Source organism: Chiloscyllium punctatum, chromosome 19, assembly GCF_047496795.1.
Source record: "Chiloscyllium punctatum isolate Juve2018m chromosome 19, sChiPun1.3, whole genome shotgun sequence".
Classification (NCBI taxonomy): Eukaryota; Metazoa; Chordata; class Chondrichthyes; order Orectolobiformes; family Hemiscylliidae; genus Chiloscyllium; species Chiloscyllium punctatum.
Window position 1 is genome coordinate 54,133,445 of NC_092757.1, and position 543,311 is coordinate 54,676,755.

The window sequence follows — 543,311 nt, forward strand, 5'->3', positions numbered from 1 at the left end:
AAACATCAACTGTGCCTGGAGGATCATCAACTCGGTCAAAGATGCTCTTTGGTCTGTCCGAAACCTGTTGATCTTCCAGCTGAAGGAGTTGACCCCGACTAAGTGTTGCAGACTGGCACATTCCAAGGTCCAGGACTATATGCTGAGGGACGTGCTGAAGCTTGTGGCAGCTGCCGTCAAGGCGCAGTGGGGAAAGACCACCGTATAAGGTCTGCCTGCCGAAGAAGAACAGGGGGCCCTCCCAGTAATTGGGCTCCGCTGACGCCTCAGCAGAATAGCTGGATAGTCAATGTACAGATTTGTAGATATGAATGATTAATTCTGATCTCTATATGTAAAGAAATAGAATGTATACGTATGTATGGCATCACCAATTGTATAGATATCAAATAATTTTATGAATAAAGTATATTCTTGAAGTAAAAAAAAGCCTTCTTCACTATCTATTTACCCGCGACTCCACTTTCAAGGAACTATGAACCTGCACTCCAAGGTCTCTTTGTTCAGTAACACTCTCCAGGACTTCACCGTTAAGTGTATAAATCTGATTTGCCTTTCCAAAATGCAGCACCTCACATTTATCTAAATTAAACTCCACCTGCGACTCCTCAGCCCATTGGTCCATCTGATCACGATCCCGTTGTACTCTGAGGTAACCCTCTTCGCTGTCCACTACACCTCCAATTTTGGTGTCATCTGCAAACTTACTAACTATACCTCATATGTTCACATCCAAATCATTTATATAAATGATGAAAAGTAGTGGACCCAGCGCCAATCCTTGTGGCACTCCACTGGTCACAGGCCTCCAGTCTGAAAAACAACTCTCCAACACCACTCTCTGTCTTCTACCTTTGAGCCAGTTCTGTATCCATATGGCTAGTTCTCCCTGTATTCCATGAGATCTAATCTTGCTAATCAGTCTCCCATGGGGAACCTTGTCGAATGCCTGACAGAAGTCCATATACAGAGAACCTTGATTATCCAAACAAGATGGGTGGGCACTATTTTGTTTGGATAATTGATTATTCAGTTCATTGATTCAATGCCTCTCCTCTGGGGCTCTTGAGTTTTCTGAAGTTTCCTTTTTCCCCTCTCTGCCTGCCTTGCCCCCTCTCTCTCTCTCTCTCTCTCTCAGGGTTTCTTTCTGAGCAGGCACACACTTGTGTGCAAGGCACCTGCAACATTGCTGAAGCCCCCCATACCGCCCCCCCGCCCCCCCCCCCCCAATCAGTTCAATGGAATTGACACAGCAAGCACTTGCTAAGTCCGCTCCCTGTTCAGGTGACGATGCAGCAACACACCACACGTGAGCCCCCATCCGCCCCCACCTCTGCCACCCCCTGTGTGCTCCCACCTCCAACCCCCATGCCTCATCCCGTCCAACCCTGACCCATGCGACCCCCAACCCTGCTCCCATCCTCCCCCAACCCTGTCCAACCATGCTGCCGCGTCTGCCTCCACCCCCACCCCCACCCCTGTCTGTCCGTGCCCCCGCCCTCCCCACTCCGGGGCAGCCAGACTGGACAACAAGAGTAAGACTGCTGCTGCATTTGGGGGGAGTGAGTCTCCAAATAGCACACACACACACAAAAATGTTTACTGCAACGTTTTGTCAAGTTCCACATTTGCCCTGTACAGGACAATGGTACAGAGATTATCTGGGGAAGAAGGGATCAGGATTCACCCTGTGTAGAACTGCAGGGAAAGTGTGGGGAGAGAGAGATGGCGGGAGGTCAGTCATTTGGACACAGTGCCTGGGCTCCCATCAATGTCTAGGACTGTTCTCAGCAGCATTTCAGTAAGCCGAGTTTGTTTTTAATCATTGAAAACAAAAGGCGCGATCAGTGTTGGAAACACCTCTTTGATGTAATGTTTCTATCGGGATCTCCTTCGGATTATCCGATATTCGGATAATCGAGGTTCCTCTGTAGATCATGCCCACCACTCTGTCCTCATCAATCCTCTTTGTTCCTTCTTAAAAAAACTCAATCAAGTTTGTGAGACATGATTTCCCACGCACAAAGCCACTTTGACTATCCCTAATTAACCCTTGCTTTTCCAAATACATGTAAATCCTGTCCCTCAGGATTCCTTCCCCTGCTGTTAGGATTGTGCTGCTGGGCTCCTGCTGCTGGGATGGTGCTGCTAGAGTTCTGCTGCTGGAATCTCCCGACCAGGATGACACTGTTGGAGTCCAGCTGCCAGGATTGTGCTGCTGGAGCTCCCTGCTGGGATCTAGCTGCTGAAGCCCTGCTGTTGGAATTATGGTGCTGGAGTTCTGCTGCTGGCAACCTGCTGCCAGGATTGCACTGCACAGCTGAAATTGTGCTGTTGGGATTGTGCTGCTGGAGTTTTGCTGCTGAGAATCACCACTGGAGTCCTGTTGGGATTTCGCTGCTTAGATCCTGCTGCTGGGAATCACTGCTGGGATTGTACTACTGGGATTGTACTGCTGGAGTCTCACTGCATGGATTGCACTGTTTCGTTTCTGCTGCAGTGTCATTGCTGGAGTTCTGCTGCTAGAATCTTGCTGCTGGTTTCCACTCCTGGGGTTGCACTAGTGGTGACCCACTCCTGACCTCCTGCTGCTGGGATCACACTGTTGTAGCCTTGCTGCTAGCATAGTACTGTTGGTGTCCTGTTGCTGGGATCGCACTGCTGGAGCCCTGCTCCAAGGATGGTGCAACTGGAAACCTGCTGCTGGGATCACGATGCTGGGATCATGCTGCTCTGATTGTGCTGCTGGAGTTCCACTGCTGGAGTCCCACTGCTGGGATCCCACTCTTTGATCTTGACTCAGCCACACTTAGATTTTTAAATTTTGTTTCGGGAATGTATGTATTGCTGGCACGTCCTGCCCAATGTTGCCCATCTCAAATTGACATTGAGAAAGAACTTGAACTGTTGTCAAGGAATGAAGCGTGGATTCTCTGTCATTGGAGATGATTATTGCCTGGCAGTTGTACATTGTGATACTGGATTAGTGGAGCTGGAAGAGCACAGCAGTTCAGGCAGCATCCAACGAGCAGCGAAATCGACGTTTTGGGCAAAAGCCCTTCATCAGGAATAAAGGCAGTGAGCCTGAAGCGTGGAGAGATACGCTAGAGGAGGGTGGGGGGGTGGGGATTGTGAGTTTTACTGTGACCAATCAGCCCAAGCATGAATGTTGTCTTTCTGCCGATGGACACAATGCTTCAGTATTCGAGGTATTGTGAATGGTTGTGAACATTGTGCAAACAACAGAAAACACACTCATTTGACTTCATGATGAATGGAAAGTCATTAATGAATCACCTGAAGACTGCATTGAGAACACTTACCCTGAGGGAATCCCGGACTTGTGACCTTGGACTGAGATGATTGATCACCACCAACCACACTCATTTCCTTTGTATTTGTTTGATTGTATTATGATGTACAAAGTGAATCCATGAGGAAAGGCATCATCACCCTCGTCTACAAGCGGAAGGGGGAGAGGGAGGAAATTAGAAATTGGAGACCGATCTCACTGTTAAATGCAGACTACAAAATCTTGTCAAAGGTCATCGCCAACCGGGTCAGGTCTGCTCTGGGATCGGTGATCCACCCGGACCAAACCTGTGCTGTACCGGGCAGGAAGATCTCTGAGAGTCTCGCACTCCTCAGGGATACGATCGCCTACGTGCAGGACAGGGGAGTGGACACCTGCCTCATCAGCCTGGACCAGGAGAAAGCCTTTGACAGGATATCGCATACATATATGAGGGATGTCCTCTCCAAAATGGGCTTTGGGGAGGGAATCGGAAATTGGATCAGACAGCTCTACACCAACATTGTCAGTGCAGTCTCAATCAATGGGTGGGAATCAGATAGCTTCCCTGTAAGATCTGGAGTCAGGCAGGGATGCCCCCTCTCACCCGCCTTGTTTGTGTGTTGCATAGAGCCATTTGCCGAATCCATCAGGAAGGATGCGAGCCTGAGAGGGGTGACTATTCCTGGCAGCGGGGGCCTGCAGGTTAAGGCCTCCCTGTACATGGATGACGCCGCTGTTTTCTGCTCGGATCCGCTGTCCGTGCACAGACTCGTGTGCATCTGCGACCAGTTCGAACGGGCCTCGGGGGCCAAGGTAAACCGAGGCAAGAGCGAGGCCATGCTCTTCGGGAACTGGGCCGACCAATCCTCTATCCCCTTCACCGTCAGGACTGACCACCTGAAGGTGCTGGGTATTTGGTTCGGGGGGGCTGGGGCGTGCGCCAAGACCTGGGAGGAGCGGATCAGGAAGATGAGACAGAAACTAGGCAGATGGGGGCAACGGTCGCTCTCCATCGCGGGAAAAAACCTGGTCATCAGGTGTGAGGTACTCTCAGTATTGCTATATGTGGCACAGGTCTGGCCTATCCCCAGGACCTGTGCCGCCGCAGTCACCCGGGCCATCTTCCAATTCATTTGGAGATCAAAGATGGACCGGGTCCGAAGAGACTCTATGTACAAAGACCGGTGCAATGGGGGAAAAAACACGCCCAATGCCACCCTCACCCTGATGGCCACCTTTGTGTGTGGCTGCATCAAGCTGTGCGTGGATCCCCGGTACGCAAACACCAAGTGTCACTACGTACTGAGGTTCTACCTGTCCCCGGTGTTGCGAAGGATGGGCCTGGCCTCGCTGCCGCGGAATGCTCCGAGTAGTTGGACCGTTCTGTATCACCTGTCCTTCGTGGAGAAATTTATGAGGAAAAACACCTTTGACCACAAGTCCATCAGGAAGTGGTCAGCACGTAGCGTCCTTGAGACCCTTCGGGAAAAGGAGAGGGCGGATCCTGTCGAGCGGTTCCCTGAGCAGACTGTCAAAGCCATTTGGCAGAATGCCTCATCGCCAGAACTTTCCAACAAGCACCAAGACGTGGCTTGGCTGGTGGTGAGAAGGGCTCTGCCTGTGAGATCCTTTATGCACGCCCGGGCTCTCTCCCGCACCGCATGCTGCCCTCGAAGCGGCTGCGGGGGGGACGAGACTGTCACACACTTCCTTTTAGAATGTGCCTATGCAAAGGAAATCTGGAGAGGAATGCAGTGGTGTTTGTCGAGGTTCGTCCCGACCAACTCCATTACGCGGAACTCCGTGCTCTATGGCCTGTTCCCTGGGACACACACTGAGACAAACATCAACTGTGCCTGGAGGATCATCAACTCGGTCAAAGATGCTCTTTGGTCTGTCCGAAACCTGTTGATCTTCCAGCTGAAGGAGTTGACCCCGACCGAGTGTTGCAGACTGGCACATTCCAAGGTCCAAGACTACGTGTTGAGGGACGCGCTGAAGCTTGGGGCAGCTGCCGCCAAGGCGCGGTGGGGAAAGACCACCGTGTAAGATCGGCCTGCCTAAAGAAGAACAGGGGGCCCATACAGACGTTTTTTTTGGGCTCTGCTGATGCCTCAGCCAAATATATGTATATATACAAGATTGAAAAATGCACAGGATTGTAAAGGACAAGGATAAAGTCGAATCTGTGTTTGTAAATATGGACATATGTATGGCATGATCCAATGTACAGACCATCAAATCATTTATGAATAAAGTATATTTTTGAAATAAAAAAAAATGATGTACAAAGGTCCTAATAAAAAAAGTGGGAGTAATTAAAATATGAGCAAGTGACAAGAAATATAAAACTAGACAGCAAGTGCTCCTCTGAGTATATAAAAAGGGAGAGAAGCTCAATTGAACATTAATTCCTTACAAGATGAGACTGTGGAATTGATAATGGGAATGAAGGAAATAGCAGAGTCTTTAAATGGGTATCTTATATCTGCCTTCATAGCAGAAGTCACATAATACTTCCCAAGAAACATAGAACAGCAAGAGGCTAAGCTAATCAATTGTGATGACTGGAGAAGATGTACTAGGAAATTTAATTTAAAGACTAATGAGTCCCTCAAGCTGAATTGGCTGTAGTCAAAGTGGATGAATTCATTATAATAGTCCAAAATTCCCTAGATTCCAAGCAAGTTGAAAAAATGTCAGCAGAACACTTAACTGCAGAAAAGGGGGGAGGCAGAAAACAGAAAACTGCAGCCATCTGCATTGGGGAAATGCGAGAATTCATTATTTAGAAAGGAGTAGCAGTATATTTTCAGAAATGTCTTGAAAGGAAGAAAGTGAGGCAGAGGGAATCTCAATGGAGAACAGCCCAGTTTCTCCAAAATATGAATGGAACGGTGACCCCTCATCCCTGGAATAATTTCTGTGCAGCCTGCACCATCTCCAGTGCTTTCAGATCTTCCTAAATTGGGGCACCTCAAGTTACCTTGAGGCCAAACAAATGATTTACCACAATTTCCTTGTTTTTGAATTCTCCCTTAGTTTACAACTCCCAGGAATAGGAGGTATTATCACCTTAATCCTACCAGACCATAGAGGTGTTCTGTCATTAGAGAGAGACAGACAACTTGAGGGTCACCACACCTTATATGAGGGACAGGATTGAGAAGGAGAGTCCTTCATGGAAGCCTCGGCTGGTGTGGGAATTGAATCCCTGTAGTTGGTATCTTTCTACATTGCAAACCAGTTGTCCAACTAACTGAGTGAATCGACCCTCCAGGTTTAAACAGTAGATGTTTTACTAATTGGCACCTATGGGAACAGGCGTGTGCCAGTTGATCAAGAAGTCCACATGATCAATGTAAAAACAGATATTAAGTAATAGAACTGTAGTGCAGGTGATATACACATTACTGTTGTGCTTTATTTACAACATAAATCATTTAGATAATGCAACTCAGCCTTAAACAAAACTTATCAGTGGAAAATCTTCTTGCTCGCACCCTTAATTGACGACTTGGGCATTGGAGGTTGAACTTCCAGCATTTCAGGTTTGTAATTTTTGCCAGTTTATAATGCACCAGTTAAAACAAAGCTTGCTGTAAGCTATTTCTTAATTTGCCCTGCAACCTTCAATGATTTGTGCACATATACCTTCAGTACCTTTGCCCATGCATCCACTTTAGAATTGTACTCGTTATTTTATATTGACTCTCCCTGTTCTTCTTACAAGAATTAATCACTCTCCCTTCTCTGCATTAAAAGTCATTTGCAAAGTTTTGCCCGCTCAACCAGACTCCACTTCTTGAAGTCTTTCACCGTCCTCTTCACAAACTTACAATCCTTCCAAACATTTGTCTCCTCTATAAATGTTGGAATTGCACCCTGCACAACCAAGTTAAGATTTTTAAGGAAAAACAAATGTTCTAATTCAGATCTTTGGGAATCCCACAACAAACCTTGCTCAAGCCTGAAAAACAAAGCTCATCAGGACTCCTCATTTCCTCTGAACTTAGTCAACTTCCTATCTTTGCTCCGATTGAGGATGCTTTGCTGTGAATTAATCTTCACTGAAAAATTTGTTATGTGGCACTTTGTCAAATGCTTTTGGAGCTCCAAGCACAACACATAAAATGCATTTTCCTCTCATATTTCCTTTATGTAATCTTTTTCTCTCCATTCAATCTTTCTTTCCCTCTTTCTGGAACCTGATTTGACTCAAAAATCACCATCCTTCATTGCTCTTCATTCAGCTTTTGTCTTCAATCCTTCATTCTCACTGTTGGTTCTATCATTCATCAAGGTCCCAGATATCATGTTAGTATGGCCAGGCCATAATCAGCTCGTTCTTACAGCAAGTTATGACACAAAAATATTTTGCATAAGAGAGCGGGAATTTGTCTAATGAATGGTGTTGAGCGTGAGAAGTCTTGTTCCGACAAAGTCCATCCCATTGTGACAGCATGATCAATGGCAGTGCTTAGGATTCACAATGTGGAAGAGTGATATCAGCACTTATTCAAATAGAGATTCAATGGGTTTGGGGAGGTAACCTTGTGAATAGAATGGCAATTTTTTTTTCAATGAGGCTGATAGGGTTAAGTTGATGTCTCAAAGTCAAGAATTTATTTGTCGAAAATAGGCCACACAGTGATACAGGCAGTCTGCAGGTTGGGAACAGATTCTGTACTTGGGAACAGGGGTCTGTTCACAAGCTGATTTCTATGTAAGTTGGAACACAATGCAGACCAATATAAAGGAGCTTTTTAATGTAATGAAAATATTTGTATGTCAGATTTTAAAAATTAAACCCTTATGAGACTGCGTTTGTAAGTATGAGTATTTGTAAGCTGTGTATTCAGAAATTGGGGACCCTCTGTATAGTGTAATGTATTAAAGGAGGTTGTGCATAGGGAACCAGAAACAACAGCAGAGAACGTGTTTATGTATATTGGACCGTAAAGTATATCAAGAGTTAATTATTCACATCCTTACCTCAGGTAGGTCCAAGGACATTCAAGACTTCTTTGTCACTAAAACTCAGACCAACTCTTTCAGCTATTCCTGCTGCTTCCCTGCATCCCCTGACTTGACTGGGTTAAAGTAGCAAAGCTCTCTACAATCCAGCACTGTATACATTGCTTAATTTCTCTCCTATCTCTCTTTTCTGAGCTCATTTGTCTGTCAACTTTGCTATTTACTTCAGTTATATCATTAAAACCATAAACAAATGTTTCTGAGAAATTAATGAAAGCTGTAATTAAAGAGCCTTACATATACGATACACATAATGCACAGATCAAGGTAAAGGTGTCCACTTTGAACCCACTATGACCTCTGTTGGTATTTATAAGCTGTGAACATACAATAAATTGGTCACTGAATGCACAAATAATTTGTATAATCAGTCAGAATGAATGATTGTAAAAGCAGAAAATCTAATTAAACAGTTTACGTTGTTTTGTAAAGAACAATGAATAATGGGAATAATCTAAAGCAGGGTTTGGAATGGCAATAAAAATAAGCTTGAATGGCTTCCAGTCACCTTGATGTGAAGGTGGTTCACATGCAAGTCTTTTTGATGAATGTCCCAGTGTTGAAAAATAATGCTTTGGATCCAGAAAAGGGAAATTGGAGTTTTGTTTTGACAGTAGGCGAGGAGCTGTGGGCATAACAAATCACGGTGAGTAAGTGCATGTACATAAAAATTTACAATCAAAACAGATGAAGAAAATCTCTGCATTTAGCTCAAGAGGGTTGGAATAAAAAGGCAAGCATGTGATTCTTCAGTTATGCAGATCCCATTGAAGTAGGTTTTGGGCAATGTACCTTAAAAAGCGGCATTTGGATAGGTACATGGATGGGTGCTTAATCTAGGTTAGAAGTTCGGCACAACATCGTGGGCCGAAGGGCCTGTTCTGTGCTGTATTGTTCTATGTTCTATGTTCTATGTTCTAAAAAAGACATATTGTTGTTTGAGGTGGCACCCAACAGCATATCAAACGTTAAAGTGTTAAATTTTGAAGACAAGTTCCATTTTTAAAAATATATGTTTTGCTTTGCATTCTCAGACCAGGCCACAACTGTAGGTTTTCAGGGCAATGTTGAAATTAATGATCAAATTGTTGAAATACTATAGCTGATGAAGAGATTTAGAGATAACTCATTGAACAATCTCATCATTCCATAAGCATTTATAGCTATGTATATTTAAGAATGGCCATTATGCCAAACACCAAAATAATAATCAGAATATTTAAAACGATAAAGAGATTCAAAGTGGTAGATACAGAGAACAATTCCCCCATAATGAGGGAATCTGGAATAAGGAATCATATTCTTAAAATATGAGCTTCATTATTGAAGGGTCAAATCAGGATACATTTTCCTCACAAATTCAGAGGAAAGGAAATCTGGCACTCTTCCAAAAAGGTTGTGAGGGTTCAGTCAATTGAAATCCTCAAGACTTTATCATTGGGAAGGCCTTTTCAAAACCCAGTGTAAGCAAATCTCACTTTCCCATATCGCTGTCCTTCATTTAGCATTCTGAATATGTTCCTAAAAACATGTGCTCACTGAAAATCTGCAAAATGAAAATCACTTTTTTGCAAACAGAACAGTGATTACTGTTTTTTGTGAGTTTCTTTTATCTATTTTGTAGAGATCACCCACACTGAAGCACGGCTAGACCCATAATTTTGATTCAACATTTTATTAAGTATGACCTGATAATAATGCACCAATAACTCATAACATTTCACAGAACAATATTTTGCTTGTTATCTATATTCCTGCTAAGCTGAAAAGGTGTTCTGATGTGCAGTAGTTGAAATTGTAATGCACAAAGATAAAAGAGATCTGTAATAATTCAGGAAGCCTGAATGGAAGGGAAATGATTTATTGTTGAACATTAAAATAGAGCCACCACTCAAGATGTACATAGGCTCGTCCCAGCTGGGATAAACAGTTGTACATTCCCATCCCTGGGTCTGCCTTATTGATATTTTCTAATTAATCAGAGACGTTATTATTCATCTCATGGAGAAGGTTGTTCTTGAACCTAGGCCTCCTGGCTTAGTGGTTGGAACAGTACCATCAGTCAGAAGAGTCTCTGGCTCTGCGTTACTTTTTTTCTCATCAACCTGTTCAGAGATGTTATTATGCACCACAGGAGCAGGTGGGATTTAAACTCAGACCCTCTGACTCAAAGATAGGGATACTGCATGCACCACGAGAGCCTTAGCTGGGTCTACTTTATTTTCTTATTCTACCTAGAGTTTTATCACTGACAACTGAGTGACCTTCCCACCATCAAAATGACCATGACTGTTTTGATGTATTTTTAAAAACTGACTAACCACCACCATAAAAACTCCCCCATGTAGAAAATTCAATACTTACTGGTTGTACTTTGTAAAGGACTCAGATGATGAGTTCCAGTTAGGCAGATGGTTTTCTGTTACCAAGGAACTCATACTCAATGAGCTCAACAGAGAGATGAATTGGTGATTTCCCATGGGTTATGCAGTGGTAATCACATCCCTCCCTGTTTGAGTACAAGGGACCCCTTGCTCCTGTGATGATGGGGCCTTTGTGTTGCTTTGGCCATGACCCATCCGTGTTGCTATCTGGGCATGGTCAAGGGGAGGGAGCGTATACACAGCAGGTAATTTCCTCTTCAGTGAAGACTGTCAAAAGGTCACTGCAGGGGCTCGTTCTCAAAACAATCACATTGTGGAGGGCTCCTGCTGCAGTTGGTTGATTTTCTTTTTGCAATCTTCTCCCCAGTTTGACGATGTTTGTGACCAATCCTATCGTTTTTTAAGGAAAACTCCTGGGATCCTTGGAGAGCTGTCCCTTGACATGGACCACATCTTCCCCCTAGTGATTCTTTACCTAGGAAAAGCTTTGACTGAGTTGTGCTCCTTGGAATTGGAAGGCCTACTTATGGCTTTCACCATCTCTTCAGCAGGGTATAACCCATCCATGTCAATTCTGTGCCCAAGGTACATGACCTTGTTTACCTAGAACACATTTTTTTCCATTTTTAGCCAGATGCCAGCCTCAGCAAAACTTCACGAGCCCTCCTCCAAACTCTGCACATATTCCTTTGCAGTAACTCCTGAGATTAAAACTTCATCCAGATAGATCCACTCTGGGCACCCCTTGGCGGACGGTCTCCATTACCTGTTGAAAAATGGCACCAGCCAAATATACTCCAAAGGACAGTCGAGTGTACTTTATGGTCCTTTGTGAGTATTTGTAGTAACATATTTCCTGGATGACACCTCAAGCTCCATTTGGAGGTAGTGCGGCTCATGGTGAATTTAGAAGATATGTGACTGCCCAGCTAGCTTTTCACTTTCGTGTAATGGAGTATGTGTCTAAGCAGGAAGTTCTGTTGACTGTCAACTCATAATCCCCACTGAGGTGGACAGAGATATCAAGCTTTACAATTGGGACTACTGGCTTGGCCCAATTCAGCAAATTGTACTGGGTTTCTGTAGATTGTGCTCAGTTTCTGTAGATGTTCCAATTCAGCCTCTACTTTGACACATAGGGCATAGGAGAACCGGCCATTTTGAAGTATTTAGATGGGGTCTCTGGGTCTATATAGATCTTGGTCCTGGCATCTTTGATCTTCCTGAGGCCCACTTGGAGCACTTTGGGATACTTCCCAATGATTTCATATAAATCACTGCTACATATTTTAAAGATCTATTTCTAATCCTGGCAGACTTTCTGCGGACAGCCCCTTACCAGAATGTTGGGTCCTGGCACTTACACCACCATTAAAGGGAGTTGGATTGTCTGTTGTTCAAGTGTAATTGGGGTTACAGTGCTTACAATCGTACATTAGAGCTCCCCAGTGTCTGTGGACCATCTAACCTTGGTGTTTCGCAGTCTTAAAGACTAAGTGTGCTTGTGATCTGACCTTTCACTTGGAGATTTTGTCACCTGGACACTGCAATGTAATTGGTGGTGGCTGGATATTTCCTGCTTTATGTTGTTCCAGGTGGTCAGTTAATACCGGAACACATGCTGTTGTGTCAAGTTTAAACTCAATCTTAAAGCCTTTAACTTGAAAAGGAACTAACTAAAACTGTTCTTCTTCATTCTTGAAAATGAAAAACCATGCTCCAGCACTGAGTATTGTGAAACACCACTTGATAATTTTTACCAGTTTGAGTAACTACCTTTCACTCCTGCTCTCGATGTTCTGTTTTTGAGATAGCTTCCTATCCATTTCGTGACATATCCTGAACTCTGTGTGGTTCAATGGTATTCCCTGTGTTACTTTCTTCAAAGCGCCAAGTAAATGCACTGTCACAAAAAAATGACAATGGGGTTGCCAGTATCCCATATATGTTTAAAGTGATTGGCTGAAATATTAGAAGGAATTTGAAAAGTAAATGTTTCATAGAGAAGGTAATAACAATCTGGAACTGTACTTAAAAAGGTATTTGAAACTGAAAACCTAGACACATTTTAAAAGTGCTTGGATATGTACCTGAAACATAATGATGGGCCAAGGGCAACAAGTGGAAACAGGCTTTGCAACAGTTCTCAGTTCTCACAGATGGGACAACTATAGCCCACCCCCTTGAAGGTTCTGACCTGCCAGCACTGGCTTGCACTTGCCTTGAGTGTTGGATATACATATCATAACCATCCCCAGGCTGGCTGCTATGGAGATGAAGGTGTAACTGTGACCTGCTCCCTGGAGCACGAGTCACGTACCCCTGACTACACAGCTAACTGTGGCTGAAGCTTGGGACTGGGATGGGAGGCTGGCTTTGACCCTCCCCACCCCCCCAAGATGGATGGCTGTCCTCATGGACGATATTGTGGACGACTCTCCTGAGACTTTCAGATACATTTGCTACAGATGCTGGGTGTTTGACAGGAACACTCCTGTCACGTGACATAGGTCTTAGAGTGACGTAACATCCCCATGTAAGACAAGACGCACACGGCCATGACTGCTGCACAGCATGACCACCTGCCTGACTGTGTGACTGAGCCAACTGCCAAAGCAAGGTGTGCTAGGCAAGGCAGGGCAAGACATGCATGATGCAGATATGTCAGTCAGCACTGGGTGAATGTGTGCTGAGACAGCAGTCGGCTCTACCTTTAGGTTTGGTTTCCTGTCCTGGTTTGGTACCAGAATGCAGTCACTCTGGTTGCTGGCTGCACATCCGGCCAGGCAGGTTTGCTCTTGAAGGGTGCACTGCCAGTTGGCGATGGCTCCCTGAAAGTCCAGTGTCAGTGTCGGTGTCCATGACGAAAAGATATGAGTGACTGGCACTCCTGGATTGTGCCCTGCTCTGCAGTCGGGCTGTGAACAAAAGGGAGGTCAATAGGAGGACACAGTGAGCGGAATCCGTTGAGTACCTGCTTGAGTTTCCATGTTCAGTTTTCCCATAAGCTAATTTGTATGAGCTTGATAAGATCTGCGGCACATTTAGTTATTAATAAAGGCGTTTAACAAGCAACAGTAAGAGTCAATCGGGAACGTGCAACTGCCTAGCAGGAATCTCTCTACATCATAGCTTCACGGAATCATAATGATGTACAGCACGGAAATGGACCCTTCGGTCCAACTCGTCTCTACTGACCAGCTATCCCAAACTAATGTAGTCCCAGTTGCCAGTTTTTGCCCATATCCCTCTCAGTAAAAAAGGTAAAAACAAGGACTGCAGATGCTGGAAATCAGAGTCTAGATTAGAGTGGTGCTGGAAAAGCACAGCAGGTCAGGCAGCATTTGAGGAGCAGGAAAATTGACGTTTCGGGCAAAAGCCCTTCATCAGGAATAGAGGCATGAAACCTGCAGGGTGGAGAGATAAATGAGAGGGCATTGGGGGTGGGAGAAAGTAGAATAGAGTACAATAGGTGAATGGGGGTGGGGATGAAGGTGATAGGTCAGAGAGGAGGGTGGGGGAAGTTAGCAAAGAATACATTGAGTGAGTGGGGGTGGGGATGGAGGTGAAAGGTCAGAGAGGAGGGTGGAGTGGAGAGGTGGAAAGGAAGATTGGCAGGTAGGACAGGTCATGGGTACAGTGTTGAGCTGGAAGGTTGTAGCTGGGGTGAGGTGGGGGAAGGGGAAATGAGGAAATTGGTAAAGTTCACATTGATGCCATGGGGTTGAAGTGTTCCGAGGTGGTAGATGAGGTGTTCTTCCTCCAGGCGTCGGGTGGTGAGGGAGCGGCGGTGGAGGAGGCTCAGGACCTGCATGTCCTCAGCAGATTGGGAGGGGAGTTGAAATGTTGGGCCACAGAGCAGTGTGGTTGATTGGTGCGGGTGTCCCGGAGATGTTTCCTAAAGCGCTCTGCTAGGAGGCATCCAGTCTCCCCAATGTAGTGGAGACCGCATCGGGAGCAACGGATACAATAAATGATATTGGTGGATGTGCAGGTAAAACTTTGATGGATGTGGAAGGCTCCTTTAGGGCCTTGGATAGAGGTGAGGGGGGAGGTGTGGGCGCAGGTTTTACAGTTCCTGCGGTGGCAGGGGAGGGCACCAGGAAGGGTGGATGGGTTGTTGGGGGACGTGAACCTATCCTCTACATTGGGGAGACTGGGCGCCTCCTAGCAGAGCAATTTAGGGAACATCTCTGGGACACCTGCACCAATCAACCAAACCGCCCCGTGGCCCAACATTTCAACTCCCCCTCCCACTCTGCCGAGGACATGCAGGTCCTGGGCCTCCTTCACCGCCGCTCCCTCACCACCTGACGCCTGGAGGAAGAACGCCTCATCTTCCACCTCAGAACACTTCAACCCCAGGGCATCAATGTGGACTTCAACAGTTTCCTCATTTCCCCTTCCCCACCTCACCCCAGCTCCAACCTTCCAGCTCAGCACTGTACCCATGACCTGTCCTACCTGCCAATCTTCCTTCCCACCTATCCACTCCACCCTCCTCCCTGACCTATCACCTCCATCCCCACCCCCATTCACCCATTGTACTCTATGCTACTTTGTCCCCACCCCCACCCCCCCTCTCATTTATCTCTCCACCCTGCAGGCTTCCTGCATCTATTCCTGATGAAGGGCTTTTGCCCGAAACGTCAATTTTCCTGCTCCTCGGATGCTGCCTGACCTGCTGTGCTTTTCCAGCACCACTCTAATCCATATCCCTCTAAACCCTTCCCATTCATATACCCATCCAAATGCCTTTTAAACGTTGTAATTGTACCAGCTTCCACCATTTTCTCTGGCAGCTCATTCCATACACGTACCACCCTCTGTGTGAAAAAGTTGCCCCTTAGGCTCCTTTTATATCTTTCCCCTCTCTCCCTAAACCTATGTTCTCTAGTTTTGGACTGCCCCAGCCCAGGTAAAAGGCCTTGTCTATTAACCCTGTCAATACTCATGATTATTTTTATAAACCTCTATAACCACTTGTATGAGATGTTGTATTCTAGACATTGAGGCGGGCTTCATCGAACACCTCATTCAATTCGACCCCTCATATTGCCATCGCCCATGTCACTGAGAGCATGATAAGATTCCAATCCAAGATTCTCTCACTTATTCTACAGATCCTGGAGAGAGTACTCAGAACCTGGGAGCCTGGAAGAGAGCACACACTGAAGTATTGGCATGCTGGAATACTGCATAACTATACACAGGAAGTAACAAAAACAGAAATTGCTGAAAAAAGCACAGCAGGTCTGTTCTGAGGAAGGGTCACCAGATACAAAATATAAATTCTGATTTCTCTTTGCAGGTGCTGCCAGACCTGCTGATCTTTTCCAACAATTTCTGCTTTTGTTTCTGATTTCCAGCATTCACATTTTCATAGAATCCCTACAGTGTGGAAACAGACCGGTTGGCCACACAAGTCCACACCAACACTCCAAAGAGCAACTCATCCAGGACTATTCCCCTACATCTACCTCTAACTAATGCATCTAATCTGCATCCTGAACATCCCTGAACACTATGGGCAATTTTAGCATGGCCAGTCCACCTGACCTGCACATCTTTGGATTGTGGGGGGGAGCATCTAAAGGAAACCCACACAGATATGGGGAGAATGTTGCCCAGGGCTGGAGTTGAACCCGGGTCCTTAGTGCTATGAGGCAGCAAGTGCTGACCACTGAGTCACCATGCTGCCCCAATTCTTTTGGTTTTTACTTTGTGTGCAGTCAGTAGCTGCTCTTATTTTGATGTCTGCATTATTAAAACCAACCACAGTGTCCCTTGTTTGGAAACAGGAAACTGGACAAGGTCTCTGTCCTGAACACTGTTTTTGAGGTCTCTGCTGGAACAGCAATAATGTCACCCAGGACAGTGCAAGAAATTTGTCATAAAATAAATCAGAATGAAATTGATTTACAGTTGGGGCAATGTATTAAACTCTGAAGGTGTAATCCCATTGTCAGTTACAGTTGTGATCTCTCATAGTGATATAATTTACAGTGGCACTCCTTACCAGAACAAACCAAAGCTGAAATTACTATCAAATGTCTTTGGTAACACTGACCTCTAGATGGCAAAAAAGTACTTTTGCCAACATGAATGGACAGCCTGGTCCATTCATTCCTTGGTTCACTCTTTTTAAGAAAGTATCGATTAATTTAGAATTATCAGATTAAATGAGTGGGCAGGGGCATATCGCATGAACATATTAAATGATGCTCATTTCTATATAACAATGTTTAGTTAACTTCTAGTCAATTAGTACAGTATACAGTATGTAATGGACTATACCAGAGGAGATACTTACTCAATTTATGAGACCCAGCTGCAATCGTCATTCTCAAGGACTTGCAATGTTTGCAAGTCTTAGAATGTCAGGGTGCTTGTTCTGTGAAAATCAGCCTGCATCTCTTACTGCTGATGTAAAATTAAAGAATCTTTCGTTTCTTAAAGAAAATAAATTGAAATGGTTGAAGTGGATATATGTGATTACTATTACATCTTGGACAATGGAGAGTGGCATCAAGGAGCCTTAGTTTTTTTTCATTCATTCACGGGATGAGGGCATTGCTTGCTAGGCCAGCATTTATTACTCATTCCTAATTGCTCAGAGGGCAGTTAATAGTAGGTCTGGAATCACATGTAGGCCAGATCAGGTAAAGATGACAGATTTCCTTCTCTAATGAACTGGATGGGTTTTTCCAAAAATCAACAATAGATTCATGGTCAGCTTTAGACACTTAATTCCAAAGTTCTTTTGAAGTCAGTGGGAATCAGGGAAATCACTCAACTGAAGATGTACAAAGTTAGAAATCACACAACACCAAGTTAGAGTCCAATAGGTTTAATTGGAAGCACACTAGCTTTTGGAGCGACGTTCCTTCATCAGGTGATTGTGGAGGGCTCAATCGTAACACACAGAATTTATAGCAAAAATTTACAGTGTGATGTAACTGAAATTGCATGAAACTGCATGATAGTTTCACTTCTTTCATGTGTAAATCACAAAACCTTTGCTCAAAAACTACATGCATTCATGTAAAACTCCATTATTTCACTTTTTAGATTAGAATCAATCTAAACATCAGGTCATAGACAGAGAACACACGGGGCCAACACCTTCAACATATTGTCTAGCTATCACCATTGTTAACAGCTAACCTGAGAATGCAACTTTTTTAAAAAAAGATTTTGTGATTTACACATGAAAGAAGTGAAACTATCACTGTTTTCTAACAGATGAAAGGCTTAAGAGACAATCAATTTTTCAATGTATAATTTCAGTTACATCACACTGTAAATTTCTGCTATAAATTCTGTGTGTTAGGATTGAGCCCTCCACAATCACCTGATGAAGGAGCGTCGCTCCGAAAGCTCGTGTGCTTCCATTTAAACCTGTTGGACTATAACCTGGTGTTGTGTGATTTCTAACTTTGTACACCCCAGTTCAACACCAGCATCTCCAAATCATGAAGATAGTTGTGGTTGTCAGCTGCAAATTATCGCAATCACAGATATTACCACAGGAGCACTACACAGCATTGTCCTGGGCCCAAACGTTTTGAACTACTTGAAGGACTGGTGATATGTTGATATTCTTGAAAAAAAATGGAAACACTGTCTTGTTTAATTCTTGCAGACCATTTGTATATTTTAAATTTTAAATTGCTGCACCAGCCCTTCAGCTTCCCTTTCACCTCTATAACTTTCTTTTTTAAGGTGGTCCTTAAATCCTCTCTCTTTCAAGGCTCTCTTTTTTATTGGTCCTGTTATTGATTTTTGTGGTTCAATGTCAAATAGTGTTTGATTAAATTCCTATGCAGTGCTTTGGAATGTGTGACCAAGTTTAAAGGTCTTGTGTGTCCAAGACATCAGTGTGAGATTTCATGCAGATATGGAGTATAAACTCTATTCATCCCATAAATGGGACTCAAAACTCTGACTATTTATTAGTTTGTGGTCAATTATTTGCTTTGGTTTGAAGATTATTTTTCATAGTTTCTCAGGGCCCACAAACTCATGTCATGCTTTGAACGGAAAGGAGATGTTTCATTGACATGACACATGTCCTGAAGAAGGGTGACATCCGAAACGTCGATTCTCCTACTCCATGGATGCTGCCTGACCTGTTGTGCTTTTCCAGTGCCACACTCTCGACACTGATCTCCAGCATCTGCAGTCCTCACTTTCTCCAGGTTTTACAACCTCAAGACTTGAAATGTGAGAATATGCACTTTGACAGGAAGTAGGGAGGGGTTGAATGTTATTTAAATGGAGAAAGAGAGCAGAAAGCTATGGAAGAGAGGGATTTTTAGATTCCTGATCCATGTTTCACAAAAAGCGAGCATTCAAGTTCAGCAGTGAATTGGGAAGGCATATGGAATGGCAGCCTTTATTTCGAAGGGAATTGAATAAAAAAAGGGAGATTTGATTAATACTATTCAGACACTATTCAGACCACACCTGGAATACTGTGAACAGTTTTGAGCTCCTTATCAAAGAAAGAATGTACTAAAATTGGAGGCAGTCCAGAGAATGTTGACCAGGTTGATACCAGGTATTGAGGGATCGTCGTATGAGGATAGGTTGAGTGACGAATGTATGGTCAACTTACTTTTGCAAGACTATGGGCCAAGTGCTGGAAAAAGGGATGACAAGAGGCTTTTTTTCTGTGCTGTAGAGCCCTATGACTATACAAGTCTAAATTGGGCCTGTGCTCATTGGAATGTAGAAGAATCAAAGCTAACTTTATTGAAACTTATAAGATTCTTGGGTGACTTGACAGGACAGATGTCAAAAGGTTGTTTCCCCTTGTCGGATAGTCCAGGACCAGAGGGCATAATCTCAGGATGAGGGGTTATACATTTGAAACAGAGATGAGGAGGAATTTCTTATCTCGGGGGGGAGTGAATCTGTGGAATTGAGGCTGGATCATTCAGGATATTCAAGGCTGAGAACCATATTTAATCAGTAAGGGAATCGATGGTTATGTGGAAAAGGCAGAAAAATGGAACTGAGAGATGATCAGATCAGCCATGATCTTATTGAATGGTGGAAGTAGACTCAAAGGGCTGACTGGTCTACTTCTGCTCCTAAATCTAATGCTGTTGTGGTCTTCACACCCAATTAGGTACATTTTTTAAGCACAGACACTTCGTAATATTGATGAATATCCCATTGTTCTGATTGTCATGTCCTGAAATGGATATTTAAGATCTCTGGAAGTGCATCACGTCCCCATCCCTCTCTAAACAGCACAAGATTTTGTAGTTCTTCTCTATTTAATTTACAAAAATGTTTACTTTTAACAAAACAAGCAGGAACAATTTAGCGAACAATTTGCTGCGGCTTTAAATTTATAATTTTTCACTTGTTGAAGAGTGTGGTGCTGGAAAAGCACCGCTACTCAGGCAGCGTCCGAGGAGCAGGAGAATCGACATTTTGAGCATAAGCTCGTCATCAGAAATGAGGAGGTGGCCCAAGGGGGCTGAGAGATAAATGGGTGGGACGTGGGGAGGGAAGGTAGCTGGGAATGTGATAGGTGGATGAAATTGGAGGTGAAGGTGTTATGTCAGAGAGGAGGGTGGAGCGGCTAGGTGGGAAGGAATTTTTCAACCTTGCACCTCATAGCTATGGTTTGTTCTGAAGAATAGAATCAGGAAACTCTTCAGCAGTTTAATCTCTGCCAATTTTTTTTTTCCCTTTTGCGTCTCTCACTGATTCCCAACACTCTCAGACTTTGGTTTCTATAATTTCTTCAATCAAACAGATCTTCTGTCATGGAAAATCTCCCAATCAAATCATGCCTCTCACAATCTCTTGAATTCCAAAGGAATTTATAAGCAATGAATTACTTTTGAAAGCTATGTGCTTTTGCAGCACAGGTAATCTCTTTAATCAGGTTGGATGAGGGATAAATGTTAACCAAGATGCCAGCAGAAATCCCCAGCTCTACTGTGAAATAGTACCGTGGGATTACATACATTCACCTAAAAGGCAGCTGAAGGCTCAGAGTTCACGTGAAAGTTGACTATTTCAACCTTGCATCTGAGATATGAACCTGAATGATACGCTGGAGGAGGATTTAAAGCATCCCCTGATAATTTAGTCCTGAAGAAGAATCATATTCAATTGGAAACATTGACTCTGTTCCTCTGTCCACAGATGCTGCCAGACTTGTTGAATGTTTCCCAGAATGTTCTGTTTTTATTGCTGATTCGGAGGCAGAGTTGCTGTCTCTGGGCCAAGACTGAGACCACAGTTAAACTTTGAGTAAATTACAAACATGTAAATGGAGTTAAAAAATGTGAGAGGTATAGCGACTGAGAATCATAAGACAATGAAAGGAAACATTTACCGAGTTTGTGCTTGAGGCAGACCTCATGGTTAGTCTTAGCTTAGTTATTTGGAAAATCCTGCAATATCCCATTGCCAGATCCAGCCATTTTGTTTCAAATGATTCGAAGTGTTTCATTATGAATGTTATACATAGAAACCAATCGACTGGCTATTCATTACATAAAGAATTTTCTGCCATTCATCAATTTCAACAAATTTCCATATTATGAAACAACTCCATTTTCTTTGGCATGACATCCTCAGTGCTTGGGACCCTCCTGTGAAGCGCTTCTGTGATGTTTCCTCTGGCATTTATAGTGGTTTGTCTCTGCTGCTTCCGTTTGTCAGTTCCAGCTGTCCGCTGCAGTGGCCGGTATATTGGGTCCAGGTCAATGTGTTTGTTGATAGAATCTGTGGATGAGTGCCATGCCTCTAAGAATTCCCTGGCTGTTCTCTGTTTGGCTTGTCCTATAACAGTAGTGTTGTCCCAGTCGAATTCATGTTGCTTGTCATCTGCGTGTGTGGCTACTAAGGATAGCTGGTCGTGTCGTTTTGTGACTAGTTGGTGTTCATGGATGCGGATCGTTAGCTGTCTTCCTGTTTGTCCTATGTAGTGTTTTGTGCAGTCCTTGCATGGGAGTTCAACTGGGACAACACTACTCATACAAACCACTATAAATGCCGGAGGAAACATCACAGAAGCGCTTCACAGGAAGCTCCCAAGCACTGAGGATGTCACCTAGACAGGGGACGAAACGTCTGCAACACAAATTCCCAGCTCGGAGAACAGAACCACAACAACGAGCACCCGAGCTACAAATCTTCGCACAAACTGTAGGATTTCAGATTTAGCCTTTATATAATATCACTTCTGGATGCCTCTTTTTTAAGACTGAAGAGCAGAGTTTCTCTACTTTTGCTCATAATTCAGTTTTCTGAGCCCGAAGATCACCACTCCTGCTTGTCCTGCATAAATAAGCTTTCACATAGATTAGGCACATTAGTATTCACTCTAAAATTTATTATGTCAGAACTCCATTCGTGTTGTGAAAGGCCCATTAGTGAATGCTAGTGCCCTACACTCACAGAGATGACCTTGCACATTGAACAACAAAATTCCCTTTGGGCTCAAAGATCCTTTGGTAAGAAAACTGGAAATGCTGCAACACTTTAATGTTGTCAGTTCTCCTCATTAGTGAATGTAAGCTTTTGTTTGATAGAAACTGATTCATGCAGATTATAGAATCAGCTTTTCACAGAACGCAGTCCAGGAGTGGAATCATCTGAGAGGGTAACTTTGGCTCTCTGGGTTGTATATTTGGCCCCATCCCACCGATAGGTAATTTCCAATGAGTCAGCAAGATGACATCTCCAAAGATAGCAGGGAGCTGATTAGGCTAATTGCAGGCCTCATTCCTGAATCAAAGTCAGCCAACAGGAATCTTGCACTCATGCTGACGTTCTGAGCATTGGCAGGGCCCAGTTTCAGTGCCTGTGGGAGAGCACCCAGCAGTAGATTGGGGAGCCAGCACTCCAAATAGGCATGAAAGCTCTCCAAGAGCAGCCTGTGGCTGCCCTGTGAAGGAGTTTCACAATGATGGCGTGGCTGATGAATCTACCACTTAATGTTAAAATAAATTAGAGAAGGTGCCTCCATATTGAAGCATACTCTCTCTTACCTTACTCGCTCTTACTTACTTACCTTCCATCATAGTCTCCTACTCCTTGAAAGCTAGAAAGCCTCTGATTTACTCTTCAGTTTTGAGATCCTGATCTATGTGTCTCTGTGCCAATTCAGGGCCTTTCCCCAGAAAATCCAGATGAGTGACTGTTTCCCTCCAGAGCCAGATTAGAGATGTGGAAATGGTGCTCCCAGGGGGAAAATCCAGTCCTGTGACTCAGCAAGTGCCAAGAGATTTAAAACATTACCGCACAATGGAGCACACAAGAGAGTGTCTATACACAAATATTTAATTTAATCAGTGTCAGATTCGATAATCAATTATTTGGAATAGAAATAGAAACGGAAAGTAAGTGTAACGGAAAATTAACATTTATTGTGAAATCTATAAAAACATCGGGAAACAAAGAAGTAAGGGCCTGGCTTTACAGAGGGCAAATTCTGGATTAGTGGTGCTGGAAGAGCACAGCAGTTCAGGCAGCATCCAACGAGCAGCGAAATCGGCGTTTCGGGCAAAAGCCCTTCATCAGGAATAAAGGCAGTGAGCCTGAAGCGTGGAGAGATAAGCTAGAGGAGGGTAGGGGTGGGGAGAGAGTAGCTTAGAGTACAATGGGTGAGTGGGGGAGGGGATGAGGGTGATAGGTCAGGGAGGGGAGGGTGGAGTGGATAGGTGGAAAAGGAGCTAGGCAGGTCGGACAAGTCCGGACAAATCAAGGGGACAGTGCTGAACTGGAAGTTTGAAACTAGGATGAGTTGGGGGAAGGAGAAAGTGCCAGAATGGGAGGGTGGGTCGTAGGGGGGTGTGGACCTGACCAGGTAGTCATGGAGGGAATGGTCTTTGCGGAAGGCGGAAAGGGGTGGGGAAGGAAATATATCCCTGGTGGTGGGGTCTTTTTGGAGGTGGCGGAAATGTCAGCGGATGATTTGGTTTATGCGAAGGTTTGTAGGGTGGAAAGTGAGCACCAGGGGCGTTCTGTCCTTGTTACGGTTGGAGGGGTGGGGTCTGAGGGCGGAGGTGCGGGATGTGGACGAGATGCATTGGAGGGCATCTTTAACCACGTGGGAAGGGAAATTGCGGTCTCTAAAGAAGGAGGCCATCTGGTGTGTTCTGTGGTGGAACTGGTCCTCCTGGGAGCAGATAGGCGGAGGCGGAGAAATTGGGAATACGGGATGGCATTTTTGCAAGAGATAGGGTGGGAAGAGGCGTAATCCAGGTAGCTGTGGGAATTGGTGGGTTTGTAAAAAATGTCAGTGTTAAGTCGGTCGTCCCTAATGGAGATGGAGAGGTCCAGGAAGGGGAGGGAGGTGTCAGAGATGGTCCAGGTAAATTTAAGGTCAGGGTGGAATGTGTTGGTGAAGTTGATGAATTGCTTAACCTCCTCGCAGGAGCACGAGGTGGTGCCAATGCAGTCATCAATGTAGCGGAGGAAGAGGTGGGGAGTGGTGCCAGTGTAATTATGGAAGATCAACCGTTGAATATTGCAGACAGACAGGAAAAATGTAAAGTTAAACCGAACTAACAGCAGACTTAGAAGGCCAGGAAACTACCATATCAACAGTCATGGATTGAAAAAAACAACTCCATATCTGGAAAGGATCTCGAATGTTCCAGGCCCCTGACCTTGAGGTGTTGGTAAGAAGAAGTGAATTATAGTGTAAAAGGAATATGGGAAAGCTATCAGATGCCCCTTACATGAGATGTCTTGCCAATGTATTGGGTCCCTTTGCAGAGGTCAAAAATAAACCTTTTCTTTGCTCTTGCTAGCATTTGAGTCGACTCGATTTAATTTCCACGACAGTAAACTTGGGGGCTCATCCGAGGTAAACATTCTACAGTAGGAGCACATGCCCAAAAAGGATAGCAATTGTTTCTATGTGTGAGATTTTGGAATTTGCTCGCTGTGCGTAAATGTGAAGCCCACATGAAAAATAACGATTCCATTTCTCAAGGCAATGCGAAGGCAGACTCAGCAGCAAGGACGGCAGCCCAGCAGCCACCAAGTGATCAGTTTGACATGTGTATGACAAAACTTTGTACCCCAACAGCAGACGTACGGGAGGTACAGTCGCAGGCCACGCCGGAGGAGAAGAGTGAGTGGACAAGGGCAGGGTGCAGCATGAGGGAAGGGGTGTGGTGTGGCCCCAATGGTAAATCCTGTCTACCGCGATCGTTATTCCCATTCTATGCCAAACTGACACACGGTAAGGACCATGTGTCAAAAGGGGGGATATTTAACAGTATTTCGGCACACTGGTACACTAAGGGATTTACTCACTACTCCCAGAAATATTGTGAACAATGTGTTATATGTGCCACTAATAATGTGTGGAGGGGAATACAGATGAATCAAGCAGCACACCCCCAACCCCAAAGACCCTCTGAACATTTACAGATGGATTTTATTGAATTAACACCCAGCGAAGGGAAAAGGTATTGTCTGGTAATAGTTGATATGTTTTCCAAATGGATGGAAGTGCTTCCCACATCTAAACAGGATGCCAGTGCAGTAGCCAAGGGTGTGCTAACTGAAATAATTCTGAGATGGGGCATCCCTGAAAGGCTCAGGAGCGACAATGGGACACCATTTGTCAATAATGCCCTACAGCAGATCAGTGATTACTTGGGGATAAACATGAGACAACACTGTGCCCACCACCCAGTGAGCAGTGGGGCTGTGGAAAGAGAGAGTGCGATCCTAAAATATAAATTGACAAAATGCTGTGAGGAACTAGTCGTGACATGGACAAAGGCACTTCCGATTGTGCTAATGTATACGAGATCGAGGAGGAGAGGAAGAGCTAACCTTAGCCCGTTTGAGATTTTGTTTGGTAGGCCACCCAACACAGGAATTGGCCCAAGATCTAAGGTAAGACAGATAACAGGCCACTGTGAGGATGAGATGTTGTGTTACTGGATAAAGCTCTCTACACTTTTGTCTCAAATACAGAATCAAGTGAAAGCAGCACATACCAACCAGCAGAAGGGAAGCTGCATGATCTAAAACCCTGGAGACTGGGTAGTGGTGAAAGACTTCAGCAGGAAAAGCTGGAAGGTGAAGAGGTGGATGGCACCGTTTCAAGTGCTCCTTATAACACAGACAGATGTTAAGATCGCCGAAAGAGCCATGTGGATACACGTCAGTCATTGCAAACGTGTAGCTGGACCTGACAAAACATCAGACAACACCGGAACCAAATAAGTGCAAGTAGTGAGTTGAAGCCTGATAAAAATATGGGGTTGCCCCAGCTCACACTGTTAGCAAGAGCCCTGTCAGGACTATTCGTGAAGGCAGGGGCTTCTGGGATACAGCCGCAGATGGTAATCTTAACTGAGAGTGCTCAGGGGGCCTTTACATGTGACCCATGGCCTTTTAGTAACCAGGATGACTATAAATGGGACGATAAATATTTATGAAGGGATCCTTGTGGTCCCAGTGACTGGCACTTAGTAGTAGCTACAACGGCTACAGGGACACCTGACACAGAAAACAGGTATTCTATTATCAAGGAAAGTGGTGCCAAGGCATGGGTAATAAGAACCAAGACTCAGAAGAGTGATGAGGGAGCCTGGTGGTGTGGAATAGATAGACCCTTCTCCGACATCCATAGGCAGGTGAATATAGTGGTACAGTTCGGGCCCACCCCCCCTCCCCCTGAGAGACAGTGCAGAAGGTCCTACAGGAAATAGTAGCTCCAGGGCACAGTAACCAATCAAACCAAATCATGGACCTAACCCCAAGCAGGGCAGAGGGCATTAATGTCATGCCAGAACCTGAAGGAGCAGGCTGGGGCTCAGGAGTAGGTCTAACTCTGTAGTGGAATTGGCCCTTCATGAGGTAAATGGCATAAATGCGACGCAGTAGATTGGAAGGTGCGAAGGGCCATTGCAAGATGTGAAGGGAACAGAGCTTATGTCTTGGCCCTAATACAACACTGGAGATTAGAGGTTGGCTACCTTTGTTGGATATGTTTGCACACAGTGGACTGCTGAACCAATTACAGAGAGCCTGGCAAGAAATTTGATGAATAAATAAATGTTAATTTATCCTTTTATCTATGGATCATGATTCTTTCTTCTTCTTTGACAGTCCCTCAGGTTTGAGGATGACTGGTTTCCACTCCGGTTTCTGCAGAGGCTGTATTATCCAATCCTATGGCCACAGACGTTGCTGCAGGAAGGGCAACTGGTGTTTGAGGTGGGTGTCACATTTAGGATTCTGGGTTCTTTCTGCTGCTTTTACTTGACCTGCAGGTGCTCCATTCAGTGACCCTCAAAGTCATTGGTTATTTGATGGAACACCTTCTCCAGTTTGTGTGTTCCAGGGCTAGCGAATCCCATGTTTTGGTGGGGATGTTTCATTTATTCAGGGATGCTTTCAAGATAGCCCTGTTGCATTTCCTGTGCTTTCCCAGTGATTGCGTACCATTGCAGAGCACAGAATAAAGCACTTGTTTTGGGAATCTTGTGTTGGGCACACGGACAAAGTGTTTGGCCCATTACTTGGCCCATCATGGGGACCTCGATGCTGGGGATATCGGCCTGGGAGAGAGCACTCATGTTGGTTTGCCTATCTTGCAGGTGGATTTGCAGGAGTTTGTAAAGGCAGTGCTGGTGATAGCTCTCCAGGCATTTGAGGGGTCTGCTGAACGTGGTCCATGTTTCTGATGCATACAGAAGGTTAAGAACCATGCTGCTTTGTTATCTTTGAGCTTGGTACTGACTTTGAAATCTCAGACTTTGAATACCCCGTTCCTCATGCATTCGAAGACTGGTAGAGAATCTTTGTTTTCCTGTTGTTTAATCTGATTATGTGGTGACACATTTTACACAGCTTTTAATTAGTTTATCAGGTTTAGAACGATAAAGTTAATTCAAGTAAAGGTGATTAACGTGAGAGGATTCCTATTTGTTGTGAAACCCTGGAGATTAGAGCTGAAAAATGTGTTGCTGGAAAAGCGCAGCAGGTCAGGCAGCATCCAAGGAACAGGAGAATCGACGTTTTGGGCATAAGCCTTTCTTCAGGAATGAGTAAGGTGTGCCAAGCAGGCTAAGCTAAAAGGTAGGGAGGAGGGACTTGGGGGAGGGGCGTTGGGAATGCGATAGGTGGAAGGAGGTTAAGGTGAGGGTTATAGGCCGGAGACGGGGTGGGGGTGGAGAAGTCGGGAAGAAGATTGCAGGTCAAGAAGGTGAATCCGAGGGTTTGGACTGAGATAAGGTGGGGAGAGGGGAAATGAGGAAGCTGGAGAAATCTGCATTCATCCCTTGTGGATGGAGGGTTCCTAGGCGGAAGATGATGCACTCTTCCTCCAGGCGTTGTGTTGCCATGGTCTGGCGATGGAGGAGGCCAAGAACCTACATGTCCTTGGCAGAGTGGGAGGGGGAGTTAAAGTGTTCGACCGCAGGGTGGTTGGGTTGGTTGGTGCGGGTGTCCCAGAGGTGTTCTCTGAAACGTTCTGCAAGTAAGCGGCCTGTCTCTCCAATGTAGAGGAGGCCACATTGGGTGCAGCGGATGCAGTAAGTGATGTGTGTGGAGGTGCAGGTGAATTTGTGATGGATATGGAAGGATGCCTTGGGGCCTTGGAGGGAAGTGAGGGGGGAGATGTGGGCGCAAGTTTGCATTTCTTGCGGTTGCAGGGGAAGGTGCTGGGAGTGGAGGTTGGGTTGGTGGGGGGTGTGGACCTGACAAGGGAGTTGCAGAGGGAGTGGTCTTTCCTGATAGGGGAGGGGAGAGAAATATATCCTTGGTGGTGGGGTCTGTTTGGAGGTGGTGGAAATGACGAAGGATGATATGATGTATCTGGAGGTTGGTGGGGTGGTAGGTGAGGACCAGTGGGGTTCTGTCCTGGTGGCAAGTGTTAAACCCTGACATATATGGATAATAAAATGAGAAGTAAAACATTTAAGTGAACCACCCCATAAGTAATGTCATCAACATAAGCAAAGGAGCTGACTGGTGTATAATTTGTGAGTATCTATTTATCTAATTAAGCCTTAAGTTTATTTCTGTTCATGGACCTAATAGTCTAATAAATAGAGGTATGGTGAGCTGTTTAGTCCTGTGAAATGACATTGAGTGTATTCTATCCTGGACAAATACATTTTGGTCTTAAGCAGCAACTAGCAGCAGTGGGGTGTCTCTGTAGCACTGACAGTGTGTTGGACACATGAGCTGTACTGGGAGATTAGGACACAGGTCTCCCTTGAGAGAATTGCACTCTCAAGCTGGTATTTTGGTGAAAGTGATGGTGCTTCTAGAGTGTGGGCAGAGTCACATCCATGTACAATGGTTGTCTTAACTATGCAGAGGAGGCTGAGAATGATTGGGGAAGCTTTCCATAATGTGAGCAGAGCCCTCTTCCTGCCTGGAGTTGCTGCTTAGCGCCACTTTGATTGAGTTCTGAAATGGTGGTTGGCGCTTGTTTTTTTTGGCAGAGTCTGTCTGTTTCTGTTCGACACACCTTTGCTTCTGTACCCTGTCTGGCAGCTTTACCATGGCCTGGCTCATTTGGGTCTCTGTAAAGGCTGGGGATGGGTGAACACAGTATGTGTTGTTCATCCAGACCACAGTTGGGCACTTGTGGTGCTTGCTCCAGTCATTGCTTTGTCACTGCAGATCGTCAGCAGCAGCTGGTATTTGCCATCTCTTTTACAATGGACACCCTGAGGTCTTTCTCTCTTCATGCTGCAGTATCTGAAGTACCATCATTTTTTGCCTACCACTGAAGTCTGCCTATGCTAAGGCTTGCAGATTGAGCTTATTGTTTTCAGGTGAGAGTCACTTCTCCTTTTAAATAACCATGCTCATTGCGGCACGGTAGCTTAATGGTTAGCACTGCTGCCTCACAGCACCAGGGTCCCGGGTTTGATTCCGGCCTTGGGTGACTGTTTGTGTCGAGTTTGCACATTCTCCCTGTGTCTGCGTGGGTTTCCTCCCACAGTCTAAAGATGTACAGGCCAGGTGAATTGGGGAAAAAAAATTGCCTGCTGTATTAGTCAGAGGGAACTGGGTCTGGGTGGGTTACTCTTCGGAGGGTTGGTGTGGACTTGTTGGGCCGAAGGGCCTGTTTCCAAGCTGTAGGGAATCTAATCTATATGGGCATTGCTCTGAAAAAAAAGTTTCCTTGTTTTGTCTCACACCTGATGTGCTGTGAGGCCACATTGAGGTTGTACAGGGAAAGAGATAGAAAAGTCTGTCTTTGTCCTGGTAAATAGGAACCTTTCTTTTAAAGTATATAGACTATAAACAGAGTTAGGGAGGTGAGAGCATTCCCAGAACCTTGCTGGCTCACTCCTAATTCCAAATGTTTCTCGATGTCAGCAGGTGCCACTGCTGCTGTACACTATACATTAGCACAATTAGACTCACCAATTATCCTTCATTACCAGGTCTGCATGAAACACATTGGAACACATTGAGGGAAGTAAAGTGAAAATTGCAGAGGTATGGGCTATAATCTTCTAATCCTCCTAAAAGGTTGGTTCCCGATCTCTGGAAAATTCCAAAAGTAACACGCTTGTTCAAAAAATAAGTATAAGGGTAAACTCAGCAATAACAGGCCAGGAAATTTAACCTCAGTAGTCAGAAAGCTTTTCTGAAAAATTATTGGAAGAACATTAAGACAAACACTTGGGCAATATGGATCAATTAATAAAAAGTGGCACAGGTTCTGAAGAAGGGTCACTGGACTCGAAACATTAACTGTTTTCTCTGCACAGGTGCTGCCAGACTGCTGAGTTTCCCCAGCAATTTCTGATTTTGTTTGTTTCAGATCTCCAGCATCTGCAGTTCTTTGTGTTTAGTATATTAAAAGTAAATTGTGTTCAATTAACTTGTCTTTTTTTTGATGAAGTACAGTAACAGAGAAAATTAATGAAAGCAATGCAATTAATGTGACAGGATTTCCAAAAAGCATTTGAGAAAGTGTAAGACAATAAGTCTGTCAAAAAGGTTTAAACTAATGGACTAGAGGGATGGTAGCAGCATGGACATAAAGTTGACGGAATGACAGGAAATAACGTAAGTTGCCTTTCAGACAGGAGCAAAGAGTTCAATTGTGCTTCAGGACTGTGCAAGGACAAATAGTTTTTTGATATGTCTCAATGACCCAGACTTGAACGTACAGTCTACAGTTTCATAAGTTGCCTGGTGATACGTCTTGGTAGAACAATGAACTTTCAGGAGGACAGTGATTGACTTCAAGAAGACACAGGCAGCTGATGGAACGGCCATCATGTTGCAGGTGCAAGTAAATGCACAGAAGTCCGAAACAAAACATTGTAGTTAGAAGAACAAGAAAAGTGAATATAAAGTGAAGTATATCGTTCTCAAGTGGGTGCAGGAACAGCAATCTGGGCGTATGTACATACAAATCACTGAAAGTGGCAGGGCAATTTTAGAAAGTGGTTAAAAAGATATATGGGATCCAGAGCTTTATGATTACAAGCATACAGTACAACAGGAAGGAAGCTATGATAGATCTTCATAAAACGCTGTATCAGCTTCAACTGGAGTATCACCCCCAATTCTAGACACTATCCTTCAGGAAGAACATGAAGATTTTAAAGTGGGTACAGAAAACACTGACAAGAATGGTTCTGAAGGCTTGTTATGTGGATACGTTAGAGAAGGTGGGATTGGTCTCCTGAAATAAAAGTAGGTTGAGAGGAGTTTTGATAGATACATTCAAAATTGAGGAGTCTTGAAAAAGTAAGCACAATCTGATTTTATTGACTAGTTTTACTGTACTTAATCAGCAAGACTTGTGTGATTTTGTTTTGTTTTATTGTTAATTATTGATGTGATTTTTAATAGACAATGAATTTATCTATAATGAACTTTTGAAACAACAATAACATGTGAATTGTAATTAAAATTGATCTTGACAGGAGGGTCAAGAAACAAAGGATCCAGATTTAGAGTACTTGGCAAAAGAGAAAAGGTGACACAAGGAGGTACATTTTAAAAATATACTGAGTGGTTGTGATCTGGAATACTATGCACTGACTGAAAGGGTGCTGAAGGCACATTCAGTTGTGGTTTTCAAAATGGAATTGGATCAGAGTCTGAAAGGAAAAAAAAACAGGGCTGTGACAAGAAATGAGAATAGGACTTGTTAAGTTGCTCTTCCTAAGGGTTGGCAGAGAGCTGGTGAACTGAGTGGCCTCCTCTGTGCTGTAATAATTCTATTATCCAAAAGATGTTCTGATTGCAAAGGGAGATATTGTCTTAAGAAATTCCACAGGAACAAAGAGCAACTATATGTGAAGTAGGTGTGAGACTGAACGAGTAAATTTCACAAGTGAGCATCAAATGATTTGCCAAAACGTTTTGTGGAGCTGACTTTAAGATCACTGGCTTCATTGGAGGATAAGCCTTTGAGGCATATGTTTAGAGAACAGGAAACTTATCCTCCCCAGTTTCACATGTGAGTCAGCTTTGGTATAGGAACTGTTGCCTGCGGGTCTCACAGACAGGAGTGCCTCTTCCAAACAGAGAATTTTATTTCACATCCTGGTTAGGTCACTGTTAAAGTTATAGCCTCATCCTCTTTACCAACTTTCTAATTGCCTTTCATTCCCTTCTCTTGTAAGTACCAACTGAAAAAGGGTACAGTTAAATTTGATAAAACTGGTACATTCCTAGTTGCCATTTCTTCCTTTATGAGTGGAGAGAACAAGGGAATCAAGCCATGCAGATCTTTGAAGATATATCAAGTGTTGTCCTCATCTATGAACTTGCAGCAGATGATTTTGCTTTCTTCCCTAATGGAGCACTGAAGTGAATGCAGCATCTTTAATGCCCCTCCTTCACCCTGTCTGCCTTATTTTCCTAACTCAATCACATTTGACTTCGAAGAAAGTTAAAATGTAAATCATTGAGATATTATTTCATTTGGGCTAATATCTATTGAGATAGACGAGAAAGAAATTAGATACAAAGACAATGACATTACTGTGAATTATGTTGTTATTAAGGTTGAATTGGCCATTAATACAAGAGAAGAACTTGATCCAAATCCATTAATGTTTGTATGATTACATCACTCACAGTACTTATACAGCTATACAATACTTTCAAATTCTCAGTGTTAACTGAATAATTTAATCTTAGCATACATTTGATCTTGCTGCAGGAATGCCAGGGCATCATAAATAGCATGAACAAATAGAACAAGAAGCTTTTCTCTTCAATGCAGTTTACACAATGGATCTTTAAAGGACTAACAAGTGCTGGCAGACTTGCAAGGATTACTATCAGTAACACTTTGTAACTCTCATACAAAATCAACCATTCCATTGCATCACTAGAAGATGGATTATCATTTTCAGTGTCGTCATGTATCTGAATGCCAAAGAGGTCTTGGTGGTGCAATGATAATTTTGCAATGTCTGAGACAGAAAGTCTGAGTTCAAGACTCATCTGTGCCAGATGTATAATAACATGCCTACATTTTTTAACGTATCATAAGCACCATGGACTGCATTGAGCCTATAACTAGATGCTAATTACATGAATCCAATACAGTGCATAATTATAACTTCAATGGTCTTGCTGTGATAGTGACTCTATCTCTCGGCTGCAGGGTCTGTGATCAAATCCCATCAGTTCTCGAGATACATCTAAAACAGTTTGATTAGAAACACATGGAAAATTAAAAGTTTCTAATTATTAACAGAACATGTTTAAAATTTCATTCATTGGAGAAATCTAGCACAGATTATGAAGGATAAGTCTTGCTGTTGAACTTGACTACATTTGTTTGAGATTTAAGATGAAAGGGGAAAGATTTAAAATGGGCTGAGGGGGACAACTTTTTCATACAGAGGGTGGTGCATGTGTGGAGCTGCCAAAGGAGGTGGTGGAGGCTCATACAATTACAACATTTAAAAGACATCCGAAGGATTTTGAGGGATATGGCCATTTGCTGGCAAATGGGACAAGATTAGTTTAGGATATCTGGTCGGCAGGGACGAGTTGGACTGAGGATCTGTTTCCATGCTGTACATGTCTATGGCTCAAAATGATTGGAGTGGTGAACTGGAAAATGTCTATAAATATGTTTATGTTTACTTCCAAATGGCACTTGATAAAGTTCCCCAGAAAATATTGTTCGCTGAAGTTGAAGTGCATGGAATTGAAAGCAAGTTGTTGATCTGTTGAAGAAATTACCTGAGTAGCAGAGGGCACAGGCAGGATCATGAGTAGGTACTTTATTTGGCAGGATGTAACTTGGGGTGTCAGTGAAGGATCTGTGCTGGGCCTTAACTTACATTGTATTTATTAATGATATTGATGAGCTAGAAGGCCTGTATCCAAATTTATTGACAACACAAAGAAAGACCACTTTGTGAAAAACTGCTGACAGAGGTATACAATTCCAAGATGATTCATATCAGTGTGACAAGCAACAATTGATGATCGATTGAGTATTAATTTTAATTCTAAGCCTTTGTTCACCTGAAGTATGAAAGGTTTGGGGCAATGTTGAATTTGTGGAGTAAGGTTGCTGATCAGTTACAATCTCCTGAAATGACAGTGGAAGGGTTTATAGGATCAATTTGTTCCAATACTGACCCATGGGGTGTGTTAGCCTGCTGCAGAATTGGATTCAAAACTTGGTGTTAGACATGTGCGCTCAATTAAATGATACAACAGATTTCCATTTATGATACTCTCTGCAGTGATTTGTGAACTCAGTCGTAACGTGGATAGCAAACTTTACCATTCCAGCTTTACCACAGGGCAACCCCTGTATCTTCAGGGGTTTCAATTAATTGCGGTTTACCGTGACCAGAATATATTATAGGGAATGTTCCGGAACCAAGAACCAGGAGTTTCCTGAGAAGGTATGTTTCCCATTTAATTGAATGGTTTTGTTCCTATCTGTGGTTTTGGGCTTCCACGTTTGGTCCTGGAACATATCCCGCTTGGCTACGGTGGTGGGGGGGACCTACAGTGTAACGAATAGTGGTTTGCCCTAAACACTTCTACCAATTCTATTTTTTGACTATTGCATTCCATGCACGCTACACTATTGTACAATACATGCAAAGATATAATGCATACTTGAGGTCAATGTGGAGCCAAGAAGACACAGTCCTGTTCATCAATCACTTGTGATGATCCCATTGCTGTGGTTACAGAACTATTCAAGCATTTGAAGGCTGTAAACAGGGCCCAAAATTTTGAGAAAGACGTTCTCATCCTCAGCACCTCACTCTTTAACCAGGTATGTTTATTCAACAGAAGACCATAATTTATTGGAGCAAAAGCTGGCCATTTGGCCCATTGAGTCAGTTTCTTCATTCAATGTGATGATGGCTGATCTGATAATCCTCAAATCTACTTTCTTGCCTTTTACCTATAATTCTTCAACCCCTTATGGACTAAAAAATCTGTTAACCTCCACCTTGAATATACTTGATGTAGGTTCGAAAGCCCTCTGTGGTATAGAATTCCATAGATTCACAAACCTCTGATTCCTCCTCTTAAATGCCCTTATTCTGAGGATTATGTCCTCTGGTTTGAAACTCTTCTGTGAGGACAAGCAACCTTTCTGCCTCTACTATGTCAAGTGCCCTAAATCTTGTGTTTGAAAAAGGTTGTCTCTCATTCTTCTGAACTCTCAGTGAATACAGACCCAATGTACTCAATTTCTTAAACATGAGGCAGTCCATCTGTCAGCCTAGTGAATCTTCCCTGGTCTGCTTCCAATGCTAGCATATCTTCTTTCCTGTCAAAATGGAAGACTTTACATTTTCCCATATTGCCCCATCATCTTTGCCCATGCACTTAACGTATTAATATCTTTTTATTAACTTCCTTGTGATCTCTTCACAATTTAGTTTCCTTCCGATCTTTGTGTCATCAGTGAATTTGGCAACCATACCTCTGTCCCTCCATCTAAATCATTTATTTAAATGATAAATAGTTGAGATCACAATAATGATCCCTGCAGCACTCATCCATTAGATCTTACCAAACTGAAAAACATCCATTTACTCCTAATCTCTGCTTTCTGTTAGCCAGCCAATCCACTAGCCAAGCTCTTCCAGTACAGTTACAACACTGACATCTACTCAACAATGTGCAAAATTGTCCAGGTACAGTATGTCCTGAACACAAAAAGCAGGACAAATCCAGCCCGGCCAATTGCCACCCAATCAGTCCACTCGCCATCAACAGTAAAGTGACGGAGGGGGTCATCAACAGTGCTATCAAGAAGCACCTGCTCAGCAATAACCTGCTCAGTGACGCCCAGTTTAGGTTCTTCTAGGGCCACTTAGCTCTTGACCTCATGACAGCCTTGGTTCAAACAATGACAAAAGAACTGAATTCCAGATGGGAGGTGAGAGTGACAGCCCTTGACATCAAGGCCGCAGTTGACTGAGTATAGCATCAAGGAGCCCTGGCAAAACTGGTATCAATGGGTATCAGGCAGCAAACACTCTGCTGGTTAGAGTCATACCTGGCACAAAGGAAGATGGTTATGGTTGAGAAGGGTCAGTCATCTCAGCTCCAGGACATCTCTTCAGAAGTCCTTCAGGGCAGTGAACTAGACCCAACAATCTTCAGCTGCTTCATCAATGACTTTCCCTTTGTCATAGGTCAAAAGTGGGGATGTTCACTGATGATTGCACCGTGTTCAGCACCATTTGCGACCCCTCAGATACTGAAGCAGTCCGTGCTCAAATGCAACAAGATCTGGACAATATCCAAGCTTGGGCCAACAAGTGGTAAGTAACATTTGCGCAATACAAATGCCAGACAATGACCATCACCAATAAGAGACACTTTAACTGCCACCCCTCGACATTCAATGGTATTGCCGTCACTGAATCCCCCACTGTCAACATCCTTGGGGTTACCATTGACCAGAAACTCAATTGGACTCACCAAATAAGCACAGTAGTTAGAAGAGCAGGTCAGAGACTAGGGATACTGCGGTGAGTAATTCACCTCCTGATACCTCAAAGTCAATTCACCATCTGCAAGGCACAAGTCAGGAGTGTGATGGAATACTCCCCACTTGCCTGGATGGGTGCAGCTCCAACAACACTCAAGAAGCTTGACACCATCTAAGACAAAGCAACCCACTTGATTGGCACCACATCTACAAACATTCAATCGCTTCACCACTGATGCTCAGTAGCAGTGTGTACTATTGACCAAGATGCACTGCAGAAAATCACCAAAGATCCTTAGACAGCACCTTCCAAAGCCATGACCACTTCCATTGAGAAGGACAAGGGCAGCAAGTACTTGGGAACACCACCACCTTCAAGTTCCACTCCAAGCCACTCACCACCCTGACTTGGAAACATCCTTCGCAGTCATTGGGTCAAAACCCTGGAAATCCCCCCCTACCAACATTTTGGGTCAACCCACAGTAAGTGGACTGCAACGACTCAAGAAGGCAGCTCATCGCCACCTTTTCAAGGGCAAATAGGGATGGGCTATCAATGCTGGCCAGCCAGTGACACCCAAGTCATACAAATGAATAAAAAAAGCCAATCTCCTATCCATGCCAATAGAAATTCACCAAACGGCTTAAACAGCATCTTACAAACTCACAACCACTACCAGTTAAAAGTAATAAGGCTGCAGATACATGGGGGAATACCACTATCTTTAAGTACCCAACCTGACCTCTCACCATCCTGTGTTGGAAATATGTCACCATTCCTCAATATTGCTTGGGAAAAATCCCGGAAACGCCTCCATACTTGCATGTGGGTCAAACTGCAGCAAATGGACTGTGGTAGTTCAAGAAGGCAGCCCACTACCACCTTATCAACTAGGGATGGGCAATAAATGGCAGCCCAGCCAGTGATGCCCATGCCCCGTGAATTAATTTTTAAAAATATGCTATGCCAAACACATGAGCTTTAATTTTCACAAATAACCTTTGATGGAGCATCTTTTCAAATTCCTTATGGAATTGTAAGTACAGTACATCCACCAGTTCTCTTTTATTCACAGCACATTACCTCCTCAAAAACTTCAGTAATCTGTTTGAACTTGATTTCCCTTTCACAAAACCATGTTTAATCTGCCTGATTACCTTAAGTTTATCTAAATGCCCTGTTAAAACTTCATTAATAATAGCTTCTATAATTTTCCCTCTGAGTGATGTTAAGTGAACTGGCCTGCTTTCTGCTTATCTCCCTTTTTGAATACAGAAGTTACATTTACTAACTTCCGATCTCATGGGATCTCTCCAAATCTAGGGAGATTTGGAAAAACAAAACCAATACATCGACTATGGTCACTATCTATTTCTTCTAAGACTCTAGGATGAGGTCCATCCTGACCCAGGCACTTGTCAGCCTGCAACTCCAATTGGAACGGCATGGTGGCTCAATGGTTAGCACTGCTGCCTCACAGCATCAGACACCCGGGTTTGATTCCACCCTTGGGTGACTGTCTGTGTGGAGTTTGCACATTCTCCCCATGTGCGCGTGGGTTTCCTCCAAGTGCTCCTGTTTTCTATCGCAGTCCAAAAATGTGCAGGTTAGGTGGATTGGCCATGCTTAATTGCCCTGTAGTGTCCAGGTGGAATAGTCATGGGAAATGCAGGGTTACAAGGATAGGGTAGGGAGGGTAGGGAGGTGGGTCTGGGTGGGATACACTTCGGAGGGTTGGTGTGGATGGGCCAAATGGCCTGCTTCCACACTGTAGAGCTTTGATTTACTCAGTTCCACCTCATGGTGATTGTGATTCTTCTGATTTCCTCCCTCCCACTTCTGAGTTGTGACTTTTATCTTCTACAGTGAACACAGATGAAATACGTGTTTAATTTATCTGCCATTTAGAATTATAGAGTCATAGAACTGTACAGCATGGAAAAAGACCCATTGGTTCAACTCGTCCATGCTAAAATGAATCTAGTCCCATTTGCCAGCATTTGACCCATATCCCTCTAAACTCTTCCTATTCATATATCCATCCAGATGCCTTTTAAATATTGTAAGTGTACCAGCTGCCATCACTTCCTCTGGCAGCTCATTCCATATATGCGCTACCCTCTGTGTGAAAAAGTTGTCCTTCAGGGTCCCTTTTAAATCTTTCCCCTCTCACCTTAAACCTATGCCCTCTAGTTTTGGACTCCACAATGCTGGGTAAAAGACCTTAGGCATTCACCCTATCCATACCCTTCATAATTTTATAAACTTCTGTAAGGTCACCCCTCAGCCTCTGATGTTCTAGGGAAAATAGCCCCAGCTTATTCAGCCTCCCCCTGTAGTTCAAATCCTCCAACTCTGGCAACATTCTTGTATATCTTTTCTGAACCATTTCAAGTTTCACAACATCTTTCCTGTAGCAGGAGACCAGAATTGGACACAGTTATTCCAAAAGTGGCCTAACCAATGGCCTGTACAGTCATAACATGACCTCCCAAAGCCTCCACTCAATGCTCTGACTAATAAAGGCAAATGTACCAAATGTCTTCTTCACTATCCTGTCTACCTGCAACTCCACTTTCAAGGAACTACGAATCTGCACTCCAAGATCTCTTTGTTCAACAACACTCTCCAGGACTTTACAATTAAGTGTATATATCCTGGTCAGATTTGCCTTAACAAAATGCAGCACCTCACATTTATCTAAATTAAACTCTATCTGCCACTCCTTAGCCCATTGGCCCATCTGATCAAGGTCCTCTTATACTCTGAGATAACTTTTTTGGCTTTCCTTTACACCACCAATTTTGGTGTCATTTGCAAATTTACTAACCATTTCTCCAGTATTCACATCCAAATCATTTCTATAAATGACAAAAAGAAGTGGACCCAGCACCGATCCTTGTGACACAAAACTGGTCACAAGCCTCCAGTCTGAAAAACAACTCTCCACCACCACCCTCTATCTCCTATCTTCGACAGAGTTCTGTCACCAAATGGCTAGATCTCCCTGCATTCCATGTAGTCTAACCTTGTCAAATAGCTTACTGAAGTCCATATCGACCACGTCTACCACTTTGCCTTCATCAATCCTCTTCGTCATTTCCTCAAATAACTCAATCAAGTTCGTAAGACACGATTTCCCACACAATAAACATTAATGCAAAATACTTGTTTAGTATCTCACCCATCTCCTGCAGTTCCACACATAAGCTGATCTTTAAGGGCCCCTATTCTCTCCCTAATGGACATGACTTGATACAGGCAGAGCAGCATACTCAAATGAATAGGAATCATCAAGTAACCCTGACGATGTAACATAGCTCCTCCTTGAATCCCTCAATGCTCCCCGTTACACTTGATGAGTCAAAATGACTGCAGGGCTCAATTTCACTCATTAGAGTTGAAGATGCCACCTTGGAGCAGCCCAAAAAGATCACCCGTGCTACATGCCCAGCAGTCGCTCTGAGCCAAGACGCACATCATCTGCTCCATGTTGTGAAGGCACCACTGGAAAAGGAAACAAAATACATCATCTGTAATGAACTGAAAACCAGCAGCAACACGCAGTAAATGGCTGTTCTGATCCTTTCAAGATCACAAAAAGCAGCAACTAGGGACAGGTAATAAATGCTGGCCAGCCAGTGACTCTGACTTCCCTTGAGTGAATAAAGAAGAACATTAAAGGGTTTGAAGTCTGGCAAAGCAGTGAAAAACAACAACAATGAACCAAAATACTTGAATCAACTTGGCTCCCTGTGCTTATTCCTGGTTGAGTCAGTTCAACAGAAGAACCGTCAGCTCAATGTCAATCCCCAAGGTCGAGTAAATCGAAAAAATCATTGTCATTCCAGACCTGGAAAAGATCTCTCACTGGTGGCCAGCTATCAACCAATTTCATGACTTTCTACGTGCTTTACAATCTGTGAGTGTCTTACTCTGCAACTGATATCTCCAAAAATAGAGAATGATGTGATTTGTAGTTTTCTAGATGTTAGCCCAGAAGAGCATAAGCCATTGGAAAAGAAATAGGCCATCCAGCCCATCACGCCTGCTCTATCATTCAATGAGGTCATTGCTCATCAGATGGCTGATCTGATAACCCTCAACTCCACAATTTCTGCTTTCTCCTCTTAACCCTAGATTCATTTATCCATTAAAAATCTGTTGATCCTAGTCCTAGCTTCTACAGTGAAGAGTTCCACATTTTCACCAGCCTCTGAGAGAGAAAAAAACCTTCTCCTCTCTGTCTTAAATTGGCGGCTTCTTCCTCTGAGATTATGCCCTCTGTACCTGAACTCTCCCACAAGGAGAAACAATCTTTTATCATCTATCCTGTCAAGCCCCTAAGAATTTTAATAGTTCGAAAGGTCTCTTCACATTCTTCTGAACTCCAAAGAGTACAAAAATATCCTGCTCAGCATCTCCTCGAAAGAAACTCCCTCCCTACCCAGGATCAACCTCGTGAACTTTATCTGGACTGTCTCCAATGCTATTATGTCTTTTCTTAGATAAGTGGACTAAAACAGTGTTCCAGCTATGTTCTGACCAGTGCCTTGTACAGTTTTCATGAGACCTCCATATTTTAATACTCAATTCCATTTAAAATAAAGGCCAACATTCCATTTGTCTTCCTTATTATCTACTGAACTTGGATGCTGGCTTTTTGAACTTCATATATGAGCACCTCCAGAAATCTTTAATTCTTCTTGCCAAAGTACATGACCTCACATTTTCCTACATTATATTTCATCTGCCAAATTTTAGCTCATTCACTTAAGTTGCCTATATGCTTCAGGCTGAATCCTGGAGCACATAACTAGTTAAAGGTTGCTGTTCATAAAGTGCCATCTTTATCTTAACTATCTGTTAGCCAATCTTCTATCCATGTTCATATACTACCCACAACATCATGAGACTCTTACCTATTGAGTGGCCTATCAGCAGTACATTATCGAAAGCCATTTGGACATCCAAATATATTAAATCTACTGTTTCCCCTTGATCTACCCAGCTTTTTATCTCCTCAAAGAATTCTAGTAAATTGTTTAAGCATGATTTCCCCTTCATGAAACCATGCTGACACTCTATGATCATGTTATATGTTTCGAAATGCTTTACCATTACATCCTTTATATTTGATTCAAATAATTTAACAATGACAATGTTAAGTTAATTGGCTTAAAGTTACTTGTTTATTTTACCTTCCTCCCTTCTTGAATGAGAACATTTTTAAATCATGCTCATATAACATATTGCGTGAAGATTGAGTTTTTGATTACTTGGCTCTGGGTATTTCCTTTTCCACATAAAGTAAATAGTTATACACATCTGTCTCATAATTTCCCCGACAAAGTAAGGATCAGAGAAAATACTTCTGGCCAATGTGTGAGGTGTTAGGGAAGGAAGAGGCAAACTTTAGAAAATTCTACTATGCCCTGAAGGCAATCAAGCAAATTCCAGGAGACTGTAACATCTGTGGTTAATAATTGTTGCTACCTTCCACAAACATTTTTCCATTCAGGAACACATCCTGCTACCATTTCATGTAAATGCTTACTTAGCACACATTTTAACAAAATACTTGCTTTAAAAATATGAATACACTACAAATTAAATATATAAAATTCCCACACACTTCAAGGTAACATGAATTAAACTTTCAGTCATTGGCTGTCAATGTTGATTTGGTTTACTATCCAGAAATGGATCAGATTTCCACACAAAAGAGAATGGTTGGAATTAATGTTAAAGAGAGCCAGTTAATAAAGTACTTTTTAAAAGTTAATCTTTTGTTAAACCAAGAAGGTACTTTCAAGTGCTGTCTGTCTGAAACAATGAGTGACTCACATTGATTAGTTAATGCAAAGGAATTTGGGTGTGAGAGTTCTGAGCAGTTATTTGTTAAACTTACAACAACAGGCAGCTCACACTTGCATATTCTTCACCTCGTCATGAACAGAGAGAAATTAAAAATCTGTAGGGCTCTGGGGAAAAGATGGGTGCATGGAAATCGGAGCAAATCACTACAGACCCTGGAATCTGTACTGAACACAAATGCTGGAGGTCTCAGCAGGTCAGGCAGCATCCATGAAGAGAAAGCAAGCTAACATTTTAAGTCTAGATGACCCCCCTTGAGAGCTGACGTGAAGTGACGCTCTGATGATGTCTTCTAAAGTTTCCATGGATGCTGCCTTACCTGCTGTGATCTCCAGCTCTTTTTGCTTTCAGCGTATGGAACGAGTTGAGTAGTTCCTGCAAAAAGTCAACACAAATACGGCAAGTTGAATGGCCTCCTTTGTACTGCCTATTATTTTGTAGCACCTTCCAGAACCTTAAGTTGTCCCAATGCACTTTAGAGCCAATTAAGCAATTTTAAAGTATCATCACTGCAGTAATATTGTTCGAAAGGCTGATTATTCAGTAAAAATACTTCCCAGCATTTTAACTCTGAGCCAATTCTGATCGAAGTGATTCCGTCAGAGAGACAGAAACCCATATACATTTCTTTGTGACTAGTGTTTATTACTTACTTGATCTCATAGTTTCTTCCACTTATCATTTCCAACTGTTCACCATTTCTAGCTATTTCCTCTTCAATCTGTTCAGAGATGTTATTGCACAATTCTGGTGCAAGTGGAACGCTACCACTGCACGAAAAAAATGCCTCGTGTCCACCCTTTGTAACCAGAGATGTTTTCCTGCACCTGTAAACATTTTTCCACCGCCAAATCAGCTGTGTTTTCAATGAAACAAAAACGTTCACCTTTTACCTATTTTTCTAATGAACCTGTTTAGAGGTGTTATTACACAATTCTGGAGCAGGTGAAATTTGAACCCAGGCCTTCCAGTCCAGGGGCACAGATACCACCACTGTGCCACTAGAGAGCCATGAAATTAATTCGATATATTTCTCATCAACCTGTTCAGAGACATTATGACACAGCTCTGGAGCAGGTGGAACATGAGCTAAGATCTCCTGGTTCAGGAGTAGAAACACTGCCACTTTGCAATAGAGCCTCACCACAGAATTTTTTTTTTCTCCTGGGGAGTGGTCTGCTTTTTCTTATTTTTCCCAAATCACCCATGGTTAATTTCCATATTTTATTTTTTTCTACAGTGAGACAGAAACTGAAGAAACCTTTGTGAATAGGATTTATTAATTTTCTTTCTTTTTTCCAACTGTGACAAAAACACTGGTGTGGCCAATTGAATATTTGGAAGCAATGCCTGTTCGGAGTAATCCTAATATCAAAAATTGGGGTTGGGGGGTGTGTGGGGAGAACTAAATCAAAGTGGAATTAGAGGTGGAAATAAAGCACTGTATCCCCAGCGGTGCCCACCACTTTCTAAAGGCAAAATGTTCTTTAATACCTGCTCAGTTCATTAATCAATTAACCCAATCACCTAATTAACCATTTGCTTTGTTAACATGCTATTTCCATATTTTAGCTTGTACATTTGATTTATGTGGGAGATGACGTCTAGCTGGACAAATGCATCACATACAACACATATGTATCTTCAGAATGAATATTTGTACTCCAACATTATCCATAAAATGTGCTAAATGTGGAGAATAAATGAGAGATAATTAAGATATTTCAGTGGTATTACTGCGGTGTGGAATCAATAAAAATTCTTAACAAATGAGAAAGATTTTTCAACTCTGCTTGGACACAGATAAAACAAAGGCTTTTGTCTACTTTTCCAGCTGTGGCTAGCACGTCAATTTGACATTTTATTCCAATAGCCTTGACAATATATGCACCTTTAGAAAATAAAAGTGCTGCACCTAACAATGAAGCAGTGCTCAGGAAGCTTTTGATTTCTAATAAACCTGTTGACTGATAACCTGGTGTTGTGTGATGTCTGACTTTGTCCACCCCAGTCCAACACTGGCACCTCCACATCATGCCTATTTCTTGTGTTCCTATTGCAACTTATTCTACAAACAATAAGTATTAAAAAACTTTTCAAATAACTAAAGGCAAATTGATTCCTTCCAGAGAAGGAATGGCCCAGCGTACAAAGTGGTGAGCTGGCTCAATGCTCGTACTTCTTGGCGAGGCAGTTTCTCCTGGCTGTGTTGGTGCCAACTGGTTATGTTTATTAGCACCAGGCTGATGCTCTCAGAAAGTTTGCAGCCTCCTTCACTTTGCAGGACAAGGGGAACAATAAGTTCTACCTTTGTTTTGTAGGATTTCAAACACAGCTGCGTTCGCAAAACACACTTAGAAAACTTTTTGAAGAAGTCCCGTCAATTCCCTCCAGTCTCCTGAGAGTGGCAGAGACAACTTTTACCCAATGATGTGAGGACGGGGGTGAGATTGACCAATGAGCTTTGGGCAGCCTTCACTTTGATCCAATGAGCGACGAGATTGTCCGACAACGCAGGCTGTTGACTGACGCCTGGCTGGACCTATAGAACCCGAGAAGTAGGTCGCGTGTTGTCCAATGAGCGCGGGGCGTGTGGTGTCTGTAGCCAATGGGGAGGGACGGAGTGGGTGGGGTTTGAGTGCTGGTTTGGTTGAAGGGAGAGGGACCGGAGCGGGAACATCAACAACAATAACAATAATAATAATCACCGCGTTGGCAATGGAGAAGATGGCCAGCTCCGTCAAACAAGTACCAGCTCAGTTGCTGAGGGGCCGCCCGGGCAACAGCTTGGAGGCGGAGAGAGAGAGCTTCGAGCGAGGCCAGGTGAGGGGGTGGGGAGGGAGCTGCTGGTCTCGGCTCCCGGGCCCTATGGGCCCCAGGATGTCTTAGCTGACCGAGTGTGAGAGTGAGAGAGAGAGGGAGTGAGAGTGTGTGTGAGTGAGTATGTGTGAGAGAGAGAGTGTGTGAGTGAGAGAGTGTGTGTGTGTGTGAAAGAGAGAGAGAGAGAGAGAGAGAGAGTGAGTGTGAGAGAGAATGTGTGAGTATGTGTGAGAGAGAGAGAGAGAGAGAGTGAGTGTGTGTGTGGTACAAGGTAGATCCTCGCATCTGCAGCTAAACTTTGTACTCTTAACCACCCCCTTCCAGAGTCCTGTTTCAATCCACATCCTGCCTGCACGGTTTACATTGTTCAAGCAGAACTTAATTGCACTGTGTGTCGATTTTTTTTTAAAGTTGCATGGTGTGTGATAAGTTTTACGTGACCCGTCTGTACTTGAACGTTGTGATTGTGTGAAAGTGATCTGCGCTTCTTTTGATGACTGGAGATTTTTGGGCAGGTTGCTTGCCTCAAGTGATTTCAGCAAAGCAGTTTTTCAGAGTTAACTGTTGTGATGTTCTCAGACAAGTTATTACTGCAGAAGTTCTGGCGGAGTGTTGGGGCTACCCTTTTACTGAATTGTTTTGCTTTCCAATCCCTGGTAAAATTCAGTGGGTGATAGTGGTCCAGGACACGACAGTTTTGCGTATGAGTGCAGTAGTGGGGACAGTCACAGTTGGATCACCTTGTTGTTTTGCGCATGCAGATGTATATTTTCAGTCTGAATTACCAGGGTAACTCGTTTGCACCAGGATCCAGAACATAGTTGATCTTTCCTGTCCCTGTATGGACTGAGAGAAATTGGTGAATAGAGCACTGTTTTTTGTAGGTGTTGTGGGGAAACTACTGCTGTGTTTAAAATGTGTTAGAGTGAGGGTAATATGTGAATATTTGCTTTCTCTCCCAGCTGAGCGTTCCTTGTTGGAAGTTTGTATGGTTTGATTGCTGTGAACCACCCCATCTTACTGTATTATGTTTGCACTTGACATTTGCCCTTCAGATCCTTATCACCACTGAAGTTAGTTTTCAGTTAATTGGATTCACTCCATATGACATTGTGTAAATGGTGAGCATATTTTGGATACGGCAAAGATAGTTGGCCCCAACAAACAACATTTTAGCTCAAGTGCTGAAGCCTTGCTGCAGAACCAGCTGTGCTCACTGTTCCAGACGGTTACAATGGTGGCATTTAACCTGGAGACAAAGTGGAAAGTCAAATGTTCTGAAGCGAAGACGTATTGAACTTTGAAACGGTAACTCTGTTACTCTTTTGAGAAATGATGGATCCACTGAGTTTCTCCAGCACTTTTCTCTTACTACAGTTTTCCATAATCTGTAATATTTTTAAATGTTACCCTAGTGTGGCTTGTCAGAAAAAATGCAGTTTGAATGAATTTGGGTTCTTAAACAACTCAATCATCAAAAGTTTTTGGAGGGATGACACATCAATGGAGCAGCCACATTTACTCACTCTGGTCACTTGCTTTGGGTTTTGCCAGGAATTGTAAGTAGCCTTAGTATAAACATGGACAAAAGAGCTGTATTCCAGAGATGAAAGTGACTGCCCTCTATCGAAGCAGCATTTTACCAAGTGTTGAATCATGATTCCGAGTAAAGTTCAAGTTGGTTGGAATTTGGGGTGGGATGGATCTCTTCCCTGCTTTGAGTTGTGCCTAGTACTAAGGCAGATGGTTGTAAGTGTTGAAGGCATAATCATTTCAGCCCCAGTAAATTGCTGGAGAGTTTTAGAAGCTTCCTTTGCCCACACATCTGCTGCTTCAATTTTCCTCCCTTCTTCATGAGATCAAAAATAGGGATGTGTGTCAACACTAATTCACAACACCCCAGCTGATGAAGCATGCTCTGATTTAAGGTGATGGTCGGTAAGTAATGTGGGTTTAAACAAGGATTATCTCCAACAAATGGCAGTTTAGCGACTTGCCTTTTGATGTTCAGTCATACCACTATTATTAAATTCTCTGGCACCAATGTTCTTAAGATCAGCATTCACCAGAATCTGCCATATCGGAGTGGCTGTCTATCAGCTATCTGAAAAGGTCAGAGGGCAATTTTTCTGTAGCAAATGACAGCCCTGCTTATTTATCCAAACTGTTTCATCTGGAGATTTAAGTCAGAATTATGATAAAATATTTTCCACTTGCTGAGATGAGTGTTGCTCCAAATCACTCTTATTTTGAAACTGTTCATGCAGTTGCTCTGATGTTCCCACACACGATTGGTATTGGCACACCAATCAAGGCATTAACTTCCAATTCTGAAAGTTGCTGCTGTTTGCTGGCCTCAGCGATCCATGCAGCTGGTAAGAAAATTGTAACGCTGCTCCAAACAATGGAGCTCAGTCGTATCTAGGACAAAGCCACTCTTTTGTTTGGCACCTACTCCAGCATCTTTTAAATGGTTATTCCCTCGACAGAGGAGTGAAAGCCATGTGTACAATCTACATTATTCATTGTACATTCGTCAAGGTTTCTTTGTCAGTACCTTCCAACCTGTGATCCATACCAGCTGCAGAAACAGCGGTAGCAGATTAGATTACCTACAGTGTGGAAACAGGCCCTTCAGCCCAACCAGTCCACACCGACTCTCTGAAGAGTAAGCCACCCAGACCCATTTCCCTCTGACTAATTGACCTAACACTATGGGGCAATTTAGCATTACTAGTTCACCTCGCCTGCGCAACTTTGGACTGTGGGAGGAAACCGGAGCAAACCCATGCAGACACAGGGAGAATGTGCAAACTCCACACAGACAGTCACCCGAGGCTGGAATCAAAGTTGGGACCCTGGTGCTTTGAGGCAGCAGTGCTCACCACTGAGCCACTGTGAAGCTTGGGATCACCAGTTCCTGATTGCCCACCATTCTGAAATATATTGCTCCTTTCATCATTGTTGATTAAAATCCTGGAACTGTGCACCTTATAAACACTGTGAATGTACCTACACCACATTTGTTTCAAGTAGGAATATCCCCATCATCTTCTCAAACATAATTAGAAATGGCCACACAGCATGTGCACACATTTAACAAGAAAATAGTGGCTACCTGTCTGAGCTAGTGGAGGACTACTGTTTCTTTTGCTTCTGTAAGTGCATCCAGTCAAAGCATTGTTGTCTGGAGAATGTCTGTGAAGAAAGGGGTGCAATTTCAGGCATCGATGAGTATGAAGAGAAAGCTGGAAAATGGCATTGATATAGAGGATCATATAAAAGGCACAATATTGGCTGGTCTTACAGAGCTGTGGAACATGGGGATGGAGTGAGTACATTGGTTTGAATTATTGGTCAATCACGTCGCCAGTGGAATTGAGATTCAAGATTGTAGTGAAACAATAACTGAAATTTCTGGAAAAGCTTAGCAGGTCTGGCAGCATCTGTGGAGAGAAATCAGAGTTAACGTTTTGCGTCCAGTGACCATTTCCTCAGAACTCATCGGAGAGAGGGGGAAAATTTCTTTAAGATGGGCATGGCTAGAAGAGATTTGGCAGTGAGATAAATACTAAATAAAAAGAACTGTGGATGCAGTAAATCAGAAGCAAAAACAGAAATTGCTGGAATTGCTCAGCAGGCCTGGCAGCATCTGTGAGGAATCAGAATTAACGTAACCTTTTCTCAAAACTGAACATGATTGCAATCAACTCTTCGTCCTTGGATGAGGAAAAATGTAATGCATTTAGAGTTGTAAATTCCTGCCCCCCCCCTCACCTCTGGCCAGGGGAAATATCCTCTCTGAACCTTCACTGTTGATCGTGGGGAAAAGAAGATCTACGTTTGAATGAGATCACTTCTCATTCTTTTTACACCTTGAGAAAACATTTTAAGATTTAATATAAACCTTTGGAAGAGAGATATTTGCAGTTTTCTACTGCATTCTTCCAAGGCTGTAGTTCTTCCATAGGCAGGCAACTTTCTTTGAAGTACTAAGTGGTGTAATGAAGTATTGTTATGTGTAGCACATGGTTAACATCGTTTGGGGCGGTGTGTGGTGCCATGTGATTTCACAACTTTAACTTGTTGTTTTTAAGATGTTGTCATCAATAAAGCACATATTGTTTTGGATAAATGTGTTGTCTTTCATTAAGAAATATCAGCTGTAAATGAAAGAACATGTTTGTGAGGTTCTAATACAGTAGAAGAAATTTTGGAAAAAGGCACAATATTGGCTGGCCTTACAGAGCCGTGGAACATGGGGATGGAGAGAGTACATTTGTTTGAGTTATTGGTCAGTCAAGTAGCCAGTGTCTAAACAGACCAGACTGCTGTGTGGCACAAAGGAGATTGATGATTATCAGTCAGGGAAGTCGGTGAAACTAGATGATGTTTGGAATGAAATTGATAGATTAACGAAAGAGATTTCTTGTAAACAGAGTTTAAACATATAATATCTGAATACAGGATTGAGATATTAATGGAGTTGTAATGTGGTGGATACTAAATCTCCAAGTTATTGATCCATATTTGTTCATCTTGAGGTGCGAAAATAGTGAGGTAATAAATTGCAATTGGAGTTTGAACTGTACAACTGTTACAACAGTAGTCTCACTCTATAATGAGCTGTGGTGCTTTGTTGAACTACAGTTTCGGGTATTAATTGATTAGTTTATGTGCACAGAATCCTGTTTCAGTAGGATGCTTAAAAGTTGATTTTAGACTTAACTGCAATCAGTGTTTGTGATTCTCGCAATAGCCTGGGGGGGAGCTATTAGTTTGAGTCTTGTTTTATTTTCCATTTCATGTTTCTGCAATGACACATTTGTTGTTCCATGTATGTCTAGGCTTCCACTTGCGTTCTGTCCATGCTAGAATATTACTCCGTGCTTTTGCTCTTGCTGTCCAAGCAAACGTGGCAATTGAATTGAATTTGGAGGTAGGGTCACTTCTGCTTGCACACAAAATGTAAGCATTTTGTTGAAACTATTGTGCCATATTATCTTTTATTTTCTCCTCATTTCTTGCTGAATAGCCATGTCCAGGGTAACATGATTTTAGTTCAGTGCTGAGTCTGGGAAATAGTGTTCCATCACTTTCTTCTGTACGTGCATCGTTCTTGAGAGTGACCCGCCGAAAACATCGGGAGCTTGTGCAGGATCAGATGCAGGTAACAGAATTTTGGATGAACATCTGTTTAGACGCTATTCAGGAAAGCATTGAAATAGTTGAACCTAGAGGTGACCAAAATATTGCTGAGAATTAATTTATTGGTGGATGGAGGCAGACATGGTATTGGAATTGGTGTCTTGTGATAGAGGTTGAAGGTTGGTGAAGCATAGCTGACCATCATGGGATGCTGCATCTGCAAGCAGCCTCAGAGACGGTGATTGGAAAGGAGATTGGAATCAGTCAAGATATGGGAGATTATGGTAATGGACTGATGTGATGATACAGAGAACAAGAAGGGTTGAGAAGTAAAGCTGGTAAGGTAGAGCTGGATGATGTTGTATATTGGTAAAAATTGACCTCATATCTTTGGATGACACCAAAGAGCAGGATGGCAATATGGAAGAAAAGAGTCAAAAATTGTTAGTTCCACAGATCCCCAGCAGTATTGGCTGGGGAGCAGCTCAGCCAGTTGTGAGCAGTCATACTGAACTGCAAATAGTTGAGAGGGTTGTAGAAGGATGGTGTGGGTGACTGTTGAAGATTGCTGGCTGATCCAGAGGGTGAAGAGTGGTTTTTGTATTATGTTCATTGTGAATGTCATTGTAATCTTGGTTATGGCTATTGCAGGGGAGAAAATCCATTTTGGAGAGATTCAGGCATGGAAACAAGGGATAGCTGGGCATGTTTTGGAATGCAGCAACACCATCAAGGACTTAAACTGCATCCCAGTAAGATTCAACAATCTTCAGAAGAGGGAATTACGTAAAATAGGGTTTGGAATTTTTATTTTTCCCATTATGCAAAAGCATTGAAATGCTGAGACTGATGCAGTGTTCGGGAGATTCATATCACTTAACATCATCATAGTGATTGTTGCACAGAGTAAGGTGATACTTAGTGAGAATTTATCTCAACAGCAGGTTTGGTTCTAAGACTGAAGTAATTAAAACTAGAAAATACTGGTTCTGATGGCACAGTCATTTAGTTGTTCATTATGTTGAGGACTCATTGCTTCCAGTCCAGAAATTTCTGTCTCTGCTGAAATCGCAGCACAGCAAAAGTCAAATGTTGCTGAAACAGGAAAAGAACAAGACAGATATAGATTATATTCCTTTTAAGAAGTCTGTAATAATAAATCTGCATTTATTACCAGACGTATACTTACTCTTTTGATGCAGACTGTTCAAAATTCAAATGTATGCTTTCTGCACATCTAATTATTCACTTTGCTCAGTATGAATCTTACTAGACTTGCTCATCTTTTTCTCTTTGCTTCCTTACTTTCTTGCTTTTGCTCTGTATTGTCTTGTCCAACTTCTTGGACTCTTGTGAATATTAAGCACTGCAGAAAACTTGCTTGTTGTGAGTGGCTTGAGTTAAAATTAGTGACAACTGTTAGCAATGTGAGGCTTTATCTGGAAGCTGTCCATTGTATTTACCTCTGAAAAGAATGGCATCACGGTTATACATGGCTTGATGGCTCAACTTTGAGTTTTTGCCAAGGGTGGCTGGATTGTACAGTGAAGAGGAAGGATGGTGTTGCATGAAGTAACAATTGCAGGTTCCCCCACACACTCTTGGGCACTGCTTCCAGAGCTCAATGTCCTTGGAGAGACAGTTTCTAGAGCATGAATTCCTTGTTTGCAGACTTAACAACTGCTTTTGGGTTATGTTGTTGTTGGTAGTATGAAAGGAAGAATGCTGAGGGACCATTGCTGGAAATGTTTGTGCTAGATGCACATCATCTGTGGGAGCAAATTGTGATAAAGGCCAGTCAACCTTTTGTACTTTCTGCTATAATTTGTTTGCCCTGGTGTCCACTTTTTAAAAATGAGTCTAGAGTTTTCACTTCCAATACTGGGTGTCCACTTCATTTGTTAATGTATATGTTTGAAAAAATTGCTGCCATCAGCCTTAATTTTGCCTTTCATTTGCCTTGAATCTGTCTCCTTACTCTATTGTTTCAATTTAGTTCAAAATAACATGTGGATTTACCTTGTGAATGCAAGGTCCTCTCTTGATCACTTTTCAAGGCTGAAAAGCTTGAGTTTCTTTAGCCTTGTAACGCTGATGCCCGGAATAAATATTGACTCCTTTGTGAACTTTTTTGTCTAATGCCCTCTCCATTTGAATATACTTGAGATGTCTGCTCACGTGACACAGAGCACAAGGACTCCACTCTTCTGGGTCGCTGTCATTCTGTTTGCTGCACAGGAAGACTTGTATGTTTTGACTGTACGAGAGTCTTTACATCTCATTCAACTTTACGTTCAGCTGTTGTGCCACAATTTGCAGATTCTGATTGTATGCGACATCGCACAAGTGAAAATGCAGGAAACAAAGTCAAGGCTGAATTTCTATTTTAGAGTGGGCAATCTAGTCCTGCATTCAGGGTTTGAACGAAATGATAAGTACAGACTTATAGCCTCTAGTTGTCTCGGACGTTAAATAACACTAGTCTCCTACTCTATCATAAGATAATAGGATACAGGCACAGGACTGAACCATTCGGCCCATCATGTCTGCTCCCACTTTGGCTAATCTATTTCTCGTGGCCTTCTCCCCATAACCATTGATTCCCTTAGGAAGCATGGGGAAGTAGTTTCAATATTCAACCAGTGTCTGTCTTTTCATCCACCCCTGAAATATTCCTGAATTTGTTCTTGTATGAGAAATTCCTTTTGAACTGCTTTTTTTGAATACAGTATAATTTTTATTTGAGCATTCTGCTACCTCTCCTGAGTTGTGATATATATATATATATATATATAAACCTTTATCAGAATATCTCAACTGCTTTACATAATGTGTCTGAAATAGTGACGTTTACAGAGACAAATCACCAGCATTCTACTAATTTAGTTCAAATCAAAAGCTGATCTGATTTTGCTTCTACTTATTTAAATAAGGTACAAAAAAGTTCATTAAACTCTTTTTTTTCTTATATCCTGCAATATACCCCATCCATTATATTGACAGATGAAGCCCTGCTTTTACCTCACAGCCAAAGGGTATTACTGCACTTAAAATATCTCAATTCTCAGCTCAAATTTTGTGCTGAAATGGAGCTTGAACCCATAATCGTTTTGCCCAGAGAATAAGTGCTGATTGAGCCCAGCTCAAAGGACACATGGGTAACCCTAGTTTGCTGTTAGTAGAAAGAGGAACAGTTACTATGAGAAGGGATGTGTCATCATCGGGCTTGAATTAATGAGAAATGTATTTAATCAAATAAAAATCCAAAGTGAACTTGAATATAAACTAGTAATTGCTAGTGTAGTTTGAACTAATATGTTGAAGATACCATCAGAAGTAAATTGTGCTTCGATTTGATAACAATGGGTAATTTAGTATGGTGGGAATAGAGGTCGTAGCCAGTCTGACTGATCATTTGATAAAAGAAAAGGACCAAAATGCAGAATGATAATTCGCTGTAACCCAACCAAGGATTTGTTGGAAAGGTTTAATTGTTCATTGCAGGGCAAATGATTATGTGTAGTTCTTAAGTCACTTTGTTTCCATTGATTCTTGTAAAACAACAGATGGTGCATTAAATATTTACACCATCACTAGTGGAGAATGTGACCAGCATTTCCAGGGTGGTGGAATCAGTGTTAATAGGAAAGGCCTGAAAGCAAGACTTTCCCCATTGTTTTGCTTTCCTCAGCATGTTGAATTTTTGCTGGGTGTAATTCTAAAAATACTGCCCACCTGTTCGTGTCTTGTTCAACTGGCCTTTTTCTAAGTGTTGACAGGTTATTTGACCTCTGAGCCAATTCTACCCGGCATTGACTTCCAGGTGCTGTTTCAAAGGGTACACTTCTCATTTTCTCTGTCTGTGGCTCATGCTTAAGTCTGTTTGAAACATCTGGGTCACTTTGCTGATTTGCAGAACTTCACCCCTCATCAAAGATTGGATCTGGGAAATTCATTGCTGAGCTAATGGTCAAACATAGGATCTCTGATGTTATACCATGTCAGCAAATGATGGCATACCATTTAAATAAAGATGGTAAATGCCATTCTCCTCTGCAATTTAGATTTTTGTGGTTCTCAAGAAAATCTGTTTTCATAGAGCAGGAAGTTGTCATGGTGTTCTGGCTGTCATTCCTCCCTCAAACCCCATTGACAACCATTCAATAACTAGCCTTATCTCTCCTTTCAGTAAAACATTTGAAGGAAAAACTTTCCAGCCACATGGTGTGACTCCCTGCCCACAGTATATACTGTAGTTAGCTTTGACCTACTCTTGTGCTAATCTGGGGCTAAGATTGCCTCTGGTTCATTTGTGTAGTTTGAAGTGGCCTGGTGCTGGTTTGAGGTATGGTGGAAGGCATGGCTTGTGTGCAAACCTGCTCTGTCCTCCTGAATGGACAGGATACCTTTTGTGTGTTTAATTGGATCATCCTGCAGTGTTCAGCTTTAAACTTTGTTTAGAAGTCAGGGTGTGTTCAAAAATTCATAAAAATGTTTTTCCATGTTCCCGGCCCTCATATTATGTGCTTACATAGGAATTAGGAGCAGGAGTATCATCATCTCTGAAGGTTTATATCTGGGTATCTGAAATACCTGTACAGATACATAATTTCTTTGTTATCTTTCCTGCATAGTGTTCTGGTCTGGCTGCAAGCCAGTTCCATTCTCTTCACAACCTTCCAGTCTAAAAGCATACATAAATATTTTCATTTATTATGCTGGGGGCAATGATAAATGCAATGGGTGTAGTCGGAGTTTGCTTTTAATTTCTTCTTTTCATGTCTCTGACACACTGATTATTGGCAGGCTCCTCAAATAAGAAAGAGGAACCACTGTAGCCTGATTATGTCCTCACCTTGCGTACACATATGGACCTGCCTGCTTTAAGTCTAGACAAGTGATTAGGAGAGGAAACTCTGGCTGACTCTTTTCCTCCTCAGTCTGTTTGGCTGTCTTGGCTGGGATCAGCTAAATTCTACTCAGCTGGGGCTTCAAATCTCAGTTTGGTCTGTGTTGTTTAGCATGTGCTGTCCTAATCCACTAAGCCTTTGCATAAGTTCATTCCTTTGGGCACTATTCTGTCATGAAATAATAACCAATGCAAGTTTTTACTTGGGGTCCACATTTCAATTTGTTATGTATACAGCCAATGGCAGTCGCTGTGTATACAAAAGCTGTTGTAAAGTAATAGAGCCATATTCACCTGCAGAAGGAAAAAAGAAAGAATGGCATTAGCTGAGCCTCTGATCACAGCCTTACATGGCCTCAAAGTTCTGTATGATTAGAAATTTCTTTGGAAGAGCAGATGTGATTTGTATGAGTAAATTTTGGAGAAAGTTTGCACTAATGTCCACAAATCATATGTAATCAATGAACAAATAAATCACCCTTTTTCTGTTGTTTGTTGAGTAAACTGTTAATTTTGGCACAAATAATACAATTTATTGTACTTGTATTTTGTGCCTTAGAATCTTGTCTAACTGTCTGAATGTGGGGCAGAGGGTCCCCTCCCTCATATCTTTTCTGAAATAGAGGACCTTCAACAAAACAGCACATGGTAGTGTTCATACCTCTGAACCAAGAGGCCAGGTTCTCGTCCCATCTTCTCCTTTGGTGTCGATAACATGTCTGAGCATGTTAAAAAATTATAAGGTTCTTGACAATCCTGTGTTGTCTGTCCTGTTTTCATGTTTGTTGCTGAAGTGATGTCAGTTGGAGTCCAAGTTCAGTTTTGGCTTTGAAGACAGGATGTCTAATCTAGAGTTTGAGCAAGGTGACCAGTAGGTTCATTTGACTGATATTTCAGAGATATTTTCAAGTTTGGATCCCCTTTAAATTGACAGAGAGCTGTCGAGCAGGTTGGTGGATGATTTCGTTTGATTGGAGATGTACTTTAAGTCCTTTGCTATGTCAATGAATTATGTCTCAGTGGAAACATTTTGTCATCTTAGAACCAAACTACTTGGATGAATCCAATGGGGAATTGCCACAGCCACTTTTGTTGTGAGTTGTATGTTGCTGTTTTGTGATAATGGAGTGTCCCTGAACGTAACTAGCAATTGTATGGGAGTGAAACTAACAGCTTCTGCCATCATGTAGCTTATGTGAACTTGCTTGAAATGAACAGTGACTGAGCTCTTGCAGTACATGGTAGTGTTCATACCTCTGAGCCAGGAGGCCTAGGTTCAAGTCCCATCTTTTCCTTTGGTGTAGGTAACATGTCTGAACAAGTTGACTTTTTTTAAAAAATGTATAAAAGACAGTGTTTTTACAGCAAATACTTGCCACAGAAGGCAAGCCAGCTGATTTTCACACAATACATTTAAAGAAGTAATGGTTCACTTGTAAACAATGCTGGGATTGGATTTATGAGGTAAGCTAGAATTCTTGATGTATTTCTTAGCTTCTATGTTTTTGTCCAGATCTGTTGCTGTGAGGTGGAAGAAACCAGATGTAGCAATCCTAGTGGAGGTGTTCATATCTAATAAATTGCCCTCAGTGAAATGGTCAAGCCACTTGTTCTAAAGATGTGTTTTCTTTCTAAAGAATAAAGTGAATACCTGATTCTAGCTGGGATCATGCAGTAACTTGTTCAGAAAGTCTGCAGTGTAATTTCTGAAGTTAACTGGTTGTTGGAATTCCTGCACATCGACTGTAGGAAATCAGTGTTTAGATGAATAACACAAGTCGATAAATTTAGCTGAGAATTGACTTGGAAAATTAAAAATGATGGTCAGGTCTCTGCGGCATCTAATGCTTTCAGAATCAATAGTAAAAGGAATTCTGCTTGTATTACAGAATTCAGTGATTAAAAAATACACTGTGATCTCACAAGGACATGGGCATATGTTTCCTGGCCTCATTCATGATTTGTATGGCTGTTTTGTTGCAGAGTTACTGAATTTGCTGTCACTGTGCATGCATTTTGAAAAAGAAAATCTGTTTCCTTGACATCTTCCCCCCCCCCCCCCCCCCCCCCCCCCCCACCCTGCAACTTCCAGTTTGTATTTAAACCAGCATACTGCTGGCAATCTCTCCCTTCTCCCACCTTCCTCAGCTGAACACCATATTGAGTTTCTTGGAGTGGTTTTTGTTTGACTGCACTGAAGGTGGATGGACACTATTCTTGTATAGATAGGTAGAGGACTCAAAATAGCACTTGCATGCCTGTTGGAAAATCTGTGCATTTACTGACAATTTGGAGGTATGTTTGTCTGAGAAATGATTGAAGTCCCATTGTATTTGAGAGGCATCTTGAGCACAGCTTCCAAAGTACAGTACATGGAAGTTCCTGCCTACTTGTCACCAGCAGATGAACTTGATAGTAATTGTAAGAAGACACATGTCAACTATTGACACTCTTGAGTAGTGATTTGACAAATTAACAATGATTTCTTTTCCTGCTTCTGTTGAAACCCAGTGTAATTATCAGAAAGAGAGCACAGTGCATGTCACTTTTTTTTCGCTGTCTATCAAAATGCTGAATGAGAAATGGAAAAATCATTCATCCATTTAGGAGAAATCTTTTATGATATTGTTTGTTTTGGTTTGTAAAAATGCTGGCTGTGTACAGCAGACAGTCAGTAGTTGGAAGGCAGTTTATTCAAATGACTTAACTTTGTGGATTTTTTTTTAGCTGCCCTATGTTGCAGCATCTGTTCCCTTTTACCATTTTCATTGACTGAAACAAGATAAGGAACAATTTCTTTATCTCTTACTCCAAGGCAGACAGTGTGATCTGATGCTTTGTTTGCCCATAACTGCTAATGTGCCTCGATGTTGGGACTGCTAGCCTTTTCCCCATCGTAATTCCCCACAGTCAATGAGGTGTTTTGACTGAGTCTGGTGACTGAGATTTTGTGACCACTTTTTGACTGACTTTAAATCTTTGCCTTTTGAAAGAATTTGTCCAGGTGAAGGAATGAAAGTCATAATGCAGAGCCAGACCAAGACTGAAAAGGGGTGTAAATCCAGGATTAGTGATTTCTACCCTTTTGTGTTATATCTGTAGTCATTGCATCTGATGCAATCTTGCAGCAACTTGTACAAACTTGCCATGCAACCAAGATGCTTAACTACTTCCTCTTTCAGGGAATGACACTTGGGTCTTTTTGTTTTGTTGCTCCTGAGAAAAAGACTGTTCAATTTATTGCTGAGCTGTAAAACCAAGAACTGATGTAAACTGGCTCATATCTGATTAGTTTCTGCAGGTTTTCCCTTTAGAGCTTTTGATGCATATGCCTGTAAATGTTGCATTTATTGTGAAGCCAGGAGATTGAGTCCTGGTGGTATCAGATCCTGATAGAAGAGCACCCACTTGAGTATACTATGTAAGCTTGAGTAAAGAGTGGTTGCAAATTTGTTTATCAGCAGCCAGGTTTCATTGACGCGCTTATAGGTGCCAGGATCCTTGAGAGGTTTTCAAAGTGTTTCGAAAAAGTGGTTAGGATTCTTAAATTTATATGTCTGTTGAGTTGTTACATTTATTTCTGCAGCTGTCTCTATGAGTAGAATGTTTTCTGCAGTGAGAGGGTTGTTTGCCTTTGTGTTGCTGATCTGGGACATTGAGGAACTGTCCACATCCCAATGAACATCTCTCTTGTTCTGAGTTGCGAGTCATCAGAGGATTTTGAGTTTTTAGCTGGATCATCATTGGTCACTGGAGGGATCAGTGGTTGACCTGACCTGATATTGGTGGACCTTCTGCTTGCTTTGGCCTCATGCTAATTTAGTATCCAGCCAACAAGATCAATCGCCAATGCAAGCACCCGTTCCACAGGCTATGGTGTCCAGAACACCATCAGGGTGACTATGGCAAAGGTTAAAGAATGTATACCTGGTAATTGGATGTTCTTTTGTCATAGAGTCATAGAGATGTACAGGATGGAAACAGACCCCTTGGTCCAACTCATCGACACCAGCCAGGTATTTTGAACTAATCCTCGTCCCATTTACCAGCATTTGGCCCATGTCTCTCTAAATCCTTTCCCATTCATATCCCCATCCAGATGCATTATAAATGCTGTAATAGTACCAATCTCCACCACTTCCTTTAGGCGAAAGTGAGGACTGCAGATGCTGGAGATTAGAGTCAAGATTAGAGTGGTGCTGGAAATGCACAGCAGGTCAGGCAGCATCTGAGGAGCAGGAAAATCGACGTTTTGGGTAGGAGCCCTTCATCAGGAATGGGCTCCCCGATGAAGGGCTTCTGCCTGAAACCTGCTGTGAATTTCTAGCACCACTCTAATCTTTTTTTTCTCTCTCTCACTCTCTCTCACTCTCTCTCACTCTCTCTCACTCTCTCTCACTCTCTCTCACTCTCTCTCACTCTCTCTCACTCTCTCTCACTCTCTCTCACTCTCTCTCACTCTCTCTCACTCTCTCTCACTCTCTCTCACTCTCTCTCACTCTCTCTCACTCTCTCTCACTCTCTCTCACTCTCTCTCACTCTCTCTCACTCTCTCTCACTCTCTCTCACTCTCTCTCACTCTCTCTCACTCTCTCTCACTCTCTCTCACTCTCTGCGCTTTCTCTCTCTCGCGCTCTCTTTCTCACACATACACACACACACACACACACACCACCCTCTGCATGAAAAAGTTGCTCTTTCGGTCCCTTTTAAATCTTATCCCTCTCACCTTCTACCTATGCCCTTCAGTTTTGGACTCTCCTACTTTAGGGAAAAGACCTTGGCTATTAACCCTATTAATGTCCCTCATGATTTTATAAACTTTTAAGGCACCCCTCAGCCTCTTACTCTCCAGGGAAAACAGCCACAGCTATTCAGCCTTTCCTATCAGCTTAAACCCTTCAATGGCCAGCAGCATCCTTGTAAATCTTTTCTGAACCCTTTCAAGTTTCACAATGTCTTTCCTATAACTGGGAGACCAGAACGAATTATAGGTCTGGCCATTTTTAGAATACGTCCTGTACAGTTACAACATGACTTCCTAACTCCTGGACTGAATGTGTTGACCAAGTGTACCTTCTACACTATCCTCTCTACCTGCAACTCAACTTTCAAGAAGCTATGTACCTGCACTCCAAGGTCTTTGTTCAGCAACCCTCCCCAAGAGTTTACCATTGTGTGTAAGTCCTGCCCTGATTTGCCTTTCCAAAATGCAGCACCTCACATTTATCTAATTTAAACTTGATCTGCCACTCGTTGGCCTGTTTGCCCACCTGATCAAGGTCCCGTTGTACTCTGAGATAATCACCTTTGCTGTCCACTATACCACCAATTTTGGTGTCATCTGCAAACTTACTAACTGTTCTCCTGTGTTTACATTCAAATCATTTATACAAATAACAAAAGGCAGTGGACCATGCACTGATCCGTGAGGCACACTGCTGGTCACAGGCCTCCAGCCTAAAAACAATTCTCTATCACCATCCTCTGTCTCCTACCTTCAAGCCAGTTCTGTATCCAATGGCTAGTTCTCCCTGTATTCCATGTGAAGTAACCTTGCTGACCTGTCTACCATGAGAAACTTTGTTGAATTGAAGTCTACATAGACAACATCCACTGCTATACCTTCATCAATCATCTTTGTCACTTCTTCAGAAGACTCAATCAAGTTAGTGAGACATGATTTCTCATGCACAAAGCCCTGTTGACTATCCCTAAATCAGTTCTTGCCCTTCCAAGTAGAAGTAACTCCTGTCCCTCAGAAACTCCTCCAACAATGTTCCACTGGCGTCAGGCTCACTGCTGTGTAGTTCACTGGATTTTCTTTACCACCTTTCTGAAATAATGGCACAATGATAGTCAGCCTCCAGTCGTCCGCGTCTCACCTGTGACTTTTGATGACGCAGACATCTTTGTGTGACACAGCAATCTCTTCCCTAGCTTGCCACAAAGTTCTACGGTACACTTAATCAGGTTCAGGGGATTTATCCACCTTTTGTGTTTTAAGACGTCCAGTTCCACCACCTCTGCAATGTGGACACTTTTCAAGATATTCCTATTGATTTCCCCAAGTTCTCCAGCTTCCATATACTTCTCCACAGTAAACACTGATGCGAAATACTCATTTAGTATCTCCCCGATCTTCTGTGGTTCCACACATAAAGATGGCCTCGTTGATCTTTAAGGGGTCCTGTTCTCTCCCTCGTTACTCTTTTGTCATTAATATGTTTTTGTGGATTCCTTTTGGATTCTCCTATCTGCCAAAATAATCTCATGTTGCTCCCTCCCCACCCTGTGCCTTCCTGATTTCCCTCTTGATTACACTTCCACAGCCCTTTTAAACTGTTCTTTTGTGCAGAATATCTACTCTGCAGGATTTCCCTCGTAGTTTAACTTGATTGACAGAGGGCTTTGTGCACTCTGGTCTGTTCCTTGGGATACATAGTGAGAGAAATATCGACTGTGCCTGTAAGACTATCAATTTGGTAAAAAATGCACTTTAGTTTGCCTGAAACTTGTTTGTCTCCCAGTGCAAAGAGTTGACCTTGATTGATTGTTGCAGACTGACATGTTTCAAGGTCCAGGACTACGTGCTGAGGGATGTACTTGGGGAAGCCGCTGTGAAGGTGCTTGGTGACAGACTACTGTTTAAGTCTTTTTTTTGTCAAGTAGAATAGGGTTCGTTCAGTAATCAGGCCCTCTTGGTTCCTCAAATATATGTAAATATGGTTCTGTATAAGTAAGAAATGCCTAAGGGGTTGTTGTTTTACAACCGCAAGAATGACAAATTCCAATGTTTGTTATTCATGTGCAAAGACCGTACAAAAATGCTGTAGTAACTGTGTATACAAAGTTTTTTTTTAACAATAAAGTACATTTTTACAAAAAAAAAATCCCAGAAGCAATGGCTTACTGGTCAGGTTGGGTTGTGATTGGCCAAGTCCTGCTGGCCATGTACAACATCATGCATTGGGTAGGTAGCAAGTGTGAATTGATGAGGAAAGGTATCATGACCCTGACTTTCAAGTGAAAGCAGGGTGAAGAGGCAATTAGAAATTGGAAATTAGAAACTTTTGGCAAGTTTTGAGAAACTAGAAACTGTTGAATGTCGACTAATAAAGTCCTGTCTAAGGACATCACCAACTGGATTAGTTCTACTCTCGGAATAGTGATGCACCCTGACCAAACCTGTGCTGTATCGGCAGGAAAATATCTAAGAACCTTGCGTTTCTCAGGGATATGATCACTTCATGCAGGACAGGGTGGTGGTCACCTGCCTCATCAGCCTGAACCAGGAGAAGGGCTTTTGCCCCATGTGGGGTATGCTCTCCAAAATGGGCTTTGGGGAGGGAATCAGCAATTGGATCCAATTGCATGACAGTAACATAAGTCTGAACACTTGAGAACTGAAAGCAAGGTGCCTTTGACACTACCCCCAACAAATACTCCTAGGACAGGGCAACCCACAGGGATAATAATACGAAATAAAACCTTCTCTATCCCTTGAACTAGCAGTGAACTGAAAGTAAATTTCCCTTGACAACAACCCCATTAAACACTCTTGGGACAGGACAGCACTGGTGAATACAGAAGAAAACCTTTTCCTACTCTTTAAACTCAAAGTAAAATTCCATCCAGGGACAGCAACAGTTTAAAATATGGACTAAGAGTCCCAGCACACATTTGAACTCAAAATAAACCGAACATAAAATCTCCTTGACAACTTCCCCATCAAACACACGCAGGACAGGGACAACGAGGAGTTAAAATGCAGAATAGATCTCCCTTGATTCTTTGAGGGAGTCCAAACAAAAACAATACTGAAGCAGCGCGCACAGGCGCACTGTATCAAAATCAGTTGCAAACTAAAAAGATGAATGGAAGCCAACAGGACTAGACATTAAACTTAATAAAGCAAAATGATGTTGATGATGCAATCCAACCCCTGTGGCGGCCACCAATCTCGATGCCTTGACCGTGCTGTTGAATGCTCTGTGCTCCCCCTCCGTGGACACCTGAATACAGATGTAGCTGTGAAACAGTGGCGGGCAGTCAGGACCGATGAGCCCCTCTACAACCTGCTGCTTGGACCTATTGATAGTTGCTTTGGCCAGGTTCAGGAGCAGACCCAAGAGAAGGTCCATAGACTGGTCTGCCCCTCCCCTTACTGGATGCCTTTAGATCAGGAGCATGGGACACGTCCCAATGAAAACCTAAGGAGCAGCCCTTTCAATAAAGTAAAGGGGGGCAACATCAGTCTCAATCAATACGTCGGAATCAGAAAGTTTCCCGATCAGATCTGGAGTTACGCAAAGCTGCATTCCCTCTCCTGCTGAAATATGTCTTGTATTAAACCTTTTGCTGAGTCCATCAGGAAGGGTGCAAGCCTTAGAGGGGTGGCTATTTCATGCCATGGAGTCTACAGATCAAAGTCTTCCTATACATGGATGATGTCGCCACTTGCTGCTCAGATCCGCTGCTAGTATGCAGACTCGTGAGCCTCTGTGCTCCTTTTGAACTGGCCTTGGGAGCCAAGGTGACTTGATGCTTTGGGAACTGGGCTGACTGATCCTTAACTGTCAGGTCTGATTAATTGCACGTGCTGGGACTATGGTTCAGAGGAGCCAGGATGTGCCCTTGAACTTGGGAAGAACATATTGCCAGGTTGAGGCAGGAACTGGACTACTGGCGTGCTGCTCCCTCTCTGTTGTGTGTAAAACCTTGATCATAACATGTGAGGTATTCTTTGTGTTCTGCAAGTAGTGCAGATCTTGCCTATGCTCTGAATCTGTACCACTGCATTAACCCAAGTCATCTTCCACTTCATCTGCTGTACAAACCTCTAGATGGGGCCTGGTGGGAAAAGACCTACCCAATGCTGCCCTCATCCTGGTGGCTGCCTCAGGCTATGCTTAGAGCCCTCCGTACGCAAGCTCCAAGTGTCACTGCATATTGAGATTCTCTGCCACCGCGTGCTGCCCTTGAAGAGGCTGCAGGGATGAACTGGCAGTCACACATATCCTTCTGGAATGTGCCTTTGCAGAGGAAATCCTGGAGAGACAGGCAGTGGTTTTTGTCGTGGTTTGTCCCGATCAGCTCTGTAATTCAAGACTCTGTGGTGTACAGTGTGTCCCTTAGGACGCACACCAAGACAAACATCGACTGCGCCTGGAGGACCGTCACCTTTGGTGAAACGTGCTGTTTGGTCTACTGGAAGCTTGTTGGTCTTCCAGTGTGAAGAGTTGATCTTGATCAAATGTTGTGGACTGCCACATTCTAAGGTCCAGAACTACACGCTGAGGGATGCACTAAAGCTTGGGGCAAAGACCATCTGAGATCTTTCTGTCAAATTATAACATGGGTCTGTTCACTTCTCAGACCCGCTGATGCCTCAAATGAATGTAAATACTTTGCCTTCATGAGTTAAGAATGCCTTTTTGTTTTGCAACTGCATAGTTGCTCCATGGGATGTCAAGTTCCAATGTGCTGATTGTGTTTCTTTTCTCTCTGCATAGACTGTATGGAATGGATTGAGAAACCTTTTATGTAATTACACTTTATTTATTAAAAACAATTATCTGTATTTTAGCAAAACAATGAAAAAAATCTTTCCCACAGTTTTCTGTGCAGAAAAATTGATGCAATACTTCTGTACAATACAGAAGAACGAACAAGTACAAACCTGGATCTTCAGGAATTGCATGGCTCAACTCTGTATGGTGTACTTTTCGGATGAGTTCTGGGAGAAGTCACTCTGTTCTCACTTGAAACACACACAGATTGTGATTATGCTTGGAGATTTTTGAGAATTACCAAAAACTCATAAGTTTTCAACATAGACTAATGGCATGATGATTAATAATGGAATACTTCATTTGGTTGAACATTGTTCTGATTTTACATTGTGACAGCAATGCTTTTTGTGTGATTACCTGACAAGCTGAACCTGTTACAGAAACCCACCAGATGGCACTAAAATTGCATTCCTTTAATCTGTCTTGCGAAAGATTGAATGAACATCCTGATCAGAATCTATCTTAACCCAAAGGGGCTAAATGCTGGTTGGGTTAGGGAAAATAAATGTGATTGAAATGTCTGTTTTCAAATTTTTTTCACGCTGTTTAACTTTAATTGAAATGACATGATCCAGCTGCCATCCTACCTTGATGTTTCCCAGCCACTGCAGCTGCTCCACCCAATCACATTCTCGTAAGATTGAACACTGCTCTGTCCAACTGAACTTGAAGGCCAAGAAAAATCCCCTGAAATCAAGGAAGGCTAATAGGTCCCAGAGCAATTGGTGATTGTGCTCAATTAAAAGTGAGTTTTAAACGTTGGACTTTTCAAGGCTTTTGTGCTTTTGGAATTGCTTTGTGTTTACCTGGTTTTCCTGAATGTGCTTAGTCCTTGTGCTGGTATGGCGGTGTCAGCCTGAGTGTGATAACCCCATAACACATCAGTTTGATGCAGGCCAGAATTTCTGCATGTCTTGCACTCCTGGAGAGGGAATTGTAGAATTTGGTATCCTAAGGATTTAATATGCACTCCACCCAAAGTAAGAGGAACTGAATGGATGATGTGGCTGGATTGTACAGTCATATACAGCACGGAAACAGACCCTTTGGTTCAACTGCTGCTTCATGCTGAACGTAATCCCTAACTAAGTTAGTTCCACCTGCCTGCTTCTGGCCCATATCCGTCCAAATCTTTCCTATTCATGTATTTATTCAAATATCTTTTAAACATTGTAATCTTCCTGATGAAATAGTGGGTGCAATACGTTCATTCCACACGTGAACCACACTCTGTTTAAAAAAAAATGCTCCACGTGACTTTTTGAAACCTTTTTCCTCTCCGTTTAAAAATGTGCTCCCTAGTGTTGAACTCTCCTATCCTCGGGAAAAGACAAGTACTGTTAACGCTATGTATAACCCTCATTATTTTATAAACTTCTGTAAGGTTACCTCTCAACCCCTTACACTCCAGTGAAAAAAGTCCCAGCCTATCTAGTCTTTTTTTTATAACTCTAAATCAAACCTTCTATACCCGGCAGCATCCTGGTAAATCTCTTTTGAACCCTCTCTAACTTTAATAATATCCTTCCTATAACTGGGTGACCATATGTTTTAAAACAGTTGCAGGATTGTCATATTTATCTCTCTCAATATATTTCGCAGTAACGGTATGTATCGAAGCACAGGAAGTTCAGGATGGGAAAAAGAACAATGTTTAGCAAGTTAATCTTTTATCTTTCTGGTCATAGCATGGGGAAAAATATCCCTGTATTTCTGCAGCATGCTTTTTATGAACACAGGTGTCCATATTATAGACAGTTAAGTACTTGTAAAGTGTAGTCACTATTGTAATGTAGGAAACGTGGCAGCCAATTTGTATGCAGAAAGCATATAAAGGACAATATGACAGTTACAGATAAGCTTTAATTTTTATAATGTTCTTTGAGAGATGAATGTCCCCTACTGTTCTTCAGTACACAACCATGTGATTTGTTTTTAACAAAAACACACCTGAGGGGCAGATGTGGCCTCAGTTTAACATCTCCTCCAAAAGTCAGCACTCAGAGCAGTCAGTGCTCACTCAGTGTGGAGTGTCAGTCTTGATTTTAACGTTCAGGTCCTGGAGCAGAGAGAATGATGGAGTCGTATTAACGTGACTGGACTACTAATTCAGTCTTGACTGAAGCTCTGGGGACATTGTTCCAATTCTACTTTGGCAGCTGTTGAAATGTAAATTCAGCTTATGAATCTGGAATACAAATCTAGTCCTGGAAACAGTATTGTAAAGACACATCTGGTTCACAAATGCCTTTTTGGGTTTGGAAATCCACCATCCTTGCTTCCTCCTGGCCTACATGTGACTCCAGCAATGTGGTTACCCTTAACTGACCTCTGCAAATCACTCTGTTCAGATGCAATAAATGATGGGCAACAAATGCTGATCTGAGTGATGCCCACATCCCACGAAAGCATTAAAAGAAATCCAGAACCATTTGACTTTGAGGTGAGAGTGCTATGCACTGAACCACAACTGACACAAACACAACAATGCTGGTGTTGTTGATTAATCTCCAGCATCCATCCATAACAGATGCAGTCATGTGCAGAAAACCCCACTCACTGTTGGAGAGACTTGGGCACCAGACATCTCAAGTTTCATGTTCCCTCTAAACATACTTCACTTACCATCTGTTATTATCTCAAATTACCAATACAATGTATCCCTAAATGCTACTTTCTGTTAGAAACTAATTAAACTACATTGAAGGGATGTCATTCCAGAACTGCAGATCATTGCATGTAACCAAGTAAATGCTTAGAAGCTTATTCTAGCGTGTGGGAATGGTAGAGTTGGTAAAATGAATATCTGTTGTCTGTCTCTCCATGATATGTACTTGGGCTCCAGCAGAGACTAAGGAAATTTTGCCACTTTTGCGATGAATTAGAACATCTCCTGAAATGTTTGTCCATTTTGGAAACTTTTATTTTGTTTTCCCCTCCCTTTTAGTAATTGTGGTACTTGTTTCAGACACTATGCCTGTCCTGCACATGCACACAGATTGTTGCTGATGATGGTCATTGTGAGTCTGTCTTCACCTGGTGTCTGTATCTGTGCTTTGCCATGAAGGAACCCTGTTGTCATTCTGAAGCTGACGTCTTGCCACTTTTTCTGCACAGTGGTGCGTTAGAATGATGCACTGTTGCTTTCCTGACCATTGCCCATATTCCTTGATTCCCTGAGAGACCAAACTCTATTGATTTTTAGCCTTGAAGATATTCTGTAATAGTGCATGTACAGCCCTCTCGGGCAGGCACTTGCACAGATACACAACTCTTTGAGTGAACTGATTTCTCCTCCTTTCCATCCTAAATGATTGAGCCCTACTTCTGAGACTAACCCAATGTTCTTGAAACAGCCTCTGTATCTAGGCTTCAGAATTTCTTCAGAATCCTGTATATTTCAACTTACTTGCCTCATTCTCTTTTACATGCTGGAGAATATAGGCCCAATTTGTTCAGCCTCTTGACATTGGATAACCCTGTCATCCCATGAACCTTCACTGTACTGCCTCCAGTGTAGGTAAACTCATTCTCTTGTATGGAGACTGAAACATACTTGAGTTCCTTAATGAAACTCTGCAAATGTTTTCACAAATTAATTAGCAAGGGCCGATTCTTGCTCAGGGAGCCAATAATTGACCATTTATTTTCAATTGGTTTGAAATGAAGTTTGGTTGATTTGGTAAAATCATTCAGTACTGGGATGAGCAACCTTTTCTTCAGAAAGCCAGTTTACAGTCTGCTAGAAGCTGCCAAAAAGAACTTCAAGTACTGCTTGTTGGTGCTGCCATGTGTAGTGTTGGCTATTTCTTCAATTATAATTCTCGTCTTTGCTATTATGTCTGCAGACAACATTCCATGGAATGAAGTGAGTATTGTGTTGAGGCTGTGGTCTGTCTTGATGAATTCAGTATCAAACAGTGCACTCCTTAAACTAGGCACCGACTGGCATTCAGCCCTGGAATAGCTTTCAGACTTTGGATGTGTCACAGTATATTGTTTATTGCAGCCAATGTTTGTTCAAATTGCACGTTTCCATCAATAGTGTGATTTATATTTACAGCAGAAGGGCCTCTTGATAAATATTATAAACCAAGATGTTTACATGTATCACGTGGACCGCAGCAGTTCAAGAAGGCAGCTCAGCACCACCTTCTCCAGGACAAAGAGACTTGGGAGTTTTACTCTCAAGGTAAACTTGCAGGTTAGTCACTAGTTAGGAAGGCAAATGCAATGATGGCATTTATAGTAAGAGGACTTGAATATATCAGCAGGGATGTACCTCTGAGGCTCTATAAGGCTCTGGTTACACCACATTTGGAATATTGTGCACAGTATTGGGCCCCATATCTCAGGAAAGATGTGCTGGCTATACTTGATGGAGTTTAGAAGGATGAGGGGTATCTAATCGAAACATACAGATTACTGAATTGTCTGGACAGTAGATTTTGAAAGATGTTTTCATTGGTAGGAGAGACTAGGGTCAGAGGGCACAGCCTTCGAGTGAAGGTAAGACCTTTTTTTTCTGATAGAGATAAGGAGAAACCTCTTGAGGCCAGGTCATTGAGTATATTTAAGACAGAGATAGGGGTTGTTGAGGATCAAGGGTTGTGGAGGGAAAGCAGGAGAATGGGGTTGAGGAATTTATCAGCCATGATCAAATGGTGGAGCAGACTCGATGGGCTGTATGGCCTAATTTCTGCTTCTATGTCTTATGATGTTATGGCAACAAGGGATGAGCAATAAATGCTGGCAGCTAGTGATGTCTTTGTCCCACAAGTGATTGAATTTTTAAAATATTATAATTTAGTTGTGAGGACAACCTTTTATTTTTAAAGAACAGCTTGAAACTCCTGCTTTGCAGATCCTGAGACAAAATGTATAATCTCTCTAAACGTGCAAGTTAAGAGTCCATTTGTGCCACCAAATGTTTTTCGCAACTACATTGCCTCAGAAGCAGCTCTTTAACCATCATGTTAACCATCATAAAGTGCATTGCTTCGCACCTTTTCGGTAATACACATATTCTTTCGGTCATGTCAGAGAGCAGGGGAAAGGTGGGAATTGGCAACTACAGAGAGTGCTATGTAGTACTGACTGCCAATGTCCCATATTCCGAAGACAGTCACTGCTGATTGGCAGTCAAATATTGTCTATGTTTATAGGAAAGGATTTGATCTTTGTTGTGAAACCTCGCGTCGTTCTGATAAAATTGTCACGAAATATTTACGGTCAGGTATTGGGCAGGCATGTGAGTGAAGCTGTCTCTCAGCATTTATGTGGACTTGGAGAGAAGAGATGATGCTGCTCCAGCTTTGCACTGATTGGTTTTAATACAGCTTCAAATAACTAATGTAAATCTGGACCCCCGAGAGGGGCCTCTTGGTTCCAGGATCGGTCAAATAAACACTAGCAGCTCAGTCTGATTTCAGCAAGATTTAACAATTTATTACGACATCGGGCATAGGTTATCCAGCAACACAGGTGTTAAATACCTCTGTGTGCTCTGGAAGAGCTGCACAATTTTAAAACACATAACTTTTTTATAGGTCTCTTAATAAACAGAACAGTCTTAATTGCAAATTTAATCCAATAAAATGAAATTATATGACAAATAGACATAAAATTAAGCCAATGATATTTCCTGGGAACTGACTTGTTTTGCGCTTCTTTATGTCCGGGACACCTGATTTCCAAGGTCAATTTAGGATACCTTAATAATGTCACATCTTACTTAGTTAATTCATACTATGAACGGGGCATTGTTTGCTAATTTCTTTCAATTAGTTCAAGAATGCAGTTTTCAGCAGATTAGATGGCATTGCTCCTAGAAGCCATTTTGTTATGTTATTTTGTGTTACTTGCATTAAGAAGCCATTTTGTAGTTAGTAAAAGCATGCATGAAATGGTTGCTCCTGACAACAGCCTAAATCCAGATTTTAGATCCTCACCAACACTGATCTAATCAGAGGGAGGGGGATAAAAACAAGCGTGCTTTAATTGTCTCATTGCAGAGCGATGCTGAAATCAGCGATTGCAACTATTCTGGCAGAGTTGTCAAGTAGTTGTAGCTCAGAGATCAGGTGAATTGGGGTTTTCATGAAATGCTCCGAGTTTTATTGCTATTGTTAAAAACTGGTATTAGTGATTTTACTGCTAATAAAGACAGCTGGATAGTTTTGGCTGTGCTACTCAGTTATTAGAATTGGGGGAGTGGTGAAGGCATATATAACACTGTCTCTTCTGTTTTTATGTTAATCATTGGTCTTAGTGTGAGGCAGAAGGAAAGTTAATATTGTTGAAACATCTCAGCTGAAAAGCAGCTTTAAGCTTCTGCCTTTTTCCTCTGAGTGTGAGATGCAGTGATTTATGTGTGATGGATCATGTTTCAATGATTTATTTTGTTTTAATCTTCTTCCCATGTCCTGCAGTCATGATGGGGGATAGTTCCACTTCCCTAACTGCCGACTTTTCATCAGCATCTCAACACTGAACACCAGGTTATTTGACCACACTAAGCCTCAGTGAAGCCTGTTTCTGTCATCATATAATATCCAATTTCTGACTGGAATGACTGTACAGAGATCAGCAATGGGGACTGTAGCTGACTTTTCCCCTCTGTACTTCTGTGCGCCAAAACCATTTATGATGTCAACTTGGAAAGAGAATGTAAATAGCTATCTGGCTTGACTGTCATAACTAGCAAGTACAACACTGGCATGATAACATTGAAAGTTTTGTAGCTATTTGTTGTCCACAAAAAGCAGAACAAATTGTATCTGGCCTATTAAAGGCCCTTAATTTATTCTCAATCATCAGCAAAATTATGGAAGGTGTTGTCAACTGTGCAATCAGGCAGCACTTATCCACCAATAACCAACCTGATGTTTAGTTGAGAATGTGTTGGGGCAGGGCTGTTATGGCATAGTGGCAATGTCCCTACCTCTGTTGCTCAGTGGCTTGGGTTCATGTTGCACTTGTTCCAGATGTGTGTCATGGCATGCCTGAACAGGTCCGTTCTATAGACAGTCATATAGAGCCCTAACAGAAAATGATTCTTCAGCCTGCCATGTCTGCACTAGTCAAAAAACCCACATAGCTATTCTAATCCCATTTTCCAGCACTTAGCCCAAATCCTTGTATGCCTTGGCATTGCAAGTACACCTCTAAATGCATCTTAAATGTTATAAGGGTTTCTGCCTGTACCACCCTTTTGCTGGCAGTGATGTCCACATTCCCATCACCTTCTGGATGAAAAAGACTTCCCTCTCATTCCCTCTCGACCTCCTGCTCCTTACTGTAAATCTATGCTAACTGGTCGCATGTTCCCGTCATCAAAGGAACTAGTTTCTTCTTGTCTACCCAATCTGTGCCCCTCAGAATTTTATACATCTTAACCATGCTGCCTTTCAATTTCCTGTGCTCGAATGAAAACTACACCAGCCTCCTGCGAAAGCAGTCAGTGTTCAACTACACAAGACCTGGACAGTATCCAAATTTAGTGCCAGATAATGACCATCTGGGGGAGTCCAGAACTGGAGGGCAGAGGTTTAGGGTGAGAGGGGAAAGATATTAAAGAGACCTGAGGGGCAACTTTTTCACGCAGAGGCTGGTACGTGTATGGAATAAGCTGCCAGAGGAAGTGGTGGAGGCTGGTACAGTTGCAATATCTACAAGACATCTGGATGGGTATATGAATAGGAAGGGCTGAGATGGATATGGGCCAAGTGCTGACAGGTGGGACTAGATAGGGTTGGGATATCTGGTTGGCATGGACGAGTTGGACCCAAAGGGTCTGCTTCCATTATATACAACTCTATGACTCTAAAAAGAGAATCAATATCCCCTTAATGTGTAATGGCATTTGCCATCACTGAAATTGTTAGCAACATTGGTGGGGGGGGGTTCCATTGACCAGAATCAGAACTAAACGAGCTGCATAAACACTCTGCCTTCAAGAGCAGTTCAGAGGCTAGGAATCCTGCAGCAAGTAACCCAGCTCTGACTTCTCAAAGCATGCCCATCATGGACACAACGCCAGTCAGGATCGGAAAACTATCCACTTGCCTGAATGAGCTGTTAATACCATCCAAGAATTTTGAAACCATTTCAAGGACAAAGCAATCTGTTTGAATGGCACCATTTGCAGAAACATTCACTCATGTTGTTAAAAGTAGTAGCGTTGTACCTTCTCCAAGACACCATGCAGAAGTTCACCAAGATCTAACGGTGGCACAGTGGTTAGCACTGCTGCCTCACAGCGCCAGAGACCCGGGTTCAATTCCCACCTCAGGCAACTGACTGTGTGGAGTTTGCACATTCTCCCCGTGTCTGCGTGGGTTTCCTCTGGGTGCTCCGGTTTCCTCCCACAGTCCAAAGATGTGCAGGTCAGGTGAATTGGCCATGCTAAATTGCCCGTAGTGTTAGGTAAGGAGTAGATGTAGGGGTATGGTTGGGTTCCGCTTCGGCGGGGCGGTGTGGACTTGTTGGGCCGAAGGGCCTGTTTCCACACTGTAAGTAATCTAATCTAATCTTAGTAATCTTCCAAACCCACAATTGCTGCCACCTAGAAGGACAAGGAGAGCAGGTAGAGCGTTGTGGGTGAATCTACACCAAATGGATTTCACTGACTTAAGAAGCAGCTCAGCACCACTACCTTCACAAGGGCAATGAGGAATGGAGAATAAATGATGGCTCAACCAATGATACCCAAAACCCTGAGTAATTTATGAATTAGAAAAAGTCCGGTTTCTCCTAGCCAGAGATGAACATATGCAAGGTGATTCAAACTGGGTCTTCTTTGTTGCAATGTGCATGACTCAAAATATCCATAGGAGAAAGTGAGGACTGCAGATGCTGGAGATCAGAGCCGAAAATATGTTGCTGGAAAAGCGCAGCAGGTCATGCTGCCTGACCTACTGCGCTTTTCTAGCAACACATTTTTGGCTCAAAATATCCATAGACTTAAAGCTGCATTTGACTTGGAAATGTCTGCTTTAAGTCTTTTGTAGGTTGAAGCCATATTTTACAATTTACCAACAAACCCTTTTCAAAGTTGTGCCAGTCAAGAGGTTGGGAGACTCTGTATGCTTGGTGGCTGGAGACAGGCTGGAAATTACAGTCACTATCGACTCCTAGGAAGTAGGAGGATAAGTAAACCATTGAACATTTTTCACTTTTTTTTTCTGTAAGATCATAGCCAATCTTCTGCATCATCTGTTTTCCTGCACTGTCCAAAGACACCTTAATTTCATTAGTAGCCAAAGAAAAACTGCTCTTTTAAACACACTCAATGACTAGGCATCTAAAGCTGGCTGCTCAAGAGAAATCCCAAGATTCACAACTATTTTTTAAGAAATTTCTCCTAATTATAACCCTAAATGGTCAGCCTTTTATTATCAGTGCCACTGAATGTGGGCAGAAATCATGTTTGCATTCCTGTTTGTTAAATTGCTAGTGTATTTGTAAACTACATAACTCCAAACTAATTAGATTACTTACAGTGTGGAAACAGGCCCTTCGGCCCAACAAGTTCACACCGACCCGCCGAAACGCAACCCACCCATACCCCTACATTTACCCCTTACTTAACACTACGGGTAATTTAGCATGGCCAATTCACCTGACCTGCACATCTTTGGATTGTGGAAGGAAACCGGAGCACCCGGAGGAAACCCACGCAGACACGGGGAGAACGTGCAAACTCCACACAGTCAGTTGCCTGAGGTGGGAATTGAACCCAGGTCTCTGGCGCTGTGAGGCAGCAGTGCTAACCACTGTGCCACCGTGCTGCCCATAAAGAGTTTGATGAAAATTTCTACACCGGGTATAGTCCAAAGAAGAACTGATTAGACTTCAAATTAGATTAACATTTTCTCAGCTGCTGTGGTGAAATTTATCACGGCTGCCAGAGTGTAAGTGCAGTTTTCAGAGAAGGTTGGTCAATGTGGATTCGTCTGAAGTCTACGCAGTAAGGTGGATGCTCTTGTAAAAAGGTATTTATTTCATATTTGTAATTAGAGCTTCAGGGAAGAGTTGCTTAACTGTAATACAAGTGTCGTTGATGGGTGGTAATCAATTCAATGCCCACTTCACTTGTTCGGAGGCTGTGACATTGTCCTAATTTCCCTAGGTGAGGAAACATTTTCTCAGCAATCTACCCTCAGGACGTTTTAGTTACAATCAGATTACCTGTCACGCTTCTCAACTTGGGGGAAAATAGACCAAATGTTCTCAATCTCTACATGTAATCTGATTATCCAGGAGCCAGTCTAGTAACCTTTCATTGCACTCTGTCGAGGATAAGTCAGTCCTTGGGTAAGGAAACCAAGCTTCCACATAGTACATCACATGTCGGCTTACTAATATCCTGTATAATTGTAGAGGGTGACTTTACATGTGTGTTAATTCCTTGGTTTAAAAAAAAGTAATAATAAAGGCCATTTGCCTTCCTAAGTTCCTTTACCCACTTATTAACTTTGTGTGATTCATGTATGCAAATCTTCTTCATGTCTCACCATTCAAAATCATTCTGCTTATAGCGAGTTTTGAGAAGGTTTGCAGCTCAGGTTGAGATTCTGATGAGGTTTGCTTGCTGAGCTGAAAGGTTCACTTTCAAACATTTCGTCACCATATTAGGGAGCATCTTCAGTGAGTCTCCAGATGGAGCACTGGTCGTGTAGCCCACTTTCTATTTATAGGGTTTCCTTGAGTTGGTGATGTCACTACCACCCATTTCACCTTCAACAACAAAATCTACAGACAAAGCAATGGAACACCCATGGGATCTCCAATATCAGGGTTCTTAGCGGCAGTAATGTAGAGACTCGAGCAAACAGCTCTGGCAACCATCCGACCAAAACTCTGGGAGAAAGTGGGGACTGCAGATGCTGGAGATCAGAGCTTAAAATGTGTTGCTGGAAAAGCTCAGCAGGTCAGGTAGCATCCAAGAAACAGGAGAATCGACGTTTCGGGCATAAGCCCTTCTTCAGCAATGAGGAGGGTGTGCCAAGCAGGCTAAGATAAAAGGTAGGGAGGAGGGACTTGGGGGAGGGGCGTTGGGAATGCGATAGGTGGAAGGAGGTTAAGGTGAGGGTGATAGGCCGGAGTGGGGGTGGGGGCGGAGAGGTCGGGAAGAAGATTGCAGGTCAAGACGACGGTGCTGAGTCTGAGGGCTGGGACTGAGAAAAGGTGAGGGGAGGGGAAATGAGGAAGCTGGAGAAATCCGCATTCATCCCTTGTGGCTGGAGGGTTCCCAGGCGGAAGATGAGTCGCTCTTCCTCCAGGCGTCGTGTTGCCATGGTCTGGCGATGGAGGAGGCCAAGGACCTGCATGTCCTTGGCGGAGGGGGAGGGGGAGTTAGTGTTCGACCACGGGGCGGTTGGGTTGGTTGGTGCGGGTGTCGCAGATGTGTTCTCTGAAACGTTTCGCAAGTAGGCGGCCTGTCTCCCCAATGTATAGGAGGCCATGTCGAGTGCAGCGGATGCAGTAAGTGATGTGTGTGGAGGTGCAGGTGAATTTGTGGCGGATATGGAAGGATCCCTTGGGGCCTTGGAGGGAAGTAAGGGGGGAGGTGTGGGCGCAAGTTTTGCATTTTTTGCGGTTGCAGGGGAAGGTGCCGGGAGTGGAAGTTGGGTTGGTGGGGGGTGTGGATCTGACGAGGGAGTCGCGGAGGGAGTGGTCTTTGCGGAATGCCGATAGGTGTGGGGAGGGAAATATATCCTTGGTGGTGGGGTCCGTTTGGAAGTGTCGGAAATCACAAAGGATGATACGATGTATCTGGAGGTTGGTGGGGTGGTAGGTGAGGACCAGTCGGGGTTCTGTCCTGGTGGCGATTGGAGGGGCGGGGTTCAAGGGCGGAGGAGCGGGAAGTGGAGGAGATGCGGTGGAGAGCATCGTCAACCACGTCTGAGGGAAAATTGAGGTCTTTGAAGAAGGAGGCCATCTGGGTTGCTCGGTATTGGAATTGATCCTCCTGGGAGCAGATGCGGCGAAGGCGAAGGAATTGGGAATATGGGATGGCATTTTTACAGGGGGCAGGGTGGGAAGAGGTGTAATCTAGGTAGCTGTGGGAGTCAGTCAGTCAGTCAGCTTATAGTATACGTCCGTGTTGAGTCAGTCGCCCGAGATAGAAATGGAGAGGTCTAGGAAGGGGAGGGAGGAGTCTGAGACGGTCCAGGTAAATTTGAGGTCGGGGTGGAAGGTGTTAGTAAAGTGGATGAACTGTGGTGGTGCCAGTGCCCATGAGGCCCTAACCAAAGGAGTAGCCGTGGGCACCCGCATGGACCCTAGCTATGCCCGCCTCTTCGTTGGATATGTGGAACAGTCCATCTTCCGCAGCTATACTGGCACCACCCCCCACCTTTTCCTCCGCTACATTGATGACTGTATCGGCACTGCCTCGTACTCCCACAGTTCATCCACTTTACCAACACCTTCCACCCCGACCTCATATTCACCTGGACTGTCTCAGACTCCTCCCTCCCCTTCCTAGACCTCTCCATTTCTATCTCGGGCGACCGACTCAACACGGACGTATACTATAAACCGACTGACTCCCACAGCTACCTAGATTACACCTCTTCCCACCCTGCCCCCTGTAAAAACACCATCCCATATTCCCAATTCCTTCGCCTTCGCCGCATCTGCTCCCAGGAGGATCATTTCCAATACCGAGCAACCCAGCTGGCCTCCTTCTCCAAAGACCGCAATTTCCCCTCAGACGTGGTTGACGATGCTCTCCACCGCCTCTCCTCCATTTCCTGCTCCCCCGCTCTTGAACCCCACCCCTCCAATTGCCATCAGGACAGAACCCTACTAGTCCTCACCTACCACCCCACCAACCTCCAGATATATTGGATCATCCATCGTGATTTCCGCCACCTCCAAACGGACCCCACCACCAAGGATATATTTCCCTCCCCACCCCTATCAGAGTTCTGGAAAGACCACTCCCTCTGCGACTCCCTCGTCAGATCCACCCCCCCCCCCCCCCCCACCAACCCAACCTCCACTCCCAGCACCATCGCCTGCAACTGCAAAAAATGCAAAACTTGCGCCCACTCCTCCCCCCTCACTTCCCTCCAAGGCCCCAAGGGATCATTCAATATCCATCAGAAATTCACCTGCACCTCCACACACATCATTTACTGCATCCGCTGCACCCAATGTGGCCTCGTATACATTGGGGAGACAGGCCGCCTACTGGCGGAACGTTTCAGAGAACACCTCTGGGACACTCGCACGAACCAACCCAACCACCCCGTGGCTGAATACGTTAACTCCCCCTCCCACTCCGCCAAGGACATGCAGGTCCTTGGCCTCCTCCATCGCCAGACCATGGCAACACGACGCCTGGAGGAAGAGCGACTCATCTTCCGCCTGGGAACCCTCCAGCCACAGGGGATGAATGCGGATTTCTCCAGTTTCCTCATTTTCCCCTCCCCTCACCTTTTCTCAGTCCCAGCCCTCAGACTCAGCACCGTCGTCTTGACCTGCAATCTTCTTCCCGACCTCTCCACCCCCACTCCGGCCTCTCACCCTCACCTTAACCTCCTTCCACCTATCGCATTCCCAACGCCCCTCCCCCAAGTCCCTCCTCCCTACCTTTTATCTTAGCCTGCTTGGCACACCCTCCTCATTGCTGAAGAAGGGCTTATGCCCGAAACGTCGATTCTCCTGTTCCTTGGATGCTACCTGACCTGCTGCGCTTTTTCCAGCAACACATTTTTAAACCAAAACTCTGGGTCTGCTACATGGATGACACCTTTGTCATCACTAAACAAAACAAATTAGAGGAAACCTTCAAGATCATCAATGATACCCTTATTGGCATAAAATTCACTAAAGAGGAGGAAAACAACAACAAACTGCCATTCCTAGATGTCATAGTAGAGCCAACACCCAATCGGGATCTTCAAACCAGCGTCTACAGGAAAACAACACATCCGGACCAAATATTGAACAACAGAAGCAATCATCCCAACACCCACAAATGAAACATTATTTCAATGAGCCACCACACTGTGCAGCATGGAGGAATTATGCAGAGCAGAGGAGAATGACCTATATAGTGTATTGAAAAGAACGGGTACCCAATGAACACAGTCCACCGATTTCTCAGCAATAAACCCAAACAAGCAGACAAAATGTGTCCAGAAGCCCGAGCCAGTCTCTCCTCGGACATCTCGGAAATGACTGCCCGACTACACAGACTTCTTGGCATTGTGGTAGCCCAAAAATCCACCAACACACTAAAACAGCAGAAGACCCTGTACAGCCAACAAGCAAAACTAATATCATTTACAAAATACCTTGCAAGAACTGTAACAAATACTACATTGGACAAACAGACAGAAAACTAGCCACCAGGATACATGAACACCAACTAGCCACAAAACGACATGACCCTCTCTCACTAGTATCCTTACATACGGAGGAGGAAGGAAATCACTTTGACTGGGACAGCACATCCATCCTATGACAAGCCAAAAAGAAACGTGCACGAGAATTCCTAGAAGAATGGCATTCCAACTGAAACTCTATCAACAAACACATTGACTTGGGATCCTGTTTACCACCCTCTGAGAAAAAGAACAGGAAGTGACATCACCAACCCAAGGAAACCCAAAAATATAAATAGAAAGCGGATTACACCGGCAGTGCTTCATTCGGAGGCTCACTGACGATGTCACCTAGTATAGTGATGAAACACCTGAAAATCATTCTGCTTATTTCACTATCAAAGTGAATAACTTCACACTTGGCATTATATTCCACATGCCATACTCTTGCTCTCTCATGTAATCTTTTGGTGTTTTCCTGGAGCTTCTTTGCATCCTCCTTGCCATTTTGTCACCCATCAAATGTTTGCTCATTAGCAAAGATGGGTTTGTAGAACATAGAACATACAAACCTCTGCAAACAGGATGTTCTTCACCTGAACCAGAGGGGTACCAGTATCAGGGCTGGGGGGGGGAGGGGAGGGAGCAGATTTTCTAATGCTCTTTTGGTGTATTTAAACTAATTCAGCAGGGGGGTGGGAACCGAATTTGTAGTTTGAGTATAATGTGAGGTTGAGAGTAGTCAAGTCAGAACTAAGATTTCAAGATCACAAGAAGACACCAGCAAGCAAGAAGTTTGTTTGAAGTGTGTCTACTTCAACGCCAGCAGCATCCGGAATAAGGTAGGTGAACTTGCAGCATGGGTTGGTACCTGGAATTTCAATGTTGTGGCCATTTCGGAGACATAGAGCAGGGTCAGGAATGGTTATTGCAGGTTCCGGGATTTCGATCTTTCAGTAAGAACAGAGAAAATGGTGAGAGGGGGTGGTGTGGCACTGTTAGTGAAGGACAGTATTATGGTTGCAGAAAGGACTTTGAGGACTCGACTACTGAGGTAGTATGGCTGAGGTTAGAAACAGGAAAGTGGAGGTTACCCTGTTGGGAGTTTTCTATAGGCCTCCAAATAGTTCTAGAGATGTAGAGGATAGGATAGCAAAGACGAACCTCAATAGGAGTGAGAGTGACAGGGTAGTTGTTATGGGGGACTTTAACTTTCCAAATATTGACTGAGAATACTATAGTTCAAGCACTTTAGATGGGTCAGTTTTTGTCCAATGTGTGCAGGAGGGTTTGCTTACACAATATGTAGACTGGCCAATATGGGGCGAGGCCACATTGGATTTGGTACTGGGTAATGAACCCCAGCTAGTTGTTAGATGTGGAGGAAGGTGAACATTTTGGTGATAGTGACAACAGATCAGTTAGGTTTACTTTAGTGATGGAAAGGGATAGGTTGAAACCGCAGGACAAATGTGATAGCTGGGGGAGAGGCAATTACGATGCGATTAGGCAAGATTTAGGATGCATAGGATTGGGAAGGAAAATGCAAGGGATGGGCGCAGTTGAAATGTGCAGCTTACTCAAGGATTCGCTACTGCAATTCCTTGATAGGTTTGTACCGATCAGGCAGGGAGGAAGTTGTCAAGCGTGGGAGCCGTGGTTCACTAATGAAGTTGAATCTCTTGTCAAGAGGAAGAAAAAGGCTTATGTTAGAATGAGACGTAATGCATCGGTGAGGGTGCTTGAGAGCTACACATTAGCCAGGAGGAGACAGGAGAAGTCGTTGGTGGATAGGATCAAAGGAAATCCTAAGGCTTTCTACAGGTATATCAGGAATAAAAGAATGACTAGACTAAGATTAGGGCCAATCGAGCCCAGTAGTGGGAAGTTGAGTGGAATCAGAGGAGATAGGGAAGTGTGAAATGAACATTTTTTTTTGTCTTTTTCTCATGTGAATACTGACAATGTTGTCAAGGAGAATACTGACATATAGGCTACTAGACTGGATGCGATTGAGGTTCAGAAGGGGGTAGTGTCAGCAATTCTGGAAAGTGCACAATAGATAAATCCCCTGGGCCAGATGGGATTTATCCGAGGATTCTCTGGGAGGCCAGGGAGGAAATTGCCAAGCCTTTTGCTTTGATCTTTGTCTTCATTGTCTACATGAATAGTAGCAGCAGATTGGAAGATAGGAAATATTGTTCCCTTGCTCAAGGAGGGGAGTAGAGACAACTCTGGAAATTATAGACCTGTGAGCCTTACTTTGCTTGTGGGTAAAGTGTTGGAAAGGGTTATAAGAGATCTGATTTATAATCATTTAGAAAGGAATAAGTTGACTAGGGATAGTCAATTTGGTTTTGTGAAGAGTAGATCATGCCTTATAAACCTTTTGAGTTCTTCTTAAGGTGACCAAACAGGTGGATGAGGGTAAGGCAGTTGATGTGGTGTATATGGATTTCCGTAAGGCGTTTAGAGTCAGAAAGGTGTATAGAACGGAAACCAACCCTGAGGTCCAACTCGTCCATACCGACCAGATATGCCAATCCAATCTCGTTCCACCTGCCACCACCCGGCCCATATTCCTCCAAACCCTTCCTATTCATATACCCATCCAGATGCCTTTTAAATATTGAAATTGTGCTGGCGTCCATCACTTCCTTTGGCAGCTCATTCCATACATGTACCACCCTCTGTGTGAAATAGCTGCCCCCTACGTCTCTTTTATATCTTTTCCCCTCTCACCCTAAACCTATTCCCTCTAGTTCTGCACTCTCCCACCCCAGGGAAAAGACCTTTGTCTGTTTACCCTATCCATTCCCCTCATGATTTTATAAACCTCTATAAGGTTACCTCTCGGCCTATGCCGCTCCGGGGAAAACAACCCCAGCCTATTCAGCCTCTTCCTATAGTTCAAATCCTCCAACCTTGCCAAATTCCTTGTAAATCTTTTCTGAACCCTTTCAAGTTTTACAACATCCTTCCGTTAGGAAGGAGACCAGAATTGCACGCAATATTCCAACAGTGGCCTCACCAATGTCCTGTACAGCTGCAACATGACCTCCCAACTCCTGTACTCAATACTCTTTCCAATAAAGCAAAGCATACCAAACGCCGCCTTCATTATCCTATCCACCTGTGACTCCACTTTCAAGGAGCTATGAACCTGCACTCCAAGGTCTCTTTGTTCAGCAACACTCCCTTGGACCTTACCATTAAGTGTATAAGTCCTGCTAAAATTTGCTTTCCCAAAATGCAGCACCTCACATTTATGTAAATTGAATTTAATCTGCTACTCTTCAGCCCATTGGCCCATCTGATCAAGATCCCATTATACTCTGAGGTAACTTTGTTTGCTGTTCCCTGCACCTCCAATTTTGGTGTCATCTGCAAACTTACTAATGATACCTCTGATGCTCACATCCAAATCATTTATATAATTGATGAAAAGTAGAGGACCCAGAACTGATTCTTGTGGCACTCTACTGGTCACAGGCCTCCAGTTTGAAAAGCTAGCCTCCATCTTCTACCTTTGAGCCAGTTCTGTATCCAAATGGCTAGTTTTCCCTGTATTGCGTGAGATCTAACTTTGCTAACCAGTCTCCCATGGGGAGCCTTGTCGAACACCGTAAGTCTATATAGATCACGTCTACCACTCTACCGTCATCAATCCTCTTTGTTCCTTCAAAAAGGTCAATCAAGTTTGTGAGACATGATTTCCCACACACAAAGTTATGTTGATTCTCCTTAAACAGTCCTTGCCTTTCCAAATACATGTACGTCCTGTCCCTCCGCATTCCTTCCAGCACCTTGCCCACCACCGACGCCAGGCTCACTGGTCTATAGTTCCCTGGCATGTCCTTACCACACTTCATAAATAGTGGCACCACATTTGCCAACCTTCAGTCTTCTGGCACCTCATCTGTGAAGGTCAACAATCCAGATATCTCAGTAAGAGGCCCAGCAATCACTTCCCTAGCTTCCCACTGATTTCTTGGGTACACCTGATCAGGTCCTGGGGATTTATAGACTTTTGTGCATTTCAGGACATCCAGCACTTCCTCCTTTTAATAAAATGCAGATTTTTCAAGATGTCACTATCTATTCTATATCTTCCATGTCCTTTTCCACAGTAAATACTGATGCAAAATACTTGTTTTAATATCTCCCCCATTTTCTGCGGCTTCACACAAAGGTCGCCTTGCTGATCCTTGAGGGGCCCTATTCTCTCCCTCGTTACCCTTTTGTCCTTGGTGCATTTGTAACAACCCTTTGGATTCTCCATAATTCTATTTGCCAAAGCTATCTCATGTCCCTTTTTGCCCTTCTGATTTCCCTCTGAAGTATACTCCTACTGCCTTTATACTCTTCTAAGGGTTTACTTATTCTATCCTGTCTATACCTGATATATGCTTCCTTCTTTTTCTGAACCAAACCTTCAATTTCTTTAGTCATCCACTATTCCCTATACCTACCAGCCTTTCCTTTCACCCTGACAGGAATATACTTTCCCTGGATTCTCATTATCTCATTTCTGAAGGCTTCCCATTTTCCAACCATCGCTTTACCTGTGAACATCTGCCCCCAATCCGCTTTTGAAAGTTCTTACCTAATCAAAATTGGCCTTTCTCTAATTTAGAACTTCAACTTTTAGATCTGGTCTGTCCTTTTCCATCACTATTGTAAGTCTAATAGAATTATGGTGGCTAGCCCCAAAGTGTTCCCCCACTGACACCTCAGTCACCTGCCCTGCCTTATTTCCCAAGAGTAGGTCAAGTTTTGCACCTTCTCTCGTAGTTACATTCACATACTGAATCAGAAAATTGTCTTATACACACTTAACAAATTCCTCTCCATATAAACCCTGAAAACAATGGCAGTCCCAGGCTATGTTTGGAAAGTTAAAATCACCTACCATATTTATTCTTACAGATAACTGAGATCTCCTTACAAATTTGTTTCTCAATTTCCCTCTGACTATTAGGGGGTCCATAATACAATCCCATTGAGGTGATCATCTTTTTTATTTCTCAATTCCTTCCCAATAACTTCCCTGGATGTATTTCTGGGAATATCCTCCCTCAGCACAGCTGTAATGCGATCCCTTATCAAAAATGACACTCCCCCTCCTCTATTCTCTCCTTCCTTTTGTATCCTGGAACATTAAGCTGCCAGTTCTGTCCATTCCTGAGCCACGTTTCTGTAATTGCGATGATATCCCAGTCCCATGTTCCTAACCATGCCCTGAGTTCATCTGCCTTCCCTGTTAGGCCTCGTGCATTGAAATAAATGCAGTTTAATTTATCAGTTCTACCTTGTCCCTGCCTGCCCTGCCTGTTTGACTCGTTTTTGTTCTCAATTGTACCAGTCTCAGATTCATCTCTTTCCTCATGATCTCCCTGGGTCATACTCCCCCGCCGCGCCCCCCCACCCACCCACTTTACTAGTTTAAATCCTTCCAAGCAGCTCAAGCAAATGTTCTTGCCAGTATATTAGTCCCCTTCCAATTCAGGTACAATCCGTCCTTCTTGTTTTGATCAGGTTCCCCACGGTAGGCTATTGCACAAAATATGGAGGCATGATTTCGCGGTTTGGATCAGAAATTGGCTAGCTGAAAGAAGACAGAGGTTGGTGGTTGATGGGGAAATATTGATCCTGGAGTTCACTAGTGGGATACTGCAAGGATCTGTTTTGGGTCCACTGTTGTTTGTCATTTTGATGAATGACCTGGGTGAGGGCATAAAAGGGTGGGTTAGTAAATTTGCAGATGACACTAAGGTCAGTAGAGTTGTGGTTATCGATGAAGGATGTTGTAGGCTACAGAGAGATATAGATAAGCTGCAGAGCTGGGCTGAGAGATGGCAAATGGAGTTTAATGCAGAAAAGTGTGAGGTGATTCACTTTGGAATAACTAACAGGAATGCAGAATACTGAGCTAATAGTAACATTCTTGTTAGTTTAGATGAACAGAGAGATCTGTGTCCAGGTGAAAAAATCCTTCAAAGTTGCCATCCAGGTTGGTAGGGTTATTAAGAAGACATATGGTACGTTAGCTTTTATTGAGGGATTGAGTTTTGGAACCACGAGATCATGCTGCAGCTGTACAAACCTCTGGTGCGGCCACATTTGGAGTGTTGTGTACAGTTCTTGTCACCGCATCCTAGGAAGGATGTGGAAGCTTTGGAAAGGGTTCAGAGGAGATTTACTCGATGTTGCCTATATCTATCACCCCTCAATTTAAAGCTATATCCTTCAAACTAGCTGTCACTATCCGAGGGAAAAAGCTCTCACTGCCCACCTGATCTAACCCTCTGATTCTCTTATATGTTTCAGTTAAATCGCCTCTCAACTTTCTCTCTAATGAAAACAGCCTCAAGTCCCCAGTCTGCCTTCATAAGACCTTCCGTTAACACTCCATCCACTTACCCACGTCCTTAATTATGCATAGTTTCTTGTGATACCCCACAAACTACGACTTGTGAAAGTGTTTGGTTTATTCTATTTGTGTTTTCTGTCCATTGACTAATATTCAGTCCTTGAGTCCTAATTTTGTGTAATAATTTATTGTGTGACACTTTGTCAAATATTTTTTGAAAATCAGAATAAATTACATGCTCTATTTTCTCCTTAACCATCCTACTAGTTATATCCTTGTGAAAAAAACCAAACTCTCGACTAGAATTATAGGCATGATTTTCCATTGGTAATTCCAGGTTTACCCTGCTTAATCATACCATGCACAGAACCTTCCGACTGACAGCTGGGATTGAGATTAAGGTTTGTATTTATATTCTGAAGAAAGGTTGCACAGGCTGTGCTTATATCCAGTGAAGTTTAGAGAATAACCGGTAATCTGACTGAAACATAATATCCTGAGGGGACTTGATTGGGTAAATGCTGAAAAGATGTTTCCCCTTGTGGACGCGATGAAAGGTAGGGATGGAATTTATCAAATAAGTGCCTCCTTATTTAAGGCGGAGATGAGGGAATTTTTTTTCCTTGAGTTTCATGAACCCAGAGAGCTGTTTTGCTCAGAAACTAGTAGGGGAAGAATCACTAAATGTTGTAAATTTGCTCGCTAAGCTGTGGGTTTGTTCTCAGACATTTTGTCACCATGTGATGTAACATCATCAGTGAGCCTCTGGTGATGCATTGGTGTTCTGCCCTGCTTGCAATTTATCTGTCTCCGTTTGTTGTGGTTGGTGATATCATTTCTGGCTCTGTGTCTGAGAGGTTGATAAATGGGGGTTCAAATCTAAATGTTTGTTAGTGGAGTTCCAGTTTGAATGCCAGGCCTCTAGGAATTCCTGTATGTTCCTGTTTAGCCTTTCCCAGGATAGATGTATTGTCCCAGTCGAACTGGTGTCCCTCTTCATCTGTGTGTATGGATACCAGTGATAGTTTGGTGGCTAATTAGTGCTCATGTATCCTGGTGGCTAGTTTCTGGTCTGTTTGTCCAGTGTAATGTTCGTTGCAGTCCTTGCAGGGTATTTTGTATATAACGTTTGTTCTGCTGCTTGTTGGTACAGGGTCCTTGAAATTCATCAGTGTGGTTGTAGGCTTATGGATTGCCATGATGCCTTGGGGCTGGAGTGGTGTGGTCGTATTCTTCAAGATGTCTTTAATATATGGCAGGGTGGCTCGAGTCTCTGGGCATGTTGTGTCGTCTTGTTTAGGTCTGTTGTGCAGGAATCATGGACTGTGCTTATTGGGTACCCACTGTTCCTGAATATGTTGTAAAGGTGCTTCTCCTCTGCCTTTTGTAGTTCCTAGGTGCTGGCAGTATGTTGTGGCTCGTTTAAATGTTCTGATTCTTGGTTACAGGGGAGTCAGTGATTACTGGTGGTTATGGTATTGTGAACATAGAACATAGAACATAGAACAATACAGCACAGAACAGGCCCTTCGGCCCACGATGTTGTGCCGAACTTCTAACCTAGATGAAGCACCTATCCATGTACCTATCCAAATGCCGCTTAAAGGTCGCCAATGATTCTGACTCTACCACTCCCACGGGCAGCGCATTCCATGCCCTCACCACTCTCTGGGTAAAGAACCCACCCCTGACATCTCCCCTATACCTTCCACCCTTCACCTTAAATTTATGTCCCCTTGTAACACTGTGTTGTACCCGGGAAAAAGTTTCTGACTGTCTACTCTATCTATTCCTCTGATCATCTTATAAACCTCTATCAAGTCACCCCTCATCCTTCGCCGTTTCAACGAGAAAAGGCCGAGAACTCTCAACCTATCCTCGTACGACCTACTCTCCATTCCAGGCAACATCCTGGTAAATCTTCTCTGCACCCTCTCCAAAGCTTCCACATCTTTCCTAAAGTGAGGCGACCAGAACTGCACACAGTACTCCAACTGTGGCCTAACCAAGGTCCTGTACAGCTGCAACATCACTTCACGACTCTTGAATTCAATCCCTCTGCTAATGAACGATAATACTCCATAGGCCTTCTTACAAACTCTATCCACCTGAGTGGCAACCTTCAAAGATCTATGTACATAGACCCCAAGATCCCTCTGTTCCTCCACCTGACTAAGAACCCTACCATTAACCCTGTATTCCACATTCTTATTTGTTCTTCCAAAATGGACAACCTCACACTTGGCAGGGTTGAACTCCATCTGCCACTCCTCAGCCCAGCTCTGCATCATATCTAAGTCCCTCTGCAGCCGACAACAGCCCTCCTCACTGTCCACAACTCCACCTATCTTCGTATCATCTGCAAATTTACTGACCCACCCTTCGACTCCCTCATCTAAGTCATTAATAAAAATTACAAACAGCAGAGGACCCAGAACTGATCCCTGCGGAACTCCACTTGTAACTGGGCTCCAGGCTGAATATTTACCATCTACCACCACTCTCTGCCTTCGACCGGTTAGCCAGTTTTCTATCCAATTGGCCAAATTTCCCTCTATCCCATGCCTCCTGACTTTCCGCATAAGCCTACCATGGGGAACCTTATCAAATGCCTTACTAAAATCCATGTACACGATATCCACTGCTCTACCCTCATCCACATGCTTGGTCCCTCCTCAAGTAATTCAATAAGACTTGTAAGGCAAGACCTACCCTTCACAAATCCGTGCTGGCTGTCCCTAATCAAGCAGTGTCTTTCCAGATACTCGTAAATCCTATCCCTCAGTACCCTTTCCATTACTTTGCCTACCACAGAAGTAAAACTAACTGGCCCGTAATTCCCGGGGTTATCCCTATTCCCTTTTTTGAACAGGGGCACAACATTCGCTACTCTCCAGTCCCCTGGTACCACCCCCGTTGCCAGTGAAGACGAGAAGATCATTGCCAACGGTACTGCAATTTCCTCTCTTGCTTCCCACATAATCCTAGGATATATCCCGTCAGGCCCGGGGGACTTGTCTATCCTCAAGTTGTTCAAAATGTCCAACACATCTTCCTTCCTAACAGGAATCTCTTCCAGCTTATCAGTCCGTTTCACACTCTCCTCTTCAACAATACGGTCCCTCTCGTTCGTAAATACTGAAGAGAAGTACTTGTTCAAGACCTCTCCTATCTCTTCCGACTCAATACACAGTCTCCCACTACTGTCCTTGATCGGACCTACCCTCGTTCTCGTCATTCTCAGGTTTCTCACATACGCATAGAATGCGTTGGGGTTATCCTTGATCCTATCCGCCAAGGATTTTTCATGCCCTCTCTTAGCTCTCCTAATCCCTTTCTTCAGGTCCCTTCTGGCTATCCTGTATCCCTCCATTTCTCTGTCTGAACCCTGTTTCCTCAACCTTATGTAAGCCTCCTTCATCCTCTTTACTAGACATTCAACCTCCCTCGTCAACCAAGGCTCCCTCACACGACCATTTCTTTCCTGCCTGATCGGTACATACATATCAAGGACACGTCGTATATGCTCCTTGAAAAAGTTCCACATTTCCACCACATCCTTCCCTGACAGCCTATGCTCCCAACGTATGCTCCTCAAATCCTGTCTTACAGCATCGTAATTTCCCTTCCCCCAATTGTAAAATCTTCCTTGTTGTGCGCACCTATCCCTCTCCATAACCAAGGTGAAAGTCACAGAATTGTGGTCACCATCACCAAAATGTTCACCCATTAACAAGCCCACCGCTTGTCCCGGTTCATTACCGAGTACCAAATCCAATATGGCCTCCCCTCTGGTTGGACACTCTACATACTGCGTTAGAAAAGCTTCCTGGACACACTGCACAAACACCGTCCCATCCAATCTACTTGATCTAAAGAGCTTCCAATCAATATTTGGGAAGTTGAAGTCGCCCATGACTACGACCCTGTGGCTTCTGCACCTTTCCAAAATCTGTTTCCCAATCTGTTTCTCCACATCTCTGCTGCTATTGGGGGGCCTATAATAAACACCCAACAAGGTGACTGCACCTTTCCTATTTCTGACTTCAGCCCATACTACCTCCAGAGGCAGATCCCCTCAAACTTCCTTTCTGCAGCCGTTATACCATTTCTAATTAGCAATGCCACCCCCCCTCCTTCTTTACCACCCTTCCTAATCTTACTGAAACATATGTAACCAGGAACCTCCAACAGCCATTCCTGTCCCTCATCTATCCATGTTTCCGTGATGGCCACAACATCGTAGTCCCAGGTACCGATCCACGCCTTAAGTTCACCCACCTTATTTCTCATACTCCTTGCGTTGAAGTATACGCACTTGAGCCCATCTCTGTGTCCGCAAGTAGTCCCTGTCAGTGCTACCTTCTCCACAGCCTCCCTACAGTCTTGGGCATCCTGACACACAGCTAGCTTACTTGCTGGACTACAAGTCCGGATCCCATCCCCCTGCCAAATTAGTTTAAACCCCCCCGAAGAGTGCTAGCAAACCTACCCCCCAGGATATTGGTGCCCTTCTGGTTCAGGTGCAACCCGTCCTGTTTATACAGGTCCCACCTTCCCCAGAATGCAGTCCATTTGTCCAAATATCTGAAGCCCTCCCTCCTACACCATCCTTGCAGCCACGTGTTCAACTGCACTCTCTCCCTATTCTTTGCCTCACTGTCACGTGGCACCGGCAACAACCCAGAGATGACGACTCTGTCTGTCCTAGCTTTTAGCTTCCAGCCTAACTCCTTGAGCTCTTGAATGACCTCCCCACCCCTCTTCCTACCTATGTCGTTGGTGCCAATGTGTACCACGACTTCTGGCTGCACACCCTCCCCCTTAAGGATTCTGAAGACACGGTCCGAGACGTCTCGGACCCTAGCACCCGGGAGGCAACAAACCATCCGAGAGTCTCGCCCATGTCCACAGAACCGCCTGTCCGTCCCTCTAACTAGAGAGTCCCCTATAACTAGCGCTCTTCTCCTCTCCCCCTTTCCCTGCTGAATCTCAGAGCCACAGACCCCTTCACTGCAGCTTACACCTGCAAGGCTGTCCCCCCCAACAGTTTCCAAAGCTGTATACTTATTTTTTAGGGGAACAACCACAGGGGAACCCTGCACTGCCTGCTTCTTCCCCTTTCCACCTCTAACTGTTACCCAGCTACCTCCTGTTCTCCAGCGTAACTATGTCCCTGTAGCTTCTATCGATCACCCTCTCAGCCTCTCGAATAATCCTCAGCTCATCCAGCTCCAGTTCCAGTTCCCTAACTCGTTCGGTGAGGATCAGGATCTGACTGTATTTCCTGCAGACGAAGTCGGCAGGAGTATCGGTGGTCACCCCTACCTCAAACATCCTGCAGGAGGAACATTCCACCGCCTGCGCTGCCATGACTGTACACTTTGTCTCCAAAAACAAGAACACTGAGTCAATAACCTGTGGACTTTAAAGTTAGGTTAGAGGAGGAGGGTGGGAGGGAGGCCCTACGAGAGTAGGACCTGGGGTCTAGAACACACCCACTCAAATACTAACCACTTACCTTCCCGCCCAGCTATGCGCTCCAACCTCACTTCCGCTGCCCGCTACAGGTAAGTAATTTTGAAACAAACTGTCTTACCTTCGCTGTAGTCTCCCGGGTTCGCGTTTCCTCGGCCGCTGCTCCCACTCAAATGACCGTTGGTGATTAAAGGGTGAGTATTTATACTCACAGTTTTCCTTCCCGGCTGCCCCTCTGTTTGCCGTCACTTCCTCTGCTGCTCCCGCTCTTTTTGTGAAGAGAGAAAAAAAAAATAGTTGCGGCCATAAGCAGATCAGCCATCATCTTATTGACTGGTGGAGCCATTCCGATTTTTCTCTCCACAGATGCTGTCAGACTTGCTGAGTTTCTCAAGCACTTTGTTTTTATTGCTTTTATTTGGTTGTGTTATTTTAGAAGCACCCTGTTACCACATCCCATCATGTTGCCTATTGCTAATATTAGGCTAATTGGATTATTGTTTCTCATTTATCCCCCTTCCTCCTTCCTTAAATGCTAGGATTATATGTGATTCTTTCTGCTTCTTGGGATCTCAAATTCTGAGCGATTTGGAAGAGGAATGCAAAAGCATCCACCATCTCTGCAGTAACCTGTTCTAAAGCCCAGTGCTGTTGGGCCCAGAAATCTTGCCATTTAGGCTGATTACTTTATCCTGTATTATTTCTTTCCTTGCCTTGCTTCTTTCAGTTCCTCATTCAGTATGAGACCTTTTGAATTCTCATTATTTACAGATCTTTTGTGTCTTAACACTGAAGGTGCATATAAAGTATTTAATGCCTCTGCCAATTCCTTTGTCCCTGTTATAATTTCATGTCTTTGCCTTTAATGGCTCTGTATTTATTTCCAGTAGTTCTGCTCTGTTAATCTTTGTTTACTGTAAAAGCACTTAGAGTTACAGCATACTATTTAGTCTAAATTGTAACTGGAAGATCTCCAATAAGATGTTGCTTTTGGGCGTCAGTGAACTTGTGTTGCAGTATCACAAATTGCACTGTACCAGGTGAAGCGAAGAGATTGGAGAAGTGGTCAGTGTATCCTGGGATGGCCAAGTGTTCTAATATTTCCTCAAAGTGCACCCTGGCTCTTTGTGTATGTGTTGTGTGTGTTCGGTTATGGTCCTAAACTCCGGAATTCCCTACTTCCCACCTCTCTCACTCCTACAGGTGCCTGCCTTAATAATCCCTTGTATGGCTTGGTGTTAGATTTTATTTGGTAGTGCTTTGTGACATGTTTCACTACCTGTTAAAGGTATTTCATAATTATAAGCTCTGAAGTACCTTGCTGGCATTCTGTACAAGCAGGTGAATGAGGCTGAAAGGACAGTGAGTTTTCTCCTGAGTGTCTGTTTCATTTGTTGGTATTTTGAACTGAGTTCTAAGGAGTGGTTGACACAATTGATGCTATGCTCCTGAAATGAATCTGCAACTTGTCTAGCACATGGCTGAGGTTCATGTAAAGGAAGACTTGTCCATTCCGATTTTGAAAGTCTGTCTTTTTTAGCTGGCTCAAACTATTGAATGTATGGCTGTGCCAATTAGTGTACAATTTAGAGTACAGATGGTAGCTTCTGATCAAGACATCAAAAGATGTTAATTTTCTTGTGCAAAGCTGCCTTTGATCATGGGTGAAATTGTTGCTGTAAATAACAGATTCATGTAATCAAAAACTGCTGATTGGCTACAGTGGCTTGTACAGTTCACCAAAGGATCATGCTGTCTGTCTGCAAACTTGCATGGGACCAATCTTTGGACAAAATTGTTTTCTTCCTCCTGCATTGGTATATCCTGTATTTTAAAAAAAAACTGCACAAATTAAACCGAATGGAAATAGGGCAAGGAAATGGAGTTGGGATGCAGATGCTATGATTGAATGGCTGAACTGTTCTGATGAGCTGAATGCTTGCTTGGGACTTCCTGTGCTCCAAATAAAACTTTTTTTTTTATCTATATAAAGAGGAGAGGAAGAAATTTGTCTCAGTTCATTGACCTGCGTTTCTGTCGATAGATGAAAGCTTGTTCTGTTACATTGTGTATGTTTCGTTGATAGGAATATACGCAAGTTATTAACACTGCAAATGTTATGCGGGTTAGGATGTTTCTAATGTCATCAGAGATTGCAGTTTTCCAACAGGTATGGGGGAGTTTACTTTAAAGGTTGGCTGATACTTGCTGTCTTTCTCCGATCTGTTGATTGAGATCTGACAAAATGTTCATGGCTTACATTTCTCATGTTTACAAATTATAATTTGGTAAGTATTTGATGAAAGTAAGCCCCATTCTGTGTTTCAGTCTTGTCTAGCTCTTGTCGGGACAATTCATGAGAATAGCTGTTTAAGATGGGAAAAAAATCAATTTTTAGTCTGTGGTAAAGGCTAAATGGTTGGCAAGTGAACTCTTGTGGAGATGTTACCATGCAGAATGATCACTAGTTAATGGTAATTGTCAGTTAACTAACTGATAGGCTTTGTTTAAATCTTAAATGACTCTGGTTGACTCTGGTCAAGCAAGGGCATTACCCAAGAAATGAACACTAAACAGCTGTTATCTATTTTGTTGAGATGAAACAGGATCTATATGTACATGCTCTTTCTGTCTGCAAAGAACCAGGGCCCTGTGTACTAAAATATATTAGTTCCACACTGAGAGTCTGATTTACACGGACAATAAATTTAGGATTGTAATCCTTCCTACACTCAGGATTATCCAGCAAATGTTGTGTCATTACATCTATTGTTGGTTTTGCAAGTGTGCAGTAGTTGGGTATGGTTTTTCCCTTGTTTGTTTGAACAACTGAAAAGTATGCCATTTGCTATGTACCTGGTGCTCCGGTTTCCTCCCACAACCAAAGATATACTAGTTAGGCGAATTGGCCATGCTTAATTACCCACAGTGTTAAAGGATGTGTAGGTGAGGTGCATCAGTCAGGGGTAAATGTAGAGTAATAGGGTAGGGGAATGGGTCTGGGTGGGTTGTTCTTTGGAAGGTTGGTTGGACTTGTTGGGCCAAATGGCCTGTTTCCACACTGAAGGGATTCTCTGATTCTAATCTTTGGGATATATGCTCTATCTGCTAGTTATCATAGAAACATTGAAATTCATATACCATATTACTCATTTCTGTGACAGGTAGAATGTATTTTTGGTTGGACAGCAGCATCCTATTAATGGTGATCGCTGCTCATGTTACTGCATAATAGCTATGTGAACTAACTGCCATGGTGAAACTAGCTGTCAGTCGCCATTAACTTGTTTATTCTCTATGGCAATGCCTCTACCATTCAGAGCTTATTTGTTGATAATCAACACTCTCTTCTTTAAAGTTTAAAAATTGATTTTTTTCCCCCCCCTTACATTGGGATTCTTGCAAATAATGCTGATGAGTGCAAGATGAAAAATTTCAACCAAACTGTTCTTTTTTTTGTGAACAATGCTACTTTGTGTGTTTGGTGTTTCTTTTAAAAAAAATGTATTTAGTAGTCATCATTCCAAAATTATTGGCAGTTTTGTCTGTCACTATAGTGAATACTGAAAATGGAATTAACATTCCTCTGGGCAGACTTAAGAAATGTACAATCTCTAGATTTCCGAAGGAAACAATTGTGCCTAGTAATTAACATGTAAACCATTGAGAGATTTTATAACCTTTCTAAATAGATCTGATTGGGTAGGTATTACAGAAAATATTTCCTCTTGTGGGGAAATCCAAAACCTGAGACACTAATAAATTCAGGATGGAATTGGTTCAACCTCTTTGGAAAGTTTGTGAGAAGTGGAGCTTATTACGCATGCAGAAATATTAAAATTTGATGAGCTAGAAGAGACAAAATAGCATGTGAGTTCTGCTTTTTCTTGCTCATTCAGGCCCCATCCCAACATTGTCACACAGTGACTGAAGGAAATGAGGAAGTTAGCATATCTGATCACTTACCAGAGTTCCTCATAGAAAGCCAAGTCATTTGTCTTTCAACTGTAAATTTTGCATGTTTGGGCTCCGAGTGGTTTTATACAGCAACCTTTTAAATCATTAAATACTACACTGTTACTATTCTTGTACATTGTTACATGACATCACATTAAATGGCAAACCATACAAAGTGGCTTGCTCTTTTATTTCAGTGATTAAATTTGATCTGTGGAATGAACTTGGAACCCTGTTTTGGGGTCCAGTTTTTGTAAGAGGGATGCCCTGGAGATCCAAGATGGTGGCGGTCTGAAAAGTCTACTGTGTTGGGCTCTGTGCCATATCCAGGCAAGGTGCCCTTCTACCCCCCTCTCATGAGCTGTCCCTGAGAAAGGTTATTAGTATAAAGCAGGCAGAACACCTCGAATCTTTCAAATTTGGATTTGGAGTCTCTGGAGTCGCGATGAAGACAAATAAAGGAAAAGGAGCGAGAGGAGTACAGCAGGTAGGGCACCCCCCACTTCTGTGTTGAGTGCACCCATAGCCACTGCTTCGACTCCCATGGCAGCGCCATTAAGCTTGGTGGCGCAGCAGCATCTACTCATGGAGTTTGCAAAACTCGGTGGAAAAAATTGAAACAGCACCGGAGCAGATTTTTATCATGCTGAACAAGCATGAGCAGGAGGTTCAGTCACTGTATTGATGCGGTGTCAGAGACTGCAATGGAGAACTCGGGTGGATCCAAACAGGTTCGGGCTCTGCTGGTTGACGACCTCGCAAACTGAGATCGGAAGAAAACCTGTGTGTAGCGGGTCCTCTGGAGCATGCAGAAGGCAAGAACCTGGTTGTGTTCCTGGAGAAGTGGCTCCCAGAGTTCCTAGGGCTGGAGATCGGGTCACACCTGGTGAGTGTGGAGTGGGCCCATCAGATTGCAATGGGTAGGTCCAGGTCGGATCAGCACCCCTTCCCGGTCCTAGTACGACTCCAGCACTATAAAGAAAAGCAATTAATAATAGAAACATCCAGAAGTCTGGGAAGAGGTCCACAAGCTTTGGTATGTAAAGGTTTGAGAAGAATGTTTTTTCAAGACTTTTCTGGGGCCATAGTTAAGAAGAGAAAATCTTTTGATGATCAGAAAAAATTAAATGGCTTAAATATTCAATATTCTCTGAGGTCTGTGGCCGTACTGTGTTTTAATTATGGGGGAATCTGTCTATAACTCTGACTCAGCAGAAAAAAGCAAAAGAATACATGAACTCTCTGAAATCATTGACTTGGACTGAGGGGGAAAACAAAAAAGATGTTTTTGGATAGTAGCATAATATTTTTTTCCTTGCATTCCTTTGTTCTTTTCCCTTTCGTTGTTTCTGGTCTTAAAGGCTTGGTATTGCTTTGGTATAAAATTTGATTTGTTTGATACTATATCCATTTGGTAATTACCATTTATTTCACTGTTCTGTTTTTCTGGGTGAGGGGTGGTTACCTCTTTGGTGTAAAAATATATGGAGGGGGAGGGGAGGGCATCCATTGTTAACTTGCATGAGTGTAAATAACATTTTTTTGTTTTCATCGCCTGGGTCTGGGGCACGGCCTAAACTGGAAGGTGCCAGACAGTTGTATGGCCCCAACGGGTGAGGGGAGAGATCTGTAGTGATTTGTGGTTTATAAGTTTATTTGTTTAAGTTAGCAGTATTGGCTAGTTTTTTTTAGTTTTAGTAGTGTTTGTAGGGATAGTTTTTAAGATTTCATATCGTCTGTGTGTTTTTTCCACTTGCCATTCATTGAATGGCTCCTTGTTCTCGGGGAGCTGCGGGTGGTCATGGCGAGCAATCTGTTCAGATGGTGCACCTGGAATATAAAGGGGGAGCCACTTCCTCGTTAAAAGGAAAACGTTGCTTTCAAACTTTAAGAAGGAAAGGGTTGACATTGCTCTGCTGCAAGAGACATGTTTAACTGATAGGGAAGATTTGAAGTTACAGCAGGAGGATACGAAAGAGTATTTTCCTCGTCCTTCAACTCCTAAAGCAGAGGAGTGGCCACACTGGCATGAAGGAACCTCCCATTTCAGGTGAAAGATCAAATCAAGGATGAGCATGGATGGTTCATCATTTCAAGGCTCTGGTATACAGAGAAGAATGTTAGCTGACCCCGGTGCACCCCCTCAAATTTTTAGTAGATGCAGACTCTACATTAATGGCTGTTGAGGTGTGCCATACGATTATAGGAGGAGACTATTGATCGCGTGGATCCTGGGGTAGACAGGATACCAAGGGGTCTGTTGGGTGCACCCCTGCAATCTAGACAACTAGTGGACCTGTGTAAGGAGTTGGGGCTAGTGGATGGATGGAGGTATCTCCATCCTAATGGGAGGGATTTTACCTTTTTTACTCCAACCTGCCCAAGTGCCACACAAGAATTGATATGTTCTTTATTCTGTCTGTTTGTTTGGACTGGATGTTGGCCTGCAGAATATGACTATTTCGGACCATGCGGCAGTGTATTTGCATGTTAAGACCAAGGATAGTGGAACAGACACATGGCACTGGCGCATGGATTCGTTTCTGCTGAGGGATGGCAATTTTGTACAGTACCTTAAGAGAGTTCAGGCCTTCTGGGACATCAATTAGAATACGGCCAGTGATCCATTAGTGCTTTGGGAGACCACTAAGGTGTTTTAAGGGGTCTGATTATTTCATATTCAACAACTAGATAGAGACTGGGAGCGGAGCAGCAGCTGATGCTTGAGGCCCGGCTGAAAGCAGCTGAGACGGCATATTATAACAGACAATCATGGTTAAGTTACAGTGGGTCATGGCTCTCATTGCTATTCTCGGCTCAGTGCTCACACAAGTGGCGAAGAGCGGGGTCTCCTTTGCAAAGCAAACGCTGTTCGAATATGGGGATAAGCCAGATAGATACCTGGCTTATCTGGCTAGGCAGAAAAGTGTTCCACAGTCCATTGTATCTATTAGGGAGAGAACTGGCAACGTCACTCACGAGCTGAAAAAGGTGAATACCAGATTTCGGGAATTCTATACAGTGTTATACTGGTCGGAAGACTGTGAGGATAGAGTTGAAAATGTGTTGCTGGAAAAGCGCAGCCGGTCAGGCAGCATCCAAGGAGCAGGAGAATCGACGTTTCGGGCATAAGCCCTTCTTCAGGGCTTCTCCTGTGAGGATAGAGTAGTGAGAATGGAATCCTTTTATGAAAACCTGGACCTCCCCGGTGTAAATGCAGATCAGGGCTCCCTTTTAAATGCACCTCTGATGATACAAGAGGTGGAAGAGGCGGTAAGGCAGCTCCAAGGTGGCAAGGCACCTGGGCCAGAGCGTTCCTGAGTGAGTTTTACAAGGAGTTTATCCACATGTTGGCTGATGTAGACTTCAAAATTTTATCAAAGGTGCTGGCTGAGAGGTTGGAAAAGGCACGGCCCTTATTATAAAAGAAGACCAGACGGATTTTATCAAGGGCCGCAGCTCTTCCAATAATATCAGGAGGGGGATTCAATATAGTACAAGTATGTCAGCAGAGATTGATTCCAGGCTTGGTGGTCTCCCTGGATGCGGAAAAGGCGTTGATCGGGTGGAATGGTCATATCTCTTTCATGTTCTGGATTGCATTGGTCTTGGAGGGGCCTTTGCTTGGTGGGTGGCAGTGTTACCTAGAGAACCCAAGGCAGTGGTTATCACCAGTGGTGTCAAATAATTTAGGGTGGGGAGAGGCAGCCGATAGGGATGTGTCTCTCACTGCTGCTATTTACCTTGGTAATTGAGCCGTTGGCAGAGGCCATCTGGAAGGACCCTGAAATAGTGGCACCAAAAGTGGGAATTGGGGAACACAAAATTACTCTTTACGTGATGATGTGTTTCTGTTTCTGGCTAACCCAGATCTGAAGAGATACCAACTAGGCGCCCTCTTGTTTTCTGTGGGTGACTGCGTGCGTAAGGACTTGAGGTTAATATGGCTTGTTGTTGAGGCAAGTTGTCCCCTCATCAATTTACTGTTTATGGACAAGGTGAAACCCATGGCTAAGCATTGTGAGAGCCCAGTTATCTTAAATATGGTGAAAGCATGGAGGGTAATGCGGCAGGGTGAGGGCGATTTGCTTGAGACCTCGCTGTTCACCCTATTAGTGGGAGCCTCCGTATTTAGGCCAGAGTCAATGAACTCTGATTTCAAAGCATGGGAGGGTCAGGAAATCTCCTGTTTGGGAGATTTATTTGAGGGAGAGGTCTTGATATCTTCTAACCAATTAAGTCAGAAATATGGGATTCCTAACAGGGACCTTTTCCAATGCTTTCAGTTTAGGGTTTACATACAGAAGCAGACTACACTCTTGGCTCAGTGCTACAAGTCGGACATAGAGAGAAGAGTGCTCCGATATGGGGACGCTCTCTTAATCGGTACCATATACCATTTGCAGAGAGCGACTGCCTTGGGGTCTATGTAGAGACTCCATGGGATCTGGAATCGGGAACTAGGAGAAGAAATTTCATCGGAAACATGGGAGGATCTATGGGAGAATGTAAAGAAAATCTCAACATCCAATAAAGCTATGCAATTCAAGTCCTTTCACTGGGCCCATATGGCACCAGAGAGGTTTGCCATGTTTAAGAAAGAATCTTCTCCAGGATGTCCCAAACGTAGAATCAGCATATGCATCTTCCACATTGGTTTTGGTTTTGGTCTTGCTACAAGATTCGTGGAAACTGGGGGGCCATAGTGAATGAGCTGGAGAAAATCCTGGGAATTGAAGTTCAGGCAGATCCAGTCTCCCTTCTCTTGGTACTGCTGAATCTGCTCCCTCTGGGTGAGCACAGGAAGAGGTTATTTAACATTCTTACACACTGTGCAAGGAAGAACATTCTAATGAATTGGAAATCGGAAAAACCTGCAGGTGTTGAGGGGTGGTGCCATCTTGTGATGGAGCACGTTCCGCCAAGATTATCTGACAAGTGTGGTGTACCATGGAACTGAGTAATTTTATAAGACATCGTGGCCCTTTCTAAATTACAAAGACACAGACCTATAGGTGATATTGATTCAGGCCTTTATATTGCCGTGAGGGCGTATATGGTGGTCCGGGAATCCCGGAGGTAAGGAGGCCGAATAAATATGGGTATAACAACTGTTGCTCCTGTGGATGGGAGCTTCAGTGGAGGTGCAGCAAGTGGAATAATGTAATGTAATTTAATTTTATATCATTTAATTTGTGTTTATGTTAACTTGAGCTAAGTTCAGTAAAAATGAGATGAATGTATCTTGTGGAGTAGGAGGGAGTTGATTGTTAACATTGCTGTAATATGACCCATAATCAATCTGGCTAGATATTGAGACCTCCCAAGCAAAATGTTCCCTCGCCAATCTTTTATTTATGGGCAAGATGAGAGCTATTATGGACTATTGTAAAAATGCTATTGTGTTAAATACAATTAAAGCCTGGAGGATAATGCGACAAGATGAGGGTAACCTGCAAAAAACCTCCCCTTATACTCCTACAGTGGGAGCATCGGGGTTTCAGCCAGGGATGATAGATGTTACATTTAAAATTTGGAAGTCCAGAGGTAGCTCCTGCTCGGGAGACCTGTTTGATGGGGAGGTCATCATGTCCTTTTGAGCAGTTGCATCAGAGGTTTGGACTGTCTAGCAGTGACCTCTTTCGGTGTTTCCAAATACGAGACTTTATACAAAAGAAGATCACACTGATAGTTAATCCTTCCAAATTGGATAGGGAAAGGAGAGTGCTTTGGCCGATGGGGCCGCCCTTGGTTAGTACTCTTTATCACTTATTATATATTAAGGTATCGAAGAACATGGAATGATTGTTTAAAACCTGGAATACAGAATTAGGATTGGAAACCTCTTTAGAAGCATGGAAGGACATCTGGGAAAATGCCAGAAAGATCTCTATTTGTAATAGAACTCAGGCTATTCAATTAAAGATGCTCCACAGGGCTCATATGGCACCTGAATGACTCACAAAATTCAAGACAGGAGCATCCCCGATGTGTCCTAAATGTAAAATAGAAGTTAGCACTCTCACACATTGTCTATGGACATGCCATAAGATCCATAGGTATTGGGACAGAGTAGCCAATGCCTTGACAGAGATCTTGGGCACGGAGATTAGATTGGATCCAGTGTCCCTACATTTGGGCTCTTCAGATTTTCCCTCCCTGGATTTGTACGGGAGGAAATTATTTGCAATTCTCACCTTTTGTGCAAGGAAAAATATTTTAGTGAATTGGGTAGCTGAAGGCCTCCCAGGACTTTCGAATTGGCACAGGATAATCATGGAATGTATCCCCCATGACATCCTCACAAATATGGTGCACCAAAAAATGGAATTATTTTCTAAAACATGGCAGCCCTTTTTGAACTATATTGTCACAGATGTTTTGGCCATACTGTCCAGGGCTTTTGTCTAGCTGTGGTAATGGTTCTGGCTGGTTCGGGGACCCCTCGGAGGAGGGATCTCGGATAAATATGGGTTTTATTATATCCTGATGTAAATATATTTTGAGCATGTATCTAGTTCTTTAATTACTTTGTCGTTTACTGCTAGAAATGTATGATATCCAATTTTCTGTTTTGGTTGTTTGTAGGATAGATTAGTAGTTGGTTTTTTTTCTTGTTTTGGTTATTATTTATTTATTTTCTTTTTTATTTAATTTTATCTTGTTTGTATTACTTCTGTAATTTTGTAAAAAAAATCTTAATGTTCTTCTTTTTCAATAAAAAATACCTATGTAAAAAATTACTGTAATACAATAATGTGGTTTTATTTCTATTTTTTGTAGTTCTGTACTTTTATAACTCTCTTTTTGTAAAAGAGTAAACCCTTTTTCAATAAATATATACATTTAAAAAAAAAGATGCTCTATTTTCATTGTTTCATGAATGCATCTCTCTCCTTATTATATATACTTCTGTCTTGTCTTGGAGGCACATTATCATCTTCTTGAATGTGTAAGCTCTTTTATTATCTGCAAGTGTCACGTGTTTTGTTGGCTGTTTATGCCAGACAAAACCTGCTTGCTATCTGTCAGCTCAGCTGGTATGTCACGAACCTGCACATCATCAAGACAATTTAACTTGCTTTGCTGAGCTAGTTTCTGGTGGGAAGATGGACAACAATAAATAATATTTCTTGTGGGTGTGGACTTTGTACAGTTAAAGGCAAGGATGTGAGTGAAAATAATTTGTGTAATCTTTGCTTTGATCTAAAAATCTAAATTCCTTTTCCTATCCTAGGTCACCAGAAAACTGGAATGTAAGTAGATATTCTACATATCAGAGCTTTGCAGTCTTAATGATGGGATATATCACTAGCCATGCTTGTGTTTATCCTTGTCCAAACATCCACGCATCTACTTTCCAGCAGAGGGGATGGTTTCCAGATAAGAACAGAAACTGGTCCTTAACCTAGGGGTATGATGGCTAATTGGTGGAGGGGACATTGTGGCAGGAAGGATAGAAAAGCCACATATTGTTTAAATAGAGAGAGATTGTAGAACTGTGGTGCAAAGGACTCACATAAAGTTCATATGTAGGTACAGCAAATGATTAGGAAAGTGAATGGAATGTTGGTGTTTAATGTGAAAGGAATGGAATTTAGAAACTTGGAAGTCTTACAGCAGCTGTACAGGGTATTTAAGAGGTCTGGAGTAGTGTGTATAATTTTGGTTTCCTTATGAAGAAAGGGCACAATTACATTCAGAGCAGTTTAGCATGTTCACTTGACTGATTCTTGGGTTGAAGGGGCTATCTTATGAAGTGAGGTTGGACAGATTGGACCTGTAGGTTTAGTTAAAAAAAAAATTGAGAGGTGATCTTCTGGAGGCCTATAAATCTCTGAGGGGGCATGAAAGCTGGATGGCTATTAAACAGGCCGAAGGGATAATTTCCCTCCTGGGATAGACCAGATCTAGTGGACACAGTTTAAAACTAATGGGTCTTGAATTTAATATTGAGCTGTGAAAACACAGAGAAAATAGAACATCCCAAAATAGGAACACCAGTAGGCCATTCAGCCCTTAGAGTCTGCTTTGCCATTTAATGTGATCATGGCAGATCATAAAATTTTGGAACTCTGCTCCCACTTTTACCTCATAATCTTTGATCCCTTTAGCTCTGAGGAGTGCATCTAACTCCAGCTTGAAAACATTCAATGTTTGGCCTTAACCACTTCCTGTGGCAGAGAATTCCACAAGGGATCACCACTCTCTGGCTGAAGAAATTTCTTTCCATGTCAGCCCTAAATGGATTACCATGTTAGCACCAGATCGTGACCCCTGGCTCTGACCTTCCTAGCCATCAGGAACATCCTTCCTGAGTTTACCCTGTCTTGTCGTGCTCTGTTAGAATTGAATAGATTTATGAGGTTCCCTCCCTGCCCCCAACCACCACCACCATCACTTTATTCCTCGAAGCTTCATTGAATATAATTCTAACCAATCCAGTCTTTCTTCACGTCATTTCTACCATCCCAGATGCCAGTCTGGGGAAATGTTTGTTGTGCTCCCTCCATAGCCACATAGCCTTCCTCAGATAAGGACAACAAAATTTCACAATACTCTGTGTGGTCTCACCAAGGCTCTGTTGCTGCAAGGTATCCCTATTCCTGCACTCAAATCCTCTGGCTGTGAAGGCCAGCATACGACTGCCTGCTGCACCTGTATGCTTCATGGTGTATAAGCCCAGCTCTTGTTGCACCACCACCTTTCACAATTTATTGCCATTCAGACGATAGTCTGCCTTTCTGTTTTTCCTACCAAATTGAATAACCTCACATGTATCCACATTATACTTCATCTGCCATGCATTTGTCCACTCCAATCAACTTGTGTAAATCACACTGAAGCATCTCTGCATCTTCCTCACAGCTCACTCTTGCACCCAGCTTTATGATAAACTTAATGATATTACAATTTAAAGTTGGACGCAATCAGGAATGAGATCGCCAGTTTTTTTCAGCTTTCATGGTCCTTGTTCCCAAGTTGAGATCCATGAACAGAACAATTCCACCTTTTTGCTCTCCATTTCTGTCATTTGCTGGCTATTTCATGGATAATCTAATTTTTTCTTTGGCGGGGGGCGGGGGGGGGGTTGTGGGATAAAGGTTATTTTGACTACTTCCTAGTAACATAATGTCGGTAAATTGTATGATGAACTGTTCTTGTTGGTAGATCTTGTTTGACTCCTTGAGGTTTTATGTCAGCACCATTTTTGGGGAACAGGTTAGAGAATCACAAGTTTGAATTGTTTGTGCTGAGATTTGAAGATAAGGGAGTCCATTTGCTTAACAACTTTCCATTTTTCTGTTTCTTGTTTCTTGTCAGGGAGCTATGGCTTGTGATTTTGTTTGTGGCTCTGGGTGGCAATTGCGACATGCTAGAAGGGGAATTGAAAACTAATTAAGGTTAGAAATTCAAAGTGAGAAGATTTTCCTGAAAGAGCTTTAGTGGGATGGATGAGCCAATTCTGTTGTAATCTGAAAGGTGAGTGCTTGAAAGGCATTGAAATCTCAGTATCAGTGATGGTTTGGATGAAAGGTTACCTGGGACTGTTTACAGATGAATGCATGGTTAGTTATTTATTTCTGGAGGAAAATTGCACAATTTTCTTGAAGCTGTTGAGAAAATATCTCTTTGAAAACTAACTAGCTTACCTTTTGGAAGTTGCAGTTTATTGCTGTGTTCAAATGGAGCTTCGAAGACCTGAGATGCACATCATTGCCAGTGGACTTGGGAAGCCTCTATTGCAGTTTGTGCACCTGTGTCTTTATTTTTGGTTCTTTTGCCTCCTTTTTTTGTAAATTCAGAATGTTTTGGGTTTTTAACAGATTATTTACCCAGACTTCTTTAACTAATTTCTAAACCAGAAACAATGCGACTTCAGTTTAATGGTTTTTAATGATGTTTTACTTCTCACTACACGCAGTCATCATGTGAAAGGTAAAGGTACCATAGGACTGCTGTCTTGTTAGTCTGCTCTCTGTTGTGTTTTAACCTGAGCTCACCAGACCTCAGGTGAAGGGGAAAGTTGAGAAGGAAAGCCGTCAGTAGTGTGGGAATTAAATGTGCATCGCAAACCAACTGTCCAGCCAACTAAGCTCTCTGACACCCTCCGCCCCAATCCCCTGGAGACCATTCGTGGGAGGACTCATCAGAAAAAGTTTGAAAAATGTAGTTCTAGTCTGCCTATGATATTTGAAGCTAAGTCAAATTCTGCTCAGAATTTGGTTATTGTGCCACTAACGGTGTGGGTAATGTCTTGTTAGCATGATGATAGCTCTGGATAATTTTAATGAGGTAAAATGTTGATCCATTGTCACCTTGACCTCTTTAGTGCCTTTGTCTTTTACAATTATTGCCTTACTTTTGGTGTGCACATGACTTCTTGAGTTCTTGCCTTTGGTGTTTTTTGCTTATAGCTTTCGCTTTAGTGTGGATATGGGGAGCAGGTAGGCCCCAAGTCTACCTCAGACAGAATTTGAAATGAACTCTGTGCTGTTGCCATTAATCTGATTCACTGCTAGCCAACTGAATTAATTGTCAAGCCCACATTCTTTTGTCCTCTCCTAATTCCTGTTTTTCTCACAGCATTTCTCTCGGAATCTGTTGTATTCATACGTCTGCTGATCATCTGCTGATTACTTGGCTGGGTGCCCAGCAAACCATGTCTCTTATTGCATATTATTCATGCATTAATGACCTTTCACAGACTCTAATCTTGTCCTGAACATGACCTCGTGGCACCTGCCAATGTATGCAGGCTTCGAGTCATGCTCTGCAGAAGTATTACTGATGTTGAGAAGTGTTTAAAATTATTCGCATTATTGAAGTATTCTGCCCACAGTGGTCACCATGTCTGAGCATCCTTCTGATTTGGGAAGGGAGGCAGTGGAGAGGGCAATAATGAGTCTGTATTCTGCTTGCATTTTTTGAACACTATAATGTTGAGTAAGATGGGAGAATGGTGGTTTGAGTTCCTTGTTCCCTTAACAGGCAGCTTTGATTGTCTGGTTATGTAGAAAGCCATATGCTATGCTTACCCAATTTTAAAAAAAAGTTGTTGTGTTGCAGATGGATGCTAGATCTTTTTTCTCCTGTACTTGAGGTGTAAAAAAAGACCTGTACGCTACTGTCATTCTTTGTATGCTTCTTCAGTCTTGTATGAAGTCTCATGGACAAAGTTTGGAGAACAATGTTTGTTCAGGAGTGGTTTGGATTAGAGAATCTTTGCCAGTTTCCCTTATATTCTCTTCTCAAAACTAGAAAGCTACCTTTGAATTTAGTTTCAGGTTTTCAAAGAATTTAGGGCATTGTGTGAATCTCTGTGAAATTTTTCCAAGGAAGCAGCATGGAATTCTTTTTTTATTCCAGGATCACAGTGGAGTAATGCACCTCAGCCAGAGCTTGTCTGCTCCAACTGCTTTGCTTCCTACTTTTCTCTCTTTTTTTTCTCGCAGTTTTCTTAAATAGTTTTTTTTCTCTCTACAAACCTTCTGGAGGGAGCTTGGTCGTTCAGGCAGCAACAGCGATAGCAGCTGTGGAGGCTGAGAGTGGGGACTTTGGTGATTGGTCATGAGGTAATTGATGTACCTGGGCAGAGCTCTGGTGGTCAGTGGCATCTTGGAAGTGGCTGGGGGCCTGGAGATGCAACAGAGACGGACTCTAGCAGCCTATGGCAATGTAGCTGGTGAGTCCAGATGGCAGTTGGTAATGAGACGGCAGCGCAGAGGCATGGAGATCAAGAGATGGAGCTTTGTGTGGGGAAGAGATTGAGGCTTTGAGGGGAAAACTCGAGCATGGAGCGCCTGCAGGCCTATGGCTAAAGACTGTAATTTGGAACATTTAACTTTATTTCTTATTTACTATTAATTATTAAATAACTGTAATGTTGAACTTTTTAATTTATTTCTTTATTTTTCCACTTAAAGGAGAATATTTTGCCTAGGTACCTTGGACCTAAGATGGCACTGCAAACGATGACATAGTAAATCTTTCACTGCACTCCTGTATCCTTATATTTGAGAATATGACAATAAAACATGATTCTAAATTCACTCAGACACAGTGGACCTGACCAAACCAGAAATGTATTCCTGTTGCTTTCTGTGCCTCTTGACTTTAAGACTAAGACTGTCCACCCATAGGTGTTTTCTGGATAAAATATATTAAAAAAAAAGCTTTTAGGAATGAAATAGAATTATTCTATTGAATTGGAATTGAAAGCATTACCAATGGAAAATATCTGAACAATTTAGTCTCAGCATTCCGTGCTCTCCATGTCCTGCTCTACAACTACATAGACAGTCCACAGATTGTCAATGGGAAAGTCCCCTCTGGGCCAACTGATTGGATTAAGACTTGAAGTTAAAGATATAGACCTGATATTATTTCTTAATGTTGTGCATCGCACTGTCATTTTAATGACAGATCCAAACCAAAGGAGTAGCCATGGGCACCCGCATGGGCCCCAGCTTTGCCTGCCTCTTCGTAGGATATGTGGAACAATCCATCTTCCGCAGCTACACTGGCACCACTGCATCAATGACTGTATCGGCGCTGCATCGTGCTCCCACGAGGAGGTTGAACAGTTCATCCACTTTACCAACACCTTCCACCCTGACCTCAAATTTACCTAGACTGTCTCAGACTCCTCCCTCCCCTTCCTAGACCTCTCCATTTCTATCTCAGGCGACCGAATCAACACGGACATTTACTATAAACTGACCGACTCCCACAGCTACCTAGACTACACCTCCTCCCACCCTGCCCCACTGTAAAAATGCCATCCCATATTCCCAATTCCATCTGCTCCCAGGAGGACCGGTTTCAATACCGAACAACCCAGATGGCCTCCTTCAAAGACTGCAATTTTCCCCCAGACGTTATCGATGATGCTCTCCACAGCATCTCCTCCACTTCTCGCTCCTCCGCCCTTGAGCCCCGCCCCTCCAATCGCCACCAGGACAGAACCCCACTGGTCCTCACCTATCACCCCAACAACTTCCAATGAGCCATACTTGCTGTTCCAGAAGAGGAAGAGGAGTTGGAACAAGACTACTCTGTTGCAATTACTTGCAGTAAGACTTTTGTTTGCTTTTGTATTGCTGCGTAGAATGCCATAACAAAGCAGAGTGTTTGGAAAAGGAGTGGATTACATATCAGTGATGTACTATTACATAGACTTTACAACACAGAAACCTTGATCCAGTGAATCTGCTGATGTTTATGTTCCACGCAAGCTACCTTTTGTTTTCCTCCATCCTCGGAGAAAAGGAGGACTGCAGATGCTGGAGATCAGAGCTGAAAATGTGTTGCTGGAAAAGCGCAGCAGGTCAGGCAGCATCCAAGGAGCAGGAGAATCGAAGTTTCGGGCATGAGCCCTTCTTCGGGAATGCTCCATCCTATCCAATCAGTTCATTCTTATCTCAAACTTAACTAGCTTCCTTTTAAATGTATCTATGCTATTTACTTCAACCACTGTATATGAAAGCAAGTTGGCAATATAGGAACAAGAGTAGACTATTTAACCCTTTAAATTTATTCTGTTTAAGTGAGACCCTGGCTGACCTGTGACTTAACTTCATATGTCTAACTTTGCTCCATATCCTGTAATATTTTTCAGTAAGCGATCTAGCAGTCTCATTTAAAATGAATGTCGAACATCAATTGTCCTTTGTGGAAGTAAGTTCCAAATGTGTATGACTCTTGTATTGTATTTCCTAGTTTTGCTCTTGAAAGATCTAGTTTGAGTATTGTTGGGCTATACTCTTGGTCCTTTGACTCAGAACTAACAGGGATATCTTCACATCAGCTCTGATGAAGAGTCAGCTAGTCTCAACATTAGCTTGATTTCTCTCCATGGGTGCTACCTGACCTGCTGTCATCTCCATCATATTTTGTTTTCAGGGTTATCTGCTTCATCTGTTCCCCTTTTAATATCTCCAAAACTTTAATCACACCACCCCTTGCACTTGTAATTTCCAGGTATCACAATTCTAGGTGAATAATATGTCTTTGTAATTTAACCTTTGGACTCCACCCATAGTTCTGGTAAATCTACTCTCAGTGCCAGGGACCTTGATTCAATTGTGGGGTGATTATGTGGAATTTGCACATTCTCCCTGTGTCCGCGTGAATTTCTGGGTTCTCCGGCTTCCTCTGACAGTCCATGGATGTCCAAGACCTGGATTTCCCTGGCTAAATTACCCATAGTGTCCAGGGATGTGCAGGTTGAATGAATTAGTCATGGTAATTGTGGGGTCACTCCTGTTCTTCTAGTCAATGTTCCACAATTTAAGAAGTACCCTGTCCATTTTTAAATAAAATGAGATTCACATGCTAATCAGTGATCAAAAAGATTTTCCTGAATTATTTCTTTCATTGATTAGTGGCCATCTTGAAAATTGAAGGACAAATTCTAAGAGTTGTTCTCAGACAGAAGGAACGGAAAGGTGGGGGAAGGAACAAGTTGCAGTTTTGATGACCACAGTGAACACAACATTCTGCTATCAACATCCTCCAATCTTCTGTACTATGCTTCTTTTTCACTTGTTCTTGACAGCATCTAACCGCATTAGTTATCTGCAAATGACCAATTTACAGAATGACTCAGAGCCTTAGATCAGTGTGGGAATTATAGTGCAGATGATTTTGTAAGAATAGTAGCAGAAACACTAAAAGCATATGGTGTATTAATTCCCAATTGATTATATTTTTAAAATAGAGGCTGCAGCATTATTTTTTAATGTTTTAAACCTTGGATTGTAAATTGAGTTCATCTCTTGATAGATGCACAACACTTTCAACTTGCTTCCTTTCAGGGTTAGCAAGTGCCTTTTTATAATGGGAAGTCAAAAGTGCAGTGTTACACTTGATATTTGTTTTACCATGTTCAAGTATGGTGAGGTTGATGAGTGCTGAATTTAGGACATTGTTGATCCCTGTCTTGACACCGGGTTCTGCACTTACAAATCCAGCTGTCACATGCTCAAAACGAAGGAAAATGTTAAAGGTCATATTTTTAATCTCTCACATTACGATGAGTCTTCTGGTAGAAATGGATTGTTTTCAACTTGCGAATTATGAGAGTGAGCTTTGGTAATAGGATGCAGCAGCTGGGAGGAGGTGAGGACTGCAAATGCTGGAGGGTCAGAGTTGAAAAGTCCTTCGATGCTGCCTGGGCTGCTGTGCTTTTTTCCAGTGCCACGCTTTTTGACTCTTGGCAATCGGATGGTTTGGTATCAAGCTTTGAGCATTGCTTTGGATTCGGATGAGCCTTGTTCTCAGACAGTGTTTCAGTATTGTTCTTAGTTATATTGCTCTTCCTGAATTTATTTTTGGCAAAGACATTTTCCAACTGGTCAGTCAGCATCTGAAAGAGAGACCCTGGCTCAGATGACCAGTCACTGGATCGTCTTGAGATCACTCGTACCTTGAAAGTTCAGGGTTGGGAACATACGGAAGTCCTCATGCACTGACTACATGTCTACAAAGTCAAAACTTGTGATGTGCAATGTGTCTGGAATGTTCTGAAAAAGACTCCAAAACTGAGTTAGAGTTGATAACTTGAGAGGTTTGAACTGACTTAACTGAATAGATAGCCCGGAAATGTGCTTTAATTCCAGGTTTTCCATAATTTGACCCTCCATTTATCACAGACACTGCATTAAGAGCTCCTTCCACAAAAGACAGTCTTAGTCTTATTCATATACCCTATTCCCCCAACTAACCTGGCTCTCCCATGACCTGTCCACCATGCCACCCTGTCCCCTTAGTTCACCACCCCTCCCATTAGCGATATAACCTGATTCACAAGAACTGTTCACACAACCTACAGCTCTTCAATGTGTCAGTGAATGAATCAATGTACAGGAGTGTAGCAGTCCGTGCAGCAAAGTGAAAAGGGGTTCAGCTCTTCCTAACTGTTGTAACTGTTGTAACGTGAAAGGGTGAGTAAATGTACCCTGACTAACCTTGACCAGTTTGCAGTAATCCTTTCTGGTGTGTTGTGTGGTGAGATGGATAAAGAGAACAAGAGTCAGAGGAAAGTATAACACAACTTTTTTGAACTCTTTATCAAGGAAAAATATTTGTCATACTCTTCTATTATACCTTAATTAAACTCTGTCAAATTCTATTAATCCTTCATCTCTCAGTAATCAGTCTCAAAACTGGTTATCTACTTCTGATACATGCTTCCGCGGATTCAGTGCACTCTATTCACAGGTCCGTACTCTGTATTTGAACTGTTTGTCTGAAAGGTCTAGTAATACTCGTGCATTAAGGCTGTAACAGGCTGTTACTCAGTCTTTTGAGGGCTGGCTAATGTTTCAGAATCTGGAGTCATTAATTTGTTTTGGGCTGGTTCTGGTCTTCGGGTCATCTTGAGGTGGTCTGCCTGGAGACACCATTGTAGGTGTGCAAAAAGCAGAGAGCTTGGACTCTAGATTTCCCCTTTTATCCCTGTTTTCATAACTTACTTGAAGATACTATCGCCTCCGTACAATACTAGGGCAGGGGAAGGGAGGTCCAATGAAGTGACAACTTGGAGGTTGCTGAAAATAGCTTTGTACCTTCAACTGTCAGGTGATGTCCTTATCATGCTATGCCTGTGGCCTCCTCTTGAGCTGGGTGCTGCCTAGTCTGTGTAGCATTCTTGTTATAAAGCGTGTTCACTGGAGATGTAGGCATTTTGGTTTCTCCTGAAACAGTGTAGCCATTCACACCTGGCCAGGCAATTCCAGGTGTATTTGGTTTTGATAAGAAGTTGATTTGGACAAGGCCTGACAGCATGAATACTGTATGTACCAGCTCTGCTGATTGCAGAGTCCAGCCATGCCTAAACTTGGCCTCCACATTGAGAGTGTTTAACCATAGTCATGTTAAAAAAAAGGTCAGTATTTCTATAACAGTCCTTGAGGTCATTGGTCATATGACCCCATTGCCTCCCGGTGATTTGGTGAGTGTTGAGTGACTTGGATCACCGCTGAAGCCATTGCTCAGGTAGCTATGGGGTTTCCAGACAAAGGGTCCAAATACCTAACACTAACTATCTTATGGTAATACTGTTAAATCAAATAGCAATAGTGAAAAGAAAGAAAAATGCAGAAAAATGTTCATTAGTCAGTTCTCAAATTATATACAAAACTATGTACATGGCAGAATACAGCAGTGATAATCAAATTATTTATATGTTGTCTGGCTCTTAATTTATTAAGATAATAAATAAATTACGGTACCAATGCTGTTGCAGCATGGCTCTCTGCTTTGGTCTGCTTAGCATTGTTTCAACATTCAGGAACTCAATGAATCCACTAAAAGTTTAGTGCAGGGACAGTTGTACTTTAAAGCAAATAGAATGGACAATACTGCGAGGTGTGTTAGGAGATGAATCCAAGGGTGAATTTACCCCAATTCTAAAAGTTCTCCCACTAATTGGTGACTTCAACTTATAGAGTCAGACAGCATGGAAATCGAGCCTTTGGTCCAACCAGTCCATGCCAGCCATAATCACAAGCTAAACTGATTGTGCTTGGCTCATATCCTTCCAAACATTTCTTCATGTACTTACCAAAGTGTCTTTTTAAACATTATAACTGTACCCATATTCACCACTTTCTCTGGAATTTACAAATGAACCACTCTATGTAAACAAAAAAAGTTGTCCCTTGTGTCTCTTTAAAATTTTTCTCATCTCACCTGAAAAATATTCCCCCAGTCTTGAAAGTCCCCACCCAAGGGAAGACACATGTCATTCACTTTACCTACACCCCTCATGGTTTTAGAAACCTCAAAAAGATCATCCCTCAACCTCTCATACTATCGTGGTAGAACATGTCCCAGCCTATCCAGCCTCTCCTGATATCTCAAACCCTCCATTTCTGGCAACATCCTGGTAGATCTCTTCTGATTCCTCTCAAGCTTAATAATACCCTTCCTATAACAGAGCAACCACAACCAGACAGCATAATCCAGCAGAGGCCTCACCAATGTCTTGTACAAGCTGAATACAGTGTCCCAACTCCTAGGTTCAAATGTCTGAGCAATGAAGGCATGCTAAATGCCTTCTTAATCACCCTGTCTGTATGTGATGCAAACTTCAAAGAATTATGTACCTGAACCCCTCGGCCTTTCTGTTCTGCAACACTACCCGAGGCCCTGTTTTTAATTGTGAAAGTCCTGTCCTTGTTTGTTTTATCAAAATGTATTACCTCACATTTATCCAAATTCACTCCATTTACCACTCTTAGCCCAATGATGGCAGAGGTTTATAGATGGTAGAAGAGTGCAGGGTAATGATAGTTACCAGTCGTGCTGTACTGTGATGTGGCTTGCTGATAATCGATACCAGTCATATTTGGGTAATATAATGCCAGGCTCTTAGAACAGGAGTCCCCATACTGCTGTGCAGCCAAGATGGACATTTGTCTAAGGGTTGTGAATACGAATGACCAGATAAAAGACAAATAAAGACTCCAGGCTCTGGGCTAGTTCACAAGAAGGCAGACATGAGATGAAGAGTAGCTGAAGGTGTGTTAAAGTTAGTACCAGGTAAGGTTGGTATCTGAATTGGGCTCACCATTCCTGAATGTGTGCTGAGAGAGATTTGCCTAAGTCTCTTAGGGAGGGCCTGTATACCAGACACTTGGTCCTCTGTGATTCTTGGCTGGAGAACCAGAGTGAATACTTCAGCAAAGGCACTGTCTTTTTCATGACCTCTGGGCGAGAGCACCACACTGGGGACACTTGCTGTTACTTTAATCCCTCTCTTACACTTCAGCGCACTGAGGCCTTAATCACTTTGTAAGAATGGGTGGAAGATGCTGAGTTGGGTTCTGAGTTCAGTGTGTTGGAAGGGATAGGCTCAGGGTCAAGGTCTCAATCAGTGACTGGGACTTGCTTGGATTCAGGATTGGCAACAGTCAGTGGGACTGGCACTGGATTGGTAGGAGCCACAGCATTGGAATCAGGGTCTGCTGCTTCTCGTCTCTCCAAAAACAGGTGGAACTGGTCTCTATTGTGCTGGGCTCCATCTGTCTTGAATTGGCTCACATGATACCATCCAGTCTTCCTGGAGTCCTAAATTTTATACACTTACAGCTTGCCCTACCCCCAGCAGAATGGTGACTTGAATCAAAAACAGAAATTGACCCAATCTGAAAAGTTAACTCTGATTACTCTCCATGGACGCTGCCAGACCTGCTAGCTTTTCCAGCAATTTCTTTGTTTCTGATTTCCAGCATCTGCACTTCTTATGGTTTTTATGGAGACCAGAATTATTTGCTTCAAATCGTTTTTGCTGCTTTGAGCCTGTATAGGATCCTTGACTTCAGTTTTGCTCACAGTGGCAGTGTGTAGCTATTCTGGGATGGAGGATTTCCATAGATGTCCCCATCGCGTCCTGCTTGGCCAATTCATCTGCTGCTGTGTTCCAAACTGGGGAACTTCTTTTAAAGATCTAACTTGAGTAATGCTGTACTTGTGGTCTTGGATTGTCTGAAAAATGAACTTAAGCAGGGGTATAGGTGGTAAAGGTTTTCTGTATGCTGAAACAAATCCTCTAGCTTTTCACTGTGGCAGGTTGTCAGGTCAACTGTTGCAGATACACATGCAGTTCGAACATATAATTGCCAGTGAGGAGAGTTTGTTAGGGTGGCTGACCATGTAGCTCTGGCCGCTATTTCAGCAGCTTGAGCGCCCATTTTATTCAGGAGCTGGAAAATGGACAAGAGGACAGTCAAGAGGGCAGTGCCAAGTTGGAGGATTGGATCTGGGATGAGGAGATTTGGAAACTAGTGAAGTCGATGTCAATGTTGATGCTGTGTCCCAAGGTGGAAGATGAGGCATTCTTCTTCCAGTTGGAGGGTGGCTTGGATTTGGTGGAAGAGGAAGCCCAGGACTTGTATGTCCCTGGTGGAGTTGGAGGGGGAGTCGAAGTGGTCGGCAACGGGGCATTGGGATTGTCTGGTGTGTGTATCCCGGAGGTGTTCCCTGAAATGCTCTGCGAGTTGGTGTCCTGTCTCCCCGGTGTAAAGGAGATCACATTGAGCACAAACTGTCTATCTTCCTTCTCATCTATCCACTCCACCCTTCCCAACAACCTGTCACAATTACCCACCTATTGCCTTCCCACCTATCTCTCCCCACCCCCCAGCTCCACGCCCATCCTCCTATTTACCTCTCAGCCCCTTCCCCTTCCACAGTCCTGATAAAGGGCTCATGCCCGAAACATCGAATTCTCCTGCTCTTTGGATCTGCCTGACCTGCTGTGGTTTTCCAGTGCCATACTTCTTGACTCTGACTCTTCAGCATCTGCAGTCGTCACTTTCTCCCAGTTTTAGATCCAGTATGCCACTTGTCATGAAACTGTTGTGTTAATGGCTGGAGAATGCTTTGGGTACTTTGCTGGAACTGCCTGTGCTGTTGGGTCATCTGTGATCTCTGTGGGTTCCATACACTGTCCAAAGTCTTTAAATACATACCCGTGACAACTTCTGCTGGAGCCTTATGAATTTTGGGCATCTGTTGAGTGCAGCAGTTTGCTGATTTGAACAAGAAATTACACCTGTCCATAAGGTGTAAGCCCAGGATGTGTTCTACACCTGGGTGGAGACTTTCTAGCACTGCTGGTTGGTGACAAATCACATTTCCCAATTTAAATTCTAAAGGGTCAGTCTCTGTCCCCTCCTGTGGTTCCCCTGCAAAACTGCTCAGGTCGATCTTCCTGTAGGATGTGTTCTGGATTCCCCTGTGTTCTGTAGGAACTTGACAGGGTGGCTTCTTGCTTTCCACCATGGGTCACCCTACCCTGACCACCTGGTGCTGCACACCCCCTTTTTGTTCATTTCTCTACTGTAGTTTTCTCATTCATGCATTTTAAAGGTAAACTCCTGAATGAAAATAATTGAAAGATATGGTGATTGGGTTCATTCAAGAAAGGTGAAACGAGGCGCATGCTGAACACAAATCTGAATGTCAACCATTTGGGCCAAATAGTCTGTTTCCATTGCTAAATATTGTGCAATGATTTGGAAGAATTTTAGATCCATGTGAAGATGTGTTTTCTCCCTAGTGATTTTTTTTAAAGAACTTTGAGGAGGTGCGTAAATGTTAGCATTGCTGTTGCTGAAGAGGCATATGTGTTATCAGGTCAATCCAACTACTGTAATTAGATCGCCGGAGATAAACATTCTATTTATGTTTTTCAATTATAGTCGTGTCTTGTTTTATTGACCTTTTTTTCCTTTTCCTGTTGTAGAATTGCTGTTGCCTTTGTCCTCTTGTTTCCGGTAACCTTCAATACTTGAGCTTTATCATTCAGCAGCAAAATTAGAAATCATTACCTCACTATGAGGGTGTTAAAAATCCTTTGTTCTACCAGCACTTACCTCATCTTCCAAAAAAGGCTTGATGCTTCGACTGTTGGAGCTTGCAAGACCTTGAAGAATCAGAACAAGTGAAGAAAGTGGTTAAGAAGACATGAAGTACCCTTGGCTTTCTTAGCTCAGGCTTCTGCTGGAACTGTATTCAACAGTGGTTAGGCCATAGCTCGGGTATTGTGTGCAGTTCTGGAATCCATATGATAGGGGGATCTGATAGCACTGGAAAGGAAGCAGAAGATGTTTAGCAGGATGTTGCCCGGGGTAGAGAGTTTTTGGCTCTGGAGCAGAGGGAATGAGAGGGACATGATTGAGATGTCTCTCTCTCTCTTTCTTTCTCTCATTCTCTCTCTCTCTCATTCTCTCTCTCTCATTCTCTCTCTCTCTCTCTCTCTCTCATTCTGTCTCTCTCATTCTCTCTCTCTCATTCTCTCTCTCTCATTCTCATTCTCTCTCTCTCATTCTCTCTCTCTCTCTCTCTCTCTCTCTCTCTCTCTCTCTCTCTCTCTCTCTCTCTCTCTCTCTCTCTCTCATTCTGTCTCTCTCATTCTCTCTCTCTCTCTCTCTCTCATTCTCTCTCTCTCATCCTCTCTCTCTCTCTCATTCTCTCTCTCTTCCCTTCTCCCCCTCCTCCTCTCCTCCCCCCTCCTCTCCACCCCCCCTTCCCCCCTCCTCCTCTCCCTCTCCCCTCTCCTCCGCCCCCTCTCCTCCCCCCTCCTCTTCTCTCTTCTCTCTCCCCCTTCTCTCCTCTTCCACCCCTCCTCTTCCACCCCTCCACCTCCCCCCTCTACTCCTCCCCCCTCTCCCCTTCTCTCTTTCTCTCCTCCCCCCCGTCTCCTCCTCCTCCCCCCCGCCCCCCCGTCTCCTCCCCCCCCGTCTCCTCCCCCCCGTCTCCTCCCCCCCGTCTCCTCCCCCCCGTCTCCTCCACCCCCCCGTCTCCTCCACCCCCCCGTCTCCTCCACCCCCCCGTCTCCTCCACCCCCCCGTCTCCTCCACCCCCCCGTCTCCTCCACCCCCCCGTCTCCTCCACCCCCCCGTCTCCTCCACCCCCCCGTCTCCTCCACCCCCCCGTCTCCTCCACCCCCCCGTCTCCTCCACCCCCCCGTCTCCTCCACCCCCCCGTCTCCTCCACCCCCCCGTCTCCTCCACCCCCCCGTCTCCTCCACCCCCCCGTCTCCTCCACCCCCCCGTCTCCTCCACCCCCCCGTCTCCTCCACCCCCCCGTCTCCTCCACCCCCCCGTCTCCTCCACCCCCCCGTCTCCTCCACCCCCCCGTCTCCTCCACCCCCCCGTCTCCTCCACCCCCCCGTCTCCTCCACCCCCCCGTCTCCTCCACCCCCCCGTCTCCTCCACCCCCCCGTCTCCTCCACCCCCCCGTCTCCTCCACCCCCCGTCTCCTCCACCCCCCGTCTCCTCCACCCCCCGTCTCCTCCACCCCCCGTCTCCTCCACCCCCCGTCTCCTCCACCCCCCGTCTCCTCCACCCCCCGTCTCCTCCACCCCCCGTCTCCTCCACCCCCCGTCTCCTCCACCCCCCGTCTCCTCCACCCCCCGTCTCCTCCACCCCCCGTCTCCTCCACCCCCCGTCTCCTCCACCCCCCGTCTCCTCCTCCCCCCCTCTCCTCCCCCCCGTCTCCTCTCCTCCCCCCCGTCTCCTCTCCCCCCCCCCGTCTCCTCCTCCCCCTCCCCCCCTCCCCCTCTCCTCCTCCCCCCCCCCCCCGTTTCCTCCTCCCCCCCCCCCTTTTCCTCCTCCCCCCCCCCCCTCCCCCGCCGTCTCCTCCTCCCTCCCCCGTTTTCTCCTCCCCTCCGTCTCCTCCCCCCCCCCCTCGCCTCCCCCTCCTTTCCTTCCCTCCCCCCTGTCTCCTCCTCCTCCCCCCCGTCTCCTCCCCCCCCCCCTCCTTCCCCCCCCCTCCTCCTCCTCCTCCCCCCTCCGTCCTCCCCCCTCTCCTCCTCCCCCCCGTCTCCTCCCCCCGTCTCCTCCTCCCCCCCGTCTCTTCCCCCCCCTCGCCTCCCCCTCCTTTCCTTCCCTCCCCCTCTCCTCCCCCCTGTCTCCTCCTCCCCCCTGTCTCCTCCTCCTCCCCCCCCATCTCCTCCCCCCCCCTCTCCTTCCCCCCCCCCCTCCTCCTCCCCCCTCGTCCTCCCCCACCTCGTCCTCCCCCCCCCCGTCTCCACCCCCCGTCTCCACCCCCCGTCTGCTCCCCCCCGTCTCCTCCGCCCCCCGTCTCCTCCGCCCCCCGTCTCCTCCGCCCCCCGTCTCCTCCGCCCCCCGTCTCCTCCGCCCCCCGTCTCCTCCGCCCCCCGTCTCCTCCGCCCCCCGTCTCCTCCGCCCCCCGTCTCCTCCGCCCCCCGTCTCCTCCGCCCCCCGTCTCCTCCGCCCCCCGTCTCCTCCGCCCCCCGTCTCCTCCGCCCCCCGTCTCCTCCGCCCCCCGTCTCCTCCGCCCCCCGTCTCCTCCGCCCCCCGTCTCCTCCGCCCCCCGTCTCCTCCGCCCCCCGTCTCCTCCGCCCCCCGTCTCCTCCGCCCCCCGTCTCCTCCGCCCCCCGTCTCCTCCGCCCCCCGTCTCCTCCGCCCCCCGTCTCCTCCGCCCCCCGTCTCCTCCGCCCCCCGTCTCCTCCGCCCCCCGTCTCCTCCGCCCCCCGTCTCCTCCGCCCCCCGTCTCCTCCGCCCCCCGTCTCCTCCGCCCCCCGTCTCCTCCGCCCCCCGTCTCCTCCGCCCCCCGTCTCCTCCGCCCCCCGTCTCCTCCGCCCCCCGTCTCCTCCGCCCCCCGTCTCCTCCGCCCCCCGTCTCCTCCGCCCCCCGTCTCCTCCGCCCCCCGTCTCCTCCGCCCCCCGTCTCCTCCGCCCCCCGTCTCCTCCGCCCCCCGTCACCTCCGCCCCCCGTCACCTCCGCCCCCGTTACCTCCGCCCCCGTCTCCTCCCCCCCCCCCGTCTCCTCCCCCCCGCCCGTCTCCTCCCCCCCGCCCGTCGCCTCCCCCCCCCCGTCTCCTCTCCTCCCCCCCGTCTCCTCTCCTCCCCCCCCGTCTCCTCTCCTCCCCCCCCCGTCTCCTCTCCTCCCCCTCCCCCTCTCCTCCTCCCCCCCCGTTTCCTCCTCCCCCCCCGTCTCCTCTCCTCCCCCTCCCCCTCTCCTCCTCCCCCCCCCGTTTCCTCCTCCCCCCCCGTCTCCTCTCCTCCCCCCCCGTCTCCTCCTCCCCCCCCGTTTTCTCCTCCCCTCCGTCTCCTCCCCCCCGTCTCTTCCCCCCCCCCTCGCCTCCCCCTCCTTTCCTTCCCTCCCCCTCTCCTCCCCCCCGTCTCCTCCTCCTCCCCCCGTCTCCTCCCCCCCCTCTCCTTCCCCCCCCCCTCCTCCTCCTCCCCCTCGTCCTCCCCCCTCTCCTCCTCCCCACCTCGTCCTCCCCCCCGTCTCCTCCCCCCGTCTCCTCCTCCCCCCCGTCTCTTCCCCCCCCCTCGCCTCCCCCTCCTTTCCTTCCCTCCCCCTCTCCTACCCCCCGTCTCCTCCTCCCCCCTGTCATCTCCTCCCCCCCCCCCTCCTTCCCCCTCCCCTCCTCCTCCTCCTCCTCCCCCCTCGTCCTCCCCCCTCTCCTCCTCCCTGTCTCCTCCTCCCCCCCCGTCTCCTCCTCCCCCCCCGTCTCCTCCTCCTCCCCCCCCCCCTCCTCCTCCCCCCCGTCTCCACCCCCCCCAGTCTCCTTCCCTCTCCCCTCTGCCCTCCCCCTTCTCCCCCTTCTCCCTCCCTCCCCTCTCCTCCCCCCTTCCCTCTTTTTCTCTCTTTCTTTCTCTCCTTCTCTCCGCCCCTCCTTCCCCCCCCCCCCCCTCTCTTCCCCCCCCTCCCCCTCTTTTTCTCTCGCTCTTTTTTCTCCTCCTCCTCCTCCGCCGCCACCACCACCACCACCACCACCACCACCACGTCGTAGCTGTTGTGCTGCTTGGTTAATGTTCGGCTTGGGAAAGGCTGGACTCTGTGCACTCTTGTGATCTAGTTCTTAATCAGCAGTCCTCTTCAACCGAGTTCCAGCAGGCATTACAGATCAATTCGGATTAGCAATCTGCCCTCTTGCAGGGTTTTGGCTTCTGCTTCTGTATCCAGGGTTTGTCCAAAATACTGCAACTTGTGTGCGATAGTTTCAAAGATCAGCATTGTGAAAATAGCGAGGCAGGAGAAAGCGAGAACCGCAGATGCTGGAGATCAGAGTCGAGAGTGCGGTGCTGGAAAAGCACAGCAGGTCAGGCAGCATCTGAGGAGCAGGGAATCGATGTTTAGGCATAAGCCCTTCTTGTTTTGGTGATTTTGTTTGAGGGATTAAATCTTAGTCAGGAAATTGGAAGAGATAGAAACCATGGATTATTTTGCCTCCACCTCAACAGATGGGGCCTCAGTTTAATCTGATCTGAAAGGTATAGCAAGAATGTGCAACACTACAACAAATACAGCATCAGTAACAGCTACTAGGGTGTGAGAAGGTCATGACCAGGGAAAGTTTTCAAAACATTAAACTCGACTCTCAAGAAGAAACTCTTAAGATGCTGGACATATTCAGCAGGAAAAGCAGACTGACCATTTCAATGATCTGAAATATTTAACCTGAGCATTTCCAACATATTCAATGTTTTAATATTGTAGTAGATTCAGAATAAAACTGCTCCAAGTTTTCAAATGATCTGGAAGAGTAAGCAGTAAAAAGTTATTTCTTCTGACTGGTAATTTGGAAATGAGGATAAAAAAAACTCTGCATTTGCACTGGAAGTTTAAAGGGAAAAAATGGATAAGTAACATTGTTGGAATATGGAATGTGTTCTTGGAAAGAACATGAGGTTGGGCCGATCCCGACTGAGGAAAAAGGAAAACTATAAGAAAAATATTGAAGGATATGAGAGAGAGCAAGGAACGGGATTTGAGAAACGTCGACTTGATGTGGACCTGTTTTGAAAAAGGCATCATGAGCTGAATGGTTTCCTTAAGTTGTGAGATTTTGATGATTGATTGATTGTTTTTACATTGTGTCACCCTGCAAAATGATAGAATTCTGCCCCAGAAATTGGGGTTGGTTGGTTGGTGGGAGGTGACCTTTCACTAGCTGCCCAGTGAGGTGATACTATGTTTGAAACTCATTTGGAAGTTGCACGAAACATGGACAAAGTACAGCATCTATCCTTTTAAAAATATTAAATCCAACTGCTAACAACATGCTGATTGGTGCGGTTGAGGATTGGAGGAGCTTTTCTTTTTATGGAAAAGAAAGGATTTAGATTTTGGTAACAAAGGGGTGAAATCTGTCCTTTTGTTCAACAGGATTAATTTCCTAAGTTTTGTTGCTGAGAACCCAGCAGCTTGTTGAATGTGTCTTCCTCCTCCCCTTCCCTCCGTTGCCTTCTTTGAAATAAGGTGAAACATGCAGACATTCCACAACATGCATTTAAACGTATGATGTGGTCAGCATAACCTCTGCTGCTGTGAAACCCCAGCAAAGTGACGTATCAAAAAATCATTGGAAGCGAGTGTTTCCTGTGAATGAGGATGTCAGCTGTCAGGTTCCCCCCTGCTCTCCGCCCTCCCCTCCCCCACCCCCCTCACTTATCTCTTCCCCTGCCCAATCTCCTTCCTCCTCCCACTGTCCGGAAGCTCTCAGCTGGAGATGGCATCTTTGCAAGCAGCCTCACAGTTCTGATCGTAACGACTTCCAGACTTGTATAGATAGGGGGAAAGAAAGGGTTCTGTTTCAGCTGCTGCGAGTAGAAGAGGAGGGAGAAACAATCTCTCATTCATTTAAGCTTGGACTTAATTGGAAAGGGCAGGTCATGTACTTCCCAGATGTAGGTGAGGTGGCAGGCACCACAAGCTGTCAGTGAAAGATTGTGTAAGGACCATAAGACTGTAACTGCTGGAGATTCTCCGGATATAACTCTGCGCTCTCTCTCTCTTTCTCTCAACAATGGATATTGGAAAAACGGTAAGTGTGTGTAACTGATGGGAGGCTGGAAGATCAAAAAGCAGAATCCCTGATGGGAGTCTTTTTAAGCAGTGACAAATTTCTGGGACCAGTCATACTAACCCTTTAGTATGAAGTGTTATGTTTTTTGTTATGGGGAGCTGACCAGGTTCCCTGCAGTTCTGTGCATGTGTTACAAAAGGGAGCTGGAGAAAAAAGCACTCCATTGTCGGAGCTTTAGTCAGCCTTGTTGGCTAGGTCGATGAGGCTGGATATGTGGAAGCAGCATGTATAATTTAGATTCTTTTTACGAAATGTATAAGCTGTTGTTTTGCAGATGTTCAAATGTAGGCTTTTTTCAGGTTTTTAAACAATTGGGAAACTGTTGTTTGGACAGATCTGCTGTTATTACAGTACTCATTGGGTTAAATCAATAAACGAAAGCTGTTCAGTTCTCAGTATGGCATTTATTAGTGTTGGTATACAGTTGTATAATGTTCACTGGCTTCGATCAGTGAACAGCACAGTGAGCTACTGCTGGCAGCTGGGGAGAGCCCTGTTTAGCATGAGCAACCCACGCAGTCTTGAGCATATTGTGTGGAGCACTTCCTCCTGACCCTCCCTCCCCCATCTGCCAGACTCTCACCCCTTCTGAATACAAATGTTCTTGCTGTCTCCACATTCAGGCAAAAGTTTATCTTGGGAATTCATGTAGCGGAAATTGACTGCTTACAATAAATGATTTTCTTTCAGAGAGATTTGAATCGATGAGTAATAATGATATTGATAGAATGCAATTGTTGCTCAGTATCGCAACATTTACAAGATAACTACATGCAATATATGTTATTTGTACCTTATTGAATAACTTCTTGGTTGAATGTGCCTCCTGTTAAATGACCAATTAGTGGAGTTCTGGTGAAGGGTCACTGGTTCTGAACTCTGATTTCTCTCAACAGGTGTTGCGAGACCTGCTGAGTTTTTCCAGCAATTTTTTTGTTTCTGATTTCCGCAATTCTTTTAGTTTTAATTAGTGGAGTGTGTTGTGATCCTTGTTGAAACTGGAGTAACTTTTGGATTTCAGACTGTAAATGGGGGTGGGGTACAATTGCTCAAACGTCGATAGAAAATTAATTTCTTCTCACAGATTGTGCTATGATAGTGGCTGAGTGGGTTTCATGTTGCTCATTGCTGTTGCTTCATTTTCTAGAAAATATTGTGACTTTTCCAAAGTATTAGGCACACCTAGTGTTTTGGCCACTGAGTTTTAGATATAACTAATTGTGATTGGATACATGAGGGCCATTAGAGAGAACTTGACTTTTACAGCACTTTACTACAGATCCTAAAAATGTTCCCTCAGTATACTTCATACATATTTAATTACATTGCTCAAATTAGTGATGTGTGTATAACTTTGGCAGCCATTTTACACATTGGAAAAGAATGAAAAAGTGTAAGATAAGTCTGTGTTTTGGTGTTGACGAAATGGTGAAGATTTCTGAAGAGTACGAGCTGAAGCATGAAATCTTTCACATCTCTCATTTGATAGACAGGTATGATGTGGTGGAGCCGATGTTGGACTGGGATGGATAAAGTTAAAAATCACATAGCACCAGCTTATAGTCCAGTAGGTTTATTTGGAACCATAAGACACGGAATTTATAGCAAAAGATTACAGTGTCATGCAAGTAAAATGATACATTTAACAGACTTAACAACAATCCAGGTTTGTCAAATATATCGTTTTACTTGTATGAAACTGTAATCTTTTGCTATAAATTCTGTGTCTTGCGGTCCTGCTGCACAACCACCTGAAGAAGGAGTGGCACTCCGAAAGCTAGTGCTTCCAAAGAAACCTGTTTGATAATAACCTGGTGTTTTGTGATTTGTAACTTTGATAGACAGATATGACCTTGTTTTAATGCCTCACCAAAAGATGGAACGGTCAAAAGTCCAGGAATCCCTGAGGATTGCACTGATACCTGAACATTAGAATCTGTTCAGATCTTGTTATGAAGCTTGCAAATACAACTGTCTCATTCTCATTGCTGCCCATTGAACCAAGTTACCACTTAAGCATTTCTTTCCAACTTGTTGCTGTGGAGGTTCAATAACCTGAGAATATATGTGGTGATCTTGGGAGGAAAATAGGCACAATTTTGTGATAAACAATTTGGCTGGTCCAAAGATTCTGCACCTAAATATTTGCCATGTGATTCTTGTAAGGTGAATCTTCTATCAACAGAATTAAATGAGAAGTTTCGCTTGGGGAGCATGTGAAGTCCTCAAGGACAGTTGTCCTGCTGGAGGATTCATGTTCTCCCAGAAGGTGTGCCCAATGAGTTTTGGGAGTAGAATGCCATCTGTCAGTGTGAAGGAAACACTGCAGCTTTGCAGCACATTTGCATGTCTTTTTGTCCTGAGCAATATCCTTTTTACTTGAGTAGATTCCTTTCTGAGAATACTCTTTTTAGTTTTACTTATACTAGAACCTGAACATCATAATGTGAGAGTTCAGTTCATGCAGCTTTTAAACTAGGTGCACAGAATGGCTGACTCTAGGGTAAGGAATCAATGAAGCAGCTCTCATAATAGTGCTCATTCATTTACTACATTTTATGGATATCTCTTTTCAAATATACCTCTTTGGCCCTGATTTCTGTCACTTCGCCTAATATTTCTCCACTGCTTAGTAGCCATCTGGTCTTCTGCAAAGTATGTGTCCCAAAAGTGCTATAGAGTTGCATTTTTTCATTCTTTCAAAGATTGTGGGAATGTTTAACTTGCTTTGTTTAATTTTCTACTTTATACTAAGAAAAACATAATGTTGAACTTTTACTTTATTTTTCTACTTTGAAAGGAAGATTTTGTACCCAACTACCTGTGTATGTAAGGTGGTGCAGGGAATGGTGCTTGAGTACACGTGACATTAACACCTAAGTCTAATTCTAATGTTTTGCCCTTAACAAGATGGTGGTGCTGAAGCACCTTTTTGAGCTGCTGACATCTTGTCACTTCTCCAGTGTTACAACCCTCCTTCTTTCTCTCATGCTCACTCCTCTTTCTCGAACTCATGAGTCTCACTCTGTGGCTCTGGCATTTTTGTTGTCTCTCTCTCTCTCTCTCTCTCTCTTATATACACACACGCGCTGTCACTCTCCTGCAAACAGCAACATGATGATGAACATGAAAATTATTTAGTCATTGAGGAATAAATGTTTTGAAGTGCTATGTATGTGCAACTTATTAATTATCATGTCCTGTTGCAACTCCAATTTCATAACTTTAAGATATCAGCAAGAATTTTTTTTGGATCAGAGTTATTCTCAAGTTTGAGCTCTTTGTATCTCATTAAATCCATTGTATGTCCTTCCCTGTCTCTCCTGTGTAGATTGGCGACTGAAGCTATAATTAAGTTGCTGGCGTGACAGAGAGCCATGAATAATTTAAAAAACTAATGCGTGCTATTGAGCTTCCTTTAGCAGCTGGGTGCTGCTGTTGTTACTGCCTATTGCCCAGAAATGTGTAGAAAGGATCCAATTGTACTGGAGCTCAGCAAAGAGAAGGTTGGGAGTTGCTTTGCTGCAAGTTTCTGGAGCATTTTATCAGTTTTTTTTGTCAGAATGTTAACACACAGATACATCAGAAGAACCAAGAAGCAAATGTGTCACCATCTGGATGCTTTTGACCAATACTTGTAATTTTGTGGAAACTGTGGCAGTATTGTTCATTTTTGATTGCCAGGTTTCAATCTTGCTCCAGAATTTTGAAAACCAAAAACAATACCGACACAATTTTGCATAATAAATTTTATCCAAAAACAAAAATCTTAAGGGTCTGTGCGTCCTTCGGTGAATGTTGAAAAACAAAATCCATTTTCGAAGAGTGAGAGGAGTTTCTCCAAAGTCCTAGGCAATAATTATCCTTCAGTCAATATCACCAAAAGCAGATTATCTGCTACAACACTGGTATCTACCTGACAAGATGGAAAACCGTCCGGCTGTGACCTGTGCACAAAAAGAAGGATAAATCCAACCTGGCCAAGTATTGCCCTGTCAGGTTATTGTCAACCATCAGTGAAATGATGGAAGGTGTCATCAACAGTGCTATCAAGCAACACCTGCTCAGTGTTGCCCAGTTGGGTTCTGCCAGGACCACTCCACTTCATTACATCCTTGGTTCAGGCATTGACAAAAGAGCTGAATCACAGACGTGAAGGTGTGACATCAAGGATCCCTAGCAAAATGAGTCATTTGGAGACGGCAAAGGATTTGGGAGATTGGGGGTGGGGGTGCAGGGGGGGAGGGGGAGATAACTGGCACAATGGAAGATGGTTGTGGTTGTTGGTGGTCTTTATCTCTGCAGGATTTTCTCAGGAAACTTGAGCCTGAACATCATCTAGTCTTAAACTACTTCATCATTGACCTTCCCTCCATCATAAGTCAGACGAAGGGATTTTCGCTGATGATAGATTGCATGATTTTCAGCATTTGTGACTCAAACCATGTCCAAATGCAGGGTTGGTAAGTAACATTAGTGCCACACAAATTGGAGATTATCACTGTCTGCTGTAAGAGGCACTGCCCCTTGGCATTGATGGCGCTACCATCATCAAATCACTACTATCAACATCCTGGGGGTTACTGTTGACCAGATACTAAGCTAGTCTAGTCCTATAATTATAATGGCCACAAGAGGCCACGACCACCACAGCAAGTAGCTCATCTGACTCCCCAAAATATGTCCACCATCTTCAAGATACCAGTCAGGAGTGTGTTTGAATACTCCCCACTTGCTTGGATGAATGTAGTTCCAGTAACACTCTAGCTTGACACCATTCAGGACAAAGCAGCCTGTTTGACTGGCATCACATCCAGAAACATCCACTTAGAGAGTCATAGAGTCGCAGCAATGTTAGAGAGCTGAAATAACAACTGGAAATGCTTAGCAGGCCAGGCAGCATCAATGAAGAGCGAATCAAGAGTTTCTGCTCAGTTGCCTTCATTAGAACATGACAAGATGCATTGCACAAATTCACCAGCAATGCTTAGACAGCACTTTCTAAACCCATGACTATTTCCACCCAGATGGAAAAGGACAGCAGATACGTGGGAATATCGTCAACTGCAATTTCCTCTCCAAACCACTCACCATTCTGACCGGGATATATATCATCATTCTTTGTGTTGTTGGGTCAAAATCTTGAAAATTCCTCCCGAACAGCATTGTTTACCAAACGCACATCGACTGTAGCAGTTCAAGAATGCAGCTCACCATCACCTGAAGGGCAACTTGGGATGGGCAATAAATACTTTCCCAGTTGTGTCCTATGGGTGGATTACAAAAAAAAATCACCTTGTGAGAATTTACTTGGTCCTATTAGCTGCTAAACGTACTTGATTTAGTTCAATGTGTTTTCAGACGTTAGTTGGTGGTTAAAAAGTGCAATATAAACCCCAGTGTATATTTTTACTTGCAAAATTTCCTGTCCACACAACAGTCAAATTGTGTTGTAAGTTTATGTTTACTTAACAATCAGACTTGTTTGTTTTAAGGGGCACAATTGTAGCATGGAGTAATACATTGTGTGTGACACTGTAGAATAAATCTTGTTGTACGGAAATTATAGCATAAAAAACTGCTCACTTTAACTGCTCTACAGTGGAGTTTGCTTCACTTAATTTTGGCTTTATTGGGTAGGAGGTGATTTATGTAAAGCAAATAATTGTGTTTGTGTGGGTGGCAACCCAATGTTTACATCAGCATTTCAAGATGAGGTTGGGCCCTGTGACGATACTAGAAAAAACTGCCAATAGTTATGATCACCATATAGACGAGTAACATGGTTCTTTGAGAATCTGTTAATCCAGAGTGAAGCTGCAAGATTTATTGCTGAAATTAAAATAATTTTACAAAACAAAGTGTCAATATTATTGACGACAGTATCTCAAATGGTCTTGATGTTAAAGTTTATTAAAAATTCAGTGAACCCAGTTATTTGTTTTCTAAACTGAGTTTTAAATCAAACTGGCTTTTGGATACCCATTTTACCTGAAACTGCAAAACGCATATGAGAATAGTTGCTTTTTCAAAATGTTGCTTCAAAGATTTGTTGAGATGTCTTGGGCCTTATACTTAAGTCCAATAAGGACTTAAAATCTCCTTCATCTGTGTCAGTTGGTTAGCTCAGTTGGTTAGAGTGTAGTGCTAATAACGCCAAGGTCAAGGGTTCAGACCCCAAACTGACCAGGTGTGTCGTCATGATTTGGAAGTTGCAAATTCGCAATTGAGGTGTGCGAGTTTATCTTTCTATACTACAGAGGGGAGGTACTGGATGTCTTGAAATGCATAAAGGTGGATAAACCCCCAGGACCTGATCAGCTGTACCCTCGAATTCTGTGGCAAGCGAGGGATTGTTGAGCCCCTTGCTGAGATAGTTAGATCGTTGATAGTCACAGGTTAGGTGCTGGAAGAATGGAGGTTGGCTGATGTCGTGCCACTGTTTAAGAAAGGTGGTAAGGAAAAGCCGTGGAACTATAGTCAGGTGAGCCTGACATCGGTGATGGGCAAGTTGTTGGAGGGAATCCTGAGGGACAGGATTTACATGTATTTGGAAAAGCAAGGATTGATTAGGGATAGTCAGCATGGCTTTGTACATGGGAAATAGTGTCTCATGAATTTGATTGAGTTTTTTTGAAGAAGTGTGTTGCTGTACAAAGAGACCTTGGCGTGCAGGTTCATCGTTCCTTGAAGTAGAGTCACAGGTCATAGAGTCATAGAATCATTGAGATGTACAACACAGAAACAGACCCTTCGGTCCATGCTGACCTTATGTCCTAACTTAGTCTCGTCCCATTTGCCAGCACTTGGCCCATATCTCTTTAAACCCTTCTTATTCATAGACCCATCCAGGTGCATTTTAAATGCTGCAATTGTACCAGCTTCCACCCTCTGCGTGGAAGAAGTTGCCCCTTAGGTCTCTTTTGTATCTTTCCCCTCTCATCCTAAACCTATGCCCTCTAGTTCTGGACACCCTGACCCCAGGAAAAAGACTTTGTCTATTTACCCTATCTTTGCCCCTCATCATTTTATAAACCTCTAGAGGATCAGCCCTCAGCCTGCAACGCTCCAGGGGAAAAAAGCCCCAACCTATTTAGCCTCTCCCTTTTGCTCAAATCCTCCAACCCTGGCAACATCCTTATAAATCTTTTCTGAACCCTTTCAAGTTTCACAACATCTTTCCGATAGGAAGGAGACCAGAATTGCATGCAATATTCCAACAGTGGCCTAACCAATGTCCTGTGCAGCTGCAGCATGGCCTCCCAACTCCTGTAATCAATACTCTGACCAATAAAGGAAAGCATACCAAACGCCTTCTTCACTATCCTATCTACCTGCGACTATACTTTCAAGGAACTGTGAACCTGCACTCCAAGGTCTCTGTTCAGCAACACTCCTTAGGACCTTACCATTATGTGTATAAATTCTGTTATGATTTGCTTTTCCAAAATGTAGCACCTCACATTTATCTAAATTAAACTCCATCTGATCAAGATCCTGTTGTACCTCTAGGCAACCTTCTTTGCTGTCCACTACACCTCCAATTTTGGTGTCATCTGCAGACTTACTAACCATACCTCCTATGTTCACATCCAAATAATTTTTATTAATGACGAAAAGTAGTGGACCCAGCAGCGATCCTTGTGGCACTCTTCTGGTCATAGGCCTCCAGTCTGAAAAGCATCCCTCTACCACCACCCTCTGCCTTCTACTTTAGGGCCTGTTCTTTACTCACATGGGTAGTTCTCCCTGTATTCCATGAGATCTAACCTTGCTAACCAGTTTTCCATGGGAACCTTGTCGAACGCCTTACTGAAGTCCATTTGGATCATGTCCACTACTCTGCTCTCATCAATCCTCTTTGGTGCTTCTTCAAAAACTCAATGAAGTTTGAGACATGATTTCCCACATACAAAGGCATACTGACTATCCCAAATCAGTCCTTGCCTTTCCAAATACATGTAAATTCTGTCCCTCAGGATTCCCTCCAACAACTTGCCCACCACTGACGTCAGGCTCATCCATCTATAGTTCCCTGGCTTTTCCTTACAACCTTTCTCAGATAGTGGTTTCATGTTAGCCAACCTCCAGTTCTCTGGCACCTCACCTGTGACTATTGATGATACAAATATCTCAGTAAGAGCTCCAGCAATTACTTCCCAAGCTTCCCACAGGGTTCTAGGGTACACCTGATTTAGGTCCTGGGGATTTATCCACTTTTATGCGTTTCAAGACATTTAGCACCACCAACTTTGTAATATGAACATTTTTCAAGATGTTATCATCTATTTCCCCACATTCTATGTCTTCCATGCCCTTCTCCACAGTAAACATTGATGCAAAATACTCGTTTAGTATCTTCCCCATCTCCTGCAGTTCCATACATAGGCCGCCTTGCTGATCTTCTGAGGGGCAGTATTCTATTCCTGATTGCCCTTTTGTCTTTAATATTTTTATAAAACCCCTTTGGATTATCCTTAACCCTGCTTGCCCTCCTGATTTCCTTCTTAAGTATACTCCTACTGCTTGGACACTCTTCTAAGGATTCACTCGATCTATCCTGTCTATACCTGACACATGCTTCCTTCTTTTTCTCAACCAAAACCTCAATTGCTCTAGTCATCCAGCATTCCCTATCCCTACCAGCTTTCCTTTCACCCTAACAGGAATATACTGTCTATGGACTCTCGTTATCTCATTTCTGAAGGCTTCCCATTTTCCAGCTATCCCTTTACCTGCGAACATTTCCCTCCCATCAGCTTTTGAAAGTTCTTGCCTAATTGGCCTTTCTCCAATTTAGAACTTCATCTTTTAGATCTGGTCTATCCTTTTCCATCCCTATTTTGAAACTAATAGAATTATGGTCGCTGGCCCCGAAGTGCTCCCCCACTGACACCTCAGTCACCTGCCCTGCCTTATTTTCCAAGAGTAGGTCAAATTTTGCACCTTCTCTAGTAGGTACATCCATAGACTGAATCAGAAAATTTTCTTGTACACACTTAACAAATTCCTCTCCATGTAAGTTCCAGTCTATGTCTGGAAAGTTAAAAATCCCCTGCCATAACCACCCTATTTTTCTTACAGATAACTGAAATTTCCTGCTGACTGTTGGTTGTGGTGGGGTGGGGTGGGGGGGTCTATAATACAATTACAATGAGTTAATCATCCCTTTCCTATTTGTCACTTCCTTCCAAATAACTGCCCTGGATATATTCCCCGGAATATCCTCCCTAATTACAGCTGTAATGCTATCCCTTATCAAAAATGCCACTCCCCCTCCTCTCCTGCTCTCCTTTCTATCCTTTCTATTGCATTTGTATCCTGGAACATTAAGATGCCAGTCTTGTCCATCTCTGAGCTACGTTCATCTGCCTTGCCTGTTAGGCCTCTTGCTTTGAAATAAATGCAGTTGAATTTGTCCGCCTTACCTTGTTCAATGCTTTGTTCCTGCCTTCACTGACTGTTTGTTTGTTTGTTTGTTTGTTTGTTTGTTTGTTTGTTTGTTTGTTTGTTTGTTTGTTTGACTCCTTTTCCCAACTGACTAGTCTCCGATTGATCTCTTTCCACACTGTATCCCTGCATCATACGCCCCCCCCCCCCCCACCCCCACCACCACCAACCGTACTAGTTTAAGTGCTCTCAAGTAGCTCTAGCAAATCTCCCTGCCAGCATATTAGTCCCCTTCCAATTCAGGTGTAATCCATCCTTCTTGTTTTGGTCACTCACTGTTGGAGATTTACAACAAGGCTACACTTAAAGCTATGCACTTATCTGAACCTTTGCTGTGAGCTCTCCCACACTGGTTCCTCCAGGATCAGTTGTGAATTTCACTGTTTGTAAAATTTTGCTAGATGCACTCCGATGTCCAGCGATACGTGAATTGAATTAGCAAAGGAAGTATGCGCAGATTCACTGCTGTGTCAGTTAGCATTGTAGGTTTCTTTCTCTCTCTCTCTCCTTCACTGACCATGCCTTTTGTCTGTCCTTCTCCCTTTCAAAAGTGTCATTGTTTTGACTAGATAGGATAGTGAAGAAGGTGTTTGGTATGCTTTCCTTTACTGGTCAGAGCATTGAATATCGGAGTTGGGAGGTCATGCTGCAGCTGTACAGGACATTGGTTAGGCCACTTTTGGAATATTGCGTGCAGTTCTGGTCTCCTTCCTATCGGAAAGAAGTTGTGAAACTTGAAAGGGTTCAGGAAAGACTTACATGGATGTTGCCAAGGTTGGAGGATTTGAGCCAAACTGAGAGGCTGAATAGGCTGGGGCTGTTTTCCCTGGAGTGTCAGAGGCTGAGGAGTGACCTTTTATAGGGGTTTATAAAATCATGAGAGATATAGATAGAGTAAATTGACAGGTCTTTTCTCTGGAGTGGGGGTGATCAGAACTAGAGGGCAGAGGTTTAAAGTGAGAGGGGAAAGATATAAAAGAGACCTAAGGGGCAGCATTTTCATGCAGAGGTTGGTGTGTACATGGAATGAGCTGCCACAGGAAGTGGTGAAGGCTGGTACATTCACAGCATTTAAAAGTTAAAACTCTCACAACACCAGGTTATAGTCCAACAGGTTTATGTGGAAGCACTAGCTTTCGGAGCACTGCTCCTTCATCGGGTGATTGTGGAGCAAGACCATAAAACACAGAACTGATAACAGTTCATGCAACTGAAAAGATATATTGAACAAACCTAGATTGTTGTTAAGTCTTTCATCTTTTACAATGCGCTGCAGGTTTTGGTTCATTAATATGTAAATCCCAGAACTACTTTTAAGTCACATTCTCGAGATAACTTAAGGTTTTATTAAAAAAAAGTGACATCTCAGTTCAGGCAAATCATTAGAGGTTTAAGGTTAGAGTCAGTCTGTATCTCAGTCTTGAGTCAGAGTGGTTCTATTTCCAAAGTGGAATTTACAGAATATTTCATAAATTGACTGCATGCATATAGTGCATTTTTTGAGCAAAATGGAATGTATCCTCAAATGTAATTCTGTAAATACAAATTCACCACATATACACATGTGTGCACATGCATGAGACAGTGAGAGAGAAAGTGCAAGTGCATGTGAGAGGATGTGTTGGTGTGTGCGCAGGCTTGGTAGAGAGTGTGTGAGTGAGAGAGAGTGTGATGGACTGTAAGCCTGTGAGACAGAGTGTTTGCTTGGTTGAGAGTGTGGGGGTTGTATGTGTATATTTATGAGAGAGGCTCTGTGTGAGCGTGTGAGTCTTGTGAGTAAGTGTATAGTGTAGTGGGGTCACCTATAGTGTGACATGAACCCAAGATCCCGATTGAGGCCATCTTCTTGAGTACCGAAGTTGGCTATCAGCCTCTGCTCGGCCACTTTGCATTGTTTCCTATCCTGAAGTCTGCCTTGGAAGATGGTCACCCAAAGATCCGAGACCAAATGTCTGACTGCTGAAGTCTTCCCTGATTGGAGGGAGCACCCAGTGATGGTGATTGTTGCACCGTATCCATTCATCCATTGATGTAGCGTCTGCATGGTCTCGCCAGTGTACCATACCTCTGGGCATCCTTGTCTGCAGCATATGCGATAGATGCTGCAATCTTTTGCTGTAAATTCTGTTTGTTATTGTCCTAGTCCACAACCACCAGATGAAGGAGCAGCGCTCTCAAAGTGCTTCCACATAAACCTTTTGGATGATAACATGGTGATGTGTGATTTTTAACTTTGTCCATCTTAGTCCAATACCAGCTCCTTGACATCATAGCATTTAGAAGGCATCGAGATGGGAATATGAACAGGAAGGGTTTACAAGGATATGGGCCAAATGCTGACAAAGGGATGAAATTAGGTTTGGATAGCCGGTTGGCATGGACGAGTTGGACCGAAGGGTCTCTTTCTGTGCTGTACATCTCTATGACTCTATCTGCCCGAGATGTTGTGTTTCTGTACCGTGTCCCACCCCTTCTTTGGCTCATTTATTCTTTAACTATTAAGTCAAACATCTAGTCTGCTTTTTCATGCTGTTGCACACCTTGGCAGATCACTGCTGTCAGGAGAGGGGGCATTCAAAGAAAATGATTTTCTGAAAAAGGTCGCACAGTCACTTGGGCTTTGAGCTGTACTCCTTGTAAACAGTGAGCAGCTGGTCAAACACTACTCCACAAAACTAACCGCTATGGGCTGCGAAGAACAATTTTCCTATTGCTGGCGCATCAAGGTTAAAACAGGAGACCAAACACTGCACAAAACCAGACAAGAAACCATTGAGACCAGCTAGCTGAATGGAAAATAAGCTCCACCTTAACAGATTCTACAGCCTGTTCTTCTATCCAGAGATCCTTCCGCACTAATGTATTGATCCCATCCCTCATTAAGACAACACAACCTACGATTCCTTTATGCCTGTACTTTGTAAATGTACATTCAGTTTCCAGTCTTCATTACCCTGCAGCCGTGTATCTACAGTGGCAAATAGATCACATTTATTTTGTGCCTTTAAATCATCTACCTTGTTGCAAATGCTGCATGCATTCGGGTTGCGGGCCGTTAACTTTGTCTGTTTGACATTGTTCTACATTCTAATCTTTCCTTCTGCTTCCCTCGAATTTCACTTGCCATTTTGCTCCTTACCCTTATCAGCTTGACATCCTTCCAATTTGGTCATGCCCTTTACCTCTGTTTCCTTGACAAACTGGTTTAAACCATTCCCAACTGCATTTGTAAATCTTCTTCCAACTTTTTTTAGACCCAGTTCTTAGACGGTGTAATCCGTTCACCTTTTGCAGGTCCTACCTACCCCAGAACTGGCCTGAATGCCTCAAGTCTAAACTCCTCCCTCTTAGGCCAATTTTCCAACCACATGTTTGATTAAATAATTATTCTCTTCCTATGCTCATTGGCATGTGGTAGCGGAGTAATCATGAGATTATTGCGATGAGGTCCTGTTTTAAAATTTCCTCACTAACTTCATTCTATCTGCTTTTAGAATCTCATTGTGTTTAACCAGTGTGGACTATTTCTGGCTATTTACCCTTTTTCAGAAATCATGTCTTACAGCCACTCTGTGACATCCTTGACCCTGACAACAGGAAGGCAGTGTGTTAAGTGCTTTTTCTTGAGATTCTTACACACTCAATGCAATTGCAATACGCCAACTTCTGTGAATAACAACCAAATTTTATGAAGCAAATACAGTACAAGCTGTGGAGAAACTCTTAACACTCTTTGCCATGTTTGCGAAGTGTGTTGAGAGGTCTCTCTGAACAAAGGAAATAGTTCTTCCTTTATACAAAATCTTTAGATCACAGTTAGCAATGCCCACAAGACAACCCCCAGCCACTCCCTCATAGTCACATGTCACTCAAGACACAATGCAGTGACCACATCATTTCCAGAAACAGTATAATGTAAGTTATCCCTTAATGGTCAAATCTGTTACAAATCATTTTTTTAACTACAGGGAGTAGTGAAAATTCCAACTGTAATGTTGTTATTGATTTCTGAATGGGGATGATTCAAATGTAAATTATCTCTGAATAATAGGAGATGGTCATCTAAATGGCTCTGAATGGCAAGGGATGGTAATGTAAATTCCTTACAATCTACCTGTAAGTCAGAAGTATTACACCCTCGCCTCGGGACATCCAATTTCCTGCAGGTCAGCAGGGCAAGTTAACTCTCTAATATCGCAAGTGCACCATCCTGGAGTCTCCTTTCTGGCTGTAACATAGAGTCTAGGAATAGGAGTGAAAGCCTGAGAGTACAATCAAATTTGAAAGATGGAAAGCTGACGACAGAAAGGACAAAAATGGCAAGTGACATTTCTGATGATGGGCCTATGCCCAAAACATTGACTCTCCTGTTTCTTGGATGATGCTTGACCTGTTCTGTTTTTCTAGCACCACATGTTTTGACTGTGACTTTCTCGCATCCACAGTCCTCACTTTCTCCAAGTGAAATTAGGAGATGGGCAGTAAGAAAGCAAGCATCAACACAGCTTAGACTGAGCCCTCTCTCAGATAGATGATGGAAGCTGAAGAGCAGGATAAGTACAGTAGTGTTCTCAGGTTTGCAGCCAGTGCCACGAGACAATGAGGTGAGGAACAGTCAGTGAGTTCAGCTTAACACGTAGCTGCACAGTTAGTGCAGGAGGGAGAGCTTCAGGTTCTTTAGACCATTGAGATGCCTTCTGGGGGAGGTGGGACCTGTACATGAAGGACAGGTTGCACTTGAACTGGAGAGGCACAAATATCCTGGGTGGGAGATTTGCCTGAGGGTTTAAACTAGTTTGGCAGATGTTTGGGAACCAGAGCTACACATCTGAACAGGAGTAGTTGTAGATGAAGCAGTGACAGGATGCAGTGAATCTATTGGGAAGGTTTTTCATGTGATGGAACAAAGGGATCAGTTAAAGTGTGTCCCCTTTAATGCAAGGAGTGTCAGATTCTCACGGAATACAGGGAGAACTAGCCATTTGGATACAGAACTGACTGAAAGGTGGAAGATTGAGGGTGGTGATGGAGGGTTGTTTTTCAGACTGGAGGCCTGTGACCAGTGGAGTGCCACAAGGATCGGTGCTGGGACCTCTACTTTTTGTCATTTACATAAATGAGTTGGGTGTGAGCATAAGAGGTACAGTTAGTAAGTTTGCAGATGACACCAAAATTGGAGGTGTAGTGGACAGCGAAGAGGGTTACCTCAGATTACAACAGGATCTGGACCAGATGGGCCAATGGGCAGAGAAGTGGCAGATGGAGTTTAATTTCGATAAATGTGAGGTGCTGCATTTTGGGAAAGCAAATCTTAGCAGGACTTATACACGTAATGGTAAGGTCCTAGAGAGTGTTGCTGAGCAAAGAGACCTTGGAGTGCAGGTTCATAGCTCTTTGAAAGTGGAGTCGCAGGTAGATAGGATAGTGAAGAAGGCGTTTGGTATGCTTTCCTTTATTAGTCAGAGTATTGAGTACAGGAGTTGGGAGACCATGTTGCAGCTGTACAGGACATTGGTTAGGCCACTGTTGGAATATTGCGCGCAATTCTGGTCTCCTTCCTATCGGGAAGATGTTGTGAAACTTGAAAGGGTTCAGAAAAGATTTACAAGGATGTTGCCAGGGTTGGAGGATTTGAGCTACAGGGAGAGGCTGAACAGGCTGGGGCTGTTTTCCCTGGAGCGTCGGAGGCTGAGGGGTGACCTTCTAGAGGTTTACAAAATTATGAGGGGCGTGGGTAGGATAAATAGACAAAGTCTTTTCCCTGGGGTCGGGAAGTCCAGATCTAGAGGGCATAGGTTTAGGGTGAGAGGGGAAAGATATAAAAGAGACCTAAGGGGCAACTTTTTCACGCAGAGGGTGGTACGTGTATGGAATGATCTGCCAGAGGAAGTGGTGGAGGCTGGTACAATTGCAACATTTAAGAGGCATTTGGATGGGTATATGAATAGGAAGGGTTTGGAGGGATATGGGCCGGGTGCTGGCAGGTGGGACGAGATTGGGTTGGGATATCTGGTCAGCATGGACGGGTTGGACCAAAGGGTCTGTTTCCATGCTGTATATCTCTATGACTCTAAATCAGAGTGACGAACTTAGAGCATGGATCAGTACTTGGGACTATGATGTTCCAGGATTTAGAACATTTAAAAAGAACAGGGAGGGTGGAAAAAGAGGAGGGGGTGGAGCATTGCTAATCAGAGAGTGCGTCACAGCTACAGAAACGAAGGTTGTTCTGGAAGGTTTGTCTACTGAGTCAGTATGGGTGGAAGTTAGGAACAGCAAGGGAGCAGTCACCTCATTGGGGATTTTCTACGGACCCCCTAATAGCAGTAGAGAGATTGAAGAACTCATAGGTCAGCAGATTTTGGACAAATGCGGAAGTAGCGGGGTTGTTGTGGGTGACTGCAACTTTCCCAGTATTGATTGGAACCTCTTTAGTGCAGATGGTTTGGATGTAGTCATTTTTTTGTCAGATGTGTTCAGGAGGGTTCCTTACTCAGTACGTAGACGGACCAATGGGGGAGAAGCCACTTTGTATTTGGTGCTCGGCAATGAGCCAGGACAGGTGTCAGATCTCGCGGTGGGAGAGCACTTTGGTGACAGTGATCACAACTGCCTCACATTTACCTTAGCCTTGGAGAGGGAAAGGAGCAGTTACCATGGGAAGATATTTAATTGGGGAAAAGGAAAACTATGACGCTATCAGACAGGAGTTGGGAATTACAGACTGGGAGAAATTGTTCCACAGAAAGGGCATAATAGCCATGTGCTAACTCTTTGTTTAAGGCGCAGTTGTTGCAAGTGATGCATTAAAATGTTCCTCTGAGATAGGCAAGAAGGGGTAAGATCAAGGAGCCTTGGATGAGGAGAACAGAGGAGCTTCTCGTCAAAAGGAAGAAGGTAGTTTATATAAGGTGGAGGAAGCAAGGATCTAGCACAGCTTTAGACGATTACAGGCTTGCTAGAAAGAAGCTCAAAAATGGAATGAGGAGAGCCAGGAGGGGACATGAAAAAGGGTTGGCAGGAAGGATAAAGGAGAACCCAAAGGCATTTTGCTCATACGTGAGGAATAAGAGAATGATCAGGGAGAAGGTAGGTCTGATCAGGGATAGCAGAGGGAACTTGTGCGTGGAGTCTGAGCAGATAGGGAAAGCCCTAAATGAGTTTTTTGCTTAGGTTTTCTCAAAGGAAAGGGACCTTGTTGTGAATGAGAGTGGTGAAACAAACTTGAACAGATCGAGATTGAGGAAGTTGATGGGCTGGAAATGTTTGCAAACATTAAGATTGATAAGTCCCCAGGGCCAGATCAGATTTATCCTCAGTTGTTCCAGGAAGCGAGAAAGAAGTTTGCAAAGCCGTTGGCGAAGATCTTTGCTTCCTCACTCTCCATGGGAGTCGTACGGGAAGATTGGAAGGAGACTAATGTTATTTCCCTTATCAAGATGGGTAATAGGGAAATCCCTGGTAATTACTGACCAGCTGGTTTTACGTCAGTGCTCAGCAAAGGTTTGGAAAGAATTCTGAATGATAGGATTTATGACTATTTGGAAAAGCATAGCGTGATTAAAGGCAGTCAGCATGGCTTTGTGAGGGGCAGGTCATGTATCAAATCTTAGAGTTCTTTGAAGAGGTGACAAGACAGGTCGACGATGGTCGAGCAGTGGATATGGTATATGTGGACTTCAGCAAGGCATTTGATAAGGTTCCCCATGGTAGGCTCATTCATAAAATCAGGAAGTATGGGATACAGAGAGATTTGGCTGTCTGGATTCAGAATTGATTGGTTGTAGATGGAAAGTATTCTGCCTGGAGGTCAGTGGTGAGTGGTGTCCCGCACGGCTCTGTTCTTGGGCCTCTGCTCTTTGTAGTTTTTATAAATGACTTGGATGAGGAGGTTGAGAGGTGGGTTAGTAAATTTGCAGATGACACAAAGGTTGGAGGTGCCATTGATAGTATCGAGGGCTACTGCAGGCTGCAGCGCGACACAGACAGGATGCAGAGCTGGCTGAGAAATGGCATATGGAGTTCAACCTGGATGAATGTGAAGTGATGCATTTTGGAAGGTTGAACTTGAATGCCGAATATGGGATTAAAGACAGGATTCTTGGCAGTGTGGAGGAACAGAGGGATCTTGGTGTTCAAGTACGTAGATCCCTCAAAGTTGCCACCCAAGTGGATAGGATTGTTAAGAAAGCATACGGTGTTTTGCCTTTCATTAACTGGGGGATTGAGTTTAAGAGCTGTGTAGGTTTTGCTACAGCTCTACAAGTCCCTGGTGAGACCACATTTGGAATATTGTGTCCAGTTCTGGTCGTCCTATTATAGGAAAGATACAGATGCTTTGGAGAGGGTGCAAAGGAGGTTTGCCGGGACGCTGCCTGGACTGGAGGGCTTGCCTTATGAAGAGAGGTGGACTGAGCTTGGATTTTTCTCTCTGGAGAGAAGGAGGAAGAGAGGTGACCTGATCAGAGTAACAAGATAATGCGAGGAATGGATAGAGTCAATAGTCAGAGACTTTTCCCCAGGGCAGGATTGACTGGCACAAGGGGTCATAGTTTTAAGATATTAGGAGAAAGACACAGAGGGGACAGCACTGGAATGCATTGCCAGTGGTAATGGCGGAAGCAGATTCTGGATTAGTGGTGCTGGAAGAGCACAGCAGTTCAGGCAGCATCCGAAAAGCGGCTCTTCCAGCCCCACTAATCCAGAATCTGGTTTCCAGTATCTGCAGTCATTGTTTTTACCACCGTGGTGGAAGCAGTGTCATTAGGGACATACAAGCGCGACTACTGGGCATGCACATGGACAGTAGTGAGTTGAGGGGAGCACGGGTTAGGTTATTTTATTTTAGATTACGATTAAATCTCAGCACAACATCGTGGGCTGAAGGGCCTGTACTGTGCTGTACTTTTCTATGTTGTATGACGTCTGATCACCCATCTGGAATTCTGCATCACTATATTCAGCTTTTGCTCTTCCTCCTCTCATCCTATACAGCTGAGTTGCCCATGGTGTCACAGACTTGACTTGAGCTGATCTCCTCTCAGAAACCATCACACTCAACTGATATCCAAAATAGAAAACCAATTAGTATGTAAGATAGATTCAGAGGCCACCTGCCTAGTTTAGGTAGATTATCTGGCAGTCACACATTACCTTACTCCCTCTATGTTCCAAATGTGTGGTATGACCACCTCCCTAACCATACTTTCCATGTAGTTCTCTCCCTCATGGATGCACATCAGTGACTTCAGCCACAGCTGGAGTTCCAGATACCAGACCACATGCTGGTGTAGCCAGTGACATTTCCTGCAAGTGTTCAACTAGGACATGTGGTACGACCCTGACTTTCGACATTCTGCACAATGTGCATTCCACTTGGCTGAGCTGATTTATTATGACAGTTAAAATAAATAGAATGGCATTTACTAATCAGTTTCTTCCTTGGACTACAATAAGAATTATGATAGGTTGCAAAAGGTAGAAAAAGAAAGTTACATCTCTTAACCATCTTCACTGAACTCCTACAATAACCAAACATCCTCGTTTACATCTTGTACACCTCAAAACCCAGTTCAAGTTTCCGATTAGATCACACCTGTTTACTTCCAATTGTGTCTTTAAAACATTACCTTGTTGCAAATGCTGCGCTGATACAGCAGTCGTGTAACCTTTTGAGCCACATGCAGAAAGCTGAGTATTGCCACGCTTTGTTTCAACTAACTGCAGTTAAGACTGGAGTAAAATGTAACTTCTCTCTAGTTTGGGGTTCTTATGGAGTGGTAGTTTCCTGATCTCTCAGTCAGGATCACTTAGGTTCAAGTCCCACCTACTGCGGATGTGTTTAATAACATTGTTGAACAGGTTGATTAGAAAACAACAAAAAAGGAGATTTTGCTCAGTTGTTAAATTGAAAGAAATAAGACTTTATGTTAAAATTAAAGCACACTTACCAATTCTCAGAACAGTGTGAAAACATTGATTGTTGCTGAGGGTTGGTAAAGTGGTTAATAAAAGATTTCTGCTTTTTTTGGGAAATGTAGGAACTCAACTTGCTGCTTTTGAATGGCACACCATCTTGTTGCATGAATGTGAAAACAAACTTGTTAAACAACTGGACTGATGTGGTATTTCTTCAAAAGTAAAAGCCAAAGGCAAATAAATCAAAATTAATGATGAATATACTTTGGTCTTTCTCTTTCTAGTATGAATGTTGCCCTGGAGCCAGTTGGAGAGAACTGAGCGTTGCCACATTGATGGAATTTCATGGCTAAAGTTTCCAACTGCTGGTTGTCACTTTCTACACATCTCAGTCTGTTATATTACACGAAGGCCCTGTGGTTGTTGAATAATGTTCTATCATTTTATGAATTCTCATTGGGTGCGTGCACAATAAACAACAGCAACTTGCATTTAGATACTACCTCTAGTATGGAATGTTTCACAGCACTTTTCAGGAGCATTACTCAGCAAACGTTGACACTGAATCACAGGAACAATTAAGCCAAATAAACAAAACCTGACATTGAATGGTAGATGACAGAGGTAGGAATGCATCAAATGTAGTTTGAAACCAATTGGATTGTTCAGATGAACTGTTTGTAACTCCCTGGTTGAGGCATCTTTCTGCTTCTGAATTCAGTATTGAGGGAGTGCTGAATGGTCATTTATTTAATCACCAATTGCATTAAAGGGAGGTAAAGGCTCCATATATTGACTGTGCTTCATGTAGAAATTTCCATGGCACTGTTCAAGAGCTGGGAAAGTAATTAGATCTACCATAATTTTGTTGAATGTGAAGTAGGCTTGATACCCCAATTGGATTCTGCTTGTATGATATTCTTCCAAAGAAGAGTATGACTGTATGTATGGCTGTTAACCCAGTGTTCTGATTGATATTTATTCCTCAATCATCATCACAAAAATCAAATTGGCTTGTGCTTTATCACGTGGCTGTTTGAGGGAATCTGCTATTCAGATTAGCTGCTATGTTACAACATGTAATTCAACAAGGGGTTGCTTCTCTGTCTCGTCTAAAACTTCTGGGTTTTTTGGTAGTGTTAGAGTCAACAGATATCAAGGACCTGAATCTCCTCAGAACAATAGAGGAGGGTGGCTGCTGGGAAGTAGCAATGAGTGTTGAAGATGTGAGGAACTAAGAGTCATAGTTCAGCAAGTTGGAATAAAATTATTTTGTGACTTTTGTTGTCGATGGTCTGATTGAGCATTTTTCAAAATTAGGGATTTATGTCATAGAGTCATAGAGATGTACAGCATGGGAACAGACCCTTCGGTCCAACCCGTCCATGCTGACCAGATATCCCAACCCAATCTAGTCCCACCTGCCAACACCTGGCCCATATCCCACCGATCCTATTCATATACCCATCCAAATGCTTCTTAAATGTTGCAATTGTACAAGCCTCCACCACATTCTCTGGCAGCTCATTCCATACACATATCACCCTCTGCGTGAAAAAGTTGCCCCTTCTGTCTCTTTTATATCTTTCCCCTCTCACCCTAAACCTATGCCCTCTAGATCTGGACTCTCCTTTCCCAGGGAAAAGACTTTGTCTATTTATCCTATCCATGCCCCTCATAATTTTGTAAAATCTCTATAAGGTCACCCCTCGGCCTCTAACGCTCCAGGGAAAACAGCCCCAGCCTGTTCAGCCCCTCCCTATAGCTCAAATCCTCCAACCCTGGCAACATCCTTGTAAATCTTTTCTGAACCCTTTCAAGTTTCACAACATCTTTCCGATAGGAAGGAGACCAAAATTGCACACAATATTCCAACAGTGGCCTAACCAATGTCCTGTACAGCCGCAATATGACCTCCCAACTTCTGTACTCAATACTCTGACCAATAAAGGAAAGCGTACTATGTGGCTGCTAACAAATACTGCTGCTTGAGTTGATAATGTTATGAAATTCGTTCTTCTTCAAACAACTTTTTAAACAGAGAACCTATTTTGATTGCTTTTTTGGTAATCCATACATGTGACATGAGTTTAAAATTTAGTCATGATCCTGTAGCGAGGAAGTGAATAGTTGTCTCTCACATCATTTCAACCCTCAGAAATTATTGCACTTATTCTGCAGCTACGAGTAGTTCCCCTTCTCTGTTTCCCTTCCCTCTCTTGGATTGGAATAAGAATTTGAGGATGGTGAAAGTAGATCCAATAACTTGGAAAGGTATTTGGATAAACACTGAAAGGAAACAAAAACTGCAGCATTATAGACAAAGAGCAGGGAATAGTACTATTTAGAAACTCTTTGTGATTATTGCGACAACTCTTTTCAATGTTCTCATTCTGTTGCATGATTCTCATTACACAGACTTTACATTTTAGTTTCACTTCGAGTTTTTAATCTCTCTTTCATGATTCCATATTGAGAATCAGAATGACTGTGTGGGCCTATACTGAATGGCATGCACTGCATCTCTGAAGAAGCTTCACCTTCTGTTATGATATCCCACAGTAAATATTTCACTTTTGAAGTAAATTTGCTTTTGAGAACCATGACTGCATAGCACAAAATCATTATTCCTGTTTACCTGTTGAGGCACTGTTCAATTGGATACTTTTGAGGTGATTTTGGAGGAGAGACATAGGAGACCAACAAACCCAAGCCTGAGGCACTAATGTGGAGTTTACTCGTGTGTGCAGTGTCACTGATCTGTGTAATACCCTCACCAAAGAAACTCGCTTAACACTTGCACAATTGTGAACATTTTGAAACCCATGGCTGTAAATGTTGACGTGGATAGATTGTACCTTTCCATTTATTATCCCTGCCTGAGTTTGATGCATTAATGCAACACTACCAAAAACTGAATTGTTGCCTCTGCCTCTGAATTTAAATTGCATGCACAAAATAAAAAGACATAGTTGTAAGTTACTTTCAGGATAAAGTTGAGAACCATAAGACGCCAAAGGTAAGTGGCCAAAGCAGTCACGAATGAGAGTTTTTTAAAAATTTCATTTCCAGTTTAATGTTACTTGATAGTTGCTGTTAATGGTTGGTCCTTAAAAATTGATCATGCTTATGTCATCTGTACCATGTACGAAATTGTCTAATCCCAAAGGAGCTAATGACCAACAGCACTGAGATTCCATTAGATGGGGTCGAATTGTTACTTCTGGAGGGGTATCCTACCCACATCGACCAGTGTTTGGATGTTTTTAAATATTATTTCAAGTGTCACCCAGATGCAGTGTAATATTCAATGTAAATATTCATGTGCTGTACAGTAAGAAGTTGAGAATGATTTAAAAGCCAACGCAAGTGGTGAGAGATCTTGTAAGTCGCTTGGCCTTGGTCAGGTTGGAGCCTGTTTGTGTGTGCTCTGTCATTCAGTGCAATCATGGCTGCTCTACCTCAACTTCTGTGGTTTCAACTGATTCCCATAACCCCTTGATTCCCTGAGAGACCAAAAATCTGTCACAGCCTTGAATGAAGCATTCTTAACCCCGGTGGATAGTTCTGAAAATTCTAAACCCTTTTAAATGAAGATGTTTCTCCTCAACTCCTGATGATCAATCTATTATCCCAAGATTGTCCTGTTCCCATCTGTGCTGTTTTATTTAGCCATGGGAAACAAGTTATCAGGAGCCACTTTATCAAGCTTGTTCAGAACCTTACATGTTTTGATGCGATCACCCCTCATTTTATTGAACTCCTGAGAGTATAAACCAAGGCAAAAGGATTGCAGATGCTGGAAATCGGAGACTAGATTAGAGTGGCGCTAGAAAAGCACAGTAGCTCAGGCAGCTTTTGCCCAAAACGTCGATTTTCCTGCTCCTCGGATGCTGCCTGACCTGCTGCGCTTTTCCAGAGCCACTCTAATCTAGAGTATAAACCAAATCTACTTAGTCTCTCATGGCAAAATCCTCTCATCCCAGGAGCCAGTCTAGTGAGTCTTCATTGTATTACTTCCCAAGTATAACCTTCCTTTAAATATAGATATCAAAAGTGTACACAACACACCAGATATGGTCTCAACAAAGCCCCATACAAATTGTTGCAGGACATACTTCAGTTGCCTGCAATGAAAATCGTGTATATTTTATATCATTTTGCTGTACTTGCATGTCAACTTCGTGTTCCTAGTCCAGATGTACTCTCAAGTCTCTGTGTATCAAAATTAAGGACCACATCAATTTCTCATCCATGAGAGAAATGTTGTGAAGTATATAATGAAACCTTTCACAACTGGATTTGAGGGATGTTCACATTTGGGTAGGAGTTAATGACTCCTCTCAGGTTACAGTCCACCTGAGCCATCAGCTCTTGCCTTGATTCTCAACTTCTGGATTAGTGGTGCTGGAAGAGCACAGCAGTTCAGGCAGCATCCAAGTAGCTTCAAAATCGACGTTTCGGGCAAAAGCCCTTCATCAGGAACTAGTTCAGGCAATGTAGCAGCCCATGTTTCATTGTGCTGCTGTCATGATGGCATTTCGAAACTACTCTTGAAACCATTGGTGCACTTAAAAAGGTTCTTGAACTTGATGCCTCTAGGAGTTCTCTTTAACATGTATGTGCCTTTTCACACAACGGTAAGCCAAGGAAGGGAGAGTGGAGCTTGAAGTGAAGAATGTTTGAACAGAAGCTTCCCAGACTTTCACTAAGAATGTTAATTGCCTAATGAGAAGTTTATAATACCTATTCACAATTTTGGGAGATTTTGTACTCCAGCAGTCGCCAGAGCTAAATTAGGAGCCTGCTGTTATCAGTTACCATATTGCATAACCAAACACTTTGGAAATGAATAAAAAAATTGCAGTAAAGACAGAGAGAAGTGGCAGATGGATTTTAATTCAGATAAATGTGAGGTGCTGCATTTTGGGAAAGCCAATCTTAGCAGGACTTATACACTTAATGGTAAGGTCCGAGAGAGTGTTGCTGAACAGAGACCTTGGAGTGCAGGTTCATAGCTCCTTGAAAGTGGAGTCGCAGGAAGATAGGATATTGAAGAAGGCATTTGGTATGTTTTCTTTTATTGGTCAGAGTATTGAGTACAGGAGTTGGGAGCTCATATTGCGGCTGTACAGGACATTGGTTCGGCCACTGTTGGAATATTGCGCGCAATTCTGGTCTCCTTCCTATCGGGTAGATGTTGTGAAACTTGAAAGGGTTCAGAAAAGATTTACAAGGATGTTGCCAGGGTTGGAGGATCTGAGCTACAGGGAGAGGCTGAACAGGCTGGGACTGTTTTCCCTGGAGCGTCAGAGGCTGAAGGGTGACTTTTAGAGGTTTACAAAATTATGAGGGGCATGGTTAGGATAAATAGACAAAGTCTTTTCCCTGGGGTCGGGGAGTCCAGAGCTAGAGGGCATAGGTTTAGGGTGAGAGGGGAAAGATATAAAAGAGACCTAAGGGGCAACGTTTTCACGCAGAGGGTGGTATGCATATGGAATGAGCTGCCGGGGGATGTGGTGGAGGCTTGTACAATTGCAACATTTAAGAGGCATTTGGATGGGTATATGAATAGGGCGGGTTTGGAGGGATATGGGCCGTGTGTTGGCAGGTGGGACGAGATTGGGTTGGGATATCTGGTCGGCATGGACGGGTTGGACCGAAGGGTCTGTTTCCATGCTGTACATCTCTGACTCTGAGTTGCACCTGATGTTGAACATGTTGCTTTCTAAGGGTTAAAATTATACTGGGTAAGTTCTGTTAAACCAAGGTAATTCAATTAACTGTTCTGCCTGAGACAGATTTCTTTTCTCCCTCCTCATTCAACCTCTGGTGTGCTATGTTTCTTTCGTCTGCTTCATTTCTCATCTGCTTTTGCTATGATTGTGCGTTTTTTAAAAATTAAAAACAAATTTATTGCTTGAATACCTGTCATATAATAACTATTAGTTAATGGATGAGCCATAATACCGCTCACTGTTCCTTTTTTGTTCTCCTGCTTCAATTTCGTTGTCTCTGTTGTTCATAACACGCTTTCACAGGAAAAATGTGAAGTAAATTAACAGTCTAACTGTTCTCACACCAGGACCAAACCCTGGACCATCCTATTTGTATGTTTTTGTTCTACCCACACACATTGAAGGTGGTGTTGGAGGCGGTTTGATTTATTGCTAGTTTTCATTGTAAAATTGTTCGTTTGTTGTTCTGTTTCTGTTCCACCTTTCTCTCGTTTGGCTTGTTCACACAAATTTGGTTTACATTTGTCTGATGATACGAGCTGGCTTTTCATCTGTCAGGCAAGAATTCGGAATTAAGAGATTTTACATTGTTGTCATTCCATCTCCTACTCGGCAGTGCCCATTGCTGCTGTTCTTAGGACGAAAAGGCAGAGTGGGCTGCAGTTGGCTCTGGTGTCTCCTTCACCAGAGGAAATGAATAAGCAAAATGCTTATTCAACTATGTTAAGATCTTCAACGATGTTCAACCTTAGTTTGCTCGAATATTGGCCTAGTTTTAGAGATGAATGTGAAGCTCCCTAACCTTCATCCCTACCCAACACAGCATTATAAATAGAGCTCTTGAGCCTTAGAGTAATCTTGGAAAGTTCTTGAAAATCTCCCATCTTGTAATGTTAAACTATTAAATAAGACTATCTCTCTGGACCTTATTAGAGGGATAAACTGCACTGTCTTTGGGTGGGAACGAAAGCCACGAAAGAATGCGAATGACTATCCATTGTAAGTTACAGTTCATTTAGGCATTAGTCCTCTGCTATTGTCAAGTTAAACTATCAATTCAATCTCTTCCATTCAGAAATGCTTTTTGCTCAGAGATATTTCGCACCTATATTGTCTTGGGAAAGCACTGATTCATGAAATCATCTGCATAACGATTCCCCAGGATTAGTGCATTAGCATTTGCATTATCTCAGAGGATGATCTCATCCTGTCATTATACTTGGGGTAGCCTGTGACTGTAAGGAACTGAGGGTTGTCTTGAGTGGCATGTGACTGTGGGGGAGTGGCCAGAGTATCTGGAAGCATGGACAACTGACTTGTATAAAGGGGATGCGCTTTCTTTGTTCAGAGCCTCACTTTGACTTGACTTTGCATACCTGTGGTGAGGGTCAATTGTTGTACCGTACTGTACTTAATACATTTGGTTGCTGATTCACAGAAGTTGGTGTGTTGCAGTTGCATCAAGTGTGTAAGAACCTCAGAAGTAAAAGAAAGTAACAATCTGTCAGAGAAAATGAACATTATTTCAAAATCCATTTAAAAAGCCTATTATCCTATTAAGCTCATAAATCTGTCAAAAAAAGTTCCTATTCCACTTCATGGCTATGTCAACAACACCTGCTGAGCAAATACCAGTCATGTTTTTGGAAGTTAGCCAAGTATTTGTAATGAGATTACTCTGAATAGCTGTGTTAATAACCTCCTTCCTGTCTGAAGTGAAACTTTAAAGCCTTTGAACGCAACCTGTCAAATCTTTGAAATAGCCAAACACAAGGCTGAGCTGTACTTTAAGGATCCAATCAAAGCAATAGAGGCATTTCACACCAGTAATTTGGATTTACTGTTGTACAATGTATAACGTCACTATCCACTGGATATTATACTCTGGCACATCTGAACACTCTTCCACATTGACAGTGCTGTTCATTCCCTTTGTTAGTTTGCGACTTGTCAGAAATAATAATTTGTTAGCTACATCATTTGGTGGCCCCTTTTTAAAGCAAAGTATTATAATCACGCATTGTATTAAAAACCTATTCATGCCCTTTTTTCTGTCACCAAAACGTGCCTCCCACACTGTTCATGATACCTTTCGGTGGCTTGTTTTTATTCAGAGATTCAACCACATTGTTGTGGGTTTGGAATCACATGCAGGCTGGACCAAGTGAGGAGAGCAAATTTCCTTCCCTTAAGTAGTGAGTCAGATGGTTTTTTTCTGACAATCGGCAATTATTTCATGGTCATCAGGAGATTCTTATATCATAAATTTTTTGAATGAAATTCAAATTCCACTATCTGCTGTGATGGGATTTGAGCCTGGGCCCCCAGAACATTAGCTGGGTTTCTGCATGAATAGCCTAATGATTATTCCATTAGGCTATTGCTTCCCCTGTTGGAAGCCTTTGAGTGTGGTAGCACGAGTTCATATTATTTTATAATACGTAGTGTTTTAACTTTTTGGTCTGTCATTAGCAATGTTGTACAATAAAAAGACCACCTGAACAGAATGAATCAATTAGTGACACAGCATAACCTGCATTCAAGATTGTGGAATTTGTAGCTCCATGCTTCGGTATTGTGCCTGATATAGATGTTGGCACCTTCCTTCCTTTCAATGTTGTTTGGATAAATCTTGTGAGATAAGGAATGGCGAGATGGTTATGTTGCGGTTTTAGAACTAGAATGGAAGTATCACGAGTTCTGGTTGGATCTTAAGTTACTTAAAGTGCACTGGAACAGGAGAGTCATTGTCGTTGTTGCTTTTGAAGTGTCCCTAGGAACCAGAAACTGCTGCTGATTCTGATTTATATTTGTATGTGTAATACTCAAGAAATCCTGCTGTCCTTGCTACACTCACAGTTTCTATCATGCCTTTCTTCGCAGAATTGCTGCTCTGTGTGATGTTACACTTGTCTCATTGCTTCTTGCCCATCTTGTCACTCTGGTGGTTATTACGCTGGCTGCCCCATTGCTGATCCTTCACTACCTCCCAGTTGTTGCTGTGATCCTGGGGATGATAAAAAGTAAGGGAAGAATCAACGAGCAGTCAGAATTGGGCAATGAGCACATTTGCAAACCCAGCATTTGAATTGCTTTAAAATGCTTGGAAGACACTTTTTTTTGGTCTTATTTTTGAATTTTTTAACTTCACTGCAGTGTCACTAGCAGGGATGCCCCTACAGTTGTGCCGGCAGCTAACACAGCCATTTAGTTAATCCTTATGTGATAGTAGTCAGCATCTTGCGACATTACTTGCAACCTTTCACTTTTTAAATGATTTTGCATTCTATATTCTGTGTTTTAATTCTTATTTGTAACTTTATTCACTGGGAAGTAGATTGTTACTCATCTTTAGCTGGCAAAATAATGTTTTAAAGGTTGAAAAAATCTATAAAATGTAAGAAAGTAGGAATAAATCCCTTCTGTTGAGATGTTAATGGCTTTGTACCTTGCAAAACAACAGAAACCCATCCCCTTTCAAGCTATATGCAAGTGACAATTAACTCTTACTTGCCCATCCCCTTATTTCCAAAAGGACCTTAATAACAGACAGTTAAATGAATTGAAACCTTGCCAAGAATGTATGGCCTTGCCTTGTTTGTTTTCAACATTAGAAAAATTCTGTTCAATAGGCGGAATTGAACTAATCTTCCCTGACTTGCTATCAGCAGCTAGTCTTCTCCTTCAGTGCCTCAAAGTGATTTTTCTTTATTAGCTGCTATAATATGGGTTGAATGAAGTGTTAATCCTTGGAATAGTGAACTATATTCTGTCAGTTTTGTTCTTGATATTGGTATAATTTTAGTTTTTAAAAAAACAGTGATATCCTGGAACTGACTTTACTATCTAATGTTATTTGCTGATTACTATTAACTATAGGGACCTCCACAAGGAAATTTAGTGGCACTAGCACCAATGTAAAATCCAATGTAAAAAAACAGTGGTAAATAGTTTGATTTATTGTTCTGTAGCTGTGCTTTATGCAAAATTAATACACATTACAGCAGTTTGTTTGCACCTTACACCATAATCCGTAAAATGTTGGTAACTGTGTGATATTATGTGGCCCGGGAAGAGCTTGTTATACCAATCTATTGTTTAAGATGTTTGTCACAAAGGATTTAAAAGATGTATTAAGTCTAGCTTAGCAAAGATGGAAGCTTGTTAAATCAAATTTATTAATTCCCATTTATTTTCAGACTTTCTGCTCTGCCCATTTCTAGCATACTGGAAAGAGCAATCTTTCTACTTCTGAATTGTAGGTTCTAGGACTTCTGTCAAACTGTTTTTTAGATTAGATTACATTACAGTGTGGAAACAGGCCCTTCGGCCCAACAAGTCCACACCGACCCGCCGAAGCGTAACCCACCCAAACCCCTACATTTACCCCATACCTAACATTATGGGCAATTTAGCATGGCCAATTCACCTGACCTGCACATATTTGGACTGTGGGAGGAAACCGGAGCACCCGGAGGAAACCCACACAGACACAGGGAGAATGTGCAAACTCCACACAGTCAGTCGCCTGAGTCAGGAATCGAACCCAGGTCTCTGGCGCTGTGAGGCAGCAGTGCTAACCACTGTGCCACCGTTGAATTGCAAGAGAGAGTAACTGAGGTGATTTTCCCATTGCCTGCCTAATTTTTTGTTATTCTTTGCAACAACTATGGGGGAAATCAATGAGTGTTTGGCGCATGTTCCTTGGCTGAACCTCACTCCAGCATTTCAAGCTATATTTAGAATGTGACTCGGACACATCCCCCAACCAGTACATCAAATGCTTGCTTCAATGATCTGTAATGCCATCAAATCATTCACGTGCTGTTTGTGAGACTTTACTGAGGGCAAGTTATCTGCTGTTTCTCTCTCTGCTCTGCTTCCACTGCCACCCTGCATGACAAACCCAAACAAAGTAGAAACACAATGTTTTGGAGACACCAGCCAAGATTGAATCTTGATTTCATATACATGCATGCACGTTGCTTCTCCATTGCAGGAGTCAAGGGTTAATTTCCTGTCTGCTTAGAGGTTCAAACCAAGAAAAATTCAGATTGTCTTTTCCAAATCCTCAGACTAAATTCATAATTGCTATTACGAGTTGTTGAGAGAATAGATGTCAACAGAGGGAAAAATGTTGCAGTAAATATTAAGGTAATTTAATGAGCATATCTGGAAATATTTCTTACATTGTTTTATTGGAGAATCTCCGAGTAGTTTTGAATCAATAAGTTGAATTGTGGTTGTTGGTTGCCTGTTGGTAGCTCTTGGCAGGATTTTTACTGAAGTGAATTGTCTTCAGAAATGTTGTGTCTTTTCACATGGCTCCAGTTTTGTTGATGTGAAATTTTAACCATTCATCAATTTCTCAGGTGTGAGCATTGCCTTTTCACAATTCAGATTTACTTCCAACAATCCTTATTCAAGAGCAACAAGATTTTGCAATTTTATAACAGCCTCTTAACGTAATAAAAGTGCTTCAGAAGGTAATATAACAAAGTTAATCAAAACCTGAGGAGAAGAGAGCAGTTTAATAATGGAATTCCTGTGTTTGAGAGCTTGGCAGCTGAAGTCATGGCTGCCAATTGTGGAATGATTAAAATTGAAGATCTCCAAAAGACTGTAATTGGAGTTGTGCAGAATGTTTTGGAGGGTTGTTCTGTCTGAGATAGTGATGAGTTTTACATTTGAGTTTTGCTAGACCTTGAGTCAATACAGTTTAGTGAATAAAGGGTTGATGGGTGAATTGGATTTGGGTTGAGTCAGGATGTGGGTATCAAATTGATAGTGGATTCAAGTGCGAAACTTGCCAAGAGTGCAGTGAAATTCTTGATTATGGGATTAAAGCACTTTTTTCTAAGTAGAATTTATTGAATTTACTTGGTGTGAAATTGGGGATGTGCAGTACCCTTTCGTGTATTGAAGCTCATCTATCTTATATCCTAACTGTACTCTACTTAAAGAACAGGGAGAAAAATCTGGGCTTCCAGCACAAATGAAGTGATGTTAGAGATGCTGCCACCTGCAAAGTTGGGATGTTAACCAAAAATTGCACAATCAGTCAGTGTTGAAATACCACAAGACCTGAAAACTATCCTGGTTTGGTCTGTAATTGGCAAGAAAACTTTTGGCCGCACCTGTGATTGGCAATGAGCAACAACAGAGAATGAGTGACATTTACATTGTTGAATTCCACAATGTCAACATCCTAAAGGATTACAATTGACTAGAAGCTGGACTGGCCATTTAAATATGGTGACTCTAAGAGCAAATCAGAGGCTGGGAATGTTGCAGCAAGTAACTCAATTCCTAATTCCCAAATGTCTGTCCACCATCTAGAAGACACAAGTCAGGAGTCTGATGGAATGTTCCTCACTTGTCCAGCAACTAAGGATTAAAGACAGGATCCTTGGCAGTGTGGAGCAACAGAGGGATCTGGGTGTGCAAGTACATAGATCCCTCAAAGTTGCCACCCATGTGGATAGGGTTGTTAAGAAAGCATATGGTGTTTTGGCTTTCATTTAACAAGGGGATAGAGTATAAGAGCCGTGAGGTTTTGCTACAGCTCTAAAAGTCCCTGGTGAGACCACACTTGGAATATTGTGTCCAGTTCTGCTTGCCCTACTATAGGAAAGATGCAGAGACTTTTGGAGGGTTTGTAAAGAAGGTTTACCAGGATGCTGCCTGGACTGGAGGGCTTGCCTTATGAAGAGAGGTTGACTAAACTCAGACTTTTCTCTCTGGAGAGAAGGAGGAAGAGAGGAGACCTGATCGAAGTATACAAGATAATGAGTGGAATAGATAGAGTAAGAGCCAGAGACTTTTCCCCAGGGCAGGATTGACTGGTATGAGGAGTCATAGTTTTAAGATAATAGTAGTAAGGTATAAAGGAGATGTCAGAGGTAGGTTCTTTATGCAGAGAGTTGTGAATGCGTGGAATGCGTTGCCAGTTGTGGTGGTGGAAGCAGAGTCATTGGGGACATTTAAGCGACTGCTGGACATGTACGTGGATAGCAGTGAGTTGAGGGATGCGTAGGTTGTTATTATATTTTACATTACAAGTAAACCTTGGCACAACGTCGTGGGCCAAAAGGCCTATTCTGTGCTGTACCTTTCTATGTTCTAAAAAAACTACATGCCTTCCAGGACAAAGCAAACTGTATGGTTGGCATCGTATCCACAAGCAACCACTCCCTCCACCACCAACACACAGTAATAGCTTTGTGTATCTCTACCAGTACACTACAAAAATTCACCAACTTCTTCAACAGCAACTTGCAAACCTGCAGTAACTGCAATCTAGAATGTTAAGGCTGCAGGTTACATGACAACACGACCACTTGCAGGTACCTTCCAAGCCACTCCCCATCCTGACTTGGTATAGTTGTTGTTTCACCATGGCTGAGTCAAAATCCTACAACACCTTCCCTCATTGCATTGTGAGTATTCCTGCATTATACAGACTGTAGCAATTCAAGACTGTAGCAATGTGGGCGGCACGGTGGCACAGTGGTTAGCACTGCTGCCTCACAGCGCCAGAGACCCGGGTTCAATTCCTGCCTCAGGCGACTGACTGTGTGGAGTTTGCACGTTCTCCCCGTGTCTGCGTGGGTTTCCTCCGGGTGCTCCGGTTTCCTCCCACAGTCCAAAGATGTGCAGGTCAGGTGAATTGGCCATGCTAAATTGCCCATAGTGTTAGGTAAGGGGTAGATGTAGGGGTATGGGTGGGTTGCGCTTCGGCGGGGCGGTGTGGACTTGTTGGGCCGAAGCCTGTTTCCACACTGTAATGTAATCTAAATCTAATCTAAAAAAAAAGGCAGCTCCCCAGTACCAACCCAAGCATAAAGGTAGAAGGGGAATAAATCCTGATCGAGCCAGCTGAATCCACATTCCCTGAATCCAAAAAAGGGAACAGGTTTCCTTTCCTGATGGATATAAATCAGCCAGCTACCTTTCACATTAGTGTGGCAACTTTATAGGCAGTTTGTTTATTCTTGCTCAAAGTAAGATTGAATCGGTTTGTAATTTGATCTACTAACCTCGGAGCTGCTGATCGTGGGCTGATCTGAGTGCAGTAATATCTCCCAAATGCAAGGAAAGTTGGTGTACATTGAAACAGGTATCTTTAATGACTGAGGATTATATATCCAAAATTTAGGATGGAAAACAGGAGCCAGTTTATTACTTTTGTTTTTGAGGTAATGGTCACAGTCAAAAAATAAGCAAGTTGGGATGCCTGTTGAATTTGCCATTTGGAGCCTAATCTGTAATATGAACTGACCAATGTGCCATAGGAATGTGACCATTTTATGATATCATTGATATTGTTTCTGGCTTTCCCATTGACTTTGTACCCCTCCCTCCCCATTAAAGTTATAAGGCTGAACTAGAATGTCGGCAATTTCAATGACCCAAGCTGAAGTTCTCACCCAATATTCTCTGCAACCTGCTGCGTCTCTATCATCTTACCTGACTCTCTTCCTGCCTTCAACCATCAGCTCCTGAAACACTCATTTGTGTTTTTAGGGGCTTCAGATTTGGCTATTGCCCTCCTCCTGTCAGCTCCATCTTTTAGCCTTCAAAAAAAATTTGAGCCGTCTCAAGCTCTGCGACCCGCATCAAACATATCCTCCATACTCTCTTTGCTTGCCATCCTGTATTGTTTTCTGGTCCACTAATGGATTTATTTTTTAAAATGCTCATTCTTCCATTCAAATACTCCATGACCTTGCCATTCCCATCCTCTGTAACCTTCTCTGGCCTTCCAACTTTTCTTGAATACTGCATTCCTCCATTCTGTTCTTACCTATTCCTGCTATCTTTTATCTTGCTAATGTGGGCTGTAATTTCAGCATCTTTTGTATGTAAGTTATCACTCGTTAACCACCATTTTGATTGTCTGTCCAATTATAGTCATCTAGAAACAGTGTAAGGCCATTTGCCCCCTTAGACCTGCTTGTCATTCAACTAGATTATGGCTGATGATTACTGCAATGTGATTTTACTATACTGTCCCCGTATTTTTGTCTTTAATACCTCCAGCAGTTGACCTTTGCCTTGAATGCAGTACATATTCAAAGCAAATGTTGGCTCTATAACCCCTTAGTAGAGAATGCCAAAGAGTCCCCAGCCTCTGAGTGAAGAAATTCCTTCTCCTTTTCACTGACTCCTTAATCTGAGACTGTAGTTCTAGACTTTCCAATTTGAGGGAACATGCATAATACAAATATGCCCATGTCAGGCTCTTATCATCTTGGCTTGCTGTCAGATTAGATTCCTCTGGTCAAATGCCCTGGCTCTTAGCTTGTACGAAAGTCACTTCAAAAAATGCAAGTTAAAGGGCTCTTATGGTACAGCGGCAGTATCCTGACCTCTGAGCCAGGAGGCCCAGGTTCAAGTCCCACCTGCTCCAGAGGTGTGTAATAACATCCCTGATTGGAAAGTATCTCATAAATGCAAATTATTGCAGCAATGATTGTATTGATGAGGAATTAATCATTTTGATATGTATGCATGTGGATAGATCTTTCCTTCAAATTACATGTAGAGATTGCTGTGTATTGGATGTGGTTATCCCATTATTACTTGTTGTCACCCCTCATTTACCATAACTGAGCATAATATTAGAGACTCTGCATTTGCAGCCCCTGTGCCTATTCGCAAATCATGTTTGAATTCTGTCTGGTTGAAAATCGTGGATTCTGTCTCATTCTGGTAATCAATTTGTGCCCATATCTTTGTAGTTGTAACACTGAACTTGCCATGAATTAATCCTTGATCAGTCTGGTCTGAGGATGTATTTTGTTTATTCATTCATGGGATGGTTGGGCCAGCATTCATTGCCCATCCCTAACTTCTCAGAGAGCGGTTCAGAGTCAACCACATGTTGGCTTGATAAGATAAGGATGGCAATTTCCTTCTCTGAAGGACGTTAGTGAACCAGATCGATTTATTTCTGACAGTTGACAGTGGATTATTTGACTCCAAATTGCACATTTTTATTGAATTCACATACCACCATCTGCTGTGGTGGGATTTGAACCTGGGTCCCCAGAACATGACTTGGATCTCAACAGCCTAGGGATAATACTTCTAGGCAATCACTTCTCCCTAAATTTGGGTTTGTGGTGTGGACTGGTGATTAAATTTGACCAGTAAGGGTTGTCTGCCTTCCCAGTCGTTTTTGAATGCTTGAGATCTTGCAAAAGTGGCTTGCTTGCTGCCTTCATTCCAGGTTATAATTATCCTTTTAATATTAATTAATAAAATTCATTATAATCCAGTTAATTTTCTCTGCCTGATCATTGCATCAGTTCTGTGTGTTTCAATTGGCAATTGTCTTTCTCAAATTGTTAATTTTTTATTTTGACTTGAAATACATTCGGTGTTTGTGTGTAGAATGTTCCAAATAGTATCGAGTGTCAACTGAGTTGGCTTAAGTCAGTTTCTTCACTGAAAACGGTGTGTAATTCTGTTGACTGAATTCTTCTAATTGCTAATGGGTATCTTTTTTCCAAGCTGTTGATCAAATGCAAGTAGCAATTGATTACTTTTAGAACTGTAATTACTTTGTTTTTGGCTGTTGCTGATGTGAAGAGTACACTTCCAGGTGTAATGAATTGATCTGCGTAATTCACTTAGTTCTCATTTGTAGTTCTCAGTCTTTTATATAATGATAAATCTTTGCTGTTGTGAATTTTTAATGGACACTAGGCTGGTCCGACAATTAGCTCACAGGCCAGAATGTGACCTGCTTGAGGGGTCTTGTGGCTCAGCTGTTCAAAAAACAGCTAAGTGTTACAGGAAGATTTTATAAAGAGTAGCTCTTCCAATTCCAGCTTGTCTCTTTCCCACATATTCACCAGCCAGTTTGGAGAGAAGTTGTCTCTAACTAGGAGATCCAATGCAATCTGAGCGATTTCATTCAGCTGTGATGGTGATTTTGCTTGCTGGGGTCTGTGAGTTTGCAGGGAGATACTTTCGGGGAATGGAGATTGAGAATCGGGTCACTGCTAGGAGATGAGAGAGGAGGAGAAGATCAGAGTTGGGTTGCTGCTTTGGGTTAGGGCTGGCATGAAAGGTGGAAGAGAGCCTGAGGGAGCAAGGAATGTGGCATCTGTAGCATTGCACAGCTAGACTGTTTGTTTGGCCGGGAGGAGGCCTGCAATATTACTTATTGCTCCTCAGCAACATTTCCTCGGCCTGAGTGGGTGGGTGGCTAGTTGAGGGAGTGAGTACCTGGCTGGCTAGGTGGCTGAGTGAACGATTGGCTCACTGGGTCGATGGCTGACTAGAATAGAATAACAATGTATTGTCACTTGTATTTATGTATATACAGCGAGATGTGGATAAGTCGCCACAATTTGGCGCCATTTTAGTTACTGAAATTATAAAAAGAAATAATTGACACCAAGTTAGGACAAAGTTTATATTTTGTTCCCTCCATGGCAATCTGGGTTTCTGGAATGGCTAGAGGATGCCACTGACTCAGCTGCTGCTGAGGCCACCAGAGCAAATATTTCCAGACTGAACCTGCCACCGCAGAAGCTGACGCCAAAGGTGCTGCATTGCCACCAGAGCAAGGAGAGACAGACCGGTTTAAGCTGTCGCTTAATCCATCGCCACTTCATTTTGCTGCCCGAAGGTGCCACAGCCATGGGGAATGAACTGGAACCATCATGCAGCTACCGCTGAAACCGTCACACCACAGCCAGGAGGAATGGACCACACCCCACCAATGCTGAAGCCATTGATAAAGCTGCAGCTACAATGGCCATCAGGAACAGATGTCTGGATTCACCATGCTGCGGCCCTTGCAACCGCCTTTCTCCACTGCAGCTGGAGAAAAGAAGAAAAGGTGAAATTTGATGCAAAAAAATGAAGAAACAAAACAAAAAAAATGTGACTGGCTAGGTGAGTGGAAGCAAACAAACGTAGAGCCTGAACATTTCCTACCCTGCTGCTACCATCTTGTGTGAAAGAAGCTTAACCAGGCCGCATATTCGCTATTCTTGTTGTGCTCCTCCTTCCTTCCACATACCCTGTTCAGAAAGCAGGGTGAGGAGCTAAAAAGCAGCCTGAAACGTAACCTGTTTTTGACCCCCACTTTCATTTGAATTCTCCCGAGGCCAGCTGGGCATATGTTAGAATGTGGAATAGGTAATGAATGCTGGCCCAGCCAGTGATACCCATAACTCAAATGAATTTTTAAAAATCTAAGTGTCATGCTCAGTGTTTCCAGTGTCACACTTGTTATACCATTGTTGTTTGTGATTTATACTTTGAAAGAATTGAGGTCTACTTGCCTCATCAAGTAAATAGAGTCCTCCAAAATATGTTGAATGCTGAGGTGCATTTAGAAATACCATGGAGGGCTGACGCTTGACCATTTCAATTCAATGCATCATTTGGTAACCGATACACTCTTTATGACATGAATCAATGTAAATCTCTTTATAATAATCTAGTTAATTATGGGTATATAACATTCATTTTGATTCTCGTCACATTTGAATTCAAAAATGTAAACATGATTGGATTTTCTTCTGTGATTTGCTTTAGATTCTACACAGTATTATTACTACTGTACTCTTTCTTTGTTATTACCAATGACAGACTGCAACTGCCTATACGTGGGATTTAAAACATCTAAACAGACCAAGCTCTTTCTGCAAATATTTATGCTCAATGTTAACCATCTTCCATTTTGCACTGTTTACATTGACTCAGGCACTTGGGAGCTGGAACTCTGTTGAGTATGACATATCTTGTTGTTTGACAATGCAGCAGTTTGAACTCCTTTAGATGAGAGGTGTTGTCGTTGAGGTTACCTGTAACTACAATCGTTTGTTTTTGGAATCTTTAGATTGTCTGGTCTTCTGAACATTATTGAAGTTTAATTGTGTTATTCCACATGAATTCAACTGATTTCCTTCAATTGGAAGGATTAAAAATGAAATGTATTTTGCACTGATTGTTTTCATGTGCTTGTTACTGCTTCAAATGGACTGTGCTTTTGATGAGCATTTTTCTTTTTTAGGGATTGACTGTCACAGCATTTGCTTCCAACATCATTGAATGAATAATGACTTCCAGTCGATGAATTCCCAGGTGGAATGTATTGGAATTGTGTAGGGGGCTGAAGCCAGTTAATAAAACTGTTTGCATGTAGAGGAAGATGAATGTATCAAACAGCATTTTGTTTGAAACTACTAATTTGTTTAAGAATTTTTAGGTATGTAACACTGTCCCTTTCAGTTTTCTTCCTTCTTCTACCTTGTACTTGATTCTAGACAGACCCATGTATGGCCATTTATCTCAACCAAATTACTGCCTGTAACTGGAATATTAACACCAGGAAATGCCTGGGATTCATTTGCAACAGGTTATAAAGGGGATTAACAGCTGGATTCCTGGTTGTTTCCATAACCACTTCTGTATAGTAACACCCAGCTGTGCTCTGTGAACTTGAGATCTGAAATTTCACTGGGACTGGGATTCTTCTGACCAGTAAATTTAAGATTTTAGATTTTTATCTTTATCGAACATTAGGTAGATTCCAGCTGAAGTGTTGTGACAGTTATGGACACTCTGTTTTTGATAGATGCTTTAAAACCATGAAGGGCTTTGATGGATTGGATAAGGAAAATTTGTTCTCATTGGAAGAAGGATCTGTAATCTTCGGACACAGATTGACTGGAATTGGAAACCGCAGTTGAAGTGACACTTTTTACATAGCACGTTGCTATGATCTGGAAAGAGTAGGAGCAGCAGATTCAATAGTAATTTTCACATTTTGTATAAATGCTTGAAAGGCATAAGACTTGTGTGCCTGTGGGGAAAGAGCAGCAGAGTTGAATTGGATACTGTTTTTCAAGAGCGGTCAAGGTCATAATGGGCAGAATGGTCTCCTTCTTTGCTGGATTTCTCTGTTGCGTTGCATTCCAAGCTTATTTGTTTTCCTGTCTTGCTACCTTGTGACAGGCAATGAATCTCTTTAAGTGCTTTTGATGCTGTCAGAATCTACATTTTTGTGTTTCACTGAGTCATTCCATTGCATTCCAGCAAAGGTCAGCGGCAAAGTCACTGCCTTCCTGTTTTTGCATCAAGAAAGTTCAGACAAAATATTTCACTTCCCTTCTTAAATATTTTGTTTCTTTTTATGGAGGAGTGTAAGCAGAAATGATTTTGGGATAGTTCCATTATTTTAACTCCTTAAATAAATAATTAGGGATGGTGAGTTTTGTGGTGAGTTTTAGCTGAAGGAACTAGGAGTTCACATTGGGTATGTAATTCCAATGTGCCGGCAGCATTGCAGGATTGAACTGATCTATGTCAGCCAGGAAAAGAGGAGTCAGTGCACTGTTCTTCTTTTCCATCTTGTCCAACATTGGGCACTTCCAGGCTTACTATAGCATGCCAGTTAACATTCATGCAGAGTGTCTTGGCACTAACTCTAGTCAAAGCATCTTCCGTGGGATGAGTGTGACTTATTTCCTACAAATTCGATGCAAACGTAATTCTGATCTTTGAGTGGGAATGCCAGTTCTTCTCAAACAGAATGCTGTTTTTTCTATTTGGAGCTGTTATAATAAAAATATCTAGATGGTGACTGCTTTAAACTTATCTCAATAGGTTCTTTAAGAGTTGATTGCAAGGAACTTTGATCTGATTTACTTACGTGCACTCCAGCCCAAGCTCCAAGGTAAAGGGATAATGGTTGTCTACTCTAGCATTGCCCTATATTTGAAGTGATCACTTTCAATCATACAATTTCCAAGTCCATCTTTTTTTTTCTCATTTGGTGTCATGTGCCTCTACTGGAACAATTATAATTGCTCACGCTATGCAGAAGGCATCCTTTTGATTTATTCCCTACCATTGAACCATTGTTTAAGGAAATTGAAACATAGTAGTTTATTCATCTTGTTCATTAAAGCTGGGTATTTCTGACCAGGAGTATGACAAATGTGTGTTTTATGAATTTTTGTTTTCCAGGTTTACAACCAGTTTGACATCTTGTTGATGAGTATGGGCTGTCATTTGGCCGTTTTGGGAGGTATTATACCTGTCTGCTTCCTAATCCTGTTGTTCACATTAATACTTTCATCACGTTCAGTTGAAATTGATCAAGAGTGGCAAGGCTGGCTGATTCAACCCAACGTCATTATCTGTAACTTCTGATTAATTTGGGGCACTGAGAACAGCCATGATACTAATATCTTCATCCAGCTGTGATTACAAAGAACTTACAGCATCGAGGTGGTTAATTCAGACCAGTTGGTTTATGCTCCGTGCTTATGCTCTGTGTTCCTTTTTGCCTCGTTCTCCTGGATTAGTGGGCACATGCATTACTTGGATTGGTTGTAAGATGTAGAGAAAGCCAAGGCCAAATATTTGATTTCCTGCTTTATGTTGGATGAGCTGTGTTTGCTCGTGTGTTGTGGTAGGAATGCTCAGTTGGCTTGCCTCCCTCTGAGGGGGTCTGACCCCAACCTTGAGGACACACTTCAGTGACCTCTCTGAGAGGATGCATTTGCATACATGACATCTGCCACTGACTTTCTGGTGTGACATGTACACAATGAAAGAAGCTGAGTAACTCAGTACAAGTCATCAGTTCCAGTTATGGGGAAGATAGCAGTACGGTTTGTATTGGCTTTCCATCCCTATGTGCATTCCACAGAGACCATTCCTTCTGTGACTCCCTTTTTAGGTCCATGCCCCTACCAGCCACGCCTGGCACTTTTCCTTGCCATTGCAAGAAGTATAAAACTTGTAAGCACATTTCCCCCCTCACCTCCGTTCAAGGCTCCGAAGGATCTTTTCACATCTGGCAGAGATTTTCCTATATCCACCCACCTCATCTATTATGTCCATTGCTCTCAGTGTGATACCCTCTACATCGGGGAGACAGGATGCCAACTTGTGGAGCAATTCAGAGAATATCTCTGGGACACATGCACCCAACAACCCCACCGCCCTGTGGCTGACCACTTCAACTCCCCTTCCCACTCCACCAAGGACATGCAAGTCCTGGGCCGCCTCTACCACCAAATCCAAGCCACACAGCAACTAGAGGAAGGATGCCTCATCTTCCACTTTGGGACCTTACAACCACATGACATCAATGTCAACTTCACTTGTTCCACCCCCCCCCCCCCCCCCCCCAAACAACTCATCTCACATCCAACCCTCCACTCCACCCCACCCTCCCCACTGATCTATCAGAAAGAATCACCCCCCCCAACTGCATGCACCTATTGCCTTCACAACTACCTTGCCCCTGCTCCACCTGCACCCTCCTATTTATCAACCCCCCCCCTCCCCCCCAACATTCCTGATGAAGGGCTTATGCCTGAAATGTTGACACCCCTGCTCCTTGGATGCTGCCTGACCTGCTTTTCTAGGGCCATGCTTTTCCACTCCAACTCTCCAGCATCTGCAGTCCTCACTTTCTGTCTCTCTCTCACTCACTCACTCATACTCTCACTCTCTCACACACACTCTTTCTCTTTCTCACACACTCTCTTTCTCTTTCTCACACACTCTCTCTCTCTTTTTCTCTCTCTTTTTCTCGCTCTCGCTCTCGCTCTCTCGCTCTCTCACTCACTAAGTTAAACTGTGGAAGCTAGTGATCGTGGTGGTGTACCCACTTTGCAAGCAATTGAGCCTATTAACATATTGATTCAACAATAACTTCACAGATATTATGCTTGGCAGTATATTTACATTGTTACCTTGCACTAAAGCGCACTCTCTACTTTGTGCCAACCACCCCCTCCCCCCCCTCCCAGCTACCAGGCACCAATCTCACACTGCCATGACTAAATAAGGATGCTTGGTGCTCTCGGGAGCTTAAGTGGAATGAGCCTGAGGCTGCCAATTATGCCTTCCAAACATTAGCCTTTAATGGATATTTGAACTGAACCCACAGTAATTTCCAAGGCACTGTAGTGGAGAGACTCTGGCAACCTCTGTAGGGAGAAAAACAGGGTCAATGTTTTGAGTCCAGTGAGCTTTTATTAGTACTTTTGTTCTGAAGCTGATGCTGCCCAGACCTGCTGAGTCTCCCCAACACTGTTTGTTTCAGATTTGTAGCACCCACAGTTCTTTTTGTTTCTGTACACTGTAGTTTCCCTTTCTTTTGCTTTAAGTTCCAGCAATTGTTAGAAGCTTCCATAAATTAGCTTCTTTTGGGAATTGCTTTGATCTCCTGCTGTGAACTTATCTGAATTGAGAATCAATGCGAGTGAGAGACCAAATTTTTTTTGGGGTGGATCTCATGTTGCTGTCCAGTGGTTCAGTAAGTGGAATAAATGAACAGTAGGTCGCAGCAAGAACTTGGATGGACTATCTGAGTTTCAATGGCTTTGATTGTGATATGTGCTTTGGTTAATCTGGCTACTGATTGGACTCACTGCAGCTAGTTTGGCATTAACCTGTATTGCATGTGAAGAGGCAAAGAACGATAAAGTAAGTTGTTTAATTCCAACCAGGTTTCCTTATCTGTCATTAGGAGGGTAGGTTGGATAGTGTTTGCAGCCCAACAGTTGCCTTTAAAGTGATAGCAACTTGATAACTTGCTGCTCTGCACTGAGGCTTTTTCTATTGTGTAACACTCAAGATATTGTTAGCTCAGGGATAGGTGTAGAACTTAAACCTAAATCCACAGAGTCCAAGCAAGTGATGCTACTGTTGTGGATTCTTGTTGAGCAGTCTGGTTGGTATTGAATTCACCAGCTTCATCCTCTGGATTATGGAGCATGTCAATACTTGGACTGTACAGAGCTAATTACCCAATAACTGGTAGGAAAGTGGTCACAAATGGTGCTCAGACTGTTCACCAGCCTATGAATTTTTGCACTGTTTCATATAGATTTCCAAGGAGTTGGTATGAAACTATCAAAATAACAATCTCTCCAAGTGTACATTTGAAGGAGTAAAATTTTCATTTTAGGTTGAAAATGTGAGTTCCTGCAGAACTATGAGGGGCTGATTTTGCTGTCTTTGGAATGTTGCCAGTTGCTGATGCACTTCTGAGCAACAGATGACTCCTTGAAGTCTTGAAACACACAATGCAATTGGAAGACCCCAAAGAGACTAGGATTGTTTCTTCCATTAGAGGACAGAGATAAGAGGAGAAGAAAATTGGCAATAGCCTGGGTGGTTTGCTGTAGCATTGTACAATGTGAAGGCCCCAGATACAGTTTGCAGTGTAATGGGTTGGTGCGCCTCACCTGCAAAGGCAGTAGGTGGCTGGGGTAATATTGGCAAATAATCATCTCTCGGGCACCGAAGGGAGTTTTTCTTTCCAACTACTGTGGGATTTGCTCGTAAGAACCCTTTGTGAGCCTCTGGAGAAGACGAGGTGAAGACTTGATGTGGTACTCCCCTCATAGTTGAAAATCTGCAAACACTTGCCAGTGGTTTTGTACAAGTTGTGCTTGAAATACTTAACTGAGCATACGTCTTTCTGATTTCCAAACCACTACAGTGAATTCAGCTGGGAGTGCACGTTCTTTGGAAAGTTGCTGCCAATGGGCAAAACAGCACTGGGGGAAGCAGAAGCAGAACACGTCTTCCTTCACATGCCTGTCAGTGTAATTAAGGCTGGTTGGTTGGGGTACCAGAAAGCAGATGGTTGCCAAGAACTTGTTACTCTCCTGTGAGGTTGGTGCCTTAAGACAAATAAATGTTGAGCATAGATGTTTGGTGGAAATAGTGAGAAATGCTGGAAGCATTCAGCAGATTTCGCAAATCTAGGAGGGGAGAACAGGGTTACTCTTTTGACTCAATGTTATCTTTTGTTAATTTATTGTTTCCCTCTCTACCGATGCAGTCTACTTTTGATTATTTCCAATTTTTAAAAAATAATTTCAGATTTCCAGTATCCTCAGCATTTTGTTTTGCAGATACTATGGGTATTCTAATTATTTTCAATTTTTCCATCACTGACAGCAATGATTTTGTGTTATTTATTGAGCTGACAGTGTTATGTATTCATTTCCAAAATCTAAAGTCACTTGAGTTGATAAAGCTGCAATTACAAAAGTGCTCTTTTCAGCCTGCTGCTGGGTGCAGTCATAGTTTTGAATTATTCGTGGAAGTCATTTTGATTTGTTAAAATATGATCATGTTTTTCTCTGGTTAGTAAATGAGGGAACGAGCATGCAGGATATCCATACAGCTTCATGGATTGTTGACTCCCAGGTTTGATCCTCCGTTTTTGATTACTGTTTTCGCGAATATGGACATTGCGTGTTGGCAGCACTTGTCAGTTGTGCCCCTGGGCTGTGGAGGCAAAAGCTCAATTAGAATTTCGAGTGTACAACTCAAGCCCACAGTAATAAATGTGTCCTATCTACCCGACCATTCTTCTGATGCCTGGTAATTGGGGCGATGATTGGTATTTATGATTGCCCTTGGTCAAATAACTTTGTCGCTCTTTATTCTTGGTAGATGAACCATGACAACTATTTTGCTACTTTCAGCAGATGATGGGCAGATGGAGAAAATGATGGATGAAAATGAGTGTGGTGTCAATCATGTAATTGTAGATTGATGCCACAGAATTGTTCTTCGTTTTAATGTTGGATGTAGTGAAGACCAACAGCTTCTTGTGCCTGTCTTTTGCACCGCCCAGAGAACCAACTAATCGGCTGTCTGGGGACAGGGTGCCTTCCCATCTATCAATTTTGGGGTAGTGAAGATTGTATTAAAGGAGGAAACGATGAGAAAATTCAATTTTCAATAGGAATCCACAATGGGGTGGCGAGAGAATCCGTTTAAGATGGGACATTGACAATAAACAGTACCAAAGTGCTTTGTCTGCTCGGTACTGAAATGGGTCAAAGATTTTGCAGTGTTCCTGTAATTTTCTGTTTAAAGAATGGAAACTATCAAGTGTTTCAAATTAGACCAACTTCCAATTTCTTAGACTAGTTTAAAGCCAGTTATGTTTGGACTGTGTTTGTAATTGTTGAACTTCCCATTCTACTCCTGTCATTGTGTTGAATTTATTTCCAAATTTGCACAAGATGTCTGCTGTCCTGGCTGATTTTAGTACAAATAACAGATATCGTTGGGACAAGAACATCCCACACTTGCTGTCAGTCAGTGATTGGAACAGTTTTTTTTTGCTAATTTTGGAGCAGTGTAATTGTACTGTCTGAATCCACTTCCTGTGATCATCTTGGAAAACTACCAGCAGTCACAGCTAGGCGAATGCCAGAACAATCCAAAGTAAAGCTGGAATCTCTTTAGAACAAGCCTTCCTGCAGAGAAATGATATCCATGTGCAAAGTTGTCCCTATAGTTGGTTCTGCTCTTACATGTGTTTCTTCAACACAAATTGTCTTTAACCAATTGAAAGATTTAGACCATTGTTTGCCAAAAGCAAACTTTCTTTACCTGTATTGTCTATAATGCAATTCCGCCCTCATTAGTTTAAATGATATTGCTATTGCACGATATTCTTTTTACACGGTAATACATGAGAGTGGGACTATTGTGTAATGTCTGAACTTACCATTGTGCCATGCATTACACAGCATTGAATCAAAGATCGAATCAGGCTTTTAGTTTGTTTCAAACCATTTCTTTTGCTCACAAACTATTCCTCTTACTTTTTAGCTCCATCTGGCCATCTCTGTCCAAAATAAGCTCGCAGAGAATGGACTTATTACTGAAATATAGATCTCTTTAAATCAAGTGATTATCCCAGTCCAGTTCTTTTGTGTGTACAACTGGTTTCAGCACTACCCAAACTTGAAAAGGGAATGATTTGACTCATTCCAGTTTGCTGCTGAGTGACTCCTCTTATTATACAATGTGACTCTTGAGTTTGTGCCCAGTGCTGAGTTTGCCATCCTGTCAATAATCGTTGTGTAGTTTTTACATTCAATTATTTAGGAAATGTACTGGTGGACTTGACCACCTGCTTTATAAACATCAATTTTTGTCTCCCTTGATTTCCTCCATTGCTTTTGAGAGCATCATCACTAAGCATCATATGGAATTTATAATATAAAAATGGACTTTACTACCCAGCCGATTTATGCCAATATTAATGTTCCATACAAGTCTACTATTAACCTTCGCCGAATTCGATAACATTGCCCTCTATTTCTTTCTTTCTTCCTTCCGTGTTAATCTAGCTTCCCTTAAATGCACCACTTATACATTTTGATGCAACTTTATACCTGGTCTTAAATGTTTCTTTCTTGTGGGGCAGTCAGGCTGTAGCTTGCCCTAGGTACTGTCCGCATGGCTACTTTCCTTTCTCCCCATATTTTGATACTTTCACTGATTCTAGTTTCTGTCCTAGGAATAACTCCACAGGTGATATTCACTTATAAAACCGAGTGGCACTGTGTCTGGTTTTGCAGCAAGAGAGAAAGGCTCATGTTAGGAGTCCAAGCTGGGTTGTCAGTGTATATGGAAGTGTCCAGAATCATGTTCATGTTTATTTGGATCCTCTGTATCTGAAGACAAGGCCATCAATGGAGAAGCAATTATGATTGAGGCAATCAAGAGGTCAGAATTGAGAAGCATAGATGTCGGAGGTTTGTAAGATGAGAGGATTTCATACAGCGGGACGGGTAAGTTCATTGAGGGATTGGGAATCAAAAATGGAATTTTCAGAATCCCAGCATTATTTACCTGGGAGCTGGTATAGGCTAGTGAGCACAGGGCTGATTGGTGAGTAGTTTTAAGTTACGATAGCGGCAGATGGCTCGGTACTCTGAGGGAGCTGGTTAATGGAACTGACGAAAAAAAACAGAGGGAACATGAGAGTACTTTTTTAAAAAAATAGTAGTTGGTTGGAGTGCAATGCCAGAAAGCATAATGATAGTAGATTCAATAGTAACATTCAAAAAGGAAATTGGAAAATTATTTGGAGGAAAAGAAAATTGAGGTGTATGATGTGACTGCCAAGATGGTGGCTGGTGGCTGAGGTGGCAGTTTGTGCTGCATAGATGGTGTTCGTGACAAAATCGATCTTGCCATGGGCATGTGTGGATTACCTTTTAAGTTGCTGGGGTGGAGAGCTGAGGTGCAGGCACGGTCCCTGGCAGTGGAGCATGAGCAGTGTGAGTACTGATGATGTGCAGTCACTTGTTTGTTTGATTCACGGTCTGTGAGATTTGACCAGGTGAAGGCAGCAGCTGGACTAGATGACTCTGCAATATGCTGTATGCTGCAAACCTGGAAAATAACTTAGTGGGGTCTTCTTTACACACAAATGGACTGCAGCAGTTCAAAAGGCAGATCACCACCAATGTTCCTTCTAAGTTATGTGGACATGCAACCTTCAGAGGATACGATTAAGTGTGCAGACACAGTGATTTTCTGAATTTGGAGGTTGCTCCTGCATACTGGTGGGGAAATTTAGAGGGTGCATAGATCACCATCACCTTCTGAAGGAGGTGGAAATAAGTGGTCTTAATGATGCTGCGAACATAGGGATGAAAGCTCAGCTTGAAGTCAGATGTGACACCGAGATTGCAAACAGTCTGGTTCATCCTTGGGGACAAAAGAGAAGGATGGAGTTGGTGGCTTGGGAGTGGAACTTAAGAGTTGGACTAAAGGCAATCATTTTGGTGTTCCCAGGATTAATTTGCAAGACATTTCTGCTGAACCAGTAGCTGGCTCCATGGGTTTGAGGGAAAGAGGAAAGGTAATGAATAGCTTATGAAATGTTATTAGATAATTTTGGATGTGAGGTGATACATTTTGGGAGAAAGAATCTGAAAGAAATATTTGCGCTGTGAGTTAACTTAAGAGTCGGCTCAGATTTGGGGCTTGCAAGACAAAAACGTTTAAAATCGAGAGCTCAGTTTAGTGAGGCCTAGTGTATTGAAACAAATCATAAGTTACCCTGGTTTTATAACTCGGAATGTACAGAATGAAAGCAAAAGTCATGCTGAATTCATAAAAATTATTTAGTTAGCCTTAAATTATTCTTCTGGGCTACTTTAGCTAAGTAAAATATCAAGGCCATATAGAGGGTACTGAAGCATTATGTGGGTCTAAGTGGAGTATAGAGGCGATAGGTATGAGGAGAAACTGTTGCTTTTGAAACTTGAAGAATTTTGATTTGGATGCTTGAATATGATGCGTATCCTGTGAACACTGCATGAGTAACGAGGGGTTCAAAGTTGTAGATGATAATCAGAAGGAACTAGATTAGTAGTTGAATTTTTGCATAAATCGCTAACCATAGAATATTCTTCAGGAAGCTGATTTTAAAAAAAAGAGACTGCAAGATAGTTGGTGGGATAACTTCTGAAAGGTAATGTGACTAATTAGATATCTTTACAAGGAGGTCACACTGTCTGAACGAATTACTGACTTTTCAAACTCCTGGACTCATACAAAATAAAAATACTGTGATGCTGAAATCTGAAAAAAAATGGCAAATATTAAAAACCCCAGAATGAAATCTAATTTGAGAGAGATGTTTTGTTTTTGTTTGGCAATTAACATAAGCACATGAAGCTGCAAATTTCTGCAACAGACAAATGTGTATTACACAAGAAGAGTATAAAAAAAACTGTTTAAATCAACCTGTTTCTGAGTACTATCCATTAGAGATTCAAATTCAAAGAAATTGCACCCTTATTTCAAATCTATGTTTCTATTTAATATAGTTTGTTGTTATAGTTTGTTTGTCTTGGACTGTGGAAACAATTCGATGAGTCTTTTTCAAATCTGTCTACATGAACTTCTCTCAAATCTGAGAACCTAAATGTTCTCCGTTCTCATAAAAACTATTTCAAGCCAAACTCTTACAGCTTGGAAAGTTTATAAACTTCACCCTTCTACCAAGGTTACTGCTTTGCCGAACTGCCTTGAATTCCTGCTTCTGCACTCAACCTTGGACTTTTCTGAACTGAGCTAAAACAACTACTTAATCTGTTCTTTGTTTTCAGTTCAGAAAAATCTAATGGCCTTAAATATTTGACATTGATATCGTAAACCCAACAGTATTAAGCGTCTTTCCATTAACACCACAGGGATATGTAATTACCTGCTTTCTAATAAATGCTGGATTTGGGTCACTGTTTTGGACAAATTCTTTGTTTTTTTTAAAGAAAACTAGTGTAACCAACACCCATTTGCCTCTGTTTTGAAATCAGAATTCCAAAAGTGATATGCAAGATTTTTTAAAACAAGGGAAACCAGTGTTAATTTTCAGATCTGTGACAATGCATCTTTGATCAGCAGACGGTTAGGAGTGATCTCACTTAAAAGTTGATAGCAAAATCAGTTTAGCATTCAAGTTGCCTAGTAGGTTCCTGGTCTGCCTTCTGTTTCCTTTTTGTTGTACTGTATATTGCTATAATCCTCAGATTTTCCACTTCAATCAACTCCTTAAAATTTACTCTTTCAGCAAGATTTTAGTTGTCTGTTCTGGTTACTCCTTTGACTTGGTGCCAAATTATATTGTATTTCATTGCTACGAAGCTCCTTGGAGTAATTTTTTGGTTTAAAGGTGCAGGAAAATACTGATGGATATTATGAGAAGTTTGTACTTCAAGATTTGAAACAACTGCATTCTTTTGATCGGACACAGTGGAGATCTGACGTGAGTTGCACTGATCTATATTGATGTGCAGTGCATCAAGAAGGCAGAGGTTTACAGTCCAGGGAAGAAACATCATGGCTTGTAAGGTGTCTTCACTTATTTGAGTTGCAGTTAAAGTCTGAATTCTGAGTAGGAGCAGACTGCCTGAATGGTCTGGCTTTATGATTCAATTAATCCATGTTAACGTGCAACTGTTGCATAGTTGGCATTGTGTTTGAAGAGATTGTTACTGAGCTGATGTTTCTCATTGCTATAGTATGCAGCATAATTCTCATTGGATACATGGGTGATATTGCAAGCAAATCCTTTGCCATCTCAATGATTGATGTGACATTTATCCTCGCTTGTATTTGCTAACAAAGCTGACCCATCCTAACTTGATGAGGTACCAGTGAACCTCTGATGATGGTGCAACTGTACCCCAATGAGAGTCAGAGCCTTGAGAAAAAGGGAAAAAATTGAGAATTAAGAGCCATTAATCAGATTTCCACTCTACTTGGTTGGCTGATCTCAGTGGGGTTATGGAGCACATTAATTGGTCTTTAGTCTCTAGTCAAATAGCCACAAGAATTCATGGACTTGCATAGCCTTCTGACTATCCTTCCTGTGCAAGGGTGATAAATGAGCTTCTCGTTAATTTTTTTTTGTGTGACCTGTTTGTTTCACTGCCAGGTCCTTTTCAAATTTGCTCTGTGGCCATACATTTTAAAGGTTGCGCGCAGCCTATTTGTTTCTTGTTCTAGATCAACCACCTGATGAAGAAGCAGTGCTCCGAAAGCTCATGCTTCCAAAGAAATCTGTTGGACTATAACCTGGTGTTGTGTGGTTTTTAACTTTGACTAAACATTGGGACACAGACAGACTTCACACCTATTGTTGTAAAAGTTGAACTATCTTGAGGATGTAATTTAAAAGAAGTTCTGGGATTTACATGTCAAAGAACTGAAACCAGCATATTCAATTTTAAAAGGTGAAAGATTTAATCTAAAATCGTTTAATGTATCACATCTCCATGACGCTGGACTCCTTTGGCTATTAATTCTGTGATCATGATCTTATTCTCTGCAACCACCTGATCAAGGAGCAGCACTCTGAAAGCTAGTGCTTCCGAATAAGCCTGTTGGATTATGACCTGGTGTTGTGTGATTTTTTAACTCTCTTCATTAAGACTAACTAGTGGTTTTCTTCAACCATTGGATATCAAGTGGGCCCTTTTAACCAGGCAAAAAAGGGGTTGACGGTGCAAACTGCCTCAGTCATAAGCTGGCATTGCAACACTAGCTTGCAGCAAAAAGCATCAATGTCATGCGCAAATAACCTAATGTTCATTTGAAGGATAATTATTGGCTGTCATGCTAGGGAATCTCCCCTCCTCTTGTCTGAAATAGTGACATGGTATCTTGTACAGTCAACCAAGCAGGCAGAAGGCCCTTGGTTAAATGTCTCAACCTAAAGACTGTGCTGTAATCCTGCAGTCAAGTACCAAGTGTCAACCTTGATTTTCTTGCTCAAGCCAGGGTGTGGGGCTTGTATCTGGGACGACCTCCTCTCGGGCAAAGTGCAAACCATCTGAGTCACAATTGACTAGATGGTTTTTCAGCAGTGTATTAGCAACCGATTTGACCAAGAAAAGTGTGCCAATGAGGTTGATCTGTATTTCTGCCTGAGCTGGACACATACTCCACTTTGCAATGGTGTTTATTGATCAATAATGAGCCTTGTGTGCCATTTTGTTTGAGGTTGAAAATGCAGTGAGACTGGATAGTTCATGTCTACCCATCTAGCTCATGCATTTGTTCATATAAACTATCCTCCTGGCAAAGATGTGGAAAAGACACCAACTGCTTCCTTGAAAGGATGGAATAATGGTATGAGAGCCCAATGCACCCCCAGCAATAGCAATAAACATAGATTTGCGGGACTGTGGGAAAGAGGATGGAATGGGACTAATTGTTCAAGTCTAACCTGCTCCAGTGGTATGTCATTACAGATCTGAATTGTTGATTAAAATAGGTATGGTACTTTCAAGGCAAAGATGAGCTACATGGATTCTTTCTGCACTGTAAAATTCCTGGAACATGATCTTCGTTTGTTCCCATGATTATTCCATGTTGGAGAAAAATTTGCACAAAAGGGCAATCTGTATTTGGTTTGACCAGTGAATACACTGCTTGGGAAGTTTACAGATGATGTAAGAATTGGTCAAGTAGATGACCGTGAAGAGGATGCCTGTTGACTGCAAAATGTTGCTGAAAATGTGTTGCTGGAAAAGCGCAGCAGGTCAGGTAGCATCCAAGGAGCGGGAGAATCAACATTTCGGGCATGAGCCCTTCTTCAGGAATGAGGAAAGTCTGCCAAGTAGGCTAAGATAAAAGGTAGGGAGGAGGGACTTTGGGGAGGGGTGTTGGAAATGCGATAGGTGGAAGGAGGTTAAGGTGAGGGGGATAGGCTGGAGTGGGGGTGGGGGCGGAGAGGTCAGGAAGAAGATTGCAGGTTAGGAAGGCGGTGCTGAGTTTGACTTCAGAATGTTATTGATTATTTGGTTGAGCGGGCAGAGAAGTAATAAATGGAATTCAGTTCAGGGAAGTACAAGATTTTGCTTTAGAAGAGGACAAGCAAAGCAAGTGAATACACAATCGATGGGAGTATATCGAGGCAACTCGGAATGCCTTGGTGTCTGTGCCCTCAGGTCTCTGAAGGTAATCGGGGTCGACAAAATAATGAGTAAGTTAGACAGAGTGGCCAGGCAAGACCTGTTTCCCCAAGTGGAGAGGTCAGTTACCAGCTGACGTGCATTAAGGTGATTGGTAGAAGGATTTCGGGGGAACGGAATGAGAAGGTTGTCTGGATTTACTGCCCAGTTTGGTGGTGGAGATGGAAATCCTCAACTTCTGTAAAAGGAACCCAAGTCTATATTTCTGTAATCTGTAAGACTATAGGCCAAGTACTTGAAAGTGGATTTGGAATGGGTGGCAAGTTAACTGTGGTGTAGACATTTTGGGTTAAATGACCTTTCTCAGTGCTATATGGTTTAAAGTTTCTCACTAGTTTATTTGAACAGGACTGTTAAACCACAGAGTAAGAAACTAAGAAGAAAATAACAAATTAAGAATTCAAGTGTCAATTGTGCTGACTGTAATTTTCCTTATACTGTGACATACAATATATAGCCAAATGAACTTTTTATTTGCCCCCTAGCCCTTTTTGATGTTAGAATGCTATATGCCGAGGGGTTGGAGATCGAGATCTGTGAGCTCCTTTCTTCAGTGTCAGTGCCTGTATTTTTAAACTGCAAACAATACCTCCTGAATCATCTCTGAGCTGTTGTTGGAGCCGTTAAGCCTGGGTGGCAGTTTCCTCCTTTACTATTTTGTCGTGTGGACAGTGCACAGTTAAGAAATCCTGTATTAACTCTCTTTACATCAGATGTTATACTTCCTATTTTGAGAGACTTTTCCGAGATACTTTTATTCCTAGTCTTGTTATATTTGTTGCCTTTTAAAATAGGTGCGTGTGTCTCTATGTTGATTACTGTTTAACTTGGTGTGCGTGCTTTTTCCTGTTCTTGATTTGCCCAGCAGGCATGGTATGCTTTGCATTGGGAATCTGTCGTCACCTTTTCCTGAACAAAGCCAGCCAGGCTGGTCTTGTTGATGGATTTTAATTTCAACCATTAATTTATTCCATGTTTCCTGTCTTACTCTGGTCATTAACTTTAGATTGCCAGGAGGGTTGACTTTTATGGTCCTTGCACTTTTAAACCTTTTTGACAAACGAAAGTTGTTTTGTTTTTGTGTATACAGTGTAGGAAATGATAACTGCTGAATCTACCCCTGTTAAGATTCTATGCATGTCAGCTTTTGTTTTTTCTTGTCTACAACTATTAATTTATCTCCATTACTGTCCATTTGTTAATCTTCCTGTCAGTGTGTCTATCTCTCCTGTCTCCTCCTCCTGCCCCACACCTCTCCTCTCCCCAATCATCATCTGTCTGACATTCTCATCCTTTCTCTTCTGTCCTGTCTATTCCTGTTAACCGCTGTTTCCTGTTTAGTCTTGTCAGTCTATTCACTCTTCTCTCACTAGCTTGTCATGTTGTTCATACCCTGACTAAATCTGCAACTGTGTCTCTCCCATCTAGCACTTTGTTACCATTGTTTGTGAGAGTCCAGACAAGTGTTGTCAACAGATCATATAACCTTGTGGAAATGACAGCAAAGCCTGCACTTGTTCAGACGTGACATCCATTTCCTATATTAGTAATTTGATACTAATTAGGAGCGAGAACCCGAGATGATTTGTTCCTCCTCCCTTTGTTTTAATGCAAAGACAGTGAGGCTGATTGTGACATTCCTGTTGCTGCTGCTCCCCGAGGATCAGCTAACCCAGTACCATCTGGCGATTGAATCTGTGACTTTGTGACGTAGCTGTTGCCGACTTTGAAGCCATTACCATGTTTGTCTTTACCCACTTGCTATCAGGATAGCTCGCCCTCTGTACACTGCTATGCTGACATTCTTTTTCTGAAGGCGTCCATTGTTCATTGAAGTTTATTTCACTGAAATAAGTTTTGTACTGCTGTCTTAGTAGCTATTTGCCTCTAGTGAAACACATTTACTTGACATCTTGGCCAGCTGTGTGATTAGGGAATCAGTGACTCTAATGTAGTGTAAAAGTATTTTCATTTATTTTATCCCAACCTCTTCCTCGTATCTTAAATTTGTTTATTCTTGTGTTTATTTGATTTCTTCAGGTTCTTTGACATCCTCTGACAGCTTCATCAGTTGCAGCTTGTGGGTCCTTCGCTTTTGTTTTGCCTCATTAACAATTTAGTATTCATGTGTATTTTAAAAAGCAAAAATAAAGTCAGAACATTATTTCTGGTCTGCTATTTCTCAATGTATGTGCTTTCTATTGACACAATCATCTGAAAACATTTTAGATGCAGTTTTTATGCTGACAATGCTCTGCTGTTCCAACACCATCTCTCCCAAGTCTTCCACTGTACTGGTGGTCAGGATGAGCAAAACCTTTTCCTTCCGTTTAGTAATGTGGAGGATTGAAAACATTGATTTTTTTTTGTTTTGTTTCTGCTCTTTTATGGAACCTAAATATCATTAACAAGTTGTGCATTTATTACACAACCCTACTTGTCCTTGAGAAAGGTGATGGTGAGTTACTACAGTCCATCTGCTGCAGGTGCACATAGAGTGTGACTGGGGGCAGTTCCATGATTTCGATCTCAGTTTCTGTGACAAACATTGTTCTCTTGATGCTCAAACTAGAAATGTTTTCATATGAGATCTTTAAAATTACACTCCTTTGTGAGATTGTACCCATTAGTATGAGCATTCATAAGTCGAATGTTCAGAAGTTGGGGGCTCCAGTCTGGTTGGAATCTCTCATTGTACTATCTTAAGGTCTTCCCTTTTTTAAAAAAAAATTAACCTGTTCAGAGCTTCTGGAGTAACTGGGACCTGAATCTGGATCTCCTGACCCAGAGTCAGAGAGACTGTACCACAAGTGAATTGATTTTCTGTGTCTTAACTTGCAGCAAGTCCTGTATCCCCTGATGTGCTCACTGACTTATATTGACTCCAAGTCATACAATGCTTTAACATTAAAGTTCTTGTTTCAGAACAAAAATCATTAGGAAAGCTCTGGTCAGGCAGGCATCTGTGCAGAGAAACCGAGTTAATGTTTCAGATTGATTACCTTTCATTGGAACTGAGTTGTTGCTTGACCTGCTGAGCCTTTCCAGTATTTTTGGATATTATTTCAGATTTTCAGCATCTGCAATATTTTGCTTTTGTTTAAAGTTATCACCCTTGTTTTCATAAACTTCCATGACCCGGTCCCATCAATTGTTTTCAAACCTGCACACCTCTGTAAAGTCTATATTCGTTTAGTTCTGGCCTCTTGAGAATCCCTGGTGTTTAATTGCTTCACAATGGGAATTTGTTCCTTGAGATTCCTAGTCCTCAAGCTCTTAATAGAAATACAGAAATATAAAAAATAAGAATAGGAGTAGGCCATTCAAGCCTAGTCTCCTATTCATTCTGATCACAGCTGAATATTCAACTTAATAGTATATTGCCACTTTTCGCCACCCTATCATTTGATTTCTTGAGCCCCAAGTGCTGGACCCGTCGCTTGCTTGAAATCACACAATGATTTTGCCTCGACTGCTATCTCTGGTCACAAACTCCACAGGCTCAGCACTGTCTGGGTGAAGGAATTTCTCTTCAGCTCAATCTGAAATAGTTCATCCTGTGTATCCTGAAACAGTGATCCCCTAGTTCTGGACTCCCCCATCATCAGGAACATTTTCACCGTCTTGTCCTGTTAGAATTTTATAGGTTTCTATGAGATCCCCCTCATTCTTTTGAACCCAAGTGAATGGGATCCTTATTAATTCAATTGCTTCTCATACATCAATCCCACCATCCCAGGAATCATTCTGGTAACCATTTTCTGCACACTCTGTAGCAGAAACATCATTTCTCAGATAAGGAGACCAAAACTGCACACAATTAATAATTGGGCTCTGGGTAGTGTTGCAGAGCAGAGAGACCGAGAGGTTCACGTACATAATTCTTTGAAGTTTGTGTCACATGTAGCGAGTGTGGTTTAGAACACATTCAGCACATTTGCATTTATTTGCTCAAACCTTCGGGTAAAAGAATTGGCACGTCATGTTGAGGTTGCACAGGACTTTGGTGACGCTTCTTCTAGAGTACTGTGTGTAGTTCTGGTTGCACTTCTGTAGAAAGGATATTATTCGAGGGTCCAGACGAGATTTACTTGGATGTTGCCAGGAATGGAGCATTTGAGTTATAAAAAATAAGCTCGATCGGCTGGGACCTTTTTCACTGGAGTGTAGGAGCTTGAGGAGTAACCTCAAGATTTATAAAACCATGAGAGGCAGAGATAAGGTGAACAACAAGGTTAGTTTCCCGAGAGTGGGCGGTGTTCAAAACAGGAGGGGCATATTTTAAGGTGAGAGGAGAAGTTTCAAAAAGGACATGAGCCACATTTTTACACAGTACGTGGTTCGTATGTGGTATATACTTCCAGTGGAAGTGGTGGATGCAGGTTCAGTTGCGACATTTAAAAGACATTTGGATAGGTACGTGAATGAGAAAGGTTTGGAGGGATATGGGACAGGAGCAGGCAGGTGGGGCTAGTTTAATTTGGAATTGTGGTCGGCATGGACTGGTCGGACCGAAGGGTCTGCTTACATGCTGGTGTGGTTTCAGTAAGGCCCTGTACAATTACAGCAATACATCCCTCCTACTGTTCTCCCATCCTCTCGCTATGAAGGCCACCAAACCATTTGTCACCTTCAGAGCCTGCTGCACATGCATGCTTATCTTCAACAGCTGGGACAGCCAGGTCTGTGCATTCATCCTCTCAATTCATGTTCATTCAGATAATCTGCCTTCTGCTTTCTGCTTCCAAAGTGGATAACCTCTGATTTATCCACTTTATACTGCATTTGCCCATTCACTTAATTGTCTATGTCACACTGAAGCAGCTCTGCATCCTCTTCACAGCTTACCCTCCCATCCAGCTTTGAGTCATGTGCAAATTTGTATATATTACATTGAGTTCCCTCATTTAAATAATTAATATCTTGTGATAGCTGGGGTCCTAAAACTGATCTACACTACCCTCATCTCATGCAATTCAATTTTGCACACTAATCCCTTATCTGGGACCTGATTGAAAGCCTTCTGAAAGAGCAAATAAATCACGTCTGCTGGCTCCTCCTTATCACCTCTACTAGCTACATTCTCGAGGAATTCCAGAAGGTCTGTTGAGCATGATTACAACAGGAAGCGAGGGAAGAGATTGCTATACTTTTGGTGATGATCTTTGCATCCTTTTTGTCTACTGGAGTAGTGCCAGATGATTGGAGGGTGGCAAATATTATTCCCTTGTTCAGGAAAGGGGATAGAGATGATCCTGGTAATTGCAAACAACTCAGTCTTACATCTGTGGTGTGCAAAGTATTGGAGGGGATTCTGAGAGATAGGATTTATGATTACTTGTAAAACCGTAGTTTGATTTGAGATAATCTACGTGGCTTTGCGAGAAAGTGAGGACTGCAGATGCTGGAGATCAGAGCTGAAAATGTGTTGCTGGAAAAGCGCAGCAGGTCAGGTAGCATCCAAGGAACAGGAAGGGCTCATGCCCAAAACGTCGATTCTCTTGCTCCTTGGATGCTGCCTGACCTGCTGTGCTTTTCCAGCATGGCTTTGCGAGAGGCAGGTCATGCCTCACAAACCTTATAGAATTCTTTGAGGATATGACAAAACACATTGCTGAAGATAGAGCAGTGGATGTGGTGTACGTGGATTTTAGCAAGGCGTTTGATGAGGTTTCCCATGGTAGGCTCATTCAGAAACTACAAGGAAATCTGGCTGTCAGGATACAGAATTGGCTGGCCTATAGAAGCCAGGGTGGTGGTAGATGGGAACCATTCAGTATGGAGCTTGGTGACTGGTAGCATTCTGCAGGGATCCATTCTGGGACTTCTGTTCTTTGTGATTTTATAAGTATCTTGGATAAGGAAGTGGAAGGGTGGGTTAGTAATTTTGTCGATGTCACGAAGGTTGGTGGAGTTGTGGATAGTGTAAGAGGGCTGTTATAGGTTGCAAGGTCAGGATGCGAACTGGGCTGATAAATGGCAGATGGAGTTCAACCTAGAAAAATGTGAAGTCATTCACTTTGGAAGGTCAAATTTAAATGCAGAATACAGGGTTAAAGGCAGGATTCTTGGCAGTGTGGAGGAACAGAGGGATTTTGGGGTCCATGTCCATAGATCCCTGAAAGCTGCCACCCAGGTTGATAGAGTTGTTAAGAAGGTGTATGGTGTGTTGGCTTTCATTAACGGGGATTGAATTTAAGAGCCACGAGGTTATACAGCAGCTCCTTGCGAGCCCTGGTTAGACCACAGTTGGAATATTGTGTTCAGTTCTGGTCACCTCATTTCAGGAGAGATATGGAAGCTTTCGAGAGGTTGCAGAGGAGATTTACCAGGATGCTGCCTGCACTGGATAGCATGTCTTGTGAAGAAAGGTTGACGGAGCCAGGGCTTTTCTCATTCGAGTGAAGAAGGATGAGAGGTGGCTTGATAGATGTGTATGAAATGGTGAGAGACATCAATGGAGTGGATAGCCAGAGACTTTTTTCCAGGGTGGAAATGTCTATCATGAGGGGTTATAATTCTAAGGTAATTGGAGGAAGGTTTAGGGGAGATGTCAGAGGTAGGTTCTTTGCTCAGATAGTGGTGGGTGTGTGAAATGCACTGCTGGCAGTGGTAGTAGAGTCAGATACATTAGGGACTATTACGCGACTCTTGGGTAGGCACATGGAAATTAGTACAATGAAGGGTATGTAGTTTAGTCTGATCTTGGAGTAGGATAAAAGGCCAGCACGACATCGAGGGCCAAAGGGCCTGTGTTATGCTGTGATATTCTTTGTTGTTCTATAATTTTCCTTTCATAAATCCATGCTGACTCTGTCCAATCTTGCCACAATTTTCCAAGTTGTCTGCCATTAAATCTTTTATAAGAGACACCAGCATTCTGTCAGGTTGTCTGGTCTTCAATTACCTTTCTTCACTTTTTTTTGAATAGGTGTGTAATATTTGCAATACCCCAATCTGTAGGAGCTGTTCCAGAGTCTATAGAATACTGTAAAATGCCGACCCGCTATTTCTAGGGCCACTTCTTTAAGTACTCTTAGATATAGATTAGCAGGCCCTGTGGATCTAGTGGCCTTTAGTCCCATCAATTTTCCCCAGTACTATTTCCCTATTAAAATAGATTTGCTCCAGTTTCTCCCTTGCACTAAATCCCATGTTCCCCAACATTACTGGTATGTTACCTGTGTCCTCCTTTGTAAATATAGAACCAAAGTGTGTATGTAGGTGATCAACCACTTCTTTGTTCTCCAATATAACTTTCCTGTCTCTGACTGTAAGGGGACTACATTTCCCTTCACTAATTTTTTTCTCTTCACATACCTGTAGAAACTTATACAGTCAGTTTTTATGTTCCCTGCACGTTTTCATATTCTAGTTTCCTTTTCTTAATCCTGTTGTGGTCTCCTTCGCTGAATTCTACACTGTTGCAACTCCTCAGATCTGTTGTATATCTGCACAATTTGTATGCCCCGCCTTGGATTTCAGACTATCTTTAAGTTCCCTTGTAAAGCCATGGTTTGGGCATTTTTCCCACTTTGCTTTCGTGCTAGACAGGAATGAACAATTGTTGTAGTTCACCCATGTGCTGTTGAATATTTGCTATTGCTTTTCCATTGTCATCCCTTCAAGTGAAATTCCCCAATCCATCATAGTCAACCTATGCCTCATACAGTTGTAGTTTTCTCTATTTAGATTCAGGACCATAGCCTCAAAATGAACTGCATCACTCTCCACCTTGATGAAGAATTCTATCACATTATGGTCACCCTTCTGCATAACTAGATAGTCATTCATTTCTTTCTCGTTACACGATGTCCAGTCTCAAATGGTCTGTTCATTAGTTGGTTCCCCAATGTATTGGTCCAGGAATTCCTGCTATAACTATTGTTATTAATTTGATTTATCCAATCTATATGCAGATTTAAAGTCATACATATGTACCTTAATTTTGCATTCATTGATAATTCTCTCATTAAAACTCTTGGTCTTTGTTGTTTATCTCCCTTACGACGTTCTTCAGAAAACTTCAGAAATGGCTTTTGGCCATTTGCCCTGATAACTACTTACTTTGTCTCAGATTTTGCTGCAGAATGTAGTTCTGAAGCATCTTTGTAAGTATTGTGTTCGAGGCACTTTTTATTAACACAAGTTGTTGCGATTGTTGAAAGATAAAGTCATAAATCACATAGAGTTGTAGAGATGTACAGCATAGAAACAGACCCTTCGATCCAACTCGTCCATGCCGACCAGATAGCCCAACCCAATCCAGTCCACCCCAGCCCATATCCCTCCAAACCCTTCTATCCATGTCCCCATCCAGATGCCTTTTAAATGTTGTCATTGTACCAGCCTCTACTACTTCCTCTGGCAGCTCGTTCCATACAGGCACCACCCTCTGTGTGAAAAAGTTGCCCCTCCAGTCCCTTTCCCCTCACATTACCCCAGATTATAGTCCAGAAGGTTTATTTGAAATCACAAGCTTTTGGAACGTAGACCTTTCATCAGGTGAAGTGAGGTGGAAGCACACACAACACAGAATTTATGGGCACAGAGATCAAAAGATCATACAAATGTTGAGTGGAGTGTGAAATAAGAAGTCTCAGCAGGTGAACAATGTGAACAGCAGGTGTTAGAGGGTGTGAGAAAGTGTCAATGGCTGAATAACAACTGAAGGGATGACCTACAATCTGACTAAATGAGGCAGAAAGATTTTAAAAGTTTAAAAAAAATAAGCTGGTGCTGGAGACGAACCAAATGACTGGATTATCATGACACAAAAACCGAAACTGCTGGAAAGCCCAGCAGGTCAGGCAGCAGCTATGAAGAAAAGCCAGAGGAAGGGTCACCAAACCCAAAACGTGAACTGTTTTTTCTTCACAGATGCTGCCCGACCCGCTGAGTATCCCCAGCAACCCCTGTTCCTGATTTACAGCATCCACTGTTCTTTTGGTTTTTATTTGACTGAAATAATATGTAGGTACAAGAGTCACATCCCAAGGGTCTAACCAAAGCAATAAATAATTCAAAACTGCACAGGTTAATTAAGGTCAAGAGAGCATAACAATTTATCAAGGTCATGGTGTTAAAACAGGACAGGAAGGAATATTTTATAGATACAGAACAGTGTGATGGGGTCACATGTACTGTGACATGACCCCAAGATTATGATTAAGGCCATCTTAATGTATACCGAACTTAGCGATCACTTTCTGCTTGGCGATTCTGTGTTGATGTTTATCTTGAAGGGTGCCTTGGGGGATGCTTATCTAAAGGTTGGAAGCTGAATGTCCTTGACCGCTGGAGTGTTCCCCAACTGGAGGAACATGCCTGTTTGGTGATTGTTGCACAGTGTCCATTCATCCATTGTTATAGCATCTGCATGGTCTCACCAATCTACCATGCCTTGGGCCATTCTTATCTGTAGCGTAGGAGGTAGACATTGGCGGAGTCACATGAGTATCTGCCATGTGCATGGTGGGTGTGATGGTGGTATCCATGGCATTGATCTGACATGTCTTTCAGAGGTTGCCACAGCAATGGTCAATGTTGCCCTGAAGGCTGGTGGATTGCTGCGAACAATGATCTCTTTAAGTCTTGGCGGTTGTTTGAATGCAAGAAATGGAGATTATATATATTAGATTGCCTACAGTATGGAAACAGGCCCTTTGGCCCAACCAGTTCACACTGACCCTTTGAAGAGTAACCCACCCAGACCCGCTTCCCTCTAACTAATGCACCTAACACTTTGGGCAATTTAGCATGGCCAATTCACCTGACGTGCACATCTTTGGACTATGGGAGAAAACTGGAGCACCCGGAAGAAACCCACACAGACACTGGGAGAATGTGCAAACTCCACACAGTCACCCGAGGGTGGAATCGAAACTGGGACCCTGGTGCTGTGAGGCAGCAGTGCTCACCACTGAGCCACCATGCCACCGAGATGTGGGAATGCTCATTGTCATCAATGAAAAACATGGTGTACTCTCTCTGCTCCGAGGAATTACTAACGACGAAGGGTACCCTATTGATCATATCCTGTGTCTGTCTTCTGAGGAGGTCGTTGTGGTTTTACACTGCAGCACAGTGGAACTGGTGATCAATGAGTTAAGCACTGTATCCTGGTCTTATGAGGGCATCCTTCAAAATCTTTGCGTTCTTCCTCATCTGAGCAGATCCTGTATATATGCAGGGGATGGCTTCTTTGATATTTTTTGGATGGAAGCTAGAGAAGTGCAGCACCCTGAGGTTATTTGTGGGCTTGCAGTAAAGTGAGGTACTGACATGTCTGTCCTTGATGGAGAGGCAAGTGCCCAAGGCAGAGACTGATTCTGAAAAGTAGTCCGTGGTAAGTCTGATGATGGGATGAAACTTGTTGATATCTATATGTAGTTGCTTCAGTGATTCCTCACCATAAATCCCAAGGAAGAAAGTGTCATCGATATATCTGGTGTGCAGCATTGGTTGGAGTCCTGCAGAGTGAAGAAATCTTGCTTGAACTTGTGCATAAAAATGTTGGCATATTGGCGTGCAACTTTGGTCCCCATGGCTGTTGCCATATGCCAACATTTTCATGCACAAGTTCGAGCAAGGCATCTTCGCTGCATTGGATCATTTGGCTGATCGAATCATAGAATCCCTACAGTGTGGAAGCAGGCCATTTGGCTCATTGGGTCCACACCAAACCACTGAGGAGGGTCCCACCCAGACCTACCCCCACCTTGTCCCTGTATCCCTGCTAATTTCTCATGGCTAAACACCTAACCTACATATTCCCTAGACACTCTTGACAATGCAGGAGAAAGTGAGGACTACAGATACTGGAGATCAGAGCTGAAAATTGTGTTGCTGGAAAAGCGCAGCAGGTCAGGCAGCATCCAAGGAGCAGGAGATCGATGTTTTGGGCATGAGCCCTTCTTCAGGAATGAGGAAGGTGTGCCAAGCAGGCTAAGATAAAAGGTAGGGAGGAGGGACTTGGGGGAGGGGCGCTGGAAATGCGATAGGTGGAAGGAGGTTAAGGTGAGGGTGATGGCCGGAGTGGGGGTGGGGGGGTGGAGAGGTCAGGAAGAAGATTGCAGGTTAGGAAGGTGGTGCTGAGTTTGAGGGTTGGGACTGAGACAAGGTGGGGGGAGGGGAAATGAGGAAACTGGAGGAATCTGAGTTCATCCCTTGTGGTTGGAGGGTTCCTAGGCGGAAGATGAGGCGCTCTTCCTCCAGCCGTCATGTTGCTATGGTCTGGCGATGGAGGAGTCCAAGGAACTGCATGTGCTTGGTGGAGTGGGAGGGGGAGTTGAAGTGTTGAGTCACGGGGTGGTTGGGTTGGTTGGTCTGGGCTCATGTCCGAAACGTTGATTCTCCTGCTCCTTGGATTCTACCTGACCTTCTGCGCTTTTCCAGCAACACATTTTCAACTCTTGACCATGCAGCACGGCCAATCCCACCTACCCTGCACATCTTTGGACTGTGAGGGGAAACCCACGTGACCCAGGGAGAATGTGTAAAATCCACACTAACCAAGGGTGGAATTGAAACCGGGACCCTAATGCTGTGAGGCAGCAGTTCTAACCACTGAGCCACTGTGCTGCCCAAGATTATTTGCATTGTTTAGTGATTTTAAGAACCAATGTTATCACAGTTTGCCATCTGTCTGTGTTTAAGATAGGAATAGAACAGAGGAGTAGGGGTCAGCCATTTAGGTCCTGGACCTGTTCCACCATTCGATGATATCATGGCTGATCTGCAGTCTGACTCCAGTTTATGTTCTCCCCATGTACTAGAATGCTTGTAGTTAACAAAAGTTACTGTTGTCAGGTTTAAGTTTGAACAATTATCCTTACATTAATTGTCCCACGGAAAAGAGAGATCCAGTCTTATGCCACGTAGTGTTTTAAAGTGCTCTCTAGTTTTAATCCTGAATGATCTCGTTCTAATTTTTAGGGTGTGCTCCAGTGGATTCCAAACCAGTGGAAATAGTTTATCAACCCTAATTGATCATGTTAATATCATGAACTTTAGTCTAAACACTCCTTGATCTTTCAAACTCAAGGGAACATACCTGTAATTAGTGTAATGTCTCCTTGTAACCCCTGGGGTCCATTTATTATTCAGGTAAGTGTATGCTGCACACCTTCTAAGGCCAGTACATCTCTCCTGATGTCTGGTGTCCAAAGCAGCTTATGGAATGTGGTGTGAACCAACCAGGCTTCAAATTCCAACATCGTCTTGATGGGATTCAAGCCCAGGTCCCCAGAACATTACCTGGGTTCCAGGATTAATAGTTCCTTTATAATTTATTACACCTCCATCACCACTTGGCCACCAGCATAGGGCAGAGGTATTGTATTCCAGTTGCTTTCAGGGAATAGTAAACCAAATAACAGTATGTGCTGTTGCTTTTTGTTAGGCAGGGAATGATTGGACCATTAACCCTCCCCCCCCCCCCCCCCCTTGATTGTTTTCTTTAGCTTTAAAGAAAAGAAAGTACTTGCAGATTGCCTCTTTTGCCTTTGGGTCATCTCAAAGAGCTTTACAGCCATCATTCTGCGTTTGTTAGCTTTGTATTCTCGTTCACTTTTTGAAAACAAGTAATTTATCTTTCTGTTTCATCATTATGTCACCCTCTGACTTAATAAATTGCTTGACAGACTATTTTCTGTTACTTGTATTCTGTGACTGATTGAGGAGCTTTGCTGGATCCAAAATTTGTAAGCCTATTTATGGTCACTGTCAAATTATTTTGAATTTCTTTCATGCTTTTTCTTCTTATCCCTGCCTTAGCTGTCTCTCTCTCGTGAACTCCAAGTTGAGAAATTGACCCTCTACTTTTCTTGGGACTTCATGCAAGAATTCCATTTCTCTGGAACAATGAAACCAAAACTGACACAGCCCATGAGCTGTTCCCTCACTGTAGCCAACATCCCTTTATCACCATCTGGATCTGATCTCCCAAGGAGGTTGCTTGAGTCCCTGGAGTGCTTTATGTCATGATGCACACAATAGGTCAGAGTTGAAATGCTTCATGCCCATTAGTAACACAGAGGTCAGGATATCCATGCAAATGCAGCAATGACTGTAAGCCATTTAATCAATTCAGTTGCGTGTCAAAGCTTTTTGCAAGCATCCTCTTTGTGAAAAAGCTCGTATGACTTCTGATCTGGAGTGGAGTTGGGTACCTTTTTGGGTTTGTCCTAGATTAATCTCCTGTGATTAGTGTTTATCTAAGTCTGTTGTTTCTACACCACATCCACGGACAAGTTTAGATTTGTGTACTTGAAATGATCTTGACATTTTGGTGTGTCTCTGACATTCAGTAATTCTAGTTTTCATCCTTTTTGCTTGTTTTCTCTTTGCTCAATATCATTAATCCTGTTTGGGTGACATCGTGTTATCACTGTTCATCAGAATATTTTCCACCCCTTCCCTAAAGAGCAAAAGCTAAAATACTGTAGCTGCCAGAAAACTGAAAGAAAAGCCAAAACTGTAAATATTCAATAGCTAAGGCAGCACCCGTGGAGAGAAAAAAATTGGCATTAACTCCGATGCAAGGTCCTCAGCCTTTGGATCTCACTGTGACAGAAATTCAAGTGTCATTGACCCACTGTCTCCTATATTGCACTCCAGATAAAGATACTTGTTAGGATCTGTTTCCCCATTTTCTGCACAACCACACACTGCTGCAGATTAAAATGATAACAGAAAACAGTAGAACTTGCAGCGCAATCCGAAGTTCCTCTCACCGTGTCTGATTACCTGCAGAAAGCTGCATTGCTCTGCTTTTTGTCTTGCTGAGTAGGATGAAAGGTGCACTTGGAGATTTCACCGGCAATGGTTATTCATTCTTATACAATGGATACTGTTTACTAATTATTTTCCTGTGTTGCATGAAGGAGCTGAAATGATTAAGGGCAGGTATCTAATTAGAATTAGTAAGACTGAACTCAACTGGTTGCCTGGATCATAGAAAGTACATAAGCACTAAGCTGAAAATGTGTTGCTGGAAAAGCGCAGCAGGTCAGGCAGAATCCAAGGAACAGGAGAATCGACGTTTCTGAAGAGGGGCTTATGCCCTTATGCCCTTATGCCCGAAACATCGATTCTCCTGTTCCTTGGATGCTGCCTGACCTGCTGCGCTTTTCCAGCAACACAATTTCAGCTCTGATCTCCAGCATCTGCAGTCCTCACTTTCTCCACATAAGCACTAAGCTCAAGCTGACATTGTTCATTACTCATCTCCAGACAGTAATTGCTGAAGGAAAAGTTGGATGGAGGAAGATGATCAGTGATCCCAAGTAGAAAGTTAGTTATTTGCTACCAACCTGCTCAGAGATGTTATCTCACAGTTCTGGAACAGGTGAAACTTGAACCTGGTTCAGGAAGGGACACTTCCACTATACCACAAGAACCCTTAGTTGTAAAAGTTGTATTTATTTTTACTCCACTTGGTCGGAGGTATTATAGCACACCTCTGGACAAAATGGGACTTCAATCCTGACCTCTTTGTGTAGAGGTAAAAACACTATCAGTATGCCACATGAGTTTCTATCTTTTTAAGTTTTTTTTTCATTTAACCCTATTTTTCTAATCAATGTGTTCAGATGGGACTTGAATCCAGGCTCCTGGTCCAGGGTTAAGGGACTCCGACACAAGAGTGCCCTCCATAAGGAAGATCATCTGGACACTTGGAGCAGGTGGGTCTTGAACCCATGCTCCTGGTCCACGGAGGGATGCTACCACTGCACTACAAGAGGGCTCCAGTGACATTTTAAAATGGATTCATTTTTCTTATGTTATGTTATTACACACCTTGGGAGTAGGTGGGACTTCAATCCTGGTCTCCAGTTCACAGGTTGGGACACTACCACTGTGCCTCAAGAGGGCCCCTGCTAAGCTCCCGAGATCTGACAAGATTGGGCGTTTCTAGACTAATACAGCCGTTGGCTATCTTTTGAAAATTACATATAAGGATGAAATTGACCTCAGCTGTAATGCTTCCAAAGCCAATTAGCCCATGTGGCTGACTGCCAAGCCTTGAATTGAAGAATGCTCATTTCATTGAGGTGCTCTTTGGCTGCCTGTGGAAGTGAAGCCTCAAAGAAAAGGGAAATAAAATTTGCAAATCTCAAATTGTTTGTAATTATTTTATTGTATTAATGCTTTGAGAAAAACTGATTTGTTTTTCCCTCTCCACTTTTTCAGAGCGTCAGCATCAATAAGGCTATTAATGCACAGGAAGTCGCAGTGAAGGAAAAACATGCCAGAAATATCCTTTTTGGGTGGAGTTGGTGAGAGTACAAAAACCTCTTGTTCAAGTCCTGCTTGTTTCCCACTGACTGGGCTCTGGGCGTGAACGGACTGTGGTTTCCTGATTCTCCATCTGAGACTTGTGTATTCTTGCTGATTTTCATTATGTCCCCTGTACTAGGACAAACTACTGAATATGCTAGCGACCTGCTTTCGTACAAAGGGGTTACACGTGCAGTTGTACGATTTCTCATGTTTGCTGCTATGTCTTGACAGCAATGTCAGTCTCTGCTTCATTGACTAATTCTGGCTATCTACGGCAGGGTTTCAGAAGCATTATATTTTGTATTCACATACCACCTCCCCCCACTTCTTTCCCCATCTCATACTTCCCCTTTCACTTCCAACTCCCACCTCTATGCTGTATTGCCATGTGTTGCTGTAGTATTTCCCCTCGTTTTATCAAACCCCGGTCCTGCCATCACACCACCGTAAATGCATTTCCTAGCAGGAAGCTCAGTAACAATCAGGAGTGGGTCCCTTTGCTTTTTTAATAAAAATAATCTTCCCACAATGCTGAGGCCCCATTTGGAATTGTCAGTTAATATGATTTAATGCAGACTCTGCATCTGTTTGCTTATTACTTGCACTTTTATATGTATTCCACTTTACTTTCTGTCCCTCAGGTAGCATGGTGGAGGCTCTTTCAACCATTGATATGTCCATCAAATATACCAGAGGGATATTTGTTGAAAAGCAAAAGGTTCTCCCACTGAACTTGCCAATATTACACCAGTGTCAAATAGTAAATTTGATGTGAAACATTTTTGCAGATTCCGTTTGATTTGATATGGTGCTACATAGTTCAAGTTTCTAAAAACAATTCATGCTGCAGCTGAGCGTGGAAGGCATCTCCAAGGGATGAGTTACTTGGAAGTTGGGAGTACATAAATAGCTGTGATGTTTTTTGGCTGAGAAGCATAACTTTGAACTTTCCCAAAATGCATACTCTGAATCTGTCTGGATTTATCAGTGAAGAACAAAGAAAGATGAGGTGACTGAGAGAGTGGGCAATGCCCATTGTAAAATCAACTTGGTGTTATTTTTAGCATTTGCTGTCAAATGTGGGAGTTAAAGCAAAAAATGTTAGCGTATAGTTTGGCCAAATTCTTTGTGGTCTGAGCAATTTAATACTCCTTGAGCCAGCTATATCCTATAGATTTTGTGCGCCCATTCCCTGTGTGAACAGTCACAGTACTCTCCTAACAGACCAGAGCTATTCAATGTTCTTACTTTGCAAGAGTGACTCCATTAATTGAATCTTTCCGTTAAGCACGCCAGATTATTGCACAACGCTGTCTGCTGAAAGGAGCTGCTTCCTTGTTTAAAAACCTGATTGAATATAGAGCTGAATTAGATAATTATGAAGTAACTGTGATTGATTGTTTTTACTTTCCTGTGATATGTGGATTCTAAAATTCTTCTGTGAGTTTGCATTTTGAATTTTGATTTAATTTTGAGGAAATTCTGAGAGAGGGTATTTGCAGTGGTCTTCTAAAACTTCCATCAAAGGGAGGGGTAAGGATACTTGAATACTGACTCCCTTAATTAGCGTTAAGGATTCCATGCCATGAGTTATTGCTTGACTATTTGGAAAGGGAGAGCATGGTGGGGCAGGAAGATAATATTGCCACCATGGCTGACCATTTGACCACAGCAAAATTATCAAACATAAGCTCAATCAAGTTGGCACCTGACACATGAAGTTACAGAATAATACAGCATGGAATCAGACACTTCAGTCTAACCAGTCCATGCTGAGCATAATCCCAAACTAAACTAGTCTCACCTGCCTGCTTCTGGCCCATATCCCTCCAAACCTTTCCAATTCATGTACTTCTCTCAGTATCTTTTAAACATTGTAATTCTGCCTGCATTCACCACTTCCTCAGGAAGTTCATTCTATATGCAACCTTACACCCCTGTGAAAAAATTTGCCCCTCGTTTTTTTTAAATCTCCCTCCTCTTACCTTAAACATATGCCCCATGTCTTGAAATCTCCCATCATGGGGAAAAGACACCCACCATTAACCCTCTCTATACTCCTCTGATTTTGTAAACCTAAAATCATCTCTCAACTTTCTATGCTGCAATGGAAAAAGTCACAGCCTATTCAACCTTTCTTTATAACTCAAACCTTCCATATCGGACAACATCCTGATAAGTGTCTTCTGAACCTTCTAGCTTAATAATATCCTTCCGAGAGCAGGGTGACTAGAGTTGTACACAGTACTCCAGATGGGGCCTCACCAATGTCCTGGCAACCTCAACATGACTTTCCATCTCCTATACTCAAAGGAGGCAATGAAGGCCAGTATGCTAGAATGCCTTTTGAACCACCATGTCGATATATGATGCAAACTTCAAAGAATTATGTACCTGAACCCCTAGGTCTTCTGTTTTGCAACACTACCTCAGGCCCTGCCACTAATTGTGTAAGTCCTGCCCCTATTGTACCAAAATGCAATACCTCATATTTATCCAGATTGAAGTCCATCTGCCATTTTTCAGCCCATCAACCCATTTGATCAAGATCGCTTTGTAACCTTAGAAAACCTCCTTCACTGTCTACTATGCCACCAATTTTGGTGTGGTCTGCAAACATACCTACCATATCTTCTACGTTCTCGTCCAAATCATTTATATAAATGACACACAAAAGAGGGCTCCAGAACTTATCCCCGCGGAACACTGCTGGTGACAGGCCTCCAGTCCTCTGTCTCCTACCTTAAGCCAATTATATATCTAATTGACAAGCTCATCCTGAATTGCATGTGACCTAACGTTGCTAATTATTCAGCCAAGCAGAACCTTGTTAAAGGCTTTACTAAATTCCACGTACACATTGTCTATTGTTCTGCCCTCATCAATCATTTTGGTAACTTCCTCACAAAACTCAGTCAAGTTTGTGAGACATGATTTTTCTCACACAAAACCATGCTGACTATCTCTCATCAGTTTTTGCCTCTTTAAATGTTTATAAATCCTATCTTTTAGAATCGCCTCCAACAACTTACCCACAACCAAAGTCCGACTCACAGGTCTATAGTTCCCTGGTTTCTCCTTAAAACCCTTTTTAGACAAAGGCCCAACATTAGCCACCTTCCAGTCATCAGGTATCTCACCTGTATTTATAGATGATGCAAATATTTCTGCTGTCTATTGTTATTTGCTGGATATCTGTGTTGGTTAGTTTTTGTCCCTGAATGGCCACCTTTCGAGGTTTGAGAGCATTTTAAACAGTTTATTTGACTTACAAAGTCTTGATAGATGCGCAGTTTATAAAGTTAGATTTTCTCAAAAGGCAGAAACAAAAGAAAAATTGCTGGGAAAACTCAGCAGATCTGGCAGCATCATGGAGAGAAAGTAGAGTTAATGTTTCCAGTCCAGTGGCCCTTCTGAGAACTGATTGTTGCTTGGGAAGTTCTGAGGAAGGGTCACCAGGACAAAACATTAATTCAGATTTCTCTTCACAGATGCTGCCAGACCTGTTGAGCTTTTCCAGCGATTTCTGTTTTTGTTGCTGGGCAAGGGTTGGTATATATGCTGAAGATGGGGGAAGGAGAGGAGTAAACAATAGGAGGAGATGTGGCCCAGAGAAGGAAAACAGTTGGATAGACAAAGGAATGGATAACGGTCAGCCTGGGGGAATCGATTGCTGATAATTGGGATGATTAGTTGCTGATTATGGGATGGTTATGTTAGTAACCCATGTGATGACCAGGCCTAGTGTGTGGGGCTGGGATAAAGACATAGAAGAAGGTGTTCAGCCCCTAAAATTATTGAACTCTATGATGAGTCTTGAAGGCTGAAGGGACCCCAAGTGGAAAATAAGATGCTGTTCTTCCAGCTTGTGGTGAGCTTTGCTGGAGGACTATTGCAACTCCGAGTCGTAGATGTTGGCCAGGGAATATGCTGGTGTGTTGAAGTGGCAAGCAACAGGATGCTCTGTCATTTTTGCAGACAGAGAATGTAGGTGTGTAGTGTTGGCATTCTGCTGGAGTTGGTGGAACTGGTGGCTATGATCCTTTGGATGTTGGTGCTGGTTGGGTGGTAAATGAGGATGACGGGTCCCTATTACTGTTGTGGGAGGGAAGAGAAGGGGTGGCAGCAAGCTATGGGTTGGATATCGCTGAGGGCCCAGTCAACCAATGTGATGTGGAATCCTTGGTTGAGGAAGAAGTTGGACATTTCTGAGGTACCTTGTGGAAGGTGGCATGATCAAAACAGATGGGAGGAAATGGAGAAAGTAAGAGAATGGAAGAGTGTTTCCAAGAAGCAGGGTGTGTGGATTGTAGTCAAGGTAACTATAGGAATCTTCAGGTTTGTCATCAATATCAGTGGCCAACTTATGCCCAATAATGGAAACAGATGTCAAGGAGGGGAAGGGAGGAATCTGAGGTGGACCAAGTGAAGTTGAGAGCAGGGTGGAAATTGGAAGTGAAATAGATGAACTTTTCCAATTTTGGACAAGAGAGGGAAGCAGTATGATGATATCGGCAAAGAGTTATGGGTGAGTGCCCGAGTAGGACTGGAACAAGGAATGTTCCATGTACTCCACAAAGATAGAGGCATAATGGGAGCCCATGCAAGTATCCATGGCCAAGTCAAGGTAGGAAGAGATGGATTTTGTAGGGCTAGAGTGGGCAGAAACCATGCATCTTCCCTGGGAGTTTTGTTTTTGGATTTTGGAATGGGGATAGAAGCGAGTGGTGGGGGTTGTGACTATGAACTTCATAGCAGTGTGGGAGGAAGTCACCGGATGTTGGGAGATTAGTGAACATTGTGGACACGCTGGTGTGGTGTTCAATGGCCGGGTCCTGGTCCAGGGGAGACAGGAGATGTCTGACAGCTGGTGCTTAGCCTCCGCAATGTCGAGGTGATTACTACTCTTGTCAGAAGGCTTGTTTACAAAGGATAAAGCACCGCAGATGCTGAGGTTTCCCAGCAAATTCTGTTTCTATTTCTGTTTTTGTTTCTGATTTCCAGCATCCGCAGTTCTGTGTTTTTTGTGCAAAAGGTAGCATCAGCTCAGAAAATATCGTGAGAAATAACCTTTTGTTGTTTTGGGCTTTGTATAAAAGGTCTTCTGTGAAAAGCACTAATTCAGCAAGCTCCCAATGATCATTTCTGTGTTGTAATGTTATAAATTTCAAGTTCCGATTTAATATACCCCCATGCAGTCAAATGCCTAGACTTGGCTAGCTCTGAGATCCCCCTTCCTGATTGTTAGCACGGGCTTGCGCAGAGGGCAAGGAGACCGTTCAGATAATGGACTCTATTATTTCTGATGTTCAAACTGCTTGTGGAAAATTGAATGTTTTGGTCATGGAGTCATAGAGCTATACAGCATGGAAGCAGACCCTTTGGTCCAACTAGTCCATGCCGACCAGGTATCCTAAATCAATCTATCCCCTTTGTCAGCATTTGGTCCAAAACCCTGTATATCCTTCCTATTTGTATACCCATCTAGATGCTTTTTAAATATTGTAATTGTACCAGTCTTCACCACTTCTTCTGGCAGCTTATTCCAGATATGCACCAACCTGTGTGTGAAAAAGCTGCCCCTTAGGTCCCTTTCAAATCTTTCAGCCCTCACCTTAAATCTTTACCCTTTAGTTTTGGACACTGGTATTCTGGGGATAAGACTTTGCTATTCACCCTATCCATACCCCTCATGGTTTTATAAACTCCTATAAGGTCACATTAGGAGAGACTAGGACCTGAAGGCATAGCTTTAGACTAAAGAGACCTTTTGGCATGGAGATAAGGAGAAACTTCTTCAGCCAGAGAGTGGCAAATCTATGGAATTCACTGCCACAGAAGTGGAGGCTAGGTCATTGAGTAATTTAAGACTGAGATACATAGGTTCTTGAATATCGGAGGGATCAAGGTTTATGGGGAGAGAGGAGGAGAATGGGGTTGAGAAACCTATCAGCCATGATTGAACGGCAGAGTCGACTCGATGGGCTGGATGGCCTAATTTCTACTCCTATGTCTTAAGGTCTTACGTCCCTTAGGTTCAGATGCTCCAGGGAAAATAGCACCAACCTATTTAGCCTCTCCCTATAGCTCGAACTCTCTTAACTATGGCAACATGCTCGTGAATTTTTTTTCTGAACCCTTTCAAGTTTCACAACACCCTTTCTATAGCAGGGAGACCAGAACTGAATTCAGTATTCCAAAAGTAGCCTAAACAATGTCCTGTGCAGCCATAACATGACCACCCAACTCCTGTAGTCAATGCATTGGCCGATAAAGGGAAGTGTACCAAACACTGCCTTTACTATCCTGTCCAACTGCCTGTTTCCGAAGTTTATTCATTTACATTTTTGGCAAAAATAATGGATAATTGATTCCTAATCTGTATCCTGGAGCTTTTAGTAACTGTCAGGAATTTTGCAGCTAAAATGTACAGAAAAAGTTTCAAAATGATATTAAAAACATTTTAAAATCAAGCAGAAAATGGAGAATGTCTACAGCATGTCAATTGGCTGCAAATAAAAGCAGTGAGAAAATAAAGTGATGGCTGGAGATTTGAGATTTGATTCAAATCTGTAATTTTAATTTGCCTATTTCAGATGCTAATTGAGTTGCTGTGAATTTCCTGTTTTGATTTTTGATCTTGAATAGTCACATAACTTCTTATCTTGGATATGTTGAAGGAGTGGTTTCCATTCCCTTTTCCATGCTGCAGTTCTGTTAATGGTCACGATTCCATCCATAACAACCCATTTGATTGAGCTGATGAAATTTCAAAGTTGGGAACTGATTGCATCTGTTTATATGTGTGAAATGAATTCCATTTTGTCACAGTTTCCTTAGCATGTTTCTGCACCATGCATTCTGGGTACGCACCACGAGAAAGGCGCTCACACGTTCTGGTCAGTAGTGAACCGGTTGCCGCTGTCCAGCAATGCTGTCCTCTGCTGGAAATTTTGCCATGTATTTCACAAACTGCTTCGAGATGGACATCCAAGTGTAAGTAATATCTTCAGTTCATTAAGTGTTACTTTATTTAATGAGCCCCATCAAGGGTGATAGTGAAGGAAGACGAATCTTTGCAACCAAGACAGCATCATTCAGTCACACGATATTTAGGAATGCTGATCCATGAATATGCCTCTAGAATTATCTCCCAATGTCTACTAAAATGTAAATCAATAACTTCACTGTCCCTATTATCATTTTTTATGATGCTCAGTCAGTGACTGTAAGACATGTTTTTTTGTTTTACGTTGAGGAATACTGATCCTAAAACTGTAGTTGTTCACTCTTTGGTGATGATGCTTGTACTGATTCCTGTAATGTCAACCTGGAAGTATTGATTAGTGTTTTTTACACCACTTCATTTGTTCATGGTTCTTGGAGGGGTGGAAATATTACTGAACTTGTGCTTTGTAAACAATCTTCCTGTCTAGGCTCTTAAATTTTCAAGGAAGGAGGTAAGAAATTTGAAATCTGTTTTTGTACAGTAGCATTTAGAAAGAAGTAACTTAAATTAAAAGAATATTATTTTCTTGGTATTCAAGTGAAGTGGGTGTGCTGAAATGATAGCTTGGCCGTTACCACAGGAGTACGTACAGAAGTGTCCAAATAAGGGCTCCATAGTTGTCGTCTAAGTTCCAGTCTCCCAACAATGAATTGGCATGCCTTTTGCAAAATGGCTAATTTGCCACATATTCCTTGTTCTGTATATTTCTGTTCCACTTCTGTGTTGTCTTCAAATTTCTCTGCTGCACGACTTGTTTAAATAAGTAAAGTGAAGCAGCATAAAAGATCCAGAAGATCTGTGACCACATATTAACATCCATTAGCATTTGGTATTTATTTAACAGCAATTTGAGTTCTTGACTTTAAAGAGAGGAACAGATGCATTTCAATTGAAGAATAATGCATTATCTTTAAAGGCATAAGGTGTCCCTGTCTTTATAGAACAGCACAATTTGTGGGAGCAGTTAAAACAGAGATTTGCTAGTGTGTCTACTGTGTTTATTTCTTTAAAAAGAGTCTTCAAGTCATAGAAATGTACAGCATGGAAGCAGACCCTTTGGTCCAACTTGTCCATGCAGACCAGATATCTGAAAATAATAATCGAATCCCATTTGCCAGCATTTGGCCCATATCCCTCTAAACCCTTCCTATTCATATACCTAACCAGATGCCTTTTAAATGCTGTAATTGTACCAGCCACTACCTCCTCTGGCAGCTGATTTGATACACGCACCATCCTTTGCATGAAAAAGCCTGAAAGGTCTTCACAGGGAGCAGTGTAAATATTTCTTAACTCTTGCATTTATTTGTGACTGATGGTCATGCCATAAATAGTGCAGTAATGGAAATTCCATTATGAAATTATAACACTAACCCATCGCTATAATTATATCAGAGGGTATTTTGATGGCCTTTTATTTCAGTAATTTTACCACAGACACTTCAAATCTATTTCTGAGAAAAATATTTAATCCCCATTTTGATTTTTAACTGCAAGGACTGTCTGTGTTAAAATCTAGCTCAATGTTTTCAAAAGAAGGTGTACCTCTGGTGGAGAGTCATCTAGACTTGAAAAGTTAGCTTGCTGTCACACCATGGATGCTGTCTGACCCACTGTGATCTCCACCATTTGTTGTTTTCAGTACCATTTGTTGACAATGGATTAAAAATCAAAATGGGGATCAAATCTATTTCTGAAAAAAATATTTAAAGTGTCTGTGTTAAAATTACTGAAATAAAGGCCATCAAAATACCCTCTGATATAATTATAGTGATGGGTTAGTGTTATAATTTCATAATGGAATTCCATTACTGCACTATTTATGGCACGACCATCAGTCACAAATAAATGCAAGAGTTAAGAAATATTTACATTGCTCCCTGTGAAGACCTTTCAGGCTTTTTCAAGCAAAGGGTGGTATGTGTACCATTTCATCAGTGGCAGCAATTACTTGCTAACGAGTATGATTGCCCACCGAGGGAGTTCCATTTAACTGGTCATGGGTTCTTTGGGTTCTTGTGTAGCCGATAAGGTCACTCTTAGAGCTGCATCTCTGACTTGTTTTTGGAAAGGCATAGATCCTACACCTAACTTAGTTCAAAATGTCATAAGCTGAAACCCCATCGTGTGACTGTACTAGATATTTTTAGTTGCTGATATGGCCTGCATGACTTGGAGGTGCTGGGGTTTGGACTGGGGTGGACAAAGGTAAACATCACACAACACCAGGTTATAGTCCAACAGGTTTATTTGGAAGCACTAGCTTTCGGAATGTTGCTCCTCCATCAGATAGTTGTCACCAAAAGCTGGTGTTTCCAACTAAACCTGTTGGACTATAACCTGGTGTTGTGTGATTTTTAACTTTGATATGGCCTGGGTATAGATATATTAATGCTGTCGTTTTTGGGCCTTATTGTCATTAGTGTAGGATGTTAATTGAAGAATGTATTGGATATGAAATTTGGCATTATTATGGATACAAAATCACCTGTTTCTGAAGAACCAATTAAACTTACCTCATTGTGCGCATTGGAAGTAATTTCAAGTTTGAATTATAGTCTGGCCATGTATTTTCTTTTTGATGAAGGGAGGCAGAAGACAGGAAGCTTTGGACTGGTTGGTTAGCCTGACCTTAGTCGATGATAGAATTTTAGAGTCCATTAGTAAGGATGAGTTTGCGGAGCATTTAGAAATGAATGGTAAAATAGGGTTGAGTCAGCACGGCTTCATCAAGGGGAGGTCATGCCTGACAAATCAGTGTTAGCATCCTTTAAAAAGGTAACAGTCAGGTTAGACAAAGGAAAGCCAGTGGACATCATTGATTTGGATTTCCAGAGGTCTTTGACAAGGTGAACAATAAAAAACAGTACAGTATAGGAATAGGCCCTTGGGCCCACCAAGATTGCACTGACACATGATGCCTTTGTAAACCTAAAAACCTTTTAGCCTCTACGCAGTCCATATCCTTCTCTTGCCTCCCTATTCATAATTGTCAGGATACCTCTTAAATGTTGCCATTGTATCTGCCTCTACTTCATTTGGCAGCAGGTTCCAGGCACTTACTACCCTCCATATTAAACAATAACAACTCTCCTCTCACATCTCCTTTTAAATTGATCTCTTTTTACCTTAAAACTATGTCCCCTAATAATTGACATTTCTATTCTGGGAAAAAGATTTGAATGATCAATTTTATTCATGCCTCTCATAATTTGGTAAACTTCCATCAGGCCACTCCCACATCCTTCTGTAATCAAGTGAAAACAGACCAAGTTTGTCCAATCTCTCCTCATAGCTAATACTGTCCAAACCAGGCACCATAGTGGTAAACCATTACTCTCCCCTCTCCAAAGCCTCTGCAACCTAGATAAGGTGGATTGGCCCTGCTAAATTGTCCATAGCTTCCAGGGATGTGTAGACTAGGTGGATTAGCCATGATAAAAATGCAGGATTACAGGAATAGGATAGGGAAATGTGTTTTCAGAGGATCGATGTAGATATGATGGGCCAAATGACCTCTTACCACATTGTAAGAATTCTATGATCCTCCTTGTACATGGTACCCAGAACTGTACACAATATTCCAAATGTGGCCTAATTAAAATTTTATACACCTGCACATGACTTGTCAATTTTTATACTCTACATCTTGACCGATGAAAGCGCGCATGCTGTATATTTTCTTGACTACTTTATCCACACACTTTCAGGGAACTGTGGACCTGTATACCTAGAACCCTCTGTATGTTTATGAGGGTTCGGCCATTTACTGTATACTTCACTCCTGCATTAGATTTTCTAAAATGCATACCTCACATTTGTCCAAGTTACATTCCATCTGCTATTTCTCAGCCCAAAGCTTGAGTGTCTCTTGATCCTGCTGTAACCTCTGGCAAACCACTTCACTATCTGCATCTCCCCTAATCTTTGTATTGTCTATAAAATTATTTATCAGACTGCCTTCATTCTCCACCAAACCATTTATACAACTTCAATTAACCAAACATAAATTATCCGAATTTTAAATTATCCGAACAAGATCTCAAAGTTCCGTAAAAACGGCATTAGGCAACTCAGCATTCAGTTATCCGTTAAACGGCATTGTGGTGTGTATTGCCGGATAACTGAGAAATGTTCAATAACTGACACTCACATTACTGTTTGTTTACGATACATCAGTTACTGGTTAAATGGCATAATGGCGAGCGTTGCCGGATAACCAAGAAATGTGCATATAACCGGCACTCATAAATTACTGCTCGTTTACAATCAAATTGATTATCCGAACAATCAATTATCCGAACAAAATACTCCCCGCCAGTCTCATTCGGATAATTGAGGTTCTACTGTATAACAAACAACAGGGGTCCAAACACTGATCACTGCACATCACCACTTGTCACATCTTCAATCAGAAAAACACACTTCCACCACGACTCTCTGTTTTCTATGACTAAGCCAGTTCTGTATCCATATCACCATCTCTCTGCAGATCCCATGTGACTTCATCTTTTGTATTAGCCTGCTATGAGGGACCTTGTCAAAAGCCTTGCTGAAGTGCACATTGCAACATCTATCAGCCTGTTCTCATCAATTATCTGTCATTTCCACAAAAATTTCAAGTTTGTGAGAGACAACCTTGCCTGCACAAACCATGCTGCTTATTGGTCATAAGGCCATATCTTTCCAAATGTGAGTAAGTCCTACCCCTAAGAATCTTCTCCAATACTTTCCCTGTCACAGATGTAAGGCTCACTAGCCTGTAACTTCCTGGATTATCCCTGTTGTCTTTCTTAAACAAAGGAACAAAGTTGGCTGTTCTCCAGTTCTCTGGGACCTCTGTGACTGAAGAGGACATACAAGGCCCCAGCAGTTTCCTCATTCGCTTCCCTCAGCATTCTGGGATAGATACCATTAGATCCTGTGGACTTGTCTACCTTAATGCTTTTCTTAAAAACCCAACACTGCCTTTTTTTTTGATGTTGACATGCTCCAGAATATCAACATCCCCTCCCAAGATTCACCATCTGCCATGTCCTTCTCTTTTGTGAATACTGCTACAAAATGCTCATTAAGGGCCTCACCCACATCCTCTGGCTCCACACATAAATTCCCTCCTTTGTCCTTGAGTGGACCTACTGTTTCTCTAGCTGCATTATGCTCCTAAAATATGTATAAAATGCCTTGGGATTTTCCTTAATCCTGTTTGCCAAAGATGTATAATGGTCACTTTTAGTCCTAATTCCTTGTTTGAATTATATCCTGCTACCTTTGAAGACTTTCAGAGCTCTCAAAAGAATACAGTTTCCTAAACCCTACATATGCCTTCATTTTCTTTTTGGCCAAGCCCACAATTTATTTTGTGATCTTGGTTCCCAAATCTTGCCATTCTGATCCTTCATTTTCACAGGAACACACCTAGTTCTCAACTCTAATCAACTGGCCTTTAAAAGGTTACCACTTACCAGATATAGTTTTACCCTCAAACAGCTACCCCCCAAAGTACATTTCCCAGTTCCTGCCTAATATTTTGGTAGTTACCCTCCCTCCAATTTAGTACTTTCAACCAAGGACTACTCTTATCCTTATCTATAAGTACTTTAAAACTTAGAGAATTATTGTCACTGTAGCTGAAATGTTACCTCAATACCAGGTCTAGTGTGGCTCCTTCTTGCATTAGACTTTTTAAATATTGTTTAAAAAAACTGTCCTGGACGCACCTAACCAATTCTCCCCTACATAAGCTTCTGCCACTCGGTGAGTTCCCGCCAATATAGGGGGAGTTAAAATCAACCACGACAACAATCCTGTTGTGTTCACACTTTTACAAAATCTGTCCATGTATCTGGGATGCTTGTCGTCCAATGCCATCAAAGTGATTGCACCTTTCCTATCCTTGAGCTCTACTGATATGGCCTCACTGGATGAGCCCTCCAAGGTGTCCTCCCTGAATACAGTTGTGATATTCCCCTTCATCAGTAAGGCAACTCTTCCACCTCTTTTACATTTCTATCATTCCTGAATGTGTGTAAATCCTGGAATGTTACGCTGCCAGACTTGTCTAGCTACAACTTACCAGTCATATGTGTTCATCCAAACTCTACTGCTCTGTTTCTTGTTCACCTGCCATACAAGTTTAAGTACTCCTGAGTGGCACTAGCAAGAAAATTGATGCCCCTCTAGTTTTAGGTGTAACTTATCCCTCTTGTATAGGTTACACCTGCCTCAGAAGACATCCCAGTGAACCATATACCTGAAGCCCTCCTGCTACACCAGCTCTTTAGCCACGTATTTAACTGTACTATCTTCCTATTGCCAGCCTAACTGGCATGGTGCAGGAGGTAATCCCGTGATTGCAACCCTAGATGTTCCGCATTTCAACTTATCTAACTCCCTGAGCTCCCTTGCAGGACTTCATCTCTCTTCCTTCCTGATGAAGGGCTTTTGCCCGAAACGTCCATTTTCCTGCTCCTCGGATGCTTCCTGACCTGTGCTTTTCCAGCACCACACTGTTGACTCATCTTTTTTCCTGCCTATTTTGTTGGTACCAATATGGACTACAGCTCCTGGCTGCTCACACCTCCCCCCACCACCTCCTCCCCCCCCCGCCCCCCCCCCTCCCCCTCCTCGCGCCCCCCCCGCCCCCCCCACCTGCTGAATATCCTGTGACCGCCCAGGAATCTTTGATCCAGGCACCAGGAAGGCAACACAGTATTCTGAAGTCTCGCAGGTGGCCACAGTAATCCCTGTCTATACTCCTGACTATAGATTCCCCTTTCACTACTGCTCGCCTCCATTTTGTACAACAGAGCCAGTTGGGGTGCCGCTGATCCTGCTGCTGCTTTCCATTGAGAGGATACACCCCCTCCCCGAACAGTGTCTGAAATGTACTTGTCTTCGTGGTGGTCACCCAACTCTTCTCTGTGTAGCCTTTACAGGTGATGTGACTAGCTCATGAAACGTGCTATCTGTGATATACTCAGCCTCATGAATGCTCCATAGTGAGTCCAGCTACAGCTCCGGGCGCTCCATGTGTTAAATCACGAGCTGCAGCTGAATACACTTCCTATGTACATAGTCTCCACAGGCACTGGAAGTGTCCCCATGTTGCAGGAGGAGCATTCCACAGAGCCAAGTTCACCTGCCATTATAAACATTATCATCTAAATCAACCTCATCAACTCCAGATAATAATCCAGGAATTGATTACACAGCCTAATCCACTCGTCACCAAACTCTGGTCTCTCACTTCCCTCTGTATTCCTAGCAGACTACAACTACAAAAGTAAGTACTGTATCTGTCTTTCGACATTACTCACTCAGTCTGCAAACATGGTACCCAAACAGCCACGCTTATGTCCCTTGTTGAGTTGTAACTCCACCTTCAAAGCTTCACCCCTAGATTCAATTCCATGTTCGCTCTGACTGACCCTGCTCCTCGGGTTCTCTTGTATACTTCCAGGGTCGCTCTCCTTTGCTCTGCTGCTTGGACTGACCAAGGTGTTCAGTCATAATCCCACAGATGGAAACTTTGTACCATTACTCCTCAGCCAAGAACATACACCAAATGTCTGAACCTGCGGTTCCTCATGTACAGCTGGATTAATATTGCAACAGCTGTTGTTCTGTTTAGGTGGAATTCTAACTTGTGTGTTGCGCAGAGGGCTGCAAATTAGATAAGAGCCCAAGATGTTAAGAGCAATGTACTGGTATGGATAGAGGATTGGCTGACTGGCAGAAGGCAGAAAGTGAGGATACAATGGTCTCTTTCGGGATGCACCTGGTCATAAGTGGAGTTCCAAACGGGTCAGTGTTGTGGCCACTATTACGCACATTGTACTGTGTGCAGTTCTGGTCTCCAAATTTGAGGAAAGACATTCTGGCTATTGAGGGAGTGCAGCGTAGGTTCACGAGGTCAATTCCTGGAATGGCGGGATTACCTTACACTGAAAGACTGAAGCGACTGCGCTTGTATACCCTTAAGTTTAGAAGAGTGAGAGGGGATCTGATTGAGACATACAAGATTATGAAAGGATTGGACACTCTGGCAGCAGGAAACATGTTTCCGCTGATGGGTGAGTGCCGAACCAGTTGACACAGCTTAAAAATACGGGGTCGACCATTTAGGACAGAGCTGAGGAGAAACTTTTTCACCCAGAGAGTGGTGGCTGTGTGGAATGCTCTGCCCCAGAGGGCAGTGGAGGCCCAGTCTTTGGATTCATTTTAAGAAAGAGTTGGATGGAGCTCTCAAAGATAGTGGAATCAACGGTTATGGAGATAAGGCAGGAAGAGGATACTGATTAGGAATGTTCAGCCATGATCATATTGAATGGCGCTGCAGGCTCGAAGGGCTGAATGGCCTACTCCTGCACCTATTGTCTATTGTACAGTAATGATCTGGCTGAAGGAACTTAGGGCATAGCTGTTAAGTTTGTAGATGAAACGAAGATAGATAGATGGGACAGTTGTGTTGATGAAACTGGGAGGCTGCAGAAGGACTTGGACGTTAGGAGAGTGGGCACAGAAGTGGCAGCTGGAATACAATGTGGCAAAGTCTGATGTTCTGAATTTTGGTCGGAAGAATAGAGGCATAGACAATTTTCTTAATGGGGAAAGGCTTTGGAAATCTGAAGCACAAAGGGACTTAGGAGTCCCAGTTCAGAATTCTCTCAATATTAACATGCAGGTTCAGTTGGCTGTTAGGAAGGCAAATGCAATGTAAGCATTCATTTAAAGAGGGCTAGAATACAAGAGCAGAGATGTAGTGCTGACGCTATGTAAGGCTCTGGTCAGATTGCATTTGGAGTATTGTGAGCAGTTTTGGGTCCTGCATCCAAAGAAGGATGTGCTGGTGTTTGAAGGGGACCAGAGGAGGTTTACAGGAATGACCCTAGGGATGAAGGGCTTGCATATGAGGAGCAGTTCAAGACTGTAGGTCTGTACTCAACGGAGTTTGGAAGGATGAGGGGGAGATCTGATAGAAACTTGCAGAATACTGAGAGCTCTGGATAGAGTAGACATGGAGAAGATGCTCCTTCTAATAGGAGAGACTGGGACCCAAGGACATAGCCTCTGAGGGAAGAGACAACCCTTTAGAACTGAGATGATAAGGAATTTCTTCAGCCAGAGGGTGATGAATCTGAATTTGTGGGAATCATTGCTGCAGAGGGCTGTGGAAGCCAAATCATTTGGATATATTTAAAGCAGAGATCGCTAAGTTCTCAATTGTTAAGAGGATCAAGGGTTTACAGAGAAACAGGAGAATGGTGTTGAGAAACTTCTTAGCTGTGATTGAATGGCAGAGAAGACTGGATTGGCCAAATAGCCTAATTCTGCAGCTGTATCTTATAGTCTTAAAATCTTGGCTTATGAAACAGGCTCTAGAGTGTTATACACTAATAAAACATCCTTTCTGAGATAGGCTGGTATCCTGTCACCAAGTCACCCTTCATTTACAAATGAACATCCTTGACTATTGTCTTGCCCAATACAGAGTCAGGCACCAGAGTGTCAGTATCCCTGACACTTGACCTATTTGTGTCAAGCAGGGCACCCTGATTGGGGCTATTACACTGGTCCAATCAGGGAACTCATTCAGTGAGGCCCAGCTGGCTGACTTCATTATAATCACTACACTTTCTGTAAACAGTGCCAAATATCAACTGGGAAGATGGGATGAGATGCATTGATGCAATGCTTTGGCATTGAATGAGAAGCAAACGTCTGGTTGAATATTTTCAGGAAATGCAGAAATGCATGAGTTGTATATGAAGTTGTATGTCAACCATACAACTTCAAAACCCAAAAGAAACAGCAAGGGATGTAATCCATTTAGTTATACAGCAGATAAAGGGAGTGTCTGTCAATCTTGGTATAGGAGCTTTCCAGTAATTAGCTAAATAGCAGTAGATGATGATAATGGGAGGAGCTGCTGACTAATAGGTTTTCCAAGGGAGCTAATTTAGATTGTGTTCGTTAAATCATTTAGAACTATTCATTGGTAATAATAGAATATTTTAGCTGCAAAATTTGCTGATGATGCAAGACCTAAGTGATCAGGGTCCAGTGCATAGACAATATTGAACTAAATCTAGACAAAGCTATGCTGGTGGCCAAGCGGTGGATGATCTGTGTCAGTCTCCTGCAGTGGTCCACAGATGCTGGTCTTCAGCCACGTGATATCAAGAAATGGTTGGAGGCACTGGATATTGTAAAGGCTGTGGGCCCTGCCAGCATTCTGGAGTGGTACTGAAGACCTGTGCTCCAGAACTTGCCACTCCCCTAGTCAAGTTGTCCTAGTGCAGTTACAGCACTGGCATCTACCTGTGAATGAAAAATTGGGCTATATACCAAAAGCAGGATAAATACAACCAAATCAATTTCCACCAATTGGATCATTACTAATGTGTTGAAACGTATCATCAATAGCACTATTGAGTGACAGTTGCTCAGCAATAACTTGCTGAGTGCTATCTAGTTTTGAGTTCTGCTGGGTGCACTCAGCTTCTGACCTCACTACAACCTGAGTTCAAATATGGATAAAAGAGCTGAATTCCAGAGGTGAGCTGAAAGTTCTTACCATGAAGTTCGCATTTGACCAAGTATTGCATGAAGGACCCCAAGCAAAACTGGAATCAGGGGCCAAACTCTCCATTGGTTATAGTTCTACCTGGCACAAAGGAAGATGGTTGTTGTTGTTGGTCAGTCATCTCAGCAGGAGTTCCTCAGGAGTGTGTCCTCAGCTCAACTGTCTTCAGATGTTTCATAAATGACCTTCTTTTCATCATAAGGTCAGAAGTGGGGATGTGCACTGATGATTGCACAATGTTCACCACTATTTGCTGAGTTCAAATTCTTTTTCTTTGCAATCTTTTGATGAGGTTTTAGGAATGACAGCGATTGCACATGGTGTGTCAGCCGCATTTGGTTTTCATGAATCAAATGTAATACAGAAGTAAAGGTTTGCATTTATATGTTGCATTTTTCATAACTGCTGGACATATCTAGATCATTGCAGCCAATGAAGTGATATTTGAAGTGTAGTCGCATGGTTGTGATGTTGGAAATATGTGCTGGCAAACTCCCTAAACAGCTTTGTGGTAATGACCAGACAGTCATCATTTGTGATGTTGATTGAAGAGCAAATGTTGGCCTGGACATTGGAGTTGACTTCTCCGATCTTTGAAATAGTATAGCAGGATCTTTTGTTTGCATCCAATCAGGCAGATCAGAGTATAGAGTACTCATTTTGTATTGAGCTAAAAGGTTAGCTTTGATTTTAGTCCTGAAGCCTGGAATGGGACATGAACCTGGAATCTTGTGACTTGGGAAAAATGTTACCAGGTAAGTCACCACTGTTATGAGCTATATGTATGTTAATAAGTTTCATATTTTGTTATATTTTCATATGTACAGGCTAGATTCAAGAGGTGGAGGAACTGGTTTTGGACTGGGGTGGACAACGTAAAAAATCATGCAACACCAGGTTATAGTCCAACAGGTTTATTTGGAAGCACTAGCTTTCGGAATGTTGCTCCTTTGAACCACCTGATTTTTTTCCCAAAAGTTAGTGCTTCCAAATAAACCTAGATTTAAGAGAACACACTGAGAAAGATGCTGTCCATTGTTACTGTTAACATCCAGAAGCTCCACGTTAGATTGTAATTGTACAAGTTGCTTGAATGTTACTTTGTCGTTACAGAAATTGTTGGTTTGTGCCACAGTGGTGACCACCGAGGAATGTTATTGGTCAGGATATCTGGGTATAATATTTGGAAAAAGTGTATGTTCAGCAGCAGCATGGTGTAAAGTGACTCTGCTTATTTAATGCTGAAGAGATGTAGTAGATAAATTTTCAGCATAGAAAATGTCAGTTTTATTGGTGACACTGGTCGCTGTTTACGACTGCCCTGGCAGAAACATTTTAAATGAAGCCATTGACATTGATCTGTTCTTTGTTTAATGATGAATACTGACTCACCTGTTGAAGGATCTGCAGCAGACACTGAACTTCAGACTCCAGCGATGCAGCTTACTGTGGTAATAAACATTGTGGTTTGTTTAGCAATCTGTAAAAATAAACCATTTCACACATATGTTTGACAAATTTAATATGACGACCAAAACATCCATACCCAAACATAAACTGCTAGTTAGAAAGTGTTTGATGCAAAGTATTTTTCCATTATACTTTCTTTTATAAACAGGACATCAGTTTCTTTTCTGCCTTGGACTTTTGCAGGCCTGGCAAAAACAATTCCCACTCTACAATGTGCATACAGAAATGGCTTTCAGACTCAACTGTGATACACCTCTGCCATGTTTGAAATATGTGTCCATGAAAATTTTTGAAAAATGTTGTGAGAATCACATTTCAGCTATGAAGGGTATCATAGCTGAACCTAATCTGACAGCATGATTAGAGAATGGTTGGATTTTTCCAATCCAGATATTGGTTTTGGTTTCTTCCCTTGCTATGAGCACTCTCCAATGACTAACAGCAATGAGATTGAGTAACTTGTTGTAAGTATGATAAATGTGTTTACCACAGTAGTCCTAAACCCAATCTGCTGTCATTGGGGGCTTAGGTTTTTTCCTGTCCTCTGGCTCCTCTCCATCCCTATCTGCTATCTATTATAATTTGTGTATGTTATGTTGGGACAGCGTCCCTTTAAGAAGTGAGTAGCTTAAACACTAGTGAGTGTTTAGCCATTGCTCATGGGCTTGCTCGTACATGTTTGAGCTTTTAAAAATTCACAGCTTTGGGTTAAAACCCTTCCTGTTGAGTTGCAGGAGGTTGTATGATTTTGATTCTGACTGGAACCCAGTCACTGCCAAGTACTAAACTCTGTCCCTCAAGTTCACTGCTTCTCCCTTGACTTACCAGCACTAGAAAGAACTAATGTTGGTGGGCAATTAGGTTAACTTTTCAGCATTTTTTTGGTTAATGCAGAAGTAGTTCATTAACATTTCTCATAGTCAACTGCCATTAGCTATCCAGTTTGGTAGATGAATGCTTTAGCTGTTCTTTCTCTTTTGAACATGTTAAATGAAAAGTGTTTTTCCTTTTCAAGGCTCTCAATATGCACTGGGAATGATAAAGATATATTTTGGTTATCATATTTTAGAAGTTTGAAGCCCAGCAACAATAATTATAAGGCTTGTTCTGAACATGCTGGCACAAAAATGTATTCTTAATTAAAGAATAGCTTTAGCTTTATTCCTGTTTAGTGCTTCTGTTTGCAACACCGATCTTAATAAAAGATCTTATGCTGAACTCCCTGCAGCCACGTAATCTGCTGGGAAAAGCAAAATAAAAAAGATATTAAACAGAAAAACCACTAAAGGAAACATTCTATGGAAAATTCCTCTTTGACCCCCTCGGGCAATCAATCAAAACTGGTTGTTTCTTTGAAAGAAACAGAGGAATGTCAGAAACAAAACTGCAAAAATGGGGGTGGCAGTAGTTGGGGGAGGAGGAGAGGGTGGGAGGGAGGGAGAGAGAGAGAGAGAGAGAGAGAGAGAGAGTACGCAAGAGAGAAGAATATGATGTTTATTTGCGGATGCCTTCTGATTATCTGGGATGAAGATGAACCTATTTGATTTTTGTGTCATGTATGCAGCTTGTGGAATTTGCAGTGTTAGCAGCAGTGGTTTAACAGGACATGTTGTGTAAATTTGTTATTCCTTGTCCTGTATCTTGTGCTTTGAAGCTACTACTTCTGCAAGCTGTTCCTCACAAGGTAGCATGAAACACAATAATAAGCAATAACTGAGATGCCTTGGCAGATACTGTCCTTAATGCTTTTTGCAGATCAATAAGCAGCTCACAAGAAAACATGATAAATATAAGCAGTGAATCTGATTGGAGATAGCAGGACATGGCATGGATAATGACCTCATCAAGCTCTGTAACGTGTTTAAAAAGATTGATTCGTGGGTTCAAGAAGTCAGACAGCTGAGAGGGTCAAGGTCATCCTTGGAGAGTTATGTTGCTCTGATTTCCGATTATTCAATATTTGGAAGGAGCTACTCTCCTCTACACATTTTCCCCTTGGCCTATGGTCGAGCCTTCATCCTGAATCTAATGTATGCATTTCAATGTTATGTCCATTGCAGTGACTGAAACTGAATGTAATTTTAGAGCTTGATCTGACACTTGACTGTTTAAAGGACTGTTCACAAAAACTCAGCAAAATTGAATTTGCAAACGCAACTTCAGTGATGTCACTCATTCACTCGATGTTGTAAATGGCATGTAGTGCTCTGTGTCTTGTGTCTTTTCTAGTAAGACTTTAATTTACATCAATCATTTTTGCAGTGATGAAGCTGGATTGTTCTCATTCTGATTGGTTTTAGACATAAGATCAAGTAAAATTGGACAATGGTTCACAGTCACTATCGTACTTCAAAAAAGGTAGCACTGATCGTCAGTTCTAATGGCTAGGCTGAAGGATCGTTCTTCTGCCTCTCTATGGTTCATGTTGTTCCCCCAGATACTGACCTGTGTGAACATTATGTATGTAGAAAATACATTGACGATGCAATCTTAGTGAGCATTTTCAAAATTTGTGAGATTTGTCTGGGCGTCGCATTGACTTGTTTGAATCTCTGGGGCTTTTATGAGACTTGTGCCATCATTTCTAATGAGAGTGAGAGAAGATTATTATTAATTTTCAAGACCTGATTTTTCTAGGTAGGGAACTTGTTGGCACTCTTGCTTGCAGATACAGAAGAGTAGGTAGGAATGTGTTCACATAGCTACTTGGATTGTTTCTCTGGCATCAGGCAGATTGATACCTGTGGATTCTTTTGACTTTCTCCCATTATATCACAAGAGAAAACATTATCAGCAGTGATCCACTATGATTCTTACCTCCAGATAATCAACAGAAATCTTCTTAAACATTTCTCCCACAATATATTCCAAGAAAGATGAGGTTCTTTCTGTCTGTTATCTCATAATGCAATACAATGCAGCATTGATAGAAATTTCAACAGTAAACCACTGAGCTACTTTCTGATTTGAGTTGAAAAGTGGGAAAGCTGCTCGGAAATTTGATAAAGGTGTTCGAAATCATGAGCTTAAACATGCACAATACATTGCGAGGGATTGTTTGTATTAGTGGAAGAGACATATAGGCAGACAACACAGGTTGCAAGTCATTGCCGATAATACTTTTGCCATTGTGAGGAAAGGTTGGTGGAGGCAAATTAAATAGTGGCTTTCAAAAGGGAATAATATAGGTATTTGGAAGGGAGCACTTTTCAGGACTGAGTGGAAAGAGTGGAGAGTGGGGCAAGTTGGAGAGAGACAGCACAGCTTTGACATACAGTGTGATATAACCATTTCCTAATCTTCATAACAAAGAAAACCTGCGGATGGACAGATATGGCATTTCTTTAACTTCCTTTCTCCATTACAGCAGAATGGTTCTTTCAGTCAGGCTGCATGACTGGGTCAACTATTTTGACTGCAAGATGGGCAAGTAATGCAGTGAGAATTTTTAAAATTTATTCATTTTGTGGAATATGGGCGTCACTGGCTAGTCAGCATTTTTATTGCCTGCCCCTAGCTGCCCTTGAAGGTGATGGTGAGCTGCCTTCTTGAACTGCTGCAGTCCATTGTGAGTTGACCCACAATGCCATTAGGGAGACAATTCCAGCATTTTGACCCAGCAATAGTGAAGGAATAATGATATTTTTCCAGGTCAGGATGTTGAGTGGCTTGGAGAAGAACTTGAAGGTGGCAGTGTTGCCATGTATCTGCTGCCCTTGTCCTTCTGGATGGAAGTGGTTGTGAGTTTGGAAAGTGCTGTCTGAGATTCTTTGGTGAATTTCTGCAGTGCATCGTGCAGATAGTACACACTGCTGCTACTGAACATTGGTGATGGAGGGAGTGGATGCTTGTGGACATAAGTGCCAGTCAAGCAAGCTGTTGTATTGTCCTGGATGGTGTCAAGCTTCTTGAGTGTTGTTGGAGCTGCACCCATCCAGGCAAGTGGGGAGTATTCCATCATTCTCCTAACTTGTGCCTTGTAGATGGTGGTCAGGCTTTGATGCATCAGGTGGTGAGTTACTCGCCAGCGTATTCCTAGCCTCTGACCTGTTCTTGTTGCCACTGCGTTAATGTGGTGAGTCCATTTGAGTTGATAGAGCTCTTTTGTTGTGAATGGTCAGTCTCGTGTTAATAATTTTAAGGCTGAACATCCTTCCATACAAACATTTAAGAAACATTGGTTGCCTTATTTTCCTCTAACCACGAATGTTTATTATTTCTCATGGTTCTAGTCTGGGATTTGTTGTTGCTTAGAAAGTCTGCAAATTTGTCTCTCAGTTGACAGCACCTGGGCAGTGAGGCTTTGAGACTCCAGTGGTAAAGCTGCTAAAGTAAGACATCTCTACGTTGAGCTGAGGAATATGATCAAACAGTTAACTTGTTAGTTCTGTTTGAGTTAAACTGATGGCAACATGACAATGTACTCAGAAGCAAGTTTCACTTATTCAAAATGTAATACTATTTAGCTATAAACAGTAAACTTTTCACTGTACTTATTGAGTATATGTGACAATAAAGCTAATGCAATTCAATTCAAGGTTAAGGATGTTCAAAGCAAATCAAGTTGAATTGGAAAACTGATGTTTCTCAGGATTACATTTCTGGAGTTATTAGTAAAGTTATTATTATTATTAACATAACTCTGTCTTTTGAGTATTAAGTTGCTCTGTCAGATTTCTCGTCTCTACTTCCTGCACAGCTTCCTGAGGTCACTGAGCTGTGCTGTAATTCTTTGTTGGCTAGTGTCAAGCAGCATTGAATTCAAGGCTCTGAGACCAGATGAGATCTGCCTAGCATTAAAATTATGTTGCAGCAGAGAATGTAACCTCTGTTGTACTGATTCTACTGTTCTTTGAAATGATGATGCAGGCAGTTTTCCTAATAAAAAGGCAATTTTGTTGAATAAATTGTGTAATTGGAGTTGTCTGAGGTGGGACAGGATGTGAATTTATGGTAACTACAGGAGGTTGTGCAAGGCCTATTTAAATCATACTAGCTGTATCTGTAGCTGTTAGGGGTTTACTTTAATTTAGTTTCTACCAAGCCAATTTAAGCTGAAAATGTCCAATGATACAATGATTCATTTGTCTTTCCTAACTTTAGTTGTATCTTGAGGGCACATTTTTAGCTTTCTAACACCAGAATTACGTTTCAAGTTTTGTCTCTAGAGTTTCAACTGGAGAACTAATGGCTGCAGCCAATGGCAAACATTCAGTTCTCTCACTATCAGCTGTTCAGGGCTTTAACTTCAATGACTTGCCTTCTATTGATGGTGCAAGAGAGAACAATTGAATATTAATTCAGTGCCTGTAGATTCATCAGGACTTGGTGAAGAACAGCCTTTGCTTGGAAATGTAAGAATGGATTCGACTAAAAATGCGTATACTGTAGTATAATGTGCTACACTGCAGTAAAACTTTGATATTAGCAAGCTCTTGGCATAACATGTCACGTGTTTATGTATAGAGTATAGTCAGAGAGATGTACAGCACAGTGATAAGATTGCATTGACTTAATGTCAGCTGCTATAATGTGCTGTTGCAGAGTTGTGACCCAAGTGGTTTTCTGTTGCCTGCTGAGAAATACACATGATTAGTGGGGACATATCACAAAAGGAGTTTTGATATTGTTAGATTGGTCACAGTGTTAAGAGCCCCCCAGCTGGCTAACTCTGTGGAGCCTGGACAAGCTTGCTGCCATTTGCCCAGCAAAGACTGTTCCACCCATTGATTTCGAAATTGTCTGGAGCCAAATACCAAGTCAACTATCCATTAATGTGATAAGCATGTTATCTGTAATCAGTGGCACTCCAGATTACTGCTGATTTATTTTTGGCCAGGTATCAGAATACCAAACTTATTGAAGGATCAGTTTGGTTGTGATCTCCTTTCATCAAGTGTGCTGTGTTGGTACGAACCTGAGGCTCCATCAGTCCTCCTGTGTGACACTGCGTTAATGGAATTTACAGTACTGGCATAATAACACCTGCAAATAAATATTTCATTGGTTGATATGATATTGCAGTAGCCTGAGGCCAAATGGACATGTGCTTTTGGGGCTGGAAAGGATGAAGCCAAGTGTCCAACCTGATCACTGTCATGGAGTCATGCTGGAGTGGGAGTGAGAGTGTTAAGCTCACAATTTGATTAGATTAAGTTGTAATTTCCTTTTGCAGAAATAGCCTCATTGGAGAGAAAATTTTTTTTAAAATGCCCAAATAACCAAACTTACCTCGAGCAAAGGCTGTTCACAACCACAGAAGGACATGCCAGAACAAGAATTATGCAAGGGAGAAGAGAATAATGGACATAGTTTTTGATGATAAATCCATGACTCTGGTCTAAATTATTTTCCTGCAATGTTCTGTTTTTCAAACTGGATCGAGGGGTCACGCATCTTATAGCTTCACCCGTATTCCCCACACTGTGCCCTGTCTATAAACTGTAAAATACAGCAAATCTGTTTTCATGCTTTTGCCATGTATTATTTATGAATGTGTACATGTTACATTTTCTGGTTAACTAGGTTTGTTCACATTTGATGTTCTGAAGTGTTTTGATGACCATTTCATCATGTTGGTTATTCATTGTACCACAGGTTCTTTTGGACTCGATGCGATATAAGAATGAGCTGAATGACATGAGCAGAATGTGGGTAAGTGCTCTGGAGTTCCTGTTCTTGAGTACCCTCTTGTGTACATGTCTTTGTGAGATCAGATTTATTATGTCATTCAAAAATGTATGCAGAAACCTGCTTTGAACACTGTTTGAGCACTTAGAAATAGCACTGAAGGTGAGAGAGGATGAGACACTCAACAGCAATTGGGAGCAATTTGGAAGGTGACTGAGACATGTTCAAGCAAATAAGTTTTCAAACACCTTGAAGTTTGGTAAAAAAATGTAGCAAGACTAAGGAGTCTTGGAGTAGATGTCCAGAAAACAGAGTCCTGTTTGAAAACTTGTTCACCAATAACGGAAAGGAGGAAGGCAAGAATATGAAATAAACCAGTATTAAAAGAGCTGACAGTGGGAGCTGAGAGACTGGGCTGCAGGAGTTTGTAGAAAATGTAGGTTTAGAAATTGATGAATCTGGGCACCTTTGAGCAACTTGAGATGAGTGAGGAAGGGAAAATGAATTAGTGCGACTTGGTACACATCATGGTGAGGTGATTAGAATTCTGAATGAGTAGAATTTGTGGGGAATCAAGCTCAGGAATCCTGTGAAGGTTGATCAGATTTCAGTGGCAAAGAGGGTGAGATAGGATGGTCATTGATATAGTTTTAATGAGTAGAGCTAGAATGTCTGAGAGACTGAACATGTGGCTTTAAGCTTGTCTCCAGGCTGAGCACTGCACCACAGTTTAATATTACTAGCTTGAATGCAGAGTTGTGAGGAAGATTTGAAAACTACTTTGGTGCCACATCTTTGGAGGCAATTAAAAAAGGGGATTCTTGAACTTGAACCCATCAAATAAATAATTTGGAACTGACATTTTGCCTTTGTTACACAGATTAAAAGTAAACCATCTTCACAGATGCGTTGTTAAATGGCTCTGATGCACTCATTAATTTGCATATGTACTTAACATTCAAAAGAAACATATGAAATTTGACACTGAACCTTAGGAGGTGATATGTGAACAGGTGACCAAAAAATGTGTCAAGGAACAATTTTTAGGTAGGAGCAAGAGCTTTTGGGAGAGAACTCTGCAATTTCAGGCCAAAATGCCTGAACTCTAAGAGCAATTCGCTGAAACCCTGATGCCCAATGTGCTGGTATTGAACAAAATTGGGAAAAATAAAAACACTTCTGGTGTGACTGCATTTCAATAGTTGCTTGATTTCTAACAATCCACTTTAGGAGTAATTCCAAATATTTAAAATATACACTGTAAATAGAGGTTAATTTCAGATTAATGGCTTGGTTGATAAAATGTGTTGCAAAACTGGCACTGAAACTAGAAAACTGTCTGGATCTGTGTTAATGTGAGTTGTTACAATCCACGTTGTGGAGTCGGGCCACATTAGTAGGTCTTGAGTGCTTGAGCCTCACCAAAGAAACAAAAAAGCTGGACGAAATATGTTTCTGTCTGTATGTCACGCTAAGTCAATTGTAGAGTCCCTCATAGCACTTAATAGTTTTTGACAATTTGACGCACATCTAGGGAAAACCATCTGGGCCAGCTAAATGAAGGCAGCTAGTGTCTGTGGAACTGTATGCCATCATGAGATTTTATTACTCATTAATTGTTGATTCCCGTCAGATGTGATTTGCTGAACATTGACAGTATGTTCTATTGTGGTTTTGTGCAAATTGAAATTAATATTGCAATCACCACCTCATACCAGTGTCTTGGATGTTGGATGTCAACTTGGACCCAGATCATGGTCACAAAATGCAAATTGTTGTATCCTGGTGAATTGATTGTTCGTCATGAGAGTATTGTGTTATTATGTCCGTTACATTGACCTGAAATGTTACCTTTATTTTTCTCTCCACTTTCTGATCTGTTGAGTATCATCAGCTTTTTGCATTTCGGTTTCAGGTTGTCGGCCTAGGCAGTTTTTTGATTTGTTTTTGCAGTGCAGTATATGTCGATATTCTGGGATTAGTGTCTAGAATGCATACAAATACTTGGGAGAATTAGTGTTGAGTGATTGTATTTAGAAGTTATTTTACAATGCCAGACTTGTTAAAGTTGCCTGGATGTCATTATGGTTGATCATCTAGCTTTGATTATTAGTGGTGTTCATGAATATTAACATCATTGGTGCCTGGTGAGAACCCTTTTAATATTCAAGGAAATTGCATTAAAAAATGTTTAGTTTTAGTGACAGAAGTGGATTCATCATGAAATCCTGGCCAGAATATTTAATCACCAGTAAGAGGAAAAGAGAACCTTTTTGATTGTGCCAGTTGTTCTGAAACTTTGTGAAACAGAAGTGTTGTTATTTTAAGATTTGAAAGGGATATTTCCGACGTGTATTCAGTTATTTCATTATTTTTTTCTTGACCAATCATTTTTAGGCCTAATGAGGAACAGTTAGCATGGCTTTGTGCAGGGCAAGTCATGTCTTACTAACTTGATTGAATTTTTCGAAGAGGTGGCAAAGGTGAGGATAGATGAGGGTGGGGCAGTGGATGTTGTCTGTATGGATTTTAGTAATGCTCTCAACAAGGTCCCTCCTGGTAAGCTCATCCAGAAGATCAAGATGCCTGGGATTCACAGTGACTTGGCCAAATGGATTCAGAATTAGTTTGTCCGTAGATGCCAGAGAGTAGTGGTAGAAGGGTGTTTTTCAGGCTGGAGGTCTGTGACTAGTAGTGTTCTGCAGGGATCCATATTGGGACCTCTGTTGGTGATATTAAATAACTTGGATGAAAATATAGATGGATTGGTTAGTAAGTTTGCAGATGATACAAAGATTGTTGGAGTTGTGGATAAAGTATAAGGTTGTCAAAGGATGCAACAGGATATAGATCAGTTGCAGATATGGGTGGAAAAATGGCAGATGGAATTTAATCTCAGCTGAACGTTTGGAGATCAAATGTTAAGGAAAAGCATATAGTTAATGGCAAGACCCTGAACAGCATTGATGTACAGAGGCATCTTGGGGTTCAACTCCATGGCTTCCTAGAGGTGGGCATACAAGTTAATAGGGTGGTAAAGAAGACATATGGCATGCTTGCCTTTGTTGGTGGGGGGGATTGAAGTTGTTATGTTGCAGCTTTATAAAACTTTGGGTTCGGCCATTCTTAGAATATTACATTCAATTCTGGTCACTGCATTATAGAAAGGATGTGGCGGCTTTGGAGAGAGTGCCGAAGAGGTTTACCAGGATGGTGCCTAGATTAGAGGGAATGAGCTGTAAGGAGACGCAGGAAAATCTCCTTGGGTTTTTTTATCTAGAGTGGCGGTGGCTGAGGGGAGACTTGATAGAAGCCGATAAAATTATGAGATGCAAAATTTTGACAGTCAGATTCTTTTTCCCAGAGTTGAATGTTTGAAACTAGAGGGCGTGCATGTAAGATGAGAGGGGGAAAGATCAAAGGAAATGTGAGGGGCAAGTTTTTTTTACAGAGTGGCAGGAGTCGAGAACACACTGCCAGGGGTGATGGGGGAGGCAGATACGATAGGGGCGTTTCAGGGACTCTTAGGTAAGCACATGAATTTGCAAGGAATGGAGGACAATGAATCAAAGGCAGGCAGAAGGGATGAGTATAATTTAGCATCCAATTTGGCTGAAGGGCCAGTTCCTGTGCTGCACCGTTCTAAGCTCTATCCTTGTTCATATGCATTTCAAGGTAGTAGATTTGTTTTAGCTGATTAATGTTCTGATCTGCGAAGTGATATTCTGTTTCACAAGATGACAGGAAATACAGGATGAATGTACAAAATTTCAAAATGGAATACACGACAGCTGCCAGTTTCAGGTCACAAAACCGGCAGGAGAAAGATTGTATGGAAACGTGATCTGATTATTTAATGATCTGATTGTTTATTTGTGTGAAAATGTGGAAAAGGAGGAAAGCATTTTAAAACACTGTCATAATTGAGAGCCAAATCCACTTTGGCTCTATTGCCTTTCCAGGCAGCAACTTACCAGTGGCCAATTTCTGGCTTCAGTACTTATGGAGACTTATCACCGACATCTTGTGTGTAGTATAGAATGAGAGAGAGAATGACGAAAACCATTAATTCATTATTTAGTGTACCATTGTTATTCTGGTCGCATGAATTATCTTATTGCAAGCCACCTTTATATTTCCTGAAAACAAAAGCACAATTTCTGAATGGTGAAGTTATCTATCAAATTCTCTGTTAAGCTGTAGTTACAATTGGCTGAGGTGCAGTTTTATTTTGTTTCAAATCAACCCGTTCAGAGTTGAGCAGGTGAGACTTGAACCCAAGCCTCTTGGTCCAGAGATAGGGACATTACCTCTGCATCAGAAGGGCCCAGTTTTAGTATTTTTAGCCATGGTATAGTGAGGTTGGCAGTTTCATAGTCAGCTGTAATTATATAGAGCATGGGCAATGTTGGCCAAACCAGTGATACCCTACACAAAATATTTTCTGAAACAATTTGGGAGTGAATCCTTTCGGATCGCATGGATTGGTTGGACTGGCAGTTCGGCGATTAGTAATTTATAGGTGCTAGGGGGTATGGTGGATGGCAGTTATAGGAAAGGAGAAAAACCGCAGACAAAATCAAGTAGATGGGTTAACTCAAGGAAGGGTACGAGAGAGAGGCAGGTAGTGCAAGAGCCTTCTATGGCTATCTCCATCTCAAACAAGTATGCTGTTTTTGAAAATGTGGGGGTGATAGACTCTCAGCGGAATGTGGCACGAACAGCCAAGTTTCTGGTACCAAGAATGGCTCAAATGTAATGAAGGGTACGTCGGGTTCCAAGCAATCGATTGTGGTAGGGGACTCTCTCGGCAGAGGTGCAGACAGACATTTCTGCGGCCAGCAGTGAGAAATCAGAATGATGCGTTGCCTCCCTGGTGCCAGGATCAAGAATATCTTGGAGAGGGTGCAGAATGTTCTCAAAGGGGAGAGGGATCAGCAGGAGGTCATTGCACACATTGGAACTAACGACATAGGAAGGGAAAAGGATGAGGTTCAGAAGGGAGAATGTAGGAAGTTAGGCAGGAATTTAAAAAGCAGGTCATTGAAGGTAATAATATCTGAATTACTCCTGATACTATGAGCTAATGAGGGCAGGAATAGGAGGATAGAGCAGATGAATGCATGGCTGTGGAGCTGGTGCAGGGAGAAGGGTTCACATTTTTGGATAATTGGAATCTCTTCTAGGGTAGAAGAGAAGGACAGATTTCAACTGAATTGGAAGGGGACTAATATATTGGCAGGGAAATTTGCTAGAGCTGCCCAGGGGGATTTAAATGAGTAAGGTAGGGGAATTGGGACCCAGGGAGATAGAGATCAATCTGAGGCTGGTATAGTTGGGAAAAGGAGTGAGTCAGTCAGGGACAAAGCTGAGAACAAGGTAGGACTGATAAATTAAACTGCATTAATTTCAGTACTCGAGGCCTAACAGGGAAGGCAGATGAACACTGGGCATGATCCGAAACATGGGACTGGGATATCATAGCAATTACAGAAACATGGCTCAGGAGTGGACAGGACTGGCAGCTTAATGTTCCAGGATACAAATGCTACAGGAAGGATAGAAAGGGAGGCAAGAGAGGAGGGGGAGTGGCGTTTTTGATAAGGGATAGCATTATGTCTGCTCTTAGGGAGGATATTCCTGGGAATACATCCAGGGAAATTATTTGGATGGAACTGAGAAGTCAGAAAGGGATGATCACCTAACAGTCAGCGGGAAATGAGAAACAAATTTGTAAGGAGATCTCAGTTATCTGTAAGAAAAATAGTGTTATGGTAGGGGATTTTAACTTTGCAAATATAGACTGGGACTACCATAGTGTTAAGCGTTTAGATGGAGAGCAATTTGTTAATACTGTACAAGACAATTTTCTGATTCAGTATGTTGATGTACCCACTAGAGAAGATGCAAAACTTGACCTACTCTAGGGAAATAAGGCAGGGCAAGTGACTGAGGTGTCAGTGGGGGGGCACTTTGGAGCCAGCAAACATTATTGTATTAGTTTTAAAATAATGATGGAAAAGGATAGATTGGAGGAAGGCCAATTTTGATGATTTTCGGCAAGAGCTTTCAAAAGTTGATTGGGAAATGCTGGATGACAAGTGAAATTGAGGTTTTGGATAAGAAAAAGAAGGGAGCACATGTCAGGTAGAGACAGCAGAGATCAAGTGAATCCTTAGATGAGTATAAAGACAGTAGGAGTATACTTAAGAGGAAAATCAGGAGAGCAAAAGGGGACATGAGATAGCTTTGGCAAATAGGGTTAAGGAAAATCCAAAGGGATTTTATAAGTACATTAAGGACAAAGGGTAACTAGGGAGAGAATGGGCTGCCTTGCTGATCTTTGAGAGGCCCTATGTGTGGAACTGCAGGAGATGAGGGAAGATACTAAACGAGTATTCTGCATCAGTGTTTATTGTGGAGAAGGACATGGAAGATATAGATGGTGACATCTTGGAGAATATAGATCTCGAATGTGGGGAAATAGATGGTAACATCTTGGAAAATGTCCATATTACAGAGGAGGAAGTGCTGGATGCCTTAATGGCTGAAGGTGGATAAATCTCCAGGATTTGATCAGATGTAACCTGATCTGTGGGAAGCTAGGGAAGTGATTGCTGGGCCCCTTGCTAAGATATTTGTATCATCGATAGTCACAGGTAAGGTGCCAGAAGAGTGGAGGTTGGCTAATGTGGTGCCACTGTTTGAGAAAGATGGTAAGGAAAATCCAGGGAACTATAAACCGGTGAGCCTGATATCAGGGCAAGTTGTTGGAGGGAATCCTGAAGAACAGGATGTACATGTATTTGGAAAGGCAAGGAATGATTTGGGATAGTCAACATAGCTCTGTGCGTGGGAAATCATGTCTCAAGAACTTATGAAGAAGCAACAGAGACAATTGAGGGCAGAGGTCGATGTGATTTATATGGAATTCAGTAAGGTGTTCGACAAGGTTCCTCATGGTAGACTGGTTAGCAAGGTTAGATCACACGGAATACAGGGGGAACTAGCCATTTGGATACAGAACTGGCTCGAAGGTAGAAGACAGAGAGTGGTGATGGAAGATTGCCTTTCATACTGGAGGCCTGTGACCAGTGATGTAACACAAGAACTGGTGCTGGGTCCACTGCTTTGTGGCTTTGTCCACTGAGTGGCAGTGGAGTTTCGATTAGATAAATGTGAGGTGCTGCATTTTGGAAAGGCAAATCAGGGCACAACATATATCCTTAATGAGAAGGTGCTGGAGAGTGTTGCTGAACAGAGATCTTGGAGTGCAGGTTCATAGTTTCTTGGAAGTAGAATCACAGGTAGATAGGATAGTGAAGGAAGCATTTGGTATCCTTTCCTTTGCTGGTCAGTACATTTGGTATAGAGTTCGGGCGGTCATGTTGCAGTTGTACAGAACATTGGTTGCACCACTTTTGGAGTATTGTGTGCAATTCTGGTCTGCCTATCGGAAGGATGTTGTGAGACTTGAAAGGGTTTAGAAAAGATTTACAAGGATGTTGCCGGTGTTGGAGGGTTTGACCTATGAGGAGAGGCTGAATAGGCTGGGTCTGTTTTCCCTGGAGTGTCAGAGGCTGAGGGGTGACCTTATAGAGGTTTACAAAATTATGAGGGGCGTGGATAGGGTAAATAGGCAAAGTCTTTTCCCCAGGTGGGGGAATCAAGAACTAGAGGGCATAGGTTTGGGCTGAGAGGGAAAAGATTTAAAAGGGACCTAAGGGGCAACTTTTTTTCACTCAGGGGACGGTGTGTGTATGGAATGAACTGCCACAGGAAGTGGTGGAAACTGGAGCAATTACAGCTCATAAAAGACATTGGATGGGTACATGATTAGGAAGGGTTTAGAGGGATATGGACCAAGTGCTGGCCAATAGGACTAGATTAGGTTAGTATGTCAGGTCAGCATGGATGAGTTGGACCGAAGGGTTTGTTTCCGTTCTGTACATCTCTAAAAGGGTTTCCGCTGGCCAGTTGAATTGTTTAGAGCAAAGGGTTTGCTAAGTTTCATCCTCACTCTGCGCTGAATTAGCTAGCTTGTGTCAGTGGTGCCTTCTGTAAATAAAAAATGTGTAGATTCTTTATGTAAATGACATGGAATTCTAACAAAAATAATCTACCGAATGTAAAATGTTCCACATTTTAAGCACTTTTTTAAAAAGACCTGCAACCACGTTGTCTTGAATTTTTCTGCACAAATATTTATTAACATGTTAGTTTTCAGTTGTTCAATTATACTTTTGTACAAACTTGTGATTGTGGAGGGCCAAACAGGGGTGTAAAAGTTGAACTTGTTACGTGGCTAAATGTTGAATAGGAATGGTCAAACTACACATAGTCAGAAGGTATATACAAATGAGGAACAACACTGAACCCATATTAATTTATTCATCCACAAATCTTATACACCATCTATTGTGGAATTCAGTGGTGTCATTTTTTGAAATAACTTGGATATGCTTTCAACTCTGCTGATTACGCAAATGCCTGTTACAAAGAGGTTCCTTCCTTCATAAGGTCAGAGGGGAATATTCGTTGATTTTCAGTGTTCACCACCATTCATGTCTTCCCATACACCGCAGCAGTCCAGATACAGCGCAATAAGAGCTGCACAATATTCTGACTTGGGCTGAAAAATTAATACTCAGCAATTATTGTCTCCAACAAGCGATAAGCTGACCATCACCCTTTGACATTCAATGACACTACATTCATTGAATCCACTATCGATATCTAGACATTTACTATTGACCAGAAATAGAACTGGACTAATTATATAAGTAATGTGGCTTCAACAGCAGGTCAGAGGTTCAGAATCATGCAGTGAGTAGCTCACCTTCTGATACCCCAGAGCCTGTCCACCATCTACAAGGCACAAGTCCGGATTGTGTGTAGTACTCCGCACTTGCATGGATGAGCACAGCTCCAACAACAGTCTACAGCAACCCATTGACAAGACCAAGGGCAACAGATACAGTGGCGCCTCGACTTACAAACTTAATCCGTTCCGGGACCAGGTTCGTGAACTGAAAATTTCGTGAACTGAATCAATTTTCCCACTGTTCAGATATTTCCGGAGTCTTTTCTCTTTTTTTGTCTCTTGGAGGTTGGTGATGCCACAAGAAAACGATCCAGAGAAACTCGTTTTTTCCTTTGTTGCAGAATTTTCCGAAAATGGGGCATCACATTGTCATTTAAAATGTTCACCTTCGTTCGTACCTTGAATTTTGTACATACATTGAAGCAAAATTTTACTTACAATCCTGTTCGTAAACTGATTTTTTGTGAACGGGGTCGTTCGTATGTGGAGGCGCTACTGTATATGGGAACCACAATAACTGAAAGTTCCCCTTCAAGTAACTCACTAGCCTGACTTGGAAATTTATCCTTCAATCATTGGGTCAAAATCTTGGAATTTCCTCCCTAACATTTCAGTACCAACAGCAAATGGACCACAGTAGTTCAAGAAGGGAGCTCACTGTCTTGTTCTCAATGACAACTAGGGATGGGCAACAAATGCTGGCCCAGCCAGTGAAGGCCATATCCCAAGGGTGAATAAAAATAAAACTGATTTCATCCTTAAACTTGTTTTGAGATTTGAGTTTGAAATAGTGCTTATGATTTGCCTTTTCGGTGCAGTCTGAAGTCACACCTTTCTGGTTACTTCTGAAGAATTGCCTCCTTTCTGGCCTGAGAAACCCAAACGTTTTGAAATTGGTCTCTCCCCAAATGGATAAGATCTGTCCAGTGACAGTCTTTTCAACCAACTCTTGGGGTTCTGATGCTGTATTCCCTTTGAATGAAGAGGAATAGATATCTTTTTGGGCTCAAGCTGGGGAAGTTTGAGGTTTTTGTCAAGGGTGAAGATAAAAATATAGGAAATAGAAGCAAGAGTAGGCTAATGATGACTATGACATCATTGTTGAGTGTTGGGAAAACCCCATCTGGCTCACTAATGTCCTTTTGGGAAGGGAACTGCTGTCCTTCGCTGGTCTGTTCTACATGTGACTCCAGACCCATAGTAATGAGGCTAACTGATAAATGCCCTCTGGGTAATTAGGGATGGCGAATAAATGCTGGCTATGCCAGCGATGCCCACATCCTGTGAGTAAAAAACCTCTTCTGCCGACTAGGAGAAAGTGAGGACTGCAGATGCTGGAGATCAGAGCTGAAAATGTGTTGCTGGAAAAGCGCAGCAGGCCAGGCAGCATCCAAGGAGCAAGAGAATCGACGTTTCGGGTCTGAGCCCTTCTTCAGGAATGAGGAAAGTGTGCCAAGCAGGCTGCCTTGTAGAGTAGCAATCTATCTAATTCAGCCTTGAATGTCTTTAATAACCCAGGTGATACAACTCTTTTGGATGTTGAATTTCAAAGATTATCGAGCTTCTGAGAGATTATTGCTCTTGTCTTTCTTTGGGAGACAAGTGATTTTGAAACTCTATTCTAGGTTCCCAGTGAGGAAAAATAATCCTCCTTGTCTCTAGTTTGTCAACTCCCCACAGAATGTTGTATGTTTCAGTAAGTTCACCCGTCGTCCTCTAAACTTCATTGAGTATAAGTTCAACCATTCCTCAAAAGGCGATCCCTTTATCCCAAGAATCAATCTAGTTCACATTCTCTCTACTTTTCCCAATGCAGAAATATCCTTTCCTCTGTAAGGAAACCAAAACTGTCTTCAGCGCTATTGCTACTGTCTTTCCAATGTCCATGAAACTTGTAAAAATGCTTCTGTAGCTTTGTTATCTATACTCCTTGCCAAAGAAAATGCATTCCATATGCCTCCTTAATTGCTTAACCTGCATTGTAACATTTTGTGATTGTGGAGGAGGTTATAGAATTGCAACAAGCAGGACATCAGTTTCAGGTAGAAACCAGAGAAACTTGTGCTGGCAATCACAATGGGTCAGAGAGCAAGCTGAAGCTCCGATGAAGAGTCATCTGGACTTGAAATGTTAGCTTACTCTTTCTCCATGGATGCTACCTGACCCGCTGTGATCTCCAGCATTTGTTGTTTTCTGATAGATTCCAGCATCTGCAGGAATTTGTACCTCCAGAGAAGCTGGTGCTGTTCTCCTTTCCAGAAGAACAGATAGAGGGAAGATGTAATAGGCTCGTTCAAAATTGTGGAAGAATTAAGGAGAAACTGTTTCCACTGGTTACAGTGTTGATGATGACCAGAGGATGCAAACTTGAGGCAAATGGCAAAAAAGCCAAAAGGGGATGAGATTTCTTTGAATTATTTTCGTTACTCTGAGCTAGAATGCACTTCCTGAAATAGTAGTGGAAGCATCTACAATAGTAACTTTTAAAAGAATTTTGGGAAAAAAAGACATTTTGTTGAGATAGGGGGCAGAGAGAGGAACTAATTTGGCAGCTCATTTCGACAGTTGTTGCAAACGTGAAGGACCCCTATCATTCTGTGCCCCTGCAATGGCTTACTAATTAAATATGCTGGATTAGAGTGGTGCTGGAAAAGCACAGCAGTTCAAGCAGCATCCGAGGAGCAGTAAAATCGACGTTTTGGGCAAAAGCCCTTCATCAGGAATACAGGTTGAGAGCCTGAAGGGTGGAGAGATAAATGAGAGGAGGGTGGGGGTAGGGAGAAAGTAGCATAGAGTACAATAGGTGAGTGGTGGGGCGGGGGGAGGATGAAGGTGATAGGTCAGGGGGAGGGTGGAGTGGATAGGTGGAAAAGAAGATAGGTAGGTAGGTCAAGTCATGGGGTGCAGTGGGAGAGGGACTATCTGGTCTGCTTCAGTGTCCCTGAGGTTGGAAGGTAGTCTCTGTTTCAATTATGTAATATGCTGATTTACCTGTTGTCCATTGAGACTGAGACTGTAGGAAAATGACTCTTGGTCTTCTGATTAATTAGCAAAAATTTCTACTCCCCTTATCACTGCCAATTGATTCTTCCTGAAAATGTTCTGTGTGGACAGGAATTGACTTCAGGTTTGAACTTGACTGTCATATACTTTACAATTGAAAATATGTTGACTCTTTATTGCCTCAGGTACAATAGCTCATTAAATAGTGAGAAAGCTACCATTGCCCATTGATCTAAACACTAGTAACCACCTGTACATTCAGAACTGGCATGAAAATATTGAGCTGGATGATATCTATATCAGACATGTTGTATACCAAGATCACGAAGTGTTGTGGCATTTGGATTGTGCCATCTGATACTAACTGTGGTAATTTTTCAACTGAAGTGTGGCAAGCTCACTTGTTCCTGTCCTGCAGAACATTTACTGCAGCAATACATTATCTGACCAATCGGAGATAAAACTATCACACAATATATTCAAGAAGTCAACTTGTTGGAAAGTGTAACACATTTTGTATTGTCCCTCGACCCATATTCCCAACTATTAACATTATTTTTACCAGATATCTGTGGTGGATTTGCAGTATTAGTTTTATTTATTTTCTTCATTCTGTCTTTGTAGATTTTCCATAATTAAAGGAACTTCTTTATTCTTACAGCATATGTGGAGTATTGACTTAAATTTTCACCATCACAATGCTCTTGCACTGAAACTCCTCAGATACCAGTATCCGAACATGATCTGGGCCTGGTTACCTCAGTTTGCAATAACTGAACTCAACATCCAAGTGCCTGATGAGTATTCCCTGTGGAACTTAGAACAGGAGTGGACTGCAATTCTGAGCTTAAAAATGTGTTGCTGGAAAAGCGCAGCAGGTCAGGCAGCATCAAAGAAACAGGAGAATTGGCGTTTGGGGCATAAGCCCTTCTTCAGGAATGAGGAGGGTGTGTCAAGCAGGCTAAGATAAAAGGTAGGGAGGAGGGACTTGTGGGAGGGGTTTTGGGATTACGATAGGTGGAAGGAGGTTAAGGTGAGGGTGATAGGCCGTAGAGGGGGTGGCAGCGGAGAGGTCGGGAAGAAGATTGCAGGTCAAGAAGGATTCTCTTGAGCTTTTGTGTTTTGATTGTGGTTGAACTGTATCTCCATTTCTTTTATCCAGTATCTTCGTACCTTTCACTAACAAAAATCATTTAGCCTTAGTTTTAAAATTTTCAAATGAATTTGCCTTAATAACTCAGTGAGAGTTCCTGTGTTATGTTACGACCACACTTATTGGTTAATTACTTCACATTGTTGTCCCAGTATATTCTAGGTGTGGTTGGCCTTTTTGGAGCAGGAAGAAAGCATTTTTTTTCAAGTTCCAAACATCCTATTTCCGGTATGCCCAACATTTCCCAGAACTTGCTGCTTTCATTGTAAAACAATGTAATAGCTGACTGCTCCTCCCTACCCATTTCAACTTGGAGATCTCTCCATTTTCCACCATCTGTGTCATATCAGTCCTCGGTCTTTTTCTCATTGAGTGTACATTATTCCACAATATATTATCAACAAATGATCTGTCTACGTCTCACGCAGTTCTTACTGAGAGGTGCCAAATTCTAGAGGTATCATTCGGCCATATACACATTTATTTGACTTCAAGTATCCCACTGCATTTCGTGTCTCTTTCAGAGGATGAAGAAAGACTTCGACGGATCTCCTTGCAAAAATGCAACTTCAGTAACAATTGATCTCCACTCCCAAACATATTTTGCTAACAAAGCCAAAAAAATTAACAGTTGCTTTTCCTTCCATTGCTAAATCTCCCCTTGTATCTTGATAGTGTATTTTTTTATTCAAAGCATCTTGCCATTAATTTTGCTTTTGTCTTAATAGTCTCATCAGGGACGTTTTTCTTGGAGCATATCCACCGAAGTGATAAAGCCTTTTGACCCTTTTATGGCATGTCTCTCTACAGCTCAGTTCTCTCCAGCAGTATAGTCATTATTTGCCATTTTTTATTAACTTGCCTTCTCATTTGTTTATGGCCATTTATGTTTCTCCACCTCCTGGACTTATATTTCTGGTGGTATCTCTAGTTTATACTGTATTACTTGTCTCTTTAAACTCTGCCCTTTGCCCTGTCTTCTACCTCTTTCTGAACTGCAACTGTGTCCCAGATGCAATGTTTGAGCTTACACTGTTTTCTTCCCCTCCTTCTTTGTACTTCATAAAAACTGAAGAACGAAGATGGGTAGGCAATTCAGTCTCTTGAGCCAGCTCTGTCATTTACTATGATCATGGCTAAACAGGGACGACCAGTGGGCTGAAGGTTTGCGTAGATGGGGACGGCCAGCTGGCTGGAGATCCGAGTGGACTGGATGGTTGTTGAATTGGGAACTGGTGCAGGTGGTCAGTGGCCTGTGACCCCAAGCAGTCCACACATGGAAGCCCCCCATGCTGACCTTCTGAAAGACTGTAATGTTAATCTTTTTAACTTTATTCTCAATTTGGTAAATTATACTATGAACAACTTTAAGTAATGTTACATTTTTCTTTTTAATTCTATATTTTGTATCTAAGATCTGTATCTAGGTACTTTGAATCTAAAATGACGCCAAATGGGGTGACATTGTAAACTTTTCACTGTACTCCTGTACTTCCGTACCTGAGTATGCATGACAGTAAAAGATATTCTTCTATTCTTCTTCAATCTCATTTTGACCTCTACTCCATTTTCCTGCTCACTCTCCATAACCCTTCAACCCAAAACTTATTCAAAATCTGTCTATCTTGTCCTTAAGTTTACTAAATGTCCTGGAACCACTGCATTCTGGGTAGTGAATTCTATAGATGTAAGATTCTTCAAAAGAAGTAATTTCTCCTCATTTCAGTTTTAAATCTGCTCACTCTGATCCTTAAACTATGACCTTCTGTTCCAGATTACCCTACATTAGGAAACATCTTTTCTACATCTATTTTATCAATTCCTTTTAGCATCATGTATACCTGAATTAGATCTTCCCTCATTCTAAACTCCAGAGAATATAGGCCGAAACTGTGTAATCTCTCTTCAAAAAACAAGCTTCTGATCCCTGGAATCAATCTAGTGGACCTCCTCTGAACTGCCTCCAGTACATCCCCCTCTTCACCTAAGGGCACCAAACTTGTACGCAGCACTCCAGGTGCAGCCTCAACAGTGCCTTGTACAGTTGTTGCACTGTTTCCCTATGTTATTCCTTAAGCAATAAATGATAAAGTTCCAATTGCCTTCCTTATTACCTGCTCAACCTGCATATTAGCTTGCTGTGATTCATGCACGAGGATACCTCAGTTTCTGTCCATTTTGATAAAAAGTTTTTTTTTTGTTCCACTGACCAAAATAGATAACCTCACACATATCCAAGTTAATCCTCATCTGCCGTACTTCGGTCCATTTACCTGAACTAACCAATTCTTATTTCTTCATTGCAACTTAGTATCTCACCTGTTTTAGTGTCATTTGCGAATTTGGCTACAATACTTTCTATCTCCATATCCATGCCAATAACAGATTGGAAATAGTTTGGGCTTGAGGACTGAACCCTGTTGCACCTGTGAGATATTATGTTGTAGGCTATCTTTACTAACTCACTCACCAGCTCGCTATATTAATTAATACTGGGTTCCCATTCATTCATTCATAACCCTTGTGATGCCGTTGTTTACAAGAACCCGGTTTCATTCATTCCTTTGTCAAACCGTGTTTTGTAGTATATTTTACTATTAGAATATAGACTAAAGTTAAAACATCCCTTTCAACCCATTCACCTTCAACCTTTACCAGGCCTATTTCTATATCAAAAGCTACCTCTGAATAGGTGTCAATATCGTAAACAGTACCACCTCCCTCAAATCTCCACAAAACATTTATAATATCAGGGGAATGAGGAGGAAATTACTTGGTTAAACTGGGAGACAGCCTCAGGGTCTCAGGCAATTCCAGCATCTGGTGACTGTTTGTGTGGAACTTGCACGTTCTCCTCTTGTCTGTGTGGGTTTCCTAGTACCCTTCCACTGACACTCTCGTTCGTTTGGCCGAACTGGTCCTCACCCTTAACAATTTCTCCTTTGAATCCTCCCACTTCCTCCAGACCAAAGGCGTAGCCATGAGCACATGTATGGGCCCCAGCTATGCCCGTCTCTTTGTTGGCTATGTAGAACAGTTGATCTTCCGTAATTACACCGGCACCACTCCCCACCTCTTCCTCCGCTACATTGATGACTGCATTGGCGCCACCTCGTGCTCCCGCGAGGAGGTTGAGCAATTCATCAACTTCACCAACACATTCCACCCTGACCTTAAATTTACCTGGACTATCTCTGACACCTCGCTCCCCTTCCTGGACCTCTCCATCTCCATTAGTGACGACCGACTTGACACTGACATTTTTTACAAACCCACCGACTCCCATAGCTACCTGGATTACACCTCTTCCCACCCTATCTCTTGAAAAAATGCCATCCCGTATTCCCAATTTCTCCGCCTCCGCCGTATCTGCTCCCAGGAGGACCAGTTCCACCATAGGACACACCAGATGGCCTCCTTCTTTAGAGACCGCAATTTCCCTTCCCACGTGGTTAAAGATGCCCTCCAATGCATCTCGTCCACATCCCGCACCTCCGCCCTCAGACCCCACCCCTCCAACCGTAACAAGGACAGAACGCCCCTGGTGCTCACCTTCTACCCTACAAACCTTCGCATCAACCAAATCATCCGCCGACATTTCCGCCACCTCCAAAAAGACCCCACCACCAGGGATATATTTCCCTCCCCACCCCTTTCCGCCTTCCGCAACGACCGTTCCCTCCGTGACTACCTGGTCAGGTCCACACCCCCCTACCACCCACCCTTCCATTCTGGCACTTTCCCCTGCCACCGCAGGAACTGTAAAACCTGTGCCCACACCTCCTCCCTCACCTCTATCCAAGGCCCTAAAGGAGCCTTCCACATCCATCAAAGTTTCACCTGCACATCCACCAATATCATTTATTGTATCCGTTGCTCCCGATGTGGTCTCCTCTACATTGGGGAGACTGGGCACCTCCTAGCAGAGCGCTTTAGGGAACATCTCTGAGACACCCGCACCAATCAACCAAACCGCCCCGTGGCCCAACATTTCAACTCCCCCTCCCACTCTGCCGAGGACATGCAGGTCCTGGGCCTCCTCCACTGCCGCTCCCTCACCACCAGACGCCTGGAGGAAGAACGCCTCATCTTCCGCCTCGGAACACTTCAACCCCAGGGCATCAATGTGGACTTCAACAGCTTCCTCATTTCCCCTTCCCCCACCTCATCCTAGTTTCAAACTTCCAGCTCAGTTACTGTCTCCTTGACTTGTCCGACCTGCCTATCTTCTTTTCCACCTATCCACTCCACCCTCTCCTCCTTGACCTATCACCTTCATCTCCTCCCCCACTCACCCATTGTACTCTATGCTACTCTCTCCCCACCCCCACCCTCCTGTAGCTTATCTCTCCACGCTTCAGGCTCACTGCCTTTATTCCTGATGAAGGGCTTTTGCCCGAAACGTCGATTTCGCTGCTCGTTGGATGCTGCCTGAACTGTTGTGCTCTTCCAGCACCACTAATCCACCATGCGAAAATTATCCATAGTGTTCAGGGATGTATAGATTAGGTGCATTAGTCATGGGAAATGTCAGGTTATAGGTTAAGGGGATGGGTTTGGGAGGGATACTCTTCCGTGGTGGGCGGCATGGTGGCACAGTGGTTAGCACTGCTGCCTCACAGCGCCGGAGACCCGGGTTCAATTCCCGCCTCGGGTGACTGACTGTGTGGAGTTTGCACATTCTCCCCGTGTCTGCGTAGGTTTCCTCCGGGTGCTCCGGTTTCCTCCCACAGTCCAAAGATGTGCAGGTCAGGTGATTTGGCCATGCTAAATTGCCCGTAGTGTTAGGTAAGGGGTAGATGTAGGGGTATGGGTGGGTTGCGCTTTGGCGGGGCGGTGTGGACTTGTTGGGCCGAAGGGCCTGTTTCCACACTGTAAGTAATCTAATCTAATCTTCGGAGGGTCAGTGTGGTCTTGTAGGGCCAAAAGGCTGTTTCCACGTGTTGGGATTCTATGTTCTATTAATCAGCCCTTACCAACCGTCTCTCAGACCTGAGTATATTACAGAACACCAGTTTCCCCAATTAGTATGTACTAGCTGAATGCCTTTTAACAGGGCCACTATCCCCTTAATTGTCAAAATAGGGCTCTCATGAAACTGTATGAATGAATGAAACTCTCATTGGCAAATAGTAAACAAATGTCACAACTCAGTTGCGGTGATCAGTTTAATGCCCTTTATTCTTTTTTATTAAGTACAGGTACAATTTCTAATTTTTTAGAGCATATCGGCCTAGTATTTCGACCAACATTTACTAACTTAAAAGGCAAAAGGCCTAACACCTCTTAATTATGCAGGCAGACTGGACAGATACTCTTCATGCCATCAGAAGTAACAGCCACTGTTTAACAGATGTTTAACCCATCTGTATCTCTAGAACAGAAGTCCCTCAAATCTTTGTAGTTAAAACAATGTAACACCATAGTGATGGAATTTTAATATGTGTAAGAATTCTGTATAAAGAAGCTCCTGTAAGAACTTTATTTCAGGATTCTAGCCCGCCTCGAATTTGTCCTACTACAGTCACTGAATAAAGAGGCTATTTTCGTCACCCACCAATTTCGATCATTATTTAGACACGATCCCACACACCCCACTAGTTACATCTTGACAACCAGCAAAGGATCCATTTATCCCTACACTCTGCTTTCAGTTATTTAGTCAGTCCTCTACACAAGTTAATAAATTATTTCTAACCCAATGGGCCTTGCCTCCTGCCTGTCATCCTTTATTTTTGAATATTTGCATTTATCCTTATTTACATATCTGTATATTTTCCAATGCCTTTCCCTGCTATACTTAAAATAGTCATATTCCTCCACTAACATGTACTTTCTGGAAAATATTTGACTTTAAGACCACTTTTGGAAGTTGTCCCTTGGGACTAATGGTCACCTATTGACCATTAGAACTGATTTGTCCAGCATTTGGTAAACTGTCAATTGTGCCTGTTTGAGCCTCATAGCTGTGCAGCATTTGGGTAGAAGAGGTACTTGACTTCTCATTATTTTCTGTCACTCCTTTAGAATCTGTGAATTGGTAATCATACCAGGCATTCATGTACACCTGAACAGTACAATTACTTCTGTTTTATTCACCAATAACCTTCAAGGCGCCTCTCTGTTCTTTAAGACCGCCTCTTTTATAATTAACCATATCTTCCTGATTGCAGTCAGTTAATGATGGCCTCACTAAGTTCTTTCTGAGACTTTGGCTTTAATGAGGGTCGTTCTGCCTATGTGGAGAAAGTGAAGACTGCTGATGCTGGACATCAGAGTCTAGAGTGTGGTGCTGGAAAAGCATAGCAGCTCAGGCAACATCCAAGGAGCAGGAGAATCACTTGGAGAGGGAGGAGGAGAACTTCTTCAAGGTAGGTCACCCCACTCCCGGCATCTTCCCCTGCCAATGCGCCCATACCTCTCCCCTCACCTCCGTCAAAGGCCCCTAAAGATCTGACAGAAAATTTACCTGTGCCTCCACAAATATCATCTACTGTATCTGTTGTAGCTGATGTGGTCTCCTCTACATTGGGGAGACAGGACGCCAACTTGCAGATTGTTTCAGAGAACATCTTGGGACACCTGCGCCAACCAACCCCACTGCCCTGTGGCTAAACACTTCAAATCCCCCTCCCACTGCACCAAGGACATACAGGTCATGGGCCTCCTTCATCGGCAAACCACTCAACGCCTGGAGGAAGAACACCTCATCTTCCTTCTTGGGATCCTGCAACCACACGGGATTAATGTGGATTTCACCAGTTTCCTCATTTCCTCTTCCCTGACCTTATCCCAGCCCCAAGCCTCCAACTCGGCACTGCCCTCATGACCTGGCCATTGTCTTTCCCATCTATCTGCTCCACCCTCCTCTCTGACCTATCACCTTCTCTCCCACCTTCATCTACCTATTGCATTCCCAACTACCTCCCCCAAACTACCCACCCATTTATTTCTCAGCACCCCCAGCCCACAAGCCTCATTCCTGATGAAGGGCTTTTGCCCAAAATGTCGATTCTCCTGCTCCTCGGATGCTGCCTGATCTGCTATGCCTTTCCAGTGCCACATTTCTGCCTACATGCAGTACAAGATCTCTGAAGAAGTAGAACTAATTGTAGTCATTTCCCAAGCTGGGATTTGGTTAATTATTACTGATGGAATTTAGGATTTTGACCAAAACCTCGATTGAGCTATTTTCACCCATCATTTCCACCAAATTCTGAGCATGTACAATCCACACTGGTACAAATGGTAATTTGCAGTTTGGTTGATGTGATAAAAGTTTATGGACCATTTGATTCCCTGGTCCATTTCACATGCCCCATTGCTGAAAGGGCTTACTGCTTTGACCATACCTAGCTGTCTCTTTGGTAATGCAGTAACCTGGGTCCACATTGTAACTTCATTCTTACAGTGGCCATCAGGCTCATTTTAAGATGACAGGGTGGATGACCATGTCACAAAACTTTTCTGTTTTGATTCAATCATTTTCTGCTACATTCCAAATGTTACATTTAAAATGATAGCTGAATTCAAGTCGCACTTCCATGCAAGAGCTTTATTACAGTTAGTCACACTTAGTAAAACTCTGAACCCACTGATCGCTGCCATCTCATATTTATACAACAGGCTCAAACCCAATTCATCCTTATTTAATATATCCAACACCTCTCTGATTCTATTAGGTCTTAGACACTTCAGACCATATTAGATGATAACAAGGTTGTGGTTAGTAGAGCTGTGACATTAAGTGAGAGTCATGAATTTTCATGAGATAACTTGAGAATTTTGAATTGCTGAAGTCTGATACTTGGAAGTTTGAAGGTTGTCATAACCATTTTTAGACATATGTTAATATTCAAAAAGATTTTCCAAAATTTGAAGTCTTGATTTATCCTAGTATGCTTTGTTTCACTACGCAATTGTCTTCAATTTAACTCCAATCTTTGCAATCTGTGATTCTCAGTGTGTTACTGATGTAGTTGAAATAGTGTTAAGTTCTGAGGTTTAATATGTTTTTGTGAATTAAGAAATGATGCTAAATCAACAACTTCAGAACCAAATAATCCATTAACTACTTTTCCGATCTTCTCTCTCTGCTGAAAGCTTTTGATTACTTTCCCTGATAATATAATTCTTCAGTGTGCTGGTCACACAGCTTTAAGAGATGAAAAGTAATATTGCAAATTCTAGAAATTTGGGATAAAATGAAGGAAATATGTAATAGTCTGTGTTCATCTGAAACATGGTTAAATGTTTTTGAACAACAACCTCAACCTGCATTTACATAACTTCTTTAAGGCTGTAAAGTGTCCCTGAATGGGAACGTATCAGACAAAATTTCCTACCACATAAAGGTGGTGTCCAAGGCAGAGTTTTAACGAGTGACTGGAAGGAGGGTAGAGATGTTCATGAAGTGAATTCCTGGCTTAGAGCCTGGGCTTGTGAAGATTTGGCCTAAATTGAGGTTGACAAAAGACCGAATTGGTTGAGTATTGACTGTGTATGCTGTTTGTTCAATCTTTTCTATCAAGTTCTTTGGATTAAGCTGCTAATTTTGTCCTCAGCTGAATAAAGAGGAGCCTGCTATGGTCACTTTAAGGGCGTTTTGTGGTGCAGTTGTTATGTGCCAGCCTCAGAAACAGGAGGCTCAGACTTAAGTATTGCCTGCTTTGAAAGTGTATAATAACATATCTGATCACATTAATTCAAAAATATTTGAATAAGAGCATGGCAGAATTACCTTGCCTGGAATTTCCACAAGGTTAATGTTCCAGTGGTTCCAATAATATTCCATTGCCCTTCACCGTAATACTCTACTGTACTATTAGTTTGTTCAGAATGACTGCAATTAAATAGACCATCCTTCCATTTTTGTCTTTGTTTTCATATCTTTCTCTCCTCGGAGTGCTGACTTTTGCTGGTGTTTGCTTTCATGATTACTAGCACACGTTCAGTACCATGTAGAAGCGACCATTCTTTATCTATGAGCAGAGAGCTTAGGTTTCTCACTATTTATAAAACAAAAAATTTGTTGCATGTGTGATTTGTTGCTTGGCCAACTTTAATTGCCCATTGCTAATTATTTTTCAGAAGGTGGTGGTGATCTGCATTCTTGAACTGTCGCAGGAGTGAGTGCTGTTATGAAGGGCGGTTCCAGGAGCTTGATGCAGTGACAGTGAAGTAACAGTCATATATTGCTAAGTCAGGTGTAGAGCTTGAAGGAGAATGTGTGATTAATGCTTTCCCATGCACCTATTTCTCTCAATCTTCTAGTTTGGAAGGTGCCTTTGGTAATTCATTGATTAGTGAGCTGCTATCGGTGTCAGAATTTGAAACCTGCTTGGATCGACTCATTAGCAAGTAATTTGACAATTACAGCAGTGTAGTCAAGATTGTTCCTCTCTTTGCATGATGCTTTTTTAAAATTCATTTTGTGGGATGTGGGCGTCACTGGCTGGCTATCATTTATTGCCCGTCCCTAGTTGCCCTTGAGAAGGTGGTGGTGAGCTGCCGCCTTGAACCATTTCAGTCCTCCTGATGTGGGTTGACCCACAATGCCTTTAGAAAGGCAATTTCAGTATTTGGATCCAGCAACAGTGAAGGAACGCTGATATATTTCCAAGTCAGGATGGTGAATGGGTTAGAGGGGAACGTGAAAATGGTGATGGTATTCCCTTGTCCTTCTAAATGGAAGTGATTGTGAGTTTGGGAGATGCTGTCTGAGGATCATTGGTGAATTTCTGCTGTGCACCTTGTAGGTAGTAGACACTGATGCTACTGAGCGTCAGTGCTGGCGGGAGTGGATACTTGTGGATGCAGTGCCAATCAAGTTGTCCTGGATGGTGTCAAGCTTCTTGATTGTTGTTGGAGCTGCACTCATCCAGGAAAGTGGGGAATATTCCATCACAGTCCTGACTTGTGCCTTGTAGATGGTGGACATGCTTTTGGGAGTCAGGAGGTGAGTCACTCGCTAGATTATTCCTAACTGCTGACCTGCTCTTGCAGTCACTGTGTTTATATGGTGAACCCAGTTGAGTTTCTGGTTAGTGATCACTCCTAGGATGTTGATAATGGGGGATTCTGTGCTGGTAACACTATTCAATGTCAAGGGATAGTGGTTAAATTGTCTCTTTTTGGTGATGGTCATAACCTGGCATTTGTGTGGTGCAAACGTAACTTGTCACTTGTCAGCCCAAGCCTGGATGATGTCCAGATTTTGTTGCATTCGAATACAGACTGCATCAATGTCTGAGGAGTCATAAATGGTGCTGAACATTGTGCAATCATCAGCAAGCAACTCCACTTCTAACTTTGTGATGGAGGGAGGGTCATTGATGAAGCAGCTGAAGATGGCTGGGCCTAGGACAGGACCCTGAGGGGAACTCCTGCAGAGATGTCCTTGAGCTGAGATGACGGACCTGCAACAACCATGATCGGCTTCCTGTGTGTCAGGTATGACTAACCACTGGAGAGTTTGCCCCCTGATTGCCATTGATTCCAGTTTTGCTTGGACCCCATTATCGAATGCAGATTGATGTCAAGGGCTGTCATTCTCACCTCCCCCATCTCTGGAATTCAGCTCTTTTGTCAATGTTTGAACCAAGGCTGTAATGAGGTAAGGAGCTGATTGACTCTGGCAGAACCCAAACTGGGCATCATTGAGCAGGTTGTTGCTGAGCGGGAGCTGCTTGATAGCACTGTTGATGACCCCTTCTGTCACTTTACTGATGATGGAGAGTAGACTGATGGGGAGTAATTGACCGAGTTGGATTTGTCCTGCTGTTTACATACAGGACATATTCTGGCAACTTTTCACATTATTGCATGTATAGCAGTGTTGTAATTGTACTAGAACAGCTTGGCTAGGGGAGCGGCAAGTCTTCAGTACTATTGTCAGTATGTCGTCAGGGTCCGTAGCCTTCGCAGTATCTCGTGCCTCTCAGCTGCTACTTTATATCATGTGGAGTGAATTGAATTGGTCGAAGGCCTAATTTGTATCTGTGATGCTTGGGACCACTGGAAAAAGCCGAGATGGATCATCCATTTGGCACTTCTGGCTGAAGATTGTTGCAAAAGCTTCAGCCTTATCTTTTGCACTGATATACTGGGCTCGTCCTTCATTGCGAATGGAGATTTTTGGAGAGTCGCCTCCCTCAGTGAATTGCTTAATCCTCCACCACCATTCACAATTGGATGTGTCAGGACTACAGAGCTGAGATCTGATTCGTTGGCTGTGGGATTGCTTAGCTCTGTCTATCAGTTGCTGCTTATGCTGTTTGGTGTACAAGTAGACGTGTTTGGTGACTTCACCAGGTTGGTACCTCATAGTGTACATAGAGTTGTACAACATGGAAATACAACCTTCAGTCCAACTCGTCCATGACAGCCAGATGTCCGAAATAAATCAAGATCCATTTGCCAGCATTTGGCCCATATTCCTCTCAACCTTTTCTATTCATCTATTTCATGTATCCATCCAGATGCCTTTTAAATATTGTAATTATACCAGCCTCCTCCACTTCCTCTGGCAGATTGTTCCATACACTTTTAAATCTTTCTCCTCTCACCTTTAAACCTATGCCCTGTAGTTTTAGGCTCCTCCACTCCTTGGGAAAAGACTCTACTGGAGGCCTGTGAGCAGTGGAGTACCACAAAGATCGGTGCTGGGCCCATTACCTTTCATCATTTATATAAATGATTTGGATGTGAGCATAAGAGGCATAATTAGTAAGTTTGCAGATGACACCAAAATTGGAGGTGTAGTGGGCAGTGAAGAAGGTTACCTCAGAATACAATGACATCTTGATCAGATGGGCCAGTGGGTATGGAGGGGCAGATGGAGTTTAATTTAGATAAATGCGAGGTGCTGCATTTTGGGAAAGCAAGTCTTAGCAGGACTTATACACTTAATGGTAAGGTCCTGGTGAGTGTTGCTGAAAAAGAGATCATCTCTGCAAGGTCTGTCCTGCCCATTAGACAGGATGTATCCAGTGATGGTGATGTCTGGGACATTGTCTGTAAGGCATGATTCCATTAGTATGACTGTCAGGTCTGCCAATTTTGGCACTAGCCCTCAGATGTTAGTGAGGAGAACCCCACAGAGTTGTTGGGGCTGTTTCTGCCATTGCCTTTTCTGATGTCTAGGTTGATGCCAGGTGACCTGGCCGGTCTAATTTGTTTTGAGACTTTATAGTAATTGGTACAACTGAATGGCCTTGCTTGGCCATTTTTGAAGGCAATTGGAAATCAACTATATTGTTGTGGGTCTAGAGTCACACGTCGGCCAGACCACACCCGGTCAGGATGACAGATTTCTTTCCCTGAAGGACATTAGTGAACCAGATGGGGTTTTCCAACAATTGGCAAATGATTTCATGGCCATCAGTAGATTCTTATTTCCAGATTTTTAAATTGAATTCCAATTCCACCATCTGCCATGGCGGGACTTGAACCTGGGTTCCCAGAACACTATCTGGGTTAATTATCTAACAATATACCACTAGGCCATTGCCTTCCTGATGTTTCCCAGTATTCAACTTATAGAAAGCTTCAGTAAATTGCAATTGAGGGGAAGAAAGCTCATTGATTCCTTCTTCCCTATGATAGCAAGTCAACTAGCCTGGCTGACATGTTAACTCAACATGGCCTATGATGGAACAAAAACTTAAAGCCTCACGAAATACTCAAAGTCCAGCAGCATCGATAGAGAGATACGCAGATTTAACTTTTTAGATCTGTTACCTTTTGTCAGAAATGAGTCCTTGGAAAACACAGTGATCTTCTCGTGACTACTAATAACCATTTGAGATGCAGGCTCTGTTCTCTGTCTCTGCATATTGTTACAAGCTTTTTTTGAATGCGTTAACACATTTGTAAAGGATCATAATTTCTGTTTTTGTTTTCTTTCCTCCCAAGGGTCATTTAAGTGAAGGCTACGGGAGACTGAGCTGTATCTACCTCAAACTATTAATAACAAAGATGGAATTCCACAGTAAAGTAAGTAACCTCTCTGGCCTTATTTCCTTACTTTTGATAAGGTTATTTCCTTAATTGTTTCAGACAGAGATAAAACTGAAGAATTAATTTTCATTGTGAATAGCCTGTGTTATTTGAATATCGTGTTAATGTGGCATTCCGACATGGGAAACTATTTTAGCAGAGTTAAGAGTGTGGGGGGAAGAATATCTCTATTTTGCATGTCGGAGCGAATAAAAGGAACTTGGACTTAGAACGTTACAGTGCAGTACAGAACCTTCGGCCCTCATTGTGGCAGCAACTTGGGAACACATTTCATTCCGGGGGTTTTTCAAGCTAGTTAATGATTTAGGAAGTTCAGTTAGAATTACCGAATTGATGAAACCCTAAAGAGCAAAAGAAAGAGGCCGTTCAGGCCTTCGGGTCAGCCCCATCCTTCTGAAGACCTACCTAGGTGCCATCTCCCCCTGCCGAGCCCTTCATGATTTTATACACCTCTATCGGGCCCCTCTCAATATCGGCTGCTCCCAAGGGAAAAAAAAAGAATCTTTCCAGATAGCTCAAACCCTCAAGGCCAGGCAGTTTCCTTGTAAACCCCTCTGCAGCCTCTCTAGTGCAATCCCATATGAAAAAGTAAAAATTGGAACTGTACACATTACTCCTGTTGCAGCCTAATTGGCATTTTATGTAGCTCTAAGATTACCTCCCTGCCCTTGTGTTCTGCGCATGAACTAATGAAGGCAAGTATCCTATGTGCCTTCTTAACCACCATTCATAAGACATCCCTTTGTGAAACTACTTTTCATACAGGAAGTTAGGGGGTGCAATGCTGAAGCAAACTGTTGCAATCTGTGTGCAGTATTCTTGTATGTTTTCTTTAGCTAATGCTGGAGCTCTTAAATTAGAACCCAAGGATGAAGGTAGAACACAAATCTACGAGCTCCACTGTTAAAGGGAAGGAATCTGACCCTCCAGCTTTAACTTTTTGAAACAAGACTCAACTCCATCAGTTCATGAGCTCCATGAAAATGCCATCAGATCTTTAAATATCAAGTTCTTTCCATTACGGAGGATGGTAGACAGTAGTGCATTTCCTTCACAGTATTTCATCAATGTTGATAGCTTGTCAATTCTTGCAGTTGCATTTACTTTTGAAACACAGTTAAAGCAGTTTCTTGCTTTGCCCTTTCAGATTATTGAAGCACTGTCAAATCATAGACTTAGTGTTTTTGTGTGGGAGATAGGGCAGCCAGCCTGAATGCTACAGTTTCCCATAGTTAACTATTTCAATATCAAACCAGAAAGCCAGTGAGGAATCAAATAAGGGATTCAGCAGAGTTTACCAAGAGATCAATGAGAATGCAGAATTCATTATCATGTTAAGTAGTAGTCTTAATTTTACTTGAACCTTTTTTATTATTATGTATGACTTCTGCCACAAATATTGGTGCCATGGTGCAACGATTTAAAACTTTTCACTGTCTGCTTCTTGTGAAAGTACACATCACTATACATTTCTATTCTATTCTATTCTATTCTTCTATTCAAATTGTAGGTACATTTAAGGAGAAACCAGATAAACACTGCAGGGAGAAGGGAATTGTTAGAACTCGTATTTTCTAATGAAAGTCCGTGTCTGCTGGTAGATTCTGATGCAACTTTATTTTGGTCCAACTTTGGTACAGCTTCAGACTTTCTTTGCAGTGAGGCAGACAAACACTTCAGATTGTGTGTAGTTAAAACTTGGACACCCCCCACCCAAAAACAACCCTGCTTTGATACAATCGGTCAGCAGCAACAATCCTCGTGTGATTGGCTCTCTGGTACAACATCTTAAAGAGATGGACAGGCTGGTGGTCCAGCCCCAGTCATAATGTTTTCACAGACTTTAATGATGAGATAGCTGCTTCTATTGCCTGAAATCAGTTTGAATCTTCGCTTTTGCTGGTTTGTTTTGTATATATGTGGATTTTAACTATCTTGGAATCTATATCTATGACTATCTTAAAGATCAGCATGGCTGTCTATGTGTGGAGCCACACGAGATCAGGGAAAATTTTAATAAATATTTCTCCTCTGTATTTACTGAGTACAGAGTCATGGATGCTAAGGAAATATGAGAAACAAGTGGGGATATTTTGGATTGCATCTATATTACCAGAGAGGAGGTGTTTGCAGCCTTCGATGATGGAAGTGAATTTGTGAATGATAAGTTTCAGGACATATATGAGCACTTAAATATTATTGTAATGCATACTGTTACAGAAGGTTCTTTCAGCAATACTTGTGTGAAAGAAACCATGTAATAGTTGATGAGATGCTGCACATAATACTGGTAGATCAGCTGTTCTATACATGGCAATGCTCTGTCTTAGCTGTATGCTGTGCTGATGCATTGGCTTCTGCTTCTAGAAGTGACTGCCACACGTGGACCTGAGCAGTGTGCACAGTGGGGGGATGAAAGTTGCAGAAAATTGGTGATTGGATATAGCCCATATCAATTCATAGAATAGAGTCATAGAATCTTTCCAGAGTGGAAGTAGGCCATTCAGCCAATCAAGTCCACACTGCCCCTCCTAAGAGCATCCCACAGAGATACATCCCTCCTCACCCTATCCTTGTATAACCCTGAATTTGACATGGCTCACCTCCCCAGCCTGAAATCCCTGGACACAATTCGCAATTTAGCATGGCCAGTCCACTTACGCTGTACATCTTTGGACGGTGGAAGAAAACCTGCACAGACACAGGGAGAATGTGCAGATTCTACACACACAGTCACCCGAGGCTGGAATTAAACCTGGGTCCTTGGTGCTGTGGTGCAGCAACATCAACCACTGAGTCACCTGTATTTGAGCCTTACAGTTAGTATACAGTTGGGGAATCCAAAACCACCTTCATACTGCATGACAGTCCTCTAGCAGTAGAAGAAATGACAAACAGCTCCAAGTGTGTTACATACTGGTAGAAAAATGTCAATTAAAGTTAAAGCATCAGAAGAAAATCGAAGAAGGTTGAGACGTTGCATCAGTCTGTCTGGAGGAGTTTTCAGATCTGGTGATATAATTGAATTTAAATGAGAAGGACACATAAAATGGAAAGGGACAGGAAATGTTGGTTGGGTATGATGGGAAATGTTTCACACCACAACAATGGAACCAGACTATACATACACATTCACCATGAGTAATGGGGAATGAGTTATGAACTTTTGGACACTGAGAACATGGCAAATGGGATTGATGATGATGCACCATCTACTTTGCATATCTATGAGTTCTACAGTTTGGAACCAGAGAGGCAGGACTTATGTTTAAGAACTGTATGTTAATACACATACTGATTATGAAGAATGTGAAAGAGTAATCTTATAGGATCATTTGCCCAAAATAAGTTCACAGCTGGTTTAGAGGACAGCAAAGTCAGGTGGCCAGAACAATGGCATGTACAGTCCAGTCTATTGGAGAGTATAAAAACTATCCAAGATAAGGGACAAGTGAGAGCTATGCATTGGAAGCGGGGGACTGAGACTGGAGAACTAGAAAACTCAGCTCCAATATAGATTTGGAGGATACTGCAGGAGAAAAAGATTATGTACAGTATAGCGGATTTCTAGCATACATCCTGAGAGGAGTAGTCCTGAGGATGGTGATGTGAGACAAGAGACTGGAGCTGGACAAAATTATCAGTAGCACATGCAATGGAGGGTCTTCTTAGACTCCAGTTACCTGGTTGAGTCTTCATGATTGTGGTGTTTGTGACTACTCTTAGAATGGAAGATATGGTGATACAAGAGGCTAAGTTGTGAGGTTTATAGGCTGGAAAGCCATCAGACGATATTCTGAGTATATGTTGTTGATAGAGGTCAACATGCTTTGCCACACAGGCTTATCTCTTTGGTGACAGTATTGCCAGATGGGAACAATAAGGTCATGGATAGTTTCATAGCAAATGAGGAATATCAAGGGGAAAGAGTTTAGCACAGATTCTTACAGCTGGCCAGGTAACTTTGAAAATGTCTGACCATTTTAACAATCTTTCCTTGGAAGCATATCTCTAGAATATGAAAAGCTGCATTCCTTCAGGGTAATCTGGTTAAGTGGAAAGTAGTTTCACAGCACCACAAATAGTGTTGCAACCCCTAAGAAAGCACCAGAAATGGAGGGGAAACTGTGGAAGTTGGATGAATGCATTTAAGCGTTAAAAGTGATGGATGACTGACTGACCGACAGAAGGCTGTTGACTTTTAGTAGGGTTGCCTTGATGGCCTTGCAGGATGATTTTGAGCAGCCTTGGGTGTTCAAACCCTTACTTTGCCTGCATGACCTTGATGGTGCCAATAATCTGGGCTAGCTGGCTGTAGAATAACAGCAAGGACAGTGCCAGAGTCGTAGTGTTGGGAGAATGATTACTGTTTTATTGAGAGAGGGAAGCAGATTTATGCTCCTTTGTATCTCTGCCAATCCCCGTAGATGACATCTCAGCAATCCTAGTAATGAGTTGGAGCACAGACTGATGGACTCCTGCGATGCCCTTGGAAGTTGGGTATTCTTGGCTCTGGTGGCAACAGTTTGCCAGGGCATCACCAGATAGTGGTGGCTTCAGCTTGTGCGTTCTCATGCAGCTTCTCAATCAGAAGAGATTGTGAGAAGAATAACTTCAGCCTTGCTGCTGCCCACACAGCCTCAGAAATAAGGATAGAACATTACGACATAGGATTGGGCTGGTTGGTCTACCATCTGGTAGCTGATCATGATGCCATTCTAACCTAATCCAATCTGCCTGCGTGGTCTGTATCCCTGTACTCTCTGCCTGTTCATATGTTTGTAATGTTGAGCAGTACCTTCTGCATCCATGACTGGTTCCTCTGCCAGTTAAATGATGGCGTCTCCAGTTATGTAGCAAATTGTGCTACTAGAAAGAGGGAAGTGTCCCACTGAGTATGGTACAATGTCTTTGGATGATGTAGCATGGATGTGAGAGAACTGTGATTGTGATGATGCTGTGTCCTGTAGCACTGCTGAATGTGTGAGGATGAAGTGCAGCGATGAATATTTAGCTAGGTTGCAGTCAACAGAGCTTGTTGTAGATAGATGATGGGGTGTGCTATGTTGAGCATGTATGAGCCAAGTGGTACACTTGGTAGGATATCGCATTTTGAAAGTGCATTCAGTGACCTTGATCACTTTTTTGAAATAATTGAGATTCTTTTGTATTTCTGGGCTGTCTGGTTGAATTGCTGAACATTAATCACTCTGACTGACTGTATCCTCACAGACTTTGTCTGGAGGCCCTTCTTGTTCCTGTTGGTAGATGGCTGTTCAGTCTGTGCAGTTTCAGTAAATTTTGGAATTTGCTGTCTTCCATGTTGAGCATTCCAATCATTACCTTGTTAATATCACCTCCTTAGTACTCCTACAGCAGTCCTATTCCTACCCCTGCAGCAATCAATTGCACCTCCCATTTAATAACTGCAAGCTGTCCATAACCGCTGCCGACAAACTTGAACTCGTGCTACCCTGTCAAGAGTTTTATGCTCTCTGATCAGGCAAGCAGTCAGTCAACACACTTTTTGTGTGCTGTTCATAGAATCGCAGAATCCTCACAATGTGGAATGAGGTCATTCGGCCTATCAAGTCTGCACTAACCCTCTGAAGACCATCCCACCCTATCCCCGTAACCCCATAGTTACCAGGTTAACTCACTTAACCTACACATTCCTGGACAGTGCAGGGCAATTTAGCATGGCCAATCCACCTAACTTGCACATCTTTGGATTGTGGGATGGAACCAGAACACCCAGAGGAAACCCACTCACACTGTGAGAGTGTGCAAATTCCACACAGTCACCCAAGGCTGGAATTGAATCTGGGTGCCTGGCATTGAGAGTCAGCAGTGCTAATGACTCTGCCACCATATTATCATTTAAATTAGTAGGCAGTATTATGCTTGCTTGCTGCCTGCGTCAGAAACAGTAAGAATGGACTAATTGTGCATTGCAGTCCTACTGCTTGTTTTAGGGCTAGTTTATTGAATTTTATAGCCAATATATTTTGCTACAACTTGCTGGTTTCCCTACTTTGGATTAGATGACTGATATGGTGTGCTTCAGACGGCTTTTTGAAACCTCATCTCAGTAGTCACCCTCCATATCTGGGCTTGTGTGATGGCAAGTGGTTGTCACCAGCAAGTCTGATCCTGTCTTCATCCCAAAGCAACACAAACACTGATTTCCATAGCAATGAGTAGCTAGCAATCAGGAAAGTGACTGCCAGCGGCTTCAAGACCATTTTGTAGAGCCCTCAAATCCTGCCTTGGTTGAGATTATCTAACTTTTAGCAGATGAAGGATTAAGCCTACAATGTGGTCTGCATGGCTTAGTATCACGAGGTGCTTTTATCCATTTCTTCACTGGGACAGTTAGTGCAGGTTGTCCAGAGGTCACAGCTGGTTTTAGTCATGAGTTGAATCGATCGGTGAAAATGTGCATGGTTAATAACTCTTTCAAATACCATTGTCTCCGTCACCTTCTGAGTAATAGATTATGAACAGTTCAGCTGAAGGATATGCTAGTTCACACACAAACTAAGAATTGTAGTTTGAGAAAAGAACAGAAAATTCTGCTCAATGTTTTACAAAGATGGGACTTTCCAATTTGTTGTGGTATCAAAGCTGAGAATGGGCCTGTCATCCTGTGTTTTTGGCCCCATAAAGTTATAAATTTTAAATTTAAAATACAGGCTTAATGTCCTGATAGAGATGCTTAACTGCTGAATCCTTATCAGAGCGCCCGTAATTTTAAAATAAGAAATAATTAATGTATGTCTTGTGAGATTTTGAGAACAACAATAGAGTGAGCGATTTAGGAATGGAAATTAAAACATTAATTTGCTACTGGATGTAGGTTTGCTCGCTGAGCTGGGAGGTTCATTTCCAGACGTTTCATCACTCGACGAGGTAACATCTTCAGTGGGCCTCAGGTGAAGCAGTGTACATGATTCTTGCTTTCTATTTATAGGTTTGGGTTTCTTTGAGTTGGTCATGTCATTTCCTGTTCTTTTTCTCAGGGTATAGTAGCTGGGATCTAACTCAATGTGTTTGTTGATAGAGTTCAGGTTGGAATGCCATGCTTCTCGGAATTCTTGTGCGTGTCTCTGTTTGGCTTGTCCTAGGATGGATGTGTTGTCCCAGTCGAAGTGTCGTCCTTCCTTACCTGTATGTCAGGATACTAGAGAGAGAGGGTCATGTCGTTTTGTGGCTAGTTGGTGCTCATGTATCCTGGTGGCTAGTCTTCTGCCTGTTTGTCCAATGCGTTGTTTGTTATAGTTCTTGCATGGTATTTTGTAAATGACATTAGTTTTGCTTGTTGTCTGTACAGGGTCTTTCAAGTTCATTAGTTGCTGTTTTAGTGTGTTGGTGGGTTTGTGGGCTACCATGATGCCAAGGGGTCTGAGTATCTGGCAGTCATTTCTGAGATGTCTTTGACGTAGGGGAGAGTGGCTAGGGTTTCTGGACATGTTTTGTCTGCTTGATTGAGTTTGTTGCGGAGAAGTTGGCAGACTGTGTTCATTGGGTACCCATTCTTTTTGAATACACTGTACAGGTGATTTTCCTTTGCTCTGTGTAGTTCTTCTGTGCTGCAGTGTGTGTTGGCTCGTTGAAATAATGTTCTGATGTAGCTTAGTTTGTGGATGTTGGGATGACTGCTTCTGTCGTTCAATATTTGGCCAGTATGTGTTGTTTTCCTGTAGATGCTGGTTTGAAGTTCCCCATTAGCTGTTTGTTTGACTGCGACATCTAGGAATGGCAGTTTGTTGTTGTTTTCCTCCTCTTTAGTGCATTTTATGCCAATAAGGATATTATTGATGGTCTTGAAGGTTTCCTCTAATTTGTTTCATTTAGTGATGACAAAGGTGTCATCCAAGTAGTGGACCCAAAGCTTGGGTTGGATGGTTGGCAGAGCTGTTCGAGTCTTTGCATTACCCTTTAGGACAAGCCAAACAGAGACACCACGAGAATTCCTAGAAGCATGGCATTCCAACCGGAACTCTATCAACAAACACATAGAGTTAGACCACATCTACCTCCCCCTTAGAAAAAGAACAGGAAATGATATCAGAGGAAATAACATCACTAACCCAGAGAAACCTAATGGAATAAACCTCCCAGCTCAGCGAGCAAACCTACATGCAGAACCTCAACCTGAGCTACAAATCTCAAAACTCGCTATTGATCTGCTACTTCTGCTACCCAGCCACTTCTCTCTCAAAATATTGTACTTGAAATAAAACTCCGGACTGAATTCCATTTCAAATTTTGGAATGTTAGTTTTGGACAATTCCCTTCTTTTGACATAGGGCTTGACAGTGATTTGCCAGCCAACTTATGAATCCCCTTTCGTGTGTCAGAATCGATAATGTCCTGACAACATACAACCTAGCTGGCTGTTGGCAACAAATATGGAGGAACCTCCTCATTTTCAGCACAAATGCTAAACATGAAGCTACAAGTTGGGCACCATTCTTGTGTTATTTCAAGGGACAGACATCCACATTGCTTGCAAACTAATGATTTAGCATTTTAAAAAAATTTTGTAAAGTGTCAGAAAGTACTGTGAAGTATTTTAAAATTGTTCTAATGCATTCTTCAATTTACCCAAATGTCCTTGCATCCTTAAGGTCTGGGTGGAGGGCAGAGGAGTTGGTGACTTGTCCGCACAGATATTGAAGACATTGAGCCAGTACCTCCAGATCTGCAGCACAGTAGTGAGTTGGCACAAGTTGTGAAGAGTGCAGACTCAGTGCCATACCCTCTGCCAATTTGTAGCCAGATTCTGCCCCACCATGGTGTCCAGTCACTCTAAAATACACAGCATCCACTTGTGCATATTTATTCAGTACCAATCTTTATGCTGCTTCACCGGATTCCTCATCTGAGTTCCCTGCAGTAATACTCCTCCATGACCTTGCCCTCTGAATAATTAGCAATGGGATGATTCTTTACCTGTAACCTGGCTGCCAGTCACTTGTGTCTTATAAAAATCACTTTGTGCTGTTTCCAATTCCATACATCCTCTCAGCTAGCGCAACCACTGGTATTCATGCTGGAATTTGAGATGTGACATAAGGGGGGAACGTGGAATCATATGTTTTCTCAGTGAGGCCAAATACCACAGGCTGTGCAGCCAGCACTATGATGTTGAGAGCCACCTCCTCAGTACAGGTCAGCAAATGCAGGCATTCTTGTGGTTCTGTTCTACTGCCTAATGTTGTGTACCACCTTGTCTTGCAAGAACAGTTGTGTGGGACTGAGTTTGGATAACATACCTGGTGTCACTAAATTCTGGAGTTATGCAGGTGTGATGCTGGGAAGAGTGTATCAACATGTCTGATTATTACATGTGGATGAATACCAAGGAGGGGTTGTTGGCTGAGTAGTATGCATATGAGGCATTAAAGAAGAGGGTAGGCTTGTATTATGGTGCAGATGTCATAAGAAGATACATTCACTGACCTTGAGCGCCTATGTCAGGTCAACAGACCCTTGTAGCTCTGCACCCAGAATCTTAAGACATGAATCTCTTCCATGCCATCATCTCCCACCCCTGTTTAAGGGTGATCCATGAGAGTTCCTGGCTGATTGCTTGTGTCTTCTAAAGAAGCGCTCCAACAAATCATCAAAGCACAGTAGGCAGCACCTTCCAAATCCACGATCTCTACAGCCAAGTTCAGCAGAAGGGTGGGAACATCACCATCAGCAAGTTTCCCTCCAAGTTATACACGATCCTAACTCGGAACAGTGTCACTATTCCTTTATAGTCACGGGGCAACATGCTGGAACTGTGGGCATACCGGCAGCACCATGGGTGTGCAACAGTCACATGGATTGCAACAGTTCAAAAAAGCACCTTGCTGTTCTTAGGGCAATTAGAAATGAACAATAACTGCTGCCTAAGCCAATGATACTGATCGCCTATGAATGGGCAAAAAACCCTACTGACACATCCAGTGCAACATCCACCCATCCTTCTTACTAGTGTCCATTTTGCCATAATTTAACCCAATCATGTTGTTTATTATTGTTCCATTTTAAAAAAAGACAAACCTGCAGGTTGGCTAATACACTTGCTTTGCGCTCAACTTTGCCAGGTCTCCCTGAGAGTACAGAAGCTGCAAGTGGTGCTCAGATAAGACAGCAGTGCAATGAGGCTGGTTTACCAAATTTGTGCCCATCGTGATCTTAACAGACATGGTCAGGTTATGAATCCTGACCGCTTGTGTTTGAAAACAGGGCTATCCAATTTCTAGGTCATTACTTCAGCATATCTCACATCTTCTCTGGAGACTGTGTTTCCAGCACAAGAAATTGAAAAGTTTATGCTGCTCTGCGCAGTACTTTTGGTATTCTTTTTCTTATTAAAATTAGCTTTTTTATTGATTTCACATGAAACTTTATTTCATTTGTCACATTAAAGCACTAATTTTTGACTCTGCTGCAGTCTTGACCTGTATTGCACCTCCTGTTTTTACATTTTACAGTATACTTCTGTAAGATCCAAAACATTTCAGCCTTTCAGAGATTCACTTTCTCAAATCAGTCCTGCTGGGCTAGTGTCCAAACATGTTTGGGCTCTTCCTGTTGTTCCCTCTGCTGCAAACCTTTTAATTCAAGATTAAACAAAGCTCATCCTGACGAGCACCACAGGTTTTAAGAGCCAACTGCTTGCTCTGCCAAGTACTCTGATAGGAGTGCTAATTCATAAGATTTATCCCAGTGTTACTCATACTTTGTGAACTTGTGCTACTGAATTAACAAATGACAATATTGTAAGATCTCTAATTGGAGTTCTTGTAATGTTTTGTACTTTCCTTTTGCGCGCACTTTGTTATTTCTATATAGTACATTTCTCTTTCTGGATCTTTCGTCTGCCTAAAATGTTTTTGCACCTTTGAATGTCCAAGCCTGGTGAAGAATGTGGTTTACTAAATAAGTATTTCACTACGATTAGAGTGCTTCCTTTCTAGCCTGATTTGATGAGTGAATTTGATGCTGATATCTCAGCTAGGCAGTGCTTTGTCATGTATTACTTCAATATTTTACTTTGTACATGTTAGAAGTAAGGAAGGAAATAATCTTTTTATAGTTTCATAGAATCAATATCGCCATAGCCCAGAATCAGGCCGTTTGGTCCATCATTTCGATGCTGGCATTCCTAAGGAACAATCCACCTATCACTATCCACCAATCTCTGCACACATTCCTGACATTCCTCCTATTCAATTATAGAACATTTCGAACATGTAGAAAATTTATGTCGCAGAAGGAGGCCACTTTTCCATCATGTTTGCACCTGCCAAAAAATGAACCACTCCACCTAATCTCATTTTCTAGCACTTGATGCACTCCCTTGAATTTATGGGACTTTAAGGCCCTATCCATACACTGTTTCAGTGATTTTAGGGTTTCTGACTCCATGCCTCTTTCAAACAGTGAGTTGCAGACCCCTACAATCCTTTGGGTGAAAAGGCTTTTCTTCCTGTCTGAATAGGAAAGGTTTGGAGGGATATGGGCCAAACACAGGCAAGTGGGACAAATTTAATTTGGAATATGGTTGGCATGGACTAGTTGGACTGAAGGGTCTGTTTCCATGCTGTATGCAATTCTGTGATTGTGCAAGGCTGCTCAGTTCCATTTGCCTTACGGGCAAATGGAACTGAAGGATCAGTCCACCTCTGGGGTTTTTAAAGAAACGATAAACTGTTTTTTTGCAGCGGATTGAATACCCAATCCCTCAGATAGAGGATTTATACATGAAGCTGGAGTGGGGGGTGGGGGGGGGGGGGGGGGAATATTGTGCTGTCCTGTCCTTCACAAAACTGTATATGGGCAATGTGTACTTAAAATTGTGTATAAATGAGGATTCCCAAATGTATGCTCCAATTGATACCCATAAGAGTTTGTAGCAACGTACGAGAATGCCAAATGGGATATTATTAGCCTGTTGAATTTTTCAGCAGATAATGAAAAACATTTTGCAAGGTCAACTTCCGGTCACCGTTTATTTAGATGGTGTGCTAATAACAAGGAAGACGAATAAGGAACATTTAGAGAACCTGGACATAGTCCTTAGATGTTTTTCCAAGACATCCGTATGCCTAAGAAGGAAAGGATGTGTGTTCCAGGCCATCCAACCGACCTACTTGGCCTACAGATTGAGAAGACTGGACTTTGGAAGACAACAAGGGTGATCTAACGTGTCCCAGCTCCCATGTCTCTTCAGGACTGTAGGTCATTTCTTGGGCTGATACATTATTACAGAAAGTTCATACATAACCTGGCCTCCATCCTAGCACCTTTAGATTAACTCCCAGAAAAGGGTCAGCCTTGGAAATGGTCACCAGAATTGGAGTGTTTCACTGGAAAATGCAATTGACCAAGGGACCAAGGGTGTCCAGGTTTTAGAATTTTCATTCAAAACCACTACATAGTTATAGCTTTGTACATATGGTTCGATTTTGTACAGCCAATCTATAACTCTCATTGACGTGCCTTTTTATTTATTATTCTGGCTATCAGACCCTTTCCTTACAAGACTTCCAAAATCTTTCAAGAAAGGGACGTTTTTACCCCAACCTGTCTTATCAGGTTTGCTCCTGTTGTGATGAAGCTGCTCCTTTAACAAGGTTGTGCTGTCCTTGGCTCTTTTTTTCAGAGAGGTCGTAAGCGACACAGACTCTGAAAAGTTTGGAGGTGAAGGGTTTTCGGGCCATATTGAGAACAGCTAATAGAGACTGCCTCAGGCAGAAGGCTTTCAAGTTTTAAAAAAAACTTGTACAATGAAAGGGGAGTGGCCAGTTCTCCCAGCTCAGTGTTTTTCTGGTTTGTTTTGTTTTAGAGTAGTGTGAAGAAAGACTGCTGGACCCAGAAGCAGGTCCAGGCTGGTACTCTCTCTCTGACTTCTATCCTGTAAGAACTTGTGTTTGATTTTACCTTTTAGGCCAAGGGCTGTTTGTGGGGATTGTTGCAAGTATTTGGGACAGCATCGTTAAGTTGGGATGGTTTGTTGGGTTTTTGGGGAGGTTGTTATTTGGTATTCTGTTTTTGATTGTTTGGGTTTCATTCAATAATCTTGTAAAATAAAATCTGTTTTGTTTAAAACTAAGTGGTTTGATCAGCTGATTCTCTTCATGAATATCCTTCTTATACTTGCTTAAAACAGCTAGTAAGACTTTTCAGAGTCTGTGTCGCTTACGACCTCTCTGAAAAAAAAAAGCCAAGGACATCACAACCTTGTTAAAGGAGCAGCTTCTTCACAACAGGAACAAATCTGATAAGACAGGTTGGGGTAAAAACGTCCCTTTCTTGAAATATTTTGGAAGTCTTGTAAGGAAAGGGTTTGATAGCTAGAATAGCCAGGGTCTGGGCTACCTCCTTTAAATGTTTTGAGGGGTCTGGCCTAGTCTATAACCTTGTGTTTCCAATGCAGGCCTTACAGCTGGCGATTATCTGTAAATCAATTCTTGTTTTGCAATGGGTTTTGTAAGGATAACAAAAAATAAGTTAAGGCTCTCAATGTGTTCTACCTCTGAATGTCATGAAAGAGACAGAGATGTTCTGACTGAGATGGGAGGAATGCCCTGCCTTTCTCTCGTGCCACTACTCCATGGGTCATAATGTAAATTTTATTACTTTTATGGCCATTTGTATGCTTTCAATCAGTCACATTTCTTTGATGAACACCGGTTAGGCCTCACTGTGGTAATATCCTGGAAATCAAGCCTGCTATTTCAAGTGATCACACAAAGAAAGAAAAAATATTAAAATACATAACCTTCCTAATTTACCAACCTAATAGATTCAGATTAACACAGATATAAGCCAAGATTCTGTACTTGACAAGAACTTATTACAAATAAATAGATTCAAACCACAGATAAACAACTGTGAGCTCTTCGTAGATAATTGTATGACTTAAAACTCTAGTCCTCAACTACATACGCATGCAGACAAAATACAAATGGCGTTACGGATGGAGTGGAAAATGGAAAGTACTAGGAAGCAGTTCAGTTGCACTAGGCCTGAGGATTTGATGGAGTGGTTCCTTTTCTTTCAGGCTCTTCAGTTCTGTGATCTTTTCTTCAATGTTCATTTGCTTCTTTGCAGGAGACGTGGAGTGATTGTTTCACAAATTATAAAGTTCCTGACCTATTGGTTAAAAGCAGTATCTTACAGAAACTGTTTGAAGAATACCACTAGCTTTCTATACCTTCAGTGTTTTCACTGAGGTGAGAGAGAGGGACCGTACCTTCCCTTTCAGAGTTCCAGAGGATCATACACACAAGTTATTTAGCTATCCAGGAACCAATCTGAGTTATTGTCAGGCTGATGACCTTTGCCATCCTCAGCTGGTCACAATTCCACAAAGCAGTCAGCAACTTGTTGCTGGCTGGATCCCACTCAGCTTATGTACCTCGGTACAGAACCGATTCCTCTTTCATCTTCTCCACTGTCTGCAAAGAAACTGCATAGCCACAGCTTAGAATGAATGCCAGTCACTTGTTTTTACAAGTCCAGCAGTTCTTCCCTCAACTCGTTGTTGTAAAGCAGTCCTTTTCCTAATCAGTTGACAATCAAAAATAAGGTAAAGTAAAAGATGCAATCTTAGCACACAAAAATGTAAAACATAACTTAATCATTTAAATTTCTAATTCTGGTGAAATCATTTAGTTTGCAATATGAAAGTATGAATGTTCACCCATCCAAATAAACCAAAGTGCAAAAACACCCACACTGCCTTCATTAGTTTCCTAGCCCTCATTCCATTCCTGGTGCTGAGGTTCTGCCCTCCCTGCAGCATATACTGTTCACCCCAGGCCAAAATCTATTTCCTGCACTACCTTTGCTTCCTTTTAAATAGATGATATTTGTATTGTGGTAGGCAGCTTTGCCATCTACTCTTCTGTCCCAGCAATGCAGGTTAATCACTCCATCTCATGCCTGAGTGCCCATTTGCACTGCTACCTGCTGTTACATATGAGTTCCAAGTTCTCTTGGCTCTTTTGGCCCTCTTTTGGAGCCAGCCTGATGAACCTTGACTGACCTCCACAATGTACTTGCCTCCTTTAGATGATGAAAAGCTGACAACTTCTGAAATCTGCGCAGCTTCTAAATGTCCATTTATTTTTTTTGACAAGTCCTTAACAAGCTTTTTAACGAGCTCAGTTGGCAGGAGTGTGGGATTGCTCCCCTATTCTGCTGAGTATTGGTGGCAACACTCCATTCCTTCTCCATTTCCACCTTCAAGGGTCTCTGATTCAACTATTTATGTTTACTATATTAGAGCTATTCGTATTCCTTGGTATCTTTTTTTTAGATCACTCAACTTTTCTTTCGAGAGAATAATGACCCAGCTTTTTCATATATTCCTGATTGTAGTAATCCTGCAATTCTAGCATCATGCTTCTGAAAAAACTTAGCACTTCTAAATCCTTTTCACAATAAGGCAAGCAGGACTACACAGTACTGTGAATGGTCTACCCAAGATTCAATTGAAGTTTAGCAGCAACTTCCCTAATTTTTAATTTTTTGGCTCCGAATTCCAAATATTTAATTTGCCCTGACTGAATGCGCCATCTTAGACCGAAGTATGTAATTATTTTCTCTCTGATTATTTGCTGTGTAACCATAGACCAGGCCTGACCTCATACGGCTGACTTCTCTCACATTTCGATGATTCTGGAGTTGTCTTTTCATATTATATTCTGGATTGTGTTCTGTTGCTATTATGTGACTTTCAGATGTTGTGATTGGAATCAGAATTTGACAATCCAGCTGCAGCTTTATAACAAGACAATTTGAAGACTTGTTACTTTAGAAACACTACTTGTATCCTAAGCTATAAATTAATTTAGCCCAGAAGCTGACTGTTCAGCTCATCAAGATTTAATAACTTTCTCTTTGTGAGCTAGAATGATTAAATTCTGCTCCATTCCATATCGGTCAATGTTTCTGTTTTCCAAACAACAATTTCATTCTCTTTTTCGAATAATTTATGGGCTTCTTCTTCAGTCGTGACTTGTGGCAGAGAATTTTATTTTCTAATTTGTGTACATTCTTTTCTGTAACTGGTGAAATAGCTGCACTCTTGTGATCTCTTTTCATTGACAATTTTTAACCTGTGACATGGTGCAGTGGCAATTAAGCCTGCCCTCTGGGCGACTAGGAATGGGTAATGAATGCTGGCCTGGCCGGTGATGCCCAAACCCCTGAATAAATTTTACAAAAAGCTATTTTGTGTTAGTAGTTTAACCAGTAAGGGGCAATTACAGAAATCGGGCTTATTTTCATTATGAAAGAAGAGACGGCGGCTCAGTGCTGCTTCACAGCGTCAGGGACCTGCGTTCATTTCCAGCCTCGGGCGTCTGTCTTTGTAGAGTTTGCACATTCTCCCGTGTCTGCATGGGTTTCCTCCGGACACTCTGGCTTCCTCTCACAATCCAAAGATGTGCAGGTTAGGTGAATTGGCCATGCTAAGTTGCCCATAGTGTTCAGGGATATGTAGGTTAGGTGTAGGTTAGGGATTTGTAAACGTAGGATAATAGCGGAGGGGAATGGGTCTGGGTGGGTTACTCTTCAGAGGGACCGGTGTGGACTTGTTGCGCCGCAGGACCTGTTTCCACACTGTCAGGATTCTGAGAATTTGAGGCTCATGAGAATGCACCAGGGGATTTAACAAAATTGTTACAGATGAATTATTTATTTCAGTGAACTATTTAAATACTACTGAGCGTCTTTAATAAACCATAAGAAATAGGAACAGGAATATGCAGTCCACCCTTTGAGCCTGCTCTATCATTCAGTCAGGTCCTGACTGATCTGACAGTCCTCCTGCCCCTTTTCCTGCCCTTTCCCCATAACCCACGATTCCCGTACTGATCAAGAATCTATCTACCTCAGCCTTCAATTACACAAGGATTCTGCCCCTGAAGCTCACTGTGGCAAGAAATTCAAAAGACTCTCAGCCCTCACACAGAAGAAATTCTACCGCATCTCAGTCTTAGATTGGCATCCCTTAATTCTGAGATTGTCCTTGGCTGTTCCAGGAGGGAAATCATCCTGTCAGCATTTACCCTGTCAAGCTGGCTTAGGAATCCTACATGTTTCAATGAGGTCACCTCTTACTCTTGTAAATTCCGGTGAATAGAGGCTCACCTGCCTAACCTTTGCTCATAAGACACTCCCTTCAATAGAGTTGGCCCCTTCCAAATCTGATACATTTACCTCTTGAAAGATGAGAGGCAGCAAATTGATGAAAACAGCAGCCCCTGTAAGTTTTTATCAAAGTCTCACACTATAATGAATTGATAGTAATATCATAGAACATAGAACATTACAGCACAGTACAGGTCCTTCAGCCTCACTGTTCTTTCATTGTTGTTGTGATAAAAATGTAGAACTTCCTGTCTAACCATATGTCTACCTACATCACATGGAGGGCAGCAGTTCAAGAAAACAGCTCACAAGAATCTTTTTGAGGGTAATTCGGGATGGACAATAAATGCTGGTCTTTCCAGCAGCACTCAAATCCCACACACAAATTAGAAATCCCTAGCCTATCCAGTCTTTATTATTAGAAAGGTGATACAAGTCATTCCGTTATAAGGTTCATTTTGTGAACAGGAATTAGCTGTACCGCTACTGACGAATTGGGAGTGCTGTTTCTCCAGCATGAATTTTTAAAACATGTGTCAGCAATAATGTGATTACAGCACTGACACTTTAAGCACTGTTTCTAAAGCGTGATAACACTGAGTTGCTCAAGAACACAATCATTGCTAATAGAATTCTTCAGGATTCCCAAGGGTTAAAGAAATGTTGCTGTGCTGTCAGGGAAAATGTTTGGTAATACATTATGGTGACTTGTTGGCAGCAGCAAGAGCCAGTTTCACAATGCTCTGTTCTTTTTCAATATCTCTGAACCCAAGGTATACTTTCTTATTTCAAAAATGCATCGTAGTTGGCCATTTATTTGCAATTTTGTTAGATTTTATTGAGTAAAACCGTTTGTAGTCAAAATGTTTTTGTTTACCATCAAAAAGTGCTGCATTGCAAATTAGCCACCTAAGCAGCCACACTTGTCTGCAAATATTTTATTTTTCCCTGCTGTCCATGAGAAAATTTTCTGAATCAGGATCTTTTTGCTGATAGTTTCTTAATGTCATTTTTCCTTTTTCTCCTCTATGTAGAATCCGAGATTCCCAGGAAATCTCCAGATGACAGACAGGCAACTAGAAGAGACAGGCGAAAATGATGTAAATAACTTGTAAGTAGCACATTAGACATAGTGTTAAGAAGTGTAAGTGAAGTTGGGAGACATAGTTCATTACGTCTTAATTGTCCCTTGAGAGATTTGACGTGAAGGTGAATTTAGAATCAAGTGCTGCCTCAACAATGTGTTTTCTCTCATCATGGAGTCTTGGTGTTTTATCCTTGACAAATAAATACCTGCAGGTTTGGATGGGTGCACAATTTTGGAAATAGTATACTGTGAAGTCCAGTTAAATAGAATGAGCAAGAACACTTGCTAATTGTGATTGAAGAAGCAAATTATTTTTATTGTGCGGTGTTAACTAACATTCACTTGATACTTTCAGGATTATGTTCCATGATTCCATTGCTTTTCAGTGAAAGCATAATTTTTGGTGATGTGGGTGTAGATTGATGCCCTATAATCAGAGTTACTGATTTATGGTGACCAAATCTCTATTTCATGTGAACTGTACAGAATTCTGAGAGGTGCTCCATATTCTTGAGATGGGCATGGATTTTTATTTCCCTTTTAAATGGATAACAATAACTTCCTGATAAATGAATAACCTGCTGAAGTGAGTGTAATTCCAAGTCACAGGTTATTTTCTCATGACTTCCTATGTAGTTTTCTCAGGTAGAAGTAAATTGGTTCAGGAATTTAAATAAATATATTGTCAATGTTTTTTCAGCCAGCTAAATGCCATAATGCTTTAGAATCCTGAAATTAATCCACTGAGAAGTCCATATTGTAGAGTTTGTTTGCTGAGTATATAAGAGTAGAGCCTTTCTCAGTAGGGACACAAACATTTTGATGCAGACCTAAATGGTTGTGAAAGGATTTCAAATGGCATGGTGACTCAGTGGTTAGTGCTACCGCCTCACATTGCCTAGGACCCGGGTTTGATTCTAACTCTGGGTGACTCTTTCTGGTTTCCTCCTCTGGATGCTCCGGTTTCCTTCCATAGTCCAAAGATGTACAGGTTAGGTGGATTTGCCGTGGAAAATGCAAGGTTACAAGGATAAAATAGAGGGATGCATCTGGATGGGATGCTGTTTGGAGGGTCAGTGTGGAATTGATGGGCAGAAACTAATTCCTTGATTTTATTTCATATGATATTTCTGTAAGACTGGATCAGTTTAGAAACCATGAACTTGGCTAGAATTGTTGGCCATTTAGGATTTCTATGAGGCTAATTCCTGGATAGAGTACCAGTCATTTTAGATATGAATATGTTTACTCAGGGATATATTAGTTTTGACAGAAAGTAGCTTGCTAACCCTTAGTTGTAGATGTTAGCTGTCATTATGATGGATGACTCTAGTACATCTGCCAGGTAAACCTTTCTTAATGTTCATACAAATTCTACAGCCTTCTGCAGCAAGTCAGCAGCTTTTTATCCAAATTTCCCAAATGTGGACACCCAGGAGTGATGGGGAATATTCGCTATTCTCCAGAAGGAGAGAAAGCAAATAATCTGAATCATTTGGTGTTTATTTCAAGGACGAGTACAATACCAATACATCTAGCCCATTATGAAAAGAACATACTGTTCATTCATGTGTTTTGTTTTAAGCAAATTTGTTTGTTAATAATTGGCCTTGGTTTCAGTCTAATCTTCACAAACATGCATCTGCTGTAATTGTTCCTCCTTTCCTTGCTAGCTCATAGTGTGCTCTTAAGCTGCAGGCAGGATGGGCAAACTGATGACAGCACCGTGATCCAGAGTTTCATTTCAAGTCGGGATGGGAGGAGAAATGTAGGAGTAATAGGGGATAGTGTAGATAGAGAATAGGCACTGTCCTCTGCAGCAAAGACAGAGACCTGAAGACTGTGTTACCTACCTGGTGTGAAGTTCTGGGATATCTCCTCCGGTCTGGAGTGGGAGGGGAAGGATCCAGTTATTATGGTCCATGTAGGTACCAATGACATGGGTAGGACGAGGAAAGCAAGTTCTCCTGACTGTTGTGAGCAGCTTGGGATGAATTAAAAAGCAGACCCACAAAGGTAATAATCTCTATCTGAGACTATTTCCTAAACCAAGGATAAATTAACATAGAATAAGTCAGATTAGAGAGATTAATGTGTGACACAGAGACAATGTGGGAGAAATGTGTTCTGATTCATACGATACTGACACTGGTCCTGGGGCAAACAAAAGCTTCTTTGTTGGAATGGGCTTCATTTGAACCATGCTGGGACCAGAATCCTGGTGAATCGTACAAGAGGGAGCTTTAAAGTTAACTTGTGAGGTGACAGGCTGAATTGAAGGGGCATTTAAAAAATCAAACGGATGCTAGAGACCAGAGGTGCAGCAGAGTGAAGTGGCAAATGGTAAAGTGTGGGAGGAAGGGATAGAAAATAAGCAACGAAGAATGCACCAGAAATAGGACTAGAATGAGTAGTAATGGTATAAAGTCAATGGCTCTTTATCTGAATGTGCGTAACATTTGTAACAAGATAAATGAGCTTTTAATAAAATATTCATGGGATGTGGGTATTGCTGGCTTGGCCAGCATTTGTTGCTCACACTATTTTGAAATCAGAAACAAAAACAGAAATTGCTGGAAAAGCTCAGCAGGTCTGGCAGCATCTGTGGAAAGAAATCAGAGTTGATGTTTTGGGTCTGATGACCCTTCCTCAGAACAGTTCTGTTCAGCAAATTCTGTGATCTGATCAGTGACTTGCGTATTTGTAGCAGGCCTCCCTATTTTTATTCTCCATTCCCTTTAAACTAAAGGCAAGCTTTCCACTTGCTTTTCCTTTTACCCGCTGAACTGGGATGCTAGCTCTTTTGTGATTCCTGAATCCTCTGCACTGCAGCTTTTTGCAGTATAGCCTTATTTTAATAATCTATTCTTCATGCCAAATTTCATAACCTTAAATTATATTCTGTCTGCCTCATCCTTTTTCCCCACTTAACCTGTCTATGTCCCTTTGTAGACAACTTGTATTATCCTCACTACCTGCCTTCCTGTCTATTTTTGCATCAGACAAAAATCTGGTTAGTACATTCACTTCCATCATCTAAGTCATTAAGAAATATTGTAAATAATTGTGCTCCCAGAACTGATCCTTTTGGAACTTACAAATTATAGATCGCCATCCTGTAAATTCCTCTTTTTTGATCAACCTTAGAACCTCAATTACATAGCATCTATATTGATGACTTGGAAGAAGGGGCAGAGTCTTTCTAATATCTCCAGATTTGCTTTTGGTGGGATGGCATGTTGTGATGAGGACATAAGGAATCAGCAAGAATGTAGAGGTACGAGTGGGTGGGCGAAAACTTGGCAGGTGGCATTTCACCGAGAACCCCTGAGGCCATGCACTTTGGAAGGAAGAATCAAAAGGCAGACTATAATTGAATTATAGACTCCAAACATATGCGGCGCAGAGGGATCCAGGTGTTCTTATGCATAAAACACATAATTGAGCATGCAGGTGCAGCAAGTAATTAAGAAAGCAAATGGAATTTTGGCCTTTATTGCAAGGCGTTTGTAGTTTAAAAGCAAGAGTCTTGTTATAATTCTACAGGATGTTGGTGAGGCCACAGCTTTAAGTGTTGGTGAGCTCTGTTGGTGAGGCCACAGTGAGGCCTATGCTTTAATTGAAAGCTGTTCAAAAGAGATTCATGAGGCTTATTCCTAAAATGAAGCTTTTTAGATTAGATTAGATTCCCTACAGTGTGGAAACAGGCCCTTGAGCCCAACAAGTCCACACCGACCGGCCGAAGCGCAATCCACCCAGACCCATTCCCCTACATTTACCCTATCACCTAACACTACGGGCAATTTAGCACGGCCAGTTCACCTGACCTGCACATTTTTGGATTGTGGGAGGAAACAGGAGCACCCGGTGGAAACCCACACAGACATGGGGAGAATGTGCAAACTCCACACAGAGAGTCGCCTGAGGTGGGAATTGAAACCGGGTCTCTGGCGCTGTGAGGCAGCAGTGCTAACCACTGTGCCACCGTGCCGCCTGTATTGATTTATCAGGAATGATTAAATATTTAGGCCTTTATTCATTACAGTTTGGAAGAATGGGGGTGATCTTATTGAAATATACAAACTTCTGAATGGGCTTGACAGGGGAAATGTTGATAAGATGATTCCACCTAGTGGGATCTGGGGACATTGTTGTAGGATAAGGGGTCCCTCATTTGAAATGAGTTGTGAAGGAATTTATTCGTCCAAGGAGTAGTGACTGTCTGAAATTCTTTACCCCAGACATTTATGGATGCTAGATCACTGAAGTAATTTGAAGGGGGGAGCAAGATATTTGAAATATTGAAGAGTTGATGGCTTTACTGAACTGGCCTGGAAGACATGTTGAGTTTTTGGGCAAATTAGACATGAACCTGTGGAATGGTGGGACACGCTTGAAGGACTGAATGGTCTACTCTTGCTCCTGTTGCTTATGATCTTATGTTACATTCCATCTGTGGTCTCTTTCCCTTCCTTGTATGCATTCTGAACTGGCCTGAATGTTGGCAGACTTGTTGATAAACTTGGATGAAGTGCAACAGTGTCCATCTCTTTCCTCTTCAGCCCCACAGCCAGGAATGTATTGCATTTTCTTCGACAATATTGGACCTTAAGAAAGAAGTAAATTTCATAACTCAAGATCAAAACTAAAGTAATCTGCTTGCTCTGCATAGTAACATTGAAAGCAGGAATAAGCCATTCAGCCATTTGAGCCTGCTCCACAGTGCTGTGTGACCATGCTGGCCATCCAACTCAGTAACCTGTTCTCACTTTCTTTCCATACCCTTTGAACCTTTTAGCCCTCAGCACTATATTGAATAAATATCTAAATCTCTGCACCCCACTTATCTACCCTGATTCAAGAAACTTTATGTTTCTAATCCTAATCTTAGATTCATGGGAGAATCTAGGACCCAGAGGGAATAGTCTCAGAATTAAAGGGTGCCAATTTAAGACTGCAATGAGGAGGAATTTCTTGTCTGAGATTTGAATGTCATTGGAACGTCTTACCACAGTGAGTTTTGGGAGTAGAGTCATTGTGTATATTTGAGGCCAAGATACTGTATATACTCAAGTAATAGTCGATCTCAGGCCAAAGTTGACACCCTATTTTTAGCAAAATAACCTGAAATTTTCCATATATCTTGTGTAACTGTTGACCCTAGTTTTTCACAGATAACAGATCAAAGTTTATGAGTCGGTATGCCGGTCATCACATCCCACTCCAGCTTTCCAGTTTGCCGGTTGTTCCGATCTGCTCCCAGTCATCCAGTCTGCTAATTGTTGTATTTTGCTCCAGGTTTTCATCATTATCACAAATTGGTTTCTTTTCCTTTCTTGTTTCGAGATCAACTGGGCTTCTGCTAAAGATACAGTATGAATTTTGATGGGTATGAATTCCAGCCCCTCGAAAGTAGTATCCATGTAATAGTCGACCCCATAAATTTAATCTTAAAAAGTAGTCAAAAAATTTGACTATTATTCGAGTACATACAGTAGATTCTTGAACAATAGAGGGATTGAAGGTTACAGGGAAAGGGCAGAAAAGTGGATGTGACAACTGTCAGATCAGCCATGATCCTACTAAATGGTGGATCAGACTTGAGGGACTGAATGGCCTCCTGTAGTTCCTCTTCCGGATTTATGGTTTTATTTCTGTTCCTTCCTACAAGGGCAACCATTTCAAGTTTTAGGCAAGATTTGCAGAGGGAATGTGAGAATGTTTTTTAATGCAGTTAGCGGCATTGACCTGAAATTCTTCACTTGCACTCTTTCTCGAAAGCAGAGATGATCTGAGATTCCAAAAAGAAAATGAATGGACGCATGAGTGAAACGTAGTTGCAGTGCTACAGGAGAAATGGGACTGATTACATTGATCGACAGTGAGCTTGTTAGAATACAGTAGGCTGAATATGACACTTTAATTGTTTTTGCAGCACTTGTGAGTTGGTAGAGACTTCATTTTCCAGAACCTTACATTGTGGATTACTTTGTGAATTGCTAGTTTTTTTTCCTCCTTCAAAAGCTTCCAAAAGCTGACATTTTTGCCTTCTTTTCAGTTCCCATCTTTAATGTTCTGGCCTTCGTTTCTCGCTGTTGATTTATTTCTAAGTTGTCATGTTTTGACAAGTGAGAAATGCTAGAAAAGTGCGACATGGTGATGATGTTGCCTCACTTCAGTTTAAGATGTGTTGAAGCACTTAATTTTTGTAGCCAAGAAAACATTTCTGAGCAATTTATCACGTGATGATCTTAGGCAGATATGTTCCTTGGCCTCAAAACCAGCAGTCAGTGGAAGGTTAAATGAAAATAGTAGACTTTGTTAGCATTTCAAATTTGCAAAATCTTTGTCGTCAGACCGTTTAAATGAAAAGGTGTGCTTATTAACATGATACAAAAAACACACAATATCTGCCACACCCAGAACCTTCCATATGGACAAACCTTCTCAAAACCGGCTAAGATAAATACGATTTCACATTCAATGCTGATTAATTAAACACATCAGCTTTGGAAGCAACTGCATATCTCTTGCCAACCCATTTAAGGACTGAGCTCTAAGTGAGAGTCTGATAGTTTCCTTGAAGATAGTGTTGTGTCGTACACCAATGTCAACTGAAACCCTTTTTGTAAACATTAGAAATGCACACCACGGCTTAGCATTGCACATGATCTGAAGGAAGCATTTCTGCTGCTCACCTAGGGAGTTCTGAGCCATAATTTGAACTTGTCAACACGCACTTCTTTATCCCAAAGGTTAACCTACATTGTGACATAGTTTGTCATGAAAACCGCAGCATGTTTTACATTCTAGAAAAGCATGTTCAAGCTCTGGCTGGTGTCTTCTGAAGTCTGAGGATTGCTGTTAATCAACCACTGAGATAGACGTCTTTATCAATCTCTACCAACTATGAAGTGATTGAGACATGATTCAGTGATTGCTGAAATTAATAATCTTCAATTTTTATGAAAGAAGCTTGTTGAATACTGCCATGATCACAGAATTTATTGCGAAAGGAGTCAAGTGTCACAGGGCTTTGACATCTCCGTGATACTGGACTGCTTTGGCTGTAAATTCTGTGATCATGATCTTATCCTCCCCAAGTACCTGATGAAGGAGCGGCGCTCCAAAAGCTAGTGCTTCCAAATAAACCTGTTGAACTATAACCTGGTGTTGTGTGATTTTTAACGTTGTCCACCCCAGTTCAACACTGGCACCTCCAAGTAATGGCTCTGAGAGAAAGTATCCTTCTAATCTTTGTCTTAAATGGGCTACTCCTTACTCTTGAGATTATGCCCTTTCGTCCTTGACCCTCCAATGAGGGGAAACAATCTCTCCATATCTACCCTTTCAAATGCCTGACCTTCTGGTTTCAATAAGGTTGCCACAAATAATTCGAAACCATTGAGTACAGGCCCAACTAAATTAAATTCTCTGCTTTAAAAAAACTCTCTGTACCTGGATTCAATCTAGCAAACCTTCTATGAACTTCCTCCAATGTCAGTATATTTTTTTCTTGGATAGGGAGACCAAACCTGTTCACCTGTCAGCAATATTTGGAATAAAGGGTAAAATTCCATTTGCCTTCCTGCTGAACTTGGATGCTAGCTTTCTGTAGTTCATGCAGGAGGACCCACCAGAGCCCCCTCTGCTGCAACTTCTTGCAGTCTTTCACCATTTAAATAATTTTCAGCTCCTCTATTCTTCCTGCCAAAGTGCATAACCTTACATTTTCTACATTTAATTCCATGTACCAAGTTTTGTGCCCACTCACTTGACCTGTTGCATCCTCGATATACTGTGTGTCATTCTCACCACTCACTTTTCTATATATTCTTGCGTCATCCCGTAAACCTGGTCCGTTAACTTTTCTCGTCCAAGTCATTAATATATATTAAATAATTGTGACCCCAGCACTTATCCCTGTGGTGCTGACTAGTTGACATCCTGAAAGTGCACTTTTTTTTATCCCTGCCTTCTATTGGTTAACTAGTCTCGGTCATAAACTCATAGAGATGTACAGCATGGAAACAGACCCTTTGGTCCAACTCATCCATGCTGACCAGATATTCTAACCTAATCTAGACCCACTTGCTAGCACTTGGTCCATATCCCTCTAGACCCTTCCTATTCATATACCCATCCAGATGCCGTTTAAATGTTGTAATTATACCAGCCTCCACCACTTCCTCTGGAGCTCATTCCATACATGCACCACCTTTCGTGTGAAAAAGTTGTCCCTTAGGTCCCTTTTAAATTTTTACCCTCACATCCTAAACCTATGCCCTCTCCCCAACACCATGGGTCTCACCTTCTCTAGATTGATTTGCGATACCTTATTGAAGCACCTTTTTGAAATTCAAATCAATTATATCCATCGCTTTCCCTTTATCCTACTTTCTACTTAGCAGGGGGAATTGAGCTTCAGAGCCGTGAAGTTATGCTGCACCTCCATGGAACCTGGTTAGACCATACTTGGAATATTGTGTACAGTTCTGGTCACCTCATTACAGAAAAGATGTGGAAGTTTTGGAGAAAGTGCAGAGGAGATTTACTAGGATGCTGCCTGGACTGGAGGGCATGTCTTATGAAGAAAGGTTGAGGGAGTGAGGGCTTTTCCCATTGGAATGAAGAAAGATGAGAAGTGACTTGATAGAGGTGTACAAGATGTTGAGAGGCGTAGCTAGAGTGGATAACCAGAGACATTTTCCCACGGCAGAAATGAATATCATGAGGGATCATTATTTTAAGATAATTGGAGGAAGGTTTAGGGGAGATGTCAGAGGTAGGCTCTTTACACAGTGTGGTGGGTGCGTGGTAGTAGAGTCAGGTACATTAGGGACATTTAAGCGACTCTTGGATTGGCACCTGGGAGATAGCTCAATGAAGAGTTATGTAGACTAGTCTGATCTTAGAGTTGGATAAAAGGCCGGCACGACAACGAGGGCCAAAGGGCCTGTACTGTGCTGTACTGCTCTATGTTCTATGTTCTACTTTCTCAAAAAAACTGCAATAAACTTGTCAGACATGATTTTCCCCTTTGTGAAGGCTTGCTGGCTCCTCTTGATCATATTATGTGTTTCTAAATGCTCTGCTGTGACTTCCTTCATAGTAGACTGTTCACATTTTTCTATTAACAGATGTTAAGCTAGCTGAACTATCACTCTATAAATCTATGACTCTCGTTACCTGTTTTTGTCTCCCCTGTTTGAATGAAGATGTTAGATTAGCAGTTGTGAAATCCTCTGGCACTTGCCCAGGTTCTGAGGATTCTTGGAAGTTTACCACCATTGCATCTACTATCTGAGTAGTTATTTCCTTTAAAATCCTAGAAGGCAAACCATCAAGCTCCGGTGACTTCAGCCCCAGTAGTTTATCCAAATATGTTTTCTCTAGTATAGTTATTGTATTTAATTCCTCACCCTCTTTAGCCCCTTGATTGTCTACTATTTTTGGAATACTATTAGATTCCTTTACCTTCAAGACAGATGCATAGCATTTGTTCAACTTCTTTGCCATTTTCTTGTTCCTCATTATATTTCCCCAGCCTCATTCTCTAAGTAGCCTGAGTTCACTTTGGCACCTCTCTTCTGTTTTATGTCTTTTGAGAAGCTCTTTCTGTCTGTTTTTATATTACTTGCTAGTTTGCCCTCACAGTTTGTTCTCACTTTAAGACGTTTTTGGTCGTCTTTTGTCAGCTTATAAAACTTTCCCAATCCTTTAACTTATTATTAATCTTTTTTCACATTGTATGTTTTCCTTTCAATCTGATATTATTGTTAAACTGGCCATAGTTAGCCAAGGGATTTATCTTCTTTCTAAAATTATTCCTCCTCACTGGATATATTTTTGCCATGAGTCATGAACTGTCTTCTTAAATTTCGGCTAATGTTCTGCTATAGTCTGTTTTGCTAAACTCTGTTTCTAGTCCACTCCAGCCCATTCTGTCCTCACCCCTATATTATAACCTTATTTAACTTCACTGTGGTTTCTTCCCACCTCAGATTTTTGCTATCACACTATGTGCTAAATTCTACCATGTAACTGTTTCCTAGGAAATCTTTTACTCTGAGATCAATTATTAAACCTGGCTCTTTGCACATCAAATCCAAAATAGCCTGATTCCTGCTTGGATCCACAGCTCAGTGTACACTATGACTTATTCCGCATGGCTCCCAATGTCAATTTGATTTTCTCAATCTACATGAAGATTAATGTTACAAATGATTAATGCACTGCTTCTGTTTCCATGGTCAATTTATCTCCCAGTTTATTTACTGTCATACAAAACGCTTAGTATCAGAGACATAGAGACTATTCCCTACTCTTCCCTTTGTTATTGCATACCTCCAATTATATGGATTCTACGTTATTTCATACTAAATACTATTTTTGTGAGGTATTGAGAGCAGGGCTGGGGACTATTAACTATGCTTGGGCCTGCAAACTCTGCTGGGTATTACAAGCAGACTAACGATGAAGTGCAGTTAAATCAGAAGGTTCAAGCATGTGACAGAGATATTGAATGGAGAAATTCAGTAAACAAGGTAGATTTTGATGTTCCCTTTTCAGAAACCATTGTGTTTCATTTTTCATCAGATAACTGTGGACTGTGTTGAACAATAATACATTTTGATGGTCTCTCCTTTGTTCAGAAATGAGGTTGATGTCTCTGCTAGTGTGTTGTGTTGGTATGCTTGGAATGTTCATCCACTGGAAGGATTCGTGGTGTTGATGAGTTCACTTTTGTTCTGACAATTGGTGGACAATTCTTGAAGCCTCAATTTGTTCATTTTCTGTACAATAGATACTATTTTAAAATCTGACAGAAGTTAAACTCGATAACTAGATAAACTAGATAAGTAATTTAAAAAAACACAATTTAGTATATTGTTTTGGCTGCCCTCTGGTCATTACAGTAGAAAGGGATAGGTATTTGTCTTTTTGTCTGAGAGTAAATGAGTTCATTACTTCAGTGAGGAAAGGAAACCACTGTTAGCTGGAATCTGCATTAGTTTCAAAGAGATGAATGTGCTTAAGAATTCTTTGAAAACACAATAGACGTGAAAATAATGTGAAAATCCAGTGGGAGTAGTGTATACGCATGTCAGAAAAATCTTTAACAAATAATCATGTGGAAGCCTGCTAGGGAAGAACTGCGATATTGAAGTGATTGGAAGTGGCCAATGATGTCCCTTGGGGCTAGGTTGTGGTGGTACTTCTGTTCACTGCAAACTTGGATAGAGACCTAGAGTTTGTGGTGTTGGAATTTGTGAATTATATCATGAATAGAGTTATAGTTAGCCAATTAGATTGGCCAACATCTCTCTGAGGTGGGATGGCTACTTGTTCGCTGGAGTGGACATGATGGGCTGAATAGCCGCCATCTATCCATTACATTTCTATCGTTAGATTCTCTCTTGTTGGACATGATCATTACCTGACTCTAGTGAGCCATGAATGCTAAAAAGAACAAAGAAAATGCACAGCTCAGGAACGGCGCTTTGGCCCTCCAAGCCTGAGCCGATCCAAATCCACTGTCTAAACCTGTCGCCCAATTCCTAAGCATCTGTATCCCTCTGCTCCCCATCTACTCATGCATCTGTCCAAACGCACCTTAAATGAATCTACCGTGACTGCCTCTACTACCTCTGCTGGCAATGTGTTCCAGGTACCTCCCACTCTCTGTGGAGAGTAATTAAACTTTTCACCTGTCACCTTGAAAGCGTGACCTCTCGTTATTGAATCCTTCACCCTGGGAAAAAAGCTTATCTCTATCTACCCTGTCTATACCCTTAATTATTTTGTAGACCTCAATCAGGTCCCCTCTCAATCTCCTTTTTTCTAATGCAAACAATCCTAACCTACTCAACCTGTCTTCATAGCTAGCACCTTCCATATCAGGCAACATCCTCGTAAACCTTCTCTGCACCCTCTTCGTAGCGTCCACATCCTTTTGGTAATGTGGCAACCAGATCTGTACACAGTATTCTAAATGCGGCCGAACCAATGTCTTGTACAAATTTAACATGACCTACCAGCTCTTATACTCAATACCCTGTCCGATGAAGGCAAGCATACCATATGCCTTCTTGACCACTATATCCACCTGTGCAACAGCCTTCAGGGTACAAAGGATCTGAACTCCCAGATCTCTCTGCTCATCAACCTTCCCAGAGCTCTAGAATTAGACTTCCCAAAATGCATCACCTCACATTTGTCTGGATTAAAGACCATCTGCCACTTCTCCGCCCAACATCCAGTCTATCTATATTCCCCTGTATTCTTTGACAGTCCCCTAAGCTTTCTGCTTCTCTACCAATCTTCATGTCATCTGCAAACTTGCTGATGAGTGCCCTCTTCCAGATCAGTTATGTATATCATAAACAACAGTGGCCCCAGCACTGATCCCTGTGGAACAACACTGGCCACTTTCCTCCATTTCGAGAAACTCCCTTCAACTACTACTGTGTCCTGTTGCTCAGCCAGTTCTTTATCCACCTAGCTAGAACACCCTGCACACCATGTGACTTCACTTTCTCCATTAGTTTACCATGGGGAACCTTTTCAAATGCCTTACTAACGTCCATGTATATGACATCTGCAGCCCTTCCTTCATCTATCAACTTGGTCACTTCCTCAAAGAACTCTATTAAGTTGGTAAGGCACGATCTCCCCCGCACACACCATGTTGCCTATCACTGATCAGCCCATTCTTTTCCAAATATAAATAGATTTTATCCCTCAGTACCTTCTCCAGCAACTTTCCCACCACTGACGTCAAGCTCACTGGTCTGTAGTTACCCGGAATATCCCTACTACCCTTCTTGTACAGGGGGATAACATTAGCAACTCTCCAGTCCTCCGGTACTTCACCTGTGTTTAAGAATGCTCCAAAGATATCTGTCAGGACCCCAGCTCAGTGAACACTGATGCAAAGTAATCATTCCGAAACTCACCCATTCTCTTAGGTTCGACACACAGCCTTCCTTCCTTCCTTTTCCTTTAGTAGACCAATCCTTTCTCTAGTTACCTGCTTGTTTCTTATATAAAAATAAAAGGCTTTGGGATTCTCCTTAATTCAGCTCGCTAAAGTTATTTCATCACCCCTTTTTGCTTGCTTGATTCCTTGTTTAAGACTGGTCCTACTCTCCCAATATTCCTCCAGGGTCTGTCCTGTTCTTAGCTGCCTGGACCTTCCGTATGCTCCCCTTTTCCTCTTGGGTATTCGTACGATTTCCCCTGTCATCTACAGTTCACGAATCTTGCCCTTCCTACCCTTTGCCTTCAATGGGACATGCCTATCCTGCACTATCTTTAACCTATCTTTGAAAGCCTCCCACATATCAAATGTGGGCTTCCCTTCAAATAGCTGTGTCCAATCCACGTTTCCCAGCTTCTGCCTAATTTGGATATAATTGACCTTGGCCCAGTATAGTACTCTTCCCTTAGGACCACTCTCATCTTTGTCTACGAGTATTCTAAAACTTACAGAATTGTGGTCACTGTTCCCAAAGAAATCCCCCACTGCAACTTCTACCACCTGTCCTGGCTCATTCCCCAACACCAGGTCCAATATGGCCCCTTCCCTCATCACACTATTGACCTACTGCCAATATGTACTTGCTACTTGCAACATGCTACTTGCCACTTTTTCGTCCAAAGGTGCAATTGAAAACAGTACACTTCTACTGCAGGGATGGTGAGCCAGCTCCTTATCCAATGTCTAGGCTGAAGCTTGATTGTCATATCATTAGTTTGGAGGAAAGTCAATTTGTTGTGAATGAATAACCCAACATATTTTAGCAACTTCAGGAGAGGAGGAAAAAAAATTTAAGGCAAAAATTATAATTAAAGCTATCCTGTATCAGCCAAGCAGAAACTGAACTGAAGGGAGCTGTGGTCAGGTCATGACCTAGCCTCCTTCAAAAACTGATGGATGTTGTGTGGATTCAGTTCATACACTTTTTAAAAAACCATTCATGGATATAAATGTCACTGGCATTTAATGACCCTCAAGGTGATGATAAGCCACCTTCTTGAAATGCTGCAGTCTGTGGTTCAGGTACGCCTACAGTGAATCATTGATACTTCATGGTATGTCTGACATCACACTGCTGGAGTCTGAGGAACACAATATCCACAGATTAAATCACTCATCTCTGCGTCTGTTTCTTTTTGTGCTTCCTCTTAGGACTAATATGAAAAGAGTGAAGCCTCTGAAATATGTTTCAATGGAATTGAGTTGGCGCAGGCTATTTCTAGAGCCAGCACCTGTTTAAACAAAATAACAGTGACTGTATTATATCTGATGAAGGTAATCAGATGTAATTCTGGGCAAAGTTGTCTTGAAGAACTCTTGAATCTGTTTTAAGTCACATGAATGATAAACAGGGTGATAAATTATCATGATTAAAATTGTTGACAAACACTAACTTATAAAGGACAGTGAATCCTCTTCACAAAGGTCTCTTATGATGGGTGGTTGCAATGCACTTATATTAAGCATTGCCTCTAGACGCAACCAAAGTGCAGCAATTTAGCTTGGATTGTGACTTCCTCATTCTTTGATCAGCATCTGTCTGTAGCAAATAGTCTGCAGGCCATTTGCAGTTACGTCTACAAAACAGAAATGCTTCCCTTTACCTTTAAGTATTTAAGGATAAATGTTAGATGCAGAGTTGAAGACCAGGGCAGCCAGGCTCAAGAAATGAGGAAATGTTTCTTATGAATTAGCCTGAACTTGTTGCCTTTTACTGAAAGGACAAATTATTTGCAGTTTCTAGCTATACGCATGGACAAGTGCAAAGGTCAGTCCAACCAGTTTCAGTTGGTGCTTATCTCTGCGTGACCAAATGATTCTTCAACTCTGCATCCCTGGGCATTAATTCATGGCTGGTGCAATATTGCTGAGCTCCAGCATTCTTTGGGCAGCATGGTGGCACAGTGGTTAGCACTGCTGCCTCGCAGCGCCAGAGACCCGTGTCTGCGTGGGTTTCCTCCGGGTGCTCCGGTTTCCTCCCACAGTCCAAAAAATGTGCAGGTCAGGTGAATTGGCCAAGTTAAATTGCCCATAGTGTTAGGTGAAGGGGTAAATGTAGGGAATGGGTATGGGTGGGTTGCGCTTCGGCGGGTCGGTGTGGACTTGTTGGGCCGAAAGACCTGTTTCCACACTGTAAGTAATCTAATCTAATCTAATCTTGTCTAATCTAATCTAATCTAATCTAATCTATTGTTTTTGTGCAAAAAAACTAGCACTGAGAGCAAGTCCCTGGCAGTTCATACAACAATTTAAAAGGTTTTGCTAAAATAGCATAATTACTTTGACAGGTTTTCTCTCCTTCCCAACTGAGAAGTACAAAACATAGTATAGCACAGGAACAGACCCTTCGGCCGAGCAATGCTGCGATGACACATGCCTTTCTAAACTCAAACCTTTTTTGCCTTTACGTGGTTCATATCCCTGTATTCCATGTCTATTCATGTATCTATCAAAACGCCTCTGAAATAGTGCTATTGTATCTGCTTCCGCCACCACTTCTGGCAGTAGATTCCAGGCACTTACCACCCTCCATGTTTTAAAAAAAAAATTGCCTCTCACATCACCATTAAACTTACCCACGTTTATCCTAAACCTACATCCCCTAGGAATTGACATATCTCCCTGGGGAAAAGACGCTAATGATCCATTTTATCCATGCCTCATAATTTTCTAAACTTTTGTCAGGTCACTCCCTCATCCTTCAATATTCAAGTGAAAACATATCAAGTTTGTCTAATCTCTCTTCATAGCTAATATCCTTCAAATTAGGCACTATCCTGGTAGACTGTTTCTGAACCCTCTCCAAAGCCTCCACATCCTTCTTGTAGTGTGGTAACCAGAACGATGCACCATATTCCAAATGTGGCCAAACTGAAGTTTTATACAGCTGCACATGACTTACCATCTCTATGCTCTGACCGACGAAGACAAGCATGCTACATGCCTTCTTGACCACCTTATCCATGTGTTGACACTTTCAGGGACTTGTAGACCTGTATACTTCGATTCCTCTGTATGTTGATGCTACTAAGGGTTCTGCCATTTACTGTATACTTCACTCCTGCATGAGATCTATCAAACTGCATCACCTTGCATTTGTCCAGATTAAATTCCATGTTCTATTTCTCAGCTCAAAGTTCAAGAGCCTCTCTACATCCTATGTATCCTCTGTGAAATCCACCTCACTATCCGCAGGTCCCCTAATCTATGTGTCGTCTGTAAATTTACCAATCAGACCACCTACATTCTCCTCCAAATCATTTATATACATCATAAACAACAGGGCTCCCAGGACTGATCTCTGCGGGTCACCACTTGTCACAGATTTCCTGCCAGATAAACCACCCTTCCACTGCTATCTCTGGCTTCTATGACTAATCCTGCCTGTATCCATTTTATCAGCTCACTACGGATCCCATGTGACCTCACCTCTTGTATCTGCCTGCTATGAGAGGCCTTGTCAAAAGCCTTGTTAATTTGTACATAGAGTTGATAAAGTGTGGCGCTGGAAAAGGCACAGCAGGTCAGGGAGCATCTGAGGAGCAAGAGTGTCGACCTTTCGGGCTTAACCCTTCGTGTCTCACAGACTCTTTTTTTTTCAAGAAGTACCCAAGAGGATTGATGAAGGCAGGCTGGTAGATGTAACCCAATGTCCATATTGGCAACATCTACCAGCCTTTCCTCATCACTTCCCCGCACAAAGCCATGCTGCCTATCACTAATAAGTCCATATTTTTCCAAATGTGAGTAAATCCTATCCCTCAGAATCTTCTCCAATACTTTCCCTAACCTGGATCTAAGACTCATTAGCCTGTAATTTCCCAGATTATCCTGATTGTCGTCTTTAAACAAAGGAAAAAAGTCAGCTGTTCTCCAGTCGCCTTGGTCCTCTCCTGTGAGTAAAGAGGATACATAGATTTAATACAAGGCCCCAGCAACCATCTCATCTGTCTCCCTCAGCATACTGCGATAGATCCTATCAGGTCATAGGGACCTAACTACTGTAGTGCTTTTTAAAACTCTCAACACAGCCTCCATTGTTATATTGACATGCCCCAGAATATCAACATACCCCTCCCAAGACTCCTCACCCACCATGTCCTTCTCCTTTGGAAATATTGATGCAAAGTTTTTGTTGGGGACTTCACCCCCTCCCTCTGGCTCCAAGCATAAATTCCTTCTTTTGTCCTTGAGTAGACCTATCGTTTCCCTTGCTACCTTCTTGCTCCTAATAAATGTATGAAATGACTTGGGGATTTTCCTTAATCCTGTTTGCCAACAACCTATCAGGCCCCCTCTTAGCCCTCCTCATTACTCTTTTGAGTTCCTTCCTGATATCTTTGTATTCTTTGTGTATGTGCCCCCTCACCTCCGTCCAAGACTCCAAATGAGCCTTCCAGAGATAAATCCGTCAGAGATTTACTTGCACTTCCACACATGTTATTCAGTGTATTCGTTGCTCTCAATGCGGTCTCCTCTACATTGGGGAGACAGCGTCTACTTGCGGAATATTTCAGAGAACATCTCTGGGGCGTACGCAAAAAGTAAACCCCCCCCCCCCCCCCCCCCCCCCCCCACCCCCCACCCCCGGTGGCCGAACACTAACTTCCCCTCCCACTCCCCAAAGACCTGCAGGTCCTGGGCCTCCTCCATCCCCAAACCCTAACCACCCGCCGCCTGGAAGAAGAACGCCTTATCTTCTGCCTTAGGACTCCCCAATCACATGGGATCAATGTGGATGTCACCAGTTTCCTCGTTTTTCCCCTCCCCACCTTATCCCAGATCCAACCTTCCAATTTAGCACTGCCTTCTTGATCTGTCCTACCTGTCCAATGTCCTTCCCACCTATCAGCGCCACCTTCCTGTCCGACCTATCACCTTCACTCCCACCTTCATCTACCTCTCGCATTCTCAGCTGCCTTCACCCCCTCAGCTCACAAGCCTCATTCCTGATGAAGAGCTTATGCCTGAAACGCTGATTCTCCTGCTCCTCGGAAGCTGCCTTTCCAGCACCACACTCTTGATTATGACCAATGTTTCCCTATTGTTTATTTGCTGTGTGAGGCCTGTTTGTTTCACTGTGTGATTGCTTTAAGCTTGCTGTGCACCAGCACATGCGCACATCTTAAAGGGAACATTGATTGTGTTTTGCTTGTGCAGTACTGGGGAATTGCCTTGGAAGGCCTTGTCAGTGTCACTTAAAAGTAATGCCAGCACAGAAACTTGAAAATCCTCTACACAATTCTAACTCTGTTGCATGATTTTAAAATTTTTGCTTCCCTTATTATGGAAAAAGACAACTGGATTCTAATGCCACTTGCTTGATCAAGTGCTTTCTGACATTATTCTAAGCTTGCCTTTTCATAGTTTTCCTTGAGTGTTAGCATCCAACTTCAAATATTGCTCAAGTACAGCTTGACTAAAAATGATGAAACATGCTGCACCAGGCTGGTTTGGTTTAATGCTTCATGCATTGTCTTTTCAATGCTTTTCTCTGTTTCAGTCATGCATTAGACTTGCTGTGCTCTGCCCTGTATCGAGTTCTCTCCATCGAACTGCTCAACTCCGCTAAGGCTTAGTTTTGGTATAGAAATAAATGTTTTCGGACAGATATCTTTGCCTCTACTGTCACTTGTTATATACATATTTTAACGTAATCTCTCATTTAGTCGTCTACCAAGTCAAGGGTCTGTCATCATTCCTTGCTTTAGATTTGCATAGACAATCGAGGGATCATTGGGTTGACTGCTCATAAACTATCTGCGAATTTCTCAACCTTATCTGTTCCTGGACTTCTGTGTACACTTCTTTACCACAACTCAGTGAGTCCTATACCTGACAGGTGTTCTGATCTACTTGGAGGATAGTGGAGTATGCTGTGCCATGCAAACAGTCATCTAGTTTGCAAATCAGCTTCTTAACCACAGTGCTCCAATGTCTCTGAGAGGCCAGTGTACATTTTTTTAACTACAGGATTTTGTATGGCTCAGTTTAAGCAGAAGTAATTGAGGATTTGATGAACAGTGAGACAATGCATGTATAGTGCATCACTGATAAAATCTTTGACTGATGCCTTTTCTGTTTTCTTGTCAGTTTTCAGCTGACAGTGGAAATGTTTGATTATCTGGAATGCGAGCTCAACCTTTTCCAGGCAGGTAAGTCAGCAATTTTGACATTATATTGAATTGAATACTGAATTTGGTTTTTATTTACTCATATATTTTGCAAAGGATTTTATATTTGATCTTGTGACTTGTTGCACAGCAATACAAGTTGACATTAATGCAGTTGCCATGGGCTTAACTTCCCTGAAGTAGAATGAGTGATCTTCCCATGACTTTTTAAAGCTTGATAAATATGGTGATCAATTGCACACTGACCTTCCATAAATCTGTCTGCTTGAGCCAGTTGCATATCTGCATCTCTGAATCAGAATAGTTAAAGTTCGCACCCACTCCCAAGACTGAGCACAGTCTAAGCTGACATGCCAGTGCATTACTGAGGAACTGCTGCTTTGCCAGAAATTCCATGTTATGGTTGGGACTTTAAATTGAGATTATCCTGTGCCTATTTAGATGTTTCACTCAACACATATTCAACAGTGTTAGCCGAACAGTGGGTTCAACTAGTGTCTTCTCAAAACGAAGGCTGTAAAAAAAAAATACAATTTAAGTGGAATTGCTCTCACTTTTTGTGGGTCCTTGCAATGACTGCACTTCGTTACATTACACTGGCATTACTTATTGAATAGAAGAAAGTGAAGACTGCAGATGGTGAAGACCAGAGTCAAGAGTGTATTGCTGGGAAAGCACAGCAGGTCAGGCAGCATCCGAGGAGCAGAAGAATCGACGTTTCGGACATAATCCTTTCATGAGGGATGAGGCTTGTGGGTTGGGGGAAAGGTAGCTGAGAAAGCGATTGGTGGATGAAGGTGAGGGAGAAGGCAATAGGTCAGAGAGGGAGGTAATGGACAGTCTGGAGGACGGTACTGCGTTGGAGTCTTGGGACTGGGATAACGTCAGGAGAAGGGAAATGAGGAAGCTGATGAAATCCACATTTATCCCATGTGGTTGCAGGGTCCCAAGGCGGAATTTGAGGCGTTGTTCCTCCAGGTGTCAGATGGTAACGGTTTGGCGGTGGAGGAAGCCCAGGATCTGCACGTCCTTGACGGAGTGGGAGGGGAAGTTGAAGTGTTCAGCCACGGGGCGGTGGGATTGATGGATGTCCCAGAGATGTTCTATGAAACGATCTGCAAGAAAGCGTCCTGTCTCCTCGTTGTAGAGGAGACCACACCGGATGCAACGGATGTAGTAGATGACATTGGTAGAGGTACAGGTAAATGTCTGACAGATGTGGAAGGAATCTTTGGGACCTTGAACGGAGGTGAGGGGAGTGGTGTGGACACAGGTTTTGCATGTGCTGTGGTGGCAGGGAAAGGTGCAAGGAGTGGTGTGTGAACTGGTGGTGGTGGTGGTGGTTGTGGGGTAGACCTGACGAGGGAGTTGGGGAGGGAATGGTCTCTCCAGAATGCTGTGTAGGGATAGGGAAGGAAATCTATCTCTGGTGATAGGGTCTGTTTGGAGGTGGCAGAAGATGCGATGTGTACGGAGGTTGGTGGAGTGCAAAGTGAGGGCCGGGGTAGGTGGGTAGATTCTGTCCTTGTTGCATTGAGAGGGATGGCGTTCAAGGGCGGTGGTGCATGAAGTGAAGGAGACACATTGAAGGGCATTGTCAAACACATGGAAAGGGAAATTGTGATCGTGGAAGAAGGAGGCCATCTTGGACCTTCTGAGGTGGAATTGGTCATCCTGGGAACAGATGCGGCAGAGGCGGAGGAATTGGGAATAAGGGATAGCGTTTTTACAGAAGGTATGGTGGGAGGAGGGTAGTCTAGGTAGCTGTGGGAGTCGGTGGGCTTGTAATAGATGTCTATGGTTAGTCAGTCGCCAGAGATGGTGATGGAGAGGTCCAGGAAGGGGAGGGAGGTGTCCGACATGGTCCAGGTGAATTTGAGGTTGGGGTGGAAGGTGTTGGAAAAGTTGATGAACTGTTCAACCTCCTCATGGGAGCACAAGGTGGTGCCGATACAGTCATCGATGTAGCAGAGGAACTGGTGGGGGGTGGTGCTGGTGTAACTGCTGAAGATAGATTGTTCCACCTATCCAACAAATGGGCATGCATAACTGGGTCCATGCGGGTGTCCATGGCTACCCCTTTGGTTTGGAGGAAGTGGAAGGAGAAATTGTTGAGGTTGAAGACCAGTTCAGCCAGGCAGATAAGGGTGTCAGTGGAATGGTACTGCTTGGGACAGCGTGAGAAACGGAGGGCTTAGAGACCTTCGTCATGACGGATGGACATTAGATTAGATTAGATTAGATTAGATTACTTACAGTGTGGAAACAGGCCCTTCGGCCCAACAAGTCCACACCGCCCCGCCGAAGCGCAACCCACCCATACCCCTACATCTACCCCTTACCTAACACTACGGGCAATTTAGCATGGCCAATTCACCTGACCTGCACATCTTTGGACTGTGGGAGGAAACCGGAGCACCCGGAGGAAACCCACGCAGACACTGGGAGAATGTGCAAACTCCACACAGTCAGTTGCCTGAGGCGGGAATTGAACCCGGGTCTCTGGCGCTGTGAGGCAGAAGTGCTAACCACTGTGCCACCGTGCCGCCCATGTACAGGGACTGGACGTCCATGGTGAACATGAGGTGTTGGGATCCCGCTATGCCTGCCTGTTTGTCGGATACGTGGAACAGTCCATCTTCCACAGTTACACCGGTACCACCCCCCACCTGTTCCTCCACTACATCGATGACTGTATTGGCACCCCCTCATGCTCCCACAAGGAGGTTGAACAGTTCATCAACTTTACGAACAACTTCCACCCCAACCTCAAATTCACCTAGACCATGTCGGACACCTTCTCTCCCCTTCCGGGACCTCTCCATCACCATCTCTGGCGACTGACTAACCATAGACATCTATTACAAGCCCACCAACTCCCACAGCTACCTAGACTACCCTCCTCCCACCATACCTCCTGTAAAAACGCCATCCCTTATTCCCAATTCCTCCGCCTCTGCCACATCTGTTCCCAGGATGACCAATTTCACCTCAAAGTCCCAGATGGCCGCCTCCTTCCATGATCGTGACTTCCCTTCCCATGTGGTTGACGATGCCCTCCAGTGCATTTCCTCCACTTCATGCCCCACTGCTCTTGAACCGCACCCCTCCCCAATGCAACAAGGACAGAACCTCCCCCCACCCCCGGTCCTCACCTTCCACTCCACCAACCTCTGCATACATTGCATCATCGTCTGCCACTTGCACCACCTCCAAATGGACCCCACCTCTAAAGATATAATTCCCTCCCTACCCCTATCAGCATTCAGGAGAGACCATTCCCTCCATGACTCCCTCATCAGGTCCATGCCCGCCACCAGCCCACACCCTACTCCTGACACCTTTCCCTGGCACGGCAGGAAGCGCAAAACCTGCACCCACGTCACTCTCCACACCTCTGTCCAAGGCGCCAAAGGATTGTTCCACATCCATCAGAAATAACTTACCTGTACTCTACCAATGTCATCTACTGCATCCGTTGCACTCGATGTGGTCTCCTCTACATTGAGAAGATAAGACGCCTTCATGCAGATCGTTTCAGCAAACACCTCTGGGACACCTGCACCCACCAACCGTACTGCCCCGTGGCTGAGCACTTCAACTCCCCCTCTCCATCAAGGACATGCAGGTCCTGGGCCTCCTCCACTGCCAAACCGTTACCACCCGACGCCTGGAAGCGGAACGCCTCATATTCCGCCTTGGGACCCTGCAACCACATGGGATTAATGAAGATTTCAACAGCTTCCTCATTTTCCTCATCCCCCACGTTATCCTAATCCCAAACCTCCAACTCAGCACCACCCTTCTGACCTGTCCATCACTTCCCCCTCTGACCAATCACCTTCTCCCTCCCCTTCATCCACCTATTGCTTTGTCAGCTACCTTCCCACCAACCTCACCCCCCCCCTCCCATTTATTTCTCAGCCCTGGCCCACAAGCCTCATTCCTGATGAAGGGTTTATGCCCGAAGCATCGATTCTCCTGCTCCTCAGATGCTGCCTGACTGGCTGTGCTTTCCTAGCAACACACTCTCAATTCTGTACTTAATGACTGTTGGACTTCAAGGACTTTGGCATCCTGAGAGACATGATTAAAGCATTCTATAAATATAAATGTATTCTTTCATGGTTGATCCTGTAGTGAAGACAGTGGTTGCATTGAGCATCTTGGCTATTCATGCCTGTTTGATATTGGCTGCTTGCAGAGAAAAGAATTCTCTGAAGCAATTTAAAAAGGCAACATCATGAATTGCACTGTGTGTGCGCGCACACGCGCATATATTATAGGCAGCTTTAATTATGTTACACTTGAAGCATTGATCTTCAGGACAAATGTAAAACAGTCCATTTTTATAGAAAAAGGTATTTTCTGCTGCTGAAGTGCAGCCAACAAACTTCAATAGACTTAAAAATGTGCACTTTAACTTTATGGTCTTGAAAAGACAGGCTCTACCAAACATAACACTGCCTGTGGAGCAGAACAAAAAATGTTGCTGAAAAGAGAGTCATGTTGCCAATACGCAGCAACTAATGATCTCATCAAGTTAGTAATTTTCTGGGTTTTTGAGTCAAAGCCTTGATATTAGCACGGCCAGTTCTGTTAGGTTCGGCTACCCATAACTACTTTCATATTACTGTAAATGTTACATTGGAAGTCAGCATTTTGACAACTCACACTGCGGGAAGTAGCTGAACTGAAGCAAATTCCTAACTTTGTTTTAAAGTTCAAGTTTTTGAAAACTATAGTGTGTCATCCACTGTTAAAATGCTGATAGCACATATTCCTCAAAAGTGGAGCGATATAGGATTTGCATGATCTAATTATAACTAATCCATATGTATTTTTCTTTTACATTTCACTCAGTTCAGAAGTTTCCAACTCAGTGGTTAGCACTGCAGTCTCACAGCACTAGGGTCCCAGGTTCGATACCAACCTTGGGTGACTGTCTGTATGGACTTTGCACATTCTCCCTGTGTCTGCGTGGGTTTCCTCCTGATGCTCCGGTTTCCTCCCACAATCCAAAGATGAGCAGGTCAGATGAATTGGCCATGCCAAATTGCCCATAGTGTTAGGTGCATTAGTCAGAGGGAGATGGGTCTGGGTGGGTTACTCTTCGGAGGGTAGGTGTGGACTAGTTGGGCCAAAGGGCCTGTTTCCACACTGTAGGGAATCTAATCTAATCTAATCAAATTCCTCTAACTCAGGTAAAAAGAGCAATTCAGGGTGGATACTCGATTAGCTCATTCAAGTTGCAAAAAGACCTGTTATTTACATGCATGTAGCCACTAATGATTTAAGTCAGTAAACTAATTTGTTTTTGGATCAATGAACATTGTGCGCATTTTAAAATTTGTGACAGTTGCTCGAGTAATCCAATAGTTAGGAAACATGGTGTTTCCAAATGTAATAAAATGGTCATTCTGTAGGATACTTTACTCAATGCTGCTGTCAGACTCCAAATCTGTAGTGGGCAAGTTTTTTTTCGTCCTCTGGTACTCAAAACAGTGAAACAGTGTGTGCAGGCTGAGGTAAACTGTTTTGTTTGTGTCTGGCAGAGCCTGCGACTATGATGACTCAATGTGTAATGCATAAAAAGGATGTGGTTGAAAGCTTGAAATAACTAAGTGACATCATTTGAAGGGTGGGTGTATTTGGCTAACCTGGAAATCACTGGATTTATCACTAGATTTTTACATTTTAAAAAAAATCAACTCTTGTGATTCGCTTCCACTCGTTTTGTTGTTATGGATTTAAAAATATTAATTTGTAAAATTATAAAACATGAACAAAAAGAAGCAATACTCAAAAAATTGTTAACTTCAATCTCAAGTGGTGTTCTTCAGGCATGTTTGATGCTGGGGACCTGTGACCTGTCCAGGGGTTTGAGCTATCACTGCTGCATGTTTACATTATCAAAACAGGAATATCGGGTATCTTCACGAATCTGTCCTGAAATGAGAGGATTTAAATGAGATTGTAATTTTAATAGTGTTGACGTGAGACGGTATATTTTGCCATAATGGATGACATTAGAGTATAGCAGATGTTAGAATGGGAAATCGAAAGCTTGGGCATGGGAAAACCCGTCATTCAGGACACACAATTAATTTGTTTAACTTATAGAAACTCTTGCTATTTATATTGAGGCTATTGTTATTGGCAAATCTCAACTGTTTTTACACTATCAATATTCTTGCTTATCCAAAAGTGACCTCATTCAAAAATAAGGAAAACTGCCTTCATTTAACTGTGACATTGGATCCAACTTGGACGTGACTTAATTCCCATCCTTATGGCTGGTTATATACTGTTTGTGTATAAATCACCACAAATTACCTTTAATTTGTTACCTATTAAGAAATCTGACAGACAATCAAGTTGTGATACAATGATTTGAACTTTATTACATGAGTAGCAACCAAAATAAGACCCCTCAAGTTAATCCTCACAGTGTAATTTAGCTTATTAAGTGATTAATGGTGAAATTTAGCTACAGTTCCAATCAACAGTGTTTGTCTCTGATGTGCAGTGTTGTTCTTTGAAGTTCTGCTAATGAGGAGTTTTGGAGTTGAATTCTTATAACGACCTTTGTCCTTTTGGTCTATGGTGTGACAACATTGATGATTTTTAGATTCTTTCATCCAAAATATTGATTACTGTTTTGGAGTCCTTGAGTCTGCAACTTGCTTCCTTATCAGAAGTAACTCCTTTGTTCCTGGTTATATTCAGTGTTAGTTGTCTGCTTGAAAACACAGCTTTCCTTACATTCTTCTGCAGGGCAATCATTTGTCCTTGTGATGTCAAGCAGATGTTAAAATAGTTTGTTTATGTAGTCTCCACTCCTCCTTTTCCCAGGCATGGCTAATTGCTTTCAATTCCTATGTAGGTTTGCCCTTGCCCACTAATAGTTTATTCCAGATGGAATTATTACTGTTTGTTTCAAACTATGAACAATTATTCAAGTTCTGATGTTGACATTATCACAACTGAAAGCACTGGCATGCAAGGTAATTAGGGCACTGTGAGGAATGTGGTGCACCCAAAGCTGAAATAACTTGGATGAGCATGAAAACTATTTTGTAAAATCAGACAAAGAAGCCGTAGATTGCTGTATGGGCGATGATTATGCCTGCAGAGTTGTTACTGCAGTGATGTATGCTGAAGCAATGTTCCCCTTTAATTTTGCAGTCTTCAGTTCCCTGGACATGTCAAGATCGGTCTCTGTAACAGCAGCTGGTCAGTGTCGATTGGCTCCTCTAATCCAGGTTATTCTTGACTCCAGTCATCTGTATGACTACACTGTTAAACTCCTCTTCAAGTTACACTCCTGTAAGTATGCATGAGTTATTTGGTCCAAAAGTTAACTAGTGGCACATGTTTTTTGCCAGTCAGTGCCGTATGTATTTATCTGTTTGTCATATAGTTAGAATAAGTCGGTCAGGCCTACAGATGTGAAAAGTATTATTAAAGAGATTAGATATTCTCTGGGGTATCTTTGCACACATTAAATTTTTTTTAGCTCATATCAGTTGCCAGAAGTGCAATAATGAAGACAATGTTTTAAAATTATGAAGTTAAAAATCACACAACACCAGTTTATAGTCTAACAGGTTTCTTTGGAAGTACAAGCTTTTTGGGCACTACCTGATGATGGAGCAGTGCTCTGAAAGCTAGTGCTTCCAATTCAACCAGTTGGAATATAACTTGGTGTTGGTGTGATTTTTAATTTTGTCCACCCCAGATCAACACTGGCATCTCCACATCATTAACATTACGATGTTAACATGAAATTTATTAACAAATCCCCTTGAATTTATTAATAGATCCAGCTTGAAAATGTGATCTTCAGTCATCTCTCGCAGTATGACCAACTTGGTTATTTAGGCTGAGGTTTTCAGTCAATAAATACAGTTGAGTTAGTTGAAACATAATCTAACCTGAAAACTGCCTGTGCCTGGTCACATGAGCCTCAGAGACAGCTAACTACTCATGTCATCTTATTTTCTTTGATTTGGAGATGCCTGTGTTGGACTGGGGTGTACAAAGTTAAAAAAAATCACACCACACCAGATTATAGTCCAATAGGTTTAATTGGAAGCACTAGCTTTTGGAGCGATGCTCCTTCATCACCTAAGTGGCCGAGCAGAGGCTGATAGCTAAGTTCGGTTCCCATAGGGAGGGCCTCAACCGGGACCTTGGGTTCATGTCACATTACAGGTGATCACCATTGCACTACGCACACACACAGATATTCCTACACACGTGTGCACACACACACTCTCACATACACAAGGACACAGGTACACACAGACATGCACACAGACACCCACACACACCCTTATAGACACACACACTCCCACACTCACACATGCACCCCCTCACAGACTTAAGACACTCTGCACTCACTACACACACACACACACGCACATACACACACTCACAACCCCCACCCCTGACTGACTGACAGACAGACAGACAGACAGACAGACAAAGTCCCACATGCACACATATATTTTGTGGGGTGCATTTGTACTTGCAGTTACATTGCACTTTGCTCAAAAACTGCATACATTCATGTAGAACTCTGAGCTCAAAAACTGCATGAATTTATGTAAAACTCTGTTATCTCACTTTTTAGATTAGAATCAATCTAAACATCAGGTCATAGACAGAGAACACAGGGGGCTAACACCTTCAACATATTGTCTAGCTATCACCATTGTTAACAGCTAACCCGAGAATGCAACTTTTAAAAAAAGGTTTTGTGATTTAAACATGAAAGAAGTGAAGCTATCATTGTATTCTAACAGTTGAAAGGCTTAACAGACAATCAGTTTTTCAATGTATAATTTCAGTTACATCACACTGCAAATTTTTGCTATAAATTCTGTGTTACGATCGAGCCCTCCACTATCACCTGATGAAGGAGCGTCGCTCCGAAAGCTAGTGTGCTTCCAGTTAAACCTGTTGGACTATAACCTGGTGTTGTGTGTTTTTTTAACTTTGTACACCCCAGTCCAACACCGGCATCTCCAAATCATTATTATACCAGTTAGTGTTGAGTACTATTTGATTAAGCTGTGGAGCAGCTATAACAGCTATGATAGATTTACTGAACAAATTTGAGGAAGAACAGATCTGGTGTTGACTCTGAGTGGAGATTTATGGAGGATTGGTGTGCCTGGTAATTGGTGATCTGAGTGTTAATTTTGACAAGAGACTACTACTTTTAGGCTGATTAATAGCATCGTTTCAAAATTGGAAATGAGGCAAAGCTGTTGAGGGTGCAAGCTCTTTTTGTCCAGTCTACAGTTTTCAAATGAATGTTGGAACTTGAATATAAATCCATTATTAAACCCAAGATTCAGCCTTGCCGCTCATACATTTAGGAAACAAATATTTTTACCCATCAGCTGATATGGTTACTTGATGTTACTCAAATAAATTCATTCTGATAACATGAAGGAGCAAAATCTAATTATAAATTAGGAATATTTTAAGCATCTTCCACTCCTCACAGATCTGATTTTCGACCATCTTAAATGCCTTTCCCTAATGGAGAACATTCTCAGAACAATTAACACTTTTATGTGTTTTATATTACTGATTTAATTAGTAGTATTCTATCTCTCTCTGCCAAACTGCCTTATTGAAGATCAGGTTTCAAATTACATTTTGTTTCCAGGTCTCCCAGCAGATACTTTACAAGGCCATAGAGACCGATTCCACGAACAGTTCAAAAAGTAAGTCACAACAAGCACTTTGCTTATCTCCTCTGTCAGCACTTTACCTCAAAGTAATTAACATTTTGAAAACAGGATGAGGGTTATCTCTATTATTGTTCATTGTGCTTTGCCATTTCCAGTATCCCAGCAACCACTTAGTGTTTTTGCTGAGTATTGGTGCTTTTGAACATCAACTTTCTCTAATGCACTACCTGGGGAAGAGTTTCTTTCTGAAATGTAATGTTTTGATAGCTTTGAGAACTCCAATCTAAAAACCATGCAGTGTTTTTGATATTGCAAAATATTTCAAGAATTTTCACAATTTGTTGTCAGACTTTTAGTGAGTAAAACAAAATGCATTTATAAAGTGTCTTTCATGTCCACAAGATATTGTAGAGTGCTTCACAGCTAATGAAGTGTTATTGAACCATAGTCCCTGTTGTAATGTAGGAAATGTGTTAAAATTAGTTGGAGGGGTTTTAATAAGGTTTGTTGGAGCTGAGAATGTAACATGATAAAATTAAAGGTGTTGATAAAGCGCGAGTAGAAAATGATTTAAGGTGGTTGTCCAGAGTCAGCAGAGAACACACAGTTGATTAAAGTAGAAAGGTAGAAGGTAAAAGATGGGGCACAGGACTCGAGGATAGACTTGAAAGAATATAATGATGATTTTTATATTGTTCCATCCTTTGAGTTAATGTGCCTTTATATCTGAGTACTCTGACCATCAACCTTTAGAGAATTAATTGATATCTAAGTCACCCAGTTTTGAATGTGTGTTTCATCTTGAGTTGCATCTATTCTCTTCAAAGCATTACATGTATTTAATTCCTTCATTAGTGTTAGTATGATTTTCCATCTCTAAAACTTCTCTGCTTAATGAACTCTTGTGTATATCTATTGTTAATATTTCAAGATTTTGTAAACTACGAGTAGGTTTTATTGTCACTGATGTTTTCCATAGGCTTAGAATCAACTTTTGTATACTTGTTTGTGATCAGTTTACTTGGGCACCAATAACCTTGGTTTCATAATTGTCACTGCAATTCAGCAGCCTAGCTGAATTCAAATTTTGAATAAATCCAAAGTTACTGCAGCCCAACATCAATAAGAGCAAGTTAGCCTATTTCATTATCACTCGAAATTGCACTTTAGCCTCTGATCACAACCATCTTCCTGGTTGTCCACTGTGTCCCTTCACTGCCCACGCAAACTTAAGGCACATTAGTGAGTTGCACAACCTTTAGCTCAACTTCAAAGCACACATTAAGTTCATAGCAAAGCTGCCTCCATTTGCTACTGAACTATTGTGTCTATCTGTTCTTCTCAAAGTGCTTCTCAAACCTTAATTTTTGCTTCTTTTTGTACTGCTAGACTCAACTTTTCTAGACTACTTCATCAACCTAGAGACCATCTTACATAAATTCTGACTCATCTGGAAACATGCTTCTTCTATTTATCCTTGATTTACATTGGCTCCTCGTCCTTCAACGCATCTTTTCAAAATATTTAACCGAATTGATCCAGTGTTTCAGACAGTCCTTTGGCGCTCTCTTACAGCCTACACTCTTGTTTGTTCTTGCTGCTCTTCAGCATTTCTCTCGTCTACTGCCCAGAAAATGAAATATGTAGTTTGCTATTGAATCAAATTCATACACAGATCTCATTGCAGTAACAAGGACTGTAGAAAAAGATGAGGGGCAACAAAATATTGCAAGTATTGGAAATAAGCTATCATGTGTATGCGAAAGACATCAACTCAACCTTTCCAACGTCTTTTGCAACCACACCAGTGTTGGAGTGTTTATTTGACATTTACTCTGAAACAAAGTACAATTTTCTAAAGCTCAATATTGGTAAGACCAGAATGACTACTTCTGATATCTGTCACGCACCCTGTATCTGTCACGCACCCTGTATCTGTCGCACACCTTGTACATGACATCCATTTTAGAGCTGTATTGTTCCCTCCAGCTTTGTGTGTTTGGGATTGAATCTGGTTATTCTGCAACTTGTGTAACTGTAATGGTGTTACAGTTAAATAAAGGTAATTATGAGGGCATGAGAGAGGAACTGACTAAAATAGACTGGAAGCAGAGGCTAACCGGGAAGACGGTAGAGCAAAAATGGCAGGAGTTTGTAGGTGTAATTGAGGACACTGTACAGAGGTTCATTCCCAAGAAAAGAAAGATTAACCGGGGAGGGATTAGACAACCTTGGCTGACAAAGGAAGTCAGGAAATGTATTAAAGAAAAAGAGAGATCCTATAAAGTGGCTAAGAACAGTGGGAAATCAGAAGATTGGGAAGGATACAAAAGCAAACAGAGGATAACAAAGTGTAATAAGAAATGAGAGGATCAAATATGAAGGTAGGCTAAGCAGTAATATTAGAAATAATAGTAAAAGTTTCTTTCAGTACATAAGAAACAAACGACAGGCAAAAGTAGACATTGGGCCACTTCAAACTGATGCAGGAAGCCTAGTGATGGGAGATAAGGAAATAGCAGGAGAACTTAACAAGTACTTTGCGTCAGTTTTCACAGTGGAAGACATGAGTAATATCCCAAAAATTAAAGGGTGTCACGGGGCTGAGTTGAGTATGGTTGCCATTACGAAAGAGATAGTGCTAGAAAAGTTAAAAAGTCTTAAAATTGATAAATCTCCTGGCCCCGATGGGATACACCCTAGAGTTCTGAGAGAGGTGGCTGAGGAAATAGCAGAGGCATTGGTTGAGATCTTTCAAGAGTCACTGGAGTCAGGAAAGGTCCCGGATGATTGGAAGATGGCTGTTGTAACCCCCTTGTTCAAGAAAGGATCAAGGCAAAAGATGGAAAATTATAGACCAATCAGCTTAACCTCGGTTGTTGGTAAAATTCTAGAATCCATCATTACGGATGAGGTTTCTAAATTCTTAGAAGAGCAGAGTCTGATTAGAACAAGTCAACATGGATTTAGTAAAGGGAGGTCATGCCTGACAAACTTGTTGGAATTTTTTGAAGAGGTAACAAGTAGGTTAGACCAGGGAAACCCAGTGGATGTGGTCTATCTAGACTTTCAAAAGGCCTTTGATAAGGTGCCACACGGGAGGCTGCTGAGCAAGGTGAGGGCCCATGGTGTTCGAGGTGAGTTGCTGGGATGGATTGAGGATTGGCTGTCTAACAGAAGGCAGAGAGTTGGGATAAAAGGTTCTTTTTCAGAATGGCAGCCGGTGACGAGCGGTGTCCCGCAGGGTTCGGTGCTGGGGCCACAGCTGTTCGCATTATATATTAATGATTTGGATGAGGGAACCGGGGGCATTCTAGCGAAGTTTGCCGATGATACGAAGTTAGGTGGACAGGCAGGTAGTACTGAGGAAGTGGGGAGTCTACGGAAGGATCTAGACAGGTTGGGAGAGTGGTCCAGGAAATGGCTGATGGAATTTAACGTGAGCAAGTGCGAGGTCTTGCACTTTGGCAAAAAGAATAAAAGCATGGACTACTTTCTAAATGGTGAGAAACTTAATAAAGCCAAAGCACAAAGGGATCTGGGAGTGCTAGTCGAGGATTCTCTAAAGGTAAACATGCAGGTTGAGTCCGTGATTAAGAAAGCGAATGCAATGTTGTCTCTTATCTCAAGAGGGTTGGAATATAAAAGCAGAGATGTACTACTAAGACTTTATAAAGCTCTGGTTAGGCCCCATTTGGAGTACTGTGTCCAGTTTTGGTCTCCACACTTCAGGAAGGACATACTGGCACTGGAACGTGTCCAGCGGAGATTCACACGGATGATCCCTGGAATGACAGGTCTAGTATATGAGGAATGGCTGAGGATACTGGGATTGTATTCGTTGGAGTTCAGAAGATTAAGGGGAGACTTAATAGAGACGTACAAAATAATACATGGCTTGGAAAGGGTGGATGCTAGGAAATTGTTTCTGTTAGACGAGGAGACTAGGACCCGTGGACACAGCCTTAGAATTAGAGGGGGTCATTTCAGAACAGAAATGCGGAGACATTTCTTCAGCCAGAGAGTGGTGGGCCTGTGGAATTCATTGCCACAGAGTGCAGTGGAAGCCGGGACGCTAAATGTCTTCAAGGCCGAGATTGATAGATTCTTGTTGTCTAGAGGAATTAAGGGCTACGGGGAGAACGCTGGTAAGTGGAGCTGAAATGCGCATCAGCCATGATTGAATGGCGGAGTGGACTCGATGGGCCGAATGGCCTTACTTCCACTCCTATGTCTTATGGTCTTATGGTCTTATATTTAATCCCAAGCTAAACTTTTAACTTTGTGTCCTTTCCATTACAAAGGACCTCCTATTTCTATTTCTGTAATATTTGTTCACCTCCACCCGTGATTTGGCTCCTAGAAATTTACAGGATGCAAAGATTGAAATTGACTCCAAAATTAGTGGTGTAATGGAGCGCCAAGAAGGTACACCTCAGGGTACAAAGGGACCTTGAGCAGATGGGTTGATGGCCTGCGGAGTGGGAGGTGGAGTTTATTTGGATAAATACGAGGTGCTACATTTTGGAAAGACAAATCAGGGCATGACTTTATACACTTAATGGTAAGGTCCTGGGGAGTGTTGTTGAACAAAGAGACTTTGGAGTGCAGGTTCATAGTTCCTTGAAAATAGAATTGCAGACAAACAGGACAGTGAAGAAGTTTGGTATGCTTGTCTTTATTGGTCAGTGCATTGAGAATAGGAGTTGGGCGGTCATATTGCGACTGCACAGGACATTAGTTAGGACACTTTTGGAATTCTGCATTCAGTTCTGGTCTCCCTGCTATAGGAAGGAGGTTGTGAAACTTGAAAAGATTCAGAACAGATTTACAAGGCTGTTCCTGGGGTTGAAGGTTTTGAGCAATAGGGAGAGGCTGAATAGACTGGAGCTTTTTTTTCCCTGAAGGATTGGAGGCTGATAGGTGACCTTAAAGTTTTATAAACCATGAGGGACATGGATAGAGTGAATAGCCATGGTCTTTTCCCCAGGCTATTCCAATACTGGAGGGCATAGCTTTAAGGTGAGAGGAAAAAGATTTAAAAAGGACCTAACGGGCAACTTTTTCACGCAGAGGGTGGTGCATTGTATGGAATAAGCCACCAGAGGAAGTGGTGGAGGCTGGTTTAATTAAAACATTTAAAAGGCATCTGGATGGGTACATGAATAGGAAGGGTTTAGAGGGGTATGGGCCAGGTGCTGGCCGATGGGCCGAGATTAATTTAGGTGTCTATCGGCATGGATGAGTTGGACTGAATGGTCTGTTTGCTGTACAGCTCTGTGACTCTTTGCTGTTCAGCTCATCATGTCTGCCCAACTAATAAGTAGGCATTCAGCTGAATTCCACTTTTTGCTCTTAGTCTATGGCCCTGTTGGTTTCAGAAGGTCAATTACATTCCCAAATCTTTGTAAAATATTATAAAGGTTTCTTCCTGTCTTGGCTTTAGAGGTAAAGATTTCTAGGTCCTCACCAATCTCCGGGTGAAAATAATTTCCCTCAAATCCCCTCACCTCTTACCTAAATCTATGACCTCTGGTTATAAAACCCTCAACAAAACAGAATAAGTTCTGGATGTAGGTTGCTCGCTGAGCTGAAAGGTTCATTTTCAGATGTTTCATTACCTTACTAGGTAACATCTTCAGTAAACTTTATGCAAAGCAATGCTGAAACTTCCTGCTTTCTATTTATATGTTTGGGAAACCCAAGCAGGAAGTTTTAGCATTGCTTTGCATAAAATCCACTGAAAAGATGTTACATAGAAAGGTAATGAAACATCTGGAAATGAGCCTTTCAGCTCAGCGAGCTAACCTACATCCAAAACCTCAACCTGAGCTACAAATCTTTTCAAAACTTGCTAAGAATAAGTTCTGTCCATTTGGTCTAAAAACTTTATAATTTTAAACTGTTCAATTAGGTCTCCCCTCTGCCTCCGCTGCTCCAAATAAAAGGTTCCTAACCTATCCAGTCATTCCTTTTTTGTAATATTGGCCAGTCCTTGTAAAATTCCTCTTGCAAATCACAAATTTACTATAATGTGCTCAACACAGCAAGTACAAATCCAATTGTTGCCTGAAAGGTGTTTTAAATAGCTCCAGTATAAGCTGCTTATTCTTGTATTCTGTGCCTTAGTTAGTAAGGCAGGTATTCCATATGTCGCCATGACAACCTTATCAGCCAGCTTTAGGGGTCTGTGGATATGCACACCAAAATTCATCTCTTCTATATGGCTATCATTTATTTACTTTTGCCTTCTTCACCTTTTGCCAAATATATTGCAAAATATTTCTTCAGTTGGAACTTCAATTGCCACTATTTCTTTCTAACTCACTACTTCATTGACTTCTTCCTGTAATCTACAGTTTTCCTCATCAACCGTAACATCTATTTCTGCATTATCTGCACACTTCTTAATCATACCCCAGCAATCTAATCCAAATCATTGCTATTGTTATGGACCAAGGACAAAAGATCTGTAGATGCTAGACTGCAAGGTAGACAAGCGAGAGGATGGAAGAACACAGCAAGCCAGGCAGCATCAGGAGGTGGAGAAGTCAACATTTCAGGTGTAACCTTTCTTCAGTCCTGTGAGATGAATTAAAGAAGAAATTGTTCAATGAGAGATCATGTTCAACTTGGCAGAGATGCTGATTTGGGACTGGATCAAACTTCTATTCAAGTCAAATGTGGAGACCCCTCAAATCATCGTGACGGGGAATGGAAGTATAGAGAAACTAAACTTCCATGGGAAAGAGCAAATGTTTAATGTGATAGGTGGCATCAAAAGAATGAGGTGGGTAAGGACTACGCAAGGAGAAACTATTGAATTAGAGGAGGAAGAAATCAAAGCAAAAGACTGTAGATGTTGGAAATGTGAATTAAAAACAAAATGCTGGAATTTCTCAGCGGGTTTGCAGCAATTTTGGAGGAAAGCATTTAATGTTTTGAGTTGAATCTGACTGGAAGATATTGGTTCAGTGGGGCACGGACAGGCTGAAATGGTAGGTCCACCAGGAAATTCTTGTTTATAGGTTGTGAGAAGGTTGCTGTGAGCAGTGTGGGGTAGCTATGAGGCAGGAAGCCAAGGATTGAGGATAACCAGAGGAAATTAGGTCAATAACTGTTTAGAAACAATGGTTTGGTGTTTGGCGGTGGGTCATGATCATGGAGGAGATGGGAGGAAGTGTTATAAAGATATTTAGCCTCAAACCCAAGTTCAACCTTTGTGTACTTAGTTTCACTTTTTTTTTGCAGACTGAAAGAATTATTTTATAGATCCAGTAACTTACAATATTTCAAGCGGCTGATCCAGATTCCACAGCTCCCAGAGGTAAGCATCTTTCGAGGATTAAAAATAGATGGCTTTATCATTTATGCACGTTCTGTGGAAAGTAAACATTTGAATTCTTGATGCTGTGAAGGAGATATAACACTAGCACCAGCTGACGTGTGTTTAACTGGCAATGCACAGACTGTTTTCAAATCTGTCTCATATGATTGCAACTTGTGGCGAGTGAATATAATAGAATCGCTGAATATAGATATAGAATCCCTACAGTGTGGAAACAGGCCCTTTGGCCCAACAAGTCCACAACTACCCTCCAAAGGGTAACCCACCCAGGCCCATTCCCTTCCATTTACCCCAGACTAATACACCTAATCTACACATCCCTGAACACTATGGGCAATTTAGCATGGTCTCTGGTTTCCAGTGTCTGCAGTCCTTGCAATTTAGCATGGCCAATTCACCCAACCTGCACATGATTGGACTGTGGGAAGAAACCGGAGCACCTGGAGGAAACCCACACAGACACAGGGAGAATATGCAAACTCCACACAGAGAGTTGCCCGAAGCAGGAATTGAACCCAGATCCCTGGCGCTGTGAGGCAGCAGTGCTAACCACTGAGCCACCATGCCACCACAATTACGGAGTATTTTGGATTAAAATGACAAATGAGGCCAACGCATATGGAAATAGACTTTTTTTAGTCTTATGTGTGACAGCGCTATGGGAGCATTCTGCATTAATCATGGTAAATAACAAAAAGCTAGCATTTAAGTTACCTGTGTATCTGCAGAAGGTGAAGACCTAATAGTAGTATTGCAAGGTAGGCATGTTGTAAAATAAGGACATATTGATCGATTTGATGTTTCTGTAAGATGCTTGACCATAGCTAGCACACAAACGAGCACAACGCAGCACCTCTGTTTGGGTAACAAACAGCAGCTAGGGTGCCTTGTCTTAGTTGAGAAGACCTCCATTACCTGTAGGGCATTCAGAACATGGGGTTGTGTCATTTTGTCAGTTTCGAGTCATTTGCATTTTGTCAGTTTCAAGTACTGTCAAAACTAGAGGATTATAGATGCAAAATAATCTTTTGTGGATAAGAAATAACTTTTATAATGTGGTTGTACTGTGTGGTGTGATACGTAAAATTATGAATGTAAGAGCAAAGGCAGGCAATTGAGGCTCTCAAACCTGCACCATCATTCACTGAGATCATGATTGATCTCTAAAGTTACTTCATAAAATTACTGTTATCCAGTTTCTCTTAATATTATTGCTTAACAAAAATACAACAAGCTCCAATGGAGCAATTTATCAAGCATCAATTGTCATATGTGTAAAGAGCTCCAAAAATCTAGCATCCTTTTTAGTCTTGTTTAGTAATTTAATATTTAAATAGTTATTATTAACGATTAACTGTTTCAAAAGAAACCAAATAAAAAAGTCATGGTGATTTTGGTGGTGGGAAGGTTTATCAGTTGTGTGCAATAACACTCCTGAGTCGAACAAAAAGGAAAGAAATGGCCAGTGGGGAGACTCTGGCACAGTGGTAGTGTCCCTACCTCTGATTCAAGAAACTTGGGTTCAAGTCTCACTGCTCTGGTGGTATGTCATGACATCTCTGAACTGTGTTAGTAGAGTATCTGCACTCAGGAGATCTTGAGAACATGTATGTGACTTGAAAGAAATCATAAAGGCAAAAGGGTAAAGGCCAGTGTTCCTTTTATATTTCTTCATAAATCCGTTCAGCAATGTTATTACACACTTCTGGAGCATGTGGGACTTGAACTCAGGCCTCCTGGACATGAGATGGGGACATTACCACTGCACCACAAGACCTCTAGGCCAACGTTCTGTTAATTCATGTGAATGGGCATTGCTGCCAATCCAGCATTTGTTCTCCATTGCAAAATTGCTATTGAGGAGGTGATGGTGAGTTAGTTACTTGAATCATAGCAGTCTGATTGATATTGGCAAAAGTGCAATGCTGTTGGGAGGGTAGCCGTGTTCCTGAATTTTGACTCAGTGATGAGTAAGGAATGGTGACATAATTCCAATTTAGGACTGATAGGGAGCTTGCAGGGAGTGAAGTGCTTGTGACCCGAACCATTCAGAAGAATATGTTTGGGAAGTGGTCGAATCATGGAATTATGATGTCACAGGAGCTTTTGGTTCCTGTACTGCACCTTGCAGATGGTACACACTACTGTGGTGCACTGGTGAAGGTGGTGGATGGGATGCAAATTAAGTTTCTGACTTTGTCCTGGAAAGAGTTGGGATCGAATGTTCTTGGACTTCTGTTTGTGCAAGCAAATGGGTGGTATTCCATCAAAATCCTGACTTGTTGAAAACGATTTGCTATTGTAATAACTGTAATTTTCTACCTGATCCAAGTTCAGTTTTTGGTCAATGGTAAACCTCAGGATATTGATAGTAGATTTGATGACAATAATGCCATTCAGAGTTGAAGGAAGTTAGATCTTTTCTGTTTGGAGATGGTCATTGTTTAACAGTTGTTTGCCATTCATGTTGTTTTCTGCTTCTCAGTCCAAGGCCAAACATTGTCCAGATTTTGCTATGAGTGGACATACGCTGTTTCAGATTTTGAGGCTTTGAGAATGGAGCTGCACCATCTGCTCCTATCAGTAAATATCTCCAATTTTAATCTTGACAATGGAGAGAAGGGCACTGTTGAAGCAGATGATTGGGCCCAGTAATAAGTGCTGAGCAGCTCAAGCAGTGCTACCATAATCTGACACTTCAAACAACCACAACATCTTCCTACATGTTAAGCATGACTTCATACTGTGACTAGTTATCCCCAATGACCATTGACATAAGTTCTCTTGATGCGACACATGGTTAAATGTTGGCTTGACGACAAGATTGTGGCACTCGGCTCTCCTCTTGAGGTTAGCTTTTTTGTCTTTGTTTGGATCATCAAGTTCTGAAACACAAATGAACATTCAAGGAACTCCCTTCTTATCAGATGTCCGTGCACCATATGTACTGCAGCAGCTCAAGAAGACAGTTTACCTCTGCCTTCTCCAAGGCAGCTAGGGATGGTCAGTAAATGTTGCCCTAGCCACCAATGCCTTCCTCTTGTGAATGAGCAAAGCAAAATCTCGCCAATATGTTTTCCGAGCAAATAAATGTATCCAGCATTGAATGGTTTACCGATACCATCAAGTGAATTAGACTGGCTTCTGAAATGATGCAGACCTCAAGAGAAGACCAAGATTTTTTTTTTGGGACACTTGTGGCTGAAGTTGCTTTCAAATGCTTTGGCCTTGTCTCTTGAACAAAGTGCTGGACTGAGATTGGGATGTTAATGGAGCCATTTCCTCAAATCAGTTGATGTATTGTCTATCACTATTCATGTTGGAATGGAGCATTAATATTGAGGTTTGATTGGAAAAATTAGTTGGGGAAATTCTTAGTTGCAACCATGACATATGAATTCCTCTGTTTAACATGCATGTGACTGCTGCATCTTCAGGTTGGCACCTCATTTTATGTATGCCTGACACTTCTCATGGCATGCCCTTCTAAGCATTCTGTACTGATATTAATGGTAGATATGTTTGGCCTAGAAACATACTAAGGTAATATGAAATTTATAATCCTATTGCTTGCGACTGTGTGCCTCGTGGATTACCGACTTAGAGCTGTACTATTCTGAATCAAACACATTTTGTAGATTGTCATGATGCATAATCTAGCAGAGAGTATTCTTGGTGTGGAGATGGGATTTTGTTTCCCCAATGGTTGTGGTGGTCACTCTTATTAATCCTCTCATGGAAAACTCAACCTGGTAGAGGAAGATTCATGATCCTCCGTCTCATGTGAAATTGAAAATTCTCTTTTTATTATTCATGGGATGAGGATGTTGCTGACTAGGCCAGCATTTATTGCCTAGCCGTAAATGCCAGAGGATTGTTAAGAGTCATTCACATTGCTGGAGTCAGATGTAGGCCAGACCGGATAAGGATGGCAAATTTCCTTCCCGAAAGAACATTAGTGAACCTGTTAAGATTCCTGTGAAGAATCTTGAGATGCTGATTTAGTCTTTTTCCTCGGGTAGGGGAGTTCAAAAATAGGGGGCATTGTTTCAGGTGAGGGGAAAAAGATTTGAAAGGAACCTGAGGGGAAATTTCTTTCATATAGGGAGTAGTTCATTGTGTGGAATCAATTGCCAAAAGAAGTAGATGCAGGTACAGTTACAGCATTTGAAAGACATTTGGACAGGTACGTGAATGACAAAGGTTTAAAGGGATATGGGCCAAGCACAGGCAAGTGGGGCTAGTTTAGTTTGGGAAACTTGGCCAGCATGGATAAGTTGGACTGGAAGGTCTGTTTCTGTGCTGTATGACTCTATGTACTTATCTATGTCAATTTTTTTCCCCATTTGGCAAGCTTTCCCTGAATCCCATGTGATCTACACGTTTAATTTCTTTGTTTCAGATGGCATACAGTTAGTGATTAATGTTGAGATGTAGGTACTTTGACTCTGATGAACAACAGAAAAAGAAACAGATTGTTTCTGTTATTACCTGTCGAGCTTGGTCTACCATTCGGTACTGAAGAAGGGCTCATGCCCAAAACATTGATTCTCCTGCTCCTTGGACGCTGCCTGACCTGCTGTGCTTTTCCCGCAACACATTTTCAGCTCTGATCTCCAGCATCAGCAGTCCTCACTTTCTCCTACCATTCGGTACTATCACGCATGACTTTTGGCTTCAACTCCAGTTTTCTGTCTGCTTCCAACTTCTCTGAGAGACCAAATATCTGTTTGTCCTAACCTTCGATATATTCCATGGTGCAATTTTGGAATAGAGAATTGAAAGATTGGAAGATTCACAATCCTTTGAAGTGATTTCTCTGCGGCTAGATCCAAAATGACTGATGCCTTTTGCGGAGACATGATGCACATGTTCCATCATGTTTGATTCCCTGGCCAGTGGAAACAGTTTTGATATCAAGTCTATCGAGCTCCTTCAGAATTTTGTATGTTTCAGGGACATGGGTGTTTGTGATTCCAAGAGTTGCTAATAGTCTGGCAACTGACTGTGGAACATGGAAGCCTGGTTTTCAAGCTTGTGGACTCAGTAATTCTGAAACTCTTGCGGCAAAGGGATGAGGAAAAGGCAAGATGAACAACACAAACAAGGCTTTTGTTTCAAGTATTCAAAGGTCGGGGGGAGGTGGGGCGGGGGAGATTGGGAAGAACCATGTAACATAATATACAGGGTCTGGACAATCTATGTGGCTATTCCTAAATATGCTTAGGGATAGTCTTAAGAAAATGTGTCTCCTATGCTCTCTGAGTTTCTATACTGTTTTCAGTTATTGCTCTGAATTAAGCAATAATTACCAACAGTCATGTACTGGAACTGAAGTTTTTTTTGTACTATTCACTCCGTGGAATCTTTTTAAATCTTGCCAGTTGTGCACAGTAATTACTTGATCTGAGCTGTTGTTCAGAACTCAGTTTCTTCTCAATGATAATTGACTCTCTTTAGTATGAGTTTTAAGTTTGCAGATAGGAGCAAGGTGGGTGCAATGTCTGGTACTTTCTAAAAGTCTTGCTCCTGTTTACTCTCAACAGCTTTTTCATTAAAGTTAACAGTGCACGAAATAACCCTTCTTCACTCTGAATATTAAATAAAGACTCAGAAAGCAATTGGTCATGCTGCATGGAATTAATCTCAATGCTCAAATGAATTAGATGAAGGCTCAACAGCTTTTAACTGAAGTGTTCATCAGTGTTTCTAATTATTTTGACAATGGTTACCTATGGTACAAGTACGTTTTAGATAATAATTACAAAGCAGTTCCCCGTTTAGGATAGACATGGGAATTTGTTTCTGTTGAATATTACCTCCGTTGCAATTCTTTAGGATTCCAAGCTTTAAATTCAGATGCACAGAATTCGAATGTTGCATGGTCTCTACCTGAGCCACTTTCTGTGGTAAAGCAGTTCATGTTTAAAAAAAATAATAAATGTTTGTTAAACTCTTTACTCCAGTCTGTGACCATTTTCAAGTCCTGGAAGATTTGGAGAATAGGTTCCAGGGTAGAGGGAGGCCATTTGGCCCACTGTATCCATGCCAGATCTTTATTTCATCGGCCAGCATTTTCTCTGTAGCCTCCTTTTGAAGCGGGGAACAGCAGATGGAGACATGTAAACAACATGTGGTGTCTGGACTATGTCAGGCCCTGGGGAGTGTTGTTGAACAGAGACCCCACCTTGGTACTCAGATATATAGTTCCCTGAAAGCGGAGTCAAAGGTAGACAGGGTGGTGAATAAGGCATTTGGTATGCTTGCTTTCAGTAGTCAAAGCATTGAGTATATGAGTTAGGATGTCATGTTGCAGCGGTACAGGACTTTTGGACTACTGCGTACAGTTCTAGTCGCCTTGCTAAAGGAAGGGTATCATGAATTTGGAAAGGATATAGAATGAGGGTATCCAGTTGAGGGTAATGATAAAAAAAAAAAGGATTATTGGAACTATCCACTAGAATGTACTGTGGCCATCTAGCATGGTGCATCGTGTGACTCATATGCTCACTGCTGGGTAAAAACACGACAGTCAGATAAACATAACCCTGATGTAATCTCCTTTGGAGCAACAGAGAACATGAGAGGTTTGAAAGGGATGTGTGAGATGAGAGAACATAGAACATAGAACAATACAGCTCAGAACAGGCCCTTCGGTCCTCGATGTTGCGCTGACCTGTGAACTATTCTCAGCTCATCCCCCTACACTATCCCAAAATCATCCATGTGCTTATCTAAGGATTGTTTAAATCCCCCTAATGTGGCTGAGTTGACTACCTTAGCAGGTAGGGCATTCCACACCCTTACCACTCTCTGAGTAAAGAACTTGCCTCTGACATCAGTCTTAAATCTATCACCCCTCAATTTGTAGTTATGCCCTCTCATACAAGTTGACGTCATCATCCTTGGAAAAAGTCTGTCTCTGTCTACCCTATCTAATCCTCTGATCATCTTGTATGTCTCTATCAAATCCCCCTTAGCTACCTTCTTTCCAATGAGAAAAGACCCAAGTCTCTCAGCCTTTCCTCATAAGACCTTCCCTCCAGACCAGGCAACATCCTGGTAAATCTCCTCTTTACCTTTTCCAATGCTTCCACATCCTTTCTGTAATGGGGCGACCAGAACTGTACACAATATTCCAAGTGTGGCCGCACCAGTGTTTTGTTTACGTTATTTATTACAGATTTAAATATCGTAAACAAAGGAAATCTGCTCCCATTATCTGTTAGCACAAGGACTCAGATAGAGATCTAAGGTTTTGAGCTCAAGATGTAAAGGGCATGTGTAGAGGAAATGTTTTGCACCGAGTGGTTAAGATCTGGAGTTTGCTACCAGCAAGGCAGAAGAAGCGATGATGATAAATCATTTCAAAAGGACATTGGAAGACGCTTGTGGGTAGTAATCCTGCAGGGCTGCAGGGACAGAGAAGTGAATAAAACTGATTAGATTGCTGTGAACATAGCCAGCATGAACTTAATGAACCAAATGGCCTCCTGTTATGCCTTAATGACTCTATAATGGATGTCTATCTGGCAAATCAACTGATGGGAGCTTGCAAACACAAGAGTAAGTCATCAACAGGACTGTCTTTGAAAATCTTTTTAAAGGAGACAATTCTCCAATTCTTTTGAGAGCACACCAACAAAAGATCCCATCATCTTCAAGGTTTAATGAGAGGTAGGGTGTTACAATCCTAAGGACAAATCTATTTCTAAACATTTTTTCACTTGGCTGGTAACTCACTTCCTGACTGTCTGAAGCCTGCCACCATCCATAAAGCAGAAGTCATGAATTTGATGGAGTACTCTCCACTTGTTGGGAGTCATGAGGACTCAGACAAACTCCATTTGCTTGATCAGAATATCATTCATCTTAAACATTCGTTTCTCCCATTACTGATATATATTGGCAACAGTGTGCATCATGTAGATGATACGCTGCAGCGTCTTGCTAAGGCTCTGTTGCTGGTATTTTCCAAACCAGTGGCCTTTACTACCAAATGGAACAAAGGCTACAGACATATTGGGCCACCACCACCAATGAGGTCCTTTCCAAACCATTTACAATCCTGACTGGGACCTTTATTACACTTCCCTTGCTATTGTTGGGGCAAAATCCTGAAACACCTTTTCCTAACAGCATTGTGGGTATACCTGTGCTACATGCATTCGAGTGGTTTAAGAAGGATTAGCATTTGCTAAATTGGGCCAATCCAAAGAACCTCACAACGCATGAATGAAAAATAAATTTGGTTGTGTTTATTTTCGTGACCACAGTGGACATATTCCTCTTGAAACTATTCAATAGACAGGAGAGAATTTCTGCTCTGCTAGTGCTGAGCCATCTAAAATAATCATGTCAATGCTTGTGGCAAAAGTGCACTTACGTCAGAGATGTGGAATGATATTTTCGACATCTCCTGAATTTTTGACTAACTCACATCTCAGATTATCTGGATATCAGCAGGAATTCTATAAGAACATGAAAAGTAGGAACAAGAATTGGTACTTGACTTCTTTAGCATGCTTTGCCATTCATTAACTTCATGACTGATTTACCACAGGTTACAGATCTACTTGTATCATACTTGTTCTTTGACTCCATTGCATTCAAAAATCCATTGCTCTGAGTTGAATACACTTATCCAGTCAACATCTCGGCTCCCAGAAAATTCCAAAGGTTTGCCATCTTTTAAGTGAAGTAATTTCTTCCATCTTAGTGGTAAATGACACTGTCTTATTTTGATACTGACCCTAATTCTACTCTCCCAGTCAAGGGGATATGCTTCCAGTATCTATACTGCCAAGAATTTTTGTATGTTTGAATGAGGGCACCTCTCATTTTTATAAGTTCCAGGGGATAGGCTTTATCTTTTGTGCTCTCCTCTTGGAAAATCCCCCCGCCATGGAAACTACCCCATAAATGTTCATTGGATTTTCTCTCTAGTAAGTATAGCCATCTTTAAGCAAGGAATCTAAACTTCTCACTGTATTCTGGGTTGTTTTCACCAATGTCCTACACAATTTTCTAACGAAAATCCATTCTGAACTTCACTAATTTATAAAGGATCGTGATAATTCCAGGATTTTATATTTATTCATCATGAAAGAAACTGTAGGAAGAGTGTGGAATAATTTATATCACTTCCGTAGACCAAATGTACCAACTGCATTTTTTCTACTGCCAAGTAACAACAGCGAGTTTTTATATAGCACTTTTAATGTACTAAAATTTCAAAGGAGTTTGATAGTGGCATAACAATAAAAAGACAAACCACATTAGGATTTAGTAGGGCAGTTGATAAAATGATTAGGGTGAGAGATTTCAATGACTGTTTCAAAGATTAAATGAGAGAAAAAAAAGGCCCAGGGAGGGAATTTCACACCTTATAGTGGGGACAGTTGAAGCCACAGTCAAGAATACCAGGTTATAGTCCAACACGTTTATTTGGAAGCACTAGCTTTTGAAGCACTGCTCCTTCATCAGGTGGTTGTGGAGTGTAGCGCATTTAGTGCATTTTAGTACATTAAAGGTGCTGTTTAAAAACTCGCTGTTGTTACTTGGCAGTAGAAAAAATGCAGTTGGTACATTTGGTCTACAAGAAAGTGATGAAAAATAATTCCACACTCTTCCCACAGTTTCTTTCGTGATGAATAAATCTAAAATCCTGGAATTATCATGATCCTTGATAAATCAATAAGGTCGAGAATGGATCTTTGTTAGAAAATTGTGTAGGACATTGTTGAAAACAAATGGGAAAACAGTAAGAAGTATGATCTTATACTCCACAACCACCTGATGAAGGGGCAGCGCTCTGAAAGCTAGTGCTTCCAAATAAACCTGATGGACTATAACTTGGTGATGTGTGATTTTTAACTTTGTCCACCCCTGTCCAATGCTGGCATTTCTAAATCATGACAGTAAAGAATGATAGCGATAAAAATCAGGAATACTTGAAGTCAGAATTAGGTGATTACAGACCTCTGGGAAGGTTGTAAAGGTGAGGAAGTTACAGAGATAGCAAGAGGTGAGATTCTGGCGAGATTTGAAAACAAGAATGAAAGTTTTAAACAAACAAAATTCTAAGAACCCAAACACCAGGTCTGAAGAAGGTCACTGGACCCAAAACATTAATTCTGCTTTCTCTCCACAGATGCTGCCAGATATGCTGAATTTCTCCAGCAATTTCTGTTTTTGTTGTGATGAAAGTTTTAAAATCGGTACACTGCTTAACCTGGAGCTAATGACTGTAAGGATGTGAGTAACAGAGTCATAGAGATGTACAGCACGGAAACAGATCCTTTGGTCCAACCTGTCCATACCAATCAAATATCCCAACCCAATCTAGTCCCACCTACCAGCACCCAGCCCATATCCCTCCAAATTCTTCCTATTCCTTGAACACATTATGATTAGGGAAGATGAAACATTGGACAACCTAGAAAAAGAAAGGGAAGTTAAAGATGATGTGATTGTTTGCAAGGTTCAGAAAAATTAAAGTGTTAAATTTTCATCTTTGTTTTTGTATCCCTCTCTACGCTTACCCATCCCTATACATAAAATCATGTTCAGCCCCACAATCCTGTCATTCTGATCTTTCAGCATCACCAGTTTTAATCGCTGGTGGCCATGTCTTCAGCTGCTTTGGCTCTAAGCTCTGAAATTATCTCCCTAAACCTTTTTGGCCCTCCATCTCATTCCCCTCCCGTGAAACACTCCATAAAACTGTTTCCTTTGGCCATGTTTGTGGTCATTTGCATTGTCTCCTTATGTGACTCACTGTCATATTTTGTTTTAAAACACCCCTGCGAAGCAATTTGGAATGTTTTATTGCACAGAGTCACTATTATAAATACAAGTGATTGTATTTTTTTTGGGATGAAGATAATGGCAGTTTGAAGTAGTTGGGGATGGTACGTGTAGAGACAGAATGGCTAACAATATTAACTAACTGAAACCTGGAAGAAAGGCGAATGATCCGTAGTTTTGTGGTTAATAGATTTGAGAGAGCAGCAACTGGATTTCATTTTCAAGATGTGTGCAAAGGGCATAAGTGAGATAGAATAGAAACTGGAGAAAGGTGAGAGTTCAGGACTGTGGCAGCTAATTAAGAGAAGTGACAGATGCAGTGATGGAGGCAGTTGAGCATAATGATAAAGTCAAATCCTTAGTTGCTGGAGGTGAGGGTAAAGGGGAAAAAAATGAAAGATCATAAGATGCAGCAGCAGAATTAGGCATCTTGGCCCATTGAGTCAGCTCCGCCATTCAATAATAGACAGGCAGGAAGCTGGAAGAACACAGCAGGCCAGGCAGCATCAGGATATAGAGAAGTCGATGTTTCAGGTGTAATCCATCTCCTGTTGCTGCCTGGCTTGCTGTGTTCTTCCAGCCTCCTGCCTGTCTACTTTGGATTCCAGCAGTTGCAGTTTTTTATGTCTCTCTCTCTCTCCGCCCCCACCCCCACCCCCCCCCAAATCAGTCGTGGCTGATACATTTCTCAACTCCATTCTGCTGCCTTCTCCCCATAATTGAATCCCTTATTAATCATGAACCTATCTATTTCTGTCTTAACGATGCTCAATCACTTGGCCTCCGCAGTCTTTTGTGGCAATGAGTCCCACAGATATCTGGACCACCGGCTGAAGAAATTCCTCCTCATCTCAGTTCTAAAGTGTCATCTCTTTTCTGTGAAGTTGTGCCTCAGGCCATATTTTCTGCAACTAGTGGAAATAACATGTTTGCATACACTCTATTGAGGCCTCAGAATTCTGTAAGTTTCAAAGAGGTTCCCATTCATCCTTCTAAACTCCATTAAGTACAGACCCAGAGTCCTCCAACCAGTTTTAATTTGACAAGCCCTTCATTCCTGGAATCATTCTTGTCAACCTCCTGTGGACCCCTTTGAAGGCTAACACATCCTTCCTTGGATACGGGACCCAAAACAGGTTTAAGAAATCTGTTAATGAGAGCTGATAGATTTAACCTGAGATTTAGCAATTTGAGCTATCGTAATTGCTGCTGTGTCTCTCACGGGCATTTGGGTTGCTTTTACGAATCCACTTTATCTCAATTTTTCATACAAAATTAGAGATGTTTCTTGTTTCATTTTCTCCTTGCCCTGAACAGAATTCTAACTCGCATGATCTCATATCTTATGGAAAAACAGGAACTTTGTCACACCTTTCCCACCTGAATGCTTCTGTTGGATGTTCAGTGGTATCCCCTACCATGCACACTCCTACCTGTCTTCCCTCCCAAAAAAAGTTAAACTTGAATACTCTTGTCAGTTACTCCCAACTTAACAGTGCTCACTTCTTGTAACTTTCAGTTGAAGCCTGGCTCTCTGATTTCATTTAGCATAAAGCTAGACTTTACCATCAGCTCTCAACCTAGGCTGAGCTGTCTCTTTCCATCTGATTTTCATTCCTCCCATTTTTTCATCACTGTGGGATCGTGTTCAAATAATGACCAAAATCGGTGAGTGATGAAAATAGCCTCCTTTATTCAGCGACCACAACAGTTCAAGTTACAACCACCACAGTACAAGTTACAACCAAAATAGTACAAGTTCGAGGTGGCAATGGAATCCTGAAGTACAGTTCTTACTCGAGCCCCTTTTATGGATGTAATTTTGCTTGCTGAGCTGGAAGATTCGTTTTCAGACGTTTCATCACCATACCAGGTAACGTCATCAGTGAGCCTCTGGTGAAGCACTGGTGTTAGTGACCCACTTTCTAATTATGTGTTTAGGTTTCATTAGGTTGGTGATGTCAATTCGTGTTCTTTGAGGGTGGAAAATGGGGTCCCAGGCAATGTGGTTGTTGATAAAGTTCCAGTTGGAATGCCAGACTACTCAGATCTTTTTGTAGCCCACAAACCCACCAACACACTAAAACAGCAGCTAATGAACTTGAAAGACCCTACACAGACAACAAACAAACGTCATTTACAAAATACTTTGCAAAAACTGTAACAAGCATTATTGGAAAAATGGGCAGAAAACTACTCACCAGAATACATGAACATCAACTAGCCACAAAAATACATGACCCACTCTCACTAGTGTCCTTACATATAGATGAGGAAGGATACCACTTCGACTGGGATAACTCAACCATCCTAGGACAAGCTAAACAGAGACATGCACGAGAATTCCTAGAATCATGGTATTCAACTGGAACTCTCAACTAACACGTTGACTTGGACCCCATTTACTACCCGCTGAGAAAAAGAACAAGAAATGATATCATCATAGGAAATGACATCACCAACACAAGGAAACCTAAACACATAAATAGAAAGGGGGTCACTAACACCGGTGATTCGCTAGAGGCTAACCGAAGATGTTACCTCGTATGATGGTGAAACGTCTGAAAATGAACCATCCAGCTCAGCAAGCAAACTTACATCCAGAGCCTCAACCTGAGCTACAAATCTTCTCAAAACTCGCGAGCCCCTTTATGTACAGTTCTTACATATATTAAAATTCCATTACTATGGTGTTATATTTTTTTATCCATTGTACACAAAGGTTTGAAGGGCTTCTATCCTGGGAAACAGGAGATGGGTTAAAACATGCTTAAATGCTGGCTGCTAATTCTGGTGGGAATATAGTGGTCTAGTCTGCTTGCATAATTAAGAGGTGTTAGTCCTTTTCTCTTTTAAATTAATAAATGTTAATAAAAAATGCTAGGCCTATATACTCTAAATAAGTTAGAAATTGTACCTGTACTTAATAAAAGAGTCGGGGCGGTATGGTGGCTCAGTGGTTAGCACTGCTGCCTCACAGCACCAGGGTCCCAGGTTCGATTCCAGCCTTCGGCGACTGACTGTGTGGAGTTTGCACATTCTCCCCGTGTCTGCGTGGATTTCCTCTGAGTGCTCCAGTTTCCTCCCACAGTCCAAAGATGTGCAGGTCAGGTGAATTGGTCATGCTAAATTGCCCATAGTGTTAGGTGCATTAATCAGAGGGAAATGGGTCTGGGTGGGTTACTCTTCAGAGGGCCGGTGTGGACTAGCTGGGCCAAAGGGCCTGTTTCCACACTGTAAGGAATCTAATCTAATCTAATCTAAAGGACATTAAATGGATTACTGTAGCTGGGTTGAGAGATTTGTTTACTATTTGCTGGTGTGAGTTTCATTCATTCGTGCAATTTCATGGAAACACTGTTTTGTCAATTAGTTTCTTAAAGTGATAATGTCCCAGTAAAAAGGTATTTAACAGGTACATATTAATTGGGGAATCTATTCACATCCAGGAGATCATTGATAAGGGTTGATTAATATTGTAATATTTTGTGGAGACTTGATAGGGAAGGTATTGTTCTGGATGCTACTCTTATTCAGAGGAACACTGCTTGGAGCAAGGGCTGATAAGGTGTGAAAATGCAATAATGAGTTTGAAAGGGTTGTTTTAAATTTGGTGGTAAAATAAATGAGAGAACTGTGGTTTTGTGAATGAATGAAACAGTGTTATAGCATGGAATTATGAATGAATGAAATGGGAATGAGGTATTTGCTTGTGAGTGAGTCAGCAAAGGTGTTGGAATGAATGAACAGGAACCCGGTTTTAATGAATATAACGAGCTGGTGAGTGAGTTAATAATAACCTAGAACACAATATCTCACATCATATTCCCATCAGCCACTTCAGCTGATGCTGGGTTCCACAGCTGTGTTATTGGGAAGTGGCTGCTATAAGGATAGTTTGAAAGCATCAGTGTTATAAGCTTCTAATGCTCAGGCACTGTACAGACTCTTAGCTTTATGATGAAAAACATTATCTCATCATGTTGTTGCATTACGATTATATGATTGGACCGGAGGTGGTACTTTTAATGTTAATATAAAATGTGAATAAATCTGATTAATGCATAACTAGTACTGCCTGAAGTCTCGTGATGTCTGAATTTGGAGGTTGACAACTCCTGTGTTCCCACAGCTATCAAGGGATGTTTGTTTACATAGTGTGTGGTAGACTCCCCAGGGTTCCGATGTAGTGCAGAAATTTTCCATTGGACAACAAAGCACTTATTCTCACCAAAAAAGGAGTCAAGAGTTAGAGCAACTGGGGGAAGTTGGCTATATTCTCAAGGTACTCTGTAATCAAGGTTGGAATATGTCAAGCTCACTGGGTCATGTTGATATATAAACAAACTATTTGTAGCAGCACAATTACAACAACAGTGAGCTTTTGGAGATAAGATTATCCATATATCTGCTCATCGTTGGGATGTGACTGGTTTCATAATGAGGAGTTAGATCGACCAGCCTGACAGAAATCCTCTTGAAGAACTAAATCTGACCGCTCATATCATGTGAGTGACAGTGGCAGGCTGCATCTATTGCTCACATTTTTACTGCTTCGATGGTGCACTTAAAGATTAAGGGTAGATGTTGACTGAGTAACAGTGCAGAAGAGGTGGCAGTGTTTCCATTATGGCTTTTATCCTTTTTAAAAGCAGTTTATTGATGGGATAACCTTCCAAAGTAGAAACCCAATTCCACATACATCAGAAGTATGATCAGGAAAAATGAAATGCATGTCATATTAAAGACGGAAATATTAGACCAGGTGACCAAAAGCTAGTTCAAAGCAATTGCTTCTAAAGGAGGGAAGAGAGATGAAGGTAGGGAGAACTTCAGAGAAGGAACTCTAAAGCATGGGGCTAGTTTGCTGAAGGCACTGCCACCAATAGTAGGACAAGGGAAAGAGAAAATTCCCTAGAAGCCAGAATCAGAGGAAAAGAGGATATGGTAAGGGAAAAGCTGTTAGACCATAAGATTTTGGAGCAGAATTAGACCATTCAAGCCCATTGAGACTGTTCCACCATTCGGCTGGAATGTCGTAACCTAAGAAGTAGGTCAGTGAGTACAGAGACTGCAGAAGAGCTTGAGACTATGGCAGATATAGCTGAGAGGAAGAGCAGTCAGAGAGAGAGGTCGCTGAGCTCAGCTGAACTGGAGGCTTGGACAGTATTGCCTAAAGTATAACAGGTAAAACGGATGAACTTCGAGCCTGGATTAGTGCAAGCAGTTATGATTTGTCATCATCAGAGAGAAATGGTTGAAAGAGGGGCAGGATTGGCAGCTTGACGTTCCAGGATATTGATGTTTTACACGAGACAAAGGAGGAAGCAAAAGAGGTGAGGGATGTTGTATTACTGTTTCAGGAGCAAATCACAGCTGTGTGGAGGGAGGACACCCTAGAGGGATCTTGTAGCGAGGTATCATGGGTAGAGCTCAGGAATAGGATGGGTGCACTTACAATGTTGGGATTGTACTACAGACCTCCCAGCTGCCAGCAGGAGATAGAGGCAGATATATGTAGTCAGACTCTGGAAAGATTTGAAAACAGCACAATTGTTGTGGTGAGTGATTTTAACTTTCCCCATATTAACTGGGACTCCCTTAGTGCTGAAGGTTTGGTTGGGGAGCAATTTATTAGGTGTGTCCAGGAGGACTTTTTGAAACAGTATGTGGAGAGGGAGGGAGAGAGCCATACTGGACCTGGTATTGGGAAATGAGCTCGGCCAGGATAGCATTGGAATAGACGAAAAGTGATGAGTACAGATGTGGAAGGGAAGGGGGGGTGGGAGAAGAGAATATATAATACTATGGATATTAAGCAAGCAGTTGTTTTGTGATTGAGGAGATATAGCACCGAATCTGAGCTTGGGGTCAAAGAGAAGGCTGGTTTTAAAGAGTTTGGCTCTGTGAGATGGTGGCTGGACAAGGAATAGAATTGTGGATACCTGGTTGGAAATTTATGATGGGCTAAGAAGATAGGTTTAGTCTCCACATGTTAACTCATCTCATCCAAGTCTGGATGTCTGATGAACAATTGGTCGCCATGCAGATGCATTGCAAGGGTTGAAGCAAGTAATGGAAGAGTGGAATTGATTGTCTTCAGTGGAAGCTGACCTTACATCTGCAAACGGGTCTTGTCAGTGGGCAACATGTAGACAAAGAAGTTGTACAAGATGGATCCCATGGCAACTTCAGAGTAAATTAGAAGTGGTTGGCAGAGATCTCATGCTTGGAGATGCTTTTGGGTAAGATCAAATAATAAGAATAGTACTAAAAGAAGACATTTTCACTGAACTGGATGTTGGAAACCTATCACCTCTACCACTAAGAGGAACAAGGACAGTAGATGCATGCAGCTTACTTCTAAATCACACACCATTCTGACTTAAATTTGTTGCTGTTCTTTCATTGTCAGAGTTGAAATCCAAGAACATTCCATGAAGAAATGTTTAAAAAAACTTGAAAGTGATAAAATGCACCAATTTTGAATCTCTTTTTAATGTATTCTTGATAAATTACCCAAAAAAGGAATGAAGTGAGTTTGGATGCAGGCTGAACAATTTACACCATAACATTAATCTGTCCATTTCAAATGTTTATTGACCGACTGTTCTTTCAGTGTACTTTAATTTGGTACTAATGATCAATTGGTTTGTTGCAGAATGCTCCAAATTTTCTGCGAGCGTCAGCACTGTCTGAGCATGTCAGTCCTGTTGTGGTCATTCCTGCCGAATCCACCTCTCCTGACAGTGAGCCCGTTGTGGAAACGGATGACCTGGTCGAGATGAACTCATCATCCCAGCAGGTAAGAGAAGTGGAGTTTCATGAAGTCTTGTGTAACTGTGGGCTCTGTTGGACCTAATCAGACATTGTGTATCTCAGCATCAGTTTTAACATGCAACAAAGGTAGCCTTGGAGCCTGTGACATTGGCCAACTGCTTTCGTTTCTGGTTAGATCAATGTTTCAGGAAAAGTGAGAAAATTACAAAGGAATTATGGAATAAAACTGTTTGTTGCAGTGTAATTACATCTTCAGGAAGGCAGTCAGCCAGAGCTTTTAAAGTAGAAAAATGTTGCTAACACAATGGTTGCTTTCAAATAGATCATGAATTTGAGGGGGGAAAGAATTGACTTTGCACTGTCCTGTCTTTTCTTCTCCCCCTGCCAAGGAGAATTCAAATGGCTATACCTCTTCTTGGATTCACTCTTATCTGTATGGTTTAAGGCAGAGGGTGCAGTGTTTGTTTTCACACTGCAGCATTGAATAAGTAGTGATAGGAGATGCCAAAGATCATCCTTTGATTTTCCTCGTCATTTCCCCACCATTTCCTGAAATCAGTGCAATCGCCACTGAACATCTTCGTGAAAGTTTGACAGAGAATTGAGCAGCCCTGTCTTCTCCCTAAATCTCATGCTGTTTTCCTAACACCTATGAATGAAACAATGGTAACCAGAATTGTACTCCAGCCATGGCCTAAATAAAGTCATATATAGCTCCATCATAACTTCCCTGTTGTTGTATTCAGTGACTTTACTAATAAAGGCAAGTATCCTATATGCCTTCTTAACCATCTAATCTATCTGTCCTTCTACCTTCAAGGGTTGATGGATATGCACAAATCCTGTCTACTTGGGGTCCCTACAGCTGTTTGCAGAGAGGTCAAGCACAAGAGGTGTTGAAACAGGCCATTTGGCCCAATAAGTCCACACTGACCCACCAAAGAGTAACCTGTTCCCAGATCCATTTTTCCCTACCCTATTACTCTACATTTCCCCTGACTAATGCATGTAACCTACACATCCCTGAACACTATGGACAATTTAACATGGCCAATTCCTATATTTAATGTGGACTCCCTTGCCTTGTTAGTTCTTGCAAAACACATCACCTCTCGTCTTTCAGGATTAAATTCCATTTGCTACTGTTCAGCCCATCTGTGTCATCCTATAGTCTCATGTTTGCCTCCTCGCCAATTACCATACCACCAATTTTCAAATTTTCTGTAAACATACCAATCAAACCTCCTACATTCATGTTTAGATCATTAATGTACACAAAAACAGCTAGAGACCCAGCATCGTATGCCACTGGGTACAGGCTTCCAGTCACAAAAACATCCTTCAAACGTCACCTTCTGCTTGCTGCCACGTTGCCAATTTTGGATACAATTTGCTAATTTGCCCTAGATCTCATCGACTCTTAGCTTCCTAACCAGTTTGACATTGTCAAAGGCCTTACTGGAATTCATGTAGACTAAGTCAACTGCACTACCCTCGTCTAAACACCTAATTACCTCCTCAAATTCAAATTGATTAGACACGATCTCCTCCTTAGAAGGCAGTGCTGACAATCCTTGCTTCTCCAAGTGGAGATTAATTCTATCCCTTAGAATTTTTCCAATAGTTTCTCGACCACAGATGTTAGAATCCTTTAATCTATAAAATGTTTGCATTACCTGGTGGAATGGTCCAATGCTTGAGTTACTTGAGGGCTGTTCAGGTAAATTACCACTTAGTGTGATCAGTAATGATATCCTGATACTTATTATAATGGAATTAGAAAATTCTGGAAATCCTCTGCAGATCATACAGTATTTGTGGAGGAAGGAGTAGGGTTAGGTCAATGATCTTTCTTCAGAACATGTTTTAAGCAAGTTCAGAAACAGAAAGTGGGGCGGGAGGAAAGAACGAGAAAAGAAGGGTTGTGATCGGATGGAAAGGAGAAGTGATTTAAATGACCAAGAGTTGAGGGTGCAAGAAAACAGAAGATGGAGTTGTGAAAGTCAAAAAAAAAACAAAGATGTGTGCAGAGGAGGTTTAATAAAAAAAAGTCAACATAAATTTCTGCCATTTGATAAAATGGAGACTAGAATCTGCTTTGAAATTGTTGACTCAGTATCTTGAGATAATTTGCTTTCAATGTCACTGTTGAATTTGCGTATTTCATGTTATAATCTTTGCCCCATCTTAATTGTCATTTTTGTCATCTCTGTATAATATTAAAATTAGAACTTTAATGTATTATACATCACTGTCCAAGGGTCAAAATATTTTTCTTATTCGAGGGCTCGTCTTGAGATTTTCCTGACGGCTATATTTTGACATCAGGAGCTACATTTTCATTCTTGCCAACTAATGTATTAGGTGATACTGTTACATAATATCAGTACCTTCCTTGTTTGTGTTGACAGATGGAATGTTTTGATTAACAGACCAGCATAATTAGAAAAATTCATCAATATTCTTAATGATGATCAATTCTCCATTAATCCTCAAGCCACAATGTACAAAGAAAGGATTAATTCCTGAGACATCACACCATTTTTAAATTGATACAAGAGAACAGACAAACCAACTGGTACATGATTCTAGGTGCAAAAAGCCATCACCCTAAATGCACCTTCCACAAACTAATAAGGACACCACTAATGCAGCTAAATGTATCTGCAACCTCCTTATGTCTTCACAGCATACACTCTGACCTATCTTATTGTCAGCATCAAATGTGACTAATGTAGTGGAACCTTTCCTTTCAACTAAGTGATGCAAGATGCAAGTGGGTGTCCACTTGTCACATCCTGGAAATCAAGCAAAAACCAATTGTTGTGTTCTCTCTGCTTGCTGCCAGCTAGCCAAACTTCAATCTGTGCTAATACGTTACACACTACATCATAAGTTTTCATTTTCCGCAGTAACCTTTTATGTAGACCCTTATCAAATGCCTTTTGGAAATCCACATACTGTACAGACTTCCCTTTATCCATTGTTCCTGTTACTCCAAAAAAGGAGATTAAACATGGTTTCCCTTTCAAGAAACCATTGTTGCCTATTCTAGTAATCTCTTTCTCCTTGCTTACAAACTTTGCAAACATTTCCCCATGCCCCTCTTGCAGCCTCCTTTCTATTTCTTTTTTCCCTCCGTAAACACTCCTGCAACCACCTCCTCCTCCAGTTGACATTCCCACCCTTGACCTAGCAGATAGAACACCTGGATCCAGCAGTATGCCCTTTCTGCCTTAGCAATAGACTACCCTGGCAAAATCCTTGCTTCCAGATCATTGGTGGACCTGTGGTTCTCCACCCTAGCCTTGTTGCACCCCATCAGCTCTAACACAGCTTGACCCCCTCCGCAGACCCAGGTCCCCACCTCTCAAGCCGACCTCATCTCCAGGATCAGTGTTCCTGGGGACTTCCTTACTGCCTGACTGACTTGCCTATCTGATTGTTGCTCCTCCAATCATAGGCTGTTTATCTTCTGTGTCTGGTTACTAATGAAGCAATCAGCAGCAATCATGGGAGCGATCTAGCCTGTTTTTGTGGGGGCAACTCCTCACCCCTCCCTTCCATTCTATTTAAAGGTGCCACTATTCTCTGAGTAGATTTTCCTAGAGAATTTTAGGGGCAAGTTCATCATGCTGCTCGTGTTTACTTTGAGTTTATTAATGTTAAACTTATAAAAGGTAAATTTGCAAGGCATCTTTTCTTAATTATCCTGAAGGGCTTTTAATATTGATTTGCAATGTTTACCACGGGGACAATCTTGAGTATTTCAAGGTCTTTTACTCGTTCCTGGGGGTACCTGAAATGGAAGTGGTTTTACACGTTGCTGTAGCTATCAGGCAAATTACAAAGTCCCAGGGGTCAGTCAGTTGTAAACTAGGCTGACAATTGAGATGTTGTTCAGCAATAAAACATGTGTGAAATCCTCACGGTTCTAAGATGGGTCCGATTTGGAACCTTCAATGTGGTGATTTTAATTCTGTGACCCACCTTCACTTCTAAACCTTAATGGGATTGATTTTCTTTGTCAGAAACTAAAATGTTAAAGTAAACCTTAAAGTTGTATAATTGACAGAGAGGTCAGTTAGCTTTGCGATAGCTAGCTTGGAGTTTTTGCCTCTGGTCTCTGTGCATAGAAATTGTGTGTTCTTTTTCATTGAATGAAGAGTGAAGAGAGTTGACTAATCACAGTGAAAAGGATATTCCTGTCATATTTTGGACAAGATAAATCAGAATTCGGATTGATCATTTATTGTTTCAGAGCTGTCCAAATCCTGTGAAGTACATCTGGATTTGAGCTTGATCATTTCAGCCACTGTTGTTTGATGAGCCATTGATGGTTTGGGTCTGACTATAATGGGAAGGGAAGTTTGATGATATGGGGAGAAGTGAAACCAAACAAAAAATTAGTGTTGAAATGAGACAATGAGTTTGATGATAGCTGAATAGATTGTAATGTGGAAATATTTTCTTTCCTTTTCTTTAAAGTAGTTCATGATAGATGTTCAAAAGGGAATAGTGAAATGACAAACTTTTTATCCCCATTTTGCTTGTTATTATTGTGTAACAGAGGGATAAGGTGTAAGACAGGCACTGAGATGGAGAGGTGGAATTGTTACTATGGTGATGATTGCCTTTTCTCTGAATGGCTTCATGCACTGCTTCGCTGAAGAGGTTTGAAGGATTATTATCTGCTTTTATTAGAGAAGCTTGTTTATCTGGACCAGTCTGCAATCTTTCATCTATGATTTGGAGATGCCGGTGTTGGACTGGGGTGTACAAAGTTAAAAATCACACAACACCAGGTTATAGTCCAACAGGTTTAATTGGAAGCACACAAGCTTTCGAAGCTAGTGTGCTTTCAGTTAAACCTGTTGGACTATAACCTGGTGTTGTGTGATTTTTAACTTTCATCTTTCATCTAGTAGGTGAAGCTGCCTTTGCAGGGCTTTGCTAAACGTGTGGCTTTGTTGTAACTGCAGAATATTGCACCTCTATTTCACACAATTAGCTACCACATTTTCATTTCTGTAGAAACCAAAAGAATTGAGGGCATATACACTGGCTGAATAAAAGTTCTGTGTCTTTTATTGCACTCCAAATCAGTTATTCATTTGATATTGGACTCCACGGATTCTGTAATATCAGCATGAAAATAATAATTGGAAAATCCTAGTGCATGTCCTTGCTATCATTCTTTTGGGTGTCTGTTGTCATTGTTGGCCTGCACCTTTCAGCCATTCAGTGTCCCTGTCTTCATTGTGGATTTTTGTGTGTATTCGGGTTTCTTAGCTGAGATCCGATCCATTGTGCAAGTGGATGTTAGAATTCAGTTCTACTGCAAGCTTATTGTTCCCATCATAACTTCATCTGTCTAGGCCCTAAACTTTGACATGACACACGCCTCTAACCTCACCACCCCTTGACCTTTCATAACTCCATTCTGGTTGCTTCTGTTTATATCTCATTGCATGATTTGGTGTCATGTTTGACATCATTGTGAAGTATTTTGGGATGTTTTATTATGGGGGTCAGTAAGCTTTGAGATGCATAATGATGCCAATAGTGAGGGTTCAATTCCTGCACTGGCTGAAGTTACTATGAAGGTCTCTCCTTCTCAACTTCTTCCCTCTCCTGAGGTGCGGTAACTCTTGGGCTAAACCACCACCAGTCATTTCTCTCCAATGGAAGAGCAGTACTATGGTCTTGAGGAGCGATGATTATTTTACTTTTAAGATGTTAATGGGATACAAATACAGCCAGCATTTCTGTTCCAAAAATGATCTCATTTAGAAAGTACTAATGTGAATATGTAGTTGCCTCCATGATGGTGCCCTCAAGGTTTAGTGCATTTACTGACATTCACAGTTCAGCACGATTCTTTTGAGTGACGGGACCCTCAACTGTACCCCAGGATGAGTCAGTGGTCCTATTGTAAAGAAGGGCAAGAATTATTTTGGCATCAAGAAGAAAAATGTTATATTCAGATACAGAACTCTGTTGGTCAAATGATGGAAAAATCCTTGACTTCCATTGCTGCGACTTTCCTTTTTTGTCTGTTTTGGGATTATCAGCATAGTATTCAAGTCTGTATCCTTAAAACTCGAACTAACTCTTAGACATGGGACCAAAGGAGAAATAATCGACCATGATGCTTCTCCAGTTTCAGTGCTCCATATCTCCTCCTCCTCACCCATTTCTCCCTTCCACCCCCAGCCAAAAAAATGTCCTTTACTCTCCTTAACGTCTGTTGAGTGATTTCTTTTGGGTTTAATAGAATAAAATAATGCAGAACGGAAGGAGCCCAGTTTGTCCATTGAATCTGCACCAGTTCTTTTGAAGAGAAATGCAGCCAATTGGACCACTGCCTGTCTATCCCCCCACCCCCCACCAACATGTTCTTTCCCTTTACACCTCCAAGTATTTATCCAATTTCCTTTTAATTCAATTTTAATCTCTTTACATCTTAATATTCAGGAGGAATTACTTCCAAATCCTAACCAAAGTTTGCATATACATTTTTCCTTCTGTTATTTCACTTATTTTGCCAGTCAATTTAAATAACGATAAATCTGGGTCAACTGAAGATCAGTCTTTCAGCCATTGGAAGCAGTTTGTATTTATTCTGTCCGACCACATAATTTTATACACCTTCATTAAATCTCCTTAGGGTTGTTGGCTTTCAGGATAGTAACCCCAGCTTTTCTATGATCACTCATCCATGGAGCTGAACCCTCTACAAAGTTTTCATATCCTTCTAGTGCTCAACATTGGAAATCATTATTACAATAGGATCAAACGGTTTTATATAGGTTCAACAAATTTTCTTTGCTTTTGCACTTCCTGGCTCTATTTGTAAAGACGGTCAAAAGCTCAATTTCAGTATGATGCACTTTATAACTACGGGTTTGTAGAAATGTTTGCACACCATTTGGAGGAGAACTTATTTAAAGGCATGACCCAGTTCTAAGGAAGGGTCACCGGACCTGAAACATTAACTCTGATTTTTCTTCACAGATGCTGCCGGGCCTGCTGAGCTTTTCCAGTAACTTCTGTTCTTGATTCTTAGGGGACTTGGCAGTGTAGGTGTTAAGAGGTTGTTTCCCCTAGAACCAGAGGCCATAATCCCAGAATAAAGGATTGCCCATTTGGGATCGAGATGAGGAGGATTTGTTTTCTTTGAGAGTATTCAGTCTGTGGAACTTTTAACACAGAGGGCTGTGACATTAAGAATATTCAGGGCTGTGATAGACAAGTTTTTTTAATGAACAAGGAAATTTTAGGGCAAGGATAGGCTAAATAGCTTCCTTTTGCTCCTTTGTCTTATACTCCAATTTTGTCATTTAATATCGACCAAGCAGCTCCACTTTGAAAAGGGCCAAATAATTTTTTTTTCCCCCAAGGGCTGTTTTATAATTAGTGCAGATTACTTTTTGATTTTTAGAGGTTCCTCTTATATTCTTATTAACTCAACTATTAGGTGATACAACAGGTATCACTACCATGTGACTGTATTTAAATTGATAAACAAGTGTTTTTACTGAGACAGCAGCAGAATTCAAAGAATTCATTCATATCTTCCGTTATTGACCCTGCATTAAACTCATGGCACAAGGAGAGTGTTAATTTTATTGTATTACTGTACTTAAATTGGCACACGACAACAGTGTAAATTAGCATCAAAAACTTTGTTTCCACATGCTTCTGCACAAAAAAACACTCATCATCCAAAACACCTTTAACAGGTATGTGGTCACAGCTAATGCATTTTGTAGCATATAGACAAAGCTGGAAAATCTGGGTCATCTGAAGATCAGTCTTTCAGCCATTGGAAGAGTTTGTATTTATTTATTCTGTCAGCTCTGAAAAATTTAACCAAGCAATCACTATCCTTACGATTGCTTCACAGGTCTCCATTGCTAATTTAAATGTAGCAATTGACAATTTTGAATACAAAACATCCACCATACATCTTCAGATAGTGGCTTCTCATTTTGTGCAACCTTAGCGAAATCTTTCAGTCAGTTTCAAGGAAATCATTACCTCGCTGCATCTCGGGTAGTTGTATGTTCCACTGTTGACAGGTTTAAAGCTGTTCTGTCTCTTTTGTAGCATCCTTTTTGTGCCTCCCTCATCCCACCTTGTAGCCACTCTATTGGCACTTGCAACTTGCTTCCTTGCCCCCTGCCCTTTGCAATTGTCAGCCCCCAACAAAGGTCTCGCCTGGCTAGTCCCTGAGGCACAGAGATGTATCTGTCCATCTGTATCAATGACTTGTTCATCTTAGCCTTTGACCTTTCAAGCTGATCCTCCGATCACTGGCTGATTTTCTCCCACAGCTGATGCATGCACAGCTGAGGAGCAGCCTGCGATTGAAGGAGCAACTCCTCACGGATTCTGTCTCTCCTGACTCAATACTTCTCTCCCTTCCTTGGCTTTGTGCTCTGTGCTTGTCGTGTTAAGTAGTGGTGAGGAATCTTTGTACATGTGCACTGCACCAAGACTGAAACCTTACAATTCATATTGGTTATTGGTTCTTTTTACCACATGTAACCCTTTTCCTTGCAGAATTTATTTGACAATAAATTTGATGACCTCTTTGGAAGTCCTGGGTCAACTGATCCATTCAATTTTAACAACCAGAATGGAATGTCTAAGGACGACAGGTAAGGAATATTGATCTCATGAACATCTTGGCTTGAATGTTACTAAGTAATTGATGATTCGATTGCTTCAGGTATTCCTGAGTTGTGGTTTGAAAGTTCCAGGTCTTTCTGTTTAAAATACGCTGAGATGCAGAGGGCAGGTGAATGACAATGTTGCAGGAGCCTTCTGCTGCTGCAATCAAAATGAAACTAAAGGAGCATGTGAACTGCTCAAACACGCCAACTGAGCAACATTTTGGTTTTAATGTGACCCTTTTTTTTAGAGAAATTCTCATGATTTAATTTTGCTTTTATTCCCTTCAATGAATAATACATCATAGACTGCATCCAATCAAATGTTCAAAGGATAACTCTCCCAGTGGAAGTTGTCGGAAGGACCCATGATGGACAAATTAGTGTAATTTTGATGATAGACAGTAATTGTTCACTAAAAATCTATATTGTTTGGGAAAAAAGGCCAAAGGACTGAACATCACCACATTAGCTTGTCCTCTAATTTACTTCCCTTGGGTCGAGATCCAGCCCCTAAAAATGATTGAGTAGATCTCTGCTATCTGAATTCTGTTTCCATTGGGAATGGTTTCCTTTTGATGCAAGCTGTCATGATGAGAGAATGTGCACTTAATAGCAAATGTGGTACAGGAGTTCAGCACTAATGGTCACTCTGTTTACTGAGACAATGACGTCCATGAATCTAAAGAGCAGTTTAATTGCAATATACACAGGCATGCCAAGATTAAATCAATACTTGTTTGTAACTCCAAATCAGACCACTTAGTGGTAGGGTGGATAATCAGCCCTTTATCATGTGATGGTTAGCCATGTCTTCAAACCTTTTGATTTCTGGGAGATTTTATGTTGATGTGCGCTATTATGCCATATCATAATTGTTCGTCTGTAGATGGTAACTGCTAGATGTGGTGGAAAATTGCTTTACAAACGGAAAAAGAAATCTTCCCAAGAAACCTGCATTGTGAATGAGATCAGCGAGGATCAATGTAATTTATTAATATTGCTTCCACAGTGATAATGGTAAAGGGTTCAAGATGAGCTAGATTCTGTTGGGTACTGTACTGAATAGACCAAGCGAAATAGAAGTATCATATGCATGGAAGCAACCAGCACCTCTTTCATTTGTGGGTTAGGAACAAGACTTGACAAGAGCATTGTGATCACTTTAGCTGGCCTCAAGTTGGACACTCGATGGAACAACTAAAAAATGGTCCTGGCTAAAAAATGGCCCTCGCTATGTGGTTGTCAAGTCTTAGCTCTCTTTCTCTTTGCAGTATAAACATTTTCAACTGTCCTATCACTATTATTGTAATCTTAATACATGTAGAGTAGGTTGAATTAACTGTCTAGATTGCTTACAGAAGTACCTGGTGTACTGCTAGTCCCTAATCTTAACTACATTATACTAATCACTTTGAAACATTCAGTCTTGAAACCCACAGATACAATGGCCATGTTTATCTTTTTCTTGTGCATTCAGATTCTGTGGCTGCCCTCACATCTTCAGAGCTGCTTTTTCCTTAACATCACTAAACCACCTCCTGCTAGCACTTACTGCAATCCATCTATTTGTAAATTACTTGTAAAGAATTTCCATTGTTCCTCCCTTTATTATTGTGTAATATTTACATTTGTCTATCTGCTACATTCTTGCAGTTCCAACTAAAATGAATGTGCACGTTCACAGTCTTATACCAAGTTTGGCTTTCCTGCATTTACAGTATTCAGCTTTAGTCATGAGGCAAAGTATGCTTTGCTTCCTTGCAATGTGTAGAGAATAGCTGATTTCATGGCCTTTTCATCTCTGTTTTGTTGATCAATTTGCCATTGTTTAGTGAAATAAATTTGCTCTGTAGAAGTCCCATATATACTGCAAACTCAGTATATTACTTAAGTTACAATTTTAAAACCTGCTCATAAGAGTTACTTTTATGGGTGGCAAGGTGGCTCAGTGGTTAGCACTGCTGCCTCACAGCACCAGGGACCCAAGTTCAATTCCAGCCTCAGATGACTGTCTGTGTGGATTTCTCCTCATGTCTGCGTGGGTTTCCTCAGGGTGCTCCAGTTTCCTCTCACAGTCCAAAGATGTGCAGGTTAGGTGAATTGGCCATGCCAAATTGCTCCATAGTGTTAGGTCAATTAGCCAGAGGGAAATGGGTCTGGGTGGGTTACTCTTCGGAGGGTCGATGTGGACTGGTTGGGCCGGAAGGCCTGTTTCCACACTGTAGGGAATCTAATCTAATCAAGAAAGAGTGGACAAAGATTTAAAGTGAAGTGCAAATGAAGATGTGATGTAAGATGTGACATTTCATATAGAGAGTCATTAAGGGAAGGAAAGCACTGTCTGTGGTGGAGGCAGATTCAGTTGAGGCATTCAAGTAAGCATTGGATGATTATTTGGATAGAAATGATGTGCCAGGGTATGGGTATGCTTGGCATACAGCTGGTGTAGACGCAATAAATGAATGGCCTCCTTTGCAATTCTGTAAAATGTAAAAGTGTTGAATTCCAGAGTGGTGAGAATGACAGCCTACATCGTGTGACATCAAGGAACCCTAGTAAACTGGAATCAGTGTGGGAATCGGGGAAAACTCTGCTGGTTGGAATCATATTTGGCACTTAGAAAGATAGTTGTGGCTTTTGGAGGTTATTCATCTCAACTCCAGGGTATCAGTATAGGAATTCCTCTGGGTGGTGTCCTTGGCCCAACTATTTTCAGCTGTTTCATCAATAACCTTTCCTCTGTCATAAGGTCAGAAGTGGGGATGTTTGCTGATGATAGCACAAGGTTCAGCGCCATTCACGATTCCTCAGATACTAAAGCAGTCCACGTTCAAATGCAATAAATTCTGGACAATATCCAGGCTTGGGCCGACAAATGGCAAGTAATATTTATGCCACACAAATGCCAGGCAATGACAATTTCCAATAAGAGACAGTCTAACCACTGTCGCTTGACATTCAATGGTGTTACCATCACTGAATCCCCACCATCAACATCCTCGGGTTACCATCAAATGGACTTGCGATGGAAGTAACAATGGGGAAAGTTCTAACTAAAAGTTAAGTCAAATATCTAAACCTTTCTGTAGCAACCAGTTGCTTTGAAATAGACTGATACTTGATAATAGTCATGAGGTTGGCTTCCTAATTATTGTCAGTTGATCCACAGTGGATTTCAGTCATTGTTATATACTGGCATTTATAGTTTGAATTTATCTGTTCCCAGGGATAAGTTGATTGAACAACTCTACGGGGAAATTGCATCACTGAAGGAAGAAATGGCGAATTTTAAAGTTGAGGTAGGATGTCAGTTTACTGCTGTCTCATACCTTAGAATCGAGGTAACTGACTGATACTTGTTGCAATGAACGTACTCTCAAAAGTGACTTCACTGAGTCTCATTTGTGAGACCTTCTGAGTACATGTCCATGGTATATTTTCACTTCTTGTGCTTGACCTCTCTGCAAACAGCTGTACTATGCTCTACCAATATCCTTTCATCACTGTCGTCCAGCTCAATCCGATTATCCTTTCAGGATTCTGCCTGGCCGGTCACAGCGCAGGCATCTCCAGCAAGAGCATCTCTTCCCACCAACCTCTGGCATCCTCCTCGGATTTATCTTCATCTTTCTCCCCTTCCTCACTCTCATGCTGATTTTTGATGACCTCATCACATGGCTATCATGATAGCACACAACTCTAACTCTCCACCACACTTTTCAACCTTACTAATTGTGTTGACAAACTGCTTTTCTAATGTCCATTGCAAGATTTTCTACTTAAAGCTTGCAGATATTTTAAACTGCAGACCATTGTCATTGATTCCAGCTCTCTTTTCCTCGCCACTGACTCCCATTAAATCAGACCATTGGCTGTTTGTGTCCTGTTCAACCTCGAGGTTTCCATAAGAGCAATTACTTTCACTGAAGTTACTTGATTCAGTTGTGTCCCTGCTTCATTCCAGCTACTGTGAAACTCTTGCCACGTTTGTCACCTCCAGACTGAATTATTATAATGTTCTTCTAGCTGCCTTCCATCCTGCTAACCATGCACACTCAGCTCTGCTACTTGAATTCTATCCCACATCTTATCTCACTTCGAGATGCACAGCACGGAAACAGACCCTTCGGTCCAACTCGTCCATGCTGACCAGATATCCTAATCTAGTCTAGTTCTGTTTGCCAGCACTTGGCCCATATCTCTCGAAAGCCTTCCTGTTCATATACCCGTCCAGATGCCTTTTAAATGCTGCAACTGTACCAAATTGTGAAGAGTTGATGCTCCAGCACCAACTTCTGTGGTACACCACTTGTGACATCTTACCAGTGTGAAAAAGACTAATTTATTCCTATTCTCTGCCTCCTGTTAGCCCGCCCATCTTCTATCCAAGCCAATATGTTACATCGTGAGCTTATCTTTTCATAATAACTTGTGGTTATGAAATACCTTCTCGCAATCTAATACAATACTTGATCCCCTTTATCTATTGCACAAGTTACTTCTTTAAAAAGCTCCAATAAATAAGTTAAACACAACATTCCTTTGACAAAACCATGTTGGCTCTGTAGGTACTTTCTTTCTAATGAAATTTCATCCTCATCCAAACATTGTTAATCAGCATGTCATTATAAATGACTCTTGCAGGAATAGGGAGAAGCCATTCAGTCTCTCCAGTCAGTTCCCCATGCAGTGAAATTAAGCTATCTGCAGCCAAACTCCATATACCCACATGCAGTGCTCACCAGCTTATGTTGGCTACCTATATCCCAGTGTCTCCAGTTTAAAATTGTTATCCTTGTATTTGCACCCAGCCGTGCAATTCCTCAAGACCTACTGTCCCATCCCCCTCCCACTGCCAGAACTGCCCTGACTCTCAATTTTCCCATTGTTAATGACTGAACTTCAAATCTACCCAAACTCCACTAGAATAACCCCCCACTTCTCTCCACCCCTCAGTCTCCCTTTTCTCGTTTTACAGCTTTTTTTAAGCCCACTAGTTCAGTCAAGATTATGGTCATTGTCTCCTAAAGTCTCTCCTTTTGGTGTAACTTCATTTGTAACTGTTTGCACATTTGTGAAATACTTTGGGATGTTTTTCTCTGCTAAAGTGCTTATAGTAAATCCAGCTTGTTGATCCTTAAACAGTCACTTGGCCTCTCTGATGTAACTGGCTGCTCAGTACATTGACGCTATTGAAACAAATGTCAGTGAATGTCCAGTTTTTGCTCGTGACCCAAAATCAACTTTCTGAATGTAAAAGCTGAGTAGTTTAAAGTGCTAGTAAGGTCTAAGTACTGCAGTCATTGATTTTTCTTTGGAATTCTTTATAGCGACTAGGTAATAACATTAGCAGTTAATATGCTAGATGGTGCAGATTTATGATCCAACTGAGGTACTTGGCTTAAAGCAACTGCTGTTAAAATGCTCTTTACCAGCAAACTGTGCTGATCATGGTAAACGATTGTGACAACAAAGTACCAGGCCTATTATGGCTTTCGACTGTTGATTTTGATTAGTACAAATCACTGATTGCCACAGGCAGTGATTATACGCAATTCCACAGCACAGCTGACTGCATATATTTGACTGATGACCATAACAAATGAGAACATGCCAGCAACTTTCAGTGGGCAAGTAATACTGATAAAAGAGTTCTAAGACCAACAAAAAAAAGCCAAACTCTGCCTTTGTCAAATTCAGTCATCACTTACTATTATCGTAGAATCTTGCAGCGCAGAAGGAGTCCATTTGTCCCATTTTGCCTCTTTGAACAAACTATTCAGTTCGTACCATTTTCCAAAGCCCTGCAAGCTTCTATCCTTCAAGAATTTATCCATATCCCTTTGGAAATTTATTTGATTCTACTGTGCAACCTCATCGTGCATCCAGATTGCAATAAAAATCGGTACACAAAAGAATTCTCAGCTCTGGCTCTTTTGCCAATTATCGTTAAGTATGTTCCTAAGGTCTGATGTTTGCAGTCTTTTGCTGGGATCATTGTAGCCCAGGGCTACCTGCATGGCTATGTTGCTGGCACGTAAACTGACGGTTGAGTGGAAGGCGTTGGCGCATCACCAGGGAAAGTAGACAAGAAAATGGCTCATGTTGGTTTCAGCACAAACAAACTCTTGGAGCTGAGCTGGGAACCTGTCAGTTGTGCTCAGAAAAGAAATGAGTGGTCTCAAATCGCAAACCAGCAAAATTCTCACATTTACAAACATTGTAATACAAAGAAATGCAATGTATGAACAGGAACGGAGAACTAGAGATGCTAAAGTAAGAAGTTAAACAAATTGCGATTATGTGAACAGGAAAAGATGGCTTCATAATTGATGAAATGAAAATTATATACTCCGTATTAGATGAAAAGGAACAGGGAGTAGCTGTGTTATTTTATAAGAAAGTTGCTCACTGAGGGTGAAGTGAAATTCGAGTCAGGCAGACTGGTGCTAGTGAAATTAAAGGGGCAACCATTAGCCACTGTCCATTACTCAGGAATATATACCTAGAAGTGAACTATGTCTCATCAACACAGGGAAGTTGATGAGACATATGACACAATTGAAACAAAATTGAACAGGAGAGTGGGAAGAGCTGCATGATTGTTGTAAAGAGATTGGAAAACATTGTTTGGAGAAGGAAGAGACAATAAAGAAGACAATAAACCTTTTGGTTCTGGTATAATAAATGAGCCAGGGGTAAAAGCTGGTCAATTTTTGCTCAAGAACAGGACTCAACAGTTGCATGTTTTAAGCATTATAGAGGAAAACAATATGCAGCAAATGTTTGTCAATACAGTAAATCGGACTTCAATTCCTGGATCTTTGTCTTAATATTATCAAGTTAAGAACTCAAAAGTTCACGTAGAAGCTGGTGTAGACTCAGATCATAATCTGATGAAAATGAAATAGAATTCCTGAAGTAGATCCAGGTGGGAATATACAGAAACCAGTGGAACCCATTCAAGTTGAAATAAGTAAATAAATTCTTTATAAAAGTAAAGTATCAGCTGGAAACGGCAAGTGTACCACCAAGATGACTGAGCAATGGAAACCGATCAAAGAGTGTAGTGTTTCTGAGAGAAATCAGGCTTAAGAAATCATGGGTTGCAACTACAATGTTTCAAAAATTAGCAGAAAAGGGAAAATGGAAAATAAGCAATAAGGAATGCTGAAATGCAGACCCTTGAATAGTGGGTTAGAAGGGTAAAATGGAAAAGCCAAGAGGCAGCAGTTAACAGTATTGTGAAATACGTGAACAGTTGGGATCAAATCTGAAGAATAGACCTAGCAAAAGAGATTTATGACACTTGGCACAATGTATTGAAGTATCAATTAAGGAAGATGTTTTACGAACAAATAATAATAGCACGAGGATGGAAGGAACATATTGATGAACCATATGCCAGAAACAAAACAAAACTTGAAATGACCATCAATATTACTCGCTCTTTCTATGTCATTGATTTCATAGGAACAGAAATATCTGAGATAAGGGTAGCAGTAAATAAGATAAATGCAAAAGTGTCTGGAGTAGATGCAGTTCATAAGAAATCTGTACTTGGGGACAAATAGTAAAGGATGAAAGAAGCCAACAGTGTGTTAGAACCCGTACTTGGTTGAGGAGTTTGACAAGAGTGGTGTTTATTGTCAGGCCTCTTTGATGCCTGTGCAGCAGTAATGATCAAAGAAGCGTTTGAAGATTACAAAATCTGGTATTAAACTTCAGGTGAATGCTAACATTGGTTGGGATTTCCAGATGACCAAACACTTGTAGCAAACACAGGAGAATGGTTACAAGCACTAGTTGTTAGAATGGTAACAGCACGTATGAACTTTGGAATAAAAGGCAACACTGACGAGACTAAAGTGATACATAGCTCTAAATAACCAAGAAATATTCATTCATTCATTCATAGAAGGCAGAGAACTACAACGGGTGCAAGAACTCCGTATTTAGTAAGCATAATACCTACAGATGGCAAATGCAACTAAGAAGTAACAACATGGATAACTGTCCGCTGAGACAGTTCGTAACTGGAAAACTGAATAAGCAACTCAGGAAGCGATGTGGAATGACCCTGATTTTGGAGTGTTGTTTGGTACAGATGTGAGACTTGGGCCTTACAAAAGGAGACAGACTTCCTAAATAACTCTGAAACACGGGTTTTGAAGAGGAAAGAAATGATTTGTAGACAGATAAAGTAATTTGAAGGAAATGTTTTGGAGAGATGATGATTAAGTATATTTGGGCGGCATGGTGGCACAGTGGTTAGCACTGATACCTCACAGCGCCAGAGACCCGGGTTCAATTCCCGCCTCAGGCAACTCTGTGTGGAGTTTGCACATTCTCCCTGTTCTGCGTGAGTTTCCTCCGGGTGCTCCGGTTTCCTCACGCAATCCAAAAATGTGCAGGTCATGCTAAATTGTCCATAGTGTTAGGTGAAGGGGTAAATGTAGGGGAATATGTCTGGGTGGGTTGCGCTTCGGCGGATCGGTGTGGACTTGCTGGGCCGAAGGGCCTGTTTCCACACTGTAAGTAATCTAATCTAATCTAATCTAAATTTCTTGAATGTAATTTGGAAAAGGCAGAGAGTCTTGGTATGTCACTTTTTAGGAGGGAGTAGGGTTTGAAGAGAGGTTACAGGGGTTGGATTTTGACAAGAAACAGGGAGGAAAAGAATATCAATGCCAGATGACTTGAAAATTGAAGGAAGTTATTGGCAAAGGAAAAGAATAGAATCGGTTAGACAGATATGGAAAGGCTATTACAAATCAAGGACCTGGATTTGGGCAGAACACTCATGACAACAGTGACAAATAAATATGTACCCTCTGGTTATCAAGTCACTGCCATTGGAAACAGTTTATCCTGTTTTACTGTATTAAAAACTGATGATTTTGAAAGCTTCAGTTACTTCACTTCTTAACTCTCTCCACTTAAAGTTGAATAAATCCATCATCTTAAGTCTCTCCACATTCAGCAGGTTTGGCAGCATCTTTGGAGAGGGAAGCAGAGTTAACGTTTTGGGTCCAGTAACCCACTTTCAGAAGAAGGTTCTGAAGAACAGTCACTGGATCTGAATTGTTAACTCTGCTTTCTTTCCACATTACTGCCAGACCTGCTGAGTTTCTCTGGCAGTTTCTGTTTTTGTTGCGGGTTCCTTGTTTTATTGTTGTGGTTCTGTTCGCCGACCTGGGAATTTGTGTTGCAGACGTTTTGTCCCCTGTCTAGGTGACATCCCCAGTGCTTGGGAGCCTCCTGTGAAGCGCTTCTGTGATCTTTCCTCCGGCATTTATAGTGGTTTGAATCTGCCGCTTCCGGTTGTCAGTTCCAGCTGTCCGCTGCAGTGGCCGGTATATTTGGTCCAGGTCGATGTGCTTATTGATTGAATCTGTGGATGAGTGCCATGCCTCTAAGAAATCCCTGGCTTGTCATGCATGACAAGCAACATGAGTTCGACTGGGACAACACGACTATTATAGGACAAGCCAAACAGTGTTGTCCCAGTCAAACTCATGTTGCTTGTCATGCATGACAAGCCAGGGATTTCTTAGAGGCATGGCACTCATCCACAGATTCAATCAATAAGCACATCGACCTGGACCCAATATACCGACCACTGCAGCGGACAGCTGGAACTGACAACCGGAAGCGGCAGATTCAAACCACTACAAATGCTGGAGGAAAGATCACAGAAGCGCTTCACAGGAGGCTCCCAAGCACTGAGGCTGTCACCTAGACAGGGGACGAAATGTCTGCAACACAAATTCCCAGGTCGGCGAACAGAACCACAACAATGAGCACCCGAGCTACAAACCTTCTCACAAACTTCCTTGTTTTATGTTGTTCTCATATCTTTTATTGCTGATCTGTACTAGCTGGACAGGCCTTTCATCTCACTGATGTCTGTTGGACTTTAGGCAAATTGATTGATACGTATATCTGTGGGGGTGGGGGGGGGGGGAAGTGACTGCATTTGGTGTCAAGCTTTTTGAACTCTTTTGGAACATCTCTGAGAGACCTGATAGATTGTTCTTTCAACAAAAGTTTCTTTCTTTCTGGACAGCCTTCCGACCAGCTTAAGAAAAGAAAATAACATAAAGGAAAGAATAACTATTGTTATAGCCAGGAAGGTATCTATTATCCTGAACTGAACGGATACGGCTGAGAGGAATTTATCTGTCGAGCACACTTCGTACATTGGTGCCTGAAATGTTTCCTTCCAGTCTGACATCTCTCCCACCTGCTGTCCTCATTGCGAAGTTTGTCCTAATTTCAGCTAAATTATTGAAAGTTTGGTGCTCTGAATTTGTGTGAATGAAGAGCTAATTTTAGGCTGTTAGAAGCACAGTTAGGTTCATTCATGTTTTAAAGTAAACTATGTACAGAGAAAGCTCTGTTGGTTTCTGGAAGCCACTACCATCAGTCAGGCTGACGTCCTCCCACTGCACTGATTTCTTTAGGATTTCACTGCAGTTTTCATATTGTGTCCATTTGTATTGCTAGAAGCTTTCCAGTACAATTATAAAGTTTTGTCTGTCCACAACAGGTTGTACCTGGAGAAAGCATTTGAGCCTGAAAATTTGAAATTATTTTCTAACTAAGTATGGTCAATTATGTTTATGGCATTCCTTTGTCCGCTGTTTTAACAGGCTCATTAACTATTCAATACAAACCACTTAAGTGTCTTTACTAAAGAGCAAACAGGAATACCATGCAATGCACCATGCAATTGACAGCTATTATTGCCAACAGCTTTATTTGACAATGTGAAATACTAATGTTTCAACTTTGACACTATCACAGCAATTTTGAATGAAGTGTTACAAATAAGAGTTAGCTTTGTCTTGAGGTTTTCCAATTCATGGGTACTTAAAAAGGCACCGGTGTGCCTAGTGACAGCACTGTGTTGAAATGTCATGACCATTTTCATTAAGAGATTGAGTTTGATTCACTGTGCCCCAATTTCCTGGGTTAAGTGCCGATTCTATCTTGGTTGCAAGTGTATAAAGTTAGTTCAGGTTGAGGGTGAGCAAGTGGTTCCTCCTCCTTGCCTCTTAGTTTCAACTTTTATGTGCCTTGATACATATGTGTATCTCTCCCCTCGCACACCCCGTCTCGATTTGTCTGTTTCTCCTTCTCTATCTCTGTCTCTCTCTCCCTTTCTCTCTCACTCTGTCTCTCTCACCTCTCTGCCTTTCACTTTCTCCCTCATTTTCTTTCTATCTCCCTCTTATGTGTGCACCTGTGCACATTAAGTACACACACGTGTGTCTGTCCTACATGGCATTTCCCCTTGCTGAATTATTGCTTTATTGAAGCCTTTGTAGGTCTCCAACTGTAAGTTATTCTTTCCTCAAATTTTTAGGACTCAGTAGTGTCACTCTTTCCTCTTACAATCTGTAAGCTTTGAAAAGCCCAAATTTCACGTTAACTAATAATCGTTTACAGATTTTGTCTTAACAATGCATATTTTCCATAGGAAACCTCTCAGGGTCCTTCACAGAATGGTAGTCAGTCAAAGGCTTGCCTCTTCCTTGCTGTTCGTTTCATTCCATGGTGTCTGGTTCTGTAGGGCTTAGTGTTTTCACCTTGGAAATTGTTGAAAATTCCAAAGGCGCCTCCTTTTGCCTGTTTCAGAGCAAACGTCTCATCTCCCAATTGAAGGGTCGGATCAGTGAGTTAGAGGCAGACCTGGCTGAACAACAGCACTTGAAGCAACAGGCTCTGGATGAGAATGAGTTCTTAAAGGCCGAACTCGAGGAGGTGAAGAAAAGACAAGATGACACCGAGAAAGCCCAGAAGAACCTCACAGAGATCGAAAGTAAGTTATAATGTTTCTGAAAAATTGGAAGGTTTGCTTGCTGGTCTGTATATTCAAAGTTAATGAATTAGGTTTATTGTCACATGTAATCACACGAGTACAGTGAAAATTTACAAGTCCCCGTTATGGCGCTATCTGAGGTACAAAGGTACCTCGGTACAAAATCTTAAGGTACAAACCAAAAAAAAGAAACAAATTTTTAAAAGTTAAACATTACACTTCTCCTTACTAAAAAGTCAAAAAGCAAAGGACCACAATTAATAATTGAATACCACAGTCTGTCAGCGCCTGGCCATGTGCTGGGCTTGCTCTCCTCACAAGGACTCGACCTGCGCCCCCTGGCTGCCCAGTACTGCCTGTTCTCACCGCCTTGCAGCCTGTCCCTGCTACCTTCAAAACCAAAAAGAAAAAAAATGAAGATGAAAAAGAAAAGAAGGAAATAAAGGAGAAAGAAGGATGTGGCAGGCCTGGTGCTGAGGAGTGGACAGGCTACCGCCGCCATCTTGGAGTGCAGCTTTGCTCCTGTGTGTTTTGTAAATGTGATGAATATCTTTTAAAGTCCTGGGTCAGTGTGAGTTTAGTGATTGTGGAGAAGTGGAACCTGAGCTCACTTAAATGGTGAAGTTTAACCATTTTGATGTTTAAGAACTGCTCATCCACTGTGAAGAAATAGATGGGACAATTTTGTTTGTCTTCTTTCCCAGGGAAAGCTCAAGCCAATGAACAAAGATACACAAAATTGAAGGAGAAGTACACTGAGTTGGTTCAGAATCATGCGGATCTGCTGCGGAAGGTACTATTTAGTGTAGCTCTATAATGTAGATATAAAAAAGAGTTTTTGTTGGGTAAAAGTGATAATATGTATCATGGCGAACACTACTGCAGCATTGAAGCAATTCCACACAAGCAGGATTATACAAATAATTGCTTTTGAGTTAAATTTGTGAATTATTATTCATTCATGCAACATCTTTTAAAACCCATAGATGGCCTGAAGCATCTTCTTGCCAGTGAAGTACTTTTGAAGTGTAGTCAATGTTGTACGTGGCAATCAGTTTGTACTTAATAAGCTCTCACAATGGTGACAAAATAAATGACCAAGTCACTTCTCCAAGGTACAGTTTGAGGATAAGTGTTACCCAGAAAGAATCCCCTCTGCTTGAGTTATGTTGTAGGATTGTCTCATGTCCGCCTGCAAAGTTGGGGCGGGGCCACTTTTTATTTAATTATTTTTTAATCAACTTTAAGCATCTGTGACACACCTCTGGAGCAGGTGGGACTTCGACCCCCATCTTTTGGCTAATTAAGTCACAAGAGAAAGACAGGACTTACGACAATGCCTTGTTCCCTTAGTACTGCATGACCTACCAACCTTTATGATGTGCTCAAACCTCTAGAGGTGGAACTGAATAATCATCCTTCTGACTGAGGCAGGTTTTGTGACGAGTTGAGCCATGGAGAGTGAAGTGTAAACCTGTGACAGCTTTAGTTTGTGGCTTTGCCTTCAATAGTGCAAAGTGATGGATCGCTGCGCTCTTTGCTGAAATTAGTACAGGTTTCACCAAGATTGGGGAATCTGCAAGGGCCTGAGATGGTACCAAAGTTTGAAATTCTGACTGGTCGCCTGAGTAAAGGACCAATGATTTTATTTAGGACCCACTGCTTATCAACAATAGTTGGCATTTAAACATTCCATACTTTATTGCAGTCAACTGTCCACACAGTCCTTCTGTGCATAGGTTGATGTGGTAATATGGTTTCCATCTTGGCAGAAGAGATGGGAATTATTGGAGGGTGGGAAATGATGTTTTGCTTTGTTTTGTAGGTCTCTTACAGTGAGCCCCAATTGACAAAAGTGCTTAATATGTTAGTATGTCTGTTAGTGTCTCTCTTTATTTGTTTCTCTCAGAAACTGAGGATCGATGACGGTGTTTTGATCTAATAGTATCAAGTGCAATCTCAACAGGTACAATTCCAAGACATGCTTTTGCTAACTGATAACTTGGATCAACTTTTACCATTTGGAATCATTATTCTATTGCAAGCTACCTCCCCTCACAACATCTGGTTGAGGTCCATGCAGCAAATACTGTTCAACCAGAACAAATCATTTTTCTGTTTATAATTAAGGTTTGAGATATTTTGCTTCACATCTGTTTTCACTGAGTTGGCAAGGTGTTCCTGTTTATTTTTATTTGCCTGTTTTGACCCATAACTCATTAACTTGCACTTTGATTATTTGTACAAGCTTGTATGTTATATCCTGATAAAGTTCCTTATTCTGACACATGATCTTGACTCCCTCCAGTTACCTTGTAAGGTTTCCTGCCTGAGCTGTAGAACGAAAGTGTGTACCTCTCCCTCTGCACCCCCCCCCCCCCCCCGTTTGCCACCAACTCTGGTATTGCAGACACTGACATTGGGCAGAATTATGTTGTGTATTTAAATGAAGTGAAAGGAATTGTAAATTATCAACTTTCCCCAATGATTAGAATTTCCATATAGACCTATTCGTATATTTAAATTTCCTGTTCTTATATGTGAGCAGTTTATAATTAAAGCCTTTATGATTTTATTTTGAAGTTGAAAGCCACGTTGCATGTGTTTGAATGTGCTCGCCTTAGGTGCTGGTATTTGATTTTAATTGGTGGAAGCGTATTCTATTATACAAAAGAGAAAGACAGAACTCTTAAACTGTGGAATCCAGAAGCTAAGTTAAAGCACTAAAGTCTGTGTACAAACAAATGTAACATCTGTGCATAGAAGACTCAGTGATTGATAATACCCACTTGCCCTCTCATCATTTGTGACAGCCCAAGCACCATAGGTTTGGAAGGATTAAGTAGCAGCGACTGGTTCATTGGACATTCTTGTTTTTTACAAGCCAAGTGCCCTCCAGAGGAGGTTTTTTTTAAAAAAAACAGTAGTTGGCTGTGTTTCTAAAGGAGGTGCTTTGAAGTTGAAAGCTGCAGTTTGCCACAACTGAACGGTGAGGATGAATGGCTTCAGTATTTGCACTTGGAGGATTAAGCAATGGGGTTGCTCCATGAACTGCAGGCACCTATTTGTGAAACTGATGCAAGCCAATGAAAGGTTTTGGGAGTTTAGCCATCTTCATTTAAAACTCAGTTATCAGACTTGACCCACTGTTTATGATTAGCTAACTGCAGCATTTCATGTAGTATGATCTGTTGGGCAGAAAACAACTTCATGTTGAGAATGGGCAATGGCAATTTATCCAGGCTCCTCAGAATATCATGACTCACAATGCAATTTAGCACGGCAGAAACAGGAGCACAAAAGGGAAAGGAATTGGAGTGGAACTGGGGTGAGACATGGCTGAAAAGGTGGATTTTTTTCAGAGGCTTTTGAAAATACATAGAGAATCAAAAGTTAAAATACTTTTGAGAGAGAACTTGCTGAAGCAGGTTATGTGATGAAAGAAAAGTCAGTCTTTGAAGCTGACACAGAGATCATAAGGAGCAAACAGTAGTCTGGCATTCGAAGGACAGGATTTGGACTGGAATGTAAGACTGGAAAGCAGATTATCATGCTGATATGGTGAGATAAAGCTGGAGACTAAATATTCAATATTAAAATATCTGTCCAGCTGCTATACTGCAACTAATCCCATCCATTATTCCTCGATTAATTTTGTGGCATATTTATTTATTGTGCTTGCATTTTAACTTGTGTATACGTTTCTAAATCTTCTGTACCCATGCCTTAGATTTGCTGAGAACAATAAATCACCATGTTGATGCTAGTTATCATAATTGGAACGACCCCCCAAACCCCTTCAATATTTGTAGAGCAGACGTGCCCTAATGTAGTTGAGGACAATGTCAAGTTCTTTTTGAGAAGTAGATCAAATCTCCAGTAGATGAAGCCTGATGACTGAGCCAACATTATAAATAAAGACGCACATGTTCTCACTTCCTGATGTGAATATCTGTCAGACATTTGTGAACACTTGTGGCTGTTGCCAAGGAAACTCAGGGTGCTTTGGGGTATGAAGGAGTTCAGTGGTAGAGTCTACAAATGGAATTATAGAGAAATGTTCAGCCCGTTACTCCCTAAAGCCTCTCCATTCATAATAATAGGTACATTACACTTTGGGCTTTTGCCCAACACTTTCCTTCATTTCCCTAGCTCCAGCACAGTTTACGGAAGCTGTATGTTGAAACCTATTTTGTTTCCCAGAGTCTATGCTTTTTAAAGCTCCAGGACTAAACATGAACCTGAAGGCCATTGTCTGAGATGATGCATCATGCCCATCTCAACTTTCTCAAGGTTGGAAACCAGGTTGTGCAATATCACTAACCCACTGCACACTGATTTTCATGACAAGGTGAAATATGCAAACAAAAAGCAAAACATTAATCAGAACAAAGATAACTGAAATGGTCTGATTGTTTAGAACAAGAGAAAGTGTGAACTCTTGAACAATAACCTTTACATTTACAATAGGATACTTCTCAATCTGCCAAGAGTTTTGGAGGGTGGGGGAGAGGAGGAGGAGAGTTTTTGAGGTAAGAGTTGTTGTGGAAACTGGACTATGACTATTTTACCTGAGCGGATTTTGCTTCCAACTTACAGTCACCTTCACTCAAGGTTGTGGTTGAGTTTCTGAAAATCGTAACTTTAAGTTAAAACAATTTTAAGTGAAGTGTAGATTCCCATAATTAAGCAAGTTGATAGTTGGTGACTGATCTTGCTGCTGTGCCCTTCTAGACCACAGACTGAGGAAAGCTCATACAGTTACTGGTATCCTACTCACTGTACCATGCAGGAAATAATAATTCTCCGCTGTGATCTCTGGGTACTTCTCGATGTCAGACAAAGATAATTGCACTCCAGACCTTTAGAAAAATTGCTGCCTTTGAGCAGAACTGATGAGTAGTACTGAACTCAACAAAATATTCACTTTGAAAAAACATCCCACCAACGTTATTGCTGCAACCTGCAGATTTTATATTTGTTAAAAGTTGTAATTCGGCTATTTGCACAGGTAACATGTTTTCGTGCTTAAAAAAACAACTTTTAGGGTAGTTTGAAAATTTTGGAACACCACAATTTTCAGGGTTAGTGCATCTGGTGGAGTGTAGCTCAACATGAAAGGGTCAAAATGGTGGGCGGCACGGTGGCACAGTGGTTAGCACTGCTGCCTCGCAGCGCCGGAGACCCGGGTTCAATTCCCGCCTCGGGCGACTGACTGTGTGGAGTTTGCACGGTCTCCCTGTGTCAGCGTGGGTTTCCTCCGGGTGCTCTGGTTTCCTTCCACAGTCCAAAGATGTGCAGGTCAGGTGAATTGGCCATGCTAAATTGCCCATAGTGTTAGGTAAGGGGTAAATGTAGGGCTATGGGTGGGTTGCGCTTCGGCGGGGCGGTGTGGACTTGTTGGGCCGAAGGGCCTGTTTCCACACTGTAAAGTAATGTAATGTAACGTAAAATAGTTTGAGGCAGAAATGAGACTATAGCGCAATTCTCTGGAAAGGCGAGATCAAATGGGCTGAAATTCTTGTGAACAATCCTGATGTTGTGTTTCAGAAATGTGTTCAATGAAACTTCAGAGGAATGTAATGAAAATCATGAGAACAGTTAGCAATGAGAGAGTGAGTTTGGGGTCTTCGGTGAACAAAGGGGGCACAGGTATCTTGCTGAGGTTGATGACATATTAATGGGTTTTGAGAAGGTGATCTCCAGAGTGTGACTTGACTTGGACCATTAGAACAAGCAGATTCAAATATAAATTTGTGAGTTCATTTAAAACTGATTTTCAAACGAAATTCCTTCCTCAAAAAGTGAATAAATGTTAGTGATAATGTAACAGACAGCTTAGTAGAGTTGGAAGTCATTAGGAAATGAAAATGCACTTATCTGTGTTTTGCTGGGTGAAGAGGATTGGTGGTGTTGGTTGTCACTCTAAATTAGCTGCATTGGCAATGTTGGGTTTGGCCTGAGTGAGTTAGATTGGCAGTGGTGACTGTCAGTGTGTGGAATTGAATTAAAACAGTGGGTGTAGGTTTGGTAAACTGCAGAGTCTGCTGTGTGAGTTTGAACTACTAAAGAGATGATCTAGATGGCCATATTGGCATGTTTTTCTTCTTCAAATTTGCTTGTCTATTAACTTGTTAAACACACTGCTTTCTTTGGTCAAAACATGAAAATAGGGAGGATAAAGGAAAAACGTTTGAGCCATTTGCATTTTGAATCCGTTGACTTATATAAAAAATAAGAACAGGTAGATCTGATGAGGTGTTTGAATGTCATCTGTTCCATTCCTAACTGAGAAAGTTGCTCTGATTGTACATTTCACTCTTGACTAGGATAATAAATGCATGAATTGAAAATGTGAAACTTGAGTTAATGTGGTTTAAATGTGCAAAATGAGGGAATAGGCAGATTGCGCCATCTACTGGCTACAAGTGATAAGACTCTTGGGAAGGTGGAGTAAAATGAATAGTATAATTTGAGATATGAATAAGGCCAGTGATCTGTTATTCTGTGACTGATTGCTCCAGTAAATCTTTTCTGATCGGGATATTTCAAAATGGCTGTGCTCTGTGTGTGTTTCAGCTTGTCTTGTACTGAACACACTTTCCAAGTGACCAGTCTCATTGAGCTGTTTTTGTCAGCTCCTCAAGCAAAACTGAAATTTAATAGTGGATGTCTTTTCCTGTCTCTGCAAGTCATAATCGTCAACTAGAAACTTCTGTCTCTCCTGCGTCGGCTGCTGAAGAGAGTATTGACACTTTAAATACACTGTTGATATACCAATGAAATGAAAGTTTACCGTGTAGTTAGTGCCCCTGCCCCGGCTGATTCGATATGTAGAGAAGTTCATCTTGTCTTTAGTTTAACCAATACCTTAAGCTGAGAGGACACTGGGCAAATCACCATGAGGGGAATAAGGCAAGTAATCAGGAAAAGGGTCCACCTTTCACAGTTATTAGTAGGCATTGATTCATTTAGTTTGAAAATGGAGAAGTGCTACCTGGTGCAGAAATAAATTAATAATTAGTCACTCTCTACTGGAACTCTGCACATCAACGTATCTGACTGCCATCACCCCTCTGTGATTTGAAGAACCCCACCTCTACCCGAAAATTCATCTTGGCCATGTTTTTTCCCCCCACACATCCCAACCTCTCATGACTCCCTCCTTCTTTCCCTTGGGTGTGGTGTTCTTTTTTTGTTCCTTGTTCTGTAAATTGATTAAATGTCTCCTTTTGCATGAGGAGTGCTGTGGAAATACAAACTGTTGAGGAATTAATGTGGCTAAATTCATATTCCAAACAGTACCTTTTTGAGCAGATTCAGTGCAGGAGGGTGCACTATCTTCCTGAATGATTTTCTGATCTGCAGGTCTCTGTGAACCCATGTTTAGTGGACTTGCGGGAAAAGATATGATTCATGGTTTTGCCACTGTGAGTTGATGGAAGACAAGCTCTTTTAAATAATAAAAAACAACGACGAATATCTCAAGACCACTTCACTTCAGGATTTATTTCAATCCCACTAAACATGGGTTCAATTCCTATCACCTCCTGATGTCACCAAGAAGGACTGTCCGTCAACCACTCCCCTTGCCTGAGATGTGGTAGCCCTTGGTTAAATCACCACCAGTCATCTCTCTCTCTCTCTCTTTTTCTCTCTCTCTAATGAAAACTATGGGGTCTCAATCAATCCCTCTGGTCTGATCTGCTTTTTGCAATCTATCTTCAATTTGGGTTTTTTTTTCTCAAACATGTGGCCTCTGCTTGTGGCTAAACAGTTTGGTGCACATCTCTATCTACAAACCAAAGTTATTTTATCCCCTGCTACCTCTGAATTGTTACTTTGAGAAGGAAATTGGATGTATCTATTTAAAAAAAATACTTAGAGCGGTAAGCTGAGAGCTGGATCTAACTTGTATCATTTCACAATGCTAAAGTCAGAAGTCCCACGACACCAGGTTATAGTCCAACAGGTTTATTTGAAATTACAAGCTTTCAGAGCGCTGCCTCTTCAAGTGAAGTGCTTCACAATGCTGACATAGCTAACATAGGCAGAAGAGCAGCCTTTCTGTTGTAAGATTCTTTGATTCATGTGCTCAGAGCCAATTAATGCAATACACTTTTGATCTCCTACTGTTTTATGCTAGAGTGAAGACCTGTGAACTGTTGAAACTTTAAAATATTAATTGCAAAATATAATAGAATCTTAATAAATGAACAGAGCAGTGAGAACCAAAAATGACTAAATAAGAGGAACATTGTCGACATATTAACAATAAATTAATGAGTTTAATTAATTAATTGAGTTGGAAGCCCACAAGAAAAATGGTAAGTAAATGGTGCAATTGACACCTACCTTGCATCTTTTTTATTATTTTTGCTTCTTGCCCACTGTTCAGAAACTGATTGTCATTACTTTCATCTCTATGACTATTAGAGTCATAGAGATGTACGGCATGGAAACAGACCCATCAGTCCAACTCGTCCATGCCGACCAGAGATCCCAACCTAATCTAGTCCCATTTGCCAGCACTTGGCCCATATCCCTCCAAACCCTTCATAATCATATACCCATCCATATGCCTTTTTAAATGTTGCAGTTTACCAGCCTCCACCACTTCCTCTGGCAGCTCATTCCACTCACGCACCACCTTTTGCATGAAAAGGTTGCCCCTTTGGTCCCTTTTAAATCTTTACCCTCTCACCTTAAACCTATGCCCTCTAGTTCTGGAACCCCCCCTGCCCCTCCCTTTCCAGGGAAAAAGACCTTGGCTATTTAACCCTATCCATACCTCTCATGATTTTATGTACCTCAATAAAGGTCACCCCTCACCTCCGATGCTCCAGGATAAACAGCCCCAGCCTAGTCAACCTCTCACTATAGCTCAAATCCTCCAACCCTGGCAACATTTTTGTAAATCTCTGAACCCTTTCAAGTTTTACAACATCCTTCCAATAGGAGGGAGACCAGAACTGCACGTAGCATTCCAAAAATGGCCTAACCAATGTCCTCTGTAACATGACCTTCGAACTCCTGTACTCAATGCTCTGACCAATAAAGGAAAGCATAAATGCTAAGAAGTTTCAAAGTGATTTAGACAGGCTGCGTGAATGGGCAGTATGTGACAGATCAAATATAATGTGGGCAAGTGTGAGGTCATCCACTCTGGCAGAAGGAAGAAGAGTGTTGAATATTTCTTAAATGGAGAGAGATTGGAAAGTGTTCACGTCCAAAGGGACCTCGATGCCCTTGTTCACAATTCACTGAAAACAAACATGTAGGTGCAGCAAGCAATGAAGGTAAATGATGTGCTTGCCTTTAAATCACAAAAGGATTTCAGTGCAGGAACAAAGTCATGCTGTAATTGTTTCGATAGAGGTGAGACCACACCTGGAGTAATGTGTGCAGCTTTGGTCCCCTTGGCCAAGGAAGAATATAATTGTCATTGAGGGAGTGCAGCAAAATCACAGACTAATTCCTGAGATGGCAGGATAATCCTACAATGAGACTAAAGAGGAGAGTGAAAAGTGGGCCTGTGTTCTCTGGAGTTTAGAAGAATAAATGGTGATCCCAGAATTGTGCAAGGTTAAAGGGCAATACAGGTTAAATGCAGAAAGGATGTCTTCCCCAGCTGTAGCGTCTAGAACCCTGAAGGTTTTGAAAGGCACAATAAACCGCTGCAGAAATCCAGCAAAGTGTGTAAAACTGGTTGCAACCCGCTACATGAGAACTATAATTAAACACTTCAGCAGAATTCCCAAAAGCGCAGATGCACACAAAGCTGAAACAAAGCAGCCAGGGACCAGGACAAGATGTTAGAAATTTAAAACAAAACCAGAAATTGCTAGGAAAATTCAGGTCTGGCAGCATCTGTGGAGAGAAAGCAGAGTCAATACCCTAAGTCCCGAGTCTCAGAACCCCTGTCCTCAGAACCGTGAACCTTCAGGGTTCTTGACACTAAAGCTGCATCTAACCTGTATTGCCCTTCAACCTTGCGCAATTTTACTAAAGTCCAGAGAACACTGACGCACTTTTCTCTTGCTCTCTTGCGCTCTCTCTCTCTCTCTCTCTTCCCACCCCCAACCTCAGTCTCATTGTAGAATTACCCTGTCATCTCAGGAATTAGTCAGTGATTTTGCTGCACTCCCTCTATGACTTCCTGATGAAGAGTTTACGCTCAAAATGTCGACTCTCCTGCTCTTCAGATGCTGCCTGACCAACTCTGTTTTTCCAGCACCACACTTTTTGACTCTGATCTCCTGCCTCTGCAGTCCTCACTTTCTCCTAGTGTCTGGAGCATGACCTGCAACTAGTTGCTCCCAGGAAGTAATGGCAATGTTGCTGCACGTTGATGCCCCTGTCAAGGCCTTGTGTGTCAAGTCCTACTATTGCTGGATAAATTTATAGCCACTGTCACCATAACAGATATCACTTTAGGTAATTTAACTCACATCAATGAACACAATGAGTGTATATTTTCATTTGACCCATAATTTAACTGCTGTTAATGTCAACTTAAAATTTTCAATGTTTGGCAATAGATGTAGTATTTCATCAGTGACTCTGCAACCATTAAGATTTCTAATTAAAGGACAAAAAACTTTTTTCAAACATCTTCAGCTCATACATAGCACCCTGTTAGGCAAAAGTGAGGACTGCAAGTGCTGGAAGCAAAAGTGCGGACTGCAGATGCTGGAAAAGATGATGGCCTTTTGCCCAAAACATCGATTTTCCTGTTCCTCGGATGCTGCCTCACCTATTGGCTTTTCCAGCACCACTCTAATCCAAAGCACCCTGTTGTTCAGTAAAATGGTTATATGGTTAACATTACATGGCATGGCAAATTAGAATACTCCTAAGAATTAATTTCTGATCTTTAAGATTAGTAATGATTTAGAAAGACTGATGGAAGCAAATGTCTCAGTTAGATTGAAAGAATGGAATTGAGCAGAAAGACAGGTCATTGACCACTGATGGCCTGAAGTTACCACAGACCCAAATGTGAGGCATGTAACTCTGTCTGGGATGTATGGCAGTTCCCTTAGCCAGAAATACACAAAGTATTGTCAAGGGCAGTAGTTTACTGAGGAGAATTACAGTTCCGTTGGAGATGTTCATAGACAATAACATTCTGTGTTGAAGTAAAGGAGGACTATAAATTCACACCAGAAGAGTACTATGCACAGATTTATTTTGTAATATCTGCAAATTTTGTATTGTTACTAACAGATTAGTCAAATTAAATACATATTATTTGAATGAAGAATGGCATCAGAAATAGGCATTTATTAAAATAGGCAATATTAATGTTAAAGAATTAAGTAAATAAAAACATTATTTGCATATATTTGAATTAAAGCCAACTAATTAAATATGTGATGTTGGGTGCCTGGCTTGATTAGGAAGGAGGACCTGTAGCTACAGATAATGTGTTTAATATCCAAATCTGGTATCCACACTTGCCATTAGGCATCAGGAGATAATGATCAGAACAGAGGTTTATTCTCCCCTTCACCCTCTTCCCCTCCTTCCCTTTCATCCCTATTGTAAAGCCAGATTTGCAAGTGTATTCTAAATCTGATGATTCACTGTAAATGAAGGACAAACCTACAGGCTTCCTTTCTATAAAGCTTGTCAGTCTATTCAGTGGCTATCAGAAGGCTCACTGCAGTTCTAATGGGACCAGTGGTACTGCAGGTTGTGCTGCCAGACTAATGGTGGTCTAAATTATATTATTTTGTCAGGTGATGTGGTGAGTACATGATTGATATGAGCGTGAGGTTAGTTGAGCAGTTAGGTATCACTCAGACTTTGGATGAGCATCAATGCAAGGAATCTGGGGAGAAACCTAACAGGATTTTAAATTAGTTCAGTTCAGCTTTCTCCCTGAATTGTACTTCTCTGTAACTTGTGTTATTTGTCTGTAATGCTGTCAAGTGTGTAACAGAGAGCAGTTCCCTTTTGTATGCAAAGTTGAAAGAGTTCAAGGATCCTTTTGCACTGTGTGGCTTTGTTGTCATTAGGGAGTACATTGAGTCACTGAGCTACAGCAGGGGCTGGAATAATATCCAAGAACTGTGGGTGGCATGGTGGCTCACAGCACCAGGGGCCTAGGTTCGATTCCAGCCTCGGGTGACTGTCTGTGTTGAGTTTGCACATTCTACCTGTGTCTGCATGGGTTTCCTCCGGGTGTTCTAGTTTCCTCCCACAGTCCAAAAATGTGCAGCTCAGGTGAATTGACCATGCTAAATTGTCTGTAGTGTTCAGGGTTGTGTGGGTTAGGTGCATTAGTCAGGGGTAAATGTCGAGTAGTAGGGGGATGAGTCTGGGTGGGTTACTCTCTGGAGGGTCGGTGTGGACTTGTTGGACCAAATGACCTATTTCCACACTGTAGGGATTCCATTCTATTCTTCTAACTCGAAGACTTGGTCCTCGTGATTCCAGAGGAATCAAATTCTATCCCACATTTAATAACAGCAACATCTATTCATATTGCATTGTTAAGAGAATTGGTGAAAGATGTGATTGCTTTCATCATGCAAGTTTTTGTAAGCTGAAATGCATTGAAATGATGGTGAAAGCAAGAAAATACGAATGAAAGAAATATTGCAGGGCCACAGGAAAGTAAAAGGGGAAAGGAATTAATTGGATAGGTCTCTCAAAGAGCTAGCACAGATGCAATGTGTTGAATGGCTTCTTCAGTGCAGTATAATTCTAGTAAATACTTCATAGTGAGATTTCTGAAGAGAGTTCTGAACTGAGGAGAGAGTGTATTAAAAGTATTTGGGAGATAGTGTTCTCAAAGGTTTGTTAAACAGCTCAGACCAACGATGGAGAACATTGCATGCTGATGAAATTTGCTCTTGAGTTTCTCTGAACCAAGGTGTGCTGTGACTGTGTTCTCTTGCCCCAGTAATACTTGAAAGTGCAAACTGATTACCCAGCTCTGCCCTGACTGACATGTTCCTGCTCTCATTTACACAGAATGCAGATGTAGCAAAGCAAATGACATCTTTTCGTCAGACACAAGAGGACATGGAGCAGGTGAAAAAGGAGCTGGAGGAAACTGTGCATCAGCTGAAAGAAGATATTCAGCAAAAAGTGAGTGTATCTCAGATCTCAGCGAATCAAGAGAAATCCCTTTCCACTGTTGCCTGATCTCAAAGCCTGTGTAACTTTGAAAACTGGTGCGATACTTTCAATTCAACTCAGTGGGAGACTGATCTTTTGCACTTCACCTGTTGAGGGATTAATTTGTGCACCTTCTATTTCCTCTCCTTTTCTGTGATGCTGCATTCCACCTTCATCCCCTAGTTGCCTATCAACTAACCTCCCAGAATGGGTCCATCTCTCTAACTCGCACATTCTTTATGACCTTTTTAAAATTTATCCCTTTGATCCAACAGTTGATCACCTGTTCTAATGTCACATCTTTTCTGGTGACATTCCAATGAACCACCTTGAGATAGTTTTACCATTGTTACAGGCACTGTATAAGTACAAGCTGTTGCTCATATGAGTGTGGACAGGGGATGTTGATAGGATCTTTGATCTGCAGTTATATACAATCCTGGCCACGCACAGGCAGTTTTGGTCGAGACTCCGGTGTGGTGTGGTGTGGTCAGGTACATTTCTGGGGGTAATGGATCATTTGATGGCAATGATTGGGAGGTGTACAAAGGGAATTTCTTTCTTCTGAGACTGAAGTATGTGGGTTTATTTCTGTAGCTTTTCAAATCTTTCAAAACAAGTAAAGTCCCAATCAGTCTGCTGGCTTTCTTGGTGATTCATGTCTCTTTCCTGAAACTAGGCTCAGGAGCAGAGTTGTGTCCTCGAAGCTCTGCAGAAGGAACTGAAATCCAGAAATGAGGAGGTAGAGTCTCTCAAAAATTCACATGCGGACTCGCAACAGGTAAGATTGCAATTACCATCCTCCAAAACTGGAGACCCGCATTCGCAAATGTGCTCTTTTTACATGTCCTTACCTCTGTAGATGTGTTTTTCTTCAGATTCCAACTTTGCTACCCATCTTTCCAAGTTGGAGGTGCTCTCAATGTACTTCAGGACTATATTGAGATATTAAAGAGTTTCTTTAGGTGACAGCTACTTATTCCACATTTTCGCAGTATGGGGCTTGGAAGTGTGCTGTGTGAGTGGCCAGGAGGAGGAGGGTTCCAAGTTTCTTGGACACACAACTTTAGCTTCCTCAGTGGAGCTGCATTTTAAAAAGAAATGTTCAGATCATATTCAAATTGCATTCGTTCATGTTCAGAAAATCATTTCAGGATGGACCCCAGTGTCTGAAGCAATAACTTCAGCCTTTAGTGAACATTGCTAGTACTCTGAGACCATTATTCTGTTTGATTCTCATGAGAGTGAACTGATCCTGAATAATACGCTACAGTTCAAGTCTATGTTGCAGCAATTCTACAGTGAGTGTGATATTTGCTGAATCAAGCTTACAGTTGTGTTTATTTGATAGCTCAGGAACGCTCCAGAAAGGGGAAAAGCACATTGTTTGAGCTGGGAAAAGAAGGATTGCAGTGGATAGAGCAAAGAGATCTTCCGAACTGAAGAAAGCTTTGTTCAAACTTGCAACCAGAGTGAGAGTAATCTGAATTTAGATCCTTTGTCCTGTCAGTCTACTATTTATGTGTGCACTGTGCTTACATTAACTATGTCTTTTGCCAAGTGATTTTATTTGATTAACACCACCTTCTGTTCCATTATGAAAACACAAAATGCTAGAAATGCTGTACTTGTCAGGCTTCATTGTAAGGTCTAAACATTTGGGTTTGAAGTTTTACTTCCGAGTTAGGGGTGTCGACTAAGGATATTTCCCAGCTCTACAAACCCAACTTGAGTGATAAAGCACCACAGAAGTTGGAATTCTCTTCTGCAGTGGCTGGTTCTTTGCGAATTGGGCTAGGTGCCCCCAAAAGCTGTTGGAGGCCGACTGGGCAAAAGAGCTGCCTTGACTGGCTTTTTTTTAAAATTTAAAAATGATGTGATGAAAACAGCTATCACCCTCACACATTCCTCCTTTATAACCCCGATATCAACTCATGTTCACCCCCCCAACCTCCATTTGCCTTTCACTTACCATCCCAGCTCACACAGGAAGTCTTGGGATCCATGCTGATATTTTTTACAGACATGTACATTTCTTCAACGACAATGTTCCTGAAAAGGATAAACATATCATTTGAGTGCACAATCTCTTAAAGAAAGCAGCACTGGGATTTGTTGTCAAAATCCTATTTTAAAGAGTCTATAACCACTAGGAGCTGTCAAACAAACTATGAAATGGTCGGCACCTTACAATGGTGAAGAGTTGTGAAATTGGTTATGTAGCACTAATCCAATAATGGTACCCCTCAGGTTATATTAATGGATGGGATGATATAATGAGGTTTTTTTTAAACACACTAGGCATTCTTTTCAAAGATTTAAAGAGGAGGAGTTTTAAATGGCTTGACAGTGCCTTTTGACTGTTGCTTTTTTTAGATTAGATTAGATTCCCTATAGTGTGAAAACAGGCCTTTTTGCCCAACCAGTCCACACTGACCCTCCAAAGAGTAACCATCACAGACCATTTCCCTCTGACAATGCACCTAACACTATGTGCAGTTTAGCATGGTCAAATCAACTGACCTGCATATCTTTGGACTGTGGGAGGAAACCAGAACACCCGGAAGGAACCCACACGGGCATGGGGAGAATGTGCAAACTCCACACAGACAGTCATCCAAGACTGGAATCAAACCCAGGTCCCCGGTGCTGTGAAGCAACCGTGTTAATCACTGAGCCACTATGCTGCCTGCTTTTGACATTTTTGACAATTAATGATAGTTTTATGTCCATTCATGTTGACTTTTAACAATGCCAAAGAGGACCTTGCCCCTCTCAAAGGAATAGTGACCCACCCCAAGAGCTGTACCAGGTCCATATCCAGAAGTACTTTATCTCCCAAATACTATCCCAACTCTGCAAAGAGCTCTGCAAAGTTTTGACCTATTCATCCAGGTCTAATCTGCACATCATGTTTCATGGACCATAGCAACACGACGGTTGGAGGAAGAGCGCCTCATCTTCCGCCTAGGAACTCTCCAACCACAAGGGATGAACTCAGATTTCTCCAGTTTCCTCATTTCCCCTCCCCCCACCTTGTCTCAGTCAAATCCCTCGAACTCAGCACCGCCTTCCTAACCTGCAATCTTCTTCCTGACCTCTCCGCCCCCACCCCCTCTCCGGCCTATCACCATCACCTTAACCTCCTTCCACCTATCGTATTTCCAACACCCCTCCCCCAAGTCCCTCCTCCCTACCTTTTATCTTAGCCTGCTGGACACACTTTCCTCATTCCTGAAGAAGGGCTAATGCCCGAAACGTCGATTCTCCTGCTCCTTGGATGCTGCCTGACCTGCGCTTTTCCAGCAACACATTTTCAGTTCTCTTGAGTATAAAAGACTAAGAGTGATCTAATTTAAAGTCTCTAAGATGATTGAAGATTAGTCTCCGTTGGCTGGATGGTTGATTTGCATTGCATAGTGATGCCCACATCATGGGTTCAATAGCTGCACCGGCTGAGGTTACCATGAAAGCCTCAACATCTTCCTTGCTTGAGATGTGATGACCCTCAGGTTAAGCCATCACTAGACGGCTTTTTTCTCGTGAGAGTGCAGTCTCCTGTGTTATGGACTTGGCCAGACCCCCCAAAACATTTTTCAGCAGGTAGCAGCCCGTAACTTTGCTATTTGTTTAGCTTGGTGTATAGTGGATAGTCCTGGAGTAAATTAGCTGGGTTCTCTGCCAGGTTTTAAACAAACAAAACTTATTTACAAAGAACAGAAAACCGAATACCGAAAACTTATCCTATCCAAACCCGACTTAATGATGCTGTTCCGAAAATACGTGCAACAGTCCCAATACCCACATCCCTTAGCACAAACAGTAAACAATGAAACAAACAAGAGCTTACACATTGAGGTTAGAGAGAGAGAGCAGCAGCTTATTTCACATCCCCTGCTGCAACTGAACTGACTAAAGTTCTGAAGTGAACTGCACTGCACAACTAAAGAGCAGGCTGCGCCCTGTTAGCTATACCTTTTTTTAAGACATGAAAGTCTTAGACTGGAGGTATTATCTGTTAGGGTAAACAGAAAGCCCCAGCGAGCCCTTCAAACTTTAGACACGTTGGAGCCTGGCCAATGACCTCTTCTCTGGGGGAAAAAGAAATTCAAGGACATAGTAACCTTGTAACAGAACCAGTATTGTGACACATTATCTGGTAAGTCTCTGGCCACTTTACCTTTTATCTAAGATGATTAAAGGCGTTGAAAGGGTATCATAGAAACCCTACAGTGTGGAAACAGGCCATTTGGCCCAACACGTCCACACTGACCCTCCGAAGAGTTGCCCATCCAGACCCGTTCCCCTACTACTCGACATTTTCCCCTCACCAATTCACCTAACCCCCACGTCTTTGGATTGTGGGAGGAAACCGGAGCATCTGGAAGAAACACATGCAGACACTGGGAGAATGTGCAAACTCCACAAGGTAGTGGCCCGAGGCTGGAATTGAACCCATGTCTCTGGTGCTGTGAGGCAGCAGTGCTATCCACAGCAAATTGGGAAATACTTTTTTATAGGGGAGTTTGGGACAAAAAGGCATAATGTTAAAATTGGATTGGTATCACAGGCTTGAATAGCAAATATCTGTTTCTATGTTCCCAGAGAGAAACCAGCGTTCATGTTCCAGGTTTATGACCTCTCATTCGACCCCATTCTACTTGATTTGTCAAGTTTTCTGAGAAGTAAATAGCAGTGTGCAGACTGAATTCCAATTACAGTGCTGTAAAAGCAGCTACTCTATTTTAATTGATAAATGAAAGTGTACTTGGATTTTATTTTTCATTATGGTATACACCCCACACTGCAACAGCAATCTTTTTCAAAAATTGAGACAAAGCACAACCTGATGGAAAGTATACAGTTAGTAAGTTTCAGAATATGACATCACTTTGTTCCTGTTGTACCTGTCCTGCCAGGCGAGCACAGTGATGGCATCAACTATTGAGTCCCTGACATCAGAAAAGAAGATGCTGTGTGAGGCTGTTGATCAGAAAGAGAGCACGTTAACCGCACTACAAGATGAGTTACAGCAGCTAAAGGATGCCTTGTCAGCGGAGAAGGACAATACCAGCCAAACAGTCGAGGGGCTGCAGAAGCAGCTGAATGAAAAGGTATGCATTGAGTGATTCTGGTCAAGGTAAACAAGGCAAAAAAACTTTCAGTATTTGTTGAATATCTGAAAAACATACTCGGTTTAGTTGCACACTGAAATTAATAACCTGCTTCTGTCTATGTTGCTCCTTTGGATGGATTGTCAACACTTACCAGAAGAGTTTAAAGCATTATCCTCATGGCAGTGCCTGACGTTGCTGCATTCTCTGTGTATAATACTGAAGTGTTGATCTAGATTTTGAGCTGAACTGTTCAGCTGCGAATGATGTACTAACTGCATCGAACAGCCTCACAAGGTTCCTTTGCTCCATCTTCCTCCATGTTGTAACTCACTCAGTTCATCCCCACCCACCCAAAAGAAACTGGGTTTGCGTGTTTCTGTTATGTTGTATCGCTGTGCTTCATGTTTCTCTCATGCTGTGTAACTGGGCTGGGCATACACCGTTTCAGTTGGATAATGGTGGCTTCACGTGCTCTATATTTTTTAGGAGAACCATGAGCAATCTCTGGAGAAGCAGCTACTTGATGAGCAGTTTGCTCTGCTGTGCTGTACTGTGGAGGAGGCCGAGGGAATTGTACAGGACGCACTCAGCAGGTTGGATGATCCCCTTCATGTTGGCTGCACAAGTTCTGCAGGTAAACACAAAAAGCAAGAGGTGATGAGGCTGGCCAGTGGTTGAATCAAAATTTAGATTTAGTGATTAATTGTAAGGGTATGAAGTACTTTGAAGCTGATTTATGCGAAAGTTTGAGGTAGAAAAAAATAAAGTTGTTTTCACTTTACATTTCAGGGAGCAAGGAAACACATTATAGCAGCAATACAGTCCTTCCACCACAGTTCAAATGGAGCCCAACAAGAGTATTATTTACCCCCAGTAAATCATCTGGGAGCTTCCTGATGAAGGGCTTTTGCCCAAAACATCGATTTTCCTGCTCCTCATGTGTTGCCCGACCTGCTGTGCTTTTCCAGCACCACTTTCATCTAGACCCCAGTAAATCATGACAGTTTGACATTACCTAGCATGGCTGAGAAAAGCTAACCTTCTGAAAATTCACAATCAACTGAGTTCCTTTTTTTATTGAAAACAAAAATCTGAGTTTCATCCTTTCGTAATATTGGTAGTTGAGGGATAGGCAAGGACAGAAGCAATAATAGCTTCTGCTGTTTCTCAGGCCAGTGTCTCTCCTAGTGACCTGTTTGGACGGCTTGACCAGCTGTAGGAATTGGGTAATATTAGGTACTGGATCATCCAGGTGTAGTGGTAGCAGACTGGCTAGTCAGGATATTGATGAAATAACTTTGAATATTCACTTGGCCAGTTAGCAGTCACTGAAATGCTGTAGCAGCCTTGTCATTGGTCTGGAACACCACAAAACAGTGAGGGGTGAACTTTGTCCTTATGGAACAGCATACAGCCGTAAGTATGTATTGCTATTTGTACCACTATTTGCCCTTGCTCATAAAAACTGATGGAATCAGGAACACCATTCTGATTGTCTACTGGAAATGAACTCTGGCTTTGATAAAGGTCAATTTACCAGAATCTGTTCCAAGCTTAGCAGATAGAAGTGGGGGCTGGAAGTAGAGTTATACTATAATGCACTAATGCGATGGGTGTCATCAAGAACTAGTCTGGTGCAGCTTCACTGGACAGATTCCTGGGAACACAGGACTGATCTTCAGGGAGACATTGAGGAGACTGGGTCTGTATTGTTTAGTGTTTAAAAGAATGAGACATTACCTTGATGAAGAATACAAAATTCTTTGAGGACAGCTGAGTGGATGTTTAATTTTCATATTAGTGCACTACTTCTGTAGGCAAATACAGAAGACAAGAGTTGTTCAGGTCGGTCAGAGACTAGCTTAAGTTGTTACTAGTGAGATCCTTGTTATGAGGATAATGCAGGAAAATGGTATTGAAATTCATGGTCAGCCATGATCTGAAATGGCAGTGCAGACACGAGGGGCTGAATGGCCGATTCCTCCTGCTACGTTCCAATGAAATAATTCTCTTTCACCCATTTACATGTAATGAGGCTGAACACTGAAAACCTTGCTGTGGAAATTAACCTTGTTTTCAAAAGTTGTATGATTTAGAGAATCGGGACATGATGTCTTTGGGGATTTTTTTTTCAATTCTTTATCCCCCAAACAATAATGTGACATCTTTTTGATGGCATACTTAATGTGGTTGATGTAGCTTTGCTTAAATTAGTGAGTGAAAGTTATAACCAACTGGATTCCTTACAGCAATCGTATGCTTCCTGCAGATTATCTCATCACAAGAGGTCAGGCTGCACTGGATTCCCTGAACAGGCTACAGGATGGACATGCACAGTATCTCTCTAACAGATCAGGTAGGATTTAAGAAGTACATGTGTGACAAACATTGAGAAGTCAAATCAATTGCAACTCGGTTTATTAGCTGTGACTTTGTGCAGACATTTAATGACTAATTCTAATTCATTTTGACTGAAGCAGACTGGGACCTCCTTAGTATATTCTAAACAGGTCCTATTATATCAGCAGAATTCATTTTAGGTTGCCTGCCATTGAGCACATTGAAGTGTTGGGCAGAGGTAATTTTAGAATTGTAATTAGTGGTTGTATTTAAGACGCATGAGACCATTGGTATCGGTTTACTTTGGTTATTCACATGGATTTTGCTTCCTTGAATATTTGTTCTCATTCTTCACTGTTAGCAGGTTCAGGTCTTAAGGTGGGTGTCAACCTAGTTGCAAGTTTGAATGCAGGATGAGAAGTCACAGGAGTTCGAGCAGCAACTGGATTGTGGGGATAAGATGCTGCACATAAAGCCATAGCGGCTGCATCGGTTTGAATGACCGAATTACTTGGCTGGAATTGTCAGGGGAACAGTTTATAAAGAAACCTTCTCTGATTAGACAGGATGCCTCAGACCTATGCAGTATCCTGCAGCATATCTAGAGCTCACTCTGCTAGATGGCCATGTGTTGCTGTGGCAATGTAATTCATCATTTGCCTTGGATTCCTTCCATGTTGTTATAGGTGACATTGCGAGCAGTAGGTAGTCTAGTCTGTGAACGCACCAAGGAGGTCACATGCTCCCTTTTCTCAGATTTCCAATTGACAATATTGGTGAACACGAAATGGCTTTGAGATTTTCTGCAGGAGCTGGATTTCTAAAGTTGTAATAAGTGCACGAGGTGGCATGCATATAGCTATTTGGTCAGCCAGCAAGATACCATTCAATCATTATGAACTGAACTACTGAATCATGCTGGTTTGTGCCCGATTTGCTGTTTGAAAGATTTACTTTATCTAGCACCTTTATCAATCACAGGCCATCTAAAAATGCTTTATAATCCAATAAACTGCAGGAAATGTCGGAAACATGGCAACAATTTGCGTACAGCAAGGCTCCTGCAAACAGCAGTCTGATAATGACCAAATCATCCATTTGCTGATATTGCTTGAGGAATAAATATTAGTCAAAGCATTGAAACTTCTGTTGTTGTTCCAAATAGTACCAATGGATTTCCCCACGAGGGATACTTTACCTCTCGGTTTAGTAAATCATTTAAAAGGTGGTACTTCTGATAGTACTGAACTGGAGTGGCAGCTTGGATTATGCACTTAAATTGCGGGAATGGTGTTTGAACCACACAATTACTTCTGACTTGGCGAGAGGGTTACCACATTGTATGGTTGAGACGGTTTCATTTCACAGCAGTCAATCAACCCCCATTTTTTTCACCCACTTCACAATGTCAGATAAGGACAACTCTGGTCTAGTTGCCTCTTACACATATGACTTTTCGCAACAGTCCAAGCCTATCCATAGATGTGAAATCTGGCTCGAGACTATTATACAGTAATGGTGGAGAGTCTGCCAGAGGGAGATCAAACACAGGTTTGCTCTTGTTAATTAGAGTTCTCAGTACCTTGATAAAAACTGCATTTCTGCAGTTCACACCAGAGAGTGATGTGCTGCTGCACTGCATTCTACTCTCTTTCTGTGGGGATTCTAAACCAAGGGTCTGTCTTCCCTCTGTACAACATGCAATGCACAGTAGTGAGAAGCGCAATAAAACTTTCCCACATTTGACAAGTCAGATCCTCAGAGATGTGAAATTGATTTTTGGCACTTAGAACAGTATTTGATGGATGATGTGCTCACTCCTTGCCTCGATTTGTTACACCATAGTAACACTACCTCGACCTGATGTTCCACCTATAAAGAAGCCCTCACCTCTGAACCAGCTTTCAGATATGGGACCTGACATTGCAGGGTTAGTTGGCAACTCTGAGGCTACACAGCAGGCAATGTAGAAATGTTAAAATGTGAATAGTTTAATGGAGGATGCAACAATAATCTTAGTATTATTTTTTATTGCTGTGTACAATGTTTTCTTAAATATTTTCTTAATTATCCAATTATTCTGGAAAGGTGATGCTTCAGTGGCTTCAGTTGAAGGTCTCTGATGGACTGAAAAAAGTGGAGAACTTGTACAAGGCTAGAATTAGATTAGTGCCGAGATGGGAAGAGGTTGAGGATTGGAGGCGATTCCACAGATTGAGAAAGCAAAGGGCATGGAAGGGTTTGAACATGAGGTAGAGATTTTAAATTTTAAAAGTTTTGTGGATCAGAAGGCAATATAACTCAGTAAGCACAGGGGTTATACAAATTGGAATCAGGGCAGCAGAGTGGTAGATGAGCTCAGGCTTATGGAGAGTGGATCATGGAAGGCCACTGAGAAGAGAAAATGAAACGTCAGGTCTGTTGATATAACAAAAATAAGGGTGCACATTGCAGCAGCAAATAAGCTGAGCCACGGCAGAGGCAGGGAATTTTACTCAGGTTGATGTAGCCAATGTTGTTGATAGAGAGGAAGTTCAGGTCATGCTCAAAAGGCAAGCTGGAGCTGCAAATCAGGTGACTTCATGGTAAGGGAATAGCATTTGTGATGATTAAGTAGATAATCTAATGTTGTATACACTCTTGTCGGACAAAATTATAGAATCTGTGGAGAATTATATGGAAGCCATTTGACCCGTTGAGCCTACACTGACCCTCTGAAGAGCATTCCAACCTACCCCTGTAACCCCACATTTACCCTACTTAACTTGCACATTCCTGATTTCAGTATAGCCACTCCACTTAAACCGTACACTTCTGGACTGGGGCAGGAAATCAGAACACCCGGAGGAAGCCCATGCAGACATGGGAGAATGTGGAAATTCCACGCAGTCAGGCAAGACTGGGATTTAACCTGGGTCTCTGGTACTATGAGGCAGCAGTTCTAACCAGCGTGCCACTGCGCTTACCCTATAATATAGACTGTAAGCATGCTGGGAGAGCTATCCTGACAAAGCTTTAACGTGAACCAAGAATCTTTAACTCCCATCACCTAGTTGCTCTATCAGAGAGCAACTGTTGCCTCGTCTACACTTTTAGGGTGAATAATTTCTCATTTGTTTCAGTTAGATTAAATTTAGTGATTAAATCTTAGTAATTTTCAAGTACGATATCCACTAACTACTGAACTAAAGTATGAAACCAATCAAAGGGTTGGCCAGGGAAAGCACTTGAGAATAGTTTGTTAACCTTGAGGTTATCTTTAAACTGAATCAGACTAAGGAAATAACTAGCAGTTGCAATTAACTGACAAATGAATACCATCTGAGCGTGTGATCGTTCACCTTCCTCTGGGATGGCTCGGTGATTAGGCTCCTTCTGTGAAAGTGCTTTTTATTCTGCTTGAATTCTCTTCCCCAGGGTAAATCCATATGCATTGCTGTCTCTTTCTGGAGTCACTGGTATAAATCGTTCCTTTAGCCAATCAGAAAAAATATAGCACATTTAAGTGACACTCTTGGGTCTTCTTGCCACTCATTGGTAGAGATGTATTTCTGTAATTACTCTTCATCTGTAATAGATTCATTTTTGGGATTGTTTTGTGAAAATTGCCTCTCTTAAGCTAATACAGGTGGTTAACAGTAAAGAAGCTTGGAAATCAAACGTGTCAAAGCACTCACTTGTATACTTTGGATTTTTCAAGAAAGCTCCTTCATTGCACTCACTGACTTTTTTTTTAATCATTGATGGGATGTGGGTATCACTGACCAGGTCTGCATTTATTATCTTGCCTAATTGCCCTCATCACAACTGAAGCACTTACTGGGCCACTTCAGAGAACAATTAATAGTAAAGCATATTGCTGTGGGTTCAGAATCATATACAGACCAGCCAGAAGATTGGTAGGTTTCCTTCCCTAAAAGACATTAATGAACTAGTTGGGTATTTATGAAATCTAGTAGTTACATGGTCACATTACTTATACTTGCCTTTTTTTTGAAGTGGAGGTTTGGTTCTTTGAAAAACTTAAGTTCTGGTAGAATGTCCCTGCAGTGCTTGAAATAACTCCATACAGGCTGGTGTCCCATCACCAAGTCATCCTTTAGTTTCACGTGGAGAGGCTGTGACGCTGACCCAGCTCCCTCAGAACCAGTTCTCAGAGTGAACAGGATATCTGACACGCCTATTTATTTATTTTTTCTTTTTTTATCTTTTACCCGCACACTACCGCCTAACTCCGGTAGTGTTTTTTTTCCCCAGCACCCGTGTGTGTGTGCAGGTGTGAGACACAGTGAGAGACACAAGGTGTACAAATCTTTATTCAATTTCCACCACCAGGAAGAAAAGATACTTGTTTTTTATACTTGATTTGTTTAATTCACTCAATTTAAATTCTTGATCAAGGAATTCAATTAATTAGTCAAGGCTACCGTTTGTAGAAATACTGGTCTATGACTATATCAGTGTATCACTGAACCACTGTTATTCCATAAACCATTATTCCATGAGTCCGAATAGGTAATCCAATGTTTGGTGTAATTATCTCAAACTATTCTATTAGTGCCACTGCCACTAAGTTTAATTTGTTGGCTCCAGATGTGTCAAATGGTAATTAACTCCCCTAATCAGCACTAATTGGTTTTTCAGTACTTTCTCCAGCACTCTCTGTTTTTATACACAGGACTGATTTCTGTAGTCAGTTGTGGAGTTACACATTTATCTGTCCTTCTGAAAAGGTCCAGTGTATGGTGCTGATTGCATCTGCTTTTGCTTCTGCTTCTCTTAACGCCTTGCTTCCACTGGTGTTCACAGTTCTTAGCCTTTCTGCCAGAATACTGACTATATTTAAAGGACATCCTTAGGGCAATTTTCAGATCATTGCATCCACGCATTGATGTCCTGTATCTATGTATTTGTTGTCAAATGTGCATCAATCAAAAATGGTGGTTACGGAAGGGAAATATGAATTAATTGCTCCTGCTCTTGAATACAGTCAGCCCCTGGGGTTATGAATGGGCTCTGTTCTTGAGTATGTTCATAAATCAATTTGTCAGAACACAATACAGCATGATATAAAATAGCTGTTCATAAGTGCGAGTAAATGTTCATATGTCAGATCTTTAATTGTAAAAGGGGAACTTGTTCATAAGTATGAGCATTCGTAAGTTAGACATTCTTAAACAGGGTTGCCTGAATTATAACACAGTTTTTACTGGAAAATGCATATGTGTGTTATCAGATGCACTGTGTACATTCTTAAAAAATTAATTCATGGGATGTGGGTGTCACTGGCTCGGCCAGCATTTGTCCATTCCTAATTGCCCACAGGGCAGTTAAGAGTGAACCACATTGCTGTGGGTCTGGAGTCACATGTAGGCCAGATCAGCTAAGGATGGTGGTTTCCTTCCCAGATGGTTTTTTTCCCCTGATGCTCAGCAATAGTTTCATGGTCACCATTGGACTCCTTATTTCCAGATTGTTATTGAATTCACATTCCATCATCCGTCATGGTGGGATTCGAACCCAGGTACCTAGAACATTATCTGGGTCTCTGGATTTAAATTCCAGTGATAATACCACTAGGTCATCATCTCATTCTCTCATTATCATTCTCTAAGATCTTGCATGAAAAAGAGTAGCTGCCACCGACAGAACCGAATGCTTGCAAGAGTCTGGTTAGTGCCTAGTGGACAGGAAGGATTGAAATGATTTCTAAAGAAGATGTGGGAGTATTTTGGGTCTCTTGAGTTACCTTATTCTGTGCTTCTTTCCTACCCACTTTTTTTTGTTTTTCATTTTCCAGATGTCAGAAACCTTTTGCAGGCAGTCACCCTTTTTACCCATTTGATGGGGGACACCATTGTCCAGGGTAGTGCTACCTCCCATATGGTGCCAATGGAGCAAGCAGACCGTAAGTAATGTGCTCAATGTGCTGTTGCATGTAAGCGGCTTTAAAAAGCAATACCTTGCTTTTGTTAACCAGCTTGCATTCTCACAACACTAGTGCTGTGATGCCTACTGAAGCTTGACTCTTGGTTTCTAAAAGAACAGCAGATTCTACTGACAAGAAACTATCTATCAGCCTGTATCGTGAACTTGTGCCATTGAAGAGGGTTCTCACCAAACAGTGTTCTGAAGTGAGTGGTGTGTCACCATGTAAAATTCGGGTACTTCAATCATAATCTAAATGATAGGAGAATATGTATGAACAAGAAAGAATATGCCTGAAATCTGCTATGTCACTTTGCAAATATTTTCTATATCCTGTCAACTTCTGCCATGTATACCCTTTCTTTTAGTTCGTTGAGCATTATTTCATTAAAGTTTTACATTGTTGCACCATAATTAAGTCCCTTCAAAAACCCTGTTGATAACGGCATCATTACGACGTCTGGAAGGTCCTGGTGCTACATTGGCTGATTTCACTCTTAGCATCAGTTGAAATATTACAATTGACCTATGTGCTTTTGAGCTATAGATAATAAAAATCAGTCCGGGTTTACCATTGCCATCGAACGAATTCTCATTGCAGTGTGCTTGTTTGTGGATGCTGGTTGAAGATATGGTTAGCTTTAGCTGTGACTCTCGCCCATGATGAGACAACTTGCGATAGCCCACTGACTAGGTTAACGATTGAAGAATGACCACTTGGCTGTAAGGACTGAGAAGACCATCTCCTCTTCTTATTGAAAGAAGAAACTGAGGGGAAGACAGAAGGAGACTCTTAATTACAGGACACAGTGGGCCTCTTGAATAAAACAAAAATTGTGTTTTGTATTTAATTGGATGGGATAGATAATGTTCATAAATGGTTTAAGAACTAATGGCCACTGAATTGTTTCAAATAATGAGTAGATTCAAAGGAAGGCATTAGGCATGTTCTTCAGAAATCTAAGTGGCAAGGATGAGAGAAGTGTTTTATCCAAAGGAGTGTATGATGGTGTGGACTGAGACTCCGTGTTTTGGACTAACGTAACTGCAGTGGGTGCACCTCATCAAGAATAATAACAGTGTAAGTTTGATTCAGATGGCCAGGACATTGGAACAACACTTTATCCCTGTAATACCACCTTGATTCATTTTGACCAAATTAGCATTTACCTCAACAAAAGGATGACTGTTTCTTCCTATTCATTCTCATTTTCTTTCTCGCTTTTCTCTTGGGATCCCCTCTTTCTTGGCCTGCCTTCATTTTTTTTCCTCAGTCTCGCTCGAACTTCCTTTTCTCAGTCCTCAGCCCCACACTCTCTTTTCTCTGCCCTCCCCACCAATACTCCCTCTGTTTTTCCTCTGTGATTAATTTCTCATGATACTTCATCATCATGAATTTTGATGGATTTGATATGATACAGTCTTTTCTGACTGACTTGGGTATCAGTAGTCCCTGAGGGTTAGTTTATTTATAAATATGTAAAATGTGATTTCTATGTTTGCTCAGTAATGTTATGAAGAAAAGTTGTTTTATTTGTTATGTATTCTGATACAGTTTGATCCTAGTTATGATTTGGAGTTGCCGGTGTTGGACTGGGGTGTACAAAGTTAAAAATCACACAACACCAGGTTATAGTCCAACAGGTTTAATTGGAGCTTTTGTACCACAACCACCTGATGAAGGAGCGGCGCTCCAAAAGCTAGTGCTTCCAATTAAGTTTTAAGTTTGATCCTAGTTAGACCTTATTAAAAAGAGAACTTGATTGCAGAAGTAATCAAGTCAGTGAGCATCTTTATTTTGATTTTGTTGCCAGTTTATTTCCCCTTGTTTTTAGAGTCATTAATTTCAATTTGTGGACTGTTAATTAGCTTACCGTAATACTTGGTACCTCATCCAAATAGCTGCACTTGGATTTAAATCCTTGCGAGGAATATTAGGAGGCTATTTAGCCACAGGTCTGCCACAGCTAAACCTTGCTCCAATGTTCACTAACCAAGAATCACTGTATAAACTAAGGTGCAGGGACACTAACTGATCTTTGTCATTCCTTAAGCCACAGCTTCAAAGAAGCTCCTTTAGCTCAACATTACTACAACTAAGTTGAGCAAGGAGGAAAAAAAGCTCTGACTGACCTTTGAATAAAAGCCCTGTCAACAGGATTTGTGTGATTGTTATTGATGTTTTGCGGCTGTACGGTCTTTCCCACACCTTATGTTGGTTCTGTTTCCTCACTGCCAGGTCTATTGGAAGCATGTAAGCAATGTGGTAGTGAGGTACTTTCCTACTTCTCCAGCTTGAAGGACACTACAACTTTGAGCAGTGCAGATTGCACAAAAGTGAGAGAAAGTCTGAACCAGATAAACACAATAGGAGAGGTAAGGGGTTAATCTTCCATGAAATTTGGGTAAAATGTTGGATAGGCTGAGGATTGAAGCACATCATCAAGCTTTCCCTTAATGCATTCCATGCTGTCAATTTTGCTCACAGCGTGCAAAGTTCAAATACTGTGGAGAGATCCTACAAAGTTAATTCTGCTTTGTTGTCCAATGTTACTGCATGAGTAATACCATCCCAACGGAATGATTACCCTCTAATACTGCCCCTCTGTTTCTAAGACACTCATGATGGAGTTCAATTCCATAATTGAATTAAATCCTTGTCTCTCGGTCAAATAACCGTTCTGGGAACTCATCAGAGGCTCTTGAAGCCTGAAAGCCGAACCTATATTGTATTGTTTCTATTAGGAACAAACATGGAATAATCAGGGACATGAACAGTGATTAATTGATTTTTTTGTTTACTTTCCATTTCACCCAAGTCAGGGATGCAGAGGCTAACTGTAGCAGCCAAACTGCTCCCCAGCTAGTTCAGCATGAAACTAGAATCAAGCCTATGACTCTCAGATGTATAAGTAAAAGTACCGTTCTAGTTTCAAATCTCTGCTGAGAAATGCAAGGAGTTGTTTTAATTCTGAATTGACTGAGTTGAACATCTCCTCCATCAATCGTTGTGCACTCTCTGCAGTGCTGTTGACTGATGTATGTGTTGTTTTAGGAGCTGAGGCCTAAAGGAAGAGACGTCAAGCAAAAAGAGCTGGGTGATCTGGTAGAAAAGGAGATGGCTGCCACATCAGCAGCTGTTGAAGCTGCTACTACTCGGATTGAGGTAATTCGTGTCACTAAGTTAATTAGATAAGCTATTAGAGATGTTCAGAGGAGCTTCAATTATCCGAAGGACACAGGTGAGGAGTATTTCGTTCACTTAATTGAATGCCGGCTAACATTGTTTAGCCAAGCATCGGGACCTAGTGATCTTGCCAGATAATCCGAAATTCGGGTAATTGAGGTTCCTCTGCATTAGGGGAAAAAGAATTACTTCAGTAGCTGTACAGAGCTGCTATTGATGGATAGATAGACACCAGATATGTACAGAAGTTCTCTGTTCTAATGCACTTTGAGACTAAGTTATTGAAAGGGAGAAAGTAGTTATATAAGTGAAGAGAATTATGAATTCAAATGTGTGAAAGGATATTGTAATGGGAAGTCACCTGATTTGGGGCATTCTTCCTATGGGTTGTTCAGAGCTCCATACTCTTGGTCAAACTTGCTGTATTGCATTCGGGAAAGACAGACCATGAGGCTTTGATGGGGTGGTCTGTCCAGGACAGTAGGGTATGATTGCTTAATTGTATGGCAAGAACATTTTCTGCAAGCAAAGTAAGCAGTGAGGATATCCAAGCCAATTCGAGAAAATCAGAAATGAAGTTTTTTTTTCCTCAATGGAGAGCCAGGGAATACTTTTCTCCTGCACGATTTTTGTGTTTCTGGAATGTCGGTACAGAAACTAGTTACAGAATCACACTCCAATTATACATGTTACGTGGCTGCTTCACAGAGGAAAGCTATAGAAAGTCCAGAAAGGGAATGGAGTGCAGTGGGAAATTTTGATGAAGATGAAAAAGAACGCCTTGTAATATTGCTGATCTGTGCCGAAGTTCTGTTTATTATTAACTGCACTCTGTTCTGTACGTAACTGTCTGTCTGACTTTTGTTAGTTGACATCAAATGTTCTGGAGCTGCATGTTTATCTTTACACAGCGAGCCTCATCTCATGCATGCTTTTCAATGTGATGGTACCAAGAGTCTTCAATATGGTATGACATGATCCAGAACTTGCTCTAATACTTCAGTGGCTTATCAGGAAAAGAAACCAGACAGCAGCCAATTCCCTGGCTTATTGCCGGGGCAGGGCAACGTTCTGCTGTGTATTTCAGAGCTGCTAGTTGTAACAGGTTTTCTTTTCTCTAATCTTGTAACCAGGAAATGCTGAGCAAGTCAAGAGCAGGAGACACAGGTGTGAAGCTAGAGGTGAATGAGAGGTCAGTGCTTTCAAACGTGCATGAATTTACTTAAGCCTGCAAAAAGCTTGGGTGTCACTAAGGGCCACCTCCACAGCAAAATGCTTGTGACTTTATGCACTTTCAATGCAAGCTTCCTACACAAAGAGTCCCAGATGTCAATACTTAGTAAGGAAAATTAAAAAGCTTGAGAAAAGATTAGTTTGAATCCAACTGTCATTTATTGTGGGCTCTATTATTTTGTAATCCATAATTAATAATTTCACAAAACAAAAAAATTGATTTCATTAAATGTATTGCTGTAAATGGACCCAAACCAAGGTCAAATGTCAGGCTCGCCCTTCTCCACAATAGTGGTTTCCATTTTACAGAATTCCCCTGGTTTAAATCACTCCCATTCACATCCACTATCTAGAATGCTATTGGACCCGTCTGTGTGTCATTAACTAAATTGCATAGAACTCCAAAAGCCTAGAATCCAACATACTCTGTCTGATCCATTTTTAATCCATTGTCATTGTTTCGAGTGTAGTAGACTTGTTCATTATCCATTTTCAGACTGCTCAAAATTCCACTGACGAATTCATTTCCCATGCCCTCCTATTGCCCAGAATTACAATGGATTCATTTAATTCCTCTTCAGTCCCATTGTGTAATATTCCTAGAGATAAATCACATTATGTTTACTGCTGCTATAAATATTAAAATTATTGTAGCCTTATTGCTCTTGATTCTATTGTAATTTGCACAGTATTGAATGAGTTTTTTTTCCTTTCTGCTGTAAAGGTTTATTTTCAGCTTCAGCCTCAGAACAATCTGCCAGTTGTAATGTTTTTTTGTCCCCAGTTTTCTCTCCAAAGGTGTCAATAACCTTTGTGCATTTGTCCCGTTCTTCCTCCGTATGCATCAGGAAGTTAGTTAACAATTATTAGTAGACAGTCAGAAATCTGGAGTGATTTAGGTTTGCTACTGGGTATCTGACTACTATCTTCTCAGAACTCCATTCCTCTGGAATTGTGGCAAAAGTGACAGTCGCTGCCAGTTTGAGTAGGATTTGAATCCATTTGGAATAAAAGGCAGTGTGACTCCTTTCCCTGGCCCTGGACTTGTACCGCTATTTAGTTTCTCTCTTGTTCAACTCCATGCTCTCGCCGCGCTCATTTTGTTCATGAAACCCAACTCTGTTCCCTCTAAACTTTTTTTCAACAGTCTTTTGTTCATGGTCCCTAAGTACTAACCCCCTCCCCACACCACTTTAAATCTGTTGTTGTCACTCTCTTCTAAACTAAATTTCACTTCCCTGCCTTTGAAAATTACTGTCTTATCTCCAACCTTTCGTTTCTATCCTTAATCACTGAATGTTTTAACTTCTATATCTATGCCTCTCAATACTGCAAGTTAATGCTTGACACCCCCCTCCCCCCATTCTAATGTCCCTTATTAAAGTCATGCATGATATTGTGCAACTGTAGTAGAATGACACGCTACGTCTTTCCAGTCTGTAACTTTTGCCATAGATGGTTGTGCTATTCTCTTACAATGCCTGTCTTGTTATTTATCTTGAGGGACATTAGTGAATTTTAAAAGAAATTCAAATTCTTGTTACTAATTGAAAGAAATACATAGTTTTGTGCTTTAAATAAGGCCTTTGCTATACAGCAATTAAACAAATTAAAGGACTTAAAACAAATTACAAGAATTAAACTCAAGCATTATACCAAATGTGTTATGAACACTTATTTTCTAAGACTGAAACTGTCAACAGGTATTTTTCTATTTTTATTTCCACACAGGAGTTTCCCCCACACTTTCAAGGCTCTTGATTGTTCTTTCACTTCTCTTGAACCAAGTTAAGGAGTGCCACAGCTCTTAGTAATTCTCACTTTGATTCTCCCCGGTGTTCCTGCTCTGAGAGATTTCTTGGTGTCTTTCCACCGCACATTGGGCCAGGCAACACTCTTCAAACATGATTGTGGACACCCTAGCTCAAGCATGAGCTGTGCTACTATTTTGTTTAGTGGGTCTACAAACCCTGGAAGCGTTTTCACTTTGCATGTTTCTGTTCTGGCTCTAGCCATGAGCTGTCTATGTTCTGTGAGTAAATCGCGCAGATAAACTCAAAACTACCCAAAAACACGGTAGTTCCAAAAACATTATCCCCCTTTACCCCTGCTAAAGAGGCAAGCTTGGGATAAGCCAAATTAGTTACAATTTCCAAATCTGTCCTCTGATCTGAACAGATATAGATTCATATTTGTCAGTAGCTTTTGACCTACCTTTGATTTGACATATTACTTGAATAAATTTAAGCTCTAATGGCGTTACCACAATCTAACCAGAGTCATTGGTTCTATTCCTAAGCAAAGTAAGAACCACATAGTTTATTGTTTCCAAACCCCTAATTGTAACACCCTTAAATAAACATTGTCTTCCTTTGAATGGTAATTACCAAATGGATTTTTTTTCCAGTTCTCAAGCCCAGATTTGTTTCTCCTCCTATTTATCTTGCATTTAGAATTTCAGTTCTCAAAACATACAAATTATGGAACTAGATATTTTTGCAACCTCTACTCTGCTCACCTGGTTCCATTCTCAGCCATTGTCAGAGAAGCACCTGCAATGTCTTTGCTTCCTGCTGTCACATTTCCACTGCTGATACCCCAAAGGGCCTAAACTTGGATCCTCCTAATTCTTATGTACATCCTACCTCTCAAACCATCATTCAAAAGCAGTGACTCATTCACTGACATCACTCGGCTGTACCTTAGCAATGTGACTTGTCTTGTTGCTTCTCTACCTGAGTGAGCAGAATTTTCTCCCTGACTAACTAATGAGACCAAAGCCATGGTTTTGGGGTTCTGACACAAACTTCATTCCTAGCCACTAATTCAGGAGATTTTCCTTTGAGTGTTCATTATCTTATCGATTTTTGGTGGTATAGTGACAATAGCAATGAATTAGTAATACAAAGGTGCAGGTTAATTCGCTGGGGACTTGGGTTCAGTTCCACCATAGTAGCAATATAAATGCAATTAATAGATCTGAAATGTAAAGCTGTCTTAATAATAATGCTCTTGATAACTACCATCCATTTTGTAAAGCTTAGCTGCTTCACTAATGTCCTTTTGGGTAGGACATCTGACATCCTTGCATGACCTGGCCTACATGTAACTTCAGATGCACTGCAATGTCATTGACTTTTTACTGCCATCTGAACCAACTTTGCAAATCAATTAGCACAAGAACAATTAGGGATAGGTAGCAAATTCTGCCCTTGCTAGCAACACTCATATTCCATTAAAGAATAAAACAATCCCTTTGTGTCAGCTCAACTGCTGCTGAAACCTCACCCCATGTCTTTATTACCTCTAAACTGGACAATTCTAATGCTCCCCTGGTCAACACATGCTCCATAAACTTGACCTCATCTGAAGTTGCTAGTTTTACCTCAACTGACGGCAAGTCTTGTTTAGATTGTTTTTGTGCTATCTTACCTGATATTATCATCATAGATAATCACAGAGTCCCTACAGTGTGGAAACAGACCCTTCGGCCCAACAAGTTCACACCAATCCTTTGCAGAGTAACCCACCCAAACCCATTCTCCTCCCCTATTATCCTATATTTACCCCTGACTAATGCACCTAGCCTATACATCCCTGAACACTATGGACAGTTTACCACGTCTAATTCACCTTTCCTGCAATTGGTGCAGCACTACTATGATTCAAATCCTTGTTTTTACATTCTTCTATCACTTTACTCCTCTCTTTCTTGTAGCCTCTTTGAGCTTTAAATTTCTCTGAGGCCCCTGCATGCTTCCACTTTTGAATTTACTCAGCCCACAGTTAAAACATCAGCTGCCTAGGCAGCAGACCCTTGAATTCCACTCTGGATCTCCTTAATCCCACTGCTTTGATCAAACCATTGGGTCACCTAACCTCGGATGGCTGACGTACCATAGTGTGAAATTCTGTTTGAGAATACTTCTGTAAAAACCTTGAGAAAACTTTATTACGTTAACGGTGGTCCATGTATTCAAATTGTGTTGGTTATGCAAACAAATCTCCATCAGGAACTTGGGTGATTTGAATATCCAACAAGTGCCTGCTTTCTGATTTTTTTCCCTTTGAAATGTCTTTGTTTAAGTTCTGAGGCTTCTTTGGTAGAGCTGTTTAGGTGTTACTGACTCTGGTGCAGAGGAGGAGAAATGAAATGAGTAGTTGATGCTGCAAACCTTTCAGACTGAGAATCTGAATATGTCTGTGGGGAAGCTCTTTACATTGAAGGAGAGTTAAAGCCTGTAAATGGAGAGACCCCTCTCAACAGACCAATGCAGTAAGCTGGCGTGATGAGAGCAAAGAAATATTTGCTTTGGGGTCCTAGAGTAGTTTAACAATATAGGCCAAGAATCTTGCAAAATAATCAGTGTCTTTTAGTTTAAAGCTTTTAGGAGCACTTAAACTCAAGGACAAGGTCATGACATTGGCTATGGAAAGAAATGGAAGGTGGTTTACCATCTAACTACTACTTCCATTTCCAGTGAAGTACGTTTGTCCCAGATAGAATTAACTTAATAAAAATAAAATGCAGAACTAAAGGGACTGGGCAGGAAAGTGGATCTATCTGAGTGGTTGATATTGACATGAGCTGATTGACCTCTGTGTTCCAGGACATAACACATGAAAAATTAAATGGAAATGAAGTTTTTATTTGGTGTGTTTTCATATGAACTGTGTTTAGAATTGTTTAAGAAGAAATTAATTGACGAGCATTCTGTATTTTTGTTTCCCGTAGGATCCTTGAGTCTTGTACTGACTTGATGCATGCAGTTAAAATGTTGGTTCTGACATCGAAGGATCTACAGAGAGATATAGTGGAGAGTGGAAGGGTAAGAACAAAACTTCAAGGTTTAAGTTTGGTCAGTAGACAGGACAATATGTGAGTTAAAATATTACAAGGCAGTCGGTTGATTGAAAACTTTTGAAACATTGTGAATCATGAGTCTATTGCAACACTTGCGAGAGCCCACGTTCATGCAATCTCAGGCCTTTCGTACATCCACAGCTCACTTTACTCTGTCATTGGTGCCTTGGTGTAAACCATTAAGGCATTAAGCATTTAAACCTCTCTTTAAACCTTTGTACCTCTCTCTCTTCCTTTAAGATACTCTTAAAAACCTAAGTCATTGACCGATCTGCATAGTCCTAACTCCTATAAAATACCTCGGACTTTTCCATGTTAAAGATGCTGTAGAAATGTATGCTGAAGGTGTGACATAAATGTGCATTATTAAATGGGCTGATGCCTTTATTTGCGTCTCAGTGATCCCTCTGTCCCTTTTATGCAAAGCTAATGACATATGGAGGCAGGAAGGCACTTTTCTGGAGTGCCAATTTCAATGCTCCCTTTCTGACCAATTGAATTTCACAATTCAGGTTGTTTTTAATGGAATCTCTCCTCTCTGTTCTTCAAATATATAATAATGGGTAAACTTCCTCAAATACCCCACTTGCCATTTACAGATTCACACCTGAAGCAAGGCTGCAAGATTCCTGCTTTCTGCTGAGTTTGAGATTTTACAATGAAGCCTTTGCTTTGTGAGATGATCAGTAAGGGGTGAGGTATAATAAGACATAGCATATTTTGAAAAATGGGGAGAAAATAGGAAGAAATTATGATAAATATTATGTTTCTGGTTTACAGGGGGCAGCATCTCAAAAAGAGTTCTACGCCAAGAACTCAAGGTGGACTGAAGGCCTCATTTCTGCATCAAAGGCTGTAGGTTGGGGAGCCACTGTGTTGGTGTAAGTGTTGCAGTTGCTATTTATTTGAGGTCCTGTTCACAGTCACCTGCATAACACCACTGAGTGCGTAGTGCTGCTGCTGAAACTGAATCACAGAGGTAGTTATGTTTTGTTAACAAGGATCCAATATGGAATCTATGGATCCAATACGGAATATCCAGTATCTGTGCTTAAGTACAGTATTGACATCTACCTGGCAATACAAAAATTATGCAGCATGCACTACCCACCAAAAAAAAAGGCAGATCCAATCTGGTCAATTGCTGCTGCATCAGTTTGTACTCCATCATGAACCAAGTGTTGGAAGGTGTTGCTGATATTTAAGTAAATGTTGGCTAGGTAGTTGGCTTTTGGTGGAGGGGGTATTGTCCTTAACTCTGAGCTAGGAGGACAAGTTTCAAGTCCCACCTGTTCCAGAGGTTTGTAATAACATCTCTGAAGAGATTGACTTCAAAATATGTAGATAGGTGACTGAAGGTAGAGGGAATAGAGAGAGACAGGATCAGGAGGAACCATGTTTCTGGCTTGTGTGAAGTAACACTGTGGTTTAAATCGAAGTACTTTCTGATGCAAAGCAGTGAATATTTGCAATAATTCATCGAACAACACAATAGAGGTAAAAATCAGCATTATTCAAAATAAATAACATGTTAAAGAGATAAGTTTTCGTTATCCTGTTATCTGTTTGTCATGGATTCCTGATCAAGATTAGGTGGTGTATTTCAGTATCCTGGCACGGTGGATGCTACCTGTACTGACCAGCATTTGTTTCATTAATTTTTCAGTGGGAGCCATAGGGAGAGGTTGAATAGGCTAGGGCTGTTTTTGCTGGAGGCTGAGGGGTGACCTTATAGAGGTTTATAAAATCATGAGTGGAATGGATAGGATAAATACACAAAGTTTTTACCCTGGTGTGAGGGAGTCCAGAACTGGAGGGCATAGGTTAAGGGTGAGAGGGTTAAGATATAATAGAGGCCCAAGGGGCAACTTTGTCACATAGAGGGTGGGACGTGTATGGAATGAGCTGCCAGAGGAAGCGGTGGAGGCTTGTACAACTGCAACATTTAAAAGGCATCTGGATGGGCACATGAATAGGAAGGGTTTAGAGGGGTGTGGGCCAGCTGCTGGCAGTTGGAACTAGATTGGGTTGGGACATCTGGTCAGCATGGACAGGTTGGACCAAAGGGTCTGTTTCCGCGCTGGACATCTCTGTAACTCTATGACTCTTAAGTCATTTCAACTAGAAATACACGCTACTTCAACTTAGACATTTTCTTTTTATAGCTGAGAAGCTTTGGAAGGAACCTAACTCTGTCTTTAAAGTTGATTTCTTTGGGGACATGTTTGAAGTTGTTTCTTGTTCAGTTGCAACTCTCAGCGATGCAACTACCGTTTCATGTGAGGGCTCCTTAGATTGTATTGTGATTATATTTGCAGATGGCTTTATAACTGTGTTGACCTTCACTCTTCTATTGAAATGTGCTCTTAATGAGATTTATTTGATGCTTGGGACTCAAACGTTCTTTCATCTCTCTCTTCAGAGATGCTGCAGACATGGTTGTCCAGGGAAAGGGGAAGTTTGAAGAGTTGATGGTTTGTTCTCATGAAATCGCAGCCAGTACCGCACAGCTGGTGGCTGCCTCCAAGGTAAACAGTTGTTATGTTTATTTTTGGTGATATCTATATCATATCTATAAAATAGCAATGAATCATATCACAAATGGAGAAACAAAGAGGGGCTGTATCAGTCACACTTGGGAAAGTGGATAGAAACTTTTCTAATGAATAACTGCAAAGGGCATTTGAAGAGCAGGAAATAAGCATTAGTCAGATTTTATATATTCTTTTTGTTTTTGAGGGAATAAAATCCCACAAAATTAATAGGTGGCCAGCAAGAGTAACACTGTGTTACATTGAATGATATTTGGCCCATTGTGATAATTAAAGAAACCTAATAAAACATAAACAAAAAAAAGAGAGAAAATAAACATTGATGTTACACTTGCAAGTAATATCAAAACAAAAAGCAAGAGCTTCTTTAAATATATAATAAGGAAGAGGGGGGTCAAAGTGAACATAAGCTCCTTAAAGAATGGGGCTGAGGAAGTAATAATGGGGAGTTCAGGAAATGACAAGAGTGGAATACATACTTTGCATCAGTCTTCAGGGTAGAGGGTGCTAATGGCATTCCAAAATTATTAAATCAAGGAGAAAAAGGTGGGGAGAAAATGGATACTATTGGGGAAACAAGTGACTGATTATAGTCTTCTATAGCTGATGGGTTGCATTTTAGGATATTAAAGGAAGAAGCTACAGAGAGTAAATGCAATGATAGTGACCATAGAATTCCTATCATGTGGAAGCAGGCCATTCGGCACATCAAGTCCACACCGACCCTCCAAAGAGCAGTCCACCCAGACCCAATCATGGTAGCCTGCATTTCGCACAGCTAATCCGCCTAGCCTGCACATCCATGGACCCTGTTGACAATTTAGCATGGCCAATCCACCTAACCTGCCCATCTTTGGACTGTGGGAGGAAACCGGAGCATCCAAAGGAAACCCATGCAGACAGAGAGAGAATGTGCAAACTCCACACAGACAGTCGCCTGAGGGTGGAATCAAACCCAGATTCCTGGTGCTATGAGGCAGCAGTGTTAACCACTGAGCCACCGGGCTGCCCCCAAGGAATCTTTCAAGAGCTCTTAGATTCTGGAAAGGTCCCAGATGATTGAAAAACTGCTAATATAACACCCTTATTCAAAAAGGGATGCAAAAAAACCATGTAACTATAGTCCAATTAGCTGAACATCTGTTATTGGGGAGAATGTTATAATCTATGAAAAAGGATCTTACAGCAGAGCATTTAGAAATACACAACGTGATCAAACAGACGGCTTCATGACGGGAAAATCATGCCTGACAAATTTACTGGAATTCTTTGAGAAGGTAACAGTTAGGATAGATGAAGGGGAGCAATGGATGTAATATATCTAAATTTTCCAAAAGCATTTGTGATAACGTACCACATATTTGGCTACTTAATAAGATAGCACATGGTGTTAGATGTAGCGGTGGTGGATGGTGGATCGGCTCACTAATAGAAGACGGAGTTGGGATAATGGATCACTTTCAGGATAGCAACTACTAACAACCAGTAACCGTAACAAGGGTCAGTGCTGGGTCCACGATTATTTACAAGATATATTGATGACTTGGATAAGGAAACAATGTGCTCTAACTGTGTTTGTCACAAAAATAGGTGGGAAGGCAAATAGTGAGGATGATGCAGAGAGTCTGCAGAGGGATAGAAACAGGTTAAGTGAATGAGCAGGCAGCTGGAAGATAATATGGGGAAATGGAAGGTTCTGTGATTTGGCAGGAAGATTAGAGGGGCTGAATATTATTTAAATGGAGAGAGGTTGCAGAAAACTACAGAACAAAAGGATTTGGAAGTTGTCAGCTATGAATCACCAAGCACTACCATTCAAGTTCAGTGGGTAATGGGGAAAGCTAATGGAATATTGACTTTTTTGTTTCAAAGGGAATATAGTATAGGGAGGTTTTATGACAACAATACAAGGCAAGAGTCAGACTGTAGCGAGAATCTTGTGAATAGTTTTGGATTTCCTACCTAACCAAAGGTATACTAACATTGGACACAGTCCAGAAAAGATTCACCTGGTTGGTACAAGGTATTGAGGGGCTCTTTTATGTGAGAGCTTGAATAGATTGGGCATGCAATCATTGAAATATAGAACTGAAAGGTGATCTTATTGAAACATAAAAGATTCTTGGTAGGCTTGACAGGATAGATAAGCAAGTTTGTTTCCTCTTGTGGAGAATCTAAGGACCAGTGGGCGTGTCAGAGTAAAAGGCATAATCTCAGAGAAGAGGTCACACATGTATGGCAGAGATGAGAAGGAATTTATTCTGAGGGTTGTGAATCTGTGGAATTCTCTAACACAGAAGGCTGTTGAGGCTGGGTCAATAAAGACAGAGATAGGCAAATGTTTAATTAGTCAGGGAATCAAGGGTTATTGGGAAAATGGTGAAGGACTCATGCCTGAAACGTTGATTCTCCTGCTCCTTGGATGCTGCCTGATCTGCTGTGCTTTTCTAGCACCATACTTTTTGATTCTAATCTCCAGCGTCTACAGTCTTCACTTTCTCCTCGTTATTGGGAAAAGGCAGGAAAGTGGAATTAGAGATTATCAGATCAGCCACGAGCTCATTGAATGGCAGAGCAGACTAGATCAGTTGAATGGCCTAATCTGCTCCTCAGTCTTAGGGTTTTATGGTTGTCATCCCACAAGTGCATAAGGACAATATTAATTATTTTCCAGGGCTCAATAAAACACCCTTATTCTATTTGTATCTGGCAAGAGCTCTCCTAATCTTTGCTAAGACTTTGACGCATTGGGAAAGATCTCATTGTATTAACTGTAACTGTACAACAGCAATTTGTTGTAATTGTGTTCTTTTCGAATAGGTGAAAGCAGATAAAGACAACGCAAACCTTGGAAAACTGCGGCAGGCCTCCAAGGGAGTAAATGAGGCCACGGCCAGTGTAGTGGCTTCCACAAAGTCAGGAAAATCCCAGATTGAGGAAACAGGTAAGTTTGACTGTTCACTGTGCACATGAGTCTAGTCCAAAGTAAAGAGAGAGTGTCAGTCATTCTGCAAACTCCAAAGTAAAATACTATGAATGCTGGAAATATGAAATAAATGCAGAAAACATCCAGAGCACTAAGTAAGGCCAGCTGGAGTGTATTTAACTGCAACATGAACTTTGGAAGTCAGATGACTGAATTACAGTTGACTTGAAGATCAGTGATGACTGATGCAGTGCTTGATGAAATATCCCCATTCACAAAGCTCATATTAACTGGATAAGTATTTGTAAGTGTCCTTCAAGTAGTGGACATCAAAACAGCCATTAAATTGAAATTATAGAAAGTACAGTGGTCACTTTTAAAAATATTCTTTTATTCCTGTTTCTCACATGGAAGAATGGGATTTGTATCAGTATCAAGCACATTGAAAAAGATGATTAGACATAGAGGGAACTGTATTTACTCTGTGCCAATCATTTCTACATCCCAACCTTTGACAGCATTTATGAGCTTTCTTAGTTTTGCTTTCACTAGGAATAAAGTGCAGTAATGCAATCTGGCTGCCTAGCTCAGGGTCATAGACCAGTGAAATTTTCATCACGTCAGTCTGGATAAATCCAGATTCTGTGTGAAAAGTTAGTTTCTAATCAATTAGGTTCTCAGATTTTTAGTCATTTTTAATTCATTTTCTTGAGTAAAGTCATCATGAGAGTGTTTTTATCAGGTTGTGTATGTATATTTACAAGGTATTTATAATCAGGGGGTTGTGATAGGATTAAAGCCTCGCTATTCAAATGTTCATTCAGGGCCTATTCCATGACTTTCAATCTGGGGCTGGTGCTTCTGCTCACTTAGAGTCATAGGGATGTACAGCATGGAAACAGACCCTTCGGTCCAACCCATCCATGCCGACCAGATATCCCAACCTAATCTAGTCCCACCTCCCAGCACCTGGCCCATAGCCCTCCAAACCCTTCCTATTCATATACCCATCCAAATGTCTCTTAAATGTTGTAATTGTACCAGCCTCCACCACTTCCTCTGGCAGCTCATTCCATACACGTACAACCCTCTGCGTGAAAAAGTTGCCACTTAGGTCTCTTTTATATCTTTCCCCTCTCACCCTAAACCTATGCCCTCTAGTTCTGGACTTCCTGACCCCAGGGAAAAGACTTTGTCTATTTATCCTATCCATGCCCCTCATAATTTTGTAAACCTCTAGAAGGTCACCCCTCAGCCTCCGATGCTCCAGGGAAAACAGCCCCAGCCTGTTCAGCCTCTCCCTGTAGCTCAAATCCTCCAACCCTGGCAACATCCTTGTAAATCTTTTCTGAACCCTTTCAAGTTTCACAACATCTTTCCGATACGAAGGAGACCAGAATTGCACGCAATATTCCAATAGCGGCCTAACCAATGTCCTGTACAGCCGCAACATGACCTCCCAACTCCTGTACTCAATACTCTTGACCAATAAAGGAAAGCATATCAAATGCCTTCTTCACTATCCTTCTGAGGAAATGTGCAAATAAAAGCAAAGTGCTGCAGCTGCTGGAAATCTTAAACAAATGCACAATGCTGCCAAAACTGAGCAGGTTTGGCAGCACCTTTGGAAAAAGAAACCGAGTTAATGAGAACCAGTTTTTATGGAAGAGTCATATTGAACTCAAACTATTACCCTCACAGATGCTGCCCGACCTGCTGACTTTCTCTAGCACTTTGTTTTTATTATTGAGGGAACTCTGTGTTTTTGGAAATCTTGTCCATCAGATAAAACAGGCCTCTGTCTCCTTTATAATGTGGGTTCTGATAGATACAAGGATTTCTCTTCCTACCTGACAACATTCCTTTCTGAACCAATACCATGAGAAGACAAGATAGTCAGTCACTTGTCTCATTGCGGGTTGTAGGTGATGGTGTACCGAATACTCTTTTATTCTCATCCAGGATACTTCAAAACAATTCATTGTATGTGGAATTGTTTTGGATGGAACGGAGGGATGTAATAGGCACTGTATAAAAACAAGTCCTTGCAAGCTACATTTTTTACTGTGTGAGTCTCTTTGGATTATATGCAAAGTCGTGCATTAAGAAAGGAAACGTGCATCAAGCAAGAAGATTATTACTGCCATTTTCAAAGTGACGTGTCATGTAGGCCACAAAGGTTCCTGGTTCAATCCCTGCTCTGTGCTGGCTTGCACCTCCCGGTCTGAGTCAAGGGTGGGCCACAATCTCCAAGCTAGGGAGAGGGAAATGAGGCAGAATGTCTGCCTCTGATGTTTAAGTAAGACATTCCTGTATTTTTTTATAGGATATGTTATGATGTCAGGAGATCACAAAGAGCTTTCACTTGGTTCAGTACTTTTGATGTGTGGTCAGTTTTAATATAGAAAACAGGACAAATGGGGTAATGGTCATCTAACCCATTTACTTTTAATGAAGTCAGGGTGCCGGTGTTGGACTGGGGTGGACAATGTCAAAGACCGTTGTCTCTGCAGGTGATCAAGAGTGTCAGACGGTGTGGGTAAAGTGTCAACAACTTAACAACAAGTGAAGGGATACCTATAAACTGATTAATTGAGGCAGAGAGATAATTGTAAAAAATTGAAAATAATGTGTCCCTCATACTGTTCCATAAAATCTTCCTTACTCTCCTGTTATGATCTCTCTATCTTAGTTTGTACAGTTTTGAATTACTTGTTACTTTGGTTGGACCGTCAGCATGTGACTCTTATATCTAGTGTGTTATTCCAGTCATTGGCGTTGTCTCCATTGCCACCCTATGTTTATTTTTTTGTAATTATCTCTCTGCTTCAATTAATTGGATTAAAGGTATCTCTTTACCTATTGTTCAGCTGTTGACACTTTACCCACACTGTCTGACACTCTTGATCATCTGCAGGGACCAGTTATTCAGCCTGTCATCATTCCACTCACCATTTGTATGATCTTTTGATTTGTCTGATTATAAAGGCTTTGTCTGTGCACTTCTCTCTCAATTTACCTGACAAAAGGGGCAGCACTCCCAAAGCTCGTGATTTCAAATAAACTTGTTGGACTATAACTTGGTGTTGTGTGACATTTTATTTTTAACCAGGATTTACCAGGGTGCTGCCTGGACTGGGGACATGATGTTATGAAGAAAGGTTTAGGGACTAGGGCTTTTCTCATTGGAGTGAAGGATGAGAGGTGACTTGATAAAAGTGTACATGGTGTTGAGAGGCATAGATAGAATGGATAGCCAGAGACTTTTCCCAGGGCAGAAACGTCTGTCACGAGGGGAATGATTTTAAGATAATTGGAGGGAGGTTTAAGAGAGATGTCAGAAGGAGGTCCTTTACTCAGAGAGTGGTGGGTGAATGGAATGCACTGCCAGGGGTGGTATTAGAATCAGATACACTAGGGACATTTAAGCGACTCTTGGATAGGCACTTGGATTATAGTAAAATGAAGGGCATGTAGATTAGTTTGATCTTAGTTTAGGATAAAATGTCGGCACAACATAGAGGGGCGAATGGCCTGTATATGTTGTACTGTTCTATGTTTTAATAACGTTGATTGAGCGATAAATACTGTGCAGGGTGCCTCTACTCTTTAACATAGGGCCATAGGATCTTTTGTATACTCCACAAAGGACATGGTTTCAATGATGTCTCAGAAGACTATAAATCATAGAAATGCCACCTCAAGGTGGTGCAAGGGGCATGCATGTGCAAAGAAAAAGCCACAAATGTTTGTAAGTGATGGAAGCTGATGGCCCGTTGAGCTTAATCTGAGACCTTGCATTTCTTATTCAGGACCTGAGGCCACTGTCATGTCTTTAGGCAGCCTCCTCACCCACACCATAACCTCTATTATTTTCCTACATTTGGCAGGCTCTGATTGATTGAGATGTTAAAATGACTGCATCACCGCATGTGCCATTAATACTGTATGCACATTTCATTTGTACATGCCGTTCATAGAGTAATACAATATGGAAAAAGATCCTTTGGCCCAAACTGGTGCATGCTAATCATGATGCCCACTCAGTTAGTACCAATTGCCCGCATTTGGTCTATATTTCTCCAAACCCTTCCCATCCATGTATCGATCTAAATGTTTTTTTCCAATTGTACCTGCCTCAACTACTTTCTCTGGCAGCCCATTCCATATCCACACCACACTCTGTGTGAAGAAGTTGCCCCTCAAGTCCTTCTTAAATCTTTCCCCTCTCACCTTGTAAGTATGCATGTCTGCACAAGTGGCTCCTGTAGTGAGTGTAGGGCACATTTTATTTCATTGTGAATGTTGGAAAAGAGCCCCTCCATTGAAAGGCCGAGACTACGTGGAGGGGTTTGGTTGAAGCTTATTAACTTCAAATACAGATGGGCAGTTTGTGAATATACTTGTGCTGATATTACTGCCCACAGAAAGTAGTATTGTCAGCAGTACATGTCAGGCCACATCCAGAAGCCTATCGATAGTGTCAGCAGTCCTGTCTGAGCATACAACGGAGGCCAATTTGGCATTCAGAGTAACTACTCTGACATGTACTTCAATAGACCAACCAGTGGCTTTCTGCAGCTGTGTGCATTTTGGTTGAGAATAGAATTAGACTTTGAAGCTATTCAAACTGTTGGACATTATTCAGTACCCAGACAATGGTGTTCCAGAAGAAAATCAGCAGCTTTACGAAATAGAGAGAAAGTAAATTCAAGTGAAAGCCTATTTCTTTTATGTATCTGTAGTTCTTACTCTATTTTTGTCTAAATAAGCTGTCTATAATTTTCATTCTTTTGTTGCAGACACAATGGATTTCTCTAGCATGACACTGACACAAATCAAGCGACAGGAGATGGACTCTCAGGTAGTGAAAAACTGCTCTTGCATTACACTCCGTTCCTTTCCTGTAGTTCCTTTCCTTGAAGTAATGAGATTGCCTGCCTAATTGCATCTTCCATATTCTTGGAGTGAAATGGTATTCTTAACGTGGTGCAATATTTGTACTTAGGGGGGAATTAGGTAGTTACTTTAGTTTAAAGTGTCAATCACCGAGGTGTCTAGGCACTTTGTAAAATGAGGGGATAGGCAATCGTAGCACATTTTTATCCATGTTGTCCATGCAGTTTCCCGGAAGGTGTTCTACCAAGCGTACTATCATTTGAAGAAAGAGAATTCTGTCTTGGGAAGACTAATTTAATCTTCTCTTGCTGTTGCTTTAAACACAGCAGTGAATATGTGGTAATTGATGCATGTTTTGCAGTTTTGTTTGATTTCTATATAAGATATGTGTGCAGAGCCTTCCCTGAGGAGATTAAATGGTGGAGATGGTCTGTTTGGGAAAGTTAAGAATGTTATCCAGAAGGAATGGGGTTAATAGGCTTAATCAACTTTGCTTATTTCACTTCTGTGTTTCTTAATGTAATGTGAACAAACACAAGCCAATGCTCTCTTTAAGCCTGGTCCTAGACCAATTTTAGCAGAATTCAAGTGATACCAGAGTGGTGCAGGAGATAGTCTGAATGACAAATATTTTTACCTTTGTCCTAAGGTTCGTGTTTTGGAACTGGAGAGCGAATTACAGAAAGAGAGGCAGCGTTTGGGAGGACTCCGGAAAAAACATTATGAACTGGCCGGAGTTTCTGAAGGCTGGGATGAAGGTATCTACTATTTCTTTCAGACTACCCCATTCTTTCTCATAGCTGTCTAGAGGAGAATTGTGAGATATTGGATGGATTAAACATAATTACGGAGGAAATATGAAGACATTTAGCATCTGTAAAAGCCAATACATCACTAGGCTGCCAAGAAAAGCAAAGAAAGGAACAGCAGAGCCTCAGATCATCATTTTCCAATATCCTCTGGTTACAGTTGTGACAGGTTGCTAAATTTTTATCATCGTTTGCAACAACGGAAAGTGCAAATAATTATCAGCCAATTAACCTAACCTCTGTAGTGTACAAAAATAATGCTATTAGACGCTGAAAACTGATAACTGACAAATCACTGCCTCAAGATTTTAAAGCAAGTAGGTGTGGAAATTGTAAATAGCTTAGCAATAATCTTCCAAGTGCTTCTGGAACTGACCCTTTAGTTTGAAGAATTACAGATGTAACTTCATCGTTTAAGAAATGTGGTGAAAAGAAAACCAGGAAATTATACAAGAACAAAATATCGTAGATACTGAAAATATGAAATAGAGTAATACAGCATGGAAACAGGCCCTTCAGCCTAACGCGTCCATGCCGACCAAGTTTTCAAAATTGAATTTATACCATTTGTCTGCATTTGGCCCAAGTCTCTGTAAATCTTTCCTATCCACGTACCTGTGCAAATATCTTTTAAATGTTATAATTGTACTTACTTCTACCACTTCCTCTGGTAGTTCATTCCATACATGCCTCCAGCCACCTTCTGTGTGGAAAACGTTGCCTCTCATGTCCCTAATTAATGTTTCCCCTCTCACCTTAAACCTATACCCTCTAGTTTTGGACTCCCCTACCTGGTAAAAAGACCTTGGCTGTTCACCTTATCTATGTCCCTCATGACCTTATAAAGGTTTATAAAATCACACCTCAGCTTCCTGTACTCAGGGAGGAAAAAGGTCCCAACCTATTCAGCCTCCTTACAACCCAAACCCTCCAGTCTCGATAACATGCTTATAAGTCTTTTTTGCACCCTTTCCAGTTTAATAACATCCTTCCTATAGTAGGGCGACCAGAATTGTATGCAGTACTCCAAATGTAGCCTCACCAATATCTTGTACAGCCATAATGTGACGCCCCAACTCCTGCACTTGATGCTTTGACTGTGCCAAACGCTGCCTTCAACACTCTTGTCTACCTGTGATGCAACTTTAAAAGAATTATGTACCTGAAGCTCTAGATCTCTCTGTTCAACAATACCCCCAGGGCCATACTATTAACTGTGAAATTCCTGCCCTGGTTTGCCTTACTAAAATGCAACACTTTGCATTTACTTAAATTAAACTCCTTTAGCCATTCCTTGGCCCACTGGCCCAAATGATTAAGATGGTGTTGTACTCTCAGATGACCTTTTTCACTTTCCACTATAACACCAATTTTGGTGTCATCCACAGACTTGTTAACCATGCCTCCTGTATTTGCATCCAAATTGTTTATACAAATGACGAACAACAGTGGGCCAGCGCTGATCTTTGCAGCAACTGCTGGTCACAGGCCTCTATTCTGAACAGCAACCCTCAACCACCACCACCTGTTTCTGACTATCAAGCTAATTTTGTATCCAGTTGGCTAGATCTCCCTGGGTCCTGTGTGATCTAACCCTACTAACCAGTCTACCTTGCGGAACCTTGTTAAAGGCTTGCTAAAGTCAATGTAAACAAAGTCAACTGCTCTGCCTTCATCTATCTTTTTGGTCACCTAGAGTCTTCGAGTCCTACAGCACAATGAAAACGCTTTGGCCCAAACTGGTGCATGCTGACTGAAATGTCCATCCATGCTAACCCCATTTCCCTGCACTTGGCCCATATCCTTCCAAGCTTTTCCTGTCCACATATTTGTTCAAATGCCATTTATATGTTATTAATGTATCTGCCTCAACCATTTCTGCTGGCAGCTCATTCCATGTGTGTACCACCCTCTGTGTAAAACAAAAAAAAGTTCCCCCTCAGGTTCTCTTTTATCCTTTCCGCTCTAATGTTAAACACTGTAGTCCTCGATTCCCCCACCCTGGGAAAACGGCTGAGTGCATTCACCCTATTCATACCTGTCATGATATTATACACCTCTATTAGGTACCCCCCTCAGACTCCTATTCTCTAAAGAAAAATGTCCTAGCTTGGAGCGTTGGAGGCTGAGGGGTGCCCTTATAGAGGTTTACAAAATTATGAGGGGCATGGATAGGGTAAATAGGGAAAGTCTTTTCCCTGGGGTCCGGGAGTCCAGAACTAGAAGGCTTAAGGTTTCGAGTGAGAGGGGAAAGATATAAAAGAGACCTACAGGGCAACATTTTCACAGAGGGTGGTACGTGTATGGAATGAGCTGCCAGAGGATGTGGTGGAGGCTAGTACAATTGCAACATTTAAGAGGCATTTGGATGGGTATATGAACAGGAAGGGTTTGGAGGGATATGGGCCGGGTGCTGGCAGGTGGGACTAGATTGGGTTGGGATAGCTGGTCAGCATGGACGGGTTGGACCGAAGGGTCTGTTTCCATGCTGTACATCTCTATGACTCTATCTTCAACTTCTCCCTATAACTCAGTCCCTTGAGTCATAGAGCATAGAGCATTCTGGCGCAGTACAGGCTCTTCAGCCCTCAATGTTGCGCCGACCTGTAGAACCAATTTGAAGCCTATCTATCCTACACTATTCCATTTTCATCCACATGTTTATCCAGTGACCATTTAAATGCCATGAAAGTTGGCAAGTCTACTACTGTTGCAGGCAAAAACAGACCTGGCCACATCCTTGTAAATTTCTTCTGCACTCTTTCCAGTTTAATGACATCCTTCCTATAACAAGGTGACCAAAACTGTACACAATACTCAAAATGCTGTCTCACCAATGTCCTGTATAACTATAACATAACTTCCCAACTTCTATACTCAATGCCCTGACTGATGAAGGTCAGTTTGCCAAAAGCCTTCCTCACTGCCCTGTCGACCTGTGACTCCACATCCAGAGATCCATGCACCTGAACTCCAAGGTCCCTCTGTTCCACTACACTTCTTAAGGCCTGACCATTCACCATGACACTCCTACCTCGGTTTGACTTTCCAGAATGCATGACCTCACACTTATCTGTGTTAAACTGCATTTGCCATTTCTTGGCCCACTTCCCCAGCTGATCAAAGCCCAGCTCCAATTTCTGATAACCTTCCTCACTGTCCACAATGCTGCTTATTTTAGTGTTATCTGCAAACTTACTAATCATGTCTTGTACATTCTCATCCAAATCATTGATAAAGATAACAAACAGCAATGGGCCCAGCGCCGACCCCTGAGACAATCCACTTGTCACAGGCCTCCAGTCCAACGAGCATCCTTCCACTATTACCCTCTGCTTCATACCATTGGGCCAATTTCATATCCAGTTTGCCAGATTGTCCTGGACTCCATGTGATCTAACCTTCCAGAATAGTGTACCATGTGGAACCTGATCAAAGGCCTTACTGTAATCCCTATGGACTATGTCTACCACCCTGCCCTCGTCAACCTTCCTGGTTATTTCATCAAAGAACCCTAACAAATTTATGAGGCATGATCCCCCGTGCACAAAGCCGTGCTGACTGCTCCAATTCAAACATTGTCTTTCCAAACGCAAATATATCTTATCCCTCAGCATCTTCTAAAGTAACTTACCCATCACACATGTTAGGCTTACTAGTGTATAGTTCTCAGGTTTTTTTTTGCAGTCTTTCTTGAATAATGGCACAACATTCACTACCAATCAGTCTTTCAGGACTTCACGTGTGGCTAGCAGTGATGGAAAAAATTGCCAGGGTCCCCTCAATTTCTTCTCTAGCCTCTTGCAGTGTTCTTGGAGATATCTGGTCAGGACCAGGAGATTTATCCACCTTTACACGTTTTAATATATCTAACAACTCATCTACTGTGATATGGACTGCCCCCAACAAATCACCACTAACTTGCCCAAGTTCCTAAGTGGTCTTGTCTTTCTCCACGGTAAACACAGAGGAGAAATATTCATTTGAGAATCTTGCATGTCCACTTAGGTCCTTGATGGGTTCTATTCTCCCTTCAGTTATTCTTTTTCCTTTAATATACTGAAAGAATCTCTTTGGATTCACCTTAATCTTCTCAGCCAAGGCTATCTTGTGCCCCCTTTTTGCCCTCCTGATTTCCTCCTTCAATAAACTCGTGTATCCCATATATACCTCCAGGGATTCCCTTGATCCCAGCTGCCTGTACCTGAGTCATACCGCCTCCTTTTTCCTGTTCAAAGCCTCAATATCTCTTGTCATCCAGAGTTCTCTGTTCCTGCCAACTTAGCCCTTCACCCTCAGGAACATACAAATCTTGAACTCTAGCTATCTTACATTTAAAAGCCTCCCAATTGCTGGCGGTCCCTTTACCTAGAAACAAACTACTCCAGTTAAAGCTGAAAATGTTTCGCTGGAAAAGCGCAGCAGGTCAGGCAGCATCCAAGGAGCAGGAGAATTGACATTTCGGGCATGAGCCCTTCTTCAGGAATGAGGAAAGTGTCCAAGCAGGCTAAGATAAAAGGTAGGGAGAAGGGACTTGGGGGAAGGGCATTGGAAATGCGATAAGTGGAAGGAGCTACACTGGCACCACCCCCACCTTTTCCTCCACTACATCGATGACTGTATCGGCACTGCCTCATGCTCCCGCGAGGATGTTGAACAGTTCATCCACTTTACCAACACCTTCCACCCCGACCTCAAATTTACCTGGACAGTTTCAGACTCCTCCCTCCCCTTCCTAGACACGTCCATTTCTATCTCGGGCGACCGAATCAACACGGACATTTACTATACACCAACCGACTCCCATAACTACCTAGACTATACCTCCTCCCACCCTGCCCCCTGTAAAAACGCCATCCCATATTCCCAATTCCTTCGTCTCCGACGCATCTGCTCCCAGGAGGACCAGTTCCAATACCGTACAACCCAGATGGCCTCCTTCTTCAAAGACCGCAATTTCCCCCCAGACGTGATCGACGATGCTCTCCACCTCATCTCCTCCACTTCCTGCTCCTCCGCCCTTGAGCCCCACTCCTCCAATCGCCACCAGGGCAGAACCCCCACTGGTCCTCACCTACCACCCACCAACCTCCATATACATCGTATCATCCGTCGTCATTTCCGCCACCTCCAAACGGATCCCACCACCAGGGATATATTTCCCTTCCCTCCCCTATCAGCGTTCCGAAATGACCACTCACTCTGTGAGTCCCTCGTCAAGTCCACACCCCCCCACCAACCCAACCTCCACTCCTGACACCTTCCCCTGCAACTGCAAGAAATGCAAAACTTGCGTCCACACCTCCCCCCTTACTTCCCTCCAAGGCCCCAAGGGATCCTTCCATATCCACCACAAATTCACCTGCACCTCCACACACATCATTTACTGCATCCGCTGCACCCGATGTGGCCTCCTCTATATTGGGGAGACAGGCCGCCTACTTGCGGAATGTTTCAGAGAACACCTCTGGGACACCCGGACCAACCAACCCAACCACCCCGTGGCTCAACACTTCAACTCCCCCTCCCACTCCACCAAGGACATGCAGGTCCTTGGACTTCTCCATCGCCAGACCATAGCAACACGACGGCTGGAGGAAGAGCGCCTCATCTTCCGCCTGGGAACCCTCCAACCACAAGGGATGAACTCAGATTTCTCCAGTTTCGTCATTTCCCCTCCCCCCACCTTGTCTCAGTCCCAACCCTTGAACTCAGCACCACCTTCCTAACCTGCAATCTTCTTCCTGACCTCTCCGCCCCCACCCCCACACCGGCCTATCTCCCTCACCTTAACCTCCTTCCACCTATCGCATTTCCCCAACGCCCCTCCCCCAAGTCCCTCCTCCCTACCTTTTATCTTAGCCTGCTTGGCACACTTTCCTCATTCCTGAAGAAGGGCTCATGCCCGAAATGTCGATTCTCCTGCTCCTTGGATGCTGCCTGACCTGCTGCGCTTTTCCAGCAAAACATTTTCAGCTCTGATCTCCAGCATCTGCAGTCCTCACTTTCTCCTACTCCAGTTAAACCCTGAAAGCTCCTATCTAATTCCATCAGAATTCGCCTTGTCCCAATTTAGAACTTGAACCTGTGTACCAGATTTGTCCCTCTCCATAATCATTTTAATATTAATAGAACTATGGTCACTGGTCCCAAAGTGCTCCCCCACTGTCACCTCCATCACCTGTCCTGTTCTATTTCCCAAGAGTAGGTTGTTTTTGTCCCTTCCCTCTATATACTGCTTGAGGAAACATTCCTGAATAGCACTTAACAAATTCTACCCGATCTAAGCCCTTAACACTCTGCAGTCCCAGCCTATGTTAGGAAAATTAAAATCTCCTACTAAGACAATCCTAATGCTCTTGCAAGTCTCCCCAATCTCCCCCTTATTTGCGGGTGTATAGTACAACCCCAATTATGACACCATCCCCTTTTTTATTTCTTAGCTCCAACCACAAACCTCATCTCTTCAAAAAACTCAAGTCAAGTTTGTAAGCCACAATTTCCCATGCGCAAAGCCATGCTGACTCTCCATACTCAGTCCTTGCATTTCCAATTGCATGTCGATCTTGTCTCTCATAAAGTCATCGAGTTATCAAATTGTACAGAACAAAATCAGACTGTTTGGCCCAATACATCCGTCTGTCAATTAATCCAGTTCCATTTGCCAGCATTTGGCCCATATCGCTCTAAACTGAGAGGATGGTGATGGCAGGTTATATTTAAGATGCATCTGGACGTGCCAGGACATAGTTGGCTATGGGCTAAGTACAGCTAAGTGGGGTGGGTTGAAGGACTTGTTTCTATGCTTTATGACTCTTAACCCTTATTCATGAACCCATCCAGATGCCTTGTACACATTGTAATTGTACCAGCCTCCATCTTTTCCTCTGGCAGCTCATTCCATTGATGCACCACCCTCTTCATGAAAAAGTTGCACATTAGGTCCTATTTAAATCTTTCCCCTCTCATCTGAAATGTATGCCCTTCAGTTTTGGACTCCCCTACCCTGGAGAAAATACCTTGTCTATTCACCCAATCCATGCCCCTCATGATTTTATAAACCTCTATAAGGTCACCCCTCAACCTCTGATGCTCCAGGGAAAATACCCCCAGCCAATCAGCCAGTCCCTGTAGCTCAAACCCTCCAACCCTGGTAACATCCTTGTAAATCTTTTCTGAACTGTTTCAAGTTTAACAACATTTTTCCTATAACAGGACGACCAGAATTGGATGCAGTATTCCAAAAGTGGTCTAACCAATATTCTGTACAGCCACAACATGACAACCCAACACTTATACTCACCAAATCCCCTCCAACAACTTAACCCCCACTGAGATCGACTCACTGGTCTGTAGTTGCCTGGCTTTTTCTTGCAGCCTTTCTTAAACAATGGCAACACATTAGCCACCCTCTAGTTTTCCTGCACCTTACCTGTGCAGGGTATCTTTGCTAGGGGCCCCCACAATTTCTTCCCTATCTTCCCACATTACCACAATATCCTGAGAGACATATAATCAGGTCCCAGGGATTTATCTACCCTTTTATGTATTTTAAGAACGCCAGTACCTCTTCTATAATGTGGATGCTTTGCAGGATATCAGTAATTATTTCCCTGAGTTCCCTAGCTTCCATGTATTTCTCCACAATAAATACAGTATTCATTTAGGATCTCCCCCATATCCTGTGGTTCCACACATAGATGGTCTCATTGATCTTTAAGGAGTCCTTTTCTTTTCCTAGTTTCTCTTTTGCCCTTTATGTAAATGTAGAATCTCTTTGGAATCTTCTTTACCTTATCTTACCAAAGCTATCTTTTGTCCCCTTTCTGGCCATCCTGATTTCCCCCTTAAGTATACTCATATACCCCCATACCACTCAGGGATTCACTTGATCCCAGCTGTCTATGCATGGCATATCCCTCCTTTTTCTTGATCAGCGTCTCGTTATCTCTCGTCATCTAGTGTTACCTACTCCTACCAGCCTTGTACTTGACACTAACAGGAACATACTTTCCCTGAGCTCCTGTTATCTCATTTTGAAAGCCTCCCACTTGCCAGATGTCCCTTTACCTGGGAACAGCCTCCCCTAGTCAACATTTGCAAGTTCCTGTCTAATACCATCAAAATTGGCCTTGCCACAATTTAGGACTTTCACTTGTAGAACAGGCTTATCTTTTTCCCCAACTATTTTAAAACTAGTTGAATTATGGTCATTGGTCCCCAAAATGCCCCCCCAAAAAACCCAAAAACTGCTGAAAATATTCCGATTGGGCAGCATCTGCAAAAAGAGAAACAGGTCAACTTTCAGATCGATGGCCTTTGTTGGACATGATCTATTTGACAGAAGTCACTAATCTGAAATGTTAATTCTGTTTTACTGTCTCCCCTCATGCTGCCAAAGCAGCTGAACATTTCCAGCATTTTGTGTTTTCATTTTAGCAACTTATAGATCTGTCAATCTAACACCTATTGTGGAAAAGTTATTGGAACCTATAGGTAAGGAGAGAGTAGCTGAGCACGCAATGAAAATTTGGTCTGATTACAGTAATGCAGTGTGAATTTAAAAAGAACAGGTCATATCTAATCACTCTACTTGACATTTTTGAGGTAACAACAGAGAAAACTGGACAGTGTTACAAGAGGTGATGCATATTTGGAATGAACTGCCAAACAAAGTGGTAGATGCTGGTAACATTACAACGTCTAAAAGGCCTCTGGATGAATAGGAAGGGTTTAGAGGGATATGGGCCAAGTGCTGGCAAATGGGACGATTAATTTAGGATATCTGGTTGGTATGGACGAGTTGCACTGAAGGGTCTCTTTCCATGATGTGCAGCTCTATGACTATATTGTAGTTTGTATGGACATCCGTAGGCATTAGCGACTTTTGAGAAGATTTGTAGCTCAGGTTGAGGTTCTGGATGTAGGTTTGCTTGCTGAGTTGGAAGGTCCATGTTCAGATATTTTGTCACCATACTCGGTAACATCTTCAGTGAGCCTCTGGATGAAGCCAGAGGCATTCTGTCGTGATTGAAACCAGGGCCAGGTGGATCACATTGACTGAGATGCTTGATTGAGGTTGATAACCTGGGCCAAACAGGGAGTTCTGACTGACAGATATAAGCAAGAGATTCACTGCTGCAGTTAGGTGGTAGTGTGTGGGTAACAAAAAAGAGAAAAAAAATAAACAAGAGATTCAGACGGGCTCCCCAGTCTTGGGATTGGCTTTGAGCTGGCTGGTCAGAGCCCATGTTACAATGCACATGTAAATAAAGTGTGACTAGGTGACGGGATGCTGGCCTCTCTGCAGTTATTTCGCATTCAGTTAAGTTCCATATAAGTGACTAAGATAAGACTTAACTCATGGAATTAAAGGAAATTATTGTTGTGGATAGCAGTTTGTTTAAGTGGTGGTAGATGGGCAAGGGATGGTGGATATGCACTCAAATTGGGGGAACAAAGTAGTTGACTGGTGGTGTTCCACAATGACTTTTGACGTGGTCAACTATTTGCTTAGATCTATCAGTGTATTTGATAACATAGCCATACATTCAAGTTTGTTGATGATACTGAAATATTGATGGGATCCTAAACCTAAAAAGAAGCAGTGATAAATCATTCAGGCAGATGGCCTCATTGTAGCGAAGTATGAGAGCATCCATTTTGGATCAAAACAGGATTAATCCAGGTGTTTTCTCAAAGTAGGAACTGCAGAGATCCAAAGAGATTTGGATTTCCAAGAACATGGATGATTACAATGCAGCAGTCGAGCATTTAAGTAACCAGATTGGTTCATGGGATGTTAGCCTTTATATATAGAGGACTAGAATAGAAATCTGACAGTGTTTTGCTATAGCGATGCAAAGTCCTGGTGAGACCACATCAGCAATTCTGTGGAGGTTTTGTGGTTATATATTGGAATTGGAAAGAGATCTGTTATGGATTCATCAGAATGTTACTAGGAAGCTAGGTGTATCAGGAGAAGTTCAGTAATCCAGGTCTGTATTTCATGACAGCTTGTTGGAGGTTGGGATATAGATCAGCCAAGGATCCCTGTTTCACTGCCAACTTGAAGAAACTGTGCCCATGCCTTGATGTGAAGAATGGTAGACAAGCAGGAGGTTAGAAGAACACAGCAAGCCAGGCAGCATCAGGAGAGGGAGACGTCAATGTTTCGGGATGCTGCCTGGCTTGCTGTGTTCGCCCAGCCTCCTGCTTTTCTACCTTGGATTTGAGCATCTGCTGTATTTTTTGTGTCTAACCTTGATGTGAAGAATGGCAACTTAGGTACTAGAGAGCTAACATCTTCTGCAGAGAAATGGAATGGACTGCAACTGGTAGGAGAAAAAAAAATTAAATTAATTATTTTATTTTAAAATGCAGATACCAAGTAAGCCCAGAGTGGAAAAAGAGGAGCAGAAATTTCAAGAACATCAGCTCAACTGCGAGACTGAACAATACAGACTTTCTTAAACAAACAAAACCCAGTTGACGCACTCCAGCATCAAGAGATCTGTGCAGTTATCATGAACTTTGACTGGGGATGGTCCTACAGTTCTATATCAGTGTTTTTCATTTGTATTCTGGATCCTATTACTATTGAGATGAGATGGTCATGTTCCTTTATTTATTATATGTATATTTTTACTTTATATTTGCACAGTAGTGGTAAGTATTGTGTTAGTGTTTTTGTTTCCAACATCCCCAGCAAGTCTTGGTTAAACTATTGATACCCCTTTTCTTGGCACATATCAGTAAATTGCTTGCAAAATGTGAGAATATCATAACAATTCAAGCATCTTGCTTTCCCTTCATTCTAAACACTGGATTAGTGGTTACAGGTATCATTTGCAATAGTATTAAGCTATAAAGACCAGAAAAACCCCAATGTGCCATTGCTCAGTTGGTTGATCTAGCATGGGCAGCAGTTGGCCCACTATAGCTGGTGTCTGTGCCAACAAGTAAGGTAGAGGCAGGTAAAGAATAAGCTAACGTTCCGTTTCCTGCTAGTTTTAATGTAATGTATTAAAAAGTGGAAATGGCTTGAATGATGTCCTTCAACATCAAATTGCTCACTAGCCTTCACCCTTCTGGGACTAAATTGGAGGAGTGCCCATTTGGTAAGTGTTGCTGGAACATGGACATCACCCATTTGACATCACCCACAGCATGCATGGTTTCACACCAGTGCCTGAAGCAGCAGTGATGAGAATATAAGTTATTTGACCGTCCTGACTATACAAAATAAATGATATACCAGCTATTGATAGTCCTGAACAATTGTTCACCACCCAAGAAAGAAACTTGTAGACTCTTTTCCCAGGTCTCTGCTGTCACATTATATGACATTGCAAGGAAGTTCATGGAATGGAAGCACACCATGCATCCCAGTTGGTCTATGCTCCACAGGAACCTCCTTCCACCTTACTTTATCTTACTTTATCACTCTATCAACAGCCCCTTTTATTCTTCTCTCCCTTATATAGTTATTGAGATACCCAATGCGCTATCTTAAGTGGCTGCTAAGATCATCTTTAGAAACGTTTGATTTCCTCCTAATTAATGCTTGATTTGAACTTGCTGCAGTGGTGACCATCTCATGGGCCAAGCTCCTATCACTCTGAGGAATTATGAAACAAGAAATGAAAATGTAAAATGGACACAGCTTTAATCAGCATTTCCAAAAAGTGGAACTTCTAACCCCCTGTGGTCACTTGGATGTGGCTGTGAAATATTTTTAAAGTCCTGAATGATATCCCATAGAAAGGATGATATTGCTGTGAAATTTGTTGTCTTGGAAGAGAAATGAAAACAGAACATTTCCCAACAGTTTATCAGTGAGTATCTGCCAAGCAGTAATGTGTTGTCATTGTTGAAATAACCATTGTACTGGTGAAGGGGTTTCACTAGTTAAATCCAAACAACATTTGGTTTTATAGCTGTTTGGGGTGAAATGTGTTTTTAAAGTCTTGTGCAGACCAAATGAAATATTATTATTTCCCTTGACAATTCTGCTAATGTATTTCAACATGTCTTCATTATTATCATCACTGACAATGTTGGGGACCTTTTTTATTTTCTCTTCATAAATTATAAAGACATTTCTTTGAGACAAAAAGTTTGAACTGCATTGGTCAATGGTCTGTTACATTGGTTATGAGTGGCCCTCTTCCATGTCTTGTGTATGATAATCTGCTGAGGGTGTTTTCCCTATCATTGTGAACTGTGACTGTTCATTTGCAGGAATTATGTTGTTGTGGCATTACTCTCTAATCCCTTCCACACTTACAGAAGCGATACCCGCACTCAAGCTCTTGTAATGGACTTATTTCAACTTTGTACACACCCGACTTTATACTTTTTAATATTTGTTTAAAATCATAAAAATGGAGATTTTCAGCTTCTGTTGTTTTGATTAGTTCTGTATGTTTCCCTAACACTTGGGTTCTGTTAACCTGCCTTTCCCTACCAACCCTAAGCTAATCCACACCTGTCCAATTTTACCTGCTTCAAAAGATTGCATGTGTTTGACCTCCAGCCCTTTGCCAATTTGAAAGGTTTAAACATGATTATAATTTAGGCTTCTTTCTATATGGTTTGCTTGGTTTCCAGTTGAAGTTTGCTTCTGTAGACAGCCACCTTTCAGTCAAAACTTGATTTCATGTTTTAAATGTTTGTCATAGCATTGCTGATTTTAGGCTGCAATAACATACTCTCTGTCCCAATAGAGAACTCAGACTGAAAGCTAACCATTCATATAAAAGAAAGACTAATTTTGCACTCTTACTATCCTCTAGCTCTTATACCAGTTTTTTTTTAACCCATGTTCTCCTCCTTTGCTTGTTACACACAGACACTTCGCCTAACGCTGTTCTTGTCCAGTGCATTTAAGATCCTGAAAGATCTCACAGAATGACATCTAATATCTGTTTCATACTGTTGCTATGTAGTGGTGATGAGTGGTATCTTCCACCAGCATGATGCCGCTGTTAGTCCTAAACAATGTTCTGCCTCTCCTACAATTCAGCAGTATGGCACAGTGCCAGTACATTGCCAGGTACATAGGCCATATGTCCCAGAGACTGGCTGTTTGAATCAAGCAACGTGTTCCTTCTTTGTTCTTGACTGTACTCAATCACCCCGCACTTGCAAAACTCAAAACAAAATGACTGCTATTAAATGTGATCCCCAAATTGGGCAGGACCTGCTGAACAGTCCTGAGTGCTTACAAGAAGGGTACAAACATCCATACAGAGGGATCAGTTCTCATTTGAATAACCCAGTAGCACGGGGCGCCTGTAGAGCCCCAATGCTTTATTCATGGCAATACCTCAGTCAAAATCAACATGCCAGTCAACCATCACCCCTTTTATCTGTTGCATCGTTTGTTATAATCGTTTGAAATTTGGCTCTCTTGTACTTGATCTGATGAGGTGAGAAGCTTCAGCAATGTAAGAACGAAGAACAATACAGCATAGGAACAGGCCCTTCAACCCTCCAAGCCTACACCAACACATTTTGCCTTTCCATATTAAAACTGTCTTCACTTACAGGATCCATATTCCCTTCCTGTTGCTCTTGTGTCTGCTTCCACCACTTGCTCAGGAAACACGTTCCAGGCACTCACCACCCTTTGTGTGAAAAACATGCCTCATCCATCTCTTATAAACTTATCTCCCTCACACCTTGAACCTGTGTCCCCTCGTAATTGACCCCTCCACCCTGGGGAAAAGCCTCATACATTCCACCCTATCTATGCCATTCCCAATCTTTTAAACTTCATTCAGGATGCCCCTGAATGTCCATCTTTCCAGTGAAAACAAGCCTAGTCTATCCAACCTTTCTTCATCGCTAAAATCCCCCATACCAGGCAACATCCTGGTAAACCTTTTCTCTACCCTCTCCAAAGCATGCACATCCTTCTGGTACTGTGGTGACCAGAACTGTATACAATATTCCAAGTGTGACCTAACTAAAGTTCTGTAAAGCTGCAGCGTAACTTGCCTATCTTTAGACTCAATGTCCCTTCCAATGAAGGCAAGCATGCCATTGGTTTTCTTATTACCTTGTATACCTACACTGCCTCCTTCAGTGATCTGTGGACCTGGACATACCCAGATCTCTTCACATAGCAATACTTCACAGGGTTCTGTCATTCAGTATTGTTCAGGGAATCAATGGTTTTAGGAAGATGCAGGAAAGTGGATACGAGGAATACCAGATCAACCATGGTCCTGTTGAATAGTGGAGGAGGCTTGAGCTACTCCTGTTCCTGTTTTATATGGTCTTAAGGTCTATTCTTCCTAGTCCTCTCTTTAAGTGGCATCTACTCCCATGACACATGAGCCATGTTCCTCAGTGACTGAGTTGCCTAGTGCTTTGCCAATGTAGTCATGAGGCAACACAAGAACAGTAAAGGCTTGATCCTTATTCTGTGCTGAGTGAGTGAGTTCTCCCCTTCCCACCGACAGATTACTTTGATGTGTCCAGCAATCATATATTTATTAAGCAGATTAACACAAGAAAGCATATGTCTGGATTGTGAGAAAACAAAGGAGCTAGAGAAGGAGAATACGAGAGGAGCTAAGAGCTTGATTACATTCACTGGTTTTTAAGGAGGAGATTGAGGATGGTTTTAGGGAAGGAATTCTTGAGAGTATTACAGCAATCAAGTCAGGAGGTGATAAAGGCCGATGCGAAGGTTTGTGCAACAACTGGACTGTGGATGAGATGGAGATGGGCAATGTTAGCAGTCAAAACAGGGGCATGTTTTATAATGGAGAGAGTGTCTTCAAGTCACTTCAGGTTGAACTAACCATTGAGGCTGTGCACAATTTGGTTTAGCTGGAGACAGTGGATTGGTAAGACCAAAGGAATCTGTAGTTAAGGTCAAAGCATTTGTGACAGTGTTGAAGATGATGGCTTTATCTCTGTTTCAGTGGAGGAAATTAGGCTCATCTAAGACTGGATGTTGGACATGCAGCCTGACAGCACAGCGACTATGGGGGGGGGGCATCAAGTGAGATGGTGAATGGAAGAGCTAGGCAGCTTTGTTTCTGCTTTATATGGAAGAAAAGATTTGTTTCTGGACAGGAAAGAACAATTGTATGCTTCATCTCTTGGGAAGTGAGAGACAGGAATGGAATAGAAGCCATCATAAACATAAGGGAGAAATTCAGGGCACAAGTCAACCTCAGTGCAATTGCTATTAAAATCTAAGGGAATATTTTTTAATCTGTCTGTCATACATACTTCAGCGCCAGATCAATGTGCAGCACTATTTTACAGTGACATTCTGTAACTATCAACTAATTCTAATGAGCAACTTAATCACTAAAATAGGTGAAGGAACATCAGAGTGCAAGATGGTAAATGTGGATTGAGAATTTTCTAAAGAGAATTATTTGATAGTGGCAGTCACATTTTTTAAGGCTAGATCTCAGTGAATACAAGGAGAGCTAGCCATTTGGCTGAAAGGTAGAAGACAAGGTGGTGGTGGAGGGTTGATTTTCAGACTGGAGGCCTGTGACCAAGGGTATGCCACGAGGATCGGTGCTGGGTCCACTACTTTTCATCATTTATATAAATGATTTGGATGTGAGCATAAGAAGTATAGTTAGTAAGTTTGCGTGTAATTCTGGTCTCCTTCCTATCGGGAAGATGTTGTGAAACTTGAAAGGGTTCAGAAAAGATTTACAAGGATGTTGCCAGGGTTGGAGGATTTGAGCTTTTGGGAGAGGTTGAACAGGCTGGGGCTGTTTTCCCTGGAACATCGGAGGCTGAGGAGTGACCTTTTAGAAGTTTACAAAATCATGAGGGGAATGGATAGGGGAAATAGGCAAAGTCTTTTCCCTGGGGTTGGGGAGTCCAGAACTAGAGGGCATAGGTTTAGGGTGAGAGGGGAAAAATATAAAAGAGACCTACGGGGCAACTTTTTCACGTAGAGGGTGGTACGTGTATGGAATGAGCTGCCAGAGGAAGTGTTGGAGACTGGTACAATTGCAACATTTAAAAGGCATCTGGATATGGGCCGGGTGCTGGCAGGTAGGACTAGATTGGGTTGGGATATCTGGTCGGCATGGATGGGTTGGACCAAAGGGTCTGTTTCCATACTGTGCATCTCTTAAGTCTGAGCAATATGTTTAAAAATTGAATAGATTATGACTGTGTAATAACATTGCAGGACTAATATAAAGATACCCACATGTATCCTGACGAGGATATAAACTCAAATTGTTGTTTCCTTGTGGCAAAGATTAAAATGAAGCTGAAAATGGCAACAAAAAAAGCTGTGTGACCATTTGGCAGTTTGACCTGTTGAAGGATGTAAACTTCAGAGAGGCTTATGACAAAGGTGTCACAACAAGAAATAGAAAGCAAACAGGAAAATATAAAAAACAGTATGCAGGATACTACAAACCCAATATTGCAGAGATGGAAAGGAAATAATAAGAAGTGCAGCAGCTGAGATACCAGCAATGATATAAATTTAAAACAAAACAGACCTAAGAATGATGGGATTAGACAGGCTAAAGAGAAATGGTCTAATGAGGTGTGTGATGAAGTTGGAAATAAATTTAAGAATGAGAGATATGCATTGGAAGGTGTGATCTTTGGCACAGTTAATAGCTGCATAAAAGACAAAGTGACGGTAAAATATTGTTTGAAAAAATGCAATAGCAAAAAGACAGATGGAATATATCAATGAATTGTACAATGACAGAAATATATATTGAAGTTAATTTTTTTTTTAACAAGTTTCTTTTGGGAAATATGTGCCTTGTCCAATCCACACCAGCAAAGTTACCTGGATACTGCAGAGTTGGAATTTCTGCATCGAGTTTGTTTTTTTCATTCCTGATATAATACTTCAGTCCAGCAGAGGGCAACATTGCCACACTAACGAGGTAACTACAATTGACGCAATGTTTTCAATCCTGTCCAAAATTTGAAATGCTGTGCTTCCTGTTCCATTCTTCCATTGCTTTACGCAAATGACTAATCTGTAATTATATGTCTAGACAGTATTGGCAGGCTATTGAATTGTGGTAAATGTCCCAAGGGAGGTCCTGTTCTCAGCCCACCTAGGTATGCTTTATAATATGCAGTCACCAGATGGTAATAAAATGAACCTGATCCTTTCTGGTTTTACAGTTTTGCACTCCATGATCGGTGAATGCACTGTCTATGAGTTCCAAAAGATGATAGTACATATACCAAGACCGATTTTAATTGTCAAACTCCGTATTAGTGTGTAAAGACGCTATTTATGGCATACAATATCCTCAGGAAGGCAGAGCCAATTTACTCTTGAATGAGACGATTTGTTACCTATGTAGTTGTAGGTAAATGTATAGCAAAAGTTCCATCAACAACTAAGAAAAAGCTTATACATCTTTACATCTACCTAAGCCAGCCGATATGCAAGCTGTGTGTTGTGTCTGTGACAATGAAACACTTGACCATCATGTTTGAAGCTTTAATTCATGCCGATGAGAGTCATGCCTGCAATTGCAGATAGGGCTGTACAACCACCTTTGATAAATGGTCAAAGTGAATTGTTTCCAGCTTCAGCTGCTTCATGAGTGACCATCTCTCCATCATAAAGGTCAGAAATGGGGAAATTCGCCAATGATTGCACAGCGTTCAGCACTATTCACAACTCCTCAGATATTAATGCAGTCTGCACTTGCATGCATCTGGATAGCTTTCAGACTGGGGTTAATAAAACAGTAAGTACTATTTATGCCAGGCAATGAACATCTCCAATGAGAGAGAATCTGACCATATCCTCTTGGCATTCAGCATCATTAAATCACCCATGACCAACACCGAATTGCTGATTTATAGGAAGGATCGTTCAGCTCATTGTCTTCCTGCAACAGCAACACAGCTAATTTCATTCCCCTGCCCTTTCTACACAATCCTGATATTTTTATTTTCGTCAATTTATCCAATTCTCTTTTGAAAACCCAGATTGAATCTATTGCCACCAGACTGTTAAGCAGTGTATCCCACATCTCAAGCACATACTGTGTGCAATGTTATCTCTTGTTGCCATTGGTCCTTTTGTCAATCACCATAAGCCCATATCTTCTGATTCTTGATTCTTCCACCAATGAAAACAATTCATTCTGTCTACTTTGTGTAGAACCCTTATGCTTTTGAGCAGCTTAATCATATCTCCCTTCAATCTTTTCTCAAAGAAGAACTGTCCTAACTTTGCAAATCTATACATAACTGAGGCCCCTGAACCCTTGTGACTCTTTTCTGCACCCTCTCTCAGCCCCTTGCATCCTTCCTAATATTCAGTATCATGTTTTGCAGGCCATTTCACCTATCGTATCTGTACTGGCTCCTGAAAGAGAATCTCATTCTCCAGCCCTATCTCCATAGCTGTCTAACTTCACTTTCAAATATACATCCAGCTCCCTTTTGAAATCTCATATCAAATCTGTCTGCACCCAGGCAGCTCATTCCAAATCCTAACAACTTTGAGTAAAGAAGTTTCTTCCCATATCACTTCTAGCTCTCTTGTTGATAATCTTGAAATTGTGACGCCTAGTTCCTGACGTACAGGATAGTGGAAACAGGACATCCTCTGTCAATACTGTACATAATTTTGAACACCTCAATAATGTCAGTGCTTAATTTTCTCTGCTCCAAAGGGAGTCAACCCAATCTCTCTAATCTTTCCTTGTATCTAAGCTCCTTCATTTCTGGTATCATTCTAGTAAATCTCCTTTGAACTCTCTCCAAGGTTTTAACATCATTCCTTAAATAAGATGCCTGGAACTGAACACAATACCCTGAATGTGGTCAGACCAATGATTTATTGACGTGTTGATTGTCGACCACAATAATGTGATCTGACCAATGACCAATTATTGGATGAATCAAAGTTTTATAAAGGTTCATCATAAATTGATTACTTTTGTATTTTGTATTTGTTTGACCCAACTGCCTGTCTACTTCGTGTGGTTATGTCCACACCCAGGTGTCCTTGGGAAGGATGCATGTGGTGTCTGTCCGTATATCTGAGGCCCTTGTGACCATTAGGCACCACAGAGGCTGGAGTGTATTATCTCTGCCAGAATAACAATTTAAATTAACTTAGGGTTCCCTTGAGTTGGTTTATGTTGCAGTACCTCATTAAACCTATTTATTTGTTAGTAAAGGTATTACTTACCTCTAACTTCATTACTTTAGGTGTTACTCATTCTTATTGCCAAAATGTACAAGTTAATATTTTTGTATATTAAATTTCACCTTCCATGTCTTCACTCATTCACCAGCTTCTGTCCTCTTGAAGTCTATTAGTGCCTGCCAAGCTTGTGTCATTGCTAATTTTGTAACTGTATCATGCACACTGAACGTATCACAAGAGACGTGGTACCCCTTACACTTATTTTTGGGGAACCCCACTATATACCTGCCTCTAGCCTGATAAAGAACACTTCACTGCTTAATTTTGTGCTGCTTAGCTGATTCTAATTCCATGCTGACACTTCCCTTCTTGTTCCAGTGAGTCACCCTTGACCAGTAACCTAACTTGACAAGCCAGTTAAATGTTGTGTCTATAAGAGTAGGTCTGACGCTGAGAACTCTACACTGAGTAATTCACCTCCTGATTACCCAAAGGCTGTTTTCCATCTACAAGGCACAAGTCAGAAGTATGATGACGTATTCTGAACATGTTGGAAGGGGTGCCGATCGAGACCATACATTTCTTCCACCAGTAACACTCTGTGGATACAGTCTGCACCAGCAGTAAGATGCACTGTAGCAATTTTCCAAGTTCTAGGGGAGATGGTTAGATTCTTTACTTGTTGGAGATAGGCAGTGGCTGATACATACGTAATGAGAACCAGAATGTTGTCCAACTCTTAGTGAGTGCAGACACCAGTGCTTCAGTATCTCCACCTCTGATTTCATATTGTTGGATAGTTCAGTGACACAATTGAAGATGTCTACACCTTCCTTGAGGAACTCTTGGAGTTTGTACAACAAAAGGCAAGTCATTGTGTTTGAAGAGGTTCTGAAGGACTGTCATCATGAACGTGAAACATTAACTTTGTTCTTCTCTCCACAGATGTTGCTAAACCTGCTGAGTTTCTCCAGTATACTCTTTGTTTTAAGTAATCAGGTTTTACTGGTTATCAAAGCAGATTATTGCTAGCACCTTCCACATGTATGACCTGCACCACTGAGAAGGACAAAGCAACAGTTACATGGGGGTATCACCAGCCACAAGTCCCTTCCATGCCACATGCCGTTCCTTCACAGTCACTGGGCCAAAATCCAGCCTCCCGTCCTAACAACACTCTGGGTGGACCAACCCCACCCGCCTTCAACAGTTAAAGAAGGCAGCTCAACAAGACCAATAATTGCTGATTTCACCAGCAATAAAAACACTTCTGTCTTGCAGTGGGCTGGTGGCTACAACATTGTACATATATATTATGAGTTAAGGAAAATTAATGGGATCCTTAATAGGAGACTTCATGTATGTTACAATCTCTCATATATTATCTACTTCAATTTCTCTGGTCTCTTAGCCCTGTTTTCCTTTTTGTGTAAAATCTCTGCCCAGCCTCTTGGTTTTTCTAACTAGTGTTTTGGTTATTGAATCTTTCACACTTGTGTCAATTTTAATCAGTTCCTTTTCATGATTTTGGAAATATCTGTTTAACCATTTGGAACTCTCTCCTCAAAATAATTCCCTTTTTTTTAACCCTTTACTCGAAACACTCCCAAAACCACCTTTGTTCATCTTCATGTATTGCAATTTGTAACCAGTGGTTCTGAAATTTTAACACTACAGACTAAACTTTGAGGAAATTCATGCCTTAGTCCATGTTACAGCTTTTCTCTGGCTTGAGGTCACTCTCCCTTTGGAACGTAATACCTACCTGCAAGCCAACACTCTATACAAACCGAGGGCCAAAGGCTGAACCTCGTATCTCTTGGTGACCATGGTTGAGACTAGCTTGTGCAGCTACCAAATAAAACATCCTGTTTAAATTTAGTCATTTCTGTGTTTAGTTAATTATTCTGTAGTGCCCAGTGAATTGAAATTGCTCTAATATTGCAAGTATGAATATTTATAAAGGGTGAAGGGACAGGGGTGGGGGAAGATGGCAATAGTGGGAAATGATTCCCATTACTTCAATCTAAGGTGAGGAATAAAGTTTGGTTAATATTCCATCTAGTAGTCCAGTCATATAACCGTTAAACAGTCTCGATAACTTCCAAGAAGGCAAGCCAGCCCCTCAAAGATCACGTTATCATGTTGCAACAACTCAATATCAATTAATTTAAAAATTGATTTGCAAACAGTCAGGCACAACTCCCAGAATATAGTCAGTAATGTTCTAGGTATGATTAGATGCCCAGTGCTGCTCATGAATTCCCCAGATACCCACTGATCAACCCTTTACCCAGGCACAGTACATCTCCAGGTTTATGATCTGTAAGATGCATTGATTCGAATGACAGATGGTTAGGTTGCATCTGTTTGATTTCTTGACAACAGAATCCTCTGTGTAAGCTGTGACAAATCAAAGACAGGGAAATACTCCCTGCTGAGTTTAATAGAACTTGGATCAGCTCCCATTAATCAGATTCTTGAAATAAACATTCCGATTCCAGCATTGAAGTAATTCCTCAGCCTGACATTGTGAGTCGTTGCACCGAAAACCAAGAGCAAATATTATGCAGCAGAGTTATTCTGCCCCACTGCAACTAAAGAGACTCCTATCTAATGCTTTTGGACATGTACTTATCACAGGTAAAAGGTACTTAAAACATAATTTGGGGAAAGAATTGCACTGGACCCAAGAAGGTCTGAGCTGACTACGACAAGAACTAGTTACCTGGATCAGATCAGCTAAGCCTGATCATTCTCTCACTCAATGCTCACACCTTTGGCCTTGCCATTGATTTTGCTGGGCTCTCCCTGCTCTTTATGTTTACCTAACCCTGGGCGGCTGAAATAACTGGCATTAATTCCATCCCTGCCTTGGTTTTATGTCCCAACAGCAGGGGAAGCTGGGCAGTTACTGATCTCTGGAGTTCAATTTTACATTAGGACCAGAATTACTGGCAAAATTGTATTGTTCTCATTTCATTTAATCTTCCCTAACTTTGTAAGTAGAGAAGTTTGTATCAAGGCATTACCAAAGCTGAACTGAGAAGACAATAAAAACAGCTCCCTGTATGTTTTACAGCACGGATATTTATATTAACGGATCCCACTGCCAGGGATTCATACTTTCATGTATAAGCGATTGAAGGCCGACAGTTAGATTCCAGCCTGTAACTCCAGGGGGATACATTGCTCTGTATATTACACCTTTCAGGAGAAATGAATCATTTTGTAGACATTAAGATGATTTTTTTTTCTTTGCTCTTTGTTGAGAGGGAGACTGGTGCATTCTGTTTCATCCTCCATATGAATGAATTAATTTACAAATGTAGTCTTTCTTGCTGTCCAAGTCCAATTGATTTAATTTGAGGAGCTTGTGCATGATAAGCACTTAAAGCATCGATGAGCAGTGAGCTTCATCTTTGTTGCCTGAGCTGAATTCATCCATCAAAACCTAAAGCAGACATGAGAACTGTTTAGATTATAAATTAGGCTATTAAAACAGAGTGAGTTCCACCTGCTAACACCAAATCTGTCTCCAAGGAAAGCTCTGAGGGACAGAGCTAAAGCGAACTCGGATTGGTAACAGTGTAGTTTCATGACAAAGCTTCAGTTGGCATCCCTAATGCTTAATCCCACAAGGCCTCAGTAAGGGAGTAAAGCAATCATTTTCTCCTTCCATGGGTGGTTTTAAAAATTCTCAAACTTTCAGCTTGCTTCTTGCACCCCAGGTGATCATGCCTGTCATATCTTCTGTACTTAGAGGTACATAGCAGCAAGATTTTTTGTCCTCACCTTCCCACCTCCTCCCCAGCCCCTGCCGACCACAACCAGCTGAGCACCTATACAACTAGATTCCTCACATACCTCCACGTTTATCAGGTGTCGAGTTCACAGTCCTCTCTGGCATCGCCTCAGTCATGAGGCCATACTCAGTCAGGGCTGTTCTCACTGGTTAGTCCAGCTGGTGGGTCACAGTCACGGCTGGGAAAAGCCAGGGCCTGATGGCCAAATAGGAGAGATTGATCTTCGAATCAAAGGATCAGATGGGAATGGAGCTGATGGGGCTGAGAGGAATAGCCACACAAAAGGACACAGAATAGGCCTGGTGACCTTCAGGCAGAGCTTAGAACTCAGTGTGGGGGAGCAGGACTGGGACAGCATCCTGTTTTAAGGAAACTGCAATGGAACAAAGAGGATAAAGATCAGCTGCCGGGACACACACAGTGGGTGGAGTAAGTTTGTTTAGTTTTCTCCATGGGGTCAGAGAGCATCTGAGGGTGACATCAAGCCCTTCAAGGGGTATTTAAATTAATCAGCAATCCATAGCTTCAATAGTGACATGTACCTAGCATCAAATAACTCTGCACATCCAGCTCAGTGCGGTGTCCACGAAAGAATATTCGGAATCTCAGGCACAAGCCACCATGACTATGTCATTGATTGTGACCAATCAATCAAACTGAGGTTTGTGAAGCAGAACTCACCACAACTCTTCCTCAATTCCAAGAGTCTTAGAGTTGCACAAGGACACGGTATTGTGGACCTGGCCTCCTGACAATGAAAAACTCTGACTATGTTGTGTTGTTGCTTGATCTGTTGGCGTTGGGTGTTCGCAGGAAGAAGTACTGTTCCGACAGCCACAATGTTCACATGTAGTTTTGTCGGGTAAGCTTTGTGATTTCTCAGAGGGCCATGTAAAGGTTTTCCATGGCTCTCCTGGGATTCTTCCACATCCTATTGGATCATGGTCTATGTTAGAGCCTCATTTGTGTTTAATATGACTGCTCAGGAATCCTATCACCAGAGAGCTGCTCTGGTTGCAGTACTCATTGAATCATCCTGAGTGGATTGAGCAACAGCAGATCCTTACACTGCTGGTCTTTGTGTTAATGCAACAGCATCAGTCCATTGAAAAGAATTGACATCATCAATAAACCCAGGAACTGTGGATGCAGAACATGAGGAAGCCACAGCATAAAGTTCTTCAGCTCCCCCGCCCCACCCCGGGAGGTGTTTTAGAAAACCGAGCATGTGCCAGCCCTTCCTGTCCTTTCGTCGGGGTGAGGGAAACCCTGTGAAGGAGCAGACTGAGCACATCTTGCAGTGTTACCTGCTGCAGCAAGGTGAATGCTGGGAGGGAGCAGGTAGCCACCTGGACCACTGGTCGTCAAGGTGACAGCTAGACTTAATGTTTAAACAACAGACTCGTTCCAGGCATCCACTTGTGAGGAATAATCTCCCAGCCCTCGGATCTATCAAAACTTTTACAAATTCAGTATGTGCCACTTCATCTCTTATCCCCGTGATGGGGTTTGTAGCCTGAGCAGTGGGATTTACAAACGTTACTGACTTCTCCCAAGGTACAGGCTGCTGGAGACTGTGTACACTTGTAGCTGAACTCATTCTCAGCAAAGGGATCCACTCAATCGATATCCAACTGAACATCACTGCCACATCTCAGACATCTGTGACAGGTATCCCAGCAGCTGCCATGATGTCTATATTTTTGATAACTCACAAGTGTCTGCCTCTTTCGAAGGGCTGAATACCACATAATGATGGCTACCCTCTCTAACTATGGCTGATGGCTCCTTTCAAGAACTTCCCCAGGCTGGGGCAGAACGCAGGTACAAACACAACTCACTCTTCCACCAGCATGCAGTAGAGACAGAATGTGCCACATACTCCTGCTGGATCAGACACACACGGGATGGGGCGGATGCTGATGAGCTGGGAGAACAGCAGCGATCTTCCGAGGAGGAAGAGGCATCCCTTTCACTGTGACAGAGTGGTGCAGCAGGACAGCATTGATAACTGCTTTCAAGAGATATGAGATGGCTGAACACATCATTCCCCAAATGGAGACAGTTTGTTATTGCGTGTACATCCCAAGGGAGGAATGAAACCCAGTTCCCTGGTGCTGTGAGGCAGCAGTGCCAACCAGTGAGCCACTGTGCCATCATATAAGTATACAGTCATGGTGTTGTACAGCATGGAAACAGACCTTTCGGTCTAACTCGTGCACATGCTGACCAGACATCCTAAGGTAAGCTAGTCCCATTTGCCAGCACTTGGCCCATCCCCCTCTAAACCCTTCCTATTCACAAACCTATCCAGATGCCTTTTAAATGCTGCAATTGTACCAGCCTCCACCACTTCCTCTGACAGCTCATTCCATATACACACCACCATCTGTGTGAAAACATTGCCCCTCAGGTTCCTTTTAAATCTTCCCCCTCTCTGCTTAAAGCTATGCCCCTCTAGTTTTGGACTATGCTACCCTGGGAAAAGACCTTGCCTATTTACCCTATCCATGCCTTTCATGATTTTATAAACCTCTATAAGGACACACCTCAGCCTCCAATGCTCCAGGGAAAACAGTCCCAGCCTATTCAGTCTCTCTCTATAGCTCAAATCTTCCAACCCTGGCAACATCCTTGCAAATCTTTTCTGAATCATTTCAATTTTCACAACATCTTTCCATTAGGAGGGAGACCAGAATTGAGGGCAGTGTTCCAAAAATGGCATAACCAATGTCCTGTACAGCCACAACATGCCTCCCAACTCCTGAGCAATAAAGGAAAGCATACTAAACGCCTTCTTCACTATCCCATCTATCTGTGACTCAACCTTTAAGGAAATATGAACCTGCACTCCAAGGTCTCTTTGTTCAGCTGCACTCCCCAGGACCTTACCACTACGTGTATAAGTCCTGCTAAGATTTGCTTTCCCAAAATGCAGCACCTCACATTTATCTAAATTAAACTCCATCTGCCACTCCTCAGCCCATTGGCCCGTCTGATCAAAATCCCGTTGTAATCTGAGGTAACCTTTTTCGCTGTCCACTACACCCCCAATTATGGTGCCATCTGCAAACTTAATAACCATGCCTCCTGTGTTCACATTCAAATCATTTATATAACTAACAAAAAGCAGTAGACCCAACACCGATCTTTGTGGCATTCCACTGGTCACAGGCCCCAGTCTGAAAAACAACCCTCCACCACCACCCTCTGTCTTCTACCTTCGAGCCAGTTCTGTATCCAAATGGCTAGTTCTCCCTGTATTCCATGAGATTTAACCTTGCTAGCCAATCTCCCATAGGAAACCTTGTCAAACACCTTACTGAAGTCCATATAGATCATGCCCACTGCTCTGCCCTCGACAATCTTCTTCAAAAAACTCAATTAAGTTCGTAACACATGATTTCCCACGCACAAAGCCATGTTGACTATCCCTAATCAATCCTTGCCTTTCCAGTCCAGGTAAATCCTGTGCCTCACCATTCCCTCCAACAACTTGCCCACCATTAATGCCTGGCTCACTGATCTATAGTTCCCTGGCTTTTCCTTTCTTAAATAGTGGCACCATGTTAACCAACCTCCACTCTTCAGGCACCTCACCTGTGACTATCGATGATACAAATATCTCAGCAAGAGGCCCAGCAATCACTTCCCTAGCTTCCCACAGAGTTGTAGGGTACACCTGATCAGGTCCTGGGGGTTTATCCACGTTTATGCATTTCAAGACATCCAGCATCGCCTCCTCCGTAATATGGACTTTTTTCAAGATGTTGCTATTTATTTCCCCAAGTTCTCTAGCTTCCATATCCTTCTCCACAGTAAACACTGATGTGAAATACTCATTTAGTATCTTTCCCATCTCCTGTGGTTACACACATGGGTTGACTTGTGTTGACGGTCTCGGAGATCCTGATCATTAACATTGACCCAATCTTGGTGATTCTTGGTTGACAAGTTGAGTGTCTCCATACAAGTGCTGACCACAACATCTTTTTGGATTAGACCAGGCACTGTAGCTATTCTGCGGCTCTGGCAACTTTGTTAGTGCCCAGTTGGCTGTGTAATGCCATCTGAGCAGGATCTTTGAATCCAACAACATTGGACTAGGGCCTGTACAGTTCAGGGGCTGGGTTGTTGGAGGTGGTGGAGCAGATTAGTTGGTGTTCAGTCCAGCAGTTGTCAGCTCTGGTCATGGCACGGATGAAGCAGTCCCTCACTTGAATGATGTTGCCATCTATTAGATGCCAGTGTTCGGAGGAAGGCTGTGGCTATAAGATTCTGCACTTGTCCCTCTCTGGAGGAACACGGTGTTTGTTATGATGCGAGCATATTCTGGGGCACTTCCTCAGGAGGTGGACTCCATTGGAGTCTGGTCTCCCTCTGCCTTCCTCGCCTTACATGCCTTTCCAAAGGATTGTGTCCCTTCCAAACCTGGCAATGAAATCACTGAGGTGAACCAACTCGTCTTCCTTGGAGATGTGGGACAGTTAAGGATGGTGGAGAATGCCTCTGATGTCTAGGGTTGATGCATAGACACATGTGACTGTCTCTGGGCCAAGGTGAGCCATCGGGACTTGAGCACACCCACCCTGCAGGGGGTCAGGGGCACGGTTGAGTCATCTGACCAACCTGTTTCTCATGACGAATCCATGGAGATAGCGTCATTCTTCTATTTGTTTTCCCGAAGAAGGTCCAACCACCACCATGGAATTGTACAGTACAGGAGGCCCTTCAGCCCATGAGATCTGTCAAAGCTGCCAAAAATATCCTACTCCCTTTATTAGGCCCACTTGCCTACACTAGGGCCATAGCCTTGTTCTTGGTGTTGGCCTTGTGCTCCCAGTCATGTGCTGCTCAGGGTGGCAATGCCAATGGTGTAGCCCTGGAGTTCCTGGGCTACAATGGCATAGCAACGCAGCTTTGCCAGTACTTTCTGTGAGGGGATCCTGGAGGGGCAGCTGATGGGCTGAAGGATTGGTTTCTTCAGGTGGAAGGTGCCGACAGAAAAGACGACAGGGAATGCGTTGTGCCATGGGAAGAAGTGTAGGCATGTTCCTCTACATTCAGACATGGGGTTCTCACCATTCTCAATGCGAGGTCTCAGGTCTCTCCCTCTAACTGAAATGAGGAGAAGATTGTGACATTTGGCATTCTCTCCCCTACATGGTTGTGGATGCTGCATCATTGTAATGTATGAGATTAGATCAGTAGATTCTTCATCTATCCAGGGAACTAAAGGATATAGATTAGATTACTTACAGTGTGGAAACAGGCCCTTCGGCCCAACAAGTCCACACCGCCCCGCCGAAGCGTAACCCACCCATACCCCTACATCTACATCTACCCCTTACCTAACACTAAGGGCAATTTAGCATGGCCAATTCACCTGACCTGCACATCTTTGGACTGTGGGAGGAAACCGGAGCACCCGGAGGAAACCCACACAGACATGGGGAGAATGTGCAAACTCCACACAGAGCCTGAGGCGGGAATTGAACCCGGGTCTCTGGCGCTGTGAGGCAGCAGTGCTAACCACTATGCCACCGTGCTGCCCAATGCCACCGTGCCGCCCATATGGAAATGATTAGGAAGGTGAAGTTGAGTTGGAGGATCAGTCATGACCATAATGAATGGGGAAGCAGGTTCACAGAGCTGTGTGTGTCCGATGCTGTTATGAATTCTCATGTTCGAATGTTATATTGTCAACACGATCCTTACCCCACAGAACGCTTCCTCGTTCCCTCTGCGGTGTCTAGATATACACAATTGTCAGGATGGGGCAGATTTGAGTTTATGCCTGTGGCATTGCCATTATTTTTATTAAAGCATCTGACACACGACACACCAGGCTCTAAAAGTTGTGAAAACTCTGAAATCAGGTACAGTGATTTGGCAATACCGTACTGGAGTTCGAAAAGCCCACAGTAAGGGAGATCATAGAGCGATGTGATCATCAGTTCTGGGGAAGGGAGGTGTTATAACCAGAAACAATGATCAATCTTAGATTTCAGTGCATTTGGGTAGAAATAGACATCCTGTACATTCATGGGGACAGTACCTTAAAGTGGTTGGAGCAGCCTCTGTGTGACAATGAATAGTCGTTAGTTATCATTTCCGGAGATATGATACAGATAAAGATGAACAGCAGCAAAGAATCAAACCATGCATGGATTCTGCTGTTCAGCTTCCTGGTAACAACATAGCTCAGCTTCAGAAGAGGCAAGTGTACACTTTATCTGGGTTTCAGTTAGACTGTAGCATTTTAATGTCGTCACACCGTGGTCATGTGTTCCCCAGTTTGAATAGATTAACCTCCAAGTAAAGGTAACGGCACTACACTGAAAGGTCTCACAAGAGCTTTGATCAGAGTTCTTCCTGAAACAGTGAAGTATCTCTGTTAAGAAAAGATGGAGTGTGTTTCAGAAGGATCAAGCCATGCCTTGTAGCACAGAGAAGGCAGTATGCCAGAAATTCGGGTTTGACCATGAATCTCCGAATGAGGCTGACGTGAGCATTGGATGTAGGCAGGAAGATGGAATGTGAGGGATTTTTCTTTATGTTTGCAATTCAAAATGCTATGCACCTCTGAATCAAAACCGATGAAAGTTTGAAAAGTCAATGAACAGTGTTGTTTTTCAGTCAGCTGTGAGTATGATTTGTCCAGAAACCAATAAAGACCAACCAACCAAACAGGCCAGATGGGATTTCTGTTTGTGCACTCTACCTCCATCAGGCCACAACAGAATTGCCCCAAATTCAGTCAAATTGACACAGGATCATATAGAGTCAATGCTTCAGAACTGAGAACAGGACTGGACTTTAACAATTAAACTACAGAGCTTTAAAGTACAGGTAATGTTATCCAGTCAGGACTCTGCCTCTCCAGCTAAGTCTATTTCCCACTGACCTATCCAGCTTGCTGTGGTCCATCTATCAATGTTCTTGGCTTAGTGATCATCAAGTGTCCTGGAATTCTGCACATCTGGCCCATTTAGATGTTTATTCCTGACAGAAATATCCAATTTCAGACATTTTCAGAATGAAAACATCACAGATCTTACCACTGTACTGCCCCTGCCCTGCAGCTACTTCTCTGGCTACTCCTACCATACAGCCAATCCCCGAACTGCCCTCTACCACACTGCCAGTCCCCATACTGTCCCTAACAAACTGCCAGACCCGAAATGCCCCGTACCACACTGCCAGTCCCCGTACTGTCCCTATCACACTGCCAGACCTGTGCTGACCCTATTGCACTGCCAGTCCCCGTGCTCTCCCGATCACACTGCCAGTCCCCGTGCTGTCCCCTATCACATTGCCAGTCCCTGTACTGACCCCTATCACGCTGCCAGTCCCCGTGCTGTCCCTATCACACTGCCAGTCCCCGTGCTGTCCCTATCACACTGCCAGTCTCCATACTGTCCCTATCACGCTGCCAGGCCCGGGCTGTCCCCTATCACACTGCCAGTCCCCGTACTGTCCCCTATCACACTGCCAGTCCCCGTACTGTCCCGTATCACACTGCCAGTCCCTGTGCTGTCCCCTATCACACTGCCAGTCCCCGTACTGTCCCTATCATACTGCCTGTGCCCGTACTGTCCACTGTCACACTGCTAGACCCCGTACTGTCCCCATCACACTGCCAGTCCCTGTACTGTCCCCTATGACACTGCCAGTTCCTGTACATCCCCATCACACTGCCTTTCCCTGTGCTGTCCCTATCACACTGCCAGTCCCTGTGCTGTCCCCTGTCACACAGCCCGTCCTTGTTTTGACCCTATCTCACAGCAAGTCCTCATGCTCTCCCCTAACTCCCTGCCAGTCATCATACTGCCCCTATCACACTGCCAGTCCCTGTGCTGTCACCAAGTCATTGCCAGACACACGCTGTTCCCATCTCACTGCCAGCCCCGTGCTCTCCCTATCTCACTGCCCGTCCCCGTACTGTCCCCTATCACACTGCCAGTCCCCGTGCTGTCCCTATCACACTGCCCGTTCCTGTTCTGTCCCTATCACACTGCCAGACCCTGTACTGACCCCAATCTCACTACAAGTCCCTGTGCAGTCCCCAATCATTCTGCCAGTCCACATACTGGCCCCTACCACACTACCAGTCCCCGTACAGCCCCCATCACACTGCCAGTCCCCGTACGTCCTCATCACACTGCCAGGACCTGTGCTGTCCCCTATCACACTGCCAGTCCCCATACTGTCCCCTATCACACTGCCAGTCTCCATGCTGTCCCCTATCACACTGCCTGTCCCCGTGCTATCCCTATCACACTGCCCTTCCTTATGCTGTCCCTTGCACAATGCCAGACCCCATACTGCCCCCCATCACACTGCCAGTGTCCGTGCTGTCCCCCATCACGCTGCCAGTCTCCGTGCTGTCCCCCATCACGCTGCCAGTCCCTGTTCGGCTCCCATCACACTGCCAGTCTCCGTGCTGTCCCCTGTCACACGTTCTGACCATATCTCACTGCCAGTCCCCTGCTGCCCATAACCACACTGCCAGACCCCATGCTGCCCCCTACCACACTGCCAGTCCCCATACTACTCCCATCACACTGCCAGTCCCCGTACTGTCCCGTATCACACTGCCAGTCCCCATGCTGTCCCCTATCACACTGCTAGTTCCCGTGCTTTCCCTATGGGACTGCCAGTCCCGGTGCTGTCCCTATCACACTGCCAGTCCCCTCTCACTCCCCTATCACTCTGCCAGTCCCCATACTGTCCCCTATCAAACTGCCGTCCCCGTGCTGTCTCCTATCACACTGCCCGTCCCCATGCTGTCCCTATCACACTGCCCGTCCCCATGCTGTCCCTATCACACTGCCCGTCCCCGTGCTGTCCCTATCACACTGCCCGTCCCCATGCTGTCCCTATCACACTGCCTGTCCCCGTGCTCTCCCTATCACACTGCCTGTCCCCGTGCTGTCCCTATCACACTGCCAGTCCCCATACTGTCCCCTATCACAAGGCCCGTCCCCATGCTGTCCCGATCACACTGCCAGTCCCCATGCTGTCCCTATCACACTGCCAGTCCCCATGCTGTCCCCAAGTCATTGCCAGACACGCGCTGTCCTGATGTCACTGCCAGTCCCCGTGCTGTCCCCTATCACACTGCCCGTCCCCATCTCACTGCCAGTCCCCATGCTGTCCCCTATCACACTGCCAGACCCCATACTGTCCCCATCACACTATGCCAGTCCCCGTACTGTCCCTATCACACTGCCAGTCCCCATACTGTCCCTATCACACTGCCACTTCCCGTACTGTCCCCTATCACACTGCCAGTCCCCGTGCTGTCCCATTCACACTGCCAGTCCCCGTACTGTCCCATATCACACTGTCAGTCCCTGTTCTGTCTCATATCACAGTGCCAGTCCCTGTTCTGTCCCTATCGCACTGCCAGACCCTGTACTGTCCCCTATCTCACTGCCAGTCCCCGTGCTGCCCATAACCACACTGCCAGTCCCCATGCTGCCCCCTACCACACTGCCAGTCCCCATACTGCTCCCATCACACTGCCAGTCCCCGTGCTGTCCCTATCACACTGCCAGTCCCCATACTGTCCCCTATCTCACTGCCAGTCCCCGTGCAGTTCCCATACTGCCCTCTACCACAGTACCAGTCCCCGTGCTGCCCACTATTACACTGCCAGTCCCCATACTGTCCCCATCACACTGACAATCCCAGTGCTGTCCCCTATCACACTGCTAGTCCCCGTGCTGTCCCAAACACAGCCACTCCCTGTACTGCCCCTATCACACTGCCAGTCCCCGTACTGTCCCCATCACCCTGCCAGTCCCCGTACTGTCCCCATCACCCTGCCAGTCCCCGTGCTGTCCCCCATCACCCTGCCAGTCACCGTACTGTCCTTATCACACTGCCAGTCCCCGTACTGTCCCTATCACACTGCCACTTCCCGTACTGTCCCCTATCACACTGCCAGTCCACGTACTGTCCCCTATCACACTGCCAGTCCCCCTACTGTCCCTATCACTCTGCCAGTCCCGGTGCTGTCCCCTCTCACGCTGCTAGTCCCCGTGCTGTCCCTATGACACTGCCAGTCCCCGTACTGTCCCCTATCACTCTGCCAGTCCCCCTACTGTCCCTATCACTCTGCCAGTCCCGGTGCTGTCCCCTCTCACGCTGCTAGTCCCCGTGCTGTCCCTATGACACTGCCAGTCCCCGTACTGTCCCCTATCACACTGCCAGTCCCGGTGCTGTCCCCTCTCACGCTGCCAGTCCCTGTGCAGTCCCTATCACACTGTCAGTCCCCGTACTGCCCCTATCCCATGCCAGTCCCCGTACTGTCCCTATCAAATTTCCAGTCCCTGTACTGTCCCCTATCACACTGCCAGTCCCCATGCTGCTCCTAACCACACTGCCAGTCCCCGTACTGTCCCCTATCACACTGCCAGTTCCCTCTCTGTCCCATATCACACTGCCAGTCCCCGTACTGTCCCCTATCATACTGCCTGGGCCCATGCTGTCCCCTATCACACTGACGGACCCCGTACTGTCTCCTATCACACTGCCAGTCCCCAGGCTGCCCCCATCTCACTGCCAGTCCCCGTGCTGTCCTCTATCACAGTGCCAGTCCCCCATGTCCCTATGTCACTGCCAGTCCCCTCTGAGCCTATCACACTGCCAGTCCCCGTGCTGTCCTGATCACACTGCCTGTCCCCATACTGTCGCTATGACGCTGCCAGTCCCTTTGCTGTCCCCTATCACGCTGCCAGTCCCCATGCTGTGCCTATCACACTGCCAGTCCCCGTACTGTTCCCTATCACACTGCCAGGCCCGGGCTGTCCCCTATCACACTGCCAGTCCCCGTACTGTCCCTATCACACTGCCAGTCCACGTACTGTTCCCTATCATACTGCCAGTCCCTGTGCTGTCCCCATATCACACTGCCAGTCCCTGTGCTGTCCCCTATCACACTGCCAGTCCCCATGCTGCTCCGAACCACATTGCCAGTCCCCGTACTGTCCCCGATCACACTGCCAGTCCCCGTACTGTCCCCGATCACACTGCCAGTCCCCGTACTGTTCCCTATCACACTGCCAGTCCCCGTGCTGTCCCCTATCATACTGCCAGTCCCTGTGCTGTCCCCATATCACACTGCCAGTCCCTGTGCTGTCCCCTATCACACTGCCAGTCCCCATGCTGCTCCGAACCACATTGCCAGTCCCCGTACTGTCCCCATATCACACTGCCAGTCCCTGTGCTGTCCCCATATCACCCTGCCAGTCCCCGCGATGTCCCTATCACACTGCCAGTCCCAATGCTGTCCCCGATCACACTGCCAGTCCCCGCGATGTCCCTATCACACTGCCAGTCCACGTACTGCCCCATCACGCTGCCAGTCCACGTACTGTCCCTATCACACTGACCTTCCCTATGCTGTCCCTTGCACAATGCCAGGCCCCATGCTGCCCCCTATCACACTGCCAGTCCCCGTACGTCCCCATCTCACTGCCAGGACTTGTACTGTCCCCTATCACACTGTCAGTCCCCGTTCGGCTCCCATCACACTGCCAGTCCCTGTGCTGTCCCCTGTCACACAGCCCGTCCTTGTTTTGACCCTATCTTACAGCAAGTCCTCATGCTGTCCCCTAACTCCCTGCCAATCCTCATGCTGTCGACATCACACTACCAGTCATCATACTGCCCCTATCACACTGCCAGTTCCTGTGCTGTCCCCTATCACACTGCCGGTCCACGTACTGTCCCCATCACACTCCCAGTCCCCTTTCTGTCCCCTATTACACTTCCAGTCCCTGTGCTGTCCCATATCACATTGCCAGTCCCCGTACTGACCCCTATCACACTGTCAGACCCCGTACTGTCCCCTATCCCATGCCAGTCCCCGTACTGTCCCTATCACACTGCCAGTCCCTGTACTGTCCCCTATCCCATGCCCGTCCCCGTACTGTCCCCATCACAGCACCAGAGACCCGGGTTCAATTACCGCCTCGGGCCACTGTCTGTGTGGAGTTTGCACATTCTCCCCGTGTCTGCGTGAGTTTCCTCCAGGTGCTCCGGTTTCCTCCCACAATCCAAAAATCTGCAGGTTAGGTGAATTGACCATGCTAAATTGTCCGTAGTTTTAGGTGAAGAGGTAAATGTAGGGGAATGGGTCTGGGTGGATTGCGCATCGGTGTGAACTTGTTGGGCCGAAGGGCCTGTTTCCACACTGTAAGTAATCTAATCTAATCACACTGCCAGTCCCTGTACTGTCCCCTATCACACTGCCTGTGCCCATGCTGTGCCCTATCACATTGACGGACCCCGTACTGACCCCTATCACATGCCAGTCCCATACTATCCCCCAACACACTGCCCGTCCCCATGCTGTCCCCCAACACACTGCCCGTCCCCGTATTGTCCCCTATAATACTGCCAGTCTCCACGTGGTCCCCTATCACACTGCCAGTCCCCGGGCTGTCCTGATCACATTGCCTGTCCCCGTACTGCCCCTGTCTCACAGCAGTCCCCTTGCTGCTCCCTATCACACTGCCAGTCCCCGTTCTGTCCCTATCACACTGCCAGTCCCCATGCTGTCCCCGATCACGCTGCCAGTCCCCGTGCTGTCCCTACCACACTTCCAGTCCCCGCGATGTCCCTATCACACTGCCAGTCCCCGTACTGTCCCTATGGCACTGCCAGTCCTTGTGCTGCCCCTAATACACAGCACATCCTCGTTCTGACCCTATCTCACAGCCAGTCCCCATACTGCCCCCCTCACACTGCCAGTCCCCTTGCTGTCCCTATCACACTGCCAACCCCCGTACTGTCCCCATCACACTGCCAACCCCCGTACTGTCTCCTGTCACACTGCCTGTCCCCATGCTGTCCCTATCACATTGCCTGACCCTGTACTTTCCTACCACACCCTCAGTCCCCGTGCTGTCCCCTATCACGCTCCCCAACACACTGCCAGTCCCCTTGCTGCACCCTATCATACTGCCAGTCGCAGTGCTGTCCCCAACACACTGCCTGTCCCCGTGCTGTCCCTATCATATTGCCTGACCCTGTACTTTCCTACCACACCCTCGGTCCCCGTGCTGTCCCCTATCACGCTGCCAGTCCCCATGCTGTCCCCAACACACTGCCAGTCCCCTTGCTGCACCCTATCACACTGCGCGTCCCCATCCTGTCCCCTATAATGCTGTCGGTCCCCATGCTGTCCCCTATCACACTGACGGACCCTGTATTGTCTCCTATCACACTGCCAGTCCCCATACTGTCCCTCAACACACTGCCCATCCCCATGCTGTCCCCCATCACACTGCCAGTGCCCGAAGTGTCCCTATCTCACTGCCAGTCCCTGTTCTTCCCTATCACACCGCCAGTCCCTGTGCTGTTCATATCATACTGCCAGTCCCCATATGTCCGTACCACACTGCCAGTCCCCGTACTGTCCCCTATCACACTCCCAGTCCCTGTACTGTCCCGTACCACACTGCTACCCATCTTGCTCTGTCTTCTGCTCTCACTTCAAACTCACCCTCTCAGCTGTTCTGGTGAGATCTCCTAAACATTATGAGTGTTGCCTATTGTAAACCCCTCTCGCGGGTGGAGCGAGGAATTTGTATATACCATTTTTCCTGTAAGTTATTTAAAAAAACAAGTTGAGTTTGTGCAGCATATTAGATTCCCTACAGTATGGAAACAGGCCTTTCACCCCATCAAGTCCACACTGACCCTCCAAAGAATAACCCACCCAGACCCATTCATCTACATTTACCCCGACTAATGTACCTAACACTTCGGGAAATTTTACATGGCCAATTCACCTGACTTGTACATCTTTTGGATTATCTGGAAATGTTTCTCCTCTTGAGTGGTGTCCACCGGTGAGGTTTGTGTTTGTATTGTGGGGATCACTGAGCTTCCAACAGGATGTGGGAAACTCACCTTGGACACACACACACTGTGGAATGAGGCCACTTCCATCACCATTGTTTGTTATAATGTGGCCTGCTGTGTCAGCCTTTACTGAATCCACAGCATCAGTTATATCGACACATCACACTGGAGAGAACTGAGCACATGATCTCTCCTAAAGCAGGACCGAGTAAGTGTTCACTGCCAGAAGTGCTCCCTTTTGGGTCAGTTGTTAAACCTGAGCCCTTGGTTGGATATGAAGGTCCCATGGTGGTGTTAGGAAAAGAGCAGGAATGATCTTCCCAGTGTCCTCTCCGATATCTCCACATCCCAACCACACCATGAGCGCAGTTTATCTGATCATTATCAGATTGACGCTGATGTGGCACTTTGTGGGTCCCTGTGAACTTGTTGTTGTGTTTCCTACATTTATTTGTATATTTCCTTGGGGTGTGAGTGTTGCTGACTGGACCAACATTTATTGCTGAACCCTAGCTGCCCTGGGGGAGATGGCGGCGAGCTGCCATCTTGAACCGCTGCAGTCCTTTTGGTGTAAGAGAACAAAGGTGCAAAGGGGAAGTACAGCACAGGAACAGGCTCTTCGGCCCTCCAAGGCTGTGCTGATCAACATGCCCTAACTAAACTAAAAAACGAACCCTCTGCCCTTATTCAGTCTGTATCCCTCTATTCCCTCCCTATTCATGGAACCATCCAGGTGCCTCTCAAATGTTGCCAATGCCAATGTGCCTTCTTCCCCACCCACCCCCCCCTTTCTGGCATTGTGTTCCAGACTCCTACCACTCTCTGCGTGAAAACTTCCCTCACACATCTCTCTTAAAACTTACCCCCTCCCCCCCTAACACGTGCTCAATTTTTATTGAAAATTCAACCCTGGGAAAAAGCCTCTGACTGTCTATGCCTCTAATAATTTTGCAGACATCTAGCAAGTCTCTTGTCAGTCAATGAAGACAATCCCAGTTGTTTTAACCTTTCCTCAAAGCCATTGCCCTCGAGATCAGGCAACATCCTGGTGTACCTTCCCTGACCTCTCCAGAGCTTCTACATCCTTCTGGTATTGTGGCGACAGAAACTGCACACAATACTCCAGATGCAGCCTAACAAGGGTTTTATATAGATGTGGTCCATGGGCCAGCCAATGAAGGCAAGGATATCATATGCCTTCTTAAATCACCTTGGCCATCGGTGTTGCCATTTTTAGAGAACTGTAGATCTGCATGGCCAGATCATCTGTATGCTAATGTTCCTAACAGTTCAGCCATTTACAGTATAACTTACACCTAAATTTGATCCTCCAAAATGCATCACCTTCCATTTGTCTGGATTAAACTCCATCTGCCATTTCTTTACCCATGGTCACCTATCCTGTTTTTTAGATTAGATTAGATGACTTACAGTGTGGAAACAGGCCCTTCGGCCCAACAAGTCCACACCGCCCCGCCGTAGTGCAACCCACCCATACCCCTACATCTACCCCTTACCTAACACGACGGGCAATTTAGCATGGCCAAATCACCTGACCTGCACATCTTTTGGACTGTGGGAGGAAACCGGAGCACCCGGAGGAAACCCACGCAGACACGGGGAGAATGTGCAAACTCCACACAGTCAGTCGCCTGAGGCGGGAATTGAACCCGGGTCTCTGGCGCTGTGAGGCAGCAGTGCTAACCACTGTGCCACCATGCCACCCACAATCCTTTCACAATCAACACCATCAGCAACTTCAGTCTTTGGGTCATCTGCAAACTTACCAAATCAGACCACCCACATTTTCTTCCAGGTCATTTATATAATGCTACAAACAACAGAGGATCTAAGACTTGATCCCTGTGGAACCCCACTAGTTCCCAGTCTCCATTCTGAAAAGCACCCTTCCACCCTGCCTTCTGTGACCAAGCCAGTTTTGTATCCATCGAACCAGCCCACCCCAAATCCCAAATGATTTTAGATTTTGTACCAATCTGCTATGTGAGACTTTATCAAATGCCTTACTGAAGTCCATACCAACTACATCCACAGCTGGTCCCTCATCAATTGTCTTTGTCATGTCTTCAAAATATGCAGTCAGGTTGGTGAGACCCACAATGCTGTTAGGGAGGGAGTTCCAACAGTGACTACTCCTTAAAAAGACTTCACTCGCTGTAAGGCAGCAGGACATCTTCAGGTCACTGAAAGGTGCTGTCTAAGAACATGAGGGTCTTTGTGAAGGTGTGGTGGGGTTCCAGAGATGGGGAGTTTTCGCGACAAGAGGAAGCTGATGTGGCTTGGAGCAAGGGAGTTCGAGAGGAGAAATGATTTGAATGTGACCGACACAGAAAGTCTGCTCCCATTTGCTGGTGTGGAAGACATAGTTAAGATTTTGAGCAAGAGATACAAGGGGAGGTTTAAGAAAGAACTTTTTAAGTGCCAAGTGCAGCTCTTTGTTCAGGTGTATGGTAGAAGGAGGGGTAAATATGTTTTAAAAATGAACCTGGATGAATTCGAGTGAAATAAATTTGCAGGGATCCAGGAGAAATGGAGGAATGTAACTGATTGCATTGTCCACAGAGAGCTGGGATAGACACGACGGACTGAATGGCCTTTTTGCATGCTGTACTTGACTCTTACTGTATATAAATCCAAATATTAACAATACCATGTATTAAATTTTGTAGTTTCTAATCAATTTTTTGAAGAATATTTCGATGACTGACACACAGTGAGCGAATGAGTCCCTTTCCAATCATTTTTTATTAAAAATTATTCTTAATATGCTCCTCATTTCTCAGCTCCTGTCCCACTGGTGCTAAACGTGTGGGAATGGGCCCAAAGACCTTTGTTTCTAATTTAGATCCACATCGTCCAAGGTTTGTCTCTTTGCGTGACCAGCCTGGATTCTGGACTTCGGAGCAAGGGTGGCATTACTGAATGTGACCCACAGAAGTGTAAATCAAATCGTCGGCAGAATTGCCATCAGCCGACACAAGGCGGGGAGAGCTCCTGGTTCATTAAAACACAATGTCAATATTACAAATTGCTTTGGCGAGGCTGTCTAATGAGGTGCCAGGAGTTACAGATTGTTACAGTCTGCCTCGCAGTTATTAAAAGACTCAATTTCCATAAATGTAATAAAAAATTCTGAACAGCCCTGTTTTGAAATTGGCTGTCATTATAACAATAAGAGCTGCCTGGTAACCAGACTGTATAGATGCAGTTTGGAGTTTGCTGATGGGTTGTTTAAAGCACGATTGTGTCTGGTCATTGTGTCTGAGTGTGCTCATTCCTGTATTTATTTAATGCAGATGATTTCAGTCTGAACTGGTTCTGCATCTCTGGGTTCAACCCCATTTCGGTTGTGTATCCCAATCTGATTTTGGGGCCCTGACGTGAAGAGGTGCCTTGATTGTGAAATTCTTTCTTCATGAGAAACCCTCTTTGATAGTGACATCATGGCCTGAATAACTAGGTTGGTGCTAGCGCAGAGCACAGACGATAGAATTGACTTTTATATTTCAATACGTCTCATTTACATAATGAAATCAGTTTGAGAAATCGCAGTGTCCAGGAATAGTTCAGACAAATTTCTCAAACACCAGCTTTTTATCAATCAGCCACTGGTTGGTTCCAATCTACATCGCTGGAACACACGAAAGACACTGAGCCTTTTTATATATACAAACCATCTCTCAGTCCTCCGTCTCTTATGTTCATGGGTATGGGGGACAGGAGTTGTCACTGATGTTAATTGTTTTTAATAAGGTGTTAAATGTCCAGCAACAAAATAATCTGCATAAATATCTGGGCTTTTAGGTACTTCATGAAGAAATGGGTTAGGTTCTTTACCCAGAGAGTAGTGAGGGCATAGAATACCCTGCCTGCAACAGTGGTAGGCTCACCAACTTTAAGGGCATTTAAATGGTCATTGGATAGACATATGAATGATAATGGGATAGTGTAGGTTAGATGGGCTTTTGATTGGCTTCACAGGTCGGTGTTATATTGAAGGCCAAAGGGCCTGTACTGTGCTGTAATGTTCTATGTTCTGTGTTGAATATCTGTCTGAAAACCAGCAGATTGATGTCGGGTAGTTACCAGAGTAAAACTCTGTAACCGTCAAGGCTGAGGACATAAGCTTTAGTTTCTGTTTTGAGTTGGGTTGCCAACTGTCCAAGACTAGCCAGGAATCTCCCAGGATTGAAAATTAACTGACAGTACACTGCTGTTCACATCCCAGCAAGATATTCAGACAGGCAAACAGTGAAAGTATGTTCTTTACATTTTCATTATATCCTTTAGTTTAGTAATAATAGCAAATATTGGAGCGAGGGCAAGAGAAAGCTATTTTGCTAACTGATTAAACTGATTAAGGAAATGTCTGTCCTCTTTCTAATGGATGCGTTTGGGTGCTTGGAAGCCAAATGTATGGCACTGCCCACATGGTGTGCCATCTTGAGACAGGGAGACCCCCTATGTCTCCTGCCGTGACAATGTATTATCTTGAGATGGGGAGACCCTGGTGTGACAAACCCATGGACAAACCCATGGTGACAGGAGACTTACCTGGAAGACCAGCCAACTAGTATCTTAACCCTTTCAGTACCTACTGGCTGCCCCATTGAGGCCTCATCTGATTATGTTGAAACCTAGCTGCCACCTCAACCTCCACCAACTTTGCAGTTGAATGGTCCTATCCCCATGGCCTAGCGATCGTACACTCAGGCCTTGTGACTCCTCCCAACTTTAGCTCTACCCTGGTGGGATAAGGTGCGTGTAGTGCCATCTGACCTGGTGACTGCAAACATTCAATTAGTAAGGAGACATGTTTGTACCAGACTAGCTCAACCAGCTCCTATAAACTACAGCAATGAGAGTTTGATGGTGAAGATCTCCGCAAGTCAACAGAACTCCTACTCTTCAGGGCATTTATCATGACTACCCCTCCATTATTGTACTGAGACCTGGGGTCTGTATCAGTAACACATAATAACAGTAGAGAAACTGTGTCAGCAATTCCTCTCCTAAATGCTCCAAATTCAATAGGAAGGCCATTGTATGCTAGTGTCCTTCTGAAGCCAACACAAGATACATTGGGGTAAACCCCCCAAAATATCAACTTGTCTGGACGAGCACTGTTTCTGGAGGTAGAGGTCCCTTAAAGTAAGAAATAGGGGAAGTTATGATGGTGAACAAAGAGATGACAGATCATATCCATATTTAAATCCATATTTTGGTTCTATCTTCACAAAGACAACAGTGGTGAAGAAGGCACATTGGGTACTTGCCTTCATTAGCCAGGGCATAAAATATAGGAGCAAGAAAGCCTTGTTACAACTTTATAAAACATTAGTTAGGCCACATGTGACATACTGTGTGCAGTTCGGGTCACCACACTATTGGAAGGATGTGGTTGCACTGGAGAAAGTTCAGAGCCAATTCACGAGGACATTGCGTGGATGAAAAGTCTGAGTTATGAGGAAAGACTGGATAGACTGGGTGTGTTTTTTCTGGAGCAGAGGATGGTGATGGGGGATCTGACTGAGGTATACAAAATAAAGGGAGGTATAAACAGTGTCGATCATGAGAATCCTTACTCCTTGGAGGTATGTCTAAGACCAGAGGACACAAGTTTAAGGTGGAGAGTAAGTGTTATAGAGGACTCTGAGGAAAATCGTTTTGACCCTGAAGGTGGTAGAAATATGGAATCTGCTGCCTGAGAGGGTGGTGGGAGGCATGTTACGTTTCGGAAGCATCTAGATGTGCCCTTAAAATGGCAGGCACAGTTGACTATGGATCCAGTGCAGGTTAATGGAGTTAGTGTAGTTTGGTGTTTGCTGGTCAGTTTGGACATGGTGGACTACAGGACCTGTTTCTATGCTGTATGACTCTACATTAATCAGTTGGAGGCATGGGCAGAAAAATGGCAGATGGGAGTTTAATCTGGACAAATGTGAGGTGATGCATTTTGGAAGGTCAAGTACAGGTGGAAATTATACAGTGAATGGCAGAACCCTATGGAGTATTGATATGCAGAGGGATCTGGGTGTGCAGGTCAACAGATCACTGAAGGTGGCAGTGCGGGTAGATAACGTACTAACAAAAGCTAATGGCATGCTTGCCTTCATTGGAAGAGACATTGAGTATAAGCGTCGGCAGGTTATTAGAACTTTAGTTAGACCATACTTGGAATATTGTGTACAGTTCTGGTCACCACACTACCAGAAGGATGTGCATGCTTTGGAGAGGGTAGAGAAAAGGTTTACGAGGATGTTGCCTGGTATAGCGGACTTCAGCTATGAAGAAAGGTTGGATAGACTGGGTTTGTTTTCACTGGAATGCAGAACGTTGAGAGGGGACCTAATACAAGTTTAAACAATTGTGAATGATGCAGATAGGGTGGATTGGAGATGGCTTTTTCCCAGGCTGGAGGGGTCACAGGGTCAAGGTGGGAGGGGGGGATGTTTAAAATCGATGTGAAAGGCACATTTTTCACACAAAGGGCGGTGAGTGTTGCCAGAGGAGGTGGTGGAAGCAAACACAATAGCAGCATTCAAGAAACACCTGGACAAATACATGGATAGGAAGGGAATAGAGGGATATGGATCCTGTAAGTGAAGACAGTTTTAATATGGAAAGGCAAAATGTGTTGGTATAGGCTTGGAGGGTTGAAGGGCCTGTTCCTGTGCTGTATTGTTCTTTGTTTGCTCTTTGACTCTAAAGACTGATAAATCTCCAGGTTCTACTAATTTACATTCCACTATATAAGGAAGTAACACTAGAAATAGTGAATGAATTGGTGGTTATTTTTTTCAGGATTCTATAGACTCTGGAACAGTTTCCCTGGATTGGGATGTAACCCCAATATTTAAAACAGGAGGTTGAGCGAAAACAGGGAGTAATGGACTAGTTAGCCTGACAGTGATAGTGGAAAAGATGCTTGTGTCCGCTATTAAAGATTTAATAGCAAAGCATTTGGAAAGGATTGGACAGAGTCAACGATGGGTTTACGAAAGGGAAATCATGCTTGACCAATCAACTGGAATTATTTGAGGGTGTAGCTAGTAAAGTTGATCAAGGACACCAGTGGATAGGATGCACATAGCATTTCAGACGGTTTTCAATAAGGTCCAACACAAGAAATTAACATGTAAAATTAAAGTGCCTGGGATTGGATGTACTGTATTGGCATAGATAGAGAGCTGATTGGCTGACAGGAAACAGAAAGGAATAAATGGGTCTGTTTCCAAGTGGCAGGGAGTGATTATTTGGATACTACCAGGATCAGTGCTGGATCCTAGCTGCTCACAATATATATTATTGATTTAGGTGAGGGAACTAACTGTAATATTAACAGACTTGCAAATGACAGAAATCTGGGTGGAAGGGTAAGCTGTGAAGAAAATGCAGAGATGGTTCAGTGTGATTTACATAAGTTGATTGAGTGGACAAATGCATGGCAGATGAAGTATAATGTAGATACATGTGAGGTCATCCAGTTTGGTAGGAAAATCAGGAAGGCAGATTCTTCTCTGAAGGCCGATAGATTGGGAAAGGAGGAGGTGCAATGAGTCCTGGGTATCCTTGTACCCCAGGCACAGACTGTAAATAGGCGGGCAGCAAGAGGTGAAGGAGGTGAATGGTGTGTTGACAATGAGACTCCTCCTGTAGCAAGGCAGTTTGTGTACAGAGACAGGGATGTCTTGCTGCAGTTGTACAGGGCCTTAGTGAAAATCTGACTGGAGAATAGTGTGCAGTTTCAGTCTTGTTATCTGAGGAAGGATGCATTGCTTTCGAGGGTGTGTTATAAAGGTATGCCAGACTGATCCCTGGGATGGCAGGATGGACATATGAAGAAAAATTGGTTCGTCATCTCAATCTGAACTGGCTTCACCAAAATCCTGAGACCATAATCATGGTTTTCAAAAGGTTTCTTTCTTTTTTTTGACCTTAGTCATAGAGTTATGCAGCATGGAAAAAGACCCTTTAGTCCAACCAGTCCAAGTCAAACATAATCCCAAACTAAACTAGTCTCACCTGCCTGCTCCTGGCCCATATCCCTCCAAACCTTTCCTATTCATGTATTTGACATTTCTACCCTGGAAGAAAGACTCTGACGATCCACCTTGTCCATCTCTCTCATAATTTCCGATACTTCTATTGCCCTCCCACACTAGCAAAAGCAATCCAAGCTTGGCCACACAATCCTTATAGCTACTACACTCCAATCAGAGAGTGGTAAGGGCATGGAATGCCCTATCTGCTGAGGTAGTCAACTCAGCCATATTAGGGAGATTTAAACAATCCTTAGATAAGCACATGGATGATGATGGGATAGTGTAAGGGGACGAGCTGAGAATAGTTCACAGGTTAGCGCAACATTCAGGGCCGAAGGGCCTGTTCTGTGTTGTATTGTTCTATGTCGTAATCCAGGCAACATCCTCTTTTGCACACTCCCCAAAGTCTCCACATCCTTCTATAGTGTGACCGGAACTGCACACAATACTACAAATATGGCCTAACTCAAGTTTTGTATAGTTGCAACATGACTCGCCAACATTGATACTCCATGTCCTGATCAATGAAGACAAGCAAGTCAAATACCTCCTTTACCATCGTATCCACATACATTGATACTTTCAGGGCACTATGGACTTGCACCCCAAAATCCTGAGTCCTGTTAAAATTTTATAGATTTCTATGAGATGTGCCCTCATGCTTCTGAATTCCAGTGATTAAATTGATATTTATCGAGATGTTTGCTGAGAAAAGTCATGAGGAAATGAAACAGGAAATAAACCATGTCACTGTGGCAAAAGAAGTTGCAGTTAGATCAGAAGGCAAATTCAGTCTTTTCCCAGAGTCCGAGAACTTATGCAGTTAAGCTACTTAGAAGCCCCAGGTTAAACTGGACTCTGCTGACCTGGTTGTAGGAGTGATGCAATGCTGGCTTAGGAAAGGTAGAATTGGATGGGGTTTCCTACTCCTGGATACTGTCCTGTCACCTCCGCCATTAGCGTACCTGTGTTCATATCAGGAGGGAACTGGCTTAGCTTCTATTGTGATTAATCCCGCGAATAAAATGAGCTGACAGTATTCAGAGGAGTCTTATTAAACAAAATGCGAGCAAACGAATAGGACAGAGTTATTTGGTGATAGGTTTGATGAGCATTTCAGAGGTGGATGGAGAAAGAAAGCAGGGAGGGAGGGAAAGGATGGAGAGTGAAGTAAGACCACAGAGGCACGTATCCAGTTAGCAAGTCAACCTTTATTTACACGTGCAGAGTTCTTGATACAGATCCAGCTCCCTCAGAGTGAATTGAAACTCTAACACTCCTATCCTTACCTGTCAGCCAGGGCTCCTTGATTGAACCAGATTAACAGCCCCAATCAGGGAGCCCCTATTCTATGCAATCTACATGACTGACCTTGTTACAGTCACTGCAGAGAGAAATTAAAGGAGAGAACTGAAGGAAAAAGGGGTAAGCAAGAACAAGAGGAGGGAGAGAAAAGGAGATGAGATGGAGAGAGGGAAGGAATGAGAGGAGAGAGGATGGGGAGAAGAGAAGAAAGAGGGGAGCAGCTAAGTGGCAAGTTTTAAAATTGTAACCTTCCAATTTAAATCTAAAATATTGAGTCGAGTGGGTTCTTATTTGGTTATATGTTTTTATTGAGATCTTTCTTTTGATTAAACTTATGTTAGGGGCAACTTTTTCACACAGAGGGTGATGTGTGTATGGAATGAGGAAGTGGGGGAGGCTGGTACAATTGCAGCATTTAAAAGGCATCTGGATGGGTATATGAATAGGAAGGGCTTAGAGGGAGATGGGCCAAATGCTGGCAAATGGGACTAGAGTAATTTAGGATATCTGGTCGGCATGGACGAGTTGGACTGAAGGGTTGTTTCCGTCTTGTACAGCTTTATGACTTGCAATGAAAAGCTTTCTGATTGTTGTACTAATCTCAATTAATTTACAAATATCCTTTAGGAAAAGGAACCTGCTACTCTCACTGAATCTGCTTCAGATTAACTCAGTGCCATACAGTTGATATGTGATGTCCGTATTAATACAGTGAATGGGCAATACCCCCCCCCTGCTTAAATCACCAACATCCTGACCAGGAATAAATACATTATCTTTTAAATAGGGTAGATCCATTTTATGTTGAGTTCTTCATTTCCCTACTTATAGACTAGATTAGTAAATAAAAATATGATTTGCTTCAAAACCTCATTATTGGAAAGCATCTTAATTCACACGCACACAGAGCAATAAGTCAGGGAGGAAAAATGGAGGCAACTCAAGGAAGAGAGACACATTAAATAGAAAAATGATTTTAAAAGTACTTTGGTCGCAAGAACTCATTCCAAAACAGACCGTGATTAATCTTTTGATTCATTCATCCATACTGAGCATGCTCAGTGTATCAGAGATATAAATGACATGGAGTCTGTGGTTCCCTGATGTGACAGTGAGAGTCACAGGATGCTACTGAAGTTATTGATTGCATTCGTTTGAAAGCTTTCATAGCGATCATCAAACCTTTATTTATTCTGATTGTGATTATAATTAGACGTTGATTTCAGTTCAGTTAACAGTTTCCGATATTTGCAGTTCCTCTCCTGCTTTGGAACTATCACTCTTCCTCTGTCTAATCTCTGGAGATATAGCAACAGCTCATTAAATTTATGTGATCTATTTACTTCCAAACAATATAACACATCCTAAATCTACTGTTTTGTGATTTATGGCCACTTTAATGCATCCTATTTAGTTTAAATAATCAATTCCTGTTTATAGTAGTCAGGAATCTACAATAAAGATGGTGCTAATCAGGTATCTGACTTTTGGACAAGACTGATGGATTGATTTTAGAACCAAAAGCAATTTTTTTTCTCAGAGTAGAGTTTTGTTTATTCTAGCCCTGGACCCATTCATCCGTCCACCCACAATCGCACTCCCCCACCCACTCCTACCATGTTCTTATACATCTTCCTTATCGAACAAGGGTCCTGAAAGCCACCAGCATAAGGAAAAGGCTTCTCAAAGAAAGTGGAAAAAGCGATCAAAGTCGTAAGTAGTTTTCCAAAACTGAGGGGAGCAGAGAGGAACTGAAAGGATCTTTGAACTGAGAAAATCAAGTGAAAGTCAGTTGTGTAGTGTCTGGATCAAAACCATAACAGAACTATGGGTTACCCCCAGCAAATGGCCTACTTTATTTCAAGAAACAAGTCAATGGGACCTTCTCAAGGATGTGTAATACATGCTGACCGAGCCAATGATGCAAACATCCCATGAATGATCATTGAAAAGCTGGATAGTTCCTGTCTGGAGTAACCCTCCAATTTACTCAAACTTCTTATGCCTACGCTATGGTTATTACATGGAACAAAAGTCCACAATTTATTGCGATTCTCAATGGGATACTCACGTAAGTATGGTCCTGGGTGAGGAGAGATAAACTGGCTCTCCTTCTTAATTCTATATCTCTCTCCGTTGGTCGCAACAAGGTTAATTATAAAAAGGATACCTTCCCACAAGGATAGCTTTTCCCAATCTAAATATGAGTATGTTTTAAAAGGAGCCAAATAACCAGGCTTTCCTGAGTTAAATAAAGCTTTAAACAAAGGGCAATAAAGAGTTAAAGAAAGTGCGCACAAAAGAAAGGCAGTTCATTAACAATGGATGAGATTAAACTTCATGTAGTTTGGGAAATCAAACTAGCAAAGGTAGCTACAAGGACCTATGCATTGAATACATTCAGGACAGTTTCCTAGAATAATATGTTGTGCATCCAACCAGGGATTGGGTGGTTTTAGATCTGGTCATTTATAAGGAGGCAAGATTAATAAATGACCTGCTAGTAAAAGATCCCCTCGGAAACAGTGACCATAATGTTGTAACTATAGCATTCCATTTCAGTGTGAGAAACGTGGGTCAGAAACAATTATGCAAAACCTCAGTAAGGGTAATTACCATGGAATGAGGGCAGAGTTGGTTGGGAAAGGAGTTTAGAACGAAGCATGATTAAGGAATATTGGCTGTCATTTAAGAAAATAGTCAATGACTCACAACGATGGTATATGCCAGTGAGACAGAAGGATTCTAGAAAGAGGATAAATTAACCATGTTAACCAAGGAATTCAAAGATAGTTTCAAATTGAAAGGAAATTCATACAATGTGACAAAAAATAGTAATTATCCACAGGATTGGGAAAATTTTAAAAGCTATCAAAGATGGCCTGAAATAATCAAGGCTGAAAATAAACTATGAAGGTAAGTTAGCAAATAATGTAAAAAATGGACAGAGCTTTTTTAAGTCTATAAAGAGTAAGAAAGAGGCCAAAGTGAAGATTGAGAATCAAAGATTTTACTGATTAATCAGTGAGTGAATCAAAAGTTATTGGAAAAAGGCAGGGAAGTGGAATTAAAGATGATCAGATCAGCCATGATCAAATTAAATGGTGGATCAGAATTGCTGAGCTGAATGGTCTGCAGCTGTGGTCTTAGGGACCAATGGGTGGGTTTATTAGTGACTAAACATGGGAAAAGATAATAAAACGTAAGAAAAACACAGATTGGAAATATGAATTGAGTAAAAATGTAACATTTAGAAAGATATACCGATCAGTCTCTAGGTTCTATGAAAAATAGATAGTGAAACTTTGCAGCTGTTAAATTAGATGATACTGGTAAATACTGACATTGGCAATGAAGCTGTTGATTTGAAGATTTTTGGCTCTGGTGGCCATTGTTCAGTTTCCTTCTAACTGCTGACTCACACTGGCTTACCTGGCTGCCAACCCTCAGATTGAGGGGCAGTATTTCTTTACTGCAGTGTAACAGCATCTAATGGCTGTCCTAAAGCTGTGATCTTCACTGTACACTAGCACAACTGTCCACTAATACTCATAGAGTATGGTTGCTGTTGGTTTAAACCACATGTATATTTCTGGAAGACGAGACAAGCTCATTTGCTGTTTGGAATATAATCCAGAGAAGGTGGTCTTTGTTCTGAGAGGGGTAGTCGGCTCCTCATCAGCTACACAGAGAGGGGATTGCAGTCCAATTTGCTTTGAATGGTAATTTTCGTTTTGAAGGGTTGCTGTTTGAAGTTCATTTGGCACCCTCAGGTGAGATATTCCAGTGTTTCTCTCAGGATTAAGTGTGATACACAGTCATCTTTGCCAGACAGCCACTGAAGTTATTTCTACTGGCATATTTTGGCTGAAATATGTAAAAAGAAATATTTGTACTTAAAAATCCAATCTGTCTGGAAGTATGATCCATTGTCATGACCCTGGGGTTATTTGCTGCTTCCTTGCATTTCGCTGAAAGAAACATGGGTGGTTTCCTTCCTGTAAAACCCAGAAGGGTGACTATTTTGAGCTATTGCCTACACATTTCCTAGCTGACGAAATGACAGCAAGCATTAGAAATCTGATCAAGGCAGTGTATACACAGTGGGCAGGTTATCTTCTCCTGTTTGGTACTACCCTCTGACTCTGATGATCAGAGAGATGTGGCACCTACCTGCTCCCCTATCCCAAGCCCTTCCTGCTCCCCTATCCCAAGCCCTACCTCCTCCCCTACCCTAAGCCCTACCTCCTCCCCTATCCTAAGCCCGACCTACTCCAATTCATTGCTGTAAATGTGAACAGCTCAATGACATGAAACAGATGACAATCAGCTTCAATTGCCAAGTTTAGCAGTGTGCACTTAGCTTCCTTTGTGAAGTAAAGAAGCCGTGAGTTAGATACCAAAGCAAACCACTGAACTTGCTAAAGTCTGAAATTTTAAAAAAAAGCAGAAAATGATGAAAATATTCAGCAGGTCTGGTAGCAAGAATGGGTGAGTAAGTTACAGTTGCAGGTTGATGCTATTCAGACGAAAGGCAATTGATCTTTTCTCTGATGATCTTAAAGACAATTTCCCTCTCAGTCTTATCCTCATTAGAGAAAAGAATCCTAGCCTATCTAATCTTCCCTGATAGGTTTAATCTCCCATTTCTGACATCTTTATTTTGTAAAACACAGATCAGAACTGTACACAGTGAACTGATCATAGATTGGTGCCGGTCTAATTTTATCCCTCAAGCGATAATGCCTAGCTGCTCCTTGCTGTTCCTGAGGACCACATCAGCTCTTGCTAATACCTTTGCTGTTTAACTCTCCCCTTCCAGTACTGACTATGTTCATTTCACCAGCACACCAGCTTTCACTGCCTCCCTCTACATGCCCCTCCAAAACATCCCAGAATCTCTCTACAGGATCCATCAGATCATTCTGAATAATTGCATTGACAAAAATCTGGCTGGGGTTCAATTTAATCTTCTAGGAGAAAGTGAGGACTGCAGATGCTGGAGATCTGCCCTCTAATTCTGTCTTGTACCTTGTTTTATGAAGTACCTTGGGATATTTCGTTACCTTAAAAAATGTTTTTTAAAAAAAATAAATGTCCATCCCCAATTGCCCAGATGGCAATTAGGAGTCAATCACAACACTCTGGATCTAGGATCATGTAGGTCAGACTGGGGAAGGACAGTAGGTTTCCTACCCTAAAGGGACTTAGTGAAATGGATGAATTTTTAAACTGACTAGTAACAGAGTAAACAGTTTCCATTAAGGTATCTTTTAATTCCAGAGGTTTATTGCATTCACCATTTGCTGCTGCAGGATTTGAACTCCAGTTCCCAGAGTCATAGAATCCCTACAATGCAAAAAGGGGCCATTTGTCCCATCTACTCTGCACTGACCCTCTGAAGAGCATCCCACGCAGACTCAGTACCCCCATTAGTTAGCACGGCTGATCCAACTAACCTGTACACCTTTGGACTGTAGGAGGAAACCAGAGCACCCGAAGGAAGCCCACGCAGACAGGGGGAGAATGTGCAAACTCCACACAGTCATTCACCCAAGGGCAGAATTGAACCTGGGTCCCTGGTGCTGTGAAGGAGCTAACCACTGATTCACCGTGCCGCCCAATCATTACCCCAGGGCTCTGCAATACTAGTTCAGTGACATTACTACTGTACCACCACATCTTCCCTTAAGAAAAAGCTTTTTAACCAATTTGTCACACGCAATTCCCTTCACATAAATCCATGTTGAGCTGGGGATTTGTGAGCCACATTTATTTGAACTTGCTTGGAGGTGCTAGACTATAACGCTTCCATTTCAGATGTTTGAGAAGTAGCATATCTAAGTACACTCTGTATGTACAAGGAGGGTGCAGAAACCTATTTCACCTCCTCATCCTACTGTCTTTCTGTCCTGTACCAGCTGCTGTTGCTATGCCTGGCCTCCGCTCAGTGCCACTATGCGTAACCTCATGTATGCTGCCCATGATCATACATTCCCTATCACCTAGAGGTTCCTATAAGGTACAGTAACACAGACCTTATCCTCTTCAGGTGGAATCCTCAAAGAATCTGGGAAATAAATGTTGCCTGTGTGTTGGTAACATTGCAGAAAGATGCCTGATTTTTGTTTTCAGTAATCCTTTTCACAACTCCAGCAGCAAATGAGCAGTGAAAGGTATCTATCTCTTTAAACAGTTTTTAAAATCGACATTTGGACCCCTGTTACCACCCTTAGCCCCACCCCCAGACAGCTCATACAATTAGAGAAGTGCTCTATGATAAGCATAAGCCACTAAAATATAACACGATTTCCTAAGTGAGCGCTATCAGACAATTTAAACGGCACCCAACTATTTATTACCTGTCCAGGGGGTGACGTCTCACACTGACTTCAACTCTTTGACCAAGATGTAGTTTGGTGTCAACTGCAGCTAAACTTGCATTTCAGCACAAGACCCATACCAGAGAATCATTAGCATCTGAACATGTTCCTGAAAATCACCTCTGCTGCTTTTTGCTCTTTATTATAGATTTCTTCTAATTCCTCTTCACCTTCATCTTCCGTGGTTAGTTCACCTACAGAATAGCCTGATTGACATGATCCGTTATTACCCAGAGTCCGAATACAAATCTATTCTGATCCTATCTCAATCTCCCCATTTCCCCTTTCTCTGTTGCAATTCCATTCATCCCTAATCAATACAGATATCAATGTTCCTGTTCCTCTCCCTATCCTTTTAATCCTACTATCTGTCCCTCTTACTTCTTCTGTAGCTATGTTTCAGTTACCCTTACTGCATCTGGATCCTCATTAGAAATCATTTCCTCCAGGTAAATCATTTTGTTTTGGATACTGTGCAGATTGTTTGATGTGTTTTTAATTAACTTACCTCCAGCCATTTAACAGTTATTTTATATTGTCTATGTGAAAAATAGATGCCAGGCGTGCTTCTTTGTGCACTCTTGCTTCTGAATCCAAAAATTGTAAACTCGTGCCCAGGTCCATAACTTGAGGTCAAAATGGAGGCTGATAGTGTACAGTGCTGTCTGTGGTGCTGTTGTTGTTAAAGATATTAAACAGAGCCTCCTTTCATTGACATGATTTGGAGACCTCCACAATCACCTGATGAAGGAGCAGTGCTCCGAAAGCTAGTGCTTCCAATTAAACCTGTTGGGCTATAACCTGGTGTTGTGTGATTTTTAACTCCTTTCTTTGTGAGAGATTGCCTGACATTAATTTGAAGAAGAGCAGAGAGGTCTCCCAGTTTTCTGGTTGATAAATATTGCTCAACTGCCATTACTAAAAGAGAATTTCTGGTTATTTTCACATTACTATTTGTTGTACCTCATTGAATGTGCCTATTTCCAACATTATGGCAGTGACAACACTTCAGAAACAATATTGCTTTGGCCATGAAGCTCTTTGGCGTGTCCTGAGGTCATGAAGGTGCTATGTCAAGGCAAGCCTTTCCTTTAATCAGACACCAAATTGGAACCTTCTCTCACATGATGCACTGTGAGGTTGCTGCAGGTAATTGATTTTCTTACATACAGTAAGGGTCAGCATGACTGAACATTCTCTCCACAAGGATCTGTGTTGAATTATAATTAGAACCAAATGATTTGCACAGTCCACTAACCCCAGCTATTGTACCATTTGAAATGTCAGTATTGATTGGTTTAGTTTAATAAGGTAGCGCACCCACCATCCTGTAGATTGAAAAGCAGGAGCGCTGACATTAGAGTATATTTGTGCAATCAATAGTAATGAAACCTCAAGGGAACCTATCTGAGAAGTGAAGCAGTTACTCAGGCTGTTTGCTGATATATCGGGGCATTTACTTCCAATCAGCTCCTTGAATTAGCATATCTTCCATTCTACTTCTCAAATTCTTGATAATGTCCCACACTCTGTTGGACCGTAATCACTTATCAACGTTCCTCAAGCATTTACTGTTTAAAGGTGAGAGACCTTGGAAAGAAAGAAAGAACTTGCATGTATTTATAGGATTTCAGGCCCTGGGGGATCCCTGAACTCCACCATCATTGAATTGTATTGACCGCTGTTAAGCAGCCAGTCTGCAGCCACCAAGGCCCAGTAAACTGCAGTGTGTCATTGACCTATTAGTATTTCACTGTTGCTTCAGGGAATAATATGTGTCAAAGCTTGAGATCATTCTTTCTCCATCCACTGAGTGAGTATTGTATGATGTCCCTGTATTCCTGGGCACTTAGATTAGGGTCTGGCGCAGCAACTGGTGAGTGCGTCACTGCCACCTCTCCACAGCTGGTTGGGGAAAAAATGCCCCCTGGTCACTGGCGCTCAGAGGACTGCTGGAGACTGGGCACCTGCTCAGCCCCAGGCAGGAGAAGACCCCGTGGTGTCGGCACTTGGGCATTTCATCCGAAGGCAGAAGCAGCGTGCAGCGTTGTCAGGGGCACTGGGCAAATGGCAAAGTTGCAGCTCAACAGTAATGGTGTTGAGACCCTGCTGCCTCTGGGACTGGTGGGCACCTGGTTGGCCATTGTCATGGAGAGCGGGCTCTGTTTCAGCCGGGGAGGCAAACAGACCTGCGCCGTGTTGCGTCAGCCGTGTGCAAGACCACAGCGGGATGAGGCAGAGGTGAAAACCACACACAGAAATTGCAGAAATCTTCTTGCAGAGCATCCCATCTCCAAGCTGCCCTGCCACCCTCAGACTGAGGAGGCTGCGCCCAGCTCAGGGCAAGCTGCACTTAGAATGGCTATCTAGACCCTTTAGACACAAACATCAACCTCTTTGTCTTGTTGACCCTCAATTGGCGACATTCCCTAGCCCCACAGACTTTGCACTTCCCTAGTTCCTGGCCAACCCATCAATCAAAACCATAATCACCCCACGTTCCACTGCCCCAGCCCCAGCCCCAGCTGCAAATGTATTGAGCAGCAATATCTGATCTAATATATAATATTACACTGTCTCCACCCTACCCACCCATGATGCTGCTATCAATAACCATTCTCTCCTGCATTCCATTTTTCCCTTCCATACTCTATCATCTCCTCCCCTGTTTGATCCATTTAATTCACCTGTTTGAATACATCATGGTGCTCCCCTTCACTATAGGAGATCCCCAGCATACTGACTCTAATCCCCACAGCCATGTTCCTCACGTTCCATGCCCTGGTAGTCCACCCCTTGATTTGTAGCAGATGGAGCCCCAGGGTAATAACTGGGGCCCGTCCCCTTGAGTGAGTTAATTGGACAGCCTAGACTAATGGGTTACCAGCCATCTGTACAGCTCTCTGACTGTGCTCCCCCCACTCCTTGGACTTGTTGTAGTTGATCCTGAACTACAGAGAAACTGAACCCCCGACCAGCCCGAACAGCCAACTCAGTGTGCCCAAGCCCCGGCCTGATATCAGAGGCTGTCCTTGACTTACTGCACCAGAACCCCTGGACTGATGAGTGTCTCCCTTGACTTGACTGAAATCCACTCCCCTTATACTCTGAGGTACGGCTATTTGCTTGCAATGCCTGTGGTACATACACGGCTAGGACATGGCTAAAATGTGAAATTGATAAGTATGTAAGTTTGCTCACTGAGCTTGAAGCTTTGTTTTCAGGTGTTGTGTCACCATACTAGCAACATCATCAGTGAGAGTCTCTGGTGAAGTGCTGGTGGTATGTCCCCTCTCTCTATTTATAGATCTTGCTTTCTTAAGGTGAGTGATGTCACTTCTGGTTCTTTTTTTCAAGGGAAGGTAGATAGGATCTAAGTCGATGTGTTTATTGATGGAGTTCTGCTTAGAATGCCATGCCTCTAAGAATTCTCGTGTGTGTCTTTATTTTGCCTGTCCTAGGATGTGTGTGTTGTCCCAGTCAAAGTAATGTATTCCTTTGTCTGTATGTATGGAAACTAGTGAGAGTGGATCATGTCTTTTGGTGGCCAGTTGGTGTTCATGTATCCTGGTGGTAAGTTTCCTGTTTGTTTGTCTGATGTAGTGTTTTTTACAGTTCTTGCAAGATATCTTGTAAATGACGTAAGTTTTGCAGGTGATATCTAATGGATCCTTTTGGTTCATTAGTTACTGTTTAAGTGTGTTGGTAGGTTTGTGAGCTAGCATTATGCCAAGGGGTATGAGTAATCTGGAAGTCATTTCTGATATGTCTTTAATGTAAGGTAAAGTAGTTATAGTTTTTGTGAGATTGATGTTATATGATGCCACACAACAAGCTCCTTGACTGCTGACAACTGTAAGAAACTGCCTGGCTTTGTGTCTGTACTAAACAACAAGGCAAGGGATACAAACTGTGAGCCTTTAAGATCTGGCTAAGTGGTGAAGGTGCAAAAAGGCAAGGGGCTCATACTATGCTGTAGGCATAAAGTGAGTGAGCGCTAAAGAAGCAGCCCCACATTGTAGCCTGGTCCAATCTGTGAGCAGTGTGCCTGTCCTGTGTACACAATGTCTTTGAAGTGACATTGCAATGAAAGGTGCTGGTGTGCTCCACAGTGCAGCATTGATTTGGCACGGTGGCTCAGTGGTTAGCACTGCTGCCTCTCAGCACCAGGGACTCAGGTTTGATTCCACTCTTGGGCGACTATCTGTGTGGAGTTTGCACATTCTCCCCATGTCGATGTATGCTTCCTCCAGGTGCCCTGGTTTCCTCCCCTAGTCCAAAGATTTGCAGGTGAGATGGATTGGCCAGGCTAAACTGCCCACAAATTTCAGGGACGTGCAGGCTAGGAGGGTTAGCCATGGTAAAAACCCCATGAGGCATGGGAATAGGATGCAAGGTTGGTTCTGGGTGAGATGCTGTTTGGAGGGTCAGTGTAGATTTGATGGGCCAAATAGTGTCTTTCTGCACTGTAGAGGCTGTATGATTTTATGAATTGCACAACCATAGTATAAGTGAGTCTGAGACATGCGCAGGGGCTGGGATGTGTGTGATGTCAATGTGCATGGATATGGAGTGCATGCAGTCACAGCCCATGGAGAGTGCCCTGAGATGTTGGTGCCAATAAATGGTTCACACTATTAAGTCACTCATCTTGGAGTGTCGACACATTACACCTCAGAGTGAGACCTCTGGATAGGGTGTTACCATTAGCAGCAGATGATCATGTCCAGAAGGTAATTGAGAACCATCCAGCACCTACCAAATACAGATGCAGGACACAAAAGAGGACAGATAAAGATGGGAATTGATTGATGCGCAGGCATGGAACCAACACAGCTATGCATCCCACCATGGGAACATGGTCACCCACAGAGACTCCCAAAGTGTGCTCTGAGCCCAGGCCTTGTGAAGTCATACTACCTAATGGAACAATGCTGAGGAGGAACAGAATACATTTTACACAATAAACAGGAAATAACATACCCAGATTATAACAGTGTAATGGAATATCAGGACAATAAAGAACACATTAACGACATGTTTGTGGACTGAGAATAGCCAAGGGAATGTCCACACTTCCAGAAATTTCCGCCATAACAAAATCTGGAGTTGTTGTCAAACTGCTGAATTTATACATAAACTCTTAGACTGTTGTACTTGTAGATGTGAAACCTAACTAAGCTTGCTGTTAGGCAATTTAATGTGCTTTCAGTTGCAGCATATAAGGCTATCTTTGGGTAAAAAATGATCACTGTTTGAATGATGCTCCTTTAAGAACTTGACCTGCACATGAACTAAATACCATGACCACAACTCACAGACTGTCTGCTTTGTAGCACTGGAGGCTGGAGCCAACCTGCTGCTGTATATATTAATTTAGCTGTAAACATCCTACTAAAGATCTTCAAGTAGTTGGAATTCACATATTGAATTCATGTTATGCTTAGAGAGCACAAATTATTTCAGAAGAAACCTTGCTTTTGCACCTTACCTGAAAAAGAGAAGGCAGATTTGCAAGATGCCTACACTGGAGAGCATTTTTCTCCTGCTTATTTGCAAGGTTGAGGACTTACAGCTGAAGAATGTTGTAGATAGGCTAAAGAATTAAACTCCTTCTCTGTAACACTTACAAATCCTAGGCTGTGTGCTTTACTCCAGTGATTGGGTCTGTGGAATTGACTGGAAGAGCAGAAACAATCCTTTCACTTTTCAGCAAGTTTCTAACAAACGTATTGCGACGCAGGTGAATGAAAAGATTTTCTTGAGGAACCCTTTATTTGAGGAAACAGTTTCTTTACTTTCTTGATGCTTATTTTTTGACTTCTGTGCCTTCTTTTCATTCTGAGTAACTCCATTTATTGAGAGATGCAGTATTGTCCCCTATATTTGTAAATTTGTTTGTTCAGTTTCCCTTCTTCAGTTAGAAACAATAGCCTAGGTACTAAACAGACTGTACATATAGAATTATCACAGGCAGGAATTGCTCAAAATAGCCATTTTCAGTAGGAAGTAAACCAGAAAAGCCTGGGTACTAGTACACTGCTTGTCATGACCTAATGATGTCCCAAATGCTTTATGAATTGTAGTCACTGTTGTAGCTCATGAATGAGCTATCAATTGGGCTGGATAATTAAATAACTGAGAGAAGGAGGAGGCTGCACAAATATTCCCATCCTCGACAATGAAGGATGAGTCCAGCACATCAGTGCACAAGGTAAGGCTGGGGCATTTATATCCATCTTCAGCTAGAAGAGCTAAGTGAATGATCCATTACTGCCTCCTCCACACGTTCCAAGTATCACAGTCTTCACCCACTTCCACTCACTGCATGTAATATGAAGAAGTGGCTGAAGGTGCTGGATACTGCAAAGGCTATGGGTCTCGGCAACATGCAGGCAGTAATATTGAAGCCTAGTGTTCAGGTAAGCCGCATCCCTGGCCAACTCTTCAGGTGCAGTTCAAGACTGGCATCTACTCAACTAAAATGGCAAGTTACTCAAGTATGTCCTTTGCATTAATAAAAAGACAAGTCCAAGGTGGCTAGTTACTACTCTCAGTGGACTCTCTGTTAGCAACAACATGATGGAAGGGCTCATTGACAGTGCCATCAAGCAACACTTACTTAGCAATAACTTGCTCACTGATGCTCAGGTTGGATTGTGCCAGGGCCCCTCAGCTCTTGACCTTATTACAGCATTGATCTACACACGGATAAGAAAGCTGAATTCCAGAGACTGACACTGGTTGATATCAAGGCTGCATTTGACTGAGTGGGACGTGAAGAAGCCGGAGCAATTTGGAGTCAATGGGAATGACAGGTTGGAATCATATCTGGCACAAAGGAAAATGGTTGTAATGGTTGGAGACCAGCTCCAGATGATTGTCAGGGTACTGTCTGAGGTTCAACCATTTTTGGCGACTTCAATGACCTTTTCCCCACCATAAGGTCAGTAGTGGGGATGTTTGCCAAAGATTGCACAATGCTCAACACCATTTGCGATTCCTCAGATAATTAACCGCCTTTGTGTAAATGCAATGAGATCTGAACCGATATTCGAGTTTGCACTGACTCATCTGCACTGACATTCAACCCACATAAGTGTCAGGCAAGAACCATCTCCAAGAAGAGAGAATCCAATCATCTCCCCTGTTACTGGAGGATTGAGAAGAATGGGAGAGACTGGATCTGTAATTGGAGGGACAGCTCCTCACAGCTTGTATGTCACCCAAAATCACTGCTCCTCCAACCAAAAGACCTTCCATTCAATATTTTAAATGTTTTGCCTCTGCCTTTGATTTTTTTGTAGGACATATTTGTGCTGTGTCAAGGGTGAATTTGCCCAACACTAGTGTATTTTTCATCTGTACATGAACTTCTATTAAAGGGGTTGGGAACCTAGAGAGGAGTTTCTTTCTGTTTAGTATATTTTCCATCTCACATTAGAACAAAGGCAATGGGATACAAATGTATCTTGGCTGGTAGTCCATCAGCTACCTGCCATGTCCCATTGACTCTGATAGTGCTGACTATTAGATGGGCCAGTCAGAGTCAGTGATGTGTGTATATCCAATGACATAGCATTAAATATTAAACTAACATTGCACATAAACTTGGTTGACTGTTTAGAATGAGTTCATAGCTCTAGCAGCGTAGCAGCTTTTACAATTATTAAGCATTATATTATGATGTTCGATCAACTTCTTTCCAATTTAGAGATGAAGAAGTGAAAAGCAACTGGGAAGTTTGTAATGTCACCGGATTATTTGAAGTTAATAAGAATGTCGAGAAGGAGTAGGTCATTTAGCCCCTTGAGCTTCCTCTACCATTCAATACTTACCTGATGTGGCCTTAGCTTCAATTTCCTGCCACTCTCCCATGACCATTAACTCCCTTGTCAATCAAAAGTCTCTCGAACTCTGCCTTGAATATACTCAATGGTTCAGACTTTGATACTCGTGGGGAGTACACATTACAAATGCAAACAATTCTTTGAGAGAAGATATTCCTCCTCATCTCCATCTTAAATGGAAGACCCTTCATTTTAAAACTGCTCCCTCTGCCCCCGCAATTCTCGGTGATCCACAAGAGGAAACATCGTTTTGGTATTTACCCTCTCACGTCCCCTTACTTATTTCAATAAACTCCCCTCTCATTCTTCTACACTCCCAGCCTGATCTGCCCAATTCCTCCTTATAAGACAACCAGGAATCAGTCAACTGAACCTTCTCTGAACTGCTGTCAATGCAAGGCTGTAGCCCCTCAAGTAAGGGAACCGAAACACAACACTCCCGGTGCCATTTCGATATCTGTAGCAAAAGGTCTCAGCTTTTTACTCCAAATTGGTGCCCATAAGCACCAAAACCATGGTAATCCCCAAGGTCAATTTTGTCACCCTTTTTTATAACCCATTGATTGATGGCTGTGTTTGGATATCTTGCTTTGTTTACCCCATTTTTGTCATTACTGGCAATTTATTGGAGTGTTATGTTAGAGGTAATATCTTTTGGATAAGACGTTAATACCCAGCCCTGTGCTCTCAAATGGCCATGAAAGGCCCCAGGATATAAATTTGAAGAAAAGCAGTAAGGTTCTTCCTGGTGTCCTTTGAAACGCTTATTCCTCAATTCCTCACAAAAGCAGCCCATCTGCTCAATGTCACATTGGGAATTGTGAGAGTTTGCTGTGTGTCATTTGATTAACACTTTTCATTAATGATTACATTTAAAGTCCACCATTAGGTGGAAAGTACTCTGGGACACCCGGAAGTTGTGAACGATTCTATGTAAATACTATTCTTTCCCATTTGATTGGACTTTAGATCCAGTTATTAGAATAGAATTGCTACAGTGTGAAAAGAGGCCCTTCAGCTCAACTAGTCCACACCGACCCCCTGAAGAATATCTCACCCAAACCCATTCGTCTACTTACTACTCTACATTTACGCCTAACCCACATATCCCTGGACACTATGGGCAATTTAGTATGGCCAATCCACCTAACCTGCACATCTTTGGATTGTGGGAGGAAATCAGAGGAAACCCACGCAGACACGGGGAGAACATGCAAACTCCACACAGACAGTCGCCTGAGGCTGGAATCAAACCTGGGTCCCCTGGCGCTGTGAGGCAGCAGTGCTAACCACTGAGCCACCGTGCCGCCCATTATATTTGGGATGATTCCTATCGTGTAACACCTATGGGATTCACAATGCCACCCTTTACCAATCCAATTCAAACAAGCTCATTCTGCTGCTCCATCAGTGACACACCAATAGGCAGCAATTTCAGTTCATTTTCATTGGAGGGACAGCTTCTTACATTGCATAGAATTTCATGGAATTCCTATAGCATGGAAACAGGCCATCAAGTCCACACCGACCTTCTGAAGAGTATCCCACTCAAACCCATTCCTCATTCCTCTACATTAACCCCTACCTACACATCCCTGAACACAAAGGGTAATTTATCATGGCCAATTCACTTAACCTGCACATCTTTGGACTGCATGTAAATGCATTTTAATGCAGACAAGGTTGAGCTGGGCAGAATAAGGAAACCAGATACTGTTTGGATAATAAAAACCTCAATGAGGTAGAAGAGCAAAGACATTCAGAGATTCAGATACTACGATTCATATTCTTCAAGTTAGAAGAATAGAATGGAATCCTTACAGGGTGGAAACAGGCCATTTGATCCAACAAGTCCACACTGACCCTCTGAAGAATAACCCAGCCAGACACGTTCCCCTACTACACCACATTTACCCCTGACTAATGCACCTAACCTACGCATCCCTGAACACTATGGGCAATTTAGCATGGCCAATTCACCTAGTCTGCACAAGTTTGGACTGTGGGAGGAAACCGGAGAACCCGGAGGAAACCCACGCAGACACGGGGAGAATGTGCAAACTCCACACAGACAGTCGCCCGAGGCTGGAATCAAACCAGGTCCCTGGTGCTGTGAGGCAGCAGTGCTAACCACTGAGCCACCGTGCCACCCTCACAGATTCTCTCTCAGCCAGGATCACTGCTCATCCAACCAAAAGACCCTTCTTTCAATATTTTAAGTTTTTGCCTCTGCCTTTGATTCTTCATGTGATATATTTGTGTGGTGTCTTACACTCTGGTGGATTTTGCCTCTGTACTTCAACATTTATTAAAGGGGTTGGCAATCTAGGGAGGCCTCCTTTCTGTCTAATAGACTTTCCATCTCACATTTGAACAAACACAATGGGGGTAGAAATAGACCTTGGCTGGCGTTCCTACAATGGGAGATTGCAGTGATGAGGATAGATTGAAGAGGTTGGGGTAGTTCTCCTTGAAGAGGAGAAGGCACAGAGGAGATTTGACGGAGGTTTTCGGAATGATGAGTGGACTGGGCAGAGTTGATGGAGAGACACTGTTCCCACTTGTACAAGAAGGAAGACCAAGAGGACGCAGATCTAAAGTGATGTGAAATAAAGTGAAAGAGACATGACGAAAAAACATTTTCACAGAGTCAGTAACTAGGATATGAAATGGACAGCCGGGAAATGTGGTGGAAACAGGTTCGGTTTAGGAATTCGAGAGGGAAGTGGATAATTATTTGCATAGAAATGGTATGCAGAGATATGAGGAAATATTAGTATATTGGCACTAGGTAATAGAACCAGTGTCTGCATGATGGGCCAATGGACTCATTCTGTGGCATAATAATTCCAAGATTTCTCCGTTCAAGTGTCTGTTCAATCCTTACTATCAAGAAATTAAGAAAATATCTTGTTATTTTGCATGAGAGAGGGAGAAATGAGGTCTCAGTTTAGTTTAGTCATGGTCAGATTTGTGAGCTCCTTGCAGAAGGGGAATGCTGCATTGATATGTCAGTTTGGAGCTGGATTGAATGGCAACCCTCTGCCCCAAAGATGCATCTGAGCCATGGCTGACAACACAAAGGTTTACAATTATCTCCCCCACCCCAACCCCGGGGGCAACGCCAACATCAAAATATTTGAAAACCAAAAAGTTGACACAAGCACAGTAGCTAGACTGCTGGAGAAGGAAATCATTTTTAATAAGTCTAAAATAAAAGTAGATGTCATCAATTTTACTGGGACCTTCTATTTATTTGACAAATGAAAATTATTTATTGATCTTTATCTTTGCTGCAGCTCTGTTTTGGAGCGTTCAGAGTCAGAAGGTGTGGGATCAAGTTCCAAGCAAGAAAAAAAAGCTAGGTACATGCTCCAGTGTAGTACTAAGGGAGCGCCGCACTGTTGGAGGGTCAGTATCGAGGTAGTGCCGCACTGTCGGAGGGTCAGTACCGAGGGAGCGCCGCACTGTCGGAGGGTCAGTACCAAGGATGTGCCACACTGTCGGAGGGTCAGTGCTGATGGAGTGCCAAACTCTCGGAGGGTTGGTACTGAAGGAGCACCGCAATGTTGGAGGGCCAGTGCTGAGGGAGTGCCGCACTGTCAAAGAGTCAGTACTGAGGGAGTGCCGCACTTTTGGAGGGTCGGTACTGAGGGCGTGCCACACTGTCTGAGGGTCAGTACCAAGGGAGTGCCAAACTGCCAGAGGGTCCATACCGAGGAAGTGCCATACTGTCGGAGGGTTAGTACCAAGTGAATGCCACACTGTTGAGGATCAGTACTGAGGGAGTTCAGCATTGTCGTTGGATCCATACTGAGGGAGTGCAGCACTGTCGGTGGGTCACCGCTGAGAGACTGCCGCACTGTCGGAAGGTCGGTACTGAGGGAGAACTGCACCATTGGAGGGTCAGTACTGAGAGAGTGCCGCACTGGTGGAGGGTTGGTACTGAGGGAACACCACAATGTCAGAGGGCCAGTGCTGAGGGAGAACTGCACTGTCGAAGGGTCAGTACTGAGGGAGTGCCACACTTTCGGAGGATCAGTACTGAGGGAGTGCTACACTGTCAGTGGATCAATACCAAGGGAGTGCCACACTGTCAGAGGGCCAGTACCGAGGGAGTGCCACACTGTCGGAGGGTCAGTACTAAGGCAGGGCCATACCGTCAAGGATCAGTACTGTGGGAGTGCGGCACTGTCATTGGGTCCATGCTGAGGGAATGTCGCACTGTTGGAGGGTCAGCGCTGAGAGAGTGCCGCACTGTCAGAGTGTCCATACCAAAGGAGTGTCACACTGTTGGAAGGTCAGTCCTGAGTGAGCACCGCACTGTTGGAGGGACAGTACTGAGTGAGTGCTACATTGTTGGAGGGTCAGTGCTGAGGGAGTGCCACACTGTCAGTAGGTCAGTACTGTTGAATGGTCAGTACCGAGGGAACGCTGCAGTGTTGGAGGGTCAGTACTAAGGGAGTGCCGCACTGTTGGATGGTCAGTACTGAGGGAATGCCGCAGCGTCGGAGGGTCAGTGCTGAGGGAGCGCTGTAGTTTCGGATGGTCAGTACTGAGGCAGCACTGCACTGTTGGAGGATCAGTACTGAGGGAGTTCGGCACTGTCGTTGGATCCATACCGAGGGAGTGCAGCACTGTTGGAGGGTCACCGCTGAGAAAGTGCCACACTGTTGGAGGGTCGGTACTGAGGGAGAACTGCACCATTGGAGGGTCAATGCTGAGGGAGTACCGCACTATTGGGGGGTCAGTACTGAGAGAGTGCCACATTGTCAGAGGGTCAGTGCTGTGGGAGTGCCGCACTATCAGAGGGTCAGCGCTGAGGGAGTGCCGCACTGTTGGAGGGTTGGTACTGAGGGAGTACCACAATGTCAGAGGGCCAGTGCTGAGGGAGCACTGCACTGTCGAAGGGTCAGTACTGAGGGAGTGCCGCACTTTCGGAGGAATGGCTCTGAGGGAGTGCCACACTATCAGTAGGTCAATACTGAGGGAGTGCCACACTGTCAGAGGGCCAGTACCGAGGGAGTGCCACACTGTCAGAGGGCTAGTACCGAGGGAGTGCCACACTGTCGGAGGATCGGTACTGATGGAGTGCCACACTGTCGGAGAGTCCATACCAAGGGAATGCCACACTGTTGGAGGGTCAGTAATAAGGGAGTGCCATATCATCAAGGATCAGTACTGTGGGAGTGCGGCACTGTCATCGGGTCCATGCCGAGGGAATGCCACACTGATGGAGGGTCAGTGCCGAGAGAGTGCCGCACTGTTGGAGGGTCCATACTAAGGGAGTGTCGCACTGTTGGAGGGTCAGTCCTGAGGGAGCATCGCACTGTTGGAGGGACAGTACTGAGTGAGTGCCACGTTGTTGGAGGGTCAGTGCTGAGGGAGTGCCACACTGTCAGAAGGTCAGTATTGTTGAATGGTCAGTGCTGAGGGAATGCCGCACTATTGAATGGTCAGTGCTGAGGGAATGCCGCAGTGTTGGAGGGTCAGTGCTGAGGGAGCGCTGTAGTTTCACATGGTCAGTACTGAGGCAGCACTGCACTGTTGGAGGATCAGTACTGAGGGAGTTCGGCACTGTCGTTGGATCCATACTGAGGGAGTGCAGCACCGTCAGAGGGTCACCGCTGAGAGAGTGCCGCACTGTTGGAGGGTCGGTACTGAGGGAGTACCACAATGTCGGAGGGCTAGTGCTGAGGGAGTACTGCACTGTCGAAGGATCAGTACTGAGGGAGTGCCGCACTTTCGGAGGGTCAGTGCCGAGAGAGTGCCGCACTGTTGGAGGTCCATACCAAGGGAATGTCGCACTGTTGGAGGGTCAGTCCCAAGGGAGCAGCGCACTGTTGGAGGGACAGTACTGAGTGAGTGCCACGTTGTTGGAGGGTCAGTGCTGAGGGAATGCCACACTGTCAGAAAGTCAGTACTGTTGAATGGTCAGTACTGAGGGAGTGCTGCACTGTTGGAGGGTCAGTACAGAGGGAGTGCCGCACTGTTGGATGGTCAGACTGAGGGAATGCCGCGGTGTTGGAGGGTCAGTGCTGAGAGAGCGCTGTAGTTTCGGATGGTCAGTACTGAGGCAGCACTGCACTGTTAGAGGGTCAGTACTGAGGCAGCACTGCACTGTTGGAGGGATAGTACTGAGGGAGTGCTGCACTGTTGGAGGGACAGTACTGAGTGTGTGCCACGTTGTTGGAAGGTCAGTATTGAGGGAGTGCTGCACTGTTGGACAGTCAGTACTGAGGGAGCACCATAATGTCAGATGGTCAGTACTGAGGGAGTGAAGCATTGTCAGAGGATCAGTACTGAGGGAGCGCCTCACTGTTGAAGAGTCAGTATTGAGGGAGTGCTGCACTGTTGGAGGGTCAGTCCTGAGGGAGTGCCGTCCTGTTGGATGGTCAGTACTGAGGGAATGCTGCATTGTCAGAGGATCAGTACTGAGGGAGCGCCTCACTGTTGGAGGGTCAGTATTGAGGGAGTGCCATCCAGTCAGATGGTCAGTACTGAGGGAGTGCTGCATTGTTGAGATGTTGTTTTTCTGTTGAGGCATCAGTCAGAAGATCTCTGTTTGTTGTTACATGCTACACATTTCAAGGGGAGTAGGAGAGATTTTTCGGGTGTCCCAGCCAGAATGATTGTCTATTTCCTCAGTGGCAGTAACAGTGACCCACTGCAAAGCAGCATTTGCTGTAATGCTGTTCCCAGCTGTGCAGGCCTCTGTGACCAATGCCATGACTGGCCTGGAGATACCAATCCGTGGAATAACAGAGCCGCTGTGCACGTGCACAATTTAGAGGGAATGTAACTGCAAAGGTACCTCCCTGGTGGTCAAATATCCAGCTTTGAAATATCCAGTGGTTGTGAAAGGCGCTATGCAAATGAAAGTCTTTTTCAGTTCTCCCAATAGCTGTATTATTCCAATAAATGAAACAGACTGGTTCTTTTACTGAAGTACAGCTGAGCGATGTGGGCCTGGTTTGATATCTGCTGAACCAGCTCCTGTTGAATACGTCAAACTGAGAAATATTCAGCTCCCACTCCACTTCTTAATTAGGAGAAAACAGTAAATTAATTGACTACTTGATTTTCAGCAGAGTAACCAAACTGTTATCTTCTTCTTAACAGTTACCTTTACAGATACTCTGTTCATACCTAGTGAGAGTACTGGCTTTGAGTTTGCTTTCCTTCACAGCATAAACACACTCCCCTTCCTAACACGGTCACTTTTCATTGCCCCAACTCCATTACCCAGTTCATTTGGTATTCCCTCCCTCCAACTGATGCCTTCCACTACTCACCTCCCCCCACCCCATTTCTTCAGTTGACTCTTTTCTCCTCTTTCCTCCTGACTTATTTCCTTTCAAATCTCCCCCGCCTTCCCCCTGCTCCACCGCCCAACTTGTGCCTCTAGCTTATACACGTACCCATTTCCCTTCTGTCTTGCATTCTGCCTCTCTCCCGTGCTGACTGACCTGTCAACCATTTCAGCTAAAGATTTCGGACTAACTGCTTATAGGTTTAGCTGGAGCGAAGCACAATCTGAACAATTCCTTCTTGTAACCATAGCCGAAGGCCGTGTGAAGAATCTAATCTGAGAGCCAGTCAGCTAGCAATACACCGCAGGCTGAGAGGAGTTATAGACAGGGCTGCAATGGCTGCGCATGTCATGCTGATTTAAAAGTGCTCCTTTAATAAAATTTCCTATGTTTGCATTTGTTGGAGCTTTCACAGCAGGCACTGTGGAACAAATAGATCTTTAAAGCCAAGATCCTTTCTCCGACCTGTTTGCTCAACCATATGTTATGTGAAAAAACAAACTCACATATATATCTCTAGGATTAAATATATTTCTTCATACTTGAGTTGGAGCTTGTATCAAATGTTTTGTAGGTGCAAATATTGAGGTGCCAAATAGACATCACTTTCATCAACAGAGATTTTGGAATCCCTGTCCACATAGTCTCAAGTTCTTGTTGATAGTTTTAAAGAAATTTATGTAGTGAATATCAAACCACAGGACGTTCCCAAAGCACTTCCAAGCGAAATATTTTTGTGAGTGAAGTGACACTCTGACATCTCACCCGAAAGACAGCATCCCCTAACAGAGGAACTTCCCTCGGGAGTCCTCTGAAGAGCGTTCTCAACAATTCAGACACATGCAATCCACAATTTTTTGAACATTCACTTAAATGACCAATAAATTGGGAGGATTGATTGATTTGTGCTCCTGCTCAAGGAGTTCCAAAGCCAGGAGACCAAGTGGCTAAAATCACCCCTTTATTCCCTCTTTCCTATCCTAATTAAATGACCAATTTGCACTTACTGTAAATCTGATGGATACTATCAATGCAGGTGTATTTTTCAATTCTACTGACAAAGGATAACTCAGGTCCTTATTCTAATCATGTTGCATCACTCAAACCTCATTTGTGATTCCAATTTACAAATCAGCCTTTCTAAATTCACCAATGTGCACTCACTCACAGCCCAGATCTCAAAGGCAAGTCATTGGGTGGATTGTTGTTGAAAACTGAATTACATGGTGACATCTCCAATTCCATTTGTAATCCTCGTGCCTCTGGGCCTGACCAGACAAGAGTCAATTCTCATCCCAGAGACATAAGCTCAAAGTCCGGTGTAGCACTGAGTTGAATCCAGGCAATTAGAAGTGCTGTCTTTTAGGTGAGAGATTCAACTGAGGGTCTGTCTGCTCTCTAAGGAGGACATAAAAGGCCCAAGGATGCTTTTTAAAGAGGAGCAAGGGAGAAGTGTGTTATTCAATAAATATTCCTTCAATTACCGCAGTAAAACACAGTTTCTGGTTGTTATCATATTGTAGGAGCTTACTATGTGCAAATTGGCTCCCACACTTCCTACATTATAATAAACAGTACACTTCAAAAGTACCTTACGAGCTGTAAAGTGCTTTGGGATCTCCTGTAGTGATAAGAGGTGCTCTATAAACCAAAATAAATTCATCAATGAGTTCAACGTACAGGTCTTGCCTGCCAATCTCCAAAGGCACATTCCAAATACTTAGAAGACTTCCCATATCTGGAGACACATGCGGCAGATGAAGCACATACTGATATCTGTTTGCTGTAGTTTGTTTTCCTGAAACAAATATGAACCTGACGTTAGAGCTTTGCCCTCTATATCAAGCACATCTCAGCTGCTCTCTACCATAGGCACAATGGACAAAGTTCCACTTGCCAATTGACCTATTTGGCCACATTATGAATGCACCTTCTGAAAATCAAATTCTGAAGGGGGTCCTGAACCTGGAACATCTGTCTGAGCATTGGAGATGCTAACTACAACATCAGGAAACCTCCCCCACTATTCATAGATTAATCTAATAATCAATCCGATCCAATAAATGGAGCTATCAAATTGTAATTTCTGGATGGAGGATAGGGTCGAGTTAGAACCTTGAGGATTGACTACATTGAATATCATGAGAACGCAAAGGTTGTGTTTAATTATAAATAAAGATGATGATCTGAGTTGGAGCAAGGTATAGTTATTTTTCCTGATAATGGAAAAAGAAGTAGATTGAAATATAGACATAGGTTAAGAATACGATCTAACGATGTTCATTGCAATTGGAAATGACAGAGACTGTAGAAATAGAAAGATGTGTTTGAGAAGGGAAACTGACCGCAATGTGAACTTGGACAATAATTACCTGCGGCAAATGAAATTTCAATGCAAGAATGAACTCTAATGGAAAATAAAATTGGGGCTATGTTTGTGTTGAGGATTGCCAAATGCTGTTAAATATAGCTGAGATCATACCGAACTGTGGTTTGAATTAGAACAGAATGCAGGCAATAGATTTGGAGAAATGCATTGATCACTAAAGTTGCGTTAAGAAAAGTCATGCGTTCAGTCCACGGTGATAATTAAAATTTGAAATCAAAACTGGAAGAAATCTCAAAATACAGATTTGAACCAGGAGTGAAAAGACAATTGAAATGTGAATGTGGACACTAAAACATGTTGGAACTCAGCGGTCAATTGAATAATGTGATCTGAATGCAAGAAAGAGTTTGACCTTGCCTGAGGAGTCAGTGGTAAAATGGCATTGAGCCTTGAGTCAAATGCAAAATTGCAGAGGGAGAAGTGTTGGGTTGGGAATGAGCATTGTGGCTTGAAATGAGCAGTTAAAAGTTCAACTTCAAATTAATCCTAAATCATTCTTTCAGATCCATTTTGCACTCTATTATTGAAGACAAAGGCAGAGGAGAGGAGAAATGTATTTGTGAGTATGGCCAAGGGATAGAAAAACAGATTGAGTTTTAGTAAATACTGCTCAGTTCAATTGGAAAAATAATATGAGGTCTCGTGTTTGAAACAGCAAACATTTAGAATGTTAATTTGGACCATTAAAACAATTTGCAAAGAGGTTGGGTTCAACAATATGATATGCTTAAGAAAATTAGATTTGGCATGAGATACTTCCAAGGGGAATAGACAGATTCTGGAATCTAAGGTAGTTTGCGTCATAACTGATGAGAAATCCTAAAGTTTACATCAAATTGGAAATTGATACTGTAAGCACAATAACAAAGACCTATACTGTACTAGAGAATTGCAATGAAAGCTGTGGTTGAATTAAGAGCAGTTTAATGTTAAATTATAGCTGCTAATTCCAATTTGAAGCAAGGCAGGAAAGTAGGTTTTATTTTGTTATGCATTCATGAGATGTGGTCAAACAGGAGTATTTATTGCACATTTCAACTATCCATGAAAGGCAGTGGAGAGCTGTCATTTTGTGCCACTGTGGTAAAAGTAACTCTGGGTGTTTGTGAGAAGGGAGTTCCAGGATTTATTTAATGTGTTATGAATGGTATTGACCATTGTGTGATGACCAGCAAACGTCCTCCATTCTGACCTTATAATGGAGGGAATGTCATTGATGTATTAATTGGAGATGGCTATGCTCAGGTTGCTACCTGGAGGAACTTCAGCAGTATCTTGGAAGTGAGATGAGTCATTTCCAAAAGGGATCTTCATTTGTACTAGACATGATTAGATATGCTGTAAGTATGCAGCAGGGAGGCAATAGCCTCGTGGTATTATCTTTAAACTATTAATCCAGAGACCTAGGCAATGTTCTGAGGACCTGGGTTCAATTCCCACCACAGCAGATAGTGGAATTTGAGTTCAATTAAAATCTGGAATTAAAAGACTAATGATGACTATAAAGGCATTGTTGCCAATTGTTGGGAAAAGCCCATCTGGTTCACTAATGTCCTTTAGGGAAGGAAACTGCTGTCCTTACCTGTCTGGTCTATAGGTGACTCCAGACCCACAGCAATGTGGTTGACTCTTAACTGCCCTCTGGGCAATTAGGGACAGGCAATGAATACTGGTCTAGCCAGCAACATCCACATCGTGAAAATGAATTTAAAAGCTGTTAGACCTCAGTCAGTTTTATGGAATCAGTTCAAAATCAAACATGGGAACCTCTTGCCACCTATCACTTTCCCTCTGCTGACCAACTGACCAATCAGTTTTCCCCCTTGGTGAACACCACTTGGAAGAGGCACAGGATAGCAAGGGATTCAGAACGTACTCGGGATTGGGGACTTCAATAAAATAAAGAACTGTTGATGCTGGAGATCTGAAGCATAAACAGAAATTGCTGGTGAAACTCAATACGAGAGGCAGCCATCTGTGGGCAGAAAGTAAAGTCTGTTTCATTACAAAATAATTCCATCATGTTTGGCCTTTCCTGGTAGTTACAAACTCTCAGTTCTGGTCCCAACTTTGCAAATTTCCCTTTATGGCATTTTCAGTTCCTCTGTCATTTTTATACGATGGATTCTTAGGGTGTACACAGAACTCTAAATGTGATCTAATCAAGATTCTATGCATGACTTGTCTGCTTTTCAATTATCTCCCTTCAGAAATGAACCCCAGTTCTTGCCTGGCTCTTTTTTATGTTCTTATTAACCTTTACTGCTCCTCTTGGTAATTTATGTATCTGAATCTCTGAATGTCTTTGCTCTTCCACCTCATTGAGGTTTTTATTATCCAAACAGTATCTGGTTTCCTTATTCTGCCCAGCTCAACCTTGTCTGCATTAAAATGCATTTACATGCAGTCCAAAGGTATGCAGGTTAGGTGAATTGGCCATGCTAAATTGCCCATTGTGTTCAGGGATGTGTAGGTTAGGTGTATTAGTCAGGGGAAATGTGTGGACTTGTTGGGCCAAAAGACCTGTTTGGACACTGTAATGGTTCTATGATTCTATGCGCATTCTGCAAGTTTATTAATGCCATTTATTTTTGCTGCAGCGGTTTTCAGGATTAAAGATACCACTCCTCTCCCCTAACCAAATTTGGTGTCATTGACAAATTTAGAAACCTAGATCTTAAATCCAGATCATTAAGTTATGTAAGTTATGAAAAATAATTGTCATAAAATGAATCACTTTGGAGTGCCACTTCCAACTTTCATCTCTTTACCCTTCGTTTCTCCTCTGTTCTGCAGCCAGTTTGTCATGCATTGTAAATCCACAGACTCTGATTTTAATTATGAATCTCCCATATTATCGGCCTTTCAAAAATTCATTGCTGTTTCCTCAGTCCTGATTGCACATGCCACTGATCAGCCATGTTAGCTACTGAGCTATCTAATTCTGAACCCTCTCAGTCAAATCTTATTGGAAAAAGAAATGTATGTCTGGTAAAATTATTAGACAACATATGTTCTTACTTTCTGTGGTGTGTTGAAACCAATTTGGCACCAATTGAGTGGCTAAAATTAGGAAAAGTAATGCTTAGTTGTATTACACGTCAGACAATTGTTTTAGTTTAAGGTTTAAATACAGAGCTTGATTATCCGAAAAAGGGAGTTGTTTTTTTGAGCCTGTTTTAGAAATTCTGCGGCGATTGTTGGTGAGAGAAAATAGTTCAAGTGTGGCACATTCTGAATTGTCTTCACAGCATGATATTTTTCTAGTCCTGCACATTTCCGATTATCTTTATTGTATTTTTCCACCTTTAGTTATTCAAACTGTAAGTCTAATCATTGTACTTTCAATGGCCTTTAAATACTCCCCTACCTTCAGGCCAAATATTTCTTTCACTATATTAAACAGAACTAAGTCCAGTGTTGTAGCTTTTCCATTTAACTTGTAATGTTCTATTTTAGAAAAGAGCCCTCAATATATTTAACCAGCTTCATTGCCATTCTGCTATAAAGCCCCTTCATTATATCACAGTCCCATTATTTCTGCAAACTCCTTAGATTGTTTACCAGCCCTTCAGTCTACTTCTAATACACCGATCATCACAGGAACCAGAATTGCTGCAGGGCCTTTGTTATTTCTCAATGCAAGCCTCAAATGGCAGAAGATCTCAGCTTTTAGTGCAGCAATTATTGGTTAGCAATGCCGTTCCCTTACTTTTATGTTTCCTATTCCTTCTATATTTGTTAAAGTCGGCATGTTTCAGTCCTGAAGCTATGCTTGACTTAAAGCTCGTGTCCTGACCAAGTTAATAGGAGTGAACTGATCCCTTTCCTTGTTCCACTCCACCACTGACCATAACAGAGCAAAGTGATTTTGCCAATTATACACTAGACTGTGTTTAGATCAATGCCAGAAACAAGCCAACTGTGTTCCTTTCAGTTAAACAAATAAGGATTTAGTTCCATTGTTAAAAAAAACTTAAGTAAGGCTGCAAAAATTGTCAATAAAAAATGGAAAATGTGTCCAAGTGTTTTTTTTTGAAAAATAACTTGCACATATCCCTCCAACAAAAAACAGGAACTGCTGGAAAAGATCAGCAGGTCTGGCAGCATCTGTGGAGAGAAATGATCATTAATGCTTCAGTTCTGAGGAAGGATCACTGGACAGATGCTACCAGACCTGCTGAGCTTTTCCAGCAATTTCTGTTTTTGTTTCTGATTTACAGCATCCACAGTTCTTTCAGTTTTCATCACGTCAATTGGTTTAATTGTGTTCAAACCAATATTCTTTTACTCTTACTCACAGTGTCATGTGAACTCTCTCTCAGTGTTTTACCTCTTAGCTTCTCAATTCAATCAGTTTGTTGGCCCTCTTGTGTTGGGCATTACGGAATGGTTGCTTTAATCAGACATGGGAGGACTTAACCAGTAAAACCTTCCATCTCCTTCCTGAATCTATTTGCACATGTTACCATCCTTTGTCCTAGATGGAAGAGTTGGTCATGTACGTGTGTGAAGCAAGGAAACTGGTCCCTGTCTTTCACCATCAGATAGGGTTTCACTTTAGTATTTGATTGCTTGTCTTCCCAAACTTATTTATCTTGAGGTATCAAGTGAAAGGTGAACAGACTATATTAAATTACATTAGACTGAATTTTGCATGGAAACAGTAGCTCTATCCTCTGTTGGGAAAGTTGGGGTGAGTCCATCTGGGAAGACACAACAGAGTATTGCATTGTTCGCCAAAGATCCTCAGACATCACCATCCAAGCCTATAACCACTTCCACCTAGAAGGACTAGGGCAGCAGGTACTACCATCAGCAAGTTCCCCTCCAAACCACTCATCAGCCTGACAAGGAAATATATCAGCGTTCCTTCACTGTTGCTGGGTCAAAATCCTGGAATTCCCTCCCTAATAGCATTGTGGGTCAACCCACAGCAGCTGGGCTGCAGCTGTTCAAGAAGGCAGCTCACCACCAATAGGAACACGCAATAAATGAGGCCCAGCCAGTTATACCCACATCCCACAAAACGAATTAAAAAAAGGGGTGACCTGATGCTATAGCTGCTGCTTCCATGAGGGAGAATGAACTTCCTCCAGCTCCCGCTGGGCAGAGTTAACCTGGCAATCTTGTGGCATGGGCACTCCATTGATAAAACATCACTGACAACAGGAGAAACCCCAAAAGTGGCCATTAATTGGCCCAAGACCTTGTAGGATGCTGAACATATAAACACCAATACATTGACGAGTAAAATACTGGTGGAGTGGGTAGATTCATGAGGACACCCCCACCTCCAATGTTCCTTATGATGATACCTCCCCCTTTGCATCTAAGCACCCTCACCATGTCACTCCTGGAGAGAAAGTAAAAATATTTGGTCGCAGAGTCTACAGAAACATAGCAGGCCATTTGGCCCAACTGCTGTGTGCTATCATTTACACACCATACAAGGCCACCAATTCAGCTACATTCTGGTATGTTGAAAAGGTAGAAGATGGGTTTAATCCACCATTGACTGGCCCAGGGTGCACAAGATCACAGAGAGGGGAGTCATTACTGGCAACCTTTAGATCTTTGGTAACTGAATATGAGAGCTCAGGGCGGCTCTGGTTGACTGACAGCGCCATGGACTGTGCTCTGGGTCATGAGAAGGTTTCTATGATTAGTGTGAACAATGGGATACTGATTGTTTTCTCTCTCCAAATGGCATCAACAACACTGACGTTATTTGGGGAGCTGTTAGAGTCTCATTGGGATCCAAATATCTTACAATGACTAGGCAATTGGTGAACCACTGCTGGCCTTTTGAAAGTGCTATACTTGTACATCACTTTCTGTATTTTAAATTCATCATATTGGTACATATTGAAGAGGGGGTTATTGAATCGTGTAAGCTGACAACCTTTTGATGGATGATATCAGATGGAGCAGAAACTACTCTGTCATCACTGATAATAGAACAACAGAAGCTCTTTAATGAGTTCTATTTAAAAAAAAGTGGTAGAGGGGGAAGTGGAGGGTAAGAATTAAATCTTAGTTTTTTACATGGTTCTCAATCTCAGCTCATATTAGAAGTTACAGTGCTCAAAGACAGAAATAAAAATTTATCTGGATTTCACCTCCCGACGGTGGAAAACAAACTCTAATCCATTGCAAATGGCTGAGCTCAGAATTGAAATATACCACAGTGGGATTCTGACTCTTGGTTTGAGGACTCATCCCAGACACAGTGAGGGAAGAATATGAACTTCTGCTAGGATGAATTAAAGCAACATGATGCTTGAAACACACAGAGCATCAGTCAACATTGTAAAAAGAAAGGCAGATTCATGTTTCAACTGTGATTGCTCATTCAAGCTGATTGAGTTCCCATAAAGTGGACACTCCGAGCCTGTTAACCCATCGCTTTACAGCTGACTGATGACCTACTCTATATTTCCAAAACTTCTGTTTACCTGGTGTGGAGTAGCCAAAGGGCAAACGAGTCATAAATGTGAGTATAAACATCACTGAAGTTGCATTTTCCACTGAAGAAAGCATTTTTTGTCACACCCCTGTTTACAACTGGAAAGTGCATATGCGGAGCACTGCCTGCTGGCTTCCATTGTCCATTTGCCTTTTTAATGGGTGAAAGTAGCCGAGTCCTTTTCTCAATCATTAACCGTGACTGACAGTATGGCAGGTCGCCAGCAACCGTTTTACTTTAAAAGCTCACTCTTTTTCAAAAGCTTATTTTGTTTTGGCGGGTCTTTAACAACATCCATTAGAGCCATTTGCTTGTATGAGTCTGTCTTCAGGCGATTGGCTGAAAGTGCTTCTTCCCCACAATTTGAAGGCTTACTGTTGGTCACTGTTTTTGACATCTCCTGGACTAACCGAGCTTAGAATACTTTATGCAGAATGATTGATGGCCTTGTTAGATTAATGGACAGAGAAATGCCAGATCTGTTCATTAGATTTTTATCCTTCCACTAACAGCACCAATATTTGGGGGCTGTAAGCAATGAGGGAATTAGATCCCTTAACAATAACCATACATATGTGAGACAGGTGCAGCAACTGTCAATGACAAGATAAACTAATGTTAAACATCACCCAAGGTTGGCTCATCATGTGCCTCCTTTAATCCAACCGGTGTTTGATATCAAGGGATGTCAAACGCTCTCTTGATTGCCTCATGATAGATAAATCATAGAATCCCTACAGTGTGGAAACAGGCCATTTGGCCCAACAAGTCCACACCAACTCTCCGAAGAGTAAGCACCCAGACCCATTCCCCTACCCTATCACTCTACATTTCTCCTGCCTCATGCATCTAACTTGCACATCCCTGAACACTATGGGCAATGTAACGTGACCAAGCATGGCTTACGCTCATTTAGTGCCTGCTACAACTCCAGGGTGCCTCAACACCTTTTGCAGCCAATTGACTATTTTGTTGAAATGTTGTCCCCAACACGGCAGCTGATTTGTCCATAGCAAGATCCCACAAGCAATACTGTTGTCATTTTCTGTTCAGGTGGCACTTGAGGGATAAATATTGGATAGGACACAAGTGGGTGGGCATGACCATGGGGGCAGGAGGATGAGGAGGAGGGGAGAGTGTACAGCAGAGAGAGGAGGAACCTTCTGTGCTCCTTTTCAAATGATAAGATCATTGCCATGCACTTGAAAGGGAGGCATGATTGGTTTCATGAGTCATCCGGAGAACAATCCAACTGCATTGCAGTTTTGCAATAATCAATATTGCATTGAGTGTTATTCCAGATCATCTGAGCAAGTCTCTTCATTGGACTTGAACTCATGACTTTATGACTCAGACTCAAATTCGCACTGAGCTATAGCTGTAACTTGAATTGTCCTTTCTGAGGTGCACTGGGCAGGGGATACTCAGAGACCAGAAAGCCTTCACCCTGATGTGACCATCCTTTGCCTGTGACTCTAGCCAGCTGGCAAACCTGGGAGGGCATCATATCTGAGCATGTTCACCCACACCCGTGTCACTGGACACCCAGCAGGATGTCATTGTTCTTTAAAGATCCCCCCAAGTGGAACAGCACGGTGGGCGGGGATTACTTTGCTGCCTGTTCACTGAGCTGCAGTGAGCAGTTGTTATCATGTGTTTTACTGCCTTCCCTTTCAGTGCCATCCATTATTCCATTAACTCTCGCTAACCTCACTTGTCAGGTTCTGACTTTTTTTTTGCTCTTGTCTTTTGCAGTGCAATTTCGTGCATTGCTTCTGTGCTGGAGCACCATGTGATAACCTGGTGTGTGAAAATAAGCTGAATCTTACAGAAAACATTTGCAGGTGGTTGGAGGCACTTTGAAGGGGGTGTTTCAGACTATGAAAGCTTCCCGGGCCATTACCGACAATCACAAAGAACAACACTATGAGCAATTTCTTCAGCATTTTTCTATTCCAATGAATTGTTTAAACGTTCCATTATTGTGGATGATATAGTTGCTCTTCAATAAAAACTGCTCAACTGTAGAGTCTGAAAAGTTAGCTTTGGTACTTCTGGAAGTGTTATTTTATGAGACAAAGCACAGTTAAGACCCTTCAGGCTGTAAAAGCTAATGGTGGACTGAGTAAGCAATTACTGCACAGAGTCATTAACCTGTTTCATTTTTTGGCTCACATTAGTATGGTCTGTCGCTCTGAATGTCTTCTGCCTTCTTGTGTTCTTTGGTTTTAATAATATCCAGCCCCATGTTTTTGGAGCTCATCTGATGTGGATGGATTTCTTGGAAAATTTACATGGTGCCCAGAAGTAACGTAGAGGCTATATCACTTATTGTTGATGGCTACCACTGGCACTTCAGAGCTGGCATTGGTGACGGCCCCTGGACAACTTTCAGTTCTGTGTCATCCTAGCATCAGGCATATGCCCCAAGTCACCAGCCTGTGACTTTTACACCTGTATAAATACACCTGAAGGGGAAACCATAGCCGAGGTACATATCGCATAATGAGCACTCTTGAATATTTGCAATTGTCACCCAAGTGGACCTTAAATCCTGGCTTCAGAAGACCATGCCATCTCACTCAGTAGTTAGGGCCAGCTATGGGCAACAGAAAGTGAGGCTAGAGGGGGGTAAGTGCTTCTTGTGGGATCCAGGAGATGTGGAACAATCCTGCTTCGCAGTCCCATGAGGATTTCTTACACAAGTAACCTTCCATAAACCGACCTCAGCTTCTTCGAGTCTTCAGCCATTTGTCTCCTCCTGCGATTGACCAGTGGGTTATACACTGTGTGAGCCTGCCCCTGACATTAAGCGTGCCTGGCAGCACTGAAGTTATCACCAGGTTGTGGTCCTGTCCTGCATGTAGCTTTGATCAGGAGATCTGCTGTGGTGTCATATCAGGCCTGTCTGCTTTCTATTATCCTCATACATCCAATGTCACTCACCTTCAATGTGCTGAAACATACACCAAGGCTGACCCTGCCCTCTGGTACCTATAGCAGGACATAAAACAGCACTGTAAAGTGTGACCTGAAATAGGGATTGGTCTCCTCTTGATATTTACCTGTTTTACTATGGATTCAGATTGGCTCAGGTCAGACCTCCAGGTGGTTTCTTCAGTATTGACTTGTGCAATGTACAAGAGGATCTTGCAGCAAATATCTCTGCCCATGAACCTCCCAGTTCCAACCTCCCAGTACAGTCTGGATCACCTAGCTAGAGGTCACAGCACACCTCAGAGCTTATCGGCATATTTATTTAACCCTACCACTACATTAACACATCTTCTCCAACATTCTCACTGTGGGAGGGCATTCAGTTCAGGACACTGTGTCACTCACAGAATCGGTGTCTGTTGTGGATGGCAAAATTTTAATGGGATTGGCTCATTTCTGTCATTAATGTACATTCTGAGATATGATGAACTTCCCTGTCCCCATACTCCACATGATCATGAGTTAGTGTCAGGGATGATGCTGATAACAGATTGATGACATAGAATTGATGCTTCCTTTACTGCTAACGTGCTCCTCAGCTTGGCACACTAATGCCAGGAGAAGCTGCTAGCATATATGCCCTGGGAAAAGTTCTCAACACCGCACAGACTGACATCTGTATGGAAGCAATGTCACTTCTTTTAAAAATGGAAAGAGAGTTTCAGTCCCTTTCGAATACCAACAATAAAACAAGTTCCAGGTCTGGAAAACATAAATTCCAAAAGGGAGATGTTACATATTACTATATGTCAGCAATGGTTTTACACTAACGTCCTTGGAGTTGTAAACGGGTGTTTTTAAAGCGTGGTTTGTTGTTTAATTTACTTGAGCAGATCCTAAAGAGGAAAGGTTAATACTTGTTTTAAATGATAAGCTACACCAATAGTGATGGAAATAATCACATGATGGTGAGACTCTGAAGAGAATTATACAATATGGATTTCTTTGTACAGGAGAGTTCAAGTAGGTCACACAATAGTGAGTATAGAGTTACTTTGAAATAACTATAGACTCCACCCATCTCTCTGAGGTAAAATGGAGCACCAACCTACTCTGAGACTCAGGCAGCATGGTGACATAGTGGTTAGCACTGCTCCCTCACAGTGCCAGAGACCTAAGTTTGATTCCAGCTTTGGGTGACTGTCTGAGTGGAGTTTGAACATTCTCCCTGTGTCTGTTTGGGTTCCCTCTGGGTGCTCTGGTTTCCTCCCACAGTCCAAAGATGTGTAGGTTAGATGGATTGGCCATGCTAAGTTGCCTCATAGTGTCCAGGAATGTGCAGGCTGGCTGGATTAGCCATGGGAAATACAGGGTGAGTGTGATGTTCTGTGGAGGATCGGTGCGGACTCAGTGGATAAAATGGCCTGCTTCTGTACTGTTATTATTCTAAGGACTCCTGACAACAACTCTCCAGGCTCGTAGTGATTCTATGCTATTGTCCGAATCCCACAGGGATCCCATTTTACTCTTCCCCATCTCACTGGGATCCCAGGAGAAAGTGAGGACTGCAGATGCTGGGATCCCACCCTACTCCCATGGTGACTACACTCTAATCCTACTGGGATCCTATTGGCATCTCAAACTACTCTCCTCAACTCAGAGGGATCCCACTCTACTTTCCCAGTCCCACAGAGATTCCAACATACTCTCTCAGTCCACAGAGCTCCTACCCGACTGTCTCCATCCCCTGAGGTCAGTTGAAGTAAAACAGCCTGAAATTAGTGAACACAGGGATTCGCCATCCAATTTTCCAGTGGACCAATAGGAAGCCATTATTCACACATGATATCAAGTGGATGTTTTGCAGTAATGGCCTTGAACCTATTGAAGCGTTTATTGGAGTTGGAGTCGAACCATCCCAAGACACTGCCTGTTGTCAGAATGGCTCAGTGGGAGGGTTAACCTTCATTATTGCTCAAGGATTTCCAACAGGTTCTGGCAGTGTCTATGGAGAGTGAAACAAAGTCAACGTTTCAAATCTAGAGTGGCTCTTCTTTATAATGTTAATTCGCAGAGCTGGCTGAGAGGTATTACTGAGATCAACAGATATGAGAGATTGCCTTTTGACTTTTGACAGCGCAAAATTAAGAGATCAAAGAAAAACACTCGAATTTCCTTCAACTGGTCAGAAATCCTGTACTATAATGATTGTTTCAGAAGTCATTTTAAAGTTGGTAGGATTAGAAGGTGATTTCCCAGCTTGCAGTCATGAGGAACAGAACACTAATTGAGGTGGAACCTAACATTTAGGAGAATCCAGTGACAAGAATATTAAATCCATCCAAAAATTATGCTTCTTGGAAAGACCATAAAGGATATGACAAATGGATACAAGCAGATTTAATTTATCCAATTTAAGCGCGACATTCTGAGAATGGTCTGGTTAATTAATTGATGTTAGAGCTGCATACTTAATGAGCATCACCAAACAGCAGCAATTTAATCTGAGCTTTAATTCAAGTGAAATTATTCAAAGAAAATCAGAAGGTATAGATAAGAAATAAAATTGATGTTAGATGTAACAAGAATTCATATGAATTGCTTCACTTTAAACTTGGTTGAAGTTCCGATGCCTTAAATAAAAGGCATTCACACAGTTAAGTGCCTTCCCCAAAATAGGTCTGGGTCACATCTCCCTGGTGTTTTGTTGGAGTTTATTCATTTCGAAGATGAATCACAAGGAACAGAAATGTCCTATGTTGAATCCCCAGTCTGTGCTGAAGCTGTTTTCCCTGCGTGAGCTGCATGTTTGATGATTAACCGTAGGGAGGTTTTGAGTTGAGGCCAAACCCCACACATACTGGAATGCTGGCTGATTGCCACATAATTTTCATCACTCTCAAACTGGAAGATGCTGATCTGGCTGAGATTAGACAGATCCTCACAGAACAGAACCTCCAAGGAGGGCTATAAAATGACCAAGTGAGGAAGGGTGATTTAGCTCTCCTCTTTACAAGACCCTCATGGTCACTTTCTGGGCAACAAATACTTCTATTTCTTTTTAGCATGTAGCTGTCACAATTCAGTGAAACCATGCAGTTAGCTCGATCAAAATGGATGAACCAATTACAAGATTTTCTTTAGGGAAAGAAAGAGGAATTTTACAAACTCCAGAAAAAAATATTAAAGTATGATATCAATCACATGCACAATCACCGCTGATAAGCTTTTTTTTTAAAGAAGGAGTATGTCTAACACGGAGAATAAAAGCCACATTGTTTACAAGTCCTTAGTCCTTGAGGTGTTAGATCATTATCCTGAGACCACAGTTGTCTAAAGGTTAACTTGTATCTTCGACTGTAGCTGAATCTGTGGTTATCTTTAAGTTCTTGTTGAATGTTTTTTTAAAATTTTCTATCTTCTAGGATGATGATAGGAACCAGGGAAAGAGAGGCTTTCAGCTCTTGTTGTTATAAATAAAACTTTTCTTCTTCCTTCTTTGCTGCTCAAAACAGCAACTGAAATATGGTACATTTGTGTATTCCCAAACCTGGCTTCATTATCTCTATAAACTGACTTAGTGACAAGTGAGACTTTTCATCTCCTAATATGTGAAATTATCAAATATGGGATTTAAAACAGAAGATGCAAATTTCACTTTTGATGCCTTTAGATGAAATGGTAATTTTATTGCAGACAGTTTCATTTAGTCACATAGATCCCCTAATGTGGATAGGTCCTGATGGTGGCCATTTAAAAAAAAACCTGTATTTGCACTTTTTAGACCCTTTAGTCCTTAAAAGGTCTTGGGTATGACAATTAGATGATGAAAGTTAGAATTTGATAGGCCATACTTACCATTATTGTAATGGAAATAGGTGTAAGATAGTTACCAACTATTCTAACAAGGTAAAGAAATTTCTAGCATATGAAGTGATTGAGGCTAATAACATAGCTGTAGTTAAGGAAGCAGGGTATTAGTGGAGGGAGATTGGAATGGGAAGATAGGTTAGGCGGAATAAGGAGGAGGAGACTTGTATGGACACATTCCTCAGATCCATTGAGGAAAATAGCCTGTTTCCATGCAGGAAATACTATGTTATTTAATTTTTTTTTAGATTAGATTAGATTACTTACAGTGTGGAAACAGGCCCTTCGGCCCAACAAGTCCACACCGCCCCGCCGAAGCGTAACCCACCCATACCCCTACATCTACATTTACCCCTTACCTAACACTATGGGCAATTTAGCATGGCCAATTCACCTGACCTGCACATCTTTGGACTGTGGGAGGAAACCGGAGCACCCGGAGGAAACCCACGCAGACACGTGGAGAACGTGCAAACTCCACACAGTCAGTCGCCTGAGGCGGGAATTGAACCCGGGTCTCAGGCGCTGTGAGGCAGCAGTGCTAACCACTGTGCCACCGTGCCGCCCGGTGTAATGCTATGTTGTGAAATCAAGCTTGTCAAATCTGAAGCAGGGAAGAGAAGATAACGGTGGTGAAACCAAGATTTCAGCAGGCAGGCCTGAGTGAGAGAAGTCAAAAGACCCACCAGTCTTTGGACAGGAGCAATTGGGAATTAAGGATTGTACAAGGTCGCACCTACACATTTGATTTGGTCAGTGTTTTCCTCACTTGAAATATGAATGCATGGGGGACATTAAAGTGTTTTGATTGGTTACTCAGTGGAAAACTGCCTCCTTGATGGTTCCGTGATAACGACAGAAATATGAGCGATTGTGACTGAAGTGCCTGATTAGATTAGATTAGATTCCATTCACTGTGGAAACAGGCCCTTTGGCCCAACAAGTCTACACAGGCCCTCCAAAGAGCAACCCATCCAGAACCATTCCCCTACATTTACTCCTGACTAATGCACCTCACACTACAGGCAATTTAGCACGGATTTACAGTTACTGTTGGGGTAATATCTCGGCCCAAGTGGCAAAAGCAGTGGGGTTGGAAAAGGGAAGACAAGAAAAGACACAATTAGAGCTTCTGATTGCTGTCCAGAGACCTGCTGGTTTAGAAAGTCTGATTTTGTGTACTTGGTGTTGACTGGCTCAGTTGGTAACACTGGCATCTGCACGAGAGCCTGGGAATCCTGGCGACTTCATGGCTGGTCACTACTCTTCAACCTCAACCCCGAAGCCAGCCAGTTAGCCCCTTTGTAAGCAATCAGGATGAAAGAGAAAGGAAAAGGTTTAGTTAACTGTGTGTTATTTTAAATGCACCGTCAGTACGAAAAGCTTTAGTGCAGAAAAATTGATGATGAGCACAAAGACAGAGACGAAAGGAGGATTTGGCCAATAAACTACCACAAATCACTGCAACTGTGGAGATATTAATATAGTTTCCCTAGAAATTCAGTTTAAATTACGTTGTGTCAATTTTTTTATGTGCCCATGAAAATAATGACTCTTTATTAGTCTCCCTTTCCCGGAATACATTTGTCAAATGCAATACCAGTGTTCCAGCCACTGCCAGAGTCTATGTAATTGATGGCTGATGCACCAGCTTTAATATCTTGTAACGTAGTTCTCTGGTCCCAGAGCAATCTTATAACCCTGTCTGTTTTAAACTGTCTTCCCCTCCCCTTCTCTCCAGCCAGCAGCTTCCTGGCTGCGAAATTGAAATCTTTTGGATGGAAATCTGAGATCAATAATAATGGGCTGTCTGCAAATGGATGTTTGTTTCATTAAAGCTCTTAACACTCTCTGGACAAAAAAAGTCATGGAAACCTGCAGCTCTCTACCTACCCTCAAAACTGCTGATGTTAGGTTAATTGAAAATTTCAAATCTTAGGCTGATAATACGCTGGGGCTAATTTCCCTGGAGCATCGGAGGCTGAGGGGTGATCTTATGGAGGTTTATAAAATCATGAGGGACATGGATAGGGTGAATAGACAAGGTCTTTCCCCTGGGGTGGGTGAGTCCAAACCTATAGGTATAGGGTGAGAAGGCAAAGCTTTAAAAGGAACCAAAAGGGCATTTTTTTTCACACAGAGGGTGGTGTGTGTATAGAATGAGTTGCCAGCAGAAGTGGTGCAGGCTGGTACAATTACAATATTTAAAAGGCATCTGGATGGGTACATGAATAGGAAGGATTTAGAGGGATATGGGCCAAATGCTGGCAAATGGAACTAGCTTAATTTAGGTATCTGGTCAGTATTGATGATTGGACCGAAGGCGAAAGTGAGTACTGCAGATGCTGGAGATTAGAGTCAAGAGTGTGGTGTGGAAAAGCACAGCAGTCAGGCAGCATCCAAAGAGCAGGAAAATTGAGGCAAAAGCCCTTCCTGTTTCCATTTGGTGCAGCCCTATGATTAAGATATTTGTTACGGGAAAGTATTAATGATGATGAAACAAGATGGGTAATTGGACTTAAGATAAACAACAGCTATGATCTAATTGCAACTATCTTGAGTGCCTGAATAGCCTATTTTAGTTCCAAGATCTGTGAGGTGGAGAAATATGTAACTCTTTGCGGTTGATATTTATGTGTAGTGCAAATCAGGGGTTGGGTGATGGTTAGCTGGATGCACCAACCAGTTTAGAATGGCAGACCCCTTCAGAGCTTATTTATGTGGAGCTAACTGCAGTAACCCCTCTCCTTGTTGGCAGCTTGATGTTTGACTGCACTACTGGATTTAGCCCCTCACTTACAATGGGACGGGTGCAGCACCTGAAAGGAAAAGGTGCAGGATTGAAGTGAGAGCAACAGGGAAGTTGCTGTAGAAGCTACAGCAGCAAAGTAATTATCGACTCTTGACATGATTCTTGACATCAATACTAGGAAAACCAATGCAGGCCATAATATGGAATAAGGTAAACATACACTAAGAAAGAAATGTGCTTAAACTAGGCAGTCAATATGGCTTTGTCAAGGACAGGTCATGTCTGACTAATTTAATTGAGTACTTTGACAAGGCAATGCAGACAGTGGATAAGGATAATGCTGTAGATGTTGTGCATCTAGCTTTTCCAAAAGCATTTGATACAGTGCCACATGGCAGGTTGGTTTAGAAACGTTTGGGATTGATGGGACTTTGGCATCATGGATTAGAAGTTGGCTAAAAGATAGGAAATAGCGGGTAGGTATAGATGGGCATTTCTCAGATTGGAGATGGGTTGAATGTAGTGTTCCCCAGGATCGGTCTTGGGACCCTTGCTTTTTCTGAACCAAATAAATAAATTGGAGATAAGCGTTGAGGGCAAAATTTCTAAATTTGCAAATGATACTAAGTTTGGGAGAATAGTGTATTGGGAGGAAGACACTGAGTAACTTCAAAGGAACATTGATAAGTCAGTCAAAAGGGCAGAGACCAGGCAGATGAATTTCTCTGGCAGAGAAATGTGAGGTCATGCATTTTGGTGGAAGAAACGTGGAGAGACAAAACAAGTTCAATAGTACACTTTGAAGGGGAGCAAAGGAACCTCAGGGTTGGCATTCGTGATTTTCTGAAGGTGGCCAGGCAATTTGAAACAGTTGTTAAGAAGGCTTACAGGATCCTTGAGTTTATAGAGGCAGAGAGTTTAAAAACAAGGAAGTGATGCTACGCCTCAATAAATCATTGGTCAGACCACATTTGGCCCATATTGTGTTCAGTTCTGGGTACCTTCTTTAAGGAAGGATGCTAAAGCTCGGGAGACAGTGCAAAGGAGATTTACTAAATTGATGACAGAAATGAGGGATTTGAGATATGAGGAAAGATTAGAGAGATTGGCCTTATTCTCCTTGGAGCAGAGAAGATTAAGAGATGATTTTACTGAAGAGGTGATTTTATGAACAATTTTGATGGGATAAAGAAGGCTATTCTGCTTCCACTAGTTAGTATTATAGTCACTAGGGGTCACAATTTCAGGATTGTCAGCAAGCGAGCTAAGAGTGAATTGGGGAGAATTGTCTTTACTCAGAGAGTTTTTCGGATTTAAGATGTGCTGTCTGGAAGAATGTTGAAGGTGATTCCATGGAAGGATTGAAAAGAGAGCTGGATATTTATTTGAATGTGATGAATTTAGAGGGTAATGGAGATAGGCCTGGAGACTGGGATGAGCTGGGCAAATCTTTCAGGAGCCGGTACAGGCATGACGGGTTAAATGGCCTCCTTCTTCATGTTAAATGGGAGTTGATTGGTGACATTTAGATGATTTCATTACATCGTGTGTGTCCTGAAGCTTAAAGGCTTCCAGTCATAGAATCGTAGAACTTTACAGTACAGAGAGAGATCGGAACATGAAAATGTAATAGGGGATGAATTGAAGATTAATCCCACTATAGAAAATCACAGAAAAAGAGGGAAAGGAAGATTAGATTAAAAGGGGAAAACAATGAAACAGAAATAAAATGTAAAAAGAATATCTTTAAAGTTAGCTTTAAGAACTTCAGTTTCCTGGATAGAACATATGAGTGGAATCTTCCCATCTATGGAAGTGTCAGAACAAGTGGTCAGAAAGACAGATGATGGGATGTGCTGGCACTGGGTACATACCCATCCTTGTACCATACTTCAGCAATTAAGTTCTAGGTGTGAAGGTCTAGAGACAACATTCCTGACCTATCAGTAATTTAGGCCCTTAACTGATCCATTAATGCCCACTCACTCCACCATGGTCCTGAGTACCTGCTTTTCCAGCTAATGGGAAAGCTAGCTGTCTTCCTGGCTGGAAACCCGCAGTGACCTGCCTGCTGCAGAGAAGGGCGCTGGGCCATTGATGGAGGGAGGGGTTTGCCACTGAAACGGAAAGCCTCTCTCTGTGCCTTCCATCCTGCAATCCACCAAAAAGATATTCACCATCTCACTGGTACATGCCTTCATTTGTCAGCAAGTTTTCAAGTTCAGTCTGTCTCTGCTTCGTGCTGAAAAACAGTCATAATGGACATTTTTTCTTTATTCATTCACAGAATGAGGGTGTTGCTGTCTGGGACAGCATTTATTGCCCATTCCTAATTTGCCCAAAGGACAGTTAATAGTTAACCATATTGCTGTGGGTCTGGATTCACATGTAGCCCAGACCAGATAAAGATGGCAGTTTCCTTCCCTAAAGGACATTAGTGAATCAGGTGGAAACTGAACAAATTGCTGAAGCTGTACATCAGAAACTGCTGGAAAAGCTCAGCAGGTCTGGCAGCATCTGTGGAGAGAAATCAGAGTTAATATTTCAGATCAAGTGATGCTTCCTCTAGTGAACCAGATGGGTTTTTCCCAACAATAGTTTCATCGTCATCATTAGGCTCTTAATTCCAGATTTTTTAAAAATTGAATTCAACTGCTACTATCTGCCATAGCAGGATTAAACCCAGATCCTCAGAACATTATCTGGGTCTCTGGATTAACAGTCCAGCAATAATATCACTTAGGCCTTAGGACCATTGTCCAGTTGTCCAATTTAAAACATTAATTGTATTTCTGTCTTTCCACAGAGGCTGCCAGAACTGCTGAGCTCCTACAACCTTCTCTGCATTTGTTTCAGATTTCTAGCGTCTGCAGCATTTTTCTTACATTGAAGAAACCCTGATTATTTTCAGGTGAGAGCTTTGAGAGAGAAAAAAACAGGGGTACAAAAGCACAGAGAATGAGGTTTTAGAGGTTACATGGGGATGTGAGAGGTTCATAGATCACCTGGTGGCAATGAAAACCCATTGCGAGATGCAATATAACTGTTTGGTAATGCCATTGGAATCAAAAGAAATCTCAAAAATGCCTTGAAGCATAAAATGGTCCTGTTGTGAGGTATACTTATATCAAAGTTTCAGATCCAGACTGTGTAGGTAATGACTGATACCCTGTCAAAGACAATAGTGGAGCAAGCAGAGAATGAGGATCTTATTATTGTTGGAGAAATGGAGTATTATTCTACAGAAATAACCAACATTTTACCAGCACCCAAGGGATAAACTCAGAGAAGATAATGGACCTCAAAAATCTGAGAGTGAACAAAGGTCAAATAATTCAATCTGCAAGGGTGGTCAAAATATAGCTCAGCAGACCAAGAATAGAAAGTGCCATGGACAAAAACACCATTTGATACTAGTGGAAAGTGTATTGATGTAGACCGTCATGTGGTTATATCAAAATGGATGTGAAATGAAACTCTACAGGTCCCACGGGGCACAATATTCAGAGGAAGAACACAATGATCAGTGTAGTAGGCAGATATTTTAAAAGAGATACAAGACTACCTTTCATCATGCCAAATGGGTGCCATGTATAACCAGTGGCCCACAGAGCAATGAACATCCTCAAGATTTCCAGGAAAGTCATGGGCAAGACTAGGAATTGGTTTGTTTGATTTCAAAGGGAGTCCTATTAGACTATTATTGAAGATGGTTTGATATGGGAAAACTTCATTCACAACTCTGAAAAGGATCTCTGAAATACATGATTTCCCTGACGAATTAATATTGCACAATGGACCTTAATTTGTGAACAAGGATTTCTGGGCATTTATGTTAGAGGCAGGCATTAAGCAGGTGACAAGTTCTCTGCTCAGTCCTCAGCTGGATAGAAAGGCAGACAGAATGCTCAAAACCTTAAAGTTTTACAATGCAGAATCAGTTATTGAACAACACTATTGAATAATGAGTGTTCACAAGCAGGATTGTTCATGGGAAGGAGCATAAAACAAATATATCAGGTTCAAATTGCAATCTCAGGCCGTGAGAAGGTAAAACAAATGGAGAAACACCACAGAACAAAACAATAGAGGTGACAGAACTCTTGATAAAGGGTGAAAATTGTGCCAGCCCACACCCAGAATGAATGGATAGGAAATCAGAAGCCACAGTCATCAGAGAAACTGACCAGTGAAGATCTTGCACCATCAGAAAGACTTAAGAGACATTCAGAAGGATCTTACTCAACTCAAGAAGTCAGACTGAGTATGATTATCATAGGATGTGGCTCATACCAGTCTCATTCTGCGTAAGGCAGCATACTGAATGGTATCACAATTCCAGAGACTGTGCAGCACCATCACTCTAGTGTTGAAATCAAACAAACTGGATTGGAACGTCCAGTCAGAATTCCTGATCATCCCAACCTGTGACATTTGGACACTGGGGGATGGGGGAAGATGAATATGATGTTAATGATGCTTTAGCTCATTACCAGGACTGTGTAAATAAGTTAAAGTAAATTACTGGAATAAGGTATGCCAAGGAGAATACATTAGGATAACAATATATTCAATGTTGATGTGACCCTGACAGCAGTAAGGGAGATCAAGAGAAGACATTACACTTGGAGAAGCCTATAAAAAGTGAGGTCCTAGACATTGCATGAGAGAGCTGTATTTAGTAACAACACACAGGTGTAACTGAAAGCATGTTACAGCACATCAGGAAGATAAAAAATGAACAGCACAAGGATAGAGTATGTATAGACATCAATTGTTGCAAGATGAGGCTTCACCAGAGCTCATCATGGTATAAGAACTATTTGGTAGATTTACTATTCACCATCCTCTTTCCTGGAAGGGATCCACAGGAGTTGCTTGATCCAGTGTGAAAGAAGAATCCCACCTGGTGGTCTCATGACACTCTGAAGCAAGATATAGTTTTTTGCACATTAGCAACTAATTACAACTTACTGACATTGTTGGTGAGACTATGAGGAGTCTTGGGATTGGGTTTTGCTCCTTCAAGTTTTCAAGCTGTTCTGTTGCTCAGATCCATGTGAAGTCATCACATTGGACTGTGCTTAATGCACTCCCCAGCATTATGTCTTTCAGAGAGAACACCCATGCTCAGGAATAATAATAAGTATCTAAACGTGCTGGTTAGTATAAGCTTAAAGCACACAACAACACATCATTCATCAGTTTCTGTGTTTGAGATGCATTATGCTGCAGTAGCTGATTAGGTACTTTGCTGGGCATCCTATACAGTTGATATTTCCCTGCAGGGAATCATCACCACAATGGGTCGGCCCCAAGTACTGTCATGATATTCATTCTGCTACCACTGAGGGATAGAATTCGAAATGTCAGTGCTGTAATCAGCAAGTGTAGTGATTGAAATCAGGGCCAAGTGGATCCCATTGACTGAGATTCTTGATTGAGGTTGTTAACCTGGGCCAAACAGGGAGCCCTGGCTGACAGATATAAACTGGAGATTCAGAAGGGCTCCTCAGCCTAAGGACTGGCTCTGAGCTAGTTAGCCAGAGGCCATGTACTGCGTGCATGTAAATAAAGGGTGACTTGGTGAGGGGATACCAGCCTCAGTGCAGTTATTTCAGTAAGGCAAACATCTATGAAGATTCATTCCTTTACATTTGTAATTATTTTCTTTACATGTTTATCCCATGTAAGATTATGACACATTTTCTTCACTTGGGCAACCAAGCCAAGTTTGATTTGTTCTCGGGAAGTGAGCATTACTGTTAAAGCCAACATTGATTGCCCATCCTTAAGTACTCATGAGAAGGTTATAGCATGTTGCTGCCTCTTACTGCCATAGGCCATGTACTGTCGGTACACCCTGATGGGAAGGGGGTAACAGCAATGTCACCCAGTGACAGTGAAGGAATAGTGAGATCATTCCAAGTCAGGGTGATGCATGGAGGGAACATCTAAGTGGTTGTGTTTTAATGTGTAACTAGCCTTGTCTTTCTAGATCAGGAATTAACAATGTACAGCTCTGGAGTTGTATGTAGCTTCTTGTGTTCAGCCAGGCAGCTCCTGTCTTACTCCCACAAGGAGGTACTTTTAAAACATTGACTGAGTGAGTTTTCAGACAGTTGTGCTCCTAAAGCAGAGACAAGAAGAAAATTAATCTTGTCAATTGAATGCTTCACCAGGAACGTAATGGATTCCTGAGCATCTCCTGCCATTCACTCACATATACCACATATGGGCAGGCAGATTAATCAATAAATGATTGCATGCTCTCCAGCCTTGGATTGGCTGTTTGAAAAGGTCACTCTGTAATAGTACACTCTGATTGGTCACTCTGTTTGGAATCTAATTGATCACTATTAATGGATCAGAACTTCCACTGATATTAATCCCTAGCTAGGATAATCAGAGAGAAGGAGGTTACATAGAAATATATAAATTTGTTGTTATGTCTTGTTTATTGTTATTATTGATATAAACATTGGGGCTTTTTAAATATGTTTTGTTTTTGACAAAATGTAAAGAAATGGCTCATCTTGTCATTAAGGTTGGAGATCCCTATTTTAGGTATTAGAAGTCATGGATTTGTGGAATCCTGTTGAAAAAAGTTTTTGTGAGCTGTTGTGCACTGTGTATATGATACAAATTGCTTCACATGTACATATACACTACACACCAGTGGAATAGTGGAGGGAGTGAAGGTTTAATGGGATGGATGGAGATTTGAATTAGGCTGATTTTTTTCCTGGATGGTATCAAGCTATTGTGTGTTATTAGAGCTATTTTAATTTGGGTAAGTGGACAGTATTCCATCACACTCCTGACACGTGCCATATGGATGGCTTTGAGGAATCAGAAGCTCAGTTACTCCCTGCAAAGCTCTCAGCCTCTGAAATTTTGTTGCAGCCACAGTGTTTACATGGCTGATCCAGTTCAGTTCCTGGTCAATGTTAACCGCTAGAGGGCTATTTAGTAATGCCATCTTGAGGTGTACCAGTGTTGAAGTGAATGAATGGTAATGGCATGTGTAGTCATTAACAGTGATAATCACCACCTCAATAACATTGTACTTGTGTCGCCTTTGGCTCTTTTGCTAATGACTGTAAATCTGAATTGTCTGGCTACCAACCATTCTGCTAGGAGAAACAGTTTCTCCTTAGTTTCTCAATCTATAGCTCCCAGGAACCAAGATCATGTAAACACGTACAATAATTTACATTGCATGAGCTCCCTGCTGAAGGTTGTCAAATTCATGCTTGAATATGTTGCGAATATGATGTTTGTTGAGGATATTATCCAGTATCTCATACGCTTTATACTCATCGTGTGTCAGTCAGTTTGAGCAGGAACATGGATTGGGTTTGAGAACTGCAGGAGTCTTACAAAAGACTGAGAAAAATTTAAAATGGATTGTGTGATTTCTGACCCCACTTAAAACAGTTGCAATACTTTGGCAAATTAACAAGCAAAATGCTGTAGATGGTGGAAATCTGAAATAACAAGAGAATGACTGGAAATATTCAGAGGTCCTGTTGCAGCTGCAGAGACAGACAAACAGAGGGGGTATTTCAAATTAGTGCTCCTGCTCCATGCTTCGGATGGTGTACTGGCACTTTGACCTGCACATCCCAACACAGGCTGTCCTATCCCTGCTCCCACTCCTGCAACATCCTTGATTTCAAAGTGTTTTGAGGCCTGGCACTCCAACCACAACGCCATAAACAAAGTCATAGATCTAGATGCCATCTATCAACCCCTCAGAAAATGAACAGGAAATGACATCACCACAAACCCCAGGAATCCCACCCAGGAGAAAGATATAAATAGAAAGCAGGAGACAACAGCTTCACTTCACTTGGAGGTTGCCACTGATGATGTTACCTAGCCAGGTAATGAAACGTCTGGATATCAAACCTACAGCTCAGTGAGCAAACCTACACCCTAAATGGGGTTAGATCTTGGTGCCTCTTGAGAAGGTTGGTGTGGACTCAATGGGCTGAATGGCCTGCTTCCACACTGTAGGGATTATTTGATTTTGCCAGCAGTGTTCACACCTCTAATTGTCTGGGCTCTATACTCTGGAATTCCATCCCAGAACATTCCATCTCTCTACCTCTCTCGCTCTCTCTCTCTCTCTTGTTTAAGACACTGCATTAAACCTTCTTTCATCAAGAGTCTAGCTATGTGCTGTGATCCCTCCTAATCTGGCTCAGTGTCGAATTCTGTTTGGTGTGCTGCTCTTGGAGTGCCTTGCAATGAAGCATTACATTAAAGCTGCTCTAAGCTTTGCTGGTGCAAATTATTTCAATATGAAAAGTGATACTTGTCAGCAGTTCAAAAGCCTTTCAGTTTTCTTTTTTCTGATTTTACTATGCATAGCTCAGCATTCTACCTACAGAAAGATGCCAAACATTTGGAAAACTAACACATTAAGAGTGATAACACAACATCCACAAAACTCTCCAGTGCACGTCATCATCATACCATGGGATAAGTTACTATGAGATAAATATTTCAACCTCTGTTGTAACAAATGTTATACTTTCCAAGATTTCAAAATATCTTTATGACTTCAGATGAAACAGAATTGTCTGGAAAGAGGTTGGTGGTCATACTAAGCACCTTTACTTGGAGACAGGACCACATAATTTGGTGTCCATCGGAGAGAAGCTCAAATCTGTCAGGGTTATCGATCTGGTGGTGCTGGTGTTGGACTGGGATGAACAAAGTCAGAAGTCACATGATGCCATGTTATAGTCCAACTAGTTTATTTGAAATCACAAACTTTTGTTCACCTGATGAACGGGCAGTGCTCTGAAAGCTTATGATTTCAAATAAACTTGCTGGACTATAACCTGGTGTCATGTGGCTTCTGATAGAGTTGTAGAGCACAGAAACAGACCTTTTGGTCCAACTTGTCCGCACCGACCAGATATTCCAATCTGTCTTAGGCCCATTGCCAGCATTTGGCTCATATCCCTCTAAATCCTTCCTGTTCATGTACCCATCCAGATGCCTTTTAAATGTTGTAATTGTACCAGCCTCCACCTCTTCCTCTGCCAAAATACCAAGTGACACTTTTCTTAGTCACTCACCTTGAATTATCGTAATGTCAGAAATACATGGACACACACAGACCCGCAGACCTGTAGATAATTTATTTCCACTGGTTGGAGATTCTAGATTAGGGGTCATCATCTGAGGATGAGGGTCAGACCGTTCAGGGGAGATGTTAGGAAGCACTTCTGCACCCAAGATGTGATAGATGTTTGGAACTTTCTTTCACAAATGGTAGGGGTGCTGGATCAGTTGTTAATTTTAAATGTGAGATAGATACATATTTGGTATACAAAGGTTGTTTCCTGTTAATACCTTGAAGATTTTGAACAAATTGCCTTCTAAATTCTAGAGTAACCAGGCCTATTTTGGATAATCTCTTCTCATAACTTAACCCTGAAGTCCAGGTATCATTCTTGTAAATCTACATTGTACTCCCTTCAAGAGCAACATATCCTTCCTAAGGATGAATGGACTTAAGAGGCAGTAACCACAGTATTGTGATCAAAATAAGCAAAAGAAAACAATGGATATGGGGTTAAGGGAGAGTATATGGAATTAGACCACAGAGTAGCCATGAACTCATTAAATGGTGCAACAGGTTTGAGGGGCTGAATAGCCTACTCCTGTTCATATAGCTCGAATAGTGGAGCCACTGTGATATAATAGCAGGTTACTGGTGCTATTCACTTATATTTGTCATAAATTAAGATTCAATCTTTTCCTTTGTTCTTAATGTAACATCAAGATGAGATGGCTATAAATCCCATTGCCTACAGGTTTTGGTCCATTAATAACCAACGAGACGTGTGAATTTTACATGTGGCTGTTGATTGTCTATACTGTCATGAGGTACTTGATTGGGTTTCAGATCTGTATGGAACTGATATTGTCAAAGCCACATGTTGTGTTGCCAGCTCTCCTAAAAGCGTGCTTGCCATTTTTAAAATTAAAGCTTTCAATTTGTAATATCTTCATGCCTATATTGGGTAATGTGAAAAAGCCCTATGCTCCACCCTCATCCTGGGAATGTAAAGAGAGTCTTCTTTTAAACAGGGATTGAATGGGAATGTGGAATTTACAGCCTGAAGGGTGTAGTTTAAAAGGCAGTTGGAGATGTACTTGAAATACTACAACCTACAAAACTATGAACTAAGAGCTGGAATGTAGGATTAGACTGAGTGGGACGTCAACACAGGCATGATGGATTGAATAATCTCCTTCCTTGCTGTAAATTTCAATACTTGTATTACATCAAAAAGGTCCTGGTTTTCTGATGTGATTGACTTGAAGTTACCAAGATGATGCCAATGGAACTGCCAACACTGCAGGCTGCATTATGGGTCGAGAGCACAAAGCTGAATGTCACAGCTTAATGAATTACAAATCAAATGTCAAAAAACCTAACTGTGTCTTTATAATTGAGCATGGATGTCTGGAGGAAAATGGAGAGCTCACATCATGCTTTAATTGGGAAGTATCGCAAAGCTGAAGCAACATTAGACAAGCTTTTACGAACTGACCCTTGCATTGATTCGTACATGTCATTTCCAGAGGGAGGCTTGAGGGCCATCAAGGCAAAACTGAACAGACCTTAAACTCTGATACCCTCAAAATATGCAGCTATTCATTAACTAGGAAGGTGCTAAATACACTCTGAATGAATTGGGAGAGAGACTTGATAATGGTGGGATTTATGGTTTATAGAATAAGTGACACTAGTATACACTCGATGACCCCAATGCATGAGAAAATGTATTCTCTTGTTCACAAGTTTAATCTCTGCCCCGTTGTGGTGTCTTTATTTGGTGGGGATGGGTTTGCAAATACATCAGCACATTATCCATTTCAAGAGACACAATTCCAGTTGCTTGAGCTACGGCACTGAACACCAAGGGACAATTAATTATGCAAACTAGAAAATAGCAACCATTGGTATTAAGGGGCATTACTACAAAACAATGTTCAAATAACATCAGACTATAATTTCAACAATGCTGAAAAAAATGCTGATGGTGATAACATTGTGAGGTATCATATTCACTAGAGTCATAGAGATGTACAGCATGGAAACAGACAATTCGGTCCAACCTGTCCATGCCAACCAGATATCCCAACCTAATCTAGTCCCACCTGCCAGCACCCAGCCTATATCCCCCAAAACCCTTCCTATTCATATACCCATCCAAATGCCTTTTAAGTGTTGCAATTGTACCAGCCTCCACCACTTCCTCTGGCAGCTCATTCCATTCACCTACCACCCTCTGCATGAAAAAGTGACCCCTTAGGTCTCTTTTATATCTTTCCCCTCTCACCCTAAGTACTATTAATAAAACCTTCTGAAGTATTCCTCAAGTTTACAATGCTCAGCACATTCTACTGTATCATCCATTCAATATCCCACACTCGATGGAGTCTGCCAGAACATTTGGTGTATAGCACACACTCTGAGGTCTGTATCCCACACCCTGTGATGTATATCACATCCTGTGATCATCGGCGGTCTCTCACAGGTAAGGATGACCCCCTTCCACTCTCCAGGTGAGTCCATAGGAGGTCGTACAGTCTGGTATGGCTACTGCAGGCTCTGTTACACTTGGGGCAGGTGGTGGTCACAGGAAGGGGTTGGGTGGGGTGTTGATGTGGCAACGTGCTCCTTACGCTGTTTTCACCAGGCTTCCATCTTTTCCTGACGGTAAGTCTCAAGGTGCTCCTCCTCCACTTTGGACCGTCTTGGGCCAGTGACTCCCAGGTGTCTGTGGGAATTCTACACTTTGCCAGTGAGGCCTTGAGGGAATCCCTGAAAAACTTTCACTGTCCACCTGGGGCCTGCCTGCTGTTTCGAAGTTGGATGTAGAGCACCTGCTTGGGGAATCTTGTGTTGGTCATGTGGATGATGTGCCCAGCCCATCACAGCCGATCAAGGTTGGGGGGTGGGGGTGGGGTGGGGATCAGTGTCTCAATGCTGAGGATGCTGGCCTGGTTGAGGATGCTGGTGTTGGTGCATCTTTCTTCCCAGTGGATTTCCAGGATCTTGCACAGGCAGCACTGATGGTACTGCCCCTCTGCCATGATCTTATAGTGTGTATGACACTGTGACATTTCAGGCTGTAGTGACCATACAATTTTTTATAGTGTGTGTATGTTGCTTGCATCCCTACTCTGTGGATTGCAATTGGCATTTTTACAATGAGAATATAACCTTTAGTAGTATAAATTGCAGGGGTTAAAATAATTTGTTTGAGGGGTCCTCTTCAGGTTTTGTTGAGAGATAATTTTTAAATTATCAGGAGCTACATTTTTCATCCTCACTAACTCCTTTATTGGATGGAAAACATAGCAGGTCTTCACTTCTGAAGAGGGGCCACTGGATCTGAAACGGTAACTCTGCTTTCTTTCCACAGATGCTGTCAGACCTGCTGTGTTTTTCCAGCAATTTCTATTTTTGTGTCTGATTTCCAGCATCAGTTAGCATGAGATAGTAGGATGACAGCAGCAAATACCTTTTTTTGAAACTGATGCATCTCTATGCTCAAAATGCCATCACCCTATAAACAGGGTCCCTGTGCAGACTAGAAAGGTCACAGCTCAAGGTCTATGGAGAGAGAAATTAACCAATTGGAGCTCTTTGAGGAAGTAACATGCTCTGTGGATAAGGGGCAGCCTGTGGATGTGCTGTACTTAGGTTTCCAGAAGTGATTTGATAAGTAGCATGCCTGTTTCTAACATAGGCACTGCACCTTTTGAGTTGTTATAAAGCAGTGATGCAAGAGTTAATGCAATAAAACTGTTCAGTATTAACTTATCCAATTGACAGCATTTGTTATAATGGTAATATTCATATAATTGATAGGTTCAAATATGCTCTCTCACTTTTGCACTCCCCCTCAGTACCTTGAGAGTTAGTTGCCTATCAATGAACTATTTTGTTTTGTTCATTGCCAAATAACCCCTATTTTTCTGTAATTTCTATTTGGAGAAATTTGAGAAGAATAATGCGCAGGGGAACAAAATTCATTTCGTGAGACAGTTGAAAGCTGCTGTGATATCAGATCTAATCTTAACATCTCTTTACTTCTGTAAATAGTTTTATTTGTGAATAGATCTGTTTGGTTTCACATTTGCTGTGACTGCCTGTCTTGGGGTGTACCTTCCGACAGATGCAGGTAAGTTACCATTGAGGTAGAGGTCTGCCTGTGGTGGGATACTGCCTGTGAGACCTGGTGTGGCTGATATTAATGGTCTTCTGAAGGGATAAAGAAATATCATGCAAACCCTATGTACCATTTAGTTATAATGAACTGGCCCATTTCCCTGTTGCTCTTGATTACTTTGCAAATGAAATCTTGCTATAGTCCATAGGCAGCGCCTTTAAGGAATGAAGTTTTGTGTCAAGGATAATTGAAGAAATCTGAATGGTAACATTGCCACTCTGTTAAAATTATGTTTCCTGTGTGTGGGCAGTTTCATGATGATACTTTAGTGTGAATAAGTCAGCCTGGGAATAGATGGCATCCAACTAAGGACAATGAAAAATGTACGTAGTACAAAATTGGAAGTTTATTCATGTTCTCATTCCAGATTTATATCCTCCACCAAAATATTCGCAAGTATCTCCCTGTGTTTTCCCAGACATGGAAACAATAAATAAATCATTGATTCTTTTGTTGTCTTGCTTGCAACATATTCTTCAAGATTTGTTTTAAGATTGGACATCACAAATTCAGGCTTAACTTCCAAGTGTTGCAGGTGTACTGTACTGTCAGTGATGTTGATCTTTCATGTTAAACCAAATTAAGGGCAGGATTAGCCACATGAATGATTTATATTTATATAGCGCCTCTGCTACAGCAAAACGTCTTGTGGCATACAACAAAATCGTCGTTGAAAAAAATGTTAACACCAAGCCACATAAGGAGGGTCCAAGGCAGATTGATCGAAGAGGCAGGTTTTAATGAGAAGCTTGGAGGGAAAGAGGTTTAGGGAAGGAATTAAAGGGCTTAGGGCCAAAAGGAGGAGGAAAGAAATGTGGCCAAAGGTGGACAATTAGTATCAAACATGTCCAAGAGGTATGGTTTTGAGGAAAGCAAAGATCTCAAAAACAACTTGCATTTCTATGGTACCTGCAAGTCAAATATCCGAAGACACTTCACAACAGTGTTATGGAACTAAAGCTCATAGCAATTATTGTGAGGAGATATTAGACCAGCTGGCCGTGAATGTAATCAAAGAGGTTTTAAGAAGTGTTTTTAAGGAGGTAAGGGAGTCAAAGAGTTGGAGAGTTATGGACAGGGAATTTTACAACCTTGGGCTTATGCTGCTGGATATTTAGCTCCCCCCAATCGTAAAGCAGTTCCAATTGGTGATGCTGAAGAGGCCAGAATTGAGAAAGTACAGACAGCTAGAGGGGCTGTAGGAAATTGAAGAATTAGGGAAAGGGAAGGAAGGGTTTGAACACAAGAATGATAATTATAAAATTGATCTGTAGCTTGAACCAGAGCCAGTGTAGATCTGTGAGCCTAGGGGAGGAGGGTGAGAGGATCTGATGTGATGTGTGTTAGCACAAAGGCAGGCGCAACTTGGAAAACCTGTAGTTTGTAGAGGAATGGATGTGCGAGGCCAACCAGGAGTGGGTCAGAATGCCACTCTCTTTATTTTCAATTTCCTTGCTCAAATTTAAAATATCCAGGTGAAAAAGAAAGGAATAAAATACAGCCTTTAAGCCAAATATTTCAAATTTAAGAACAAATTTTGCAAAGTCTGACTTTTACATGTGTTGGATTGAATCTTGAGCAATCAGATATAAGGACCTGATCACTAAACAGTGTAAAATAAAACGGAAATGTAGGTCTTGTTAAAACTCGAAGGTGGTGTTGGTTTCTGTTTTCAACATGAAGCGAGGACTCACTTCTAGGTCGGGTTGCAGATTAGAATGCTGCGCTTGTTTGATTGACAGGTCAATTAAGAAGCAGTGATAGCGCAGATCCCAGTTTCTGTTAGAGAGAGGGGACTGAAGCATGCAGCAAGCTAATATCACTTTGAGAAGTGTGCCTCGGATCGACACATATAACTAATCTAGTTCTAACAACTGTTTAAAAGTTTAATCATTTGTACATTACATGAAGGCTTGGAGATATTTAGATTTAATTTATTTCCCTGTGGTTTTCTTGAGAAAGTGGGATTCAATGCAGGAAATCAATTATGTGCAAGGTGTGAGCTGATCAGCAATGTAGAATAAATTTGTAGAATGACTTTGAAGTCTCGCATTAAGTGTTGCACCTTAAAGGATAAAACAGTTGCTCTAAAGTCATATTGGAAATGTGTGACAGCAACTTGTATACATGGAGATGCTTAATGTGGACAGGTATATCAATTATGCAGTCAGTTTCACAGGAAGGAATTCACTACATCCATCATCATGGTACTTGTAGTAATTTTCTGTTCAATGTTTGTGTAAAGATTTGTAGCTTGGGTGTCATAGTTGTGGGTATGTTCGCCGAGCTGGGGAGTTGATTTGCAGACATTTTGTCCCCTGTCTGGGTGACATCTTCAGTGCTTTGGAGCCTCCTGTGAAATGCTGCTGTACTGTGCCTTCTGGAATTTACTTGGTTCTGTTCCTGCTGCTTCCTGTTGGCTGTTCCGGTTGGTGGTTGTACTGGCTGGTCTAAGAGTGTGTGTTTGTTGGCAGGAATCCATGGATGAGTGCCATGCTTGTGAAATCCTCTGGCTGTCCTCTGTTTGGCTTGTCTTATGATTGTTGTATTGTTCCAGTCAAATTTGTGGTCCTTGTCATCTGTGTGTATGGCTACTATGGACAGTCGGTTGTGGTATTTAGTGGTTAGTTAGTGTTCGTGGATGCGGATTGCTAGTTGTCTGCCTGTTTGTCTTATGTAGTGTTTTGTGTAGTCCTTGCATGAAATCCTGTAAATTATGTTGGTCTTGCACATCATGGGTATAGGATCATTTATCCTCATGTATTGTTGTTGTCTGAGTGTGCCTGTTGGTTTATAGGCTGTGATGAATCCCAGTGGGCGGAGAAGTCTGGCTGTCAGTTCTGAGACTTTTTTTTGTAAGGTAGTGTGGCTAATGAGTTAGGCCGTGGCATGTTCTTGTTGCGTTGTTTGTCTGTTAGGCATCTGCAGATGAAGTTGGGGGGGTTTCCGTTCTTGGCAAAGATTCTGTTGAGGTGTTCTTCCTCTTCCCTTTGTAGTGTTGCAGTGTGTTGTAGCCCTTTTGAACAGGGTCCTAATGCAGCTTCTCTTGGGTGTTTTTGAGTGGCTGCTGTTGTAACTCAGGACATGGTCAGTGTGTGTGGCTTTCCTATACAGTTTTGTGGTGCATTGCACCATTCTGTGTTCTTTGTACCATCACATCCAGAAATGGGAGTTGATTATTAGTACGTCAGATCCTTGTGAGCATGGTGTAGATGATCCGGTGTGTGTTCTCGATTTCTGTTCTCTTCATGGCAACAAAAATGTCGTCTATGTAACTGATCCAGAGTTTGGGTTGGATTTGAGATAGGGCTGTTCCAATCATTACATCACTGCTTCTTCTATGAGCCCAGAGATGGCTGAGCCCATAGGTGTTCCTTTGATCTGTTCATATGTTTGGTTGTTGAATGTGTAGTGTGTCATCAAGCATAGGTCTAGTAGTTTCAGTATGTAGTCCTTGTTGATAGGTTTCCTGTCGTGTTGTCTGTTCTGCCTATCCAGGATGCCCTAGTGGCCATACATGCAGAAGACCGTGACCACATATTCCACTGGGACAACACAATAATCATAGAACAAGCTAAACAGAAGACAGCCAGAGAATTCCTAGAAGCATGGAACTCATCCATGGAGTCTATCAACAAGCACATTGACGGAGTCTCACTATACCGGCCACTATGATGAACGACTGGAACAGGAAACTGGAAGCAGCAGAAACGGAACTAAATAAATTCCAGAAGGCACAGTACAGCTGCGCTTCACAGGAGGTGCCAAAGCACTGAAGATGTCACCGAGACAGGAGACGAAACGTCTGAAAATCAACTTCCCAGCTCAGTGGACATACCCACAACCACAACGATTTTCTATTCTTTCTCATTTTTCCTTCTCTTCCAAAAGTTGCCAATCTTGCTGGAGTCCAGCTCCAGCAGCTCTCAAAATCGGGTGTCACAGTCAGCATCACACTGACCTGAATATAGACCTCACCTATATGTGCCAGCACAAACACACACACACACTGTACATCTTCCAGTCTGCAGCAACACAGCCTGCATTCAGATTTACACTGGAGGTTGTGCCTACCTTTATCTAGCTAAAGTACAAGAACTGCCTGATATTTCTGATCTTTCATGGAGGCACTATTATTAAGCTGCACTAACTGACAGCAGTTAACCTGGAGGATTTGGCTGCCTTTGAGATGGTTAAACATGCCACATTCTGAGGAGGCGTAACAAGGTCATTGCTGAGAGATTGTTCCCACTGCTTGTGGAATCTAAAATGCGGAGGCAAAGTTTTAGCTTAAGGACTAGTTGTTTAGGAATGACAGGATGAGAAATTACTCCAACAGGTTGTGGCTCTTTGGAATTTTCCATCCTTGAGGGTTTTGGATGCTCCTTCGTTGAATTTGGTTGGAGTGGATTGTCTTTCAGATCAAAATTCTTTCAAGAGATTATGGATAGTGGCCAGGCAAGTAGAGATGAAACTGAAGATCAGCCATGATGATATTAAATGAGAGAGACAGGTTGGTGGGCTGAATGGTCGATTCATCCGATTTCTTGAGTTCTCATGGTGTAAACATTGGAACGTATCCTGCAGTCACTCAAGGCTGTGGTAATGCCATGGAGATGGTAAACAGGAGTCCGGAGTGAAATCATCGAGAATGATTGAGGGTCTTTCCAGTCAATGGGAGAGCTGGTGAGAGACCCCCACTGTATCTTTCAGGAAAGACCCATTGAAGCGCACTCCAGCAGGCAATGGTGAGGTCACCTGTGGGCCTATCCCTGAAATCAAGACCCTGGGGCAGGCCAACCGAGAGTTTCTGGCCAATCAGAGGCTGACAGCTCAGCAGCAGTAGGGACGTGCTGTCAGAAGAGCATGCCTGGAATCCCAGAATCATGGAGAAACTAGGAGATAAGTAAGGGAAAGGGGTAATTGAAGTTTTCAGGTTGGGGGTCATAGGCGTATTAAGTGTAGGAACAGGAGTAGGCCATTCATCTCAATGAGTCTGCTCAACTATTCAATGATCATGGCTAATCCTCTATCTAAATATCTTAATTTTACTTTCTCCCTGTTTTTATCATGTAGTTTGATGCTACATTATGAGCTTGAGTTCAAGGCAGACTGGTCAAGGGGAAGGTAAAGTCAAGAACAGTCTACAGGCTTAAACTTCAAAGCGAAACTATTCAATATTACTAAATACTGCTGTACTCAGATCATAGATAAACCAGGCTCTGATTTATAGTTACCTGAGGGAAAGACTAATCTATCTTCTTCTTCTGTTTGTGTCCATTTGCTCAAGTGAATCTTCCAGTCACCAGAGTTGCAGTCTGTTGGTGGTCTTCTACCAAACCTTTTCCAGAATGTTCTAACTCCTCCTAGTCTGTCTCAGTGAGAAGGAGCTCTGACATTATAAAGTTCCAGGTCCTAGTGCCTCTCCAACCATCACATGCCCCATGGCTTTCAGTGTCTAGAAATCTATTTCTTTCCTAAACATATTAAATAATGTTGTCAGAAGTTACATGACATCAAGTCATAGACCAGCAGATTTATTTGAAATCACAAGCTTTCAAAACACGGCTCCTTCATCAGGTGAAGTGAAGAAAAGTACAGAATTTATATGCAGAGAGATCAATGGGCAGAGAGGTCAATGAGCAGAGAGATTAATGGGCAGAGAGATCAATGGCAGAGAGATCAATGGGCAGAATCATCAATAGGCAGATAGATCAATGGCAGAGAGATCAATGGGCAGAGAGATCAATGGGCAGAATCATCAATGGGCAGAGAGATCAATGGGCAGAGAGAGCAATGGGCAGAGAGATCAATGGGCAGAGAGATCAATGGGCAGGGTGATCAATGGCAGAGAGATCAATGGGCAGAGAGATCAATGGCAGAGAGATCAATGGGCAGAGAGATCAATGGGCAGAATCATCAATGGGCAGAGAGATCAATGGGCAGAGAGACCAATGGGCAGAATCATCAATGGGCAGAGAGATCAATGGCAGAGAGATCAATGGGCAGAGAGATCAATGGGCAGAGAGATCAATGGGCAGAGAGAGCAATGGCAGAGAGAGCAATGGCAGAGAGATCAATGGGCAGAGAGATCAATGGGCAGAGAGAGCAATGGGCAGAATCATCAATGGGCAGAGAGATCAATGGCAGAGAGATCAATGGGCAGAGAGATCAATGGGCAGAGAGATCAATGGCAGAGAGATCAATGGGCAGAATAATCAATGGGCGGAGAGATCAATGGGCAGGGTGATCAATGGCAGAGAGAACAATGGGCAGAGAGATCAATAGGCAGAGAGATCAATGGCAGAGAGATCAATGGGCAGAATCATCAATGGGCAGAGAGATCAATGGGCAGAGAGAACAATGGGCAGGGAGATCAATGGGCAGAGAGATCAATAGGCAGAGAGATCAATGGGCAGAGAGAGCAATGGCATAGAGACAAATGGGCAGAGAGAGCAAAGGGCAGAGAGATCAAAACATCATACAAATGGTGTGAGTGAATTTTCAACAGGCTGAATAATAGGTCTCTGCGGGTGATTGAAAATGTCAGATGGTGTGAGTAAAGTGTTAACAGCTGAACACCACGTGAATGGGATGACTTAGAGTTAAAGAGTCATAGAGATGTACAGCACGGAAACAGGTCCTTCGGTCCAACTTGTCCATGCCGACCAGATATCCCAACCCAATCTAGTCCCACCTGCAAGCACCCGGCCCATATCCCTCCAAACCCTTCCTATTCATGTACCTATTCAAATGCCTCTTAAATGTTGCAATAGTACCAGCCTCCACCACTTCCTCTGACAGCTCATTCCATACACGTACTTATAATTGAGGCAGAGAGATAATTATAAAATATTAAAAATGTTGGCACTGGAGACAAATCAGATGGCTGGAATAACACAATGGGTATAAGTGTTGTATGTCAAGAGTCTAAACCAAAGTAACAATTAATCCAAAACTGTATAGACTAAGGTGGAGAGATCAAAACAAATTATCAAGGTGATGGTGTTAAAACAGGACAGTAAGAAAGATTTTACAGTGACATACATTGAGAGCAGGTGGGACTTGAAGTGAGGCCATGTATTTTAGAGGGTGAGAGACGCTATCACTACACCACAAGAGCACACTTCCTCCCCCCACTTCCTCCCTCTCACACCCCCATTTCCAGTGTCTGTGACATTGAAGAACAGTGTAAATGGAAGAATCTGAGTGAGTATTTAAACACTTCTCCTGATTCATCTGACCAAATGGATAGGCTGCCAATGAACAGACGACAGCCCGATATATCTGTTGGAGCTGAAGAGTGTCTCTGAAATCTGACAGTGGAAGTTCACTCTGTGACATATGCAGTTCCTGAGGGTGCCAGTTGGTGTCAGCACCCTTCTGAACTTGATCAAGTATCAAGCACTAACTTTAGTTCAAGTCTGGAGACAAAATGCAGACTGGTATCCACTTTACTGAACACCTACATTCTGCCTGTAAAAATGACCCCAGTGTTCCCTGGCTAACCTCTCTGTCACAGGCCTGCTGCAGTGCTCCATTGAGCTCAGCACAAGCTGGAAGAACAGCATCCCATTTTCCACTTGGGGACCCTGCAGCCTTCAGGACTCAATATCGAGTTCAACAATTTTACAGCCTGATCACCTCCTTCCACGTCTTATACCCACTCCCACACTCTAGGTCCTGTCATCACATGGGCTACTTTCAGCAAACACAACCTGTTCTAACCCACGCATAGTCCCCATTATCAGCTTTTGTCCTTCCCTAGCTATCATTATCCATCCCTTTTTTCCATTGTATCTTTATTTTCATGGAATCTCTACAGAGTGGGAACAGGCCATTTGGTCCAACAAATCCACACCAACCCTCCAAACAGTATCCCATGCAGACCCATTCCCCTACCTTATTACTCTACATTTACCCCTGACTAAAGCATAAGGCCTACACATTCCTGAGCAATATAGGCAATTTAGCGTGGCCAATTCATCTAACCTGCAAACCTTTGGACTGTGGGAGGAAACCGGAGCACCCGGAAGAAACCCATGCAGACACAGGGAGAATGTGCAAACTCCCCACAGACAGTGACCCGAGGCTGGAATCAAACATGGATCCCTGGTGCTGTGAGGCAGTAGTTTTAGCCACTGAGCCACCGTGCTGCGGGGTATTCAGATATCTCATCCTTCACAATGGACTCCAGGATCTTATCCACAATCAAAGTTTTCTGGACTCTCCACCTATTTGCTCATCCCTTTCCTCCCTATCCTTGCCATCAAGATAAATACACTTTTTCCTGGATGCTATCAGTTCTGAAGAAGGGTCACTGGACTCAAAGTTAACTCTGATTTCTCCCCTTAGATGCTGCCAGACCTGATGAGTTTTTCCCGCAATTTTTCTTTTTGATTTGGTTCAAGCCTTTCTTTACTGGTCGACAAGAAGTTTTCTCCTGGAGGCTGAGTGGGTCATGTAGGATTAGGTCTACACTCAGGTGAGTGAATATTTACAAGCTTTATAGGATAGAGCTACATACAAGAGATGATAAGAGCCAATAGTTGGACCCTTCCAGACCCAGATTCTAGTTCCACGTGATCTGACAGCATTATGAAACAGCTTCTTTCATCCCTGTTCAGTCAGTATTCTTACAGTGAAGGTCAATCTGCAATAAGCTCCAGATCCTCTGCTGTACTCCATTCACAAGTCAACTAATTACCCTTCTGCAAATCTTCATTGCCTGCCTTCTGTCCGCCATAGAGTCTGAGAGTGATATGACATGGAAAAAAACCCTTTGGTCCAATTCATAGAGTCATAGAGTCATACAGCACGGAAACAGACCCTTCAGTCCAACCCGTCCATGCCGACCAGATATCCTAACCCAATCTAGTCACACCTGCCAGCACCCGGCCCATATCCCTCCAAACCTTTGTATATACCCATCCAAATGCCTTTTAAGTGTTGCAATTGTACCAGCCTCCACCAGTTCCTCTGGCAGCTCATTCCATACACGTACCACCCTCTGTGTGAAAAAGTTGCCCCTTGGGTCTCTTTTATATCTTTCCCCTCTCACCCTAAACCTATGCCCTCGAGTTCTGGACTCCCCTAACCCAGGGAAAAGATTTTGTCAATTTTACCTATCCATTCCCCTCATGATTTTATGAACCTCTATAAGGTCACCCCTCAATCTCTGATGCTCCAGGGAATACAGCCCCAGCCTGTTCAGCCTCTCCCTATAGCTCAAATCCTCCAACCCTGGCAACATCCTTGTAAATCTTTTCTGAACCCTTTCAGAATTGCAGTTGGGGACATCGCAGGTGACATTATAGAGTATCTCAGGCATTTCTGAACTTAACGGCCTGACTTTGTACAGTTCCACACTGGTATGTGCACCCACAGTCTGAAGTGGCAAGCAGGAGCTGGGAATGTTGGCAGGATGGCAATGTTTGGAGAAGCAACACTGTCTTCTTGAGAAGACATGTCATTTTCCTTCTTCATGGCACCACTGCCAGAGGCAGCAACTCTGCAATCCCAGCATGCTGCTGGAGCTCAGATTGTGGGACTGCTGTGTGACCTTGCAAACCCCTTGGACTGCCAGTCTTCTCCAAGTCTGAGCCTGCTTAGAAACCAGCTCAGCTCACGGGTCTTCAGCCTGATTTCCTGCTGCAGCTCCCAGACTTATGCAGCTTCTAGCTGTGCAGCATTGAAGTTGAGAAATTGCCCATCGGGCATTGCAACAAAACTTGTCCACAAGTATAGGAGCTGGCCTACACCTCCATTCTGAAAAGGATGATCTCCTCAAAGAGACAGACTCCTCCATTGTCTATGGCATTGACATCAAGCGTTCTGCCAGCTCTGTTAATACCCTGAGCATTGTCGTATCATGTACGACTAGCTGGCTTCTTATGTCTGTGGCTCCATTGGATTCCTCACCTGAGTCTTCAATAACAGAATCCATGTCAGATATGACTCTCTGTGGAGATGATGTGCACTATCCTTTCCTCCTGCCCCTGACTGCACATCAGTAAGGCCCTGTTACTCACTACATGTCTCTCTTTTCCTTGCTAAGGGATGTGTAGTGCCAGTATCTGAATTTATGGCTTTGTGTGTGACTGAGTGGTGGCATTACAATTCCTGGAGGTCTGAGGCCGAGAGGATTATGGTGATGCATAGACGGGAAATAGTGATGTATGTTTAGACCATCTGCAGCTTGTAAATTAAAACAGGTTACGAGATGCAGAGTAAATGGAATGAAAATAGTGGATTAGAAAGGCAAGTACAATCAGCTCTATCAGCGGTAACAGTCTCAGTCCAATGTTGTTGATCATTGCAATTGGATTATGTCTCAGTCAATGTGAAGGTATATCTTTATGAGGCATGCTCATTATATCATCACTGTATGATGGTGTGTGACCTCAAGGTAAAAAGGTCTCAGTTTCCACCTTATCTCAAGCCACTTGTAACATATCATGATGATAGAAACAGACTACTCTTTATAATGCAAGATCTCGACGTTAGCCCAGACCCTGATGTGTCTGTGAATGTAATATTTGTAACTATTAGCGGACAGTAATAAACATCTGTTGGATCTTTCAATACCATGTTGCCTACGTCCTAGTTTCTTAGATTCTGCAGTGAGAGAGAGCATTGCCACATTCAGTAAAGGTAACCTGTCAGAGGCAAAATGCCCACCAATTGTCCTCTGTCATAATGATGCAGTGGGGAAGCATTCCCTGCCCCCCTGTCAGTTAGCACTTGTTGTAATTGGTTGTAAGCCACTTTGTCCTGTAAGAAGGAGGAAGGTAAGTGAGTGGATGCCTCTGTCTTGTGTACAGCCAAACAGCAGTGCATTTAGCATATTTACACACTATCTATATTGGAAGGAATGGGTGCTGTTAATTGTTCACCATAACTTTTCAGAGCTAATGCAATATTCATGTCTAATTACACCCCTGTCACTCCAACGTGAAATACCAATGACATGAAGGACCTGTGATAGTGGAATACTTCATCAAGGATACTTGTAAATCTCACATGCTTGCAGAAAATTCGATAATCTCATACAATGGTGTATGTAAATATAATTTGATACTTAAATGTGCATATAGTTTTACTGGAATGTCATGGGATAACACTTGATTAACAATAATTTTTGAATAGAATTTGATACAAATACAGTCTATTGTACACACAATGTATTAAAATCTAATTTGGCAAAAATACAATGAACTGATTGGAGGAATAAGAAAATTCATTGCATCTTTAACAAAAATAAAATGCCATGGATATGGGAAAAGAGCAATAAAGTGCTGCTTTTTTCAGAGGTAATTTAAATATTACCTCAAGGAGGAGGGAAACAAAGTGTTCCGTTTATTTTGTTTATTATTCACTGACTTTCCTCAACGTACCATGTCACAGCGTTCTGATACTGAATCTTTTAGGAATGCAAAGTGTCAGCAATCAAACACTGCACTGGAATGAAGGCTGGTTACAGGTCCTGCGTCAAGACGGATAACGTATGCTTAGTTAACGGCAAAAAAAACTGCAGATGCTGGAATCCACAATAAATAAGCAGGAGGCTGGAAGAACACAGCTAACCAGGCAGCATCTTCACCTTCTGATGCTGCCTGGCTTGCTGTGTTCTTCCAGGTAATTTATGCTGTCAGATTGCTCTTAAATAATTCATGTTTAAAGATACTTGATTAACCACAGAGTTATTATGAAAATTGTTATTGTTTGCTTTCGATGTTGACAATAATATCAAAGTTCTCCTTCTTAATGTTGTGAAACGGATGGTCATCAACTGATGGGGTGGCATTGTGGCTCAGTGGTTAGCACTGCTGCCTCACAGCGCCAGGAACCCAGGTTCGAGTCTACCCTCAGGCATTTGTCTGTGTGGAGTTTGCACATTCTCCTCGTGTCGCCGTGGGTTTCCTCCGGGTGCTCCAGTTTCCTCCCATGGTCCAAAGATGTGCACGTCAGGTGAATTGGCCATGTTAAATTGTCCGTAGTGTTAGGTGCATTAGTCAGAGGGAAATGGGTCTGGGTGGGTTACTCTTCGGAGGGTCGGTGTGGACTTGTGGAGTCGAAGGGCCTGTTTCCACACTGTAGGGAATCTAATCATTACTAAGAGCAGAATTAATTCTAGATGAGGACTTGTACTTGCTGAGGACTGCAGTTCCTTTCACTGGAGATTGCTGATCCTCAACAAACATCTCCAGACTCAAAATTGTTCCAGTGCATATGGCTGTGAAAGCCATATTTCACATGGGATACAGTTAAAGGGTAAGTGCAGGTGAAGTCAGGTCTGGCATCACCCTGCTTTATGTACATGTCGGGTTGATGGAGCTGTGCTCCTAATTTGAAGCCATAAAATCCTAGCCATTGGATATGTGAGAACGTCTGCAGATGTGTGAGAGTGTTCACAAGTGTGTGTGAGTATGTATGATAGTCTGTGGTTTTGCATGTGTGTGCAAGATAGAGAGAATATGAGTGTGTATGTACTCTAATATGAGACTATATACATCTGTGTGTGAGTGTGTGTGCGTGTGAGAGTGTGTCTGTGAGACTATGTATGTATGTGATTGTGAGTGTCTATGTGTGATTGTACGTTAGGGAGTCTGTGTCTCTCTTCAAGGTGTATGCATGTGTGCATTTGTGTGTGACAGAGGGGTGATAACATTAGGTAAGGACAAACAAGAGTTTATCTTTAATTTTTTTCCCACAATAATCAATTCTCCTATAATCTAGGGTTCCACAGGAGTGTCCAGAATGGGCAGGTATTGCAGATAGCTATAGTAAGATCAGGTCTAGTCTCATGGGGAGTGAATAAATTGACTTTATTGGACATGGCTATTCATCAGGAATGCTAATAGAGGACATTCCTGGAATCTACTGTATTGGCCTGCATTTCCATGTGACCTGACCTCACTTTATAATAGTTGCTTAGGATATATTTAACCCTTTACCCCACATCTTCAAGTTCTTTCACAGTGCCTCTTTTAATCATTAAATTGAACCATGATCATCTGACTATTTACCTCTACCTTCTTCCTCCTGTCTGCTATCATCACCCTCTTTGTGAGGCAGTAATCTCCAGTGGGGTTCTCTGCATTTTGTGGGGAAATGAATGAAGCCTTCCCTACTACAGGTAATTCTTCTATTATGCATTTTTGTGCAATCTCATGTTACAGAAAAATCACGCTTTAAAACCAGTGCTTAAAGTATTGGATATGCAATTGCGCTACAGCCAACGCACATTTTCAAAGTTTGCACTTCAGACACAGTGTCCCCGATTTGTCGATCATGTGACAGTGAATTCGCGTTAACTAAATACATTCTATAGCAGAATGACCTGTACTCCTAAAATAGGAATGATACTTCCTCCAGGTCACTGTATCAGTTCCACAGTCACTTTAGAGTTAGCATCTTCCTTCCTCTGCAGGCAAGACCATTTTTGTAGCCCCTCCAAAAAAAAAATAGGTTCTGTTTATACTTTCATTATAGTAATTATGATTAATTATCTTTGATAAGGAAATAGACTCTGCACCAAGACCTATAAGAGGTTCATGTGTAGCACTATGGTCTACAGACTGATTGGCAAATTGGAAGGAGTATATGCACAGAGTATGTCACCTGCCTACTAATGTCTGTGAAACATTTTCACTGACTATATGCCAAGGATTTAAGATTTACATTTATTTTCCCATATGTTTCTAAGCTTTTTTTCCAAAGGTCGACATCATTCTGCAAGTGATCTTTATGATTAATAAGAGCTTGCTTTTCCATGATCGTGTTCTATAAACTTAAATGAAGATTAATGTTCTGTCTCTGAAGAGATTCTTTTTCAAATATAAGATCATCACTCATTGATTGTAGCAGAACATTTTACTGAGCTAATTATTTACAGTGATCTTGGAGCTCTAAATATTTTGATAAACGAATGACTTTTTCAAGTCATCTCTGAGTTGTGTTAATTGTGTGAGAACACTGGTGATCTCTGCACAACATTTGTGATAATCTCCAATCTTTACCTTTTCTGTCTCTGAAGCTATCGTATTTTGTTAAGACTGAAAGCTGGGCTTTTAGGTTGACAGTCTCTTTGACTCCTGCACCTGTTGTTTTACTTTGATCAGTTAGGATTCCTTTAGATGCCCAAATTTAACTTGCTTTTAGGCACTCTTTGTCCATAGTTAGGTCACAGAGTCATAGGATCATCCAACACGGAAACAGATTCTTCAGTCCAACCAGTCTATGCCGAACATAATCCCAAACCAAACTAGTCTCACCTGCCTGCTCCTGATCCATATCCCTCCAAACCTTTCCTATTTATGCACTTATCTAAGTGTCTTTTAAACATTGTAACTGTACCCACATTCACCACTTCCTTGGGAAGTTCATTCCCGACATGAACCACCCTCTGTCTAAAAGAAATTGACTCTAATGTCTTTTTTCAAGCTCTCTCCTCTCATCTTGAATATATACCCCCTTGTCTTGAAATCCCCATTATAGGGCAAAGACATCTTATTAAACCCTATCTATACCCCACATGATTGTGTAAACCTCTATAAGGTCACCTCTCAACCTCTTATGCTCCAGTGAAAAAAGTCTCAGCCTATTCAGCCTTTCCTTATAACTCAAAACTTCCATACCTGGCAACATCTCTTCTGAACCCTCTCCAGCTTAATTTCCTTCAGGGTTTCCCTGGGTTGCCACTGAGACTCCATTGCAGACTCGAGTTGCCACTTACGCAGATTAATTACTTCTGATCATTGAGTATTGGCAATATATTTTTGCTGGATAGCTTTTTGTGAGCTGTGTGTAGTTGTTAAACTATCAGTTGGTAGGTTGCTTCTGATGCCTGATGTATTTTTCTAGATCGTGTTGCTGTGCCCTGTGCGTGATTGGTATGATGCATTTTTTTCTTTATTCTTGCACAGGTGGCAAAGCTGGCATCTATTGATTTTGAAACCAAGTAGCTTGCAAGGTCGTTTCAGAAGTCAGTTAAGAGTCAACTACACACACACACATTTGTGGGGTGAATTTGTACTTGCAGAGTTGCATTGTACTTTGCTCAAAAACTGCATGAATCCATGTAAGACTCTGTTAACTCATTTTTTAGAATAGAATCATATAAACATTATGGCACAGACAACAGAACACAGGGTGCTAACGCCTTCAACATCTTATCTGGGCTAACACCAATTGTTACAGTTAACCTGAGAATGTAACTTTAAAAAGTTTGTGATTTACATGTGAAAGAAGTGAAACTATCATGGTCATTCTAACAGATGAGAGACTTAACAAACAATCAAGGTATTTTTCAATGTATAATTTCAGTTACATCGCATTGTAAACTTTTGCTATAAATTCTGTGTTTTACAATTGTGTACTCCATAACCACCTGATGAAGGAGCAGCGCTCCGAAAGCTAGTGTAAACCTACATGAATATCTCCACTTAATAAAGAAGAGTAATGATTGGGAAAGTGGGAAAAGTAATGATTCAAGGTGTCTGTAATTTCTCTACTGTTGTTGTAAAATGTACATTTGGCCTCTGACTCTGAGTTTAATGCTGCCTGTGCCCCAACGTTAAAGGGAAGATGGTTTGAGAATGTTTTGCCTCGACCATGCCATAACAACTGTAGGAATAGATATATTTGATCCTGTATTCAATTTCTAATTAATTTTCTTGCTGTTAATCATGGTCTCCCATATCAGAATTTATCTTGTGGGTCTGTGAAATGAAGGAATTGAAATCCTCCTGTGAGCCTACTACATGCCCCTGAGAGGAATTTGGCTTTACCTTTGTGTCCTTTAATGTGTAAACACTTACAGACTGCTGTAGTCCCTTTTCATTTTATTTGTGCTGCTAACACAGTTGCAGAATCTTCTCTCCCTTGGAACCCTCTGGAGGGCAGCTGTGCCAAGCTCCTGTTGCTAGGGTCCCTTATTAGTGTTGACTGTACTGTTTCCTTGCTGCTGCTGAACTTTGAGTAATTTTTTCTTCCTCATGCCTGTCGAAGCCTCTGATTCAAAATAACATTTTAGTCTGTGATGAACTCAATTTTCCTTTGCAGTTTGCTCAATTCTCTGAAGTGCCCTTTTCTTCTGTGTTTTGTCATCTTTGTGTCTGCTTTCCCTCTGTCATTCAGGGTCTAATTGGACCTTGAAGTCCATTGACTGCTCCCTGTCACTGCTGGATTCCTCTATGACTCTTTCTTCCCCATTCCTGAACTGCCTGGTTCTTTACCCAGAATACTATACTGTAACTAGATCTCTCTTCAGGGGCTCCTTGCTACTTGGCATATAATTCCATGGCTCTGGTCATCACTAGTGCCATGTAATGAGATTAGGCTTACACTCAAGTTTTATCAAACATTAGTCATAGCCAAGCGATGGTATGAGAGAAGGCCTACAGACTCTGGCTGCAGTTCTGTGTGATCCTATGTGATAGCTCACTGAGCACATTCTCAGTTGCTATTCTTTGAGTCACGATATAGTTAAGTATTTACTCCACAACTGCAATTGTCTCTGGTGCCAGTCATACTCCAGGAGAGAGGAAGGGAAAAGTGAAGGTGGGAAGTAAAGCAGAAGAGGGACGTATGCACTTCAGGAAACAATTGATTCCAAGTGCAGGTTCATCTTCATGAAAATCAGTGACACATCTCAACGTCAACTGCATATCCATGTAGATGGATGTTTAACTACGTCAGGTTATTTAATGTACAGTCCCTGGATGTCAGGATAGTCCCAGTCGACATAACCTTTATTGTTGATGACAGAGAAGCTTTTGACTTTAAAGTATTGAAAGCAATTTTTTCCACCAGCCAAGTCTAATTTAAAATATGAAGCCCTTTTCCATTACATACTGTCTGACTTTCATTGCCTCCCACTGCATGTCAGACCAATCAATCATCCACATCCCCTAGCTCTGACTCACAGCCTTCTAGCTGCCTAATTATCTCTCCTACATTTAATGCATAATATTACAGGCAAATATGTGACAAAGGCATCATAATTTAGTGTGAAAAACAGATTCATGCTGAAGGCAGAAGTCACGGACTAATGAAAAAGTTTTAATGGAATAAATTTTTGATTAAGAGGAATGCAAGCAACTGAGCACTTGCTGTAATATTTAAATGTTAACCTTACTCACAATCATACTATTAAATTAAATTCATGCATTTTTCAGCTGTCACTCCTGGTTCTGCTGCATGCCAGAATGCTTCATTGTTCTGAACATTGCATGGATTTGTGCCAGTCTGGTGAGAGTGATATTGGGCAGGAAAGATAACCAGCTTGGAGAAGCCTGTCTTGAATGTCTCAGTATTATTAACCAGATTCCATGGAACACTGTGATGTGAGGTGTGTGATTTACAAATATCATTTATTTTAGAGTTTGGATTTTGAACTTGTGGCATGTGGTCTTTGTATGAGGGGAGTGAATTATTAACTTAACAGAATTTCAGGAGCCATGGGTTTTTTTTTTATTTGAAACCAGCATAAGGGAGAGAGTTCTGGAATGTTAGTGGAAATTTGTTGGATTGGGATGGGTTAATAAGCATACAGAGTAAAGCATTGAAGGGTATTTGTCTGCTTTCAGTTTGAAGAGCCAGGAGTTGATTTTGTTTTGCTGAGGGGAAGCACTCATAACTCGGGAATGTTGTGGTTTCAGTTTGCTGAAGCCCTGATTGAAGTTAAGTACATGAAACTGTTTCTTCTGAAGAAAGGAGGCTGTTCTGAAATTGTGGAAAATAGGTTACCTCAGTGTAAAGATTATAGTTTGAAAATTCCAGACCAGAAATGTTTGGTTAGATCCCTGAAAAGATTATTTGAATCTGAGAAAGTGTAAGCTCAGTAATGTGAATATTCATGGAAGAGGCTATCAGACTCTTAGCAATTTGAATTGAAATCAATTGGTAAGTCAAACCTATAGATATGATAGAAAATGGAATTCTCTCTCTTGTGTTTGAGTACTGGAATGGAATGGTGTTGGAACAACTATAATATTGTGTCATGTATCTTGATATCTTCCAAATTGTACAACATGCAATAGCTTGGTGTATTCTATTGTCTTTTGTGTAATAAACTTCTGTTTTATTGTTAAAACAAGACATGCAGCATTGTGAGCTTGTGAAAGACTGCCATATTTTTAAAAAAAATGATTTATCAAAGCAGGTTTCAGTCTGGGAACTGAATTGTGCAGCAATAATTTTAGTTGGGATTATAATAAAATGAGACAGCAGCATGCACAATCTGAGGAAGCATTGGAACCTTGACAACTGACTTGTGCTTTTATTTCCATCACATTGCTCAGTTTAGTGACTATTGGTGCATTAAATGTGAAGGAAAATTGAATAGAATTGCAGGAATCATCTATATCATTAATGAAGTAAAGCACTAGAACAATTTTAACCTAATCAGTCTATAGGGAACAAACTGGACTTGTTTGATCTATTGATCCTAATGGGTGGTGGCCTAATGTATTATTGCTGGACTGTTACCCAAAGACCAAGGTAATGTTCTGGGGATCTGGGTTCAAATCCCATCACAGCACATGGTGGAGTTTGAATTCAATAAATATCTGGAATTAAAGAGTTCAATGATGAATAATCCATTGTTGATTGTTGGAAAAACCCTTGTGGCTCACTAACGTCCTTCAGGGGAGGAAATTGCCTTCCTTACCTGGTCTGGCCTACATGTGACTCCAGACTCATAGCAATGTGGTTGACTCTTAACTGCCCCCTGGGCAATTAAGGCTGGACAATAAATATTGGCTGAGCCAGCAGTGCCCTCATCCCATGAATGAATTTAAAAAAACCCAGAAATTACTGGAGGTACTGTAGAGACAAAACATAATTATTAGTTTGAGTCCAGTGAGCCTTCTTCAGAGCCTCAGATTTCCAGAATCTTTTGTTTTATTTATAGCTCATTCACTTTAACTTTCTATGTATTGATGTCAATGCAATAATATTTGATGGAGTGTGGGATTGGTGTTCCATATTTGAAAAATAGCAGGTTTGGCTCCATTAAACAGGTATTTTGTGTTTTGTCTGTGTGGACACTCATTTACAGGTTAGCATATTAATGTATGGCACACATCATCACAGATACAAAGATATTGGGGTATAATGAGTTCCATCTTGTGTGATAGAGAAGAGAAAGCTTTTATGATTCTTCTGTCATGAGGGAACATTGAGAGCTTGACTAGGACCTATATCAATTATAAAATAGTAGAACCTTTCCAATGTGCTTTAAAAAGACATTTTTATGATTTATTATTTTGTTCTTAAGTATTCAACCTTTAATTATACTTTGAAGATTGCAAAGCTGCTTTATTGTTATATGTTTGCTGGAATTGAGGGTAGTATTAATTTCCAGGTGTTACAATGGGTTCACATTGGAAAATCATTTGGGGAGCACTATATGTCGCTTATTAAAACAATATGATGACAAAACATTCTCAATTTATTCTACCCATTTCTCAATATGGAGGAGTAGGGCGACACTTTACATGTTTTGGAATGGTTCAATCATTTAGAAATAAAAAATTATTACCAATGTTTTTACTTGGGGCAGATTTTCATTTTTTGCATTTTTCTCCTTATTGGTACTTTTGCAATAAAATGCTATTTTCTATAGCCTGAACTTCGCAAAAATGATATCTTACAAAGAATTCACTTGTGAAAAGCTCCTGAAGTAATGCTTTTAAATCAGGTGTCATGTAATTCAACAGGACATCAATACAAATGAGGTCCAGGAGTAAACCAACTTTGTCTTACAACTTTTGACAGAGCCAGGGTTAGTGCAAACTCTCTCGGGTTAAGGTGAAGTTATGTGGCTTATGCTGAAAGTTCAGACTCAAGCTTGACTGTGAAATTTGAGCCAAGCAATGTACATCAGACTTTCTGCATTTGTCTGTACTGAATTTATTTAGGCTTTAGAACATAGAACATAGAACAATACAGCACAGAACAGGCCCTTCGGCCCACGATGTTGTGACGAACATTTGTCCTAGCTTAAGCACCCATCCATGTACCTATTCAATTGCCGCTTAAAGGTCACCAATGATTCTGACTCTGCCACTCCCACAGGCAGCGCATTCCATGCCCCCACCACTCTCTGGGTAAAGAACCTACCCCGACATCCCCCCTATAACTTCCACCCTTCACCTTAAATTTATGTCGCCTTGTAACACTCTGTTGTACCCGGGGAAAAAGTTTCTGACTGTCTACTCTATCTATTCCTCTGATCATCTTATAAACCTCTATCAAGTCACCCCTCATCCTTTGCCGTTCCAATGAGAAAAGGCCTAGTACTCTCAACCTATCCTCGTACGACCTATTCTCCATTCCAGGCAACATCTTGGTAAATCTTCTCTGCACCCTCTCCAAAGCTTCCACATCTTTCCTAAATTGAGGCAACCAGAACTGCACACAGTATTCCAAATGTGGCCTAACCAAGGTCCTGTACAGCTGCAACATCACTTCACGACTCTTGAATTCAATCCCTCTGCTAATGAACGCTAATACACCATAGGCCTTCTTACAAGCTCGATCCACCTGAGTGGCAACTTTCAAAGATCTATGAACATAGACCCCAAGATCCCACTGCTCCTCCACCTTACTAAGGACCGTTAACCCTGTATTCCGCATTCTTATTTGTCCTTCCAAAATGGACAACCTCACACTTGACAGGGTTAAACTCCATCTGCCACTCCTCAGCCCAGCTCTGCATCATATCTAAGTCCCTTTGCAGCCGACAACAGCCCTCCTCACTATCCACAACTCCACCAAGCTTCGTATCATCTGCAAATTTACTGATCCACTCTTAGACTCCCTCTTCCAAGTCATTAATAAAAATTACAAACAGCAGAGGACCCAGAACTGATCCCTGCAGGACTCCACTTGTAACTGGGCTCCTGGCTGAATATTTACCATCTACCACCACTCTCTGACTTCGACTGGTTAGCCAGTTTTCTATCCAACTGGCCAAATTTCCCTCTATCCCATGCCTCCTGACTTTCTGCATGAGCCTACCATGGGGAACCTTATCAAATGCCTTACTAAAATCCATGTACACTATATCCACTGCTCTACCCTCATCCACATGCTTGGTCCCTCCTCAAAGAATTCAATAAGACTTGTAAGGCAAGACCTACCCCTCACAAATCTGTGCTGGCTGTCCCTAATCAAGCAGTGTCTTTCCAGATACTCATAACTCCTATCCCTCAGTACCCTTTCCATTACTTTGCCTACCACTGAAGTAAGACTAATTGGCCTGTAATTCCCGGGGTTATCCCTATTCCTTTTTTGAACAGGGGCACAACATTCGCCACTCTCCAGGCCCTTGGTACCACCCCCGTTGACAGTGAAGATGAAAAGATCATTGCCAACGGCTCTGCAATTTCCTCTCTTGCTTCCCACATAATCCTAGGATATATCCTGTCAAGCCCGGGGGACTTGTCTATCCTCAAGTTGTTCAAAATGCCCAACACATCTTCCTTCCTAACAAGTATCTCTTCTAGCTTACCAGTCCGTTTCACACTCTCCTCTTCAACAATATGTCCGTCTCATTTGTAAATACTGAAGAAAAGTGCTCATTCAAGACCTCTCCTATCTCTTCCAACTCAATACACAGTCTCCCACTACTGTCCTTGATTGGACCTACCCTCGTTCTCGTCATTCTCATGTTTCTCACATACGCATAAAATGCCTTGGGGTTATCCTTGATCCTACCCGCCAAAGAGTTTTCATGCCCTCTCTTTGCTCTCCTAATCCCTTCCTTCAGCTCCCTTCTGGCTATTCTGTATCTCTCCAACGCTCTGTCTGAACCTTGTTTCCTCAACCTTATGTAAGCCTTCTTCTTCCTCTTTACAAGACATTCAACCTCCCTCTTGGATGCTGCCTGAACTGCTGTGCTCTTCCAGCACCACTAATCCAGAATCTGGTTTCCAGCATCTGCAGTCATTGTTTTTACCTCATTCAACCTCCCTCGTCAGCCAAGGTTCCCTCACACGACCATCTCTTTCCTGCCTGACAGGTAAGCCTCACTCTCTCAGCGGAGCAGGTAAGGGCTGTTTGGCAGTGACTGCTTGAAGGCTCGGTGACGTTTGTTTAACGGTTTAAATTTGAAATTTTTTTTTGAAAAAAGCACGGAGTGGACCTGGAAGCTGGTGTAACGCAAGCTTACCTGGGTAGGTTTTATTTTCCCTATAAAAGCGCGCAGCTCCAAGACACGGAAACAGACCCTTCGGTCCAACCTGTCCATGCCAACCAGATATCCCAACCCAATCTAGTCCCACCTGCCAGCACCTGGCCCATATCCCTCCAAACCCTTCCTATTCATATACTCATCCAAATGCCTCTTGAATGTTGCAATTGTACCAGCCTCCACCACATCCTCTGGCAGCTCATTCCATACACGTACCACCCTCTGTGTGAAAACGTTGCCCCTTAGGTCTCTTTTATATCTAACCCCTCTCACCCTAAACCTATGCCCTCTAGTTCTGGACTCCCCGATCCTAGGGAAAAGACTTTCTCTATTTATCCTATCCATGCCTCTCTTGATTTTATAAACCTCTATAAGGTCAATCCTCGGCCTCCGATGCTGAGGAAGGAGACTAAAATTGCACGCAATATTCCAACAGTGGCCTAACCACTGTCCTGTACAGCCGCAACATGACCTCCCAACTCCTGTACTCAATACTCTGACCGATAAAGGAAAGCATACCAAACACCTTCTTCACTATCCTATCTACCTGCGACTCCACTTTCAAGGAGCTATGAACCTGCACTCCAAGGTCTCTTTGTTCAGCAACACTCCCTAGGTCCATACCATTAAGTGTACAAGTCCTGCTAAGATTTGCTTTCCCAAAATGCAGCACCTCGCATTTATCTGAATTAAACTCCATCTGCCACTTCTCAGCCCATTGGCCCATCGGATCCAGATCCTGTTGTAATCTGAGGTAACCCTCTTCGCTGTCCACTACACCTCCAATTTTGGTGTCATCTGCAAACTTACTAACTGTACCTCTTATGCTCACATCCAAATCATTTATGTAAATGACAAAAAGTAGAGGACCCATCACCGATCATTGTGGCACTCCACTGGTCACAGTCTGAAAAACAACCATCCACCACCACCCTTTGTCTTCTACCTTTGAGCCAGTTCTGTATCCAAATGGCTCGTTGTCCCTTTATTCCATGAGATCTAACCTTGCTAATCAGTCTCCCATGGAGAATCTTGTTGAATGCCTTACTCATCAATCTTCTTTGTTACTTCTTCAAAAAACTCAATCAAGTTTGTGAGACATGATTTCATGCACAAAGCCATGTTGACTATTCCGAATCAGTCCTTGCCTTTCCAAATACATGTACATCCTGTCCCTCAGGATTCCCTCCAACAACTTGCCCACCACCGAGGTCAGGCTCACCAGTCTATAGTTCCCTGGCTTACCGCCCTCCTTAAGCAGTGGCACCACGTTTGCCAACCTCCAGTCTTCTGGCACCTCTGGGGTATTCTAAAATTCTAAGATAAACCTTGAAATCCCTGCTTCTTTCTACATCATATTTTGCTTTTACTGTTCTGAATATCTTTACACTAACCATTATTGCTCTGTACTATAATAAATGGAGCCTTTTTCTCAGGGGTCAGTACTAAAGTTACTCTTTAAGAATGCATAGTTAGCGTCACTGATCTCCTGAAATGGAGACTTTTCATTTTACAGTAATGAGATCTCTCATGTGTGAGAAAGCTCTGGCTTTAAGAAGTGTATTTTGTCTTGGTTTCTTTTATGGGAGAGATTGAACGAGAGGTGATGAGCAGTCTGAGGTAATGTAAACAGCATTTGAGGCTTTGGTTTTTTTTAAAAAGTTGGAACAACAGTAGCAGCCTGAGCGGGTGTGCTCAAGCTCTCACAGATAAGGATTTTTACTTAGCTTTCAGTTTGAAGAAGTGGAAGCTATTTTTCCCCTCTCTCAATTACAGCTAAAGGTTGTGGGTTCTCTAGGCTGCTGACTTGCATCTGAGATAAAAATCTGTTTTCTGAATTTGCCTTTTTGCCACAGGATATCTTATGGAACGTTACTGTAATTAAACTGTTAATAAGTATTAGTTACTGTATCTATTATTCTGATAAGAGTTAAGTTATTCTAAGTTCCTGTTTCTTTTGTTGTATTTTAACTATAATGTTTGAAAAAATTGTGTTTTGTTTAATGTCAAGTAGTTTGACTGGTCAAATTGCATGTGGAACATAACACTTTACATCTGGCTTTAAAATTAAAAAAAACTTTAGGGTCACATCTATCTCCTTTAAAGATTTTGAGAGGATCTGGTCTGGTCTAAAACACATGGTACTTGAGAGTCATTGTTTACGTTGGAAAACAAATTGTATTAAAATAAAAGGAAGTTTAATTAATAACACGTAACTGTCCAGAGTTTCCAAAAAGCTAGAATGGCTGTGATTAGATTAGATTCCCTACAGTATGGAAACAGGCCCTTTGGCTCAACAAGTCCATATTGACCTTCCGAAGAGTAGCCCACCCAGACCTGTTCCCCTACTCTGACTAATGCATCTATCACTATCGACAATTTAGCATGACCAATTCGCCTAACCTGCACATCTTTGGACTGTGGGAGGAAACTGGAGCACCCGGAGGAAACCCATGCAGACACAGGGAGAATGTGCAAACTCCACACAGACAGTCACCTGAGGCAGGAATTGAACCCGGATCTCTGGTGCTGTGAGGCAACAGTGCTAACCACTGAGCCACCCTTCCATCCCTAAACCTGTAATCCAAAGTTGCTAATATTCTGGGCATGTGGGTTTGATTCCACCACGGAGGGTTAGAGAAATTTGGATTCAAATGATAAATATTGGCAATAAAATGAAAAGCTAGTCTAATGGCAACCCCCCATTGTTGATTGTTGTTAAGATCCCATCTGGTTCACGAATATCCTTTTAGGGAAGTAAATCTACCATCCTTATCCAATCTGGCCCACGTGTGACTCCAGACCCCCATCAATGTGGTTGACTGTTAATCTCTCTGAAATGCTCAAGCAAACCATTCAGTTCAAGTGCAGCATAGGAGAGGCAATAAATGTTGGCTCAGCTATTAAGTCCCACATCCCATGTGAAATAACTCTATGAATTCTGGTATCCCATCAGCAAGTTACCTTTTATTTATACATGCATAGTACATGACACTGACCCAGCTAGCTCAGAGGCAGCTCCTAGAGTGAATCCTAACCTCCTGTCAGCAAGGGCCCCCTGATTGGGGCTGTTAACCTAGTCCAATCATGGAACTCTTATTCTATGAGGTCCACCTGGCTGACCTCACTTCAGCCACTATACTGTGAATGAATAAAAATAGCTCAAATGAAAAAGACATTACAGATGGACCAACCCTTGATACCAATGGTCAAGGGATATTCTCTCTTACCCTCTGAAAGGACTAATGGAAATTGTAAAATCTCTCCCACACAGAGAATGGAAGAGAGTGGAGCTTTGGGCTGAGTATGAACAAATATAACAGATACAGCACAGCTTGGATGTAATTTCCATCTGGAAAGTAGCAAAGTATTTTATTACCTATGTGTGCTACATGAACCATTAAGAAGATGATGAAAGCTATATTCTGCTTATTCATGTGTTTTGTGCAGAATAAACCAGTTTGTTAGTTCATACTTAGCTTGTCTCACCAGAATGACTTACAGGCTGCCTTCCACCAACAGGAGATTACAGCATCTGATAAAGAAATGAGTTAGTGGAATGGCCCTCTATTCATACTATCGTTTCATAAAATATTCGGCAGTGAAAATGTGCTCCTAATTGCAGAGGTCATGAGGTCTTCATATGAGAGCGATTAATATTGCTGAACCAGAAAGAAAATTGACTGTAGGCTCAAATAGAATTGTACAGCACAGAATCAGTTTATTTATTCCATTGTATTCTATTGCTCTTATAAAGGGACGATACAATTAGCACCACACTTGTGCACCACAAGCATTCGGTCAACGCTCCTGCAAAATCAGCTTCAATGGACTGGACGCTGTGTCTAGATGGGTGAAAATATTCTCCCCTGCCACGTCCTGATTTGTCCCTTTTCAAATGGCTAATGTTCATGGAAGGGCAAAAGAAAATATCTCAAAGAAACTCTAATATTCTCCTTGAAGTGCAGAAGCATTACTCTTAATGACTGGGAGGGAATTTTTACCAATTGTTCAGGACAGCAATGACTTGTCTATCAAGCTTTGTCAGGTTTTGAGTCAAAGCAGCTTGACAATGAGGCAGAGTAGTGATCCAGAAATGTTACATTGCTGTGTGGTTCACTACATTGGCTGAACTGCTACTCATGTTGCCTGTCACCATCCTCTTTAAATGGAGGAAATGACAGGACCTATTTGTTCTGGTGAGGTAGAGCCCAGTTACTTCTTGGTTGAACTAGAGTAGTCTCTTGTTGTTAACATGATATAGATTTTTGCAATGTCGCAGTTTATCACAGGTTACACCAATGTCATGGACAAGGTTACAGAGACAACCAGGAAGATCTGATGTTCGATCTCATTGTTTCGAGTTCTTTCCTCAATTCCATATAATATTTTCACAGTGATGATACTTATGGCACTCCTCATCATTAACCCCTTCAGATCCTCTCAGGCATTTGGGTGGAATCTTACCGTGCTTTGCTCAATGTGGGCCATGACAGGGTGAGTGGTAGAATTGGTTGAGATGGTCATCTCGATGTTGGGATCATCTCTCTGCAATCTCCCTAGTTTGCTCATGTGGCGAGTTCCACCCTGATGCTCATTATGCCTATTAAACACCTTGTTAACAGTTCAACCCACCATGGGTCTTCCCAACCTTGCCATTTCAACTAGTGGACAGGAAAACCCGGCATGGAAGCCTGAGTGGGATCTTGGCAGGTTCAACTCACCATAGAGTCATAGAGATGTACAGCACAGAAACAGGCCTTTCAATCCAACTCATCCATGCTGACCAGATAGCCTAAACTAATCTAATGTCATTTGCCAGCACTTGGCCCAAAACCCTCTAAACCCTTCCTATTCATATACCTGTGCTGAAGCCTTTTAAATGTTGCAATTGTACCAGCCTCCACCACTTCCTCTGACAGCTCATTCCATACACACACCACCCTCTGTGTGAAAATGTTGCCCCTGACTTCCCTTTTCAATTTTTCCCCTCTCACCCTAAATTTATGCCCCCTTGGAAAAGACCTTGTCTATTTACCCTATCCATGCCCCCTCATAATTTAATAAACCTCTATAAGGTCACCCCTCAACCTCCAATGCTCCAGGGAAAACAGCCTCAGCCTACTTAGCCTCTCCCTGTAGCTCAGATCCTCCAACCCTGGCAACATCCTTGTAAATCTTTTCTGAACCCTTTCAAGTTTTACAAAATCCTCTCAATAGGAAAGAGACCAGATTTGCACTCACTATTCCAAAAGTGGCCTAACCAATGTCCTTGTACAGCTGCAATATGACCTTCCAACTCCCAATGCTCTGTCCAATAAAGGAAAACATACCAAACGCCTTCTTCACTATTCTTTCTACCTGTGACTCCACTTTAAGGAGCTATGAACCTGCATTCCAAGGTCTCTTTGTTTTGCAACACTCCCTAGGACCTTAGTAATAACTGTATAAGTCCTACTCTGATTTTCCTTTCCAAAATGCAGTACCTCACATTTACCTAAATTAAACTCCATCTGCCACTCCACAACCCATTGACCCAACTGATCAAGATCTTGTTGTACTCTGAGATAACCACTACACCTCCAATTTTGGTGTCATCTGTGAACTTACTAACTATACCTGCTCCTATGTTCACATCCAAATCATTTATGTAAATGATGAAACGTAGTGGGCCCAGCACCGATCCTTGTGGCACTCCATTAATCACAGTCCTCCAGTCTGAAAAGCAACCCTCCACCACCACCACCACCACCACCACCACCACCCTCTGTCTTCTATCTTTAAGCCAGTTCTGTATCCAAATGGCTATTTCTCCCTGTATTCCATTAGATCTAACTTTGCTAACCAGTCTCCCATGGGGAACCTTTTCAAACACCTTACTGAAGTCCATATAGATCACATCCACTGCTCTGCCCTCATCAATCCTCTTTGTTACTTCTTCAGAAAACTCAATCACATTTGTGAGACATGATTTCCCACGCACAAAACCATGTTGACAGTCCTTGACTTTCCAAATACATGTACATCCTGTCCCTTAGGATTCCAACAACTTGCCCACCATCGAAGTCAGGCTCTCCGGTTTATAATTCCCTGGCTTTTCCTTTCCAGCTTTCTTAAACAGTGGCACCACGTTAGCCAATTTCCAGTCTTCCAGCACCTCACCTGTGACTATTGATGATACAAATATCTCTGCAAGCAGCCCAGCAATCACTGCCCTGGCTTCCCACGGAGTTATAGAGTACGTCTGATCAGGGCCCCACTTTTATGAATTTTAAGACAACCAGCACCTCGTCCTCTGTAATATGGACATTTTTCAAGATGTCACCATCTATTTCCCTACATTCTATATTTTCCATGTCCTTTTCCACAGTAAAGACTGATATACATCATTTGTTTAATATCTCCCCCAATCTCCTGTGGTTGCACACATAGGCTGCCTTGCTGATCTTTGAGGGGCCCTATTCTTTCCCAGGTTACCCTTTTGTCATTAATGTATTTATAGAATCCCTTTGAATTCTCCTTATTCGTATTTGCCAAAGCTATCTCATGTCCCCTTTTTGCCCTCCTGATTTCCCTCTTAAGTATTTTTCTACTGCTAAGATTTCCCTTCTAAGGATTCACTTGATCTCTACTGTCTATACCTAACACAATCTTCCTCCTTTTTCTTAACCAAAACCTCAATTTCTCTAGTTATCCAGCATTCCCTACATGTACCAGCCTTTCTTTTCACCCTAACAGGAATATACTGTCTCTGGACTCTTATCCCATTTTTGAAGGCATCCTATTTTCCTGTGAACATCTATCCCCCAATCAGCTTTTGAAAGTTCTTGCCTAATACCGTCAAAATTGGCCTTTCTCCAATTCAGAACTTCAACTTTTAGATCTGGTCTATCCTTTTCCATCACTATTTTAAAACTAATAGAATTATAGTTGCTGGCTCCAAAGTGCTCCCCCACTGACACCTAAGTCACCTGCCCTGCTTTATTTCCCAAGAGTTGGTCAAGTTTTGCACCTTCTCTAGTAGGTACATCTACATACCGAATCAGAAAATTTTCTTGTACTCACTTAACAAATTCCTCTCCATCTGAACGCTTAGCACTATTGCAGTTCCAGTCTGTGTTTGGAAAGTTAAAATCCTTATCATTACCACTCTATTATTCTTACAGATAACTGAGATCCCCATATAAATTTGTTTCTCAATTTCCCTCTGACTATTAGGAAGTCTATAATATATTCCCAATAAGGTGATCATCCCTTTCCTATTTCTCAGTTCCACCCAAATAACATCTCTGGATGTATTCCCAGCAGTATCCTCCCTAAGTACTTTGTAATGCTATCTCTTAGCAAAAACACTATTCCTCCTCCTCTCTTGCCCCCCTTTCTATCCTTCCTATTGCATTTGTATCCTGGAACATTAAGCTGCCAGTCCTGTCCATCCCTGAGCCACATTTCTGTAATTGCTATGATATCCCAGTCCCATGTTCCTAACCATGGCAACTCTCCCTGAACTCTCCCACATCCAACAGGAAGAGCACATCACTCTACCAAAAGCCACCTTTGCTCCTTCATAGACCCAGAAAATAACACTGTCTTATTGCTCTAAAAAAGAAATACTGTTCCAGGCTAACTGAATATTTATGGCTTATCATTTTTAAAATTTAATAAAGGGACAGATCTCACTAATGGAGAAGAATTCCAAGTTGGACAGGAGGTACCAACAGCATGGATATGCTCCAGGGGCACGTACACGCTATCCACGGATAGCATATTTGACATATGCCATCTCTAAGAACCCTCATGGCATTTCTCCCATCCACTTATAGGAGACGTCTCTGGGCTGCACCAGCAATTATCATTGTAACATTGCTGCGAGAACACTTTGTGTCCAGGGATATGCACCCTGCTCATAGCCTGGGTCAGGCTATGCTTTGTTTCTTCATTCACTCATGGGACATTGGTGTCACTGGCTGGGCCAGCATTTATTGCCCATCTCTAGTTGCCCTTGAGAAGGTGGTGGTGAGCTGCTTTCTTGACCCACTGCAATCCGTGTGCTTTTCCCTCGCTGTCATGGTGTTCCCTCACTCTGGGCCTACTTGGCAGCTTGCCACGCCTCACCTTGCCTTTTTGTGCTTTACTTGCCAGAACAGAGATAATTGGCTCAACTCACTACTGCCTTGATGTGTCATTTAGTGCAGGCACAAAGCCAACAAGCTTGTTAGAGTTGTAAGGAGGATAAACTTCACTCAAAGGACCCTGGCATGGTAAGTCAAGGGCATCTTCCTAAACCCCTCCAGGGCCTGGTCAGGGCGGTGAGAGGCAGGATTCACTGTCCCTCAAGGCTGAGAACTGAATGATATGCAGCATGCCATCATATTGACTCTTTCTGCCCTTTGCCCTATTGTGGGCTGTTTTGCCCCTGCAATGAGTCACAGGCAGGTAGTACAGAAAATGAGAGATTAGATTAGATTCCCTACAGTGTGGAAACAGGCCCTTCAGCCCAACCAGTCCACATCGACCCTCCAAAGAGTAACCCACCCAGACCCATTTCCCTCTGACTAATGCACCTAACACTATGGGCAATTTATCATGGCCAATTCACCTAACCCACACATCTTTGTGACTGTGGGAGGAAACCCACGCAGACACGGGGAGAATGTGCAAACTCCACACAGTCACCCAAGGCAGAAAGTAGGTGGTGCAGTTATTACTGTTTGTGCAGGTAGGAGGTTTACCAAGCGATTGAGTAGGCCACACAGAGGACATGAATGGTGAATGGGTTTTGAAGTTAGAAAAGTGAGTGGGGCAGATATTGCCAGCATTAGTGAGAGAGGCAGAGCATGGGCGTTTGTGAGAGGCCAGTACAGCAGGTAAGCGAATGAGAGATGTGGCAGAGTGGAGTGAAGAAGGTCATTGGCCCAGATGCCAACCTCTGGCATGGTCAGGTGTTGTGTTCCTGGGAGATGATGATGTCCAGCCTGTGCACCACCTGATCCAGCAGGAGCTCCAGGCCACTGCCCACAAAGTGGGGTGCGATTTATCCCAGTCTGCCATGTTTCGGACAAACATCAGAAACAGATCGGGGCAGCCCCGGACTGACAATGCTTGTCTGGGTGCACAATGGCCTTTTAAAGATGGAGCAGGCACAAGGGATGCAGTGAACTTTGCGGTCTCCAGTGAACATAGAACAAAGAAAATTACAGTACAGGACCAGGCCATTTGGCCCTCCAAGCCTGCACTGATCCAGATTCTCTGTCTAAACCTGTCACCTAATTTCTAAGGATCTGTATCCCTCTGCTCCCTGCCCATTCATGTATCTACCGAGATACATCTTAAATGACGCTATTGTGCCCGCCTCTACCACCTCCGCTGGCAATGCATTCCAATCACCCACTACACTCTGCGTAAAGAGCTTTCCATGCATATCTCCCTTAAACTTTGACCTTCTCACCTTGAACTCGTGACCCCTAGTAATTGAGTCCCCCACTCTGGAATTTCCTGATGAAGGGCTTATGCCCGAAACATCAATCCTCCTGCTCCTCCGATGCTGCCTGATACTCTCGACCAGGTCTGATCTGGACCTGGGCACTTGTCCACCTTAATGCCTTTTAGAATAGCCAACACTTCCTCCCTCCTTATGACGGCTTGACCTAGATTAATCAAAATCTATCCCTCACCTCAATATCCATCATACCCCTCTCCTCGGGGAATACCGATGCAAAGTACTCATTAAGAATCTCACCCACTTTCCCTGACTCCAGGCATAACTTTCCTCCTTTGTCCTTGAGTGGGCCAACCTTTCTCTAGTTACGCGCTTGCTCCTTATACATGAATAAAAGGCTTTGTGGTTTTCTTTAACCCTTTTTGCTAAAGATATTTCATGACCCCTTTTAGCCCTCTTAATTTCTTGTTTCAGGTTGGTCCTACATTCTCGATATTCTTCGGAAGCTTCCTCTGTCATCAATCGCTTAGACCTTAGGTATGCTTCCTTTTTCCTCTTAGCTAGTCTCACAATTTCACCTGTCATCCATGGTTCCCTAATCTTGCCATTTTTATCCCTCATTTTCACAGGAACATGTCTGTCCTGCACTCTAATCAACCTCACTTTAAAAATGTCCCACAAACCAAATGTGGATTTACCTTCAAACAGCTGCTCCCAATCCACATTCCCCAGCTCCTGCTGAATTTTGGTACAGTTGGGCTTCCCTCCAATTTAGCACTCTTCCTTTAGGACCACTCTTGTCGTGCATGGTGAGTTTCACTGGGAATGGTCCACAGTAAGATGGGATGCAAACAGAATGCAATTGTCATCACAAGAACTCAAAAGGCAATTAACACAACACGTTTGGTAATATACAACGAGAAACCTTGCTCCACCTCACGGTGAGAATCACTCCATCAAACCCGAGCAGACTTGCACTTTTCCAAAATATGGTAAAATTCCACTTGTATATCAAAAAGGAAAGAGAAGGAAACAACTTTGAATCCCCCTACCTTGAGGGACATCTATCCCATGTATCCTAAGATCACCGGGCAGTGAATCAGATTGTTCCATACATAAAATCTCAAGGCAGATGCCATTTTCCAAACAAGGAATATCTAACAACAATGCCCTTTTCCCATAATCTTTTAATTATTTTCCTTTTCAAATATTTATATAATTGTCTTTGAAACTATTGTATCTGCTTCCAATTACTTTCAATTTTCCAATTACTTTAAATATGTGCCATAGAATCACAGAATTCCGCAAATGTGGAAGCAGGCCATTTGGCCCATCGAGCATATGCTGACTCTCTGAAGAGCATTCCACACAGACCCACCCCTTAGCCTAATCCTGTAACCATTCATTTCCCATGGCTAATCAACCTGATCCATCCTCTGACTTTCCAAATTTCTGCCAGTTTCTACAGATTATTTCCATCAAACCCTGATGTAAAATGTATCAAACTGTAAGCCTACATGCATTGAAAAAAAAGTAAATTGGAGACATTATTTGGATCAGCTCTTAGAAAAGGGAGCCACTGTAAGCTGACTTAGGTCAAAACACTTATCAAAAGGCATTGTTTTCTTAGCGCTATCTCAAACTCAAAAGGATCCCACTTAACTCCCACCATGAAAGTAGATAGTCACGAATTGGTATATTAAGATGTCATCAAAGGAACATTGCTATTGTTAATTGTATGCAGGTAATGCAATGATAGATCATGAGATTCACCAGCTTATAAGAAATTCTCTGGTGTAAAATAGAATCGACATCATCAGTGCTCATCTGTGATCACCTGGTGCTGCATTTTCTTTTCATAGAAAACTCAAAGGGTGAAGAACATTTTTCTCGAATCTGCATCAATCATCTCTGCAGTGGAAGCAGACACCCAGTTATAGGCAGAGACGTCTGAGGTATTATAGGTGTTGTGGATTTGAGGAGCTAACAGATGGTCCATATGTAGACAAGGATGGGAGAGACTGGAAGCACAATCGTTTCTGGGCAGTAATCCAACAAAGCCACCAAATGGTTGATGCAGTTACTTTATATTTCTAACTGCGAATTGCCATATTAATAAGGGAAAATACTTCAGGAACAACAGCATGTGAAAAATCACACAACATCAAGTTATAGTCCAACAGGTTGTTTTGGACTATAACCTAGTGCTGTGTGATTTTTTAACTTGACCCACCCCAGTCCAACACCGGCACCTCCACTTCATAACATCAGGTGAAGCAGTCCTTATAGGGTTGGCACTATGATTTCTATCAATTGCCACAAAATTACAACACTGGCATCTACCCGACAATGTGGAAAATTGCCCAGGTATGCCCAGTACACAAAAAAACAGGACAAATCCAACCTGGCCAATTGCCACCCAATCAGTCTACTCTCTATCATCAGTAAGGTTGTGGAAGGGATCATCAACAGTGCTATTAAGCAGCCCCTGCCCAGCAACGACCTGCTCAATGACGTCCAGTTTGGGTTCTGCCAGGGCCACTCAGCTCCTGACCTCATTAGAGTCTTGGTTCAAACATGGACTAAAGAGCTGAATTCCAGAGGGGAGGTAAGAGTGACAGCCCTTGACATCAAGGCTGCAGTCAACTTACTGTGGCATCAAGGAGCCCTGGTAAAAGTGGAATCAATGGGTTTTAGAGGGCAAGCTCTCCAGAGTCTCAAGAGTCATACTGGACACATAGTAAGGTGGTTGTGGTTGTTGGAGGTCAGTCGTCTTAGCTACAGACATCTCTGCAGGAGTCCCTCAGGATAGTGTCCTAAGGCCCAACCATCTTCAGCTGCTTCATTAACGACACTCCTCCATTAATGACACTGCGACGGTTCAAGATGGCAGCTCACCACCACCTTCTCAAGGGCAACTACGGGCTGGCAATAAATGTTGGCCCAGCCAGCGACTCCCACATCCCACAAAATGAATACATTTTTAAAAAAAGATAGTATTGCCAAGTGCTTCTGAACAATCTATCATGAGCTGTAGGTTGACCAGGAACAGAATCTGCCCAGACATCCTCTGTGAGAATGGGTCATTGTCCTAAATAAAAGGCACGGTTGAGGCCTGATTAGGAAATGAATGCAATGATGGTTTGGACAATCATTGAAGAGGAGAGGATTCGAGGATCTTTTAGTTATGCATCAGTCTCTATAACGTTGTTAACTGAATATTTGGAATTCACTGTTTAGTAAATATATACATAAAGAAACACAGAAAACAGAATGGCGACTAAATCACTGCTTGGCTGCTTTCAGTACATATTTCAAGGCAAATGATCAGAAGTCCCTCTCCAGTTATAGCTCAAACAAGATCGACGCTGACTTAACGGTGAATGGCTGGTTTCTGAGTTGCAAAACCCAGTGATTCCTGACACTCAGCCTGGATGATATTAAATGTCTTATCACATTGAAACAGACACCATTTGAATTGCACAGATGTATTTGTAGGATTTCTCAGAACCTTGCTCCTTCACACTCTGACAGAAGTAAATGAATTGCTCACTGTTGTACAGAATGAGGTCATTTAGAAGAAAACTTTTATATCCAAAGCTGTATCAAAACAAAAGAAAATAGATAATATCTGTCAATGGGAACCAGAGAAAGCTTTCCATTTGTTGGATTCATACTTTGCACAAAAGAAGATGTTTGTGGTTGTTGGAGGCCAGTTATCTCAGTTTACACAGCCAGAGTTTCTTCAGGGTAGTGCCCAAGGTCCAAGCAAGGTTAGTTTTATCAATAACTTTCCTCCTTTGTAAGGTCAGAAGTGAGGATGTTCGCTGATGAGCACACAGTATTCTTTATTATTCACAACTCCTCTGAGAATGAAACAACGTATAAGATCTGGACAGCATTCCAGCATGAGACAGCTGGTTACAAGTAGTTTTCATACTACGTGAGTGCCAATCAATGACTATTTCCCTCAAGAAGATGAAATCCCCTCCTTTTGACATTTAGTAGGATTTCTGAATTCCCTCACTCCTCACATCGATGGTTACCTTTGACCAGAAACTGAAGTGGATCAGCCTTCGAAATATGGGGCTATAAGAACAGTCAGAGCCTGGTAAATTCTGTGGTGCATAACCTACCTCCTGACTTATATAGACTGTTCACCATCACCAAGGGACATGTCAGGAGCGTGGTAGAATACTCTGCACTTGCCTGGATGGGATGCAGCTGCAACAACACTCAAAGCTCGATACTATCCAGGGCAAAACATACTGTTTGATTGGCGTCCTATCCACCATCTTCATTATTCACTTCCTCCACAAACAGTGCACAATTGCAGCAGTAGAAGATACACAGCAGCAACTCACCAAGACTCCTTCAAAATCATTCGAAGTTGCAGACTTGATTGTCTCGAATAAAAAGGACAGCAGGAGCACACATTCCAAACCACACACAGGCCAGACTTGGAGCCGCACAGCTTTTCCATCACCGTTGTTGGTTCAAAAGCCCTGAATATCTCCCTAACAGATCCGTGGATGTATCTACACCACAGGGACTTGGGTATAGATGCCACTACGGTTCAAGAAAACAGTTCACTGCCATCTACGTGAGGGAAACATATCATAGAATGCCTACAGTGTGGAAGCATGCCATTTGGCCCATCGAATCCACACCAATCCTCCAAAGAGCATCCAATTCAGAACCACCCTGTCTCTGTTGCCCTGCATTGCCAATGGCTAACCCACCTCGGTTGCAGATCCCTGGACACCAAGGGCAATTTAGCATGGCCAATCCACTTAACCTGCACATCTTTGGATTGTGGGAGGAAACCGGAGCACCCGGAGGAAACCCATGCAGACGCAGGGAGAAGGTGCAAGCTCCACACAGACACTTGCCTGAGGTTGTAATCAAACCTGGGTCCCTGGTGCTGTGAGGCAGAAATGCTAACCACTGAGCCACTGTACAACATTGATGGCATTAAAGCTGACTCTGCCAGTGAACTACACATCCCATACATGTTTTTTATAAAATAGATACAGTGACAGTCACTCAATAACAAAGACCTGCCATGAAAACAAAGTGACGACCCTAATATCAGATTTCAATATTATCATACCTGCAAGTAGCAGGCTCCTAATGAGCGATGTTAACTGCCTCCCTGCAGGTAGAAGTCTTGAAGATCAGGTCTCTGCTTTGCCAGCATCAATCACCAGGTAAATCCTTAAAGGGAGCTGGGAAGAGGCAGTGACAAGAAAGGAGTCACTGAGAAGAAGGGTACCAATGGTGATTGGGGGGAAAGTTGGTCAGAGACAGATGTTACAGCAATCAGAAAGAGCGGTGAGATGAAAGATATCCTGGTGGATGGTCCGAATACACTTACAGGTGTACGTTATCTTGTGTTGTTTCAAACACCAGGCAGGGCTTTCTTCTTTGTCAAAGTAATCTCAAATCTGATTGAGCCTCATTCATATCTGTTCCATCGTAACTCAATACATATTTGATAAAGATTTTTATTCACTCATAAGATGTGGTCATCATTGGGAGAGAGCATTCATTACTTGTCCCTAGTTGCCCTTGCGAAGGTATTGGTAAGCTGCCTTTTTGAACTACTGCAGTATATGTTCTATAGGTAGACACACAATGCCATAGGTGATTCCAGGATTTTGACCCAGTGACAGTGAAGGAATGCTGATATATTTCCAAGTCAGGATGGTGACTGGCTTGGAGACGAACTTGCAGGTAATAGTGTTCCCATGTATCTGTTGCCTTTGTTCGTCCAGATGGAAGTGATCATGGGTTAGGAAGTGTTTGTGGGAGTCAGGGAGTGAGTTAGTCACTGCAGTAATCCTAGCTTCTGACCTGCTGTTATAGCCGCTATATTTATATGGTGAGTCCAATTGAGTTTCTGATTAAAGGTAACCTCCAGGTTGTTGATGGTGGGGGATTCAGTGATAGTAGTACTTAATGTCAAGGAACAGTGGCTCAATTGTCTCTTATTGGAGATGCGCATCGCCTGGTATTTGTGTAGTGTGAATGTTACTTGCATCTCAACATCTGTAGATTAATTCTCTTTGAAAAGTAATCAAAATTGCAATGCAGATAAACATGAAATTGGAAATGACACAAGTAACTTTTGAAGAAATTATTAGAACTCACTTCTTGAAAAAGAATCAATGAGCCCTTTGTTAATACAGAACTATAACTTTCTCTTCTGAGATCATGCTCCTGTCTTTCTACGTGTTTCCCAGACAGAGAGGGATAAATAGAAACTGGCAGAATATAAGGCCAAACCAATCTGACTGAGACAGTAAGGTGCTTGAGGATTTGCTGAGCATTGAGACTAGAATTTTCAAGTGAGCAGTGAGGCATTGCCTTGTTATGAAAGCAGACACCTAATTCTGCAAGTCTTGCCCTTGATCCAGTCTCTGAGGGTAGGGAGGAATGTGTGAGCAGGTTGTAGTTGCACATTTGTGGGTGATGTGGTGGCTCAGTGGTTAGCACTGCTGCCTCATAACACCAGAGACCTGAGTTTGATTCCAGAATCTATCTTTGTGGATTTGCACATCCTTCCCATGCTCTTGTGAGTTTCCTCTGGGTGCTCCAGTTTCCTCTCCCAGTCTAAAGATGTGCATTTTAGGTGGATTGGCTGTACTAAATTGCCCATAGTGCCCAGGGTTGTACACCCCAGGTTGATTAGCCATGGAAAATGCAAGGATAGTGCAGGAAGTGGATGCTCTTCAAAGGCTTGGTGTGAACATGATTGGTCGAATAGTCTGATTCCACACTGTTGGGATTCTATGACACACAAAGGCAACTACTCATGTTATAGTGCAGCTACCTCAGGCTGATAGATTGTTGCAATTGGACACACATTAGACTAGATCTGAGATGGTCTAAAGGTACCAGAGTTCATTAGAGAGGTGGGGGACCTTTTTAGAGAAGTCAGGTGCACTTTTTAGATATGGTCTCGGAACACCATTGGGATATCCTTTGGGAGAGGGTAAGGCACCCTTCTTACTTGTTAAAGGTACACATGAATGTGCATTAAAAGCGCATAGCCTCATGAGAACTGGTAAGTTCATTAAAGCTGTCAGGATGACTGCAGAGAGAACTGTCAAAACATTTAAAACTCCTGCTCTTTAAACATATGAACAAAAAATGCCTGCAATGTTTTAATAAGATTCAGAGCCCTTCCATGGGAAACAATGCCCCTGTGCACACCACACCCTTTACAGCCTCTGTGCCAACTTACTAGCATGAACTGGTATGTTTTGGCATAGAAGTGAACAAAGAGAACAAAGAAAATTTACAGCCCAGGAACTTGCCCTTTGGCCCTCCAAGCCTGAGCTGTTCCAAATCTGCTGTCTAAACCTGTTGGTCAATTCCCAAGTATTTGTATCCCTCTGCTCCCCACCTACTCATGCATCTGTCCAGATGCCAGTGTGTTGAGGAGAGTGTATAGAGGTGACAGATAGTGAGGGATAAGTGCCATTCTTGTTTTTATTGCTTCTCTTAATTGCTTCAAAGAGTTCTGGTGCACAGAAACCAATTGGGCTCTGTAGCATACAGCCTTCACTGTTTCCGGTGCCACCCGTCATGTCTCCCATATTCAACCCCCTTCCTCAACTTGCATTCTGACCTATGATTTAGGCCAATAGAAACATTTCCAATAGCATTGATCTTCACTTCAATATCTTGAATGTTGTGTGGACTCAGGCAGGGCTACGTTCTTAGATATTGAAGGAGTAAGACTAACAAGGAGGTCTCCCTCATAGTCTCGGTAACAATGTCTGCCAGACCAACGTAACTTGTGCCTGGTTGCTATCATGCGATAACTGCATCTTATTTCCAACAAAATTATCTTCTCATGAGATGATCAAATGGTCTTTGTGGGCCACAGCAGACCAAGCCGACCCTGAGGATGACAACCAGGAAAGAGGGTGGTGTCAGAAATTCTTCCAAATGGACCTTACACTGTGATGAACTGTGGTGGGGATTAAGGTTACACCATGGGGAGGTGTCAGTTGCAGAGGGTAGTGGCAGATGGAGCTGATTTTCTAAACCCTGCCCACTGTCTAAACGGCACAAGTTAAGAATGGGATGGAATACCTCCCACTTGCCAGATGTGTGCAGCTCCAACAATATTCAAGAAGCTTGATACTATCCAGGACAAAGTAGCCTGCTTGATTGGCTCCATATCCACAAACATCTACTCCCTCCACCATCTAGTTCGATAGCAGCTGTGTATAGTATCTCCAAGGTGTGCCACAGAATCCATAGACAGCATGATCACTTCCACCTTGAAGGATAAGGTCAGCAAATACATGGGACACCACCATCAGCAGGTTCCCCTCCAAGCCACTCACCGTCCTAACATTGAAAGATATTACCATTCCTTCACTGATGCTGGGTCAAAATCCTGCAACTTTCTTCCTTACAGCATTGTGGGTCTACGCAAACCAAATGGACCACAGCTGTCCTAGAAGACAGCTCAACACCACCTTCTCAAGGGCAAATAGGGAAGCTTAATAATTGCTGGTCCAACTAGCAGCATCCACGTCCCACAAGTAGGGAATAAAAAAGATGAAATATAAGCGAGGATAAACAGTTTCCTGTGCTCTGATCACTTACATAAAAAAGACAATGAGGCTATGAGGATCAGAATGCCATTACAAAATTATCCATGGATACACCAATGTTCTAAGGGAACTGATACATCATGAGCTAGTTCCAGACTCCGTCCAAAGGGAATCAGTGCCACCTCATTTCTTAAAGAGCCAGACCATATTTGGGAAATTGACTCAGCCTATCCCCCTCAGTAAAAACTCGAATACCATCAATTGCATTCTTATTGCTTCGTGCTTTTGATTGATGAATGTTGTCTGAAAAAGAACACCCTACTTTCTGTCATTTTGACACCCTGATGATTACTCGGCACTGAGGGGCCATCCACACAATATCAAGTGCACAGATGCCGAATGAATTTTCAGTTTTTGCAATTTCTTTTTTCTTGTTTATACTTTTATTAAGCACAATGGGGACTTTCAAGGCTCCCAAATACCTAGTAAGTTCACAAAGGCACCACTTAAGGCACAAATGGAGGACAAACCAAGTAATATCAAAATGCTTCATGTGCATCTTCTCAACATTAATCTCACTGTTTTTGCACCTCTAAATTAATTGGCTATTATCCTTTTATGCACACTGTCTGTCTTGGTATGATCCTTACAATACTCTAGTGCAGCATTACCATCCTGTTCAGCTGTGATCTACAGTTGCTTCTTTTCAATTAAGTCTCCCAGATTGATTTTGATTGCCAGCAGGGAACAGAGGGGAATTTCCTTGGGCTTTGCTTTCCTTGCTGCCTCTGTGGGTTTCCCCTCAGTTCACCTCTCTGAATTGGCTACAGGGGTGGAGGGCTGCGTATGGGTCTGAAAGGGTTAATGCTGTGGAATGTGTGCAGCATCACTCAATATGATGATGTCATATGGAACAGTCTTGGATCTTGGAGGAGAATGGAATACCTGAGCTTGGTGCCCCTGCCTCTTCCTTACACTTTATTTCCGTATGTTTGTAATATGCGGTGAAAGTATTTGTCAAAGTGCTATGAAACCAATTACTGTCACTAATCATTGGGATAAAGTACTGACCTCAATCCTCTTCACTATGCTGCATCTCAGGGCTGCTTCTCCATGGCAGAGGATGAGTCACTCATGAGTTTTACAAAGAGGAGACACTTCTCTGAACAAGATGGACTTTGTACATTATAGCAAGTTTCCTTGGCTAGTTAGACATGATAACAAAGACGATCAGCAGACACTGATGACATGTCTGTCTCCAGCAGTATTCAGAGTTAATCTCTTCTTTTCCTTGCCCAAGCCTGTATGGCATAATCGGATTGGGCGGAGATTAATGTCATCTCCACTTTAACACTTTTAGAATCATTATGCAATTCCTTCCCTCTCTCCAGCAACCTTGTTTTTTTCTCCCCTTGTTAATGTTTGTACAGTTGGATGTAAAACTACATTTATATTTACCACTACCCAATCTGTCCCAAGGCTATAACTTGGCAGAAACAGGCAGTCTGGAAATTTCACAATTCTTCCAGAGTACATTGTCTGCAGGCTTGCAAGATTTGCAGGTCTTTGACTTGTGGACTAATGACATTGATTCTGATCTTGACTCTGATTGCACTGTAAATAATTTCTCTACTGGAGGATCCTTTAGCTCTCGGATGTCCTTTGGATGTTGTTCCATCTAAATCTGATAATTGGTCCACTACTTTATTTGGAGGATCCTTAATCTCCTGAATTTCCTTTGTAGAGGATTCTTTCCTGCTTATTCAGGTAGCTGCCCCATGACATCATTTGGGAACATTCAATCTTGTGAACACTGTTCACGGAATGTCACTATCCTGGATTTCTGAGCCAAGCAATTTGTAATTTCTTCTCGACTTTGTAGAGAATTGGTAGGCATTGGTTTGGCTCCCATTGAGTCAATCGGAGATCATCTTCATTTTGGGCAAGCAATATTTCATTCTCAATTTGCTGATACATCTATGCTGAAATATGACTTGGAGGTGCCGATGTTAGACTGGGGTGGACAAAGTTAAAAATCACACAATTCCAGGTTATAGTCCAACAGGTTTATTTGGAAGCACTAGACAGTTTCACATCCTCAGCCATGTCCCTGGAGGGTGGATGCTTATTAAATCTGTCTCTGATGCTCATAGTTCTTTTTTGGAGGATGAAGTATTGCAATGTTACTCCTAAAATCATTATTTGACATGAAAGTCAAATCTGTTATCAATTTGTTACTGTATTGCTTTGCTATCTGAACAACTTCAGTTAAAGAGTCCTTAGTTAGCCCAAATTAGTCTTACTGCTCATTCTTGTTCTCAGTATTTGCTTCTTCTGGAAAACTTCATGGATTTTTAACTGCTGATCTCTCTTCAGTGATGAGAAAACTGTTTACCAGTCCTGACAATTCTGTCTAATTGCAAATTTCACTATGATTTATAAGATTATCAATCTCTTAAGTTACCACACTACTGACTGAGCCCTGGATTTACACTTTGAGATGCCTACCTGTTTTTGGTGTATCCTTTCCAGAACATCTTCCCTAATTGAGACTAGAATAACTTATCTTCTGTCACACACTCATAAGTAATTTCAAAGTTACATTGGCTAGTTAGACAATAAATGAAGACTATCAGAAGACACTGGTGACAAATCTGTTTCCACTAGAATCTCAAGTTAGACTCCTCATTTCCCCACCTAAGCCTGTATGACATCATTAGATAATTTGGCATCAAATATAGTCTCCAATGTTATTCCTTTTGAAATCATTACCTTATATAAATCTCTCAACAATGAGATATTGTAAAGCACAAAACACCTTACAGGTTTAGCCTACATCCTGAGTGAAGCTGGTAAGGTACCAGTTCTCCTCCACCAAGTGTTTGCTTTAATGCCTTAAAGGTGTGTTCAATCCAAACTCCTTTTCCATTGTACTTTGTTGTGCTTAGACACAGGGCTTAGCAAGAGGTGTTCTTAGCCCCCAGTTATCTTCTAGACAACTTGGCGCTTGAGCAGGGCAAAAGTGAAGACTGCAGATGCTGGAAACCAGAGTTTAGATTAGAGTGGTGCTGAAAAAGCACAGCAGGTCAGGCAGCATCCGAGGAGCAGTAACATCGACGTTTCGAGCAAAAGCCCTTATCAGCTTTGACTTCATGTAGCTCTGATGTTTTGAATTGCTGAGAAATAAACAAATTGTTTGTGCCACCAGAGAGAATGCATTGCTCTTTTGCAGGTATCGAAGACACTTTGAACATAAAAGGGGGGATTTTTAACCCTGCTCAGACAGACAGGCTGTAGGAATTGTCTGTAGTACTCTTCTATTGATTTCTCAACATATTAAAGGATTGGATACTCTGGAGGCAGGAAATATGTTTCCGCTGATGGGTGAGTCCCGAACCAGAGGACACAGCTTAAAAATAAGGGGTAGGCCATTTAGGAAAGAGATGAGGAGAAACCTCTTCACCCAGAGAGTGGTGGGTGTGTGGAATGCTCTGCCCCAGAGGGCAGTGGAGGCCCAGTCTCTGGATTTGTTTAAGAAAGAGTTGGATAAAGCTCTCAAAGTGGAATCAAAGGTTATGGAGATAAGGCAGGATCAGGATACTGGTTGAGGATGATCAGCCATGATCATAATGAATGGTGGTGCAGGCCCGAAGGGTAGAATGGCCGACTCCTGCACCTATTGTTTATTGTCTGTTGTCTATAATCCTTTTTTCCTCTCTTCAAGTTCCTCCCTCTTGCCAAAGACTGATTGCAATGTTGCACTTACACAGCAGATGGCACAGCTTTGTAACTGTGCCCCTTTGAAGACACAGCCTCCAGAAGCAATCCCCTTCAGTTGGCAGCTAGCCATGTTAGTGTTTGTAAATATAACTGTTGGCATAATAATGGTCAGAACAGAGTGGCTTTGATATCATCTGTCATCGCTAGCAACACTTCTCTGTTTTTGTTGATCTTCCTCAATTCTATCAGGTGACATTGGGTCCATGAGAGCAATATGGTAGTTAGTATTCTCTTAATGGGACTCAGTGTGACTGCAATTGCTTGCAGTGAGAACCTGCCTCAGCTGCAAAACCCACTTCAAGTGTGTGGTATGAGTGAGCAGAAAGTGTGGTAAATGAAGACTTGTTTCACAGATCTCCCTTTTTAATCAGTAAAGTTGCTGGAACCAATCAATGTATTGTGATGAGTTAATGGTTGAGGTACATGACATTGTCAATGGTTAGACACAAAGTTTGGACCTATTGCTGAACTGCCTGATAATGTGACACTGTTCCTAACAATACTAACCAGAGAGTAAGCTTGTTAAAAGAAGCAAGGATGATGCAGCACAATGTTGTATATAACAGAGGAACCTCGATTATTCGGCGTTCGATTATCTGGATATTGGATTATCCGGCAAGATTGCAATGTTCAGATGCTCTGCTAAGCTATGTTATCCGACATTCGATTATCTGGAATTTGATTAACCGAACGAAATACTCCCGACCCATGTCCTTCAGATAATCGGGGTTGCAAGAGCATCCTGCTAAATTAATTTCAAAAGCAATAGCTCTTCTCCATATTATCAGTTTGTTTTAACTTACTAGGAAAGTTAGGGAACAGTTTCTCAACTGTTTAAACATTGGTCTTCTTGTGGAGGAAGTATCCTTGAGATCTCTTTGACACTTTCCAACTGGAAAGCTACTGGGTTACTTTAAGGTCAAAACAGTTTACAGTGAAATCATTTAGACAAGTTATTGTATAAGCCTGCAGGATATACTTGGATATCTATAGGTACAAATCAAGGAAGATCATTCTTATGTAATGTACAGCAAATACATGGGGTGGCATGGTAGCTCAGTGGTTAACATTGCTGCATCTCAGTGCCAGGATTCAATTCCAGCCTTGGGTGACTGTCTGTGTGAAGTCTGCACTTTCTCCCTGTGTTTGTGTGGGTTTTCTGGGCGTTGTGGTTTCCTTCCACAGTTGCGAGAATGTACAGGTCAAGTGATTGGACATGGTAAATTGCCCATAGTGTCCAGGGATGTGTAGATTAGGTGGGTTAGCTGTGGGAAATATAGGGTTACAGGGATAGGCTAGTGGGTGGAATGCTCTTCAGAGGGTCAGTGTGGACTCGATGGGCCAAATGTAGGGATCCTATGAAATCTCCGTTTGCCTATGCATGTGCAACAAGCAGTGGGTAACTGTGATGAATTTCCACAGGGATCTTCCTGCTTATAATCTATAACCTAGCCAAAAGCTTAAATGGAAATGCAGGAAGATTGCAATTACTCCTTTTGAAAGATATTTTTAGTGGGCAAAATGTTGTACTTTTGCTACTCTTAATTTGAAGTTGAAGAGTGCGGTGCTGGAAAAGCACATCTGGTCAGGCAGTATCTGAGGAGCAGGAGAATCGACGTTTTAGGCATAAGCCCTTCATCAGGATTCTTGTCGGTTCTCCTGCCCCTCGGATGATACCTGACTGGCTGTGCTTTTCCAGCGCAATACTCTTCGACTCTGATCTCCAGCATCTGCAATCCTCACTTTCTCCTACTCTTAGTTTGGAGTTAATTAATTCAAACTAATGAGAACTGTGATCATGCAAAATACATGGCACGGTGGCACAGTGGCACAGTGGTTAGCACTGCTACCTCACAGCGCCGGAGACCCGGGTTCAATTCCCACCTCAGGCGACTGAATGTGTGGAGTTTGCACGTTCTCCCCGTGTCTGCGTGGGTTTCCTCCGGTTTCCTCCCACAGTTCAAAGATGTGCAGGTCAGGTGAATTGGCCATGCTAAATTGCCTTAGTTGTTAGGTAAGGGGTAGATGTAGGGGTATGGGTGGGTTACACTTCGGCGGGGCGGTGTGGACTTGTTGGGCCGAAGGGCCTGTTTCCACACTGTAAGTAATCTAATCTTTTTTTTAAAATTACATGCTGTTATATTGAACTACTGGCTATATTGACTTTTTTGAGTTAAAAGGACTTTGAATGACTAACAATGAAGTGTAAAGTATATTGTGCAGAACTCTCCGAGATGGCACTGGGCAAACTCTGACCTACTTTCCTCATGATTATTCTACTGGTTAAAAACCTGTCTGAAAATTGCTACAATGAGCTCCTAATCTATTACACATCTCATGTGAGTGCTGCTGACATTTCAGCACATCCAGAGTTAGAATTAGGACTGGTGTTGCCCTTTAGCAGATGGTGAAGAAACGGCCAGGATTCATGACCAAATCATGGAGAGTGTGCTTAAAAATATTACAAGGAAATGACAGGGTTCATCAGGTCAGAGAGCAGTCTAAAATGTGAGAGGAAATTATACACCAAGTATTTACAACTGGAGCTTTTGATTCACTTGCTTTTTGCCACTGATTGACAGGCTTGTCATTCAAGCACAGTTGCACATTATCACTGATATTTTCATGTCTCTTCTTGCAGGACAAGGGGGGTACAAAGTAGATGGGGACAAGACAAGGATTGCTGGACGTAATGGTGTAGAGAACATGACTGCAAGATGGCATTGCTAAGACCATCAAGGGTGCAGAATATTACCATCCGATGGTCTTTCTCAGCTGCTTTCTTACAGTCATCTTGCAACTGATCCTGCTAATGACAACAAATGGTAAATGCTGTGACCATGGACCTCTTGCTTTCTCTTAACTGAATCCTCAAGCTCCCCTCGCCCCCTCGCTCCCCCCCCCCCCCCCCCCCCCCACCACCGGATACCCATCTTACAACTCCTGCCCCCCTCCCTTACACCCGTCCGTCCCTTCTGATTTTCAGATATCCAGGAGCTGATCAGACACAGCTCACCCAGGAGGTGGAGAGATGCCCATCCCCTGTGCCAATGTAGCCTCACCACCTAGTCTGATACTGTTGGCCAGCTGCTGATGAGCTCAGTCTGCCCATCCTCTGGAGGACTGAAGAAAGTTGAGGTCCGCACAGTGAGCTGCAACCAGGACTGGGGGATAAGACAGCTTTTCTGCTCGCTCTCCAGAGAGGGAGGACACACTTGGGTATGGCTGCAGAGGACCCAGGTGTGGACTTTGGTGGAGAGATGTTTTGGGGGAGACCGTCAGGCATACAGATTGAGATACTCAACTCGTAGGCAGATCTCCTGTACATGTCAAGGAGCACAGAGGAGACTGGCTCCAGTGTGGCACAGGACCACCTTAAAGAGTTTGGAGCCTGTTCTTTCCAGTGTGGTAGCACTTGTCATTTCGATGACAGCACTGGTGTCTCTAAGCATAAGGGAACAGTAGATGGCATTGTCTCAGCTTTCACTGCAGTGTGGCTGGAAGCCATATGTATTAGGCAAATCTTGATGAGGTGTCAGGGGTCCTCCCTGTCAGCTAGAGAGCTGGGAAGGGACCTGTGTTGGCATTTTTCAGGAAGACTGCCTGAGCCAGACAGTGACAAGGCCATGGGTGAACCTTATCTTGGAACTACATTCCTGGAATGGAGGGCTAGGCAATCGGAGCAGGCAGTAGCTGCTCCAGGAATATCCCCCCCGCCCCCCCATTCCCTGTGGACTTCCAGGATAGTTGTGAATCCAGAGCATGTGTACATGATGTGGTGGGAGGGTCTGGGGTGGTTGGGGGTTGTGCAGTCAGGTAAATGGGCATCTGCAAAGGTAGGAGTTTGTTATCAGTGGGCCCGCTCTCCCCAGTCTCTCAATCAGGCACTTCATGCATTAGTGTGAGGGACACTCCCAGCCCTCGGCACAAGGTGATGACTGGCCTACAGTTTGACCTGTACTGAAAGCTCAGAGTGAGCGCTGAGATCCATGTTTGCAACATCGGACGACTGCCTGTGTGGAGTTTGCACATTCTCCCCGTGTCTGCGTGGGTTTGCTCCAGGTGCTCCAGTTTCCTCCCACAGTCCAAAGATGTGCAGGTCAAGTGAATTGGCCACGTTAAATTACCCATAGTGTTAGGTGCATTAGTCAGAGGGAAATGGGTCTGGGTGGGTTACTCTTCGGAGGGTTGGAGTGGATTTGTTGGGCCAAAGGGCCTGTTTCCACACTGTAAGGAATCTAATCTAATCTAATCTAATTTGCATTTTCCATGCAATTATATACATTTTTGTGCTCATTCAGGATCATCTGTAGGTTTTTCAACTTTTTTTAAGCTATTATGTGAGGCAAGGTAGTAGTACAGATTATTTCCATTGGTATATAGTTTGAAGGCAAGGGGTAACAATGTCTGCACCTGATGCTCTACCCAACACTTCTGGGCAATGGTAAATTAGCATTGATTCCACAGGGATTTGAGGACAGATGTATGGATGTCTTCATGCAGTTGTGCAGTTGGTGAGTACTCACTTGGAATATTGTGTACCATTTGGTTTCTTTATCTAAGGAAAGATATAATTGCCATAGAGGGAGTATAATGGGGGAACTATCACAAATAGGCAGTAACAACTGACCATGATTCAGATTAATTATTAAATGCAGACTACACTGGCATAGCACAGCAGAGCTTAATTTCCAAGAAGCACTTCTTACAGAAACCAGTATCAGGATCAACAAAAGAAAATCATTAAAGGCTGAGCTGAAATAAGGATAATGATACTCTCCTGGATTTCAAAACACTAAATATTACCATCTCAACTCAGTTATATTCATGGTCCACATGTTATCTCAACCTTTTCCAGTAATACACAAACTTGTTGGAAAATTATAGGTAGCTCCGTAGGAATTGAGTGTGGCCACTGTGAGATTACACCCAATCTCACACCTGCCCGAACCATTTGGTAGCCCAGTATCCCAACCTGACACGTCTGTATTTTCTGTTTCACCAGAAGCTATCAAAGTAACTTTCTGTGAGGCTGGACCTTTAAATGAGTGACTGCGATGGAAAAGGGGGCATGGGTTTGTCTCGTCCTGACTGTCCTACACTTTCGGAGATTGGAAACATAGCTCTGCTTTTCTGAAGGAGCCCTGATCAGTACCTCCTGACAGAGAAGCAGAACTCCTCCACTTTGTGAAAAAGGAGTGGGGTGTCAATATGACGTGATTGCCACTCTTCAGAAAACCTGGCCCAGAATGTTTCCTCTGGATAGTGACCGTAGAACCATGGGACATAATCTCAGGATTAGGGGCAAACCATTTCAGGCTGTGATGAGAGGGAATTTCTTCAGTCAGAGAATGGTAAACTGTTGGAATTCTCTATCTCCAAGAGCAGAGGATGTTCAATCGAGACATGAACTGAACATTTCTACGTACTAATGCCATTAAGGGCTAAGGAGATAATAGTAGAAAATGGCACTGTGATGATTAGCCATGAACTAGAATGGTGTTCTTGTTCCTGTTTTCCTATTTACACTGCGATTGTCTGGAATTGATATTTGTTCCTATTCTTGGAACTATCCTTGGTTGTAGTGTACAATTCTCAGCAGGCAAGACGGAATGGGAATGGGAGGAGCAGCTCCGAGTGTGGGTAGACAGCCTGTAGCTGTCCCATGCAGAAGTTAGAGATACTTAAGACTTATGTTGTCCCCAGGATGTAATTCCACCTGATCCTGGGTGAAGTATCACAGAACACCCTCATTAAACTCAATCAGTTATCTTGACGGCAGCAAAGGAATTCTTGTACCTCCTGCCGCACAGGACAGGCGGTGTCCTGTACTGCAGCAACTGGAACGACGAGCTTGGCATATCCATCGGTGATAATCAGAAAATGGGTTGCACTGGACATGTCCAACAATATGGTGATCAGAGCCTCAATCAAGTTTAGAGGCAATGATAACACCGAAAAAATAAGAGGAATGCGAGAGCTCAAAATCCTCAAGGAAGTAGATGATTTTGTACAAAATGAACAAAAGGGCAATGAGGGAGAGGAAAACATCATGGCCATCTTAGCAGAGGATTTGTGCATATGGGGAGACCAAGTGCCAGCCAGAGAAAAAGTAGCAAACCAAGACACTTTGTGGAGAGAATGGGAATTCGAAAAGTGGCCTACCCTGAAGAGCCAGGGAGCTGGCATCTCATATTTTAAGGGGGACAAAATCTGGTCTCCTCTACATCGGGGAGACAGGACGCCAACTCACGGACTGTTTCAGGGAACATCTCTGGGGCACACACACCCAACAACCTCACCGCCTTGTGGCCAAGCATTTCAACTTACTCTCCCACTCCCCCAAGGACATGCAAGTCTGGGGTCTTCTCAACTGCCAAATTCAAGCCACCGACAATGGGAGGAAGAATGCTTCATCTTCGACCTTGGGACCCTATGGCATCAACCACATGGCATCAACATCGACATGCCCAGTTTCAAAATCTCCCCTCCCCCGCCTCCTCCCAGATCCAAACCTCCAACTCGGCACCGCCCTCTTGACCTGTCCCATCTGTCCACCTTCCTTCCCACCTGTCCGTTCCACCCTCCTCGCCGACCTATCACTATTACCCCTCACCTGCATCTACCTATCGCCTTCCCAGATACCTTCCCAGCCCCACTCCCACGCCCCACTTATCTCTCAGTCTCCTGAGCCCCCACATTCCTGATGAAGGGCGTATGCCGGAAACATCGACTCTCCTGCTCCTCAGAGCCACCTGACCTGTTATGCTTTTCCAGCACCACACTTTTTGACTCAATCTATGACTCAGTGCCAAGTAAATTCCTTCATCCTTGCCCTTCAAGCTTAGCTGCTCGCTAAAGCATGCTTGAGTGAAACTGGGCAGAATTACTTCGACATATTGAACAGGATCAGTCCCAAGGAGGCTTCAGAACCAGTATTACTAAGTATAATATAACTTGTACTGTAACACTAACCAAAAAACCTTGTACACTTCCAACAGCTAATGTATATTTATATTCTAGATTATTTATTTATCTATTTATCTGTCTCACAGGAGTGAGGGTGTCAAATACTATTGTTCCTCTTCTGCATCTCAATTCAAATATAGCTTACTTGGATGAAAATCTCTGCTGTGTGGCTGAGTTATTGCTGTAATGTGAAGTGAATTTGGGGAAGTGTAATCTCACAGTGGCCACGCTCAATTCCAAAGGAGCTACCTATAATTTTACAATAAGTGTGTGTGTATCACTGGAAAAGGCTGAGCTAACACATAGATCATAAACATAAATACCAAAACCATTGTGGATGCTGTGAATCAGAGACAAAAATAGAAATTGCTGGAAAAATTGGCAGCATCTGTGGAGAGAAATCAGAGTTAATGTTTCGGGTAGAGTGCCAGTGGAATTTTAATAATTAATCTGAATCTTGGTAAATTGCTTACCGGATATGGTGCAGGTATCCCAATAGGTCTCCTGTCACTTGGTAAGAAACAAACATATTCATGACATGAGGCCATGGTACAGGATGTCCATTATAGTTCTTGTCAGAAAACACAAAATATTCACAACAGGTGGCCATTTTCATACAAGCTAAACCACTCAAGATTTATTTGCAATTAAAATATTTCACAGAAGCAAAATCACAAAAAAAAACAATGCAACACACTTGGTCTTGCATAATTCATGACCTTGGGTAGTAGATTGTGAAAGAGGGATTTTTGTTTTGTAGCTTCTACGATCACACTTTGAAAGTGACACTGTCACTCACTGGGATTCCAGAGTCAAAAACGGACATCATTGGATAAACAAAGCAGGTTTGGCAACATCTGAGCAAAAAACACCAAAGTATTATGGATGCTGGAAATCAGAAAAAAGAACAGAAACTGCTACAGAAACACAGCAGGTCTAGCAGCATCCATGTGGGGAGTAACAGAGCTAACATTTCACGTCTGGTAACACTTCATCAGAACTCTTCATTATAAACTCGTGCAGTTTTGTTTTAACATAGTTCTACAGGGGAGCTATGTTTGAACTGCTGAGTAACAGAACCCTCTTCCTTATAAAATTCTTCATCCAAAGGGTTGGGAATCCATGGAATTCCCTGCCTAACTAAGCAGTTGAGGCCACCTCGTTGAATGTTTTTGAGACAAAGATAGATAGATTTTTGAACAGCAAAGGAACTAAAGGTTATGGTGAGAGAGCGAGTAAGTGGAGCTAAGGACATGAAAGAATCAGCTATGACCTTATTGAATGGCGGAGCAAGTTTGAGGGGCCAGATGGCTTACTCCTGCTCCTAGTTCTTAGGTTCTGATGTAAAATATTTTCTTTTCTGAAATTGCAATTAAGTTTTGAAGCTGGTATAACTGGGATTACATGAAAACAACAATCATGTTTTGTCCTCTAATTTGGGGTGGCACGGTGGCTCAGTGGTTAGCACTGCTGTCTCACAGCACCAGGGACCCAGGTTCCATTTCAGCCTGGGCAGCTGCCTGTGTGGAGTTTGCACATTCTCCCTGTGTCTGCATGGGTTTCCTCTGGTTTCCTCCCACAGTCCAAAAATGTGCAAGTCAGGTGAATGGGCCATTCTAAATTCCCCATCGTGTTAGGTGCTTTAGTCAGAGAGAAATGGTTCTGGGTGGGTTACTCTTCGGCGGGTCAGTGTGGACTGTTGGGCCGAAGGGCCTGATTCCACACTGTAGAGAATCTCATCTAACAATGTTAATCCCAAATAACAATTTACTGTGAAGTTTGTTGTTTTAAGGTATGCATAATAAGTGGTCAAACACTGGAACTCACCTACAAAATACTAATATTGAGCTCAGTTGAAATGCTCAGATATTCATGGAAATTAAGATGACAAGGTTAATTTGGCAAATTCATTTGACAGTGAACTCAAATGAATAATGAACATAGGGTTTGTCATCAAACTCACAGTTGTGTGCACCGCAGGCAACTAAAGTCTTTTTAAACCACAGCCTTTATTCAAGGGAAAAGACCTTAGAACAAGAGGTCTATTTTCCTGGAGACATAAAATGCACACTCATATATCATGTAATCTCTGAATCTTCACCCAAAGAGGAAAGACAGAGTTGGGGGGAGGGGGGGGGGGGAGGTGGAGAGAGAAGAGAGTGAGAAAATGATGGGAAGAAATAAAAACTCATGGTTCTTTAAAGCAAGAGATTCAGAGAATCTTGCATAACTTTCATTCATTGTGTTTATTTTCAGTTGTCCAGTCAGAAAGGTCTGATCACTTCCCTTCCTGTTGAGTGACATGGGATTCCAGTCCAGTCACGGCTTGATTTAAATATTCTTCTTTCTTTTTTTTTCAAATTCCTCTCTAGTTTTGTAGCATCCTCCAACCCCACATCCCTCTGAGATATTGCCTCTCTCTAGGTAATTCCAACCTCTTGTCTACCTTATCAGTGCTTTGATATTAGTCTATAGCTGTTTCGGCTATGAACTCTGGAGTTACACCCACCCCATACCTCTTTATCCTCTGGACTGCTTGGCTATGGTGCACCTTTCATCCGGGTTATAATTGATTGTGTAGGTCTCCCAAAAACTAAAAGTGGGAACCAGTATTTGTTAACTATAATGGATGTGTCTACCAGATTTCCGGAGGCAATTCCATTACGGAGTATCAAAGCAAGAAGGGTAGTAGAGGCGTTAATAGCTTTCTTCACACGGTGTGGGCTACCCAGAGACATTCAGTCAGACCAACTGTCAAATTTTACTGCTAGGCTGTTTAAGGAGGTTATGGATAGCTTAGGTATATAGCACTTTAAATCCAGTGCGTATCATCCTGAATCCCATGAACTTTAGAAAGGTGTCATCAGACATTGAAGACCATGTTGAGAGCAGACTGTCAGGATTACCTGAATGATTGGGATAAAGGTATCCCATTCATCATGTTTGCCCTTCGAGATGTCCCAACTGAATCTACTCAGTTTACTCCCTTTATGTTAATGTTCAGTCATGAAGTGAGAGGCCTTTTGGAATTAATTAAAGAAAAAGTGACAGGACCAAAATTGGAGCTCTCACACTTAGAATTATGTATCGGAGGTGAGGGAGAGACTAAATTGAGTAGGTGAGTTAGCTAACCAGCAAGTAAAGAGGGCACAATATGGAATGAAACAGGTGGCAGATAAAAGATCTGAGACTTGGATGTTTTCCAGAGGGGGTGAAAAGTTAGTACTGTTACCAGTGATAGGAGATCCCTTCAAAGCCAGGTTTAGTGGTCCCTATCAAATTGAGATAAAGTTGAGTCAGGCAACTGTCAGATGCCAGATAGAAAAAAAAGGTATCAGGTATGTCATGTGAACATGTTGAAACCGTATTATATAGAGAGAAAGAACTGGAGAAACAGGTGTTAGTTACTGCCCCACAGAGTGAGGAATCAAATCCAGATGATATGGATTTTGAGGTGCCTCAAAATAGATTTAAAAATAAAGAAGTCCTTGAGGAGTGGGATAGGTTAGTAAGCTATCTGTCTCAGGAGCATAGAACACAGCTGAAAGATTTGTTACTGCAGTATAAGGACATATGTAAGAATCAGATGGGATGGACTAATGCTATTACACATAAAGTAGATGTAGGGAATACTACTCCAATAAAACAACACCCCTAACGGCTTAATCTTTTCAAAGCCAGACAGGTCCAGAAGGAGGTGGTGGGCATGCTCGACGAGAACATCATCGAACCAAGCCAGAGCGAGCAGAGTTCACCTATCGTCTTAGTTCCCACACCAGATGGGACTCAATGATTCTGCATGGATTATCGGAAGGGCAACGCCGTTACAAAATCGGACCTATATCTAATTTCTAGATTGGAGGACTATATCAAGAAAGTTGGACAAGCAGTTACATTAGAGTCGGTAAAAGTAATTTCCATGTTTGTAACCCCAAATGGGTTATAGCGGTTTAAAGTGATGCCCTTTGGAATAAAGAACGCACTCGCCACATTCCAAAGACTCATGAGCAGAGTTGTGACTGGGTTAACAAACTGTGCAGTCTATTTGGACGATGTAGTGATCTTTAGTAAGTCCTGGAAAGATCACATGGTACAGTTGGCAGAGCTCTCTGAATGACTACGAGAAGCAAAACTGCTGATAAACTTAAATAAAACAGAATTTGCGAAAGCAGAGGTGATGTTCTTGGGACATACATTGGTCATGGACAGTTGACCCCACAGAACACAAGACAAAGACCATCGAAGAATTTCCATGACCAACCTCAAAGAAAGAGGTGCTTTGTTTCTTAGGACTCAGCGGATTCTATCAGAAGTCTGTTCCAAACTTCAGCAATGTAATGACACCGTTAACCGATTTGCTGAAGAAGAACACAAAGTTTCGGTAGACAGAACCATGCCAGGAGATACTCGAACATTTGAAATCAATAGTAACCACCAAACCAATTTTAGCTGCACCATAGCCAAGCATATCCTCACATCCTTGGTACCTCTCTCTCCCACTTAACATCTCCTTCAAACCGACTTCTTTGACTCTGCCTGAATAACCTTTATGTGATTTCATGTCAAATTTTGCGGCTTGTACACTTGGGAAGCATTTTAAGATGTTTACTACATTAAAGATACTATGTAATTGTAATTTATTGTTGTTATTATCTCTTTGGGAGAGGACAGCCCTGAATATTTAATTATTGAACTATGTTTCTATAATAAGTATGCAAGAACAAAGAGACATTGAAGGAGAAAAGGACTATCTTTGTTTGAAGTTATGGAAAGAGTTAGATAGGAATAATTGTACACGAGAGAATTGGAAATGTGGATACTGCCTGAATAATATCAACAGAATGGAGAACAAAACGTTTGTCCTTTTAAAATGGTACAGAGGAGAACTACAAATATGAAATAGTTTGTGGAGACTGAATGTGAAAGAGGGAGTGAGAATTATATGGAGAAAGCGTTAGCCAAGGATATTAAGAAATGAGAAAAGGAGTTGCCTAAGGAGCTGGCAATCTTGTTCAGTTCCTGGAGAGACAGTCCCAGGAGACAGAGCTGAGAGTCAGCCAAGGCTGCTGCCAGGAATAATGACTGCTTACATAGGAAACATCGGTCATCCAATCAAACTCCATGTCAAGATGGAAAAAACCTAATGTGTAACCTCAGGGTAACTCAGCCTTTTACTAAGTGATACTGTTAGATCTGTTGCCTTTGAAAATGTTAGCTTTCATTTGGAGCTGAAGAGTAAAGTGTGATATATTTTATTTATAATAAAATATGTTCTTGCGATGTTGGTACCAATGGTAGAATAGCTGACAGGGTTCATTCACTTCTGTTCTGCAGGAATCTCCTGAGGGTGCTATGTGTTATCATGGGAACAGTTTCATTGGTTGTGGAAGTTCTCCAGCCTCCTGCTTGAATGATCATGTAAACTGTTCAGTATTTGGGGATAAATGATCTACTCATCCCAAGACAAAAGCTGCGTTAGGTTACTCTAGGAATTGAGTGTGCCTGAAAACCCCAAGATGCTTATGCACCACCAAGAGGGTCAGTAGGAACGAAACTGGTTGCTAAAAGCTGAAGCTGCACTTGTGAAACAGAACTTTGACCTGGAGACTCCTCAATCTCCTGTCGTTATAGTGATTGATAAAGAACTGAAAACCCTCGGTTATGGTCTACATGCATGACTGTTAATGTTAACACAATGCATACTCCTCTGAGTGGAACAGTACCCTACTGCACTTCATGAGGAGAAAATACTTAGCTTGTTCAGCTCCTTCACAACATTATTGAGTATAGAAATTGGGAGTTCAATTTGCTGCTCTACATGACATTGGTTAGGCCACTCTTGGAATACAGCATGCACTTTTGGTCTCTTTGCTACAGGAAAGACCTTATTAAACTTAAAAGAGTTCAGAAAAGATTTACAAGGATGTTACTGTGATTGGAAGGTTTGAGCTTTATGGAAGAGCCGAATAGGCTGGGGTTATTTTCCCTGGAGCATTGGAGATTGAGGGGTGACCTTATAGAGGTTTATAAAATCATGAGGGACATGGATAGGGTGAATAGCCTAGACCTTTTTCCTAGGGTAGAGGAGTCCAAAACTAGAGGGCTTAAGTTTAAGTTGGGATGGGAAAGATTTAAAAGAGACCTAAGGGATAACTTTTTCATGCAGAAGGTAGTGTATATATATATAGAATGAGCTGCAAGAGGAAGTGGTGGAGGTGGGTACAATTACAATATTTAATAGGCACTGCTGGATACGTGAATTGGAAGGGTTTGGGGGATATGGACCAAATGCTGGCAGGTGGGACATGATTAATTTATGAAATCATGGATGAGTTGGACCGAAGGGTCTGTTTCTGTGCTGTACATCTCTATGACGCTATAATTGAAACATGAGATTTTGCTCACGACCATGGATTTTACAGCCTCTGTCCCAAAGAACTGTTGAACTATGAGTCTGCTACTGTACCCTTTCAAGCTTAAAATTGTGATGCACAAAACGCAAGGTGCCTCTTGCAGGAACACCCAGCTTACCAAGCTACTGATAATCTCTTGAATTCGACATGGCCTGATGACAAGCACCTCATCAAAAAAATGATTTATTTCAAATCAGGCAAGCAGACTTTGATAAGTGGTCTCCACTTACTTTGCAGTCATAAGGTCTTTACAGAGTATATTTCCATTGGAATAATATCTTGGAAGTGACATCTTGACAACCCAACAAAACAATAGACAGCTGAAACATTCTCAGAGTATTTATTAGGGGAAATTAAAGCTGCCAACCACTTCTCATGAAGTGAGAAGTCTGCAAAGTCATATCATTCAGAATATTACAGCGTTTAGCTAGACAACCCATTATTATGTGGGACAAAGAGCTGGTTCTCTAACATGTTGTACGTTGGGCCAATGAACGTTGATACACATGATATTAATCAGATGCATTATTATTTTGATAGACTTAAACAATTTCAATGTGAACAATTAGCAACAGAGGGTTTGGCTAATGTTGGTTTGACTTTCAACAGAACTGGATCTGAAGAGGAGAAACTTTCAACGCGACAGCAAAGAGATGGGTTTGGCATTAGTTGAGTTACTCTTATAAAGATGGGCCAAATGGCCTCTTTCTGTACTGGAACCATTTGGTGATTTTCTGCAATTACTTAGAACATGAAATACCGGTGGGCGGCATGGTGGCACAGTGGTTAGCACTGCTGCCTCACAGCGCCAGAGACCCGGGTTCAATTCCTGCCTCAGGCGACTCTCTGTGTGGAGTTTGCACATTCTCCCCGTGTCTGCGTGGGTTTCCTCCGGGTGCTCCGGTTTCCTCCCACAGTCCAAAAATGTGCAGGTTAGGTGAATTGGCCGTGCTAAATTGCCCATAGTGATAGATAAAGGGGTAAATGTAGGGGAATGGGTCTGGGTGGGTTACGCTTCGGCGGGACGGTGTGGACTTGTTGGGCCGAAGGGCCTGTTTCCACACTGTAAGTAATCGAATTGAATCTAAAAAAAATTCGAAATGGACCAAGTGGATTGGAAGTTAGGACATATAACACCTGTATTCAAGAAAGGAGAGAGAGTGAAACTAAGAAACCACAGGCCTGATATCATTGTTAGGAAAATACTTGATTCTATTAATAAAGCCATCTTCATAATGCACTGACAAAATCATGTATGATTACATAGAGTCAACATGATTTTAGAAAAGCGAAACCATGCTTGACAAATGTATGAAGCCTTTTGGAAGATGTAAGTCAGAGGATAGATAAAAGGACTCTATAAATCATAGAATCCCTACATTGTAGAAGCAGGCCATTTGGCCTATCAAGTCTACACTGATCCTCCGAACAAATCCTGTCACCCAGCATTTCCCATGGCTAATCTACCTAGTTTGCACATCTTTGGACACTATGGGTGATTTAGTTTGGCCAACTCATCTAACTGGAACATCTTTGGGCTGTGGGAGGAAATTGGAGCAAATTCTACACAGACTCAGGGAGAACATGCAAACTCCAAATAGGCAGTTGTTCAAGGCTAGAATCAAACCCAGGTCCCTGGTACCATGAGGCAGCAGGGCTAACCACCGAACCACTGTGCCACATTGTATTCTTGGATATCAAAATTGTTCAGAGTTTGCACAAAAGGCTAACTTAATGGTTCATGGAGTTGAGTAATTGGTTCATGGACAGAAAGCATTTTCAAGTTGGCAAGCTGAAATTAACAGGCTGCTACAAGGGTCCTCAGCTAATGTAGAAAACAGTATTGTGAATAATATATCCAAAAAACCTCGGTGAGAACACAAGCTGTAAGGAGAACACTAAGAGGCTGCAAAGAGATACAGATGGATTATGCGAGTGGGCACCAAGGTAGCAGATGAGGTAGAATTTTGGAAAATGTGAGCTTATTTAATTTGATAGACTGGAAAAGCTGAATATTCTTAACTTGTAGACATTGATTTCAGAGACTCTTGGGTGTAGTCATAAAAGGAACACAGAAAGATGGTATGGAGGTAGAGAAAGAAATTAGGATGGTATATTGGCCTTTATTATCTATGAATTGGAGCACCAGAATAAGAAACTTTGTTCTAATTGTAAAGAGTTTTGTTGAGACCATATATGGAGTTTCTGTATTCTTACTTAAGGAAGGATATATTTGCTTTGGAGGTAGAACACCAAAGGCTTCTGACATATTTGATTCCTTGAATGAAATCCTGTGTTGAGAGGCTGTATAAATTGGACCTACAATCTCTGCTTTTGTGAAGAATGAGCATTAATATCATTGAATAAAACAAGATTCTATATAGACTTGACAGGGTCTATACTGAGGGGTTATTTTCTGATTTGAAGATCCTTGTATAGATAGACAAAGTCTCAGGATGTGGGCCTGCCATAGTCTTAGAATAAGGGCTTGATTGTTTTGGGTAAGAGGAGGAGGCAGTTCCTCACCCAGAGGGTTATGGACACTTGGTCATGGATTTTTCCTAAAGGCTGTCACAATAACGCTTTGGACACTTAGAAAATGAAATGATAAGGGGACTAGTTGGAAAATGGAATTGAAACAGAAGATCAACCACAATCATCGTGAATAGTGGTATAGGCTTGATGGGCGATAGTCATGGAGCTGTAGAGCTATACAGCAGGGAAACAATACAACTCGTCCATGCCGATCAGATAGCCTAAATCAATCTAGTCCCATTTTCTAGCACTTGCCCCATATCCCTCTCAACTCCTCCTATTCATTTGCTCATCTAGATGTCTTTTAAATGTTGTAATTGTACCAACCTCCACCACTTCCTCTGGAAACTCATTCCATACATGCACCACCCTCTGTGTGAAAACGTTGCCCATTAGGTTGCTGTCAAATTTTTCCACTCTCACCTTTAACCTTTGCCCTCTAGTTTTGGACCCCCTCACCCCAGGGGAAAAACCTTGTCTATTTACCCTATCCAAGCCCCTCATGATTTTATAAACTTATGTAAAGTCACCCCTCAGCCTCTGACACTCCAGGGAAAACAGCCCCATCTTATTCAGCCTCTCCCTATAGCTCAAACCTTCCAACCCTGGAAACATCCTTGTAAATCTTTCCGAACCCTTTCAAGTTTCACAACATTTATCTGATAGGAGGGAGCACAGGATTGCACACAATATTCCGAAAGTGGCCTAACCAAGATCCTGTACAGCTGCACCATGACTCCCAACTCCTATACTCAAACGACTGACCAATAAAGGAAAGCTTATCCTATCTAACTGCAACTCCACTTTCAAGGAACTATGGACCTGCACTCCAAGGTCTCTTTGTTTAGCAACACTCCCTCGGACCTTACCATTAAGTGTAGAAGTCCTGCCCTGATTTGCCTTTCCAAAATGCAGCACCTTGCATTTATCTAAATTAAACTCCATCTGCTACTCCTCAGCCCATTGGCCCATCTAATCAAGGTCCTGTTGTAATCTGAGGTAACCTTCTTTGTTGTCTACTACACCTCCAAACTTGGTGGCATCTGCAGACTCACTAACCATTCATCCAAATTCATATTCAAATCAATTATATAAATTTATATAAATGACGAAAAGCTGTGGACCCAGCATTGATCCTTATGGCACACTGCTGGTCACAGGCCTTTGGTCTGAAAAGCAACCCTCCACCACCACCCACTGTCTCCTACTTTCAAGCCAGTTCTGCATCCAAATGGCTAGTTCTCCCCGTATTCCATGTGACCTGATGAAGAGCTTATGCTTGAAACATCGATGTTCCTGCTCCTCAGATGCTGTCAGACCGGTTGTGCTTTTTCAGTACCACAGCTTTTTGACTTCCATCTGATCTAACCTTGCCAACCAGTTTACCATGAGGAACTTGTTGAATGCCTTCCTGTCCATATAGACAATGTCCACTGCTCTGCTCTCATTAATCCTCTTTGTTATTTCTTCAAAACACTGGTCTACCCCTGCTCTTATATTTTTAGAGTGTTATGCCCTTACAAATTTGGAATGGGGTTGGCCATGGAGAGGAGATATTTTTTGTCTGACATTATTCTAAGATACAATTTGTCTCTGTCTCATATATGTTGAACTGGCTGGTTGGCCTCATTATTGTACTACACCAGTTATGTGGACACAATTATAATAATCTTGTTCCAACTCTATCCAAACCATTTCTCACTGAAGTTTGAACCAATCGTCATCTCAGACTCCCTCATCACCAGTAAGTGAACTTTCTAGGTCATGATAACATCATCAATTCTGTCTCTGACTGATTTACATTAATCCCTTACTCCATGCTTACCAGGTAAAACCTATAGCTCTCTGGTCCCAGCTTGAGAGAGCCCTGAAGGGAACTCTTCTCTGGGAATAGAACTAGTGTGCATGTACTGCATCATGGTCACAGCCATCTCTCAAACAAAGAGCACAGAATACTGAATATACCCCAGGCATGCAGGTTCTTGTCATAAATATGTTTGTCCTACCTTTCAAAATCAAGCAGGTGGACCTATCTACAGAATTGTGGACTGTTGTACAACCCACACAAAGGTATCCTTCATCAAAGAAACGATCCATAAAAATCCACTTGAATTCTTATTCAATGTCCCCCAAGCACACACCACCTTGCTTTGATGCTCAGTAAAATGACAATCACCGTTGCAATTATTACTGTGTCAATGCTCGATTAATTCACCCAACATTTTTCTGCCCATTTCTCTAGTCCTTAACATGGGGAAAGTGCTGGGAAAATTCTGAACTGTTAAACTGGTTCACCTCCTAGATTGTGACTCTTAAGGTCGCGGAACAGAAAAACTGAGAGTTCCCAAAGAGTGAACTAAACGGAGGACTCGTCCAAGACTGGTGAATTTTTAACTTTATTCCTTTATTTTTCTAGTTTATATTAAGAAGGACTTAAATGTTAGCTATTACCTTATTTCTTTATTTTTCTACTTATTATTTGAAGCTAATGCTTAACTTTTTAAAACTTCCTT

At 42.5% G+C, this 543,311-nt stretch overlaps 1 protein-coding gene across 2 annotated transcripts; it reads left to right on the forward strand.

Annotated features, from left to right (window-relative positions):
* Positions 1–45,164: 45,164 nt before the first annotated feature.
* On the forward strand, positions 45,165–393,845 carry hip1 (huntingtin interacting protein 1). Of its 2 annotated transcripts, none has more exons than XM_072589441.1 (31): positions 45,165–45,350; positions 190,090–190,153; positions 197,033–197,175; positions 215,844–215,900; positions 241,772–241,852; positions 260,077–260,153; positions 279,265–279,326; positions 286,494–286,634; positions 288,991–289,048; positions 296,267–296,342; positions 313,834–313,977; positions 322,521–322,618; positions 325,860–325,932; positions 334,277–334,460; positions 335,165–335,253; positions 347,445–347,561; positions 348,271–348,372; positions 352,511–352,705; positions 353,195–353,342; positions 354,978–355,064; positions 360,849–360,956; positions 363,216–363,352; positions 364,032–364,142; positions 365,297–365,355; positions 370,132–370,225; positions 371,041–371,141; positions 372,683–372,788; positions 375,633–375,756; positions 380,541–380,602; positions 381,287–381,395; positions 391,830–393,845. In XM_072589441.1, exons 1-31 carry the CDS (start codon positions 45,246–45,248, stop codon positions 391,838–391,840), a joined length of 3,123 nt encoding a protein of 1,040 aa, XP_072445542.1. In that variant the 5' UTR covers positions 45,165–45,245; the 3' UTR covers positions 391,841–393,845. The 2 variants fall into 2 exon arrangements, with proteins under 2 accessions (XP_072445542.1, XP_072445543.1); XM_072589442.1 differs by lacking the exon at positions 45,165–45,350 and adding an exon at positions 122,110–122,441.
* The last annotated feature ends 149,466 nt before the right edge of the window (positions 393,846–543,311 follow it).

Coding starts and splice junctions, on each gene's coding strand:
- hip1 (XM_072589441.1), top strand. CDS start 45,246: ATGGAGAAGATGGCCAGCTCCGTCAAACAAGTACCAGCTCAGTTGCTG. Junction 322,619..325,859: donor GGAATGTCTAAGGACGACAG/GTAAGGAATATT, acceptor ATCTGTTCCCAG/GGATAAGTTGATTGAACAAC. Junction 335,254..347,444: donor ATGCGGATCTGCTGCGGAAG/GTACTATTTAGT, acceptor TCATTTACACAG/AATGCAGATGTAGCAAAGCA.